The sequence below is a fragment of the Triturus cristatus genome, chromosome 11, assembly GCF_964204655.1.
Source record: "Triturus cristatus chromosome 11, aTriCri1.1, whole genome shotgun sequence".
In the NCBI taxonomy this organism is placed as follows: Eukaryota; Metazoa; Chordata; class Amphibia; order Caudata; family Salamandridae; genus Triturus; species Triturus cristatus.
The window spans coordinates 1155688225-1156264940 of NC_140594.1; the positions used below are offsets into that span (position 1 = coordinate 1155688225).

The 576716-nt window shown below is 49.8% G+C and overlaps 1 protein-coding gene across 6 annotated transcripts; it reads right to left on the reverse strand.

The window, feature by feature from the left end:
• Positions 1–28497: 28497 nt before the first annotated feature.
• Positions 28498–457414, reverse strand: OPA1 (OPA1 mitochondrial dynamin like GTPase). 6 transcript variants are annotated; one of them, XR_014970880.1, is made up of 31 exons: positions 457280–457414; positions 447123–447438; positions 439754–439850; positions 433230–433337; positions 388927–388997; positions 385143–385253; positions 374239–374292; positions 353283–353387; positions 347247–347333; positions 327742–327855; positions 321126–321206; positions 307969–308043; positions 306215–306286; positions 305962–306061; positions 294362–294492; positions 292504–292576; positions 292337–292409; positions 289674–289789; positions 284864–284928; positions 284196–284272; positions 277366–277531; positions 275506–275658; positions 257595–257703; positions 248074–248153; positions 228151–228291; positions 202142–202258; positions 166201–166294; positions 115160–115270; positions 58402–58491; positions 30191–31491; positions 28498–30100 (listed from the first exon to the last, which is right to left on the reverse strand). XR_014970880.1 is itself a non-coding variant. In XM_085635797.1 (31 exons), exons 1-30 carry the CDS (start codon positions 457306–457308, stop codon positions 58427–58429), a joined length of 3045 nt encoding a protein of 1014 aa, XP_085491923.1. In that variant the 5' UTR covers positions 457309–457414; the 3' UTR covers positions 28498–31491; positions 58402–58426. The 6 variants fall into 6 exon arrangements, 4 of the variants coding, with proteins under 4 accessions (XP_085491923.1, XP_085491924.1, XP_085491925.1 ...); XM_085635797.1 differs by adding an exon at positions 412743–412796 and having other exon boundaries at positions 28498–31491; XR_014970881.1 differs by lacking the exon at positions 385143–385253 and having other exon boundaries at positions 30147–31491.
• Positions 457415–576716: the final 119302 nt, after the last annotated feature.

Sequence of the window (576716 nt, forward strand, 5' to 3'; positions counted from 1 at the left end):
GGGACTCCTGCTCAAGCGAGTCCCTGCAGCGTTACTTCCCCGTGATGACCTATCAGGCCCCAGGCACACACAGAGTCTGTGGACCGCCCCTCCACAGGACCCACAGTGCGAAGCGGCACCCGCGAAGCGGGTGCGGCAAGCAGTGGCGGCAGGTTACCAAGGAGGCTCCAACAACAGCAAGGGTCCACAGGTTAGGTGATTCCTCGGTCGGCGTTTCACGATATGTCTAGCACCCATCTGTCCGATGTAATAGACAGCCATTGGTGGTAACAGGTGAGAGATTAATGCCCTGCAAGGCATTGTCAACATGCTTGCCGAATAGATTTTCTCCATCGAAGGGCATGTCAAATATCTTGGACTGCACTTCCGGCCTGAACGAGGTAGCTTTTAGCCATCCCTCCCTGCGAAGCGCTACAGCTCCTGCCATTTGTCTGAAAGCCACTGCTGATATATCCATGGCTATGTCTATGAATTCGGAGGCTGCTCTGGCCCCATCCTGTAGAATTAGTGTAGCCTCTTTCTTTTTGTCCTCCGGTAGATGTGATAATAGAGGAGCTATATTCGACCACATTTGCCTGTTGTACCGGCTTATTATGGCGAGCGCATTCGAGGCTTTATTAGACGCTGCTGCCATGACCGCAAAGCGTTTTCCTGCTCCATCCAGTTTTCTTCCTTCTTTGTCGGGAGGAGCTGCACATGCAGTCACTGGCTTTTTCGATCGTGCTGCCTGCATCACCACAGATTCTGGTCGTGGATGCCCATTAAGGCATGCCGGAGAAGATTCAGGAGCTCAATACTTCTTTACTATTCTAGGTACCGAGACTGCGACAGAGGCTGGGTTCTTCATAATCTTCAATCCTTCCTCCAATATATAATTCACCATGGGGATTGTTCTTATTGATTTTCTAGAGGATTCTTTAAAATCATATAGGAAACAATCTGTTTCCTTAAGCGGAAGAGGAAGATCAAACCTCTTAGAAGTTCTTTCCATGAGCTCCTGGAATCCCCCGATGTCCTCTGGTGGAGAGATTGCCGGAGAGGGTGACGGCGATGGAGAAGTTGGGAGAATGTATCGATCCCATTCATCGCCCACAGGCTCTTCCTGACTCAGTTCTCCTTCCTCAGGTTGGTCTTCAACCTCGCTGTCAACTAAGTCATCCCTGATGGTAATGACCTTTGGAGAGCGCACTTTTTGCACTGGAGGTGGAGATGGCACAACTGGAGCCTGTATGACAGGTTGTGGCTTACTTGAAGTGTCCAAGGAAAAGGCATTAGCTTCAGGGAAGCGACGATAGTAATCGTTGAGCATGTGGCTGAGACCCGATACAAGTGAAAGTGGCATGGACACAGATTCCTCTCTGACACTAGGGGCGTTATGCTCTTCCTCCTCGTAGTCGTAAGACTGTTGAAAAGATTTGTATCTTTTTTAACTGGATAAAGGGCGATCTTTAAAAGAGAAATCCTCCTGGACTTCCTGATATTCCTCCTCATCTGTGTCCTGACTTTTAATTTTCAGCTGGCAGGGGCTGTATGTGACCCCAAATAGACTTTCCTCTTCTGACTCCTGCATTTCAAGAAGATTTGACGGAGGAAGCGGAGACATTTTTGTCCAGGAAGTGAATTCTGTATTACCTGTTCTTTCCGTCGACGGTGGAAACCTCTTAATAGAGATCGTCGTCAGTGATCTTGAACTTGGCGATTTAAATGTTGTCGTCGATGGAGCGCCCGTCGACGGGACCAACGACGGTGGCAATTGAATAGTCGTCGATGGCATCGTCTCCATACCACTCGTCAACGGTATCGTCTTAGTAATCGCCGTCGATGAGGCCGTCGTCGTAACGGTCGTCGTTGAAGCCTTCGTAGTCAAAATAGCTGTAGACACTTTAATCTTCGTCGACTGAGCCCTCGTCTCTGAAGACTTTTTAGAGAGGAGTATGAGGCACGGACGAGGAAGAGGACTCCTTGTCCTAAGATTGTGATTTTTTGTTTTTTCAAATCAGATTTTGCCTCAGAAGTTTCTCCTTAACGTATTGAGGAGTGAGCCTTAGAATCATCCTCAGACTCAGATGTGGCCTTTTTCTTTTGGAGCCACAACAACAAACGTGCCTCTCTATCGTTAAGTGTCTTTGGCGAAAATGTTCTACAATGTTTGCACTCCTTAGGGACGTGCTTAGGATAAAGGCAGTATAGCAGTGCTTAATTTGTGCCGGTGCTTTCCGGTGCTTAGCACCGGCACTCATTTCTCAGGGCCGGATCTATGTCTACGGGACACTGTTTGAGATTGCCAATGCTTGTTGGCAACCGCTTTGCAGTTTTTATGGTCAGTTTTCTGTTTCCTTACATCCCGCTATATTGTCTTTGCCTCGGTCGGAAGCGGAAGTTGAGTTGCAGTTGAACCTAGGGGTCAAGAGATGTTCTGCTGCTTGGTCACTGTGCTTGTTCGGGCCGAGCTTACTATAGAAGGAGAGAAGAAACCATTGCTCCGTTTCGTTGGTATGTTTTGAATGGTGGGAGACAGGGAAGAGGCATAAAGTGACTGAGGCGGGTGTGATTGTTACTGCCTCCTTGCACTGTGAGTACTCTGCAAACGCCGAGATGTTTTTCAAAGGTGGGAACTGCCACTCTGTTATGAAACGCTTAAATGTAGTGCGACATTAGTGAAAGTAGTGTTTCATCACAAGTGACGAGGTTTCACTTTCCCATTAACAGGCATCCTTTGGCTCCAGAGCATACCTTGGAGTACGGTAATAAAGTAAGGAAAAGAGCTGGGCTGTAGTTTGAATAATGTTAAACGACGCGTGTATTTAAATTCAGGGGCATGGGAAAGCAATAAAGTTAAATGCACGTTTCGCTGTAGCTCATAAACCTTGCAAGGCTGTATGGAAATCGGGGGGGGGGGGGGGGGGTACCTTTTGGACCTGCCCTGAAGGTGTGGGTGTGCACGCAAACTACTAATGGGAGGCCAGTGAGCTCGAGGTGGCCAATGAGCCGAAAACTTGTTTTTCATTTCAGTTAGAACACCGTTCCAGCTGGAGGCTTCCTGTGTGTGTGTGCTTGTTTCTTTTCTGGTGTTTTTCTGGCCTCAGCCTCCATGTGTGGATCTTTCTCGAAGTGCCCTGATTATTTTAAGCGCACAAAGACACTAAGGGGCACATCATCAAGGACAGGCGATAAATATCGCTAAGCGCACTTAGCACTAGGATAATTATCGCTGGGTAACGTGGAATTTTATCGCTGACATAGCGTACTATCAGCAACGCTTATCTCAAAAGCGATAACATTTCAAGCGCTAACTGCCAAATGTGAGATTATCGCTGGCAATCCAGCGATAATCTCACAAAGTTTAGCGATAGCTTGTTGATAGGGCAGGGCAGATTTAGCCATGATGTCCACCTCACATTGTCAAGTCAAACTAAAAGAAGACGTAAGGAAAGTAGCGATAACCAAGGTTAGCGCTACTTTTTTATCGCTATGCCTGTTAGCGAGCTCACTGATAATTGGAGAAATGTCGGTTAGCGACATTTCTCCAGTTATTTTGGGACGGAACGCCCACTTTGCATCTCATTAGAGATGCAAAGGTGGGTATTACGGGAAAGGGAGCTAATGCAAGGATTCACGCAATAGCGTGACCTTGCTAATAAGCCAATAAAATTATCGCCGCTTTTCGTCCGAGAACAGACGCAGAAGCGGCGATAATTTTATATCGCCTCCTTGTTGATATGCCCCTAAGTAAGTGTTAAAGTTTAAGGTGTAGCTGTGAAGCAATAAATTAACAAGTTATTTTTTTTCTTTTGTTTGGCTTCCACTTTAAACACTTTCACGGTAATGAGAACGCTGGGAAATTCTACCTTCACTGGTCTTTCTCCATCTCGCCCGAGCAAAGGTTTGGAATGAAGTGCTGGTTTCTGATCTGGGCCGGCTGTAGCGTCGTGCTACAGAAGAACCACAGACACTTCATATATTTTTATACATGCTCTGGGAGCTTTATTGTCACGTCTTACCCCAGCGCTGTCCCTATCCTAACTGCCCTCTCCTCGTGTAACTCCTCCTCTTCCCCTGACCGACCCCCTGGTTCCGCCCTCTCCAGCTACTAGACTGCTGGCTATCTTACATCTCCCCTTTTCTTCATAAAATAACAGAGCGACAGTGCTCTAGTCCATCTCTTCGATGAGTCTCTGGGGTGGCCGGATCTCCCGACGTGGCCGCAGTGGCATGTTCCCGGTGGACGCACTCGCCACTGGCTCACTTTGCTGACCTCGGTCCCCAGCGTCGATAAGGTCATGTTCTTCACCTGCCGGTGAGAGGGTCATGTCTTTCCCTGATCCATGCGTGTCCTGCGGACACTTCTTGAAACGGGAAACATTTCTGGTTATTCTGCGCTGCTCAGATTCCGCGGTCAACATGGTGCCCTTCTGGCGGGTAACGACCAATGGCTCATCACGGAAACGGGAATCAGTTTTTTTCCGCTGCTCCTGTTTGACGAGAACGAGATCACCTTCATGCAAGGACGGAGACCTCGCTCTTCTTTTTGCGTCAGCATACACTTTCATTTTGTCTTTGTGGTGCTTGTCCGTCACTACCATTTCCTGATGGAGGAGGCTTGGTGATATAGCTTGCAAGGCGCCCTCCCATGTTGGGATGCGGTTCCTCATTGGTCGCCCTAGCATGAGGGTGGCAGGGCATTGTCCAGTAGTCGAGTGTGGTGTTGTCCGGTATGCTCTGAGAACTTCCGTCAGAGCGACCTGGAGTTCTTTCTTCTCGGCGGACGCTTGCTGAAATGTCCTTTTAATTGTGGCCATGAACCTCTCAACGGTGCCATTTGCTTGAGGCCAGAGTGGCGTGACTTTTCGATGTTTGAAGTCCATGTGCTTTGCAAAGGCACTGAATTCCTGTCCATTGAATGGGGGCCCATTATCAGTTTTGACCTCTCTGGGGACACCCCATGTTGCAAATACATCGTCTAGTACTTTGAGAGTACAAGAGGCGCTAGTAGATGAAATGATTTGAGCTATGGGAAAGCGCGAGTATTCATCGATTATGGCGATCACATATTGGCCAGACTGCAGTGGCCCATAAAAGTCCATGGCGATTTCTTGCCATACTCCACTGGGTAAAGTGGTCATCTGCAGCGGTGCCGGTGGATTGCATTGGCTGGTTAGCTGACAGAGATGACAGTCCTTTAGCGTGGATTCCACCATCTGATCCAGGAAAGGGAACCAGACACGTTCCCGTAGGGCTCTCTTCGTGGACACCACCCCTCTATGGCCTTCATGAGCCAAGTCGATGACTCCCTGTCGCAGCTGACTGGGGATGACGAGTCGGTGGCTTCTTAGGATGATTCCATCCGTGGTGACCGAGAGTTCCTCACATACATGCCGGAATGCCTGGATCTCTTTCCGGATGGTCGCATCGGCGTCTTCTTCTGGTGTCGTATCTCTCCATTTATTCATGCGGATCCGGTGTACCACTAATTGCAGGATGGCGTCCTGAGCGGTGGCCTCCCGAATGGCTTCCATGGGGATGGCCGGTGGCAGTGCTCGATCAGTCACGAAGTGAATATATTCCTCGGCAATCGATGGACTCGATTCCACAGATGGTTGAGGGTGACGAGACATATAGTCAGCCGGGTTCTCCGCCTTCCCTGGTTTATGAATAATTGTGAACGTGTACTCCTGAAGTCGGAGACCCCATCTCTCAATTCTCGGAGGCATCTTGGACTTGGGGTTGCCGTATATGGTGAGAAGCGCTTGATGATCCGTGATCAGGGTGAAGTGCTTGCCATAAATGAAAACGTGGAAATGTTCGCACGCCCACACTACAGCAAGACTTTCCTTCTCCGGCTGTGAGTACTTCTTCTCAGGATCCGACAGGCTGCGGCTGGCATATGCAACGATCCGCCTCTGGTCAGAGTCATCATCATATTGGGCCAGAATGGCACCTAGACCAACGGGGCTGGCATCGACAGTGATCTCTGTTTTCCGTCGTGGATTGAAATAGGACAGGCTGTCGGCCGACTCCACCGCCCGTTTTATCTCCTTGAACGCCCTCTCACACTCAGGTGTCCAGTCAAACGGCTGACCGAGCTTGGTCAGGACTCGAAGTGGGTGACTGATGGTCACGTAGTCCCGGATGTAGCGGGCACAATAGCTGGCCATTCCTAGAAAGGATCTCAAATCATTGACGTCCTGCGGGCTGTTGGTGTTATTCAATGTCGCAATCTTATCGGGGTCAGGCTTCATGCCCTCATCAGAGAAGATATGACCGAAGAACTTCAGAGTGGCCTTGTGAAATTCACACTTCTCTTTGTTCAGCGTCAGATTTGCACCCAGCAGGGCATGGCAAACGCGATCAAGAGCGATGTCATGCTCGGTCACGTCCGCTCCATAGACCAGGATGTCATCGCTGTAGTTCAGCGTGTTCGGAATGTGTTGGATGACCTGGCGGATAGCTTCCTGAAAAATCTCCGCAGCGGACTAGACACCAAAGCTCAGCCGTTTGTACCGGAACAGTCCTAGGTGCGTAGCGAACGTGGTGATGTAGCGAGACTTGACATTCAGTTCCAACTGGTGATAACCTTTATTCAGGTCCAGCTTTGAAAACACCCTTGCGCCATTTAGAGCAGCGATCATATCACTCAGGTGTGGTCCGGGGTGTCGCTCGCGTTCAATTGCGGTGTTGGGCAAACGCATGTCGACGCACAATCTCACTTTGTTGGGGGTCCCCTTTTTCGGCACGATGACCACTGGTGATACCCATGGCGTTGGTCCATCAGTGCGCTCAATGATGTCCGCTGCAAGCAATTCTTGAAGTTCCTCTTCAACCGCCTGTTGTAGATGGTAGGGAACCCGTCGCGGGTGCTGCGCAACAGGCTTGACCTGTTCATTGATGTGCAGCCGAACTTGGCAACCTCTCAGCTTGCCCAGACCATGAAAGAGTTCAGGAAACTTGGTGACATAGTCCTGTGTGTTGTTGATTTTGAAAAGAATCTCCACCAGACGAAGCCGTTCCGCCGTGGGGAGGCTGAGGAGGCAGTCGGCCTCAGGCCCTTCGATGACGTGTATGACCGCCTGTATGGTGATGGTGCCGTGCGTGAGCGTTGTATGAAATTTGCCCAGGCAGGAAAGTGGTTTGTCAGACATCCACGTGAACACGCGGACCGGTGCAAACGTCAGTGGAGGCTTCGGAATCATTTTGTCGTGCTCTGTAACTGGAATGTAGTTCAGCGACGCACCACTATCCATGACAAATTTAGTGTTGTGATTCCCCACTTTAATGTCTAGTCGCGGATATTTCTTCAGCTGATCGGGGTCTGCAATCATGTTCAGATACTCCACTGTGTATGCGGAGTCTCGGGAGGATGATGAGCTCGAGTCCGGGGATGGGGATCGTCGTTCCCAACATGACCGGCGTGATTCCCGGCTAGAGTGAGATGAGCCTGGGGACCGCACAGTTTCTCCTTGAACAGCCCGTATGTGATGTTTCCGGGTGTCGGATCGGGACGACCTTGTCTGTTCGCTCCGCTTGTTTCGGTGGTAGTCCCCACACATTGCTTCAAAGTGATTGGACCGCCCACATTTCCTGCACCGTTGGCCCATGGCCGGACAGGTGCCCACATGGGGATAGTCACATCCACACCGGTAGCATCGCTTAATCCTTTCTGTCTTTCCATCTCTTCGCCGGGGCTCCCTTCTTCCATATTCCGGACGCCGTTGGTGAGACGATGTGCTAGACCTCCAGTTGTTCTCCGGTGAGTACTTTCTTCTGCCACTCGGGCGTTCCTGAACACGATGCGCTTGCTCATGGCTGACGTTGTGACCTGTTTCAATGGTGGCAGCGTGTTCCTCCGCCTGATCGTAAATGCGGGTCATCTCTTCAATCTCTTCTAAGTCATGAGGTTTCCTCAATAACCGTCGCCGAAGTGTCTCTGAGTGGCAGCCTGTTATAATTTGCGATTTGATGGCCGCTTCCGGCGAGAACCTTTCGAACTCGCAGTACCTCGACAGCCGTCGCAACCTCGTGATGAACGCACACATCGCCTCCTCCTTTCCTTGGCGTGCTTGATGGAATGCATGGCGCTCATAATCGACATTTCTCTTGTGAAGGAATTTTTTGTTCAGTGCGTCCCGCACCTCGTCATACGTCCCTGTTTCAGCAGGCGGAAGATCCTTTATTATTCTGCTTATTTCTCGGCCTGCGAGATTACGAAGGGCAATCAACTTCTCTTCGTCTTCCGTCACCTTGGATCCCTCAATATAGTACTCGAAATCCTCTAACCACTCCTGCCACTTGGGGCCCATGCTCCCTCCTGTGGTCACGGTCAGATATTCCGGGGCTCGCAGGTGCGACCCTCCCACAGCCAGGGGCTTCCGTCGTGGTGATGTTGCCATTTCCTCGTTGTCTTCTTTCCACTTCCTTGATAAGTCTAGTTCCGTGATGTGTTCTCGCCAATGCTTGTTTATTTATTCGGGCCAATGCTTGTTTATTTCTTCTTGTCAGTGCCTGTTTATTTCGTTTTATCAGTGCTTGTTTGTTTGTATTTGCCAGTGCTTACTTGCTCTCGTCACTGCTTGTTTATCTTCCACTTGCCAGTGCTTGTTTATTTCGTCTTACCAATGCTTGTTTTGTGCCTCTTTGCACCAATGCTTGTTTCTTTGGTCTTGCCAATGCTTGTTTGGTGCCTCTTTGCACCAATGCTTGTTTCTTTGGTCTTGCCAATGCTTGTTACTGCTATGGTGTGCCTGACTTCAAAATGGCCGCTCCCAAACGTTTTAAGGGGTCTGTCTCGAAAGCCTGCCTGACTCCAAGATGGCCGCCGTCTTTGCATACACGAGGCTCTCTCTCAATGCTCACATTCAGCCCTCTTCATCCCGGACTCACCAACGGGCATCTTTAGCAGGTGGCACACCTCCTGTCCTGCTCTTCCTTCACAGCAACTGCTCAGGTGAGATCGGGGTGGGCTCCCGCCTTTGCTTGCAGCTTCCCACGGTCCGCCTCGCAACAGTGAGCTGAAACTCACGCATCCAGCGTGAGGTTTGCCGACGTCCAGGCAGCTTTCCCAGCTCGCACTTCAATGCGCTCGACCGCGCTCGCTGGCAGGCCCTCGGGGACAGCGTCTCAGGTGCTGGGGCACTCCTCTTTCTGCTCTGGGATGTACAACAGGGTCGTCACCAGCGTCTTCTCAGTCGCACGCGTCGCGCATCACACGCGCTTCAACGCGATCAGCTCTGCTCAAGTTTTTTTTTCTTACGGTCTTGTGGTCAGTGGGGGCTTGCTGATCCCACCCTCGTCGCCAGCTGTAGCGTCGTGCTACAGAAGAACCACAGACACTTCATATATTTTTATACATGCTCTGGGAGCTTTATTGTCACGTCTTACCCCAGCGCTGTCCCTATCCTAACTGCCCTCTCCTCGTGTAACTCCTCCTCTTCCCCTGACCCCCTGGTTCCGCCCTCTCCAGCTACTAGACTGCTGGCTATCTTACACCGGCTTTTACCATGCGTCACGTGGGGCCCAAGCCACCAATCTTAAAATGAGTGCACGTAGCTTTCTCAGTAAAAGTCCTGCACACAACATCTCTCTTGATTTCAGTGATTCATATTAAGCTGCTTTAAATCATATTTTTTACTTGCCGAAGGTGCCGTTTGACACCCCCATTAAACCCACTCCCATCTCCCTCTTACCCTCTGCTGCCGTGTACCAGCACTGCTCTGTTCGAATCCTGTCTCATGCACAACACATTCTGCAATTGTAAGCAAATCCCTTTATTCTCCATGATTGCGATACTACTCCGATTACAGCCGGATTCCTTTCCTGCTGGTTCTACTGCCCCACATACATTTCTAGTTAAACCTTGTGTTTGGGAAGCTAAAACTACAATAGGTGTTTTCTGTACAGTGTTTCACTGCTGTTTGAAATTGGGCTTTTTTTTTTAGTATCAAGCAAAACAAAATAAGCACTAACAAAACCAATAGGTTGGACTTTTGAATTGTGGAAGCACAGATGCATGCAGGCACACAATATTGATATGCATATTAACAGAAAACACATGTTGAAGCAGACAGACCAATGTCTCTACCAAAATGCATGCATATACAACCAACCAAAAGAAAAAGGGTACACGCTCAGTCCAGTATGCAAGTAGTGCCCCCATGACTGGCAGCAAAGTTCCTCTGAAGTGTAGTACCAGAGCGCGGTATGACAGGAAAGTGCTTATATGAAGAGCCAGGTCTTCAGCTTCTTGAGGAACTCAAGAAGTGGGGATCTGGCTGTGATGTGTTGAGGCTTGTGGATGTGGGTGGAGCCAATAAAGGAAATGGGTGAAGTCAGTGGATGAAGTGGGGGAGACGGGAAAGTGGGTGTGGCCTCCTACAAAAAATGTGAGCACCTGCACTTAATATTTTACAAATTAAGCACTGCAGTATAGACAATCTTTGTGGGAGTCCTCAGAGAAGAGCCTGGCCTTCCCACAAGATCTGCAAGGTCTGAACAGCCTCTTCTTGGAGTTTTCAGACATTTTGAAATAAACTGAAAGACAATACCTCAGTTCCAGAAGGAAATGCTGTGAAAGTCAGGTCAAAAGTTCACCCAGGGAAACAAACTGAGCAAAGCTCAGGGAGACTCCTCACACGAAAATCTGAGGTATGGTGGCTCTGCTGGGGATTGTGATCTCAGGGCTGGCGTTTCATTGGCCGGCATTTGGTCCACATAACAAGGGTACTGGGCTACCAAAGTCTATGCTTATCTATTCATTTTTTTCTTCATACTGCTATTTATTTCCTTTACCGTGAGACTCCCACCATGACGACGGGGAAGATACCAGCATGTGAATCTATGAAAGATTCAATACTGGAGAGTTATGGGTGCCATCCTTTAACAAAGGGTGAGATATGCTTGCGGGGACGCAGGACTAAAGCACCCAGACTGCATGGTGCACGTTGCCGGAGGACTGTTGTGCACATGGAGGATAACTGCCAAGGACATACTGGAGGAGGCACTAGTCCTGTCCCTTGACAATGAAAAGGTGTTTGATTGCACAGAATGGGGGTATCTCTTTGCAGCCCTCTGCAAATGTGGTCTGGGAAATAACTTAATTAGCCGGGTTCAGTGGTTATGCTCCTCCCCCACACAGCAAGTGAACCGCTGCTCCTTTCCGGTCTGACATGGGACGCAACAGGGGTGTCCGCTCTCCCCACTCCTCTCCCTATTTGCCTTTGTACCCCTGGCCGATGCCATCAGCCAAACAGCATACATTGTGGGTATACCAACGACAAAAGGCCCTTCATTCATGCTTGTTTATACAGACGACATTCTGTTGACACTTACTAGCCTCCCTAGTTCTCTCCGGCCCTCCTGAGTCTCATCGCAGTGTTTGTGACGAGAGCCGGATACAAGTATAACTGGGATAAGAGTGAAGGCCTAGCCCTCGCCAAGGCGCAGAATGGCGACTGAAATGTTGACAACAGCCTTGTACTAGAAGTTCATCTATAAACTTGAAGACAAACTTGCACCTACCAACAGGAGTGGACACCAGACCTTAATGGTAATCCATAACCCTGCTTCCCCGCTCCTCCCTGAGGAACAAGGCCCTCTGTCGGCATCGCACTGTGAGAGTTCCCCCGCAACTGCAGGGACCCCGATTCATGAACCCCCGTATATACCTCACCGCTCCCAGACCAAGGCCACATTTCATCCTGTGAGGACACCGTGCATCCCCTACACCGCATCTCCACTCTTGTGAGCTTGCGTGCTACACCCATGACAGGCACCGTCATTCACAACCACTTCCCGCAGCACCCCTCCCCCTTTTTATCATCCCTCCTCCTGAGGAGTGTGAAGGGCCTCTCCTCTACGGCTCTTTCCCCTCACCTCTACCCTCCCCTGAGTTCTTTACCCCCCTCTTCTTCTGCCTTGTGATTTCTATTTCCCATTAGGCTACTTAATGCTGGACTAGGATCCTTGCTGCTTCCACCGCCTCCTTGCTCTATCTTGTTGCGTCTTACTGCACCGTTTTACAGCAACAATGAATACAAAGATTTTTTTTTGTTCAATTGTTGACACTGCACATACCGGACTGTGGTGAAAAGATCAAGCCATGGTTGTCCCCACTGTTGGAAGTTGTCCTGCTCTGCTTCGGGATACAGACACATTTGTGATCTGCCATCCAAGGACACTGAGCAGTTGCCGGAGTTCAGAAAAGACTATCTGGGGAAGCGAGAGCATTTTGTATTTGTCCTACAGCATTATGCTCCAGAAAACGTCTGAGGCCCTCATCCTTTTCTGGATGAGGAGATGTTGAGAGTAAAGAGCGCTGCCTCTTTCGGAGTCCGATATCCTCTCGATGGCATCCTTATAGACCAACAGGAGCACCTCCAGTATCGGGGTGCGCATGCACCTCTGAAATTCATTCAGGTCTGGGAGGAATAATGGGCGGGAAGGGGAGAAACGACAAGGCGTAGGCATTTTGAACAATACACAAGACCCATATATTGGATGCGATGGATCGCCAAATCAGGATGGAAAGTTGAGTCCTGTCCCCCACTGATTGGATGTGTTCCACTAAGGCCAAACTAAAGTGGTTCATCGGTTGCTATAGCACGGAAGGAGGATTGAAGACTGGTGCCCCTGCTGGTCTGCACACTGCCTTACAGACCAGAGTCCACAACTTCGAAAATACAGGCGTGTGTGCTGCATCGCTGGCTGGGAAGGCTGTCTGTCTGGAATAGCCCCACAACCACCAGAACTGATGGGAAATAGTATGGCGGGGTCAACAGCCCCAAGGAATGCCCTGTAGCTCTGCTGTCCCAAAAGCGTTTCAATGTAGAGACGGCCTGCTCTCCGAACACGCAGGGCTCAGCAAAGGGGCATATCAATAAGAAGGTCTGTACATGGCCGGAAAATCCAGTAGGTCTCATACATATGTTTACATAGGATCACTTTGGTACTGACTCCCCTCCCCAGGCAATATGTGGTATCCAGGCAAGTGCAGATAACATATTTGGCAAAGTCCTGCCTCTCCTGTATTGTCTGGGCTAAACAGGCCCTAGAATCTTCCAGGCCCTCCGGCAAGTTCAGTGGGCTTGTCCCAAGGGGTATGTGTAGCAGCCCAGCAAGAAAACTGCATTCACGGACCACAGTGGCAGATTAGTGGAAGAAAACGTACTCGCCAAAAGTATCAATCCTTTTGGATTCCCTATTCAGAGGAGCAGATGGAAATGAGTTTGGATGCACCTTACTGGTTGAAGGCTCTGCAATAAGACTCATCTGGATGAGAATATCCAGGCCACCAGGGGGCAGTCTAGGACACCTGCCCTCTGCATATTCACAGGCAGAAAGAACATGACTTTGACCAAGTAGCTATGACAGTATCTATGAGGGCATCTGTGGGAGCCGGCCTCGTGGCGTGGTCCTATTCCCCCTCGCTAAGCCGCACGAGGTCCCATGCACCTCGGGGCTCCTCCATTTTGGATTATACGTCACTCCACGTGACCACCTGCGTGACCCCGCTTCACCCGGCCTCTGTCCCAGCGAGGCCCGACATCGAGGCGCCAACCCCTGGCCCGGGGGATACCACGTGAACCCTTCCCACTCCCGGCGGAGGGCAGTATCGATGGGACCCCCAACCGTCCTTCCACACCTAGGTGCGATCGCCCCACAGCTCTCTGGGGCCTGGCGCCTCTCCTGCTGGGCGTCTGGCCGCTCCCTACCCGGCCTCTCCGCCCCCTCCGGGCGCAAGGGTCCGGACATCAAAGGGCTCCAGTCCTATATCTGGGGCGACCCGACAACAGGACAACAGTTGTATCCCGGAGTCAAGAGCCCTGCTGATCGGATCGCGGCTGACCCTACGGAAGAAGACTCATCCTGAACCCACACTCTGAGCCCTGCTGACGACGTCGTGGCTCCACCGTGCTTAAAGACCTTCACGAACCTTTGGGGCCCTGCTGACACTGTCGCGGCCCGACCTTGTTGAACCTTACCATCAGAGCCCAGCTGACCTCGTCGCGGCTCGACCGAAGCGGACCTACCACCGGAGCCCTGCTGACTGTGTCGCGGCTCGACCCAAGCGGAACTACCACCCGAGCCCTGCAGACGCCGTCGCGGCTCCCCACGTCCGAGCCGCTCTGAGACCAGCACTCAAGGTCTGGCGCAGAGCCCTCCCGTACCTGCTTGGTACTAAGACTGTCCCGCTACCCTATCCCTCTAACAGACATTGAGACTCTTACTGGATCCCTCGATCCCACTGTAAATATTGAACGTACTACTTCTGATAAAGATCCAAGTCAAGCAACTGATATTGAGTCCTGTGTGGTGGTGTTACTGGGCCTAGTACGATCATAGGAGAAGGACCTCCCCGAAGGGGGCTTCTCAGCGGCGCTCGGCTATAACTTTGCGGTAGGAAGGTGCCCCGGAATAGTCTCCCCGACTCCCCGGTGGTCCTCCCTCCAACAGCATCATTAAAAGGAAGTAAGTGCTCTGATTTCACTTGGCCAGGCTGCAGAATTTCCATCAGAACAATTGTTTTGGTCTTATCAGAGGGTAGCTGTAACTCTAGTGCTCCGGCTGCTCTCAGAACCAACCGTGCCAAATAGTCACTCTCCTCTGTTGGTGGCCCATGTGGCAAGTCAAGCTCCATCTCAGGAGAGGTATCCAGCCCACAGGCGTTCTGTAAATCAAGGTATATGAAATCATCAATGTAATGAGGGAAAGCAAGCCATCACCGTCATCAATAAACTAAGGTGCCCCCTGCTCCGGCATAGGACCAGAGTCACAACCAAAAAGATAATGGAGACTCTGTAGGAATTTGCGATTTGGCACGGGTGCTCAGTTAGAGTCAGGTTGCGCGATAATCGACTGCCCTTTTATAATTTCATTACGTGACATCGGTCTGGCCGATGTCAGTTTGCGGTCTGACATTGACGTCTGCACCCGATCATCCTCAGGTACCGGTGGTATTCACATCGGCATCAATTTGGTAGGAACCAGCATGGATCTCGTAACTGGTAACTGCCCCGATAGGGACAGACGGCGCCAGGGAGGGACCTACCAGCTGTTAACCTGACTGAAGACCCCTGCGGTTCTGTGGGACCCAAAGATGCACCAGAGGGAGACAAGAGCACACTGAAAGTTTGCTGCATGGCATCTTTGAAGGCTTTAATTTGCTGAAAGGTTGAAGATGACCCGGGAAATTTGGGGTGTGTTAGGGACCAACTGAGGAATCAGTTCCGTAGTCTAGCCGGACACTTACATCGTGCCACCCTCGTATCTTCTCTTTGGAGTCAGAGTGGTGGCATGAGGCTGTGGTCAGCTTTGTTTTCTTAGTCTTGTGTTTGGACTTTGAATTCCCAACGGGCTTCACACGTGAAGTTGAATGGATACAAGATATGGCCCTGGGAGGAAGTCCCTTTTTGGGTTCAGCAACTTATAACTTTGTCACCTGGTCTCGGAACACCTCAGGGTGCAAGAAGGAACACTTATCATACGACTTACTGAGGTCCTGGTCCAAGCTCTGACACAAAACACACATTGTGCAGGGTCCATGACCAACATCTGCTTTCTGCAGTTGCGGCATGGATTGAAACCTGTCGTTTTTGGTGGGAAAATCGTACACTAGCACACTGTGGAATAGTTTTGGAAGTTGTTCGGAAAAATGACAAAACAGGAATGCGTGGAAAGAAAAGAAGTTTCGTCAGCTGACATGGGTGGTGCTTATATGCGGCTCTGCTGCGTCACTGCCAGGGTGGTATGGAACCAAAGCAGAGCAACAGGATGCCACAGTGGAGTGCGAGAGCGCTGCTATGAAACGCCTCCAGATCCAGACGGTGGCTATTCTAAGGTGAGAAATCTGTAATTAAAAGTATCCCTCAAAAGGATCCGATACCAGTAAGTGGCTGGAGCCGGAGGAAGTGCCAACGGAGCAACATCTGGGAGCCTTTTGGCACATTAGAAGGAGAATGTCCCAGTGCCATTGGTGAACTGGGCATGCTCCAAGCCTGGTCAGTTAGCGCCAGGGGGGTCCTGCTGGTAGGGGTGAGGCTCTGGGTCTCAGAAGGTACTGGAGCAAACCTGAAAATCAGAAGCACGACCGCCTTGAAGGCTGCAACCTGCAGCAGGTTGAGAATACCCTAAGAAACTTTAGCAGATCGGCTCCACATCAGGCATCAGATATGGATAGGAAGACGAAGCCCTTCCCTTTGGTCGGGTCCACAAACACTGATCGAGCTCCCTTAAGAGGGGGAGGATATGGACATGACGAGATGTGCCTCGATTCTTGTGGTTCTTCTTCGACTCAAATCATCAGCGAGACCTAGATCTGAATAGGCCTCAGAACCTTGTGTTCGGCCACCGCCTCCCTGACCGCCCTAGGGTGCAGCAGGGAGCATCGGCCACCGCCTCCCTGACCGCCCTAGGGTGCAGCAGGGAGCATCGGCCACCGCCTCCCTGACCGCCCTAGGGTGCAGCAGGGAGCATCTGTCGAAGGCCCTCGAATCGGGTTTGGTTCTAACGCACCATAATTGTTTGCAAAACCTGCAACATGGTTTAAGACGGCAGTCTTCGCTGGCGACATCCCTGCAACACCGCAAGAAAGTCTATTTAAAAAAAAAAAAATTGGGAGAGTTTTGCAAACACGAAAATCGGTATAAGAGGAGTTTTGGCTGCACATCAAAGGGCATGGAAGAGAAGGGACTGCCTTCAACACATATGGGGGAACCTGTATTGGAACCACGATGGAGGCCGGTGAAGCCACCATCTACTGCACTGGAGGTACAACGCTGAGAACAGCAGCATCCATCAGAACAGGAAGATATCAGTTACTGCACTTTCATTAATCTGATTATTTGGATTTTTCAGCAGCTTGTATGGACGCTACGCTGTATGGCTTTCACCTAAAATGTTACTGTTCAATATTGAAGAGAACAAAAAGTTCCAATTCCCTTATTTGAATTCATACTTTGTGCGGGCAAAGAGACAAACTGGACTTTGAATGGATAACAAGGACAAGCATAGCAACAAGGTCTAGGAATATTGTGACAACGCGGGCATGCAGAAATAACACCACTATGTGAATCACGTTAAAAGCAGGCCTACTGGCTTTGCAAATGCCTGCTAGTAGCAGTGGTAGTGTTGGCAGTTAGGCATTGGGTGGTGTTGCTGGTGGGATTGGAGTGGTACAAGTTGTGGTTTTGGTAGTGTAGTACTGGTATTTAAGGTAGCAGTGGTGGTACTGGCTGTTCCGATCACCTTTGTGTCAGTCATCGGCGTCATCCGCCCGGGAAGTGACGTTGCCGTACCTATATAGGTGCCACTGGGTGCGCGTATGTCCGACTTTCCATGCTAGAAGAGCAGAGCCATGAACAACACTGACCACTAATGTGTGTAGAAAACTAGGCCCCGAAAGGGATCAGTCCTGACCCAAGAAATCTGTCCGCAGAGTGTGGAGGATGGGTGTTGAGGCTAGGTATAGTCTCTACCAGATGAGGCGTTACTGAAGGTAAGTGACTTGTTCATCTGATAGACTTCTAGCAGCAGATTCTTTACCTTGTGAATAGATACCCAACCAATACCATCGCTGGAGGACGGTCTGCAAACTAATTTAAAATGAGAAAGTCCTGCAGGACCGAACGGGCATAGTGCCTATCCCTGCGGCATGACTATCCACGCAGTAGTGCTTGGCAAATGTGTGCAGGTAAGCACACATTGCTGCCTGACAGATGTCTTATGGTAGAAAGGAGGCCATAGAGCAAAGCACCACTTTGTCAGGATAGACTGAGAGGTTAGGCGGCTTGGATAAAGCCTGCAGATCACTCACTCTGCGGGCAGATGTAATCACCACAAGGAAGGCTGTTTTCAGTGTGAAGAGCCTGAGGGTACAAATCTGTAGAGGCTCGAAAGGAGCGCACATCAAACAAGTTAAAACCAAATTAAGGTCCCACCGAGGCATACTGGTTGGGGAAGGAGGAAAGAGATGAATTAGACCTTTGAGGAACCTATGCACAACAGAGGACTTGAACAAAGAGGGTTGATCAAGCAACCGCAGAAATGGCAGATAGATAGCTCTTAAGAGTGTCCAGAAAAGCAGAACTTCAGAAAGGGGGGCAGAAAGGGGATCAACAGATTTTGATGCACACCATGCCACAATTTCTTTCCAACGGCAGGGGCACACCGTTTCGGTGGAGTGATGCCTAGCTGCCAAGATGACATTACAAACTTCGGGAGGAAGGTCAAAAGCGGTCAACTGCCACCGCTCAATTTCTACGCAAGAAGGCAGAGTGGACCGATTCAGGTGGAAAAAACTCCCATGCTGCGGCGACAGAAGATCTTCCTGAAGGGGCAGCCTAATCGGAGGATCGATGGCCATGCTCCATAGCTCGGGATACCAGACTCTCCGTGCACAGTCCGGAGCCATAAAGCTGACTTGGGCCCGTCGTTCTTGACCTAGATACCCCTGGTAGTTTTGCGCTCTATACATTTTATTTTCATTTCATCTTCTTGAGAACTCTGGGTAGTAGTGGTATGGGCAGAGGTTTACGGAAGGCCTGAGCTACACTCGAGACACAAAGTGTCTCAGGGAGAGTGCCGCCTTGGAAACTACAGCGTGCAAAACTGCTGACACTGCATTCTCTGCGGTGGTGAACAATTCTAACCAAGGCTCTCCCCACTGCTGAAAGAGATCTTGCAACACCTCTGGGTGGAGGACGCCATTCGTGATCCAGCAGGCATCTTTGGCTGAGTTTGTCCGCTCAGGCGTTCAGAGTACCACCAGGTGTTGTACCACCAGGGATATGCCCTGCTGTTTCAACAAGTTACTTGCCTTCAGTAATGATATATCCGTAAGAAACATAGGTTAGTTATATATTCCTTACCTTAGAATTACCGCCAGGCGTCAGACTGGACCTGGAAAGATTTTTCGTCAGCAGTACCCCTGCAAGTTGGAAGGTGGCGTCGGTCGACTCCGAATTTGGCGTCGTGGAAGCCGGGATGATGTAGCGGTATCTACTTAGACGACGCCCTAGTATGGTCAGTTCTGTACACGACTTTCCATGCCAGAGCACAAAGCCATGAAAGACACTGACCACTGGTGCACGAAACTATGGCCCTGAAAGGAAATCTTTAACCCTAGAAGTCAGTTCGCAGAACGGGGAGGATGGGTGGGACGGTAAGGAATCCATAACTAACCTATGTTTCTTACAGATATATCGTTACCGAAGGTAAGAAACTTGTTCATCTGAAAGAAACACGTTAGTTATAGATTGCTTACCTTAGAATAGATACCCCAGCAATACCAACCCCGGAGGTCAGTCTGCGAACCAAGGTCACACCAGAAAGTCCTGGAGAACAGAACGGCCGAAGAAGCTGTCTCTCCGGACTTGGCTGTCCAGGCAGTAGTGTTTGGTGAATGTGTGCAGCGATGCCCACGCAGCCGCCTGACAGATGTCATTTAGGGGGACTCCACGTCCCAAAGCAGTAGTAGCTGCCGTCGCCCTGGTGGAATGGGCGTGCAGCCACACTGGAGGCTCCTTTGCCAAAGAATAGCATGCTTTGATACACAGAACGACCCACCTGGAGATGGTCAGTTTGTGCACGGCCCGGCCTTTCTTAGAGCCCACGTAACCAACATAGAGCTGGTCGTCCACCTGGAATTGTTTGGTGCGATCCAAGGAGAAGGAAAGTGCAGGTTTTGGATCCAGACGGTGGAGCGCCTCTTCCTCTTTCGAAGGATGCGGAGGCAAAAAGAAGGTGGGCAAAGTGATGGTTTGACCAATGTGGAAAGAAGTAACCACCTTGGGAAGAAAGGAAGGTCTAGTTTTAAGGACGACCTTGTCCGGATGGACAGCCAGAAAGGGAGGCTTGGAAGAAAGAGCTTGTAGCTCAATCACCATGCATGTAGAGGTGATAGCAACCAGAAAAGCAGTTTTCAAAGTGAGAAGTCTGAGAGGACAGTTATGTAGCGGCTCAAAGGGAGTGCACATTAGATATGTAAGTTTAAGTGCCACTGGGGCATTACGAAGGGAATAGGAGGAAAAAGATGAGGAATGCCCTAAAGGAATCAATTTACAACAGGGGATTGAAAAGAGAAGGCTGATCTGGAAGCCTAAGGAAGGCTGAAATGGCTGAGAGGTAGCTCTTTACAGTACCCAGAGCAGTGCCCTGCTGGGCCAAAGAAAGGAGGAACAAGAGAACCTCAGAAAGAGGGGCAAAAAGGGGATCCACAGCCTTTGCTGTGCACCATGCCACAAATTTGTTCCATCTGCAGGCGTATACCGTCTTAGTGGAGGGCCGCCTGGCCGCCAAGATAACATTGCAGACATCAGGTGGCAGGTCAAACAACGTCAATTGCCGCCGCTCAATCTCCACGCAAGGAGTTGGAGGCTGGACAAGTTCAGGTGGAGGACCGTCGCCTGCTGCTGCGACAGAAGATCCTCCCGAAGAGGCAGTCGGATCGGAGGATCGATGGTTATGTTGAGCAGCTCAGGATACCAGACTGTTCGTGCCCAATCCGGAGCCACAAGAATGACTTGGGCCCGGTCACGCTTGATCTTCTTCAGCACTCTGGGCATAAGTGGTATAGGCGGCCAGTGCCGCCTTGGAAAACCCAACGCGCAGAATTGCTGACATTGCACGTTATCTTTGGTGGCGAATAGATCTAACCAAGGCTCTCCCCACTGATTAAAGAGATCTTGTGTCACTTACGAGTGAAGACACCATTCGTGATCCATCATGCACCTGCGGCTGAGTTCGTCCGCCCTGGCGTTCAGAGAACCTGCCAGGTGTTGCACCACAAGGGATATGCCCTGATGTTCCAGCCATGTCCAGAGGCGGAGGGCATCTTGACATAGGGTCCACGACCCCCCCCCCCCTTGTTTGTTGCAGTACCACATGGCAGTGGTGGTGTACGTGAACACCTGCACTACTCCTCCCCGGGCAGAGGGAAGAAATGCTTTGAGTGCAAGACGGATCGCCCAAAGCTGCACAAGGTTGATGTGCAGCCCGTACTCCGCCGGAGACCAGAGGCCTCTGATCTCCGCCTCTCCCATGTGGCCGCCCCATCCCAGAAGGGATGCGTCTGTCACCACTGTGTGCTCTGGTTGGGGAAGGGAGAGGGATCTGCCGCTGACCCAATGATGGTTCGTTAGCCACCACTGCAATTACCGTACAGTGCCCTCCAAGATCGGGACACTTGAACTTCAGGTCCCACTGCAGAGCCCACATATGCCACCTTGCATGATCTACAAGCAGGATGCAGGAGGCCATGAGGCCCAGCAGCCTCAGGGTCATCCTGGCCGAAATCTGGCATAGAGGCTGAAAGATCGGAATCATAGCCCGAATATCCTGGACTCGGTCCAGAACTGCTCCAATGAAGAGGAGCTTCTGAGAGGGAATCAGGTGTGACTTCGGCACGTTGATGGAAAACACCAGCAAATGCAGGAGGTCGGCCGTAGTCTGGAGGTAGGAGACGACAGCCTGGAGCGAGCCCACCTTCAACAGCCAGTCGTCGAGCTAGGGGAAGACTGGAAGCCCTGATCTGTGCAGATGAGCTGCAACCACCGCCATCACTTTCGTGAACACCCAAGGGGCGCTGGTAGGGCCAAAGGGGAGCATGCTAAACTGAAAATGCTCGTGGCCTACCGTGTACCGCAGTTAGTACCGGTGGGCTGGCAGGACGGGTATATGAAAGTAAACGTCCTGCAAGTCTAATGCTACCATCCAGTCTCCAGGGTCAAGGGCAGACAGGACCTGAGCGAGCCTCAACATTTTGAACTTCTCCTTCCGAAAGAAGCAGTTGACGTTCCTGAGATCCGAGATAGGGCGCAGGCCTTTGTCCTTCTTGGGCAACAAAAAGTAGTGGGAATAGCAACCACGACCTACTTCCGGGACAGGAACACGCTCTATGGCCAAGAGTGCCAAAACGTTCTGTTGGAGAAGGGCCAGATGATGCTCCGACGTGCGATGGTACTGAGGTGGCATGGATGGAGGGGCAGTCTCGAAGGGGAGGGAGTAGCCCCTTCGGACTATCTGCAAAACCCACCTGTCTGACGTGATGGTGCACCAGTGGGGGAGGTGATGGCGAAACCTGCCGCCCACTGGCGTTTGGTGGCCCTGAAAGGTCGGACTAGGAGGGTTTGGAGGCTGCTGCAGAGCGGGCTGTGGTGGAATGGCCCACCCGCATGCCGCCAGAACCATGGCGGTGGTTCCCATGTACCTGGCTGTGCTGGGGCTGAACAGCTTGCGCCGGTCTGGGCCTTGGAGGGAACGTGGTGGGGCACCCCTTCTGTAGCCACAAAAAAGGGTGAAAGGCAGACTGCGCAGGGCGGATGGTGGAGAAGCCCAAGGACCTGGCCGTAGCTCGAGAGTCCTTAAAGCACTCTAGCACGTTGTCGGCCTCGTCGCCGAAAAGGTAACAGCCATCAAAGGGCTTGTCCCTAAGAGTGGATTGGACATCCCCCCAAAACAACAGTCGACCTCAACCAGGGGTAGCATCGAAGGGCTACCGGCGTGGAAATAGTCCTGCCTAGTGAGTCGGCGGTATCCAGCCCACAGCGGCTGGTAAACTTAACTGCGTCTCTCCCCTCGGAGACTGCACGGGAGAGCGCGACCCGGGCCTCCTCCGGGCACTGTGGCAGCACTTGCACTACCGTATCCCACACAGAGTGGGTGTAACGGCCCAACAGACATGCGGTGTTTACAGACCGCAGTCCCAAGCTGGCATAAGAGACAATCTTCTTTCCAAGATGATCCAGCTTCTTGGATTCCCTTTCCGGTGGAGCGGTAGGGAATGCGCCTTTAGACGTGGAAGCATGGACCACCAAGCTCTTAGGGGTGGGGTGATGGGAGAGGAAAATGGGGTCGCCCAGGGCCGTGCGGTGGCGTTGGGCAATCATCCTATCCACGGGAGCCCCCGTGTTGGGCCTGGACCAATTGCCAAAAAGGACGTCGGTAAGGGCCTCAAACAGAAGCAGAGGCTCAGAAGAGCAGAAGCACCTCTTTCAGGAGGTTAGTTCTGACTGCCACTGTAGGGAATTCGAGGTTGAGAGCCTCAGCCACTCTACGCAACACCACTGCGTATGACGCGCCCTCCTCCGTAGCCACAGTAGGAGATGACAAAATGCCAAGGTCAGGGGAGGTGTTCAGACCACTGGCATCCCCCAGGTCACTATCCAACTGGTCAGAGGGTCACCTGACCCCTCCCAGTCCTCCTCCTCTGGGTGCCAATCTGGATGAAAAGGGACCCCAGGAGTGAACAGGGGCACAAAAACCACTCTCGGCGCCAGATACGGCGTCAACTGACACCGGTCTGGATCCGGGTCCACATCAGGATGGAGGCCGGAGTCAACGCCGGCCGGGGGACCCGACTGGCGTCGAATGCAGTAGCGGTGCCGGAGGAAGCGGCGCCGGTGGAGCCGTAATGAGGTCAACCGGCGCCGATCCTGATCCAGGCCTGGATCCAAGAAGGGCTTGCGCTACCGGGGCCAGAGCCTACGCCAGAGAATGCCTAGGCCTCCCAACGAAGTCCACGGGGCCCGAAAGCACGATCAGGCCGCCCAAAGATGGCATGCATTGCCTCGTAGAACGTACAAAGCTGGGTGGTAGTCGCACCGGGTCCCGGGAAGGGAGGGAAACTGAGTTGACTCTTCGGGCACCACCCGTATCCCTCGTTGGGTCGGACGACCGACGAGAAGTCGAAGAGCGACAATGCTTCAACTTCTTCTTGTGCTTCGACTTACTGTGAGAAAGTGGCTCTGTATATACTGTTCCCAAATAGGTACAGGGTGTACAGAGTCCACAATCCCCAAGGGTTTGACAGAGGCTAAAGTTAGATATAACCTTACTCTCTAAAGTGGTAGCTTGGTCGAGCAGTAAAGCAGTATCAGAGGACAGTGTAAAGCATTTGTTGTACACACTCAGTCAGCAAATGGTCTCTCACACTCAATAACTGAACTCTAGGCCAATGGTTTATATATAAAAAATATATGCTTGTTTTATTTTAGAACCAACAATTGGAATTAAAATATACTTTCTCAGAATGAGATGCTTTATATAAATACTTTTGCAAGATGTAATTGACTTTTGTAAACAGTTACAAGTTGTTGCAATAGGCAACACTATTTTAAACACAATCATGCATTGAGTTCAATGGAAGTTTCATGTTATTTGCCACAGATTACTTTTAGGATTACTTTTGGAATTCCAGGACTGGATCCTAGATTCAGTCCTGGGTCAGTACTCAGAATCAAGTGATGAAAGTCGACTTAATTACTGCAATGATTTTTAAACAATATTTAGCTATTTTAACAGTTGACACTTAGAAAATATTTCAAAGAAAACAGTCAATGATTCCCTATGGAAGAAAATTCAGGTTACAGGTACAGTATGTTCTCGTTACTTTTGTAATCCAGTACTGGGTGCCTAGACTCAGTACTGGGACCTTTATCCAAAACAGGTAAGTAATTACGTTTTCAGATATTATACAATTTTTGAAGAATATTTAAAGATTGCAGAAATCGACACTTAAAAGAAATTTCACAGAAAAACAGTCAATGGTTTCCTATGGAAGAAAATTGAGTTAAGGGTAAGTACAGTTGTAGGTATTTTTCAGAGTCAGTGCTGGGCACCAAGATCCAGCACTGGGAGCTCACCTAAGAGCAGGTGAGTAAATTCGTTTTGGTCACTTGGCTGATTTTTGGTGAATATTTGAAGATTTGAAAAGTCCACACTTCAGGAAAAAGCCAGTCAATGTTACCCTATGAGGAAAATAGAGTTTGCGGTTTAAGGGCAAGTACTCGACTGGCAGAGTTGAGGTTCTGGGCACAGACTCCGGGGTCTCCCAGGGTCAGGTAGGTACAGTTGGTTCACCCTCAGGGCTCTAGGGCGGCCGGGTGCAGAGAGAGTTAGGCCCAATGTTATCCTACGAGGGATAGGGGGGCCTTGTTTGGTGGCTGCTGACTGGAAAGCCACGCGGCTGTGGGAGCTGGGCTCCTGGTCACTTACTCAGGGCAAGTGGGGATGTAGGAAGGAGTAGAGTTTTCACTGCCAGGGCCACTCGGGCGGCTGGGTGCAGAGTGCTTTTGTGCCTTCGGGCGCTCAATGGATGTCAATGGGAAATCTCCGGTTAGGAAAAAGACTGCAAGCTCGGGGACGAGGACTCTTCAGGTGCCACCATCACTTCGAGAGGTAAGTTGAGTAGTTGGAGGATAGGTAGGTACCCCGGGATTGGGCACAGGGGGCCGTGGGGCGCCGCGTGCAGGGGTGCCTTTTGGTGTCGGGAAATCTTACCCACTGTTGATCGCGGTTGGGGGGGCACCTTGTTCTGAGGCTGCAGGCTTCTTCAGAAGTGTCGAGGGAGGTCCTTGGGTGCCGGACTCGGGGTCACAGTCGCCGTGGGGTCGTCCTCAGGGTCTTTGTTCACTCCGGCACTGGCCAGGCTTGGCTGGTGCAGAGTGTGCTGGGTTCGCGGTTCCGGGCTGCTGTCAGGGATTAGAGATAGGTTTTGAGTAGAGCCTCTACTCATGGGAGTCCCAGGGGCTTAGAGCCAAAAGGTAGCCAGGTCCTCCGGGGTTGGTGAGGTTGCTGGCCACGAGAGATGCCGCGCTGGAGCAGGAGCAGGTTCGAGGGTCGACAGGCCGGCAGGGCTGGGGCCAAAGCAGTTGGTGTCTTCCTCTTTTTAACAGCTGCAGGGCAGGTCTTTGTTCTTCTTGCTCTTCTTGTAGTTTCGAATCTGGACTCTGGGGCAGGAAGGTTCAGGGTGCCCCTAAATACTAGATTTAGGGGCGTTACAGGTAGGTGAAGGGCAGGGGCCAATGGGTCCCTGTCCTGGGGTGGGTACACCCCCTATCATGCCTCTCTCCTGTGGGAGGGGGGCAGGAGCCTAGTCCTGATTGGGCAGGGCTTCCCATCTTCAAGATGGCGAGAGCCCGGAGATGTGCTTCACCTCGCCTCCTCCACCTGAGGGGTGGGGTTGGCAGGCTGGCACATCCCCTGTCCTTATTTGGGGTTTCCGGCCAAGCTTCCCGCCAGAGTGGGGGGTTGCAGTGGCCTGGGGAAGCTCACAGAGGCGGAATGCCTTTGAAGCTTCCCCCTGCCCATCCTGGTGGAGGAGATTTAGCACCTCGCACAGGATGTGCATTGTTGCAGACCCAGGAGAGCAGGGGCTCTCCTACCCAGGGGTCCAGCAACATGTCTGCTGTGTGGCAGCCTAGGCAGCCTCAGAACAGACGTGGATTGTAGGTTTAGGTTTCAGGGGGCCTCTCTAAGATGCCCTCTGTGGTGCTTTGTACATTAAATCACACACTGGCATCAGTGTGGATTTAATGTGCTGAGCAGTTTGATACCAAACTTCTCAGTCTTCAGTGCTGCCATTATGGTGCTGTGGAGTTCGTGTTTGACCAGCTCCCAGCACCATATACTCTTAGCTGGCAGCACTGCACTTACAGGACCCAGGAATGGACCTGGGTACTGTAGGGGCACAGGGCTCCTGCCTCTGTGTCCACACCACTGGCATAGGGCACCCAGCTAGAGGGGTGGCTGATGTATGCCAGGGCAGTGTAGGTTGTGGGCATGGCACACAGGGATGTGTGCCATGTCGACTCTCTGTTTTGTCTTGTATCCAGACACTCAGCCTGCAAGAGCAGTGTGTGTGTGTTAGGGTACAGGGCCTCTAAGGGTGGCACAATGAGAGCTGCAGCCTTTAGAGGCCTTCCCTGGTCACAAGGCCCTGGGTACCTAGGGTACCATTTACCAGGGGCTGACATGTGGCCAGGGTTTGCCAATTTGGGTTTTGGCTGTTAGGCAGTTTTTAGGGAAGGAACACAGGCCCTGGGCACCTGATTGGCAGGAGCCCGGGGCACAACAAGGAAAAGTGCATCAGCTATTAGGCAAAAAAAAGGGGGGGGGGGGTTACTGCAACAGAAACCCACTTTCTTACACTTACCACACGCCGAGTGTGAAGACTTCGATGACTTGGACGAATGGTGATGGCTCTGCGACCGGTCCCTCGACCTCCCTCTCGACCAGGACCTCGAACGGCGCAGTGTCGGCTGCCAACCCTCAAGAAGCTTTCGGGACTGCTCCTGCAAAGCTTTCAGTGCCATGGACTGCCAGTCGAAACACGACTTGGGGTCGTGGTTGCGCTCCAGGCAAAAGAGGCACATGCGGTGCAGATCCATAACCGATATCAGTCGGGTACAGGATCCGCAAGCCTTGAAGCCGGCATCCCTACGTGCACCAGGAGTCTTAGACTCAAAGATGTCGACAAAAAGTCACTCAAAAAGTTCAAAGAATGACTGGAGGTACCGCTCTTCCCGGATCTGCGCTGGCTGGCGCGGAACAGAAAGAAGGGCGGCGTTTAAGTAGCTACCGCGGTGTCATGATGGCGACATGATGCCAACGACTAACACGCAGAGGTACTGCTGACGAAAACCTTTCCGGATCCAGTCTGACGCCTGGGGGTAATTCTAAGGTAAGGAATCTATAACTAATGTGTTTCTTTCAGATATGAATCCCTGGGGCCCCAATGGTGCTGGGCCGGAGCCACCAGTGCAGAACCAGTTGGGGCCTCTTTCAACCCTGCGGGGCCTGAAGGCGCGTTGACAGGGTCAGACCACACAAATAAAAGAGCATGGCATCATAGAACTCTTTCAGTTGGGCGGGGTCACTCAGGGCTTTAGAAATTAGGGAGGGGAGGAGTTTGCCCAGGTGCAGGTTCTGGGGAACGAGGCCTAGTACACCAAGGCTCCCTCTTCTCGTCGGCCAAGGAGAAGCCAAAGAGAGCTTCAACTTCTTACTTTTCTTTATGTGCCTCCTACCTTAGTGTCCAGACAACTTTGAAGAGACGAGGAGGACTCTGGATACTGGGCCGCTAGCAGATTCAGGGACTGCTCCCTCAAAGCCTTTCATGGTCCGGCAATCGGAGCACGACTTGATGTCATGGTCGGACTACATACACCAAAGACTAACCAGGTGTGGGTCCATTGTAGACATCGGTCAGTGACAGGTGGAGCAGGGCTTAAAACCAGACTTCTGTGACGACATCCTCAACACACAAGGAGGTAAACCTCAAAAACAGTTGAAAAAACATCAAAAAAGCCTGTCAAAAAACAACAGTGGGGTAGCTCTTCTCTAGATGAGCGCTGGCTAGCATGGAAAGAAAAAGCGGATGTCAGAACGCCTGGGTGGCGCCTATATAGGTACTGCAACGTCACTTCTTGCGCAGCCAATGACAGACACGGAGCCGATCAATGTCACCTACCTGAGCGCAGGGGTACTGCTCACAAAAAATCTTCCGGATCCAGTCCGACGCCTGGGGAAATTCACAAGGTATGGAATCTGCAGCTAGAAGTCTATCAGATAAGGCTATCTATCGATCCAATCCTAAAACACGGCTGCATTCTGTTTTCAATGTCATGTTACATTAAAACAACTGATCTATAATTGACAACTTGGTATGCAGAAATCACAGAAAATTTAGTTTTGTTTTCTTTTTTAAATAAGATGAAAACCACAACAAGCTGTTTTCAAAGTCTTTATTGTCGGATTCTTTGCAATACTCCTGCATTCAATAAATAGCGAATTATCCTTCAATACATCGTGGCCAATCTGAGACCGTCTCTTTTTATGGGTAAAGGGGTGAAAACAGGATGAGTGCTATGGTACTCAAAAGACAATTTGAGGATTTACATTTCATATATTGGGAAATAAAGTTAAAATAATTTTATAAGTGCTTGTAATCTGTACAGATGTGGCGTTGTTGAACCTTTGTGTTCTAAAGCGTGGTGCCAGTGAGTGTGTGTGTCACGCTTGTGTGTGTATTTCAGGAGCACCAGCCATTGGTTTTGCTCAAGGTGTGGGCACGAAACAATGAAATCAGACAGAGGTGGCACGACTAGCGATTCCCCTTTGATACAACAATACATTGGTATTCATTTATTCAAGTTTACTTACAACAAAAAAACATAGCACTCCAAACATCCAGGACCGTGCATATTCTCTCTTGGTTATAGACAGGTGCTTCTAATGGCGGTAAAGTATTTGCAATAAAAATGTGGCTGCTGCGGATGTGCTACTTCTACGCGGTGATGTCAAAGAGGGTGTTGGTGGTTGCCATTACTCACTGGTTCAGCCAGATTCCAGAGAGCTACTGAGGCTGGGAACTGTAAACTTCTTTCAATGTTGACTCACACTAAACAAACTGGGCGATCCAACAGCGATGATAAAAGCACTTCAGCCGGTTTCCTAACCACCAGATAGAGGAGAAGAAAGGCTTCATTGACTGCGCTGTTGTGAAGCCACTGACGTCACCCGATGGACCCATGGCCAACGCCTTCCGCCACATTCAGCGTTGAAGTAACGAGACAAGCCAATGAGGGCAAGCCGAGCCTTGGAGGATGCCACCAGGGATTGTGGCTTTCAGTCTGCCTCCAAGAGCGTGCCACCACCACGTGACCCAAAAGGGCGTTGGAAGTCACCAAGCCGCCAATGCAGTAAAAACCCTGCCTTGAGAACAGAAAATGTGCCTGTGTGCACGTATGTAAGCATGTCTCTGCAGAGCGCCACCCAGTGGCATACTGAAATTTGAGTAGGGTGCCCTGCAAAGTACTTGAAGGGCCTCAGTCAGGAGTTATCCCGGTTTACAGTACCAGAGGTGGCCCTATTAAGCTTGGGCGCCCCTGAAACGCGGGGGCTTCGGGGGCTATTGTTACGCCACCCTGGTATTGGTCACCAAAAAGCACATCTACCAGTAATGTGGACCTTATTCAATAAACTTATGAACCTCGGAAATAGAGACCACTCAACACTTTTTATTAATCACAGACCCTACTTTTAATTTAAAGAAAAATGAACTGCCTACAATGAAAAGAAGTGGTCTGAGGTGTCGAGTTGCACGAGTTTCGATGGAAGTGAAACACCCAAAGAGAGCAACAAAGGCGGGAAGAGGGCTGCACTTCAGGCAAGAAAGGGCTGCGCACCAGACAAGAGACGGGCGCACCCCGGGCCAGAGAGGGCTGCGCCCCGGGCCAGAGAGGGCTGCGCCCCGGGCCAGAGAGGGCTGCGCCCCATACAAGAGACGGGCGCGCCCCAGACAAGAGAGAGGCGCGCCCCAGACAAGAGAGGGCTGCGCCCCAGGCAAGAGAGGGGCGCGCCCCAGGCAAGAGAGGGGCGCGCCCCAGGCAAGAGAGGGGCGCGCCCCAGGCAAGAGAGGGGCGCGCCCCAGGCAAGAGAGGGGAGCGCCCCAGACAAGAGAAGGGCTGCGCCCCAGGCAAGAGAGGGTGCCCCCCTGCAAGAGAGGGGGTGCGCCCCAGACAAGAGATGGGGTGCGCCCCAGACAAGAGAGGAGGTGCGCCCCAAAGAAGAGGGGGCTGCACCCCAGGCCAGAGAGGGCTGCGCCCCAGACAAGAAAGGGCTGCGCCCCAGGCCAGAGAGGGTTGCCCCCCAGGCAAGAGCAGGGGTGAGCCCCAGACAAGAGAGGGGGTGCACCCCAGACAAGAGAGGGGGTGCACCCCAGACAAGAGGGGGGCTGCACCCCAGACAAGAGGGGCGGCATACCAGGCCAGAGAGGGCTGCACCTGCACCCCAGGCCAGAGAGGGCTGCACCCCAGGCCAGAGAGGGCTGCACCCCAGGCAAGAGAAGAAACTACATGGACAATCTTACACCACCAACACCCTCGGTAGAATCGCATCAGAAGCACCAGCCAACGGCGCATGTTTAAACACCACGAGGACTGTGAGAATCAGAGCAGATTTCATGAAGGCCACAGATAAAAGGTTTGAATCTCTGAAATAGTTTTCTAAATCAGTTTGCAGCTTTAAAATTTATTATCTGCAAGTAATAGAACGAGTCTGGAGATCAAGACGAGTGCAGCGTAGTCTGCCACTTGTCCATTCATGAAAACGGAGCCACAGAGTGAATAGGCAGAGATTATTCCTGTCCCTGTGAAGTGGCTCACCTGACACTTCAACTGAAAGTGACAATGTACATCCGTGGGGGAAGGTTTTATACACCAATGCACAGCGCACACACACTCCATCCACACGCACGCGCGCACACACACACACACACACACCGACTACAGACAACGGTGACTGTGGCTGATATTACGCCATACCTATCCGCAAATGCCCCAACACACAGCGTCACTCAAGCGATGTAGCCTTTAAGAGAATCAAGAACATATGTACAATCCATAGGAACCCTGGAAGCGCCCACTTCTCGTCATGCAAAGGCCGGCTCTGGTCAACCCTTCCAAAGTGACGTCGCCCATGTGGCTCCGGATCCAGGGACAAGGCTGGCCTTGCCGGACGGGTGTAAGAGCTGCTCTGTAAGAAGGACCTGAAGTCCACATAGGTGGGAGAGGGTTCACTGTGCTGCGATCCCTCTCCAGCAATTCATGGACGTTCAAAGTTCTGGTAAAACAAGAGTTGAAGAGACACAAAGAAAAGACTTCCATCGATTCTTTCCTCCGCAGGGTAATCCGGTGAGTGCTCAACTCAGTTGGAAATCTTCACCTGCAAAAAAAATAAAATGCATCAAACTCACCAAATCGTGGTGTCGGCTCAGAATTATTCTGTGTACATTTATGATGATAAAACACAACAAAGACTGATTTGTACAACATTAATCTGGGGGGACACGTGGCAACAAAACCAAAAGGTTCCCTTCATAATATTTCAGTCTATACACATCACATTCGCATATTTTTCTGGCTAAACACAACTAGCTGACCTTCTACACCAACATTTTCCAAAGTTATTTTCGTAAAATTGGTAATATTCGAGGCAGCATTTTGTAAAAGTCGCAGTCCAACGTTAACTGAACCCACAAGGCCAGCCCCACTCGCCTCCCAATCCTGGGTAAAGAAAGGGTTTCAAGAAGTACCTTTGTGACCACCTCCCAGACAGGACTTTGTGTATTGGGCTGGGGTCCCAACCCTTTCCCTAGGGAACTTAAGGGCTTACCTGTGGGTGGCTCTTCAGATTCGTCGTGGGACAAGATTCAAACTCTAAACCACTTCAACTTCAATTATCTGGGCACCTTGGACTTCGCCTGGAACCGAGACTGCACCAAGGAAGACTCCTGGACCTCCTGGTCTCGCTGTTCTGCACGTCGTCTTCGTCGTCTATGCTTCATCCAGGTTCCTCTCCAGGCCTGTGAGCATCAAAGACACCCGAAGGAATCTACCTTAGAGTGAAGGAGTCACTCCCCTGCATCTGCAGGCACCGCAACGAAGCTGACCAGTCTGATGCTCCTGATGTCCCACTTACTCTGAAAGGCTTAGCAACACAGGTGGTGGTTCTGCAACTCCCTTGAGGCCTGACCTGTCCTCTCAGCAAGTTTGAGACCAGTATCCCTCGTCAGAAACGCTGGAACAGAACCCCTGTGCACCGTGTCGACTTGCCGTTGCCAAGGATTGTTGACTGTCCTCCAGAGATCTTCGGGATACAATCATCTCTTCCTGTCAAGATCTTCATCCTCACAATATCCCCTGCACCGTCTTTGGTAAGCTGCTCGTGGTCCTCTTGCAACTCCTCTGCCTTCGGCCTGCGCGTCCTCTCGAAGGTCTTCTTTGGCTCCAGTGAGCTCCCCTGCTCGGGGCCTGCTCTGACTTACCTGTTTATGGTGAGTCACTTGAACCTAGCTGGTCCTGACACTGCACCTTTTTCGTTTACTACATCTGTTGCTGCTGCCAAGGCTTGTAGGTGTTCCCCCCTGACACTGACCCCCTGGTTCTTGACTTTTTAAGTGGGACAGCTCGTGAATGGCTCCTGGCATTCCTCAGCAATGCCTGGTCCTCACAGCTGCAGCGACAATGTTATCGTCATCACTCGTGCATCTTCTGTCATCGGTAGTTATTGGTCTTTCGTGCCACCTGGTCACTTCCGAGTGGCATGGACTCTGTCCCTCTGCTTGCAGGTTCTTCTCTTCAAAAATACACACTTGGATTCCACCAGCCTCTTTCACCTTCTCTGCCAGCGGCATCTTTCCTGAAGTCCTCCATTGTGGTATACGGCAGTTTCCGGCGTCATTTCACACCTATGCACCTGGCATCTCTGGTGTAGGTGTCCTGGTTCCTGGGGTATCCACGGCTGGGGTGACTCTCCAACCTCTGTCTTCCACGGGGTTTCTTCAGGGTCCTCTGGGGTGTGTGGGGGGGTCCTTCTTGAAAACTGCAACCACAAGTTTCCCGTTGATATGCATTGAAGACCAAGGTGTATTTTCGCTTACTTCCCTGTTTTACAGTTGAAGTATTGTGTGTATTGTGTTGATATCTCCAGGTAGGAGATATACCAATGTGTTAGGGAGTGTGTATAAGAAATATACTTATTTTTATAACTACACTGTGTGGTTCTTTTTCACTTAACCTACACTATATGATTAGTTCTGGTAAAACAAGCTGCTTTACACTCCTTCTGGGCTAAGCCTGAAGGCTGCTCTCCACAGCTACCACTTGGAGAGCTTTCTAAGGCTGTCCAAGACCACTAAAATCACCATAAGGGATGCCTGTATTAGTGCTAGGTGCTTCACTCAAATAAGTGTGCACCATATACTAAGCCAGCCTCCTACATCATGTCTATGTAAAGGCTCACTGCCCTCATCGGATCAAGCTGATGGAGCATATCCTTCTCCTCTGGGAGACGTGGCAGAATAAAGAATGTGAGCAAGATGATCCATTTGCCAACATGGAAGTGTCTCACAACCACAGGGGAGTAAACCACCGAGTCCTCGTCACCAACTTGCACGGAAAGAAGGTAGTGTAGGGCAGTTGGAACAGTGCCTGCAGCTCACTCACACAGTGTGTCCACTTGATGGAAATAAGGGTGACTGTTTTCGGTAGCAAGAGCCTCAAGGAGCAGCTGTGCATAAGGCTGAAGGGCATGAACATAAATCTATACTAGGTTAAGGTCCCACTGGGGCTTCATACATGGTTTAGGATGAAACAAACAAGTACTCACCTTCGGTAACACTCTTTCTACTGGACGCTCCATCTAACCACAGATTCCTACCTTTAGAATATTCTCCAGGCGTAAGAGTAGTTATCATGTGCTCTGGCAGGTGGCTTTGTGTAGTTCTGCGCCAAAGTTGTTCCGTTTTGGGTGTGGAGCTGTATACAAGCGCCTCTCTTGTGTGCCCACATCAGTTACTTTCTAGGCTGTCCACACCAGCAGAAGGAAAACTCATTAGCAAACTGGTTGTGACCAGTGTGCAGATCTCTTGACATGGGACCTTTTTAGATGGAGAAAAGTAGCCCAGTTCACAGTACAAGGTCGATGAGGAATCAGCAGTTAGAGTAACCACCAGAAAGATCGCTACCAAAGGTAAGCCACTTGTTCTTCTGATGGATACTTCGTACTGCAGATTCCTCCCCCCACCAAAGGGAGACGGTGTGGCTCTGTGGCCAGAGTTGCAGACTCTGGAGTTTGGGAATCCGGGATAGAGTCTTGGCTTCAACATCCCGTGACTGGGCAAATCACCTAATCTCCCCAGTGCCCATGGACAGCGCCTGGATACCATCATGGGTGATAAGTCACGCTATATAAATCGAATATGCTACTTACCAGTATGCATCTGTTCTTGGCATGTAGGGCTGCTGACATTCATATCTGTGCATAGATCGCCGCCTAGTGTTGGGTCCGGATGATTGCACATTGTTGTCCTGGAAGAGTCTTCGAAGTATCACGAGATAGGTGGCTCCTCCCCTGGACTACAGTGCGCATGGGCATCCTCTCCATCCTCAGATTGTTTTTCGCCATTGTGGCAGTGATGGAGTAGATACAGTAAGTGATGACCATGCTATACAGTAATTCTGAGTGCTGCAGCTGCTACAGGTGCCGGGGAGGAGGGTGGGCGATATGAATGTCAGCAGCCCTAGATGCCAAGAACAGATGCATACTGGTAAGTAGCATATTCGGTTCGAGGCATGTGGGCTGCTGAATTCATATCTGTGCATAGAATATATAGCAGTCCCTCGATTAGCGGCGGCTGCCCGTGCCAGCTGCAGCAGTCTGAAAAAGAGTTTTGAGAACAGCCTGTCCTACAGCTGCCTGCGGTTTTGAGTGTATATCTACACAGTAGTGTTTGGTAAATGTATGTATAGTGGACCATGTGGCTGCTCTACATATTGCTTCTAACGGAATGTTTCCCAGGAAAGCCATGGACGCCCCTAACTTTCGTGTTGAGTGGGCTCTCGGAGGAATAGTTAACTTGCGTTTAGCTTTTTCATAACAAATTTGAATACATTTAACTATCCATCTGGCTATCCCTGCTTTGGAAATGGCGTTGCCTTTATGTTGTGGAGAAAAGGCAACGAATAGTTGTTTTGTTTTCCTAAAATCCTTGGTCCTGTCTATATAGTACATGAGGGCTCTCTTTACGTCTAGTGTATGGAGCATTCTCTCTGCGACAGTTTCCGGATTTTGAAAGAAAACAGGCAGTTCAATAGTTTGATTCATGTGGAACTGCGATATTACTTTAGGCATGAAGGTGGGGTTGGTACGTAGTACAACTCTGTTTGCATGAACCTGTATGAATGGCTCTTGAATGGTTAGTGCCTGGAGTTCACTAACTCGTCTTAGCGAAGTGATTGCCACCAGGAAGGCTACTTTCCAGGTGAGGAATTGATTCTCACATGAACGTAGAGGTTCAAAAGGTGGACCCATCAATCTGGTGAGGACCACATTTAGGTTCCACACCGGCGCCGGTGGGTGCCGTGGAGGAATCACCCGTTTAAGTCCCTCCAAGAATGCTTTGATGGCAGGCACTCTGAATAATGAGAGGTGTTGCCTGTTTTGAAGATAGGCTGTTATTGCGGTGAGATGTATGCGTATGGAACTGTATGCTAGACTGCATTGGTATAAGTGCAGCAGGTAACAGATGATATTCTGAGTAGATGCGTCTAGCGGGTTGATGTCATTGTGTTGACAGTAGATGACAAACCTTTTCCATTTCGCCGCATAGCAAGCTCTGGTGGTGGGTCTCCTGGCCTCTTTGGAGGCAGGTTTAAGTATCCAAACTCGAAGACTTCAGGAGCCAGATCGCCAGGTGCAGCTGTTGCGGATCTGGTTGCTGAATTGCGCCATGGTTCTGCGTTAAAAGTTTGGGCGTTAGTCGCAGCGTTTGATGTGGCACCACGGAAAGTTCTAGAAACGTGGTGTACCATGGTTGGCGTGCCCACGTTGGAGCAACCAGGATGAGTGTCATTGAGTGTTGCCTTAGTTTGCGTGCCACTAGCGGTATTAATGGCGCTGGGGGAAAAGCGTACGCAAATCTGCCTGACCAGTTCATCCATATCGCATTGCCCTGCGACTGTGGATGTGGGAACCTGGCGGCAAAGCTTTGGCATTTTGCGTTTTCCCTTGTGGCGAATAGGTCTATTTCTGGATGACCCCACTTTCGGAAGTACGGTTGGAGTACTGATGGATGCAGCTCCCACTCGTGCATTTGGTGGCTGTGTCTGCTGAGCAGATCTGCCATCTGGTTGTCCTTGCCCGGGAGGTGTTCCGCCATGAGGAACATGTTCCTTTGAATGGCCCACTTCCACATGCTCTGAGCCAGATGAGACAACTGTGGAGAGTGTGTTCCTCCCTGCTTCTGTATGTAGTACATGGCAGTCATGTTGTCCGTCCGGATCAACACGACTTTGTTGCACAGGTGTACTTTGAATGCCTTCATGGCTAGGAAGATTGCCATCATTTCCAGAAGGTTGATGTGCATCTTTTTCTGCTGTGTAGTCCATAGTCCCTGCACTGTATAATTGAGTACATGAGCTCCCCATCCCTGGAGAGACGCGTCCACCGTCAGTATTATTTGTGGAACAGGCTCTTGGAACCGTCGGCCCTTGCAAAGGTTTTGTGGATTCCACCAATGCAGAGAGTTGTATGCCCGACCGCTCACCAACACTAGGTCTTTTAACTGTCCTTGAGCCTGATTCCATTGACGTGCTAAGCACTCTTGAAGCGGGCGCATATGTAGTCTCGCGTGCGGGACTATGAAGATGCAGGAGGCCATCATGCCTATCAACTGCATGAACACTCGCGCTGGAAGGGAGTGTTGAGGTCTGAACTTTGCTATAAGCAGTTGTATGCTGTTGATTCTCACTAAAGTTGGCTGAGCTTTGGCTGCCAGAGTGTCTATGGTCGCGCCTAGGTACTGTTGTACGTGGGCGGGTTGAAGGTGTGATTTGGGATAATTTAGTGAGAATCCCAGACTGTGAAGAAGGTGAATGGTGTGGGACATGTGGCTGGCGCATGGCTGACTTTGCCTGAACAAGCCAGTCGTTCAGGTAAGGGAAGACGTGAATATGTCGTCTTCACAAGTGAGCAGCCACCGTCGCTAGGCACTTGGTAAAGACCCTGGGAGCTGTTGTTACTCCGAAAGGGAGTACCTTGAACTGATAATGTTGATTTTGAATAGTGAACCCGAGATATTTTCTGTGGGATGGGTGTATGGGAATGTGGAAATACGCATCCTTTAAATCTAGTGTTGCTAGGAAGTCTCCCTGACTGAGTAACGGCAGAACCTGCTGGAGGGTGATCATATGAAAATGTTCCGACAGAATGTACATGTTGAGAGGTCTTAGGTCCAGTATAGGCCTGAGAGAGCCGTCCTTTTTGGGGATTAAGAAGTACAGAGAGTACACCCCTAAACCGTGCTGTTGGATAGGCACGGGCTCTATGGCTCCTTTTTGCAGCATACTCAGTACTTCCTGCTGCAATAATGTCAAGTGCTCTACGGACATAGGACGTCGTCTTGGTGGTATGTTGGGTGGAATGGATGTTAATTCTAGACAATAACCGTACTGGACAATGTCTAAGACCCACCTGTCTGTGGTGATGGAACTCCAGACTGGCAGGAACTGTTGTAATCTCCCCCCGACCGGTGTTATGTGGACGGGGGGCAGTGACAAGACGTCACTGTTTGTTATTGGCAGAGGATCTGGTGTTGTTGTTTCCTCTGCCCCTGCCCTTGGTGCTGGAGCCACGGTATCCACCCCTATTGTTTTTATTATAAGGACTTTGGGACCCTCCTTTATTGTACTGCTGCTGGGAGCCCTGACCTCTAGCTGCCCCTGAACTTCTGGGGCGACGAAAGGAGCCACTACGAAACTGCTGGGATTGTAGAGCCCCCATAGATTTAGCAGTCTCAGTGTCTTTTTTAATCTTTTCGAGTGTGGTGTCAACTTCAGGGCCAAATAAGAAGTCTGGGTTGACTGGCTGATGCAAGATATTTGTTTGAATGTCTGGTTTAAAGCCCGATATTCTTAACCATGCATGTCTCCGTAACATCACACTAGTGTTGATTGCCCTCGCTGCAGTGTCAGCTGCATCTAGTGCGCATTTGATGGACGCATCGGTAATGAGCTGTCCCTCTCTAATGAGGAGCTCTGCCCCCTCCTTGTACTCATCTGGTAGGTGTTTTATTAGGGGTTCCAGGGTATCGTAGTGGGACCGGTTGTATCTGGCTAGGAGTGCCTGGGTGTTGGCAATGCGCCAGATGTTCGATGCTTGAGCTGCCACCCGTTTCCCAGAGTTTTCGAACACCTTGGACACTTTGTCCGGAGGAGGAGCATCAACAGTAGTTTGAGAGTTCGCTCTTTTGCGGGCGTTAGAAACAACCAGGGAGTCCAGTGGCAATTGACCCTTAATGTACATAGGGTCTCCTGGGGCTGGTCTATACTTTTTCTCAATCCTGGGGTTTAACACTCGTGTTCTTGTTGGCTCCTTAAAGATGTCCTTAGCATGTTTAAGAACGCCTTTTAGCATCGGTAGTGTCTTAACCGTTTTTTCTGATGTGGAGAACGTGTCCACTAAAAAATCCTCTTCAACAGAGTCTGAATGAAGGTCAACCCCGTGATTGGCAGCCGCCCGTTCAATGAGGGCGTTAAAAGCAGCAGTGTCCTCAGCAGGTGATGGTTTTATATTGTCGATAGGGGTGTCAGGAGCATTGTGGATGTCATTTGGGTCTCCCCATGTTTGATCCTGGTCCTGTGGCTCATAATGGTCATGATGTAGAGGATAAGTGGTATCCTCATAATAGGTGTCACCTGCATCCGAAGGTGTTGGAGAAAAATCAAGCGTGTGGTGGGTATAAGTTTGATAAGGTTCCACAGGCAGTGGAGTGGAGCCGGAATCCATTTTCTTCTTGAGCGGGATTTTTTAGGACTCCAAAGTGTTCACCGGGACAATTTTTCTCTTCCGAAACACTAGTTTACCGGTTTCGAGGTCGATGACCCGCTCCTGTGAGTCGTCGACAGGTGGATCTGCAGGGGATGCAGGTTTTGCGGGTGCGAAGCCCTTCCGGAGTGCGAACATTTTAGGTGTCCCCGACGGCGGCAATCCAAAAGTGATCGGCGCCGATGTAGCCTTCGCGCCCTTCTTCGGCTCGGGGCCCTGTTTCGGGTCGGGTGTGTCCCGTTCCCTGATGCGCGCCAGGGACTCAGACACCTGCTTCACCAGGGATGGCGATGGTGCACTGGAACCGACGTGCTCTTTGGGGACAGGCGTGGAGGCCGTCCCAGGTCCCTTTCCCGACTTAGGCTTTTCGATTAGAATTTTCGGGTCGACGCCCTGTGGAGTGGGGATCCTCGCAGCGTCGGCACCCTTTGCAGTCGATGCACGATCGGTCATCTTGGCTGTAGGCGTTCGCGCCCCAACTTTGGGTGTTAAAGGCATCTGCGGCTTCGGGGGACCGAGGGCCTGTTTGTGTTTCTCGGCGCCGAAAACCCTGTGCGTTTCCTCGGCACCGACAGTGCCTTTAGGCTGTTCGGTTCCGATGTCCTTCTTTTGTGTTTGCGGATGTGAAGGGTTGGAAGCCTTCGATCCGACGAGGACGAGTTGCACTTTTAGTTTCGGTTTCACCTGTGCAGCTTTCAGTTTCGATTTTGAGGGATCGACTCGAGAGGTTTTACAAATTTCCGGCTCGTCGGAAATGTTCGAAGCCGAGCCCGTAGGCGGGGCTGTAGAACGCAGTGACTGATCTTGGGTGAGGCCCGCAGGCGACCCCGCGACCCGAGCCATATAGACATTCTGTCCCTGGGTCTCCGTATCGACGGATTGGCCTAGCTCCTCGCCTGAGCTATCTTCTTCGGCCCCAAGGGCCTAAATGTCGTCTCCTACCTCGTCGACGACTTCTTCGTCCTGGAATATCCCCTCGTCTTCGGCCTCATAGTTGGAGTCAGGTTCCGAAGCAGAATCACATTCCACTTCCTCGACGCTCTCGACATCTTCATCCTCGGTCCCGAATATGTTTACCGGGGTAGGCGCCGATTTGTTGGCCTCCAAGCGAGCGGCACGTCGATTCCGAAGTGTCTTCTTTGACCGGAATCAGGGCAAGCCATACACTTGGATTCATCGTGATCCGGTGACAGACATTTGTTAAACACCGGGTGGACGTCTATGTGGGGATATTTGGCGTGACATAGAGGACATCTCTTGAAGGGAGTCCTCGGTTCCATGTTCGATCGTCGATTGAAGTTCGGTCCGAACTCGATCCGATGAGGTGAAAGAAGAAAGTTATCGATACCGAACGCGAACGATACCGACGAAGTCTAAATATAGTTTTCCTAACTTGAGCTAAGATAAGCACATCCGAACCCAATGGCGGAAAAAAACAATCTGAGGATGGAGAGGATGCCCATGCGCACTGTAGTCCAGGGGAGGAGCCACCTATCTCGTGATACTTCGAAGACTCTTCCAGGACAACAATGTGCAATCATCCGGACCCAACACTAGGCGGCGATCTATGCACAGATATGAATTCAGCAGCCCACATGCCTCGAACCTACACATTACAATTACCTTTTGAACATATACCAAAACAGTACCCTTCCAGTGGTGGGTCTGTGAACTGACTCGCACCAACATGTCCTGCAAGACTGAGAGAATAAAGTGCCCTTCTCGATGGACCTGGCTGTCCAGGCAGTAGTGCTTTGTGAATGTATACAGGGACGCCCAAGTAGGAGCCAAGCAAATGTTCAGAACAGAAACTCTGCGTGTCAACACAGTGGTAGCAGCATTGACTGGTGGAATGAGCCCGTAGGCCTCCTGGCTGTGCTCCTTCGCCAACTCAAAGCAGATTTTGACACTGAGCACGATCCAGCAGAGATGGTTCTCTTCTGAACTTCGCAGATTTTTTTAACCTCCACTGAATCCAACAAAGAGCTGATCGTTCTCTCAATGATGTTTGGTACTATCGATGACATTCACAACTTCAGGAGTGAGGTCGATAGCAGTCAGCTGTCGCTGCTCAAGTTCCAAGCATGGGGGTGAGGACTGCGCAGGCCTGAGCGCAAGAACTTTGCCCTGCTGTTGCCTGAGAAGATCCTCTGGAGAGGGCAGCCTGACTCGAGGACCGATGCTCAAGCCCAAGAGGTCTGGGTACAACACTCTCCTGGTCCAATCCGCTGTCACGAAGATGATTGGGACCGGTTGTTCCTGATTGTCTTTAGAACTCGAGGCGAGAGAGGTAGCAGAGAAAAGACGCGCCGGAGTCTCGAGCGCCAATCTAGGCAGAAATCATCTGGGAGAGTGTAAGAAGTTGGCCTGGTATATGCTGTTCACTAGTTAAAGTGACCACCTTGTACCATGCCAAGCAACCCTTATGGTGTGGTTGTAAGTCAACCTTTTCAGACTAGCTGCCCTAGTGGTAGCGTAGGCTAAGCAGTCTTTGAGGCTAAACTCGTTAAAGCGTGTTAAGCAAGCTGTTTTACCATATGTAACCCCCCTTTATACCAATGAAAGGACACCACACAGATATTTATTCAAAATATATATGTATTTATTACTCAAAGTATCCCCTAGACTCTTTATGAGCACAGGAGCACAAATCGTTAAACAAGAAAGTATTACAATATACAGAAGTTGCACTTTATATGGATGGGCCCTGGTGGCCACTCAAACCATATACTAAAATAGTGGTATAAGTACCACAAACAGGAAAGGGAAAAGGCCTAGGGCCTCTAGAATCGCTGAGCCTACAAGGAGCTAACTTCAGTTAGTGACCAGGAGGTCCACGGGTCGCGTGTGCAGTGAGGAAAGTTACACACGTGCTCCCATAGGTTTTCAATGGGTGCGTAAAAGTTCAAAAGTTACTGCTAGAAGGGTCTTCTGGATGGACTACGAATTTAAGATTCAAAACACAGACACTAGAGATGTTTCTCTACACTTGGGCACCGGAGTGCCAGCTTTACCTCACCCACAGGAAGCGGGTGCATAGGTCTCGAAGTGCGTCGGGTTTCGTCTATCGATTCAATGGAGCCTGATGACAAAGATGCTGCAGGTGGTCGGTCCAGAAGAGATGCGGTGGATCCAAGAGTGGATGGGAGTTGTAGAAGACCTGAAAGCAGAGGGGACAGTGTTCACAGTCACTAGCCAGTGACCGGCGTGGCACCAGGTAGGTACCAGGCGATGTCGGGTGCAAACAGGTGATGAGGTGTAGCTGGTCTCCGCAGCCACGTGGTCCCTGAAGGTCGACGACGTCCAGGAGTCGGTTCACGAGCTGTCCCACGCAGGCTCTCGCTGTCGGCGGTGTCGGCGACTCGAAAGAAGCAAACAAGCCTGGGCACAGGCAGGAGTCGTGGAAAGTAAAGAAAGCTGATTGTTCTGACCAGCAAGGTCAGAGGGGCTGCTCCTTTGGAGAGTAGCTGGGGCCAGTCTGGAGCAACCAGACCAGCGTCGTAGATTTCAAGTTCAAAATGGCCACTAGCCAACGGGCCAGGGACCGGGCAGGCGCGTCGAGATGCAAAGTGCAGAGGGGCCCCACGCAGATTGTGGAGATGCTGGAGGGCTCACCTTTGGTGCAGATGCTGCTCGGATGTTGGGCTTCTCAGGACCCAAAGCACAACTTGGAGGGAGCCTCTGTTGTCGCGCTTGCAGCTTGTCGTCGGTCTTTCAAGATGGCTGGCTCCACGTGTCTCGGTGCCTCCACGGGTTCCTTCTTTGTAGGGACTGTGGATCGGGCGGTGAGAGGTCTGGAGGTCCAGGTCTTGTCGGGCTCTGGGCTCGGGCGGGAGGCGGCGGCAAAGCAGACGTCGAATAGCTGGTTGGTGCTTGCGTTAGCAAGATGGTCACTCCCTGACCATAGGGGAGATTTCCTTCTGTCCTCTGTGCAGCAGAGCGTCGAAGTTCCCGTCGTCTTCTTGTAGTTAAGTTGATTCCAGGATGTCTGAAGTCTTAGGACACAGCTCCTACCTTTAAGCGGATTCTAGGGGCCGGACTACCTACTAGGTCCCTCCCTAAGGGTGGGACCAGGAAGGGGGGTGGTTACACCCCCAATCCTTTGTCCAGCTCGCCCCAGGTCCGGGGCTGGTGTGCCCCAGGACCGGTTTGAACTGGCATATGCACCGAGGCTCCTTGTGAGCCTCAGGCATGTCTGATTCCATTCAAGCCCTACCTGACCAATACACAAAATCCTGTCTGGGGTGGTGCACGCACCTCCCCTGGCAGGAAACCCTTTGTCCACGTCTCCCAAGCTGGAAGGACTCCCAGCAGCAGGAGGGCAGACTTGTGTCTGTGGTGGCAGTATCCATTTTGTGGAGCTGAGGCTATGGCTGATTTTACCCGGGTTTCAGGTACTGTACATGTCGTGTCCCTCTAGAAGGGTGGAATGCTAACCCCGTCGCCAGAATTGGCGAGAGGTTAATATTTCAATTCGGATGACACCTTACTCGACATGTTTTGATAAAGTCAAACCAAAGATAGCATTTAACCGCGAGGTTCATAATGCACTTAAGAGTATATGGTATGACGATATCTGGAAACGGTAGAAGGAAGTTGTTCCGACCACTGCAGACCGGCTCAGCTCATGCCAGAGCACCATCTCACATGGAACCAAGCACTCTGCCTTCAGGATTGTTAAGGCCTGCCATAGGAGTGACTTATAGGTTACCAGGTGTCCCATTTAAGGTTAGGTATAGGTATACTACACCTAAGTAAGAGGTGGTTACACCAACTTACCCCAGCTGAGTGATCAGCCAGTTGTGTCAAATTGCTAGGCCAGGCCAGGGGTGGCATAATACATGCTGCAGCCCCTGGTAGGCCTTAGATACACCAATGCCCTGGGTACCTAGTGTACACTGGTACAGGGGCTCACAGGGTGATCCAATTCCAATTGGTTATGCACCTAGGGTGCATAGTGTCAATTTAGTTAGAGAGAACAGCAGGCTGGGGGTCTGATTAGCAGGCCCACAGCCTCAATATGTCAAAAACCAGTGAAGCAAAAAGCAAAAATTTGGGGTGACCATAGGATAGCAGACCCTACTCTCCTACAGAGAGAGAGAGCGGTCTATGAAACTCCAGCATGCACAACTGCTGTCGTAGCATATTTTCAGCAATGGCGAAAAGAGTGAGCCAAGGTTCTCCCCATTAACAGAAGATACCTGCTATTTGAGGGCCGCTAGGCATCAGTGGCTGGGATTGTCTGCCCTCGCATGTAAAGATCATGCTGGTGATGTACTACCAGGAAAATGCCTTGGTGTTATTGCCACATCCAGAGGGGTAGTGTCTCCTGACACAGGGTCCATGACCCCAGCCCTACCTGCTTGTTGCAGTGCTACATAATGGTGTTGTAAGTGAGCGCCAGCTTCCTTAGATGTATAGCAGGAAGGCTTCCAGCGCCAAGCGGATGGCCTGCAACTACAGGAGATTGATGTAGAGTCGGGCCTCATCTGGATTACCAGATGCCTCTGATCTTCACCTCTCCCAGGTGGCGTCCTCAAGTCAGAAGCCATTCTTTTGTCACCACTGTTAATTCTGGGTGGGGGTAAGGAGAGGGATCTTCCACGGACCCAACTGCAGTTCTGCAGTCTTCTTCAAAATTTAGACTTGGTCAGAGAGATCCCCTCGAAGTTGTGCCCATTGGGACTTCAGATCCCACTTGGCACGCTTGACCAGTAGGACGCACAAGCCCATTTTAGGAAGGTGGAATCTGACTATATGGTTGCAACCACTTTTTACCTGGTGCTTGAATGGTTTTTGACTAGTCTGGCTAGGATCCTGCTATCCAGGACCCCAGCCTATCTGCTTACTCCCTTAAACAACTTGGTGTGCATATTAGATGCACTAGTGATTGGATACTGTGGTACCTTATGAGCCCCTAGTATATGGTACCTTAGGTACCTAGGGCATTGGTACTTCACAGGCCTACCAGGGGCTGCAGCATGTATTATGCCACCCCTGGGAAGCATTCACAATCTGACACCACAGGCCTGCTACTGCAGCCTGTGTGAGGTAGTGTTAGCACTCCTCACTGAGGTATAGGTTCCTATATCTCACCATACACACACACATAAACCTATCAGTCACCCCTCTTGCAGGCCCTAACAATCCTGAGGGCAGGGTGCTTGGTTTACTCTGTGAGGGGGTGCTTCTGCATGAGCAGGACCCCTCTGCAGCTGGCAGAGTCTATTCTCTGCTGCTGTTTCTGGATGCGGTAAAACCATATACTCTTAAGTGCATTATAACCTTGCGGTAAATGCTAACTTTGGAATGACTGCATCAAAACATGTTGTGTTTGGTGTCAAACAACTTGCAATCATACACCCACACCAGGAACTGGTGAGGGAGTATGATCCCACCCTTCTTAAGGGGACGACATGTACCCACTGTACTAAACGGTAGAAATCTTCTAGAGCCCTGGCATCACAAAATGGATGCCACCAGCACAGACACCGGGCTGCCCTCCTGCTGCTGACCGAAACTCGCAGTGGAGGGAGCCCAACAAAGGGTTCATGTCACAGGGAGGTGTTACCACCTCCCAGACAGGATTTAGTGTATTGGAGCTGGGTGGGTGCACTCTTAGAGTGCTTTGAAGTCCTGCACTGGGGGAGCAGTAGGCTCCTCTGTGCATATGCCAGCTCAAACCGGTTCAGGGGCTACCTGCCCCTGCTCTGGCACGAAACTGGACAAAGGGAAGTGGGTGTAACCACCCACTACCCTGACCCTCCTAGAGGAGTGGTCATAGAGCTAGTCCCTCCCCTATCTTCACTATAAGATACCAAGCATTGCCAATGCAATTCAGATTTACACCTGGACGACGCTCTACAAAGAAGAATCCTGGCCCTTCGACGTTCCACTATCTCTGGAAGACTGAAGAATCTCCCTTGGAGTCAAGGAGTGACTCCCCTGCTTGGCAGGCACCAGTAACTTGATCAACGGTTGCAAACTTCACCGCTCCCGCCGGAGTCCGAAGTCCCTGCGTCCCCTGAAGCGGATTTCCTGACCTCTCGACGGCCATTTTGAGTCCCCAGCGAAGCTGTGGCGTCTGGACCCCACGAGTGACGAGGAACAGCAATACCTGGGAACCGTGCACTGATTTCGAGTGCAAACCCTAAACAACGTTCTACGAACTTGTGCTTTGGACCATCTGTAGTCCAAGTCCCTAGCAGGTCTGGTACCGAAAATCAGCGGCCTACCCCGTCCCGAGTGACCGTGGGCTCCTGTGGAACTTTTCCTGCAAAGGCGTCTTCGCGGTTGCTTGCCCGTTGGCTAGTGACTCACCCGAAGACTTTCTCATCGACTTCAAGGGCTCTCCTGGTTGCTCTGGGCGTGCCCTCACTTACCCTCGCGGGGTAAGTCCATCAGACCTTGCTGGTCTGCATCACCGACAATCTTCACTCCACACGAGACTTGCAGTTGCCAAGGCTTGTTGGCTCCAATCCGGTTGCCGACACCGTCATCAGCTGCAGACGTCGTGGGACCCTCCGAATCCAGCTGCTGGTCATCGTCTATCTCTCCTAGACCTCGTGAGCGAAGAGACAAATCACCATCGACGACCTGAAGCGACGCGACATCAGTGGTCATCCATCCTGCTGGCCACCGGTCACTGGCAAGTGACTTTGAACTCTGTCCCCTCAATTTTCAGGTCCTCTTCAACTTCAATCCATCTTCAGATTCCAGCGGACACCTCTCCAGTCGTCACAAGCAGCAAGTCTTCAGTGATCTCCATTGAAAACAGCATCGCGACCCGACACCAAAAGACACCTATGCACCCGGCTCCCGTGGGTGAGGTAACTCGTGCACTCCGGTGCCCAAGTGTGTGTTGGCCCTCGAAATACTTACCCTGTAAGTGGCTTGCTTGTTGACTTCTCCGAAGTGCCCTAAAACTTTAAATTACAAACCGCGACTTGTGCCATTGAAACCAATAGGAAACCCGCGGCTGTGTTTAGACACTGCACGCGTCTCCCGTGGGCTGATTACTTACCTGCTAACACTGCAGAAGTGAAGCCCCAGCGATTCCCAAGGCCCTAGGCCTTTTCATTTTGCAAGTGGAGTTTGTTAAACCATTTTCTTAGTATATGGTCTGGTACGCCCCTAGGGCTACAGCCATATTTCTGCTTAATTTATCGAGAAGTGTTGACATTTAAATGTGTATCTGGGTTCTAATCTCATAAAGAGATTAGTAGAGTGTATCTAATAATAAATACATATATATTTGATATATATACCTGTGTGGTGTCCTTTTCATTTGGTAATTGAAGAGATTATAAGGTAAAACAAGCTGCTTTACATTCCTCAGAGACTTAGCCTGAAGGCTGCTCTCCACAGCTCCACTAGGATAGCTTTCTTGAAAAGGTTATCTTAAACCGATCTACCACAGGAGTCGAATTAGACTGGTGCAAGGTGGCCACTTCTCACACCCATCATTCTCAAAGCCACGCACTCCTCCTCAACGACATCCAGGAGGGAGGCTGAAACATGAGGATCATAGCCCGAATATCCTGGAATGTACGTTCCTGGCAATGGCACCAACCTGCACCATGTCCAGAACAGCTCTGATGAAAGGGAGTATCTGCAAAGGAGTCGGGTGTGGCTGCGGCAAGTTGACAATGAACTCCAAGGATGGTAAGAGGTTTGCCTTAGTCTGGAGGCGGGTGCAGACTGCCTGGGGCGAACCACCCTTCTGCAGCCAGTAGTTAAATTATGGGAAGACTGTAACCCCTGCCCTCCAAAGATGTACTGAGACCACCACTTCACTTTCAAGAACACCCAAGGGGCACTGATGAGGAATGGGAGCACAGCAAAACTACATATGATTTTGTCCCACTGTGAACCACGGATAACACTTGTGGGCCTGCAGGATGGGGATGTGGAAATAAGAGTCCTCCAGGTCCAACGCTACCAGACAGTCTCTGGGTGACTTTGCGACACATCTTGCGGACTCATTTGTCTGAAGTAATGGCTTGCCACCCAGGTAGAAAATGTTGTATCCTGCCTCTGAAAAGGTGTGCGCGCACCTGGAAGGGCTCACTAAAGAGGTTTGGTGGTTGTGGCAGCTGAGAGGGTGAGGGATTGGGATGCGGGTTGTCCCTGTAGTCCACGTTGTCTGTGGGTGCAATGGCCTTGGCCATGAAAAGGCAGCAAGATAAACTGGGCTGGAATTGTGTGTTTGTTCCCAGAGAAGCCTGTAGTCCTCATTCAGGAACGTCTTCTGGGCGTCACACTAGTACCAATTGCCCGACCAAGAAAATTAGTGGTGACCAACTTACAGCAAATTGTACATTTTGCTGCATTGTGGCCATATGGAATGGCTTTTAGAAGTGTGGGGCACAAGTCCTCCAGAAAAGCAGTACCAGAGTACCTGACGGAATCCGAAAGGGCAGGAGTCTAGCAGACCAATAGGCAGCTGGCATTGACGGAACACAAGGCCACGCTAGAAGAGGAAACATATGTTTGCTAAAGGTTGGGAGGATCTTGGAGTACCTGGTGGGGTTAAACGTGCTCGACGATGCTTGAACAACCAAGCTTTCTGGAGTCAATGCTGCGTTAGGAAAGCCAGGTTACCCCGGGCAGGCCGGTGGCGCCTCCCTAGTTTTGCATTTTTACTGGCAGTCCAGAACACTGCTTTGCCAATTTCCAAGAAGGACGTCTGTGAGGGCCTCACAAAGGCAAAAGGCGCTCAGTAGCATTTTGGCCATGTTGAAGGACTTGGGTGACAACACTGGTTTTTACCTCCATAGTGGGCAATTGGAGATCAACCACCTCCGTCACACTCCGCATCACTACTGGGAAGGAGATGCTTCTTCAGTAGCCGGTCCAGGTGGAGAAGCCCGACCACTGACTCGAGAAGTATCAGGTCCAATGGCACAGCTCATCATTTTAGTTATCCTCAGTATATGGGTGAACAAATTAATCTCCTCCAACATACCAGTTATTGCATTCTGCCCAAAACAATTGTGGATTAACTGGCCTTTCCTTGAGGCAAGTATCAGAGTCCTTTGGGTTACAGGAAGGCTGTGGCCCAGTGGGATCAGAACGTGGCCTTGGTACAAGTCGAAGCAGAGTCAGTTCGGAGTTGGGGATACTATTGGATGTGCCTCGTGGTCCAATGTTGGCACTGGCGATGATGCTGCGGGTCTGGTGTGGGTTGTGGCTCCAAAACAAATGTCAGTATTAAAGCCAATGCTGGATCTGTATTAGGTCCAGAGGTTTCACATGGCACGGAGGGCTGACCCACCAGCAGAGTTTCAGTTAGAGGTCTTCTTTGCAGTTCCTTGGGGCCCAGAGGCGTGCCAGAGGGAGTCTGCAGCGTGCTGAAAAGATGCAGTATTGCTTCACACAACTCGTGGATTTCCTGGGTGTCGCTGAGGGTCCAGGAAATTAAGGTTGACCTGGTACAAGAGTCAGAATTGGCTTTGATGGAGATTTGGGACAAGACCGAGAGGCACATTTACGTCTTTGCACCTTCCCAGGACCTCAATTGTAGTGGCAAGGTTCGAGTCCCGCTTGAAATTTATATGCTTCTTTTTTTTTACTTATCCAATTACTTTGAACGCAAAGAAAATCTGCCACAGGAATGGAATCTCCCCTTCGACCTCAACCACTCACGGCGTGGAGTCTTCCATTACTTGACAACATACAACTTCGCCTAGCGGTCCTGGATGGATTTTGGGTTCTTCAAGGCGCAGTTGCTGCAGGTCTCAGAGTTGTGGCCTAACCCCATTCACCAAAGATAAATGAAAGAGTGCTCTCGTAGAGAGCTGACAGGTACCTCCAGATCTGCCTTAGATGGAGCACATGGGTGGTGCTTATAGGTGGCTCTGCACGTCACGGCCAGCACGCAGGGGGTACTGTTGAAGATTATCCGGGTCCAGTCCAATATCTGGGAACTATTCAAAAGGTGAGTAATCTGCAGTTAGAAGCTCCCCTCAGAAATGTGTCATACCTTTAATGCGGTACACTACTGATGAGGAAATGGGGTCCCTAAAACACAGAGAGGTAACCTTTGACTGTGCCCACTGCAAGGCAGTGCTGAGCTACAAAGAGAAAAAACAAAAAAGCAGAAAGTTCGGCTTGTAAGGGGTTGGTGTCTTGGCATCAGACACTGCAACACATTTGACACAGAGCAGAGGGACCTTGTGGAAGGCGATCTGGCCTCAATTAAAACATGCATTTCCTCTGTGGACAGTTAGAATGCATTCAACAGCCACAGCTACATCTCTTGGCGTGAAGAGGCAAGTTGTAGATTTGGATGCAGGACCTGTCCTGCTGCTCGGCCCTTTCAACCCGGAAACCTAATCGGAGGACAAATAACACAGTAACAATGTCCTGCTCCAGTCTAGGGCAATCAAGATGACTTGGGCCAGATCTTTTCTGACCTTCAGAACCCGAGGTATTGGTGGGAAGGCCTACAGGAGTCTCCTACTCAATCCCAGCTGGAATTCATCTATCAAATGCCTTGGAAGAAACGTTCCTGATGGAGGAAAACAGATTTGGCCAGAGCCCTCCGCAGAGCCTGAAGTAGCCCTGTCCCACCTTGGGATGGAAAAAGCCATTCATGATCTGCCAGATGACAGCGGCTCAGATCATCTGCTCTGGCATTCACAGACCCTGCCAAGTGGTTAATGACCAGGAAGAGGTTTTGTTTTTCTAGCCACCTGCACCCAGGACCTCACTACTCCATTCTACTCCTAATACATGGAGGTAGTGTTTGTCCGGGAGAACCTACAACAGCCTCCCTTTGATGGACATGCAAGAAGAGTTCGATTTCTACGTGGATCGCCTGGAGCCTCTCTACACGAAGCAGGCTCTACACAGGAGACCAGAGGCTCCTGACCTTCACTTCTCCGGTGTGAATTCCTCAAAGGCAACACATCTGTCACAACTTGGAGCTCTCGTGGGGAAGGTCAGCTTGACTTACTGCTGTTCAGATCGGCATCTAACAGTCGCCACAGCAGAGCATGATCTGTCTCCTCTGAGACCTGAATGATGTCAGAGATTCAGCCTTGATTCCACAGGCATCAACATCGAGGGTGATTCCTGTGGAGTCAGCCTTGATGCAGAGACCACAGGAATTTGAGGATCTATTGCAGGGCTTGCCTGTGCCACTTGGTGGTGAGGACGAGGAGGAGGCACGAGACCAAGAGGCTGAAAGGCTTCAGAACCATCCTGACTGAGATCGAGGACTAATCCTGAAACATCAGGTTCCGATCCTGAAAGTTCAGGATTTGCTGTGGCGGAGGAAAGCCCTTGAACACCACAGCATCCAGAATTTCCGCAATGAATGGAAGTCTCTGTATGGGCCTCAGAGAGGAATTCAGCTCGATGATGGTGAAACTCAAGCATATCAAGAGTTCACCTTCGTCGAGGTATGGGAATACATGCACTTGCGACCACTGAAATGTGCTGCATCCACCACCATCACTTTGGAGAACCCCTAACAGCCGGTGTAACGCTGAAGGCGAGCACAGCAAATTGAAAGCATTCCTGGCCCACCTTGAACCGCAAGTAACACCTGCGGGACTGTAGGATAGGTATATGGAAATATGCGACCTGCAAGTGGATGGATAACATTCAATCTATTGGGTCACGTGGAGAGGATCTGAGCCAAAGTTAGCATTTTGCATTTGTCTTTCTGCAGAAAGGAATTCAACGGGCGAAGGCCCAGGAGAGCCCTGAGGACCCTGTCCTTTTAAGAGACCGGAAAATCACGAGAAGCAGTCCTCACCTTTCTCCGAGCTTAGTGTAGCTGTTCGATGGCATCTTTGGCAAGAGAAAGGCTTACCTCTTACATCAGGATGGTCAAATGCTCCTCTGAAGCTTGTTCGGAAGAGGGAGAAATATGTGATAGGAAACAAAATGAAGGATAGGGCGTAGCCCCTCTAAATGATCTGGAAGACCCATGTGTCTGATGTAATGAATCTCCAGCTGGGAAGCAAAGGTTGAATCTTGCCTTCCCCCGCACTGACACGAGCCACTGATGACAATCTGAGGAGACTTGGCAGCTGCTGCCGCGGGCAGGAGGAACTGGAGGACCGTTACCCCTGTTGCTGTGTGTGGTATCTGTGGGCCCGAAAGGACTGAACTGCCTGCTGTACCAGTGGTTTGGATGGTTAACTTTCTCTATAGTCGGCCCCATGGAATAGCCTCTGAATTTCCTAAATCGATCGTGAAAATGTTTCTCTAGCATCAGTAACCCAATACAGTGTTCAGTGCCCAGCTGTCTTTAATTCTCCTTATTGTCGAGTCTGCTTATCCTCTAACAGTTTGTACTCACGAAGGGCACATCCATTAGGGAGACATGCAATCTGTAGTATCCATGAGAACGTTACCGAATGTAAATAACTTTCTTCTGATGGATACTTCTACCTGCAGATCCCTCACTTTTTGAATATATTATCAAGCAATCTCCATTTGTAGGAAGGACTTAAAGTTATTGTTCTAGAAGAAAGATTGACAAGGAAGCTCTAGAGGACAGTGCTGGCAAAATGGTCATTCCGACACTTCCTAATCAAAGCAGTGATGTGTAGCAAGATGAAAAAGTTATTTACCTTCAGAAGCGCTCCTTCTGGTAGATACTGAATCTAACTGCAGATTCCTGCCAGTTAGAATATTCTCCAGGCGCTAGACTGGACACAGAAGCCTTTTCAGCAATACTCTAGCCAGCCGCTACTTACTGCTGGGCGCATCTGCACTGCCCCAGAAATGGCAGAGATGCATAAAAGAGCTGCCCCTGAATGCAGGTATCATTTTCTTGCTTGGCTCTTTCCGTGCCTTTCAGACACAAACACAATGAGCAAGTTACTTACCTTTGGTAACGCATTCTCGGGTAACGACTATCTAGCTGCAGATTCCTTACCTTTGAATTTCCAAAAGGCGTCCGGCTGGATCCAGAAATTTTTGCTGAGCAACACCCCTTGTGCACCCCGTCGGGTGGCTCCATTCGGCTCTGTGTGACGTCGTTGATGTTGGTTATCGCGTTACAGTGACCTATATATGCGCCACCCAGTCGTGCAGACGTCAATACTTTTTGTTTTTTTTCCGCGCCAGAAGCACAGAGCCACGAAGTAACCGACGTAATTGTGTGCAAATCTAGAGCCCTAAAAATGGGAGTAACCCTAGCCCTAAATAAAATCAGTCCACAGTCCTGTAAGAAATTTGCAGCTAGATAGAGTCTCTACCAGATAATGTGTTACCGAAGGTAAGCAACTTGTTCATCTGATACAGACTTCTAGCAGCAGATTCCTTAACTTTGAATTAGATACCCAAGCCATACCATCCCGGTGGTGGATGTGGACCAATACCTTAAACTAGGAAGTCGTGCAGAACCGAACAGTCAAAATGCTCGTCCCTGCGAACCTGATTGTCCAGGTAGTAGTGCTAGGCAAACGTGTGCCCACATTGCTGCCTGACAGTTGTCTTGGACTGGGACACCCCGAACCAAGGCCTTAGTCGCAGCCTTCAACCTGGTGGAATGAGCCCTTAATCCCTCAGAAGGCAGCTTCTTAGTCAACGGGGATAGCCGATCTTAATGCAGAGAATGACCCAGCGAGAGATGGTCCTTTTCTGCATTGCCCGACCCTTCTTAGCTCCCACACACCCCACAAAGAGGTGGTCGTCCACCCGTAACTCTTTAGTGTGGTCAAGGGAGAATGACAAAGCTCTTTTTGGATTAAGACAGTGGAGTCGTTTCTCTTCCTTTGAGGGATGCGGGGGAGCAAAGAAGGTGGGAAGCGTGATGGATTGACTCAGATGGAATGGGGTCACAACCTTCGGCAAGAACGAAGCATAGGTGCGAAGCACAACTTTGTCTGGAAAAGACATCATGTAGGAAGGCGTGCAAGGTAGCGACTGCAACTCACTCACCCTCCAACCAGTATCTGGAGATGTGTTCAGTCTACTGGCCTCCCCAAGTTCCCCATACCAGTCCATCTGCTCTGCAGTCATCCTGGTGTTCTAAAGGGTCGATAGACCCCTCCCATTCCTCTCTTTAGCCTACACATCATCAAAATGTTCAGGCGACAACATAGAACCCCTGGGCTCAAATGGAGTCAGAATCGATGGGAATAAGGATGGGGCTGGCACAGGCAGGGTCGAAGGCACCGATTTTGGGTCCAACGCCGGAGGAGGTCACGATGGCACAACTGGCGTCAACCCGGATTTGTGATTGGATGGCCGAGGCTCCACCGGCGCCGTGGCTGGAGCCAATGGTGTTGTATCCAATGGGGCCCCTTCTGACCCCGCGGGGCCCGAGGGCTCACCAGAGGGGTCGGCCCACTCAAACATACAGTGCATGGTCTCGTAAAATTCTTTAATTTGATGGGGGGTCTCTCCGGCTCCCGGAAAGGGAGAGAGGCGTAAAGTCTCACCTGGCGTTGGCTCCGCAAAACCGTGCCTGGAGTGTCAGTGCTCCTTACCTTTCGTCGATGGACAACAGCAGAGGCGAAGATTAAGTCTGCTTGGACGACTTCTTTTTGTGCCTCTTGCCAGAGTGTCCTGAAGTCCATCGAGTGGGAGGAAGAGAACTTTGAGCTCTGGGAGCTGTCCCGAGACCTCTTCTTCTTCGATCAGAACCGGGACCTCCGCAAAGTCTTGCAGGATGGTGTCGACTGCCGGGCTGCAAGGAGCTTCATAGCCCGCTTCCGCAAGACCTTCAGAGCCATAGCCTGGCAGTCCGAGCACGACTTCGAATCGTGGTCACGCTGGAGACACCAGAGACAGACAAGGTGGGGGTTGGCAGCCAACATCATGCGGTGGCAGGCACCGCATGGCTTGAACCTTATCTTCCTCAAAGACATCCTCGCACACAAAGGAAAAAATTCCGAAGTCATAAAAAGGCTGTCAAAAAGAAACAGAGGGTTATGTCTTATAACAAATGAAGGTTACAACCTGCGCACCCTTTGAACGTCTTTGACTGGGTTTTTATGATAAAGCTTTAAACCTGTGCGAGCTGTCCTCAGACCCTGTGGACTAATATGCTGAGGAGTAGGATGCGGAGAACCTCCGTTCCTGTACACAGCGCACTGCCGAATGCCCCTAAGGTTTCTGTGGTGATGTGCACATTTTTAAAATCATTTAGTCAATAAATATCAAATCGCACACAAGTTTGAGTTGAAATCAATTATTTCATTGATTTTTGTGTATCAACATCATGTTTCAAATGAACTTAATCATATCAAAGAAAACAGTTCATGTGCAATGCGGCGCTTATAACAAGCACGAAATTTACAATGTGGTTGGAATCAAAACAACCAAAGTAAGAGCAACCCCCGTGCATTTTGGGTTACAAAACCCTTCATCAGCAGAAAAATGACTGAAGCTGCTGCAATGAAGCACTAATGAATCTTGATCTTCAGTAGCCTCCTGCCGGAACAATCCGAGAAATGCAAAACAAAATGTCAGCGTATGTAGAATACATGATGGGAATACATGGATCTTGAAATATCTGTGTCCGCGTTAACTGTGTACGATCATGGTGCCTCCCAACGTGCGCTCCTGGTGGTGTAAATGTGGTTGATGTGACATCAGTCGAGTGCATAACGCTCATTCGTACGTGCTGAAAGAGGGAGGTGACCTTATACCCCTAGTGCCTCTGGTGTCTTCAACCGCCAGTGTACCAAGTCAAGTGTGATTCCTAAATGCGCGACAGAATGAAAATCAATGAATACCTCAGGGAATGATCAGAAATTCTAAATAAAGAAACCCGTGTTATTGCCTGACTTCTAAAGGATCACAATGAAGACCGTTTCTTAAGCGGGCCTTACAAAGGGTACGTATTCTTACCTCAAATAACCAAAATGCTGATAGTGCGGAGAAATCTATTAAAAAATTTGAACAAATGAGTCTCTGAGAGCAGAGGGTTATCTCTTGCCAGATCGGTGCTTAAGTGGCGTGGAAAGAAATGAACGGACGTGCGCGCATCTGGGTGGCGCCTATATAGGTGACAGCAACGTCACAGACGACGCTAACGACGCCAACGTCACACGGAGCCGAATGGAGCCACCCGATGGCATGCGCAAGGGGTACTGCTCGAGCAAAGGTTTCCGGACACAGCCTGACACATGGGAAATTGAAAGGTAAGGAGTCTGCAGCTAGAAGTCTCTATCGAATATTCCACCTACAAATTGTCTTCATGAAATTGTGGGACAAATTTTTCCCCATCATCCTCGTAATTCTGGCTTTGTTCAGAGTCTGAGCCAAAGATTTGATGTAGTGTATGTGAGCGGCCACACAGTAAATGTAGCGTTTTGGAATCCGAGGATTGCAATGGACTGTGCTCCGGTGCGTTCAGAGTGAGGCCGTGGTCGAGGATGAGTGGAGTTCGGCTCAGATGCAAAGACCACTATAGTGTGTGGATCCTTCTCCGGCAGCATCGTCACCAGCACTGGATTTGAGAGGCACAGAACTCACCAAAGTCGAAGCTACTGGCAGAAACCTGACTGAGGCCCTGGCTGATCCCTGGGACCCAAAGGAGTGCCAGATGGAGCCAAAAGGATGTCGAAATGATCAGCATGGCCTCCTAAAGGTCCCGACTTGCTATAGCATCACCGCCTGACCCAGAACGTCGGGTGCATCAGGAACAGACTCGAAATCTGCTCCTCAGGTGTTCGGGAGTGAGACCGGGTTGGCATGCTGACGCCCTGGTCTCTTCTCTGGTGATCAAGAATGCGAGAAGGGGTACATTTCTTATGTTTCTTTTTTGACTCACCCGAAGCCTTCGACCACAACAAAGATATGTTGCGGGAACTGGACCTTCCTTTCGACTCTTGCAAGTCACGGCGCAGTCTCTTTTGCTGTTTTGTGACATACAACTTCACAATCCTGTATGGTCTCCGGGTTTATCTGAGCACTGTTGTCACAAGCCCTAGAGATGTGTTTTGACCCGACGCACCAGCGTCATACCTGGGGATCTGTCACACACATCGGTTTGATACAATCCCTCCAACGTTTAAACCCTGTACTTTCAGGAGGGGATATTTCCCTTTCACACTGGTAAAGCTTGGTGAAAAAGATTCGAAAAATCTCATCATAAACAGAAGTTATAGAGCTCTGGACCTGCATCCAAAGGGACAGAAAGAAAGGATCTGACGTCAGCGAATGGGTGGCGCCTGCATCCATGCGTCACTGCCAGAGCAGAACTACGTCAACGCACAGCACCACCTACCAGCACGCAGGAGTACTGCTTTTGGATTTTTCGGGATCCAGTCTTGTACCTGGGGAATAGTCACATTGTGAGGAATCTGCAGTTAGAGTTCTACATCAGAAATAACGCATATATTAAATGTTAAAATGTCTTCCTTAAAAAAGTAACAAAGCTAAGAACTGGGGAAGGCAGGCGCCTACTTTTATAGTCCCTGTGCTGCCTTCCCATTTCCGAATAAAGGGTGCGGATGAAAAGGGTCTGCTCCTCAATGATGACACTCCTGCTGAGCAGCAAAACAGAGAAGAGCCCACCATCCTGGGGGTCTTCAGTGAGAGGCAAACACATTACAGCTCAGCCGGCTGCACCTTGAGCGAGTCTGGACACTCGCCGGCCCTGCGTCCACTGGTGTTTGTCTTTAAACTGCGATAGGGGGGTAGACTAACACACAGGAGGTTTGCCTCTATTTTGGCTTCACAGTTCCCATAGGAGAAGGGACAAGCAAGAGACAGACCTTCCAAATAAGTAAGGCTCGAGCCATTCTTGGCGTGCCCACCTCTGCTCAGGGCTCTGCCGGTGAAATGAACGCAGAAGAGACCTCCTGGGCACTCACTTTTGGGATTCCAATCCTCGTGATACTACTAGTGATCTGAGAGTCAGGCCCCCCCTCGGGTGGAAGAGACCTCCTGGGCACTCTGACCTTTCAGACTCCAATCCTCATGTTATGAGAGTCAGCCCCCCCTTGGGTGGAAGAGACCTCCTGGGCACTCACTTTTGGGATTCCAATCCTCGTGATCCTACTAGTGATCTGAGAGTCAGGCCCCCCCTCGGGTGGAAGAGACCTCCTGGGCACTCTGACCTTTCAGACTCCAGTCCTCATGTTATGAGAGTCAGCCCCCCCTTGGGTGGAAGAGACCTCCTGGGCACTCAACTTTCTCACGCCAATCCTCGTGATTCTACCTGTGATACGAGTCAGCCCCCCCCCCTTGGGGGCGCTCGCCTCTCAGACTTCAGAGGTCTGGGCTCTCCCAGCGACATCAAATGGTCAGAAGCCTCCCGGGCGCTCTCACCTGCACCGCTCTCCAGGGGTCACTTCTACTTCTCCTGATGAAGAGCTTCGATGAACGCTTCAAGTTTTTCTTGGATCTCACGGACTTTTTCTGTAAATGAGAATTTTGTTTTAATAGATTCATTACTTATTTCCTTGAAAACAATACAAACAATTAAACAACAGACATTGGGTCTGGAAAAAGAACTCCTCATCTATGGACCAATATCAATGCTAATGTAACATGCAGTGGAGGCGGAGCTACAGGTACACACATTGCTATGTCAGCATAAGCATCTTAGATTTAAGACGCCATCTTGCCACTTTTGCTGCTTTTGCACACGACACTGCAGGTAGATGTTATTATAAGAAAACTGCTTGCTTGCTTTTTCTTCACATGAGAACGGTCTGTTGTTCACATCCCTAGATGTGCACCGTGACCTTGGTTTGTACACTGTGTACAGAAACCGTCCAGGCCAAAAAACAATGTATGCTTTTGAATTCAGGATGATTGGCCCGCGCTCTAGCCATAACACGCACACAGCTGCAAATATCTGAAACTCGAGTGCCTTTAATATTGCAGTTTGCATGCATGAGATACACACTTTGGAGAAGACTTTTTTCCAGACACAAAGCAAAGCTGATCCTGTGATGTGATTCACCTAAGCTGATATTTACGGTATGGGGCTCCCCATTCAAACCTAGAGACCTTCTATTAGTTTAATAATACTAGCTTACTAGTGAAGGGAGGGTGGTTGTATTCCACTATCATTTGTAATATGATTTCTCCCTTCATTTTCTATGGTATCGTAACAATGCTGATGGTTTTATTCTTAATAATGTGTCTGCTTATGTTAGCCAAGGTACTGCATCTTAGGGCATGTAGTTAAAAATAAACACTTTAAACTTTACTGTGTCTCGGATTACTCTTGTTGTGGACTGATATGAGAATAACAACGAACAGGTAGGTATTTCTAATTCCCACCATTCCTGAGAGTACTCTAAGTCGCTTGTTCTGGGTTGTCTAATCATTGGTAGCATCGAGATGATACGGAGAACGAATGAGACACTGATGCTAGTCGGATAGGGGTTCTGGGTACTGAGGTGAGTTTTTGGTACACCGCAATTCACTGAGGTCCTGGTTTCCTGCGCATAGTTCTGTGCATGAGCAGAATCCCTGCAACAAATATACACTCCATATGTCAGGCAAATGACTTAATAGTTAACATTGCGAGGACACAGCGTCCATGCTTCAGAGCGGCCATCTGTCTTGGTTCCTACGATATAGGATCTTGTTCTGGAGCACTGGGACTCACTCACTTGAAGAGAAGATACCTCTGGTAGCAATACTTCTGGTGGAGACACAATCTTCCTGCAGAGTGGTTGGGCTGTGAGGTAGTAGTGCTCAGCAAACATATGCAAGGATAACCATGTGGCCACTTCTGGCAGCTGCCAGAACACCTCTCGTCAAAGCAGTAGAGGGCACCATGCCCTAGTGGAGCAGGCACCAATGCCCTTCAGAGAATTATTTGGACAAGGCCTAGCAGGTCTTAACACAGAGTATTACCAAAAACGAACTGTGCCTAAGTCACAGACTTCTCTTTCAACCACTTAGCTCTAGCCAGATGATGTTTGATGGACCGCCACCTGCCCAGCTCCAGCCGGATGGTGTGTGATGGACGCCCAGCTCTAGCCGGATGATATGTGAAGGACGCCCAGCTGTAGCTGGATGATGTGTGATGAACCATCACCTGCCCACCTCCAGCCGCATGATGTGACGATACCGCCACCTGCCCAGCTCTAGGGGGATGATGTGGGATGGGCGATCACCTGCCCAGCTCTAGCCATATGATGTGTGATGGGCCATCACCTGCCCAGCTCCAGGTGGATGATGTGACGATACTGCCACCTGCCCAGATCTAGCCGGATGATGTGTGATGGGCCATCACCTGCCCAGCTCTAGGCAGATGATGTGTGATGGATCGCCACCTACCCAGGCTATAGCCAGATGATGTGTGATGGGCAATCACTTGCCCAGATCTAGGCGTATGATGTGTGATGGGCCATCACCTGCCCAGCTCTAGTTGGATGATGTGTGATGGGCCATCACCTTTCCAGCTCTAGCTGGATGATGTGTGATGGGCCATCACCTGCCCAGCTCTAGCAGGATGATGTGTGATGTGCCATCACCTGCCCAGCTCTAGCTGGATGATGTGTGATGGGCCATCACCTGCCCAGCTCTAGCTGGATGATGTGTGATGGGCCATCACCTGCCCAGCTCTAGGTGGATAATGTGTGATGGACGCCCAGCTCTAGGCAGATGATGTGTGATGGGCGCTCACCTGCCCAGCTCTAGGCAGATCATGTGTGATGGGTCATCACCTGCCCAACTCTAGGCAGATGATGTGTGATGGGCGCTCACCTGCCCAGCTCTAGGTGGATGATGTGTGATGGGTCATCACCTGCACAGCTCTAGGCGGATGATGTGTGATGAACCGCCACCTGCCCAGGCTAAAGCCAGATGATGGGTGGTCACCTGCCCAGCTCTAGGCGTATGATGTGTGATGGGCCATCACCTGCCCAGCTCTAGCTGGATGCTGTGTGATGGGCCATCACCTGCCCAGCTCTGGGCGGATGATGTGTGATGGATGCCTAGCTCTAGGCGGATGTGTGATGGGCCGCCACCTGCCCAGCTCTAGGCGGATGATGTGTGATGGACCGCCACCTGCTCAGCTCTAGGCGGATGATGTGTGATGGACGCCCAGCTCTAGGCGGATGATGTGTGATGGACCGCCACCTGCCCAGCTCTGGGCGGATGATGTGTGATGGACCGCCACCTGCCCAGCTCTGGGCGGATGATGTGTGATGGGCCATCACCTGCCCAGCTGTAGGCGGATGATGTGTGATGGATGCCCAGCTCTAGCTGGATGATGTGTGATGGGCCATCACCTGCCCAGCTCTGAGCGGATGATGTGTGATGGACCGCCACCTGCCCAGGCTATAGCCAGATGATGTGTGATAGGCCATCACCTGCCCAGCTCTGGGCGTATGATGTGTGATGGGCCATCACCTGCCCAGCTCTGGGCGGATGATGTGTGATGGATGCCCAGCTCTAGGCGGATGATGTGTGATGGATGCCCAGCTCTAGGCGGATGATGTGTGATGGGCCGCCACCTGCCCAGCTCTAGGCGGATGATGTGTGATAGATGCCCAGCTCTAGGCGGATGTTAGACCCGGCCTCGTGGCATGGCCATCCCTGTCCCCGCGCCACATAACCTGACCCACGCACCTCATGCAGCCCCCGAGCACACGGCCTAGCCGATCCTTCCCACCAGAACACACACACACCCGACCCGGACTTCCCCGTCTGTGGCCTTCCTCCTTTCGGCCACACCGGGCCCGCGTGCCCACTTCATGCACCATGATGGCCGCCCGGCCCCAACGCGACCCTGGCCTAGAGGCGCCACTCCGGCTGGAGGACATCGCGCTCCCATTGGGATGAGAGAGGGAGGAGCAGTTTCCATCGCACCTCTGAGCTCCCCTGGGAAGGTGGGTTTCGATCGGCCCTCCGGCCTCCCCGAGGGCTGGCTCCACGCCTGCTGGGTGTCTGGGACTCCTCCCAACCCGGCCCTGAAAGGATCGAAAGACACTGGCAGGAAACCCCGACAAGCGACCCCCAGGTGACAAGACCCCTGCCTGCACAGACTCCGGACATCAAAGAGGAGTCAGCCTATAACACGGGGTGCTCTGGGACTACCCGGCAGATTCGCCTTTGGAAACACCTGAGCCCTGCTGAGTGACTCGCGGCTCCCTGAAGATCGTAAGACCTCCGAACTTGTGCTTGAGCCCTGCTGAGTGACTCACGGCTCCCTGAAGATCGTAAGACCTCCGAACTTGTGCTTGAGCCCTGCTGAGTGACTCGCGGCTCCCCGAAAGATCGTAAGACCTCCGAACTTGTGCTTAAGCCCTGCTGAGTGACTCGCGGCTCCCACAGACTCTCCTGGTCCCGCCGGACCCCGACGACAACAAGCGTATCCCCCAGCTCGAGGATTGTGAGCTGCGCGCCGGGTACGACCCTGCAATTGATCCATATCCCCAAAGACTGTCCCGCTACCTCCTACCCCCCTCCGAGACTCTGTGAGCCCAGGCTCTACTTGTATATATTTGCCTTGCTGATCATAAAGATCCTACGACTCCGATTTGATAAAGATCTGTTCTTAAGAACTCACGGTGTGGCGTCTTTGTCATGTGGTGCCGAGTGTACGATCCTAGATACGAGATTCCTCCTCTGAGGAGTCTCCCGCCAGTGCCCGGCTACGATACCTCGAGGGTTGTTCTCAGGATAGTCAGGGCCCCCTCCGGGCTCCTCTGAGGTCGCCTTCTAACAGCGGATGATGTGTGATGGACCGCCACCTGCCCAGGCTATAGCCAGATGATGTGTGATAGGCCATCACCTGCCCAGCTCTGGGCGTACGATGTGTGATGGGCCATCACCTGCCCAGCTCTGGGTGGATGATGTGTGATGGACGCCCAGCTCTAGGCAGATGATGTGTGATGGATGCCCAGCTCTAGGCGGATGATGAGTGATGAGCCGCCACCTGCCCAGCTCTAGGCGGATGATGTGTGATAGATGCCCAGCTCTAGGCGGATGATGTGTGATGGACTGCCACCTGCCCAGGCTATAGCCAGATGATGTGTGATAGGCCATCACCTGCCAAGCTCTGGGCGTACGATGTGTGATGGGCCATCACCTGCCCAGTTCTGGGCGGATGATGTGTGATGGACGCCCAGCTCTAGGCAGATGATGTGTGATGGGCGCTCACCTGCCCAGCTCTAGGTGGATGATGTGTGATGGGTCATCACCTGCCCAGCTCTAGGCGGATGATGTGTGATGAACCGCCACCTGCCCAGGCTAAAGCCAGATGATGTGTGATGGGTGGTCACCTGGCCAGCTCTAGGCGTATGATGTGTGATGGGCCATCACCTGCCCAGCTCTGGGCGGATGATGTGTGATGGATGCCCAGCTCTAGGCGGATGATGTGTGATGGGCCGCCACCTGCCCAGCTCTAGGCGGATGATGTGTGATGGATGCCCAGCTCTAGGCGTATGAAGTGTGATGGGCCATCACCTGCCCATCTCTAGCTGGATGATGTGTGATGGGCCATCACCTGCCCAGCTCTAGGCGGATGATGTGTGATGGACCGCCACCTGCCCAGCTCTAGGCAGATGATGTGTGATGGATGCCCAGCTCTAGGCGGATGATGTTTGATGGACCGCCCCCTGCCCAGCTCTAGGCGGGTGATGTGTGATGACCTTCCCAGCTCTAGCTGGATGATGTGTGATGGGCCATCACCTGCCCAGCTCTAGTTGGATGATGTGTGATGTGCCATCACCTGCCCAGCTCTAGCTGGATGATGTGTGATGGACGCCCAGCTCTTGGCAGATGTGTGATGGGCGCTCACCTGCCCAGCTCTAGGTGGATGATGTGTGATGGGTCATCACCTGCCCAGCTCTAGGCGGATGATGTGTGATGGGCCGCCACCTGCCCAGCTCTAGGCGGATGATGTGTGATGGATGCCCAGCTCTAGGCGTATGAAGTGTGATGGGCCATCACCTGCCCATCTCTAGCTGGATGATGTGTGATGGGCCATCACCTGCCCAGCTCTAGGCGGATGATGTGTGATGGACCGCCACCTGCCCAGCTCTAGGCAGAGGATGTGTGATGGATGCCCAGCTCTAGGCGGATGATGTTTGATGGACCGCCCCCTGCCCAGCTCTAGGCGGGTGATGTGTGATGACCTTCCCAGCTCTAGCTGGATGATGTGTGATGGGCCATCACCTGCCCAGCTCTAGTTGGATGATGTGTGATGTGCCATCACCTGCCCAGCTCTAGCTGGATGATGTGTGATGGACGCCCAGCTCTAGGCAGATGATGTGTGATGGGCGCTCACCTGCCCAGCTCTAGGTGGATGATGTGTGATGGGTCATCACCTGCCCAGCTCTAGGCGGATGATGTGTGATGAACCGCCACCTGCCCAGGCTAAAGCCAGATGATGTGTGATGGGCGATCACCTGCCCAGCTCTAACCACATACAATGGACCAGAGATCCACCTGCCCAGCTCCGACCCTATGCAGCAAGACGCTGTTTGATACTGGGAGTCTCTTGTGACACACGGGCACCCCCACTCTGAGGGTTCCCAGGCCCTGGAGACCCACCAGCTCAGCCCCTCCGTTTATTGGTTTGTCATGACTGAACTGCCAGCTCTGGACGCCCCATTCTTGGGTACAAGTGACGGCCCCTGGTTTGGGGCGGGGGGCACGAAGCCCACCCTGCTCCTCATTGACTCGCTGTTTACCTATGGGATGAGCCCTGGGCCCATTCACGGCTCCTCTGCTCCCGTCATGAATATCCCATAATCCCCCCGCTCAGAGGCCTCGTCCCGGCAGGGTTGGGGGTCCCTTTCATCCGGGGGTCGCCAGGCTCGTCCCTTCATCCCATCCCTTTACAAGGGCCTGTAATCCGCCGCCGCAGCTCGAACAGCATCAAACAGCCCTGGACGTGTAATTGTGTTTGGAGACAAGGAGGCCCCCGCGCCCCCAGATGGAGGCCGAGCCGGCGGTGGGGGGCTCCAGGCCGGGGGCTCCTTTCATGCGCTTGTTTGGGACAGACTTACAGCTGCAACAGTCATTTCATATCGTTTTATCCCAAATGGAACACAATAGCACAATCATGCCAACAAAAACTACAGCCCCCCAGCAAGCCCCTCCCCCAGTACCCCCGGCTGTCCCCCTGGATCACCTCTGGCTTTGGAAGGGGGGTGCGGGGCATGCCCGGTCCGATCGCGGCCCCACGCACGGATCCTGCACACAGCCTTGCATCACCGCCGAGGACGTCTCATGCACAAGGGACCCCCCTGAAGCCCCCGGCATTCCATCTCGGCGCTGCACGGCCAAGAGCTTCCTAAAGGCATCATCCACAATAAAACCCCAACTACCGTCTCCCTGTGAGGGGGGGTCTACATTTAATGCAGAGTCACAAGGTGGGGTGAAAAACCACTTATCTTTTCAGGAAAATTAATTCAAATATTTTATAAAAACATGGAGACAACATAAGGGTTCGCGCCCCACCACCCCCCGGGTGTGCACTGTCCAGACCTGGCCTATGTCAGCAGTCGGGAGCTCACAGGACGTGCGACCCCTGGACATGCACTGTCCTCCAGGTGTGTACTGTCCAGGCCTGACCTATGTCGGCGGCCGGGACCTCACAGGTCATGTGACCCCAAGGCAGGTACTATAACCAGGGTGTGCACTGTCCAGGCCTGGCCTATGTCAGTGGGAGGAGAGCTCACAGGACATGCGACCACCTGAACAGGCACTGTCCCCCGGGTGTACACTGTCCAGATGTGGCCTATGTCAGCGGTCGGGAGCTCACAGGACATGTGATCCCTGGACAGGTACTGTCCCCCCCTCCCCCCCCACCCTGGTGTGCACTGTCCAGGCCTGCCCTATGTCAGTGGGAGAAGAACTCACAGGACATGCGACCACCTGGACAGGCACTGTCCCCCTGTTGAGCACTGTCCAGATGTGGCCTATGTCAGCGGTCGGGAGCTCACAGGACATGTGATCCCTGGACAGGTACTGTCCTCCCCCCCTGGTGTGCACTGTCCAGGCCTGCCCTATGTCAGTGGGAGGAGAACTCACAGGACATGCGACCACCTGGACAGGCACTGTCCCCCGGGTGAGCACTGTCCAGATGTGGCCTATGTCAGCGGTCGGGAGCTCACAGGACATGTGACCCATGGACAGGTACTGTCCCCCCCCCCCCCACCTCCCCCCCTGGTGTGCACTGTCCAGGCCTGCCCTATGTCAGTGGGAGGAGAACTCACAGGACATGCGACCACCTGGACAGGCACTGTCCCCCGGGTGAGCACTGTCCAGATGTGGCCTATGTCAGCGGTCGGGAGCTCACAGGACATGTGATCCCTGGACAGGTACTGTACCCCCCCCCTACCCCCCCCTCCCTGGTGTGCACTGTCCAGGCCTGGCCTATGTCAGTGGGAGGGGAGCCCACAGGACGTGTCCCTCTCCCCCTCCCCACGTTCCCGGTGTGCACTGTCCAAGCCTGGCCCATGTCAGTGGGAGGGGGGCTCACAGGACATGTGATCCCTGGACAGGCACTGTCCCCCGGATGCACACTGTCCAGAAGGAGGGAGGGCGCACACTGCTTCACATTGCAGCACTCCGTTTGCCAAATGCATCACGGTAAATGCAGTCCATGATCACACTTCCTTCAGTTGTAGTCTCTTGTTATCGACCCTTGTAGGCACAGCCTGTGCACCTCTAGGCGCCTGTGTCTGGATTCATTCCTTCATCAGGAGGGCAGCAAGTCCTGCCCCGTCCCGCCTCGTCCTCTGGGGTCACAGAGACATTTCTGACTTCCGACGTGGCTGCTTGTGTGATCTTTGTCAAACAAAACGTAAAACAAAGCAGCGCCTTTCTTGAATGGCTCAAATGAGGACATAAGTGGGGGGCCAGTGACGCTCGCGCCAGAATGAGACAGCAGCAGACCCCGGTGTATGGGGTTCACGGGTGAGACCCCCCTGCTCCTATGAGACAGTCGGTGATTTATCACCTGGAGGACGAGGCGGCATGAATGGGAGGCCCTGGGTCAGGGGGGAGGGGGGAGGGGGGATGGGGCGGAGCAGCCCGTCACCGCATGCTTCTTCCCAGCGCCCAGAGGGGCCAAGCTGTTTCCAGAAGGGTGGGCGCTGCGCAGGCCTTTCTTACAGCGGGCACAAAGGGGGCACAGCGCCTCGGCCTGTGTGAGCTGCTGTCCACAGCTGTAAATATTGGAGCCTGAAAGGGGCTTGTGTAGGGAGCCTGGGTGTAAGGGGAGGGGGGGGGGGGGTGCTTAAACAAGCAGCTCATGATGGCGCCGAGAAGCCCGGGACAAAAGACTCGGAAGCGCTAACAGCTCTGCAAAGACACACCAAGCACTAAAATAAATACACACAAGGAGACAATAACTCGGTCTGGGTACAATGACGCCGTCTCCAGCGTTACTCTCGGACTCCACTTTCTATCCACGGGTGAGTGAGTGAGTGACGTTAGGAGAGGGTCGGCTCAGTGTAAGTAAACTGCTGCTGTGTGCGCAGCAAACACGAGCGCCTGGAGTGAGCAAACAGCACTTCAGCGCTCTAAGAGCAGAGCAGGCCAGGATGAACTCAGAAGCACGGCGCCCGCCGCGTGGAGGGCGCTTCGTGTGATCTGGGTCCAGTCGGTGGGCCGAAAAGGAGGGAGATGGGCGAGTGAAAGCACGCCAGTGGGATGTGGCCTCTGCCACCTAATCTGACGACTGCTAAGAACAGATGATGGACGGAATGCTTAATCAATCAAACATTCACCCCAGTCCCAGCTCTAGGTTAAATCCATCGTTTTTTGAACGCCACGCCATTCCGCTTCAGACCCCGCCATATGCAAATCAGTCTCGAGCCTGTGCCTCATGGGGCAGTAAAGCCCGAACTGCCATGTCAGGTTCTCTCTGGACCAGAAACAAGAATCCTGGGACCTGTTTCGGGGCATCACCCCTCATCAGCCTGGCTAGCTTGAATCTGGGGGCGCAGCGCGCATGCGTCCCCCGTCTGGGCACACCCTTTCCATTAGGGTGCAATTGCAAAAAGAACAGATGATGCAGATGATGGACGGAATGCTGAGCCAATCAAACATTCACAGATCAGGATTCAATCTAGCCAGGCTGATGAGTGGTGAACTCCCGAAACCGGTCCCGGGATGCTTGTGTCTGGTCCAGGGAGGGCCTGGGGTGGCAGTTTGGGCTGGACTGTTCCCAACAGGGGCAAGACAGATTTGCATATGGCTGGTTCCAAACTGGGGTGGCATAGTGAGCAAAAGATTTAATCCGGATCTCTTGCCTGGGGGAGAATGTTTGATTTTGTTCTGCATTCCGTCCATCATCTGTGTGTCTTTTGCCTTCTAACCCTAAGTGGGATGGGTATGCTCAGACGTGGGTCCCGGTCTCACTGTGCCACTGGATTCTAGCTAGCCTGGTTGATGACGGGTGAAACCCCGAAACAGGTCCCAGGATGCTTGTTTCTGGTCCAGGGAGGACCTGGCCTGGCAGTTCGGGCTGGACTGTTCCCATGAGGCACAGGGTCAAGACTGATTTGCATACGGCTGGGTCCAAACTGGGGTAGCAGAGTGAGCAAAAAAACAATAGATTTAATGCAGATTTTTTGACTGAGGGTGAATGTTTTGATTTGTTCTGCATTCCGTCCATCATTTGTGTCTTCTACCTAATCTGACGAGCTACTGGCCCCGCAGCTGCACTCCTGGTGCGGGGGCTTAAACCGGGTGGCCTAGTGGCCCGCTGGCCCTAATGAACTGGCCTGAATTTCTTGTGGCATTGAAACTTGCTGGCCCCATGTGAGAAGTTGGCCTGGCATATGCTGGTCACTAGTTATAGTGGCCACCTTGCACCAGTCCAATTCGACTCTTGGTAGATAGGTTTAAGATAACCTTTCAAGAAAGCTATCCTAGTGGTAGCTGTGGAGAGCAGCCTTCAGGCTAAGTCTCTGAAGAATGTAAAGCAGCTTGTTTTACCTTATAATCTCTTGAATTACCAAATGAAAAGACACCACACAGGTATATATGTGTATTTATTTTCTAAATATACTCTACTAATCTCTTTATGAGATTAGAGCCAGGTAAACATTCAAAAGATCAACAGTTCTCAATAAATTAAGCACAAATATGGCTGTAGCCCTAGGGGCGTACCAGACCATATACTAAAATAGTGGTTTAACAAACTCGACTTGCAAAAGTAAGAGGCCTAGGGCCTTAGGAATCGCTGGGGCTTCACTTCTGCAGTGTTAGCAGGTAAGTAATCAGCCCACAGGAGACGCGTGCAGTGTCTAAACACACACGCGGGTTTCAATGCGTTTCAATGGCAAATGTCGCGGTTTGTATTTTACAGTTCTAGGGCACTTCGGAGTGGACAACAAGCAAACAACTTACAGGGTAAGTACTTCGAGAGCCAATGCACACTTGGGCACCGTAATACCAGAGTTACCTCGCCCAGGGAAGCCGGGTGCATACGTGTCCTTTGGTGTCGGGTCGCGATGCTGTTTTCAATGGAGATCGCTGAAGACTTGCTGCTTGTGTCGTCGAGAGAAGTGTCCGCTGGAATCCGAAGATGGATTGGAGTTGCAGAAGACCTAGAAATTGAGGGGACAGAGTTCAAAGTCACTTGCCAGTGACCGGTGGCCAGCAAGATGGATGACCACAGCTGTTGCGTCTCTTCAGGTCGCTGATGTCGTTTTGTCTCTTTGCTCACGAGGACCAGGAGGGATCGATGAAGACCAGCAGCTGGATTCGGAGGGTCCCACGACGTCTGCAGCTGTTGACGGTGTCGGCACTCGGTTTGGAGCCAACAAGCCTTGGCAACTGCAAGTCTCGTGTGGATGGAAGATTGTCGATGGAGCAGACCAGCAAGGTCTGATGGACTTACCCAGCGAGGGTAAGTGAGGGCAGGCCCAGAGCAACCAGGCGAGCCCTTGAAGGTGATGTGGAAGTCTTCTGGAGAGTCGCTAGCCAACGGGCAAGCAACCGCGAAGACGCCTTTGCAGGAAAAGTTCACCAACAGCCCACGGTCACTCGGGACGAGGTAGGCCGCTGATCTTCGGGAGTAGACCTGCTCGGGACTTGGACAACAAGTGGTCCAAAGCACAACTTCGTTGGACGTAGTTTAGGGCTTACACTCGAAATCAGTGCACAGTTACCTGGTATTGCTGTTCCTCGTCACTCGTGGGGTCCAGATGCCACAGCTTCGCTGGGGACTCAAAATGGCCGTCGAGAGGTCAGGAAATCCGCTTCAGGGGACGCAGGGACTTCGGGCTCCGGCGGGAGCGGTAAAGTTTGCAACCGTAGTTCAATAGTTTTGGTGCCTGCCAAGCAGGGGAGTCACTCCTTGACTCCAAGGGAGATCCTTCGGTCTTCTAGAGATAGTAGAAAGTTGAAGGGCCAGGATTCTTCTTCGTAGAGCGTCGTCCAGGTGTAATCTAAATTGCATTGGCAATGTGTGGTATCTTATAGTGAAAAGATGGGAGGGACTAGCTCTATGACCACTCCTCTAGGAGGGTCAGGGTAGTGGGTGGTTACACCCACTTCCCTTTGTCCAGTTTCGCGCCAGAGCAGGGGCAGGTAGCCCCTGAACCGGTTTGAGCTGGCATATGCACAGAGGAGCCTACTGCTCCCCCAGTGCAGGACTTCAAAGCACTCTAAGAGTGCACCCACCCAGCTCCAATACACTAAATCCTGTCTGGGAGGTGGTGACACCTCCCTGTGACAGGAAGCCCTTTGTTGAGCTCCCTCCACTGCGAGTTTCGGTCAGCAGCAGGAGGGCAGCCCGGTGTCTGTGCTGGTGGCATCCATTTTGTGATGCCAGGGCTCTAGATGATTTCTACTGTGTAGTACAGTGTGTACATGTCGTCCCCTCTAGAAGGGTGGGATTATACTCCCACACCAGTTACTGGTGTGGGGGTAGGATTCCAAGTTGTTTGACACCAAACACGACATGTTTTGATGCAGTCATTCCAAAGTTAGCATTTACCGCAAGGTTATAATGCACTTAAGAGTATATGGTTTAACCGCATCCACAAACAGCAGCAGAGAATAGACTTTGCCAGCTGCAGAGGGGTCCTGCTCAGGCAGAAACACCCCCTCACATAGTAACCCAAGCACCCTGCCCTTGGGATTGATAGGGCCTACCATAGGGGTGACTGATAGGTTTGTGTGTGTGTGTATGGTGAGATATAGGAACCTATACCTCAGTGAGGAGTGCTAACACTACCTCACACAGGCTGCAGTAGCAGGCCTGTGGTGTTAGATTGTGAATGCTTCCCAGGGGTGGCATAATACATGCTGCAGCCCCTGGTAGGCCTGTGAAGTACCAATGCCCTAGGTACCTAAGGTACCATATACTAGGGGCTCATAAGGTACCACAGTATCCAATCACTAGTGCATCTAATATGCACACCAAGTTGTTTAGAGAGATCAGTTAGACTGGGGCCCTGATTAGCAGGGACCCAGCCAGACTATAGCCAGAAACCAGTGTATACATCAGACAAAAAGAGGGGGCAACACAAGTGCAGATCCTACTCTCCTACACCCCAGTTGACAACCGATTGTTGGAGGGAAGACCACCGGGTAGTCGGGGGGACTATTCCGGGGCACCTTCCTACCGCAAAGTTATAGCCGAGCGCCGCTGAGAAGCCCCCTCGGGGAGGTCTTTCTCCTATGATCGTACTAGGCCCAGTAATACCACCACACAGGACTCAATATCAGTTGCTTGACTTGGTTCTTTATCAGCAGTAGTACGTTCAATATTTACAGTGGGATCGAGGGATCCAGTAAGAGTCTCAATGTCTGTTAGAGGGATAGGGTAGCGGGACAGTCTTAGTACCAGCCAGGTACGGGAGGGCTCTGCGCCAGACCTTGTGTGCTGGTCTCAGAGCGGCTCGGACGTGGGGAGCCGCGACGGCGTCTGCAGGGCTCGGGTGGTAGTTCCGCTTGGGTCGAGCCGCGACACAGTCAGCAGGGCTCCGGTGGTAGGTCCGCTTCGGTCGAGCCGCGACGAGGTCAGCTGGGCTCTGATGGTAAGGTTCAACAAGGTCGGGCCGCGACAGCGTCAGCAGGGCCCCAAAGGTTCGTGAAGGTCTTTAAGCACGGTGGAGCCGCGACGTCGTCAGCAGGGCTCAGAGTGTAGGTTCAGGATGAGTCTTCTTCCGTAGGGTCAGCCGCGATCCGATCAGCAGGGCTCTTGACTCCAGGATACAACTATTGTCCTGTTGTCGGGTCGCCCCAGATATAGGACTGGAGCCCTTTGATGTCCGGACCCTTGCGCCCGGAGGGGGCGGAGAGGCCGGGTAGGGAGCGGCCAGACGCCCAGCAGGAGAGGCGCCAGGCCCCAGAGAGCTGTGGGGCGATCGCACCTAGATGTGGAAGGACGGTTGGGGGTCCCATCGATACTGTCCTCCGCCGGGAGTGGGAAGGGTTCACGTGGTATCCCCCGGGCCAGGGGTTGGCGCCTCGATGTCGGGCCTCGCTGGGACAGAGGCCGGGTGGAGCGGGGTCACATAGGTGGTCACGTGGAGGGACGTATAATCCAAAATGGAGGAGCCCCGAGGTGCATGGGACCTCGTGCGGCTTAGCGAGGGGGAACAGGACCACGCCACGAGGCCGGCTCCAACACCGATCAGTACGTGTGATCTGGTTTTTAATCAGGCTCCAGGGACTCGATTATTAAAATGTTTAACTGGGTGTCGTACGGCTCGGAAAAGCGAGAGTGCTGGGACGAGGAAGACCCAGGTTTTCACTTCCTATGTTTCTTATGGGAATTTCATGGCCCCGACATGATCAGCCAAAAGAGAGGCCTCCTGATCGAAGGTGCATCCGTGCCCTCAGCTTCGGGTGTGGCAGATTCTACTGCAGCGGAAAGCTTGGTCCAACAATCCTGGACCGGCTTCAGTTCACCCTCATACAATATGGACACCACGCTCAGTTGTGTTTGGAGCCAAGGCACCATGGAAACACAAGTGTCTGTAGATTTTCACAGTGGCGGCTCCTCTGCTAAGGCGGAGGAGCGTAGCCCCACTGCTCTCAGTGTAAACAAGGAGAAATGAAATGACAACACGATGTTCTCTTGGTATTTCCCCGTGCTGAAGCAGGTTTTGGGGAGGGGCTTAGCTGTTATCGCAGCAATATGGGGAAGGAGGAAATATGTGCACTCAGTGCGCATGACATTTTGGCCGGCTGTCTTGGGCCGCTCAAACTATCATGCGCTCTTAGCATGTTCCCCACCAGGCTGTAAGGAGGACCATGAACAGGCTGCCACTGCCTGTCTGAGCGCCAGAATCACGGCCCTCAGACCAATCACAACGATGCATTGTAGCGGTGTGATTGGCTAGGGGAGCCTGTTTGTGCTCCCTTTTACCGGCCGGACCAAGCTGGTGAGAGATGACGAAGGAGGAGAGTTGGTGGCAAGTTAATTAATTATTCTAATTCCCCGCTGCCGCCCACCCTCATTTAATACCAGCCGCGACTGGACATTTCTGTCAGACGTGAAAGGATCCGAAAAGCTTTGGCTCCGCAGCGGATGTCACTGTGCGCCAGTGGCACACATATATACGGGCCCGATGTCTCCTCCAAAGGGATCAACGCCACCTACTGTCATACAGAGGCACTGCTCACAATTTTCCGGAGCCAGACTGATGCCTGGGAAGTATCGTCAGGTGAAGAGTCAGTTAAAGGTCTCGATCAGAAAAAGAAGTTTCTAGATACAGTCTGGCGCCTGGGGAAATTCACTAGGTGAGGAATCCGCGGTTAGAGGCCTTTATCAGAAAAAAAGAATACAAACCTGTACACGTTATGCCTAAGTGCCCCTCTGAACACTTGATGATCCCTCATCAATAAGTGCAAAGGGGCCAGGTGAAAGCTAAGAGATAGATTTCTACAAGTGACATGTGCAGCTCCTGCAGGAGAGAGAGTGAGTGAGAGAGAGTGAGTGAGTGAGAATGAGCAAGAGAAAGTGAGAGAAAGAGGGGGAGAGAGAGAAAGAAAGAGAAAGGGGAGAAAGAAAGAGGGAGGGAGCCTCACTGTGATTTGTGGCAGCTCCTTCAGGACAGGGACTTGGCAGTAATGCACAGGCCCTGAAAGAGAGGGACTCAGCAGTAATGCACAGCCCATGAAAGAGAGGGACTTAGCGGTAATGCACAGCCCCTGCAGGAGAGGGACTCAGCAGTAATGCACAGCCACTGCAGGTGAGGAATTCAGCAGTAATGCACAGCCCCTGAAGGAGAGGAGCTCAGTAGTAATGCACAGCCCCTGCAGGTGAGGGACTCAGCAGTAATGCACAAGTTACTTACCTTCGGTAACAATATATCTGTAAGAAACATTAGTTAGTTATAGATTCCTTACCTTAGAATTACCCCCAGGCGTCAGAGTGGATACAGAAAGTTTTTTCATCAGCAGTACCGCTGCACGTCGGAAGGTGGGGTCGGTCGGCTGCGCGTTTATCGTCAGCGTTGTGGTCGCCGAGATGATGTCGCGGCAGCTACTTAGATGCCGCCCTCGTGCGCTGTCAGTTCTGTACACGACTTTCCGCGCAAGAAACACAGAGCCATGCAAGACACTGACCATTGGTGCAAAAAAATGGGGCCCTGAAAGGATATCCTTAATCCTAGAAATCAGTTCGCAGAACGGGGAGGATGGGTGGGGCGGTAAGGAATCTATAAGTAACTAATGTTTCTTACAGATATATCGCTACAGAGGGTAAGTAATTTGTGCATCTGAAAGAAACACGTTAGTTATAGATTCCTTACCTTAGAATAGATACCCTAGCAATACCAACCCCGGTGGTGGGTCTGCGAACCAAGATCACACCAGTAAGTCCTGGAGAACAGAACGGCCAAAGAAGCCGTCTCTCCGGACTTGGCTGTCCAGGCAGGTCATTCAGTGGCACTCCCCTTCCTAAGGAAGTAGTGGCTGCCGTCGACCTGGTGGAGTGAGCACGTAGCCCCACTGGAGGGTCCTTTTTAGCTAGAGAGTAACAAGCCTTAATACACAACATGACCCATCAAGAAATGGTACGTTTGCGTACGGTCCAACCCTTCTTTGCACCCACGTACCCAACAAAAAGTTGATCATCCACCCGGAACGGTTTTGTGCGATCCAGATAGAAGGAGAGCGCTCATTTTGGGTCCAGACGGTGGAGCCTCTCTTCCTCCTTCGAAGGATGCGGAGGCAGAAAGAAGGTGGGCAAAGTAATGGTCTGCTCGATGTGGAAGGCAGTGACCGCCTTAGGAAGAAAGGATGGACGGGTCAGAAGAACCACCTTGTCCGGATGAACAGACAGGAAAGGAGGTTTTGAGGAAAGAGCCTGGAGCTCACTCACCATTCTAGCAGAAGTGATGGCTACCAGGAAAGCAGTCTTAAGAGCCAAGAGACGGAAAGGACAGTTAAGAAGCGGCTCAAAGGGAGCGCACATTAAGTAAGTTAGTACAAGATTCAAGTCCCACTGAGGCACAATGAAAGGAATTGGAGGAAAGAGATGTGTTAAGCCTTTCAAGAAACGGTTAACTACCGGGGACTTGAAAAGAGAAGGCTGATCTGGCAGCCGAAGAAAAGCAGAGATGGCTGAAAGGTAGCCCTTGATAGTGCCCAGAGCAGAGCCCTGCTGGGCTAGAGAGAAGGAACAAGAGTACTTCAGAGAGAGGGGCATAAGGGGGTTCCACAGCCTTTGCTGTGCACCATGCCACAAATTTGTTCCACCTACAGGCTTATACCGTCTTTGTGGAGGGATGCCTGGCTGCCAAGATTACGTCAAAGACTTCGGGAAGCATTTCGAAAGACGCCAACTGCCGCCGCTCAATCTCCACGCAAGGAGGGGGAGACTGGACACGTTCAGGTGGAGGACCGTCCCCTGCTGCTGCGAAGAAGCAGTCTGATCGGAGGATTGATGGCCATGTTGAGCAGCTCGGGATACCAGATTCTTCGTGCCCAAACCAGAGCCACAAGGATGACTTGGGCCCGGTCGCGCCGAATCTTCTTCAGCACTCTGGGAAGAAATGGTATAGGCGGAAAGGTGTACAACAGACCGCAACTCCACTCGCGACGAAAAGCGCCGTAGAGCGAGTGCCGCCTTGGAAATTCCAACGCGCAGAATTGCTGACATTGCGCGTTCTCTTCTGTGGCGAATAGATCTAACTAAGGCTCTCCCCACTGCCAAAAGAGACCTTGCTTGCACCACCTCCAAGTGAAATCCGTATTTTTAAAGCGCAAACTACTCACCCTTAGGGGTCTCAAGGCGCTGGGGGCCGTCCTGGAAATTAAGTGAGCTATTGCCCAGAGTCACATGGTGCTGAGCTGAGCTGCCGCCGAAGCCGGGATCGAACCCTGTGCTCCGAAGTCAGCTGCCCTGGCCACTGCACCATTCGTGATCCATCATGCACCTGTGGCTGAGTTCTCCCGCCTTGGCGTTCAGAGAACCTGCCAGGTGTTGAACCACCAGGGATATGCCCTGATGTTCCAGCCATGTCTAGAGGCGCAGAGACAAAGGGTCCACGACCCCACCCCGCCCTGTTTGTTGCAATACCACATGGCGGTGGTGTGGTCCGTGAACACCTGCACTACACTTCCCCGGACAGAGGGAAGGAATGCCTTCAGTGCAAAACAAATCACCGGGAGGTTGATGTGAGGCCCGGACTCCGCCGGAGACCAGCGGCCTCTGATCTCCGCCTCTCCCACGTGGCCGCCCCATCCCAGAAGGGAGGCATCCATCACCACAGTGTGGTCGGGTTGGGGAAGGGAGAGGGCTCTGCCACTGACCCAATCCTGGTTCATGAGCCACCACTGCAGTTGTTGAGCAGTGCCTCCGTGATCTGAATGTAGTCAGACAGATTCCCCCGATGCGGCGCCCACTGGAACTTCAGGACCCACTGTAGAGCGCGAATATGCCACCTAGCATGATTGGTCAGCAGGAAACAGGAGGCCATGAGGCCCAGCAGACTCAGGGTCATTCTGACCGAAACCCAGGACAAGGGCTGAAAGATCGGAATCATAGCTGTTCGGGAGGATAGACCCGAAACTGTGCAGTGTCCAGAACCGCTCCGATGAAGAGGAGCTTCTGAGAGGGAACCAGGTGTGACTTCGGCACATTGATGGAGAACCCCAGCAGATGCAGGAGGTCAGCTGTAGTCTGGAGGTGGGAGATGACTAACTGGGGCGAGCCCGCCTTTAACAGCCAGTCGTCGAGATAGGGGAAGACTGAAACCCCTGATCTGCGCAGATGAGCTGCGACCACCGCCATAACTTTTGTGAACACCCGAGGGGCGCTGGTAAGTCCAAAGGGGAGCACGGTAAACTGAAAATGCTTGTGGCCTACTGTGAACCTCAGGTAACGCCGGCGGGCTGGCAGGACGGGGATGAACAAAAGTTAATTACCTGTAAACTGTGGTTCTCCAGTATTGGTATCTTTCATAGATTCACATGCTTGAATCATTCCCCGTCGTTGGAGTGGGAGTCCCACGGTACATAGAAATAGCAACAAATATGCATAAGATAGCCATATCATAGGTAAATTAGAACCAGGAAGTAAAATAGTTAGAAGTTAATAGGAACATTTTTTCCACTTTCATGACTTGTCCAAGTCATTATATAAAGTCCAAACTACAGCCAATCAGGCGACAGCACCCTCCAGAATGTTCTCCCCAGAGGCTCAGGCTCTCAGATTTTCCAGCACAAGTGTGATAAAAGAGCAAACGAGAGCCTCTGAGGGGAGGTAGGTGGGACGCATGTGAATCTAGGAAAGATACCAATACTGGAGAACCACAGTTTACAGGTAAGTAACTTTTGTTCTTCGCCAGTATTGGGGTGTCTTTCATAGATTCACATGCTTGAATCAGAGTAGAAAGCAGTAATTCCATAATAATGCTTGTGAGATCATCAAAGATATATATATATATATATATATATATATATATATATATATATATATATATATATATATATATATATATATATATATATATATATATATATATATATATATATATATATATATATATTACCTACTGGCGGTCGCCAGTAGGTAGTTATAGTTAGGACCACGTTTCCATAGGAAATCCGCAACATTCTATTTTGAATAACTTTGGCGCCGGTTGACGAATCCTCGCTAATTTTTCAAAATAGGTGGGGCGCTACGCTCCTACCCTGAAAGTCTCGGGGGGATTCGTCAAGCGGGGGCTGAGATAAAAGGGGGGTCCCAAAACGCGTTTTTCCCATGCATTTTTCCATAGGACCTTTAGACACAGCTACAGCCCGAACGGCTGAACAGAATTACTTGAAATTTGGCAGAGAGGTAGTCCTCAGGTCAAGGAAGTGCCTTTTGTAGGTTTGGTGTAAATCTGTTCAGTAGATTCTGAGAAAATAGCCTTTAAATAAATATATATATCTGAGCCAGCTTACGGTGCGCTTACCGTACGCGTACGGTGGCGTGCGCGAGCGCGATTCTGATTGGCCCTTAGATCTTAGTAAACATTCGAATCGGTCGAAACCAGGAAGCAGCGGCCGCCATTTTCTCTCTCGCACTCTGAGGGGGGAGTTGATAAACAAATGCCAAAAACATATAAAGGGGCTGTTTAGACAGCGCCCATGCACATAACCATATTAGTTGAGTCTTCAAAGATCCCCCAAGGCAAAAAACGGTAATTTTTTATTTTTCGAACATTTCGGCGATTACGCTTACCGTACGCGTACGGCAAAAAAATTTTTTTAAAAAAAATCCACACTCTCTCCACCCCGTGTGCAAATGGTGGCCGAAGGCCACCATTTGTGCATGGCGTATAAGAGCACAGCATTTCCCAAAAAAATTTCAACAGATTACCTATCACAAGGAAGCGCATAATATGTCCTCCATGTGCGCACGGTGCGCGAAGCGCATCGTGCGTACATGGCCCATCTAGCGTAACGTGGGCACGCGGTGCGCGTAGCGCACCGCGTGCCCACCGTGCGTGCACGGCACTAACTGCGTAAAGTGCGCGCACGGTGCGCGAAGCGCACCGTGCGCGCACGGAACGAACTGCGTTAAGTGGGCGCGCACGCCACGAATGGCGTAAAGTAACTTAGCATTTAAAAAACCGTACAAATTCACTGAAAAAACCATAGGTTTCACACACGTTATAGTTAGGAATTAGCATTTAAAAAACCTTGCAAATTCACTGAAAAAACCATAGGTTTCACACATGTTATAGTTAGCGGAAATTTTACTGATAAAAAACCAATGAAATTCCCCCGTTATAGTTAGTGCAGGAAACTATAACTCACGCGACCGCAATCTTCTGCTGATGACATATGTGTCTTTATGAAAAAAAAATATTTGTAATATATGTATAGCTAAAAATTTATGGAAGAAGACATGGGCAAATAAGTGTCTAAATACAGTATTAGCATCAGCAGAGGATTGCGGTCGCGCGAGTTATAGTTGCCTGCACTAACTATAACGGGGGAATTTAATTGGTTTTTATCAGTAAAATTTCCGCTAACTATAACATGTGTGAAACCTATGGTTTTTTCAGTGAATTTGCAAGGTTTTTTAAATGCTAATTCCTAACTATAACGTGTGTGAAACCTATGGTTTTTTCAGTGAATATATATATATATATATATACATACACACACATGTATATATATATACCAAAACCACATAAAATAAACATATGTATATATGTAACAATATATATATTGATAGATATGTACATACAAATGCCCTCAATGAGGAGGAGGGAAGAACAGAGGCTCACCTTATTTAAACAGATTACGGAGAACCGCTTGTCCCACGGACGTGTCTGCATTGCTGACAGATTTCAGACAGTAGTGCTTGGTAAAGGTGTGCCTGCTGGACCATGTTGCAGCTCTGCATATTTGATGAAGAGGCACCCCAGCAAAGAGAGCAGTAGAAGAAGAGATTGCTCTAGTAGAATGTGCTCTCGGAGTTGCCTGTAGAGGTTTACCCGCTTGCTGATGACAGAAAGAGATCGCAGCAGAAATCCAACGAGCAATGGACTGTTTGGATATTGGGTGTCCTCTACGCATTTTTCCATAGGCTATATAAAGCTGATCAGATTTACGTATTGAGAATGTCCTTTGTAAATAAAATGTTAGACATCTCTTGACATCAAGAGTATGTAAAGTCCTTTACACAGGTGATTGAGGATTAGGAAACAAAGTCTTTAAAATGACCGGTTCATTGAGATGGAAATCAGAAAGTATTTTAGGCATAAAAATGGGGTTAGTGCGGAGCACTACCGAGTCCCTGGTGAATTGAAGGAAAGGCGGTTTAATACTGAAGGCTTGAATGTCACTGACCCACCTGGCTGATGTGAGAGCCAACAGCAGAGGGATGTATGACGTTACAACGCACACTTTTACAACGCATGCACTTACAACGCATTTTTTACAACGCATAATCCATTACAACGCATGACATTACAACGCATGACACTACAACGCATTTTTAAAAACTACCTTTACAACGCATTTCCATTACAACGCATACTACCTTTACAACGCATACCATTACAACGCATAATATTAAATTGCATTTAAGGTAAGTATTAGATAGTATAGGGGTAAAAGTTACTTTTCTAACTCCAGGGGGTGCAACAGTAGGGTAAGTGTTGGATAGAATAGGGGTAAAAATTACTATTCTAACTCCAGGGGGTGCAACAGTAGGGTAAGTGTTGGATAGTATAGGGGTAAAAATTACTATTCTAACTCCAGGGGGTGCAACAGTAGGGTAAGTGTTGGATAGTATAGGGGTAAAAATTACTATTCTAACTCCAGGGGGTGCAACAGTAGGGTAAGTGTTGGATAGTGTAGTGTAATATTATGCATTGTAATGGTATGCGTTGTAATGGTAGTATGCGTTGTAATGGAATGCGTTGTAAAGGTAGTTTTTAAAAATGCGTTGTAGTGTCATGCGTTGTAATGTCATGCGTTGTAATGGATTATGCGTTGTAAAAAATGCGTTGTAAAGGTAGTGCGTTGTAAAAGTTGCATTGTAAAGGTTGTTCCCCACAGCAGAGACATCTACCACGAAACAAACTTCAAATCGGCCCTATGAATAGGTTCAAAAGGTTGTCGTATGAGTTGTGACAGAACAATGTTAAGATGCCAGAGTGGAGATGGGCGACGGATGTGAAGAAACATACAAATCAATACTTTGAATTGTTGAATGATCCTAGAGGAGTAAAGAGAGTGTGAACCATCCTGTCGGAATCTTGAGATAGCCGCTAAGAATACCTTAAGAGTAGAATGGGAAATGCCTGACCTTGCCAGATGTAAAAAAAAAAGGCAAAAGTTGTTCTGGTTTTGCATGGATCGGGTGAATGTTGGCGGCTTGACACCACAAGCAAAATTGCTTCCATTTGAGCATGTTGGTTTTTATTGTGGAGGGCGCTCCAGCGTTAGCTAAGACCACCCTACATTCTGAAGGAATGTCTAAGTGAGCAAATTCAAGGTGTTCAGGCGCCAGGCCGCTAAGCGCAGAGATGCAGGATCCGGATGGCAGATCTGTCTGTTGTGAATGGATAGGAGATCCGGTATTGGTTGCAACTGAATGGGATCGCATTCGGATAGAAGGAGGAGTTCAGTAAACCAGAACTGGCGAGATCAACTGGGAGCTATGAGAAGTAGGCGACAAGGCTCTCATTTTCCGGAGAACCTTGGGAACCAATGGTATCAGCGGAAAAGCGTAGGCATAGATCTGCGAGCAGTTCATCAAAAATGCATTCCCGCACGAGACCTGTTGGGGAAGCCAACTTGCGTAGAATGGCAATTTGCGGTTCAGACTGGTCGCTAACAAGTCCAAATCGGGTCGACCCCACTTCTGAAATATTCGATCCAACATTGGTTGATGGAGCTCCCACTTGCGGTTGGACGCTGTCGACCTGCTGAGGGAGTCCGCGAGGATGTTGGATACTCCCGGGACATGGACTGCTGCCAGAGTTATTTGATGCCGGATCGCCCAATCCCAAATTTGCTGGGCTTGCTGGGACAGCAAAGTGGATCTCGCCCCTCTTTGTTTGTTTAGGTAGTGCATACTGGTTGTTGTTGTCCGTCCGGATCAACACTGAAGTTCCGAGAATGATGGTGCGACAAGATTTCAGTGCTAGGAAGATCGCTAGTAACTCCAAAAGGTTGATATGCCAAGTCCTTTGTTGAGCATCCCATTTGCCGTTGACTGAGTCCTTGAAGGTGCACTCCCCACCCTTCGAGGGAGGCGTCTGGTGATGACAAAACTTGGAGCCTCCACGAGGAATGAGAGGCCTGCTGCAACGTTCCTTTTGCAAGTCTACAAGAGCAGTGCTTTCTGTATCTGAGGTGTGATGCGGATGAGATCGTCGAAGGACCCTGAAACCTGTAGCCATTGTTTGTTGAGCTCCTCTTGCAAGGGTCTCATCTTGAGACGACAGTTGGGGACCAGGGGAATGCAGGATGAGAGCATCCCCAGAAGTGACTTGAACTGTCGGACAGAAACGCACCTTTTTGATCGTAGTAGTTGGGCAAGCTTGTAAAGCTTTTGTTGTCTTTCGTTTGAGACAAAGGCTTGTGTCTTTAGAGTGTCTATGGTGGCTCCTAAGAACGTTCTTGTTTGCGAGGGGATGAGTTGAGACTTGTCTAGATTGATGGAGAGACCCAGAGATTGGAAAAGTGACAGACATCTCTGAGTATGGGCGTCCGCGACTGTGAAAAAATTCACCTTGATAAGGCAATCGTCTAAATAAGGAAATATTTGAATTCCCTCTTGTCGAAGGTGTGCAGCCACCGGTGCCAAGACCTTGGTGAAGACACGGGGCGCGAACGTAGTCCGAAGGGAAGGACTTTGAATTGGAAGTCCCTGCCAGCCACTCTGAACCTCAAGAACTTTGTGTCTGGGTAAAATCGGGACATGAAAGTAAGCGTCTTGGAGGTCGAGGGTGGTCATGTGATCCTCCGCAGGAAGGAGTTGAAGGACTTCTTGGAGAGTCAACATCCGGAAGGATTGCTTTTTGGGATACTTGTTTTGGGAACGAAGATCCAGAATGGGGCGCCATTCTCCAGATTTCTCTTTTATTAGAAAAATAGAAAAAAAAGAAAAAAAAAAAAAAAAAAAAAATCGGGAATAGAAACTGGCGCCTCTTTGTAATTTTGGAATCACTTCGATTGCTCCCTTCCTTAACATCAAATTTATTTTTGTAGAAAACCTATGTGAGATGAGCTGGAGGCGGGCCTTTGGGAGGAGAATTCGGAGGAAGTTTGACAAACTCTAGAACGTGGCCTCTGGCCACAATGTCCAAGACCCATTTGTCTGTGGTTATAGCAGTCCAGGTTGAGTAAAAACGGGAGATCCTTTCTCCAACTTTTGTAGGAATGAGCGGTAGAGCAGGTGGCAGTTGTCACTGCTTCTTAGACGTATCACGTCCGCGGTAGGAGGACTTCCTTCTGTTTTGTGTATAAGATGTATTTGGTTGTTGCCTGAAGGATTGTTGTCGCTGAGAAGAGTAACGTTGGTTACCTTGATAGGACTGGTATTGTCTCGACTGGTTATAGCCTCCTCGACCGGAGAAGGATCCACAGCCCCCTAGCGCCTCAAAAAGGTGATTTCCGAAACTGAAGAGTACCAAGAGATCTTGTCGTCTCAGTATCTTTTTTAATGGCTTGGAGGGCATCGTCAATATGCTGACCAAAAAGAGACTCGCCGTCAAAGGGCATGTCAATTATGTTCGTCTGAAGTTCCTGACGAAATGAGGTGGATTTCAACCAGCCCTGTTGCCGTAGGACCGCAGCACCAGTCAGCTGCCGAAAACCTGTAGACGCAACATCCACAGCAGAATCGATAATCTCAGCTGAGATTCATTCCCCCTCCTGGAGGATTTTGAGCGTTTCTGACTTGGAGGGCTCAGGTAACATCTCGAAGAAGGGAGAGATGTCCAACCACATCTGTCTATCATAACGGCCTAAGATGGCCAGCGAGATGGTTGCACCGACAGTAGTGGCCGCCATGGTCGAAACTTTCTTCCCAATTGAGTCTAGACGTCTCCCATCCCGATCAGGGGGAGCCGACAATGGAGAGGAGGGATTCCGTGCTCGGCGTTGTGCTGCTTGGGAGATAACGGAATCTGCCTTAGGCTGACCAATCAGACATGCTGGTGAATTATCCGGTGCCTTGTATTTCTTTTCGAGACGAGGCAGGACCACAGGAATGGAGGCAGGAGTGTTCATGACTTTCAGTCTGTTAGACCTGTCAGCCCTAGGGTGGTCTCCCCATCTATTTTTGATCGTGCCTCATTTTTTTCCACCCTCATTTTTATGTTGGACTAGGTCTCCGGACGCCTTTTCATTGCCAATCAGTGTTAAGGTGCAGGTGCTCCCTTCTCCCAAGATGGCTGCCACAGGCCCCTGCTACTGCGGAGTGGTCTTTACTAGTAGCACCCTAGCTGCCAGGAGCTGGCTGGGACCCCACAACAATGTTGCGACACCAGCCCGCCTTTTTTTGTCCCATAGGTAGAATGGGGAAGCTCCTGGAATGTGCTGGAACCTTCTAGAAGGGAGGTGGGGTTTTTACTTTTGCCGCCTTGGATAGAGGTCACCTGACCTGGGGCTACTTAACAGAGGGAGGGAACTTTTTCTAGTCAGTTGGCCAGTGGGAGTAAAGCAGACCTGGGGAAAATCCACGCAGGAGTTTAGGCGGTAGGGCCTAGCCAGGGACTTATGCCTCTGAAAGTGACAGGACTTAGGTACTGCCTTTTAAGTGAGTGAGGGATCCTGTACAGCCCACTGATCTAGCCCAGTGATAGGAGAACCCAGGGGCCATCTGCTAAGCTTGACTAGGAAGGAACTAGTCACCAACTCAGTCCCTATCCCCAAGGAACAGAACCCCCCAAGGGCGCCAATGACATCTGCGCCGCAAGAACTGAATGCTGAAACTTCATGCCAGAACTGAATGCTGAAACCGATTGCTGAAACTGCATGACAAAACTGAATGCTGGACTGCTGGGGATCAACCAGGTACTAGCGCTGTGACCCCTGCGCTCCCTGACCTGGCCTGGGATCCCCTGTGTCAGTCCCACGCTGAGCGCTGAGCCCGTAGTCATCGAGCTTAATTTGTCAACCCCCCCCCGGCGCGGGGACCAGAAGCGCGTTCACCGCCGCGGCCCAGAGGCCAGAGGTTGCCCTTCAGCGAGTCGGGGCCCGCGGAGAAGCCCGGGGCCCCGTTGCTGCCGTCGCCGCTGCTGCCGGGGTCGTAAGAGGCTGTGGATCGTCCCCCGTCGCCGAGCGCATTACCTGTGGGGCCCGAAGCGGCGGAGAACGCCTGCCGCAGTGAAGACTCCTTGGACGCCGAGATCAAGGTAACCCCCGGGGGCTGGGAGGTAGCGTGGCCGTGCCGAGGCCTGGGACTCACCCCCCTGCTCCCCGGGAGGCTTGGGAAGGACCCGGTGTGCCCCCTGGTGACCGGGAGCGGCACTGCACCCGGAGACTCGGGATCCCCTCCGTGGGACTCCCTCTGTGCATCGGAGACTCTGATTCCCCTCCGAGGGATTGGCCCCCCCCTTCCTTGAGACTGCCGCGTATCAGGAGACCGCCTGCTTGAGGCCTGTGTCAAGTACGGGTAGCGCTGAAGGTTCACGAACTGCTCAGCCTTGTGTTCTTCCGGTCTGCCCAGGAATGCTTAACGCCTGATTATTGTTCTTAGATCCTGCTCAAAAGTGTTTGATACTTGATTATTAAGAGTAGTGCTATGTTCTTAGATCCTGCTCAAAAGTGTTTGATACTTGATTATTACGAGTAGCGCTACGTTCTTAGATTCTGCTCAAAAGTGTTTAATGCTTGATTATTACACGTAGTGTTATGTTCTGAGATCCGGCTCCAAAGTGCTTCATGCTTGCTTATTACGAGTAGCGCTATGTTCCCAGTTCTGCTCCCAAGCGCTTAATGCCTGATTGTTTCGAGTAGCGCTGCGACCCCCAGCTGAAGCGCCAGTGGTGTCACGAGTAGCGGTAAGCCCGCGAAGTGTGCCCTGAGTCGCTACTAGTTCCCAGGGGTGGCGCCAAGGTTCCCAGTTCTATTTCACCGCGCTGATCGTTACCAGACGCTGCGCGAGGTGCCACGGCGGAGCGAAACGCTAGAGGTGGGAGGGGCGCAGCGCCAAGATTAACTGCTGTGTTTACCGCTCCCCCCAGGTTCGCCAGGTAACACTAGTGAAACTATGAAGAAGGGCTCACGAAGCGGATGCTAAAGTATACAGGTGTGGCCTATGGTCTTTTAGTGAATCGCTTGTGAATATAATGCTGATGTATTCAGGTACCGCCTATGGCACCATCATGAAATGCTGGAGAATCAACTGCTAATGTATTCAAGTAATGCCATTGCCATCTAATGAACTGCTTTTACATCTGACTGCTTAGATAAACTTGAGTCATTGCATAAATCCTACGGTGTGGTGTCCCTTATTGTGTGCATCTCCTGCCTCAGAGGATGTGTGTGTTGTATGGTCGCTTTACACATAAGCCTTTGGGTGCCCAGCCGCTCGAGTCACGTTACCCCCTTAGGGCTTGGTGACCCCAGGTCTTACACAGTCCTTCCTGCCAAATAAAGTTGGTAATAGGTATTATTCGTACTTGTCTCCTTGGCTGGTCTTTAAAATCGTAAAGGAAACCATCATCCTACTTGGTTTCCATAGGAAGGAGGAACCGTTGTGTTGCTCTCTCCATTAGAACATGAAAACCTCCGATGTCAATTGGAGGGGAGTCAACAGGAGCAGTAGTAGAAGGAGACGGAGTTTGTATTTGATAGTCATCCCTTTCCGTAAGGAGTGATCTGTCATCCTATTCTCCTTCTCGGTCATTGTCCGTGGTGTGAGCTTCCTGAGGGTGATGGGACACCGAAGCCACCGGAGAAACTGGTCTGGGCGACCCTGGCACTGATGAAGATTGAGGAACGGGTGTTGGTGGGATAGAAGAAGCAGATTCGGATGGAGGAAATCGGCGATAACAGTCATCCAACATGTGCTGCAAGTTGCTTAGAAGAGATAGAGGCATTTGTGCAGTAGGGTTTGACTCTGAGGCTGAAGCAGCAGTCTCAGGGTGATAGTCACCTTCTTGAGCATCATCTTGATATTTAATGAAGAGCTCTGAAGGACTCCTGGCAGTACGAAAACTATCGTCCTCATCCGATTCTTCCTCATCAGCCCCATAATCCAATAACTGCTCGAGCAACGCAAGAGGAACTGTACTTGGGGAGGTGTGAACTGGAGAGAGGACATCCAAGGAAGATTTGCATCTTTGAAGCAAGGAAGGCGCTGCTGTCGATGGTGGTAAATGGGTAGACGGTACCATAGATGACTGAGGATGCTGTGGCTGTAGACGAAGACCAAACCTGGAGTTCAGTGCATGAAGATAGTTGCAGCATAGTCGAGGTAGTCGTCAACGAGGCGGGCGTAGACGAGGTGGCCGTCGACGAGGCTATTTTATTCTTAATCGACGAAGGGGCATCGACGGCAGTCTTCAACTTCTTCGTCGACGACGAGAAGGAAGTGACTGATGTGGTTGGTCTCACGGAGACGGACACCAGCGTTGACTGCAAGGAAGCCGACAGTATCATTTGAGGCTTTGGAGACAAGAAAGTTGACGTTGTCATCGCGGCGATGGCAGGCTTCGGCGATGAAGACATCGTCGTCAAGCTTGTCGACGAGGGACCCCGTTTCTGAGATAAATCTCTGTCAGAAATGGGTTTAGAAGCCTGAGATTTCACAGTCTTTCTCGGGGGTGTAGAGGGCAGAGTTTTACCCTTAAGAGGTGGAGGAGCCTTTTTTGATGTGGAAGACAAGTCAGCAATCTTTGAGGTGTGCTGTTTTTTAACACCTTTGCCCCAGGGGAAGACAAATCCGTGTTGTTCGCCCTCTTCCTAGAGGAAGCAGTCCTGACAGAGGAAACACTAATGTCAGATAAGGGGTTGTCTTGGTCCTTAATCTTCTGTAGCCACAGAAGTAGACGTCCTTCTCTGTCTCTCAAAGTCTTTTGAGGGAAAGTTCTGCAGATCTTGCAGTCCCTCACCTGGTGGTCCGGATAAAAGCAGTAAATGCATTTCTTGTGGGGGTCTTCAGAAAACAGCTGGAGCTTCCCACAAGATTCACAAGGTCTAAAGAGAGATTTTTTTGAAGAAGACATAAAATGAAGAAATTCTGAAGAAACCTGGAAGCACTAAGCAGAGCTCAGGGAGACTCCCTTCACACGACATGCGGTAGAAAATCTGAGAGCCTGAGCCTCTGGGGAGAACATTCTGGAGGGTGCTGTCGCCTGATTGGCTGTAGTTTTGACTATATATAATGACTTGGATGAGTCATGAAAGTGGAAAAAAATTGATATTAACTTTGAACTATTTTACTTCCTGGTTCTAATTTACCTATGATATGGCTATTTTATGCATATTTATTGCTATTTCTATGTACAGTGGGACTCCCACTCCGACGACAGGGAATGATTCAAGCGTGTGAATCAAGCACGTGAATCTTTGAAAAATACCCCAATACTGGAGAAGTGAAAATAAGCGTCCTGCAAGTCCAACACTACCATCCAGTCTTTCGGGTTGAGGGCAGACAAGACCTGAGCAAGCGTCAACATTTTGAACTTCTCCTTCCGGAGGAAGCGACTGATGTCCCTGAGATCCAGACTCAGTAGAACATACAAAGCTGGGCGGGGGTCGCTCCGGGTCCTGGAAAGAGAGGGAAGCTCAGAGTCGACCCTTCAGACTCCGCGTGCAGAGCCGCGGGAGTGTCACCACCCGCGTGCCTCGTCGAGTCGGCCGACCGACGAGGAGAAGGCGAAGAGCAACAATGCTTCTTCGATTTTTTCTTATGCTTCGACTTACCCGACCCAGAGTGCGAAGACTTCGAGCCGGACTGATGGTGGCTCCGCGACCAGTCCCTCGACCTCCCTCTCGACCGGGACCTCAAACAGAGCGGAGACTACTGCCGTCGTTCAAGCAGCTTTCGAGACGGCTCCTGCAAAGCCTTCAGCGTCAACAACTGACAGTCAGAGCACGACTTGGGGTCATGGTCGCACTTGAGGCGAAAGAGGCACACGCGGTGCGGATCCGTCACCGACATCAATCGGGTACAGGAGCCGCAGGCCATAAAACCGGGCATTCCTCATGCACCTGTTCGGAGTCGAAGACTCGAAACAAGACGTCGACAAAAGTCCAGAAAAACTTAGTCACAAAATGACTTCGGAACCGCTCTTCCAGGATCTGCACTGGCTGGTGCGGAAAAAGAAAGAACCGCCGTCAGTGCACGAGGGCGGCGTCTAAGTAGCTGCCGCGACGTCATCCCGGTGACCACAACGTCGAACGTGGAGCCGATTGACGCCACCTTCCAACGCGCAGAGGTGGTGGTGGAAGGATGGCAGTGGATAGAAGGAGCGGTGGCATCTGATGGCGGTGGAAGGATGGCAGTGGATGGAAGCATCTGGCACTGACTACAGTGGTGGCATCTGATGGTGGAAGGATGGCAGTGGTTGGAAGGAGCAGTGGCATCTGATGGTGGTGGAAGGATGGCAGTGGATGGAAGGATCTGGCACTGACCACAGTGGTGGCATCTGATGGCGGTGGAAGGGTGGGGGTGGATGGAAGGATCTGGCACTGACCACAGTGGTGGCATCTGATGGCGGTGGAAGGATGGCAGTGGATGTTAATGTTAATGAGAATTTATAAAGCGCACGTACGCCGATTGGCTTCATGGCGCTAGCGACCAAATTGACAGAGAGGCAACAGTTAACCCTGAGTGAACAACCAGGTTTTCAGGAGTTTCCTAAACATAAGAAGATCAGTACAAGATCGAATTTCAAGAGGGAAGGAGTTCCACAATTTGGGGGCAAGAGTGGCAAATCTGCGACCTCCAAGGCGTACCCTCTTGAAGTTCGGGATAGTAAGAAGAGACAGACGGGCGGACCTTAAATAACGTGTGGGAGAGTACCTGAATACAAGATTATTGATGAACTCTGGACTGGTTCCATGCAAGGCCTTGAAAATAAGGCAGCCGGTCTTAAACACACAACGCTGTGATACAGGAAGCCAGTGTAGTTTTTTCATCAATGGGAACGCAGATTGCTATTTAGGTTGATGGTGAATCGATCGAGCTGCCAGGTTTTGAACCAACTGAAGTCGCCTAAACAGATAGTGGGGCATTCCTAAATAGACTGAATTAGAATAGTCTAAATGAGATAATACTGTAAAAATCATGGCTTGGATCAAGGCATCGTGGGTAAGAAAACGGTGAATTTTCCTAATTTTGCGCAGTTGGTAAAAGCACTTGGACACCACCGCTCCAACCTGGGTTTTCAGAGATAGCTCACTATCCAGGAGTACCCCTAGCGTCTTAGCTGAGCTAGAAGGGGTGGGAGGCGGACCAAGTGCAGGAGGCCAATAGTGAGGGCCCCAGTGTTTAAGGCTGTCGCCAGTAAGGACTATTTCCGTTTTTCCTGGGTTCAATTTAAGATGGTTAAAATCCATCCAGGTTTGGATAAATAACAGTGTCCTGAAATTCCATAATGGAATTATTGGAACTGTCGATCCTAAGAAGAAGCTGCAGATCATCAGCATAGTTAAGGACCAGCACGTTTCTTTCTTTGAGTGATTTTATCAGGGGAGCCATGTAGATGTTAAATAGATAAGGAGAAAGGGCCGAGCCCCGAGGCACCCCGCAGGCGGTAGTATGTGGGTTAGATGAAAACTGGCCCAGGCGCACCGCTTGAGTGCGATCCTCCAGAAAAGAGGAGATCCAGCGTGCCGCGGTTCCTAGAACTCCGGCCCTCCTTACACGGTCGACCAAAATACGATGGTCGACCGTGTCGAAAGCCGCGGACAGGTCCAACAAGACCAAGGCTCGGGGACAACCTTTATCAGCAAACTCGCGTAAGCTATGCATGGCTGACAGGATCACGGCTTCGGTGGAATGTGCGGGACGGATGCCGGCCTGATGGGAGTCAAGATATTTAGACAACTCCAGGAAGTTGGATAAACATTTAGCTATATATCCCTCCAAAACTTTAGCTAGAAAAGGTAGTAAAGATATGGGACGGTAGTTGGAAAGAAGCGCGGAATCTGCTCCCAGCTTTTTCAGGAGAAGGACTACTGTCGCTTTTTTTAAAACTAAGGGGACTATACCTGATGTAATAGATTTATTCAGTAGTGCAAGGGCCGGGCCAGGATGGATAGCGAGGCACTCTCTAAGAATACGAGGAGGGCAACAGTCAGATGGAGCGCCAGATTTAATATCCACTAGAAGAGATTGGACGGCCTTTCCACTGATAATTGGGAAGCCACTAAGGGAGCTGTTATTACAGTAATGGTCAGGAGAGACGAACCGAGAGGGATGGGACGGGATGCTGGTTTTAATTAGAGAGATCTTGTCAATGAAGTAATCATTCAAAGAATCACATAGTTCCTGGGAGGGAGCAGCCTTACGTAAAATACGCTCAGGGTTGGAAAGTTTGTCTATTATCGAAAAGATTACTTTGGAATTACTATTTGAATTCAGAATACGGTCAGAAAAAAATGCTGTTTTGACAGTCAAAATATTTTTCTTGTACTCTTTCTGAGCAGAGATATACAGAGATCTTTTTTCTGGAGAGTATTGCTGACGCCATTGTCTCTCCAGTTGACGTACGGCCAGTTTCAGCACCTTAGTTTTCAGAGGGACAGATCTTGTAAGTGGAATTTCACTAGATGGTGGTCGGACCAGATACAAGTTAACACCGTAGGGATAGAGATATTCACACCAGTGACCCATATTTGATCCAGGATCCGACCCTTGGAGTGGGTTGGGGAGGAAACGAACTGGGAAAGATTTAAATTTCTGAGTAAATCAGACAATTCTGCAGATTGAGGCCCTTCATTAGTGTCATCATACCAGTAGTTAAAATCTCCTACCAAGAGGACCCTAGCATGTTCCGTCACTAATTTGGCTATCTGTTCACTAAGGGCCAACGGGAAGAGAGGCATCGGTTTAGGTTGTCTATATAATAAGACACAGACCAAAGAGTCATTAACTGACTCTAGTTTAATCACAATATTGTCTGTGTCGGTAAGAGAGAGGCTTGTCAAAGAGCAAAACCTAAGATCAGCGCAAATAACGGCCGCCACACCACCACCTGACTTGCCTGGACATCTATTAGCCGACATGATATAATAATCAGGGGGAAGTGCTGCAAGTATATCCGGAGCGGAATCATCCGTGAGGCAGGTTTCGGTCGATAGCAAGACATCTGGTTTATCAGTAGTCAGGAGTAAAAAAATCTCTATCTGATGTTTAACCAGGGAACGGTTGTTAAGATAGTAAATTAGCAGAGGAGCTGCTCTGTGTATAGTCTGGGTAGGTGGATACAGGTTATGGACCACAGTGGACTGTAGTTCCGGAAAACTGTTCCGTGCAAAGAATATATTGTTGCCAACTAAGGTAGACAGGGTATTTCTTGGGAGTTGCCCATTAGTGTCATGCAGCCCCTTCAAATTATCAGATGAGTAGATGGCATTTTGACCATAATGACTGGCCCCTGGGCCCGGTGGGGCGCGGACGGGCGCAGACGGGCTTGCCTTTAGCGCGCCTTCGGCGGATGGAAGAATCAGGCACGGACAACAGTGGTGGCATTTGATGGCGGTGGATGGAAGGATCTGACACTGACCGCAGCGGTGGCATCTGATGGCGGTGGAAGGATGGTAGTGGATGCAAGGAGCAGTGGCATCTGATGGCGGTGGAAGGATGGCGGTGGATGGAAGAATCAGGCACGGACTACAGTGGTGGCATCTGATGGCGGTGGAAGGATGGCAGAGGATGGAAGGATCTGGCACTGACCGCAGCGGTGGCATCCGATGGCGGTGGAAGGATGGTAGTGGATGCAAGGAGCGGTGGCATCTGATGGCGGTGGAAGGATGGCAGTGGATGGAAGGAGCGGTGGCATCTGATGGAGGTGGAAGGATGGCAGTGGATGGAAGGAGCGGTGGCATCTGATGGCGGTGGAAGGATGGCAGTGGATGGAAGGAGCGGTGGCATCTGATGGCGGTGGAAGGATGGCGGTGGATGGAAGGAGCGGTGGCATCTGATGGCGGTGGAAGGATGGCGGTGGATGGAAGGAGCGGTGGCATCTGATGGCGGTGGAAGGATGGCGGTGGATGGAAGGAGCAGTGGCATCTGATGGCGGTGGAAGGATGGCAGCGGATGGAAGGATCTGGCACTGACCACAGTGGTGGCATCTGATGGCGGTGGAATGATGGCAGAGAATGAAAGGACCATAGTGGTGCCATCTGACACCGAAGGGAGGCCGACAGTCGATGGCACTTCATGGCAGACTGTGAGGCTGAGTGTGGCAGTGCCACACGAGCGGTGGAAGGCTGGCAGCGGCTCGCACTTCATGGCAGGCAGTGAGGCTGAGTGTGGCAGTGCCACACGAGCGGTGGAAGGCTGGCAGCGGCTGGCACTTCATGGCAGGCAGTGAGGCTGAGTGTGGCAGTGCCACACGAGCGGTGGAAGGCTGGCACTTCATGGCAGGCTGTGAGGCGGAGTGTGGCAGTGCCACACGAGCGGTGGAAGGCTGGCAGCGGCTGGCACTTCATGGCAGGCTGACTGCAGCCTGGTTCCTGAGAGCAGGGGAAGGCCGCCAGCGGGCACCTCTACCCACTGCTGGCAGGGCATGGAGGGCGGCAGGGGTGCACTTCTGACCCTGCTGCGGTGTGTGTGGTAGGTGGCACACTCCTGCCACGGGAGCCCCCCCCCGGGCAGGGGTGCGGGGCACACTCGAGGCCGAGACCGCACTGCAGTCAGCTGCAGACCTGCCCCCAGCACAGACCTCGGCCGCTCCCTGCCCTGGGAGCGGCAAACACCATAAACCTGGCGCCCGGGCGCGGCGACAGCCTCAGCGCAGGGCACGGACTGGAGAGGGCAGGACAAGTCCGGACAAGTGCCCTCTGGGCCCAGCCAGGAGCGGGGGCACAACGGGCGCTGCCTGGGAGATGGCGAGGGGTAAACACCGGCAGGGGGTCAGGCGCGCGGCTGGCTGCCCCCCCCCCCTGGGGAGGGGGGCACAGGGCACTGTCATGAGAGAGAGGCAGGGTGTAACCCACCCCCTCTTACCCCGAGCAGGGCGGAATAAGGGGCACAGGGCTGTACCACTCACTCCTACCAAGAGGAGGAGGGTAAACAAGGAGGGCACAGGGCCGTACCACTCACTCCCACCCTGAGCAGGGCCGAGGGAGTGGGCGCAAGGCTATACCATCCAAACTAGAGCAGAACCAAGGGGCACACGGCGGACAACTGCACCCCTCCACTATTTGAGGCGAGGAGGAGCAGGGCACAGGGCGGTACACACTGAAGGAGATGGGCACACATTTGTATCCCCACCGAGCAGGGAGGGCATGGCTGTAACCACTCTACCTCACGAGCCGAACCGGGGGATCGGGGGACATGGCGGTGCCATCTCTGGGCACCTGCAGGAGAGGCCCCTCCTAGCAGGATCAAGAGGGCCAGGGAGCCCAGCTGCACCCTCCTGAGAGGAACAAGGGGGCACCACAAGACAAGGGCAGGGCGGGTGGCACGGTGGTTCCCCTCAAAGCAGGGGCTGAGGGGCACGGCGGTATCCCTCAGGACAGTGGGAGGGTGGGGGGCACGGCGGTACCCCTTGGGCACAGAACTGAGGCGGAGAAGAGCACAAACCCGATTCCATCCACCCACGATCCCACGTGGGCGGGCATGCAGTGAATTTCTTCAAACCGGGGCGCAGATCTAGCCCCGATCATAGAAGAAGGTTGCCCCCTCCGACCAGGGCTAGGGGGCAATGGGGCAAAAGGCTGGTCCAATCGAGGGAAAGCAGGACACACAGCAGGCCCAACCTCGGCACAGACAAATCTACCCAGAACCAGCTCAGAGCAGTGCCCATCCTCGGCACAGACAACTCTACCCAGAGCCAGCTCAGAGCAGTGCCCACCCTCGGCACTGACGACTCTACCCAGAGGGCAGTGCTCACCCTAAGCACAGACAACTCTACCCAGAGCCAACTCTGAACAGGGCCCACCCTTGGCACGGACTACCCAGAGCCTGCTCAGAGCAGTGCCCACCCTCGGCACAGGCAACTCTACCCCGAGCCAGCTCAGAGCAGTGCCCACCCGCGGCACAGACTGCTCTACCCAAAGCCAGATCAGAACAGTGCCCACCCTTGGCACGGACTACCCAGAGCCAGCTCAGAGCAGTGCCCACCCTCGGCACAGGCAACTCTACCCCGAGCCAGCTCAGAGCAGTGCCCACCCGCGGCACAGACTGCTCTACCCAAAGCCAGATCAGAACAGTGCCCACCCTTGGCACGGACTACCCAGAGCCAGCTCAGAGCAGTGCCCACCCGCGGCACAGACTACTCTACCCAGAGAAAGCTCACAGAGGTGTCCATCCTCAGCACAGACAACTCTACCCAGAGCCAGCTGAGAGCAGGGCCCACCTTCAGCATAGACGACTCTACCCAGAGCCTGCTCAGAGCAGTGCCCACCCGCGGCACAGACTACTCTACCCAGAGCCAGCTCAGAACAGTGCCCACCCTTGGCACGGACGACTACCCAGAGCCAGCTCAGAGCAGTGCCCACCCTCGGCACAGACAACTCTACCCCGAGCCAGCTCAGAGCAGTGCCCACCCACGGCACAGACTACTCTACACAGAGAAAGCTCACAGAGGTGTCCATCCTCAGCACAGACAACTCTACCCAGAGCCGGCTCAGAGCAGTGCCCATCCTCAGCACAGACAACTTTACCTAGTGCCAGTTAACGGCAGTGCCCACCCTCAGCAGACTCCTCTAACTAGAGCCAGCTCATGGCACTGCCCACCCTCAGCAGACTTCTCTAACCAGAGCCAGCTCATGGCACTGCCCACCCTCAGCACAGACAACTCTACCCAGAGCCAGCTCAGAGCAGTGCCCACCTTCAGCACAGACAACTTCACCCAGAGACATCTCACTGCACTGCCCACCCTCAGCCCAGACAACTGTACGTAGAGCCAGCTCAGGGTAGTGCCCACCCTCAGCATGGACAACTCTACCCAGAGCCAGTTCACGGTAGTGCCCACCATCAGCACAGACGACTCTACCCCGAGCCAGCTCAGCGCAGTGCCCACCCTCAGCACAGACGACTCTACCCCGAGCCAGCTCAGCGCAGTGCCCACCCTCAGCACAGACAACTCTACCCAGAGCCAGCTCAGCGCAGTGCCCACCCTCAGCACAGACGACTCTACCCAGAGCCAGCTGCAGAGGCTGAGCTCACAGCAGTGCCCACTTCAAGAAGGGCACACAATGCAATATCCTCTAGTTTATATTCTATCAAAGGATGCTTCCTGTGCCTACAGTCATCAACCAGAAGCCGGTCCACAGGGGAGCAGTGCCCAAGGATGCAACCCCTCCGATCAGTGGCAACCAAGAGCTCTGCAGATGTCCCATGTTCTGTAGAAGGAGCCTATCAATAATAGCAATGGGATCATTGCTCCTACATACAACTATTAGCATCTTTATTCTGGTAAACAGAAGGAAAGGCGTTGACAGGCGCTGCCCAAGCCGTGTTTTGTTCGGGTACCTAACCCTCAGTCGACTTGCACTACCCTAGATAAGGCACTGCTTCCCATAGAATCATTTTTATGGACCTGAAAGTGGTGTTCCCAATGAGTGCTTCGAGTGATATGGTAGTCAGTCTCCCATGAGCATTGGTGCCAACAGACTTTCCTACATAAAATTGAAGAATTATCTGACTGAAGTACGGAAATTATTTCAAAATAATTATTTAGCCATTAGCAATCCACATGCGCATGCAGGAGCAGTAACAAGTCATGTGGCCAGAACCAGTGCGCATTCACTACTATCGCGATAAGAGCAGCATTAGCGGGACAGGCGCTCACAGCAGGGTGATGATATAGAGGACGCAACTGGCTGTGCACACTTTGGACCACTGTGTATCTAGAGGGGGTGGAGGATGGCGGTCATTGCTAGACAGTGAATTCAATGTTCTGGGTTTAAAAGTTTCGTCATGATATGGTCAACAAACTGACATCCAGTCAGGGCCAGAAGTACAAAATAGTGTAAACTATAAGGATTACACACGGAATCAAAAATATTCAACCGAAGTAAAGAAGGATTAAACAGAGCTCCTTCCCATCGGACGTGGAGTCAGCAAGATGAGCACTTGTGAGCACTTGGCAAGATGTGGAGACCTCAGACCTTGTGTTATTGCCCAAGTTAAGCACAAACAATGCTTCAGAGCTCTGCAGAATAACGAGGCTCGGGTCGATAGTCCCCAGCTTCTCAAACCTGCCCTGAACAAGCAAGAATCCTCTTGGAGCAACCAAAATCTGGAACCCGAAAAACAAACCACAGGGTCTAAACCTACATACACACACCTGGTGTGAAAGGTCAATCCTGCTGTGGTTTGTGCGAGGTCAGACCTCGCTCCTGCTGTGGTTTGTGTGAGGTCAGACCTCACTCCTGCTGTGGTTTGTGTGAGGTCAGACCTCACTGCTGCTGTGGTTTGTGCAAGGTCAGACGTGATGTGGTTTGTGCGAGGCCAGTCTGGCTGTGGTTTGTGAGAGGTCAGTCCTGCTGTGGTTTGTGGGAGCTCACTCCTGCTGAGGTTTGTGCGAGATCAGACCTGACTCCTACTATGGATTGTGCGAGGTCAGGCCTCAGTCCTTCTGTGGTTTGCGCGAGGTTACACCTCACTCCTGCTGAGGTTTGTGCAAGGTCAGGCTTCACGCCTACTGTGGATTGTGCGAGGTCAGTCCTGCTGTGGTTTGTGCGGGGTCACACCGCACTCCTGCTGTGGTTTGCGCGAGGTCAGTCCTGCTGTGGTTTGCGCGAGGTCAGTCCTGCTGTGGTGTGTGGGGTCACACCTTAGCCCTGCCCTGGTTTGTGTGGGGTCAGACCGTAGCCCTGTCCTGGTATGTGTGGGGTCACACCTTAGCCCTGTCCTGGTATGTGTGGGGTCACACCTTAGCCCTGCCCTGGTTTGTGTGGGGTCACACCTTAGCCCAGCCCTGGTTTGTGTGGGGTCACACCTTAGCCCAGCCCTGGTTTGTGTGGGGTCACACCTTAGCCCAGCCCTGGTTTGTGTGGGGTCACACCTTAGCCCAGCCCTGGTTTGTGTGGGGTCACACCTTAGCCCAGCCCTGGTTTGTGTGGGGTCACACCATAGCCCTGTGTTGGTTTGTGTGGGGTCACACCTTAGCCCTGTCCTGGTTTGTGTGGGTTCACACCGTAGTCCTGTCCTGGTATGTGTGGGGTCACACCTTAGCCCTGCCCTGGTTTGTGTGGGGTCACACCTTCACCCTGTTGTGGTTTGTGTGGGGTCACACCTAAGCCCTGTCCTGGTATGTGTGGGGTCACACCTTAGCCCAGCCCTGATTTGTGTGGGGTCACACCTTAACCCTACCCTGGTTTGTGTGGGGTCACACCTTAGCCCAGCCCTGGTTTGTGTGGGGTCACACCTTAGCCCAGCCCTGGTTTGTGTGGGGTCACACCTTAGCCCTGCCCTGGTTTGTGTGGGGTCACACCTTAGCCCAGCCCTGGTTTGTGTGGGGTCACACCTAAGCCCTGTCCTGGTATGTGTGGGGTCACACCTTAGCCCAGCCCTGGTTTGTGTGGGGTCACACCTTAGCCCAGCCCTGGTTTGTGTGGGGTCACACCTTAGCCCAGCCCTGGTTTGTGTGGGGTCACACCATAGCCCTGTCGTGGTTTGTGTGGGGTCACACCTTAGCCCTGTCCTGGTATGTGTGGGGTCACACCTTAGCCCAGCCCTGGTTTGTGTGGGATCACACCTTAGCCCAGCCCTGGTTTGTGTGGGATCACACCTTAGCCCAGCCCTGGTTTGTGTGGGTTCACACCGTAGTCCTGTCCTGGTATGTGTGGGGTCACACCGTAGTCCTGCCCTGGTTTGTGTGGGGTCACACCTTATCCCTGCCCTGGTTTGTGTGGGGTCACACCTTCACCCTGTTGTGGTTTGTGTGGGGGTCACACCTAAGCCCTGTCCTGGTATGTGTGGGGGTCACACCTTAGCCCAGCCCTGATTTGTGTGGGGTCACACCTTAACCCTACCCTGGTTTGTGTGGGGTCACACCGTAGCCCTGTCCTGGTTTGTGTGGGGTCACACCGTAGCCCTGTCCTGGTATGTGTGGGGTCACACCTTAGCCCAGCCCTGGTTTGTGTGGGGTCACACCGTAGTCCTGTCCTGGTATGTGTGGGGTCACACCTTAGCCCAGCCCTGATTTGTGTGGGGTCACACCTTAACCCTACCCTGTTTTGTGTGGGGTCACACCGTAGCCCTGTCCTGGTATGTGTGGGGTCACACCTTAGCCCAGACCTGGTTTGTGTGGGGTCACACCTTAGCCCAGCCCTGGTTTGTGTGGGGTCACACCGTAGCCCTGTCCTGGTATGTGTGGGGTCACACCTTAGCCCAGCCCTGGTTTGTGTGGGGTCACACCGTAGTCCTGTCCTGGTATGTGTGGGGTCACACCTTAGCCCAGCCCTGATTTGTGTGGGGTCACACCTTAACCCTACCCTGGTTTGTGTGGGGTCACACCGTAGCCCTGTCCTGGTATGTGTGGGGTCACACCTTAGCCCAGCCCTGGTTTGTGTGGGGTCACACCTTAACCCTACCCTGGTTTGTGTGGGGTCACACCGTAGCCCTGTCCTGGTATGTGTGGGATCACACCTTAGCCCAGCCCTGGTTTGTGTGGGGTCACACCGTAGCCCTGCCCTGGTTTGTGTGGGGTCACACCTTAGCCCAGCCCTGGTTTGTGTGGGATCACACCTTAGCCCAGCCCTGGTTTGTGTGGGTTCACACCGTAGTCCTGTCCTGGTATGTGTGGGGTCACACCTTCACCCTGTTGTGGTTTGTGTGGGGTCACACCTTAGCCCTGCCCTGGTTTGTGTGGGGTCACACCTAAGCCCTGTCCTGGTATGTGTGGGGTCACACCTTAACCCTACCCTGGTTTGTGTGGGGTCACACCTTAGCCCAGCCCTGGTTTGTGTGGGGTCACACCTTAGCCCAGCCCTGGTTTGTGTGGGGTCACACCTTAGCCCAGCCCTGGTTTGTGTGGGGTCACACCTTAGCCCTGCCCTGGTTTGTGTGGGGTCACACCTTAGCCCTGCCCTGGTTTGTGTGGGGTCACACCTTAGCCCAGCCCTGGTTTGTGTGGGGTCACACCTTAGCCCAGCCCTGGTTTGTGTGGGGTCACACCTTAGCCCAGCCCTGGTTTGTGTGGGGTCACACCATAGCCCTGTGTTGGTTTGTGTGGGGTCACACCTTAGCCCTGTCCTGGTATGTGTGGGGTCACACCTTAGCCCAGCCCTGGTTTGTGTGGAATCACACCTTAGCCCAGCCCTGGTTTGTGTGGGTTCACACCGTAGTCCTGTCCTGGTATGTGTGGGGTCACACCTTAGCCCTGCCCTGGTTTGTGTGGGGTCACACCTTCACCCTGTTGTGGTTTGTGTGGGGTCACACCTAAGCCCTGTCCTGGTATGTGTGGGGTCACACCTTAGCCCAGCCCTGATTTGTGTGGGGTCACACCTTAACCCTACCCTGGTTTGTGTGGGGTCACACCTTAGCCCAGCCCTGGTTTGTGTGGGGTCACACCTTAGCCCAGCCCTGGTTTGTGTGGGGTCACACCTTAGCCCTGCCCTGGTTTGTGTGGGGTCACACCTTAGCCCAGCCCTGGTTTGTGTGGGGTCACACCTAAGCCCTGTCCTGGTATGTGTGGGGTCACACCTTAGCCCAGCCCTGGTTTGTGTGGGGTCACACCTTAGCCCAGCCCTGGTTTGTGTGGGGTCACACCTTAGCCCAGCCCTGGTTTGTGTGGGGTCACACCATAGCCCTGTCGTGGTTTGTGTGGGGTCACACCTTAGCCCTGTCCTGGTATGTGTGGGGTCACACCTTAGCCCAGCCCTGGTTTGTGTGGGATCACACCTTAGCCCAGCCCTGGTTTGTGTGGGATCACACCTTAGCCCAGCCCTGGTTTGTGTGGGTTCACACCGTAGTCCTGTCCTGGTATGTGTGGGGTCACACCGTAGTCCTGCCCTGGTTTGTGTGGGGTCACACCTTATCCCTGCCCTGGTTTGTGTGGGGTCACACCTTCACCCTGTTGTGGTTTGTGTGGGGGTCACACCTAAGCCCTGTCCTGGTATGTGTGGGGGTCACACCTTAGCCCAGCCCTGATTTGTGTGGGGTCACACCTTAACCCTACCCTGGTTTGTGTGGGGTCACACCGTAGCCCTGTCCTGGTTTGTGTGGGGTCACACCGTAGCCCAGCCCTGGTTTGTGTGGGGTCACACCTTAGCCCAGCCCTGGTTTGTGTGGGGTCACACCGTAGCCCAGCCCTGATTTGTGTGGGGTCACACCTTAACCCTACCCTGGTTTGTGTGGGGTCACACCGTAGCCCTGTCCTGGTTTGTGTGGGGTCACACCGTAGCCCTGTCCTGGTATGTGTGGGGTCACACCTTAGCCCAGCCCTGGTTTGTGTGGGGTCACACCGTAGTCCTGTCCTGGTATGTGTGGGGTCACACCTTAGCCCAGCCCTGATTTGTGTGGGGTCACACCTTAACCCTACCCTGTTTTGTGTGGGGTCACACCGTAGCCCTGTCCTGGTATGTGTGGGGTCACACCTTAGCCCAGACCTGGTTTGTGTGGGGTCACACCTTAGCCCAGCCCTGGTTTGTGTGGGGTCACACCGTAGCCCTGTCCTGGTATGTGTGGGGTCACACCTTAGCCCAGCCCTGGTTTGTGTGGGGTCACACCGTAGTCCTGTCCTGGTATGTGTGGGGTCACACCTTAGCCCAGCCCTGATTTGTGTGGGGTCACACCTTAACCCTACCCTGGTTTGTGTGGGGTCACACCGTAGCCCTGTCCTGGTATGTGTGGGGTCACACCTTAGCCCAGCCCTGGTTTGTGTGGGGTCACACCTTAACCCTACCCTGGTTTGTGTGGGGTCACACCGTAGCCCTGTCCTGGTATGTGTGGGATCACACCTTAGCCCAGCCCTGGTTTGTGTGGGGTCACACCGTAGCCCTGCCCTGGTTTGTGTGGGGTCACACCTTAGCCCAGCCCTGGTTTGTGTGGGATCACACCTTAGCCCAGCCCTGGTTTGTGTGGGTTCACACCGTAGTCCTGTCCTGGTATGTGTGGGGTCACACCTTCACCCTGTTGTGGTTTGTGTGGGGTCACACCTTAGCCCTGCCCTGGTTTGTGTGGGGTCACACCTAAGCCCTGTCCTGGTATGTGTGGGGTCACACCTTAACCCTACCCTGGTTTGTGTGGGGTCACACCTTAGCCCAGCCCTGGTTTGTGTGGGGTCACACCTTAGCCCAGCCCTGGTTTGTGTGGGGTCACACCTTAGCCCAGCCCTGGTTTGTGTGGGGTCACACCTTAGCCCTGCCCTGGTTTGTGTGGGGTCACACCTTAGCCCTGCCCTGGTTTGTGTGGGGTCACACCTTAGCCCAGCCCTGGTTTGTGTGGGGTCACACCTTAGCCCAGCCCTGGTTTGTGTGGGGTCACACCTTAGCCCAGCCCTGGTTTGTGTGGGATCACACCTTAGCCCAGCCCTGGTTTGTGTGGGATCACACCTTAGCCCAGCCCTGGTTTGTGTGGGTTCACACCGTAGTCCTGTCCTGGTATGTGTGGGGTCACACCGTAGTCCTGCCCTGGTTTGTGTGGGGTCACACCTTAGCCCTGCCCTGGTTTGTGTGGGGTCACACCTTCACCCTGTTGTGGTTTGTGTGGGGGTCACACCTAAGCCCTGTCCTGGTATGTGTGGGGTCACACCTTAGCCCAGCCCTGATTTGTGTGGGGTCACACCGTAGTCCTGTCCTGGTATGTGTGGGGTCACACCTTAGCCCAGCCCTGGTTTGTGTGGGGTCACACCGTAGTCCTGTCCTGGTATGTGTGGGGTCACACCTTAGCCCAGCCCTGATTTGTGTGGGGTCACACCTTAACCCTACCCTGGTTTGTGTGGGGTCACACCGTAGCCCTGTCCTGGTATGTGTGGGGTCACACCTTAGCCCAGCCCTGGTTTGTGTGGGGTCACACCTTAGCCCAGCCCTGGTTTGTGTGGGGTCACACCTTAGCCCAGCCCTGGTTTGTGTGGGGTCACACCGTAGCCCAGCCCTGATTTGTGTGGGGTCACACCTTAACCCTACCCTGGTTTGTGTGGGGTCACACCGTAGCCCTGTCCTGGTATGTGTGGGGTCACACCTTAGCCCAGCCCTGGTTTGTGTGGGGTCACACCTTAACCCTACCCTGGTTTGTGTGGGGTCACACCGTAGCCTTGTCCTGGCATGTGTGGGATCACACCTTAGCCCAGCCCTGGTTTGTGTGGGGTCACACCGTAGCCCTGTCCTGGTATGTGTGACGTCACACCTTAGCTCTACCCTGGTTTGTGTGGGGTCACACCTTAACATTGCTCTGGTTTGGTTGGGGGGGGGGGGTCACACCTTAGCCCTGTCTTTGTGTGGGGTCACACCTTAGCCCTGCCCTGGTTTGTGTGGAGTCACACCTTCACCCTGTTGTGGTTTGTGTGGGGGTCACACCTTAGCCCTGCCCTGGTTTGTGTGGGGTCACACCGTAGCCCTGTCCTGGTATGTGTGACGTCACACCTTAGCTCTACCCTGGTTTGTGTGGGGTCACACCTTAACATTGCTCTGGTTTGGTTGGGGGGGTCACACCTTAGCCCTGTCTTTGTGTGGGGTCACACCTTAGCCCTGCCCTGGTTTGTGTGGAGTCACACCTTCACCCTGTTGTGGTTTGTGTGGGGGTCACACCTTAGCCCTGCCCTGGTTTGTGTGGGGTCACACCGTAGCCCTGTCCTGGTATGTGTGACGTCACACCTTAGCTCTACCCTGGTTTGTGTGGGGTCACACCTTAACATTGCTCTGGTTTGGTTGGGGGGGTCACACCTTAGCCCTGTCTTTGTGTGGGGTAACACCTTAGCACTGTGTGGGGTGAGTTCAATGCTGGTTGTGTGGAGCTGAGTGAGGCCCCACAGAGGCTGGAAAGCAGCAACCGCCAGCACAAAACCCCACAAACTGGCAACATCTCGTGGAAACAGCAGGAAACACTGAACCGATCTGCAGAGCTCCCTGGCAACGACCCCTGAACCCGGGATGCAGTAATCCGCCGCAGGAGACAGGCCTGGGCATGTCCACAGCTCTAGCGCCTCCCAGGCCAAGGGCATCCGAGGCGCTGTGTCCAAAGAAAACACAACGCGCTGGCACCGCGCAGGGCCAGGAGGGGGCAAGCTCCTGTGTGTGAGACCCCGTCACACACACAGGGGGCCAGGACAGGGGCCCAGGAGATCTAATGCCCCTCTGAGACACCGTGCAGGGCCCCAGGAGATCTAATGCCCCTCCGAGACACCGTGCAGGGCCCCAGGAGATCTAATGCCCCTCCGAGACACCGTGCAGGGCCCCAGGAGATCTAATGCCCCACTGAGACACCGTGCAGGGGCCCAGGAGATCTAATGCCCCTCTGAGACACCGTGCAGGGCCCCAGGAGATCTAATGCCCCTCTGAGACACCGTGCAGGGCCCCAGGAGATCTAATGCCCCTCCGAGACACCGTGCAGGGCCCAAGGAGATCTAATGCCCCTCTGAGACGCAGTGCAGGGCCCCAGGAGATCTAAAGCCCTTCCGAGACACCCTGTAGGGATAGCAGAGGTCATGCTTCTGTGTGCGTGACCCCATCACACACAGAGGGGCCCGGGAGATCTAATGCGCCTCCGAGACCCCGTGCATGCACCAGGAGATCCAATGCACCTCAGACATTGAGCAGCGCGTCAAGAGATCAAATGAACCCACAACACCCCATGGAATGCCCCAGGAGATCTAATTTACCTCCGAGACCCTGTGAAGGACCCCTAAAGGCTCAATGCATCTCTGAGACCCCGTGTGGCCCCAGGAGAGAACCAATGCACGTCAGAGACCCTGTGCAGGGGCCCGAGAGATCTAATGCACGTCAGAGACCCTGTGCAGGGCCCGAGAGATCTAATGCACCTCAGAGACCCTGTGCAGGGCCCGAGAGATCTAATGCACCTCCGAGACCCTGTGCAGAGCCCGAGAGATCTACTGCACCTCCGAGACCCTGTGCAGGGCCCCGAAAGATCTACTGCACCTCCGAGACCCTGTGCAGGGCCCCGAGAGATCTAATGCACCTCCGAGACCCTGTGCAGGGGCCCGAGAGATCTAATGCGCCTCAGAGACCCTGTGCAGGGCCCCGAGAGATCTAATGCACCTCCGAGACCCTGTGCAGGGGCCCGAGAGATCTAATGCACCTCCGAGACCCTCTGCAGGGCCCCAAGAGGTCTAATGCACCTCTGAGACTCAAGTATAGGGCCCCAGGAGAGATGTAATGCACCTCTGAAACCTGTCCAGGGCCCTAAGTGATCTACTCCACCTGACAACCCCTGCAGTGCCTGAAGAGATCTAATGCACCTGTGAGACCCAGTGCAGGGCCCCAGGATATCCAATGCAACTCTGAGACCCTGTGCAGGGCCCCGAGAGATCTAATGCACCGCTGAGACCCCATGCACAACCTCAAGAGATCTAATGCACCTCTGAGTCCCCATGCATGACCTCAAAAGATCTAATGCACCTCTGAGACCCCATGCATGACCTCAAGAGATCTAATGCACCTCTGAGACCCCATGCACGACCTCAAGAGATCTAATGCACCTCCGAGACCCTGTGCAGGGCCCCAAGAGATCTAATACACATCTGAGACCCCATGCACGACCTCAAGAGATCTAATGCACCTCTGAGAGACAGTGCACAGCCCTAGCAGACTTCATGCTAGTCTGACACCTCGTGCACAACCCTAGCAGACTTCCTGCTCATCCGACACCCTGTGCAGGGCTCCAGGAGACTGTGCTCTTCTGAGACAAGAGGACTTCACACATCTGAGATTATAAGCACAACTCAAGGAGACTTTCGCTGACGCTAACACTGTCGCTGACAAGGACCCAAACATTGGACATGAATACTGAGGCAGCTGTACAAAGAGATGATCTGTGCCTGCACCAGGGCTGCTATGGGCTTGTGAAGTGACTACACACAGCCCGTGCCTGCACCACAAACACTGAAAACCAGCCTCTGGTATAACAGTATAGAGCAGAGCCTTCAGGACCAGCCGGGCTCGGGCTCTGCACGGTGCACCGGCGCCCTCTGCTGTCCACCGAAGGCCCTGCAGACTCCTCGTGGTGCACCGGCGCCCTCTGCTGTCCACCGAAGGCGCTGCGCGGTCTGCACCCAAGGGGTTTGCATGGTGCACCGGCTCCCTCTGCTGTTCACCGAAGGTGCTGCATGCTCCTTGTGGTGCGCCGGCGCCCTCTGCTGTCCACCGAAGGCACTGCAGGCTCTGCATGGTGCACCAGCGCCCTCTGCTGTCGACTGAAGGCGCTGCAGACTCCGCCCAAGAGGTCTGCATGGTGCCCCGGTGCCCTCTGCTGTCTACCGAAAAAGCTGCAGGCTCCTCGCAGTGCACCGGAGCCCTCTGCTGCCCACTGAAAGCCCTGCAGGCTCATCGCTCCAGGGGGCTGCACAGGTGCCCTCTGCTGTCCACCGATGGCACTGCATGCTCTGCGCCCAAGGGGTCTGCATGGTGCACCGCCGCCCTCTACTGTGCACCGAAGGCGCTCCAGGGTCTGCATGGTGCACCGGCGCCCTCTACGCCATCTGCTGCCCACCGAAGCCGTTGCAGGTTCGTCAATCAAGGGGTCTGCATGGTGCACTGGCGCCCTCTGCTGTCCACCAAAGGCACTGCAGGCTCCTCGCCCAAGGTGTCTGCCCGCTGCGCCAGCGCCCTCTGCTGTCCACTGAAGGCACTTCAGGCTCTGCGCCCAAGGGGTCTGCATGGTGCACTGGTGCCCTCTGCTGTCCATCAAAGGCGCTGCAGGGTCTGCATTGTGCACCAGCACCCTCTGTTGTCCACCGAAGGCGCTGCAGGCTCTGCACCCAAGGGGTCTGCATGGTGGACTGGCGCCCTCTGCTGTCCAATGAAGGCGCTGCAGGGTCTGCGCCCAAGGGGTCTGCATGGTGCTTCGGCACCATTTACTGCCCACTAAAGGTGCTTCAGACTCCTCGTCCAGGGGGTCTGCGCGGTGCCCTCTGCTGTCCATCGATGACATTGCAGGCTCCTCACAGTGTACAAGAGCCCCCTGCTGCCCACTGAAGGCCCTGCAGGCTCCTCGCCCCAGGGGGCTGCACAGGCGCCCTCTGCTGCCCAACAAAGCCGCTGCAGGCTCGTCACTCAAGGGGTCTGCATGGTGCACTGGCGCCCTCTACTGTCCACCAAAGATGCTACAGGCTCCTCGCCATGGGGTCTGCATGGTGCACTGGCGCCCTCTACTGTCCACCAAAGGTGCAGCAGGCTCCTCGCCCAAGGGATCTGCACGGTTTGCCGGCACCCTCTGCTGCCCACTGAAGGTGCTGGAGGTTCCTCACCCAAGGGGTCTGCCGGGTGCGCCGGCGCCCTCTCCTGCCCACCGAAAGTGCTGCAGACTCCATGTCCAAGGGGTCTGCACCCTCTGCTGAACACCTAAGTAGCTGCAGGCTCCTCGCCCAAGAGATCGGCACCCTCTGCTGCCCACCGACAGAACTGCAAGTTCCTCACTCAAGGGGTCTGCATGGTGCACCGGCACCCTCTGCTGCCCACCGAATGCACTGCAGACTCCTCGCCCAAGGGGTCTGTACGGTGCACCGGCCCCCTCTCCTGCCCACTGAAGGTGCTGCAGACTCCTTGTCCAAGGGGTCTGCGCCGGTGCCCTCTGCTGTCCACTGACGACACTGCAGGCTCCTCGCAGTGTACCGAAGACCTCTGCTGCCCACTGAAGGCACTGCAGGGTCCTTGCCCCAAGGGGCTGCAGAGGCGCCCTCTGATGCCCATCGAAGCTGCTGCAGGCTAGTCACCTAAGGGGTCTGAATGGTACACTGGCGCCCTCTGCTGCCCACCGAAGGTGCTGCAGACTCCTCGTCCAAGGGGTCTGCACGGTGCGCCAGTGCCCTCTGCTGTCCACCGACGACACTGCAGGCTACCGGAGCCCTCTGCTGCCCACTAAAGGCACTGCAGGCTCCTCACCCCAGGGGGATGCTCGGGCGCCCTCTGCTGCGCACCGAAGCCGCTGCAGGTTCCTCGCTCAAGGGGTCTGCGCACAGTTGACTGGAGCCTGCTACAAGCAGCTGTGACAAGACTATCCGCCCGCCAACCGGGAGCAACTGCACAGCCGCATCTTCACACGGACTCCTTCATAATCACACCATGAGGGAACACCACTGTCCGACAGGAAAAAAACAAGCGCTGGAAAAGTCAGCAGGTCTGGGTTTAGACTGATACTCAGAGGACAGAGCTAGGAGGAGCAGACAGATAGGCTATTGTTGAAAAGTAGTCCTTGATGCATTTCAAACCAGCGGAGGCGGAAGGATACACCAAAAGCAAGAGCTTTAGGTGAGAGAAGCATACTGCACTGGGCTGAGCCAAGATGTGATTGGCAAAGCCTCAAGCTGAATGTGAATGGTCAAAGAAAGCCAATAACAGGCCGGGGTGGACCTAAAGCTCACTTTATGTATGTTGTCAGCAATAGGTTCGTTTGATAGCTGTGTTGTCAAGCTCCAGACCCCAAAATAGCTGTCACCAGTTAGGCATGCGGTGACTGATGACGAATGAGTGTTGTACCCTGACCTGTCTGTGGATGCAAATGCCTCAGATCACATACAGTTTAGTCCCAAGAAACAAGCATCCAGGAAGAGGCAAGTCTTAGGAAAGGCACGGAGGTTGAACCAGACGCAGGAGCGTACCGGTTGACGAGCAGTAACCGTGAGCATACGCCAGGGTGGTGTGAAAAGTATACATTGTAGAAATCACACACATCCCCACGAGGTGGGTTGCTGGTATGCGCAATAAGGGCAACCACTCGGATCAAACAAAGGAATACTAGTGTGGTGAGGACTGACCCCAAGCCCGGACGAAATTGCCATAAGTTTCTTTGTGGCAATGAAACATGTTGGCCTTCCTTAACCTCTTCAATGCCCATGACGAGCTGGTCTCGCCATGGGCCGCGGTGGCGCTGTGCCCATGACGAGACCAGCTCGTCATAAACCCCGCCCGCTAATGAAACAGCCGGTACAGGGCGGGGAAAGGGGCGGGCACTGAAGGGGTTAAAAAGAAATGGCTTGAAACATCGTATAGTTTTATTTAGAGTAGGTCCACGGCATTGATTAAAGTTGGCCGTATCGCCAGTGGGTCCCATCTCCCTTTTTAGCTTGGAGAAGCAAAATATCCCCTTTCTTCCTTTCACAATGGGGTCACCACAGGCAGCCCATCATTTGCGTGTGCAGTCTATTTTAATTCACACATATTAGAGTATCCTAGCTTCACATTCATTTTTGACACCGTTCCAAAAAAAATTGGTCTTGAAAGTTACCGATGATGAAGACGTGAGCACACTGGTGAGTACCAACCAGCAGCCCCTCGAGTGGTGCTTCAGTGAGGTGCTTTCAGACCGTCACACATTGTTTTCATTTATTTATTTTCGTACGGGCACTTGTAATGGGATACGAGTAGGAAGATAGGCCACATATTCTTCTTAAATAGTGGACAAAATACCCTGATTGGAATAGCATCTTAGTAGCGGCTCGAGTCCAATAGCTAAGTTTAGCTTGTCTAGGGTTCTTGAAAGCACTGGCCCAGCAGTAGATCAGGCTAGATTGATATAATTAGGAAAGGGTGTCCCAGGTACATGACCGACCAGGGAAAAAGCAAGGAGCGTGGAGGAAAAGGAAAGAACCCGGGAAGAAGAGCCAAGGTAGAGACACTACCAAGGGAAGCAAAGACAGCAAGCGGGACCTTCGAGGGAACACTAGCCCGGGACGAGGCACTAACGAAGGAAGGAAGGAGAGCAGGGACGAGGAACTAAAGAGGGAAGACGAGAGCCGGAGGAAGCACTACTGAGAGAAGCATGAAAGAACAGCCACTCCCGAGGGAAGCAGGGCCCAGGAAGAGGCGCTACAGAGGAAAGAAGAGTCTAGGACGAGGCACTAATGAGGGAATAAAAGTCCTAGAAGAAGCACTTCAGAGGGAAGAAGCATGAAAGGAAAGGCACTCCCGAGGGAAGCAGGGCCCAGGAAGAGACACTCCCGAGGGAAGCAGGGCCCAGGAAGAGACATTCCCGAGGGAAGCAGGGCCCAGGAAGAGACACTCCCGAGGGAAGCAGGGCCCAGGAAGAGACACTCCCGAGGGAAGCAGGGCCCAGGAAGAGCCACTCCCGAGGGAAGCAGGGCCCAGGAAGAGACACTCCCGAGGGAAGCAGGGCCCAGGAAGAGACATTCCCGAGGGAAGCAGGGCCCAGGAAGAGACATTCCCGAGGGAAGCAGGGCCCAGGAAGAGACACTCCCGAGGGAAGCAGGGCCCAGGAAGAGCCACTCCCGAGGGAAGCAGGGCCCAGGAAGAGACACTCCCGAGGGAAGCAGGGCCCAGGAAGAGACATTCCCGAGGGAAGCAGGGCCCAGGAAGAGACATTCCCGAGGGAAGCAGGGCCCAGGAAGAGACATTTCCGAGGGAAGCAGGGCCCAGGAAGAGACATTCCTGAGGGAAGAAGTGTGCACAAAGAGGTAGTACTGATGGAAGAAGGGTGCACAAACAACAGGACATGTGGGTGATGGAGTTTGCAAATCACACATGGACAAACCAGTATATTCTACTGGGGCCAGACAGATCCCGAACCCGGCTTAATACCGGCTGCTGGATCCAGGATCTGGCCGGCCCCCCCGCGTTACTTTGCAGTTTTGACTTGCACGCTATCGTAGTACTGTTTGCCTTTCACCTCTCCCTTTTTAACGATGTGGTCCTTTCGCTAGTGCTGTAGCTATACTACATACAACTTCGCTACTTCTTTAAGGTACCTCCCGCCATTTGCATAAGACAACGCATTTCTTTATCTTGCATGATATTTAGCATAGCGCTTCCTATTTCGCTTACTTACACTTCAATATAGTGCCTGTCCAGTGTAAAATATAATGGTCTGTTTGTCAATTACCTTGTAAAGTTAGGTATAGCCTTTTGTAGTTCTACCCGGACATTTCGGCTGGTTGGGCTCCCTATCCATACTTAGATCTTCATACTAGGAGTAGTGCCGCTCACGCTGTCATAGTATCTCATTCTTATGACAGTGACAATTATACAAGAATAGGATTTTCTTTGGTAATTTTTTAGGTTTGATTAAACCCATTGCATCAGACCTACAGCACTGCCGGTTATGGCGTTACTGGGAAATGCTGACTTGAATATGAAAGATAGACTCGCTGCCATGTAATAACAAAGAAATACCTTTCAGTACGCATCCCTCTTTAGAGGAGGCTCCAAATACCCTTCAGTACGCTTCCCTCTTTTGAGGAGGCTCTAAATACCCTTCAGTACGCTTCCCTCTTTAGAGGAGGCTCTAAATACCCTTCAGTATGCATCCCTCTTTAGAGGAGGCTCTAAATACCCTTCAGTACACATCCCTCTTTAGAGGAGGCTCCAAATACCCTTCAGTACGCTTCCCTCTTTAGAGGAGGCTCTAAATACCCTTCAGTACACATCCCTCTTTGGAGGAGGCTCTAAATACCCTTCAGTACACATCCCTCTTTAGAGGAGGCTCTAAATACCCTTCAGTAAGCATCCCTCTTTAGAGGAGGCTCTAAATACCCTTCAGTACGCTTCCCTCTTTAGAGGAGGCTCTAAATACCCTTCAGTACACATCCCTCTTTGGAGGAGGCTCTAAATACCCTTCAGTACACATCCCTCTTTAGAGGAGGCTCTAAATACCCTTCAGTAAGCATCCCTCTTTAGAGGAGGCTCTAAATACCCTTCAGTACGCATCCCTCTTTAGAGGAGGCTCTCAATACCCTTCAGTAAGCATCCCTCTTTAGAGGAGGCTCTAAATACCCTTCAGTACGCTTCCCTCTTTAGAGGAGGCTCTAAATACCCTTCAGTACGCTTCCCTCTTTAGAGGAGGCTCTAAATACCCTTCAGTACGCATCCCTCTTTAGAGGAGGCTCTAAATACCCTTCAGTAAGCATCCCTCTTTAGAGGAGGCTCCAAATACCCTTCAGTACGCATCCCTCTTTAGAGGAGGCTCTAAATACCCTTCAGTAAGCATCCCTCTTTAGAGGAGGCTCCAAATACCCTTCAGTACGCATCCCTCTTTACAGGAGGCTCTAAATACCCTTCAGTACGCTTCCCTCTTTAGAGGAGGCTCTAAATACCCTTCAGTATGCATCCCTCTTTAGAGGAGGCTCTAAATACCCTTCAGTACGCATCACTCTTTAGAGGAGGCTCTCAATACCCTTCAGTACGCATCCCTCTTTGGAGGAGGCTCCAAATACCCTTCAGTACGCATCCCTCTTTAGAGGAGGCTCTCAATACCCTTCAGTAAGCATCCCTCTTTAGAGGAGTCTCTAAATACCCTTCAGTACGCATCCCTCTTTAGAGGAGGCTCGCAATACCCTTCAGTACGCATCCCTCTTTAGAGGAGGCTCTAAATACCCTTCAGTACGCTTCCCTCTTTAGAGGAGGCTCTCAATACCCTTCAGTACGCATCCCTCTTTAGAGGAGGCTCTGTGGTTGGATATCGCTCTCATTGGCCCCTGTTTTGAGTGTATACACTCAGCTCCAGGGTTAAGCTTTTCTCAGATGTTTCAATACAAGGGTGACCACTACACTGGTATCCTCAATGATAAATGGTTTTCCATACCTTTCTTTCTTCCACCTGGGAGTTTAATTGAGACCCAATATAAAACAAAGGGATTTCTCCCTTGTTTGGACAACTATTTCGATGTTGACACACATTGCCTTTCTCTTGAATTACGCCTTCGGGATTGGATCCATTATATAATCACTTGCAATCTTTTGTATGGTAAGGATTCTCTATAGAGATGTATATCTTATTGGGCTCTAACCAGTATTAGGTACCGCTTACTTATACGTTCCTTTCTTCTATCTTTATAGATTTACCCAGCACATTGTTGGTATCGGCTTAAAATTTGTTAGACTGTTTTACCCACAGTGAAGACGACTAGTATCCTCGTTCTACGTAGTTCGATTTATAGCCGAAGGTAGAAATTCATAGAAACTACCTATCCTTTGGGCTCTAGACATCGGGCTTTTTATGAACTATCTTCAGATATTTCTTTGCATAATGGATCTTGTATATATGAAATTTTATCCTCTTAAGGTGAAGTCTTTTTTTCTCTGAACACGTCTTCTTTGAACACGTTTTTCATCCTCTCATCACTCTGGGTGAATTATGAGATCACCAAAAGTTGTGGTGACGCGGGATCCACTTCAGTGATATGAAGTCACAGAACTTTATTTAATTAACGACTCCCTGCCCATTTGTCTGACTTAATACATGCATTTGAATCTTGGCAATCCCTGACGTGTCTAGTGTGCGACGCGAGGGTTGCGCACAGGTGTACGTTTTTCTCGTAATTATTCACCAAATAACGCGCTTCCTACCATTGTCTACTGCTAGGAACAACCAGATGTCGGTCCGAGGTAGCGACTGAGAGGTGAGTGAGGCGGCATGTTTAGAGGCTCCATTTCATGGCAAACTAGTCTCTTCATCATCGTTATTTGTTATTTGTAATGCCGTACCCTACAGTAGTATAGAGCGCCAGTAAGCATGTTTTAACTGCTCATACAAACCTAGAGTGCATAGTGCATTTTTGTTTCTGACTCCTTTGTTTATACTAGAGTTTCTGGTAATATCTGGCATAGATAGACAGCAAATGTATTACCCTGCCTTTAAGGCAGTAGTTGTCGAGGTATGAAGCCCCAACATTGCGGCCTTGGGGCACTGTAGTTATAATACTTTCAGTTGACTATGCCATCTTTAAAACCAGCATTTATCACTAACTATGCCGACTTGTTAGGTCCATAGCAAACCGAGAAGGATGAATGAGAAGTGATTGAAGCACTAGTGGTGGGTCCAGAACCTGGTCCACTGACTATAGTTCTTGTCTCTTTTCTCCCCTTGTCTACAGAGCGTTGCCTCCCGCCCTGAGTTGTTACCAGGAGTGGTGAGTAGCCCACCCGTATTCTTACGGGTAAGGAGAATGTTTATCTTTATTTACAGAATATAAATCAATATTGTAGAGAACAACTCATTGATTGAGGATGTTCTTTTAAGTAAAGACAGTACATTCGCATATTACTTTATTTTGATCATATGATCATTCTTGTTTTTCTTTTTCCACAGGTATCAACAACATCCCTGTAGTCTCTACTAAAAAGTATTACACAGGTGATTGTAGGTTGTATCGTTTCCTTTATCCAGTTTTAAGGTTACTGGTTTTGGTTTCTTAGACTTGTTTATTCACACTTGATTTTTTGCAGTAGTAGTACTATCATCAAGGTCCTGAGGAAGGCCACGATCTAATTATGATCATGATTGGCTGAAACATGTAGACCCTCTATTTTGACCAGCGCGCTCGCAAATTCTATCAGACCGCGCTTGCACTGTTTTTAACTTTTGACACCAAGAGATACTTAATAAAACTGTTCTCTCCTGGGAGCCAATTTTAAATCACATCGTAAACTGCATTATATATATTCATTTACACTTTGTCATGCTCCATTGATCTTAGGAGATCTAGCTATTTGATCATAATAAAACATCCGCGAGCTCCGCCATCATAGTGAAGGAGTGGTAGCTCTTTGGCTGCACTAGGTTTACAGCCAAGAGGAGATCCCAGATGACGAAGCATGCCACTTCGGTGGGTGATGGGATTCCTTCCTCTAAAATAGGACTTCCCTGTTATTGTTATTTTTGTTACTTTTGCTCTTTGTACTGTTTGCGCTTTTCACTAGACCCGCGGACTCTTTTGTTTGTTATGTATGAAATGGGGATTTAGTTCGCGCAGGTCTATAAAATCTTTCCCTCAGACCCTCCTCACACTCTGTTTTGTATATACATAATACTATCGTCAAAGAGTGAAGTCCCCGACCGACTGAGCTCCCTGGCTGCAGCCAGTGGCCCGGATGGACAGACCAGTGAGGTTGTCTGAAGGGGCTCTCAGTCGAACGAGGCAGCCCTGGAGCAGCTTAACCCACACATTCAGTAAAGAGGAGAGAGGTATTCACTCACTGAGATCCTCCGCCAGCTGCACGCGCTTCCCCGTCAGTAAGTTCACCTTCTTGTCGCCGTCTTCAGCAAAGTCCTCCAGGACTTCCTTCACGTTCTTCTCCAGGCGCCTGACTGAGGGAAGCAGACATCTCATAGTCACTCATATGCAGGGTACATACGTTTGCGCTTATTTGCTTTCAGTAAACTGCTCAGAGAGCACATTCTGGGAAAGCTCAACAAGGGTCATGCATTCCTCTGTCTTGTTACTGGATAGATCATTCTACAAAAGACACTTCAGCCTGTGAGTTTACAACCTCAGGGTCAGTCCACCAATAAAATGACTCACAAAATTGGGACTTTGCGGCTACATTTCAAAAGTGCCATATGACGCAACGAGAATTAGTGCCTGATATTTGCCCCTTTAGGGACGCTTGGTGTTACAGAAGGGCCCAGAGGCGTGATTGCGGCCCGCCTGTACTAAGGTTCATATTGTGCCCTAGGACCCCAAGTGGGAGCTCCCTCGTTTGCAGGAGTGTGTGCGGTTCGACCAGACACAGGTGCGGTGGCAAACATGTCTTCAGAAGGCACCAGATTGGGTCTCCTTGGAGGGGCGCCCTGTTGGGTCTTACACCCCCCCCCCCCCCGAGTAACCCCTTTATAGAAACTTATGTGATCCCAGGGATCAGGTACCCCAAGGCAGACAGGAGGATCCCTGCACCCTAGAAGATGAGGCCAGGACCATGCCAGTGAAGGATGGAGCTGCAGTCCCACAGCCGGACTCCTGTCTCACTGAAGCCCTCTCCCAGCACAGGCACAAAGCATCCAGGGTGCACCCCTGCACTCCAGAGAGCTCGCCTCAATATTTGGGAGGTGTCTCAGTCTGTGCGGGATGTGCCCGCAGCACAGACCGGGGCAGTGGGACCGATGAAGATTACTTACCTTCGTTAACACTTTCTGGTGGATGACCTACCTAACGGAAGATTCCTTCCCTTTGGCAGATCCCGACGGGATCCAGATGACCTTTCAGCAAGGTTCTTGTGTACTTACCTGTAGCTACGGTTCTCCAGTATTATCATCTTTCATAGATTCACATGCGAGAATCATCTCCGTCATAGGAGTCGCAATACAACGACGGGGATGATTCAAGCAAGTGAATCTATGAAAGACACCAATACTGGGGAAGGTGCCCTCGTGTGGCTCTGCAAGGTGTTCATACCACCCTGGAAGGGATGGAACCGACCCATGCAAGCACCACCCTGGAAGGGATGGAACCGACCCGCATACAAGCACCACCCTGGAAGGGATGAACCGACCCGCATACAAGCACCACCCCTGGAAGGGATGCAACCGGCCCCAATACAAGATCCACCCTGGAAGGGATTGAACAGACGCGTATACAAGCACCACACTGGAAGGGATCGAACAGACTAGCATACAAGCACCACACTGGAAGGGATGGAACCAACCCACATACAAGCACCACCCTGGAAGGGACGGAACTGACCCGCATACAAGCACCACCCTGAAAGGGATGGAACCGACCCACATACAAGCACCACCCTGGAAGGGATGGAACAGACCCGCATACAAGCACCACCCTGGAAGGGATGGAAAAAACCTGCATACAAGCACCACCCTGGAAGTGATGGAACAGACCCGCATGCAAGCACCACCCAGGCAGCGATGGAACCGACCCGCATGCAAGCACCACCCTGGAAGGGATGGAACCGACCCGCATACAAGCACCACCCGGGAAGGGATGGAACCCACCCGCATACAAGCACCACCCTGGAAGGGATGGAACCCACCCGCATGCAAGCATCACCCTGGAAGGGATGGAACAGACCCGTACACAAGCACCACCCTAGAAGTGATTGAACAGACCCACATACAAGGACCACCCTAGAAGGGATGGAACGACCCGCATACAAGCACCACCCTGGAAGTGATTGAACAGACCCACATACAAGCACCACCCTGGAAGTGATGGAACAGACCCGCATGCAAGCACCACCCTGGCAGCGATGGAACCGACCCGCATGCAAGCACCACCCTGGAAGGGATGGAACCGACCCGCATACAAGCACCACCATGGAAGGGATGGAACCCACCCGCATGCAAGCACCACTCTGGAAGGGATGGAACAGACCCGTACACAAGCACCACCCTGGAAGTGATTGAACAGACCCACATACAAGGACCACCCTAGAAGGGATGGAACGACCCGCATACAAGCACCACCCTGGAAGTCATTGAACAGACCCACATACAAGCACCACCCTGGAAGGGATGGAACAGACCCGCATACAAGCACCACCCTGGAAGGGATGGAACAGACCCGCATACAAGCACCACCCTGGAAGGGATGGAACAGACCCGCATACAAGCACCACCCCGGAATGGATGGAACAGACCCACATGCAAGCACCACCCTGGAAGGGATGGAACAGACCCGCATAGAAGCACCACCCTGGAAATGATGGAACCAACCTGCATACAAGCACCACCATGAAAGGGATGGAACCAACCTGCATGCAAGCACCACCCTGGAAGGGATGGAACAGGCCCGCATAAAAGCACCACCCTGGAAGGGATGGAACCCACCCGCATGCAAGCACCACCCTGGAAGGGATGGAACAGACCCGCATACAAGCACCACCCTGGAAGTGATGTACCCGACCCGCATACAAGCACCACCCCGGAATGGATGGAACAGACCCACATGCAAGCACCACCCTGGAAGGGATGGAACAGACCCGCATAGAAGCACCACCCTGGAAATGATGTACCCGACCCGCATACAAGCACCACCCCGGAATGGATGGAACAGACCCACATGCAAGCACCACCCTGGAAGGGATGGAACAGACCCGCATAGAAGCACCACCCTGGAAATGATGGAACCGACCCGCATACAAGCACCACCATGAAAGGGATGGAACCAACCCGCATGCAAGCACCACCCTGGAAGGGATGGAACAGGCCCGCATAAAAGCACCACCCTGTTAGGGATGGAACCGACCCGTATACAAGCACCACCCTGGAAGGGATGGAACAGGCCCCCATACAAGCACCACCCTGGAAGTGATGGGAGAGATTCGCAAACAAGCACTCGGCTGCATATCAATGTCAGTTTCTCAAACCTCTTTCCACACCCCCAAATGCCGATCACTTGAGCAAATTCTAGGTAACAGTGGGTCAAACTCTAACTTGTAAACTTATTAAGAGGATCTGGAGTCCACTCCAAGAGATGAGGAGGGGGGAGGTGGGAGGGCAGTGAGGAGTCTGCGGTTAGACAGAATATCCACCAGAAAGAGTGTAGTGAAATTAACAAATTAATCTGATAACGTGATTGATACTGCTAACTGCAGACTGTTTTGATTGTCAGGAGTAAGTATGCCTCAAGGTGAAATGGGGTGCACATGAAGACATGAGGACCAAACTGAGGTCCCACTGTTGCATGACGAAAGGTTTCAAAAACATGCGATTCAGACCTTTCAGAAAGCCCAAAGCAACAAAATGTGTAAAGGGAAGGCTGATCTGGCAAACATTAAAAAGCCAAAATGGCCAACATGTAACCCATAACTATGCCCACTGCAAGGCCTTGCCGGGCCAAAAACAATCAAAATAACAATGCATCAGAACATCTGGCCTGCAGAGGATCTAGAAGACGGACCTCACACCAGACCAAAAACGTCTTCCACCATAAATGGATTTTGATGAAAGACGTCCGGCTGCAAAGATGACATCCACTACCTCAGGCAGCAAATCAAATGAAACCACTGTCACGCCTCAATCTTAATGCCTGGAAGTGTAGATTACAGAGATTGGGAGGCAGGACCACCTAGTGTTCCTGAGACAGAAGGTCCCCCGAAGAGGCAGCTAATCGAAAGGCAAATGTTCAGGCTCAAGAGACCTGGGTAGCAAACTCTAGTGGCCCAATGAGGGGTATTAAGATGAATTGGCCTGCCTAATCTGACTTACTTCAACAAATAAGGCCAGAGAGGTAATGGTTGAAATTTGTATAGGAGACTTGTGTCCCATCGCAGATGGGATGCGTGTCCCAGTGACTCTCGCTGAGGGAACTTGAACAAGCAAACGTTTTGACACTGCACATTCTCATCGGTGACAAATATATAACTAAGGCTAATGCAAATGTTTGCATGTGCCTAGTGCTATCATTTGATGGAAATGCCATTCGTGGTTCACTACTCAACCCTGTACAGCTTGTCCTCTCACATTCAGATAAACCTGCTACGTTGTTGGCAACTGATAAAATGCACTACTGGTCTAGCTATCTCGTCATAGGCACAAGGCGTCCTGGCATAGGAACCAGGAGCCCACTGCGCCTAGCTTGTTGAAGTACAACCTGATGGTCTTACTGTCCCATGTGGACCGGCACCAACCTCCCCCTGATGGTCGTAAGGAAAGCTTTCAGGGCCAACCAGATGCTCGTAAAGACTGATATGGAGCTGCCTCTCCCTTGTGTACGAGATGCCTCTGTTCTCCCGCCCCAGCAGGGACAAATAAGTAACTTACCATCAGTAAGACTCTATCTGGACACAAATTCTTAACTTCGAACATCCCCATGCGTGAGACTGGATCCGGAAATTTTGAAGCAGTACCTCTGTGCGCCGGCAGGTGGAGGCATTCGGCTTCACGTCAGCCACACCGGAAAGGACATGTGCGGTGTCTCCCGAGCGTGCTGACATCAGTTTCCTTTACTGACATTTATAAGTCAGAAGCACAAATCCATAACAGAATGCTGATGGACCAGTGTGCAGACACTAGGGACCTACAAAGGTACAGCCACACGGAGAAATCCATTCGCACAGTGGAGGGGACGGATGGGTTGTAAGGAATCTGCGGCCGGATAGTCTTGCTACCAGGTAAGGCGTTACTGAAGAAAAGCCACTTGTTCATCTGATGGAGACTTCTAGCCGCAGATTCCTTACCTTAGAATAGGTACCCAAGCAGTACCTCCCACAGGTGGGACTTGGAACAGATTTAGACAAGAAAGTCCTAGAGGACTGAACATGCAATGTGCGCATCACGACGGACCTGACTGTCCAGACAGTCGTGCTCCGTAAACATGTGCAAGGCCACCCACGTTGTCGTCTGACAGAAGTCTAGAGCAGGGACTCCGCAAGCTAACGCAGTAGTCCCTGCCCTGGTGGAATGAGCACGCTAATCCTCAGGGGGTTGCTTCCTGGCCAGTACATAGCAGATTTTAACGTAGAGCACAATAATCGTGAGATGGTCCATTTTTACATGGTCTTTGTTTTTTTTGCCCTCACAAATCCAATGAACAGTTTGCCCACCCGGAAGTCTTTGGCACCATCAATATAGAAATACAACACTCTGTATGGGTCCAGGCGGTGGACGTATTCTCCTCTTCTTTGCAATGGTGAGGCAGAGAAAATAAGATAGGCAAAGTGGTGGTCTGGCCTACGAGAAAGGAAGGCACAACTTTAGGTAAAAAAAGGAACATGTTCTAAGAACCAGTTTGTCTAGGAAAAAAGTAGTGTAAAGAGGGTGCACAGAGTCAGTGGTGTAACAAAAGTTTACAGGGGGGGGGGCCTGCAAAGTGCATGGAGGGGCTCCCCTCCAGGGTCAGTCACACAGCTCTCAGGCCAGGGTAATGTGCTGAAGGGGCCCCCCGGAGCTCGGGCCCCCCATCCGGCTGGGGCAGCAGGGGCCTATGTTACGCCACTGTACACCGTGCTAGGAGTTCACTAACCCTCTTGCCTAATACGCTGGCCACTAGAAAAACCTTTTACTAGTTAAAAGGAGTAGAGGGCAATTGTACAATTGCTCAAAAGGCCAGCACATCAGGAAAGTCCAAACTAGGTTCAAGTTCCATTGGGGCACAAGGGTTTTGGAGGGAACATATACTGTAATACTTTGAGAAAACTGGTGACAACCAGTGATTTAAAATGGGAGGGCTGGTCCGGCAACCACAACTAGGCCGATATGGGCAGAAGATAACCTTTTCTGTGCCCAAACAAATCCTTGTGGGTCAACGAAAGAACAAATGACAAAACCTCAGACAAAGGTGCAGAAAGAGGATCAACATTTTTGGTTGCGCACCAAGCCAAACATTTGTCTCAATGGCTAGTGTATACTGTCTTGGTTGAGGTTAGCCTGGCTGCCAGAATGACATCACAGACTTCTGTAAGAAAGTCACAAACTGTCAACTGAAGGCGCTCAATCTTGATGCATGAAGGCGTAGCCAACAAAGAGCTGCTCATTCACCCGGAACTGCTGTGTACGCTGCAGATAGAATGCGAGCGCACGTTTTGGGTCCAGGCGGTGGAGCCGCTCCTCTTCCCTTGAAGGATGTGGAGGCGGAAAAAAGGTGGGCAAAGTGATGGTCTGCCCGATGTGGAAGGGCGTGACAACCTTTGGCAAGAAAGAAGGACGTGTCCTCAGAACCACCCTGTCCGGATGAACAGAAAGGAAAGGAGGTTTGGAAGAAAGAGCCACTCACTCTCCTGGCAGAGGTGATAGCTACTAGGAAAGCAGTCTTGAGAGTAAGAAGGCGCAAAGGACAGGTATGAAAGGGCTCGAAGGGAGCGCACATCAGAAAAGTCAAGACAAGATTCAAGTCCCACTGAGGCATTATGAAGGGCACAGGTGGGAACGTATGCGTAATGCCCTTAAGAAAACGGTTAACAACCGGGGACTTAAAAAGAGAAGGCTGATCTGGAAAGCGTAGAAAGGCAGCGATGGCCGAAAGATAACCTTTAACAGTGCCCAGAGCAGAGCCCTGCTGGGCCAAAGAGAGAAGGAACAGAAGAACCTCAGAAAGAGGGGCAGAAAGGGGATCCACAGTCTTAGCTGTGCACCATGCCACAAATCTGTTCCACCGACAGGCGTACACCGTTTTAGTGGAGGGACGCCTGGCTGCCAGGATGACATCACAGACTTCGGGAGGAAGATCGAAAGGTGTCAACTGTCGCCGCTCAATCTCCAAGCATGGAGGTGGAGGCTGGACAGGTTCGGGTGCAAGACCGTCCCCTGCTGCTGCGACAGAAGATCCTACCGAAGAGGCAGACGGATCTGGAGATCGATGCTCATACTGAGTAGCTCGGGATACCAGTATCTTCGTGCCCAATCTGGAGCCACAAGAATAACTTGGGCCCGGTAGCGCCTGATCTTCTTCAGTACTCTGGGCAGAAGTATATAGGTGGAAAGGCGTACAACAGACTGCAGATCCACTCGAGACGAAAAGCGTCTCCGAGCGAGTGCCGCCTTGGAAATTCCAACGCGCAGAACTGATGACATTGCGCGTTCTCTTCAGTGGCGAACAGATCTAACCAATTTTCTCCCCATAGCAGAAAGAGATCTTGCGCCACGTCCAAGTTCAGACGCCACTCGTGATCCACCATGCACCGGTGGCTGAGTTTGTCCGCCCTGGCGTTCAGAGAACCTGCCAGGTGTTGAACCACCAAGGTAATGCCTTGATGTCCCAGCCATGTCCAGATGCGCAGAGCCTCCTGACAAACGGATCCACGACCCCACCCCGCCCTGTTTGTTGCAATACCACATGGCAGTGGTGTTGTCCGTGAATTCCTGCACTACACTTCCCCGGACAGAGGGAAGGAATGCCTTCAGTGCAAGCCGGATCACCCGCAGCTCCAGAAGGTTGATATGGAGCCGGGACTCTGCTGGAGACCAGAGGCCTCTGATCTGCTCCTCTCCCATGTGGCCACCCCAACCCAGGAGGGACGCATCCGTCCCTACTGTGTGCTACGGTTGGGGGAGGGATCTGTCACTGACCCAATCGCGATCCGTGAGCCACCACTGCAACTGTCGTGCAGTGCCCTCCGAGATCTGGACGAGATTGGACAAGTTGCCCTGATGCTGTGCCCACTGTAACTTCAGGTCCCACTGCAGAGCCCGCATATGCCATCTGGCATGCGGCACCAGCAGGATGCAGGAGGCCATCAGGCCCGAAGCCGGAGGGTCATCCTGACTGAAATCCAGTGTGAGAAGGTGGCCTGATATATGATGTCCACTAGTTCTAGTGGGCACCTTGTATAAGTCCAAACAACCCCTTATGGTGATAAGTTAAAGACAACCTTTATTGAAAGCTATTCTAGTGGTAGCTATGGAGAGCAGCCTTCAGGCTAAGTCTTGAAGGAATGTAAAGCAGCTTGTTTTACCAGTCTATAATCTCTTGAATGACCAAATGAAAAGACAACCACACCAGGTATATATTCAAAATATATGTATTTAAGGTTAAACACACCCCTCTAGTCTCTTTATGAGATTGGAGTTCGAAGTACTAAAGTTACAAGTGATCAAGCATCAGTAAAAGCACAAATACACGTTTGGGGCCTAGGGGCGTACCAAACCATATACAAAAAAAAAATGGTATAAGAACCACGACTGGGATAGGCACTAGGCCTAGAGCCTCTAGAATCGCTGGGATCCCAAGGAACCACCGAAGGTAGTGACACAGGGGACCCACGGGAGCCGTATGCAGTGTGAAAACACAACCGCGGGTTCCTATTATCTTCTATGGGGAATGTCGCGGTTGGAATTTTAAAGATTAGAGACACTTCTAATCGAGTCAGGACCAAACCCTTTTGGACTTAGGTAGTTATAGGGCTAGCAAAAACCAAAGGAAATGATGGACGGAGTGTTGAACAATGCAAGCACTCACCCCCAGTCAACTGATCTGGGTTTAATCCATCACCGTTCTTTAGCCCACTCTGCCACCCCAGTTCAGACATGGCCATATGCAAATCAGTCTGACCCTGTGCCTCATGGGAACAGTCCAGCCCGAACTGCCAAGCCATGTCTTCCCTGGACCGGAAACAAGCTTCCTAGGACCGGTTTCTGGCATTTCAGCCGTCTTCAGCCAGGCTTGCAGTGGCAAAGTGAGCAAGGGACTCACGTCTGAGCATACCCTGAAAACTTATGGCGAACAAAGCAAAAACCAAAGGAAAAGATGGACGGAGTGTTGAACAATGCAAGCACTCACCCCCAGTCAACTGATCTGGGTTTAATCCATCACCGTTCTTTAGCCCACTCTGCAACCCCAGTTCAGTTATAGGGCTAGCACCCATGAGAGCACCGGAGTACTCGAGTTACCTCACCCAGGGAAGCCGGGTGCATAGGTGTCTTTTGGTGTCGGGTCGCGTCGTCGATTTCAATGGAAGCCTGCAAAGAACTGCTGCTGCCGTGAAGAGGAGAAGTGTCCGAAGAGCTCCAAGCCTGGATCTGGGATGTAAGGAACCTGAAAGCAGAGGGGACAGAGTTTGGGTCACTTGCCAGTGACCTAGGGCAGGATGGACCAATGCCCACAGATGTCGGGTGCTTCAGGTGAGTTGATGGGTGTCTTGACTCTTCAGCCACGAGGTCCAGGAGGCGTCGACGAAGTCCACGAGCCAGATTCGAGCTGTCCCATGAAGTCTGTCGAGTGCTGCGGTGTCGGCGACCAGAATGGACCCAACAAGCCTTGGCAACGGCAAGTCACAGGAATGCAGAGAAAGGACTGCGGTGCAGACCACCAAGGTCTGAGGGACTCACCCAGCGAGGGTAAGTCAGGGCACGTCTGGAGCAACCAGGAATGCCCAATTAAAAAAGGAGTTGCCTTCGTGGGGACCTGCTAGCCAACGGGCTAGTGATCGCGAAGGGGCCTCGAGCGGTCGCACTTGGAGCTGGCCCAAGGGTCACTTGTGGAGTGGAGGCCAACAATCTTCGGTGCAGGAGGTGCTCAAGGCTGGGGCTACTCGGAGCCCAAAGCACAACTTCGAGGATGACCAGGAAGATAGTGTTGCTGAAAAAGTTCACGGTGTCCAGGGGTCACGGTTCCACGTCACCCACGGGCCTCAGCTTTGCTGTGGACTCAGGGTAGCCTCGGGGAAGTCTGGAAATCCACCTCTGGAGATGCAGAGACTTCGGCGTCCGGCGGGAGCTTCAGAATTGCAGACCGGTCAGTTGCTTTTTTGGTGCCTGCCAAGCAGAGGAGACACTCCTTGACCCCAAGGGTGATTTCTTCCGTCTTCTAGTCGTGATAGAAAGTCCAGGGTAATCTAAAGTCCTAGGGACTGGATTCCTATACTTATACTAAGGTCAGGGGATCGACTAACTCTAAGGCCCCACCTATGGGTGGACCTGGGGTGGTTACACCCCTTCCCCTTTGTCCAGTTTCGCGCCAGAGCAGGGGCAGGAAGCCCCTGCAACCGGTTTGAACTGGACTATGCACAGGGACACCTTGTGTGCCCCAGGCAGTGTCTCAAAAGCATTCCAAAGCGTTTGACACCAAACAGGACATGTTTTGATGCAGCCATTCCAAAGTTAGCATTTACCGCAAGGTTAAAATACACTTAGGAGTATATGGTATGGCTGTATCACAGAACAGGCATAAGGAAGTATTTCCGAATGCTGCAGAGGGGCTCAGCTCATGCTTGGGCACCCTCTTACATAAAAACAAGCTCTCTGCCTTCAGGATTGTCAAGGCCTGCCATAGGAGTGGCTTATAGGTTTATATGTGTCTGTATAAGGTAGTGATATAGGTATCCTATACCACAGTAAGGGGTGCAAGCACACCCTTACCCAGGCTGCAGTAGCAGACCTGCGGTGTCATTTTGGAGTGCTTCTCAGGGGTGGCATAATACATGCGGCAGCCACTGGTAGGCCTCTGAGGTACCTATGCCCTAGGTACATAGTATACCATATACTAGGGGCTTATAAGGCACTCCAGAATCCAATTAGATATGTACCTAATGTACATGGAAACCATTTTAGAGAAGAAGCAGCTAGGCTGTGGTCCTGATTAGCAGGGCCACAGCCAGACTAAGGTCGAAAAACTGTGAAACACCAGCAAAAAGTGGGGGTACCCATGTGAAGCAGATCCTACTCTCCTACATCCAGGATAGAGGCTGAAAGAGCGGAACCATAGCCGGAATATACCGGACTCACTGTTCGGGAGGATAAACCCGAAACAGCGTCGAATCCAGAACCGCCAGGATGAAAGGGAGCTTCTGAGAGGGACTCAGGTGCGACTTCGGCACATTGATGGAGAACCCCAGCAGATGCAGGAGGTCGGCCGTAGTCTGGAGGTGGGAGACAACTGCCTGGGGCGAGCCCACCTTCAACAGCCAGTCATCGAGGTAAGGGAAGACAGACCCCTGACCTGCGCAGATGAGCTGCGACCACCGCCATCACTTTCGTGAACACCCGAGGGGCGCTGGTAAGGCAGAAGGGGAGCACTGCAAACTGAAAATGCTCCTCGCCTACCGTGAACCGCAGGTAACGCCGGTGGGCCAGCAGGACGGGAATGTGAAAATAAGCAAGTCCAACGCTACCATCCAGTCTCCAGGGTCTAGGGCAGACAGGACCTAAGCCAGAATCAGCATCTTGAACTTCTCCTTCCGGAGGAAGCGATTGACATCCCGGAGGTCCAAGATGGGGTGCAGGCCCCCCTTGTCCTTCATGGGGACCAGAAAATAGTGGGAATAGCAACCACTGCCTAATTCCTGATCGGGAATGTACTCGATGGCCCCCCCGTGGCCAGGAGGGCAGTGACTTCTTGACGGAGGAGAGCCAAATGATCCCCCGACAGGCGGTGGTACAGAGGTGGCATGGCTGGAGGGGAGGACAGAAAGGGGAGCGAGTAACCTTGGCAGATTATCTGCAGCACCCACTTGTCCGAAGTGATATCGCACCAGTGGTGGAGGTGGTGAAGGACCCTGCCTCCTACCAGCGTGGGGTGCCCACTGAAGCTCGGATTAGGAAGGCTTGGAGGTGGAAGCAGCAGGTGCGGAGGTGGACTGCCCCGCCCGCTGGTTACCAGACCCACCCCTGCGGAAGCAGCGGCCACGCTGAGGCAGGTTCTGCACAGCCTTTGCGGAGGAGCGCGTCTGGGCGCCTTTACCCTGGCCACGACAGGAACGAAACCCAGGCGTGGCAAGGCTCTTAGTGGAAAGACCCAAAGACTTAGCCGTGGTCCGCGAGTCCTTAAAGCGCTCCAGAGCACTGTCTGCCTTGTCGCCAAAGGGGCGAGAGCCATCAAAGGGCATGTCAATGAGCGAGCTCTGGACATCAACCAAGAACCCGGTAGACCACAACCAGGCATGACGCCGCAACGCCACAGTCGTGGAAGTCGTCCTGCCCAAGGAATCAGCCATGTCCAGACCACACCGGATGGCAAACTTCGCCGCATCCTTGCCCTCCGCAATCGCTTGGGAAAGGACAGCCTGGACCTCTTCAGAACACTGAGGCAGTACCTCTGCTACAGTATCCCACACAGTGTGGGATTAACGGCCCAACAAGCAGGCAGTATTAACCGACCGCAACCCGAAGCTGGTCGAGGAGAACCACCTCTTGCCATATTGGTCCAGCTTCTTAGAGTCCTTATCCGGTGGAGCCATGGGAAAGGCACTCTGCGACGTCGAGGCCTGAATGACCAGGCTCTCAGGCGTGGGGTCAAGAAGGCAGGGTCACCAGGTGCCGGGCGATGATGCCTAGTGACGTTCTTATCCACCGTGGCCCTCGAGGCCGGCCACAACCAAGTGCCCAAGAGGACTTCGGTAAGGGCCTCATTGAAAGGGAGCAGCGGTTCAGACGACGTAGACGCTGTCTGGAGCACCTCCGTAAGGAGGTTGGTCTTAAGGGCCACCGTAGGGAGGTCGAGATAGAGAGCCTCCACAGCTCGACACAGCACCATAGTGTAGGAAGCGCCCTCCTCCATAGTAGGCGGAGGGGAGGCAAACCCCGGATCAGAAGACACATCAAGTTCACCCGCATCTTGAAGGTCATCCACCCAATCCTGCTCGGAGTCACATTGCCGCACAAAGGGGTCCTCGGAGCCGTCCCAGTCCCCATCCGGCTCCGGGGTAGAAGGAGCCAGCCGCGGCGGCAGGACCGGAGCTGGAGAGGGGTCCAGGGGCGCTGGGAGCGGCGCCGGCCGGGGCCTACCGGAACCGCATCCCAATGAGGATCCCAGGTCGGAAGGAAATGGTCCAAGAACCGGGGCAGGATAAACGGTACCCAGTGTGGCGACTGTGGCGGAGCGAGGGGCAGCGCTGGGGCCGGAGCCGAGGGGCAGCGCTGGGGCCGGAGCCAAGGGCAGCGCCGGGGCCGGAGCCAGCGGTGCTGCACCTTGGGGCGTCGGGGCCGGAGCCGCTGGCACCGGATCCAGTGGCTCCGAGCCCGGTGCCAGAGGCGGTGCCGCCGGGTCAACAGGATCTGGACACGGGACCCGCAGGCGTGCCGACAGAAGCCCGAGGCCTAAACAGGCAGTCCCTGGCAGCAAGAAACTCTTACATCTGTTCGGGAGTCGCCGACGGACCGGGGAATAGCGGGTAGGCTGCGGGACTCCCAGGCTCCGTAGGAGCCGCAGGGGTGGAGCCCCTGTTCCCCTCGTCCGCCTCCAGGGAGCGACGGGGGGACGTCGGAGAGCGAACGCGCTTCTTTGACTTCTTCTTATGGCGTCGCTTACCGGAATCTGAAGGTGAAGACTTAAGAGTCCAAGGGGCAACGGCTCCGTTCCCGCGAGCGGTCCCGCAAACGGCCACTAGACCTGGAGCAGCGGTGAGAGGCGTGCTGGACCTCCAGCAACTTCCGGCGCCGCTCCCGGCATGGCAGTCCCGACAATCCCGAGAGTCATGGTCAGTCTCCAGGCAGTAGAGGCAGACATCAAGTGAGTTCGCCACAGACATAAAGCCTGGCATCCCTACGTGCACCACGAGACAAGAGGAGACAAAAGTCTCAAAATATTATATATATATATATATATATATATATATATATATATATACTGGAGTGTGCTTTGTGGTGCTGTGATTCTTACCGACGACGTACCTTTAACAACTGAAGGAGAAGAAATTTTTCTATATATATATATAGATCTACTGGCGGTCGCCAGTAGATAGTTATAGTTAGGACCAAGTTTCCATAGGAAATCTGAAAATTCTATTTTGAATAACTTTGGCGCCGGTTGACGAATCCTCGCGAAATATTCAAAACTAATGGGGCGCTCCGCTCAGCTCCTACCCTGAAAGTCTCGGGGTGATTCGTCAAGCGGGGGCTGAGAAAAAAGGGGGGGGTCCCAAAACGCGTTTCCCCATGCATTTTCCCATAGGACCTTTAGTCGAAGGTACAGCCCGAACGGCTGAACAGAATGACTTGAAATTTGGCAAAGAGGTAGTCCTCAGGTCAGGGATGTGCCTTTTGCATATATGGAGTCAATCTGTTCAGTAGTTCCTGAGAAAATTGCAGTTAAAAGTATATAAATATCTATAGGCGCGTAAAAAAACATTGAAATTCCCCCGTTATAGTTAGTTCAGATAACTATAACTCTCGCGACCGCCACTCTATCACAAGGATGATGTCATCAGTGATGTCATGAGTGATGCCACTGACCATGTCATGAGTGATGTAATATGTGACGTCATGAGCAGTGGATTGCGGGCGCGCGAGTTATAGTTATCTGAACTAACTATAACGGGGGAATTTCATTGGTTTTTCACGAGTGAAATATCCACCTAACTATAACATGTGTGAAACCTATGGTTTAAGTGAATATATCTATCTATCTATCTCTATATCTATATATATATATATATATATATATAGATATAATCTCTGAAGGCGCAGGATTGAGGACGGTTTTCTGTGGCGGGGGTTCATTAAGGACCTTATCTTTGGCAGTAATTGTGCACACAATAATTTTTAAAGGTGAAATAAATTGCACTACATCCCCCACAATGCCTATAGCAGCATTTTATTGGGCAGCTCCATCCAGGGGCGTGTCATTGTGGGCCAATGAATGGGGGAGCAGGCACGCCACTGCACTTCCTTTGGTAAAAAGCCTCAGAAGAAGCTACACAGCGAAACGCGTTAGGCATTATGAAAGACTGCTTTAACCAACCTGCTACTTCAAAGCTGCTCATACCCGTGACTGAGGCTGGTAACCTCCGTCGTCTCCTCGAGTGCTGCTCAAGAAGGACTACCACATATGTATGTATGTATGTATGTATATATATATATATATATATATATATATATATATATATATATATATTCACTTAAAAAACCATAGGTTTCACACATGTTATAGTTAGCTGTACATTTCACTCGTAAAAAAACAATGAAATTCCACGTTATAGTTAGATCAGGTAACTATAACTTGCGCGCCCACAATAAACTGCTGATGACGTCACATAGTACATCACTCATGACATGGTCAGTGACATCACTCATGACATCAATGATGACATCTGAAATTACACATTGTGGATTGCGGTCGCGCAAGTTATAGTTACCTGATCTAACTATAACGTGGAATTTCATTGGTTTTTTACGAGTGAAATGTACAGCTAACTATAACATGTGTGAAACCTATGGTTTTTTAAGTGAATTTGCAAGGTTTTGTAAATGATAATTCCTAACTATAACGTGTGTGAAACCTATGGTTTTTTCAGTGAATTTGTACTGTTTTTTAAATGCTAAGTTATGTATTTATTTTTTATTTTTTTTCTGGTTTTTCACTATGCGCACACCCTGCGCGCACGTTGCGCAGTCCATGCCGTGCGCGCCTCGCCTTTTTTTACGCAGTAACATTTGTTTTTTTCTCCCTTGTGGGTCCTTTAATTTATTTAATAAATGTGATTGTTACTTCTTTATTTTTATTTTTTTAGCCGTGCGCGTACGGTAAGCTTACCGTACGCGTACCAAGCGATTTTTTTTTAAAATTAATAAATTTATTTTTCGTACTTTTGGGTCCTTCTTGGACTCCCTGACAAACACTAGGGGGTCTGCAACTCTCTTCGTTGCCCCCGTTTCACGTTCCCCACCTTTGTTTCTGAGTGCGAGAGACAGAAAATGGCGGCCGACACTTCCTGATTTTGACCGATTCAAATGTTTACAGTCATGTAACCACCAATCAGAATTGAGCTCGCGCACGGCACCGTACGCGTACGGTAAGCTTACGGTAAGCGCACGGAGCGCGCTTACAGATATATATATTGATTTAAATGCTATTTTCTCAGGACCTACTGAACAGATTTACACCAGACCTACAAAAGGCACATCCTTGACCTGAGGACTACCTCTCTGCCAAATTTCAAGTAATTCTGTTCAGCCGTTCGGGCTGTAGCTGTGTCTAAAGGTCCTATTGAAAAATGCATGGGGAAAACGCGTTTTGGGACCCCCCTTTTTTCTCAGCACCAGCCTGACGAATCCCCCCGAGACTTTCAGGGTAGGAGCGGAGCATAGCGCCCCATTAGTTTTGAAAATTTCGCGAGGATTCGTCGACCGGCGCCAAAGTTATTCCAAATAGAATGTTGCGGATTTCCTATGGAAACACGGTCCTAACTATAACTATCTACTGGCGACCGCCAGTAGATAATATATATTCACTGAAAAAACCATAGGTTTCAGGGGTGTTATAGTTAGCTGGACTTTTCACTTGTACAAAACCATTGAAATTCCCCCGTTATAGTTAGTTCAGCTAACTATAACTCGCGCGCCCGCAATGCACTGCTGACGACGTCACATATTACATCACTCATGACATGGTCAGTGACATCACTCATGACATCACTCATGACATCTCAAATGACATCACTGATGACATCACTGATGACATCACTGATGACATCACTGATGATGATGCAAAATCATCCTGTATCCTCAACTTTTTCAGACGGATACTGGTGGTAACTGAGTCTGACTAACCAGTCCTAGAGCCAGTGCTATGTTAAAAGACACTTAGAATACAGTGAAAACACCTACATACACTAGGGAACATTATGCTTTGGGGTCCCCCTGTGATTAGCATGACCTCCTCTGTAAGCCCCTAGTATATAATAGGGCAGGGGGATTAAAACTACCTCTTAAAACAGGCCACAGGGCGTTTTTGCACACGTTAACTCAGGCCCCGTCCCCTCCCTTCACCACTGTGTAAACACACCCTGGGTCCGTTTTTAGTTGGGAGATTAAGTTCATTTGAATCCTGAGGGTCCCTAGGCTCCAACTAGCCCACTAGGTACCTCCAGTAAGTGCCACAGAGCTGCGTTGCAGAGAGGTGTAAAAAGTGGCACGGCCTGGACCACCTCTCTGCAATGCAGCTCAGTGGCGCTTACTGGAAGCACTTGGTGGACTAATTAGCCCCCAGGGGCCCTCAGTATTGAAGGGAAATTATATCCCCAATTTAAAACGTGCCATAGTGCGTGTTTGCACACGTCACCTCAGGCCCCGTCCCCTCCCTTCACCACTGTGTAAACGCGCCCTGTGGCTGTTCTAAGTTGAGAGATTAAGTCCCCTTGAATCCTAAGGGTCCCTGGGGTCAAACTAGACCACTAGGTACCTCCAGTAAGCGCCAAAGAGCTGCGTTGCAGAGAGGTGTAAAAAGGGGCTTGGCCTCAGAACACCTGTCTGCAGCGCAGCTCCCTGGCCCTCAGGGACCCTCAGTATTGAAGAGGAATTAATTCCCCAACTTACAATTCGCCAGGGGGTGCGTTTGCAGAGTGCTGCAAGGAGGGGGCGTGGCCTCCGGCACGATGCCAGTCTTTTATTTATTTTAATTTTTTTAAGAAGGGGGGCTGTGTGGTTCCCCTTCTTATTCTAATTTATTGGCCCTGATGACCCCATCCCCCAGGGCCTGTCTCCTAATTATATTTTTTTGACCCCAATCCCCAGGGCCAGCCACTGTTTTTTATTATTTTTAAAAAAATATATATTTATAGACACACCTAGGACATGCTGGACAAACCGTACGTACCTATCACCATGACGATTTGCGTGATATTAATTAAAAGGCGACTATGCATACAATGAATCCACGTGGAATGTATTTACACCACTAGTGATGCTCTGACATGTCTGATGCCCTACCATGCCTAATCCCGGTAGACACCCTTGTCGTTTATTTATACAAACATGGGTAGCTATTGACGGGCACATTTAATACACATGCACACCAAGCCATTCAAAGGGGATTCGACAAAAATTCGACCAAAACTATGCAAGAAACCCCCTTCACGGTTAATAAAACACACATCCACTGCCGGATGTGTAATACTTTTTATTTTACTCTCTGGAAAGGGGACGAACATCACTTGAGAGTCACAGCGCGCTCCTGGCTGAGCCCAATGCTGTGTTACACCCACCAGTGCCCGCCGAGTGCCTCACACCTCTGTGTTGTATTCCACCAGCTAGTGCATATGCTATGACACTCTCTAGCCCATGTGCACTGTAACACCACCCCGTGGATATGTCATGCCACACTTGTCTTCGCACGGGTTATATTACCCCATCTAACGTGCCTTCCTCGATGCCTATGTTATAACGCACAGCGCTATGCCATACATATTACAATCTGGGATCCATATCTTTGTCACAGTGCATATGCAACGTTACACTCCCCAGCACATATTTTATATTACAACTTTAGAGACTAGTTAGGTTACACAACACTGCCCTGTGCATATTACACTCCAAGGCGCATATCGCATAGCACGCACTAGTGCCTGTGCTATCTCGCGCTCTCCAATGAATCTGTCATTGCGCACAATGTATTGCATAATACATTTCACGCCGGTTTATCTTATATCACACTTTTTGGTGCATAGTTTATACCATACACTATATCTAGTTTTCATTTTCAATCGTGCTCTCAGGACTATGTTCTATATAACACTGCGTCCACCTACCCTTTTCACGGGCATTACATTTTGCGATGGGGAGTGGAGGGTCAGGGGATGTTTCTGCCAAGTGAGCCCGGAGTCACAGTCCCAAACATCCTCTTCTTCCTGAATAAAAGTGAGATTATGCTGCATACTTGTTCATATTTTAAGTAGTTCGCACAGACACACGTTTTAAAAACAATAAAGTTCCTAATACCCGCCTTCTCTGAACAGTTAGCTTGCTGCCCCATCCCCCTCCTCCCTATCCTCTGTTGTGTGAATCCATGGACTAGCCTCCTCCCTCCTGCCATGCATGGTCTGATGTGCTGCCACTGCCCTCAATTTAGTATGATGTACCAGTCCACTCCTCCTGCCCTCCATTGCCCAATTCTATGCCCCATCATTGACCTCCTGCTTAAACTCTGTGCTTAGCTTGCTGCCCCTATTCTCCTTCCCCCTGCCCTCCGATGTCTTTGTGCATGCCCCTGCTCCATCCTTTTTGCCCACCATGTCCCATGGACCTGCCACTCCTATCTACTCTGAGTGTTCTGTTGAGCTGCCACTCCCCTCCCACCTGCCTAGCATTGTCAGATGACTGTAACCTGTCCCTGCCACCTCCACCCTGCCTGTCCACATGCCATGCCCCTATCCTCTTCCTCCTGTCCTACATGGTTCATTGTACTGCCACACCCTTCTGCCCTCCCTGGTCTGTTGTGCTGCAACTGCTCCTCCTGCCTGCCCCGTGCGGTCAGTTGTGAGGCCCCTTCCCCTGAACTTTCTTGTCTGTGCACAGGTCCTGACCCTCCCTTCTATCCTCCATCGTCCTTTGAGCATGCCCCTGCACCCTCCTTCTTGCCCATCATAGCCATTGTGCTGCCACTAACCCTCCCACTTGCCATGCATGGTCTTCTGTGCTGCCATGGCCCCTCCCACCTTCCCTGTGTGGTCAGTTAGCTGCCCCTGACCCCCTCCCACCTTCCCTCCATGGTCTGTGTGTATGCCATCACAGTCTCAGTGTTGCTCTTCATGGTGTGTCTTGCTTCTAGTGCTCCATGGCTATCTTGCTGCTCCTGCCCTGCCCCCTTGCCCCCAGCCCTCTGTTTACATGTGCAGACCCCTACTCCCTCCCTCCTGGCTTGTCTGTTCCATTGTAATGCCCCTGATCCGTCCCTCCTGCCCTTTATGGTCTGTTATGCTGCAGCTTTCTCTCCTGTCTGTCCATTATGGTCAGCTAGCTACCATTGCCTCTTGCCCCTCAGTTCTCTGTTGTCCTGTCCCCTCCCTCTTGCTTTCTATGGATTGTTGTGCTGCACTCCCATCCCGCATCCCCTGTGTGGTGTATTGTGCTGCTGCAAACCCTGATGCCTGCCCTGCAGGGTCAGTTTGGTGCACCTCTCCATGTCCCTCCTGTCCTCTGTTATCCAAGTCCATGTCCCTACCCCATTTCCTTCCATGATTCAATGTACCATACTTACGAACATTTTGAACTTGGTAAGAGGGAGATTTTGGAAAAAAAACTGGGGTATTGATTTTCCCCTTTGAGTTACATTGAAAAAGAGGAGATTGTAGACAGGAGACAGATCAAATAAAGCCCATTTGAGCTTAAAAACATTGGACGTTTCCTGGCTGAATCGGGTCTGTTGGCACGTATGTTTGTACTACCATTGCCTCTTCCTTCTGCCCACAATGGTCTATTACATTGCCACAGCCTCTCTTGCAAGTCCTGTATTGTTGGTTTGTTGCCCCTGCCCCCCTTTCCACTGCCCTCCATAGTCTGTTGTGCCGCCACGGCCCTTCCTGCCTGCTCAGTGTGGTTAAATTGTTGCCTTTGCACTCTCCTACCTGCCTTCAATTTTCAGAGTCAGTGCCTCGCTGTTACGAAGCCAGGGACCCGCCGTACATTCAAGGCGGAGGTGCAGCTCCAACGGCTGGACTGCCGTTATACAAAGAGGTCCACAGGTGTCCAAAAACAGAGCGCACTCATCATCGGGTAACCAAAGTTAAATATGATGGCAGGTAAGTTTGGTGCATGCTGTCAGAAATCTCAATTAATGCCCAACGCGTTTCAAGCTGAAAAATAGCCCTTGGTCACGGGCAAGCGGCAGCAGAAATAAAGAGTGGCTTCGTAACAGCGAGGCACTGGGGAACATTGGGAGATGTTTATTTGCAGGGAAAGCTGGTGATGGAACTGTTGGCCTATTTTAGGCAAGATTGTAATTATTTAAAGTGGCATGAAATTACGAGTGTTGTGATTGGACTACCAGTCACATGGTGCAATTTTTTGAACTTTCAACTCACCTGTGGGGAATTAAATTGACGAACAAACCCGCACTCTTTATTTCTGCTGCCGCTTGCCCGTGACCAAGGGCTATTTCAGCTTGAAACGCGTTGGGCATTAATTGAGATTTCTGACAGCATGCACCAAACTTACCTGCCAATCTCTGAAAGGTGTAATCTGATGCACAAGAGTAGAAATAGCAGCTCTTGAAGCCAACAGAAAGCAGAGGTGAACAGGACATGCATGGGCTGCGATGAAATATTGCTCGAGTTAATGGCTAGATCAGACTCTAGATCCTCATGAACCCAGAAGCATAGTTAGTTGATAAAATATATGAATTTACTTTTATGGCTTAAGTATTGAATAAACAATGTAAGAATTAAGAATGATAAGAACTAAGGAATGTCACTCACACCCGAATGTGCGGATGTACAGGTGTGCAACCCGCCATCTACGTTCGACGTAAATAACGTCCTGGGATAATGTCTGGATGAGAGACCACCACTGACGAGCAGGCCATGGCACATTTCATAACGTGAACGCGGCGATGAGGTTTGTTTAGCAGCACGGTGCTGTTCATGTGAAGGTTCTCTCCGGCTCATGTGTTCCTACACAATATTGATCACAACTGTACTGCAAAGATTATACGAACGCTCTATATCAGAGAAAAGTGAATGAAAAGCGATTTAAAAAAAGAATGAGATCAAGCACTTCAGGTGGGAAATACCGTTAACGGTCACCGTTCAATCTCAACACATGAAGGTGAAGATTGTGGAGGTTCGGATAAATGACCCTGCCCTGCTGCTGCGACAGGCGAGCCTCTGAAAGAGGGAGCCTGGTTAGAGGGGAGATGCTCACGTGGAGAAAGTCCGGGTACCACACTTTCCTGGCCCAATCTGGGGCCTCTAGAATGAAATGATGCTCTTAATATTCTTCAGGACTGCATGCTTTTTGCAGGAATTCCATCAGCTAAAACTGGACACTGTGCGCTCTCGACAGTAGTGAAAAGATTTAGATCGTGTTCTTCCCACTGTTAGAAGATGCCCTACGCCACCTCAGGATGTAGACGGCATTTGTGATCTGCCAGACGCCATCGACTGAGCTCATCAACGCCGGCATTTAAGGCTCCTCCAAAGTAGTCCACGATCAGGAAAATACCCTGACCCTCAAGCCAACTCCAAAGGCGCTGCGGCTCCTGGCACAGGACCCGAGACCTCAGCCTGCCCTGCTTGTTGCAGTGCCACATGGCAGTAATGCTGTCCGTGGGACTCTGCACCAGCGCCCCCTTAATGGACAGCAGGAAAGCCTTCAAGTCCTAATGAATGGCTCAAGCCCCACAGGTTGCTTTTAAGCCAACCTTCCTCCGCCACCTCACACGGATGTATTTCCCAACCCAGCAGTAACACATCCATCACCACAGTTAGTTCTGGATGGGAAGGGAGAGGGTCCTGCCACCTGATCAACTGCGTCCGAGCAGCCACTACTGCAGATCGCCGATCATCCCTTACGAAATCGCAATAGAATCTGGCAGATTTCCACGGTGGTGGGCACACTGGGAGTTTAGATTCCATTTCAGAGCCCCTTGTGCCACCTGGAATATCTGACCAGAAAAATGTAGGAGGCCAAGAAGCATCAGGCTGCTCTCAACAAGATCTGGAACTGAGGCTGAAACATTCGGATCACAGCTGGAATGTCGTGGACTTGTTGCAGTGGAGGGAAGGCCTTAAATTGTTCAATGTCCAGGATGGCCCCAATGAATGGTAACTTAGGTGATGGAATCAGGTGCGAGTTTGGCACGTTGTTCAGGAATCCCAACAAAGTCCAGAGGTTAATTGTTGTCTAGAGGTGGCCTATAACTGGCTGTGGCAAGACTACCTTCAATAGCCAGTCGAAGTAGGGGGAAACGGTTATCACTACCTCCGAAGGTGTGCAGCGACAACCGCCAAGAACAACTGGAAGACGTAGGTGAGGCGGAAGGGTAGCACTACAAACTAAAAATGCTTTTGGAAAAAACATGTCCCATAGGTCCAATGACACAACCCTGTTTAAGTCCTAAGGTTAGACCCTGGGCCATTGTGAGCATTTGTGAGAATTTGTACTTCCTGAGGAAAGCATTCAGAGATCGACGGGCCACTAAATGCTGGAGGCCTTCATCCTTGTTCGGCACAAGGACGTATTGAGAGGACCAACTCTCACTTCTTTAGGAATCCGGGACCCTCTTAATGGCTACCGTTGAGAGAAATACTCACAACCACTGCAGCAGAATAGAGATGCTCCTATAAAACTTTACTCTGCGGGGGTTGGTAGTCAGAGGGCGTAGATGTGGCGGACCAGATAGAATAGGTGGGACATAACCATGCTGAACAATTTGAATGACCCATTTGTTAGATGTAATGGGTCACTATCTGGTGCCACAGTATAGGTATGTGAGGCTAAGGGCAAACGAGATTGGCTCAGAGTCAGATGTTGAAAGTGAAGGAGTCTGAGAGGACTGGTGTCCTGGCTGCCTGCGCAATGTCTGCTGGAACCCCAGACACAACCTCGAAAGCACCGAGTGCACTGCTTTTTTTTATTCCCTATTTGGAAGTGTCAAAGGGGCAATTTTGGATGAACACTGCTAGTAGCTGTCTGCACCACTAAACTCTCTAGAGCAGGTGAGTGGTGAGACAGCCAGGGTCTGCAGGTACCGGCCTAGGACGCAAGGCCACCCATCTATTCACTGGCAGATAAGAATATGGTTTGGACCAAGTCCCCATCCAAGTGTCTGTAAGAGCCTCACTAAAATTAAGTAATGGCTCAGAGGTACCTGGCCCTAGGTGTTAGATTTTGGTAAGGACATTAGGTTTGGCTTCAGTGGAGGGCAACTGTAAATCTAGCCCTTCAACTGCCCTCCAAAATACAAGTGCGAAAGATGAACTCTCCTCAGTGGGTGGCCCAAGTGGCAAATCCACTCCTGTATCCGAGGCGGTATCAAGCTCATTGGCTTCTTACAAATCTATGTAGAAATCTTCATCAATCTAATGAGAAGGAAGATCAACATTTACAGCAACACCACAATCATCTCCTTCTGTTGTGCCTCGGTCAGAATCAGAGCCAAAAAGCGAATGGAGGGGCCCTTGGCACAATTTCCTCGAAAGAGGTTCCAATACAGAATTCAGCTGCATGGCAAATGGCTGCGCTTTCGTTATTTCGTAGCATGACAACTGTCGATACCAGGCTCAAGTCGGTTCGGACATCAGAACCAGGACTACGTAGTCTCCTTTTGTCAGTGCCATAGACTTTGCCACCGGCGTCCAGGAGTTGTGGCCTGGCATGGGTGTAGGCGACAGAGTAGAAATAAGTATCAGAGTTGCCACTGGACCTGAAACAGGTACCACGTGGTCAGCAAGTTGTGCCTGGGGCAGTAACATGCACAGAAGCCCAACTAAAGACCCATAGGGATCCTTGGAGCGCTAGAGGGACCCAGCAAAGTGGCAAAGATATGCAGCATGGCCTCTCTGAAGGCTTTGACTTGCTGCAGAGTCGCTGATGCCTCAGAGTATTTAGGGCAAATTGAACAAGTTACTTACCTTCGGTAACAAAATATCTGTAAGAGACAGATTAGTTATGGATTCCTCACATTAGAATTACCCCCAGGCGTCAGACTGGATCTGGAGAACTTTTTCCTCAACAGTACCTCTGCACGTCGATAGGTGGCGTAAGTTGACTCCGCGTTGTGGTCGCCGGAATGATGTTGTGGTATCTACTTAGACGCCGCCCTCGCGCGCTGACGTCAGTTCTTTACACAACATTCCATGCCAGAAGCGCAGAGCCATGCAAGACACTGACCACTGGTGCACAAAAACTAGGACACTGAAAGGGAGTCCCTTACTCTAGAAGTCGGTTCGCAGAATGGGGAAGATGTGAGGGGCGGTGAGGAATCCATAACTAATCTAGGTCTCTTACAGATAGATCGTTGCCAAGGATAAGTAAATGGTTCATCTGAAAGAGACAATTAGTTATGGATTCCTCACCTTAGAATGGATACCCCAGCAATACCAACCCTGGTGGTGGGTCTCGAACCAAGTTCACACGAGAAAGTCCTGGAGAACCTAACGGCTGAATAAGCAGTCTCTCCAGACTTGGCTGTCCAGGCAGTAGTGTTTGGTAAAAGTTTACAGTGATGCCCACATAGCTGTCTGGCAGATATCATGAAGGGGGACTCCACGTCCCAAAGCAGTAGTAGCTGCTGTTGCCCTGGTGGAATGGGCACGCAACCCTACTGGAGGTTCCTTTTTCGCCAAGGAATAGCAGATTTTTATACAAAGAACGACCCGTCGAAAGATGATCCGTTTTTTGTACAGCCCAAATGTTTTTGGCGCCCACGTATCCAACAACCAGTTGGTCATCCACCCGGAACTGTCTTGTGCGATCGAGATAGAAGGAAAGCACACATTTTGGATCCAGACGAAGGAGCCACTCTTCCTCTTTAGAAGGATGCGGAGGCGGAAAGTAGGTGGGATAAGTGATGGTCTGTCCTATGTGGAAAAAGGTAACCACTTTGGGAAGGAAAGAAGGCCTGGTGTGAAGGACAACCTTGTCCGGATGATCAGCCAGGAAAGGAGGTTTAGAAGAAAGGGCTTGAAGTTCACTCACCCTGCGAGCAGAGGTGATGGCAACCAAGAAGGCAGTTTTCAAAGTTAAAATTCTGAGAGGACAATTATGTAGCGGCTCAAAGGGAGCGCACATAAGATAAGTCAGTACCAAGTTCAAGTCCCACTGAGGCATTACGAAAGGAATAGGAGGCAAGATATGAGAAATGCCCTTAAGGAATCTATTTACAACAGGGGACTTGAAAAGAGAAAATTGATCAGGAAGCATAGGGAAGGCTGAAATGGCTGAGAGAGTGCACTTAAGAGTGCCCAGAGCAGAGCCCTGCTGGGCCAAAGAAAGGAGGAACAAGACAACCTCAGAAAGAGGGGCGGAAAGGGGATCCACAGCCTCTGCTGAGCACCATGCCACAAATTTGTTTAATCTACAGGCGTATACCATTTTAGTGGAGGGAAGCCTGGACATTACAGACTTCGGGAGGAAGGTCGAAAGCCGTCAACTGCCGCCGCTTAAATCTCCACGCAAGGAGGTGGAGGCTGGACAGGTTCGGGTGGAGGAACGTCCCCTGCTGCTGCGACAGAAGATCTTCCCGAAGAGGCAGCCTGATCGGAGGATCGGGTAACAGCTCAGGATACCAGACTCTTTGTGCCCAATCCAGAGCCACAAGAATGACTTGGGCCTGCTTTTCGCGCTTGATTTTCTTCAACACTCAGGGTAGACGTAGTATAGGCGGAAAGGCGTATGGAAGACCAACTCCAATTGCGACGAAAAGAACTGCTGACATTGCGCGTGCTCTTCGGTGGCGCATAGATCTAACCAAGCCCCTCCCCACTGCTGAAGAGACTTTGTACCACCTCCGAGTGAAGACACCATTCGTGATCCATTATGCACCTGAGGCTGAGTTCGTCCGCTCTGGCATTCAGAGAACCTGCCAGGTGTTGAACCACCAGGGATATGCCCTGATGTTCCAGCCATGTCCAAAGGCAGACAGCCTCTTGACATAGGGTCCACGACCCCACCACGCCGTGTTTGTTGCAGTACCACATGGCGGTAGTGTTGTTCGTGAACACCTGCACTACTTTTCCCCGGACAGAGGGAAGGAATGCCTTTATTGCAAGACGAATCGCCCGAAGCTCCAGAAGGCTGATGTGGAGTCCGGACTCCGTCGGAGACCAAAGGCCTCTGATCTCCGCCTCTCCCTTGTGGCCGCCCCACCCCAAGAGATGCATCCGTCACCACTGTAAACTCTGGTTGGGGAAGGGAGAAGGATCTGCTGTTGACTCAATCCTGGTACCTGAGCCACCACTACAACTGTTGAGCAGTGCCCTCCGAAATCTGGACGAAATCGGACGGATTCCCCTGATGCTATGCCCACTGCAGATCCTGCATATGCCACCTGGCATGATCCAGCAGCAGGATACAGGAGGCCCAGCAGACTCAGATTCATTCTGACCAAAACCCGGGATAGAGGCTGAAAGATCGAAATCATAGCCCGAATATGCCGGAATCGCAGCTCGGGAGGATAAACCCGAAACTGCGTAGTGTCCAGAACCGCTCAAATGAAAAGGAGCTTCTGAGAGTGAGTCAGGTGAGACTCCAGCACGTAGATGGAGAACCCCAGCAAATGCAAGAGGTCGGCCGTAGTCTGGAGGTGGGAGACGACTGCCTGGGGTGAGCCCGCCTTCAATAACCAGTCGTCGAGATAGGAGAAGACTGGAACCCCTAATCTGCGCAGATGAGCTGCGACCACCGCCATCACTTTCGTGAACACCCGAGGGGCACTGGTGAGGCCGAAGGGGAGCACGGTAAACTGAAAATGCTTGTGGCCCACCGTGAACCGCAGGTAACGCCGGTGGGCCGGCAGGACGGGGATGTGGAAATAAGCGTCCTGCAAGTCCAACGCTACCATCCAGTCTTCAGGGTCTAGGGCAGCCAGAACCTGAGCTAAGGTGAGCATCTTGAACTTCTCCTTCCGGAGGAAGGCGTTGACACTCCTGAGGTCCAAGATAGGGCGTAGGCCCCCTTTGCCCTTCTTGGGAACCAGAAAGTAGTGGGAATGAACAACCTACTTCTGAACCAGGAACGCGCTCGATGGCCCCCTTGGCCAAGAGGGCCGTAACTTCCTCCTGCAGAAGATGTAAGTGATCCCCCGAAATTCGGTGGCACTGCGGTGGCATGGCTGGAGGGGTCGCCTCGAAGGGGAGGGAGTAGCCCCTTCAGACGATTTGCAGCACCCACCTGTCGGATGTGATGGTGCGCCAGTGGAGCAGGTGATGGCGAACTCTGATTCCCACTGGCGTGGAATGAGCCTTGTTAGAAATGGGAAGCCCTGGTTGGCGTTGGTAGGTACCAGCGACAAGCAGGGACCCTTCACTCAATTGCACCACAGAGGGACACCAGTCAGGTTTCTGGAAAAATACGTAGGCTTTATGAAAATATATCTTCTTATGCAGGCTTAATTACAAGACCATTAAATAACGTTTTGAAAATGTCCGCAATACTGTCTTTGGATCAGGAGTTCTCTTGATATTGTTTACAGTCAGGTTTTGTGCAGAGCGGATCCCCTGGGGGTCGAGGGGGAATACGGGTCGGTTTCACTGGGACGGACCCTCTGATCCGCGGTGCGCACTTTCAGGTGCGGAGTGCACAAAAGATGCGGTGGAGGAGTCGGGCTACGGCAAAGTCCCGGGACGGGGGATTCCTTCTTTGTTGAGGCTGCTTCTTCTGGGGCGGCAAGGCGGCACTTCGTGGCCTGTACGTGAAGTACAGGGCGACTTCTTGGGTGTGGCGCGGCCCTGGGGGATGAGACACAGTGCGAGGATACGCTTGTAGTCGTACGCACCGGGTCGTCTCTCGGACTTGCAATGCGAGGTCGTGGCGGCTGTCGGCAGTGGCGGTGCGGCTCAGTTGTGAAGAGGAGAGCGAGTCAGGTGCGGGGTGGCCCCAGCGGGACACGGTGCGAGCTACGGCTTACTCAGCGGAGGCACGCAGTGTCGGGTGGCACCAGCACGGACTCGAGGCACTTCAGGGCAATGAAGAGATTTGCGAGGCACACTCAGCGACGGCGTCAGCGGGGCACGAGCACAGGCAGTCCAGCAGCTCAGTGTTGAAGGGGGAAAGAGCCCAATGGTCCTGGGGCTCAGTTCAGGGGGCAAGCTCGGTTCCAAGCCCTTGAAGATTTGTTCACAAAAGCACAAGTTGAAATTAAAGTCTTACTCAGTCTTTTCCTCTCCTTATGCAGCAAGGCACCCACCACAGGCCAGTCTCCCAGGTCAGAGACAGTAGTCCTCCATGCAGCTTTCCCAGGTCCTTCTCGTCGGGCAGAGGTTCTTCTTGGCGCAAACAGGATCTGATTTCTTAGGAGCATGGCTCCAACCTTTATACTACATTTCTTTTGTTCTCCAAGGCCAGGGGGGCCTTTGCCTAGTTCAGTCCGGTTTCTGAGCACTTTGTTTTTGCGATGCAGGCTGATTCTTTCAGGGTGCAGGGCAGAGCCATCAGACGCTCCACAGGGGGTGGAGCCAGCATTGTGGTGGCAGAGCACACTCCTATTCAGAGTCCAGGTGTACTCCTCCCACCCATCTATCTGCCAATCTTCCTATTCACCACCAGGCTACCTAGCCCTACCCATCTGGGTTTCCCCAGCCCTGTCACTCACACAAGCCAGACAGCAGATACACATCACGCCGAGGCGGGCTGAAATGGTTAGGCAAGCAAAGGCCAACTTTCTAAAAGTGGCATATGCAAACACAGAATATTAAACATAAACCTTACTAAAAGATGTGCCTTATTATTCTGAGTTCAGGCATACTAAACTCGATTTTCTACCATGTTCCCTGGGTCTGTTAGGATCATAGGATGTAACAATCTTAACAGCCCATTCTGGCCTATGAGAACAGGTAGCCTTACAATAGTGAAAAACGAAAATGGCTGTAATTCACTATTAGGACATGCCACACACATCAGGGCTTGTCGTACCTTATGCTTACAATGCAAACTGCCCTTGGGCCTACCATAGGGGTGACTAATATGAAGTTAAGGGAAGGTTTAGGGACTGGCAAGTGTGTGCACTTGCGCAGTCAGCATGACAGTACCAAACTGCACGTAGGTTCTGCAATGGCAGACCTAAGACATATTTTACCAGGCCGCTTCTGTGGGTGGCACAACCAGTGCTGCAAGCCCACCAGCGGCATTTGTATTAACACGCCCTGGCACTCCTGGTGCACTTTACTGGGGTCTGATAGTAAACCAAATAAGCCAATCATGGAATCCAACCAACATATACATTTTACATAGGGAGCACTTGCACCGTGGCACTGGTTGGCAGTGGCACAGTGCTCTGAGCGGCCAACACCATAAAAACACATGAGGCACAGCGACAAAAAGTGGAAGGGAGACTCACGCCAAGGTGCCAGGTCTAACAGGCCTGAAAGCTCGGACTAGGAGGGCTTTGAGGCGGATGTTGCTGGGGTAGATGTGGACGGACCGGCACGTTTTCCCCCTGTACCGCCTCGGCGGAATCCACATCCGCGACCGTGTGGAGGTTCGTTCTGCGGCCTGTGGCTAGTCGGACGTGAGGGGGCGCTCTTTCCTTGGCCACGAAAGGGACAAAAAGCGGAGGTTTGCAGGCGCGGGGCCGAAAGGCCCAAGGACTTGGCCGTAGCCCTGGAGTCCTTAAAGCGCTCCAGCTCACTATCCGCTTTGTCGCCAAAAAGGCGACTGCCATCGAAGGGCATGTCCATGAGGGTGCTCTGGACATCCCCGGAAAAACTCATGGACCGCAGCCAGAAGTGGCGACGAAGCGCCACCATGGTCGACATTGCCCTGCCCAGCGAGTCCATTGTGTCCAGTCCACATCGGATGGCATGCCGTGCCGCATCCCGCCCCTCGGCAAGAGCCTGGGCGAGTTGTGTCCGGGCCTCCTCCAGACACTGGGGCAGCACGTCCTCCACCGTATCCCACAGGGAGTGGGAGTAACGGTCCAAAAGACACGCGGTGTTGATAGACCGCAACCCCAAACTAAGAGAGGAGAACAGCTTCTTCCCAAACTGTTCTAGCCTTTTGGATTCCCGATCCGGGGGAGTGGACGGTAAGGAGGTCTGGGAGGTAGAGGCCTGGATAACCAGGCTCTCGGGTGTGGGGTGTTGGGACAGAAAACTGGGGTCGCCCGGTGCAGGGCAGTGGCGCCGGGCCACGTTCCGGTCCACAGGAGAAACTGTGGATGGCTTGAACCAGGTGCCCTTCAGAACGTCAATGACTGCTTCATTGAACTGCAGCAGAGGCTCCAAGGAGCTTGCTGACGGTTGAAGCACTTCGGTGAGGAGGTTCGTCCTCATGGCCACAGCAGGCAGTTCTAGCCCAAGGGCTTTGGCCGCCTTGCGCAGCACCATAGAAAATGCAGCACCCTCCTCTGAATCCATGGTCGGAGGAGAGATGAAGCCAGTGTCAGGGGAGGTGTCAAGACCAATGGCATCCCCCCAGCTCGTCTGCCCGGTCCTGAAATGACTGGCCCTGCCGGGCCAGAGGGTCCTCAGACCCCTCCCAGTCGTCACCGTCATCTGATTCCTGGTATACAGGTGGAATGATCGGAGACGGGCGGAAGATGAAATTGCCACCCATCGGCGTCTGGTGCAGCGCCGGACGGCGCCGCTCCGACGCCGGGCCCGGACCAGGACTACACTGGGGAACGGCGGCGTCCGGGGACGGCGCCAGGGGTGGCATCGGAAGAGTCGGCGCCGGCGGAGGGGTCGTGAGGTCAACCGGCGCCGACTGGGACCCAGGCCTGGATCCCCCGGGGACCTGCGGCTTCAGGACAGAGTCGACGACGGCGCCGGGGCCGGAGCCGCTGGCTCGCTAGGCCTCCCAGTCAAGCCTGTGGGGCCCGAAGGCGCGTCGACGGCAGAGCAAGGTTCCTCATGGCCATGAGGAAAGCACTGACCTCCGCCGGAGTCGCGTCAGTCCCAGGGACCGGAGGGTATGGGGACGGACGAGACCCCTGCAGCTCCGTCGGAGCCGCGCGGGTGGTGCCACCCGAACCCTCAGCCGAGTCGCGCGACCGGCGAGGGGAGTCAGAAGAGCGATGTCGCTTCTTTGACATCTTGCTGTGCTTCGACTTACCGGATTTCGAAGACTTGGACCCCGACGAGCGGTGGTGGCTGCGGCTCCGCGACCGGTCCCTCGACCTCCGCGACCGGGACCTTGAGCGGCACGGAGTCGACTGCCGGTACTCGAGTAGCTTGCGGGAACGCTCCCGCCTAGCTTTCGAAGTCAAGGCCTGGCAGTCGAGGCACGACTCGTCGTCGTGGTCGGTTCAAAGGCAATAGAGGCACCGGCGGTGGTGGTGGTCCGTGACCGACATCAGTCGGTGACAGGAGTCACAAGCCTTAAAGCCAGGCATCCCTACTGGCACCAGAGTCGATGTCGACAAGAATAGAACCAAAAGAGTTAAAAAAAATAAAAATAAAAAGTTTCGTCAAAAAGTGACAAAGGGTATGCTCTTCCCGGATCGGCACTTACTGGCGCGGAAAAAAGAAGAACTGACGTTAGCACGCGAGGGCGGCGTCTAAGTACTCCGATGACGTCATCCCGGCGATCAAGACGCCGACGACGGATGCGGAGCCGCAAACGACGCGCAAGGATATTGCTGACAAAAAATCTTTCCGGATCCAGCCTGACGCCTGGGGATATTCTAAGGTGAGGAATCTAACTAACGTGTTTCTTTCAGATAGAGGCAATACCACCTCCAAAACCAGTCATCGAGAGTGGGGAAGTGTTAGACCTGTCAGCCCTTTGGGTGGTCCCTCCTCATCATTATTTATTTTGTCCCACTTTTGCCTCAAACCCTGTTATAATTTTTCCTTTTTGGGAACCACCAGACTTTTTAGTGTTGATGCAGGGTCAGGGAGCCATTTTCCCTACCCCTGGAACTTCTGTCTGAGGGCCTGAAACACAAAATGGTGGCCACCCATTGTCACCTGTGACATCACCAGAACCTCCTGGAACATTCTAGAACCCTGTGACAGTGGGAGGCAGTTTAGAATGTTGGGAGGCCATCTCAGAGTGGCGGTTGGCAACTGACTGGAGAAGAGAGAAGACAGAGTTAGAAGGAGGTCGGAGTAAGGCAGCAGAGGTGGAAACCAGTGCTTGGAGTGGGGTCCAGAAACCCACCCTTGATGCTAGTCTCTACTGACCAAGCCCAGCCTAGAGCCCTGTGTGGGATCAAGACTAGAAGAACCATCTTAAAGAACTGAATATCTGGAACAGGCCTTAAAGAAGAAGAACAGCAAGCTCCTGACCTGTTCAGCAGTGTCCTCCTGGAGTCCTGACGTCGAGAAGCCTGGAGACCTGGGGCCGGAGGTAGAGAAGCGGCGCTGACAGAAAGCAGACGTCGTACCCGGAGCCACCAGAGGTCGAGTGAGGGCGCCGACGGAGGTCGTGGAGAGGCACCGGAGGTCGAGTAAGGAGTCACCCGAGGTCGAGTGAGGGCGCCGACGGAGGTCGTGGAGAGGCGCCGGAGGTCGAGTCGGGAATCACCTGAGGTCGAGTGAGGGCGCCGACGGAGGTCGTGGAGAGGTGCCGGAGGTCGAGTCGGGAGTCACCTGAGGTCGAGGTGAGGCGTCGACGGGGGAGTGAAGTCCGCCCACCGGAGTCGCCGGAAACGGAGGTGAAGCGCGCCGGAGGTCGGGAGTGGGGATCGCACTCCGGAGACACCCAGAAGCGGGGAGACCGAGTCCCTGCGACGCCGGAAGGCGACATCGAGACAAGACGGCATCGAGCCGAGGCCGCCCAGCGATATCGAGTCGAGACCGCCCAGCGACATCGAGCCGAGGCCGCCCAGCGACATCGAGCCGAGGCCGCCCAGCGACATCGAGCCGAGGCCGCCCAGCGACATCGAGCCGAGGCCGCCCAGCGACATCGAGCCGAGACCGCCCAACGACATCGAGCCGAGACCGCCCAACGACATCGAGCCGAGACCGCCCAACGACATCGAGTCGAGACCGCCCAGCGACATCAAGTCGAGGCCGCCCAACGACATCGATCCGGAGCCGCCTCACGGCGTCGACACGGTGCCGAGCGGAGCCGATCATCTTGAAAAGGACAGTAAGTGGTAGAGGGGGCGTCTGAGGCCCCGTGGAGCCCTAAAAGACCATTCTAGGGGCTAAAAGGGTGTTAGAACCAGCCTGGGAGTGCCAGGGGTGAACTGAGACTGGTACAGTGACCTCCATAAAGGGTTTTGTGCTTTGGAGGGCCAGATCTTTAGGTTACTCTTGTTCTGCCTCAGCTTAGGTCCCAGCCTTGATCAATCTAGGTGGGACACCCCCATGCCATCCAAGTGTCCTTAAGTTGTGTATGGGCAAAGTAAGAACAAGTGACCTCATGAAAATGATTTGAACTGTAACTGTCATTGATTGTTTTACCTTATTTATTGAAGGTGCTTTATTTATTGTCATCCACTAATTTATTCCTGCACTATATTTATTGTCTGACTGTATTTATTTGCCATCTGTATTTATTGCACATCTATTTATTCTTTGCTTAATGAGGACCTGAACCTATTTATTGAAATTCCAATGTAGTATTATTTATTTGACCTGCTCTTTTGAAGGAAAATCCTAGTGTATTGTATTTATGTTATGAAACCTGCAACTAAGAGAAAATAAGATAAAGACATATATATTTTCAACTTGACTTGCATTATTTTTACGGTGTAGTGTCGTTTTTGGAACGGATGAACGCATGGTTATTGTGAGGGTGTGACGTACGCTTAACACGGTGCCTGACCCCAACCGCTCGAGCCAAGCTACCATTGTGCTGGGAACCTGGTGACTGCTAACCCGGTTGCCCGGTTTCCAACATAAAATTGGTGTTCAGCGGTGGGATAGAGCTGTGCTTGCGTCTACTCGACAATAACTTTGGGTAGTCCATAGGCCTACACCGGGAGTTTTCTCCAAGCGGACTTCCTAATTTTGAGTTTTGTTTTTTCCAAATTTACTTCTGGTGGTGGGAGGAGGTATTACAAAAGGTACCCCCCCTGCATAGCTTCTGTAAGCAACTGTCTTCTATCCTGAGTGGGCAAAATGGAGTTTTTGTTGGAGGATGTGGAAACTTATACTGTGGCCCAACTCAGAGAGTTTTGTCAGCGAGAGGGGGTGTTTTGTCCCCAAGGTGCAAAGAAGGGTGAACTCCAGACCAGCTTGAGGGCTTGGGGGGAGGCACGGCGAGAAAGTAAGGTTGAGAAGGAGGACAGGGATGGAGAGCCTGACAGCGAGGGGGCTGGTTTGTACCAACCTGAGGTGGGGAACCTAGTAGCGGGGCCCGGAACACTTTCAAGGAAGGGCAGCAGTGTCTCTAGCAACGGCTTATTAGAAGCAGAATTCACTGACCGGAGGGAGAAAAGACAGCTCACATGGTAATTGGCGAAGCTGGAGAAAGAAAAGGAGGAACGGAGGATGGCTCACGAGTTGAGGCTCAGGGAGATAGATCTCCAGATCCTACGGGTCGGGGCACACCCTGTTCCTAGTGGTGGCAGCGAAGAAAGAGAAATCACCAGGGAATCCAAACCCTATTTGCCAAAAGACATAGTAGCTAGCTATAGTGCGGGTGATGATATCGCCAGGTGGCTAGCAGCCTATGAGGTCTCTTTAAGAGTCCATGGGGTTCCAGAGAAATATTGGGGAGGGGGATTGTATAGATACATGCCTCCAGCTGGTAGGGATACATTATTGGCCCTGGAGCAGGATGAGCAGACCCACTACCCCACCATGAAAGTGGCGCTCGTGAGGAAGTTTGGACTAACACCCGAGAAGTACCGACAGAAGTTCCGGGGAAGCCACAAACTGGGCACACAGAATTGGGTGGATTTCCTGGACTATGCAAAGAAGGCATTAGAGGGTTGGATACAAGGCAGTGAGGTGAGGGACTACGAGGGGTTGTTTGATTTGATGTTGAAGGAACACCTGCTCGAAAAATGTTTCCCTGAACTGCGTCAACATCTGGTGGATAGCAAGCTGACCAATCCCCGGAAGCTTGCTGAGGAGGCGGACATTTGGGCTAGTACCCGGGTGTCCACAAGGGGGACTGGAGGGGACTCTCAAAAGACCGGACAGGGCGCCCCCCAGAAGAAAGAGGGAGGGGAAAAGAAAACGGAGTTCTCTAAAGGCCCCCAAAATAGTTTCCAAGGGAAGGGAACGGGATTCACCCCTAGGGCTAACCCACCCAGAAACCCTAATCCTGGCCAGAGTCAGCAGCCAAGGGTTGTCCATTGCTTCGAGTGCGGTGGTGTCGGACACTATAAGGGAGATGTGAAGTGCCCGAAAAGACCACCCCCTCCCATTGGAGGAAAGGCCCCCGGAGTAGCTAGTGTAGTGCTCGGGGAGGAGATGCCTTTAGATAAGGGAAGGGAGTGGGCGGGTGTCACTTTAGTGTCCCTGGGAGAACGGGAGATGGTTCCTAAGATCCAGGTGCCCGCAAATACCGCAAAGTATGGGCAGTGGGTCACCATCAACGGCCAAAGAGGGGAGGCTCTGAGAGACACAGGAGCCAGTATGACTATGGTACGTAGCCAACTGGTGTCTCCAGAGCAGGTGATTCCCGATGCACTCCACCCTGCCGCGATGGCTGACGGCAGTATGGGCCACTATCCGGTGGCCGAGGTTCTATTTGAATGGGAAGGGGTTGCAGGGTCGCTTCGAGTTGCCGTAAGCCCTGCCGTGCCAGTCGATTGTCTGCTAGGGAATGATATGGAGCATAATGCTTGGAAGGAGGTGGAATACCGGACTCATGCTGAGATGCTGGGTACACCTGACTGGGCCTGTGTCAGCACAGGGTCTGCGACTACCCGGAGGGGGAGTTCGTTTAGGCGGGAGCCTGGAACAAAGGCACCGCTGGCTGCCAATCAAGGGAAGAACCGAAGGCAGGAGGAGCCTGCCTCGGCATCCGCGCCCCGTGTGACGGATAGGCCACCGGAGGTGGTGGACCAGGAGTCCGCGGGGGGGGGGATGTTACCGAACTGGAGAACCTACCCATCCCGGCCGAGTGGCACGTGGGGGGAGGGCCGACCAGGGAGGAATTCTGCAAGGGCCAGAGGGAGTGTCCTACCCTTGAGGGACTGAGGCGACAGGCCGAAGCCCAGGCAGCAGGGAACGTTGAGGGGAACTACAATGTTTACTGGGAGGATGGCCTCCTCTACAGTGAACCCAAGGCACCCATGCATGGATCGTCACAGGCCTTGGTTGTCCCTCAACGTTACCGAGCCTTCCTTCTGGAATTGGCTCATGAGATCCCCTTGGCAGGACACCTGGGGCAAGACAAGACCTTTGCCCGGCTTGTCCCACACTTTTATTGGCCTCAAATGAAAGTGTCGTCCGACACCTACTGCCGGACGTGTGTGTCTTGTCTAGCCAGTGGGAAAACAGGGGTGAAGCTGAAAGCTCCCCTGGAACCACTTCCTGCCGTTAGCACCCCCTTTGAAAGGGTGGGCATCGACATTGTGGGTCCGTTAGATCCGCCTACTACAGCTGGTCACAGGTTTATCCTGGTTCTGGTGGATCATGCCACACGGTACCCAGAGGCCATACCTCTGAGGACCATTACTGCACCTGTTGTGGCTGGGGCCCTGATGGGAATCTTTACCCGAGTGGGTTTTCCCAAGGAAGTTGTGTCTGACAGGGGGACCAACTTCATGTCAGCATACATGCGGGCCATGTGGAAGGAGTGTGGAGTGACCTACCGGTTCACCACTCCTTACCACCCCCAGACCAATGGTCTGGTGGAGAGGTTCAATAAAACCTTGAAAGGCATGATCAGAAGTCTGCCTGAAAGCCTGCGGAGGAAATGGGACGTCCTCCTACCCTGTCTATTGTTTTCTTACAGGGAAGTGCCACAGAAGGGAGTGGGCTTCAGCCCCTTCGAGCTTTTGTATGGGCACCCTGTGCGTGGACCTCTCGGCCTGGTGAGAGACGGATGGGAAAGAACTCCCAGAAAGCTTCCCCAGGACGTGGTGAGCTACATGCTGGCCTTCCGGAGCCAAATGGCTAAGTTGTGGAAGCAAGCTTCTGACAACTTGGAAGCCAGCCAAGCAGTGATGAAGGCGTGGTATGACCACAATGCTCACCCGGTGGAGTTGGAGCCTGGCCAGAAGGTGTGGGTGATCGAACCAGGAGAGCTTAGCGCCCTCCAGGATTGCTGGTCAGGACCCTTTGAGGTGTTGGAGAAGAAGGTTAAGGCTACCTACTTGGTGGACCTGAAGACCCCTCGTCAGCCCCTACGGGTGCTGCATGCCAACCGCCTCAAACCCCACCATGAGAGGCCCGAAGTCATATTGCTAATGGTGACTGACGGAGCAGAGGACATGGAAAGCGAGCCTCTCCCCGACTTATTTGCATCTCAAGAGAAGGATGGTGTTAGAAAAGGTAGACGGACCGGGAGGGTCGGCCGGGGTCAGGAGGAGAGGTCTCCGGGGAGAACCGTCTCCAGCGATCGTACAGACAAGTAACTTCCCCCCCACAGACAGATACCACACACAGATAAGGTTCAGTGTTCTTTATAAGCACTTCTTAAGGTACGGTTGAATGGTACAAGGAGGTCTGGACTCAGGGGTCCCCTCGATTCGAGTCTCGCAAGGTAGGAAAGGGGGTAGCGGGACAGTCTGTTTACCAGTCAGGTAGTTCGGATGAAATGATGAGCTCACAATCCTCGAGCTTGGTGGTTAGGTGGTACGGGCCGCGGCAGCGCCAGCAGGTCCCAGGAAGACGGTCGATGTACGGTCCGCGGCAGCGCCAGCAGGTCCCGGTGAAGATGGTTGTTACAACGGGCCGCGGCAGCGCCAGCAGGTCCCAGGAAGATGGTCGATGTACGGTCCGCGGCAGCGCCAGCAGGTCCCGGTGAAGATGGTTGTTACAACGGGCCGCGGCAGCGCCAGCAGGTCCCAGGAAGATGGACGATGTACGGTCCGCGGCAGCGCCAGCAGGTCCCGGTGAAGATGGTCGTTACAACGGGCCGCGGCAGCGCCAGCAGGTCCCAGGAAGATGGTCGTTACAACGGGCCGCGGCAGCGCCAGCAGGTCCCAGGAAGATGGAGATTGCAGAAGGCCGCGGCAGCGCCAGCAGGCAGAACGATGGGTCACAAGAGCGGGCTACGGCAGCGCCAGTAGGCCGTCAAGGCTGAGTTCACTCGGTGTCTCTCGACTCCAGGATACAACTGCCTTCCTGCTCCGGAGCTGCCCCAGTTATAGGGCTGGTGCCCTTTGATGTCCGGACCCTCGCACTTGGAGGTCGGAGGGTCCGGGAAGAAGGTGTCCAGACACCCAGCAGGGGGTGGAGCCAGTGCCTGGGGGAGCTGGAGGCGATCGGCACCTGGCGGGGGAAGAGCTCTTGACACTTCGTTCTCCCATTGACCTGCCAAGTGGTCCGCTCACCTCCTGGGTGGATGGTGGTGCCGGAATGTCGGGGCCGGCCAGGCCCGGGGTTGGGGTCGGGGTGAGGCCACGCGGCCGCGTGGTGCAGGGCCCAAGATGGAGGCTTGACCCGGCCGGGGAAGCCGGTGGGCTGGACCCCGTGATGAGTAGTGGTCCGAGGGCAGAAGATCCGTTGGGAGACGGGGTACAGGTGCTTGTCGCGGGGGTATGCCTGGTGGGCCGGAGCTCGGGCCCTGTCGTGCGGGGAGGGAGCAAGCCCTCTGTGTGGCCTGTCCAACAGATGGGTTGGTGGAGGGAGTGATTCTCTCCCCGTCCCTAACTCCTGAACAGCGGGAGGACTGCCGCCAGGTCCTGGGGCAGTACTCTTCGTTGTTCTCCTTTGTTCCGGGTAGGACTCACCTGTGCGCCCATGATGTGGACACAGGAGACAGCCCACCTGTGAAGTCAAAGATCTACCGGATGACAGACAAGGTGAAGGCCAGCATTCACAGTGAAGTCACTAAGATGCTGGAGCTAGGAGTGATTGAACCTTCCAGCAGCCCCTGGTCCAGTCCGGTGGTATTAGTACCAAAAGCTGTACCACCGGGTGCCCAACCGGAACTGAGGTTCTGTGTGGACTACCGGGGACTGAACTCAGTAACCAAGACTGATGCTAATCCGATTCCAAGGGCGGATGAATTGATTGACCGGCTGGGAGCTGCCCAATATCTGAGTACCTTTGACCTTACTTCCGGGTACTGGCAGATCTCTCTGACTGATGGAGCTAAGGAAAGGTCAGCCTTCTCCACGCCCAAGGGCCACTACCAGTTCTGCGTGATGCCCTTTGGGCTCAAGAACGCCCCTGCCACGTTTCAGCGTCTGGTGAACCAGATCCTCACTGGAATGGAGAGTTTCTCTGCTGCTTATCTGGACGACATTGCCGTCTTCAGTAACAGCTGGGAGGATCACTTGCGGCACCTGCAAACTGTTCTCCAGGCCCTGAAGCAAGCTGGTTTAACGATCAAGGCCAGTAAATGCCAGATCGGGCAGGGGTCGGTAGTGTACCTTGGACACTTGGTGGGTAGGGGAGCGGTGCAACCCCTCCAGGCGAAAATCGAGGCTATCATGGCCTGGGAACCCCCCAAGACTCAGACTGAGGTCCGAGCTTTTCTGGGCCTCACCGGATATTACCGCCGCTTCGTGAAGGGGTATGGTACCATTGTGGCCCCTCTCACGGAGCTTACGTCCAAGAAACAACCTCGACGGGTAGTCTGGACGGAGGCTTGTCAGCAGGCCTTTGTGAAACTGAAGCAAGCCATGTGCGAGGCCCCGGTCTTAAGGGCCCCAGATTTTTCCAAGGAGTTCATTGTCCAGACAGATGCATCGGAACATGGCATTGGGGCAGTGTTATCGCAACTCAATGAAGAGGGTCTGGATCAACCCGTGGTCTTCCTATCCCGGAGACTACTTCCCAGGGAACAGAAGTGGAGTGCAATAGAGCGTGAAGCCTTTGCCGTGGTATGGGCTCTGAAGAAGTTGCGGCCATACCTGTTTGGCTCGCACTTCCTAGTTCAGACCGACCACAGATCCCTTTGTTGGCTGATGCAGATGAAGGGGGAGAATCCCAAGTTGCTAAGGTGGTCTATCTCCCTACAGGGAATGGACTTTCAGGTGGAACATCGGCCTGGAGTGGACCACGCCAATGCAGACGGTCTCTCAAGGTATTTCCGCCTTAGTGATGAGAACTCCCAAGGGGTTGGGTAGCTCTCCCCACTTTCAGCTGGGGGGGGGGGGGGACGCGTGTTAGACCTGTCAGCCCTTTGGGTGGACCCTCCTCATCATTATTTATTTTGTCCCACTTTTGCCTCAAACCCTGTTATAATTTTTCCTTTTTGGGAACCACCAGACTTTTTAGTGTTGATGCAGGGTCAGGGAGCCATTTTCCCTACCCCTGGAACTTCTGTCTGAGGGCCTGAAACACAAAATGGTGGCCACCCATTGTCACCTGTGACATCACCAGAACCTTCTGGAACATTCTAGAACCCTGTGACAGTGGGAGGCAGTTTAGAATGTTGGGAGGCCATCTCAGAGTGGCGGTTGGCAACTGACTGGAGAAGAGAGAGGACAGAGTTAGAAGGAGGTCGGAGTAAGGCAGCAGAGGTGGAAACCAGTGCTTGGAGTGGGGTCCAGAAACCCACCCTTGATGCTAGTCTCTACTGACCAAGCCCAGCCTAGAGCCCTGTGTGGGATCAAGACTAGAAGAACCATCTTAAAGAACTGAATATCTGGAACAGGCCTTAAAGAAGAAGAACAGCAAGCTCCTGACCTGTTCAGCAGTGTCCTCCTGGAGTCCTGACGTCGAGAAGCCTGGAGACCTGGGGCCGGAGGTAGAGAAGCGGCGCTGACAGAAAGCAAACGTCGTACCCGGAGCCGCCAGAGTTCGAGTGAGGGCGCCGACGGAGGTCGTGGAGAGGCACCGGAGGTCGAGTAAGGAGTCACCCGGGGTCGAGTGAGGGCGCCGACGGAGGTCGTGGAGAGGCGCCGGAGGTCGAGTCGGGAATCACCCAAGGTCGAGTGAGGGCGCCGACGGAGGTCGTGGAGAGGTGCCGGAGGTCGAGTCGGGAGTCACCTGAAGTCGAGGTGAGGCGTCGACGGGGGAGTGAAGTCCGCCCACCGGAGTCGCCGGAAACGGAGGAGAAGCGCGCCGGAGGTCGGGAGTGGGGATCGCACTCCGGAGACACCCAGAAGCGGGGAGACCGAGTCCCTGCGACGCCGGAAGGCGACATCGAGACAAGGCCGTCCAGCGGCATCGAGCCGAGGCCGCCCAGCGACATCGAGTCGAGACCGCCCAGCGACATCGAGTCGAGGCCGCCCAGCGACATCGAGCCGAGGCCGCCCAGCGACATCGAGCCGAGGCCGCCCAGCGACATCGAGCCGAGACCGCCCAACGACATCGAGTCAAGGCCGCCCAACGACATCGATCCGGAGCCGCCTCACGGCGTCGACACGGTGCCGAGCGGAGCCGATCATCTTGAAAAGGACAGTAAGTGGTAGAGGGGGCGTCTGAGGCCCCGTGGAGCCCTAAAAGACCATTCTAGGGGCTAAAAGGGTGTTAGAACCAGCCTGGGAGTGCCAGGGGTGAACTGAGACTGGTACAGTGACCTCCATAAAGGGTTTTGTGCTTTGGAGGGCCAGATCTTTAGGTTACTCTTGTTCTGCCTCAGCTTAGGCCCCAGCCTTGATCAATCTAGGTGGGACACCCCCATGCCATCCAAGTGTCCTTAAGTTGTGTATGGGCAAAGTAAGAACAAGTGACCTCATGAAAATGATTTGAACTGTAACTGTCATTGATTGTTTTACCTTATTTATTGAAGGTGCTTTATTTATTGTCATCCACTAATTTATTCCTGCACTATATTTATTGTCTGACTGTATTTATTTGCCATCTGTATTTATTGCACATCTATTTATTCTTTGCTTAATGAGGACCTGAACCTATTTATTGAAATTCCAATGTAGTATTATTTATTTGACCTGCTCTTTTGAAGGAAAATCCTAGTGTATTGTATTTATGTTATGAAACCTGCAACTAAGAGAAAATAAGATAAAGACATATATATTTTCAACTTGACTTGCATTATTTTTACGGTGTAGTGTCGTTTTTGGAACGGATGAACGCATGGTTATTGTGAGGGTGTGACGTACGCTTAACACGGTGCCTGACCCCAACCGCTCGAGCCAAGCTACCATTGTGCTGGGAACCTGGTGACTGCTAACCCGGTTGCCCGGTTTCCAACAGGAAGACTGAAATCCTTAACCTCCGAAGACGTGCTGCGACCTCCGCCATTACTTTCATGAATACCCAAGTGGCGTTGGTGCGCCAAAAGGGTGCACAGCAAATGAAAAAGCTCCAGGCCCACCTTGAACCACAATTAGCATCTGAGGGACTGCAGGATGTGCACGTGAAAGAAGCAACCTGCAGGCCAAAGCCACCTTCCAGTCGCATGGATGCAGAGCAGACAGGACTTGGGCCAGAGCGACCATCTTGAATCCGTGCCGCCGCAAGAAGGGATGTAGAGGGCGGAGAGCAAAACGAGGACAAAGGTGTTCATCCTTCGGCGGCACGAGTAGACAGGGGGAGGAGAAGCCAGTTCCTTGTTCTGGGGTCGGGACCCCCTCTATGGCTCCTTTGGCCATAACATCAATCACTTCTTGGAGCAAGATGGAGAGGTGCTCCTCGGAAAGAGCCTGATGTGGGTGGAGGTGTGGTTGGTCTATAAGGAAGGGCAGGGCGTGTCCTCTCAGAATGATCTTCAGGGCCCACCTGTCAGAAGATACCCTCTTCCACCAGTGCCGGTAACGCCTGATCCCACCTTCCACAGGATGGTCGTGTGCCACGAAGGGCGAAGTAAAGCATCCTGGAGGCTGATGCCACATGTGTGGGGGACGAGGGAGTGCTTTGCCCCGGAAAGTCTGGGAGCTGTCTGCGCGATCTCTGCCCCTCAAAGGACTGGGGTGAATGTTGTGGGGGTGCTGGGCCTTGGTACTGCCAGTACGCCACCCTCTGGAGTGGTCTCAAAGGGGCGAAACTGTTGAGGGTACAGTCCTTCAATTCCATGTGGAGATTGGCATAAAGTGTTGGGAAAAATAACCCCCCTCGTCTCCACTGTCAGCCTCAGAGACTTGGCTACGATCAGAGTCTGGGCTGAAAGGTTGTTGCAGCGCCGAGGGGCGGCTTCGAGGCGCACGCGTGGCTGGGGTGGGTTGAACCAGGGCCAGCAGCGCTGGGGCGGCTTTGGGACGAGTCCGAGGCCGAGATGACTTCGGAATGGAGCTGGGTTATAGGAACAGGGTTCTCCTCCGGCTTCGATGGGGCCGGTCTCGATGTCATTGGGAGAAGCGCGGATTCTAGTGCCGGACTGGAAGTGGGCTCTCGCATCAGAGCCGAGCTCGAGGTGGGTACCGTTGGCACAGATGGCGCCGAGGACGGACTCAGCAGCTGTAAACCAAGATCTCGGGGACCCGGAGTGGCACCAGAGAGCAGGAAGGGTGCCAAAACTGGACAACGTGGTCTTTCAAAAGGCCTTAATCTGGTGTGACGTCATAGATGGACCCATAAACTCGGGCTGCATCAGCACCCGCTCCGGGATTGGATCCTCGGTGGGGGGACTTGGGGCGACGCCGCAAAGCACCGGGGGGACCTCCCGACTTCTCAGACTTAGAGGGGGGAGGGACTGAAAGGCACCGGGGGACCTCATGACTTCTGAGGTCGAGAGGGGGCGGGACTGAAAGCAGGGGGGACCTCACGACTTCTGAGGCCGAGAGGGGGCGGGACTGAGGGGATCTCACCTGGCTTCTGGTTCCTACACTTCAACTTCCCGGAAGGTTTGGAAGAGACGAGAACCTGTGACTGGAACAGCCTCGGGCCTTGGACTTCGAGTGGCATTACTGAGAGATCTGTGAGTGTTTGGTGATGTACAACTCTGCGTTCCTGGAACAGCTTCGTGTTCACAAGGGCACACTCCCCGCAGGACTCGGAGGAGTGTGTCCACAAGGGCACACTCCTCGCAGGACTCGGAGGAGTGTGTTCACAAGGGCACACTCCCCGCAGGATTCGGAGGAGTGTGTTCACAAGTGCACACTCCTCGCAGGACTCGGAGGAGTGTGTTCACAAGGGCACACTCCCCGCAGGACTCGGAGGAGTGTGTTCACAAGTGCACACTCCCCGCAGGACTCGGAGGAGTGTGTTCACAAGGGCACACTCCCCGCAGGACTCGGAGGAGTGTGTCCACAAGGGCACACTCCCCGTAGGACTCGGAGGAGTGTGTTCACAAGGACACACTCCTCGCAGGACTCGGAGGAGTGTGTTCACAAGGACACACTCCTCGCAGGACTCGGAGGAGTGTGTTCACAAGGGCACACTCCTCGCAGGACTCGGAGGAGTGTAGGACACACTCACCGCAGGAATCGGAGGAGTGTGTCCACAAGGGCACACTCCCTGCAGGACTCGGAGGAGTGTGTCCACAAGTGCACACTCCCCGCAGGACTCGGAGGAGTGTGTCCACAAGTGCACACTCCCTGCAGGACTCGGAGGAGTGTGTCCACAAGTGCACACTCCCCGCAGGACTCGGAGGAGTGTGTTCACAAGGGCACACTCCCCGCAGGACTCGGAGGAGTGTGTCCACAAGGGCACACTCCCCGTAGGACTCGGAGGAGTGTGTCCACAAGGGCACACTCCCCGTAGGACTCGGAGGAGTGGGTCCACAAGGGCACACTCCTCGCAGGACTCGAGGGCACACTCCCCGCAGGACTCGGAGGAGTGTGTCCACAAGGGCACACTCTGCTAAGGACTCGGAGGAGTGTGTTCACAAGGGCACACTCCCCGCAGGACTCGGAGGAGTGTGTCCACAAGGGCACACTCCCCGCAGGACTCGGAGGAGTGTGTCCACAAGGGCACACTCCCGGCAGGACTCGGAGGAGTGTAGGACACACTCCCCGCAGGACTCGGAGGAGTGTGTTCACAAGGGCACACTCCTCGCAGGACTCGGAGGAGTGTGTTCACAGGGACACACTCCCCGCAGGAGTGTGTCCACAAGGACAAACTCCTCGCAGGACTCGGGGGAGTGTAGGACACACTCCTCGCAGGACTCGGAGGAGTGTGTTCACAAGGACACACTCCCCGCAGGACTCGGAGGAGTGTGTTCACAAGGACACACTCCCCGCAGGACTCGGAGGAGTGTGTCCACAAGGACACACTCCTCGCAGGACTCGGAGGAGTGTAGAAGGGGAAGTGTGTCCACAAGGACACACTCCTCGCAGGACTCGGAGAAGTGTAGGACACACTCCCCGCAGGACTCGGTGGAGTGTGTCCACAAGGACACACTCCTCGCAGAACTTGGAGGAGTGTGTGCACAAGGGCACACTCCTTGCAGGACTTGAAGGAGTGCAGGGCATACTCCTCGCAGGACTCGGAGGAGTGTGTTCACAAGGGCACACTCCTCGCAGGATTCGGAGGAGTGTGTTCACAAGGACACACTCCTCGGACACACTCCTCGCAGGACTCGGAGGAGTGTGTTCACAAGGGCACACTCCTCGCAGGACTCGGAGGAGTGTAGGACACACTCACTGCAGGACTCGGAGGAGTATGTCCACAAGGGCACACTGCTCGCAAGACTCGGAGGAGTGTGTTCACAAGGGCACACTCCTCGCAGGACTCGGAGGAGTGTGTTCACAAGGACACACTCCTCGGACACACTCCTCGCAGGACTCGGAGGAGTGTGTTCACAAGGACACACTCCTCGCAGGACTCGGAGGAGTGTGTTCACAAGGGCACACTCCTCGCAGGACTCGGAGGAGTGTGTTCACAAGGGCACACTCCTCGCAGGACTCGGAGGAGTGTAGGACACACTCACCGCAGGACTCGGAGGAGTATGTCCACAAGGGCACACTGCTCGCAGGACTCGAAGGAGTGCGTTCACAAGGACACACTCCTCGCAGGACTCGGAGGAGTGTGTTCACAAGGGCACACTCCTCGCAGGACTCGGAGGAGTGTGTTCACAAGGACACACTCCCCGCAGGACTCGGAGGAGTGTGTTCACAAGGACACACTCCCCGCAGGACTCGGAGGAGTGTGTTCACAAGGACACACTCCCCGCAGGACTCGGAGGAGTGTGTCCACAAGGACACACTCCTCGCAGGACTCGGAGGAGTGTGTCCACAAGGGCACACTCAGCTAAGGACTCGGAGGAGTGTGTCCACAAGGGCACACTCCCGGCAGGACTCGGAGGAGTGTAGGAAACACTCCCCGCAGGACTCGGAGGAGTGTGTTCACAAGGGCACACTCCTCGCAGGACTCGGAGGAGTGTGTTCACAGGGACACACTCCCCGCAGGAGTGTGTCCACAAGGACAAACTCCTCGCAGGACTCGGAGGAGTGTAGGACACACTCCCCGCAGGACTCGGAGGAGTGTGTTCACAAGGACACACTTCTCGCAGGACTCGGAGGAGTGTGTTCACAAGGACACACTCCTCGCAGGAGTGTGTTCACAAGGGCACACTCCTCGCAGGACTCGGAGGAGTGTAGGACACACTCACCGCAGGACTCGGAGGAGTGTGTCCACAAGGGCACATTCCTCTCAGGACTCGAAGGAGTGTGTCCACAAGGGCACACTCCTCGCAGGATTTGGAGTGTATGGCACACTCCTCGCAGGACTCGGAGGAGTGTGTTCACAAGGGCACACTCCTCGCAGGACTCGGAGGAGTGTATGGCACACTCCTCGCAGGACTCGGAGGAGTGTAGGACACACTCCCCGCAGGACTCGGAGGAGTGTAGGACACACTCCCCGCAGGACTCGGAGGAGTGTGTTCACAAGGGCACACTCCTCGAAGGACAAACTCCTCGCAGGACTCGGAGGAGTGTAGGACACACTCCTCGCAGGACTCGGAGGAGTGTGTTCACAAGGACACACTCCCCGCAGGACTCGGAGGAGTGTGTTCACAAGGACACACTCCCCGCAGGACTCGGAGGAGTGTGTCCACAAGGACACACTCCTCGCAGGACTCGGAGGAGTGTAGAAGGGGAAGTGTGTCCACAAGGACACACTCCTCGCAGGACTCGGAGAAGTGTAGGACACACTCCCCGCAGGACTCGGTGGAGTGTGTCCACAAGGACACACTCCTCGCAGAACTCGGAGGAGTGTGTGCACAAGGGCACACTCCTTGCAGGGCTTGAAGGAGTGCAGGGCATACTCCTCGCAGGACTCGGAGGAGTGTGTTCACAAGGGCACACTCCTCGCAGGATTCGGAGGAGTGTGTTCACAAGGACACACTCCTCGCAGAACTCGGAGGAGTGTAGGGCACACACCTCGCAGGACTCGGAGAAGTGTGTTCACAAGGGCACACTCCTCGCAGGACTCGGAGGAGTGTGTTCACAAGGACACACTCCTCGGACACACTCCTCGCAGGACTCGGAGGAGTGTGTTCACAAGGACACACTCCTCGGAGGAGTGTGTTCACAAGGGCACACTCCTCGCAGGACTCGGAGGAGTGTAGGACACACTCACCGCAGGACTCGGAGGAGTATGTCCACAAGGGCACACTGCTCGCAGGACTCGGAGGAGTGCGTTCACAAGGACACACTCCTCGCAGGACTCGGAGGAGTGTGTTCACAAGGGCACACTCCTCGCAGGACTCGGAGGAGTGTGTTCACAAGGGCAAACTCCTCGCAGGACTCGGAGGAGTGTGTTCACAAGTGCACACTCCTCGCAGGACTCGGAGGAGTGTGTCCACAAGGGCACACTCAGCTAAGGACTTGGAGGAGTGTGTTCACAAGGGCACACTCCCCGCAGGACTCGGAGGAGTGTGTCCACAAGGGCACACTCCCGGCAGGACTCGGAGGAGTGTGTCCACAAGGGCACACTCCCGGCAGGACTCGGAGGAGTGTAGGACACACTCCCCGCAGGACTCGGAGGAGTGTGTTCACAAGGGCACACTCCTCGCAGGACTCGGAGGAGTGTGTTCACAGGGACACACTCCCCGCAGGAGTGTGTCCACAAGGACAAACTCCTCGCAGGACTCGGAGGAGTGTAGGACACACTCCCCGCAGGACTCGGAGGAGTGTGTTCACAGGGACACACTCCCCGCAGGAGTGTGTTCACAAGGACACACTTCTCGCAGGACTCGGAGGAGTGTGTTCACAAGGACACACTCCTCGCAGGAGTGTGTTCACAAGGGCACACTCCTCGCAGGACTCGGAGGAGTGTAGGACACACTCACCGCAGGACTCGGAGTGTGTCCACAAGGGCACATTCCTCTCAGGACTCGAAGGAGTGTGTCCACAAGGGCACACTCCTCGCAGGATTTGGAGTGTATGGCACACTCCTCGCAGGACTCGGAGGAGTGTGTTCACAAGGGCACACTCCTCGCAGGACTCGGAGGAGTGTATGGCACACTCCTCGCAGGACTCGGAGGAGTGTAGGACACACTCCCCGCAGGACTCGGAGGAGTGTAGGACACACTCCCCGCAGGACTCGGAGGAGTGTGTTCACTAGGGCACACTCCTCGAAGGGCACACTCCTCGCAGGACTCGGAGGAGTGTAGGACACACTCCCCGCAGGACTCGGAGGAGTGCGCCAGACAGCAGCAGCACGCCTCGCGGGGATCAGCCATTGAAAATAGATTGCACCAGGTCCTATCAGTTTAAACGCTGGTTTTGAGGGGGCACGGGGTCCTTACAAACCACAAAAATCATTTTGCAAGAAACAAAACTAGTCACGGGACGGGTACAATTTGGAAGCGAGCCCCTACAAAGGCGACGAGTAGGACTAGTGATTGATTATAAGCGGCTCCTTCATCACTTCAGGGAGGGAGTGAAGTCACGGCGCAGGGCGCCACCTGCCGGCGCACAGCAGTATTGCTGCTGGAATCTTCCCGTCTGGATCTGGGGAGATTCTAAAGGTGAGCTACAGGCGGTTACAAGATTCCATCAGAAAATCACCGTGATCTCCGAAGTCTAGTGCTGCGCTGGAAGGCGCTGTCCGCTGAAGCCTAGAACCGCCCTGAACCCTTGGGTGTGCGCTTAGCAGCAGCGGTGGGGCCTGAAGCCACACCCAGCAAAGACCCGACAACAACAAGATGTCCCCTGAAGCCTCGAGCGGCCCCTGCACCCCAAGGAACTGAAGCACCGCTCGGGGGTCTGCTCTCAAAACCCCCCTGTGAAGGTAGAATACCTTTCACACACCTGCGGTCAGGGCAGCCCCTAGCTGGACACAGCAGCACATGTGGTACCTTACAAAGCACAAACAAGCACTGGACACGGCAGCACATGTTCTGACCTCTCGTTTCTAATCTGCGAAGCCCCCATACCACTGCAAGTCCGGGCTCGAATGTACCACCCTGGCTGTACCTTGAGCGAGCCAAAGGGGCACCCAGGGAGGGACTGTCAATGTTTACAGGGAAACAAGGCTCAGAGAAAGGTAAGTGTGAGAGAAAGAGACTGAGCCAAAGACTGTGGGGAGCAAGGAAAAGAGAGAATTAAAGACGGTGAGAGGGAGTGAAACCAGGGCAGGCCAGAGCCTGGTATCTGGCAGTAGTACCCCGTCTCACGGCCTCCGCACACGGCCCCCGCTCCAAGGCCCCCGTCTCACGGCCTCCGCACACGGCCCCCGCTCCAAGGCCCCCGTCTCACGGCCCCCGCTCCAAGGCCCCCGTCTCACGGCCTCCGCCCCACGGCCTCGGCACATGGCGGACTCCGGCACAGGGCCTCCGCCCCACGGCCTCCGCCCCATGGCCTCCGCACACGGCCCCCGCCCCATGGCTGACTCCGGCACAGGGTCACCGCCCCACGGCTGCCTCCGCCCCACGGCCTCCGCACACGGCCGACTCCAGCACAGGGCCCCCGTCCCACGGCCTCCGCACACGGCCCCCGCCCCATGGCTGACTCCGGCACAGGGTCACCGCCCCACGGCTGCCTCCGCCCCACGGCCTCCGCACACGGCCCCCGCCCCATGATGGCTGACTCCGGCACAGGGTCACCGCCCCACGGCTGCCTCCGCCCCACGGCCTCCGCACACGGCCGACTCCGGCACACGGCCCCCGCACACGGCTGACTTCGGTAAAGAAGCAGGGACACTTCTTGATTACAGTTCACACTCATTTCTGGCACTTGTAGGATTCAGGGCTACATGCTGTGCCTTCTACGCTGTGACAGTGCCGTGCAGAGAGGGGTTCAACCTGAAAGGATGCCTTGCAGGACTGCAAATGCTGGGAACAAAGCACCCCCCTTTATGAGCTTCACTTTATCACAACCATGTCCAGTAACATCCAGCACTTCGCGTTGATTTACTTCGCAAAGTGATTTTTTTTTTTAAATTATTAACTCTGTGCCTTCTGTGTTCACACGTCCCCAAAAACCCAAATCAAAAGTGAGCAGCGCCGCTAACCGCGGGACATGAAGCTACCCAGAAGAGGGGTGAGAAACATTTCAGCGCCCGTCCTTTCAAGACTGCCTCACATTTTCATCACAATTCTTTAATAGCAAAATGTAACACAACAGATCCCTATGCGAACCAATGGCAAGTACGAAGTGAGGTCAATTTGAGAGTGCATTAAATTACACGTAGTTAAACCCTGAAAGTGTCCCGTGCTGCTGCAGAACTTACCTTCGGTGTTGGTGAGTTGCTGCCGCAGGGTGTTGGCAGTGATTGACAGCATGCGCTGTATCCGCCAGAATAAGACCACGTCATTGCACTCGAGCTGAAACAGAAAGAACCGAGAGTTAACGGGCGCAGAGAAGGCTCAACGCGGCGCACACCTGGAAAGATTCTCACACCTGGAAAGATTCTCACACCTGGAAAGATTCTCACTCAACAGAAATACACAACTCCCGGAACGGGGCTGCAAGGAGGCCCGGTCCAGGAACAGAAGTATGACGTGCGCACGAATGTATGTGGTGTTCCTATAGCGCGATTCTTGCCAAATGCAACAGAGAGCCGTCAGGACCAATCAGCATTTGTATTCACTCGAAGCAATAAATAGGATTTCCAGATATATTTTCAGAGCAAATAAAACATAAAAGCTCACTCCTTGTGTCTTTTAATTTTTATTTTCAGCAGCATAACTTGGAAGGACTGCAGTCCGATACTAGCAACAGATTACAAAACAGCAGTTTTCCTTCTTTACCTAAAGGATCGCTTCTTCCCCGCGGCAGCGTCTTTCTGGGGGATGCGGTGAATTACTCACCTGCAGGACGATCCCGTGTCCAGACTAAACTTCAACGATCTCAGGTCTCCGGCAGAGGGCGCTGGCTTCCTATCAATGTTAGAAGTGACGTCGGATGACATCTTGGCAGACATACAGCACCAACCCTAGCTTCAGTTTCAATCCAGTTTCTCCAGGAGGCCAACAGATGGCTGCCCTCGGAAGTACCGAGCGCACAAACTAGAACTGGGACCGTATTAACTTCGTGTATTACACACCCATGGAACAGGGAGGGCGGGAGCGGTGAGGAACCTGCAAGAAGAGACAGCAGCCACCAGAAAGATCGTCCCGCAGGGAAGTCCCTCCTTCTGATGGACGCTTCTCCCTGCAGAGGCCTCACGGATAAGATTCCGAACCAGAACCCTTCCCCGGACCCGATCTGGCCCCCATGGCCTCTGCATCCAGGCAGTGGTGCTTCGCGAGGGCGTAGGGATGTCACGGCGCCGCGTTGCAGATGTTTGCAACAGGAACCCCTCTGGCAAGGGCAGAGTCCCTGGTGGAATGAACTCTGAACCCTTGGGGGGTCTTTCCCGGCCCAAGCATTGCAGGTCTTAATGTAGAGAAGGATCAGTCTGGAGAGCGCCCCCTTCTGGCGCGCTCTGCCGTTCTTGGAACCTCAGGGCTCAACACACCCCCGGTGATCCAGTGCTTCACCCGCGGTGCAGTCCAGGCAGAACCCGGACACTCGCCGAGGGTCCAACATGTGAGGTCGCTCGTCACGGGGTCCAGTGGGGGACACAAGGTCGGAGGGTGATGACTGACATAAGTCAAAGCGCGTCACCGCTTTGGGAAGGAAGTCACCCCTGGTTGGTGAATGGTGCACAGGAACTCGAGGGCTGTCATTCACTGACCTGCCTGGACAAGGTAAGTGGCACCGAAAAAAGGTTTAACGATGAACATCCGCTGCTGGCACCTGCGAAGGGGCGCAGACGGAAACTGCACCAAACATGTCAAAACAAGCTAATGACCGGTATCTTGCCACTTTCAAGAGCACAGGCGTTGATCACTTCCCTCCCTAGACCAGGCCATGACCCTTCAACACTCCATGCATGCCGACCACCATCGCCACTGGACACCGACGAGAAGATTCTTAGCAACATTCTGGCGCGAAGGCTGAGGCCGCACAAGAGGGGCTGAGTCCACACTGATCGATGCGGCCTCATATCCACAGCAGCCCCCCCCCCCCGATATAGCAGCCGCGCTCGATACGAATCCACTGTTCTGCCAAACTATCGAAAGCTGGTGCTGGTCACGGTCATGGTGAGAAAAAAACGATGGATTTGGGCCCAGATCTCTGCACTGGGGTGAATGTATGACATTGTCCTGCATTCTGTCCATCAATTGTTGTTTTTGCAATTGTCACCCCGAGTGGGAAGGGTATGCCCAGACGTGGGTCCGTGCTCTCCATGCCACTGGAGTCAAGCTATCCTGGCTGATGAGGGGTGAAACCCCGAAACCGGTCCTAGCATGCTGGTTTCCAGTCCAGGGAGGACCTGGCTTGGCAGTTCGGGCTGGACTGTTCCCATGAGGCACAGGGTCAAGACAGATTTGCATTTGGCTGGGTTCAAACTGGAACGGCACGGTGAGCAAAAAAACGATGGATTTAGGCCCAGATCTCTGTACTGGGGTGAATGTATGACATTGTTCTGCATTCTGTCCATCAACTGTTGCTTGTGCTGGTCATTGGACATCACTCAAGCTTTCCATACACTGAGCTGGGAATCTATGTTAGCTACGTTGCAGAAATTGGGTATTCCCTCTGAATACATTCAGTGGGTGCAAGCACTATACCATCTCCCTACCGCTAGGGTGCGCACGGGGCGGCAGATTTCTGAACCCCTGGATATGCAGAGAGGCACAAGGCAGGGTTGTCCCCTTTCGCCCCTGTTGTTCGTGTTAGCCATGGAGCCACTCGCTTGTAAGATCCGATCAGAGGTGATTGACTGGGGCACCCCCACATCTAATATTCTCCATTCTATTACTTAATATGCCGATGACATCATCCTATATGTACGCAATTTGCAGGAAAATGTGCGGACTGCGGCGCAGGCTTTTCGGCAGTTTGAAACTGTTGCGGGTCTGGCGATTAATTACGATAAATCCAGTGCGTTCTTTTCCAATGACACGCCGGATGCTTGCGATGTCCCTAACGCAGTGGTTCCCAAACTTTTTCTACCTGTGGCTCCCTTGACCTAATTGGCAGTTGGCCGTGGCTCCCCATCATGTGAGTCTTGATGTACGCATATCGTTTATCACAATGAGACGAAGCACGATCTTACACATTAAATTTAATAACTAAAGTATTTAGAAACAGAATAGTAACTCTTGCAAATGAGCAAGAGGGGACAGATGCAGTAGGAATCGAGACAGCCAGCCAGAACTCTATTTTTATTACTTATTAATATGGTCGTTCAGGCTCAAAAAACATGAAGATGGTTCTGTGGGCCCAAACCAGTCAGAATCAGCACCTTGCTTGGCAACGGTGCAAAAGGTGGGTTAAATCACTGTGTTCCTGCTACTCTCTCTGAACCTTCGATATGTTAGCCATCCCCGTGATTTATTTTACTATCGCTGATTCAGACATAAACTTTACACATTCTAAGGAGAAGTCCACCCCCATCCCATCCACTTGAAGTGAGTGGCTCAGTGGAGCTTTGGTCATTTTGTCGTGCACCTCAAAGACTCAATGGACGCAGCACAAATGGGAGACTGGGGGCACTTTTCTTACAGCTTCGATGTCCCACCCAAGCCCTCCTTTTCAGATACTGCACACAGAAATAAATGCCCATTCACAAAGCCATAATAGCCCCATAAAAACCACACAGTGGTAATATCACATTTTCAACCAGCTGCAACTGCCAGGGTCGAAAACTGCCCTTTGAGAATAAATGACAAGCTTCCTGCCATGAGGAAAGGTGATTGCAAAAAAAAAAAGGTATATATGTTTTTGTAAACTACAGATGAGAACTGAATGCTTTCTATGACCATTGTGGAGGTGAGGCACATTGTAGAAGCCGCTTGCTAATCTTACAAGCTTGTCAAAAAAGATGTAGAACAGGGAAAGTCATAAAAGGCTGATTTTACAAGAAATCATTAGCAGGAGCCTGCGTTTCTGAAGAGGTCCGTTTATGTGGCCGTTTTAGTGTTTTAAGATATTTTGCAGTAATTCCCTCGTGGTTACTTTGCCCTCTTGGGAGGGGCGGTGGGCTGCTGGCTCCATTTCAGTCTCACTCGGCACTGTTTACACCCCAAGCAGGCCTTTCCGAAAGCGCAAGCCGGGCAGCCACTGCATCGGTGCCAGCATAATTACAGGGGCTTGGCCGGTCACAAGTTTTTCATGTCCCCTTTTTTTGCAGTTATTAAGTAGTATTCTAATGTGCAACCATACTTTGTAAATTATGCAGGGTCCTCCGAGGCGCAGAACACGAGCAGCAACAACGCTCGACAGTCTGCTGTGCATAAGCGAAGGCTACTTGAAAGCAGGTCGTAAGCGTCGTTGCGCTCTTGGGCCAAAGTGATTCCAGATCACACAGGTGGCATTTGTAACTCCCCCTGCGCCGCGGGCGGCTGGGTGTTAGATAAGATTCACTTGCTGCCTTCAAGCTGACCGCATCATTTGTTAATTGCGCACATTTTCACAACTACATTAGAAGCTTCCTCAGCACAGTCACAGGCTATCTTTCACACATCGTGCGTGGCGCCCCTGGCTACTCCTAATGGCGCACTGGGGTGCCGCGGCGCACAGATTGGGAACCACTGCCCTAACGCATCACATTGCAGTGGCCCATTCCACTTTTCAATACCTGGGAATACAAGAGTACCGGACCGCACAAGAGATGATTGACGGGAATCTCCAGAGGGAGATTATTTCCTTCAGGTCGCAGGTTGCACTCTGGACGTTTGGGCTGCAGGCAGGCTTGCGATCTCCAAGATGGTGGTCCTACTGCGGCTGCTAGATCTATTTACTAATTTGCCAGTAAGGTTTCCAACCTCTGTCTTCCAAACTCTGAATACATTATTAACTACCTTAATTTGGGGGTGCAGGCAGACGTCGGCTGAGCTTGAAAAAATTGCAACTCCCGTCGAGTGCGGGAGGATTAGGAGCGCCCGACTTCTACGCTTACGGTCTTGCTGCACAGCTTCACTGGCCGGCTTACTGGCTAGCCGGTGGAGATTTGGATGAAATTGCAAACACACCACGAATGTCAGCACAGGGCAGACTGCGCCGCTTACTGTGCCGAATACTGAGCCCCCCCCCCCCCCCACCTCATCTAACATGCTCCTTCAGACAGCACTAGATTACTGGAGAATGGCGCACGATACACGGCAGAGGACCCGGCCTATGCGCCGAATAGCCCATTGCTGGGTATCCCAACGAACATTGGGACATTAACAACATGCCAGCTTGATCCTTGGGCACAGGCCGGGGTTGATACAGTGGGCAATCTGTTTGGGTTGGTTCACTACTCTCCCATATGGATTTTGTTAATGTACCAAATAGACTGTTTTTGACACACTCTAGCTTAACATATGTTAAGAAAAACTGGGCCCCCCAGGGAACAGAAGCCCCTAAAAATGAGCTAGGCCACTTACTGTATCTTATGGGGACAGGTAGTCACCTCACACATTGGTTGTATCGCAGTATATGCATGCACCAACCCCCCCAACCCTGGATGCTGCACGCGGTAAATGGGAACGAGACCTTGCTCGACCTTTGCTGGACAGGGAATGGTCGATTATATTGGAATACCCGAAACGCGTGTCTCATAATACTAGTTTCAAATCCATTCAATACACGGTTAGCCAGCGCGCTTACTTAATGCCACACATCATTACCACCATATATCCTGGGGCAAATGCCCTGTGTCCTAGGTGTTATGACGAAGATTCCGACTTACTACACGTTATGGTCCTGCAGTAAATTACGGAGGTACTGGGAGGAAATAGCGCAAATACTGATAGAGACACTGGGCGACATGGGGCACCAAGGGCCAGAAGTTTACATTTCAGGATTATATAACAGACGGAAGGGTTGCGAAGTCCAAGCTAGATTTATGGATCTGGCCTTATTGTTAGCTAAATGGGGCAAAACTAGTAAGTAGAAATTCCCAATTGCCCCCACATTTTAGAGCTGGAGGGATGAGATGGTTAAACGGGGACTGGCGGAAAGTACGGCCATACGGGCTGAGGAAAAGAGGGGTCTATAGAAAAATGCCATATCCATGTGCTGGGACGCTATATTGGAAATCTTTAAGGCAACGGATGTCCTACCCCCAGGAACTGTATAAGCTGGGACATGTACCTTATCAGTTACGTAAGGCAAATATGCAAATTGGAGCCATCTCCATTTCTCTGTCTGGGGGTTCCTATTAAATTACAGTGAATAACAGCAACGTTGGCCACAAGACATGTTCCACTGTATGACTGGAATGACTTACCGCTCCCCCCCCCTTTTTTCCTCATTTTTCTTAATATTATTCTTCACTATTTGCTTCAGGTGCCATCAGCAGGGAGGGGTAGGGGGTTGTATTAAAGTTTATTAGTTATAAGAAATAGGTTCTTTTTTCCCCACAATGTGATGCTGCTGCCGCCGAAGCGGGGCTGACAAAGGTTTCGGCGAGAGGGCGAGCACAATGTTAACTGGACTTCAAGGACTAGTGAATTACTGGAGCCACCCTTCGGATGAGCGCTGCCATATTGTCTCGTTTTTTAAAATATTTTTTTCTATATGCCTGTATGTTGGAAAGGCGTGGCTGGGGCGGCCGGAGTCGGAGATGTCGTGTCTTGAGCGTGGTTGCAGGTTGGCTGGGTGATTGGGAGGGCCACGCCGTGAGGCCGGTCTCACGCAGTAAAACTGTATTATCGGTCACGATGTGGAAAATGAATAACATTTGTTTAAAAACAAAACAAAAACAAGATAATGAAGCAGCTGGGGCTCAACAGAGGGAGGTGGTGGATGCAGAGAGTCAACCCCTTCAGACAATGCATCACAACAGGGTCTTGAACAGGGAAGGCTGTCGGGCCGAGAGAGGAACCCCAACAATGCAGCCAAATACCCCCTCAAGGTACCAACCCCCTCCGGGTTAGGGACAGCGAGAACGACAGGAGATGCGGCAAACACGCCTGAAGAGGATCTACGCTGTTTGCGCACCATGAAACAAAGCTGGGCCAGCTCCCAGAATAAACTGATTTTCAGAGGAGAGTCGAGCTGACAGGGTTATGTCGACCACCTTAAGAGGTAGTTGAAAGGAGTTTAAATGTCCCCGCTCAGGTGTGAAGCTGTAGGTCTTTGAGAACGGGGTGAAGCACCATCCCAATCCCAAACTGGGAGAGAAGGTCCGATCTGAACAGCAGATTGAGGGAGGAGATAGAGAAGTGGCGAAGGTCTGCATACCACACCCTCCTTGGCCAACCTAGGGCAATTAGAATGACTCTGCCTGGTAACTGCTAACATTGCTCTTACCGCAAGTAATCAAGTGTTTGGGGGAAGGGTAGAGTGTAGCTGAAAGTTCTGCCTCAACTGAAGAGAGTCCAAAGGCTCTCCTCAATGGATTCAGGAAGGTACAGAACTACTGGCTTTGAGCGTTTTCCGAGGAGGCGACTGATTCCACTTGAGGAGTTGATTTATTTGACTTCCTCCAGCAGCATACACCACTCATGATCCGCAAGATAATTTCAGCCCGAGCTGTCGGCTCTCACATTCATACAGCCAGTAAGTGATTGCTGTTAAGCAAATCCCTACGCAGTGTGCCCAAGACCACTGCCTCAATGCCCACCGGCCAAGGAGACCCTACTCCCCCTGGCTTGTACCAGCCAAGGAGACCCTACTCCTCCTGGCTTGTACCGGCCAAGGAGACCCTACTCCCCCTGGCTTGTACCGGCCAAGGAGACCCTACTCCTCCTGGCTTGTACCGGCCAAGGAGACCCTACTCCCCCTGGCTTGTACCGGCCAAGGAGACCCTACTCCCCCTGGCTTGTACCGGCCAAGGAGACCCTACTCCCCCTGGCTTGTTCACGTACCACACTGACGTCGTATTGTATGTCTGTCTTCTGGCTCTCAATGGCTTGTTCAACCACTCTCTTCGTACTGAAACTCTTCCAACGAGCTGGAAAGCAGCTCAGGTTAGGCCTATCCTAAAAAAAAAAACCCTACAGCCGATCCCCAGGAGCTATCTACCCATAGGCCGATATTGCTGCTCTCATTTCTTAGTAAAACAATAGACACAATGGTAAATAAACAGCGCACGTCTTTTAGAAAGTCACTCTCTCCTAGATTATTCCCAGTCAGATTTTCGCTCCTCTTCCAGCACAGTAACAGTGCTGGTGGCAGTATTAGATACAATCAGACTCTCTTGACGAAGGTCTCTCAGCCTTGCTGGTATTACTCGACCTATCTGCAGAATTCAACATGGTCTCACACGCGATTATGACCCAATGACTCATGGGATTGGTGTTGGTGGATAAGCTCTTGGATGGCTCAAAAATGTTCTTAGTGATCGGAACCAAACTGTTCTCCTAGAATCCTTGAACTTTGGTACCACGGCCCTAGACGAGTGGGTGCCACAGGGTTCCTCTTTGAGCCCAACACTCTAATATCTATGTGGCCCCCCCTGGCTCAAGATCCTGCAGTTCTGAAGTCACCTCTTACGCAGACAACACTTAACTGATCATCTCCATGAGACACAATCCTGAATCCACTGAGAACAGATTCAATGATTGTATGAGGACGAGAGCTCCCTGGATGGCGTCCAACTGCCTACAATTAAACAGCGGTAAGACCAAGATTCTGCTTTTCAGCAAAGCACATGCCCACTGCTCAGAGGACTAGTGGCCCCAGAACTAAAAAAAGTAACTAAAAAGTCAGTAAGAACCCTGGGCATTTAAAAAAAAAAACCTGTTTCTATTTAGTTTAAACACGGCATAAGCATGCATGACGAAAAATAGCCATCAATGGTGGAGCAATCATGAACTTGCATCCATAGCCACCAAAGAAAGGGCCATCCTATTGGTCACGTAGGCATGGCATTGTCTAAGGAACAAAGGTATCAAGGGATCAGATAAAATTTTATACAGAAATGTAGGAGCCAGAGTAGATCCAATGTAATCGGCGTATGCCATATGGTATACAACAGCGAGACGAAAATAAACAAGGGAAGCGCCCAACAATTCCAGCTATTTCCTCTGTAGCAGATGAAAGAGGTCGGTACTGTCGAGAATAAACAACAGGAATGGAAAAGAGTCAACATTTACACTCTGGGGAAGGAAGGGTCATGAAGGGGAAGGGAGGTAGAGCTTTAGAAAAATTAATGGAGGTGGGGGCAAGTCAGTGGGACCCCAGAGCACTATACCGGGCATGACATCTGTGAAGGGCTTGCATAGGGGTCCAGGGAGAGTGATGGCCAGAAAGGAAAATGCTACTTACCACAGTATGAATCTGTTCTTGGCATTTAAAGCTGTAGATTCACATGCTGTGCATAGCTCGTCATCTAGTGTTGGGTCCTGATGTTTGCACTTTGTTTTTCTTCGAAGAAGTCTTTCCAGTCACAAAGTAGGTGACTCCTCCTTTCGGTGATAGTGCGCATGGGCATCAACTCCATTGTTAAATTGTTTTCCTGCAGAGGGTGATAATGGAGTTAGTAAGAGAGGTAAGAAGGAGATGTCCATGAATGCATGTATCTAAGTAAGATGTTACTGCAACAGGTATAGGTACCCGGGGAGGTGGGTGGGCACATATGACTCTACAGCTCCATATGCCAAGAACAGATGCATACTGAGTAAGTAGCATTTTCTGTTCGAGGCTTATGAGCTGTAGATCATATGCTTTTGCATAGACAACACAGCAGTTATCTCCCAAAGCGGTGGCTAACCTGTAGCTGTTGCAGTGGTCTGAAATAGTGTACGTAAAACTGTTTGGCCGACTCTAGCTTGCTGTGCTGCCAACACATCCACAGAATAATGTTTTGTGAATGTGTGAGGTGTAGACCATGTTGCAGCTTTGCAGAGATCATCTATGGGTATATTTCCTAGGAATGCCAAAGAAGCCCCCAGTTTGCGTGTAGTGTGCGCTCTAGGGGGAACTGGTAATTTTCGTTTAGCCTTTGCATAGATATTTGAACGCACTTGACTATACACCATGCAATACCTGATTTAGATATAGGATTGACTTTGTGTGGTGGAGCAAAAGCGACAAAAAGCTGATTTGTGTCAGGAAAGGTTTTGTCCTTTCAATGGAATAATGCAATGCTCTTTTCACATTGTAGGAAGGTGGATATCTGACTATGGTTACCCCCAACTTTTTGCCTAGTGTCTAGCTGGTTTTTCGACTTAGTTGGCCTGAGATCCTGCCATTCAGGGTCTCAGGCTGTCTGCTCTCTCTTTAAAATGGACTCCACGTACCCTAGGTACATAACCAATTGGTAAGGATCACCTTATTGGACCCTGTACAGTGTACCCTAGGTACCCAGGGCATAGGTGTACCCTAGGCCTCCCAGGGGCTGCAGCATGTATTATGCCACCCCTGGTCTGGCCTTCCAATCAGACACAACTGGCTGATCACTCAGCTGGGGCAAGGTCGTGTAATCACCCCTTGCTTAGATATAGTATGCCTATATCTACCCTTATATATAGACACATGTGTACCTATCAGTCACTCCTATAGCAGGCCTTAACAATCCTGGAGGCAGAGTGCTTGGTAACATGTGAGATGGTGCTCTAGCATGAGCTGAGCCTGTCTGCAGCTTTCGGAACCATGTCCTTATAGCTGTTCTATGATATAGCCTACCATATACTCTTAAAGTGCCTTATAATCTTAAACGGTTATGGTAACTATGGTTTGGCTTTATCAAAACATGTCGTGTAAGGTGTCTAACACTTTGGAATAATACCCCCATACCATTTCTGGTGATGAGGATATTATTCCTCCCTTCTAGAGGGAGAGACATGTTAAAATCCTACTTTGCTGTTTAACTCTAACCAAAGCCTCAGCATCACAAAATGGATGCTGCTGCCACAGACACAAGTCTGACCTCCTGCTGCTGGGAGTGATCCCAGCCAGGGAGGCCTGGACAATAGGTTTCCTGCTTGGGGAGGTGCTAGCACCTCCCCAGACAGCCTTTAGTGTATTGGGGCAGGGTGGGCTGAAAGGAATGAGACATGCGTGGGGCACACAAGGTGTTCCTTGCATAGTCCAGTTCAAACCGGCGCTGGGGCACTCCAGCCCCAGCTCTGGCGCGAAACTGGACAAAGGGAAGTGGGTGTAACCACCCCCTCCCAGGTCCCACCCATAAGGCGTGACCTAGCAGGTATCCCAGCCCCCAAGATTAGTATAAGAGTGGGAGTTGGGCCTCAAGACTTTAGATTATCCTGAACCTGCAAAACTGAACAGAATCTCTGGACCTTCGACATTCGACGAAAGAAGAAGACTGAAGAATCTCCCTTGTAGCCAAGGAGTGGCTACCCTGTGCAAACAGGCACCATCAAGAGACTACCCTTTGCTTTGCCCACGTTCTACGAGGAACCGACTGCAGAGCCTGACCAGAGCCTTGACTTCCAGACTTCTCCGACCCTGATCCACATCTACAGCAGAGCTGAGATCCGTGGAGGCGACGAGCGACGTGGGACCGGCTACCTGGAAAAAGTGGCTAGTAACTTAAAGCGCAGCTTCTGAGGTACCCTCGAAGTTGTGCACCGGGGATTGAGAAGCCCCAACCCCAAGCACCATCTGCACCGAAGATCAGCCCCCCACACTCCACGAGTCCTGCGTGGGGCCCTTCAGCATTTTCCTGCTTGCCGCGTCTGTCCGGTTGCTTGCCCGCTGGCTAGTGGCCTTTGTGACGACGCACCCTGAAATCTTCTTCGCTGGTTTGGCTCCTCCAGACTGGCTCCCGCTTCTCTGCAAAGAAGAAGCACCCCAGACCTTCCTGGTCTGCACCAGAAGCAAGTCCTCCGTTCTTCGTGGGTTCCGCTTGCCAAGGCTTGGTGAGTCCTAGTCCAACTTCGACGCCGCCGACAGCAAGAGCCTTCGTGGGACAGCTCGCCTCCTGGTCCTCGTCGTCCTCGACGCTTCCTGGTCCTCCTGGCTGCAGCGACAAGCTTCACCTTCACCTGCAATCTTCACGACATCGCCTGGTTCCTTCCTGGTTCCACGTGGTCACTGGCTAGTGACCTTGACTCTGTCCCTTCTGCTTGCAGGTTTCTTCTCTTCTTGATCCCAGCCTCGGGATCCACCGGACACACTTCACTGACTGCCTGTCAGCATCTTTCTTCAGGCATCCATAGGAGTCGACGACGAAAACGACGCATCTTCACCCCTATGCACCCGCAGCCTGTGGGCTAGGTAACTTGGGTACTCCGGTGCTCATCAGGATAGTGACTATCCTAGTGTCTAGTTTTCAAGTCTCAACTTCCTAGCTACTCCGGAAGTGTCCTAAATCTACCGTTTTCTAAACTGTACTATTGCTATTGACTTTTACGCATTACGCGTGAGTGTTTCCACTCTGCACACGAATCCCGTGGGCCTCCCACTTCCTAACTAACGCTAGTGTAGTGTAGCCCCAGCGATTCCCTGGGCCTAGGCCTATTCTATTTCCGTGACAGTGGTTCTTATACCACTTACTTAGTATATGGTTTGCGTGGCCCCTAGGGCCTAACTGTATTACTTACCTGTGTGACTTAATGTATGCTTAAATAAGACTGTGTTGTACTTACCTCTAATCTCATAAAGAGTGCTGAGGGTTTGACTAGAATAAATACACTTTATTTTATATATATATCTGTTGTGGTGTCCTTTCATTTGGTATTCAAGGGATTATATATGGTATCACAGCTGGCTTCACATGCCATTCAGAGTTTAGCCTAAGACTGCTCTTGTCCATGCTACCACTAGGATAGCTGGTCTATAAGGTTGACTTTACAACCAATCACCATAAGGGTATTTGGACTGATATAAGGTGTACACTAGAACTAGTGACATCATACATCAGGCCAACTTCTCACACACATCTAATGTGTATAGTGCACGTTTTGCCACTGAATCTGGTTGAGGGAAGAACACAGGCAACTTAACAGGTTCATTGATATGAAAAGCAGAAATGACTTTAGGAAGGAATTTAGGATTGGTCCGAAGCACTACTTTGTTTTGATGCATTTGTTGATGTGGTTGTTATTACATTAAATCACAAACCGCTTCCATTTTGCTGCATAGCAGGCTCTTGTGGTAGGACGTCTAGCCTCTTTGATAATATCCATGCAGTCTGGCAGTAGATTAGGATAGCCAAACTCTAGGACTTCAGGTGCCAGATTGCGTTGACTGGGGTCTGGATGTCTTATGTCTCCATGGCTCTGTGTGAGGAGATTGGGTGTAAGAAGTAGTTTTTGATGAGGAACTACCAAGTGTTCCAATAGGGTTGTGAACCAGGTTGACGTGCCCATGTTGAAGCCGCCAGGATCATTGTGAGGGATGAACCAGGTGGACGTGCCCATGTTGGAGCCACCAGGATCATGGTGATGGATGAACCAGGTGGACGTGCCCATGTTGGAGCCACCAGGATCATTGTGAGGGACGAACCAGGTGGACGTGCCCGTGTTGGAGCCGCCAGGACCATTGTGAGGGATGAACCAGGTGGACGTGCCCGTGTTGGAGCCACCAGGATCATTGTGAGGGATGAACCAGGTGGACGTGCCCGTGTTGGAGCCGCCAGGACCATTGTGAGGGATGAACCAGGTGGACGTGCCCATGTTGGAGCCACCAGGATCATGGTGAGGGATGAACCAGGTGGACGTGCCCATGTTGGAGCCGCCAGGACCATTGTGAGGGATGAACCAGGTGGACGTGCCCGTGTTGGAGCCGCCAGGACCATTGTGAGGGATGAACCAGGTGGACGTGCCCGTGTTGGAGCCACCAGGATCATTGTGAGGGATGAACCAGGTGGACGTGCCCGTGTTGGAGCCGCCAGGACCATTGTGAGGGATGAACCAGGTGGACGTGCCCATGTTGGAGCCACCAGGATCATGGTGAGGGATGAACCAGGTGGACGTGCCCATGTTGGAGCCGCCAGGACCATTGTGAGGGAATGCAGTTTGAGTTTTGGAACCACTGATGGAATGAGTGGGAGAGGCGAAGAAGCAAAAGCAAATATCCCGGACCAGTTCATCCATAGTGCATTGTCTTTGGACAATGTGTGTGGACACCTGGACGCGAAGTTTAGGCATGCTGCATTTCGGTGCGCGGCGAGCCGGTCTATGTCTGGGAAGCCCCACATTTGAAAGAATGGGAGGAGAACTCGAGGATGTAGTTCCCATTCGTGGATTGGCTGTCTCTGACGACTTAGCAGATCTGCCAACTGATTGTCTACTCCTGGGAGGTGTTCTGCTAGGAGGCAGATTTTGTGAGGAATGGCCCACCTCCAGATGTCCTGGGCTAGGTGGGACAGTTGGAGGGAGTGTCCCCCCCCCCCCTGTTTTTGAATGTAGTACATGGCTGTCATGTCTGTACGAATTAGAACACTTGCGTATTAGCTGGACTTGAAATGCTTTCAAAGCCAGAAACATGGCTAGCAGTTCGAGATGATTTCAATGAAGCTGTTTTTGTTGGGAGCTCCACATGCCTTGAATCGTGTGGGTTTGGAGATGCGCTGCCCAACCTGTGAGTGATGCATCTGCTGTCAGTACTATCGGTGGAACCGGGTCGCTGTAGGGCCGCCCTTGGAAAGGTTTTGTGTGTTCCACCACTGGAGAGAGCGATGGGTGCGGCCATCTACCAACACTAGATCTGATAACTGACCTTGGGCCTGGTTCCACTGACGTGCTAAGCTTTCCTGTAGGGGACGCATCTGAAGTCTTGCGTAGGGAACTATGAAAATGCAAGACGCCATCATTCCAAGTAATTGCATGAACACTCGAGCTGGTAAGGAGTGTTGAGACTGGAACGGAGACATTAGGTTTTGAATATTTCTGATTCTGGCTGGAGTTGGGTATGCTAGAGCTTTTCGTTTGTCTATAGAAGCTCCTAGATAGTCTTGAGACATGGATGGTTGGAGATGGATTTGGTCTGATTTACTGTGAATCCAAGTTGGTGACGGAGTTGCACAGTCTTCTGTGTGTGGCGCAGACAGCTGTTGTGCGAACTGGCCTTTATGAGCCAGTTGTCGAAGTATACAAAAGGGGGTGGTGATGGACGGAGCATCAGAACCAATCAAACACTCACACCCAGTCAACAGATCTGGGTTTGATCCATCACCGTTTTTTAGCCCACTCTGCCACCCCAGTTCAGACATGGCTATATGCAAATCAGTCTGACCCTGTGCCTCATGGGAACAGTCCAGCCCAAACTGCCAAGCCATGCCTTCCCTGGACCGGAAACAAGCTTCCTAGGACCGGTTTCTGGCATTTCAGCCGTCTTCAGCCAGGCTTGCTTGAATCCCGTGGCAAAGTGAGCAAGGGACTCACGTCTGAGCATACCCTGCCAACTTATGGCGAACAAAGCGGTACAAAAGGGGGTGGTGATGGACGGCGCATCAGAACCAATCAAACACTCACACCCAGTCACACCCAGTCATGGGTCTGGGTTTGATCCATCACAGTTGTCGAAGTATGGGAAGACGTGAACAGGTCTTCTCAGGTGGGCTGCGACTACTGCCAAACATTTTGTGAAAACCCTGGGAGTGGTTGTCACTCCGAAGGGAAGGACTTTGAATTGATAATGTTGGCCTGCTACCACAAAGCTGAGGTATTTGCAGTGCGCAGGGTGTATTGGAATATGAAAGTAAGCGTCCTTTAAATCCAGAGTGGACAGAAAGTCACCTTGCTGAAGGAGAGAAGCACTTGTGTAGTGTTACCATATGAAAATGGCCCGACTGAATGTATAGATGTGGCTCTCTGTGGTCCAATATAGGCCTGAGAGAACTGACCATTTTGGGAATTAGGAAGTAGAGGGAGCGCACGCCTGTTCCTTGGTATTGTAAAGGGACTGGTTCCATTGCCCCCTTTTGCAATAAAGAAAGAACCTCTTGCTTTAGAAGGGAGAGATGTTCTTGTGACCTTGGAGGAATATTCAGGGGAGAGCTTGTGCACTCCAGGCAACTACCAGATTGGATGATCTGTAGAGCCCATGCAGTTGATGTAATCATATTCCAAATGGGTAGAAATCGTGAAAGACGTCCCCAAACAGGAGTGAAATGATCAGGGTATGGGAAATAAGTCACTGCTTGTTGTTTGCAGGGGAGGTGCATGCTGAATTACCTCTGCCTCTTCCCTTGCAGTTGTGTCCTCTATACCCTCCTCTAAAATAACCTCTGGAAGAGGGCGACTGATTGTTGCCATTGTAGGAGGAGGGATTCTCTGTAGATACATTTTTGGAGCCGCCCCTATAGAATGAGCGACAAAAGGAACCCCTGTTAGAAGGCGATTGCAAGCCCCCATGGATTTAGCAACTTCAGAATCTTTTTTCATCTTTTCTAGTGATACATCAACAGCTGGGCCAAAGAGATGTTGTTTATCAAAAGGTTGATTAAGAATAGAGGCTTGTACTTCAGGCTGGAACCCTGAACTCCTTAGCCAAGCATGTCTATGGAGGAGTACACTAGTGTTAACTGCCCCAGCTGCTGTATCTGCCTGCTCTAACGCACACCTGATGGAGGTTTTAGTTATTAATTTACCTTCTTGGATAAGGTCACTGGCTTTAGTCTTATGCGCATCCGGAAAGAATTCAATGAGCTTTTCGAGTTTGTCATAATGAGCTCTATCGTACCTTGCGAACAAAGCTTTGGCATTGGCAATGCGCCAATTATTAGCCGCTTGTGAGGCTATCCTTTTCCCGAAGCATCTGATAATTTGGACTCCTTGTAAGGAGGAGGGGCATCCCCTGTTGTTTGAGAGTTGGCTCTCTTACGAGCATTGGAAACGACCAGAGAAACTAAGGGGAACTGGTCTTTGATATACACAGGGTCATTAGGGGCAGCTCTGTATCTTTTCTCTACCCTGGGAGTGATGATCCCAGCTCTTAGAGGGTCCTTAAAGATATCCTCAGTGTGTTTGAGCATCGCATTTAACATTGGTAATGTTTGTGTAGCCCTTTGAGATGAACTCAGTGTTTCTAATAAAAAATCCTCCTCTAATCTCTCCTTATGAAGCTCTACTCCATGATATTGTGCGGCCCTATGAAGGAGCTCAATGCACCCAATGTTATCATCTGGAGGCGAAGGCCTGGACGGATACAAGTCAGGGTGAGGTGTGCGGTCCTATGAAGGAGCTCAATGCACCCGATGTTATCATCTATAGGCGAAGGCCTGGACGGATACAAGTCAGGGTGAGGCAACCCTATGAAGGAGCTCAATGCACCCAATGTTATCCTCTGGAGGCGAAGGCCTGGTCGGATACAAGTCAGGGTGAGGTGTGCAGCCCTATCAAAGAGCTCAATGCACCCAATGTTATCATCTGGAGGCGAAGGCCTGGACGGATACAAGTCAGGGTGAGGCAACCCTATGAAGGAGCTCAATGCACCCAATGTTATCCTCTGGAGGCGAAGGCCTGGACGGATACAAGTCAGGGTGAGGTGTGCGGCCCTATCAAGGGGCTCAATGCACCCAATGTTATCCTCTGGAGGCGAAGGCCTGGTCGGATACGAGTCAGGGTGAGGTGTGCGGCCCTATCAAGGGGCTCAATGCACCCAATGTTATCATCTGGAGGCGAAGGCCTGGACGGATACAAGTCAGGGTGAGGGACATAATAATGGTCCCATGGGTCAGTATACTGTGGTGCATAGTCCTCTATATCCCCACCCCCTGTATCCTGTGGGTCAGTTGACGGTGGTCTAGGGGAATGTGTAGGTGCAATAAGCAATTCTTCATGAATGGGTGAAGAAGGTGAAATATGAGGAGGAGAAGGGTAAGAGGCCACATTTTTCTTATTTATAGGAATGTGGTAGTCCTCTGGTAAGCCCATTTTCCTCTTTTCAGGAAGTTTGGCATGAATATGTCCAGTTTCGGGATTATTCGCGATTTCCTTCTGTTTCGGATCCGAAGGTGGATTTTTGGTCCAAGGCTCTTTAGTTGCCGTACTTTCTCTAGATGCCGGTTTTGGCGTCGAAAGTTTTGGCTTCAAAGTTTTTGGCTCCGGAGATTTAGGGTTACGCAACGGTGGCACAGAAACCAGAAGTTGTTTTGCTTTAGACGCCAAAGGTTTGGGGTCGGCACCGTCGAGGGGAGACGGGTAGAGCCCGAGCCAGAAGGCAGGGTGCTCGAAACCTTTTCTCGGTGCAGACCTTGGCCCAAAGGCAGAGGAGGGACCGGAGCCTTTTTCTTATAAAGGAGATGGTATGGGAACAAAGTCACTTTACTCAAGATCCGGTATCCCGGTGTCAGGTCTTCGGCATCGGAGTCAGCGTCAGATACGGCAAAGTGCTCCTCCTCCATTTCGGCTTCCTGTGCTTGAGATTCTTCGTGTTCAGACTCTTCTCCAAGGAGGTCCGGCGTAGAGCCACTTTGTTGGTACATTTCGTGACGTCGGGCCCGACGATCACGGACGGTTTTCTTCGACCAAAACGACTGACACGCGTCACAGTCATTCTCGTTTTGTTCCGGGGATAGGCAAAGGTTGCACACTTCGTGCAAGTCGGTGTGCAGGAACTTAGTGTGACACCCTGGATATAACTTGAATGGAGTCTGTTCCATCAGCTGCTACCGATCCCGACGCAGGTAGGCCCAACGGCCTTCCACGAATGTTTCGATCGAAGGTTTTCGAGAACAAACAATACGCGGAGAACGGGAAACGCGATCGATAAACAATACCGTTGAGGGTAGTGGATTGCACGTCGAAGGAGGCCTGAAGAAACGGTGCCGAACCGGAGCGCAACAATTCACATCCGATCCTGATGGCGGAAAAAACATTCTAACAATGGAGTCGATGCCCATGTGCACTATCACCGAAATGAGGAGTCACGTACCTCGTGACTGGAAAGACTTCTTCGAAAAGAAACAAAGTGCAAGCATCCGGACCCAACACTAGATGGCAATCTATGCAGAAGCATGTGATCTACAGCTCATATGCCTCAAACAGGAGGAAACGATTAGGATGGGAGTGCTCCGATACGACAGAGCGGGCGTCTTGGAACTGGTCAGTGATCGATAGTAGATAATCACTTTAGGGTTGCCAAACATCTTTCATCCTGGAGGATGGGGGTTGAAGAGAGGCATACAATTCACTAGTAGTGTCACAGTACGTCATGCTGATGAACCAGTTGACAGCGGTAGGGGGCAGGCGTTTACCCCAGTGCAGGGCAACTTTGCGTTAGGCCAGTAGTAAAAAAAAAATAGCAGCGACTCATCTAGTACCTAATCAGAAACCTGGGCATCTTGATTAAGGGGAACCTTTTGTTTAAAAAAACAGGTCTGCTCTACCTAGGACACCTGCTTTGAACTATACACCTGCTCAGGAAGGCTTTCCAATGGCTATCCCTCCAAACCAGAAAGTCACTCACTCAAGCAATGATTGTCAGTCGTCTTAACTAACTGGACTCTTCTGATTCTTCCTGCAATTCTTTCTGCCTGTTTATGCGCCCCAGTGCAGAGATCCTTTCGGGGTGATTCACACAGCGCTATATAAATTACAGTACAAGAACTAGATGGACCAACCTGGATGAAGGGGAGACCGGCTCTGCGCGCTGGCTGTTTGTCTGCATTTTCAGGTTACTGTGAAGCATCTGCCCCTCTAGAGACCAGAGGTCTCGGACATGCAGGTGTTCCAGATGTGCCCCCCACTCTAGGGTGGAGGCATCCATCACTACCGTGGTGACGATCAGAGGAGACTGAAGGCCACCCTGCGGTGTCGATTCGCCATGTCCCCAGCAAACCGCATCTGCTGCAGCCCTCTTGGAGATTACAACCGAGTCCGACAGGTCTCCTCGGTGCTGGAACCACTGCCAAGGAGGCACCACTGCAGAGCGCTCATGTGCCAACGTGCACGCGTGACCTGGAGAGTGCAGCAAGGCAGGAGACCTTACAGGTGTGAGACATGCAGGACTGGAACTCACACGCCCTCTAGAATAGATGGGACCATATTTTGGATATTGACAAATCTCAGAGTACGGGGGAAGGCATGGAGAAGGGTAGTGTCCAGAATTGACCTTCTGCCTGGAGAAGCTGCGAGGTTTCCAGATGAGATTTGGGCTCATTGATACAAAAACCAAGGTCAAATAATAACAAGACTGTTGATTGCAGATGACATGCCACCACCCCTGGCAAACCGGCTTTAATCAGCCAGTTGTCCAGGTACGGGAAGCTCAGTATGCTCGATGTTCTGAGATGAGCCACAACTACCGCCATCACCTTGGTAAAGAGTTGAGGTGCCGATGTCAAGCCAAATAGAAGTACCATTAATTGGTAGTGCAGAGAACACACCACACATCGCAAGTGCTTATGAGAGGTAAGATAGACCAAAATGTGGACGTACGCATCATGTAGGTCGAGCGACACTATCCTGTCTCGAGGCCAGCAGGACTACACTGTGAAAGTACGCATCCTGTGGGTCGAGCGACACCATCCAGTCTTGAGGCCAGCAGGACCAGAAAGTGAAAATCTGCATTGTGTAGGTTGAGAGACACCATCCAGTCTTGAGGCCAGCAGGACCAGAATGTTTAAGTATGCATCCTGTAGGTCGAGCGACACCGTCCAGTCTCCAGCTTCCAGCGCCAACAAACCCTGAGCTAGGGTCAGCATCTTGAACTTCTCCTTCCTGACGAAGGAGGTAACCTACACGGCACCAGGAGCGACCATAGCAGCAGTGGCGCACAACCCTTAACAACTGTGTGACTACAGGGGGTCACCTTCTTCTCTCGTGCCAGTTCTAGCGATTGATACAGTAAACTCCATCTCAAATAAGAGTATGTGTACTGGACCCCACCACATAATACAGGTGGAGTAACCTTAAGAATATTGATATACTAGGGGCATATTAGCAGAAAGGAAATCTAGCAAAGGAATCCGACAGTCCTGATGAAAGCCGAAGGAGAGAAGTATTCCGGCAGAATCATGTCGACTATTATGTAGATCGGAGGGGTGACGGGTGCATAATACACTCCCCTCACCACTGTCCCAGGGTATGAATTACCTTTTTTAATCCTAACAAGGGAATCCAGGAATACAAAAATTATTAGGATATCCCTTAGTTAGACTTATTATCTGCACCTTCCTTGGATCCCTCTTTTACTTTTCTATTTGTTTGTATTGTCTCCCCCACCCTATTGCTCTGCCTTAAGCGTTGGTCTGCGCGGAGGCGTCGCAGCACCCCAATGAGGAAGCATGCCACAATTTGTTGTGGGTGAGAGCAGTCTTTTACAAAGTAATGTGCTTCGCTACACCTGTATTGTAGATTGATACTTGATCAAAATTGCGACTATGGAGCTTTACTTCTTTTCTCTGTGTTGATACTTACCTTGAGGAGGACGAAGTAAGGCGCTATCCTCCTCCCCCTTCCTTTTGTGTAGAGTGAAGAAGGTAACATGCCTGATGTCCAGGATCAGATGTAGACTGCAGGCCTCCTTGGTACAAGGAAATGTTGGGCAGTAACACCCCTCTTCCATTTCCTGTTCTGGCACTAACTCCACAGCTCATTTAAGGAGGAGCGCTGGCATCTCCTGCTGCAGGATGGATAGAGGAACTGGCAGAAGGTAGAAGAAAAAGGGCGGGGGGGGAGTGAAAGGGCGAGGAGCCTGAAGAAAGGGTAGGGTGTGACCTCATTCTATCATCTGAAGAACTTACTGGTCCAAAGTAATGGCCTCCTGGGCTGGTGGAAAGAAGACCGCCCACACCCCACAGGCTCTGCCTGGGTTGGAAAAGCAAAGTAGACCTGCATCCCTGGTGGTGCGGGGGAGGAGGCGGCGGCGGCGGCTTGCTACATGCATGGCCCTTCCCTCTGGCTCTACGACTGTACTTTCAGGCCAGAGGGGTCATTGGATGCTGATCCTGGTGCTGCAAGGGCTGGCACTGATGAAATAGGAATCCCGTAGAGAATCTCTGAAAGCACCAAAATTGACGATAGTCCCTCTGGGGTTGGAACTGTTGGAGATCCGGTGAACGGACTGTAGCCTTTCTTGCCTCGAAAAGTTCCAAGGCACCGTTAGCTTTGTCCCTGAACAAGCTAGGGCTATCAAATGGGAGGTCTGTTATGATAGCCTGCAAATCGAAGGAGAAGCCTGATGTCCAAAACCATGCATGGTGTCGGACAGAAACAGAGGTCCCCATGGCTGGCTCCATGGAGCCTAGTGTCCAGACCCCATTTGATAATATGGCATGAAGCCTTGTGTCCATCTCTTATGAGCTCTTAAAAATGTGTTCTCACGTCTTCTGGGACATGTGAGGTGACTTTTATTCCCATAAGGGGTGTGTGTGTACTGTGCCAAAAGGCAGTTGGTGTTTAAGAACTTCAAGGCGAAGGCCATACTGTCTGTTAAGAACATCTTTTTCCCTTTGCCTCAATTCGCTTAGACTCCTTGTCTGAAAGAACTGAAGGGAAGGTCTCTGCCACCTGTCCAGTGGAGAACGATGCTTGGATAATCCAACTCTCTGGTGACAGGTGTGGCAAGAGGGGCAGGGCAGTAGCATCCTGCCACCAATCTATTCACAGCCAATGCTGAAGTCGGGTTCTTCCAGGCTGCCATGACAGCTCTACCAAGGCTTCACTAAAGGGAAGCAGGAGTTCGAAAGTTGCTTCTGATGGAAGGACCTTCATAACAGCATTAGTCTTGACGATAACCATCGGCAGATGTAGGTCCAATACTCCCGCTGCCTTGCTGGCCACAGAGTGTAACAACATAACCTTTGCGTTGGGGGTCCAGAGGGAAATTCCATCTCGATTTCTGTTGAGGTGTCAAATCCACTGGCAGGGGATAAGCCTGCTAATTCATATTATCGTTCTTCCTCATCTGTTATGTTATGTTATGTCTCTATAGGTGTTGAGGGGAGCGGAGTCTGACCCAAAAAGGCTGATGTATCCTCTTCTTGCACTCCTCTTCTTCCAAAGGCCTCTGGACCTCCCTCCTGGATCGAGTCTGAGCAGGGGCTCTGGAGCGGAGGCCGCGGCAGTGGATGCTGAGAGACTGGCTCTGGAGGAGGTGGCGCATCTGAGGCTTCTGTGGTGGCGCCAGCAATGGCACTGATGGCAAAGCTGTACATCTGTGCACTGGAGTGAAGGCAGGCCGCAAGTTGATGTAGGGCGAGAGGACGAGCCAGCGGGAGCTGGGACCCTGGCAATAATTGCTTTAAGAAATGCCACTAGCTCTGCACCCGAATTACGGGTAAGAGAGGGCCGGCAACGGGAATTCCAGACATGCTGGAGTCAACACTGGAGGTTCTGGGAATTCCGGGGCCCGCAAAAGTCCAGTAATCACCGAGGCCAGGTCCGAATGAGGCAAAGGTGCTGAGCTGCTAGGAAGAGAGTTAACTGGTTCCACCATGACCAATTGCAGCTCAGAAGGGGAAGATTCTGTGGAAGATCGAGGGTGTCCAAGCGACTTACCACGTCCATGATTTTTGTGTTTCTCATACTTCCTCTTTTTCCTCTATAAATGTGAGTAGGGCAATCTTGAATACGGTCTCCATCGACGACTGATCCGTTTGTCATCACAGGCCCTGGCCATGAACAACCTGGCCTCCCGCTCCTTGATGGCCTTAGGGCGCACACCCAGACAGGACTCGCAGGAAACTAGAAGGTTACTGCTTGAAGCCAGGGTGGCTTTCATTTAAGGACTTAATTACATTTCAAACCTTAAGCATTATTAGGAAATCACTTGAAAGGTTGCTTTTAAACAACCTGAAAGTCTGATCTGAATGCCAAAATGTACTATCAATAGCAAAACCGACCCTGATCTGACCCCGGCAGACAAATACTTGTTTGGCAGGGGGATGTTGCATGTGACATGGATTAAGCTTTGAAACGTGTTACCTTTTAGGTGTATGGCACGTCATGATCTTCTGTACATTTTAAAATGATACTAAAATTGTATTTAACATACAAGGGTATTTGATTTAAATAAACAAGTTACTTACCTTCAGTAATGCTCTTTCTGATGGATACTCCATCCAACTGCAAATTCCTCAACTGTAGAATATTCCCCCAGGTGCCAGACTGGAATCAAAGATTTTCACAGCTGTGCTCCAGTGCACTGCTAGGTAGCGTCATGCGGCTCCTCGTGGACTTTGTTCCGTCCCAAAAGTGAAAGTGTAGCCACATACAAGTGCCACCCTTGCACACCGACGTCAGTTTATTTATTAACTCTTGCCACGGCCTCGGAGCACAAAACAATTGACTGTACAAATGCCCAGATCTTTAATTTGGGACGTTTTTTTTTTTTAGAAAGTAATAAGAAATCACACCACAGAAGGGGAAGGAGGTATAGCAGTGAGGAATCCGCGGTTAGCTAGATTATCCATCAGAAGGAGCAGTACCACAGTTAAGTTGTTCTGAGAGATTCTTCTAACTGCAGATTCCCTACTCTTAGAATCGGTACCAAAGCAGTACCTCCCAAGGTGGAGGGTCTGCGGAGTGGGCTCAGACCAAAATGCCCGAAATGTCCTTCCCATTGGACCTGGCTGTCAATGCAGTAGTGCTTCGTGTACACGTGCACTGACGTCCTTGAAGCAGGGCTGAACGAAGAAGTCAGGAAGAGGCATACCTGTGTGCCAAAGCAGTGGTAGCAGCCTTGACCCTGGCGGATTGAGCCCTCAAACCATCTGGAGGCTGCTTCGTGGCAGTGCATGGAAGATCTTAGTGCAATGGTCCATGCAGTTTGAGGAGCGTCCTTTTCTGCACTGCCTTACCTGTCTTTGCCCCAGAGAATGCCACAATAAGCTGATCGCCCACCCAATGGTCTTTAGAGCAATCAGTGCAAATGCTCAAGGCTCCTTTGGGGTCCAGACAATGGAGCCTCCTCATCTTTCAAGCGGGGAGGTGGAGAAAAGAAGGTTGGGAAAGTGATGGATTGCCCAATGTGATGGATCGCTCAACACCAGTTTGTATGGGAGAAAGGTGGTGTAGGGATGGTGCATCGAGAGAGCCTGGAGCTCACTCATGCGATGAGCTGAAGTGATCGCAATGAGGAAGATAGTTACGAGTCATCAGACGCAACAAGCAGCTGCACATTGGCTGGCATGGTTTTACAAGAGGTACATCAACACCAAATGAAGACCCCACTGTGGCAACACAAAATGTTTGGGAAGAAACATGTGACAAGCACTTTGTCAATAAAATCACAACAAGTGATATAATAAGGACGGCAAGTCGTGCCAACAAAAAATAGGGCAAAAGCGCTCGAAATAACCTTTAGTGGCGCCCACTGCAAAGATCTTGTAGGGTCAATGGTAAAACCAAAACAAAACATCCAACAGTTTGGCATGTACGGGGTCTGGGATGTCGACCTTACACCAGGCCCTAAACCGGTCACAGTGCCTGCTGTAAATAGATTTTGTTGAGGCATGCCAGCCCGCGAGGATAACAAAGATTCTCAGGTGGTAGAACGAACACTGTCACTGCCGCCGCTCAATCTCCACTCGTTGAGGTATAGATTGCGCAGGTTCTGGTGCAGAACCCTGAACTGCAGCTGCAACATTAGATCCTCCCAAAGTGTAGCCCAATCAGAGGACAGATGCGCGTGCCTAGAAGTTCTGGGTACCACACTCTCCTGGCCAATCCTAAGCATCATTTAGGCATAGCCATTCTTGATCTTCTTCAGAACTCGCTGCTGGAGAGGTTGAAAGCTGTACAGTATCCTAAGCTCCACTCTAGCCTGAAAGCGTTTTCCGAGACAGCCTTCTTGGGAACTTCAACATGCAGAAGACGTGAGACAGAGTACTCAACATTAGCAAACAGACCCAGCCAGGGCTCTACTCGCTGTTGGAAGATGTCCTGTGCCACCTCAAACGTAACAGTCATTTGGGATTCCCCGGGTGACGCCAGCTGAGCTTGTCCACCCAAGCATTTAAAGATCTCGCTAAGTGGTTCACGATTGGGGAAATGTCCTGGTGGTCTAGCCAACTAAAGAGGTGCAGGACCTCTAAGCATAAGTCCTAGTACTCACATTTTGCTCTGCTTCTTGTAGTACCACATCATGGTGTTGTCTGGAGAACTTGCACTGGCAGGAAGTTCTACAACACCAGATGAATGGCCGGCAGTTCCAACAGATATATGTGGAGCTAGATTTCCATTGATCCCAGAGTCCTCTGATCTCGACCTCTCCCAGATGACCTTCACAGACCAGCAGAGATACACCCATCAACACTGTCCGCTCTGGGATACCAAGTGAGAGGAGTCTCACCTCTCCCAGATGACCTTCACAGACCAGCAGAGAGACACCCATCAACACTGTCCTCTCTGGGATACCAAGCGAGAGGAGTCGCACCTCTCCCAGATGACCTTCACAGACCAGCAGAGATACACCCATCAACACTGTCCGCTCTGGGATACCAAGTGAGAGGAGTCGCACCTCTCCCCGATGACCTTCACAGACCAGCAGAGATACACCCATCAACACTGTCCGCTCTGGGATACCAAGTAAGAGTCGCCGTACCTTTCCCAGATGACCTTCACAGACCAGCAGATATACACCTGTCTGCTCTGGGATACCAAGTGAGAGGAGTCGCACCTCTCCCCGATGACCTTCACAGACCAGCAGAGATACACCCATCAACACTGTCCGCTCTGGGATACCAAGTGAGAGGAGTCGCACCTCTCCCAGATGACCTTCACAGCCCAGCAGAGATACACCCATCAACACTGTCCGCTCTGGGATACCAAGTGAGAGGAGTCGCACCTCTCCCAGATGACCTTCACAGACCAGCAGAGATACACCCATCAACACTGTCCGCTCTGGGATACCAAGTGAGAGGAGTCGCACCTCTCCCCGATGACCTTCACAGACCAGCAGAGATACACCCATCAACACTGTCCGCTCTGGGATACCAAGTAAGAGTCGCCGTACCTTTCCCAGATGACCTTCACAGACCAGCAGATATACACCTGTCTGCTCTGGGATACCAAGTGAGAGGAGTCGCACCTCTCCCCGATGACCTTCACAGACCAGCAGAGATACACCCATCAACACTGTCCGCTCTGGGATACCAAGTGAGAGGAGTCGCACCTCTCCCAGATGACCTTCACAGCCCAGCAGAGATACACCCATCAACACTGTCCGCTCTGGGATACCAAGTGAGAGGAGTCGCACCTCTCCCAGATGACCTTCACAGACCAGCAGAGATACACCCATCAACACTGTCCGCTCTGGGATACCAAGCGAGAGGAGTCGCACCTCTCCCCGATGACCTTCACAGACCAGCAGAGATACACCCATCAACACTGTCCGCTCTGGGATACCAAGTGAGAGGAGTCGCACCTCTCCCAGATGACCTTCACAGACCAGCAGAGAGACACCCATCAACACTGTCCGCTCTGGGATACCAAGTGAGAGGAGTCGCACCTTTCCCAGATGACCTTCACAGACCAGCAGAGATACACCCATCAACACTGTCCGCTCTGGGATACCAAGTAAGAGTCGCACCTCTCCCCGATGACCTTCACAGACCAGCAGAGATACACCCATCAACACTGTCCGCTCTGGGATACCAAGTGAGAGGAGTCGCACCTCTCCCAGATGACCTTCACAGACCAGCAGAGAGACACCCATCAACACTGTCCGCTCTGGGATACCAAGTGAGAGGAGTCGCACCTTTCCCAGATGACCTTCACAGACCAGCAGAGATACACCCATCAACACTGTCCGCTCTGGGATACCAAGTAAGAGTCGCACCTCTCCCCGATGACCTTCACAGACCAGCAGAGATACACCCATCAACACTGTCCGCTCTGGGATACCAAGCGAGAGGAGTCGCACCTCTCCCCGATGACCTTCACAGACCAGCAGAGAGACACCCATCAACACTGTCCGCTCTGGGATACCAAGTGAGAGGAGTCGCACCTTTCCCAGATGACCTTCACAGACCAGCAGAGAGACACCCATCAACACTGTCCGCTCTGGGATACCAAGTAAGAGTCGCCGTACCTCTCCCCGATGACCTTCACAGACCAGCAGAGATACACCCATCAACACTGTCCGCTCTGGGATACCAAGTAAGAGTCGCACCTCTCCCCGATGACCTTCACAGACCAGCAGAGATACACCCATCAACACTGTCCGCTCTGGGATACCAAGCGAGAGGAGTCGCACCTCTCCCCGATGACCTTCACAGACCAGCAGAGAGACACCCATCAACACTGTCCGCTCTGGGATACCAAGTGAGAGGAGTCGCACCTCTCCCCGATGACCTTCACAGACCAGCAGAGATACACCCATCAACACTGTCCGCTCTGGGATACCAAGCGAGAGGAGTCGCACCTCTCCCCGATGACCTTCACAGACCAGCAGAGAGACACCCATCAACACTGTCCGCTCTGGGATACCAAGTGAGAGGAGTCGCACCTTTCCCAGATGACCTTCACAGACCAGCAGAGATACACCCATCAACACTGTCCGCTCTGGGATACCAAGTAAGAGTCGCACCTCTCCCCGATGACCTTCACAGACCAGCAGAGATACACCCATCAACACTGTCCGCTCTGGGATACCAAGTGAGAGGAGTCGCACCTCTCCCAGATGACCTTCACAGACCAGCAGAGAGACACCCATCAACACTGTCCGCTCTGGGATACCAAGTGAGAGGAGTCGCACCTTTCCCAGATGACCTTCACAGACCAGCAGAGATACACCCATCAACACTGTCCGCTCTGGGATACCAAGTAAGAGTCGCACCTCTCCCCGATGACCTTCACAGACCAGCAGAGATACACCCATCAACACTGTCCGCTCTGGGATACCAAGCGAGAGGAGTTGCACCTCTCCCCGATGACCTTCACAGACCAGCAGAGAGACACCCATCAACACTGTCCGCTCTGGGATACCAAGTGAGAGGAGTCGCACCTTTCCCAGATGACCTTCACAGACCAGCAGAGAGACACCCATCAACACTGTCCGCTCTGGGATACCAAGTAAGAGTCGCCGTACCTCTCCCCGATGACCTTCACAGACCAGCAGAGATACACCCATCAACACTGTCCGCTCTGGGATACCAAGTAAGAGTCGCACCTCTCCCCGATGACCTTCACAGACCAGCAGAGATACACCCATCAACACTGTCCGCTCTGGGATACCAAGCGAGAGGAGTCGCACCTCTCCCCGATGACCTTCACAGACCAGCAGAGAGACACCCATCAACACTGTCCGCTCTGGGATACCAAGTGAGAGGAGTCGCACCTCTCCCCGATGACCTTCACAGACCAGCAGAGATACACCCATCAACACTGTCCGCTCTGGGATACCAAGCGAGAGGAGTCGCACCTCTCCCCGATGACCTTCACAGACCAGCAGAGAGACACCCATCAACACTGTCCGCTCTGGGATACCAAGTGAGAGGAGTCGCACCTTTCCCAGATGACCTTCACAGACCAGCAGAGATACACCCATCAACACTGTCCGCTCTGGGATACCAAGTAAGAGTCGCACCTCTCCCCGAGGACCTTCGCAGACCAGCAGAGAGACACCCATCAACACTGTCCGCTCTGGGATACCAAGTGAGAGGAGTCGCACCTCTCCCAGATGACCTTCACAGACCAGCAGAGATACACCCATCAACACTGTCCGCTCTGGGATACCAAGTGAGAGGAGTCGCACCTCTCCCAGATGACCTTCACAGACCAGCAGAGAGACACCCATCAACACTGTCCGCTCTGGGATACCAAGTGAGAGGAGTCGCACCTCTCCCAGATGACCTTCACAGACCAGCAGAGAGACACCCATCAACACTGTCCGCTCTGGGATACCAAGTGAGAGGAGTCGCACCTCTCCCAGATGACCTTCACAGACCAGCAGAGATACACCCATCAACACTGTCCGCTCTGGGATACCAAGTAAGAGTCGCCGTACCTTTCCCCGATGACCTTCACAGACCAGCAGAGAGACACCCATCAACACTGTCCGCTCTGGGATAGAGGAGTCGCACCTCTCCCCGATGACCTTCACAGACCAGCAGAGAGACACCCATCAACACTGTCCGCTCTGGGATACCAAGTGAGAGGAGTCGCACCTTTCCCAGATGACCTTCACAGACCAGCAGAGATACACCCATCAACACTGTCCGCTCTGGGATACCAAGTAAGAGTCGCACCTTTCCCAGATGACCTTCAGAGACCAGCAGAGATACACCCATCAACACTGTCCGCTCTGGGATACCAAGTGAGAGGAGTCGCACCTCTCCCAGATGACCTTCACAGACCAGCAGAGAGACACCCATCAACACTGTCCGCTCTGGGATACCAAGTGAGAGGAGTCGCACCTTTCCCAGATGACCTTCACAGACCAGCAGAGATACACCCATCAACACTGTCCGCTCTGGGATACCAAGTAAGAGTCGCACCTCTCCCCGATGACCTTCACAGACCAGCAGAGATACACCCATCAACACTGTCCGCTCTGGGATACCAAGCGAGAGGAGTCGCACCTCTCCCCGATGACCTTCACAGACCAGCAGAGAGACACCCATCAACACTGTCCGCTCTGGGATACCAAGTGAGAGGAGTCGCACCTTTCCCAGATGACCTTCACAGACCAGCAGAGAGACACCCATCAACACTGTCCGCTCTGGGATACCAAGCGAGAGGAGTCGTACCTCTCCCTGATGACCTTCACAGACCAGCAGAGATACACCCATCAACACTGTCCGCTCTGGGATACCAAGTAAGAGTCGCACCTCTCCCCGATGACCTTCACAGACCAGCAGAGATACACCCATCAACACTGTCCGCTCTGGGATACCAAGCGAGAGGAGTCGCACCTCTCCCCGATGACCTTCACAGACCAGCAGAGAGACACCCATCAACACTGTCCGCTCTGGGATACCAAGTGAGAGGAGTCGCACCTTTCCCAGATGACCTTCACAGACCAGCAGAGATACACCCATCAACACTGTCCGCTCTGGGATACCAAGTAAGAGTCGCACCTCTCCCCGATGACCTTCACAGACCAGCAGAGAGACACCCATCAACACTGTCCGCTCTGGGATACCAAGTGAGAGGAGTCGCACCTCTCCCAGATGACCTTCACAGACCAGCAGAGATACACCCATCAACACTGTCCGCTCTGGGATACCAAGTGAGAGGAGTCGCACCTCTCCCAGATGACCTTCACAGACCAGCAGAGATACACCCATCAACACTGTCCGCTCTGGGATACCAAGCGAGAGGAGTCGCACCTCTCCCCGATGACCTTCACAGACCAGCAGAGAGACACCCATCAACACTGTCCGCTCTGGGATACCAAGTGAGAGGAGTCGCACCTTTCCCAGATGACCTTCACAGACCAGCAGAGATACACCCATCAACACTGTCCGCTCTGGGATACCAAGTAAGAGTCGCCGTACTTTTCCCCGATGACCTTCACAGACCAGCAGAGAGACACCCATCAACACTGTCCGCTCTGGGATAGAGGAGTCGCACCTCTCCCCGATGACCTTCACAGACCAGCAGAGATACACCCATCAACACTGTCCGCTCTGGGATACCAAGTGAGAGGAGTCGCACCTCTCCCAGATGACCTTCACAGACCAGCAGAGAGACACCCATCAACACTGTCCGCTCTGGGATACCAAGTGAGAGGAGTCGCACCTCTCCCAGATGACCTTCACAGACCAGCAGAGATACACCCATCAACACTGTCCGCTCTGGGATACCAAGTAAGAGTCGCACCTCTCCCCGATGACCTTCACAGACCAGCAGAGATACACCCATCAACACTGTCCGCTCTGGGATACCAAGTAAGAGTCGCACCTCTCCCCGATGACCTTCACAGACCAGCAGAGAGACACCCATCAACACTGTCCGCTCTGGGATACCAAGTGAGAGGAGTCGCACCTCTACCCGATGACCTTCACAGACCAGCAGAGAGACACCCATCAACACTGTCCGCTCTGGGATACCAAGTGAGAGGAGTCGCACCTTTCCCAGATGACCTTCACAGACCAGCAGAGAGACACCCATCAACACTGTCCGCTCTGGGATACCAAGTGAGAGGAGTCGCACCTCTCCCCGATGACCTTCACAGACCAGCAGAGAGACACCCATCAACACTGTCCTCTCTGGGATACCAAGTAAGAGTCGCACCTCTCCCCGATGACCTTCACAGACCAGCAGAGAGACACCCATCAACACTGTCCGCTCTGGGATACCAAGTGAGAGGAGTCGCACCTCTCCCAGATGACCGTCACAGACCAGCAGAGATACACCCATCAACACTGTCCGCTCTGGGATACCAAGTGAGAGGAGTCGCACCTCTCCCCGATGACCTTCACAGACCAGCAGAGAGACACCCATCAACACTGTCCGCTCTGGGATACCAAGCGAGAGGAGTCGGCCGTCGGTCAGTTTGAAGTCAAGCAGCCACCACTGCAGAACTTGTGCAGTCTCCTCTGAAACCTGGATGATATCCGCCAGTTTCCCGTGGTGCTGGGCTCACAGACTTCAGATCCCACTGTAGAGCCGGAGTATGCCACCTGGAAGAGAAGGTTGCATGAGTCCAGCAGCCCAAGAAGCCACCGAACTGCTCTCATTTGAGAGTTAAGTCTGAGGCTGAAACATTGGCACCATAGCCTGGATGTCTTAGACGTGTTGCGATGGAAGAAAGGGCCTGACATGGACCATGTTCAGAACAGCTCCTATAAAAAGAAGCCTCTGTGAAGGAGTCAGGTGTAAACTGGCACGTAGACTGAGAACCCCAACAATGTTGGGAGGGGTTGTGCTCGTCTGGATGTGGTCTACGACAGACTGAGGCAAGTCTGCCTTCAACAGCCAGTCATCAAGGTAGGGGAAAACTGGAATCCGTCTTCGCTGAAGATGGGCGACGATCACTGCCATCATGTTTGTGAAAACCTGAGGGGCCTTGACAGGTCGAAGGGGACCACAGTAAACTGAACTGCAGGTAACGTCTGTGGGACTGCAGGACGGGCACATGAAAGTGAGCCTCCTACAAGTCCCAGGCAACCATCCAGCAGCCTCGATCCAAGGCAGATAGAACTTGGCCCGTGTGAGCATTTTTTATTTATCTTCGCACACAACAGCATTCCATCCTTCAGCTCAAGCAAACAGTAGGAGTTACTACCCTTCCATGTTTCAGAGGCCGGCTTCTCTTTGTGGCCAGTGAAGCCTTCGCCTCTTGTTTGAAGAATGATCGGTGTTCCTCTGGAAGCCACTCAGTTGTGGGAGGCAGTTCTGGTGGGTCAGAAAGGAACAGGAGGACAGAACTCAGCGGAATGAGCAGAAGGACTCGTTAGTCTGATGTGACAGTCACACTGGTAGAAAATGTCCGATTCTGCCTCCCAAATCGAGGCTGTGAGCAGCTAATGGCAAACTAAAGCGGCTTGGAGGTTGATGCCGCAGAGGTGGAGGACTGAACAAACTGCAGCCCCTCTGTGACCTGCGCAATGTCTCCTTGATCCCCGCCCACGAGGGGACTGAGGAGGCAGTTGCAGTGGTGGACAGGCCTGGCCTTGTTTATATGCTAACCCTCTGGAGTAGCCTCTTTAGGATAGAAACTGATGGGGAAGCCGACAAGCAGGGATGGAAAGGCCGAAAGAAAGCATTGTGGCTTTGCTGTCCTTAAAGCGTACATGACAGAATCAGACTTTTTGCCAAATAGACGCCTGCAAATCTCCAGAAAAGCCAGTGGATCGCATCCGTGCACGGCGATGGAGCACCACACAAGGGTCCTCAGCTTGCCCAAGCAATCAGTAGCATTAAGGCCAGCTCTAATTACATAATTGGCTGCATCCTGGCCGTTCGCAACGGTTTGAGCCAAAGGGGCCGGACACTACTTTGGGACATCCAGCAAGATCTTGCTGGCCACGTCCCAGAGCGCATGCGTGCAATGGCCTAACATGCAGACTGCACTGACTGACCTCAGTGCTAAGCTGGTTGAACAGAACGTTCACTTCAGGAACGCCTCAATCCTTTGCGACTCCCTGTCTGGAGGAGTCGTGTGGGATTCATTCAGATTTACTTTGCTGGTGGAAGCCTGGACCACCAAACTCTCAGGAGTGGGAAGCAGCAGAAGAAAATCCGGGTCGTCAGGCTTTAGTCTGTGACATCTGGCAGCCTGCCTGCTGACTGGACCGGGCAAGAGCAAGGTTTAGACCGAATGCCTATAAGAATTTAAGTCACGGATTCATTAAATTGAAGCAAGGACTCAGATGGCCCAGGGTGCAAAACCTCAGTAAGTACACTTGTCTTGACACCAACAGAACGCGGCTGTAGGTCTATGACCTCAAAGGCACATGCGAACACTCCAGAAAATGAAGCATTCTTCTTGGTTTAGGAACGATGGCTATCTTTTACTGTGAATTACAATAGAAAACACAAGATGCGATGTTTGTACTTGCTACAGTTTTGGAAAGCCTTTGAAAATAGTACACTAAAAAGCTCAAAACGCGAGGGAAGATGCGCTCATCCCCTTATACAGAACGTAGCTGTAGGTCTACAACCTCATTGACGCATCCAATCACTACAGAAAAAGAAGCACTCTTCTTGATTTGGGGACTTAGGGGCAAAATAAAGGCAGTATCAGGGGAAGTATAAAGTCCCCTGGCCTCCTCCATGTCCCTATATGCATACCCTGCCATCATCATGATGTGGGGGTAAATCATCCCCATCGACACCAGATGATGGTCAGAATCGGAGCCAAAAAGAAGATGGAGCCTCTGAGGAAGGCTGCTTGGTAGAAGAAGTCTTCTGTCTGAGTCGGAACATACAGGAACCAAGGGCGCTGATGCAGAGTCAAATAGCGACCTCTGTCAAGGTCAAGATAGATTTGGTTCGGTGCCGGACACCAGACTTGGTAGGGGCTCAATCTCTGTCACCAACGGTGTCAGGGCCGATGAAGAAAGGAGTGGCATAGAAGCCAGAGCCGGAGTGACGCAGAACCCAAGGCGGGTTCCATGGGCTCAGAAAGCGCAAAGGATGGACCTGCCGGTAGGAGCTGACTGGAGGCCCCTGAGGGCACTTGGCATCCAAAAGTGCGACCAGGGAAAACAGAGGAGTGTCAAAAATATGCAGCATGGTTTCCGTAAAGGCGACCTGCTGCGGCATCACTGATGGCCCATAGGGCGCAATGGGCCCAGTAGTGGAATTGGCTCTGGGAACGAGATCAGATAGCATCTTTATGCACTCCTTTGGACAGAGTGTGGCAGAATGGCGGCAAGTTCTGCTTTGACTTCAACTTATCAGGTGACTGACTGTAAAGGAGACCTGTTGCAGGAACTGCCTCGAGAGCAAAACGAATCTGTACTCTCGACTTGGAGCGAGACTTATGAGAGATCTGGGTCTTCTTTCCCTGTTTGGTGGCGTACAGCTTTGCTTCACGGTCCTGAATCGCGTTTGGGTGCATAAGGGCACATTCACTGCAGGTCTTGGAGTCTTGCCTCGAGCCCAAACACTAGAGGCCGACTTCATGCAGGTCCGTTAACAACATCCTTTTGTGACAGTCATAGCAAGGTTTGAACTCTGCAGTCTTCGGTGAGGACACTATTCCCTTGCAGAGCAGAACAAAGAATTTGAAAGGATTCATCAACTGATGTAAAAAGGAGTGGGGCACTGAATGTATGTTCGAAGGATCAGAAAGAAACAAACTGACATGGGTGCGCAGGGTGACACTTATATGGGCCTCTGGTCCGTCACTTCTGTGGCAGAATAAAGTCAACAAGTCTGGCACCTTGGGAAATTCTAAAGGTGAAAAATTTGTGGTTCGAAGTATACTCCAGAAACAGTATTCTGGTATATTGCAATGATGTCTGGATCCTGTAATGTGTTTTTGGCTGTTAATTCTGAGTTACGCCTCGAAGCTCGATTTGATCTGGTATAGTTGGCGGTTTACAAATAAAATTCAAAGCACTGCACTCGTCATACCCTTCACTTTAAACCTACCCTGAAATCCATGCATCCAAGTGTGACCAGAGTAACCTTCTAATCAAGAAGGGGGGTCCTTTGTGGACTCTTACGAAGGTACGTGCATCTAAACACTCATGCACCGTTCAGGCTGCTCTGAAAGGATCAGCACTTAAGAGACCCCACAATCCTGGTGCACCACCTCCATCAGCGCCCAGCTCTCAGTCCACGCTTCGAGGCATACTTGGCAGCTTGTCGCAGGGAACTCAAAGCATGAGACATACAAACATTCAAGAGTGCACCAGGGTCCAGAGATGCTTTCCTCAATGTATTTACAGGCAGGATTTACAACAGAAATGTCTTGAAGAACCTTTTTCAACTAACCTCAGAGTCTACGAAGTGCCTTTGGTAGTAGTAAAAGCCTCGCCGGCAGAGATTGCAGTGACCGAGCGCGGATTTCAAGAAATGTCTTCTGTAAACCTGGTGCCAAGTATCTTTAATCTGTAAAAAACACACAATGTTAAAATGAAAATGTGTAAAAAATGCTATGTTACTTCATTAAATAATTTATATCATCATTTTGTTTGACAATGATTTAGGAACACCCCCAACACCATTGCCCCTCAGAAAGGTGGCCCGATTCAGAGAGCAATCATCACTCTGTATGCCCGGGATCACAACGTGGCACCGAGTGAAGGAAGAGTTTTCCATGTTTATAAAGGCAACTGACAGACTGCAGTAAGGAAACAGGTAATTCTAGGGCAGATCCTGGCTTTCATATCCTACAAACAATGGAGTGGCAAGTTCTATACGTTTAGGCAAAGGAGCCGAAAGAAATTAGGCAACGCATCGCTGCTTATCAACAAATGCAACTTTGGTCAGTGATGGAACAAGGTTGTGCAGGAACAACTCATGTTCCAAACAGTCTCACAAAATCGAAAGCAGGACAAGGTAGGCCAAGCATCAGACTTTTGAAAAAACTGACAAAAGTGAGATTAATAAAACAAGAAACAAGGTTGTGATAAGAAGGCTGTTGAGGAAAATCAGGCTCTCATTGCACGGTGTCGAACCAGGCCATGAAACAATACCCGGCAGTAAGAAAGTTTGTGTAACATGTTAAAGGTGTGTCCAGGTGTTGAAAGACCAGACAAATGGAGAAAGCACTGGAATATTCAGATCTGGCAACCACTGGCGTTTTACAGGGTACAATCGGAACCCTACAATAGAAGGGGATCACGAAGAATGCAGGAAGGCTGGCATGTTTCTGGAGTGGCAATGAAGCAGACAATCTTGAAAATGATGAGCATGTAGCAATCAGAGCCTGCTCTCGAGGCCCATAGCGCATGCTCCAATGCTTCTGGGCTGCATGAGCTTCATTAGCAAAGACCTGAACATAGCCTTGGCACCTACGGTAGGTTTCTTAAGGACAAAAAACTATGCTGGCCTGAACTGAAATCACCTCTTAAAGTTCAACGTCATTTCCACTGAGCTCACAATTGTTACCCAAATTCTGACGCTTTAATGCTTCCCTCGGTGTTCCAGCTACCTCGCTACTCTCAGCTTGTGCATTTGTGTTTATTGGTGCTTGTGTCAGTACCTGGTGAGCGCTCAGACTCCGAGAGAGGGTCAGACTGCGGTGGGTTTTCTAAAAGCCATCACTCGGGAAGGAGTTCAGGTTCCACATGGGTTGCAGTTTCACTTAGCCAAAGTGGAAGGTGCAGAGAGAAAGCGCGAACATATCTGCGATGAGGTGGTTACATGCACTGACATTTCTGGAAATGCCTTAGAAGCAGATTGTCACTGGGAATATATTCTTGGGGACATTACACAGTATTCGTACCATAACATTCTTTTAGTCAGCCACAGCAAGCTTTTCTGTTAAGAGCTAACAGAGGGAGTAAGTATGGGATTTATAACCTTCCGAGAAGTTGCATTCCTTCAACTTTTACTCTTGTGCTAGACTGGGTGATACAAACTCAGAGGCCTGAGCAAGCTTAGAGACTCCTCTGTGTGCCCCATTTTTAGCATTGCTCGCCTCTTCTGTGCACCGTAACCAAGGTGCCATCATTATTTTTGATATGGCTGCTGTAATGTTTGACCAAATATCCAGTTAAGCTGCTCTAATAGTAGGACCTCAACGCTTCTGCTGTTCCATTTTGTCCGTGAACTGCAAGGTCTCCGAGCAGCTCGGATCTTGAGCAGCAAGGACATGAGCCAACGCACCTCACCATTCAGCGTCATCTTCCGCTCCAATCCAAAAGCTGAATTTGACATTCAAACGTCCTGCTTTCCGATATAACAAATAGCAACAGATTGAATGACAAGACACTTAGATCAGAAGGTACTGTTTGGACCAGATTAGGTGCTATGGTTGGTTGTGTGTAAATCCAACCAATAATCTTTTTAAAACCAAATGCCAACAAATAAGCTACATACTGTTGATAACACTCTTTCTGCAAGAGACTATCTAGCCTCAGATTACTCATCTTTTGAATATTCCCAAGCTTCAGACCGGATCCGGAAACTTTTCAACAGTACCTCTGTGTGCTGGTAGGGGACGCCAGCGGCTCCGCATCAACACAGTCCTACTCCGGAAACTTTTCAACAGTACCTCTGTGTGCTGGTAGGGGACGCCAGCGGCTCCGCATCAACACTGTCCTACTCCGGAAACTTTTCAACAGTACCTCTGTGTGCTGGTAGGGGACGCCAGCGGCTCCCTATCAACACTGTCCTACCCCAGAAAGGACGTGTGAAGCCTATATCAGCGCCACTCCCACGTGTTGTCAGTTGCTTTTGAGACAGTCTGAGTCTCCAGACGCAGAGCTCCAGTGTGCAGATTTCTAGACTTGCGATCTTATTAACGGATAGAGTCCAATCACAGAACAGGGAAGATGGGAGGAATTTGCGGCTAGATGGAGTGTCTACCAGAAAGAGTTACCAAAGGTAAGTGACATATTCTTCCGATAGAGTCTTCTAGCCGCAGATTCCTCACCTTTTGAATAGATGCTAAAGCAGTACCTCAATGGAGGTGGGCTGTGAATGGACTTGCACCAGAAAGTCTTGTAGAACCAAGTGGGTAAAATGCCCTTCTCAGTGGACTTGATTGACCAGACAATTGTGCTTCGTGAACGTGTGACGGGACGCCCACGAATCCCATAGCAAATGTCTGGGACTGGGACTCTGCGCTCTACTGCAGTGGTAGCAGCTTTGGTCCTAATAGAATGAGCACGCAGTCCTTCCGGAGGCTGCTTTTTAGCCATTACGTTGCAGATCTTAATGGAGAGCATGATACTGCACGAGATTGTTATCTCTGCACAGCCTTGCCTTTCTCTACTCCAGCGAACCCCACAAAGAGCTGATCGTACAGCCAGAAGTCATTGGTGCAATCTATGAAGAAGCTCAGAGCTCTCTTGGGGTCCAAGCAATGAACTCTCTTCTCCACCGAAGGGTGAGGCGGAGCACAGAATGTCAGCAGGGAGATGGTTTGACCGGTGTGGAACGGTGTCACAACTTTTGTCATACAGTATGCCCGAGTCCACAGAACTAGTTTGTTTAGGAAGAAGGTGGTGTACGGTGCATTGAGAAAGCACTTAAAGATCACTCACACACCTTGCCAATGTTTTGGTGACGAGGGACACTGTCTTAAGGGTGAGGCGCCACAAGGGACTGCAGTGAAGCAGCTCACATGGATGCATATCAGAAAGGTGAGGACAAAGTTAAGGTCACAACAACAAAGAGAGGGTGAGGGAAAGTCACTCTTGTTCCCCCTGGTAAATTCTATTAAACAACGGAAGAGTGAATAGGGAAAAGGGAAAAAAAAGAAGAGCAACAGCGTGGGAAAAAACCAAAAGGATTTGTTAAACGAACCCTCACTCACCAACCTAGTTGGTGACATGCTTCATCATCGTGTTCTCACCAAGGAGGCCGAATGCCTCCCTGGCGTGCTGCGGCGCCAGAATTACAGCGGAGCTGGTTTTTGGATGGGAAGGAGGGTGTGAATTTAAAAGGTTAATGGTTATAACCAACAACTAATTTAATCAAGGCAAACCAAAGACCAATAAAAACAGGTGAAATGGACTAGAACTGGTTGGTTAGGATAACCAAAGCTCGTCCGAATGTAATTAGTGAGAAACAAAAAAGGTCGACATGTTTCTGCTTGTCAAGGTCCCACTGTTGCGAGATGACGGGAGATCGAGGAAACAAATGTAGTAATCTTTTCAAAAATCTCTAACAAGAAGAGACGTAAACAAAGAAGGCTACTCCGGCAACTGCAAAAAGCTGAGAGCGCTGCATGGTAACCTTTTATCTGTTCCGAGGGCAAGGCTCTTCCGGGCTAGGGACGGAAAAAAAAAACCTCATAGAGATTAGCTGAAGAGGGGCAATCAGCTGAGTACACCACTGTGAGAAGATGGCCTGGTATATGCTGTCCACTTATTACAGTTGGCACGTTGTATCAGTCCAAACAACCCCTTATGGTGATAGGTTAAAGACAACCTTTATTGAAAGCTATCCTAGTGGTAGCTATGGAGAGCAGCCTTCAGGCTAAGTTTTGAAGGAATGTAAAGCAGCTTGGTTTACCAGTCTATAATCTCTTGAATGACCAAATGAAAGGATAACCACACCAGGTATATATTCAAAATATAGTTATTTAAGATAAAACACACACCTCTAGTCTCTTTATGAGGCTGGAGTTCGAAGTACTTAAGTTACAAGGCAGTATTCATCAGTAATAGCACAAATACACGTTTGGGCCCTAGGGGCGTACCAAACCATATACCAATAACGTGGTATAAGAACCACGACTGAACTAGACACAAGGCCTAGAGCCTTTAAAAGTGCTTGGGCCCCAAGGAACCACCCAAGGTAATGACGTAGGGGACCCACGGCGTTCGCGTGCAGTGTTAGAACACAGGTGCAAATCGCCATTAACTTCTATGGGTAAAGACGCGGTTGAAAAATTACAAGTTCAGGACACTTAGAGGACGACTACAAGCAAACCCTTTTGGACTTAGAGGTGTCTAGGGCCAACACCCACGGGAGCACCGAAGTACTCGAGTTACCTCACCCAGGTAAGCCGGGTGCATAGGTGTCAAATGGTGTCGGGTCGCGGTGTCGTTTTCAACGGAAGCCTGCAAAGAACTGCTGCTGCCGTGAAGAGGAGAGTGTCCGGAGAGATCCAAGCCTGGATCGAAGATGGAAGGAACCTGAAAGCAGAGGGGACAGAGTCTGCGTCACTTACCAGTGACCAGGAGCACGATAATCCAATGCCCACAGATGTCGGGTGCTTCAGGTGAGTTGACGGGTGTCTTGACTCTTCAGCCACGAGGTCCAGGAGGCGTCAACGACAACCAGGAGGTGGATTCGAGCTGTCCCACAAAGTCTGTCGAGTGCTGCGGTGTCGGCGACCAGAATGGACCCAACAAGCCTTGGCAACGCCAAGTCAAGTGGAAATAGAAGGACGTCAGTGCAGACCAGCAAGGTCTGGGGGACTCACCCAGCGAGGGTAAGTCAGGGCATGTCTGGAGCAACCAGGAAAGGAGTTGCCTTCGTGGGGACCTACAAGCCAACGGGCTAGCGATCGCGAAGGAGCCTCGAGCGGTCGCACTTCAAACTGGCCCACGGGTCACTCGTGGAGTGGAGGCCAGAGATCTTCGGTGAAGTCGGTGCTCAAGGCTGGGGCTACTCTGAGCCCAAAGCACAACTTCGAGGAAGACCAGGAAGATGATGTACCTGCAAAAGTACACGGTGTGCAGGGGTCATGGTTCCATGTCACCCACAATAGCCACGGGCCTCAGCTTTGCTGTGGACTCAGGGTAGCCTCGGGGAAGTCTGGAAATCCACCTCTGGGGATGCAAAGACTTCGGGTCCGGCGGGAGCTTCAGAGTTGCAGACCGGACAGCTGCTTCTTTGGTGCCTGCCAAGCAGAGGAGTCACTCCTTGACCCGAAGGGAGATTTCTTCTGCCTTCTAGTCGAAATAGGAAGTCGAAGGTCCAGGATATATGTTGCAGAGTTTCGTCCAGGGTAATCTAAAGTCTCAAGGACTGGGTTCCTATACTTATACTAAGATAGGGGGTTGGACATACTCTGGGGACCCACCTACGGGAGGGTTTGGAAAGAGGGGTGGTTACACCCAGTTCCTTTGTCCAGTTTCGCGCCAGAGCAGGGGCAGGTAGCCTCTGCAACCGGTTTGAACTGGACTATGCACAGGGACACCAAGTGTGCCCCCAGTGCAGGAATTCAAAGCACCAGAGAGTGCTCCTGCCCAGCCCCAATACACATCTGCCTGTCTGGGGAGGTGGTTACACCTCCCTGGGACAGGAAACCTATTGTCCAGGCCTCCCCTGCCGGAGATTCGATCAGCAGCAGGAGGCCAGACCCGTGTCTGTGGCAGAGGCATCCATTTTGTGATGCCAGGGATCTAGAAAGTCTTTACTGGGTAGACCAGTGCGAACATGTCTTTCCCTCTAGAAGGGTGGAATGGTACCCCCGCCGCCAGAACGGCAGGGGGAGGGGGGGGGGGAAGGCAAGGCCGGGGAATAGTATTCCAAAGTGTTTGACACCAAACACAACATGTTTCCATGCAGCCATTCCAAAGTTAGCATTTACCGCGAGGTTATAATGCACTTAAGAGTATATGGTCAGGCTGCATCACAAACGGCATTAGAGGAGGTACTCCGAACGCTGCAGAGGGGCACCCTCTCACATAAAAACCAAGCACTCTGCCTTCAGGATTGTTAAGGCCTGCCATAGGAGTGACTTATAGGTTTTATATGTGTGCGCAATGGTAGTGATATAGGTAGCCTATACCACAGTAAGAGGTGCAAGCACACCCTTACCCAGGCTGCAGTAGCAGACCCGTGGTGCCATTTTGGTGTGCTTCCCAGGGGTGGCAGAATACATGCTTCAGCCCCTGGTAGGCCTCTGAGGTACCTATGCCCTAGGTACATAGTATACCATATACTAGGGGATTATAAGGCACTCCAGAATCCAATTAGAGATGTACCTAATGTACATGGAAACCATTTTAGAGAGGAAGCAGCTAGGCTGGGGTCCTGATTAGCAGGGCCACAGCCAGACTAAGGTCGAAAAACAGTGAAACACCAGCAAAAAGTGGGGGTACCCGTGTGAAGCAGATCCTACTCTCCTACAACCACCAGCCACAAATTGTCCAAATGTCAGGACTATACAGTTGTTGAGGGATGCCTGGCTGCTAAGATGACATCATCCACCTCTGGATGCATTCAGCTGTGCCGCTCAATCTCGATCCATGAAGGTGGAGATTGTGAAGGCCCAGGTGCAGAACCCTGGCCTGCTCCTGCGACACAAGATCCTCCCCAAGGGCAGTTTTATAGGCGGACACATGCACAAATCTAGGAATTCTGCATACCATGCTCTGTGCTCATTCCGGGGCGACTAGGATGACTTGTGTCCGGTCGTTCCTGATCTTCTTCAGTACTCTGGCAGGAATGGCATATGTGGTAAAGGCATACAGGAGTCGAAAATGTGTCTCCAAGCGAGATACACCTTGCAAACTCCAAAGCGCTAAAATGCTGACACTGCACGTTCTCTGCAGTGCAGAGCTTAGGTTCTCCCAATCTGTGGAAGAGACCTTGCGCTACCTCTAGGTGTAGCGGTCGTTCATGATCTGCTAGGCTCCGGCGGCTGAGCTCATCTGCCATGGCATTCAATGATCCTGCCAGATGGTTCACCACCAAGAAAATTCCTTGGTGATCCATCCAGTTTCAGAGGTGCAAAGCCTCCCGACTCAGGGTCAGTGAGCCCACCCCGCCCTGTTTGTTGCAGTACCACATGGCGGTAATGTTTTCAGTGAGCACTTATACCAGCCTCCCTTTGATGGATGGCTTAACGATGGCCATCAGCTCCAGAAGGAAGATGTGGAGCCGGAACTCCATCGGAAACCAGAGACCTCTGAACTCCACCTTTCCAGAATGGCCACACTAACCAAGAACCGAGGCATTAGTCACCTTTGTCAGCTCCGGTGGAGAAGGACGAGGGGCCTGCCGCTGACCCAGCTGTGGTCCAGTAACCACCATTACAAATCTTTTGCAGTCTCCTCTAAAATCTGAACAAGGTCGGAGGCGCCCTTGATGTTGGGCCCACTGAGACTTCAGATCCCACTGCAGAGCCGGTATAGGCCACCTGGCGTGCTAGACCAGCAGGACTGCAGGAGGCCATCAGTCCCAGCGTTCTCAGAGTCGACCTTGGTGAAATCCAGGGCCGAGGCTTAAAGGTCCAGATCATATCCTGAAAGTCCTGGACTATCTTCCGAGGGGTAAAGACATGAAACCGAACTGTGTCTGGAATGGCTCCGATGAAGGGAGGAGTCTTAAAAGAGCTCAGGTGTGACTTTGGCAAGCGGATCGTGAACCCCATAGATCACTAGAGGTTCGCTGCAGTCTGGAGGTGGTAGACACCTGCCTGGGGAGAGCCCGTATTAAACAGATGGTCGTCAAGGTAGAGGAAGAATGGCATCCCAGACCTCCGAGGATGCGCTGCAACCATCACCTTCACTTTTGTGAATACCCCAGGGGCACTGGTAAAAGTAAAGAGAGCAAAGCAAGTTGAAAATGCTGCTGTCCCAGCGCTGGCCCCTGGAACGCTGGGGAGCTGCAAGCACAGGCGTATGGAAATCGGGGTCCTGTGGGTCCAATGCTGCCATCCAGTCGCCAGGGTCTAGGGCCAGCAGGAGCAGTTTGACATTTTCCTTCTGAAGGACGGCACTGAGAGGCAACAGATCTAAATAGATCTAAAATAGGCCAGATGCCCTTGTCCTATTTGGAGACCAGGAATTAACAGGAGCAACAACCGCTTCCTGCTTCTGGCAAAGGCACCCTCTCAATAGCCCCTTTGGCCAAAAGGGTTTGCACTTCCTGCCGCAATATGGAAAGATGGTCTCGTCAGTCATTTGGGAGACAGTGGAAGTTGCAGAAGAGCAGAAAGGAAGCTGATGGCAATTTGCAGGACGACTCTGCCTGATGTTATGGCCGCAACCCTAGAAGAATAGTTGGATTCAAGAATGGTGTCCATGCTCCATTAAGGGCACGCTAAAGGAGTCTTGTAGGTAGGGCTGAAAGGGAAGTAGTGAACTGAGCGGCCCGCTGACTTTGGCCTCAGAGGTGGCGGGCTCCACAACCGTAAAACTGCTGGGTACCATCCTGGGGTTGGTTTGGGTGCTGGTAAGGGGTACCTCTGCCAAAACTGTGAAACGAGCGGTAGGGCTAGTCAGGTGGTGCAAATATGCCCAAGTAGTGTGCTGCTGCCCTGCCCCCCTTTACCAATTGAGAGCGGAGTCTGTATTGTCCCCAGACAGATGTGGCCTACTGACGGGCATGCCCATTTTGAGTCATGAGGTAGAGTGACTCCTCCTCTTGGTGATATTGCACAAGGGCATCAACGCATTTGTTAGATTTCCCGCAGGCGGGTGAGAAAGGAGTGCAAGGAAAATGTGAGAATAAAGAAGTCTATGCTAATAGTGAATATGCTACTTACCAGTAAGCATCTGTTCTTGGCATGTAGGGCTGCTGACATTCATATCTGTGCATAGATCGCCGCCTAGTGTTGGGTCCGGATGTTTGCACGTTGTTGTCCTGGAAGAGTCTTCGAAGTATCCTGGGATAGGTGACTCCTCCCCTGGACTACAGTGCGCATGGGCATCCTCTCCATCCTCAGATTGTTTTTCGCCATTGTGGCAGTGATGGAGTAGATACAGAAAGTGATGACCATGCTATACAGTAATTCTGAGAGCTGCAGCTGCTACAGGCGCCAGGGAGGAGGGTGGGCGATATGAATGTCAGCAGCCCTACATGCCAAGAACAGATGCATACTGGTAAGTAGCATATTCAGTTCGAGGCATGTGGGCTGCTGAATTCATATCTGTGCATAGAATACATAGCAGTACCTCCCATTAGCGGCGGCTACCAGTGCCAGCTGCAGCGGTCTGAAACAGAGTTTTGAGAACAGCCTGTCCTACAGCTGCCTGCTGTTTTGATTGCACATCTACACAGTAGTGTTTGGTAAATGTATGTGTAGTGGACCAGGTGGCTGCTCTACATATATCATGCAAAGGAATGTTTCCCAGGAAAGCCATGGAGGCCCCTAACTTACGTGTTGAGTGGGCTCGTGGGGGAATCGTTAATGTGCGTTTAGCTTTTTGATAGCAAATTTGAATACATTTAACGATCCATCTGGCTATACCTGCTTTGGAGATGGCGTTACCTTTGTGGTGTGGGGCAAAGGCAACGAAAAGTTGTTTTGTTTTCCTAAAGACTTTAGTCCTGTCTATAGAGTACATGAGGGCTCTCTTTACATCCAGTGTATGGAGTGCTCTTTCTGCGACCGTTTGTGGGTTTTGAAAGAAAACAGGCAGTTCAATGGTTTGATCCATGTGGAACTGCGATATCACCTTGGGCATGAATTTGGGGTTGGTACGTAGTACGACCCTGTTGGCGTGAACCTGTATGAATGGCTCTTGAACGGTTAGTGCCTGGAGTTCACTAACTCTCCTCAAAGAAGTGATTGCTACTAGGAAAGCTACTTTCCAGGTGAGGAATTGAATCTCGCATGAGTGTAGAGGTTCAAAGGGTGGACCCATCAGGCGTGTGAGGACCAAGTTGAGGTTCCACATTGGAGCTGGTGGGTGGCTTGGAGGAATTACTCGTTTGAGTCCTTCCAAGAATGCTTTGATGGCAGGCACTCTGAATAGAGAGAGGTGCTGCCTGTTCTGGAGATAGGCTGATATTGCGGTCAAATGGACACGTATTGAGGTGTATGCCAGATTGCATCGGTATAGGTGTAAGAGGTAACAAATTATGTTTTGGATGGATGCGTCTAGCGGGTTAATGTTATTATTATTGCAATAAATGACGAACCTTTTCCATTTGGCTGCATAGCAAGCTCTGGTAGTGGGTCTTCTAGCTTCCTTAATGATGTCCATACAGTCAGGTGGCAGGTTTAGGTAGCCAAACTCTAGGACTTCAGGAGCCAGATTGCCAGGTTCAGCTGTTGCGGATCTGGGTGCTGAATCTCTCCATGGTTCTGCGTCAAATGCGCGGGTTTGATCCGCAGCCTTTGATGCGGCACCACGGAAAGTTCGAGAAAGGGGGTGTACCATGGTTGGCGTGCCCATGTTGGAGCAACCAGGACGAGTGTCAGTGAGTGTTGTCTGAGTTTGCGTGCCACCAGCGGTATCAATGGTGCTGGTGGAAAAGCGTACGCAAATCTGCCGGACCAGTTCATCCATATCGCATTGCCCTGCGACTGCGGATGTGGGAACCTGGCGGCAAAGCTTTGGCATTTTGCGTTTTCGCTTGTGGCGAATAGGTCTATCTCTGGATGACCCCACTGTTGGAAGTACGGTTGGAGTACTGACGGATGTAGCTCCCACTCGTGCATCTGGTGGCTGTGTCTGCTGAGCAGATCCGCCATCTGGTTGTCCTTGCCGGGGAGGTGTTCCGCCATGAGGAACATGTTCCTTTGAATGGCCCACTTCCACATGCTCTGAGCCAGATGAGACAACTGTGGAGTGTGTGTTCCTCCCTGCTTCTGTATATAGTACATGGCAGTCATGTTGTCCGTCCGGATCAACACGACTTTGTTGCACAAGTGTACTTTGAATGTTTTCATTGCCAGGAAGATTGCCATCAGTTCTAGAAGGTTGATGTGCATCTACGTTTGCTGTATTGTCCATAGTCCCTGCACTGTGTAATTGAGTACATGAGCTCCCCATCCCTGGAGAGACGCGTCCGCTGTCAGTATTATTTGTGGAACAGGCTCTTGGAACGGTCGGCCCTTGCAAAGGTTTTGTGGATTCCACCAATGCAGAGAGTTGTATGCCCGACCGCTCACCAACACTAGGTCGTTTAGTTGCCCTTGAGCCTGATTCCATTGACGTGCCAAGCACTCCTGAAGCGGGCGCATATGTAGTCTCGCGTGTGGGACTATGAAAATGCAGGAGGCCATCATGCCTATCAACTGCATGAACACTCGCGCGGGAAGGGAGTGTTGGGGTTTGAACTTGGAAATCAGCAGTTGCATGCTGTTGATCCTCACTAAATTTGGCTGAGCTGTGGCTGCCAGAGTGTCTATGGTCGCACCTAGGTACTGTTGTACGTGTGCGGGTTGGAGATGTGATTTCGGGTAATTTAGTGAGAACCCCAGACTGTGTAGAAGGTGAATGGTGCGGGACATGTGGTTGGCACATTGCTGGGCTGACTTTGCCTGAACAAGCCAGTCGTCCAGGTAAGGGTAGACGTGAATTTGTTGCCTCCGTAGATGTGCAGCCACAGTAGCTAGGCACTTTGTGAAAATTCTGGGTGCTGTTGTCACGCCGAAGGGAAGAACCTTGAATTGGTAGTGCTGCCCTTGAATAGTGAACCTGAGATATTTTCTGTGTGAGGGGTGAATGGGTATGTGGAAATACGCATCTTTGAGGTCTAGCGTGGCCAGGAAGTCTCCCTGTTTGAGCAGCGGGAAGACTTGTTGTAGGGTGAGCATGTGGAAATGCTCTGAGAGAATGTAGCGGTTGAGAGGTCTCAGGTCTAGTATAGGTCTGAGTGACCCGTCCTTTTTTGGTATTAAGAAGTACAGGGAGTACACCCCTGTACCTTGCTCGTGGACGGGCACGACCTCTATTGCGCCTTTTTTCAGCATACTTAGCACTTCCTGCTGTAATAGCGCTAAGTGCTCTGAGGACATAGGACGGTGTTTTGGTGGTATGGTGGGTGGAGTGGAGGTTAATTCTAGGCAGTAACCGTGTTTGATAATATCTTTGACCCACCTGTCCGTGGTGATGGAGTTCCACGTGGACAGGAAACTTTGTAGCCTTCCCCCGACAGGTGTTATGTGGTCGGGAGGAAGGGAGAGGGCGTCACTGTTTGTTCTTGGGGGAGGACCTGGTATTGCCGTATCCGCGTCCTCTACCCTTTGTGCTGGAGCCACGATATCCACCCCGGGTGTTTTTATCGTAGGTACTTTGTGTGTTGCCCTTGTTGAAGGTTTGCTGTGACCCCTGTCCTCTACCTGCTCCTCTATTTCCGGGGCGACGAAAGGAGCCACTCCGAAAGGACTGTGTTTGGAGAGCCCCCATGGACTTTGCAGTGTCTGTGTCCTTTTTTATTTTTTCTAGGGTGGTGTCGACCTCTGGCCCGAACAAGTAGTCGGGGTTGACCGGCTGATTGAGGATGTTATTTTGAACCTCAGGTTTGAATCCGGAGATTCGTAACCAGGCGTGTCGTCGTAACATGACGCTGGTATTTATTGCTCTATCAGCTGTATCTGCGGCATCCAGTGCACACTTAATGGATGCGTTCGTGAGGAGTTGTCCCTCCCTGATGAGGATCTCTGCTCCCTCTTTGTATTGGTCAGGGAGATGTTGGAGTAGTGTTTCTAATGTGTCATAGTGGGCGCGATCGTAGCGAGCTAGGAGCGCCTGGGTATTGGCAATACGCCATATATTAGCTGCCTGGGCTGCAACCCGTTTGCCGGAGGTCTCTAGCACCTTGGACTCCTTGTCCGGGGGAGGAGCTTCGCCAGTAGTCTGTGAGTGCGCCCTTTTGCGAGCATTAGCGACTACGATGGAATCTAGAGGCAACTGGCCTCTAATGTACGTAGGGTCCCCAGGCGCCGACCTATATTTTTTGTCGATCCTGGGGTTTATTACTCTTGCCCTAGTGGGTTCTTTGAAAATGTCCTTTGCTGGTTTAAGGACACCTTTCAGCATGGGTAGAGTTTTGATATTCCTTTCTGAGGATGCGAAAGTATCCATTAGAAAATCGTCCTCGATTGTGTCAGAGTGGAGTTGCACCCCATGATTGGCCGCAGCACGTTCAATGAGGGCGTTGAATGCGGCAGTATCCTCTGTGGGAGACGTTTTCGCGCCATAGAGCTGCGTGTCCTGTGTATCCATAGGCGCACCCGGGTCTACAGGGTCATCCCAAGCCTGGTCAGGGTCCTGTTGGCCTTCAGGGTCCATCTCTCTGGGGTAGGGGACATCGTCACCCATGTAGTCCTCCAAAGCATCGGTTTCGGAGGGTGTCGGAGAGAGGGGCTGTGGATCTAGGTAAGAGGTATGGAGACGTTCGTAAAGAACTGGTTCCGAATCCGCTGGCAGCTTTTTCTTTAGCGGGATCCGGTAGGAGTCCAAAGGCTGCTTGGAAGATATTCTGCGCTTGTGGAGCATAAGTCTTCCGGTGTCGGCATCGATGATGTGGGACGGTGACGTCTCCGTAGGAGAGCGTTCGGCAGGTGTGATCCTAGTGTGGGTGACACGTGTCCTGATTTCAAACAGTTTGGGTGCCGTGGATGGTGGCAGTCCAAAAGTGATGTGGGATATTGCTGGAGAAGCTTTTTGAGCTTTTTTCGGCTCGGAGCCCGACGTGTCTTGGAGGGCTGCCTTTCCTTTGATGCGTTGCAAGGACGCTGCAACTTGTCGAACCTGTAACGCCGATGGTTCTTTGGCACCGAGCGGTTCTGCAGAGGCAGGCGTGGACTTCTTCGGGGCCACAGGGTCATCGTGTCGAGGAGAGGTAGTAGCTGTCGACGACGTCGATGATTGGGCCTTCGGTGCTGCTCTCGAAGCGATGAGCGACGCAGCGGCCATTTTGACCTTTGTGGCCGGAGCCGATTGTTTCGGTGCCGGGGGCCGAGGCGGCTTGGCGGTACCGATGGCCTTTTTCCGTGTGTCGGCGCCGACGTCGGCTGCTGCGAGTTCGGCACCGAAGTCCCGTTTGGTGCGGTCGGTGCCGACGGGTTTGGCTGGCGTCGAAGGTGTAGTGGGCTTCGATCCGACCAGTGGTAGTTTCACTTTCGGTTTCTGGGGAACCGATACGACTTTTGGTTTCGGTTTCGAGGAAGGGAAACCAGTCATTTTGGGCACTAATGGCTGTCGCTGAATGTCCGAGGCCGGGCCAGATGGCGGGGCCGAAGAACTGCGGGATAGGTCTTGGGTAAGGCCCGAAGGTGATCCCTCGACCGGAGCCATTGACTGACGCACTGGGATATCCTCCGTCTGTACGGGTAGGCCCTGCTCGTCACCGGAGCTACTTTCTTCGGCCGCTAAGGCCTCATCGTAGTCTCCTACCTCGGTGTCGGCTTCTTCCCTGTGAAAGAGTTGTTCTTCGATGTCTTCCGATCCGGAATCGTGTTCGGAAGCGGGGCTGGAGGGTAGGTTCTCCACGCCTTCCACATCTTCGTCCTCGGCGCTGAAGATGTTGGTCGGGGCCGGTGCCGCTTGCTGCGCTTCAAGTCTCGCTGCTCGTCGATTCCGGAGAGTCTTTCTGGATCGGAATCGGGCACAGGCCATACATGTGGATTCGTCGTGATCCGGTGAAAGGCATTTGTTGCACACCGGGTGGACGTCGACATGGGGATATTTCGCATTGCAAACAGGACACCGCTTGAATGGTGTCCTCGATTCCATCGTCGATGTAGGGTCGATGGTCGGATACGATGCGAAAAAGTTGTTGTTGAAGTCAGTAAACTAACAAGTAACTGTCGATACCAATCGGGAACAGTACCGACGCGAACTAAAGGCCTTTTGGCCTGAAAAAAAGTTTTTCCTAACTTGAGTCAAGATAAGCACATCCGAACCCAATGGCGGAAAAAAACAATCTGAGGATGGAGAGGATGCCCATGCGCACTGTGGTCCAGGGCAGGAGTCACCTATCTCAGGATACTTCGAAGACTCTTCCAGGACAACAACGTGCAAACATCCGGACCCAACACTAGGCGGCGATCTATGCACAGATATGAATTCAGCAGCCCACATGCCTCGAACTGATGTATTAGAAAAAGTGCAAAAACACAAGGTAACTGCAATGGCCACAGGCGTCTGGGGAGGGCACATGTGAATCTACAACACTACATGCCACGAACAGATGCTTACAGGGTAAGTAACAATCCGTTGTGTGGCTGTAGATACACAAGCTCTGCATCGACTGTAAAGCAGTCACCCTTCAGAAGCAGCGGCTAGCGTGCTGGAGTTACAATAGTTTTAAACAGGGTCTTTAGCCCAGCCTGACCTAGATTAGCTTGTTGTGTGCTAAAGCATCCACACAGTAGTGTTTAGCAAATGTATGTGGGATAGAGCATTTAGCGGCTTTACAAATGCCAAGTTACCTAGAAAAGCCACAGTCGCACATTTTTTACAGAGGTAAATGTCTTTTGGCTTTAATACAGCATGTTTGAATGCGTTTAATATCCATCTAGCTATACCTGATTTGGCTGTAGGGTTGCCTTCATGAGGTGGAGAAAAGGCTGTAAAGAGTTGCTTTGTTTTTCTGAAAGTCTTGGTCTCTTAAGTAGGCTGCATTGATCCTGGTGGTTGTCGGCACATTTCATGAGAGAGGCTGTATGTAGGCCCAAGGACGGCAGACAGAACTTACGAGAGTCTCTTAAGTAGTCGGCATTGAGCCTGGGGGTGTACACATCTCATGAGAGGCGCTGTATGCATGCCCAAGGACACAGACAGAACTTATGAGAGTCTCTTAAGTAGGCTGCTGTAACGCCCTGAACGTCTCAGGATCGTTTAACAGACACGACAATGAGGACGCAACCACTTGTGAAGGGTTAGTTCTTTTAATGAAGGCAAATAAAATACAAAGAACAAACAAAAGTTATAGTCACTGGAATCCTCCAGGCTAAGTACGTTACCAGCCCACAGCACGGATGGTCCTAACCGTCCTCTGCATATACGCCGATCCCGGCGTATGCCAACAGAGGGCAGAAATGAAATGGCCGACAATGCCAATCGGTAGGCTGTGAGGGGCACGAAGAGTGTTGGGGAGAATCGAGGAGTCAGGGAAACACCCAGCCGGGGTCTCTACCTGAAGGGAGCAGCCGCTCAACCTCTTCCTCAGACTGCACCGGGACGCGGAGTCACCTCCTGGTGATGCGTCACCGATACCCCAATCACAAGCAAGAAGACTGAACCGAGAGCAGCCGCTCGATCGATCCTGTGGACTTCCGAGTCTGTAACGCGGCAAACACCTCCTGGTGTGCGTTACAGCTGGCAGTCCCTGTGTCTCTGGTCGGGCTGGGAGTTACGACTCCAACCAGCAAAAGCGCCACTGCGCTTGGACTCAGCCGAGTCAAAAAGCGAAGCTCAATGGTTGACCGGTAGAGCTTCCGGGTCCTTCACAGGTGACGATGGGGCAAGACACGGCCCAGGGAGTAACGACTCGACCTACCTCCGTTCTTGCCTTACTGGAGCACCACTCTGGAACACTGCTCTTCACGAAGCAGGTACGTCGGTGTAAACACAATATCCGACAGCCTTGTACCTCCCGGTTCCTCCCTTTATAGGGCGTGTTTTCCTTGAGTTATGTAACAGCTCTCCTGTTTACATAAGGGCGTGTTTCCCTTGAGTTATGTAACAGCTCTCCTGTTTACATAAGGGCGTGTTTTCCTTGAGTTATGTAACAGCTCTCCTGTTTACATAAGGGCGTGTTTCCCTTGAGTTATGTAACAGCTCTCCTGTTTACATAAGGGCGTGTTTCCCTTGTATGACAGGAATTCTTGACAGTACATCCTCCCTCTCAGCGGCTCCCCACGGGTCCAGCGCTGGCAGGAAAACGCCGATGGAACAAGGAGACCAAGCGCGGAGCATGAACCCCTTCAGCCGGTTCCCATGAATGCTCCTCCGGGCCATAGCCTTTCCACGCAACCAGGTACCACAGCTTCCCCCTGCGCCATTTGGACGCCCGTATGCCCGACACTTCATACTCCACCTCCGACACCACGCATACCGGCCTAGGTGTCCCAGACGGCTTGGAGGGTGCTGGTTTGAGCAATGATACATGAAAGACAGGGTGTATCCGCAATGACTGGGGCAAGCACACCTTCACGTTCACGGGACCCATACACTTGGTAATTCGATAGGGGCCCATGTACTTGGGATGGAACACACTGTTCTTTCGAAACCTCATGTTTCTTGTGGATATCCAGACGTAGTCTCCAGTGCGGTACAGTGGCCCGGGCCTTCTCTTCCTATCTGCCGCAGCCTTGTATCTTCTCTTGGCCTCTATTAGGACAGCCCTTGAGCGCATCAACGTGTCTTTTATGTGTGCCACCCTGTCCGCTGTGGCGGGAATCCTGTCCTCTCTGAACGGATGTAGAAATGGCAAGAACCTGGGATGTTGGCCATAGTTGCTATAGAACGGAGATGACTGTGTGGAGCTGTGAGTGGCGTTGTTATAGGCTATCTCTGCAACCCATAGCAAGTCGACCCATTCTTCCCTGCCCTGGTCCACAAAACATCGCAGATACTGTTTGAGCGTTTGGTTCAGGCGCTCGGTTTGGCCGTCCGTTTGAGGGTGGTAGCTGGTGGACAGGGCGGTCTTAACATGCAGCGCAGTGCACCAAGTCTTCCAGAATTGCGCAGTAAACTGCGACCCCCGGTCCGACACGATCACCCCAGGTAATCCATGCAGTCGTACCACATTCTTTAGGAGTAGTGACGCCAATTCCCCGGCCGTAGGGACTCTCTTGCAGGGGATGAAGTGCCCCATTTTCGTCAAGTAATCCACCACCACCAGTATTGCCGTCATCCCCTGGTCTACCGGTTGGCCCACCACGAAGTCCAGTGATATGCTATCCCATGGTCTATCCGGGGTCGGAAGTGGATGTAAGAGCCCTTGGGTTCGGCCATGGTCGGCCTTCATGGTAGCACACGTAGGACACTCCTGTCCCCACCTCCTGACATCCACTCTCATGGTTGGCCACCAGAAATGCCGTCCCATGCTAGCCACCGTTTTTTCAAAGCCCAAATGACCTGCGCATGGAGAGTCATGGCACCAGATGAATGCTTGTTTCCTTAGCCTAGGCGTGGGTATCAATAGGCACCTGCCCTTCAGGGGTATCCCGTCCTTCAGCTGCCATTCTCTGTGACTGAGGAGCCACCTCCGCCATGCGAATGACCTGATCCCTCTCTTTATTCCCCTCAGGAAAGTATCCGGTTGGATAACCCCCAATACCATCCTCGGGGAAATGATGGAACGCTCGGTTGCAGGCAATGGTTCCTTAACTGCAGATTGACGGGACAGGGCGTCCGCCTTCCGGTTTTCCGTCCCCGGCCGATATGTGATGCGGAAGTTGAACCCCGCAAAGAAGATCATCCACCGCAGCTGCCTGGGAGAAAGGTGTCTAGTGGCCGTCATGAACTGTAGGTTCCGATGGTCCGTGTACACCGATACCACATGTCTTGCCCCCATCAACCAATGCCTCCATTCGGTGAAGGCGTCCTTGATTGCGAGAAGCTCCTTCTCCGCAATATGGTAGTTACGTTCGGCGTCGTTGAGTTTGCGGGACATGTACGCAACGGGATGAAGCACCCCTGTGTCGTGGTTGCGTTGGGACAAGATAGCCCCCAGCGCCACATCCGACGCGTCCGCTTCCACCACGTAGGGGAGATCCGGATCGGGGTGAGCCAACACCGGCGCCTTACCAAAGGCGCTTTTCAGGGCCTCAAAGGCTTTGTTCGCTTCAGGGGACCAGACAAACTCCTTGGACTTCCTCAGTAGCTGTGTGATCGGGGCCACCACTCCTGAAAATCCATCTATAAACCGCCTGTAAAAGTTGGCGAAGCCAATGAAACTTTGGACGTCCTTCACGCTTTGGGGCACCGGCCATTCTTTCACCGCCTTGATCTTTCGTTCTGCCATCTCCTGTCCCTCTGGACTCAGCATCACTCCGAGGAATTCCACGGATGTGACGTGGAAGTCACACTTGCTGAGTTTACAAAACAGCATGTTTTCCCTCAGCTTTTGGAGCACAGCTTTGACGTGGTGTACGTGCTCCTCCACACTGGACGAATAGATGAGGATGTCGTCGATATATACGACCACGTAGATATCCAACTCCTCTCTGAATACCTCATTCAAAAAGTACTGAAAGGCTGCCGGGGCGTTGCACAGACCGAACGGCATGACGAGGTACTCAAAAAGGCCGAACCTGGTCTTAAAGGCGGTCTTCCACTCGTCTCCGTCCCTCATGCGCACCAGATGGTATGCCCCTTTCAAATCCAACTTGGTGTAGATACGAGCTTTCTTGACCTGTTCCAGAAGTACACTGATGAGAGGCAAGGTGTACCGATTTTTTATGGTTATCGCATTCAATGCCCTAAAGTCCACACAGGCTCTCAGCTCCCCATTAGCCTTCGGGATGAAGAAGAGTGGCGAGGCGGCCGGAGACTTGGACGGGCGGATGAATCCTAGCTTGAGGAGTTTATCCAGGTACCCCCGGAGATGCACGTTTTCAGGCTCCGTCAGGGCATACAGCCTGCCGCTGGGAACGCTGGCCCCTGGCACCAGGTCGATCTGGCAGTCAAACTGTCTATGTGGTGGTAGCACTTCCGCCTTCACCTCATCAAATACATCCTCAAAACTGTGATAAGCCTGGGGGAGAGCCACATCTTTTTCTGCCGCTGTAGCCACCGTCTGACTCCCGCTCTCATCTGCGTCAAGGGATTCCGTTCTTATTCCACAATGCAGGATGCAATACGGTGACGTCATTTCGATGCGATGTGTTGGCCAATCCACAAAGGGGTTGTGTTTCTGTAGCCACGGCAATCCCAATATGACGCCATATTGGGGCGCTCGGATGATGTTAAAATCGATTTGTTCCAAATGGTTCCTCCCATATCTCATCGGAAGGACCCCCGTGTGCTGTCCGATGGGCCCCGTCACCAATCGCCTTCCGTCTACCGCATAGACGTCTTCGGGTACTGCTTTGGGAAGAAGCACTAGCCCTAGCCTGCATGCCTCGTTGTGGTCCATAAACATGCCAGTGGCCCCTGAATCCACCATGGCCACAACGGGTATCCACTGGTCATGCACTCCCACGTGCACCGTGATAAACAGGTGTCGTTGTCCCTTAGTGACCGAGTTGGAAAGTGAAGGGATGGATGAGTGACTCCGAGATGCCCCTTCTCTGGTCTTGGAGTCCTCTAGTTTTCCGCCGGTATGTCCACCACGGCTGTTACCGACCGGTTGGCCCGATAACGTGACGTCTTCGGTTTGGCAGGGCATTCACGTACGTAGTGGCCTTTTTTGCCACAATATAGGCACAATCCTTGTTTACGGCGTGACTCTTTCTCCGTGGCTGTGAGGCTCGCTCGTATTGCGCTGATGTCCATGGGTTCTCCCTTGGATGCGGTGGAAGTTTCAGGACTTCCCACCGTCACATAGGATGGAAGGGATTTTCCTTTTCTCCCATGATCCCCCTTTCTTTCACTTAGCCTATGTTCCAGCCGTAATACCAGGTTGATAAGGCCCTCACATGTCTTGGGTTGAGGGTCAATATGAGCCACGGCGTCCTTGAGCTCATCGCACAGCCCTTGATGGAAGAGCGCCGTCTGTTTAGCAACAGGCCACTTGGTTTCCGCAACCAGCCTTCGGAACGCGTTGAGATACTGCACCAGGTCGTTGGATCCCTGTCTCAACTCAAGCATTTCACGGTCCGCCGTGTACGTGTCAGCCCTTCTGTCGAATACCTTCAGGAATTCCTCGCGAAAAGCACCCCAATCACATAAGAGGGGGTCGTCCCTGCTCACCAGAGGTACGGCCCATTGTGCCGCGTTTCCAGCCAAATAGGATATAAGGAAAGCCACACGAGCCTGACTCGTGGGGAACGCCTTTGGTTTGCACGATAAATGTAGCGCCACTTGTGTGAGGAATACCTGCACTGTGTTAGGATCCCCACTGTACCTCTCTGGTGTTGCCAAGGGGATGGCTACCGGCATTTCCACTACTACCGCAGGGGTCTGGTTCGTGAGGGAGGTGCTGGGCGTGAGCGGGTCCAATTGGATAGCATCCAGTCTGGCTTTTACATCGGCTGTTTCTTGCCTAGAGGCAGCCACTTCAACTTGCATGGCCGCTAAAGCAGCCAGCACATCATCAAGTGTTGCCATGTCTGTTATCGACCGGGAGACAGTTAGTGTTATTACGGTCGGATATTTTGTAACGCCCTGAACGTCTCAGGATCGTTTAACAGACACGACAATGAGGACGCAACCACTTGTGAAGGGTTAGTTCTTTTAATGAAGGCAAATAAAATACAAAGAACAAACAAAAGTTATAGTCACTGGAATCCTCCAGGCTAAGTACGTTACCAGCCCACAGCACGGATGGTCCTAACCGTCCTCTGCATATACGCCGATCCCGGCGTATGCCAACAGAGGGCAGAAATGAAATGGCCGACAATGCCAATCGGTAGGCTGTGAGGGGCACGAAGAGTGTTGGGGAGAATCGAGGGGTCAGGGAAACACCCAGCCGGGGTCTCTACCTGAAGGGAGCAGCCGCTCAACCTCTTCCTCAGACTGCACCGGGACGCGGAGTCACCTCCTGGTGATGCGTCACCGATACCCCAATCACAAGCAAGAAGACTGAACCGAGAGCAGCCGCTCGATCGATCCTGTGGACTTCCGAGTCTGTAACGCGGCAAACACCTCCTGGTGTGCGTTACAGCTGGCAGTCCCTGTGTCTCTGGTCGGGCTGGGAGTTACGACTCCAACCAGCAAAAGCGCCACTGCGCTTGGACTCAGCCGAGTCAAAAAGCGAAGCTCAATGGTTGACCGGTAGAGCTTCCGGGTCCTTCACAGGTGACGATGGGGCAAGACACGGCCCAGGGAGTAACGACTCGACCTACCTCCGTTCTTGCCTTACTGGAGCACCACTCTGGAACACTGCTCTTCACGAAGCAGGTACGTCGGTGTAAACACAATATCCGACAGCCTTGTACCTCCCGGTTCCTCCCTTTATAGGGCATGTTTTCCTTGAGTTATGTAACAGCTCTCCTGTTTACATAAGGGCGTGTTTCCCTTGAGTTATGTAACAGCTCTCCTGTTTACATAAGGGCGTGTTTTCCTTGAGTTATGTAACAGCTCTCCTGTTTACATAAGGGCGTGTTTCCCTTGTATGACAGGAATTCTTGACAGCTGCATTGAGCCTGGGGGTGTACACATCTCATGAGAGGCGCTGTATGCATGCCCAAGGACACAGACAGAACTTATGAGAGTCTCTTAAGAAGGCTGCATTGAGCCTGGTGGTGTACACATCTCATGAGAGAAGCTGCATGCAGGCACAAGGACGGCAGACAGAACTTATGAGAGTCTCTTAAGTAGGCTGCATTGAGCCTGGTGGTGTACACATCTCATGAGAGAAGCTGCATGCAGGCCCAAGGACACAGACAGAACTTATAGGAGTCTCTTAAGTAGGCTGCATTCAGCCTGGTGGTGTGCACATCCCATGAGAGTCTGTATGCATGCCCAAGGACACAGACAGAACTTATAGGAGTCTCTTAAGTAGGCTGCATTCAGCCTGGTGGTGTGCACATCTCATGAGAGAGGCTGCATGCAGGCCCAAGGACACAGACAGAACTTATGAGAGTCTCTTAAGAAGGCTGCATTGAGCCTGGTGGTGTGCACATCTCATGAGAGAGGCTGCATGCAGGCCCAAGGACGGCAGACAGAACTTATAGGAGTCTCTTAAGTAGGCTGCATTGAGCCTGGTGGTGTGCACATCTCATGAGAGAAGCTGCATGCAGGCCCAAGGACACAGACAGAACTTATGAGAGTTTCTTAAGAAGGCTGCATTGAGCCTGGTGGTGTGCACATCTCATGAGAGAAGCTGCATGCAGGCCCAAGGACGGCAGACAGAACTTATAGGAGTCTGTTAAGTAGGCTGCATTGAGCCTGGTGGTGTGCACATCTCATGAGAGAAGCTGCATGCAGGCCCAAGGACGGCAGACAGAACTTATGAGAGTCTCTTAAGTAGGCTGCATTGAGCCTGGTGGTGTGCACATCTCATGAGAGAGGCTGCATGCAGGCCCAAGGACACAGACAGAACTTATGAGAGTCTCTTAAGAAGGCTGCATTGAGCCTGGTGGTGTGCACATCTCATGAGAGAAGCTGCATGCAGGCCCAAGGACGGCAGACAGAACTTATAGGAGTCTGTAAGTAGGCTGCATTGAGCCTGGTGGTGTGCACATCTCATGAGAGAAGCTGCATGCAGGCCCAAGGACACAGACAGAACTTATGAGAGTCTCTTAAGTAGGCTGCATTGAGCCTGGTGGTGTGCACATCTCATGAGAGAAGCTGCATGCAGGCCCAAGGACACAGACAGAACTTATAGGAGTCTCTTAAGTAGGCTGCATTCAGCCTGGTGGTGTGCACATCCCATGAGAGTCTGTATGCATGCCCAAGGACACAGACAGAACTTATAGGAGTCTCTTAAGTAGGCTGCATTCAGCCTGGTGGTGTGCACATCTCATGAGAGAGGCTGCATGCAGGCCCAAGGACACAGACAGAACTTATGAGAGTCTCTTAAGAAGGCTGCATTGAGCCTGGTGGTGTGCACATCTCATGAGAGAAGCTGCATGCAGGCCCAAGGACGGCAGACAGAACTTATAGGAGTCTGTTAAGTAGGCTGCATTGAGCCTGGTGGTGTGCACATCTCATGAGAGAAGCTGCATGCAGGCCCAAGGACGGCAGACAGAACTTATGAGAGTCTCTTAAGTAGGCTGCATTGAGCCTGGTGGTGTGCACATCTCATGAGAGAGGCTGCATGCAGGCCCAAGGACACAGACAGAACTTATGAGAGTCTCTTAAGAAGGCTGCATTGAGCCTGGTGGTGTGCACATCTCATGAGAGAAGCTGCATGCAGGCCCAAGGACGGCAGACAGAACTTATAGGAGTCTGTTAAGTAGGCTGCATTGAGCCTGGTGGTGTGCACATCTCATGAGAGAAGCTGCATGCAGGCCCAAGGACGGCAGACAGAACTTATGAGAGTCTCTTAAGTAGGCTGCATTGAGCCTGGTGGTGTGCACATCTCACGAGAGAGGCTGCATGCAGGCCCAAGGACACAGACAGAACTTGTAGGAGTCTCTTAAGAAGGCTGCATTGAGCCTGGTGGTGTGCACATCTCATGAGAGAAGCTGCATGCAGGCCCAAGGACACAGACAGAACTTGTAGGAGTCTCTTAAGTAGGCTGCATTGAGCCTGGTGGTGTGCACATCTCACGAGAGAGGCTGCATGCAGGCCCAAGGACACAGACAGGACTTATGAGAGTCTCTTAAGAAGGCTGCATTGAGCCTGGTGGTGTGCACATCTCATGAGAGAAGCTGCATGCAGGCACAAGGACGGCAGACAGAACTTATAGGAGTCTGTTAAGTAGGCTGCATTGAGCCTGGTGGTGTGCACATCTCATGAGAGAAGCTGCATGCAGGCCCAAGGACGGCAGACAGAACTTATGAGAGTCTCTTAAGTAGGCTGCATTGAGCCTGGTGGTGTGCACATCTCACGAGAGAGGCTGCATGCAGGCCCAAGGACACAGACAGAACTTGTAGGAGTCTCTTAAGAAGGCTGCATTGAGCCTGGTGGTGTGCACATCTCATGAGAGAAGCTGCATGCAGGCCCAAGGACACAGACAGAACTTGTAGGAGTCTCTTAAGTAGGCTGCATTGAGCCTGGTGGTGTGCACATCTCACGAGAGAGGCTGCATGCAGGCCCAAGGACACAGACAGGACTTATGAGAGTCTCTTAAGAAGGCTGCATTGAGCCTGGTGGTGTACACATCTCATGAGAGAAGCTGCATGCAGGCACAAGGACGGCAGACAGAACTTATGAGAGTCTCTTAAGTAGGCTGCATTGAGCCTGGTGGTGTACACATCTCATGAGAGAAGCTGCATGCAGGCCCAAGGACGGCAGACAGAACTTATGAGAGTCTCTTAAGTAGGCTGCATTGAGCCTGGTGGTGTGCACATCTCATGAGAGAGGCTGTATGCATGCCCAAGGACGGCAGACAGAACTTATGAGAGTCTCTTAAGTAGGCTGCATTGAGCCTGGTGGTGTGCACATCTCATGAGAGAAGCTGCATGCAGGCCCAAGGACACAGACAGAACTTATAGGAGTCTCTTAAGTAGGCTGCATTCAGCCCGGGGGTGTGCACTTCTCATGAGTCTCTGTATGCAGGCCCAAGGACGGCAGACAGAACTTATGAGAGTCTCTTAAGTAGGCTGCATTGAGCCTGGTGGTGTGCACATCTCATGAGAGTCTGTATGCAGGCCCAAGGACGGCAGACAGAACTTATGAGAGTCTCTTAAGTAGGCTGCATTGAGCCTGGTGGTGTGCACATCTCATGAGAGAAGCTGCATGCAGGCCCAAGGACACAGACAGAACTTATGAGAGTCTCTTAAGAAGGCTGCATTGAGCCCGGGGTGTGCACATCTCATGAGAGAAGCTGCATGCAGGCCCAAGGACGGCAGACAGAACTTATGAGAGTCTCTTAAGAAGGCTGCACTGAGCCCGGGGTGTGCACATCTCACTAGAGAGTCTCCAAGTATTCTAGAACATAGCATATGAGTGCATTCCTTCACTTCTCACCAGCACTGGGTCCACCTCTACTCCCCGGGCCTCCAGATTTTTTCGGACTGTCGTAACTTCGTCGCTGGCGAGGTAGGCGGGATGGTCTTCATTAACTTTTATCATCTTCTCCAGCTCTGCCTTAGTTTCGCTACGAGTGGCCTTAAAAAATACAAAGTCAGAAATGTAAAACATGAGCATTTCCTTACTAAACCCAGCTTTAAATGACAGAAACGAGCATCTGTTTGTAAGATTATACACTGGAAAAACATTCAGAGAGGCATGAAATGCAGTGGAAGTTACCCATATAATGCAGGCTTTGAGCAGCTCCTTAGCATATTATGCATTGTTTGAAGCCCGCTCTCAACTGCTTCAGTAGCAGAAGGAGGTCATGTGTTTTTTTTTTTTTTTTTTAAATGAAAGATGGTGAAAAATAAAAACAAAGACTTACTTTTAAAACTAATTTTCTAGAAATTGTATTTTCTTAAATGCACTGGCTATTTGGACCTTCCTGGCCTCCCCCCCCCCCCCCCCCCCCTCCCACGCACACCCAGTAACAACCATGGAAAGCACTACAAGTCATTATTGAAGCTATGCCAGAGGGAGAGTTTGTAAACTCAGAGGAGCTTGTTGTGACACATGTCCCTCCCTGCTCTAGCACGAACTCACTGCAGACACGGACTTAAAAGTATTCAGAGTACATAGCGCTTGCAACATAACCTACCTTTGGGCTGTACAGTGGGCTTAAGATTCTTATCGAGAATTGGATTTCAAAATACATGAATCCCGGATATCACATTTATAAAATAGTTTACTAGACCGAAGGTCCTGATGAACAACAAGCAACAACAAGCAATACATCATGTCATATATATACACACACGTGTGTATGTATGTATGCATATATATGTGTGTATGTATGTATATATACACATATGTGTGTATATATATATATATTTATTAAAATAAACAAAGGTTACAGCATTAACTGGTATGATGGTGGGGGAGGAGTTGGGCACAGCCCACTTGCAACTGACTAGGTTGTCTTCTGCCTTCACACTAAGGACTTTTCACAACGGCTGTGTTCATGCAGCCAGTTTGGAGCCAGTCTGGCTGCGCAGGAGAGTCCGGAAACATCAAGAACTTCAAAGAGAATCCTCTAGAAACGTCTCCTCCTTCAAAGAAGCCTCCACGTATAAAGTTCAGTTCACTTTCTGGGCCTGCAGAAGGACTCCGAGGACTGCCTGCTGCTGTGGCCTCCTGTGAACTCCACAAGACGGCTTTGCTGTCTGGAAGGATTGCTTTGCTGCTTGAACCCCGAGAGGCCGGCTCTGCTGCTTGAACCCCGAGAGGCCGGCTCTGCTGCTTGAACCCCGAGAGGCCGGCTCTGCTGCTTGAACCCTGAGAGGCCGGCTCTGCTGCTGTGGCCTCCTGTGAACTCCACAAGACTGCGTTGCTGTCTGGAAGGATTGCTTTGCTGCTTGAACCCCGAGAGGCCGGCTCTGCTGCTGTGGCCTCCTGTGAACTCCACAAGACTGCGTTGCTGTCTGGAAGGATTGCTTTGCTGCTTGAACCCCGAGAGGCCGGCTCTGCTGCTGTGGCCTCCTGTGAACTCCACAAGACTGCGTTGTGTAGTAAATCACTTCTCTACTATTCTCCACTGTATAGCTCTGTAGAATGTATCATGACATCATGGAATGCCTGGGTGTCTCTCTGTGCTTACAGTGGCAGTTGGTCAACTCAGGCTGAGCTGTTGGGAGCCTGCTCCTGGTGGGGTTGTCTTTGTACCATCTATCTACTCTTCCTATCCTGATCATTTATGCTAGAACCAAGCCACTAATAAAGGAACATCCTACATGTACAGATGGACTCTGTATCTTCATTTACAACAATCTGCTGTCTGGAAGGATTGCTTTGCTGCTTCGAACCTGAATTGAACCCTGAGAGGCCGGCTCTGCTGCTTGATCTCGATTTCATCAGCAGTCCTTCAGCAAATGGTTATCTGGTCTTGTGGAACCCTTGTTAGCTCCAGCCTCCTGCCTTGTCGCGCTGGAGATTTGCAACTTCCAAGAAAGACTACGTCCAAACGTATAAATCCTCACCATGACTGCATCCAGCGGCTCCCAGATGTTAACACTCCCTTCTCAGATACAGGCCTGCATCCTTGCCCCGCTAAACTTCACCTTCTCAGAACATTTTTCTCTGAATGTATTCAAAGTCTGAAGGTAAGCGCTGACTAGGTCCAATCCACTATGTATCTGACCAATGATCCATCGCAACCGGTCATATTTTTCGACTTTGCCCCCCATCTTGCGCAACTAGATGTCCGCAGTTGGCGCTTTGATCTTTTGGGTGCTTACCTATTGAGAACTCTCTTTATTCACAGCAGGCAATAGGCTGAGAGGGAGACCTGATGTCTGGTAGCCCGGAGGCAAGTATAATGCCTTGTGTTTGAACTTGCCTGCCCTCACTTCAAGAGGATTTGCATGTAGTTTTCAATTCACCACAGTCCTCAGTCCTTTGGTGAAAAGTGGGCCTGTGTGAGCATCCAAGCTATTCGGTGATGCATTTGTAAGGACTCTGCCCTTCCAGTGATGTGGAAGGGAGAGCATGACTCGAGTGTCAGTGCCATGACACTTCACGTGGTTCCAGATGTACAAGTTGCTTACCTCCGGTAACGATGTATCTGGTAGAGACTATTCTAGCCACAGATTCCGTAATGTAGAATCATCCCCAGGCGTGAGACTGGACCCGGAAAATCTTCCTGTCCCAGCACCTCCGCGCGCCGGGGCGCGGAACCACGCGACTCCGCCTCGCCGTCCTCCGCGGGCGTGACGTCAGAGAGGTCACATAAGGCCACACCACGGCGCGCCGACGTCAGTTTGCTTCGGAGAACTTTTCCACGCCACAACGCGGAGCCATCACAACAAAACGGAGGAGAGCATGGGAACAGTGTGCGAAAAAAATCAGAGAAACAAAACAGAGAGAAACAAAGGGTGAGGAACAGCACCAGTTGGCACTAAAGTACCAGAAGGCCATAGCAGCAAAGCCATAGCAGGGAAAGAGCAGAGCACCACTCCGAGGAACAACCAAGCAAGCCAAGATGACAGCCATCCTGGAGGCACAAGTATGTGAAGATAGAGATAAAGATAGAGACTGCAACCACAAACCACACAGGGTTCTCGCAGAACGGGGAGGAAGGGCGGGTCATGAAGTAATCTGTGGCTAGAGTCGTCTCTACCAGATACATCATTACCGGAGGTAAGTAACTTGTACATCTGATAGAGACTACTAGCTGCAGATTCCTTAACGTAAAATAGATACCCTGGCCATACCCAGAAGGGAGCAGGGTCTGCGAGACAGCTCCCCAGCAGGACACACACAGGGTCCGAGCAGGGGACATGTCACAGGAACAAGAAGGGAAGACCAGGAGATCCCAAGCCCAACTAAGGGAGAACCGCCCAACACCCCGCAGGGGCAGACAGCGCCCGAAGGGCCTCAAGGAACAAAATAACCACCTCGAACATCAGGGAGAAGAGGTAGAACCGAAGGCAGGGCCCGCCGTAAGAAGCACACACAGTGACAGGAAACAGCCGAACACACCTCGGCCGCAAGCAGCGGACAAGGCAGGAACGGCCCCACCGCCAATAGCGCAGGCGTAAGAAGAAAGGCACAGATGCACAAAGCCCCAGCGGAACCAGAGGCAGGGGCACAAGGGAACACATCAAAGGCCACAACGGTGGACCAGAACAAGCAGGCTTGCGCAGCCAGCAGCAGGCAACACCATGGAGCAGTGCACCAGAACAAGCCAGGCGCAAGCCGAAGGCAGAGGCCAGGGAGGGCCAAGGACACACCCTAAAGGAGGGGCCGGTCTCGAAACACACACTGACCCACGAAAGAAGTGGGACCAGGCAGAAGAGAAAGAGAGAGAGACACGGAGGACGGGCCCAGGCCGTCAACCAGAACACAGAAAGCCAAGGAAAGCTGGTCCCTCAGGAACACCAGACAGAGGACCAGGCCGAAACGCCGGACAGAGGGGCGGATTCGCCACAACACCACGCCGCAGACAGCAGGCCAGACTGGTCTAGCGATGTAGCGAACCTGGAGAAGGACAGACCTGGGCGCAACGCAAGCTGCGCAAAGACAATTGTCAAAGAGACTGCACTTGCGATATACCATGACGCCAAGGAGAGCAAGGAACCCGAAAAGCGTGACCACACCTCCCCAGCACATGACAGAGCTATGTAATAGCTACAAGTACCCCACATAGGTTATGCCATGTCCCAAGAAAACATAGGAACACCTCTTTGGAAAATATTCTGCAGCAGAGGACAAACAGAAAGGCCTGCGAGTAAAACCGCAGACGGCTTGCCAAGCAGCCTATAAAGAAGACACAAAAGGCCCAATCCCAGGACCTACACAGGCTTACTAACAGCCAAAACCACAAGTCAAAAAAGGGGGGCTGAGCCAACAGCACCGAAGGGCCAACCGAAGGACCCTGAAGGCACACCAATCACCCAGAACACACAACCGGGGCTACCGAACACTAGACCCCAGAAAACAATGGGAGAACACCTCCCAGAACACAGCAGAGGACCGACATCCAGGTTTACTGAGGAGGAGGAGGAGCAGGAGGAAGACGATGCCCCACAAGGAACCACTGAACGGCAGAATTTGCAGGGGCGTGAAACAAAAGAGCGACATCGAAAGGGAGGTCAACCTGGCGCTCCCTAACATTCTCAGGGAAAACACTATCCCTCAGCCAAGCATGGCGACGGAGGGCTACCGAAGACGCCATAGTGCGACCAAGAGCCTCAGAGACATCTAGAGCCGAGCGAAGAATAAACGCGGCCAGCTCCCGGCCATCCAACACATGGTGCCGCAGATCAGCGCAGGCACCCTCCTGAGAAGCGCAAGACAGAAGGGACTCCGCGGAATCCCACAAGCTGGAAGTGGCTCTGTCCAACACACAAAGCGTGTTGAGCGCCCGCAAGGCAGCACTGGAGGAAGCGAAGATGTTACGCTCCCATGAATCTAACCACCAGGCCTCCCGTGACGGAGGAGACAACACCGATGGCAAGGAGGGAAAGGCAGTCTGCAGAAAAGGGCCCCTGGTAGAAGGGTGGAAGGAAAGGTAGACAGGATCATGCAGAGCAGGCCGGTGGCGGTGTAGGAGTGGCTGGGGCACCGGGTCCCCCGTGGCAGGACGCCCCCAGGCCCCCCAAGATAGAATTATGGAGCGAAGCTTCGAAGGGAAGAAGCAGCTCCCGTCCACCAGAGCCCTGATGGAGAACCTCAAGCAAATGATCCGGGGGGAAATGGGCAGCCATGTCGCCCATGCGCAAAATCCCCGCGGCAGTGGAGACAGCCCGGGCGAAGGCAGCACTCGCCTCCGTGGGGCAATGCGGTGGGGAGAGCAATTCCTCCGTGGGCGACGGCTGTAAGGTAAGCCGGCCGTCCCCCAGCCCAACCAGAGGAATAAAAGGCCAAGCTCGGAATGGGGGAAGGTTGACCGACGAGTGGGGAACCTGAGGTGCCACTGGGGAAAACTGTGGGCACGGGGATGGCGAAGAGCCCTCCTTGGAAGACGCTGGGGAAAAAGCCACGACGCGGCGTCCCGTCTCCGGGGGAAGAAGAGACAAAAAGTTACCGAACCTCTGGAGAACAGGGGGCCTCCAAAGACGAATCGACGACCTGACGCCGGCACCGCGCCGTGGAGTCTGCAACTGGTGCCAGCGCGATGTCGACCGGCGCCGATGGGGACGCCGAGATGACTTCTGCCACGACCTGCGCAGCGGCAGAACGGGGCGGGGTCGGAGCCGGGGCGGCTAAAGAACGGCGCCGAAAAGGCACCGACTCGACCTCCGATGAGGCAGCCGCCTGCATGGAGAGACGAGGGAGACAGGGGACGCGCCCCGGCCCCTAGCCAGCCCCTGCGGCGCCGCCAGGGCTGTCAGCTCGGCCTCGGCCAAGGCCGCCGCCTGCCCAGTGGACCGAGGGGGACTCTAGGACGAGCCATGAGTCCTGGCAACCCCCGCGACACCACAGGGACCCCCACGTGGGTTTGCGGCAAGGCGCCGTGTTCCGAAGGAGGGAACCCCGTAGGGCCGCACCCCGATGACACCACATCTCCAAGACCTGAAGCCGAACCTGTCGGCGCCGGAGCCGCCGGCGACTCCGCAGAAGGCCCCGCACATGGCAAGGGATCCGCGGACGTCCCAGGAAGAGGAGGAGCCGCCAAGGAGGCCTGTAGGGCCGCAGCATAGGCCTCCATTTGGGCTTTGGTCACCCCCATGCCGGGAAACGGCGGGTAGGGAGGCGACGCGCGAGGTCGCATGACCCGCGGAGAACCCGCGCCCCCCACTGGACGGGGACAAGCTGCGACACTTACCAACGGGCGAGCTACGTCCTTGCGGCCTCAGAGAGGAACAATGTCGGAGACGGAAGCGGCGGTTCTTGAACCCTTCCGCGGGGGACGGACGCGGTGACGATGCCGACCTGGACATGCGGGCCGAGAGGAGTTTCATCCGGCGCTCCCGCCGGGACTTAGGCTTCATCTGCTGACAAGCCTCGCAGTCCGTGGAGCCATGGTGCTCACCCAAACACCACATACAAATGGGGTGAGGGTCCGTCGCCGACATCTGGCGCGCACAAGACGAGCACGTCTTGAATCCCAGAGGCATTCGCACACGGTTTCCAAAAGGAAACGCAAAGCGTGAAAAGACACGATCCGGATCCGTGTGGCACACGGAAAAGAAGAAAAATGATGTTGGCACGCCGGGGTGAGGCTTGTGACCTCGCTGACGTCACACCCGCGGAGGACGGCGGGGCGGAGTCGCGTGGTGCCGCTCCCCGCCGGCACACAGAGGTGCTGGGACAGGAAGATTTTCCGGGTCCAGTGTCACGCCTGGGGATGATCCTACGTTAAGGAATCTGTAGCTAGTAGTCTCTATCAGATGCAGTGAATACTGTGTCAAACTCCTGTATAATGGTACACTGCAGGTGTAGCTCCTCCTACACAATCTCTACTGGCAGACTGAGACCAAAAAGATACACGCTGATAGGAGGCATGCGTTATAGACAGCTTGATTGGCTGATAAGAGGGCCTCCGTCGATAACCGGGAAGAGCTGGGGTTCTTGCACAGTAGTATGTATGTATGCGTGCATGCATGTGGTATTACTATAGTATGTATGAATGTATGCGGTATTACTATAGCACAAACCGAGCCAAAAGGCAGCAGAGCACTGCTCATGATCCATAAAAGTCCAGCATAATGTTAGCGAGTGATAGGAGAGGTCGCTGGTTTGTTGACTGCATTGCAATGCAATGTTCTTTAAAGAAGTGCGCATTCCACGGTTCCTAAAGAACAAGTTACTTACCTTCGGTAACGATGTATCTGTAAGAAACATTAGTTAGTTAGATTCCTCACCTTAGAATATTCCCAGGCGTCAGGCTGGATCCGGAAAGATTTTTGTAGCAATACCCCTTGCGCGTCGCTAGGCGTCGTCTGCGGCTCCGCGTCCGTCGTTGGCGTCGTGCGCCGGAATGACGTCGCCGGAGTACTTAGACGCCGCCCTCGCGCGCTGACGTCAGTTCTTGTACATAGCTTTCCGCGCCAGGGACGCTGAGCCATGCAAGAGACCGACACTGGTGCCAAAAACTCTAGGGTCCTGAAAGGGAGAACCTTAACCCTAGATGTCGGTTCGCAGAACGGGGAGGCTGGGTGGGTCGGTGAGGAATCTAACTAACTAATGTTTCTTACAGATACATCGTTACCGAAGGTAAGTAACTTGTTCATCTGAAAGAAACACGTTAGTTAGATTCCTCACCGTAGAATAGATACCCCAGCAATACCAACCCCGGTGGTGGGTCTGCGAACCAAGATCATACCAGAAAGTCCTGGACAACAGAACGGCCAAAGTGGCCATCCCTCCGGACTTGGCTGTCCAGGCAGTAATGTCTCGCAAACGTGTGCAGCGAAGCCCACGTCGCCGCCTGACAGATGTCTTGCAAGGGGACTCCCCGTCCCAGTGCAGTCGTGGCCCGAGTAGAATGGGCACAATAACCAGGCTCTCGGGGGTGGGGTGGTGGGAGAGGAATGTTGGGTCGCCCGAAGCAGGGCGGTGGCGCCGGGCAACGTTCCTGTCCACAGGAGGGACTGTGGAGGGCTTGGACCAAGTGCCCTGGAGAACGTCAATGAGGGCCTCATTAAACTGCAGCAGATGCTCAGTGGAGCTTGCTGTCGGTTGAAGGACCTCGGTGAGGACGTTAGGACTCACAGCCAAAGCAGGCAACTCGAGCCCTAGGGCTTCGGCCGCCTTGCGCAGCACCACAGAAAAGGCTTCACCTTCCTCCGAGGCCACAGTCGGAGGAGAGATGAATCCAGCGTCTGGAGGGGTATCCAAACCGCTGGCGTCCCCCAATTCCTCTGCCCAGTCCTGAGACAATTGGGCCTGTTCGGCCAGAGGGTCCTGAGACCCCTCCCAGTCGTCCACATCATTCCTGGTAGACAGGATGAATGATCGGAGCCGGACGGTGGATGAAGTGGTCACCCATCGGCGCCGGTAACGGCGTCGGACGGCGCCGTACCGGTGCCGGGTCCGGAATAGGGCTAAACCGAGGCTCGACGCCGTGCGGGGACGGAACCGGTGTCGGCGGAGGAGGTGTCGTGAGGTCGACCGGCGCCGTTGGGGCCGGAGCCCTCGACGGCGCCGGGGCCAGAGCCGCCAGCACGCGAGGTCGCCCACTCAACCCTGCGGGGCCCGAAGGCGCGCCGGTAGGCGTCGACGGTGGAGCCAGATTCCTCATGGCCGAGAGGAAGGCACTGACTTCCGCCGGAGTCGCGTCAGTCCCAGGGACCGGAGGGTATGGGGACGAGCGCGGCTCCTGCGGCTCCGATGGAGCCGTGGGGTGGAACCACCCGGACCCTCGGCCGGGTCGCGAGACTGGCGAGGGGAGTCCGAAGAGCGAGGACGCCGCTTGGACTTCTTAGAATGTTTGGAGTGACGGGACTTACCCGAAGATCCCGACGAGCGATGTCGATGGCTGCGGCTCGGCGAACGGTCCTTGGACCTCCTCCTGGACCGGGACCGAGAGCGACGAAGCGACGAAGCTCGAGTAGCTTACGGGACTGCTCCCGCCTAACCTTCGACGTCAAGGCCTGACAGTCGGGGCACGACTCCGCGTCATGGTCGGCCCCCAGGCAGTACAGGCACCGGCGATGGTGATCCGTTACCGACATCAGTCGGTGACAGGCGTCACAATGCTTGAATCCAGGCATCCCACCGGCACCAGATGTCGAGTCGATGAAACCAAAAGAGGTGAAAAAGTTAGTCAAAAAGTGACTAGGGGCAAGCTCTTCCCGGATCGGTGCTTACTGGCGCGGAAAAAAGAAGAACTGACATCAGCGCGCGAGGGCGGCGTCTAAGTACTCCGGCGACGTCATTCCGGCGCACGACGCCAACGACGGACGCGGAGCCGCAGACGACGTCTAGCGACGCGCAAGGGGTATTGCTACAAAAATCTTTCCGGATCCAGCCAGACGCCTGGGGATATTCTAAGGTGAGGAATCTAACTAACGTGTTTCTTTCAGATCTGGAGCACTGTTGGGGCGGTCCTGAACGATACAGGGATGATGTTCCAGATCCTGGATGTGTAGATGGAAACGGCCTGCTGCATTGCTTTTACTTTTTTCACACTTCTTAGTCCGCAGTCTGACGGTGTCCTGGCTGAAGGCTGTGTCGCGAACCAACAGAGATGGTGAGCTTGTCCGCAAGATAAGCAGAGTTACTGTTCATGATGGCTTTGTAAACGATGTCCCTTGGTTTGAAGATGGTGTGGTCAGCAAAGGCCCCCAATGGAGTTCTATCAGGATGGTAGTGATGTTATCATATTTTTTCAGACCCTGGATGAGATGTCCTGTGGTGTGTGGGATGTCCTTTAGATGAACCAGTGCATAGTCTTGGAGGCCATGGAGTACAGCATTACCACCATTCGGGTGCAGGGTACATCGCTTGAACAGTAGTTCCGAAGACACTTCCTGGAAGAAACTTTCACCTGCTGGAACCAGGCTGCGTTTGTTTTTTTTTGCAATGCAAAATAGTGCATGGAATACCCAGCTATTTTCCACCGACACCCCATTCCGAAAACATTGGAGTGAATATAAAAATGAAATTAACATCTGGGGTCTGCAGTGAGCCCATCTATGGCAAGTCACACCCAACAATTTAATCTAAGCTGGTCTTCCATCCTGATCTCTGCCTGCTAATCTCTTCGAGCTAGTTCACCCTTTCAATAAATATTGGAATCTTGGCTCAATGCCTAGGCTGTAAAAATCAGGAGACAACAAGTACCAAGTAAACATTTAAAGAAGTGGTTCACACCTGATCAAGAAAATCAAATCAGTAGTTAGGATTGAACTATGAAAGTGGGAGAAGGTGATATCGGATGAATCAAGAGCAGCTTTACATGCAAACTGAAGAAAATACAAAACTGCAATCCTGGAGGAGGAAAAGAAGTTCTTATCGGAAACAATGCAATAGCAGTAACTTGACTTGGGAGTTATTAGGAAGACTACAGAACATTTGAAACCTTGTACAATATGGTACAAAAGAAAACAGCTGAGGAGCATGGCGGCAACATTTCCACACTTACTCGGAGGATGAAATCAATAGTATCAGGGATAGTTTAAAACTTGTGCTAATAATCCTGGTGAAAGCCAAAAGGAGACAAATAAGAATGCTGCACCGGGAGATGAACTATTCAACTTTCGAGACATTTTGAAAGATAAACGACTTTCAGTACATGGCTGCACAGTCATTACTTAATGCCCTGATGAATTAAGCAGACATTATTGAGCTGTCTGGGGAATTGCTGGATCCCTTTCCGGTTCAACTCACAAACAGAGTCCTTAAGCTAGGTAACGGACTTCGAGCAGAAGAATCTTGGTTCACACTACTGACCTGAAATATTTCACTGGCCCACAATGAACCCGCCAGGTATAGACCTATTTCCAATGTACCAAAATTGCTGCGAAAACAGCAACTAGCTAGCCATTTTGAGAGATATGAGAGATTGGTGGTCAGGGGTACGGGCCAATAGGTGCACAGAAACCGCTATACGGAATGTCCTTACTAACCTATTGATTATAGTGGGCACTGGTGACCCACTGCTTTTGATGCTGTTGGACCTTTCTGTGGTGATCCTCTCAACCACCATATGATCCTGGAGAGGATGAGAGGTGACAGGTATGTTGGAGAGAGATCCGCTGGCTCGCATGTTCCTGTTGATAAAGATGTACTTCCGTCTGCACTGAGGAGAACAGTTGAACACCGACCATGATACAATATACAGTACTTCGGGCTTTGTGTCTTTCACTGGCTTTGGAAAAAGGTTGCATTCGCAATCTCCTGCAAAAGGGAAATGTCATCTGTCATAATTATGAAGATAACACACAAGTGGGGATTAATCTACTTAAACCCAAGAGGGAGATCAGCGTGCAATTGAGAGCACCTTCAATCTGGCACAGCAACGAAACAACTGGAGCTGGCTGTGCATGAAGAAAAACAAGAGTACATTTTTGTTGATGGGGTTGGGTTAAATCCCCATAATGAAAATATAATTACAATATATTCTAAAAAGGTCTAATCCCTCATTGAGGTAAAAGAAAGTTAAATCTGTTAGTGATTCATTTGGTGTTAATGAGGGAGCAAACCAAAGCGCTGCATCATCGACGATCATCTGGAAGTGCTTTCCAGTGCCCAGCTGCTTTTATTGAGCAAGATCTTGCGAAAATTTCCAGAATGATAATTGTGGCAAAAAATGATCATTAGAACACCTTGATGAACAAGTTAATTATCTTCAGTGACACTATTTCGCAAATTAACTACAGATTCCTTACCCTGTGAATACTACCTAGGCATCAGAATGGATACGGAAACTGCAAAGCAGTTCTCCTGTGTCCCGGTAGGTAGCGTTGTGCGGGTCTGCACCAACGTTCTGTTCTTTACATGCGGAGCCGCATACAAGTGCAATCCATGCTCGCTGACGTCAGTGGCTTCCTTAGGCTGTCCACACCCTCGGACCCAGAGCCCATGAGCACGGTTGGCATGACCAGTATGCAGATCCATAGATGGAAAAAAGTCCAGTTTATCGAACAGCGAGGTGGGAGGGTTGGTCAGGAATAGGCAGATGGAGTATTCGCCATCAAGAGTGTTACAGAAGGTAAGTAAATAATTCTTTCAATTGATACTTCTAACCACAGATTCCTCACCCTGTGAATAGATACCTACCCAGGTGCTGTGACTGAGCTGGCTCATACCAAAAAGCCCTGTAGGACCGAACGGACAAAAAGTCCATCTGGATGACCTGGCCGTTAAGAAGTGCTTCGCAAACATGTGTACCGACGGCCATACAGTTTCATGACAAATCCCCAGAACAGGTTCTCCATGTGCCGCGCGCTTGTATCAGCTTTGGTTCTCGTGGAATTAGCCCGTAGGCCGTCCAAAGGCTTCTTTGCCAGTGCATTGCAAATACTGAGGCCGAACTCACGCCATCGAGGGATACTCCGCTTCTGCAACACCTTGCCCTGATTTGCATTGAAAACCCCACAAAGAGCTGATTGTCCACTTGCTCTTTGGTGCAATCATTGTAAAAACAAAGTGCTCTTTTGGGGTTCAAAAATTTAGCTGCTCTTCCTCTTTGGAGGGAGGAGGAAGAGCAAAGAACGCCGGAAATTAGCTAAACAACATAAATAGGGGAAAAAGAACTAAAATATCCAATTTAGTACTACTATCAGTACATCCGGTGTAATTACAATATTTCAAACGTCCGTCAATAATGATCACAAAATATTTCATATTCAGTCTATTAACATCTCCCAGATGACTGGTTGATTATATAGTTCATTTTTATTCTTCATTCTTTTTCAATACATCTCATAGGTACATGGCAAGAACGGGCAACAGATTCCGTTCCTTGAAAAGAATTATCAGGGATCAATTGTAAGGAAAATTTCATGTGCAGTGCCAGTTGTATTAATTCTGTTCTCTGCAGATTCATCTAATTAATATTCTCTCACTGGTCCAGGGACAATCTCGTATAACGCACTATTTCAACTGACTTTACAATATGTTATGAAGAATAAAAATGGACTACATGATGAATCTGTCATTATATACTAAAAACTGAACTAAACATGTTCCTGGTCCACTGAGAGGAGAGCTGCAGGCAAACCGGAGGGTCTGCAGGTAGGGGACAATGAATAAGCATCCTGCAGATCCAGTGTCTAAGACAGATGGGACTGGGTTAGTGTTAGCATCTTGAAGGTGTCCTTCTGCAGGAACGCATTGAACGAGCAGAGATCTTAAATAGGACGAAGGCTTCGGTCCTCCGTCAGCACCAGGAAATAGCAGGAGTCAACGTCCAGCTCCCACTTCTGATGCCAGAACCCTTTGACTAAAAGGGTCTGCGCTTTCTGCTGCAAGACAGACAGGTGGTCTCTGTCAGGTGCCCTGACGGAAGTGGAAGGTGTGGCAAGGTGGTAAGACATTGGTAAGCGCAGCCACAATGGAACATTTGAAGGACCCACTTTTCTGCTGTGACAGCTTGCCACCCCTTAAGGAAATTTCTGACCCGGCCTACGACAAGGTGGCTCAACCAATCAATCAGGATTTCTAAAGTGCAGCTAATCACCCACGAGGGTATGCTGCCTGCCGGAAAGATCATATGAAAGCGGTTTTGTGGCTGTGGATGCTGGTTGGGCAGGGGATTGAGGTGCACGTAGTCCCTGATGCACTGAGCGTGGTCTTCATGAGTCGTGACCTTGGCAGAGAGAAGGATGGTAGAGCTGCTGGGCATGCAGAGGGTCTGGCGCTGGCCATACTGAAAACCCCTGCCATAACCACCGAGGCGGAGAAAATGCTGGTGGAATTGCCTGATGGCGCAGACAGACCCAAGGAACGTGTCGTGGCCCTTTTTTAACCATTCCAGGGCTGAATGCGCCTTCTCACCAAAAAGGTGGGAAGCATCGAATGGCATACCCATGAAAGATGCCTGGACAGCCCAAGAGAAGCCCATAGACCTTATCTACGCGTGGTGCCAAAGTGCCACACTTGTTCCAATTCCTGACCTAAACAGTCCGTTGTGTCCGAGCCACAGTGGATGGTAAACTTCACTGCACATGTCTGTTTTGAGTAGCCTGGGTAAGGAACACTTGTAGGTTTTCCAGGGCAACCGGCAAAATGTGAGCCACTGTGTCCCCGAGGGCTTGTAAGTAGTGACCTAAGAGGCAACAGGCGTTGACAGATCTGAGGGCAAGAGCCAGACAAGAACATATGGTTTCCAAACATTTCAATATATTTTGACTCGCGATGAGGTGGGAGGGCGGGGAAGGCATTAGGATTAACCTTACTTGTGGAAGGCTGTACCCCCAAGTTCTCGGGCGTAAACTGCTGTGTAAGGAAGTTTGGGGTCTCTGAGTGCTGGGCTATGACAACAAGCGATGTCTGTTCACTGGAGGTGCAAAGGTGAGAGGGTATTAGTGAGTCTTCGCTGAATGTTAGAGTAGGTTCTGTCGATGTCGAGCCAGGGCCTCTGAGAGGAAAGTAACTTTTACCACCATGTTGGGTTGCTGTAAATCAAGTACCTCCACCGCCCTCAGCATCATTATAGTGAAGGAGGTACGTTCTTCTGTGGCAGGGCTGGGAGGGCGGGGGGTAGGTCACTGTCTGGGAAGGTGTCTAAGCCACTGGAATCCTGCCACTCCTCATAGCAATTGTCCTCATTATACTGGGAGACAGTCATTCCCTTCATCAAAACTGTCAATGTCGGAGTCTGTACCAAAGATATTGTGCAATACCAGGCCTCTGCAGCACGGTAAAAGCAATGCATCTGTATTGAATGGGTTGCCAGATCTTTGCTCCCACTAGGTTCGGGACATGGCCCCAATACCGTTGGGACCAGCTTGTCTCGGATAGCACAATGGGGTGTGCCTGCTCCACCAACGCCGGCAGACTTGGCACTGGCGTTGATGCAAAAGGAACAACTGCGGGTGGAGCCCAGATTGGTCGGCACTGGGGCCAGTACCGAACCCAAAATTAGTTGTGAGGCACGGGTGTGTCGAGGGCGGTGCCGCAGCCAGACGTCCAGCTGAAGGCCCTTGGTGCCCGAGGGCTTATCGCAGGGACCAGTAGAGAGCTGAAGATCCACAGCATGGTCTCACAAAAGACATCGTTGACAGACCCGGAACTCCTTGGTACACTGGGACCAGTTTAAGAATCGACTCCAACGGAGTTCAAGAGCAAGACCGGCAGGTACATGAAGGCCACATCCAAGGGTACACACACTGCCTTCCCTTCCACTCGAACTAAAAAGGCCTTCCTCTGGCTTTCCTTAGGCGGGTCACATCGAGTTCCCTCTTTGGTGGTGTGAGGACAAGGGCAACCCACACGTCTTTCCACTTGGAGGAAACCCTCTCAATCCAATAGGCTTCTCTGCTAGTGACTGCTGCAGTGGTAGTAGCATCCCTAAGAGGCACCAGTGGACAAGGTCAGAAGAGTGGTGACTTTATTTTTTTTCTTAGACAAGTTCATCAGGAATCCTGAGGAAATTTGCCCTTTGGCCCCTGATGTCAGGCACAATGTCAGTTTGTGGGTAATCTCTTGCGCCCGAGAGGGCAGCACCTTTCACATGGCAGGGGACGGAGAGGAAGAAAACAAAAGTAAACAAAGCGCTTACAATGATGTGCACTCTGGTGAGTCACATCAGGAATAGTCAGGTACTCCTCACCTTCCCTCCCTAGTCTCCGCTATCCAACATCATGTCTGTGAAGCCCCGTCTACGACATGCACTTGGTGACTCCTTGCCTTCCCAGCCTGACTTTAGTGCCCTACATCTCTCCTCTGCAATATGCATTTCACAGAACGTACAGAGCATTCTGCACCAGAAGCAATACCATGTCAGTTTTTCTTTTTTTTTAAACTGTAGAAGCGACAACACCTCTAGTAATCGCTGTGGAAAACGGTGTGCACTGCCTTTGACGAAAAGCAACCAACTCAAGAGTCAGAATTATAACTTTGTAAAGCTGTAGAGGAGTTCAGAGTGCTATGAAATGCAGTCAATGAATTCAGCACAATCTGTGGGTTGAACTCAGTGTGTGTTTAGTCCATGGACTGGACTTCAAGAACTATGAACTGGATGAGATTTTAGTCTATGGCAGGCTTCTCCAACGAGTAGCCCATGAGCCTCTGGCAGCTCTCCTGTGTGCAGCCTGGCCTACTAAATCAGAAGCTTTTTCTTGGTTGAATATATGAGCATCAAAACTAAAAGTGTGTTTGGAGAAAAAGGACTACACTTCTAAAATATATTTAGAGTTGATATTTGACCAATATATCATACAGCGTTGAGGAGACTTGTTAAAATTATTATTAACTTGGTTTCACGGGCATTGCAGCTATGGCTGTTCTAAATTACCCACAGAGACCTTCCACATGGACAAAGCTTTGTTTTTACATTACTGCTGGCAACTGTTCTTGATGCACGAAGGTGATCAGTGCTGTAATGCCGCAAATGGTGGCCACTTACGTAATCTTGCGTGATGTGGTGACTATTACAACTCGAATTATATCAGTAGCTCGGGAGGCTTTTAATTGAACGTTAGCTCTTATTGCTGAAAAGGATGGAGATCCCTGGTATGTGGGTTAAACTTTCATGCTTAGAAAAGTAAACTAGAGGAGTTTAAAGGATAGACTCAGGGAGTTCATAGGAGAGACCCAGGGAGCTCACTGGGCGAACCCCGGGATCTCACTGGGCGAACCCCGGGAGCACACTGGGCGAACCCCGGGAGCACACTGGGCGAACCCCGGGAGCACACTGGGCGAACCCCGGGAGCACACTGGGCGAACATCGGGAGCACACTGGGCGAACATCGGGAGCACACTGGGCGAACATCGGGAGCACACTGGGCGAACATCGGGAGCTCAATGGGCGAACATCGGGAGCTCAATGGGCAACCTCCGGGAGCTCAATGGGCAACCTCCGGGAGCTCAATGGGCAACCTCCGGGAGCTCAATGGGCAACCTCCGGGAGCTCAATGGGCAACCTCCGGGAGCTCAATGGGCAACCTCCGGGAGCTCAATGGGCAACCTCCGGGAGCTCAATGGGCAACCTCCGGGAGCTCAATGGGCGACCTCCGGGAGCTCAATGGGCGACCTCCGGGAGCTCAATGGGCGACCTCCGGGAGCTCAATGGGCGACCTCCGGGAGCACAATGGGCGACCTCCGGGAGCACAATGGGCGACCTCCGGGAGCACAATGGGCGACCTCCGGGAGCACAATGGGCGACCTCCGGGAGCACAATGGGCGACCTCCGGAAGCACAATGGGCGACCTCCGGAAGCACAATGGGCGACCTCCGGAAGCACAATGGGCGACCTCCGGAAGCACAATGGGCGACCTCCGGAAGCACAATGGGCGACCTCCGGAAGCACAATGGGCGACCTCCGGAAGCACAATGGGCGACCTCCGGGAGCACAATGGGCGACCTCCGGGAGCACAATGGGCGACCTCCGGGAGCACAATGGGCGACCTCCGGGAGCACAATGGGCGACCTCCGGGAGCTCAATGGGCGAACTCAAAGAGTTTACTGGGCGAACTCAAGGAGCTTGAAGGGTGCAGTCAAGGAGTTTGTAGGGTGAACTCAAGGAGTTTGTAGGGTGAATTTAAGAAGTTTGTCTATGGATTGAACTTGAGTTATGAGCTCACGTAGCATATGGTCTTTGGTTTAAAATTGCGGAGTTATGAATTTAATAAGTGTTTAGGCTTTGAGCTAAACTCGACTAAACGGTTTAAATTCAGTGGGTTTTAGTCTTTGAGATGAGTTATGAACCAGTGACCTTCTAGTCTGTGCTGAACATGAGTTATCCCCTTTTGTACCGCTTTGTTCGCCATAAGTTGGCAGGGTATGCTCAGACATTGAGTCCCTTGCTCACTTTGCCACTGGATTCAAGCAAGCCTGGCTGAAGACGGCTGAAATGCCAGAAACCGGTCCTAGGAAGCTTGTTTCCGGTCCAGGGAAGGCATGGCTTGGCAGTTCGGGCTGGACTGTTCCCATGAGGCACAGGGTCAGACTGATTTGCATATGGCCATGTCTGAACTGGGTTGGCAGAGTGGGCTAAAGAACGGTGATGGATCAAACCCAGATCTGTTGACTGGGTGTGAGTGTTTGATTGGTTCTGATGCTCCGTCCATCACCACCCCCTTTTGTACCGAACATGAGTTATCAGCATGAAGAAGATATTACCCATGTGTTGACCTGAAAGAATTTGCAATCTCCCAGCTGAACAAGAGTGATGGATTGAAGTAGATGAGTTATGAACCTGACTGGTTTATACTTTACGGATTGAGCGTGATGAGTTTTTAGTCTATAATTTGTACTCTGTGAGTTTATACTCTCCAGATTTAACATTAAACTATAGGTTGAGCTTGATTTGTTTTTAATCTATAAATTGAATGCGTTGAGTTTTTGGTCTTCAGGTTAAACGTTATTCGAAGGGTTGACCTTGATGAGTTATTAAACTATTGGTTATGAGTTATTAGGGCCTGGCATGCTATTATTGTAGTTTTCAATTTAGAGGAATACAGAGGCAGAGTTATCAAAAGATATTATAATGGACTGAGGTCTTCTCATTCCTCGGCTGGCCTGTGTTAAGGCCGAATACTGTAAGATCGGTACGCAGTCTGCTTTTATTGGCCCATTAATTTGTACCTACTTAAGTAAAAAGATAACTGCACAAGCACTTTTCAACCATGAGGATTCCTGACGTTTAAGGGTAGTGGAAGGAAAAACTAATGTTACTGCCTCTCTAACTGACTGAATTTGATCGTTCCGCCAACTCCATTTGGGGTGCCCTTGGTCGATGGGAACGTCCTCTTCTGTTTGGGTTCAGATCAGATGCAGTCAAATGTCTGCTCTGCTTCTCCCTGGGTTTTTCGCAGAATCTTGATGAAAGGCCGCGCCCTTGCGACGATACATCAGGTCGATCGATGCTACATTTCACACTCTTTTTTTAATCTTATGTGAGGCATACAAGACTTTTTTATCCTATTTAAATAAAAGGATTGTTATAATATTAGACAACGCAGGCCTGCATGTAGATTTTTACTTCAATTATCTAATGCTGAAGCTGGTTTGCACATAGGGGCGTTTTTAAAATCTGCCGAATGAACTCGGTCAATGCTATCCTAAATGTTTGTTGCCAATACTACTACACTGCAGAATGTTTTTAAATTATACTGTCTTAATACTTTTTGCTCTTTTAGATTTTTATTAAATGCATTTTTTTTAATCATTCTGTCTTGCTGTTTACATTGTGAGATACGTTTACGGATGCTACATTGCATCCGAATAAAGTTTTTGAATCTGAATTTAATTTTTGAGTTACTCATCTATGAATTGAATGTGCTGCGTTTATAGTCTCCAGGCTGAACATCAGTCTAAGGGTTCAGCTCATCAAGTTTTATTCTATACAGTGAATGCGTTGAGGTTACAGTCTCCAAACTGAACATAATGCTAAGGTTTGAGCTCAATTAGTTTTTAATCTATACATTGAACTCGTTGAGTTTATAGTCTCCAGAATGGACATTATTCTAAGAGTTGAGCTTAGCTAGCTTTAAATCTATAAATTGAACACATGGAGTTTACAATCTCCAGACTGGACATTAGTCATTTACTCTATGGTTTGAGCTTGATGATTTTTAATTTACTGGTTGAACTTGATAACTTTTTAGTCTATAGATACGAAGAGCCCAACAACAGGGGGCCCTCTCGCTTTTGCGGGTCCCACAATCACCCTAAAGCTTCTGGTCATCTGTAAGATCCTATAACCACTGGAGCCAATCATCACATTTTTCCAACTGGCTTTGCTCAATGACACGCCTGTGCCCTCACCTGCTCCGCAGTGCGCGTCGTCCAATACAGCCATCTCTCCTTCCAGTCCGGCCCCACCATGTCATAAATCACAGATTCCGCTAGGACAGAGCAGAACATTTCAGGTTTATTTATAGAAACTGTCAGAAGGGAACCGCACAAATATTTAACAAGAAACGGTACATCCATAGCCAGTATATTCATAATACCCCCTATGTTACGCTCTAAACAGTTCACAACTTTCTCGTGCATAAATCTTGCTCTACTTTGCCTCAAAATAAATGACTACAATTTTCTGATCTGGGAAGTACCCAAAACCTGGGATTCTAAAACCAGAACAAGTGTGACTGTATACATTTGTGTTGGTTATTTGCTCATTTTACGCAGCGAGGCCACTGTAGCATCGATCATCCTCTGTCCTGATCAGGGAGCCAGATTGTCCTTCTCTAATCTGCTGCGTCATTTATCATTGTGAATGGAATCATTTAAAGATGCTGAATAATTTATCAGTTTTACCTTCCTTTCTTTGGTTCGGTTTAATCTTTCCTTGCGCTCAGATGTTAATAGAATTGACGAGGTATTCAGAGTTTCCACACACATTAACATGAAATAGAAACTTCCCTTTTCTAAATGTTTTACTGTAACCCAAGAGGTCCTTATAGAAAGGGCCATTTTCACCAGCAACATCCAATATAAAAACCTATAAAAAAAGAACTACTGGAGTGAGATTTGGGAATTTCCAGGAAAAATGTCAGGAAACAGTCACTTCATCCATTTGGATTTTCACCGCATTGGTGGAAATTGTGTAGATATCTGAAAGGAATAAATTCTCACATTCGGTCAACACGCTAATGCCCAAATTTAGGTATAGCTGAACAGTCCAGAGTGAAGCTGGAAGAACATGTGTGGCCATTCACCAATATGCAGAAAATACAGAAAATCTGTTCCAAAATCTGAATTTGCTCGCAGAGGTCCCCCTGACGTTGGGTGTGCTGGGAATTCAGATCACACTGCAGAGCCGCATAAGCCACCTGGCGTGCTTGAAGAGCAGGATGCAGGAAACCATCAGTACGAGCAGCCTAAGGATGCAGTAAGCCAACAGCACCAGCAGTCTCAGAGTCCACCTCACTGAAACCCAAGACCGAGGCTGCAAGACAGGATCATCCCCTGAAGGTCCTGGACTCTTTCCCGGTGGAAAGGCACAAACCAAACCGTGTCCAGAAGGGTTCCGATGGAGGGAAGCGTATTGGAAGGGATCAAGTGTGATTCTGGCACGCTGATAGTGAACCTTCAACAATCACAGAAAGTTCGCCATAGTCCGGAGATGGTTGGAGACTGCCTGGGTGAGTCTGCCTTCAACAGCCAGTCATTGGGGTAGCAGAAGACTGGCACCCCTGACCTCTGAAAGTGTGCTGCCACCATAGCCGTCACTTTTGTAAACACCTGAGGGGCACTGGTGAGACCAAAATGGAGGTCAGCAAAATGAAAATACTCTTGTACCACCATGAACCGTAGGTAACACCGGCAGGATGAGCATATGGAATCAGGCATCCTACACGTCCAACGCTACCATCCAGTCTTTATGGTCTAGGGCAGACAAGACCTTGGCCAGTGTGAGCATTGAGAGGGTTCAGGTCTAAAATAGGCCAGAGGCCTCTGTCCTTTTCAGGCATCAGGAAGTAGCAACCAAGTCCTTCTTCAGATGCAAAACTCCCTTGATAGATCCTTTGCCCAAAAGACCTTGCTCCGCCAGTTGTTAGGAAGAGGGCGGAAGACGCAGCAGAAGGAATATGCTACTTACCAATATGCATCTGTTCTTGGCATGTAGAGCTGGAGATCTACACACTTGTGCATAGATCGCCATCTGGTGTTGGGCTCGGATGTTTGCAGTTGTTTTTCCTCTTGGAAAGTCTTTGGAAGTCACGAGGTCGGTGACTCCTCCTTTGGATCGTATTGCGCATGGGCTTCGGCTCCATCCTCAGATTGTTTTTCGCCAGCAGGGAAAGATGGAGCGTAGTAATAAACAGTGACGATGCCCATGTGTGTTGTATCTAAATAAGATAAACTGGAACAGATAAAGGCAGCCGGGTGGGCGTGTGTAGATCTGCAGCTTTACATGCCAAGAACAAATGCTTACTGGTAAGTAGCATATTCCGTTCGAGGCATATGAGCTGCAGATTACACACTTGTGCATAGATCATATAGCAGTACCCACCCTTAGCGGCGACCACCCGTCTCTGTTGCAGTGGTTTGAAATAATGTTTTGAGTACAGCCTGGCCCACACTAGCTTGTTCCTACCAACCAACGAAATATGGGGGTCTACTCCCTATATTTTCTCATACCTAAAAGGGACGAGACTCTACGGCCCATCCTAGACCTCAGGCCCTTAAACAAATACATACACTCAGACCATTTTCACATGGTAACGCTTCAGCAGGTACTTCCACTGCTGTCCCAAAACGACTTCCTGACCACTTTAGACCTAAAAGACCGAATATGCTACTTACCAGTATGCATCTGTTCTTGGCATGTAGGGCTGCTGACATTCATATCTGTGCATAGATCGCCGCCTAGTGTTGGGTGCGGATGATTGCACATTGTTGTCCTGGAAGAGTCTTCGAAGTATCACGAGATAGGTGGCTCCTCCCCTGGACTACAGTGCGCATGGGCATCCCCTCCATCCTTAGATTGTTTTTTTCCGCCATTGGGTTTGGATGTCCTAATCTTAGCTCTTAGAGTATTTAGGCCTATTACTCGTCGGTATCGTTTTCGTTCGGCGCAGAGTATCTTCTTCGAAGTTAGCCATTTGCCCTTCGACGTCAGAGCCGATCAAGATCGACGATGGAACCAAAGACATCGAATAGCCCCTTCAAGCGTTGCCCTCTTTGCAACGCGAAATATGCTCGCTTCGACGTGCACCCGGTGTGCAACAAGTGCCTCTCTCCAAACCACGACGAAGCCACCTGTATGGCGTGCTCCAGGTTTCGATCTTAAGCAGGTACTTCCACTGCTGTCCCAAAACGACTTCCTGACCACTTTAGACCTAAAAGACGCTTATTTCCACATTCCAGTGCACAACGCTCACAGGAAGTTCCTCAGATTGGTAGTGGACGGCCAACACTACCAATTCAAAGTACTCCCCTTCGGAGTCACAACAGCACCACGTGTATTCACCAAGTGCCTAGCAGTAGTGGCAGCACACCTCAGGAGACAACACATCCACGTCTTCCCATACCTAGACGACTGGCTAATAAAAGCCAGTTCATACAGCCAGTGTGTACAACACACGCATGCCACTATCCAGCTACTTCACCAACTGGGCTTCACAGTAAACCACGCAAAGTCCCATCTACAACCATCCCACATAAAACAATACCTCGGTGCCGCCATAGACACCTCAAAAGCGCTAGCCTACCCCAATCCTGCCAGGATTACAAGCATTCAGGCTCTACGCGCAAAATTCATGGCACAACAGTCCCTTCCAGCTGGAGTGTTTATGCAACTAATAGGGATGATGGCCTCTTGCATCATCATAGTACCTCACGCAAGACTCCAGATGCGTCCTCTCCAAGAGTGCTTAGCGCGCCAATGGAACCAGGTCCAGGGTCAATTAACAGATCTGGTGTTGGTAGACGGTCGCACCCATCGCTCTCTGCAGTGGTGGACCACCACAAACCTTTCCACAGGTCGACCGTTCCTAGACCCGGTTCCCCAGATAGTACTTACAACGGATGCATCGCTCTCCGGCTGGGGAGCTCATCTATTACATCTCACCGTGCAGGGCACATGGACACCTCAACAAAAGTTACTCCACATCAACCATCTGGAGTTACTAGCAATTTTCTTAGCCCTAAAATCTTTTCAAACACAGATTTCAGGCAAGGCAGTCCTAATCCGCACAGACAACATGACAGTCATGTACTATATTCAAAAACAAGGCGGCACACACTCTCCACAGCTCTCTCAGCTAGGACAGAGCATATGGAGATGGGCCATTCCCCAGAAAATCTTTCTCCTAGCTCATCATGTCCCAGGAGTCCAAAACACTATGGCAGATCTGCTCAGCAGACAAACACAACAAATCCACGAGTGGGAACTCCACCCACAAGTTCTACACCCGTACTTTCAGATGTGGGGGCATCCACAGATAGACCTCTTCGCCACCCATGAAAACACCAAATGCTAGTGTATCGCCCTTTTCTGTAGGAGGGAGACTACCTCCTGCTTTAGTAGTGTTAGATGTTCTTGTGACATTGGGCGTTGCCTGGGTGGAATGTTTGGGGGGGTAGATATTAGTTCTAGGCAGTAGGTTGACCGAATTATTTGTGTTACCCATTTGTCTGAGGTGATGGTGGCCCAGACCGGGAGGAAATTTTGGAGTCTGCCCCGAGCGGAGTGGGATTGTCTGGGGGGAGTGGAGGGAAGTCATTGGGTAGGCGCGGTGGCAGAGCGGGCGGTGTTTGTTTTGCCTCTGCCTTTGTTATTGTTGCCCCTGTAGCCGCCTCTTTGGTAACCCCTTGTAAATGTGGATTGGGTAGGGGCCTTATATGAAGTGGAAGCGGTGTAAGAGGAGTAGCCTCTGGATGTGCTCCGAAAGGAAGAGCGGCGAAAGGAGCGCCTGGGAGGGTGTGATTGTAAAGCTCCCATGGATTTTGCCGTGTCCGTGTCCTTTTTCATCTTTTCTAGGGCCTCATCCACTTTGGGGCCAAACAGATGTTCCTGGTCAAAGGGATAGCTGAGGATGGAGGCTTGTACCTCCGGTTTAAAACCTGAGATCCTTAGCCAGGCATGGCGACGGAGGAAGACACTAGTATTGATGGCCCTGGAGGCTGTGTCTGCTGCATCTAGGGCACAACGTATGGAGGTATGGTAATGGTTTTGCCCTCCAGAATTAGCTTGTTGGCCCTAGGTTTGTATTTATCAGGGAAATGTTGCATTATGGCTTCTAATTCGTCATAATGGGCCCTGTCCTACCTGGCTAGTAGCGCTTGTGTATTAGCGATACGCCATATGTTAGCAGCTTGGGATTCAGTGCGCTTGCCTGATGCGTCCAAGAGTTTAGACTCTTTGTCAGGTGGTGGTGCTTCGCCTGACGCTTGGGAGTTGGCCCTTTTACATGCTGTGGACACTACCAGGGAATCTAGTGGTGCTGACCCTCTGATGTAGGAGGGATCTGTAGGGGCGGATTTATATTTCTTTTCAATGCGCGGGTTAATGACCATGGCTCTGACTGGGTCTTTAAAGACATCTGGCGCGTGTTTTATAACTCCCTTGAGCATAGGCAATATGGAGGTAGTCCTATGTGTGGTGTCAAACGTATCGAGGAGGAAATCCTCCTCCACGGGGTCAGTATGGAGATCTACCCCGTGATAGTGTGCCGCCCTTTGTAGTAGCTGGTTGAACCCCAGTGAGTCTTCTGGTGGGGAAGGTCTGGAAGGGTGGAGATCATCCTGTGGGACGTTAGGGATGTCAGGGATATTATAATCGTCCCATGGGTCTGGGGAGCCTGTGGGAGTGGGGTCCCCTGTAGGTAAATCTTGGGGCACGTCTCCTATGTCATCATATGGATCCCCCTGATCATCATCATCCGGAGAGGGTGTTGGGGGATGATGAGGTGGGGGCGGAGACGGTGGAGGAGGGGAAGGTGGAGGAGGCGGTGGAGGTGGGGAAGGTATTCTGAAAGGAGAGGTAGAGTCCTTCCTCTTTGGAGGTGGAGGCGGAGCAGGTTTATCCAGCTGTCTCTTTTTGATGGAGAGCATCAAATGTTCGGTTTTAGGATCCTTGGTTAGTGTTTTTTGTAATGGATCCGGTGTAAAAAGTTCTGGTGATGTTGGTTGGTCCGTCGGCGCCGAAGGCGTCGGGGCCGTTGGTTTTTTGGCTTTATCCGCGCTGGTTCGTTGTTTGAAACTATGCTTGGAAAAGTCTGATTGTTTGGTCGGCGCCGAGGTGGATTTCGGCTTCGAAGTGTCGGTGCCGGTGGCCTTGTGTGCTTTTGTCGGTGACGAAGATGGTGCCGGCACCGAGGAGCTGGAGGTGGTTCGGTGTCGAAGAGTGTTTATCGGCACCGACGGTGGACTGGCTCGAGCCCGAGCCGCCGGAAGGCTTAATATGCTTCTTTACCGGGCCCGAAGGTGCGGTGTGGGAAGCAATGTCTTTGGTCTTGCTTAGGCCCGGAGGCGAAGGCGTGACCGAAGCCTTTTTCGGTGCCGGCGAGGGTGTGTGTGTGGGGGGGGGGTAGATTAGTACTCACGATGCTCTATGCCGGAGTGATGTCCTCCACATCTGAATCGTCGGCTTCGGAGGCGCTGACGAGTCCCTCGTCGGTATGGTGTTCTTCTGGAGCGTCAGTCAACGCCTTCCCCGAAGATGTCGTCCGAGATCGTCGTCGACGAGTGTGCCATGGTTCTTCTAGCCCTTCGGTCTCTAATGGTTTTCTTGGACCGGAAGGACTTACACGCCAGACAATCTCGAGCCTCGTGTTCAGGGGAGAGGCAGAGATTGCATACTTCGTGGAGATCGGTGTGGGGGAACTTGGACCCACATCGAGGGCACTTCTTGAAGGGAGTCCTTTCCATTAGCCAGGAGCGAAGCTTGGGTAGGCCCGAAGGCCGTCGTCGATGACCGGAATTGAAGGTTTTTTGCCGATGAAAGGTGCGTCGAGTGGGAAGATCGCGATCGAAAACAATACCGCGAGTTGGGGTGAGGATTGCGCGTCGATCGTCTAACTGGAAGCTGTTCGGAACCGGAGCGCGAAGATCACATCCGAGCCCGATGGCGGAAAAAAACAATCTGAGGATGGAGCCGAAGCCCATGCACAATACGATCCAAAGGAGGAGTCACCGACCTCGTGACTTCCAAAGACTTGCCAAGAGGAAAAACAACTGCAAACATACGGGCCCAACACCAGATGGCGATTTATGCACAAGTGGGTAATCTGCAGCTCATATGCCTCGAACATGTAGTGCACAACCTTTCCGAACAATTTGCTGGACCTGCCTGCATGATGTTATGGCCTGCCAACCTCCCACCGGGTGACTGGGCTCCACTAAGTGCACACTAAAGAGGTTTGCAGGTGAGGTTAGTTGACTGGGCTGACTGTGGACCATGGCCATGCAGGCTCCATGACTGTGAAACTGCTAAGCATCAAGCTGGGTTTTATGGGCAGGCGGTATGGGGTACCTCTGCCAAAACCACAAAAGGAGTGGTAGGCCTGATGCTGTTGGCGAGGCTGGGCAGATAAGCCCAAGAAGCATGCCATGGCACTGCTCTCCTTTAACCGCTAAAGAGCGGAATCTGCCTCGTCCCCAAACAGGCGAGTCCCATCGAGCAGCGTGTCCATGAGGGACAATTGGATATCAACTGCAAAAGTGGTGAACAGCAGCCAGGAGTGGGGGCAATTGGCAACACTGCTGCTGATGGCCCCCGTCAGATGTATAGGTTGTGTCCAAGCCACAACAAATCATGACCTTGGCATCTCAGCCATCCTGAAAGGCCTGGGCAAGGACCGGTCGGAGATCTTCGAGGACACCTGAAAGGACTGAAGCCACTGAGTCCCAAAGGGCCTGGGAATAGCACCCCAGCATGAAGCTGCCATTTATTGACCAGAACGCCAAGCTGGGGGAGTAATTGGGAACGTGTTAGGGTTATAGTTTTACTTGTGGACACTTGCACCACCAAGCTATCGGAGGAGGGGCGCAGAGATAAAAATGCGGGATCTCCGGGGCAGGGTGATGGAGTCACACTTTGTTGGTTGATTGATGGCCCCAAGCAAGATTAGGCCACGCCCCAAATAAGGCGTCTGTTAGGGCCTCATTAAAGGGCAGAAGGGTCCTAGAAGATGCGTGCCTCGGCTGTTGAATTTCTGTCTATAGGTTAGTTTTTCTCCAATGTGGGAAGCTCTAAGTGAGGAACTTCAGACACCTACGCATTACCTTGGGGTAGGAAGCAGACTCCTGTGTCGCTGATGCAGGGGGTGAGAGAAAGACGGTTTCAGGGGAGGCATTGAGACCACTGGCCTCCTACAAGTCATCATACCAATTGCCGTCTTGGGAGGTCTGAGTGAATTTGCCACCGCATCATAATTATTATGCGAGTCTGTGCTTAAAAGTGAAATGTAGTTTATCTTGTCTTACCTATGGAGGCAACACAGCAAGTCAGGGAAGCTGTGCCACAACTGTCTTTGGGCGCAGCGTCATGTGGGGTCGGACAAATGCTGTATTGGAGTTAGACAGTACTATGGGTATCTTGTCAATGAAGTCCTAGGGACAGGCGTGGACCATGGCATCGACGGAGGGGTTCAGACTGGAACCAGAGGTGTCGTAACAGGCTCAAAGGACAACTTGGCACTGAGTCCAAGTCCGCAGGTGGTACTCCAGGTGGGAGGTCTCTCGGCTCCTTGGGGCCTGAAGGCATGCCAAAGGGAATCAGGTAAGGATCCGAAGAGCTGGAGCAATGCTGAGCAGGACTCCTAGATCTGTTGTGGAGGGATAGACTTCCGAAGTAACTAGAGTTGTGTCGAAACCAGTTGCAAGATTGTCTACTAATCAGCCGACTCCGAATGAGAGATCGAGATCCACGGCGCCGCCGCCGTGTCTGCTTAGGCGAATGCGAGAGGGGGGCCCAAGTATGGCTTGTATTTTTTTTGTTTCTTTTTAGACTTGCCAGACAATTCGGATCAGTAGGAAGACTGACCTCGTGAGCGGCTATGGCGTCTTCTGGAGTGGGAGCATGACCGAACCTTGGGCTTGGACCGCAACTTGGCGATGTAAAGTTTCGCTTCGCAGTCCTGGATGGCTTTCAAGTTCACTGATGCGTAGTCAGTGCAGGCCTTGGAGTTGTGACTCGACCCCAGACACAGCAGGCACACTTGTTGGGGATCTGGCACAGACATTTCCTAGTGTCAGTGCCTACAGGGCTTAAAACCTGTTGCTTTAGTGGGTGACATCCATTGCACACTGTAGGAAATGTGGTGAGCTATTGAGGTAAAAGGTCTCTGAGAGACAGAGCTTCAGATCCAGGTCTGGTGGCGCAGAAAGAGATTAACTGACGTGAGCTAGCGGGAGTGGCGCCTACAAAGGCTCCGCATGTCAATTCCGGAGGGGAATGTTGTTGGTGCTAAGCCGCACTGCACCACCCACCGATGGAGAATTTCTGAATCCAGACTGATGTCTAGGGAATATTCAAGAGGTGGGAGATATGCGTCTAGAAGTCTATCTGAAACTAAATGAATTGACGACTGACTGAAGAATTACCAGACCAAGCGGTAAAGAAAAATGAAAAAGAAGTAAAAGCCGAGAGAGTAGTTAATCTTCTGTTGCTATGATACCGTGTACTAAGTAGTCTTCGTTGCGGCACAGCGAGGCACATTTTTTTATATTTTTAAATGAACGCTCCAAATTCTGCCACAAGGTAAGAGGTGATGAAGTAGTTCTTTGGAGATCTACTGTCTTGGTCACTAACACACTATGTACACAGACCAATTACTACATACCCTTTATCAACATTCTCTGACGCCAATAGAGAGAATGAAAGGTAAACATACTGTCCTTGAGGCGAGACTGGAGTGTTTCTTCCATGAAGTGAATGGCTGCATCCCACTGCTGCTTGTCCGATATAGAGCGATCTTCTAAGGCGTTGTGCTGAATGACTCTCTGTGGAAGCACCAAAAAAACACTGGGTTGATAGGTGTTTTTTGTGAATGAGAATCCAAAAAAGTGAATAAAACAAAGAAAGAAAAGTGGCATGAAAACGCAAACATGTAAGTTCATGTATGAATTCCTGAAACCCATGGTTTACCATCCTAAAACCTTGAAGCAAAGGTGAACTGTAGGGAAGCTCTGGGGGATGTCACTGCCAGAAGGTTAATTTACATGCATATCACAATAAGCATCAAACAGTGGTCATATGAGAGTATGCCACACAGAGTATCACGTTGTCACTAGTCTTCTTTTCCAATGTGCCAACCTCCTGTCCACAATGAGCGTGGCAGAGTGGTTTATGCACATATACCATCCTCGGGCGGCTCTTCACTCAGATTCCACACTTATGATATCGGTTGCAAGAATAATAAGTTTATTTTTAAGACAATTGTTTGACAGGACTCACTTGCATCAGATTTTACATGTAAACAGAGGGGAGTCTAAGCTCGGATGGACTGGACTGATTGCCCCTTGACTCTGCTTCACAACAGGTCACTTGTGGTATTAATTATATCTATGTGAGCATCTTTCTATCACGTGTGATCACACGGAGGACAAATATCTGACAATTCTTTTTATATACAAATGGTTTAATACATAGACTGTAGCGGCACATTGCTGTGTGTTTTGTTTTTTGCACCAGCGTATGTCATTGTTTTTTTTATTTTTTATAAAGATACGCTTTGGCTTTATGACTATTTATGTAAAAGAGTACAGATTTACTAGATTAACCCAACCATAAGTTAATCGACAAAATCTTATAAGAATGTAAAAACCTTAATTTAGTGAACATGGTGGAACCATTGTAGTGTATAGGAATGTACAGACCTAATGTTCAGGACTGTGTTACTGACCCCCCTGTTTGGGGGTCCTAAGAGTATTCGCTGCAGCCCGTTTATACCAAACCTCTTTTAGGGACCGCCTGTAGGTGAACTGTTTTTCACCAAACTCTGCACCGGTGGAGTAGAGATTTCAGCGGGGTGTTCCGGGGGTGAAAATGAGACACTGCCACCGTCTCAAAGAGAGAATGAAGTTTTGTTTCAGTTCGATTATCAGGTTTTAAGTAGAAAATAGGAAATGTCTAATCAGAAATGTGCAGTGCTGTCGTATCCATAGGTAGGAGTGTCCCTAAGAGAGAATGGGCAGAGGCCGCTGAACAAACAAAGGTTACATAGAAAGACGACCTATTAAGGTCACTTATTTACTTCAATGACTATTACAGAAATGTGTGTGAAATGTATTTTGGGGACTGACTGGGGGTTTGTGGGCACCAACTGAATTTGGAGTGCCTGCTCGTCGCACATTTGAGATGAGCAAGTGTGGCCTGTGGAGGTCAACGTTCCTAAGGGGGAGGGGTCAACTTGGTTCATAGTCTGCGATATAGTGGAAATCCCCACTTCTTTTGTCTCCTTGCTCTAAGGGAAGTTGAGATGAAGTATGGTGTCAGAGTGGGAGTGTCCAGCACATAGTTGGGGTCCTTGAATATTAAGGGAAATATATTGAATTTGATTGTTTGCAAGCATCAGAGAGATCTCACCAGAAGCTGGCACATCATACAGACCATGGGGCTGAACAAGGAGTTGCAGCTGTATAAAAATAACACTGTGAAAGACTGTCTTTCGAATACACTGTTTTAATTACAGCTTCACACACAACTGGAAATGAGGGGGAAGAGGCGGCAGGATTTTGAGTCAGTGATAAATGAGGATTCGCAATTGTACGCATAAGATCCATCACATACAAAAGTAATGTACAGAGGAAAACAAAGAACTCAACTGTATGGAGGCAACAAATGATTGTGAAGGTATAGGGTATCAAGAGAAGCAAGAAGAAGAACGAGTAACACATCTGTGTGGTACATGACTTCAGGTCAAGGAGGGCAGACCAGAGTCTTGCAGCACATGTAGGGCAGCAAACTGGAACAGGCTCAAAGGGACCCGACGGGCAGTGAAGCAAGTACAGAATAGGTAGTCGTGTGAACAGGAGAACTGTAGGTGGTGTCTAGGCTCTGCACTGATCAACAAATAAGGCTGATGCATTTAAAGGGTACCTTTCTTGTGTACTGTGAGTTGGCTAGAATGTTGAATGAAATTGCAGAAGAAACAGTCTGGAAACTAGGAGGTTAAACAGAATCTGTGTTGGAAGGTTTATGCCTTTAAGGGGTAGAAAGTAGCACGGTGTGAAAAGCAGGTAAGCAGGCCGTTTTATTTGTGCAGCGTGTTGAATACATTGTTTTTGATTTTACTTGTGCTCTTGTAAAGGACTCTAATGCCCTCGATCCTAGTCCCCGCCATATATTTTTCTTTAATGAAAATAATGTGGCTGCTAAACTTATCGGACAGATTGGGACCGCTCTTCAGCCCTCGCGGGAGGGCAGGGTATTAACAGAGGAGAGTGGGTTTGTATCAGGAGCATTCGATGAAGAAAAGTGTAGCATCTATGGTATGGTACAGTTCAACAAAGTATTCAACATAAACCAGCGAAAGGCCACCACTAAGTGAGGCCTAATCATTAGTGTAGATGACTGGTTAGGGAGCGAAGGCGACTGGGCCATGAGGAACTCAGCGAAAGGTGATCGAAAAAGGTCAAAAGGTGGAAATTCTGCTGCTAAAAGAGAAATACCACAGGTGGCGGGGAAGGGTGTTGCGCTGAAGGATCAGTGACCAGGCACAGAGTGATCCATATAAAATGCAGTAGTGATTCAAATGAAGATGAAATTCAAGGAAAAGGGGCTGTGATCGGTGTGATGCTGAAATGGGAGGGGGGGGGGCTAGATCTGAAGTACACACGAAAATGCAGCAGAGGAGAGGCGTGAAAAATAGAAAACTTTTATAATTAATATAGAGATAAGAATTAGCAATTTCTAATAAAATTACATGCATGTGGATTGACAGATGAGTATTTAAACAATGAATTGAGGTGAAAACAAAAAGGGGTATTGAATCAATAGTGAATTGTAAAAAACATGTTATATATATACTAATTCACTCAAAGAGCTACAGCAATCCACAACTAGCACGACAGTCACGCAAACAAAAAACTCACTCACAAAATGCAACGCTTATGACCTCACAATATTTGTATCAATAAGTGGCAAGACCAAAAAGAAAAATGTAATTAACGCCATCCACTCAAGCCAATAAATACATTCTAAGAGGTAAGTGGAATGTGAGAGTTAATCTCATCTGTAAAATAATTTACATTTGCAATTGCCTCTGTCACACTAGGGGTGGGTGCGCACTGCATGTGGTGGGCGAGTTATGGATCCAAGTCTACAGGGCCCAGAGTTCGAGGCTCCCACCCCTCACAGAGCCTGCGAGAACAGGTGAGTAATCCAGGCCAGAGGGCACACAAGCAGAGACCATGCATGTCCTAGGATGCTCAGAGAGGCCCTGCAGTGGGACCACTCCTGGCATTAATGGGAGGCGCACAGCGGCCACGTTTCAGTTCATTTATTTGTGATGTTCTCAGGTCCTGGGGATAACACTTTGAGTGACACTGCTGGTAAATGAGCAAACATTTCAACTCTGGCCTCAGGAATTATGTGGAATGGAGGAAGAAACGAAATAGCACTACTAAACTGCTGACTAAATTACGTAGAAAGAAAAGGCACATTATATGGTTTAATGAAGGAACCTCTGGGCAGTATTTCACTTTTTTTTTTATTTTAAAACCTACTAATACTGCCTGGGCAAAGGCTTTATCTAGTTAGCATCAGTTTAGCAGCTGAAAATAGCGATCAGCGACTAACCTGTAAAGTATGTGCTGCTCTGCGGCCCACATTTAATGCATTTCTTTTAGTAACTTTTGATACATTTGAGCTATGAAAAAAGATCTTTGTTGTTGAACTCTGCAAACGAGGCAGCATATGGATGAAATAAGGCAATTGTGATAAATCCATAATTATGCAGAAAAGTGCCACATCCTTGAATCACATATTCCAGTGGCCTTGCTTATGCCCATGTAGGATCACTGACTTGAGTGTCCCAACTTCAAAGACTGGTGTAAACTAGCAGAGATGCTCCTGGGTTGGGCCCTTGAGCTTTCTGTTCTGTTCTGGATTAGGAATACGTTTAATACATAATTCATATACTCTGTGTGCAATGAAAAAGAAAGTCAACAACGGCAGAGTAATAGCCAGAACACATGGAGACTTTGGCTAATAAAGAAAGGAACCTGAAATAGTGGTGTAGAGAGGATTGGGGTGGGGGTGAAAACTAGACTAAACGAAGGAAAATAGTTCACTGGGGAACCTCTGGTTTTCAACACATTTCAAATTGTAGACACTAAATCGTCGGCATAAAAATATACATGCATGAACTGCTTGTATTGCAATGACACACCAGTTTTTGTTAAATACCAAGGAATTGTATAGATCTTCGCATGCTGATTATATGTTCTGTGGTGCAGACCACTGCCAACTTATCTTAACCATGGATCCATCCACACAGAATGTTTACTTTAAGGCTGTGCTGTTGGAAAAATAAATGCACGATGTGTAGAGAGAGAGAATAGAGGGAAAGAAAATGGAGAAAGAGGGAAAAATGGGGAGAAAGTGATACGGGCGAGAAGGAGAAAATAGAAGAGATGGAGGGAACAGTGAGTGAAAGAATAGGAAAGAAGGAGGGGAGAGTGAGAAAATGGGAAAAATAGGGAGAAGGGGAAAGCAGCAAAAGAAAACCAAGCAGATACAGAAAAAGGAAAAAACAGGGAGCAGGAGAAACAGAGGGAGAGAAGGGGGGGGGAAGGAGAAACCGAGGGAGAGGAGGAGAAAAAGGCGAGTGAAAGCAAAACCGCAAGTGAAAGCGAAACCGCAAGTGAAAGTGAAAGCCAAACCGCAAGTGAATGCGAAATTGTGAGCGATGGGAATACAGCTTTAGAAACTGGGAGAGAAGGGGCAAAAACAGCGAGACAAGGAGAAGTTGAGAAACGTGGTAACACGGAAAGAATGGGGGATAAATCGGTATATGAAGGGAGGAAACTGAGACAAGATGGAGCGTGAAACTGAAGAGGGAAGGCGGCCTTGTGGACGGCAGGATAGACGAGAGACCTGGGAAAGGTGAGTGGTGTGTGCGCAGTCTGCTCTTCTTGGAAGCACACACTCGTGCTTGTGGCGCGCCCCTTCACGCTCCCGCAAGGTGGATGCCGCCACAAGCACGAGTATTTGCTTCCAAAAAGAGCAGAGCGACGGCTAAAGGTCCTCCCATGCATCGCATGCGCGCTGCGTAGGCGAGACCTAAAAACTAAAGGGCCACTCCACCCTGAGGGATTGAAGATGAGGGCGCTAATAAACCCTGCTTCAACCACAAGCCTGTCAGATGCACCAGGGCTATGTTCAGCCCTTGAAATAGATGGACTGAGTTTTGCATGTCCTCAATTGAATATGCTACTTACCAGTATGCATCTGTTCTTGGCATGTAGGGCTGCTGACATTCATATCTGTGCATAGATCGCCGCCTAGTGTTGGGTCCGGATGTTTGCACGTTGTTGTCCTTGAAGAGTCTTCGAAGTATCCTGGGATAGGTGACTCCTCCCCTGGACTACAGTGCGCATGGGCATCCTCTCCATCCTCAGATTGTTTTTCGCCATTGTGGCAGTGATGGAGTAGATACAGAAAGTGATGACCATGCTATACAGTAATTCTGAGAGCTGCAGCTGCCACAGGCGCCGGGGAGGAGGGTGGGCGATATGAATGTCAGCAGCCCTACATGCCAAGAACAGATGCATACTGGTAAGTAGCATATTCAGTTCGAGGCATGTGGGCTGCTGAATTCATATCTGTGCATAGAATACATAGCAGTACCTCCCATTAGCGGCGGCTACCAGTGCCAGCTGCAGCGGTCTGAAAAAGAGTTTTGAGAACAGCCTGTCCTACAGCTGCCTGCTGTTTTGAATGTACATCTACACAGTAGTGTTTGGTAAATGTATGTATAGTGGACCATGTGGCTGCTCTACATATATCATGTAAAGGAATGTTTCCCAGGAAAGCCATGAAGGCCCCTAACTTACGTGTTGAGTGGGCTCGTGGGGGAATCGTTAATGTGCGTTTAGCCTTTTGATAGCAAATTTGAATACATTTAACGATCCATCTGGCTATACCTGCTTTGGAGATGGCGTTGCCTTTGTGTAGTGGGGAAAAGGCAACGAAAAGTTGTTTTGTCTTCCTAAAGCTTTTGGTTCTGTCTATATAGTACATGAGGGCTCTTTTGACGTCTAGTGTATGGAGCATTCTTTCAGCGACATTTTGTGGATTCTGAAAGAAGACAGGCAGTTCAATCGTTTGATTCATGTGGAACTGCGATATTACTTTAGGCATGAATTTGGGGTTGGTACGTAGTACGACCCTGTTTGCGTGAACCTGTATGAATGGCTCTTGAATGGTTAGTGCCTGGAGTTCACTAACTCTTCTTAACGAAGTGATTGCCACTAGGAAAGCTACTTTCCAGGTGAGGAATTGAATCTCACATGAGTGGAGAGGTTCGAAGGGTGGACCCATCAGTTGGGTGAGGACCAAGTTGAGGTTCCACACCAGTGCTGGTGGGTGTCTTGGGGGAATTACCCGTTTAAGTCCCTCCAAGAAAGCTTTGATGGCAGGCACTCTGAATAGAGAGAGGTGCTGCCTGTTCTGGAGATAGGCTGCTATTGCGGTCAAATGGATACGTATTGAGGTGTATGCCAGATTGCATCGGTATAGGTGTAAGAGGTAACAGATAATGTTTTGAATGGATGCGTCTAGCGGGTTAATGTCATTGTTGTTGCAATAAATGACAAACCTCTTCCATTTGGCTGCATAGCAAGCTCTGGTAGTGGGTCTCCTAGCTTCCTTAATGATCTCCATACAGTCAGGTGGCAGGTTTAGGTAGCCAAACTCTAGGACTTCAGGAGCCAGATCGCTAGGTTCAGCTGTTGCGGATCTGGGTGCTGAATTTCTCCATGGTTCTGCGTCAAATGCGCGGGTTTGATCCGCAGCCTTTGATGCGGCACCACGGAAAGTTCCAGAAAGGTGGTGTACCATGGCTGGCGTGCCCCTGTTGGAGCAACCAGGATGAGTGTCAGTGAGTGTTGTCGCAGTTTGCGTGCCACCAGCGGTATCAACGGCGCTGGGGGAAAAGCGTACGCAAATCTGAGGGACCAGTTCATCCATATCGCATTGCCCTGCGACTGTGGATGTGGGAACCTGGCGGCAAAGCTTTGGCATTTTGCGTTTTCGCTTGTCGCGAATAGGTCTATCTCTGGATGACCCCACTGTTGGAAGTACGGTTGGAGTACTGACGGGTGTAGCTCCCACTCGTGCATCTGGTGGCTGTGTCTGCTGAGCAGATCCGCCATCTGGTTGTCTTTGCCTGGGAGGTGTTCCGCCATGAGGAATATGTTCCTCTGAATGGCCCACTTCCACATGCTCTGAGCCAGATGAGACAACTGTGGAGTGTGTGTTCCTCCCTGCTTCTGTATGTAGTACATGGCAGTCATGTTGTCCGTCCGGATCAACACTACTTTGTTGCACAAGTGTACCTTGAAGGCTTTCATGGCCAGGAAGATTGCCATCAGTTCTAGAAGGTTGATGTGCATCTTCTTTTGTTGTATTGTCCATAGTCCCTGCACTGCGTAATTGAGTACATGAGCTCCCCATCCCTGGAGAGACGCGCCGCTGTCAGTATTATTTGTGGAACAGGCTCGTGGAACGGTCGGCCCTTGCAAAGGTTTTGTGGATTCCACCAATGCAGAGAGTTGTATGCCCGACCGCTCACCAACACTAGGTCTTTTAATTGCCCGTGAGCCTGATTCCATTGGCGTGCCAAGCACTCCTGAAGCGGGCGCATATGTAGTCTCGCGTGCGGGACTATGAAAATGCAGGAGGCCATCATGCCTATCAACTGCATGAACACTCGCGCAGGAAGGGAGTGTTGGGGTTTGAACTTTGAAATCAGCATTTGCATGCCGTTGATCCTCACTAAATTTGGTTGAGCTGGGGCTGCCAGAGTGTCTATGGTCGCACCTAGGTACTGTTGTACATGTGCGGGTTGGAGATGTGATTTTGGGTAATTTAGTGAGAATCCCAGACTGTGAAGAAGGTGAATGGTGCGGGACATGTGGCTGGCACATTGCTGGGCTGACTTTGCCTGAACAAGCCAGTCGTCCAGGTAAGGGTAGACGTGTATGTGTTGCCTCCGTAGATGTGCAGCCACAGTAGCTAGGCACTTTGTGAAAACTCTGGGTGCTGTTGTCACGCCGAAGGGAAGGACTTTGAATTGGTAGTGCTGCCCCTGAATAGTGAACCTGAGATATTTTCTGTGTGACGGGTGTATGGGTGTGTGGAAATGCGCATCTTTGAGGTCTAGCGTGGCTAGGAAGTCTCCCTGTCTGAGCAGCGGGAGAACCTGCTGTAGGGTGAGCATGTGGAAATGCTCTGAGAGAATGTAGTGGTTGAGGGGTCTCAGGTCTAGTATAGGTCTGAGTGACCCGTCCTTTTTTGGTATTAAGAAGTACAGAGAGTACACCCCTGTCCCCTGCTGGTGGACGGGCACGACCTCTATTGCGCCTTTTTGCAGCATACTTAGCACTTCCTGCTGTAATAATGCTAAGTGCTCTGAGGACATAGGACGGTGCTTTGGCGGTATTGTGGGTGGAGTGGAGGTTAGTTCGAGGCAGTAACCGTGTTGGTTAACATCTTTGACCCACCTGTCCGTGGTGATGGTAGTCCACGTGGACAGGAACCGCTGGAGTCTTCCCCCGACAGGTGTTATGTGGTCGGGGGGAAGGGAGAGGGCGTCACTGTTTGTTTTTGGGGGAGGACCTGGTATTGCCGTAACCGCGTCCTCTGCCCTTCGTGCTGGAGCCACGATATCCACCTCGGGTGTTTTTATCATAGGTACTTTGTGTGCCCCCTTTATTGTAGGTTTGCTGTGACCCCTGTCCTCTACCTGCTCCTCTATTTCCGGGGCGACGAAAGGAGCCACTACGAAATGTCTGCGTTTGCAGAGCCCCCATAGACTTTGCAGTGTCTGTGTCTTTTTTTATCTTTTCTAGGGTGGTGTCAACCTCTGGTCCGAATAAGTAGTCGGGGTTGACAGGCTGATTGAGGATGTTATTTTGAACCTCAGGTTTGAACCCTGAGATTCGTAACCAGGCGTGTCGTCTTAGCATGACGCTGGTGTTTATTGCTCTCGCAGCTGTGTCGGCGGCATCCAGTGCACACTTAATGGATGCGTTTGTGAGAAGTTGTCCCTCCCTGATGAGGAGCTCCGCTGCCTCTTTGTATTCGTCTGGTAGATGTTGGAGTAGGGTCTCTAACGTGTCATAGTGTGAGCGATCGTAGCGAGCTAGGAGCGCCTGTGTATTGGCAATGCGCCATATGTTTGCCGCCTGGGCTGCAATCCTTTTGCCGGAGGTCTCTAGCACCTTGGACTCTTTGTCCGGGGGAGGAGCATCACCAGTTGTCTGCGAGTGTGCCCGTTTGCGAGCATTAGCAACTACGATGGAGTCCAGAGGTAACTGGCCTCTAATGTACGTAGGGTCCCCAGGTGCGGGCTTGTATTTTTTCTCGATCCTGGGGTTTGTTACCCGTGCCCTGGTGGTTTCTTTGAAAATGTCCTTTGCTGGCTTGAGGACACCCTTCAAGATGGGCAGAGTCTTTACAGTCCTTTCTGAGGATGCGAAAGTGTCCACCAAGAAATCGTCCTCGATTGTGTCTGAGTGGAGTTGCACTCCATGATTGGCTGCGGCACGTTCAATGAGGGCGTTGAATGCAGCAGTGTCCTCTGTGGGAGATGTTTTTGCGCCATAAAGCTGCGTGTCCTGTGTATCCAGAGCGGCACCTGGGTCTACAGGGTCATCCCAAACTTGATCAGGGTCCTGCTGGCCTTCAGGGTCCATATCCCTGGGGTAGGTGGTGTCGTCACCCATATAGTCCTCTACTGCGTCCGTGTCGGAGTGCGTCGGAGAGAAGGACTGTGGATCTGGGTAAGAGGTGTGGAGGCGTTTATAAAGAACTGGTTCCGATTCCGCCGGCAGTTTTTGCTTTAGCGGGATCCTGTAAGAGTCCAAAGCCTGCTCGGAAGTGATCTTCCGCTTTCGGAGCATGAGCCTGCCGGTGTCGGCGTCGATGAAGTGGGACGGTGATGTCCCAGTAGGAGAGCGTTCAGTAGATGGGGACCTTGTCTGGGTGACACGTATTCTGATCTCGAACAGTTTCGGCGCCGTGGATGGCGGCAAGCCAAAGGTGATGTTGGTCGGTCCCGAAGGTGCCTTTTGAGCCTTTTTCGGCTCGGAGCCCGACGTGGCCTGGAGGGCTGCCTTTTCTCTGATGCGTTGCAAGGACACTGCAACTTGTCGCACCTGGAACGCCGACGGTTCTTTGGCGCCGAGTGGTCCTGTAGAGGTAGGTGTGGACTTCTTTGGAGCCACAGGGTCATCGAGTCGAGGAGAAGTAGTAGCTGTTGACGGCGTCGATGATTGGACCGTAGTCGCTACTTTCGAGGTGGATTGCGATGCAGCGGCCATTTTAACCTTGGTGGTCGGTGCCGATTGTTTCGGTGCCGTGGGCCGAGGCGCTTTGGCGGTACCGATGGCCTTTCTCTTTGGATCGGCGCCGACATCGGCTGCAGCGAGTTCGGCACCGAAGTCCCTTTTGGTGCGGTCGGAGCCGACGGTTTTGGCTGGCGTCGAAGGTGTGGTGGTCCTCGAGCCGACCAGTGTTATTTTCACTTTCGGTTTCTGTTGAACCGGTGCGACGATTGGTTTCGGTTTCGTGGAAGGGAAACCAGTCTTTTTGGGTAATAATGGCTCTCGCTGGATGTCCGAGGCCGGGCCAGAGGGCGGGGCCGAAGAACTGCGGGATTGATCTTGGGTAAGGCCCGAAGGCGATCCCTCGACCGGAGCCGTAGACTGACGCTCTGGGATATCCTCCGTTTGGACGGGTAGGCAGGCCCTGCTCGTCACCAGAGCTACCTTCTTCGGCCCCTAAGGCCTCATCGTAGTCTCCTACCTCATCGTCGGCTTCTTCCCTGTGAAAAAGCTCTTCATCTACGTCTTCCGATCTGGAACCGTGTTCGGAAGCAGGGCTGGAGGGTATGTTTTCCACGCTTTCAACATCTTCGTCCTCGGTGCTGAAGATGTTGCTCGGGGCCGGTGCCGCCTGCTGCGCTTCAAGTCTCGCGGCTCGTCGATTCCGGAGAGTCTTCTTGGATCTGAATCGGGCACAGGCCATACATTTCGATTCGTCGTGATCCGGTGAGAGGCATTTGTTGCACACCGGGTGGACGTCGATATGGGGATATTTCGCGTGGCAAACAGGACACCGCTTGAATGGGGTCCTCGATTCCATCGTCGATGTAGGGTCGATGGTTGGATATAATGGATCCGAAAAAGTTGTTAAAGTCGCTAAACTAGCTAGTAAACTGTCGATACCGATCGGGAACAGTACCGACGAAAACTAAAGGCCTTTTGGCCTGAAAACTAAATTTTCCTAACTTGAGTCAAGATAAGCACATCCGAACCCAATGGCGGAAAAAAACAATCTGAGGATGGAGAGGATGCCCATGCGCACTGTGGTCCAGGGGAGGAGTCACCTATCTCAGGATACTTCGAAGACTCTTCCAGGACAACAACGTGCAAACATCCGGACCCAACACTAGGCGGCGATCTATGCACAGATATGAATTCAGCAGCCCACATGCCTCGAACAATGGTGATCAATGGCCCGAATGATGATGACCATCAGTCTGGTCAGTAAAGGGGATGCTAACACCCCGATGACAGCAGCAGCACCTTTTCTCTGCCAGTCTATAGTAGGTTCCTGCTCACAAAACCTACCGTACTAAACTGTCACGTTCTGCTCCTACTTCAGTCTGAGAAGCAAAAGTCCAGATGAACAAGTGACGTAGATTCCTCACCTTGGAACACCCCTCAGGCTCCAGATTAGATCCAGAAAGCTTTCACCAGCAATGCTCCTGCACGTCTTCAAAGTCCAGAGCTGCAGCGAGCAGCTCTGCATCAGTTCATAGGGGGTACGCATGACATGTGAAGAGCAAATTAAGATCCCACTGTAGTTTCACAAAATGTGTAGGAGGAAACATGGGTCAAACCTTTATAAACTTCACCACAAAAGGTGGTTTAGAAAAAGAATTGGTTGTCCAGCACATGCATGAAGGACAAAAGGACTGACAAATAACTCCTAATAGTGTCCACTGCAAGGTTATGGTGGGCCAAAGCCAAAACTACCAAAAGAACATCGGAAAGCTTGGCTTACAAAGGGTCAGCATTGCAGGCCCCTCACCAAGCTACAAACGTGTACCATTGCCCCGCATAGGTGGAGTTCGTAGACAGGAACGTGGCAGTGAGGATATCCACCACTGCAATTAGCAGATCAGACGCAGTTATCTGCCGCCCCTGAATCTTCATACATGGAGGAGTAGAAAACTAGTTACTTACCTGTAACTACAGTTATCCAGTATTGATATCTTTCATAGATTCACATGCCTGAATCATTCCCCGTCGCCGAGGCGGGAGTCCCCGGTAAATAAAAAGTAGTGCCAAAAGTGTTAGTAGTAGTAGTAGGTCCAAAGAAAAGGCCTAAAGCCTAGATCTTAGCAGCCTATCTACCTCATTATGCAAAAGAACCAAGAATTTGGTAACAACCAATCAGACATCAGCACCCTTCTAGAACCCTCTCAGCAGAGCCAGTTCTCCTCAGATTTTCCTAGCACGAGTGGGAAGTAAATGTCCCAAAACATAGAGAACTGACTCTATGGGGAGGAGGGTGGGTGCATGTGAATCGATGAAAGATACCAATGAACAAGTTACTTACCTTCGGTAACGCTTTTTCTGGTGGATACAGTATCTGCCTGTGGATTCCTCACCTTGTGAATATCCCCTGCGCCAGCATTCCACGGAACTTTTTTTTCCCCCCAGCTCTCTACGCCGACGTGGACGACGTCATAATACATCGGTTCCGCTCGCGACTCCGTACGACGTCACCGGAGCCATAAGAGAGCCACGTCGGCGTGATGACGTCAGTTCCACCCATTTTTTCAGTGCCCCCGAGGCGCACAGGTGGACCAACGACAGATTGTGGGACCACCAACGTAGAGCGCTCTTTATGCCTGGAGTGACTCTGAGGATGTCGTCGAAGGAACCCACAGCCTGCTGCCACTGAAGGTGTAACTCCTCCTGCAGGGGTCGCATCCGAAGTCGTGCCAAAGGGACGAGGTGTATTGCAGAAGAGCACATCCCCAGGAGCGACGCGAACATCCGGACAGAAACGGACTTTCTTTTGGAAATCAGGATTGCCAACTTTTGAAGACGAACCTGCCGTTCGTGAGATAAGAATGCCTTGCAGCGGACGGTATCTAGCAGAGCTCCCAGAAAAGGCAGGACCTGCCTAGGGTGTAACTGAGATTTGCTCCTGTTCACAGTAAGCTCCAGAGAGTGGAACAGACGAAGAGATGTTGTCACAGCAGTCTTGACTGAGGTTTCCGAAGGGCCTTTTAGCAACCAATTGTCCAAATATGGGAAGACTTGGATTCCCTGGGATCGTAACGCTGCCGCCACAGGAGCTAGGCACTTCGTAAAGATCCTTGGGGCAGATTTTAGCCCAAACGGGAGCACTTTGAACTGATAATGGGCGCCAGCCACGGTGAAGCGAAGATACTTGCGATGCTTCGGATGTATTGGGATGTGAAAGTAAGCGTCTTCCATATTCAAAGATGCTAGAAAATCTCCCTCGTTGAGACAACCTAGAATTTCTGCCAGAGTGACCATGCGAAATCCCTGCTTCTTGAGGAATTTGTTCAGGTTGCGAAGGTCTAAGATCGGACGCCACTCCCCTGATTTCTTCTTGATGGGAAAAAAAGCGGGAATAGAAACCCGTCCCTTTTTGAAGTGCGGGAACCTTCTCGATTGTATTCTTGAGGAGCATCGTTGAAGCTTCTTTGAATAGTAAGTGAAGACGAGGGGGTCCCTTGGGTGGTGTGTTGGGTGGCTTGGTGACAAACTCTAAGGTATGACCGTTGTGTACCAGGTCCAGAACCCATTGGTCCGACGTAATCTCCTGCCACTTGTTCACAAAAGTTGAAATTTTCACACCCACAGGGAGGGTAAAAGGAGTAGAAGGCGCCCTGCAGAAATCATTGCTTCCTTGTGGTGTCTCGTCTGCGATCTTTTTCGTCCGCCTTGACGAGAGAAACCAGACGTGTTGGTTTGTCTGTACGAGGACTGATACGATTGTCGATACTGAGGCTGGTACCTATTCTGTTGGGTTGGATACCCTCCTCTGGATGAAAACCCACGGCCTCTTGCTCCTCTGAAGGTACCGCATTTGTACTGCAAAGAGCCCAAGGATCTTGCGGTATCGGTATCAGTCTTTATCGCCTGGAGTGCGTCATCTATATGCTTTCCTAACAACGATTCGCCATCATAGGCGATATCCAATATCTTTGTTTGGACCTCTGGTCTGAAGGTGGTGGCCCTAAGCCAACCCTGGCGTCTGAGTACGGCTGCACCAGCCAGCTGGCGGAAATTAGTATTGACAATATCCAAAAGCGCAGTCGATCGTCTCGGACGCTGCACGCTCACCCTCCAACAAAACCTTCCGAGGGTCTTGTCTGTTGTCCTCCGGAATGAGCTCAACAAAGCTTGCCATTTCTGACCACATCTGGCGGTCATAACGCCCTATTATCGCTAGCGAGTTGGCTGCTCTGATGGATGCAGCTGCCATTGTGGAAAATTTCTTGCCAATTAAATCCAGGTGTCGCCTGTCCCCATCCGCAGTGTAGTAATAGGTGCTGCCGGATTCTTAGATTTTTGTTGGGCTGCCTGTGAGATTACCGAATCTGGCCGAGGATGGCCAATGAGACAGGAAGCACCGCTGGCACAGATGCAGGATTTTTCATAATTTTTACTCCTTCCTTCCAAATGTAGTCGATGATTAGGATAGCTCTGGTGACCTTCCTTGACTCCTCCTTAAAATCATGGAGAAAACAGTCAGACTGTTCAATGGTAACCGGCAAGTGGAACCTGGTCGCGGCCCGCTGCATTAGATTATGGAACCTCCCTATATCCTCTGGGGGCGAATCAGATGGTAGAGGGGTGGGTGGCGAATAGGGATTATATATGAATCCCAAGGATCTGCTGGATCTGGTAGTTCACGCTCTTCGACTTCTTCCTCAGAGGTTGAACCTTGAGCTTGACGCGGATCCTGTGGAGGATCAGGAAGTTGAGGTGTTGGGACTGGATCCTCAGGCACAGGCAAAGGGTCCGGAAGCGGCGCAGTTAGCGGAACCTGCGGAATGACTGGCTGCGGTGGAAAACGCTGTCTATAATCTGCAAGCATGGCTTGCAGGTCTTGAATCAGAGTTGAAGGCAGATGTGACATCTCGCTCTGACGAGGTTGTTTATAGTAAGGTTTATGATGCGGGACGATAATGTCCTCTTGATAGTAATGTTCTTGATAATTGTCCTCTTCCTCATCATCATCGTCATCTTGACATTTGATGTGCAGTTCAAAAGGATGGCGAGGAATTCCAAAGGGCCCTTCGTCCTCGTCATCCTCATAGTCATCATCATCACCCTGCACATATGTTTCCAGGAGATGTGAGGGAGTAAGCGGTGATATATCGCTATAGTCGTGCCTCTGAAAAGTCTTTAATTGAAAACTCCTGGTGGAAATAGGAGTGGAATGAGAGGGCGCCATTGTAGATGTCGTCGACGGAACAGGAAAATCTCATGACATCGTCGTCGACGGGCTGTCAGTGGATACTTTTGATGTCAACAGGCTTTTAGTGGCCATTGTCGACGGGGCTATCGTCGACGGGCTCGACACCGACGGAGCCTTCGTCGATGGGCTTGACACCGACGGGGTCTTCGTCGATGGGATCTTCGCCGACGGGCTCGACGTCGACAGGCTCTTCGCTGGCGGAATCGTCGCCGACGGGACCTTCGATGACGAGATCTTTGTCGACACTTCTCTCTTCGACGACGAAGGCCTCGTCGACAGCATAGTCGTCGACATGGTTTTCGACGCTGACTTCGTCGACGATGACTTCGTTGACGATCCCTCGACGACGGGCTTTTTTGATAGGATAGTAATAGGAAAGGTAATGGACGTCGTCGAGATGGTTTCCGTCAATGAAGGAGTAGAAGAAGTGACAGAAATAGTCGACTGAGAGAAAGCCAGAGACTTTGAAAGGCTTTTACTCACAGTTTTTGAGTCCTTGACAGCAGAATCCTGAGGAGAGTGCGCTGATTCAGAGGAAATGATGGAACTCCTCTGAACAGAATCAGAAGTAGAATGGGAAGATTTATGGCGTTTCTTCCCTTCACTGGAAGAGCTGTCATGCGATCTAGCTCTCTTGCTAGAAGTTGAGGCTCTGTCATCCTCCTCAGCCAAAGAGGATTTAAGCCACAATAGCACTCTCGCCTCCCTATCCCTAAGACTCTTGGTAGTGAAGGTGCGGCAAATTTTGCAATCTTTTGCCTCATGTTTGGGGTAGAGGCAGTAGATGCAATCCAAATGTTGATCATCAACATGGACTCTCTTCCTGGCGCAGGTTCTGCAGGACTTGAACAAGGCCTTCTTGTCAGACATGCTGAAGAAAGTTGAAAGCTGAGTGGCACTCAGGGAGACTCCCTCCCACACGACGTGCGGTGAAAATCTGAGGAGAACTGGCTCTGCTGAGAGGGTTCTAGAAGGGTGCTGATGTCTGATTGGTTGTTACCAAATTCTTGGTTCTTTTGCATAATGATGTAGATAGGCTGCTATGATCTAGGCTTTAGGCCTTTTCTTTGGGCCTACTACTACTACTAACACTTTTGGCACTACTTTTTATTTACTGGGGACTCCCGTCTCGGCGACGGGGAATGATTCAGGCATGTGAATCTATGAAAGATACCCCAATACTGGATAAGATTGCAAAGATTCGAGTAAAGGAGCCGGACCTACTGCTGAGACCTGAAAACCTGTCAAAGTGGAGTAGAAAAGTTCTGTGGCCACTTGTATGAGGTCTGATCGGAAATGGTTTGTGTCGCTACATGTATGAAGCCGTCCTCCCAGTAAACCATCTACAGTACAAGGGCTTCTCTGTTTACTCTTTGTTTGCCTGATGAAAGGCACATCTTCCAAACAGTGCACTTAGTAAACTTGGAACTTATTCAGACAAGAGACAGATTGTGAAATCTTACTATACATTCTTCTTTGAAAATTAAAATTTGAAGAGTGAACAAATACATTTGAAAAAATAACACTTTGTGCAGCAAGAAATAAAGGGACGACAAAAAGACGTCCATATACGTGACACCAAGGAAGCAAGACAAGAGTAATATTCAAAGAAAGTGTTTTCAGTTCTTATCCAGTAACACAAAGGGTAATGAGAGGGTGACAGAGTATGTGCTGATTAGTTACCAAGATACGACCTGATATTGCGAGATGAATTTGAGGTTGAGGTGGAGCTCGTGTATAAATGGCAGTGAAAAGGAAATAGCAACTTCCCATGATACATAGGAAGGGGAAAACCATGCACTACTCTCACTACTCCGGAACTGCGCATGTTTAACTGGGTAACACAGATAGAGGACCTCTACCTCTTACTAAACAATGTACCCGGACGTTGGTGGAATTTCTAACTTAAAGGGTAAGTTCTGGATGATTCAGTGCCATTTATCAAAAGTTAACCATAGAGAGCCGATGGCACCAGCGAGTAATGAGCTCTAACTTAATACATGGAACTGGAGAGGTCAGAAACCCCACAAACTCGTCTGTACCAGGCTGTCTTCAGCTTGTTCGTTCCACTTGTGACGTTTGATGCTTTCTTCCTTGACAGCTTGCTTCAGTTTGTCGAAAATGTCATCGTGTTCCTTGCCTTTCTGCTCGGTCATGAAACGAGAAAACTCCTCCTGCAGAGTGTCCCATGCGACCTATGCAGTCAATAAAAATATATTCAGTCACAAATGCTGCCCGTCAAAGAAACAGGAACAATATTCAATTTATTGCAACAAACAAAGGATTGGCTATTTACTCTGCTAAAACATTTCCAGATGGATTTACTAATCTGGGTCCCCCAAGGATGGCTCGAGCCCACGTGCAGTCACAAAATCCTCAAGAGGCTATTAAAATCACTCATCAATCAGGACTGCGGTTATTACATAATTTAATCACTTAATATCCATATGCTGCTCGGTTTTAGACTCCTTGTTCACACTGTACTCCCAAATGACCATCCACTCAACCCTGCCCGGCCCTCATCTTCTATGCATTGTGGTTCCATGTCCGGTCAGACACCAGACAGGATGCGGCAGCCACAGCTCGAGGTACAAAGAATCATGGCATTCACCACAGCAGCTCAAGAAATCAAACAGTGAGCACATTCACCACAGCAGGTCAAGAAATCAAACAGCGAGCACATTCACCACAGCAGCTCAAGAAATCAAACAGTGAGCACATTCACCAACAAGATTCTGCACGAGTGAACGTGACACGACTATTCAGCATAGATCGCAGAATGATACATACAGAGGCACAAGCAATGAGAGAAGGACATGTGGAGAAGAATTTGTGAAAACCTGTTCAGATTTTTCAGGACAGAAGGTAACAAGATCTGAACACTAACAACCAGGGAAGTGGCAAATCTACAAAGAGGAATAAGTGAGATGGATAAACCTGTTTTTAGAAAATTAGGAAAGGGGTAAAGTCTGAAAACTGAACTATCAATAATAAATCAATACATATAGAAAGAACATAGGAAGCCAGGAACTTCAACCTACAGAATGACTGCAGAAGAATTTAAAGCCCGTAGACTGCCCGCTCAGAAGCCTCTTTCCACAGACTTCCTGCCATCAGTAACTGCCAAATAATGCTTAACAGAAACACTGGCTCCCAAAATGCCCGCGCCCAGGAGCTCCTGCCCAGAGATTGACTCCCAGGTAGTTACTGCTCACAGAATGCCAGTTCATCAGTTACTGCCCACAGAATGCCAGTTCATCAGTTACTGCCCACAGAATGCCTGTACATCAGTTACTGCTCACAGAATGCCTGTACATCAGTTACTGCCCACAGAATGCCTGTACATCAGTTACTGTCCATGGAAAGAATTTTCCTTGTTGAGGGTCATCTTCCCTCTAGCTTTTCTGTATGTTCAAGCGAAAAGAAGTGGGTTGATGGTGTAGTGAGTGCAATGGGAAAGGAAAAAATTATGAAATACACGTACAAGAAGGGCTCTATTAAAAGAGGCCAAATGGGCACAAGCAGAAAAGTAAACCACACCACCAGCAAGTAGATGTCTCTATTTACCGCGTACACTGGTAGCCAAGAGTTTGAAGCACAGTTCGAATGCAGCGCTACAGACTACATTGATAAACATAATGCATGCTAAAGCTACGATTGCCACTGCCTCGTCAACACTCCACGTTCCCCCGAGGAATCGTTACATACAAGTGAGAGGTCTGCGCTCGTGTTAGAAGGGTGCTGCCAGTTGTGTAAAAGAATACAGAAAGGTAAATGACATTGGGAGTGTTGCGGTGGCCAACAGACTCACTACAGGGATGCATTAAAGATATAAATCAGATTCATTCTTGGGTGCATGTGATATGAATCAGATGAAAGAAAAATAAAACATTCAAGCCAACCTCGACTGCCTTGTGAGGAAGCTGCTTGTCCGTCCACTGCTTCAGCTTGATATCCACAGTGGTGTTAAAGGTCCCTGCATTCACGGTCTGCGCTGCTGGAAGGTAGATGTTCTCAATTACGTGAGTGGAGACGCGCTCCCACAGGGTTCTCTGAAGGATGGCCTCCCTGTGATCAGGAAAGAAGAACAGGCATCCTGTCCATCATTACAAGCAACTAAGAATTTAACACAGGGAATGAAACAAAAATCGGCAATACAAATACGAGAAACAGATTCAGCAATATATTCGTTCCTGCAGGTTACTGACATGGGTGGAGGAATCTGGGATTTTTGCGCCAGACAAAAGTTTGACGTACATTATAAAAGAATGTTTGTTAGACTTGGCATCTTTTGTCGTGTTTCCCTTGAGTTTTTGCTTTCTGACCTCCCGGTTTTGACTCTGTTTGTGCTGGCTTAGTGTTTCTAAACACTTTTCTCACTGCTGATCAGTGGTAAAGTGCAAGTGCTCCTGTGGTAAAATGTGTTATGGATGGGTGTTTCCATGATTAGCATATTTGATTTATGTGTCAGTCTCTAGTAAAGTGCACTGAGTGTGCCATGCCTGTAAATCAAATGCTGTTAGTGGGCTGCAACACTGGATTGTGCCACCCACACAAACATCCCGTAAATGTAACTCTGGCCTGCCACTGCAGAGCCTGTGTGCAGTCTGGTACTGCCATGTCGACTTGGCAATTACACCCACTTGCCAGGCCCTAACTTTCCCCTTTCTTACATGTCAGTCACCCCTAAAGAATGCCCAAGGTACCCTTTGTGGGGAGGGTGCAGTGTACGTGAAAGGTGGGACATACCCTGGTGTGTGTGGCATTTCCTGATAATGAATTACTGCCAATTTAGTTTTTCACTAATGCTAGGCTACTTGTTCCCATAGGACAGAATGGGGAGTTTATCACATCTTATAAATATAACTGGCCCTGGAAACTAGGTAGGAAAATAAAGTTTAGTATGCCTGAACTCAGAATCTAAAGATGCATCTTTTAGTGACGGTGATTTTTACATTCTGTGTTTGAAAATACCACTTGCCCAGCCATCCAGCAGGCCTCTGCTGGGTTTGTGGGTTGATTGTCTGGGTTTTGGATGACAGGGGCTGGGGAGCAGGAGTGGCTCCGGATAGTCTAGGTGGGCCAGGAAAAGGCTGAATAGACCTGGGCTGCATTTAGAGTAAGGGGAGGAGATTTCCTTGCACGTGAATGGGCCTGGTCTGCCTCGGACAATGCAGTCTCCACCTCCTGCCAGGAAGTCACACCAGGGAGGGCAGAACTGGTTCTGGCTGGGCACAAACACTCTCTGCATGAGAGAACAAAGGATTCTGGGCTATAAAGAGTGGAGCCCAAACCCCTGAACTTTAGAACTCTTTTGGACTAAGAAGACTGCCAAGAAGAAGAGCTGGAGAAGCTGTGGGGAGGAACTACCACTTTGCTGTGAACTTTGCTGTGTTGGCCTGCAGTGGCTGCTTCTGTCTTGTGCAGTAAAAGGACTGGACTGAACTTTCTGCAATGTACTTTTGTGAGTTTCTCCAAGGGCTTGAGGTAGAGCTTGCTCCCTGTTCAAGAAGTCTCAGGAACAGCAAAGATTTCAAGCTCTTCTGCCCTCAGCACTGAGAACTGTGAGTTTTGTGCTGCAACAGAAGAAAAAGCAACTCGACGCCGCTGCTGACTCAGTGTCCTCCTTGTACCGCAGAGGGCACCGCCGCAACGTGACAATGGTCTCACTGATGCCACCCACTGATGCCACCCGCTGATGCCGCCACTGAGCCGCTGTTGGCACCGCGACCTGTGAGCACCGCACTCCGCATCACCTCACTTCACGAAGCTGCTTTGGTATCCAAGACGACGACGCTTCACGCAGACAGACGCCGCTGCTGCTTGTACCGTCGTTTGAAGGCACCGCTCGTAAGGTTACACGACGCACCACCCTCATCCCGCACCGCAGCCTTGACCTACTGACGCAATTGACTCCAGTTCGTCATTCGACGACAGCGCTTCAGCAACAACGCCACCGCTGCTTGCACCGTGACCTGCCAGCACTGTAACGAGCGCCGCATTCACTTCGCACCGCGCCCCTGGTCTTACTGACGATGCCGTTAGACGCCGCCATCAAGCCGCTGCTCGCACCGCGACTCCGAGGGCACCGCACGCTGCACTTTCCACCACAGCACCAGATGCCTGCCGAAGCCAGCGTTCACAAATTCAACTGCGAGGAGTTTGATCTGCAACGCGTGTGACTTCAAGGGCTCGACGACTCCTGCACCGACCTCCGGAACGACGCCTGCAGACGCCGTGCTTTTGAGAGCTCAACGAGAGGTCACTGACGCTCTGCATCTCTAAAGGTACTGTTTTGCAGGTCTTCCCGACACCGTAGCTGGCCCACGACGCCGCGGTCAGCCAGAACTGTTTGGATTTGTTTGTTCACAACACCGTGATAGCCCCGGACGGAGCGATCGACATCAAGGAACTGTTTTTCAAGGTTATTTTGATAACTGAAGATTTCTGAATACTGTATTGTGGATTCATAACATTTTTGGTCTCGTCTTAAGTACATAAACATATTGGATATTTTTCTAAACTGGTGTGGTTTCCTTTTGAAGTGCTTACACTGTAATCCTGTAGCCTATGTGCAAATACTTTACACACTGCCTCCAAGATAAGCCTGACTGCTCGTACCAATCTACCAAGGGGATGAGCAGAGGTTATTTAAGGAGTGTAACTCCCTTATCCGGACTAGGAAGAAGGGTCCCTATTTGGACAAATGTGCCTACCTCTGCCAACTAGAGACCCCCATTTCTAACACTGTTCATATGACACAGTCAACAAAGGTTCTGAAAACTCACACCTTTAAAGTTTTAATAGGAACACAGTAAGATAATAACATGGTGCCTCATGTAAATGAACTATCTGGGATCCTAGGAAAGATTCGAGGCTGTCTTGCTGGCCTTCTCTAGTAGACGTTTCAAGTGCCTCATCCTCTTTCAGACTGCGTGCATATCCACAGAGTTCTTTATCAGGGCAGGCATTTGTTAATGTGTTTTTTGCTTTCCCTGTAAACATTTATTTTCAGTGGCTCCTCACTAGCCTAGCAGACCATTAAAAACCTTTATGGTCATGCCTTGGTTGAGCTTTAGAACACTTGGTTTGATGATTTCTAGGGATGCCTCCTCCTGTGCCTCTTTGTTGACCACCCACTAGATGCTTCGACCTAAGGCTTGAAAACGAAGGGGTGCTTGCGGGCTCAACCGCAGTAGTGAAACACCTCCGAGTTCAGCGATGTTTGCAGAACTGCTGCAGTACTGCTGATACAATGCCCTTCTGGGCATCTGCTCCCGATTCACTGGCTGCACAAGCGTGGCCTCCCACATGCGTGTTGAAATCATTTTAACATCTGGAAGAAGAAATCTCGATGATTTGGTGCCTGGGACAGTAGCAGCACTTAATGTTCAAACGTGCGAGGGTTTATTTTAAGCCTTTCTAGTCAAGGATGGATAATTCTAACTGCAGATTCTTCCCCTTTTGAGTCCACCCAGACACCAGTCTGGATCCGAAAGCATTTCAGCACTTGTCCTGAGCGCCCACATGTAGCACTAACACACTGTGGTGGCTTCATATCGCCACTGACCCCACCTAAGAGAATAGAAACGCATGGATACGCTTTGGCAAGAGGTTGTTACTTCGGCCAGTTTGCCTTTATGGTCTCTTCATGCCGTCTGGTTGCTGCAGAGATACTTATGCTTCCCGAATATGATAAGCTCTTGTCCGCTGTCCCTCAGGAGCTTAGAAATTGCAACCCAAAGGCGGTCCATGACTGGAAGGATGTGGCCAAGTAAGTATTGTCTGTGTTTTTTCATATAGCGTATTTTATTTGCATTTTGCTTATAATAAAGTATAACACAAACAAGAGAGAATCAATCATTGGCAATATGTTTTACATTTTCGGCAATACCAAATTACATCATGTTACACTGCAGAATAGTGGTTCGTCACAGTATTTAAACCCAAAATTCTGCACCTGCCTTCACCGCTCCGAACACTGGCTCAAACTCTATATTGTAATACTCATTCACCTTCTCACAGGCCCTGTCCTATATTTTGCAGATATCTGAGATTTTTGTTGACCTCCTTTCCTGTAGTCTGCAACAATTGAGCTACGCTTTCCATTTTTCAATATCTGTGAGCAATATCTCTAGTTGAGATTACCAGTTAAGCTTATTTAGTATATTTAAAAGGGGTATTTATGGGAAGAGGACAAATGTACAGTATGTGACCTCCGATAGGATAGCCACCAAATTTTGTCAATATTCTTGCAAAATGTGGTATCCTCCAGACTTGATGCCGGAAGTCCCCGATTTCCTCTATACATGTTGGACAAGCAGGTGCTGGTTCTCTCTCCATATGTGCAAAGAAACAATTGATGGATGGAATGCTGGACAATGCAAACATTCACCCCCAGCCACAAGGATCTGGGTTTAATCCATCATTCTTTTGCTCACCACACCACCCCAGTTTGGACCCAGCCATATGCAAATCAGTCTTGACCCTGTTCCTTGTGGAACAGTCCAGCCCGAACTGCCAAGCCAGGTCCTCCCTGGACAGGAAACAAGCATCCTGGGACCAGATTCAGAGCATCAGTAGCTTTGGGAGAAAGAAAACAACACACAATCATCTGTCCAGATAGACAAAAACACAGATTAAAGAAAGAAGCACCTGGGAGGCACGTGTGATGGAGGGCACACCTGAGCCGGAGCCTGTTGGAAACCGGGCAACCGGGTTAGCAGTCACCAGGTTTCCAAGCACAACGGTAGCTTGGCTCGAGCGGTAAGGAAGACAGGCACCGTGCTAAGCGTACGTCACACCCTCACAATAACCATGCGTTCATCCGTTCCAAAAACGACACTACACCGTAAAAATTATGAAAGAAGTTGTTAGTCTTTATCTTTTTCTCTTAGTTGCAGGTTTCATAAAAATAAATACAATACAATACAATAAGACTTTTCCTGGAATTAGCAGGTTAAATAAATAGTACCACAGTGGGGTTTCAATAAATAGGATCAGGTCATAAATAGGCAAGGAATAAATATAGGTGCAATAAATACAGAGGGCAAATAAATACTGTCAGACAATAAATACAACACCTTCAATAAATAATATAAGCAATCAATAACAATTGCAAATCAGATCACATTTATGAGGTAGTCTGGTTTCACTATGCCCAAGTACAGCTTGTGGTCATTTGGATGACATGGGGGGTGTCCCACCTAGATTGGTCAAGGCTGGGCCTGGACTGAGGTAGATTAAGGGTAACCTATGGATCTGGCTCCCCCACAATACACAACCCCTCACAGAGGTCACTACACCAGTCTCAGTTCACCCCTGGCACTCCCAGGCTGGTTCTAACACCCCTCTAGCCCCTAGAATGGTCTTTTAGGGCTCCACAGGGCTTCAGATGCCCTTTCTACCACTTACTGCCCTTTTCACAATGATCGGCTCCGCTTGGCGCCGGGTCGACGTCGCTGGACGGCTCCGGTTCGATGTCGCGTCGATCCGTTTCACTTGACGCCGTGTCGATGCCGTCTGGCGGTTCCGGATCGATGTCGCTGGGCGGCCTCGGTTCGATGTCGCGTCGATCTGCTTTACCTGACGCCGGGTCGATGCCGTGAGGCGGCTCCGGATCGATGTCGCTGGGCGGCCTCGGTTCTATGTCGTGTTCCGGCGTCACAGGGTCACGGTCTCCCCGCTTGCGGGTGTCTCCGGAGTGCGACCTCCACTCCCGACCTCCGTCGGCTCCACCTCGGGTTCCGGCGACTCCGGAGTGCGATCTCCACTCCCGACCTCCTGCGCGCTTCACCTTGGTTTCCGGCGACTCCGGAGGGCGGACTTCACTCCCCTGTCGACGCCTCACCTCGACCTCAGGTGACTTCCTACTCGACCTCCGGTGACTCTCCACGACCTCCGTCGGCGCCCTCTCTCGACCTCTGGCGGCTCCGGGTACGACGTCTGCTTTCTGTCAGCGCCGCTTCTCCACCTCGGGCTCCAGGTCTCCAGGCTACTCGACGTCAGGACTCCAGGAGGACACTGCTGTACAGGTCAGGAACTTGCTGTTCTTCCTTTGTAAGGCCTCTTTACAATATTTAGGTCCTTAAGATGGTTTTTCTCGTCTTGGTCCCACACAGGGCTCTAGGCTGGGCTTGGTCAGTAGGGACTAGCATCAAGGGTGGGTTTCTGGACCCCACTCCAAGCACTGGTTTCCACCCCTGCTGCCTCACTCCTTCCTCCTTCTGAATCTCTGTCCTCTCTCCTCTCTAGTCAAGTGCCAACTGTCAACCTGAGATGACTTCCCAACATTCTAAACTGCCTCCCTCTATCCCAGGGTTCTAGAATGTTGCAGAAGGTTCTAGAAATCTCTAGTGTGTTCTGGTGATGTCACAGGTGACAATGGGTGGCCACCATTTTGTGTCTCAGGCCCTCAGACAGAAGTTCCAGGGGTAGGGAAAATGGCTCCCTGACCCTGCATCAACACTAAAAAGTCTGGTGGTTCCCAAAAAGGAAAAATTACAACAGGGTTTGAGGCAAAAGTGGGACAAAATAAATAATGATGAGGAGGGACCACCCAAAGGGCTGACAGGTCTAACAGAGCCATACAGGTTTTTATGCTAAGACATGTCCATTGGATACAGTTTGCCTCAGTCTTGAAAAGGGCTAAGACCTATGAGTAACTTAATAATAGCAAATAATTAAGAGCATGCAAATCCATTTGTGTATTTCAGGGTTCGCAGATAATTACCAGTGTTTTGGTGTAACTTGGCTCAAACTGATAACCTCATCCAGGATTTCATTCTTGGCCTTTTCAAACAATTCATTCTGCGAGAATAGAAATCAGAAATTCATATACAGGTCTTACTTGAGAATTGCAATCCACTCATTTTTCGAAAAAAAGAAAATCAGAAATGTGATGGTGCATGGTGAAAGCCAAGTTTGTTGTATGCATCATTTTCATCACAGTCAGGACGGCCACAAACACCATAATTCCAAGGTTGGAGTTCTATAAACAACTCAGCATGAAGGTTCTTTACAGAGGAGAACGTATGAAATATGTTTCTGTGCAAACACAGCATCATTTCATAACTAAAACTATTATCGTCTTCCCACTCAAATGCAGTCATTTAAACTTGTGTTTTTCTTGGGTCAGAGGGGCTTTCTTTTAACAGGGTGGTCCACCTTGCTTTGTGCCTCTTACAGTTGTTTCTTTTGTGTTTAGGCCACCAGAATTCTTTTATCACAACCCAACCCCTCCCAATAAGTTAGCCAGTATGTACTTTTGCTTTTCACCTGCAGAGTAATGGAAAATTCTGCAGGTAGAAAAATAATGAAACTATATTTTGAACCTTTCCCATGTAACGTAAAAGAGCAGTAAAAAGAAGAAAACTGGACAAAGGAAGACAAGAATATTACCCGGTCGAGTTCTCGCAGTCGGGGATAGTTGTTCTTCCATTCAGTCTCCAGATTAAAACGCGTCGCTGGAAGAAAAGGACACAGAGTAACGGAACACGGTTGAAACAACATGGTCTTTAACCCACTGAAACGTTCATCAACCCGGTGTGCTTAACTGGCTCAGCACAATCAATGCAATAAAAACTGTAACACACACAGAGACCTCTGAAACTAAGAATGAAAGAGAAACGCTGGAGTGAGCCACAACCCTGTCAACGACCCAGGGATAACGGGCCTTACAAGTGGGGACAAACCTAAAATAGTTTCCCTTATACGTAAAGAAAAGGGCAAATATAATGAGCACAGCCTGGATTAATCACAGATTGGTACTCTGCTTCAAAACAAAATACAGGAGCATAAAAGTCACCAAAAACAGACAACTGTTTGCAAAGTGTTCCTGTAGTTACAGACATCTTGAGAAAAACTGTTATTGGCTTAAATATCAGTGCCCGAGCAAAGGAACAAGACCGTTGTAATAAAGTACATCCACAGAGACAAAATAATGATGATTCCTGTTGTAGGCTCTTCAAGATGGCTAGATTTGCTCAAACCTGCAGATAACACCTCACCCACCTAACAGGATACGACTCCCAGCAGTCCAGCTCTCTTCTGAGCTCTTCATTCCACAGCTACCCCAAGCTTCTCAAACACGGGAACATTCTACTGCTTGGGTAAAAGGCAAGATACTACAGCCACTGGTGTTCCCAGACCCTAGAGCTCTTCCAACCAAGCCATGCCTGGCTCTTCCATTTCTACGATGCAAATCTGGTCCAAAGACACATGTACTAGAGCTCTGAAATTCTGCACATCACAGCGGCCTTCTTCTCTGATCCTCACATCTTCTCATCATGTCTTCTCATACTGTAACCCCTTCTCCGTTTCATCTCTTGCCTCATACATATCTTCTACCTTGTCTTACCTACTTCAACTACTTTTTTAAAAATATATATTTATATTGGTTTTCACTTTAATCGAAGTCACATACATATTCCAATCGACAGTTTTACAAATTATACAGCATATTAACACCATTGGGGAAAAAACATCAATTACAATCATGGTAAAGTCATGTGTCGCTCTCCAGTGCGTTGCAATTCCATTTCTACTGATGGGGAAACGCATACGTCACCTTGGTAGGAGTTTCACTTGCCCCACTTCCTGTCCCATTTCTTAGGACACCCTCTTGCTTTAAACACTTCTTTTTCTGCTATCATTCATTTATCATATTCTCGTACCCATACTCTGAGTGAAGGTCTGTCCGCTACCCCCCACTTCCATGCAATCTCACGTTTAATTAGAGTGTATCCCAGTGTTGCCAGTTGTTCTACCTCTGTTAGGTCAGTTTGTTCCCACATGTTAAGGAGCCCTAAACTTGGTGTAAGGGTGAGTTCCTTCCCCAGGGCATCACAAATGTTACCTGTGGCCCCCTCCCATAACGGCCTTATCCCCGGGCAGTCCCAGATCATATGATAAAAAGTTGCATCTTGTTGGCAGCCCCGAAGGCATATCGTACTTGTCCTTGAGCCTATTCTCGCTAGAGTTAGTCGGTCATATAAGATCTATGTAGGATTTTAAGTTGAATAAGCCGGTATCGAAGGGTAATGGCGGCCTCACGGGGGGACATTAGTGCCACTTGATACTCTTCGTTGTCAATGGGCACAAGGTCCACCTGCCACTTCTCCCGAAGTTTATGGAACGCATCGGTTAGGTTGTTGCATAGTTTTTTGTATGTTAACGATATGGCTTTGGAGAGCAACGGTCCGTCGAGTAGTCTATCCTCCAGGGGGGACGATTCTGGCACATCCGCCATGTCAGAAAGAGCAGTGGTGAGGGCGTGCCGGATTTGTAGGTATCTAAATGCCTCCCCTTGAGCCATGTCATATTTTTCTCTTAAGTCTTCAAATTTGAGGAGTGCACCTTTCTTCAGCAGGTCTCCAATAGTAGAAATCCCGATAGTATCCCACTTATCGAACCCTGGTTGATGACACAACAGTCCTAATTTTTGGGTGAACCACAGTGGGGTGACTTTGGTAAGGACATTTGACCAGCCAAGACGGGAGTTTGCCTGGTGCCATATGCCACCTGTGTGGGCTGTGGGGCCGAGATATTGTCCTTTCCGAGCCTTAGAGTACAGTGCCCCCCAAGTATCCCACGCTTCCCATTTGGTATTTATTCAACATGTAGGCTGGATCGATCGGGGAGCGATAGATCCAATGATTCATTACCATCAGCTGCAAAGCTCAATAACAGTCTAATGTCCGGGAGGGCTAGGTCTCCGTTGTACCACCCCTTGGTTAACTTGTTTATCGCTATGCGCGGGGCTCCTCCGTCTCACAGCAGCGTCCGAACTTCACTCTCCACCCCTGAGAAGTATGTATCTGGGACCTTGTGAGGACAGTTTAGAAGAATATAGAGGAATCGTGGCAGGGCCAGCATCTTAAAAAGAGCCGCTCGACCCACTAGAGACAGGGGCAGAGACCACCAGTACTTAACATCCGTACATAGTCGGGCAAGAGGAGCAGCCAGATTACGATCATAAAAGAGTTGGGAGTCTGGGGTTATAAAACACCCAAGTATCGAAAACCCTCTGTGGTCACCTCTACCTTACATCCCGGGGGGAGCCGGGGAACCTGGCCCTTGAGGACAAAGAGTATCGACTTGCTCCAATTTATAGCATAGCCGGAATATTTTCCGGAGTTTGTGATTGTATTTAATACCCCATGTAGGGATCTATAGAGGGAGGTGAGATAAAGTAATATGTCATCAGCATAAAGCAATATTCGGTCATCATGCCCTTCCGCCCACTTCAACCCTCTCACCATGAAGTCTCATCTGACCCAGGAAGCTAGCGGTTCCAACATCAAGGAGAAGATTAGGGGTGTAAAGAGGAAACCCCTGTCTAGTGCCCCTTTTCAGTGAGAAGAATCGAGACGTGTAATTGTTTACTCGAACTTGCCCACAAATGTCTGTATATAGCAGCCTCATCCAACCCATGAACTTCGGACCAAAGCCCATACGTCTCAGAACTTCGAATAGATATGGCCATTCGATAGAATCGAACGCCATTGAAGCATCAAGGGATAGGACCACTGTGTCTTCCTCAATACTCACGGCGTGCGAGCACATTGTGAAGACGTCGGATATTAAGCGCCATATTTCTCCCTGGCATAAAGGCATATCGATCTGGGTGGACTAACGATGAAATAACTGTGACTAAGCATAAGGCCAGTACTTTCGCTAGGATCTTCGCTTCCGCATTGATCACAGATATAGGTCAGTAAGAGGCACAGTTGTCAGCGGGTTTCCCCGGCTTTCAGATCACAACGATGGATGCTAGTCGCTGATCCTCTGGTAGGATCCCCTTCTCATAGCTCTCATCATACATGGCCTACAAATGAGGCGCCGCCTGGGTAGTAACCGCTTTCAGGAATTCTATGGGGATCCCATTAGGCCCCATTGCTTTCCCCGATTGAGTTCTACTCATAGCCTGCTGGATATCGAGGTCTGTCAAGTCCTCGTCTAGAGCCTCTCTTTCCCTATCAGAGAGTGTCGGTAGGTCACTATCCGAGAGGAACAGTCGGGAGTCTTCCGCCGTGTATGTGGTGGATGAGGTGTATATTTGTTCCAGGTGGTCCGCGAATGCATCTGCCATGTCTTTTGGGTGTGTAATCTGTGACCCATCCCTAAGTGTCAACCTAGGCACCCATCTCTCTCCCTGTTCACTCTTCTCCAACCAGGCTAGATATTTACTCGCCCTGTCTCCCAGTTCATACAACCTATGTTTAGTGTGGAGGAGTTTGTCAATCATCTGTTCACTAACCAGGATCTTATACTCCTTTTGTTTAAGCATCAGGCGATGCCTGACCTCCTCCGAGGGGGTATTGATACTTGCGTCTTCTAAGATTTGGAGCTCACCTTCCAAGTGGGCTATATGCTGCTGCCTCTTTTTGGTATATCCTACCTTAAGAGGCAGGGCTTGACCTTTCACCACCACCTTAAAGGCCTCCCATACTATCTGTGCCGAGTCTATGGATCCTACATTTTCTTTGAAGTAGTTGGTGGTCTAGGTGAGTAGTTCCTCCTTAATATCAGGGATCGTCAGTAACCAGGGGCTGAGAATTATCGCGGCACGTAGCGGACGCCCAAAATTTGTAAATTCCACCCTCACTGGGGAATGGTCTGAAATGTCTCTCAGAGCGTGGAGATTGCGGAAATGACCGATGGATGCCGAATGTGTTAGAAAATAGTTGATGCGGGATGAACTCTTGTGAGCATTGGAGTAATATGTATATTGAATTCCATCCAGTTGAAGTGTACGCCACACGTCAGCGAGACCCATGGCCGCAGTGAACTCCTTCATATGTGTGTGGGGTCGGCACAGTGGTCGTTGTGGAGATCTATCCCTCTGATCGTACATAGTCGTATTAAAGTCCCCTCCCATTATCAGGGTGCCCATGGGAAGGTCAGCTAGTATCTTCCCCAGGTCGCAAGTGCCTCTTTACCCAGTACCGGTGGGAGGTACACCGAAACCACGTTGAGCACCCATCCCTCCAATTGCGCATCCAGGACCGAAAACCTGCCCCGGGGGTCTGCCCATGTGTGCGTCAATGTGAGTGCCAGGTTCTTTTTGACCAGGATACCCGTCCCACGGGACCAAGATGTATAGTCAGCATGTATCAGTAGTTTGTAACAGACACAAGTATGGCTTCAAAGACCAGGTACTGTGGTAGCAGCTGCAGAGGCTCACAAGCGGTACCATCCCCCGACTCACCTTTAAACGCATCTGCCTGCTGTTCTACAGACTCCCGAACCATCTTCCAGAAGCAGTCCGATACTGCGAGACTCAGGTTCTTCGTTGTCACCTGGTGCGCCTTGAGCATTCCGGTTCTAAAAGAAAGAGCAGTATTTTAAGAACTCCGTCATTGAAAAGGAGGAGATCTTACTATCGCAGCTTCCGTGTTTCTCTGCCTACAAGCCGAAGCAACCAAATAACATCAAAGACTGAAACTTCAGATGCCGAGCACAAATTATAAGGGAGATAAAGCTCCAGTACAAAAAGAAATCAATACTACAGACATCAGAGTCTTCCAACTGGCCCATGTTAATTTTTTACAAGGCGAGGACGGGTTAAAATAACTTTGAAAGTCCATTTTCTCAAGACCCACTCCTCTAAAGGTGAGAATGTCTACTGTGTGCTGCATGAGTGTGTGCCCTACCCAACCTTAGTTTCTGGGGTGCCACAAGGTGAAAAATGATTCCCCAGCTCATGAGCCGCACAGACTTCATGCAGGGAAATGTTGTCTAAATGGACTTTCTGGTCTCATAGGTAATTGGTTGATGTCCACAGATGATTTTAACCCCAAACACCCTGGAATATGTAATAACGTCAATTCCCCACAAACATAATTTAGCTCAACTGAATCTCCCCTTAAACAGTTGAAACTATTTAACCTACAAAATGGTTACTTAAAAAAAAAAATCCTATAATACGCATTGCATTACAACACAGGCTCAACTCAAACTCTGCTTTCAAAAGCTGGAAGGTCTGCTTTCTGGAGACTGGGCTTTTAACAATGAACATCTCTATGCAGCAGGCTTGGGGTGGGGGGTTTATAAACTCTGGCCAAATAATTCCACTAAAAATGCACTTTCTGAAAACCATTGTTAGGCTCCCTCAAAGGAACCATTACATGTCCAAGGAATCAAATGCAGACCTGTCCACCAGTCCGTACGGTTTTAGGTGAACACCTGGAGACTCCCACATGCCACAATGTACTGGGACGCACCCACAGATGTATTAGTCGCCAACCACACACTGTATTCAGTTAGCTGGTACTTGAACAAAATAACAACGAGTGGCGTACCCACTTTTATATGGCTACACACTTGTGTAGAATTCTCTCAAGAACGTGAGCTGGTGCCACTAAATAGCGACTATTTTGTATGCAAGTACATCCCGTCCTTTCCTTTTTTCTGGCAAGTGACTAAACAAAATGTACATTTGCATAAAAACTATTCATAAAAGCCCAGATTTTCATGTGAAATCAAATCTTTAATAAAACGTTCACACATCTGCACATATTTTGTAGTTGTATTGAGAAACACTTCTACTTTGCAAGAAAAGAACTATGCGTTCACCCCGTAGTGCTAACTGCCTTCTCAAACACAAGTCCTTATATCCTTTAAAAACACCCACGTTCATTAATTCTAGAGGTAAAAGAACAATGAAAATGAGATATTTAACAGGTGTCACCGCTACTGCTGACCAAATAACACAAAACAAAGAGCTCTACTCCCCCATAAGACAGTCAACAACAGCATGAACCGGAGAATCTCCAAAATAAGGGGGTGGCTAGGTCGATATTTTTCTCAATGAGCCGCTGCGTCCTTTATGGTTTCTGCTGTTTTGGAGATCAGAGCACCAGCTTCAACTGAGTTCATCAGCCTGGAGCGTGGGAGTGTCCCCGAGGCACTTTGTGCTGTTCAGCTAATGAAGTAATGCCTCATTACTTGGGTGGTGTACTGAAGCTAAACGCAGAGCTTTGTCTGTCACTCTCTTTACCCAGCGTGCACTGCACCAGTACGGAGACCATGGACTGAAAGGAAAACATGCTCCACTGTAGGACTTAAGATTTACAAGCTCCACCTTACAGTTTAAAACCTTGAATGAATGCCAAAAGGCAAAGAAAAGATGCGTAGAAAGTGGAAAATCATTTAAATGGACTACAAAAAAGGTACCTGTAGAGAGGCGAACCACTCAGTATGTTACTAAGGGCTATATCCGTTCAGAGAAGGCAGGAACATTAGCCAAGCAGCAGAAGGCGCGCACCCTCCAACCACTCACACTCCAGTCATTGTCCTGCAGCTCACCTCTTCGAGTTAAACAAAACACCGGGTCCCTGAAATCATTCAGTGGCAGTTGCTTCGACATCCTGGGTCCTAAACTATGGAATACCCTTCCTCAACAACTCTCAAAAAATGGATTAAAAAACAACTTTAAAAAATCCTGTCATGATCTGCATAGTCCTCATGGCTTCTGTGACGCTGCTTTCCTCGCTTCCTTTGGTGGCCGTCAAGTACTCTAAGGAAGCCACTGGGTGCATGTTGCTCTAGAAAAACAAGATCATAATAAAAACGAAAAAAGGTTCTTGGTGGTTAAAATGATAAGAAAAGTGCCAAAAAACCTTTATGGTGGTCAAAAAAAGAAGAGAAAGGCAAATGCCACACAAGAAATTGTTTATATCATTTTGGTGAGTACATCTCTAAAATTCATGAGTCTCCCTTGACATGCTTTAATCGTTTGTCAGACAACACCGAGCATGCAACTCTGTTGTAGGAAGTCATCCAGGCCACTAGATGGCAAGCTGCTTAGTTTGAGAGACAATGCAAAATGCAAAATATTAGCACACCTAAGAAACACAGGAAAGAGCTTACTTTACAAGTTTTGAGGCCTGGAAAAATTCCTCTTCGTAGTCTTTTATGGAATCAATACTTTCAGAGCTGTTCCCTAGAAATAGAAAAGACACACTTTATGTGATATCAGTGGGTGTGGAAAGGTCATTATCTCAAGCAATATTTGTTTTGCGGACACTGGAATTTACCTTTTCCTGTGACAACAGCAAAGTAACCCAACGCCTTCATTGGAAAGAGTTTGCCTTCGATTATCTGTTGAATCTACAATATTACGAACAAAATGTGAGATTAAATTTATGTCGCTTTACAATGATTAAGCTCGTCATCACATCAGAGCATCCCACGCTTGAAGGAGTTTGTGTCAGTCCAACTCAAGATGCTCTTTCTGCTGAAAAAACGACACTGGCCTTTTAAAAGTCAGATAAAGGGGAATAAATTAATTGCAGTGTCAGTGATTGAAAAGATGATATTTCTTTCCTGTACTGATAATTTTCTATGACGTTTAGACCCTGGTCCTTAACAACAGACAAATATCCATGAACTCCTGTAACTGTTTCTCAGATTAGCTTGCTGTCCAGCCGCACAGCAGGCCTGCCTCAATAAAGGCGACTCCGCTCTGCCTGCAGAAATGGTCGCGGAGGCAATGCCAATATGTCGACAACCTGATGTGTAGTTTCTTAAAACAGATTTGAAAGAGCAAGAACTTTCCATCCGTCTCCATCAGCTCTTCTGTAAAGTCTAAATCACTGCATATGCCGCAGCCTTATTACAGAAGGGACAAGGTCCCAACAGATTAAGTTAACGATATGACCAAAAAAGTCAAAGAGTTTCAGCTGTCCTGACTGGTTGAAATGTTCTAGCATTTGTTTGCTGTTGAGTGTTAGGGACAATCTGACAGGCTGTGCAACAAGGAGCCACTCTGCGCTGGGTGGGCCCAGGGTGAGCAGAACTGTGGCACCCATCAATATGTGCAAGAACATTGGGCTTCCAAGAGTCCGAGGATTTATAGCTTGACCCAGGCTAGTCTTTTCATTCACAGTGGTCCGTTGAGGACCAGCTACAGAGGTCTGGGGTGCACGCCCACAGGATCTCTTAACAAGTTACATCTGTTGCCTTCTGTTGGAGATGAAAATAAGTTACTTACCTGTTCTCCAGTATTGGTACCTATCGTAGATTCACATGCTTGAATCATTCCCCGTCGTTGAATTGGTACTCCCAATTCAATGACAGGGAATGATTCAAGCATGTGAATCTATGAAAGGTACCCCAATACTGGAGAATAAAATTTAAACTGTCTAGAGAATGCAAGCAATAAATACTATCTGGATATAAATTGGATATTATGTCCTGGGATGTTTGAAAGGTACGTGACAATGATCACAATATTAAAGTCAGTGATCGGTTACGTAAAGCAATCGTTAAATGGCTGCCCTGCAGGCTTCAGAGAGCAGCGATCCCCGGCGCAGCTTCTCCTTGTAGTAAAATAATAATATATGAGCGAAACTTTATTTGATTAACTGTGAGCAGAGTAACCACACAACTCGATGTCCCAAGGACATCACAGGCTTTCATGCTCCGTTTGCTCACAGGTGCATGACCTAAACCATCCAAACCAAGACAACTTCTCTTAGAATGGACTGACTAGTAAACTGAAAGCCAGAATTAGAAAACTGGTTTCACGAGGAACTCGCCTAGTTTTGATTTCCTGCTCTAAACATATGAGATCTTCATTGGGATCATCTCACCCACATGTGAGATGAGCCCCGCTACAGGACATCCGCACCAAAGAGCCTGGTTTCTATGGAGACCGAGAGAAATGCAACACATAATAATAATAATCCACATTTGTAAAGAACGAACAATCACCCGTAAGGGTCTCTCAACACATCGGCACAAACATAAGATCCCTTGTTGTACGGCAAGGCTATAAACAAAGTGGTGACAAAACTGACCTTTGTGAAGTTCTTACATTCACTTTAACACCACAGCATAGTATAAACCCCACTTGAGCAGTTTCAGGCATACAGAGAAGACATGCGCACTCACCCTGTTTGGGCTCGCTACATTTTTCTCAGCGAGGTCCACTTTTGTTAACACAAAGATCGTCCGCTTTCCCTGAGGGTCCATTTGACTCACGAGGTCTGTGACGATGCTACGCTCAGCATCCACGGATCCATCTTTAAGAGAATGGTAAAAACATCAGCAAAACCTCAAGAGGAGCACAAGCTAATACAAAAGTGCTTACAGACACAAACTATGAATCGGGAGAACAAGTGAGAAGGGCTTATTAAAAACGATGCTTCCTGGGACATGTTATAATAAATATGTAGAGTTGTGAATTCTCAAACATGAATTATACCACTATAAAGTACTAGAGGCTGTCCCTGCCCTCGGCCAACTGGAAGGCATCATGATCATGGGATCCTTTTGAGATTTGTACAGCCTCCATCATGTGATGGGAGCACTCTATTCAAGTCAAGTCAATTATAGCTTTATTCGATTTAAAATAAATCATAAAAGCACAATGATAACAACAATCATTAAAAACCACATAAGCAATAAAGAAATCAGGTCAACATAATTAAGAGCCAAGATTCGAATTCCACTTTGAGTTCCTAGACTGAATACTTTTTAAAAAGGGTACGATAGGCCGCATAAACATTTCATATTCCAGAGTTTGTAGAGCCAGAAATGCTGTACGACATTGTCTTAAGCCCAGTGTTTTTAAAATAGGCACTATGAACCGCTTTCTTGCGATGGAATAAAATGTACAGAATAAAAAAAGTATGCATCGTAGATTGGTGAGATGAATCATTGCAAGGGCAGGTATCCAAAATCTCCGACCAGTCATTTGTAATTGGAAAGCTAATAAGTCTGTGGAAAGACCCCAGGCGGAAACGGGTCAACATCATTCTATCGTAGCACCCTGTTACTTGTACTAGGTATGGCTGGATACCATAGCAAGTTAACATTCGCTGATTATCCATCACTGTAGATTTGGCACTCTCTTGGGAGAATCTATTTGACTGCAAATAGGCAAGGCAATCTGCTTGCAAGGACTTTCTCAATATTAAATGAAATACTGTCAGGCATATTAAACTATTCAGTGTGACCAATGTCACTCAATATTTTTAATATCATTAAACCAGGGGACTGACTAAGCCCTTTCAAGGCTTCGGCATTCATTGATAATATCCCGATTAAAACTGGTTGCAATAGACGCCCAAATCTTGTGCCATAACAGAATAGGTTCAATTTTAATCAAATCCAAGATAAAAGGGATACCAAGCTCGGAATGGCAAATAAAATTAGCAGTACTATGGGATGGCCAATAAGTAGCGTGTAAATGCATTTTTAATCAATTGTACTTGCTGCACATCCGCATGTACCCAAATACCCGCCCCATACATGGCTGTGGTAATGCATTTTGCTTTGTAAATAATTGTAATAGTTCTGGCACTGGTCTAGGACGAAGGCCAGAAAAAGTCTTCCTTCCTTGGCCTGTGTATATTTGCCTATTACAAGGCTTGCTTAGATTTAGTCCCTGTTCTATAGTCTCCAGACCGGGGTGGAACCCATATTGCAGGTTTACGATTACAGTAGTGTCATCCGCCCAGGTCTGCAGCCTATTTAGAATAACACGCCCTAACTCTGAGAAAAGAATCCAGTAGGGAGATCGGACGATAGCATGTGGGTTCATTTCAGTCCCCCTTTTTAAATATCGGAACTACTATCGAATCGGACCATGTTAGAATAAGGCCCTGATGGCAGCACGCTGCTAAAACATGAGTCAATAGTGGAGCCCAGAGCGGAGGGTTTGACTTGTACACGCCCATAGGGACTCCTGGGGCTATACCCGCTGCACTGGCATTAATGGCACATATAACTTCATCCAAAGAGAAGCATAGATCGATTGGGAAAATAGAACACTGCGTTTTGTGCAGGTGGGATACGATCTATATTTAACTTTTCCTCATTGTACTCTCTATACAAAGTTGTGAAGGTCTCCACCCATGTTTGCTCACTCATCACTATTTCAACAGATGGTTTATTACTCGGCGCTAAAAAATGTGCATAAACCGCCTTCCAAAAGCTATTATTATCTCTACAGATGCAGGCTTCATGCAAGGCCCGCCATGCATCTGCTCTTAATTTATCCTTGCAGTCTTTTAGAGCACACTTTTAGGCACTTCTGGCCCGTTTGATTTCTACTTGACATCTATCCGGATTGTGTAACGCTTTCTTTAACGTTATATGGGCTTTATTCATTATAATGCTGGAGCCTTTAATGTGCCTTCAAAATGTCCCACAAATGCTATCAGGTTTCCTCAATTCAAAACTATTTATATTTTTAATTTAGGTGTTTTATAAAACTGCAAATACTGGTCGAGGCTCTGTGACTCTAAAAAAATGGGCTCTCTATTGCTTTCATTTGGCCCCTTTAAGTGTCTCATGTCAAAAAAGGTGGCAAGAGGCCTGACTTCTCTTTCCAGGTCTCTGTGAATGTCACTTTGACCAAACAAACTATTTTTGAGTGTCGAAAAGTGTAAAAACTTAAGGATGTGAACTGCACAAACTCAAAATATACAATTACTAATGACAGCGGAGGAGAACTGCTGTAAACAGATTAAGATCTCAAAGTAAGGGCTTGTGGCGAGGCGGAGGACAGCGCTGTCAACAGAATCGGATCTGAAAGTAAGGGTTTGTAGAAAGGTTTAGGACACTGCTGTAAATATATTAGGTTCTGAAAGTAAGGGTTTGTAGCGAGGCAGAGGACAGTGCTGTAAACATATTAGGATCTTAAAGTAAGAGTTTGTAGCGAGGCTGGCTTGTAAATAGAATCGGATCTCAAAGTAAGGGTTTGTAGCGAGGCCGGGAACAGTGGTGTAAACAGATTAGGATCTCAAAGTAAGGGTTTGTAGCGAGGCCGGGAACAGTGGTGTAAACAGATTAGGATCTCAAAGTAAGGGTTTGTAGCGAGGCCGGGAACAGTGCTGTAAACAGATTAGGATCTTAAAGTAAGAGTTTGTGGCGAGGCCGGGGACAGTGGTGTAAACCGATTAGGACCTCAAAGTAAGGGCTTGTAGCGAGGCAGAGGACAGTGCGGGGGGGGGGGGGGGGGCTGCACTGTCCGGCTCCGTCCTGATGTCGTCCATGGAAATGACGTCAATGGAGCCCCTCCCCCAGCATGCTGACGTCAGTTTTCTTGCAGGAAACATTTCCGTGCCACAACGCGGAGCCACTACAAAAACAGCGAGAGTATAGGAACAGTGTGCGAGAAAGATAACAAAAGTCTGTAAAGCAAGAAGAACAAGAGACCATAAAATGATGAGAACCTGCACCACGTGAAAAGGGTACTCAACACTTCAAGGAACCATGCAAAAAGAGCACTCAAGACCGAAGGAAGGTAAGGGGACGAAGCAGCCCCCCCTTACCAGAAACAGCACTGCCCAGATAAAGAGCCACGCCCCTCCAAAGAGGCAATGGCATCAGAAATAAAGGGCATAAATAATGAAGAACCGTGCGCAAACACAGAAGGGCTGCCCATGAAAGACAACCAGTAACCACATGACAGAACTGCAAAGTACAAGAAGAGCAGAACAACATGTGCCATGGCTAGAGTACCAAAAGGCAACAACAACAGAGCACGTGTACCACGCTCCTCACAATGACCTATGAAGAGGATCAGACAAATAAAACCTCAACCCAAGTTTATGAGCATAAACATAAGGGGGCCCAAGGCAATGGAGGGGAAACAAGAGGCGGAGGGAGTTTGGAAGGAACATGGGTTCTACACGCCCTCTGGGCAAGAGATCAGTAAAAGCATGCAACCCATCTAACCAAATAGAACAAGCATTTGCAATGCAATAGGTCTCGCGTTTACGCGAGTTTGAGCTATTGACATTCCAAATGAAAATGCCTTTTATTTTTGTTTTTAAACCATCAATAAAAGGCATTTACAATGCCAATAACTTAAACTTGTGTAAATGCGAGACCTATTGCATTGCAAATGCTTGTTATCGTTTGTGGACGCTATCAATATCACGTTGAATGTCACATAGTCAGGAATCATTAAATAAGAGCACAGACCAAAACACAGCAATTTGCTGTCCTGCCTTTAACATACTTACTCTTATTTATTCAATGTTACGGTTAAAAAGACGAGCCTTTGCGTCACAAGGTGTCCACAACCAATCAAGTAAGCTAAAACATATTTTATTTGAGATGGAAAAAGCGCGATTGTGCTGGATTGGCTGGCGGACCTCATGTCAGTGGATTGGCTAGCGAAGTTCCTGACAACTATTCATTTGCTGTAGGGTCTTGGAGTCAGTACAGTGGTTTGCAATTGGTCGGAAAATTGTTTATTGTAATAAAGGACAAAAATGTACATCTGAGAAAAACAAAAAGGTTGGTAATTAATACAATTTATGTGCTCACAATCCTGGGGGTTTAAATTGAATCCACTTACGAATGGAAAGTGAGTTGATTATGAGTAGCATTGGTAGCGAATGGGGGCAAGCACTAAGAAAATTAAGAGAGTGCAATTGGCCTTTTGGTATTAAAGGCGATCTCTTCCTTATTTCCCAACACAGTGGGCTTCCACCCAAGTTGTAATCATCAACAGTGCATTTTAGGAGACTGATGCCAACTGCCAACCACAAACTCCCCAACGCCCTACATGCTTACAAGTACTCATACATTGCTGTATGGTATGTAGTGCTAAACCAATCCCTTACTTGTATCCAGACATCAGTGTGCGATGGGCATCACCGGCAGAGAAGAGTTCAGAAACTGAGTTCCAAACTATATAAACAAAGGAGTATACACATCCCTCTTGATTCTAAAACACTAGTAACCGGTGCCGGAGGGCAAAGGTGAAAATTAACTTCACTGCTTTCTCCTCCAGCTAAGCAAGTCAAATCGGAATACAGTAGGACCAATTTACAAAAGGAAGTGGAAAATCTGTGCTCGTAAAAACACTCCTATGAACGGGCGCAGATTTTCTACTTTTCGCTGTTCACAAAGATTGCTTCTACTACACCGAGAAGGCCATGCCAATCACAGTCTACCAGCCAATCGACTGGCAAGGTCATGTGACATTTTAGGAGTCACTACTTCCACATGCAAATTTTGAGCATGGGTACAATTACACACTAAAACGGCGGCAAAAATACGCATTTGTATTTTTGGCATGGTGAAAACCCCTCCTTCACACCCCCATGAAGATTGGGGAGGGTCCCCTCACCTTCACACCCCGGAAACGGTTTAATTTCAGCCATTTGCTGGAGCAAATCTAATTGGTTCTAGGGTGGGAAAGGGCTGGAAAAGAGACTTCATTGGCTGAAAGTTAATGAATTTGGGTTTTACTAACTCCCATGTCAAACTGCCTTCCTGCTCCTCCTATTTCTGTGTTCTTGTGGTCATTTATACCGTTAATTTCAGAGTGCATTTCCCCCTGTTAAGTATCATTTTATGACCATAAAACTGTTTGCGAACGAAAAGGGCTTAATAAATAGGGCCCATAACGTTTTCTAGAGCACTTGCTGAGCACCGTTCTGCTAGTTACATTGAGTGCTTAAAGTGCTGCTGGCTGACACTCTTGGTATGAGTAAGTGGCACTTGTAGATTCGGTCACACCTCCGAGAGGAAGAAAACAGACCCAGCAACTCCAACCCATTTCTTCTTCGAGAACCTCAGACCGAGAAATAGCAAGCACCAGCGTCAATTAATTACAGTCTGCTCTCAAGGCAAGATGTCACTGCCTTCGCAGTAAGAAGTTAAGGGGAAGAGCAGAACCTCCCTGGCACAAAAGACCTACTACACCCAGGGAGATCCCATGGCTTGCGAGGTCTGCACCAGGGGAGAGCACTGCACACCCACCCAGAAATTAAACCCAAGATGCACTTCTCGCGTGCTAGACCAGACCTCTACCCTAAAAATAGGTTTGCAACCATGGAACCTTGGCAGGAGTAAGATTTGCATGTGTAAATGAGTCCTGGCTATTTGCTTTAATTCGAAATGCAAGCAAAGCATGCTAATATTGCACACACCGATTTCAGTTTAATGAGAAAATGTTGGAAACACAACTTTCAAGCATAACATGAAGCTGGGTGAAAGCCAACAGATTATGTGCTTTCACTGCAAGGTTAACGCCGGTTCAAAAAACGTTAACTATTTACTTTTACTAGAAGGGGCATGTAGCACAATAAGGGAAGGATTATAGCTAAAGGCCAGCTTTACGAAGCCAAATAAATAATATTAAAACGCAGAGGCTTCACTATGAGCAAGCTGCATTTTCAGATAAGGCATTAGAAGGAGAGTATTGTATTTCCTACTAATGAGCAACCTCAAACTTATGGTGATTAAAAGAAAGTGGGGGAACCATGATTTCTCTGCTGAGTACACTGGTTTTCAAACCTCTCGATCATTTGAGTCTCTTAGAATGGCGAGTGGTTTTGCTGCTGGTCCGTTTCTTTATTAAACATCGCTTTCACACATTTTTAAGTTCACTTTTTTCATTTACCCCTGCAAGTGCCTTTCGCAATCTTGGAACTGTAAATTTAAAAAAACGAAATGGCAGCTGCATCATGCTACGTTGGTGATGCATGCACATACATGCGTTATAACCCTGGGTCACCATAGCGTCCTGAGGCGTCCTTGTGTGCCTGGAGCAGGCTCTGGAGCAAGTCTCAAGGCATTACAATCAGGAGCGTTTAAGAGGGAGGGGTCCAGTTCTATTTCCGTGTTTCAACAAGGAGCTTAGTGACCCACTGCGCGCGGGCATATTTGTGATCGCAGCCTTCAGCTGCCATTAATCGCACTTCAGACACCGAGTGTAATGAGAGAGAATCATAAAATCTGCTTCCGACGTGCTCGCCCGAAAGGAGAAGGTGAGAAGCTCTGAATTAAGGTAAAAATTAAATAAACAAACAGAGCGTTTTCCCTGAAGCGGGCACCACGCTCCAAATTAAAGTAAAACCAGCGGAAGTGATCGCGTTTGCGATCAAACATCAAAGCAGCAAAAGTGAAAGTAATCGAGCAGAGAATCAAAGGGCTGGGTGAGAAGGGAGGGGGGAATGCAATGAGCAGAGGAGCAGCTGTGCACGTGCATGTGATCGTGCACTCAAGGTTTAGGCCAGCAAAAAGACTGTGGGTAGCACTTTGAAAATCCCACATATAAAATGTCTCTTCGAGCCTTTGGCTCGCTAGACCTAAAAAGGGGTGGAGATGTGCTAGAACAGAGCTACACACCCTGCCCCAGAGGCAGGCGAGCCAGAGCATCCCTCAAGAAGGCCAAGGCCACCTGTGAGGAGGCCAGTGGGCAGAACCCCACCTGAAAGGCCGTCGAGGAACGGGGACGATGGGTGGGCGTTAAGGAATCTGCGGCTAGATTGTCTCTCTACCAGATACACCGTTACCGAAGGTAAGTAACTCGTTCATCTGATAGAGACATCTAGCCGCAGATTCCTTAACTTAGCATAGATACCAAAGCCATACCCCATTGGAGGGGGGTCTGTGACTGAAAACCCACTAAGTTCCAAGGGAAGGAATTTGTCAATAACATTGATCAAAACATGGCGGGGACAGCAAATACAAGCACGGCCGACACCAGACTCATGAAGTTCCGCAGGGATGCTATGAAAAGGGGAGGCAAAGGCACCACAATCCTGCAGAGGACAGATGTGAAGACATTCGTCCAGGCAGAATAAAAGAAGGAAAAGCACAGAACCAAGAAGGCCAGTGCATGATGGAAGAACGTGTACAAACTTCTGGAAAAAGAAGTGCAAGGTGACACCAGAACCCACGTATTCGCAATAAACATGTAAAAACCCCAGGACTGAGGTATCAGGAAGTCAAGCCGTCCACCGTACTCAAAGGCGCCAACGGCAAAGGAGAACCGGGGAAAAAACTCTGAGTGACAGAGGTCTCGCACTCACAAGAGAGAAAAACAGACAGTGGGGCAAGGACCCCTAACACCATACACATGAAGCTTAGGAAACATGCATGCAGCAAGCGTTACCCCTTGAAGCAAGAGGAAGAACCCAGAAAGCATGCCCCAGGGAAAGAGACTCCACAGCAGGTGCCAACAGCACCAGTGCGGAGTGGGTCACAGCAATGGCAAGATACCCAAAAGCAAATGCATCCTGTCAACGGGGAAGGAACCCTGGCCTCCCGTGAGAGAAACAGGGATACCGACCACACACCTCACGAGGAAGAGTGAAAAATACACAGACAGAAGGTCGATAGAAAGAAGCCCCAACACAGGCAATGCCGACAGAGAACCACAACCAGTGAAAGATCTAGAGCGTAACATAGACCACAGCAAGTCATAAACAGCAGCCGCAGCCCAGCGGCTGAAGCTGCTAACCCTCAGAGGGGCAAGCAATGAAGGAACCAGAGTCCCTGCCAGGGGAGAGCAGATGGAAAGAGAAAACTAGGCAACGCACAAAAGTGACGTAACTAGCAGACAGTCCACTGCCACACCAGGGATGGACCCGAACAGATAGCCAAGACAGAGGTGCAAGGAACACCATGGGCACCCTGTGACAGCGAACACATTGGGCGTGTATATAGAACACGAAAAAACTGTTTCGGGATGGAACAGAACAACACACCCCTGTGGGGCACGGGCCAACAGGTAGAAAGAGCACAGCGAAGCCAAAAGAAAACGCCATGGAGAGCCAGGCATAGCCGAAGGCAGAAGAGGGCTATGGTCCAACCCGTAGAGGACAACTCCAAACCCATGAGGCTTAGCAGCGGGGGCGTCCCACCAGTCGAAAGACCTGGGCGAACCAGGAAACCCGCAGAAAAGACAAAAGAGAAAAGACAGAAAATAAGCAGGCTGCAGAAGACCCCACGGATGCTTTTGAAACTTCCCTTGGCAGTTGCTATACAATAGCCAACAAGTACCCCACATAGGGTATGGCACATCCTTAAAAGCAAGGGACCCCTCTTAAGACAAGCTCTTCGGCAAAGGACTCAAAAAGTAAACAAAAACAGCTGGCCAGCTGTAGCAAAAGAAAGGTAAGACGGCGAACAGCCGCACAGTCCGGGTAATGACGACATGAACCCAAAGAACGGCACTTACCAAACAAGGCAGTGACAAAACTGCAACCAAACACAAGTCCACACAAGGACTAGAAAACATAGAACTCATGGAAACTCAGACATGAGACGTTGAACCGCCGAGTCTGCATGTTCGTCGAATAAGGATGCCCCATCAAAGGGCAAATCCATAAGAAGCTCCTGGACATTGGCAGGAAAACATCCATCGCGAAGCCAGGCATGGCGACGCAGAGCAACGGACCGGGCCATAGCACGATCACCGAATCTGTGGTGTGCATGGGCGATCGGATGGAAAAATGCGCCATTTCCCGGCCGTCACGATCAACCGATCCAGGTACGACTGAGGACCCTCCGGAAGAGAGGGGAGGAGGCGCTCAACCGAGTCCCAAAGAGCAGCAGTAGCCCGTGCAAACACGCAAGACGTGTTCAGGTATCAAAGGCCTGCACTGGTGGAAGCGAATACATGGCGGCCACATGACTCCAACCAGAAAGACTCCCCAGTGGGAGGGACTAACGGAGGAGGGGCAGAAGGCAACGAGACCGAAGCTGCCTGAAGCACCAGCTCCTGAGCCCTAGGATCGAGGGACAAACAGACAGGATCATCTGGAGCTGGGCGATGTCGATGCGCAAAGGCACGATCCACCGGGACTCACCAAAAGGCAACAAGGGCTCTGTGTCCATGCTGCCCTGCTCCAGCAAGTGATCAGAGGGCAAAGAGATGGAGGGGGGGTGTGCAGTTGTAAGATGTCTGTAGCCCTGCGAACTGCCCTCACAAACTAGCCACCGTGGCCATTCAAGGTGGCGACAACAGGTCATTTACAGGGGATGGCATGAGGCTAATCCTGCCACCAAACTGCGGTGGCTGTACAGCCCTAGGGCATCCAAGGCCCTGCCAGTACAGGGGGGGCCTGGTCCAGGGGACAGCGGAACAATCCAGGGGGTGACAAACCCACAGAGAGCCGCCTCAGTATCGTCCTCCCCATCCTCCACCAACCGAGGAAAGGTCAGGGAGGGCACCGGCATCGACACTGCGTCAGCTCGACGTCAAGAGCTCCCGAAGAAGCTTCGTCCGTACGGCGAGGGACCGGCATCGACACGACCACTGGCGTCAAACAGCGTTGGGACAGCGTTAACTCGACATCGAGAGCCCCCCCAAGGAACCTAATCCGCCCAACACCGGACCGGCGTCAACGCGACCTCCACCGCGGTGGAAACATGCAGCAAGGAACGGAGTCGACTGAGGGGCGAGAGCTGCGCTGCAGCCGCAACCGGCGTCGACGCAGGGAGCCATACAGGGCTGTGCGAAGACAACCTGAAAGGCTTGGTCGTGCGAGCAGGAAGCCCCGAAGACGCAGCGACTCCGGAGTCAGGGTGCTCGACCGGCGTCGAGGGCGAACCCGCTGGTGAAGCCCAGATGTCTGAAGGCGTGTCAGGGAGAGGGGGTGACCCAAAGATGGACAGCAAGGCCTGAGAATTGGCCTCCATCTGGGCCCCAGTCGTCACAGCACCAGGAAACGATGGGTAGGAGGGGGTCGACTCCTCAGGATCCGTGTCCGGTAGAGACCAGGAGCAATGGGCCCCGCCGTCGCATGAGGTCGGCGACCTCCGCAACTTCTTTTTCTTATGCTTACCTGCAGCAGGAGAACGACATCCACGGGAACGACTCCGTGACCTGTCCCGAAACGATCCCCCAGCACGAGAAGGAGACCGGCGACATGGGGGCTCTAAACGGGACATCTGGGCAGTCAGCAACTTCCTGCAACGTTCCCGCAAGGACTTTGGCTTCAGCAGACGGCGCCCTCTTCGGAGTCGTGGTGCTCACTCAAGCACCACATACAGATCGTGTGTAGAACCGCCACCGACATCTGCCGCGAACAAGAGTCACGGGTTTTGAAGCCCAAAGACATCACACACTGTTCACAGACGCCAAAAGGCATCGAGAAGGCCTGAAAATCAAAAACAGGCCAGAGGTCACCGCTTCTCCGGATCCGCGTTGGGACGGGGAAAGGAAGAAAACTGACATCAGCATCCGGGGGGGGGGGGGGGGGAGGGGGGGGGCTATATGGCTCCTCTGATGTCACTTCCATGGACGACGTCAGGACGGAGCTAGACCTTGCCGCCCCCCGGTGTGCAGAGGTACTGCTAGGGAAAAACATTTTTTTCTGGCTCCAGTCTGACGCCTGGGGAATATTCTAAGTTAAGGAATCTGCGGCTAGATATCTCTATCAGATGCTGAATTTACTAGGTGAATATTAACCTTTGATATCGTTCCTATACTTTTCATCTACTACACACGGCCGGAGTTATGACTGCGCATTTAAAAGCCACTAACTGGTAGATCAGTGCACGAGTTTCCTTTATATAATGTACTTAGTTTCTCAGCCGCAGGCGTGCAACCTGCTCTTCTTTGCATGAGGGAGTGTTTAGAAGATTACAGGCCACATCTACCTCTGAGCAAACGCTGCATCTTGCTTACTGACATAGAACAAACATGTTCCAGTCATCAATAAGAAACTGAATTAAAACATTCTCACCAAATGCTTATTCTTCAAAGTAGATCAGGACATAGCTGGCGTTACCTTGGATACATAGAATGATGGCATTGGGATTCAGCATGTACGCCTTGCTGATGCTGAAGATGGTCTCCTTGGTGTCAGCAGCCATGCCAGCAGTTACAGTCTTCAGAAAAAGATACAGGAGAGAGAGACATGTCAGGAGCCCGTTTATTCCCACAGCACGATGAAGCATTTAGCAGCAGCATAGAGAGAGACAGGTCAGGAGCTCGTCTATTCCCACAGCCGCCGACGCATTTAGCAGCAGCAGAGTACTTACACTGATGATGCCAGGCAGGTCTACTAACACCATCCTCTGAAGGCCTGGCCCTTTCACGCTCAGGGAAATTGTCTGAAACACAAGAATATACAGAATTGAGGATCAAGCTATGTTCAGGTACATCAGAGCGTAACTATAAACGCAGAGCGTGATTTGGGTACTCTTTATTCAGATATAAAACTCTTATTATTCATCAAGAGATCATCTAATCAGGGATTCTGAAGTTTAACATCTCCAAGAACTCAGAATGACTTCAGATGACCGCAGATATATTAAGAGATGAAGAAAACGCATCACAGAAGCACTGGTGTAGCAGGCACGGGTTCAAATAACTATGACTCCATAGATCTGGTTTACTTTCAGGGCGTATCCCTTCTTACCACACCAAACGTTGAAACACAGGCTCTAAGACCCCCATTTTTCTCTTTGTTGTAGCAATTCACAAACGCCCTTTAGGGTATTCAAATTCCCAGATTTGCACTTACCAAGCTCACTAGGGTTACACGTAACCTTACCTACTTCATACAAAGATTACCCTTTGGGTATCTCTCCATCAGCTTGAAAGAGCAGTAAAGGATTGTAACAAACGAGCTTCTACAGCGTAACACTTGAAGTACGTACAAAACAAGCTTGTGCAACTTTTTTTTTACAGGGAGGTGCCGCCTGCCCAAGACTTTGTCAGCATCCACCTTGTGAATTAGGTGTCTCTCAACTGAAAGCAGGGGGACGAACAGTTGACGACAAATCATATCCAAAGCGGTTTATGCAATAGCCTCATTACTTTGACAACATACTGACCTGTTACACACTCACCTGGAACTTACAGTACACAACCAGAACAAGTAGGTCAGAACTGAAACCTCCTTATGCAGCAGATTCTAGAGCCCTGTTCTCCAAGGCTATTCAAAGGAACTCTCCATATTCTCAGATCCAAGGATTCTCTTATGTAGAGTTTAAAAAAAAAAAAACTAAACTGTCATCTTATGTGATCGGAAGGAAAGAACAACTAACTATGCTCATTACTACTGAGCGTAAATAGGCATATTGTGTAACTGTACAAGGTTTCGATTGGTATTTCACGGCCTACTCATCAGAAGCAGCATGTTTGTACAAGACCTCAATGACCAGTTGTGTTTCTGTTTTCATCTTATCTGCTATGCTGCATGATTTTTAATGTTGGAGCTTTGTATCAAAGGTATGCATGGAGGAATGCACAGATATTTATAGAGCGCAGGCTTAGCTAGGAGAAATAGAACGCTATACCAGATAAGGTGATTGGAGACTCATCACACTGCATTGTACAGGTAAGTCTCCAGGGGAGAATTGGGAACAGCGCTGAAAAGCAGGTATTTTAAGACCAAGACTTGGGATGCCTTCTTAGTACGCTGACTGCGGTCCTTGATTTGCACCTGTACATTCGAGGTGGAAGGGTTTACACAGATAGCGGTCTCTGTATCTAGCTTCCCAATCAATGTTCAATGTTTGTCACTCAAAGTAGAAATCCCGGCTCTGAAACATGTTCAATATCCAAAATCTGGAACATAGACTTGGAGCCGTACGGTAAGCAACGACTTCTGCTGGTTGGCCAGGCAGTATCCCCAAAACAGGCTCTGAAGGCGCAGTCTGCTTAATCAGCAGGTACGAGAGTACAATTCTAAGACGGCTGCAATAATCTGCAATATTGGCGCATCCGGAGTTACAGATAAAAGCAGCAGGTCTGCTGGGGCTCAGACATTCCGAGGACTGCTACTTACCTCAGCACTAACAGTCTGTCCTTCTTTCACACTCTTCCGCATTCTGATTTCGATTTCATGCCTCAGAGCGGCCAGCTGTTTAAAAAAAACAAGAAAAACAATTAGACATCAGAGTACGTGGCAAGAACAGTCTTATAATCTGAATACTGCACGCAAGATTTTAGCCAACATTATCAACGCTTATACAGAACGTCATCCAAACCCTTTGAAACAGCAAACAGTGTCTGCTTTTTACCAGAATCGCAGCACAAAATGCTGCGGCTCATTATATGCTTTTATTTCTGTGAAACTGCAAACTATTGTGGGCAGTGTAGTTCTACTTCTCCTATTTTCTGTGTAATCCTGAGTGTCCCAGCTCGCAGAGTGGAGCTGGATAAAACATCAGGTCAATCTGACAGCATCACCCAGGACACTGGGCGACTTGCGTCTATGTCCCAACCATTGTCAAAAAAGTCTATACTTACTTATGCCTACTTCCCCTCCTGGGCTATAGGCCATCAACCAGGATTCTCCAACCATGTGGTATCCTGGGCATTTCTTTCAATCTGACGCCAGGTGTAATCCATCTGCTTGCAGTCAGCCCCTGAGGCCTCAACGCCAGGTGTGTCTTGGCCTTCCTCTTTTCCTTTTCCCTTGAGGGGTCCAGGTCAGGACTTGCCTGGTGGTCTTTGATGTGGGCTTGCGGAGGGCGTGACCTTTCCAGCCCCAGCGTCTTTTCAGGATTTCTTAATGAGCAGGGAGTAGGACAGTCTGCTGCCATAGGTCGTTGTTGCCGATAGTGTTTGTCCAGCGAATTTGGAGGATTTTCCTCAGACAGGTGTTGATGAAGGTCTGGACTCTGCTGGTCACTGTTTTCCTCCAAGTTTCTGCTCCACATAGAACGGACGATTTTACATTGGTGTTAAAAAGCCTGATCCTGGTTTGCAGCGTTAGGTCCTTGGAGCTCCAGATCTTCTTGAGCTGAATAAAAGCAGCCTTGTTTTGCCGATCCTTGCCTTGATGTCGGCGTCCGTGCCGCCCTGCTTGTCTATGGCACAGCCCATGTGCCGATTCTTGCCTTGATGTCGGCGTCTGTGCCGCCCTGCTTGTCTATTGCACAGCCCGTTTGCCGATTCTTGCCTTGATGTCGGCGTCTGTGCCGCCCTGCTTGTCTATTGCACAGCCCATGTGCCGATTCTTGCCTTGACGCCGGCGTCTGTGCTGCCCTGCTTGTCTATTGCACAGCCCATGTGCCGATTCTTGCCTTGACGCCGGCGTCTGTGCTGCCCGGCTGGTCTATGGCACTGCCCAGGTAGGTAAAGGCCTCAGCCTCTTCCAGTGCATCGCTGCCGGAGTAACTGCAGCTGTGCTCGCTATGCTCACCTTCAGGATCTTGGATTTTCCCCTGTGGATGCTGAGGCCAAGTGGTGCTGACTTGGCTGCCACATTGTCGGTCTTCTCTTGCATCTGTAGATGGGTATGGCAGAGTAGGGCCGGGTCGTCTTCGAAGTCCAGGTCGTCGGGCTGTGTTCAAGGTGTCCATTGGATGCCCTCGCTTCTCCTTGCTGTGGATGTCTCCATGATCCAGTCTATGGCCAGCAGAAAGAGAAAAGGCAAGAGCAAACAACCCTGGTGGACTCCAGTCCTCACTTCGAAGGCTTCTGTGAGTTGCCCTCCATGGACTATCTTGCAGGTCATTTTCTCATCTGAGTAACTGATGATTCTTACAAGGTTACCTGGCATGCCATAGGGGCAGATGAGGTTCCAAAGGGTCGCTCTGTCCACGATGCTGAATGCCTTCTCCTAGTCGAAGAAGTTGACATAGAGGGGGGAGCTCTATTCCATCGACTGATCAATGATGCTTGATGCACAGTGTGCAATATGGTCTGTGCAGAATCTATCTTTGCAGAAGCCAGCTTGCGGAACTCGCAACGGATGGCCTACTTGTTCCTTCGTTCTGTTCAGGATGACTGTTGAACACTTTCCCTGGGGTTGATAGAAGAGTTATCCCTCTGTAGTTTGCATAGTTGCTCAGGTCACTTTTCTTGGAGATCTTGGCGACATATAATTTCTTTCAGTCTGATGGCACCTTTTCCTTTTCCCAGATCCTTCCAAACATGGAGTAGAGCATGTCTACTGATATTTCAAGGTCGGCCTTCAGTGCCTCTGCAGGAATATGGTCAGGTCCTGCCGCCTTCCCGTTTCTCAGATGTTTGATGGCTTGCCGTTTCTCTTCACTGGTTGGTCTGCTGCCATCGATTGGCAAGTCACTGTCAGCGAGTTCTATGTCTGGTGGAGACTGTACCACAGGCTGTTTCAGAAGTACTTCAAAGTGCTCCACCCATCTTAGTTGTTGGCCTTCGTAACCTATTATTCTTATCCCAGCTCCATTTTTAACAGGTCTTCATGGCTTGCTGCATTTGCTGGAGTTTTTCCTTGTTAGCTCGTAAAGTTCCCAAGTTTCCATGGTTTGCTGCTTCCTGGGCTCCTGTGGCAAGACCATCAATGAATATTCACCTGTCTGCTCTTAATCTTCTCTTTGCTTCCTTGTTGGCTATGGTATATTCGCCTTGAGCTTTCGCTTTTTATACTCTTGTATGGCTGGTGTTGACAGCAGCTTTCTTAACCTTTGTGTCTTGGATTTTGTGGAGCGTCTCGGTGAAGATCCATTCTTTATGCTAGTGTTCCTTGGGATCTAGTACTCCGGCGAGGTTAACGTCAATGTTTCTCTGATCTTGTGCCACTGGCCTTCTACTGGGTCTCTGTTGTCCTATAGTTCTTGCAGGACTTGAAACTTATTACAGAGGGTGACTGAGTATGCCCTCCGTTTCTGTGCATCTTTGAGGAGGGTGGTGCTATATCACTGGTGTTGGTTTGTTGGTTCCATCAATGCTTGCTTTAGCCTCGCCTAGACAAGGTGATGGTCCGACGCCATGTCAGCTCCTTATCACTCTTATATCCTGCAGGGACCTTTGGAACTTCTTAGCAATGCGGACATGGTCAATCTGATTCTTTGTTGAATGGTCTGGTGGCGCCTATGTTGCCTTGTGTACTTGTGTGTGTGGGATTACACTATCACCTATCACCAAACAGTTCAGGGCACAGATCTGCGAGCCTTTCGCCACGCCATTCTCGTTCATGTCGCCAAGGCCATGGTTGCCTAGGACTTCTTCATACCGGTGTTGTCGCTTCCAGTCTTGGCAATGAGGTCCCCTATCAGTATGGTGAGGTCTCTTTCAAGGCATTTCTCCAGGATGTACGGGAGTCTGTTGTAAAACTATTCTTTTTCCTCTTCTTTGCTGTCATTTGTAGGTGCATAGCACTGCATAACATTCAAGTTGAATTTTTCTTACTTTGTGCAGGAAGTCGCTGTGATGATTCTAGACCCTGAGCTTCCCTTCCAATCAGAGCTCTGTTGGCTGCTGACGTTCGCATCAGTGCTACTCCGAGTATGTGGGGAGTTTGCTTCCTCGTGTACAGAATACAGCAGCATTCCTCCTGGAGCCAATCTTTTCTATACAGACTTTGTCCATCTGGTCTTGCTGATGCCGTGCAAGGCAAGGCTGTATTTTCCATCTCCGCTGCCACTTGGGCTGTCTGGTCTGTCTCACACATGGTACTCAAGTTCCATGTCTGTATGTTGATGGTCTTGGTCGAAAGCAGGTGATCAGCTGTATGGCTTCCAGGGATCTCTGGCTTTCACCACAAGGCGTCATCGCTCTCTGTGAAGGAAATTCCTCTTCCCTAAGGCGGGGATGTCCTTTGGTTGACGTTTCTGTAGCTAGGATTTGTTTTTTTTTTTACATGGTGTGATAGCTCGCCCCACGCATAACCAACAAAAGACTGTCACACACTATTTCTCAAAGCACTAAGTCCGTTGCTGCGGACTTGTTTCTTTGATGATGGGTGTGAAATGATCAATGGCACTTTACTTTGGTAACGGTCCTGCAAATGCATACAATCTTCCTTTCACCAAGAGTCAACGTCTGTTGAAAGCCACTCTAAACACAATTGGTAACTCAGAAGTCTTTACAAAGTCACCAGAGGGCAAAGGAGCAGTTCCAATGGCTCCATCGACACAAGGAAGTAGGAGATGATGCAAGTCAAGTCTCTGTAGCCATTACTTGTCCTTCAGGAAAGACAAACTCCAAAATAAACCAGAAGGCTGGGTGTTTGAGTGTCTCCTCCCACCCAGGATCAAGGGAGGGAGGGGGAGGATTGCACCCATTAGAAAGACCAATGTCAAAAATGAACTGCCACGGCAGTAATGTCTGGAGAATGTACGCACAGATATACAAGTGGCTGCCACACAGATACCCATAAGTGCGACCCCGCCCTGTCACGCAAATATTAGAGGGCAATAAAGGCAGAATGGGCCATTTCCTGTTAGAAAACCATGTACCTGTTTCTTGGACTGGGGAAATCCCACACACGGCTAGAACTCTCTTTAATATCTTCACAACATAAACACACAAATACTAAGCTTTTTCACAGTTAAGTCTGTGAAATCTCTTCTCTATTTTAGAAAGTTGAGGCAGAGGACAGAACAAGAGCAGATGAATATAGTCATAAATATGGAATTAATGGATTGTTTTGTATTGTGCTGGCTTGCCTCCTTTTTAGGTCTCGCTAGCGTGGCCGCACACATGCGCAGCTCGCTCGGCGAGATTGAATGTTTTTGAGGAATTTCAGTAAAGGGCTTTGAGCCCTGCCCCTCTTTTCCATTGGCTGGCATCACCGTTTATGCTAAACGGTGGCCAGCCATTGGAAAAGAGCTTTCTATGTCACCTCCCTTTGGCTTTTTGTGCCGGCCCACTTGGACTGGCTAGCCTGATTTCTTTCTGTCGTGAGGGATTTCTCATCTTAATAGGGCCATGTGTTTAAACACATGGCCCCATAAAGACAAGAGATCGAGGCTTGTTTTTATTCTTCCATCCATATTTAGCATGGAGATCTTTTGTCACGGTGGCTATAGAGATTCCTTAGTCAAAGAGGGCAAGCTTCTCTTCAGGAGGAGGCGAGCAGAAATGTGAACTATCGGTTTGAGCGTGTCTTCTCCACACGATGAAAGCAGACTGCCTCGTAGCGCTGTGGAGGCTTCTCATTCAACGCTTGCAGCCCCGGGTCAACCGTTCTCGCAGCTCTTGAAAGCAGGTTTGAGGGGGTAGGGAGCGGGGAAGGCACCCGTAGACTGTGCAGCATCGCTGAATGCGAGTGAAATGCGCGTCTCCCTACGGAAAACGACCTCACAAGCAGTCGGGCCTCTAGCGCCAGCCTTGATTTTCACAGTAATAGGAGCTCATAAAACCTGACAAGGGATTTCTCATTAGAAGTTGCAGTGCCACTGGGGATGGGATTGGAAATCTATTTATATAGCACATACAACCCTTATGAGGCATTAAAGCGCTCTCTGGCAGGTATCATGCTACTGCGTTACTCAGAGTTAGTAGTTAATCCAATGATTAATAATTATTGGCGTAAAGGTGTTGTTTATTTGTTAGTCCTATGCTCTCTGGAAACCAACCCATTTTCTTGAGCTTTTGGTGAGGGGTGGGGGGCTATACATTAATAGGAGTTTGGTGACCTTATTAGACTGACTTCATGCAAGTGGGATAAGTAAATATGGCGGGGGAGGTGTCAGACTGCAAGGAGAGGTTACACACAGGGAGAAGCTGTGATTTATAGGTGCAGTGTGCGTAGCAGGTGAGGAAGGCTAGGTGTTGCAGGGGTGGTGACTTAGAAGAATAGTTTAGGATTCCTAAGGAGGGACTCTGGTGGTAGGCTTGTAACAGAGTAGGGGACGCTCACAGGCATTGACTGACAGGATGTAGTGTAAGGAGAGCATCTTTCAAGTAAAAAAGGTCGGACGGAGAAAATCTCAAGCTGTAAATCTGGCACATTTTATGTCGGGGTTTTTGGAAATATGGAGGTAAATAACTGCAGTCTGGGGAGTTCTAAAAAGTAGCGAAGAAAGGTTGAAAGTTCATTACCTATAAGCAGGAAATAGAAGTTCTTACTTCTTACATTGTTCAGTTTGGCTGTGTATGGTGTTGATACAGTAACAATCTCCTGAGTCCACAGCTTGCAGGGAGGTTACAGTGGAAAAGGGCTATGTGCTCTCTCTCCCCACCTCCTATCCCTCCCACACACTACTTGCCCACCCCCACCACCCCTACAAGACACGGATGCGGCAACCAAAAGCAAGAGGAAATGGCCCGGCCGTCTGTTTCCCTGCTATTAACGCTTGTGCATTTATATAGTGCGGGCGGACAATAAGTGATTGTAAAACAAATTACAAATATTTGCAGCATATTGAGCCTACCCTGAGGCTAGAACACTGATCTACATCTCCCAAGTCCACAGCTTGCACGGAGGTCACAGAGGAAATGGGATGACTTATTGGCAGTGCCCTCTCTCTCCCCACCTCCTATCCCTCAAACAATACTACTTGCCCACCCCCACCACCCCTACAAGACACGGATGCGGTAGCCATAGCGAGATGAAATCACTCGGCTTCCATTAGCCTCTGTGGCTTTATTTGCCAAAAAGAATGAGCATGAAGGTGTATACGTATGCGATTATGCTGTCAGTGGCTTGTCCGTGCCTTTATGCAAACTTCCTTCAATTATAGCTCATCCTATTAGGAGTAGTTCAATTAAAAACTCGTGTGAAATGCTCGTCTTTGTTGTCATTTTATTGCCCCAACAAAGAAAGACAAGCATTAAAAATGCAATAGGTCTCGCCTTTCATCAAGTTAAAGCCATTTGCTTTACTATACAATACCATTAGCAAAGCAAATGGCTTTAACTTAATCAAAGGTGAGACCTATTGCATTGCAAATGCTGGTTGTAACTTGGCAGTGCTGGGTGCAGGTATGGGTTTGATGCACCCATGAGGCCTTAATCTTTGGAGATGGAGAATGCTGATCAATTGTATGCAAAATGTGTAACGTAACAACTATGAACAGTCGCCAACTCATGTCTACACCTGTTGGGTTTCATCCTTTCATACTAGGGTCATGGCATGACTTCCAAGGTGTTTCACATTGTTACAAACACGTCTTTGCAAATGCTTATCTGCCAGGCTTTTAGGAATGATGGGACACAGATTTAACTTTTTAGTTTGGGCGTCTGTATGTTAAAGATGAAGGCCTAGTGCATATGATAGTTCTGGCGTTCTTGATGAAATTGGTCTTCCATCATCTTTAAATATATCGGGTTGAGGCTCAACCGCTTAGAAAATTGTGTTGTATCTAGAATTTACTGTTTCAGAAACGCTTACTCAGCTGGACTTTCTCGGGAAGGTGATGTAGGTTGATTTTTTTAGATTCTGGCACGTTCGGCAGCTTGACTTTAGATTCTCAGGAACTTCTGGATTTCTTCCTTAGGAAACCAAATGATAATGTTTCAATGATCCACTCAGGAGAGCACCAAGCAACTCGCTCTTGGAGTCATACAAACTCCTAGGATTTTATGGATGGTACAGGCGAGCGTCTATCTTCCACGTCCCCTGCCCATGAGAACAGCAGCGTAATCGTGATGGGAACTTTAAAAACATTTTAGTCTCGGTCGCATTCAGACAGACACTGGACAACAGATGAGTGAAAGAATGATGGCACATCTGGCAAATCCAAAGCTGATCTGAGAGAATATCTGACAATCTCAGAGGGAAAGGGAGGTCAATTCTCACTGCGAGCGTGACCTTTGAACACGAAGCAAGCTAGGGCTCAATGCACAAGTCCTGCAAGTGGAAATGATGTAGACTAGAAAGAGTTCCTTCCAGACTAATGGAGACAGAAGCTGATGAGGGGTGGCTGTGGGTACAGTCGCTGGTAGATCCCCTTGACGGCACCCTGGTGATGGTCTTTAATGTGGTGGAATCATTGCCGCTGTAGATGTAAACCGAGCCATTAACGTGGCCGAACAAGATGCCTTGCAAAGCCCAGGAAACTTCAGCTGCTTTCCAAAACGTTTTGGCAGCGCAGAATGGCACAGCTAGAGGCGGTTTCATATTTGTCCGTGAGGTCATTAGCCTTTGACCCCCCAAAAAGTGCCTATTTTCTAAAATCAGTTTTTGATCTTCTGCTTTCATTTCATAAGAACCAAGAGAACGTCTTCCACGATCGTCTGCAAAGCTAAGCGAGAACTCATGAACCACCCAGATTACAACGGCCTTTCTAAAGCTACTAATGGAAAAGGATAGCGACCGAGGCAGGCGGTAGCCCAATATATCTTACAAGACTAATGTGTTTGAAGAAGACAGATCGTGGTCTACCGCCCAGAGAGACTGATGGTCCATTGACTCGTTAGCCCATTAACTTGTCTGTAGTTACATGTTCTAATTGTCATGCTGTACTAATCAGAATTGTATTTTAACTATTATTTTAATACTGCTGATTACTGGAACATTTATCATATGAAATTGTTACGAAGGAATTGATGGGTTTTTTGACTTCTTAATTTATTCTTTACTAAGTGGGTGTCTAGCTGCATTCAATCTATTCATCACCATCTGCTATAAGCATTGAACACTTCTGCTACTCCCTTAAACATCTCCCTCAAACAGCTGGACGGGGCTAGTCAAGCTCCAGGATGACCACAACGCTTTGAGCTCTTGCGTGACTTTCTCTTGGGGCCACATTTGTCAATTTTCCTCAGTGACATGAGCAGCACATCTCACCCAGGATGCGGCACCGAACAAATAATGGAAATGGAGGAAGCTGCAGCTTGAAGGACAGCAAAGGGGTGCGGCCTCTTTATGAGGCGTGGCAGCTGTTGTCTTATAGATGGTATTATGACACTCCTGAGTAAAGTGAATCCATAGCAGCCCCGGGAGTGTCAGGTGATTGAAGGTCTGAAACAGTTCTGAGACTTTCACATTGAAAGCCTGCAGCTCAAACCAAGTAGCATAGGCCTACGGCGCCTTGTGAGGATGGTGGTGGGGTGTGGCACTGAAGACATCTCAGTGATCTGACAGCAGCTGACGCTGGGAGCTCTTCCGCGGACATGATGATGGCTGAGGGGTCAAACGGACAGATGGCTCAATCTTCTGGAATCATTTACCAAGAGGTTGTTCTTGGGAATCCCATGTTGAACTTGAGAGATGCTTCCGGATTATCTTATTAGAAGATCACCATGCCCGCCCAGGAACAAAAAGGAATTTTTCAGCACTCCATCCCTGGGGAGGCTGCGGGCACAGGGTACCATAATGTGACCCCGCAATGCCGGCCTAATGCCAGGAGAAACTGTCATGTTTGATATGTAGAGAGACATGCAGATATTCTTCCTGGACTGTGGCTCAGATGGTAGCGCCTCGTCAATTCAGAGTTTGGAGTTTCGTGGCCTGGTTGTAAGAGTAATACTCCGAGAACTGACAAAATAAGGCAACAATAGAAGATTGGTCGACATTCTATCTTTTTTCATTGGAACCCAAAGTGGAGGCGATACAGGACATAATGTGAATGAGCAGAGTGAGGGTTCTGGCTGAACCCCCCCCCCATGCCAATTCCATTTGTGCCCATTATCGCAATCGGCATTAATGGCAAAGGGGCACAACATGAACAGTACAGCTTGGCACGTCGACTGCAGACACAGCTTCTCAAAACAGAGAGGCGCTCACTAAAGTGCCAAAAAAGAAAACGGAGTAGTCTCTGTACAGCATCGTTGCGCTTCTCTTCGCAGATCTGTTAGTAGCTCTCCAGATGAGGAGGATAAAGAACGCATTTTAAAGTAAAGGGGCCCCAGGCATTAACATGGCACCCTGAAAAGTTATGGGTCATTGTTAAGAAGGCAACAAGGGTTTTCACCCAACCAGAGGCAGCACAAGACTTTCTAACATACACTTATCGCATGGGCGGCTTCTTGGGCACAGGCTTGTTAAGCTGCTTTCCTTGAGTGCTGAGTGCAGTCACGTTGTGTTGAGGTGGCCTTCATCTTCAATGGTGATGGGATCCCCAAACCCTCCTACTCCCTGCTGACCTTGGGGCCACTTTCTCAGTTGGTCTGAAGGAGGAGATTGTGACTTGGGAATATCAAATCACTATTCATGAAAACATAAATGTATTAATGACTCCCTACTGAATGTATGTTCTCTTAGAAAAGTGGAAAATTATTTTATTTTTCATATTATATGCATCGTATATCCTAGATGCAGTGACTTAATAAAACTTTCAAACTAAAATAAATCTCCCACATACAACGATTACTGGCAGTCTACAATGGAGGAGTTGAAAGGAAGCATTACCTTCAGATAGAACCCACTCATTACCACACAAATCCATCAAACGGTAAAAGACATAGGAAGCATGGCAAAAGGGAGCTCGGGCAGCAGCTTTCTAATGATAGTCAAAGTCTTTTTGGAAACGGATGAAACAGGATCGGGGTCCTGCGGCATCACAGGAGTATGAGGAGCATTGGTGTTCCTCGCCACAGGACACAAAGAGGCATCTATTATGAACATTTTTCCACCTAGGAAAGAGAGAAGCACCTGTGAATTGCTGACTGGTATGGATGCTCTCTCACGGGATGTGGAGAGCCAGGATACCTTTTGTCATTTGTTCCTAAACAATTGGTCAGTTGCACTGGTTAGCATAAACTGCAAGCCTGGTGCAAGACTCAAGTGCCACATGCACCTGCAGTGTGGAAACAGTGACTGGCAAAAGCCACTTGCAATCAAAGGGCGTTCTGGAAGCATTCATTCACCACAAAAGAGTAGGAAAGCAGCCTCACTTCTGAGAGCACGGTAACAAAGGAAGGAGCTAAAGGGCATTGGTGGCTCGCCTGCGTAGCACAGATACATAACTTCCAGTATCAAAAACTAAACTGTGAATGAGACGCTGGAGCGACTGACACTCGCAAGTGGCAGAGAAAAGAATTTGCACAACATTCCATACCCCAATTGCGCTTTACAATTTTAGAAAAGGCATCAGTAGCGTCAGGGAAGGACACATCAAAACAGCTTGCGCGAAGGGAGACATTCTGGATTAAATATCTAGATACTCTTATTCCCAAAGGCCTCAATGATAAACTTGAAATGATTTGTTTTATATGATTGCGTATACAATAGTTTTGATATCATGAGGTGCGACTGTTTCACTGTACAGGAATTTTATCTTTTTAGTTAGTTGTCCATAAACTATAATTGTAATTCCACTGCACGCAAACATAGGACAGTTTCATTACCGGGGTACATCATTGCATGTTATTCAATACCACATCACATTTTTATATTCTTAATATCACTGGACCTCTTATAACCTCTATTAAGGTTTAAAAACTGAGCATGAACACTTAGCAGGATCGGATACAGGATGAGCAGATGTCTTAAATTGGATATTTGATCAATCAGTCATACTAGTTTTGTTAGTACACAGGTAACCACTCTGATTCTCAAATACCCGATGGGTTAATACACAGCAAGGTAACCATTTTTCTGAGGATTGGTGTAGACTGTTCACTTTTATCGGTATTGATGCATACATAAACGTTAATATTGAGTAAACTTCGGACTCTGCCCAAACATTTTATGTAATTGGTAATATGTGAGAACTAAGGAAAATAAGGTTTTGCTAGATGGAATTGAGCGGGAAGATTTGGTGGAATATAGACTGTGTTCCGGCGACTGCATTTGAGCAGCTAAATAAAGTTTTATTGCAGAGTGGCTGGTTTTCAAGTAGAAAAGCACCGTAATAAATAGGAAGCAGGTTGTGTCGGTTGCACTTGGTTAATAAAGTTCTGTTGTTGTCAATGCTCTTTACTTTCAGAGCGCTTGAATCTGCAAGTATAAATAGACAGAATTGGGCAGTAGTCTGTTCTCCATTTCATTTCACATCAGTTACGGCACGACGCAGGGCGGTTTCAGTAGAGCAGGGGCACTTGAATTTTGTCGTGCACACAAGGCGATCCGATGGGTAAGATCATAGCAGATAACGTTTGAAGTCTCTGGAACTCTGAGACTCATTAACGGCGTGTCATGTATGTTGTGTCTAAGGCCGTTTTAAATTTTTTTGTTTAGATTCAATATGAAGGCGGAATAAGTGGTGGGAGACCTGAGCCACGGTTGGTCACTTCATTAGTAAGTCTCTTGTTACACATGAACGATAGTGGCAGCATCACCAATGCAGTTTTAAAAGGGTGACTGGAGTCGTCTTGTTCACATTGCAGATCCTTTGGATACCTCACATTAGGCATTTGAGTCAAGGTAGGCTAGCCCTTCGCGGTTGCAGTATTGGTTATGCATGGCACTAATGGGGATTCACTTTTTGTTACTTTGGATAGAATTAAATGGCTAAAATATGGCGACACGGGTGCGTTGGCTTTACTGATATTTCCATTTTCATTCTCCTTGTTTGTTCTTCAATTCGCTCATGTTTCTGGTAATATTAGCACCGCCAGAATGTGCGCACTTTAAATTTTCACTTGCTTTCTTTTCACTAATTCACTTTGATGTTCGCAGGCAATGGGACTTTGAGTTTGGCATACCGTAATGCACATTATACTGAGAATATTGATGGGGTTTCTATGATGTTTTATTGATTGAATGTTTGTATTTGTTCCGGTTGACTTTCATTGTCTCATTTCTCCTATTAACTGTGCCCCTGAAGAAGGGTTTTGCTTAACCCAAAATGCATTGGGGGCATCACAAGAAACATATGTGTTGAACTTTTTTATTGTTTGACACTTTCATTGAATAACGTAGACTTGTAATTTTGAATAAAAGCCACATCAGGAATGTATGCTTCTCTACGGAGTTGTTTACATGTGTGAATATGAACAATAGTGAACATAAATCTATATGGTTTTGGTGAAAATGATGTACTTTTGTTTTATTTAAATAGTATAAATATGATATACTGTTGAACCCTCAGGGGTCATTGCACAGTGCGCTTCGTTTAAGGTGTGTCGTTATCTGCACACTGAGCCTAGCAGCAGAGGAAAGAATAGAGCACACGGCCTGCACCTGAAGCAGCATCTATAAGATGACAAACGTGTAGGAGAAATGTCCAATGCAAAGCAAATGCGCATTTTGTAGAACTGTGACAAGACTTGCAAAATAAAGGAATTAATCAACAAAATATGGCAAGAAAATAAGGGTCATTTATGAACTCGACTTTGAAAGTCAGCTGAGCTCTCAGCATCTATACTAAGCCGGTCAAACAGAATAAACTTCTTTAGACTTACATCGTCCTCTTTGGTAAGATCAAACTCCCTAGAGCTGTCTTTGAACATCGCCACATGATGGGGACCTTCGCTCAACGTCACCTGAAAGAAGAAACAGACAGGATTGTAAAATGACCAATTTTCAGCGGACTTAATCTGCTCCAGTCGGCCCACCACTGGGAGATTCTTCAGAGCGGGGCCAACGCACTTCAGGTCTTATCTTTAATATTCGTCACACAACAGACATCTCATGCACACACTGGATATGCATGGGCTTGGAGCCAGTTTCTTCTCACTCGGGTAAGTGTGCCCTGCCACACTTAAAGCCAACAAAGTTACAGATGTCACACCGTAACACAGCCTCTTTTAATACAACAACAAAGCAATAACCCATGCACGATACTTGACCTAGATAGGTCCCTTTTACATACATACACACTCACTCACACACCCACTCTCACACACACACACACACTCACTCACTCACACACCCACCCACTCATTCTTCACAACAGGCTCCTGATTGCAACACCCTTCCCTCTTCAAGTTATCTCTCACAACAGACATCCTCACCACCCTATACTCATTTTGCACTTTGTCTCCATCTCCATCAACCACACTTCTCATTCTCTGAACTAACTGGCTTGGCATGTACAGATCTTTTTTATTCTCTCAGAGGGTATGATGTGTATAATGTCAAAACTTTCCGTGCTATTTCCAATGCTTACCATTCTTTATCGTGCCATTTGAATCTCTCCTCCAAGGCAGCGTTTCCCCACTCCGCTATCATTGAAGTAGACATTTTTACCATCTGGATGTTAGACATCTAGTATGTTTGCACCTTGAGCAGAACGTCCTTGATTGTGGCATGTGGAGAAGAAGGTGGTCCCAGCACTCTCCTCTTTACTTTACCCAATCATTACCTGCAGCAGCAGTCGCCGTGGCACAGTCCTCTGAGTCATGTACCATATCACAGTTCTCAGGATGATAAAGCGACGGCTTGCAGAATACCACCCAGTTCTCCAAGGGCCTCTTTCCCATTCAGAGTTTAAAAGCCTCAAGTGTTAACCATTATCCTACTCAAGACATCCTCCCTCTTAAAAACATTCCCTATAACCTGAACTACTAATATTGCTATGATAGGTGTTTAATATATTTCACCTATGTCCAGTTAAACACACTTGTACAATAAGATGCCACAGTACACCATCACTCACGGAGATGGTCCAGGTATATCCAGATATGCCCTACCCCAGGACACCTGTGGAAAACCCAGCATATGATTAGATATGTAGCAACAGGCTGAATATGATGAATGCAAGCACATTCTAAACATTTCCTAACTACTCTCTGAAAGATTGTTGTTCCCGGGACAGCAGTAGTCGAGCCGCACCCTCCACCTTGAGAACCTCATGAGCTATTGTTATCAATGCTCTTGGTTAAACTTTACAGGCCCTCTAGTGGGAGTGTGAGCAGAGCTTGGATCAAGAGCAGTACCACGGTATGACCCACTCTTATGTACAGAGTCCCAAGGCTGTACGTTGTTTCACAGAGGCAGTGGCAGCCAGAAGTTGTTCTCTCTCCCCTTTGCTTGTTCCCCATGCACTTCTCTTTCGTCCTCTTCCCTCTGCTACACCCACTCTTTGAGCTAGGCTTCGTGTGTCAGGTTTGGAGTCACGGGCTGGTTACTAGTCACACGTGTGTGACGTAGAAGCACTCGCTTCATTGTCCCAACTGTCCAGTCTCAGGCCCCTGCTCAGTTTGGTTTAGAGCAGCTTAATTGGGATTGAGCGATGCTCGCCTTACAGTGACATAGAATGACTTCTAATGTGTACTGGGTGCCATACAGCAGCTAGAATTGTTCTGATATTGGGCAACCGCCCCAAACCCTGTTGCATTCTTGCAAGCTCTGTAAACTTCTCAGGTAAACCACCTGTTAAGGATGATGCTGTAGGAAGGTGGATATCTGACTATGGTTACCCCCAACTTTTTGCTTAGTGTCTAGCTGGTTTTTCGACTTAGTTGGCCTGAGATCCTGCCACTCAGGGTCTCAGGCTGTCTGCTCTCTCTTTAAAATGGACTCCATGTACCCTAGGTACATAACCAATTGGTAAGGATCACCTTATTGGACCCTGTACAGTGTACCCTAGGTACCCAGGGCATAGGTGTACCCTAGGCCTCCCAGGGGCTGCAGCATGTATTATGCCACCCCTGGTCTGGCCTTCCAATCAGACACAACTGGCTGATCACTCAGCTGGGGCAAGGTCGTGTAATCACCCCTTGCTTAGATATAGTATGCCTATATCTACCCTTATATATAGACACATGTGTACCTATCAGTCACTCCTATGGCAGGCCTTAACAATCCTGGAGGCAGAGTGCTTGGTAACATGTGAGATGGTGCTCTAGCATGAGCTGAGCCTGTCTGCAGCTTTCTGAACCATGTCCTTATAGCTGTTCTATGATATAGCCTACCATATACTCTTAAAGTGCCTTATAATCTTAAACGGTTATGGTAACTATGGTTTGGCTTTATCAAAACATGTCGTGTAAGGTGTCTAACACTTTGGAATAATACCCCCATACCATTTCTGGTGATGAGGATATTATTCCTCCCTTCTAGAGGAAGAGACATGTTAAAATCCTACTTTGCTGTTTAACTCTAACCAAAGCCTCAGCATCACAAAATGGATGCTGCTGCCACAGACACAAGTCTGACCCCCTGCTGCTGGGAGTGATCCTGGCAAGGGAGGCTTGGACAATAGGTTTCCTGCTTGGGGAGGTGCTAGCACCTCCCCAGACAGCCTTTAGTGTATTGGGGCAGGGTGGGCTGAAAGGAATGAGACATGCCTGGGGCACACAAGGTGTTCCTTGCATAGTCCAGTTCAAACCGGCACTGGGGCACTCCAGCCCCAGCTCTGGCGCGAAACTGGACAAAGGGAAGTGGGTGTAACCACCCCCTCCCAGGTCCCACCCATAAGGCGTGACCTAGCAGGTATCCCAGCCCCCCAGATTAGTATAAGAGTGGGAGTTGGGCCTCAAGACTTTAGATTATCCTGAACCGGCAAACTTGAACAGAAACTCTGGACCTTCGACATTCGACGAAAGAAGAAGACTGAAGAATCTCCCTTGTAGCCAAGGATTGGCTACCCTGTGCAAACAGGCACCATCAAGAGACTACCCTTTGCTTTGCCCACGTTCTACGAGGAACCGACTGCAGAGCCCGACCAGAGCCTTGACTTCCAGACTTCTCCGACCCTGATCCACATCCACAGCAAAGCTGAGATCCGTGGAGGCGACGAGCGACGTGGGACCGGCTACCTGGGAAAAGTGGCTAGTAACAAAGCGCAGCTTCTGAGGCACCCTCGAAGTTGTGCACCGGGGATTGAGAAGCCCCAACCCCAAGCACCATCTGCACCGAAGATCAGCCCCCCACACTCCACGAGTCCTGCGTGGGGCCCTTCTGCATTTTCCTGCTTGCCGCGTCTGTCCGGTTGCTTGCCCGCTGGCTAGTGGCCTTTGTGACGACGCACCCTGAAATCTTCGGCGCTGGTTTGGCTCCTCCAGACTGGCTCCCGCTTCTCTGCAAAGAAGAAGCACCCCAGACCTTCCTGGTCTGCACCAGAAGCAAGTCCTTCGTTCTTCGTGGGTTCCGCTTGCCAAGGCTTGGTGAGTCCTAGTCCAACTTTGACGCCGCCGACAGCAAGAGCCTTTGTGGGACAGCTCGCCTCCTGGTCCTGGTCGTCCTCGACGCTTCCTGGTCCTCCTGGCTGCAGCGACAAGCTTCACCTTCACCTGCAATCTTCACGACATCGCCTGGTTCCTTCCTGGTTCCACGTGGTCACTGGCTAGTGACTTTGACTCTGTCCCTTCTGCTTGCAGGTTTCCTCTCTTCTTGATCCCAGCCTTGGGATCCACCGGACACTCTTCACTGACTGCCTGTCAGCATCTTTCTTCAGGCATCCATAGGAGTCGACGACGAAAACCGACGCATCTTCACCCCTATGCACCCGCAGCCTGTGGGCTAGGTAACTTGGGTACTCCGGTGCTCATCAGGATAGTGACTATCCTAGTGTCTAGTTTTCAAGTCTCAACTTCCTAGCTACTCCGGAAGTGTCCTAAATCTACCGTTTTCTAAACTGTACTATTGCTATTGACTTTTACGCATTACGCGTGAGTGTTTCCACTCTGCACACAAATCCCGTGGGCCTCCCACTTCCTAACTAACGCTAGTGTAGTGTAGCCCCAGCGATTCCCTAGGCCTAGGCCTATTCTATTTCCGTGACAGTGGTCCTTATACCACTTACTTAGTATATGGTTTGCGTGGCCCCTAGGGCCTAACTGTATTACTTACCTGTGTGACTTAATGTATGCTTAAATAAGACTGTGTTGTACTTACCTCTAATCTCATAAAGAGTGCTGAGGGTTTGACTAGAATAAATACACTTTATTTTATATATATATCTGTTGTGGTGTCCTTTCATTTGGTATTCAAGGGATTATATATGGTATCACAGCTGGCTTCACATGCCATTCAGAGTTTAGCCTAAGACTGCTCTTGTCCATGCTACCACTAGGATAGCTGGTCTATAAGGTTGACTTTACAACCAATCACCATAAGGGTATTTGGACTGATATAAGGTGTACACTAGAACTAGTGACATCATACATCAGGCCAACTTCTCACAGATGCTGCTGCTGGTGGTTCTAAAGAGTCTAAGAATCATCGCTGTGTAAAATGTTTGCCAACAAAATATAGTAATCTATAGCAACCCAGCATGCAAGGCATGTGAATGCATTTGCGTTGTCCTGTGCTGAAACCTATTCAAATGTATTTTTAGAAATTTCCGTAGCATCCTTACAAGCACTGTTTGGATCTACAGCTTCTGCACCTAATACTCACCCACTACCGGTCATATCTTGCCATTTTAGAATCTAACACATTTTATAGACCCAGGTCAAACGGCAGCAGCAGAGTCTTTAACATTTGGTTTCAAAGCAGACACGTTTGTATCCTAAAAGGTTGTTGGGGAGCAGAGACAGATCTGTGCATGTTTGTCTGCTCTACAAACATGTGGCATGTTACAGACAAAGCAAACACAAGGAGATGATGGACGGAGTGTTGAACATTGCAAGCACTCACCCCCAGTCAACTGATTTGCGTTCAATCCATCATCATTCTTTAGCTCACTCAACCACCCCAGTTCAGACATGGCCATATGCAAATCAGTTTGACCCTGTGCCTCATGGGAACAGTGCAGCCCGAACTTCCAAGTCATGTCTTCCCTGGACCGGAAACAAGCCTCTTGGGACCGGTTTCTGCCTAATCAGCCGTCATGAGCCAGGCTAGCTTGAATCCAGTGGCAAAGTGAGCAAGGGCCCACGTCTGGGCATACCCTGCCGACTTAGGGCGAAAAAAGGAAAAAAGCAAACACAACTCGACTTTGTAGCCCCGAGTGTGGCAAGGCGGTACGTGCAATACTAAAATCCCTTGTGCACTTACTCGAAATGGGATGCCACAGTGTAAGATTTAGTCTTGACACTAAAAGCTCGGATGTGCCTACGAAGTTTAGGCTTATGGTGAATAAGCAAGACAACAGGCTTACCTGAATGTTTTCACTTTTTCAAAGTAGGGATCCTCCACCAAAGACTTCACTCTACAAGAAGTTGGAGTCAAATGACTTCTGGCCACTACACAAGACACATTAGGAGACAAGGGGCAACCTCTATGGAGTCAATCTCGTACTCTGAGGGCATAGCACGGGTTTCTCCCTCGGGTCAATCTTTTTTGCCCACCAAGAAGGGGGTCTCAACTTCAGTATGTTTCAGTATCAACATCTTACAAGTAATGTCTATTGTTGTGTGCTGGTTGGATGGCAAACAGGAAGGTTAGCCCATGTGATTGCCAACTTTCACAAAGAGAGGGAGTAAAACTAGAAATATGTTTGTTTCATGGAAAGTGCCCAAGGGACACCACAAACTACAAGACGTAGCACAAACACACAATATGTAAAATTCAACAACATGCCAAAAGCTCCTCTGCAGTCAACCCCTTCTTCAAACATGGAATACGAGCCGACACAAAGAGCATGAAGCATAGGTTCCGGACAATGAAATCCCAGGGTGCTAAAGAAGATTATGGGGTTCTGCCAACTTCTACTGATGTATTTTGAAACTTTTCAAAGACTATTCTTTGTTCTATTGTTAGGGGGCAGGGATATGCAATTTTGGGAAAATCAGGCAAGCTCCATGCTGGAAGATGGGCAGAGCCCTATAATTGCAAGGGGCGCCACAATAGCGCCGTGAAGTATAGCCAGTTCTATCTCCATGCGCCTCGCCATAGCATGGGTGCGGATCTCCCTCTGCAGTCTGGAAGAGAAGCCTTCATTGCGTTATATCTGAGGGCAGGGACATTTGGTTTTGCATATGTACATGCCTCTAACCTCCCATGTCTCACAATAGGACCGATGCCTTCGTCTCAGCGTAACATACATGCATACATACATGTGTAGGACACACAGTTGTCGCTCAGTGTAGAGAAGCTGGTTTATATCCAGGTGTGAATCGGCCGCGCACCTCGCAGCCGGGCTCAGCCTGGGATAGATGTCTCTTTCCTTGACCAGTGCTTGGAAATTACCTTAACGGGGGAACGTGTCATCATTTCTCCGGACCCACGAGGAAAGATCCGGGCCTGTGCAATCATTTCTAAGACGCTGGTTTTTCCGGCACTCTGATCTCCTACCACAATAACCTGGGAAATAGATAAATTATAATGAAAGATTGTACGGGACATTACACCGCAGTAAACAGGGGCAGAGAGCTCTGTCACAGACCTTAGCAGAAGACACATGCATCCCAGATGCCAAACTGACAAATAATGCTCTCACTTCCACTCCCATGGACCAACCACAGATTGCAAGCCAAGCTATGTCGCTGATGTCGACCAGTAAAGCATGTCTGCGAATACATTCGTATCTACCGACACCAGCATTGTCACACCTGCATTCTAAGTCACATAACACAGCAACAAGTCCACAGCTCAATTCAGAGCCATCGATCCCAGGAGAACCCACACACACACTTCCATTTAGTGGTTAGTTTGGGGCCTGCAGCAGCCACTGCCAAAAGTACAGGCTTATAGACTGCCAAGGCTGTCTAGTCTTGATTTCGCCACGTGCCATTCTTCCACCACCCTTCACTCCCGCTCTCTCTATTTCACTCTCGCTTGTTCTTTTTCAATAGTGCTTCTCCTGGCTTTACTGCTTTCCTATTGTTCTCTTCTCTGCCTTTTCTGTCTTTCTCTCGGAGACTCAAGGTCAAAGTGACAATGATGATAAATAGGTCCCATGTCCACAAACCAGAGTTCTGATGCCCAACGCCTACAACTACTTGCTCAGAGTTCCCAGGCTCAGAAACTTGTTGATACCTGTGGCAGTCACAGCACAACCGGGTCATACTCCACACACTGGTCGGCCTGCTTTGTAGAAAGCATTAGGGTGTCAGAGTGACTGTTAATTTTATAGGAAATAGATTATGTACAGCTCAACAGAAGGAACATATAAGCACAAAGTGTCCTGCACTCACGCGGGCCGCATGTCACCTCTGTCACAGTGCTTCACTGAGGCCAATCTTGAATTCAAGATTGGTCAGCCTTTGCCTCAAGAGTGGGCGAGTTTGATTTCTATCTTGGTTGTGAGCTTCTGGTTTGATGGCTTTTCTCCCTATTCTCGTATATGTGTCCCTCCCAGGGTCAATTCGGTCTCACACTGAATGAGTCATAGCCTTCTACTGCTAACATCAGGGCACTCTCCTATTTCTACATTCAGCACACCTTCGGAGTGAATGTTTCTGTTATACCTGCTGCTCGGCCAGCACGAGTGTGCTGTGTGGAATGTTGGTGCATGAGGATGTATTGGAATATTAGGGTGTCTGCGAGAGTCAGTGGGAGTATGAGCTGAGCAGTAGGGAGGTTGCTCCTGGTGGGGCTTAACATCTATCTTGTCCTTGAAGCTTACTATTGGAACTCATTACCTGGAACTAAGACAAATAAACCATCTTATATAATCTACACCTTGGAATATGGACCTTTCATTACATTACAACATTTTGGCGACGATTTAAGGAAAGAAACCAGGGGTGGACGGATCCTGCAGTGGAAAATACAGAAGGAAAAATTCAAACTTAAGCATACTAAAAGCACAGACAGAAACAGAACGTCTTGTGCCCCACCAGTGTCCTCTTGGCCCGGACAGCCCAGGTCACTTATTTGTCACTTATGTGCATTACAGCTTTAATGTGGAGCCAGCTTTCAGAGCTCCGTGATCATGGGCTAGCTCTGTCTATGTGAGAGGAACCATCTCTATCAGTTGAGGTGGCAACACTTTCTTTCTGCAATCACAGTGTCTGTCCGCCGTTACTAACTTGCCAACCTTTTCGAATGCACATTTTTTCAACAGTGATGCATTCCTCGTCAATATTTTTATTATGTCTGGTGACCAATCCAGCACCAGACATACAATAGCGGTCCACGGTTGTGTGACCTTTCGGTTGTTTGGGAGTCCCGACACTACAAACATTGTAACGCTGTTTTGTATCTTTTCTATTTCTTGTCGTTCTAGCTTGGATTACTTTCACTAGGATCTAATGGGTGGCACAAATCTGTCTGATGAAGGCCCCAAATATATTCTTTCACTCACTTATATTCCTTTTCTGGTACTGAAGAAGCGCCACGGATCTCGGTCTGAGACCACGAGGGGCGCGAAAAATGTTGACCCAATAAACAAAAAACTACTACTACACTCATTTACACCTGGCTACCGAGGGTCATTATACCTTTCAGCAGCCCGAACCTTCCGTTTTTTTTATTCTTGACAGAGGAATCCACCTATTACATTAATTTAGCATGGATATCCTCTAGTCATTTTTATACTCATTCACTACTCCATGAGCACTACCTCACATGCATCATACGGCAAGAATTTAAAAGATCTCTGGAAAAGTGACACTCTGGAGGGACCCATAGGGCATTGCAGCGTCACCCCGACGAGGAGCAACTGTCCTATGATGAAGCATGACATCCCTTGGGATGTGTGAGGGCAACAAGTAAGAGTCCAGCTGACTCTTCCTTTCACTACCTAGACCGATTCTCTCTCTCTCCAGGAACAGTGACCCCTCATTTTGGTCTATATGGACTAGCTGTATTTATGTGAGAAGAACCATCTCTATCTAACGGTCAGCGTCGAGTGGGTGTGAACTTGGAGGAGCTGGTGAGACTGGCAGCAACGTGAACTGTCAACTCACACTTCATTGGTTTCACTGAGACCGACGAATCTTTCATATGGAGTGTGTGCCTACTGAAACTGGTATTGAGGCTGGCAATGATGACGTGAAGAGCAGTGTTCATTGGCAGTGTGTGCATTTAACTATGAGTGGACTTCAAAGAAGGAGTGTTGCACCATGCTTAATGGAGCAACGTGAAGACGTGGCAGTATCCGTAGCGCGGCAAGGAGTCACAGAGAAAGAAACTCAGGGCCTTTCCTTTGTAAAACACTACTCATGTAAGATGGTCTGTTCTTGTATTTCTCAGAACTAGGGAGCTCAAGTCTTCAAGCCCAGCTCTTTCAGCCTTGTTCTGTGTGCCGTAACCTTATAGCACAAGACATCTGTTTCCATCGTGAGAACCAAGGCCGTCGAACGGCACTGCTCCAGGAATGACTGCCATTCTCAAAGGCTCATCCTGCAACTAAACGGGACCAGGGGCTGGGTTGCAACAGAATCCAATGGAGAAGCAGGGAGGAATTCTTCCATGGGAAAGAGTGAAAAATGGGGCAAACTCTTAGCAGAGACCAAGGGGAGCTCAGGCTGCTTTGCTCATTTCATGTCAGAAGTAACAGTGGATAAGGTGAAGTTAAGCAGCAACAAAGAGAGAGCGAGCAGGTCTCTAGAAAACAAACTGTGCCAGACACACTTGCATCGTCTCTAAAAGTTAAAAGACAGCAGGTCGAGCCCGAGCTCCATTCCGGCCTCACTGGTACTAGATCAAGAATTTCCTGTCTGTTTTCAGGTAGGTTCTACGCTAGACCTGCTACCCTCAGAAGCACTCTTAGGGCCTGCCCCATGTAGCAGGAATAAGGACTTCCACTTCCTTCCATGACTCCAGATGTTTTTCATGCAGAAAGAAACCAGGCTTCAGCCCTGGCACGATGAGTCGTAGGAAAAATGGCTCCAAAAAGGAAGTCGCTCAAATGTTCAGATATTCGTATTTTATTTTTATTTATGCAAACATGGTTCCTGGTACTGGTTAAAAATTAAGGTTTAAAGAGAATTCTTGAAGTGCATGCACTGAGGTCTGGTTCAATGTGGAGAGTGGACCACAGCCTGATGGGATGAATAATTCTGTAGTCTTAACTAGGCCTGGGCAGAATTTCAATTACGCCAGAGTAATCAAACAATTTCGGTAATTCTATGTTACTCTTTTATGTGGAATTACAGAGAATAGCTTGATTACTACTGCTCGCATAATTGAGAGTAATTCTGGGAGGAAAAATTCTACCACAAGAGCACATTTAGTGAGCGCAACCGGCTGCTTGCTATTCGTTTTCTGCTGTATTTAGTATCCTCGTCTCCATTGTGGATGCAAGGGTGCATATTGTGCTGAGAAAATAGCACTAAATGCTGGTAGTACGTGGACCGAAAATCCGGCCACAAGAGCACATTTAGCGAGCTCTTCATGTTCTGTTGCATTTAGCTCTATTTCATGGCGCTGAATGCATTCTTGTGTCCATTTGGGACACAACGGAGCATTTCAGCGCAAAAAGTAGTGCTAAATGCAGAATTACTCTTCTTGCTATTCTAAGGTAATTCTGCATGATTACGCTACAGGAAAATACATGACTTACGCTCACCCATAGTTAAATCAATCAATCAGGGGAATTGTAAGTGCGCTACTCACCCGTGAGGGTCTCAAGGCGCTGGGTGAGGTGTCAGCAGTTCTGTTCAGCTGAAGAGCCAGGTCTTGAGAGCCCTCCTGAAGGTGTTCAGGGAGGGGCGCATCTAATGTCGATCAGGAGTTTGTTACAGGACTTGGCCGCGATGTATGAGAAGGCTCTTCTCCCGGTTTTGGCTCTGCGGATGCATGGGGTTTCGGAGAGGACGAGGTTGGCGGCTCAGAGGTTTCTTTTGGGTACTTGGGGTGATTCGGTCATTGAGGTATTGGGGTCCGGTGTTGTGCTGCATGGGTGAGTACCTTGAAAGAGACTTTTCTCGACGGGGAGTCAGTGGAGATTCCGTAGGTGTTGGCTGATGTGCTCGTGTCGAGGGATACCGAGGACGAGGCTGGCGGCCGTGTTCTGTATCATCAGGGGCTTGCGGAGCAGAGACTTGTTTATACCGACATAAAGGACGTTTCCGTAGTCCAGTCTGCTGGTGATGAGTGCGTGGGTGACTGTCTTCCTTGATTCGGGGTGGGGGGGGGGGGTGATCCATTTGAGAGTCTTACGGAGGATGCGGAGGGTGTTGAAGCAGCTGTAGGCGATGGAGTTGACCTGTCGGTTCATGGAGAGGGCAGAGTCAAGTACGATGCCTAGGTTTCTGGCGTGGTCAGTGGGGGTCAGGGGGCTGCCGAGACCAGTGGGCCACCAGGTGTTGTTCCATGCCGATGGGTGGAGGGGGTGGGTGGTTCCGTGAAAGAGCAATTCTGTTTTCCACGAATTGAGTTTCAGGCAGCTGTTGCTCACCCAGGTTGTGACGTCCTGCATTACTTCCTGGAAGAAGATTCTGGCGGTGGTGCGGTCCTTGGTGAGGGAGAGGATGAGCTGGGTGTCGTCGGCGTAGGATATTATGCTGAGGCCGTGCTGACGGAACGATGGCGGCGAGGGTGGGGCAATGTAGATGTTGAAGAGGGTTGGGCTGAGCGATGATCCCTGGGCCACTCAGCAGTTGATTTTCGTGGGCTCGGAGAGGAACGGTGGCAGTCTGATTCTTTGGCTTCTGCCAGTGAGGAATGATCGGATTCAGTCGAGGGTGGTTCCTTGTATGCCGGTGTCGTGTAGTCTGGCGGCGAGTGTGCGGTGGGAGACTGTGTCGAATGCTGCCGATAGGTCGAGTAGGATCAGCTGTAAACCATATCTCATTGCCAACCTTTAAACTCTTGGTGGGAACTTTGCTTTGGGATTACCATATCTCAGACCCCTTCTGGGGGCCACCGGGCAGGCGTATTGAAGTGGGCCACAACTATGGTGGTTGGGGGCCATTTGCCTGTGACGTCCATTCTACTATGGCTTTGCACTGTGCGCCAAGTAGACAATTTCCGCACTTGATTCTCCGAGTATGAGGGTACATAGTTAAAGGTTTCTTAGGAAGGTAGTGTAGTGGGCAGAAAATCAGAATTGAAACAGTCGATAACAGACACAATAAGGTATTGTCCGGCCCAATGCTTGTCTTAGTAAAACGAAAAGTACTTTTTATATCACAACAAAACAATACTATACACAGTAAAGGGGGTTCAGCTACAGGGTTCTATAAACACCTCTAGGGGGCTCTAATCATGTACAACAATTTTCAGACCATCGAAAGCAGCCTAACAATTCCTATGGTGCCTACAATATTTCACCGTCTAACAGAGATCAAAGGCCAGGGGCTGAATTAGGCATAAACTGATGCAGGTAAGAGGAGGCATAGATCCAAGCTATCAGGCTACACAAGCATTTGCCAGTTCATTGGATCTTCACCAAAGAGTTCACTTTGGCAATTGACTTTACCTAACGTGTAGGTTTATAATTTTGAGTTCATGATACAGTCTCTTACTCCGATTTAATGCCTCGTGTTACCTGCTCAGTTGACTGCGAGTAGCAGTAGGGTTCTCCACGTGATTGAGCACTAGTTCCTCCAGTGTAGCAGTGTTGTCAGGCCGGCAGTGGTACAAGTTTCTCTGGCTCACTAAATGGTACTGGATGGTACGGTGATGCCAGACAGCTGTTGATGCTTCACGTAGATCCCAACATGTACCAGGAAGCAAAGCCAGGAGACTCCTCACAGCTCAGTTTGGCGCTGGTATGCGCTCAGTAGAAGCTGGCCTGTTCTGGATGCTCCACAAGCAACATTCCAAAGAACATTCATAAACATTCCAAGAACTAACACTGGCTCACTTTTAAAGTGTCCACTCTTAAAAAAAGTTTTAAAATTACACGGGATAAGCTCGGGGAAAACGAGAGGGTTCATTTGGAAGTTTTAGGAAGAAACTGCACATAAATGGGGTCCAGATACTTAATTCCCTGAAGAAGTTTCTCCCCCTGCTGCCAAGACCAGCGAAGGAATCAGTGGCTCGGGCGTTGATTCTCTCCCGGGTGGACTATGTCAATGGGCTGTATCTGGGCCTCCCTGAATATATTTTTTTAAAATTGCAGGTAGTCCAGAATGCGGCAGCCCGATTGGTTTTGAACATCCCGGTGAGGTCAAGCATGGCCCATCATCTGCGCACGCTTCATTGGCTCCCGGTAAGGAAGCGCATGGAGTTCAAGGCTTTGGTGATAGCTCACCGCGCCTTATATGCTGGGGGCCCCCCATATCTCAGGAAACGTTTTGCTTTTCATGTGCCAACTAGGCATCTAAGATCATCTTCCCTGCTGCTTGCAAGAATTCCTGCGCCTTCAGAGAATGGGGGGCAGATCCTTCGCCGTTAAGGCAGCGATGGCCTGGAACTCACTTCCCGTCCCTCTACGGGCCATCAAAGAGATTAATCAGTTTAAAAAGCAGCTTAAAACCTTTCTATTTTAACTCTTCTCCCTTTCTGGATCCTCACAGGCTCGCGCCGGGACACTCCTAGGAGTAGCTGTGCGCGCTACAAAAACCCATTAACATAACATAACATAACAGATGGAAATTACTGGTCTCTCCCCCCCCCCACAACTCTTTATATTGGTTTTACAACATAGAAAGTGTTCACACACATCATTCTAAGCCTGTTGCTCTTGGCACAGCTGGTCTCACAGCCCCTGTTAAGCTTATGTACACAAGTGACCATCCGAAGAAAAGGCTCCATGCCCCTAAACCATGCCATGCTTCCGAGGGCAGCCTCTCGATTTATACACGTATTCTTTTGCCTTGGCACAACGGTCCATGCCATTAGTCCTGGCCCTCACAGGGGGGCACCCCCTAAGCCCTCCAATGCCGGACTATGTCTCTCTTGGCGAGTAAGACACCGGTGGCCACCAGTAGCCTAGTGCATCTTTCATGCCCCTTCAATCATCTCCAGCCGCAGCAGCATAATTTTAAGCTTTGGTTTGACCGGACGCTCCACCATCCTGGATATCATATTACATACCTTGGACCAACAGCTCTGTATCACCGGACAATCTCAGACAGAATGGAAAAAGGTCCCTAGTGACGTCCCTTACCTGATGCAATGTGCGTCGAGGCCCAGTTTCATTTTAGTAAGTCGTGATGGGCTGTAGAAAACCCGATGGAGGTACTTGTGCTGAATCAGGGACTACCTAGGCTACCTAGACTTGGGGGCTCATCCTGGCCTCCACCCAGTCTTCCTGCTCCAAAGCGCCCACATCCTCCTCCCAACGCTCCCTCAGTGCCATCATGGGGTCAGAGTGTTGTTCAAAAGAGCTTTATAGATCTTCAAGATCCCTTTCCGTCCTAAGGGGGACATTGTGACACGGACCTCTATAGGATTATAGCCTGGGACAAACTGTAGGTTGTCACAGTGTGTTGTGCTCTGTACATGAAGACGCTGGTAGCCATGTTGTAAGTTTCTAAGTCTTCTTTATTGGTTCCATTTCCAAACAATAACAGTCTTAGTTCAACCATGTACCAGCTCCTACATCTCCTACACCAACCCCACCAGGATCAGCCTGCCTAGCTGCTCAGCCCATCTCCAACTGTCAGCACTCATCCACACAGGCACCCAGGCCTTCCAAGCATCACAGGCACACCAACATTCCGTTGCCATCTCTCACACTGCCTGAGCAGCTAGGAGGACCTAGGCTGATTACAATTAAATGTAATACTCAGGATATAACACAGTGTTTTTCGAAGGGCATGTTGTACATGCAGGTAGCAATAAAATTGTGACCTATGAATCTCGTACATGTCTTTGAGGTACTAAAATGTGCCAGCCGAGTTGTTCTCCCATATATCTCCGAGTTTGAGGGTTCCTATATAATCCCTGGTCCTAAATACATCCAAGGTAGTTGTGTGTTTTAGCCATGTGCCTGACCACAGAAGTGTTTCCCCAGTCAGCACCCCATGCCACTCAATCCACCTCAGCGCCCGATGCCAGCAGGGTAAGGACGTCTATGTCGCGGGGGAAAGTCAGTGCGGTTATGTGATCCGTATAGAAGACTCAACACATTACACCTGTCAAGATGCAGGAGATCCACAGTGGCAGCTGGGTACCCATGGCCTGCAAACAGCCAGTCGCTGATCAGGAGGATCTGACTGGCCCAGTAGTTTAGACGCCAAACCCAACCCACCATCCTTGGGTCCAGGAGCGCATTTAGAGATCGAGGTCATACAGTTTATCCTGTATGTTTGTATGATTGAACAACTACTGCCTAAACCACGAATTCTTTAACCACGAAGGCTAAACAACGAGGAATGCAAAACAACTACATTGTTTACAACGAATTCCAAAACCACGAAATATATTTAAATTGCTCTTTTACCTTTTTCACCACTATGTTCTTTTTGTTCCACATATTATTAACGTTTTAAGGATAAAATCTCATTCACTGTCCCAGATAACGCCTTCATTTCCATACGCTCCATTTACTGCCTTAGTGCCCGCTTATTCACTGCCCCAAAAACGCCATCAAGAAACCCGTCTGTAACATTCCAGAGAGCCCACGTGTCCTGTCCGAAACACATAATTGTTCACTTTGTGACTCCCAGTCGCTTCAATAACCCGATACCAACTATTCACAGCCGATATCCGGTGCCCCGGTATCTGACCCCTCACCCCTCTTCATTGATGTCGTGAGCCATACATGACCTACCTGATGCATCCTTCAATGTTCGCAAAGACGCTCTGAGGAGGAGACATCTGAGGGTCTTAGGTTGTCTCTGCGTGTGTGTGGAGTTGCAGACAGACTGGGGCTGGGGTGCCGGAGCCTTGTGTGCAAACAGAGCATGCTGAGGAGGGAAGGAGCCAGGGGCAATTTTTATACACCGGTCGGGAGGGAGAGTGTCGTTGCCTTAATATTACCCCAGCCCCGCATGCTCCATTTACATAAATTGCTGGAATTGGTAACTGGCAGCAAGTAATCATAACATATTAGATGGAATATGCTACTTACCAGTATGTATCTGTTCTTGGCATGTAGAGCTGCAGAGCCACACACTAAGGATAAGATCGCCATCTGGTGTTGGGCTCGGATGATTGCAGGTTGTTGTTGTCTTCGGAAGAAGTCTTTGGTCACGAGATTGGTGACTCCTCCCCTGGACAACAGTGCGCATGAGCATCCACTCCATCCTCAGATTGTTTTTCGCCATGATGGGAAATGATGAAGTGTGTAAGAAGTAAAGAGAAAGGATGTCCATGTGTAGTGTCTAATTAAGACAATGCTGGAACAGATACAGGTCCCGGGGAGGCGGGTGGGCGTGTGTGGCTCTGCAGCTCTACATGCCAAGAACAGATGCATACTGGTAAGTAGCATATTCCGTTCGAGGCATATGAGCTGCAGATCACACACTAAGGATAGACTATATAGCAGTGTCTCCCCTAGCGGTGGTCACCTGTATCAGTTGCAGCAGTTTGGAATAGAGTTTTTAGGACAGCTTGGCCTACTGAAGCTTGTTGCTTGGATTGCACATCAACACAGTAATGCCTAGTGAAGGTGTGTGTAGTAGACCATGTGGCTGCTTTGCAAATGTCTTCTAAGGGGATGTTCCCTAAGAATGCCATAGAGGCCCCTATTTTACGCGTGGAGTGCGCCCTAGGGGGAACGGTAAGAGTACGTTTAGCTTTTTGGTAACATATTTGGATACTTTTGACTATCCATCTGGCGATACCCGATTTGGAAATGGGGTTGCCTTTGTGTGGTGGTGCGAAAGCAACAAACAGTTGCTTGGTCTTCCGAAAAGGTTTGGTTCTGTCGATGTAATAGAGCAAGGCTCTTTTAACATCTAAGGTGTGAAGTGCCCTCTCGGCTACTGAGTCTGGATTAGGGAAGAAGACTGGCAGTTCCACAGACTGGTTTAGATGGAAAGGGGAAATGACTTTAGGGAGGAATTTTGGATTCGTCTTAAGAACCACTTTGTTCCGATGTAGTTGTAGGAAGGGTTCTTCTAGAGTTAGGGCTTGTATTTCACTTACTCTTCGCAGGGATGTGATTGCGATGAGGAAAGCCACTTCCCATGTTAGGAACTGCAGTTCGCATTTGTGCATTGGTTCAAATGGTGGACCCATGAGCCTTGTTAGAACAATATTAAGGTTCCACACCGGGGAAGGCGGTAACCTTGGAGGAATGATTCTTTTAAGACCCTCCATAAATGCTTTAATAGCTGGTACCTTAAAGAGGGACAGGTGTTGTCTAGTTTGCAAATAGGCTGCCAATGCCGCTAGATGTAGACGTATAGAGGAATACGCTAAATTGCATCTTTGCAGGTGCAATAAATAGCAAATGATGTTCTGGATGGAAGCATCCAGTGGTTGTATGTCATTGTTAGCGCAGTAAATGGCAAATCGTTTCCATTTTGCAGCATAGCATGCCCTAGTAGTAGGTCTCCTGGCTTCTTTAATGATATTCATACAGTCTGGAGGAAGGTTGAGGTACCCGAACTCTAAGACTTCAGGAGCTAGATTGCCAAGTTCAGTGTTTGAGGATCTGGGCGTCTGATTTCTCCATGGTTCTGGGTTAAGAGATCCGGGGAGAGATGCAGTTTTTGATGTGGAACTAGCGATAGTTCCAAATGTGTGGTGAACCAGGGTTGGCGTGCCCAAGTGGGAGCCACTAGGATGAGTCTCAGCGACTGTTGTTTCAGTTTGCGTACCACAAATGGAATGAGAGGGAGAGGCGGAAAAGCGTACGCAAATCTGCCTGACCAGTTCATCCATATTGCACTGCCCTTTGATCGCAGGTGTGGGTACCTGGCGGCGAAGGTTGGGCATTTTGCGTTTTCTGGTGTGGCGAACAGGTCTATGTCTGGTTGTCCCCACTTTTTGAAGAATGGGAGTAAGACTTTGGGGTGTAGTTCCCATTCGTGTATCTGCTGTGTGTGGCGACTTAAGAGGTCTGCCACCTGGTTCTGAACCCCTGGGAGGTGTTCTGCTAGCAGGTAGATGTTCCGGGGAATTGCCCATCTCCAAATTTGTTGCGCCAGTTGGGACAGTTGTAGAGAATGTGTCCCTCCTTGTTTCTGTATGTAATACATTGTGGTCATGTTGTCCGTGCGGATGAGGACAGTTTGTTCTGGAGATGCACTTGGAAGGATTTCAGTACTAGGAACACTGCTAGAAGTTCTAGGTGATTGATGTGGAACTGTTTTTGTTGAGTGGTTCACCGTCCCCGAGTGGTGTGTTGAAGGAGGTGGGCTCCCCACCTTGTGAGGGATGCGTCGGTGGTCAGCACAACTTGTGGAAGGGGCTCCAAGAACGGCCACCCTTTGGACAGGTTGATGGTGTTCCACCACTTCAGTGAGCGGCTGTCCACCAACACCATCCGAACCCAATGGCGGAAAAAAACAATCTGAGGATGGAGTGGATGCCCATGTGCACTGTTGTCCAGGGGAGGAGTCACCAATCTCGTGACCAAAGACTTCTTCCGAAGACAACAACAACCTGCAATCATCCGAGCCCAACACCAGATGGCGATCTTATCCTTAGTGTGTGATCTGCAGCTCATATGCCTCGAACATATATATTTTCGAATCTGTGGTACCCACCGAGTACGAAGGGCTGAGAGGAGACGTGAGCATGGTGATTGGCCAATAGATGGCGTAGTAGCTAAATAAAACATCTGTGGAAATAGAGTTGTTTGTGGATTGCAATGACGAATGTAGACTGGTGGATGTAGACGCATGCCTATTGCTGAATGACTCATGTCAGACGGGCTGCAGACTTGGTTTCGTGGTTTATGTAAGTTGTTGTAAACAAAGTCGTGGTTAAGTTATTGGTCGTTGTTCAGGATTCGTTGTTCAGGCAATTCGTTATTCAAACTTCGTTGTTTAGGATGTTTCCCCTCCTGTATACATGGGACTTGTTCCTGGGTAGACTTTTTTAAAGTCTCATGCCTCATTAGCCTTCCTGAGTGTTTGTTGAATTGTCCCTGTGGGAATTTCTGATTATGACCTAACAGTTTTGGAAATTGATTAAGGACACGTGACCCCTGTACGAAAGCGTTAGAGACTGAATATCTCACATTATCGTCCCTCGGGGAGAGAAAAAAAAAATAAATAAATACATACTAGCGATTGTCAATTCCCATTAGATAATAAACCCTCAAAAAACATCAGCGCAGATGTTATGGGCAGCACGGAAAGCCCCTTGAGAGGTATGCATATGCATGATTCCGCAATCCGCAAGTGGGAAATTAGTGATACACAATCTTGATTTGAGAGGTAGGTCCATGATCTCACTGAAACATATGTGCAACATTCCACAACGACTTCCCTGCGTCAGTTAGAGCAGAATATGTGCTTACCAAGCATTTCATCACGCAAGCAGAATATGTCCTCCTTCGTCTGAAGTAGCGTCATTATGAGCAAGGTGAAAAGGCAGGTAGGCTTCCTGCAGCTCAATTAAGCCAGCGAGAGTGAATTCTGCTATTACAGCGAGTCACAGAAAAAAAGTTTACTCACACACCCACTGGAGATCACAGAAACTTTTGCACGCTTCTTCTCACCACTTTATAGCTCAGAGGGTCCGCTTGATACCGCTTCAGAAAAAGCTTTAAGTGATCTTCATCTGCCTTACTTGTCTGCAGAGGGTAGGCAGCTCCTTGAGGGGGGACATCACGAAGGAGGAGATCTCGGAAGCTATCAGGAGTATGCCCAATAATAGGGCTCCCAGAGTTTCCCGATCAATTTTTATAAGATAAAAAGAATTGATGGTTCCACTTCTTTTTAGGCTTTTTAAGGATCTAGAGAGCAATGCTGTCATTCGCCCAAAGTTTAATAGAATGATTAGTCTTATCTTGAAGTCCGAAAAGGATCCTATTAACTATGCAAGTTACCGTTCTATTTCGATAATCAATGCAGACATGAAGATTCTCGCAAAGGTCCTTGCAACTCAGCTCATGAAAGTTCTGCCGATCTTGATATATAGCTCTCAAGCTGGTTTTGTACCAAGACATTCTTCTAGTAACCACATTCGTCTCTTGTCCAATCTAATATGGGCAAGTTCGAAATGATTCAGATGATAAGCTTCTGCTCGCTTTGGATGCCGAAAAGGCTTTTGTCCGGGTTGAGTGGGGGTACCTTTATCAAACCTTAAGCAGGGCAGGGATAGGTCTACTTTTTCGTCCAAACTTCAGTGGTTATATACAGCCCCTTCGACACAGATGGACTATGGGGGTCATTTATCGAAGCCCTTTCACATCTCGCGAGGCACGCATCAGGCCTGCCTGGTGTCGCGTTGTTCCTTCTAGCACTTGAGCCACTGCGGTGGCAATTCATCATTCTTCCTTAGTTCAGGGTGTGGGCGCCTGTTGGTGCTTGCAAGATCTTATTATTCGCAGATGATATCCTAATGATTCTAAGTGAGGCAGTGTAGGAACTGGGGTCACCAGTCCCCCTGGGGGTAGCTTGGCGCGAGCAGGTAGGCACCCAAAGGCTTACGTGTAAAGTGACCATACAGCACACACATCCACTGAGACAGGAAACACACGCAATGACTGACACCACACCAGTGAGGTTGAGTAAAAATCAAACTGCTTTATCGAGATCCAAGTCAGGTTCTCATCAAAACATTTCATTAGAGGACTAAATACGGCATGAGCATTAGGGCTAAACATAGCAGTCAATCAGAGCGCGAACCATGGCATTGACATTGGAGCGCTACACATAGCAACTAATCAAAGCGCTAGACATGGCAATTAATCAAAGCGCTGGACATGGCAATTAATCAAAGCGCTAGACATGGCAATTAATCAAAGCGCTAGACATGGCAATTAATCAAAGCGCTAGACATGGCAATTAATCAAAGCGCTAGACATGGCAATTGATCAAAGCGCTAGACATGGCAAGTAATCGAAGCGCTAACCATGGCATGTAATCAAAGCGCTAGACAGGGCATGTAATCAAAGCGCTAAACATAGCAAGCAGTCAAATTCCTATGTCTTTAAGGAAGTTGGTTGTAACGGCACTGATCCGGTCAAAAATTGACTACTGCAACTCACTCTATATTGGATAAAAAAAAAGTGTCATCCAAAAACTTCAGATCCTGCAGAACGCGGCAGCTCGGCTGTTGCTGGATCTACCTAAATTTAGCTCAATTAGCCAAATTACTCGCGAAAAATTACATTGGTTACCCATATCCGCGAGGATTCAATTTAAATCATTGTGTATATTACATAAGAGCTTGCACAGGCTAGGACCATCGTAGATAGGTCAATACTGCAAACAGTATACCCCACTGAGAAGTCTACGTTCTGCGTCAGCCCACCTGCTTGTGGTGCCCAAAGTAAGGACTTTGAAGTGGGGTGGTAGAAGTTTTCGGCACTTGGCTCCTAAATTTTGGAACACTATGCCGTTGCATCTTAGAATGCAAAGAGATCTACTACAGTTTAGAAAGGGTTTAAAAACGTGGCTATTTACATGTATCCCCACAAGGCCATAAGTTTTCTTTATCTGGATGTATGGCAGTAAGCGCTAAGACGCCAAGGCAAACATGCGCTTTACAAAAAACAATTTTCATTTCATTTGCATGGTTCGCGCTCTGATTGACTGCTATGTTTAGCCCCAATGCTCATGCCGTATTTAGTCCTCTAATGAAATGTTTTGATGGGAACCTGACTTTGATCTCGATAAAGCAGTTTTATTTTTACTCATCCTCACTGGTGTGGTGTCAATCATTGCGTGCGTTTCCTGTCTCAGTGGATGTGTGTGCTGTATGGTCACTTTACACGTAAGCCTTTGGGTGCCTACCTGCTCGTGCCAAGCTACCCCCAGGGGGACTGGTGACCCCAGTTCCTACAGGCAGACTCATCTGTTCACCAACTCATGGCAAATGGAGGCTTTTTCTGGCATCATTTAGGGGTAACTCCAAGTTCAACTAGTTTTATCCCTTGAGGAGTCAGACAAAATGGCTCTATTACATGACTTTGTAGATTTGGATAAGAAGACTGCACATTGGCGTAGATGGATGTGTACCACCCTTATGGTGGCTAAGATCTGCATTTTTAGATAGTGGCGTGCAGCACAGCTGCCCTTGCATCAAGAATGGATAGCTGAGCTTTATAGGCTGGCTACATATAAAGTCTGAATTTACAAGGTTCAAGAGCAAATCCATGTTTTTGATGGGGTTAGGGGTCCTTTTGAGACATTTGTTTTTCTTTGGCATGGGACTACTTGTATCCATTCAATTGAGATAAAGTTTGGTGTGCTTGAATTTTAGGATTAGCGTCTGGAATGATTTGTTGAGGCTTGTGATGTTATGTGTTTGTTTGGTGGGAGTATGCTTTATGTGGGGGAGGGTTACCTTAGGTATTGCTTAAACTGTGCTGGTTAAGCGGGATGGCTCATCTGTTTCTTAGAGCAGTTTATTTTTCTTCTCTATTTCTCTCTCTTCTTCCTTGATTATGATCTTATTAATACTTATTGGGATCATATTTAGTCTAGTTCTTTTGTTGAAGTGGGACACTTTGTACTTTATTTTAGTGGTTTTTATTTTTGTGTATTATGAAAAATCACAACAAATAAAAAAAAAAGAATGCAATTCCCAGCTCGGTCATCTCCACAGAATTTCACAATCGCTGCTTGTAGGTTTGGAAAAAAAGCAGAGGGTAGGGCATATGGATAATTTTGTGAAGAGTAGAGCATTCGTGGAAGGAAATCATCTTGAATAGGGCACCCCATTCAGCATCGTTCAAGGGCAGGCACTCCAACATATCCATATCCCGCTTCACAAGGGCGACCAGGGCTGCAACATTCAATTCCTATGCTGTCTGGCTGATGAGAGGTATATGCATACCTAGGTGTCTGAAATGCTGGTCCACCCACTGAAGAGTGGTAGCTTGGCATATTTCATCTTGCGGCCCGTTTAAAGGTGTGCAGGAGGATATGGAATTATTAACCGCAAGCCCTGTCGCATACGCGTACATCTGGGGCATATGCATCAGGTGGGGTAGGAAGGTTTCAGGAGCCCTCATATATATTAGAGCGCCATCAGCATAGAGTGAGATTTCATCCTCTAGCCCCGTCCTACCAGCAGAAGCGGAGTAGCTGAGCAATGCATCTGCTGATCGAGTCAGCTTCTGGCTCCATGGCCAGGCAAACAAGAGGGGGGAGAGGGGAATCCTGTAGCCTATTTGCCAATATTTTTGCCAGTATTTTCTACTCTATGTTGATTATGGAAATGGGACGTGCAGTGGTCGGGGGGTTTCTCCGATTGAGGATCGCAAATATACTGGCTCCCTTAAGGCTGTGTGGTAGTTTGCCTAGGGCAAGGTCCTCGGTATACATGCCCTGAAGCAACAACATCAAATGTGCCAAGTATTTCTTAAAGAATTCGAGCAGTAATCTATTAGGGCCTTGAGTTTACCCATCCAGGAGCGATTGGATGGCAGTTCTGACCTCGTCCTCTGTCATTGGCTCCTCCAGTGCCAGACTGTCTGTGCTAGAGAGAGTAGAAATCATGAGATCAATGATAGGGTGATCACACTCTGCTGGAGACTGTCGCTGCTCCGCATACAGGCGAGTGTAAAACGATACAAATTCATTGGCAATCTAGTCAGAGTTGGTTAGCGAGACACCTTTCGATGAGGCGATGCGAGGGACTATATGGCGTTCCCGCTCTCGGTTTTCCAACCAGTACAGTAGCTTTCCTACCTGGTCTCCCATCGCGTAAATCCTATATTGTTCTGCTAGATGGGCAAGGGCTGCTATGTAAAGTAGTTTTGCCTGAGCGATAGCCTCAGCTCTTCTAAGTTATGCTGCGCCTGATTGTCTCCGGACTCGACTTCCTCCGTCTCAGCTCGGTGTATCGCTCTCTCAAGCTCAGCAATGTCCTGGAATTTTCTCTGTTTGGCCGCCATTTGATATGATATCGACGGCCTTCTCAGGACAGTCTTCGGTGCCTCCCAGAGCACGGTCTGGGTTCTCACTGAGCTCTCGTTCAGCTCCATATAGTCAATAATCTGCTGCCTAAGGAAGACAGCAAAAGAAGCGTCTCGCAGCCACCAGGTGTTTAGGCTCCACTTCCCTAGCACCCAAGATGTGGATAACTTTACAGCCAGCAGCAGGGGTCCATGGTATGTCACAGCGCGTGGCAGAATCTGCACTTGAGCCACCACGGGGGCATCCGTTGAAGCATGAAGTGATCTCTTGTTTGAGACAAAAGTCTGTTACGGATGCTGACAATGGCTGCCCACTGGAGCTTGGACTTGCTCATCACATGGTACGCTGGACTCAGCCATCTGAATGATAAAATGCATTGAAAGAGTCATTATGAGGAAACTCAGGAACCAGTAATGTGGCTCCAACACAATGGAATGTCCATTAAAACACTGACGCCAGAGAGACAAAACTTCCACTGTAACTTTAACAAGTGGAGGAATGTGGGGAGGAGAAGCAAAAGAGGCAGACCAGAAATAAGGGCATTTTGTAGGGAGGTTTCCTCAACTCCATCTTATAGCTGCCCATCATCATCGATCTCACAGTTCTGAAGAGATTCCATTTGAGAAACACCTGGTAAACCAGTCAAGATCTTTACAGCAACTTCCATCTTGTTGAGGCACAGCACGTTTTCAGACAAGGCTATCCTTCACTGGAACATTGGTGGGGGTGTACCTTGACGCTGGCCACTCGATATCTGGAAACACCACCTTGGAAGTGGCGTTTCAAGAATGGGAACAGCCCAAGGGCACTCCACAAAATGCGTTGTAACCATCTTCACTTACCAAAGCATCATTTGAAATACTTTTTAAATACAGCATAAGGTGAAAATATGATTGCATAGGAATATCGTACTGTAGAAGGATCTCACTTCTTTGATGTCATTTTGATGATCTAAGTGAAATGTAACGTACTGTAGACTTGACAACTTGGTTTACACTTATAGTGACACTACCAATGTGGACTGAATAAATCACTAATGAAACACAAAACAGATACAATTCAAACAGATATTTCCACTAAAAGAGACATTATCAGTAAAACCCTGCAGCTCGTGAGATACAATTCACTTTTAGACACATTAACCAATCTTTATTCAAAATGTATTAAACTTTAAAAGTAAAATACTCAAAGAGCAGTTTTGTACCTACCACGTGCTCCCAAACAATGTTTTATATGTTTTTTTAGTGACCATTTAAGATCTTTTTGCCCATTAAGTCTTCTTATGGATATGTGAGGAAAGGGGAGAGACGTGGCCAGTCTTAGAATCTCATTCCTTCCTTCACATGCCTACAGACATGACTGAACCATGGGGAACTGGAGCAAAGGTGCAGTTTGTAGACGGAGCTTGCCACCAACATCACCGGCCAGGTCCACAAAGGGGCCTGCTGCACAGGAACCGCACTGCATTGAGCTCAGTGCCGCAGTCACCGTTCAGGTCTGGAGAGGCCTCTGCTGCACAGAGTATGTATAGTACACAGCACTAAGCTCACCACCCGTGTCACCGGTCAGGTCCACAAAGGCCTCCCCTGAAGGGAATGTGTACAGCGCACTGCACTGTACTCCATGCCACAGTCCTTTATCAGGTCCACAAAGGCCTCCCCTGAAGGGAATGTATACAGCGCACTGCACTGTACTCCATGCCACAGTCCTTTATCAGGTCCACAAAGGCCTCCCCTGAAGGGAATGTATACAGCGCACTGCACTGTACTCCATGCCACAGTCCCTGATCAGGTCTTCACAGGCCTCAGCTGGTCAGAATGCATACCAGACACAGCACTGAGCTCCCCACCTCAGTTACATCCGCTCTAAAAGGAGTTTACTGAACAGAGTACATGCATAACTTCATGCTCAGTCCATACATACCCTGGGCAGGTGGTCCTGGGTGTTGTAGTTGGCATCATAGTCAGACAGAATATCCAGAACTTCAGAGTACATGTCAATCAGAGACTTCTAAAGCAAGAAAGAAGAAGCAAGGTTAGTAGACAACCACAGGTAGCGGACTGCAGCACCTGATCTTTCTGCAGTGTGAATAATGCATCATTTAGTATCTCATGCACACCGTCATGCACAGAATGGTTCTGGTCATGAAACCAAGTCGAACAATGAACACAGTTATGAGCCCCTTTTCTACTGCTGATCACAGTGGTTCTGCAGGTCTCTGCTAGTTTTCCCAACAACATATTTTGATATATCTGATGTTATTAAATAAATCTGAAGACCAGGCCTGGGCTAAGAATCAACATAACAGTGGGGTCTGCTTCAGAGTCGCCCAAAGTGGAGAACCTTAGTTTTCAATTCTGGGTCTAATCATTGGTCGGCAGGATGAGCCGCACCATGTGAATTTAGAAAATGCTCGAAACATAATTCTGCAAAATGCATGTGACGGCCGTCATTCACCCTCTTGATATTTCACCTCTCACTTTTCATTTCGACTTCATACACATAGGTCATATTACATACAACCCAATCAGGATTCTCTTTAATTAGTTCAAACAATCACATAATTATACAAATATGCTATTCTTTCCTCTACAGTTTGTCCTCCGCCTCTCAGTAGCACGTTTCGCCACCTGATCTATCATTGCCCACTAATGATGAACCCGATTTTTCGTCTTCAATTTGTGACACATGATCCTGGGGTTTTGAATCGGATAGACCGGTCCGAAGATGGAGAACAAACTGGCCTCTCTATCCCGGAATATTAGTGAACTCACTGTTAGTAGTCATGGGCTAGGTAAAAAATGCTTGGATTTACGTTAACATGTGTTCATGTGACTCCTTCAGTGAGTCGTGAGGTCATTTCATGGAAATTTAGTTGTGCAAAATTACACCAACTACTCCAGAGTAAATAACATTTTGCCCAGGCCTAGCGATCTCCCAAATATTTCTGAGCATAGGATATTGTGGCTAACAGGTCACTTAAAGTAGTTAGAAGCATGCAAGGGAAACCCTAGAGTCACTAGGGCGCTGGGGTATATTACGTTAGTGCATTAACAATGGTCCCTAATGGAGTGAGTAAGGCAAAAGGTAATTTAGTGTACACATAAAATGCAAATAAGCACAAATGAAATAAACGACAGAGTGGGTGCTAGTGACAAACGTGCCCTGAAGTGTGATACACGTGCGATAAAGATGCTCAAAGGGAGTATCAAAGCACTGAAGAATAGCACGGCTGGTGAATTATAATATACAATGGAATGCGGCTGAGTGCAAGTCGAAAGCATTACAATCCGATGGTAAATATGGGGAAATCATCAGGAGCGTCAAATAAGGAGCCCAAGGGAACGCTGTAAAAGAACAGAGAAAGGAACTATAATGGTCCTATCGTATCGTCCCACCCTTTCTTCCAGGCTGGTTCAGGACTCCCAGTGCATCACACACACTATTCTTCATGAACCAGGTTTTCCTGTTGGTCATGTGTGTGTTTTTTACTGTTTCGGTGACGCTTTCAGCCTTCTTTTCTTCTCCCCTTCCCACTTTTGTGACCGGCACCATACACAATTCCTTTTGTTTTACACTGCACATTGTGACTTAAGGAAGTGAGTAGCACACACTCCTTTCTTCCTTCAAATGTGCACGTTGCTCTTTACTTCTATCTCACATTACAATTCCTTTCTCATTTAATATGCACATTAAATTACCATTTGGCTTTGAGGATAGCTTGCTTGAATGACTAACTTAGGGACCTTTGTTCATGAACTAACAAGTCATTCGAAGGCATTGATTGAGACGCATCCATCATGTCTAATATTAACAATCACTTATCGACGAGAAGCACAAACACAAAAATCTAAATCCTTTCCATTCTCAAAAGGCTGTAACACAGAAAGCTTTATATCCGGGTGCCAACCATCACCTCCTTCCACACTTAAATCCCTTGACTTGACCTGCAAGAAACATTCCACGTTGCCGTTTTCAACTGCATCCAACATACAGAAATTCCTGAAAAGACTCCATCATCTTCTGTCCAGGGCGCTCCGGCGAAACCCATGGTAGTAAGACAAAATGCTGAGGTCCGGAATATCCCCCTGCACTTATACGCACCTATGTACTGTCAAGGGAAGTGTACACCGGGGACTGCAGATGCGCTATTTTTAACTCCCTTCAAACATGTGGGGGTGGATATTGTGGCGTAGATGTTGGTGCTGATCAAGATAAAAGTTATCGCACTATGGTAGAACACGACTCTGGATCACTGGGACCGGGGCCCACTGGCGTTTGTGAAATGTGTCTTTCACTCTAATAGAAGCTGCTGTGGTCCTGGATGCAGCTCTAGAAAATGGGAACGGTGCTGGCAAATATCCTTGTTCTAGACATACAAAAACATGTGGAAACACACAGAAGTTTTTGTAATGAAATCAAAAGAGCAAAAAGGATCACAAAATGCAATGGCGAGCTCCAATATCTCCAAGGAAAAGGCTGACCCAGAAATGCTGCAGGGCCTCCCTGTTGCCGACCAACAGCACTCTGAAGACGTGTTCTTCAAGTCATCCACCTAATACCGGTCTGCCCATTCCGTTTTTATTTTCAGTAGAGTTTGTAGAAACCAGACAGCAGTTAAAAATGAAGGCTGTTGCGGATAAAACAGGTAATAGACAGTAAAAAATAAATACTCAAAAAAAAAAATGTTTTATTCACTGTGTGAGGAATCTTCGATGAGAAGCATCGTCCAGAAAGATAATATAAGGCAAAAATCACACAAAGAGAATATTTTCTCATGTAAAAAGTCTTTAGGCATTGAGTGGTCAAGGAGATCAGTAAAGACCTAATGAGTTAGTGTACCCTGATGCTTCTAAGACACCTTTGCATTCCTACAATATCAAACCTTCAATGTTCCTATAGGGTTGGTAGGGAACCACGTACCTGCATGTCCCGATCATGGATAATGTACTGTCACAATCTTAGTGAATAATGTACTCTTAAGACTCTGAGGAGAATACGGTACAATCACCCTCCTGTGGTAAATAACGAACCTTCCATACCCTATGACACAGAACCCTCCTTCATGCTCCTATGTACACTGGCAGCATTGTTTGTAGTATGTAGGGCTGTAGATTCACATGCTTTAGATACTCCTGCCATCTGCCATTGGGCTCCTACATTACAACTTGTTTTTCATAGAAGAAGCTTCGATTCACGGAAAGTGATGCGACTCCTCCCTTAGTCCACAATGTGCATGGGCACCGACTGCACCTTAGATTGATTGTCGCTCAGTGGGTGAAAGGTGAAATTAGGGAAGAGTTAACGACTACTATGATGTGCATTATACGTTTCAAAAATTGTGAAGGTGACAAACGGGCCATCAATGCCGGTTCTGCGAGAGGAGAGAGGGGTTTATGTGAATGTACAGCCCTACTCACTGCAGACAGATGCTTACACAGTAACATTTTTGTTTGCAGCATGTGTGTCTGTAATTACACATGCTCTACATTGGCTGTAAAAGTGTTTCCTTCTAAGCAGTGGCTAGTGGACAGATTATGTAGATGTTTGGAGTGATGCTCTTAACAGTGGCCACCCACACACTGTTGTAGGGCAAGTATATACACTAAGTAGTGCTTAGGAAAGGTGTGTGGTGTTGACCAGGTAGCTGCCTTGAAAATGTCTCAATGATGGGATGTTACCCCAAGAAAGCCTTGGTGCCTGTCTTCTAAAGCGTAGAGTGCGCCCTGGTGGTGCAGCGAGTACATGATTAGCTTTGGCACAGCAAGTTTGGATGCATTTGGCACCCACCTTGGAAACGGTGTAACCTTCGAAAGTTTCGCAAAAGTTGCAAAGAGCTGGTTGGATTTGCGGAAGGTCTAAGGCCTGCCAATATAATACTTGAGTGCCCTCTTGACATCTAAGGTGTTCAACATCCTTTACGCTATGGAATCACGGGCAGGATCTTTGGGTTGGTTCGAATGACTACCCCAGTCTTTGTGCACCTGAATGCATGGTTCCCGAACAGTTAGTGCTTGTAACTCCCCGATGCGCCTGAGCAAAGTTGTTGCTATTAGAAAGAAAACCTTTCAGGAAAAAACTGCAAGGTGCAAGAGTGGAAAGGTTCAAACGGTGGCCCTATAAGCCTTGTGAGAACTATATTAAGGTTTGGGGGTGTCACCCATTTCATAAATGCATTAACCACAAGAACCCTGAAAATGGACTAGTGTTCCTTTTTCAGCACGTATGCTGACACAGAGGCTAAGTGAAGGAGTACAGAGGTGTATGCAAGACCTGCCCTCTGAAGGTGCACCAGGTCACAGGTGACTTTCTTAATCTGGACACTGAATGGGTTTAGATGCGTGGTGATGCTTCCAGTTCTCTATTTAACATGCGCGAGTAGTGGACCTAGGTGCCTTACGCAACATCACTCCTCAGGGAGGTTTATGTATCCGAACACTAAGGACTCTGGACTAGGTTAAGCTGCTTGGAATCTGGATGCCTGATTTGGCTGAGTCACTAAGGACTCTGGACTGAGATCGCTAAGTTGAGCTGCTTGGAATCTGGATGCCTGATTTGGCGGAGTTATTGTCAGAAGGTCTAGCCGCATTGGGGACTGATAGACGTCTGCAGGAGCACTGAGTGCCAGGGCTGCCTGGCCCAAGTTGGCGTCCCCAGGATATGGGTCAAGGACTCTTGGCTCATTTTCCTCCCCACACATGGGACAAATTTGAGGAGGAGGAAAAGCGTAAGCAACTATACCTGACCAGTTCATCCATAATGCATTGAACATGGACTGAGGTACGAGAACCTGGGGGTGAAGTTGGGGCATTTTGCTTCTTCTGGAGTGGCAAAAAGATCGGTGGCTGGGGTTCCCCACCGCTGGAGGAACCCATGCAGGACTGGGACTTGCAGGTGGAGTTTCTATTGGTGGGCTTGTCAATGCGTCCTGCTTAGCAGGTCTGCGCAGTTTTTCTCCATCCTCGGTCAGTGTTACGCCAAGATGGATCTTGTTGCAGACTGCCCAGTGCCGCATCGGCTGTGCTGGCGCACAGAGCTGGTGGGAGTAGGTCACACATGGCGGTCATGTTGTCCATCTTTATGAGGACCATTGTGCTGTGAACAAGCTTGCAAAAGGTTTTGAGGGCCAGAAGACCGGCCAGCTGCTCTAGGGAGTGATGCATCATTCCTGGTGGTAAGAGGTCCAAGTATCTTGAAGGGTCATTTTGCCAAGATGGGCACCCCACCCAGTGAGAAACCTGTCCGTGATAATGGTCACCTGCTTGAAAGAGTCCAAGAAAGGCCTTCTGAGCAATAGGGTTTTGATTTTCCACCATTGCAGAGAGCACGGAGTTGTTACCTTTATCAACATTCAATCTTCCCACTGGCGCTCCAATGCCTACCAATGCCTTGCGAGACACTGTTGAATGAGCGCATGTTTAACCTGGCGTGCAGCTCAAGTGTTATGCAGGATGCCACTGTACCCATGAGCTTCATTACAGATCTTAAAGTTCAGAAAAAAGAGAGGCAGCAGACGTTGGCATGCCATCACCCTGTGCTGGTTGCGATAGGCTTTCCCTGTAACAGAACTCGATATCGAACCCAGAAAGGGCATAATTGTGACCAAGAACTAACATGCTCCTGTGATGAACAACACGCCTTCAAGCCCAGCTTTTGAATAATGTTACGCTCCTACGATGCGTAACATACCTTTACCCTCCTACGAGGCGTAACTTACCTTTGCCCTCCTACGATGCGTAACATACCTTTGCCCTCCTATGAGGTGTAACATACCTTTACGCTCCTATGATGCGTAACATACCTTTGCCCTCCTATGAGGTGTAACATACCTTTACGCTCCTATGATGCGTAACATACCTTTACCCTCCTACGAGGTGTAACTTACCTTTACCCTCGTATGATGCCTTTACACTCTATGATGCATAACAAACCTTTGCCCTCCTACGAGGCGTAACTCACCTTTACGCTCCTGTGGTGGATCCCTTTGTCGTCCTTTTGCAGCACCAGTTTCCGCAGTTCTTTGTTCTCTTTCTCCAAACGCTCCAGGATTCGCTGGTACTTCAGCTTCAAACAAGAAGAAGCATTTGAACTTTTATACAGAATGAATACAAATAACCTTTAGGGTGTTTAAGGTACAATATTAACCCTTTCAATCATTTTTTAACGCAGCTGCTAGAACGGGGTGGCGCTGATGCTGGTCTACCAGAGTCCAGTTCACACTCGGTATTCCAAATACATTTTTGATGTTATACTTTGTGATTCGTTGTTGTTATTTCTCTCTTTATATTCAATAAACTCATCTTTTGAAAGTTAAAAATAGGTGGATTGAATCTCCATATAGTGAAAACTTTAAAGGCTCCATGATTATCATGAACGTTTATCCTAAATCCAACCCTCTCGAACCAAAGTTTAAACCCCTGAACACTGATCATGTTGCCCGAGCCCAGCTTCAGTGCATCACTAGCTTTCTTTTGTGCCAGGGAATTTGATTCAAGCTTGACAACAGAACACCAAACACTGTCATCCTGGGGAGGCTGTCCCACTTCACCTTGTAAGCTTATTCTTTCTGGGAGTCTCTGCGCCGTCCAAATAAAATCAGCTCAATGTTTAGAGATCCAGAGAGAACACAGGCCCTTTCTAGCGCGACTCCAAGATTATAGGAGATCATCTCTTATTGGCCCCTCTTTGTATTATCCCCATCTCTGGGCCTTTTTGTTTAAACACAATTTAGGTGAAAGCAAAGAGGAATGAGTTTGCTTCCCGTTTCCTCTAATGTAGGTATTTAAAGACAAGTCTGATTAATTACAAGTTCTAATAATGTACTGTTATTTACTGTCTCGTGTTTTATTGCTTTTCAGTAGCACTTTCTTTCTGCCCACTCAGGCAAGAGCTAGGATGTATGAATATTTTCAATAGATGCCTAGGTGTTTATGTCAGGTTGTCATTATTTTGCATATTTAATAGAGGGTTCTAGACTTAAAGGATAACACATTTCAGAAAGCAACTGAATAACCGAACAAAGCAGCAGACGTTCAGACACAAACATGGCATGTGATAGCATGCAGAACAGTGCACACCGAGTGCAGAAGAGTAGCAGACACATTTAGAAGGGTGCGATCCTCACCTCAGTGCCTGATCCCCAATGCCACAGGAATGCAAGCAGTGCACGTCCACTGTCTGGGGAAGCTGCCTTCCCCTCTCTCTTGGACAGTGGACGTGCAGACAAATCCATAATGGATCTCAATTTGCTTTGCAATTAATACTGAGAGCCAAACCCGAGGATGAACATGAGAAGACATCTGTTCCAGGACTGACAGACTCCTTTCCAATGTTTGCGTCACCAACCCACATATTTTCCCACATTGCTATGATTTTGAGTTTACTGCTTCCTTTGAGTGCAGTCTAAAGCTCTTCATTTGTCCCCACGTGCATCAAGCCATTACTATTCGCTTCGAATTCCAGAGCTGAACAGCTGACCCTCATGGAAGGGGTGACCTTGTGGTAGCCTAGAAATGGACCAACTGTTTCCGTGATTCTAGTGATACCAAAAATCCCTAATATAGCACTATCTTCACACTCACATAATGATGTTTCTTTTTGTCGTTTTGCATCTTGAAAATGCACTCCAAAAATATCTTTAATAGTCCTAAAGTCGTTCATAAAACCTGTCCTTTACCAAAGGAACTGACTGTTGCCTCTTTTTTCTTTCAAATAGTCATCTCGTTCCCGTCCATCTTCAGCTCCTGTTTCTGAGCTCAAACTACTCTAAGCCATGTGAATATTTCCCTTAATCTCTATTATTGTACTGCTGCAAACTGCCCACAGCTGTTTTACAAGATCACAATCTCTCCTTCCCTTGAAAGTCATATGCCTGCAACCGAACAAGACCTAATGTCTTCTCTTCATCCCACCGACCATCTGCATGAGCTCACGTATCCCTCCCCAACAAATATTGAGCCTATCTAACTCAATCCCACCAACCGTCTGCATGAGCTCACGTATCCCTCCCCAACAAATAATGAGCCTATCTAACTCAATCCCACCGACCGTCTGCATGAGCTCACGTATCCCTCCCCAACAAATAATGAGCCTATCTAACTCAATCCCACCAACCGTCTGCATGAGCTCACGTATCCCTCCCCAACAAATAATGAGCCTATCTAACTCAATCCCACCGACCGTCTGCATGAGCTCACGTATCCCTCCCCAACAAACAATGAGCCTAACTCAATCCCACCGACCGTCTGCATGAGCTCACATATCCCTCCCCAACAAATAATGAGCCTATCTAACTCAATCCCACCGACCATCTGCATGAGCTCACGTATCCCTCCCCAACAAATAATGAGCCTATCTAACTCAATCCCACCGACCATCTGCATGAGCTCACGTATCCCTCCCCAACAAATAATGAGCCTATCTAACTCAATCCCACCGACCGTCTGCATGAGCTCACGTATCCCTCCCCAACAAATAATGAGCCTATCTAACTCTTATTCATTTAATATACGATGAAGAAACTGGCGAGAACGCATGGAAAGGTTTGCTTGAGCACCAATGATTACCAATAATAACAAATAACACTGAACGAACTGCTAACCATGGGCTACGAGAACCATCTTACCAGGCGTAATTACTATACAATACAATTCTGCAGAATTATAAATACAAGCATGTCATTTCTTCACAGTGATACCAGAGCAAGACTTGAACAGTCAAGCACCATAGCAATCATGTAATGTAAAAAGGGTCATTGTTTACGCATCTGAGACAGTGAAACTATAAACACACACACACACCAACACCCATGCCGAGATTCACACTGACAGAACATCAAGAAAAACACATCAACCTCAGAGATTCATACTCACACTGATAGATCAGATTAACCTCAATACCGGTGCAATGACAGATGGAAGTTTACTTAGCAAAGGAGGCTCAAGAAGTCCTTAGAACGTTCTCGGAGAGGGGACTGAGGGTTGTATGTGTGTGATGGCCTGTGTGTGTCCCCCTATGCGAGTATGTGTATGTGTGGGTGTTTGTGTCTGTGTGCATGTGTACGTTTGCGTATGTGTGTCGGGAGAGTGCTCCTGATAGCAGTTGCATTGCACGAGAACAATGGCTTGAGAGATTCCTTCCTTTGATCAAGGGGACTCTACTCACAGATTTATTCCTCATTAGATCTGTAGTTTTTGTGTCAGTCAGCTACAACTGCGTATGGGGAAACCTTTAGATGAGGTTTGATCACCTCAAAAAAGTAAGAATAGGGGATATATGCAGCTGAGTGAAGGCCAACCTTGAAAGGGATTAGATAATCAGATAAGGAGACCACTTCCAAAGTTGATCATGTAGCTCACAGTTACCGGCACACCCATTTAACGTTAGACTTAAGAGGCAGTCCCATGTCCTGTATAAGTTTAGGTTAGTATCAGGCGCTCTTAAGCCCTGGCAACGGTCCCGTGCATCCGCAGAACCACATCCGGAGGCAGGTCCTTCTCCCACCGCGCTGCCAAGACCTGGAACACCCTCCCCCCCCTCATCCTACGACAAACCGAAGACCTTCAGGAGACAACTCAAGACCTGGCTCTTCCACCAGTAGCAGCAGCACCCCCCCCCCACCCCCTCCCACCCTCAGCGCCTTGAAACCCTCACGGGTAAGTAGTGCGCTTTACAAATGATTTGATTGATTAAATGTGAGTGCCAAAGTGGAGCATGAAGAAAGGAGAGAGAACAAGAGACTCAACATTAATGAGACCCCTATTATCAGACGACAAAGATTTTACATTTTCCAGCACGTCGCATAGAAGCTACATAAACTTTAACTCCATCTTCATGAGGCCTCGGGTGGAATTACCTGCATTTTTTAGGAGATTCAAGACACAAAGCTGTGTTTGCACAGTGGTTGTAGAGTCACTGAGTTTGTGTTCTCACACTTGGTCTGAGTGTAAAAGAGGCTTCTAAACTCGGCGGTCATAATGTGCGTTTGTTGATACTAGGCACCAAAGCTTATTTTTTAGGCCCTAGACATTTTCTATTAATTAGTACAGGTGCAAGTGCAAACAAGCACTAGAAGCCTTTGATGATTTCTCAAACACTGGCATGCAGCCGGGAAGAGACCATCACTGCCCAGCACTCACTGTGTCACAGGGCTGTGCAAAATTTCAATCACACAACTTTTAACGGGTATAAGGTAGTTGCGCCCTCCACTCTCTAATCAGCAGCAAGTGCACAGGATCAGCTCGGGTAGGACCTGAACACAATGTCCCACTATCTCTTTCTATCCCAGCTCTATACATGCCCTGTTGTCCTCGACGTTATTGGTGCTGCCCAAGCACCACCCCCTCATCTGTACCACCCTCTTGTCTCCCCCCCCCACCCCCCCAGCCCCCATCTAAAGCTAAGCACCAGTCAATGCAATACGTGGTTTGCTGTGCATAGCCGTTCCTCCACCCGGCAACCTAAATGGAGGACCTTCATAGCTGCGTGCAGCGATGAGACACAGATTTAGTCGCGCTGCTCTGTGTGCCTTCCACTGCAATGAAGACAAGGTCATTTCGGTGCCTCACTGAAGCGGGGTGCACAAAGCAGTGCTCTGAACCACTGCTCGGTGCATCAATGGAGAGGAACAACGGCTCTGCCTGTCCATGAAGAATGGCCAAAGTCAAACAAACGGGGAAGAATGGCCTTGATCACCCAAAAGGTAAACTAAAAGGACACTTCTCATCCTGCTCCTCTATCAAAAGCACAGGGATAAACGTTGCTCTTGTGTTGAGACCATCTTCACCAATGCACTTAAAGTCAAAGGAGGGACCCGGTGTCCCTTGGAACCTGGGTATTGTTGATATATAGTCTACAAAATGTTAAGTTGGGTGAAACTAATTTCTTTTAAATCAGAACAATTTGAATGAGAAAACATTTATTTTTTCTTAGTCTAAATATAGTACTAAACACACCACAAAGATTCTTTGAGTCATATTAGCTACTGGTGGTCGCCAGTGGGTAGTTATAGTTACGACCTAGATCCATAGGAAAAGCGTTTTTTGTTTTCCCAATAACTTTGGCGCCGGTTGACAAATCTTCGCGAAATTTACAAAAATGATGGCCCGCTCCGGTCAGCTTCTATCTTGAAAGTTTTGGGGTTGATTCGGCAAGCGGGGACCGATAAAAAAGGGGGGTCCCAAAACCTGTTTTCTCCATGTTAATTCCCATAGGAAACTTTAGACACGGCTACAGCCCGAACTGCTGAACGGAATTATAACAAATTTGGCAAAGTGGTAGCCCTTGGTTCAGAAAAAGACCTTTTTGTTAAATGGTGTAAATCCGTTCCGTAGTTCCTGAGAAATTCAAAAAATAGAGATCGGAAAATCAATTTCCCATTGGAAACTTTAGACACGGTTACAGCTTGAACTGCTGAACAGAATTAAACCAAATTTGGCAAAAAGGTAGCCCTTGGTTCAGAAAGAGACCTTAGTGTAAATTTTATTTCAGCATGCCCCAGGGACCTGGCTTGGAGTGCGAATCCGGCCGAGAAAATAAAAAAATAAAAAACGAAGCGCGGGCTCCCGGGCTTCGTTTAATTAAGCACCCGGGTGGGCCAGGTCCCTGGGGCATGCTGAAATAAAATTGAGGGGGCCCAGGGGGACCCCCGCAGCCCCGGGGACCACCCCCCCCAGGGCTTTGATAAAATATTTGCAGGGTGTCACATGGCCCCTGCTCCCCTGGGGACCGCCACCCTCCCGGGGCTTGTTTTTTTAATGTTTGGGGGGCCTCCAAGGCCCCCAAGCCCAGGGGTTCACGGGGGACAGTGCCCCCCCGCAGCCCTGGGGACCGCCACCCCCCAGGGCTTCTTTAAAAAAATATATATACCTGTGTGGGAGGGCTCAAGCCCCCACACCCGCCCCCGGGACCGCCACCTTCCCGGGGCACTATAATGCAAATTTGGGGGTCTGTTACGAACCCCGAGCTCCGGGGACCACACCCTTCCCGGGGCTGTGCATTGGTTGGGAGGGGGGCCGCACAGCCCCCCTCCTGGAGCCCTTCATGGCCCTGGGGACCGCCACCCCCCAGGGTCGGCTCCTGCAGTGTCCTGGGGTGCCCACCCCTGGGACACTGCGGTTTGCTATGGCAGGGCGGGAGCCTCGCGGCTCCCGTCCTGTCATAGCAAACGTGGTTTGGATTTTGGAAGAGAGCAGGAAACCTGCTCTCGCTTTCAAAAATCAAACCAGATTGCTTTTCTACACGGGGAGCTGCATGTTAGCAGCTCCCCATGTGGAAAAGCAATGCCGGCTCCCGCAGGGACCGTAGAGCATTGGGGCTCACCCCACGGTCCCCAACGAAGTGGCCAAGCCCCTTTTTACACCTCTCTGCAACGCAGCTCTGTGGCGCTTACTTGGGGTACCTGGTAGGCTGGTTGGACCCCAGGGACCCTCCGCATTCAAGAGGACTTTATCCCCCAACTTAAAATGCGCAACGAGGCGCGACTGAACAGTGGTGAAGGGAGGGGGCGGGGCCTGAGGTGACATGTGTGCAAACACGCCCTGTGGCGCATTTTGAGTTGGGGAATTAATTCCTCTTCAATTCTGAGGTCCCCTCGGGGCCAACTAGCACACCAGGTGCTTCCAGTAAGCGCCACTGTGCTGCGTTGCAGAGAGGTGGTCCAGGCCGTGCCACTTTTTACACCTTTCTGCAACGCAGCTCTGTGGCGTTTACTGGAGGTACCTGGTGGGCTAGTTGGACCCCCAGGGAGCCTCAGGATTCAAGGTGACTTAATCCCCCAACTTAAAACGCGCCACGGGGCGCGTTTGCACAGTGGTGCTGGGAGGGGGCGGGGCCTGAGGTGACATGTGTGCAAACACGCCCTGTGGCACGTTTTAAGTTGGGGAATTAATTCCTCTTCAATCCTGAGGGTCCCTGGGGGCCAACAACCCCACCAGGTACCTCCAGTAAGCGCCATTGCGCTGTGTTGCAGAGAGGTGGGCCAGGCCACACCCCTTTTTACACTTCTCTGCAACACAGCTCTGTGGCGCTTACTGGAGGTACCTGGAGGACTAGTTGGACCCCAGGGACCCTCAGGATTCAAGGGGACTTAATCCCCCAACTTACAACGCGCCAGGGGGCGCATTTGCAGAGTGGTGGAGAAAGGGGGCATGGCCTTTGTCTACCTCTCACCAATCCCACTGTGTGGTGCTTACTGGAGGTAAAAGTTAGGCTAGTTGGCCCGTAAAGGATCCCCAGCAGTGAAGGGGACTTCAATCCCCATCCAAGAGCGTGCCAGGGAGCGCGTTTGTAGAGTGGTGAGCAAAGTGGGCATGGCCAGGTACGAGTACTTACCAGTGCTGCTGTGTGGGACTGACTGGAGGTAATAGTTTGAGAAGTTGGCCCCCAAGGATGTCCTTGGGGGCAAACTACCCCTTGTTACCTCCAGAAAGTCCCACACAGTGGGATTGCTAAGACGTCTTCAGAGGCCATGGCCCCCTTTCTCTACCACTCTGCAAACTTGCCTCGTGGCATACTGCGGGATGGGGGATGAAGTCCAATTTAGTCCTGAGGGAGTTTGGGGGCCAAGAATCCCTCCTGGTACCTCCTCTAAATCCTATGCAGCGGAATTCCTGAGCTTTGGTTGGACACCCAGCACCCTTTCTCCACCACTCTGCAAACACGACTACTAGTTAAAGTAGCATATTTCTGCACCTCTGACATAGAGGTAGTTTTAATCCCCCTGCCCTATTATGTACTAGGGCCTTACAGAGGAGATCATACCAATCACAGGGGTACCCCAACGCATAGTGTTCCCTAGTGTATGTAGGTGTTTTCACTGTATTCTAAGTGTCTTTTAGAATAGCACTGGCTCTAGGCCTGGTAAGTCAGAGTCAGTTATCACCAGTACCCGTCTGAAAAAGTTGTGGGCACAGGATGATTTTGCAACAAGGCCTCTTTCTGCTCCTCTGTTGGTTCTTTCTGCACATGTCTTGCTTCTTCCTGCACTTTTCTTCGTCTTTGTGGACTTCGGTTGCTTCTTTCTGCATTTCTTTTGCTTCTTTCTGTGCGTTTTTTCTTCTTTCTTCACATGTCCTACCTCTGTAGGCATAGTTAGAAACTAGCATTTAAAATAGGCCTGGGCTAAAATTTCGTTCCGTTCGCGGAAATTGCGATAATTTGACATTTTCGCGTTCCGCGGAGAGCGCGAAAATGTCAAAATTTCCGCTTTCCGCAGCTTGGCGATAATTTGTTTCTTGCTCGCGCTTTAAAATAATACATTCTCGCGCGATCGCCATCCCTGCGTTCGCCGACAAGTTTTCTTGATCCGGTCGCGTTCTCCATGAGATGTTGTATTGTTTTTAGCCATTTGCGCTGTCTCGCGACAGTTCGCGCCCGCAGTGACGTCATGCGTCGCGCGATCACGTCTTTCTTCTCGCGATCATGCACCGCGAGACAACTCAAAACAAGATGGCCGCGCCCGCGAGCAACCAGATGGGTAAGTTGGCGACCCGCAACCATGCAGAAAATCTCGCGAACATGCGGGAAAAAAACTTCCGCATCTTCGCGATATTTCCGCTTGTTTGCGATAATTTTAAACATTTTCACGATAATTTGCGAAAGTGGATTTCGCAAATTCCGCCCATCCCTAATTTAAAACACATTAGAAATTAACTGAATAAAACATAGGGTTCAGGCACGTTATAGTTACAAATTAGCATTTAAAAAACCATTGAAATTCACTGAAAAAACCATATGTTTCAGACATGTTATAGTTCGAAATTAGCATGTTAAAAAACTTAGAAATTCACTTGAAAAAAACCATGGGTTTTAGGGAAAGCTATAGTTAGTTGGACATTTCACTCGTACAAAACCATAGAAATTCCGTCGTTATAGTTAGTTCAGCTAACTATAACTCGCGCCCCCGCAATGCACTGCTGATGACATCACATATTACATCACTCATGACATGGTCAGTGACATCACTGATGACATCTCAAATGACATCACTGATGACATCATCCAGTGACTGTTTCTGTAAAGTTTAAATATGTTTAATATATATAGGGAAAAGCATATTGAAGAACGAGTGGGTGTATAAGTGTCTGAATGGATGATTTAGTAGGTGCGTAACTGACTATAAGTGAGTGATTAAACGTATCTTACTGAATGCATGTGTTAGCGAGTAAACTGTGTGAATGTCTGTATCCGTCTGTCTGTTGGTGTGTAAGCGGCTGCATGGGTTTGCGAATAGCTACATGACTGTCTAGATGGGTTATTGATTGGTTGTCTGAGTATCTGTATGGGTGCCTGAGTGTTTGTGTGTGTGTGACTGTGCATAGATGTGTGAGTGGGTGATTCACTGGGTGCATGGTTTCAAGAGTGCATCTGTGATGGGCTATATGGGTGGGTGAGTGTGTGTATGGGTGTGTTAGTGATTGAATGGATGTCTCAGTGGTACATGTCCAAGTAACTACATATGTAAAAGGCAGTGTATGTGAGAGTTGGAGTATATAAATGTCTATACGTGAGAGTCAGTGATGGTGAGAGTAGCTGCATGGATGAGTGTGTACTTGTATCAGTGATTATATAAGAGTAAGTATGCGTTAGTATCTGTATGAATAAGTGAGGTGGTGTGTGTATAACTGTATAGGTGAGTAAATGGAAGTATGATTGATTCTTTGCATGACTGACTAGGTGTGTAAGTAACTCCATGGATGAGTGGCAGTGTGTGAGTGTCTTTATAGGTGTATGAGTGCATATGATAGTGTTGTATTGATGAATGACTGCATGTATGAGTGATTGTATGGGTGAATGAGTGGATATGTGTGTGTAGACCCAGGAATCAGTGAGTGCGTATGTAGTAACTGGTATTAGTGTGTCGATGGTTTCGAAAATGGTAGTCTGTATTTTACAGTGGGTGTATCAAAGGTTATATTAGAGTGTGAGGAGGTGCATCAGATTTTCATGTGGATGATGTCCTCAGGGCTAAAAAAAAAAAAAAAAAAAAAAGAGCCCCGGGGATGGTGGTCCCCGGGGCTTTGGGGGGCCTTGGAGGCCCACATATTAAAAAAAGAGCCCCAGGGAGGTGGCGGACTCGGGGACAGCGGGAGGGCCGCATGCACTCCCGCACATAATTTACAAATCCCTGGGGAGGTGGCGGTCCCCGAAGCTGCGGGGGCCCCCGCAAATAAATAAATGATTGCCCCCGGGACCTGGCCCACCTGGGGGCTTTTTGAAAACGAAGCGCGGAATCCCGCGCTTCGTTTTTTTTTTTTTATTTTCACGGCAGGATTCGCGACCCCAACGCGAATTCTGCGGTTTTATTTTTGAAAATATTTTGGCCCTGGGGCTCTTTGTGGGACCCCCTGAGCAGGCCTAGGGGGTCAGGGTGTTTCTACCCTGCCCACTTTTCTTGTTTTTCATCTTTTTTCCACTGTTTTCTTGTGACTCGGTTCTACCGTGTCACAAGATGGCTGTCAACACTTCCTGATTTGGAGTGTTCGCAGCGAATGAGAATGAAGCTCGTGGTCGGGAAGGTTCACGAAACCACCGCGTCCCTAGACATCGAAACCTTTTCTTTTTCTAATTTCTCAGGAACTACTGAACGGATTTACACCATTTAACAAACGGGGATCTTTCTGAACCAGCAGTTCAGGCTGTAGCTTTGTCTAAAGTTTCCTATGGAAAATAACTAGGGGAAAACGTGTTTTGGGACCCCCCTTTTTTCACAGCCCCCGCTTGACGAATCACCCCGAAACTCAAGACAGGAGCTGACTGGAGCGGCCCACTAGTTTTGAAAATTTTGTGAAGATTCGTCAACCGGCGCCAAAGTTATTGGGAAAAGAAAAAAAGCTTTTCCTATGAAAACTAGCTATCCTAACTATAACTACCTACTGGCGACCGCCAGTAGTTAAAAAAAAAAATATATATATATATATATACATACATATATACATACACACATACATACATACACACATGATATTTAATTTATATGTTTCATTTGCTGAGTAGGGCTGTCACAACCCTACTCATCAAAACGACCAGTCAATCGGTGACTGATGTGACATATAGTGACATAAGATGTGGCAGTGGTGAACTGACAAACACTACATGGATACATACATAACAAAACAATAAAAAAATCTGTCCAAATCTAAAGTTCAAAAGTAACAAGCAATGTCAGCTATTCATGTTTACGGTGACTAGGGACATGAGTAGGTTGTACGCCGACGTTTCGACCCTGGTGTCTGTATTACTGAGAGGGCATCACGTAGGGTGGTCTTCATGACGAAATGAACCACGCAGTGACAGCCAAGTTGTTCCAAAATAGAAATAATTAACTCCTCCAATCCTGAATGGAGGCAATAGTAGGAAATATATCAGGTCATCACAGATGCATCATCATAATGATTGGCATATAAATCCATAAACTGCGTCGGGAAGGGCCTCACTGGGACACCGATCACTAAAACTCATAGGTGGGGGCAGAGACGATTTAGTCAGTCTCATAAAATAGCGGTACCCAAGAATCCAACCCTTGGCAACAGTATTACAAGTGGGCAGCTCTAGCGGTGGTTGGCACCCTCCTGAGGAACAAGCACTAGCGTGAACAACAGTGCTGATTTATTGAGCCAATCAATCAATCAAGGGTTTATAAAGCGCACTACTCACCCGTGAGGGTCTCAAGGCGCTGGGGGGGGCAGCTCCGGATCAGTCGTAGCTACATATCAGTTAAAGAGCCAGGTCTTTAGGTCCTTCCTGAAGGTTTGCAGGGTTGGGGAGTGTCTGATGTTCACTGGTAGCTCGTTACAGGTCTTGGCTGCGATGTAGGAGAATGCTCTCCCGCCTGTTTTGCTTCTGCGGATGCGGGGGACCTCTGCCAGGGCGAGGTCCAACAGAGCGGAGGTTCCTCTTGGGTATGTGGAAGGATACTCTCTCGTTGAGGTATTTGGGTCCGATGTTGTTGAGGGCTTTGTAGGGGTGGGTGAGGAGCTTGAAGGTGACCCTCTTCTCGACGGGGAGCCAGTGAAAGTCTTGCAGGTTTTGGGTCATGTGTTTGTGACGTGGAGTCTCAAGTACCAGTCTGGCAGCGGCGTTCTGGATGGTCTGGAGTCTGCGTAGTAGAGTTCTGCTGATTCCGGCATATAGGGTGTTGCCGTAGTCCAGTCTGCTGGTTATGAGCGCGTGGGTGACGGTTTTTCTGCAGTCGGGGGGGGGGGGGGGGGGGGTCCATTTGAAGGTTTTGCAGAGGATGTACAGGCAGTTGAAGCTGGTGGAAGTGACGGTGTTGATCTGGCAGTTCATGGAGAGGGAAGAGTCGAGGATGATGCTGAGGATTCGAGCATGGTCCGTGGAAGTGGGTGGATTCCCAAGGGCGAACGGCCACCAGGTGTTGTCCCAAGCGGAGGTGCAGGGTCCGAGGATGAGGACCTCGGTCTTCTCGGAGTTGACCTTCAAGCAGCTGTCTTTCATCCAGTCTGCCACGGTCTTCATTCCTTCCTGGAAGCAGAGTCTGGTGTCTTCGGGATTCTTCGCGAGTGAGAGAATGATCTGGGTGTCATCTGCGTAGGATACGATGCTGAGCCCATGCTGTCTCACGATGGCGGCGAGGGGGGCCATGAAAATGTTGAAGAGCGTGGGGCTGAGCGATGATCCCCGAGGTACTCCGCGGTTGATGTCGGGGGGTTTGGAGATGAAGGGAGGGAGTCTGATCCTCTGTGTTCTGCCGGCGAGAAAGGATCGGATCCAGTTGAGGGCAGCTCCTTGTATCCCCGCGTCGTGAAGTCTGGCTGCGAGAGTGTGGTGAGACACGATGTCGAAGGCTGCGAAGAGGTCTAGAAGGATGAGGGCCGCGGTGAGACCCTGGTCGAGTAGCATGCGGATGTAGTCCGTGGCGGCGAGGAGGGCGGTCTCGGTGCTGTGGTTTCTGCTGAATCCAGACTGGGAGGTGTCTAGGATGGAGTACTCTTTGATGAAGGTGATCAGCTGGGCGTTCACAAGTCTCTCGGTAACTTTGGCCGTGAAAGGGAGGAGAGAGATGGGCCGGTAGTTTTTCAAGTCAGTTGGGTCGGCCGTGGGTTTCTTGAGGAGGGGTTTAACCTCCATCCGCTTCCAGTCATCAGGGAAGGTGCCGGACATGAGGCGTTGATGGTCAGACCAAGTTCGGGTGCGATGGCGGCAGCGGCCGCCCTGTGGAATATGTGCGGTGGGCAGGGGTCCGTTGGGGCTCCTGAGTGGGTTTTCTTCATGGTAGCGATGATGTGTTAGACGGTGGCGGGATTCAAGGTCATGATGGTTGGCTTGTTGGTGGCGTAGGGGGGGTGGAGGTGGTGTCCTACGTCTGTTCGTTGAAATTATCGTAGAGGGCCTGGATCTTCAGATGGAAGTATGAGCTGAGCTTGTCGCAGAGTTCCTGGGGAGGTGTGATGTCCGTGGCTTCGCTGGGGGGGTTTTGTGAACTGCTGTATGACGTTGGAACAGTTCCTTGGCATTGGTCGCGTTGGTCTGGACTTTGTCTTTTATGAAGGTCTGTTTGGTTTCTCTTATGCACTGGTGGTATTCCTTCAGGGCGTTCCCGTGGTTGTTCCGTGCTTCTGTGGTTTTCTGGTTTCACCAGGTTTTCTCTAGGCGTCTGGCTTCATATAGTTCTGTGGTGAACCAGGCGGCCTTCAGAGGGCGTTGTTTCGCGGGGTGGCGGAGGGGTGCGAGTTTGTCGGCGCAGCGGGAGATCCAGCAGTGAAGTTCTGTGGCTGCGGAGTTGGTGTCGGTTGTGGCTCGGGGGGCGGGGGGGTGGTTTGGAGGGTGAGCAGTCTAAATATCGAAATTTTAATTTCGACCTACTATAATATCGAGTCTAGAATATCGTAGGGACAGAATATCGATGGACAGAATATCGACCCTAAGGTAAGTAATATCGATTTTTTTTATATCGATGTTAGTAATATCGATGTTACTAATATCCATGTCACTAATATCGATATTTATAATATTGCTATGTATTTTATTATGTATTAAATATGTATGTGTTAATTATTTTTTGTTAAGTGTTCTACTGGATTTAAATATATGTATATAATTATTATATGTTAATAATGGTTTTTTTTAAGTTAATTTTGTTTTTTAGTACCGTAGCGGGTTGTGGGTTTATAGGGGAATAGGGTGGGAAGTAATTTAATGATATTAATTTAATTATAAATTTTTGGTAATTATAAATTAATTTTAAATAATTTTTGCGTTTAAATTCTGTAGCGGGTTGTGGGTTTATAGGGGATTAGGGTGGGAAGTAATTTAATAATATGAAATATAATTATAAATTTGTAGTAATTATAAATGTATTTTACATTATTTTTGCGTTTAAATTCTGTAGCGGGTTGTGGGTTTATAGGGGAATAGGGTGGGAAGTAATTTAATTGTAATTAAGTAATATTTATATTTATTTATTGGTATTGATAATTATATTATTGTTAATTAAGTATTATTGGTAATTAATGTTTATTAATTGGTAATTAGTTTTTATTATTTGATTAATTGATAATTATGTTAACTGTATTATTTTATTATTTGAGTTTTTCGTGTGTTTATAGGGGAATAGTGTTGGAAGTAATTGAAATCTAATTAAGTAATTATTAAATTTGTTGTTGGGTATTGATAATTAATTGGAGATTAATTATTAATTGGTAAATAATTTAAATAATAATATTTTGGTTATGAAAAATAATTTATTGTTGATTAATAATCAATTGGTAATAAAATATGTTAAAATATTATTTATTGATATTTCTAATTAATATATTAATAAACAATTATTATTTGGTAATTAATGTATAATAATTAATAATTTGGGTATAAAAAATATGTAATTGTTTAATATGTTTAAATTTGTAATTAATGTTTGATAATTAATTTTTGGTCTAAAAAATTTAATTGTTCAATATTTTTAATTTGGTAATTAATATTCATTAATTATTTATTGGCATTTATTAATAATTTATTGCTAATTGATTATTTATTGGTAGTTATGTTTTTAGTAAATATCTATTGGTATTTGTAAGTAATTTTGAGTTATTTAATAACTAAATTATTAATTTTTTTAAAGAATTATTTTATTTATAAGTATGTTATTTTTAATTTCTAAGCTATCCAACACTTTCCCTACTGTTGCACTCTCTGGAGTTAGAATAGTAATTTTCACCTCTACGCAATCCAACACTTTCCCTACTGTTGCACTCTCTGGAGTTGGAATAGTAATTTTTACCCCTACGCAATCCAACAATTTCCCTACTGTTGCACTCTCTGGAGTTGGAATAGTAATTTTTACCCCTACGCTATCCAACACTTTCCCTACTGTTGCACTCTCTGGAGTTGGAATAGTAATTTTTAACCCTACGCTATCCAACACTTTCCCTACTGTTGCACTCTCTGGAGTTGGAATAGTAATTTGTACCCATACGCTATCCAACACTTTCCCTACTGTTGCCCTCTCTGGAGTTGGAATAGTAATTGTTACCCCTACGCTAGCCAACACTTTCCCTACTGTTGCAATTTCTGGAGTTGGAATAGTAATTTTTACCCCTACGCTATCCAACACTTTCCCTACTGTTGTACTCTCTGGAGTTGGAGTACTAATTTTTCCCCTACGCTATCCAACACTTTCCCTACTGTTGCACTCTCTGGAGTTGGAATAGTAATTTTTACCCCTACGCTATCCAACACTTTTTCTACTGTTGCATTCTCTGGAGTTGGAATAGTAATTTTTACCCCTACGCTATCCAACACTTTCCCTACTGTTGCACTCTCTGGAGTTGGAATAGTAATTTTTACCCCTACGCTATCCAACACTTTCCCTACTGTTGCACTCTCTGGAGTTGGAATAGTAATTTGTACCCCTACGCTATCCAACACTTTCCCTACTGTTGCACTCTCTGGAGTTGGAATAGTAATTTTTACCCCTACGCTATCCAACACTTTCCCTACTGTTGCACTGTGTGGAGTGGGAATCTTAATTTTTACCCCTACGCTATCCAACACTTTTCCCTACTGTTGCACTCTCTGGAATTGGAGTATTAATTTTTAACCCTACGCTATCCAACACTTTCCCAACTGTTGCACTCTCTGGAGTTGGAATAGTAATTTTTACCCCTACGCTATCCAACACTTTCCCTACTGTTGCACTCTCTGGAGTTGGAATAGTAATTTTTACCCCTACGCTATCCAACACTTTCCCTACTGTTGCACTCTCTGGATTTGGAATAGTTATTTTTACCCCTACGCTATCCAACACTTTCCTTACTGTTGCACTCCCTGGAGTCGGAATAGTAATTTATACCTCTACGTTATCCAACACTTTCCCTACTTTTACACTATCTGGAGTGGATATAGTAATTTTTAGCCCTCCGCTATCCAAAATTTTCCTTTATGTTGTTTTTTTGGGAGCTGGAGTATTAGTTTTATTGTCTCTACTATTTAATTTTTTTTTTATTATTTTAGGTAATGTAGTATATAATTAAATTTAACAATATTTAAATTAAATGTAAATTTTTTAATTTGTTATACATAATTATTTAATTTTTATTTATGTTATTGTTTTATGTGTGTAATGTGTTTGCAATTTTTAATAATTTTAAATAATTTATAATTTATTAAAATAATTATAAAAACATTCTTAAGTATATATATTATATATTATATGTATATGTTTAATTGATTTTTTATTAAATTATATTGATTAATTATTAATTTTTAACATTATGAAATATAAATAAAATAAACATAATTAAATATAAGTATTATTATGTTCATTTTACATATTTTATGTAACCAAAAAAAAACCGATATTTTTAAAAACGATATTTTTGACATCTATATTTTATTTTCGATATTTTTGTACTTACCATGTTGTAGATAGGATGTCGATATTCTTGACATCGATATTTGTGTTGCGATATTTGTGTAGGTCGATTTTCTGACCTTCGAAATTCTGTCAGAGATCCGGTTTGGAGGAGGGTGGTGATGAGGAGTTCCTCTCTGACCTTGCTCCAGCTCCATCGAGGCGGTCGCAGGGCAGGCTTGGGTGCGATGGTGGTGTTGAAAGTGAAGTGGACGCAGTGGTGGTACGTCCAGAGGGGCTGGGTGGTGTTGCTGAGACGGATGCTTGTTCGTCTCGCGAAGATTGGGTCGAGGGTGTGTCCAGCTCGGTCGGTGGGCGTATTGACCAGCTGCTTCAGTCCGAGGTTGTCGAGGAGAGTGATGGAGTCGGGGTCGTTGCCGAGGTGGAAGTTCAGGTCCCCGAGTAGGATGTAGTCCGTGGAGGTGATTGCGTGGGGTGCGGCGAGCTCGGCGATGGTGGTTGCGGCCTGGGTGCGAGGTCCCGGAGGTCTGTAGATGAGGGTGCCTCGTAGCGTGGTCCTGGGGCTGGTCTGGATCTGAAAGTTGAGGTGTTCTGTGTTGGAGTGGGGGTCGCTTGTGCTGGATGTGGAGAGTCGGAGGGGGGTCTTGTGTGTGATGGTGAATCCTCCTCCTGGGCGGTGGGGGCGGTCCTTTCCTTGATCTTGAAGCCGTCGGGGATGGCCGTGGCGATGTCGGGCCGGAGGTGGCGTTGGTCCAGGTTTCCATGAAGAAGGCGACGTTGGGCAAGAGGGTGTCGATCAGGTCCCAGATCTCTACTGCATGTCGGTGCAGGGAGCGCACGTTGAGGAGGATACATGTCAGGAGACTGGTGGTGCGTGTGTCAGGTGGGCCTTCGGCGGTAGTGGGGGTGTTGTCGATTGTGAAGGATCTGCGGCAGGTTCTGCAAGAGAACGGTCAATGGGTGGTGTTCGGCGAGGATCTTACGCAGTCGGTGTGTCTTCCGGGATTGAGTGCGTGGAGGCTGGTGAGGTCATAGCGGAGTGGCCTAGGACAGCCAGGGTTCCTGGCGCTGGTCGGGGAGCAGACATGCTTGCCTTAGGCGACCACGCAGCGGCTGCCATTAAGTAGGGGAGAGGGGCGGGGCTGCAGGTAGGGAGGCGGGAGCGGGGGCTGTGACGGTGGGAGGGGCCACGGGGCAGCAGCGGTGGGCAACAAAGGCACACAAAATGCTAAATGGAAAAACAGTAAAAAGCACAACACAGGAAATAAGGCAGAAATCAGTAATTAAAGAGACTGGAAAATGCGGAGGTGGTCACAAGGGCACAGCGAGAGAATACCGGTGCAGCAAGAGCAGGCGCTGCCGGCATGAACCCTGAAGGCAGGGAGGAGGGCTCAGGAGCAGCGCTTTCACACGGAGCTGCTGGGGAGAGTGCCGGCCTACAGGGGAGACTGAGGCCAACATAGTAAAGCAGCAGTTGTTACTGTTTGGATGCGCAAATGGTATGCCAATAAAGTCAGTGCATCAGGAGTTGCACTTGGATGGGATAAACCATACTGGCCTCAGAGCGCCTGCTAAACAGCTGAGACCAAGAGATGCCTCGGTGGTGTCTGAAGCAATGATACTCGTGGTAATTGTGGTTGTAATAATGTAGTGGTGATAGTAGTGCGAATGGTGGTGGTAATAGTGGATGCGATGGTGGTGGCAGTGAAGTTGATGGTGGTATTCGTAATGGTGCTGGTGGTGTTAATAGTAATGGTAATGATGTAAGAATGGTGTTGATAGTGGTATTGGTGGTGGTAAGTGGGATAGTGGCAGTGATGGTACTAATAGTAACGGTGCTGAGAAAGGTTGTGGTGGAATTAATGACAGTAGTGGAAATGGTGGTTGAAATAGTAGTGTTGATAGTAGTACTTATGGTGGCGGAGAGGATAGTGATGGCGGTAATCGTAAGGGTGCTTGTAAATGTTGTGGTGGAATTAATGATAGTGGTAATGGTGGTTGATATGGTGTTGATAGTAGTGGTAATGGTGGTGGTGGTGGTGGCAGTTGCGTTCATAGTGATGGTGGTAATCATAATGGTGCTGGTAAAGGTAGTGGTGGAATTAATTATGTTTGTGGTAATGGTGTTGATAGTAGTGCTTATGACGTGGTATTAGTGGTAATGGCGGTGGTAGTAGTGGAGGTGGTGGTAAAGGTGATGGTGGCAGTGGCAATCGTAATTGTGTTAGTAAAGGTTGTGGTGGTGTTATGATAGTAGTAGTAAATGTAAGACGGTGTTGATAGTAGTGCTTATGGTGGTGGTATTAGTGATGACAGTGGTGGTGGTAAGGGTGATGGTGGCGGTGACAATGATTGTGGTAAGCTTCAGGGTGTTTGTAAAGGTTGTGGTGGTGTTAATGAGGGTAGAGGTGGTTGAAATAATGGTGTGAATAGTAGTGCTAATGGTGGTAGTATTAGTGGTGGTAATAGTAGTTGTGGCAGTGGTAGTTATCTTGATAGTGCCAGTAAAGTTGGTGGTGCTATTGATGATAGTGGTAAATTCAGTGAAGTAACAAATGAATAAAATCCTCCCAGTGACAGGAAAGAGGGAGCTACAACTCCATTCCGAGATGCCGGAGAAAACTGGGTAAGAGAGCAGCTAGGAAGGGCGGAGCTCTGAAAAGAGAGTGGTCATGCCATTCGCTTGAGCCAGACCGAGCCACTGTGCGCTGCCAAAACTAAGCATGGCATCGAGAGGGGCAGAGAAGGAGGGAGTAGCAGTGGGGAGAGAGAAGAGAGAAGTGGTGGTAAGGGGAAGAGGAGTTGGAAGTGGGGGTGCAGGCAAAGAAGTGGATAGCAAATGGAAAGGAGTAGGCAGGAAAGGTCGGCCAGAAGAAGAAGTGTCTGACGATAGGCACACCTGGCTCAAAGTTTATGGAAAATTGACCCAATCTGCATTAGAGCGTCCATCAAAGAGTCAGGTTTGTCCAAAAACATTTAAGAAACTGAGCTGTTGCATTAGAAAAAACCACACAAAGGCTGCTTTTTGCATGTATTGCATAAAAGATGTTATACTTGATGACTGGCTGTAAAATAGTTCCTCATGCATTGTAATGGAAGCCTTAGATAGAAGGCAAACTGATCCAGCAAACAGCCAATACCATGAGCAGAAACAGTAATACACCCGAGGATGGGCCCACAATACCCCTGTAAGCATATGTTTGAGAATTACTTACAAATCATTTGCTAGACAGAAAATACTGTCCCTTGTCACGATTAAAAATATGGGGCATAGCACTTTTGAACACTGTTTTGTAGGCAAATTAAACACAGTATATTCTGCTACAGCTGAGACTGGTCCGGAACGCAGTCTGCGTTGCCACCTCGGTGCACCCCTAGGCCTGTCCACACTTATTGGGTAAGTGGAAGCATGTGGGAGTAGCAGACTAGATTTGTTTTATTTACAACAGTGCCATAAGACGCTCCGTTTCCCTATTTGTTGCTAAGAGGGGATGGGAGTAAAAGGGTTGGACAACAACCAAAACAACTTTAGGACTGTAGAAGGGGTATCCCTGGGGAATCAGTGGAGAGAGGGCTATGACTCAAAAGATTGAAATTTCGCCATACGGCAACACCCCTCTTACCGCTCGATTTCAAGGGACTGGAACCACAAAGGCACCACTACTATTGAGTCCTGAAATGGAAAACCCTTGTGCCCTTAAATGCTTGTGCTTAGAATAATAAGTGCTGAGCGGAAATAATATGCTGACTCATACCTACTTCCATGTACAACACATGCACACACTTGTGTCACGTACATCACCTAATGCATAAGTCACAGTCACGTGCCACATACGGCATCACATACAAACGAAACGCACGCTTTCAAACGCACAGGTGACCAAGATGTACATTACATGCGCAAGTCACAGTCGAACACAGCATAACACATACAAAATACTGCCACAAATGTCATCATAAACATGTCACACTGCCATGTAACCACACGTGCACGAGCCACCACCATGACAATATCACTTACACACATCACCGACGTGTGTCATCGCATACAAACCTCACCAACACGCACACAACGATTCGTAGTACCTGGGTTCTTAGGAGCTCTTCTTGAAGCTGATCTGCTTTTTCTCTTTCTGTCGCCTAAAAAACAGAATCATAGAAATAAATCAATGACTCATTCCGTTACACTACAGTTAGATGTTTTCAACCTATTGAGAAAATGTTATTTAAAAAAAAAAAAAATAGATTAACGGTATGCTTGTCTATGTGCCCGAGCAGACAGCATGCTCGGAATGAGCATGTCCTGTCAAACATAGGTTCAGGGGTTGCATTTCCTGTGACAACCACATGCTAAGGTACAGAATGTCCTAACAGCAACACACTCGGGGAAAGCGTGTCCGGTGAAAACATAGCCTACCCCCATTAATGGGACCAAGGTGGATGGGGACTGCAAGGGGGAAAAGAGTCAAAGAGAAGAGTCTGCAGTGTGGCACCCTTCAAACCTCCCTCTCATACAGAGCTTCTCACATCTTCTATTCTAACAATATATGGACAGTGCCTAGGCCTCCTTCAACCTCCCACACCTGCTGTAAGAAGGAATGCAACAATGCCCCCATACTGGCAAAATCTAACAATGTTCCCCCATAGGCAAAACACAATAATTTCCCCCTATAGGCAAAACTTAACAATGCTGACCTATAAGCAAAACATAACAATATTGAAACAATCCAATAATTTTCAGTGGGGAGCTTTAAACATTACAAATAATTTCTAAAACTATTTATTCATCTATTTTATTAAAAAAATAATTAAAATTGATAACGGGGAGGGGGCGCAGCCTAGATGGCCGAGCAGCCCGACGCTCTATCTCGGCTCCCAGTACAGCCAGACTCGTCATGTTTTATCTTGTCAGCGAGGGCTCCAGGCTATCTTGAGAGTGCTCGAGCCACCCTCTCCAGGAGGACTAGCGAGTGTGGAAGATGGCTGGCCGGATGCTGCAGAAAGGAAGACGGATAATTCCTTGGCCCACGATCACGCCTGCAGCCTAGTCCGGATGATGGTGGAGCCAAGAGCACCAAGACGGACACCTGTGCAGCAATGGACGGCGCTTTAGGAGACGCAGTCTTGTTTGCCTCGTGTGGGGGGCTCGATAGCGGGAGGAGGCTGCAGCAGGAGACGCTGGCGGTTGTAAGGGCCTGGTGCCAGATCAGGTGCCGCCGGGCTGAGGCCCATCTGAGAGAGAATGGTGGCACAGGAGGGTGACCAGCACACTTCCTGACCTGTTACTCAATGGGAAGTCCCTGAGATCACAGTATGGTATGAGCGCCCCCTCTCCCGCCCCAGTATTGACTGGTACCTCAGGTCCCTATGCAAGCCAGGGTGAGCGGAGGTCCATTGGAGCAGCGCTTCGCACAGATTGAGAGATGCCATCAGGCCTACTTGAGCTGTGCCCTCTTGCAGAGACTATGTGACTTTAAATAGCGAGTGGTCGCTTGCAAGGGCACCCCCTACCCATCAATGACTCATTGACACTGCTAGCAAATGAGACAGCCTATTCTGGGACCCTGAGGTGTGGGGGTTGTGGCTGGCAAGAGGGGTGGCCATTAGATGACCCATCATATGCCTCCAAATAAGAAGTGGGTTGAGGGTGCCTCCTCGCCTACTTGGTCAGATCCAGACCAGACCCTGGGGACACTAGCTGCTCAGTCATGCCTTTTAACCAAAGCAAAGCTGCTGTAGAGCCTCCGCACGCTGAAGACAGAACTGCAGAATGAACTGCTCTGAGATTTTGAAAGAGCCTAGCAGACATGCGATCTAAGCTTGAAGGGGCCAAAATCCAGGACCTGAGCATCGGTACAGACTCAGTGGGACAGAGAATTTTGGATGCTGAAGACAAACTAGAGGCTCTGGAAGTGGAACAGCTATCTACATATTCCCTCAGCTCCAGTTTGGATTAACAACTAGAGGGGGTTATGGACAAGTCGGTAGACCTCGGGAACTGCTCCCAGAAGGAAAACGTAAGAATTTGTGGACTGAGTGAGGAGGTCTCAGAAGCCAACTTCAACGCATTCATCAGTGCCATGCTCTCTAATGTGCTGGGGAAGGCTCATCAGGAGGTGCACTTGGATGGGATACACCATACTGGCCTCAGGGCACCTGCTAAACAGCAGAGACCAAGAGACACCTCGGTTAAGTAGCACCAATACTCTAAAAGAGAAGCAGTTTTGAGAAAGGGGAATGAGCTTGGTATCCTTTCAAGAACAAACATGTTCCACCCATCATGATGTTGCCCAGACAGCCTTCAGCACAGATCTGAATTTAAAGTAATCACACAAGAGAGAAGATGGCATCCAGGTCAGGTGGACATATCTATTGGCCTCTCGTTTGAACTAGAAGAAGTGCGCCACCATGGATCTGAGAGAGTTGAGGCATCCGTCTCCTGGGCCTCCCTGTTTCAAAGGATTCCTCAAGTGTGAGGTCTTGCAGAGGGAAGACTTCCCCTACTGGGATACTTATTTCCTCATCTTCCTTACATACGGGGTTTCTTCATATCCTCTGCATAGGCTGCCAGCTCAGTGCGGTAACAAATTATGGCCGCATCCTAGGCCAGCTCTACACGTCTCTGGCAGGATAAAGCACAAGTACACTGGGGATCGTTGACAGGCTTGGTTCCAATTCACCTTCTTTGCACCTGGTGGATAGCCCATGCAGAGGGCCTTGTCGGATGGTCCATTGCCCCCCAACCTGTGGCGGCAGGTGCGTTGTTTGGCCCCATGCCACAGTTACTTTTGAGGGAAAGATATTGCTCCTTTGCTGTTAGCTACTTACAGGTTAATTTTGTTGACAATCCTGAAAAGTATTAATAAGCAACTGGGCTTTGTAGGTTTACCCACCTATGAAAAAGGAACTGAAGGAAACTCAGACACATAACATACCCCACATCTTTCAACACTTCTGTACTCTCTAAACAACAGGGGGCAGCCACAATTAAACATAATTTTCTCTTCATAGTTAACTGAAACCAAAGCAGACACTGACTGTCAGCATATCATTTTGAGCAGGATATGTAGGGGCATCAAACCACGCTCAACTCGGTCTGTGCCCCTAACACCGCTCAGGTCACAGATCTGTTACAATTCCTGTTGGTCTTGGCAGGATTAGAAAATGGAGAGATTATCCTTACTGGGTACTTCAATCAGGTATAGGAACCCTAGAAGGATGGAAAGGTGGGGTGGTTGGGATATACTGGTGCTTTCTCAAGGAGGTTGAAGAATACCCTATCTGGTCTGGTCCGACGAGAAGTGTGGCAGGAGCTGCACTACACAGACACAGAAAACACATACTATTCACACTTTCATCTGAGGCACTCCTGTATGGATTACTCCCATGTAAGAGGCAATCATCTCGGTCCTCCCCAAACCGAGCAAGGATACCCAAGTACCTCGCCCCCACAGCGTTTCTGAATATGATGCAAAGCTTTATGCTACATTTTTGGCTCTCCACCTTAACGAGATCCTTTCCTCCCTGGTTCGAGTGGGTTTGAAGAGGTGCGTCAGATGCATGGCTCCCCACCGTAACGAGATCCTTTCCTCCCTGGTTCGAGTGGGTTTGAAGAGCTGCGTCAGATGCATGGCTCCCCACCTTAACAAGCTCCTTTCCTCCCTGGTTCGAGTGGGTTTGAAGAGGTGCGTCAGATGCATGGCTCCCCACCTTAACAAGATCCTTTCCTCCCTGGTTCGAGTGGGTTTGAAGAGCTGCGTCAGATGCATGGCTCCCCACCTTAACGAGATCCTTTCCTCCCTGGTTCGAGTGGGTTTGAAGAGGTGTGTCAGATGCATGGCTCCCCACCTTAACGAGATCCTTTCCTCCCTGGTTCGAGTGGGTTTGAAGAGGTGCGTCAGATGCATGGCTCCCCACCTTAACGAGATCCTTTCCAGCCTGGTTCGAGTGGGTTTGAAGAGGTGCGTCAGATGCATGGTTCCCCACCTTAACGAGATCCTTTCCTCCCTGGTTCGAGTGGGTTTGAAGAGGTGCGTCAGATGCATGGCTCCCCACCTTAACGAGATCCTTTCCTCCCTGGTTCGAGTGGGTTTGAAGAGGTGCGTCAGATGCATGGTTCCCCACCTTAACGAGATCCTTTCCTCCCTGGTTCGAGTGGGTTTGAAGAGCTGCGTCAGATGCATGGCTCCCCACCTTAACGAGATCCTTTCCAGCCTGGTTCGAGTGGGTTTGAAGAGGTGAGTCAGGTGCATGGCTCCCCACCTTAACGAGATCCTTTCCTCCCTGGTTCGAGTGGGTTTGAAGAGCTGCGTCAGATGCATGGCTCCCCACCTTAACGAGATCCTTTCCTCCCTGGTTGGAGTGGGCTTGTAGAGGAGCGTCAGATCATGATACTATTAGGGCTGCCATCCACCTGGTAAAACAGGCCTTGCTACATCAGGACCACCATTCTGGAAGGCTCGTAATTCTTTCAGTGAGCCCAGAAGTCCATAACCACTTCCACTACAACCTGTTGAGTGACGATCGTATGGCTTGTAAAAACTGCTTAGGACCGTCTCCAGACAAAATGATCCCCTGTTGAATCTGTCTGATAGGACTTTCTGTGAGCTGTCCAAGCTCTCCTTTCACACGCTAACATTTGTAAATTAGTAACTATGGATATCTGTAGTACGGCCAGGCTTACTACCAATCACCTCAAGTTAAACATTGTTTGTCCTGAGTTCACTAAAACATGCATCAATTTTGTCACGTAGCGTACAGCAAAGTTTCACCACTCCTTCACTTTCAGCCGTCTCCCTCTGTATTGAACACATACTAGTAAAAATAAACTTGGCCATCAGGTCTGTAACTTCACTCTTTTGATATTTCCTTTTTGGTTTCTTTTCATAGTTTCTCTAAATGGTTCCTGCTGCACATTCCTCTCTTCTACGTCTACTGCCAGAGTCATGAAGGACCAGGGTCTGCTTTGGTCTATTGTTTTTTTAGTTTCAAAACCACTTCTGGAGGGGGTTCAGTGCCACTGTGGCTTCAGTCCACCCAACTCCTCCTCTGTTGGTTTCATATGACCTTTGGGTACCTGTTTGAGCCGTTGATTGCAGCCACCTTTAGGAGACAGCAGGCATTCCCATTCACATGGTCTTGAGCACCGTCCTCTGAAACTGGCTGAAGCGGCTTTCCAGAGAGTTCCAGTTAGTATTGTCAAGCATTAGACACCCCCAGCGCAACGAAAAATAAGCTAGCATGGTCTTCCTAAACTGCAGGTGGAGTTTGTTTTCTACATAGTCAGTACTTTGAATAAACCATTCCCTCGCACTGCACAAAGCACAGTGTTTCAACCACACAAAGCCTCTTCTCTGAAGTGGATTATTCAGCGCAGTCCTGCCATGTTGCTGCTCAGCACACGCCTTTTGCTCAGCTCTGGGACAAGGCAAGCTTAGATTGAAGAATATAGTGAGTTTCTCTCACTAATGCCACAACTGCATGGACCATCATACCTCTGGTGAGGGGCAAACATCTTCTCCCATTCAGTAGTAATAGCAATGATTAGCTCCCTAGATGGAATATTCAAACTCCAAGCCATTCTTTCCAGGGCTCCTGAAGGCTGATGGACAAGAGATTATTTCCTTATAAGATTTACGAAGCCGAAGGGAATTCTGATACGCACGCATCGGTCCGGTCTCTCCCAAGATTGTTTAGAAGATGCAGAGTACACCAAACTTGTAACAAGGGTTGGGCTAACAGGCACAGGGATCCCGAAAGGCCTTAGTGATGTCATCACGGAAGTTGTATATGACGCGTCACGAACAGTCCTATTTGGCAGGAAGAGGAGTGGTCATTTTCAGAGACTTTTCTGTGCTGAATTGCTCCTACACTGTCCGTTTAACTGAATTTGAATGTTTTCTATTTTACCGCAGTGGTTAGTTACTGACCTTAGCAACCAACCAGAAGACCCTGATCAGTGAATACACAGGAGTAGCTGAGTCCACTGTGATTATAGTTAGGTTGCACATTACATGGAAATGCAATTTTTGAGTATCCTTATAAATTTTGTGCCATTTGTCGAATTTTCAAAACACTTAATCTGTGTACATCAGGCTGTTCATTTCAAATTTTGAGCTTATGTGGGTGGTTTAATCTTTCTGCTACAGCAAAAACTGATGCAGGTTTACATTAAACTTGGCAGGAAGCTGCAACTTCATTCACAATAGATTCTTATTCTTTGTTCAGTGTGACTATGTGCAGCAGTTTGATTTTGACATTTGTTTGGTTAAAAAGCTAGGCAGTGTTCAAAGGGTTAATTTTAGGTCGTTTTGGACAGGTAGGTCCTGGAGGGTCCTGCGTGCCAGATTCCCCCAAGACTATTCTTGGAATTTAAAGCGTCTTGATTAGTTGGGAGAACATTTTCTCTGGTGTGCAAAATTTCAAGTCTTCGAACCCCAAAAGAGTCCAAGGGTCAAAACAATCGGATTGTCTGCTCGGATAACAGCTATTTTCTGAATGTTGCAGATCTCAAACTTTCCAAACCCTGAAAGAAAGCTGTAGCCCTGTAGGGGTGTCATTTTACATTTTAAACAACCCAGCATGCATTTCAAGTCGACAGTCTAGAAAAGGTGAGCAAATATTTCCACAATTAAAGAGAAGAACATTTCTCTCTTACGGTGGAGGTAACTCGGATAAAGAGCGATCCTGGAAGATGGACTGGGAACAGTATTCACTGCGGACTGAGGCACCTCTGCCATCGGCCTGCTCTTCACTCACCAGCCTGGCCCTGTAGTCAGGGGTCACAAACCTGGTGTGGCTTTAAAGCCGACTTGGTATGGTTTGCTGCTTTCCCTCAATCCCTTCCCACCTAGCCTACTGGCAGTGCACAGCTCTGAGCAGTGCAGTGCATGGTGGGAAACTCATCACTTCATTAACTTCAATGTGCTGCCGTGATCTGGAGCCCCTGTGGCATTGGGTGATCGGATGACAGCACTTTTTGGTCTCAAGTCCAGCACTGCCTGATGGCAGTGTCCTGCTCCACCCTCCTCAGCCTGCAAAAACAGCAGGTGGAGGAGGAGGATAGGAGCAGATGGCAAATGCTCTCATCTTCGTACCTGCAGCAGGTAAACACAGGTTTGCTGGACCTGTTCTACAACGATAAAGAGAGACAGAAAAACAGGAGGAGCCTGTAGAAACACAGAGCAAAAAGGCTCCTGTACACACTCAAAGGTGGAGGACAATGGTCTGGGGAATGAGTGGATGAATGAGCAGCCGGGCTCAAGGCCTTGTCCAAGATTAGACCCGGCACTCAGAATTTAAGGAGTTCAACCTTCAGTCATGCCCAGAGTGTTTTCAACCACATCCCACTCGGAGCTGCTGAAGGTCATTCCTGGCAATGCTGGGAATCCGGTGCTGGGGCTAGGGTCTGCATCCGCTAGGAGCTGCTGAAGGTCATTCCTGGCAATGCTGGGAATCCGCTGCTGGGGCTAGGGTCTGCATCCGCTAGGAGCTGCTGAAGGTCATTCCTGGCAATGCTGGGAATCCGCTGCTGGGGCTAGGGTCTGCATCCGCTAGGAGCTGCTGAAGGTCATTCCTGGCAATGCTGGGAATCCGCTGCTGGGGCTAGGGTCTGCATCCGCTAGGAGCTGCTGAAGGTCATTCCTGGCAATGCTGGGAATCCGCTGCTGGGGCTAGGGTCTGCATCCGCTAGGAGCTGCTGAAGGTCATTCCTGGCAATGCTGGGAATCCGCTGCTGGGGCTAGGGTCTGCATCCGCTAGGAGCTGCTGAAGGTCATTCCTGGCAATGCTGGGAATCCGCTGCTGGGGCTAGGGTCTGCATCCGCTAGGAGCTGCTGAAGGTCATTCCTGGCAATGCTGGGAATCCGCTGCTGGGGCTAGGGTCTGCATCCACATCCCGCTAGGAGCTGCTGAAGGTCATTCCTGGCAATGCTGGGAATCCGCTGCTGGGGCTAGGGTCTGCATCCGCTAGGAGCTGCTGAAGGTCATTCCTGGCAATGCTGGGAATCCGCTGCTGGGGCTAGGGCCTGCATCCGCTAGGAGCTGCTGAAGGTCATTCCTGGCAATGCTGGGAATCCGCTGCTGGGGCTAGGGTCTGCATCCACATCCCGCTAGGAGCTGCTGAAGGTCATTCCTGGCAATGCTGGGAATCCGCTGCTGGGGCTAGGGTCTGCATCCGCTAGGAGCTGCTGAAGGTCATTCCTGGCAATGCTGGGAATCCGCTGCTGGGGCTAGGGTCTGCATCCGCTAGGAGCTGCTGAAGGTCATTCCTGGCAATGCTGGGAATCCGCTGCTGGGGCTAGGGTCTGCATCCGCTAGGAGCTGCTGAAGGTCATTCCTGGCAATGCTGGGAATCCGCTGCTGGGGCTAGGGTCTGCATCCGCTAGGAGCTGCTGAAGGTCATTCCTGGCAATGCTGGGAATCCGCTGCTGGGGCTAGGGTCTGCATCCGCTAGGAGCTGCTGAAGGTCATTCCTGGCAATGCTGGGAATCCGCTGCTGGGGCTAGGGTCTGCATCCGCTAGGAGCTGCTGAAGGTCATTCCTGGCAATGCTGGGAATCCGCTGCTGGGGCTAGGGTCTGCATCCGCTAGGAGCTGCTGAAGGTCATTCCTGGCAATGCTGGGAATCCGCTGCTGGGGCTAGGGTCTGCATCCGCTAGGAGCTGCTGAAGGTCATTCCTGGCAATGCTGGGAATCCGCTGCTGGGGCTAGGGTCTGCATCCGCTAGGAGCTGCTGAAGGTCATTCCTGGCAATGCTGGGAATCCGCTGCTGGGGCTAGGGTCTGCATCCGCTAGGAGCTGCTGAAGGTCATTCCTGGCAATGCTGGGAATCCGCTGCTGGGGCTAGGGTCTGCATCCGCTAGGAGCTGCTGAAGGTCATTCCTGGCAATGCTGGGAATCCGCTGCTGGGGCTAGGGTCTGCATCCGCTAGGAGCTGCTGAAGGTCATTCCTGGCAATGCTGGGAATCCGCTGCTGGGGCTAGGGTCTGCATCCGCTAGGAGCTGCTGAAGGTCATTCCTGGCAATGCTGGGAATCCGCTGCTGGGGCTAGGGTCTGCATCCGCTAGGAGCTGCTGAAGGTCATTCCTGGCAATGCTGGGAATCCGCTGCTGGGGCTAGGGTCTGCATCCGCTAGGAGCTGCTGAAGGTCATTCCTGGCAATGCTGGGAATCCGCTGCTGGGGCTAGGGTCTGCATCCGCTAGGAGCTGCTGAAGGTCATTCCTGGCAATGCTGGGAATCCGCTGCTGGGGCTAGGGTCTGCATCCGCTAGGAGCTGCTGAAGGTCATTCCTGGCAATGCTGGGAATCCGCTGCTGGGGCTAGGGTCTGCATCCGCTAGGAGCTGCTGAAGGTCATTCCTGGCAATGCTGGGAATCCGCTGCTGGGGCTAGGGTCTGCATCCGCTAGGAGCTGCTGAAGGTCATTCCTGGCAATGCTGGGAATCCGCTGCTGGGGCTAGGGTCTGCATCCGCTAGGAGCTGCTGAAGGTCATTCCTGGCAATGCTGGGAATCCGCTGCTGGGGCTAGGGTCTGCATCCACATCCCGCTAGGAGCTGCTGAAGGTCATTCCTGGCAATGCTGGGAATCCGCTGCTGGGGCTAGGGTCTGCATCCGCTAGGAGCTGCTGAAGGTCATTCCTGGCAATGCTGGGAATCCGCTGCTGGGGCTAGGGCCTGCATCCGCTAGGAGCTGCTGAAGGTCATTCCTGGCAATGCTGGGAATCCGCTGCTGGGGCTAGGGTCTGCATCCACATCCCGCTAGGAGCTGCTGAAGGTCATTCCTGGCAATGCTGGGAATCCGCTGCTGGGGCTAGGGTCTGCATCCGCTAGGAGCTGCTGAAGGTCATTCCTGGCAATGCTGGGAATCCGCTGCTGGGGCTAGGGTCTGCATCCGCTAGGAGCTGCTGAAGGTCATTCCTGGCAATGCTGGGAATCCGCTGCTGGGGCTAGGGTCTGCATCCGCTAGGAGCTGCTGAAGGTCATTCCTGGCAATGCTGGGAATCCGCTGCTGGGGCTAGGGTCTGCATCCGCTAGGAGCTGCTGAAGGTCATTCCTGGCAATGCTGGGAATCCGCTGCTGGGGCTAGGGTCTGCATCCGCTAGGAGCTGCTGAAGGTCATTCCTGGCAATGCTGGGAATCCGCTGCTGGGGCTAGGGTCTGCATCCGCTAGGAGCTGCTGAAGGTCATTCCTGGCAATGCTGGGAATCCGCTGCTGGGGCTAGGGTCTGCATCCGCTAGGAGCTGCTGAAGGTCATTCCTGGCAATGCTGGGAATCCGCTGCTGGGGCTAGGGTCTGCATCCGCTAGGAGCTGCTGAAGGTCATTCCTGGCAATGCTGGGAATCCGCTGCTGGGGCTAGGGTCTGTATCTACAGTCCACTAGGAAAGGCCAAAGTGATGAGTTTAAAACTTAAACATAGCTTATGAGCTGGAAAATCAAACTTAAATTCCAATGACATCTGTGCTCAAAAAAAGAAACTTCTCCAGCATAGCAACTATTCTCAAAATATTTATCGGTCTTGTACAGGGACCGCAGGTAACTTATGCCTACAATAGAAAGAACGGATTCTATAAAATTAATTTATGCTCATCAATATCGAACAAAGATATTGGTTATGGTTCTCATTTATACTCCAACAAGAAATTAAATTTCATAATTTTTCAAAGTATGCGGCTATCACATAGAAGCTTCTGAGCATCCCTGATTCACCCCAAAGCAACCAAGGCACAAGGAGAGACGCACTTACCCCAGATCACAAATCAAGCGGCTACACTGGTACGTGAAGACCTGACTAACATCCAAGCCCAGCGCCAGGAGCACCAGCCCACTCCGCTTCCAGAGGAGCCACCATGGCAAAGTAGCCAGCTGAACTCGGTCAATTAAGTGTTAGTGCGAAGCCAATCACCCCATTTAGCACACAACTGCCCACTGCATAAGCCAGCGCTGACCACAAGCGAGATGCGAGCCATCCACAGTGCCCTCAAATCCATCACCTTGCGCCTTTGCTGAGAAGAGCCCGTGTTAAAGTTTCCAGCCGCCCTGCGCACCTCCTCCTCGTGCTGCTGAATTTGCTGCTGCAATAGAATGAGTTCACCAAGCAGGCCCTGCCATGAGTTCACAAAGGGAAATGGAAAATGAAGGAGGGAAACAAACGTTAAAAACAAAGGGCAAAGCAAAGACAGATGAAAAACAAGAATGAAAAGGACAATGAAAAATAAAAAAGGGGAGTCACAGCTCTATTCTATAAACAAGACCAGGCTATGGAATGTTAAGGGCAAGGCAGCGTGTAACGGGCGCCTAAGCACTGCTACATCCAACAAGCCTTCCTGGTTTTGAAATAAAACCTTTCATGTGGGAGCTTTTGGAGCCTTCTGGAAATGGTGGGGTTGTTCTACAACATATTTTTAGAAACAGAGAAGTGTCTGCAGAGTGGCAATTAGACACAGAACGAAAGCATGCATTTACCTTTTTATGCTGCATTTAACATACATCAAGCACAGCACATGCCAACAGCCTCTTATAAGAAGCTTATCGTTTACCAGAAAAAACACTTTTGTGCCTAGCGAGAAAGGAGAAGGGCAAAGTGGGTAATCAGGCAAGACCAGAAGCCACGCGGTGCACTTGGCGCTACAACCAGCTGCAGTTCTTGGCACTTCACAAGAACATAAATATAGCATTTGTTGGCAAGTCTAGGTTATTAGTCTGCAGGTGGCGTTTCAGAATTTGAAATAAATTATACTTACTAGTTAATACGAATCTGTACTCTTAGTCCTTCAGCTTTTGTGTCTCAGATTCAGTGACCTTTCTCTGCCATAAGGTGAAAGGATCAGAGAACTTAGGAAGCTGAAGGCATGCACTGGCTGCCTGCACAACAGACCTACCGCTGCTTATTCAGTCACCCGCTCCTCAGCTACCGTCTCGGAGTCTACCACATTAAATCAAGGAGCACTTTCAATATCTGAATCGTGGAGGGTACTCTCTACTTCGTTAGCAAAGAATAGCGGAAGAAAGGCGTTCTGATTAATGTAAAACTCAGCTATGGTTGAGAAGCCTATGGACACAGACTGGTGTAGACCCTGACCCTTACCTCGAAGCTTTGGACCCCCAGGAAAGCTGTCCCATAGTGCTGAATAACGAGTACTGTCTCGTTACTCTTGTACTGACATTTCGAAGACTTGCAGGATGTCGGGTACCGTCTGGTCTGAGACTCAAACTAAGAAGTGTGGACCCTGCCAAGGCTGGTGTTGGGTCACATGGAGGACAAGCAGAGTTGACAATATTGCACAAAGCCAGTGACCATGTTTTAGAGCCACGTAGTGACTGCTCATCCTTCTTTCTCCTGGGAAGAGGACAATTCATCCGAAAGGCAGATTGAACCAGCAGAATGCCTTCAAAAGGATAGACATAAACATACCTCAGGGACGCAATTAGGTATTTGGCAACTGGCTGAAGACCTGGCGATCATCTATGTCCAGCGCCTTGATGCTGAACGATGCCTCCACCCTGGCAAGGTTTCAAAGCCGATCACCATGAAAACAGCAACTGTTGGGACCTTCAGGGTGGAGGCAAACATGACAGAGATAGTGGCTTCTACTCTGAGATTTGTGGAGACGCCCTTTCTCTCGCTTCAGGTTGGTCCCATGGTCATGCTCCGACACAGCCTTACAGTAAGTCAACAGCAGGGAGTCCACGCCCGAGAGTGCCCGTCTGCAACACTCATCTACTCAACCAGGAGGAACAGCGTTTAGAAGGTGAACCCTTAAGAGACATAAAAGACCGATATTCTGTGGCGAACCAGCCTGCTGGAAACCCGGTCCCTTGAAGGTTTGATAACCAGAAAATAAATAACAGTGCAATATATAGAGGAAAAAGTCTAAATAAAGACAGCCAAAAACACAAAGGCAAAAAAATATATAAAAAATTATTTAGGGTCAGAGATCTTCACAAAAGTAGCTCCGAAAGAGGCAAAAGCTGAGACAATTGGGTAACCTAATCACCCATAAAATGTAAAAGAACAGAAAAGGCAATCTTGCTCTGTCGCTTTGGTGTAGACTGCGGCCATCTCGGTCTCCTGCAAATCATAGGTTAAATTATTGGCAAGGTCAACTCAGTTTGTAACTCTTCTGAGGTAGAAATAGGTAATTGTTCAAAAGAGTCACATCTGTTAGAGCGACAAGCTTTGTTTCACAATTAGTGCCTCAATGCTATTGGGAAGGTTGACTCGAGCATTCAAGCAGAAGGCATCTATAGAGGTTAAAACCTTGGGTTTCAATTCGGAGTCTAGAGGTGAAAGGCTGATTGAAACGATTTGCATGATCTCAGGCGAACCATCTTTCTTCACTGTGCCCTCCGAGAGAGTGCTTAGAAGCCCTTTCAGAGGAATAATAGGATCACACAAATACAATTACTATTAACACAGCACTTTATACTGAAAACTGTAGCTCCTACATATCTACAAATCCCCTCCCTCCTCCTGCTCTATAGAGACTGGCTGCTTACCTAGAACACAGCTACAACCCTATCTCCCATACCTGTCACCCACCTCTACTGTGGCAATCATCATGTGTTGACTTGGCCCTCAACCTATCAGTAACCTGGTGCTGCTGTCCCCCACAGCAATCGTAGCCCATTATCCGGTGACTCAAGAAAGAAGTGTTGTAACTGCTTCCAACATGGCGGCTCACTGATTGATTCACCCTTGAGGGGCCTGAACAATGAGCAAATTGCCCCTCTCACAGACTTGGAGCATGGATAATCACACACACAAAAGATTTGCCAACACCTGCTCCGAGCAAGCAAATGTCAAAGCGTAGTCTGTTCACTCCTTCGAGGATAAAAAGTGAAAAACGGCAGATACACAAATGTGAGAAGCCTGAATAAACATTCCCGGTACAGGTTCTATGCGGCTCTGGTTAACAGCTTAAACTAGTGCTTGCCCCACCACTAGGGTGTGTAAGTTGCCACAAATTTGAGTATTAAGCAAAAGGTAAAACAATGAGAAACTGTTGACAATGTAAATGGTTAAGACTGCATTAGTGGATGTACCAGTATGGATACAGCTGTATTTCAATAAAATAAAAATAACATTTTTAAAGTGGATCGATAGCAACTGGCATGTGTAATACAAATATTTTACTGGGATGCACCAAATCATGTTACATGTCACATTGTAAACAACATGGGGAGAGGAGTAGCGCAACGGCTAAGGCGGTCGACCTCGAATATGGGGAACCGGGTTCGGGTCTCGGCAATGACGCTCAACATCCTGTGATTCTGGGCAAATCACGTAATCTCCCCGTGCCTAACAAAAATGAATGTCTCCTCGTGTAATGCAACTAGGTGCTATGTAAAGCGCTCTGATACCCGATTCGGGTCAAGTTTGCGCTATATAAAACTCTGTAAAAAAAAAAAGAACAAAAAAACAAACATCTGGATGCATTGATAGCGAGCCCAACCATGAGCACGAAAGCCCTCCGAGGAGATAGACCATGGAGGCGGAACGAGATCCTGCAAGAACACTCTTCGGAAGACTCAGAGGGACTTCTTGTGAGTTTGCAAGACAAACCCTAAGAACGTCTGGTGGCAAACTCAACGCCATCAAGCAGCAGACGCCTCTTGGCTTCAAACATGGGAACGTGGGTCACATTCAAGATGCTCTAGCAGAGGGAACGCCATCTTTGGTCACAATTGTTCATTTTTAGAATTTTAAGAAAACTATATGCAACTACCATAATGTCAACAGAGGAGAGCACGGTGATTAAAGCGATCATGACATACCTTTTTGTGTTGCTTTTCATTTTCAAAGGTTTGATTGGTTGTTACTTTAAGTGCAGTTTCTCCTGCGGGTCCTGCAGAATACAAAGATTTGAACACAATGGTTATGAAGATACATAGACAGTGAAGGCTATACATGGTGGCAAGTCATGCAGAATCTTCCTTTTTGTCACTGAATAAGAGGCGGGAGCATTCACAGAATCACAGACTCAAAGGAGAAAGAAAATCAAATCCTCCGAGAGCTCAATCACCAAACAGCTGCCGACGTGCTCATGGACGGTCATCGACTCTTACTGCCCCTTGTGAGTCATGAGCTTTACGACATGCTGCTCCTTCGATGGGCTGTAAGGACGCAGCAGGATCCCCGGGCTCCAAATTAAATGTATTAATAGATCAACATCCTAAATGAAAACATGGCCATGCAAAGGGCTAGCAGTGGGCAGGGTCTACATTAACATTTTATGTACACTGATAGTGTACAGAGACCTTTCTGGATACAGCCAGGAGGCCGGTGGCGGTGCCAATAATAGAGGAAGCAACCACAGGTACAAGGTATTTTAGAAATAAAATATAAAAATGTGAATATTTTCAAAATCTTTCAAGCGGCCCACAGCGTGTCAAGTGCAACAACAAGTGGAAATATTTATCTGCCATTGATGCAAATGGCCACAGACACAGGTTCATCTGCCGAGATTAAAAGTTGACTATAAAGAGCAATAGTCCAAATGAAATGCAATTTCTTTCAAGGACAATTCTTTTTCATAGTTTAAATCAATCAATCAAACAGTACTTGTATAGCGCAGAATATCACCCGTGAGGGTATCCAGGCGCTGAGTTGCTTGATTTAGTCTACAATTCAGGTCTTGAGTTTCTTCCTGAAGACCGTCGGTGAGGGTGATGTTCGGAGGTGGATTTCTTATAAAATAAGGGTGTCAGACCTACAGGATCTACTGTGCCCTGACCGTGGTAGGTGAGGTAGTTTGTCACTGATGTCCTGGTGCCTACCCTAATACTGGTCTGTAAGCTGGGCCAAGTACACCACATCCACACTTGACTCTCAGGATAGAGGGCTCGCAGTTAGAGGCTTCTACGGGGGCGGGGGGTGGTGTGGGGGGTGGTGAGAGAGAGAGAGAGAGAGAGAGAGAGAGAGAGGTTCTCAGCTCAGAACTCAACTAACAGTCACAAAGTCTAGTGTACTCCGGTGCTAGTCCTTTTTGATAAAAGAAAGGGTTTTAATCTTACAATGTTACAAAATACTACATAGCACAAATAGGGGAACACAATACAGGGCAAACTCCTGTTCAAATCTAGGAGTTACACCGTCTGTATCCACCCCACTAATGGAGCTTCCAGTGTTTGTGATCCTGTTAGTCTGATCAGGGACACAGCAGTGGCTAGGCTCAGATTAGGTTACTCAATCAGTGTTAGACTTGGTCTTCCCTGTAGGGTCACTCCCAAACGTTATGCCTTCACTACTCCTGGTTTCTGAATCTGTTTTTGTTGCCTTTTAAGACTCTGTGGACTCTACCACTACTAACATGGTACAACTGGCACCTGATTGGACATTTAATTCACTTGCAAGACCCTCATATATAGTTCTAGGGGTACCCATGGCCTGTAAATTAAATTGTGGGTAGCAGCACTAATTTGCCACCCACTGAAAGTATCCTTTTAAAACAGGTCTCATGTCACTGTGGCCTGTAGTGCAGTTTTAAACTGCCAATTCGACGTGGCAAAATAAGTCTTTAGTCAGGCCTAAACTTTCCTTTCTTATACCTATAAGCCATCCCTAAACTAGGCCTTAACTGCCCATAGGACAAGGTGAATTGAATTTAAAACATAGGACGGGTTTTTATGTTTTACATGTCCTGGTAAAGAAAAAGTCATAAATTGATTTCACAACTGTGCGTCCTCCCTCTTCCAAAGAGAACATTGGGTCAGAGGCAGTTGCTGCATTAGGGCTCTAGGGATGCACCCCCCCGAAATTCCTAAACGTTTACTTAAAAAAATATCACATTTATTTATTTATTTAGAGATACAAACATATCTCTAAACAAATCGATGTATTTAACTCTGGACTGTCTGTCCCAGGCGGCCTCACTCTGAAGTAGAAGACAGTCAGAAAACCAACTTTCTGCAATGTGACGCACGGCGCAGGGCTTACCTTTCTAAAGCCCTTCACTGCCTTTGTAGTCTTGGTGGAATACACTGTAGGCCAGTGACTCTGTCAGAATCCCAGCTTCAGGCATCGGAGTCTGCATCCTTGCGTGAGGCCAGATGTCCATCATTCACAGGCATAGATCCCACCCTTTTACATTTGTCACACAGTAGGACTGGATGCAAGCATATGTGATTTGGCGCCTTGTCCTCAGTAATGGTGAGTTTCATAATGTTATGTGAATATCATGCTGAGACCCTTGGTCACGCTAACCTCCTCCCCTGTGACACCCACGGACCAGGCTGCAAATCGCTGACCCCTTTAGAATTGAAGATGCTGTATTTTTTCCCCACTAAATTGATCCAAAAGACGAGCAGGGTTTTGCTCCCTTGCGAAGTTGATTCAGACCAGAGTCTAGTTCAAAGGGAGAAATAGGCGCTTATAGTAAAGAAAGTTATATGCCATAAGGAAGTAAGACTGGCTCAATCCTCATTCCCTTAACATTAATGCCAAAAACATGGACTGATTTACACACCATGAAAGTAAAAAATGCTAAGGTAATGCATGCCAACAATTTATTTCCAATTTTATTTCACGTTTTACTTAATCTTGCATTTTTTCCATGCATCTTATTACTCTTGCAAAGTGCATACTTTGAGTTGTGTCCGGTATTTATGAGGGCTTGATTGAGAGCTCTGGCGCTGAGGTTTAAGGCAAAGCAAAGTTCCTATCAGTGAGTTGGCCTCTCTGCAGAGTACACAGAACTATGGTCATGTATTCCAGTTGCAATTGAAATTCTGTGTAAATGTGTGTGAAGGGGGTACACAGATGTCAAAATATGTACAGGGCAAAAATAAAAGTAAATAAGTTGCTTAAATGTGTGTGAGTGCAGTGTATGTTTGGAAGTGGTGAAGTGAGGGAGATGCAAGGAAGTGCATTCGGGGGAGAGTGAAAAGAGGGTGCTGAAGAGGAAAGAGGCATTTGAAGATGTGCAGATGGCAGAGATGTGCAAAGAAGAAGGGCGTACATATTTGACATAATGGCACATAACTAAATGACTTGAATAATCTACTTGACCTAACTGTAATGTACCTGAACTGTGAACCCGCCTCAAATTGTGTGATCCTATGCAAATTATTTTGTCCTATGAAGCTTCCTTTTTCTTCATTACCACATAAGAAAGCACCTTCAAATATGCACGTTCAATATTACTGCTGCACAAAAAAAAAAAGACTCTTTATTTACTAGACTAAACGTTTGCTCCACGTATAATAAGAATCGTGCCAGCATATAGGGTACACATGATCCCTGGCTTATCTCTTAGTTCACTAATAGCATTGTCATCTGGGCAGGAGCAGGAATCTTTCCCACTTAATATTTAAAAACTCACTTTTCATAAATATATGTCTAAAGCATGATGTAGTAGTGCACCATCATTTTCAGATAGCACACTTTCCACTGGAATGGCCACAAATCTTTCCCACTAACATGTAGTTTTAATGTCAAAATATATAGCGCAAAAACAATGTTTGGAAATTGGGTTTCAGCAAAAATATTTAAAAATAACACATCAGGTAAAATGCTCCAATTTGTTGTGATCCTAGAAAAATATTTTTTTTTCACCACAGAATTACATAAACATGTCTGCATAACGAGTGAAATGTATTTGAAATGTTTGAACAGTTCACTTATTAGCTTTTTCAGTGCTGCGTTAGATAAAAAGCCTGAAATCTTACAACCTTTCATTTCACATGCTTTGCACAACGCGATTGTCACACAGTTCTCTTTACAAAATCCACTAACTACAGTCACAGAAACAAAAAGAAAATGTAGGAAGACAAACTGACTTTTGACCTCTGGTTCTGAAAGTCGAGCAAATGTGACAAGAAAACAAGATTTAAAGGCATCTTTATTGCTCATTCACTCATGAGCAAGTGGAACATCTGTTTTCAGCTCGCCAGAACGGGTGAGTAGGTTATGAAAATAGCTTGTCCTGATTAAATCTGGTGCGCCATAGCAACTGGATTTTTCAAGCCTTGTGACTGGTAGAGGAGAAAACTCCTCCTTGTCTGACCGACGGTTACATCAAATCTAATGTGAAGCCCCGCAAATCCTCGCCGGACAATGTCATTGAACCTACGCCGGGCGACACAAAGCCTCGCACAGCTGCACAGACCTTGCAGCAGGGACATAATGTACAACTCTCAATGGGCCAAACGTAGTTCTTTGTCCAGCTTGCACCCCCTTACAGTCAGCCTGAACTAGTGGCTTTGTCCCGATCCAGAGTGACCAGATACCCTCAGTTGGGACTTAGCAATTTTGACTCCATTTTTAATAAAACCTTTAAAAAAAAAAAAACAAAAAAAAAAAAAAAAACAACTCAATTTGTACTATTTGGATTAGATTAGTTTTGGTGTCATTTTATGTATTCAATTTTACTCTGTCATTGGTGTGGGAGATCTTGTGTTGTGTTTTCACTCCATTGCTGTTTGTGTGCTGCATAAATACTTGACACTGTGCCTCTAGGTTAAGCTTGGCAGCTTGTGTGCCAAGCTACCAGCGGGTTCAGCACAGATTCAGCTCACAAACTTTATTTGAATTTTCAAGAAAATCATAAAAATGCAAATAAGAACAGAACAAATGACATGCATCATTAAGATAACGGTCGATCAGAAAAAACGATATATACCAACAACCTAAAAACAATGCTACCACAAAAGTCTTTCTTAAAGTGCAATAAAAAAAAACACTCAAAATTAAAAATAGGCACTAAAAACAGCTACCAGAAACCAAAAACCACAGTTTAGGGATAGAGGACAATTGTAAATATAAAAAAGCAGGACTACTCGGTCTAAAATTCCTCTGCAGCAAAATTGACCTAATATACTTAGACCACAAGAAGTGAATCTGGGGCAGACGAGCACTAAACGCTGGTGTCACACACAAACATCATCACAGGTACAAGGGGGCAGACGAGCACTAAACGCTGGTGTCACACACAAACATCATCACAGGTACAAGGGGGCAGACGAGCACTAAACGCTGGCGTCACACACAAACATCATCACAGGTACAAGGGGGCAGACGAGCACTAAACGCTGGTGTCACACACAAACATCATCACAGGTACAAGGGGGCAGACGAGCACTAAACGCTGGCGTCACACACAAACATCATCACAGGTACAAGGGGGCAGACGAGCACTAAACGCTGGCGTCACACACAAACATCATCACAGGTACAAGGGGGCAGACGAGCACTAAACGCTGGCGTCACACACAAACATCATCACAGGTACAAGGGGGCAGACGAGCACTAAACGCTGGTGTCACACACAAACATCATCACAGGTACAAGGGGGCAGACGAGCACTAAACGCTGGTGTCACACACAAACATCATCACAGGTACAAGGGGGCAGACGAGCACTAAACGCTGGCGTCACACACAAACATCATCACAGGTACAAGGGGGCAGACGAGCACTAAACGCTGGCGTCACACACAAACATCATCACAGGTACAAGGGGGCAGACGAGCACTAAACGCTGGTGTCACACACAAACATCATCACAGGTACAAGGGGGCAGACGAGCACTAAACGCTGGCGTCACACACAAACCATCACAGGTACAAGGGGGCAGACGAGCACTAAACGCTGGCGTCACACACAAACATCATCACAGGTACAAGGGGGCAGACGAGCACTAAACGCTGGCGTCACACACAAACATCATCACAGGTACAAGGGGGCAGACGAGCACTAAACGCTGGTGTCACACACAAACATCATCACAGGTACAAGGGGGCAGACGAGCACTAAACGCTGGCGTCACACACAAACCATCACAGGTACAAGGGGGCAGACGAGCACTAAACGCTGGTGTCACACACAAACATCATCACAGGTACAAGGGGGCAGACGAGCACTAAACGCTGGCGTCACACACAAACATCATCACAGGTACAAGGGGGCAGACGAGCACTAAACGCTGGCGTCACACACAAACATCATCACAGGTACAAGGGGGCAGACGAGCACTAAACGCTGGTGTCACACACAAACCATCACAGGTACAAGGGGGCAGACGAGCACTAAACGCTGGCGTCACACACAAACATCATCACAGGTACAAGGGGGCAGACGAGCACTAAACGCTGGCGTCACACACAAACCATCACAGGTACAAGGGGGCAGACGAGCACTAAACGCTGGCGTCACACACAAACATCATCACAGGTACAAGGGGGCAGACGAGCACTAAACGCTGGTGTCACACACAAACATCATCACAGGTACAAGGGGGCAGACGAGCACTAAACGCTGGCGTCACACACAAACCATCACAGGTACAAGGGGGCAGACGAGCACTAAACGCTGGCGTCACACACAAACATCATCACAGGTACAAGGGGGCAGACGAGCACTAAACGCTGGTGTCACACACAAACATCATCACAGGTACAAGGGGGCAGACGAGCACTAAACGCTGGCGTCACACACAAACATCATCACAGGTACAAGGGGGCAGACGAGCACTAAACGCTGGCGTCACACACAAACCATCACAGGTACAAGGGGGCAGACGAGCACTAAACGCTGGCGTCACACACAAACCATCACAGGTACAAGGGGGCAGACGAGCACTAAACGCTGGCGTCACACACAAACATCATCACAGGTACAAGGGGGCAGACGAGCACTAAACGCTGGTGTCACACACAAACATCATCACAGGTACAAGGGGGCAGACGAGCACTAAACGCTGGCGTCACACACAAACATCATCACAGGTACAAGGGGGCAGACGAGCACTAAACGCTGGTGTCACACACAAACATCATCACAGGTACAAGGGGGCAGACGAGCACTAAACGCTGGCGTCACACACAAACATCATCACAGGTACAAGGGGGCAGACGAGCACTAAACGCTGGCGTCACACACAAACATCATCACAGGTACAAGGGGGCAGACGAGCACTAAACGCTGGTGTCACACACAAACATCATCACAGGTACAAGGGGGCAGACGAGCACTAAACGCTGGTGTCACACACAAACATCATCACAGGTACAAGGGGGCAGACGAGCACTAAACGCTGGTGTCACACACAAACATTATAAAAGGTACCACGGGGCCAACAAGTTGGTTTCTGCCACAGCCCGTTTTGAAACAGAAAATACTCAGTCTAAAATATGTTAAAAGATGTTGATGATGTTTTGGCAAATCCAGGAGGAGGTACCGCTCGATTCCCCTCACTGATTTAGCCACTACATATAAATGGATGGGCTGCTTTGGTAGGACAAGCAGAGGTTCATTTAATTACTTATGTGGTTCACCTCGAGAATGGACTGTGGTTGTTGCTTGAGAAGGGTTTCCATCCAATCAAAAAGCAAATTTCTTTCAATCATCATCAAGTTGTATACGCACCAATAGTTCAGCTCACTTTCTCCATGCCAACATTGCACTGAAGGAAAAGTCTTAGTTTGTGAGGCAGGCTTCAGTCCGCTTCGCAGCCTCTCATTCATGCCATGTTTTTAAGCCCTGCAGTTACCGGATTTCAGCTGTTGGACTCCTGGTGGCTGTAGGACAGACTCATGCAGCAGTCCTGTTCTAGCAGTGGGCTTTGGACTGTTGGGGCAATGACTGCAGCTTAGCTGGGAAAGGGGAGACTTAGGACATGGCAGTGTGGCTATCTCATCTTCTGCAGTTGTGCCCTCACTAGACCAGGCACTCGAGAGACGTTGGCTCAGTAGATGGAGCCTCCGGCCCGATTCTGGCTTTCCAGATGAATGTGGCAGTTCAAGCCCCCAGCACAATATCAGTGCACACCTTAGCAGTACATGAGCACTCTGACTCCATGACAGCAGCATCAGTCTTTCAACTTTGACATACTGACGACTTTGCTCAGTAGTTGTCTTTGAAGAAGGCTTGATACAGTTCTTGGGATTTAAATCGGTTACATAGACCGGGGGAACCCTCCACGGATTTCACCTAGCTAACTCTAGCAATCCCTCACTCTTTCTACCTATTCACAGACTAGGAACACTGAGCTTTACTCCTACAGGGCCAGGAACACTTCTTTCCTCTCTCAGCAGGCAGGCCCTAATTTCTTCCAGCAGAAAGTAATACTTCAGAGGACTTCCCTTCACTACTGGGAGACTGGCTGTCATGCAGTCGGAGTTGGTTCTTTTTAAAATGTTATTCCCAGTCTGATGACAAGGCCCAAATAAATGTCAGGATACCAGTTTGACATGCAGCTCAGGGCAAGGAAACACATACTTTTACCATGCAAGGGAACATTCCAGACCAACACCATGTGTGCACACTAATTTAATTTGGCAAAATATAAACCTACCAATAGAACGGCGATGGAATTTCGATTTAAATATAGACAAAACGTGGAGATTACAGATCCTTTTAAGTTTTAATATGATATGTAAAGTTTACTCGCTTCATCCAGCCTGAAATAAATATTACGGAAATCTTGAACAAACGAAATGACATTCAACATTCTAAGCATCCTTCTAAATAAAAGTAGATTTAGACATGATGCAAGCAAATCACAGGGGGAAAAAAAAGAACTAAAACCTCCAGAGAATACATTCTAATGCGGAGGCTGTGGCTGTACCGAAATATGGGAAACTATCTATTAATTCAATAGTAGATTGGATCAGATTCGAATTTTATTACAACATAGGATGGATTTCGTGTCAGTAGACTTGGATCTGAGGGGGTCCGCATCATTCAATGTACAAAGGAATTTTTATTGAATCGTATTTGCAGCAGAATAAAAGTGATATAGGTCTCTGTTCACCCTGTATAACAAAAGAACAAAGGAATGCATGTGCAATGGGGTCATTGGGATATTGCAGCATAGCACAGAGGTGTATACATTGCACCCCACAACAACACATTGTTTGGATTCAAATAGTAGTTCGTAGGGTTACTGTCTCAGTGGATGGAAGCAACATGCAGGGTCACTGCCAGCAGCTACCCACAGTGAAGAATATGTTTAAAGTTACATTCCGTCTAGAAAATCTCCTTCACCCAGATTGCTCATCGTACCCAAAATGAGGAAGGGATGCCTGGGAGGCCGCTTGCTCTCTTGGTTGACAGCTAGGACTTTGAACAGTTCTCATGACCGTATCTTCCATAAGAGACACAAAGCGTGGCTCTATAAAGGCACCTGTTACAATACTGCTAATGTTCCCAGTGGATCCAAAGCTAGCAGATGTTCAAAGCATAAGCACCTACGCTAATGTCAGTGTCACCCGCGATCCGCTGCAGATTGTTCACGAGTGCTTGTGTGAGTAAAGTCATCGCCTCAAGTGGACACAAGCTAATCTTGTTAACACTTCACTCCATCGGACAGTAAGTTCTCTTCATCCTCTGTTATCACAGGCAGTGCCTAATCCTTGGTGCTAGCTGCAGTTGCCGCCACAGGTAGAATTTGCTGTCATTTACACAGGAATATTGAAGCTGGTTACAATCTTTATGAGCTGAAGAGATGTTCTCTGTGTGGGCAACAAGAAATCTTGGACCAGAAATGAAAGGGTCTCAGACTGGTCTCAGTTGTAATTTCTATGCACAGTCAAAAGAGAAAGAGGTGGGGGGCATGGCCTGCAGCCAACAGGAATGGCCACACACTAGGGAGGCTACGGAGCCCTCGCCCGCCATCCGTCACGAATCCTTATCTGAAATTTGCTTCTGAACCCCGATACCGGTGGACTTCATGTCCTGGCTGTGGCGAGTACCCGCTGCCCACGGATCTAACGCCTGACAGCGCGAGAACCTGATAAAGAAGTAAGGAGGCTGCAGAGGCGAATACAACACAAAATGGCGGCACGGTGATCGCAATGATATTGCCGTAGAACAGCAGAGCAGATGGTGCTTTGAGTCTGCCTCGGCTGCCTGCCGCAAGGCTTGTGGCCGTGTGAAAATCAGGGGTGGTCCGCAGGAAGACCTCCCCACCAGAGTTTGGGGAGCGGAGCCAGAGTGCTTTGATCTTCGCCGGCGACTGACGGCAACGCGGGCTGTCTCGGGGCCCTACAATCGAGCAGCACCCCGATACTGCAGCAGCGCTCGACATCGGACCGATTTGTGCCTGCACAGAAAGGGGAGGCCCCACCGCAGGCCCTGTAGTGTAGCCCTGCGGTGAGATCAGCGGTGAAAATACCAGGAGGAAGCCCATGGCAGCACCCACGAGAGGCCGGCAAACACTGAGGGAGCCGCGACTGGAGAAATGGCGAGCCACCCGGTAAGGGCTGAGATAGTGACCACAATGCAGACACGAGGTTTGAGTGCCGAGGTGAGAGCTCCTGTGCCAGTTCCCGGGTCAGTTGCTGTATGAGACCATATGCTGGCCGGATAATCTAGGAGGCCTCTGAACTGCACTCCTGCGGCCTGCGTGGCGGCCCACCGCCCGAGACACCAGTGGGGAAGCACGCTGCGACAACATACCTGTTTATAACAAGTGGGGCCTCCATAACGGTTGCGAACAGAGGACCCCTCGACGCATTGCGCCTCCGGGAGACTGGGTACTTCTCCCGCCACAAAAGTCAGTGAAGTGAGAGAAGGAGCACCAGCATCTGCCGCTTAACACCACCTGTGAGTGCCCGGACCGGGAAACCTGACAGGCCGTCGAAGGCACGTGCGCCCCGGGCAGGCGGCAGAGACTACCAGTCCTGGCCCTCATTACGTCTCCCATCGCCTGCCGAGCACAGAAGGATCCTGGGGGAGGAAGAGGTACTAAAACTTCGAAGCAGACCAAACTCAACAAATTTGCATGGTCTAAATCCGGAGAGGATCAGGGGGTCCCTCAGTCAGAGGTCCGAGACGAAGCGTGGTCATCACCCACCCCACAGGACCTAACGCTTCAAGCAAGATATCATGACCACCATTACTGGAGTGCGTACCTCCCTGGAGACCCGAATTGACGTAGTGAATGTTGAGGTCTCACTCATAAGGGCAGACCTCCGGAAGATGGACGATAGAGTCAAAGAGGTTGAAGAGGTCACAACGGAACTCACAAAGGAATCCTCTCAACTTAAAGGAGAAGTACACCGGCTGTGAGATGCCCAAGCCAAGATGGAGGCACAACTGGATGACTACGAAGGGCGGGCGGGACGAAACAACAAACATTTTGGGCTTCCAGGAACGGGCCGAGGGTCCAGCTACTGATCTCTTTGCCGAGGACCTAACTCTAACCACCTCAAACCAAAGGGACTGTCCAACTACTTCTCTATTGAACGACCTCATCGAATCCCGGGGGGGGGCCACCTAAGCGTGGAGCTCCCCCTCGGCCAATAATAGCAAGAGTCTTTACCTTCTGAGATCGTGATGCTATCCTTCAGGCTGCACGCTCCTGCCCGCCACTCACTATAGAGAACAGTGCCATCACCATTTTTCCAGACTTCATTACGAAAGTCCAAAATCAAAGACGCTGCTTTTTAACGGGTAAAAAGGCGCTAAGAGAATGGGATATTAAGTATGCAATGCTCTTCCCAGCGAAGTTACGTGTTGTTGCAGAGGGGAAAACCTGGTTCTTCTCGTCCCCTGAGGACACATGGGACTGGCATGAAGGATGGCGCAGAGTGGGGTTGCCTGCCACGGTGAAACACACCGACCTGCGACACAACAGGATGAAGCCCCCCACTGGGTCTCGGTCCGATTTCGCTGCTAAAGACAATGAGGGGGTGGGGGGGGGGGGGGGGTGACAGGCACTCTTAACTACCTACGGATATTGCAGTTTGATTTATTCCACCCTACTTCTTCGTTGTGGTCTCTCCTTTGTCCCCATCTCCCTTGTTTGATTTAATTCACCGTTCTAAATGGTCCTTTTTAATACTTTCCAGTTGAGACATTGTTTTTGTTGGGCAATACTTTAAACGGCACGCCCCTGATCTAGTCCTGGTACAGGAAACTCACTTGGTCGGCAATAATTGCAAAGCTCTGTCCCATTGGAGTTACAAACTTCTTGTCCATGCAGGGTACACTTCCAGCTCCAGGGGTACAGGTATTTTAAGGAAAAGAAGTCTTGCACTCACACAGACGCGCACATGGGCTGATCCCCAAGGCAGGTTTGCGGTCTTAGAGGCTAGCTCAGAAGGAAAACCCCTCAATGTTGTCTCAGCCTACATTCCGCCAGCACTGGGTAGGGAGGCATTGGCCGACTTGGGGAAACTCTTACTAGATCTCCCGGCGGGTGCGCCAATTCTGGGGGGATTTTAATATGACTCCCAATGACCTAATAGATCGATAACCAACACACCCCCAGCACCGTTCTAGCACGCACATGTCAGACTTTTTCATAGCCATGGGCGTCACTGATATATAGCGCTATTTCCATCCAGACCTGACCCACTTTACCTACCACTCAGGTGCCCATGGCAGTCTCTCCCGGATTTACTTTTTCCTGACGCAATCGATCCATATGGATAACTTTAGGAAACCACTCTGTTTGCCCCGGGGCATCTCGGATCACTCACCGGTGTGGGTGGATCTCACACATTACAATAGGCGGCAGTGCAACACTTTAGTTATTAATCCCTGGCTGCTCCAGATCCCGGATATAAAAGAGAGCCTACTATCACAGTCCAAGAACTATTTCAAAGAAAATGTCAGGTCGGTGGACTCGGCGCAGACAATATGGGAGGCCTTTAAAACAGTAGTGAAGGGTCAGGAATTGGCTCTCAAGGTGGGGTATAATAAAAAGCAGAATTTACAACTTAAGGAACAATTGCAGCAACTTGAGACGGCACACGCCCGTTCCCCCAGTGTGCTTACTAAGCATAGTCTAACCACAAAGAAAATTGAATATAAAACCCTAGCCCGAGAGCAGGCTGGTGCACGCTCCCAGACTGGCCACACGTCACAGGCTTTACGAACTTGGGGAAGCGGTTTGCGTGGTTGGAAAAAAGGGACAGTCGGAGTGGTGGGTCCCTTGTCTTACAATTGATAACACACAGATGTTAACGGACCCCCAGGCAATCGCGGATGCCTTTGCGGATCACCTGGAGCAGATATACACACCCTCGGCAGTGGCCACAGCGGAGGACTCGTGCCACTTACTGGCGGACATGCATCTACCTGTCCTGTCTACAGAGGAAAGAGACAAGTTGGAGGTCAATCTCACTGACGAGGAGATCGCTCCGCAATTAACAGCATACAATCGGGGAAGGCTATGAGGCCCAATGGGGTCCCGATTGAATTTCTCAAATCTACCGCCTCGATTATTGTGCCCCACCTACGGGACCTGTATAATAAGAGCTACGATAAAGGGATCCTGCTAGTGGATCAACTATTGGCCTCTATTGTGGTTATCCGTAAGCCGGGGAAACCCACTGATAGTTGTTACTCCTATAGGCCGATCTCCCTGATCAATGCCAAGGCCAAAATTCTTGCGAAGCTCCTGGCTGCCCGCCTTACCCCAGTCCTCATGTCATTGGTCCATGCTGACCAGTCTGGCTTTATGCCAAACCGCAACACAGCATTAAATATCCGTCGCCTCCATAGTGTCCTGGGCCGTAAACACGTCCTAGCGGAAGACGCTTTTGTGGTGTATTTAGATGCCAGGATGGCGTTTGACTCCATCGAGTGGCAATACCTCTACGAGGTGCTGCGACGCTTTGGGTTTGGCCCGAAATTCATGGGGTGGGTTAAGCTGCTCTACACAGACCTTAAAGGTCAGGTACGGGTCAATAACCGCCTCTCAAGAACGCTCTCACTGAGAAGGGGCATGAGACAGGGGTGTCCCCTGTCCCCGTTGATTTTCTCATTGATCTTGGAGCCACTGGCATCATGGGTCAGGGGGGGATCTGGTGCTACGAGGGCTAAAATGGGCGGAGGGGAGGGAGGATAGAATATCCCTCAACGCTGATATTCTCCTATATCTGGCGTCTCCAACAAAATCAGTGCATAGACTTTTAAACATCTTCACTAACTTTGGTAAATACTCTGGTTACTTCATTAAGTGGTCCAAATCCATGATAATCCCCCTCCACGGCCCGATCCCTGCACTTCCATCAGATTGAAATTGAAATGGGCCACCGAGGGTTTTCGGTACTTGGGGTTCTATATTACCCCTGATCCTGGACTGTTCCACACCAAGAACTTAGCTGCGCCTCTGGACAGATTACGCAGCGATGCCAAACATTGGCGAACATTACCCCTTTCCCTGTTGAGCCGAGCTGCGCTTTACAAGATGTTGGCCCTCCCCTGTTTCCTGTATGTACTCCAGAACTGCCCATACAGGATCCCCGACTCATTTTTTAAAATATCGAGAGTGAGGTTCGGACTCTGCTGTGGGACGGAAAGGCGTCCTGTATCGCCATGACTAAACTGACCAAGGGATGGTACGACGGAGATATAGCGCTCCCAGATATGCGTCTGTACTATTGGGCTTCACAGCTGGTGGTGGTGAACCAATGGTTATATCGCACCCTCGATGGACCCCGCCTTTCTTCTGGATAGTTACCTAATGGGTCCGGAGGGCTATCTAGGGCCTCTATTTGAAGGCTGGGAGGGGCCGATATGTAGGCCCTACGGCCCTCACGGTGGATGTCTGGCGTTGAGCCAATCGAAGACTTGGCTGGCTTGATGTGTTGACCAGGACTACCCCATTGTGGTCAACCCAAAAGCTAGGCCCCCTCTGCAACCAGCCGGGCTTCGACAGATGGGATACTCATCGGTGTCTCGACGGTAGGCCACCTGTGGGAAAAGGGTAAAATACGGCAATTTACGGAACTGGGAGAGGAGCATCAACTCGCTCAGTGAGGGTGTCTTTTGCTAGCTCCAGATGCCTCGTGCTCTCACAACAGCTCTCCAGGGTGCCGAGGAACTGCCGGAATCATCTCCCCTCGAGGATCGTCTCCTCTCTGAACCACTGCCAAAAAAAGCAGTGTCGCTTACATACCGGAAGCTCTGTAATAACCTACCAGACCCATTTCAATCCCTCAGAGAAAAATGGCAAGCAGATCTGGGACAACTTGAGGATGACGACTGGCAAACAGCGCTGATGTCCCCCAGGGAAGTGGCTATCCCTCTCAGGCTCCGCCTTGTCCAACTAAAAGTCCTACATAGAACATACCTCACAGGTATCATACTTGCAAAGTTCGGGAGCCGACAAAACGTTGTGTCTCCGTCGTTGCTATGGGTAGGCAACCTTCTGTCACATCATATGGGAGTGTTCACCTATACAGGCCCTATGGGAGAGGGCTACACAGCACATGCAACAAGCACTGCAGAAAGACATTACACTGACACCACAGTTGGGGATCCTCAACATTTGAGAGGCAACAGAGCTCACCGAGGTGGAGCAGCAGTGGGTCACCCTGGGATACACATTGGTAAAACGGAACATAGCTACAAAGTGGGGAGCAGCTGACACTCCATCCTCCGGAAACTGGGCAAGAGACCTAGATAAATGTATAGTCGCAGAAAAAGAGTTTTTTTAAGTCTAGAGGCTGCCCAAGAAATGGGATAGGAAATGGGGAAAGTGGAATGTGTATAGGAATATGTGTGTCAGCGACCACGGAAATGAAAATGATGGAGCACCGATGGGAAAGAGGGAATGCGGATGCCTGGGTGAAGCTGAGATTCTGAGTGGTAAAGTTTATAGACAACATATGTCTGATTATGTATTGATCACTGCTACATATGTGACTGGTATTGCTTTCTTTCCAATAAAAACTGTTAAAAAAAAGAGAAAGTGAACCATGGAAGAAGCGACCTCAGTAAATTAAGAGATACGACTCAGATTCTGCAGTCTAGGGCAGTGGTTCTTAATCAGTGGTCCGGAGATACCCGGAGGTTTGCAACACCTACTGATGGGGTCTGCAAATGTTTAGAAAATTAAATAATTTGCACATGCAGACATCCCTGGGGAAGGACCTGGAACTGACTCCAAAACTGGGGCTGCTAAACATCTGGGAGGCAACGGATCTCACGGAAACCGAACAGCACTTCGCTACACTGGGCTACACGTTGGTTAAGCGGGAACTAGCCCGGGGCTGGGGGGTGGAGCACTCACCACGTGTCACCTTGTTGGTTAACGAGATGGATAGATGCATGCTGGCAGAGACCGCAGTCTTTGGGGCTCGGGGGTGCCCAAAGAAATGGGATAAAAAGTGGTTGCATTGGAATGTGTATCGAAGGAACCTTTGTGTGTCGCCTACTGTTGAAATGGAAATGAATAAGGAAGGGAGTCGTGAGGGGAGAGCATAACTTAATTCAAGTACTAATGGTTCTTCCTTGATTTGTTAACTGTCTCAAGTATGTCGTCCAATAATGTATGTATGGCTTTGATTAAAACCAATAAATGTGTTTTTTTTTTTTTTTAAAGAAAATTAAATAATTTAGAAGATTAATGAAGCATATAACCATAAAAATGTAAAATTGTAAAACTCTTTGTAAATGTAAAGGAATTTGAAGTTGGAGGCATCCTTAGCTTGATTCGGGGGAGTAGCGCACGTACAGCGCACAGATTCTAGTGTGGGCGACTGGTCGAAGCGCTCCTGTGCACCGACAAAAAGAGAGCATGCACTAGGAGTCAAACAGACAGCAGCAAAGTAGAGTGTACAAGTCGCTTTATTTTTCAGAACTAAAACCAAATTTTGAAAAACTCCAATCTTCCCATTAAAATTAAAAGGAATATGCTACTTACCAGTATGCATCTGTTCTTGGCATGTAGAGCTGCAGATCTACACACTTTTGCATAGATCGCCATCTGGTGTTGGGCCCGGATGTTTGCAGTTTGTTTTTCCCCTTGGAAAGTCTTTGGAAGTCACGAGGTCGGTGACTCCTCCTTTGGATCGTATTGCGCATGGGCTTCGGCTCCATCCTCAGATTGTTTTTCGCCAGCAGGGAAAGATGGAGCGTAGTAATAACAGTGAAGAAACCCATGTGTGTATCTAAATAAGATAAATTGGAACAGATACAGGTAGCCGGGGAAGCGGGTGGGCGTGTGTAGATCTGCAGCTCTACATGCCAAGAACAGATGCATACTGGTAAGAAGCATATTCCGTTCGAGGCATATGAGCTGCAAATTACACACTTTTGCATAGACTATATAGCAGTTCCCAACCTTAGCGGCGACCACCCGTATCTGTTGCAGTGGTTTGAAATAGTGTTTTAAGTACAGCCTGGCCCACACTAGCTTGTTGCTTAGTTTGCACATCTACACAATAGTGTTTGGTGAAAGTGTGCAGTGTTGACCATGTTGCTGCTTTGCAGATATCATCTAATGGGATGTTCCCTAAAAATGCCATGGAAGCCCCTATCAATCGTGTAGAATGGGCTTTAGGGGGAACGGATAGCGTTTGTTTTGCATTGTCGTAGCAAATCTGGATGTATTTTACAATCCACATAGCTATCCCTTATTTTGAGATGGGGTTGCCCTTGTGTGGTGGAGAGAAAGAGACAAACAGTTGTTTGGTCTTGGGGAAAGGCTGTGTTCTCTCGATGTTGTAGAGTAAGGCTCGTTTGACATCTAGCGTGTGCAGAGCCCTTTCTGCAACGGTCTGTGGTTGCGAGAAAAATACTGGTAGTTCTACAGATTGGTTTAGGTGAAAAGGGGAAAATGACTTTAGGTAGGAATTTTGGGTTGGTACGGAGAACAACCTTGTTATGGTGCATTTGAAGAAAAGGTTCTTGTATGGTAAGTGCTTGTATCTCACTGACCCTTCTAAGGGAAGTGATGGCTACAAGGATAGCTCTTTTCCATGTTAGGAATTGTAGTTCGTATTTGTGCAAAGGTTCGAAGGGAGGCCCCATTAGCCTTGTGAGAACGATATTTAAGTTCCACACAGGTGAGGGTGGTACTCTGGGGGGAATTATTCTTTTCAGGCCTTCCATGAAGGCTTTAATGGCAGGTACTCTGAAGAGTGATAGATGTTGCCTGTTTTGTAAGTAAGCTGCAATTGCTGCGAGGTGTAGTCGAATGGACGTATAGGCTAGATTACACCTTTGTAGGTGGAGTAAGTAGCCTATGATGTGTTGGATGGACACGTCCAGGGGATTGATGGTGTTGTTATGGCAATAAACAACAAATCGTTTCCACTTGGCAGCGTAGCACGCTCTAGTGGTAGGTCGTCTAGCTTCTCTGATGACGTTCATACAGTCAGGGGGAAGATTTAGGTACCCAAATTCTAGGATTTCAGGAGCCAGATCGCAAGGTTGAGCTGAGCTGGGTCCGGGTGTCTGATTTCTCCATGGTTCTGGGTTAGGAGGCATGGTGAGAGGTGTAGTTTTTGAGAGTTCCAGCAGCGTGGTGTACCACGGTTGTCTGGCCCACGTTGGAGCTACTAGGATTAGTGTGAGGGAGTGCTGTTGTAGTTTGCGCACCACTAATGGAATGAGTGGGAGAGGCGGAAAAGCGTACGCAAATCTGCCTGACCAGTTCATCCATATCGCATTTCCTTTGGACAATGGGTGTGGGTATCTGGCGGCGAAGCTTGGGCATATTGTGTTTTCGTGGGTGGAAAAGAGGTCTATCTGTGGATGCCCCCACATTTGAAAGAACGGATGAAGAACCTGTGGGTGAAGTTCCCACTCGTGGATTTGTTGTGTCTGTCTGCTGAGCAGATCTGCCACTGTGTTTTGGACTCCTGGGACATGTTGAGCTAGGAGAAAGATTTTGTGGGGAATTGCCCATCTCCATATGCTCTGTGCTAATTGAGAGAGCTGTGGAGTGTGTGTGCCGCCTTGTTTTTGTATATAATACATGGCCGTCATGTTGTCTGTGCGAATGAGGACTGCCTTGAATGAAATCTGTGTTTGAAAAGATTTTAGGGCTAAAAAGATTGCTAGTAACTCCAGATGGTTGATATGGAGTAACTTTTGTTGAGGCGTCCATGTGCCCTGCACGGTGAGATGTAATAGGTGAGCTTCCCAGCCGGAGAGCGATGCGTCCGTTGTTAGTATTATCTGGGGAACCGGGTCCAGGAACGTGTCGACCTTTGGAAAGGTTTGTGGTGTTCCACCACTGCAGAGAGCGATGGGTGCGACCGTCAACCAACACCAGATCTGTCAGTTGACCTTGGGCCTGGTTCCACTGGTGCGCTAAGCACTCTTGGAGGGGACGCATCTGGAGTCTTGCGTGGGGCACTATGAAAATGCAAGAGGCCATCATCCCTATTAGTTGCAAGAGGCCATCATCCCTATTAGTTGCATGAACACTCGTGCTGGAAGTGATTTTGAGGTATGAATCTTTGTCGTAAAGCCTGAATGCTTGCAATCCTGGCCGGATTGGGGTAGGCTATCGCTTTTGAGGTGTCTATAGTGGCACCGAGGTATTGTTTTATGTGGGATGGTTGTAGCTGGGACTTTTGGTGGTTCACCGTGAAGCCTAGTTGGTGAAGTAGTTCGATTGTGGCGGCGGTGTGTTGTACACACTGATTGTATGAAGTGGCTTTTATCAGCCAATCGTCTAGGTATGGGAAGACGTGAATGTGCTGTCTTCTCAAGTGTGCCGCCACCACTGCCAGGCACTTGGTGAATACCCGTGGTGCTGTTGTGACTCCGAACGGGAGCACTTTGAATTGGTAGTGTTGTCCGTCCACTACAAATCTGAGGTACTGTCTGTGAGCATGGTGCACTGGAATGTGGAAGTATGCGTCTTTCAAGTCCAGAGTGGTGAGGAAGTCGTTTTGGGAGAGGAGCGGAAGTACCTGCTGAAGCGTTACCATATGAAAATGGTCTGAGTGTATGTATGTGTTTAGGGGCCGGAGATCTAGAATAGGTCGTAGAGTCTCGTCCCTTTTTGGTATGAGAAAATATAGGGAGTAGACCCCCATATTTTGTTGATTGACAGGAACGTGTTCTATTGCCTGTTTTTGTAGGAGGGAGATTACCTCCTGCTTTAGTAATTTTGAATGTTCTTGTGACATTGGGCGTTGCCTGGGTGGAATGTTTGGGGGGGTAGATGTTAGTTCTAGGCAGTAGCCTGACTGAATTATTTGGGTCACCCATTTGTCTGAGGTGATGGTCGCCCAGACATGAAGGAAATTTTGGAGTCTTCCCCCGACCGGAGTGGAATGGTCTGGGGAGAGCGGGGGGGGGGGAAGTCATTGGGTAGGAGGTGTGGCAGAACGGGTGTTGTTTGTTTTGCCTCTGCCCTTGTTGTTGTTACCCCTGTAGCCGCCTCTTTGGTAACCTTTTGTAAAGGTGGTCCGAGTAGGGGATTTGTACGATGTGGACGCTGTGTCTGAGGAGTAGCCTCTGGATGCACTCCGAAAGGAGGAGTGGCGAAAGGAGCGTCTGGGCGGGTGTGACTGTAAGGCCCCCATGGATTTTGCGGTATCCGTATCTTTTTTCATTTTTTCTAAGGCCTCATCCACCTTTGGCCCAAATAGATGTTCCTGGTCAAAGGGATGGTTAAGGATGGAGGCTTGTACTTCTGGTTTAAACCCAGATACCCTTAGCCAAGCATGACGACGGAGAAGGATGCTGGTGTTAATGGCCCTGGAGGCTGTGTCTGGTGCATCTAGGGCACAACGTATGGAGGTATTCGTGATTGTTTTACCCTCTTGAATTAACTCGTTGACCCTAGCTTTATATTTTTCAGGGAGATGGTGCATTATGCTTTCTAACTGGTCATAATGAGCCCTGTCATATCTGGCCAGTAGTGCCTGAGTGTTTGCTATACGCCATATGTTAGCCGCCTGGGATGCTGTGCGTTTGCCTGATGCATCTAGTAGTTTTGATTCTTTGTCAGGTGGTGGTGCATCACCTGACACTTGTGAATTTGCCCTTTTACGTGCAGTAGATACCATCAAGGAATCTAGTGGCGCTGGTCCTCTGATGTAGGAGGGATCTGAGGGAGCAGGTTTGTATTTTTTTTCAGTACGTGGGTTAATGACCCTGGCTCTAACTGGGTCCTTAAAAATTTCTGGCGCATGCTTTACCACTCCTTTGAGCACGGGCAGTATGGAGGTGGACCTATGTGCGGTATCAAATGAGTCTAGGAGGAAATCTTCCTCCAAGGGGTCGGTATGCAAGTCCACCCCGTGATAATGTGCCGCCCTTTGCAGAAGATGGTTGAACCCGAATGAATCTTCTGGGGGAGAAGGCCTCCCCCAGAAGATCATCTTGTGGGACGTTGGGGATATCTGGAATATTGTAATCGTCCCATGGGTCTGGGATCCTGTAGGGGTGGGGGTCCTGTGGCACATCCCCTATATCATGATATGGGTCCCCCTGATCATCATCGTCTGGAGACGGGGTCAGAGAACAATGAAGTGGGGGTGGAGAGGGCGGAGGGGTGGAGGTGGGGAAGGAGGAGGAAGTGGGGAAGGTATTCTGAATGGAGAGGTAGCAGAGTCCTTCCTCTTTGGAGGTGGAGGCGGAGCAGGCTTCTCCCAATGTCTCTTTTTGGTAGAGTGTGTCAAATGTCCAGTTTTTGGATCCTTGGTAAGAGTTATTTGCAAGGGATCCGGTGTAAATAGTTCTGGTGAGGTTATTTGGTCCTTCGGCGCCGAAGGTGTCGGGCCGATGTGTTTTTAGGTTTTTCCGTGCCGGTTTGTTGCTTAGAACCCGGCTTGGGAACCTCCGGTCTCTTGGTCGGCGCCGAGATGGGCTTTGGCTTGGAAGTGTTGGTGGCCTTGTGTGGTTTGGTCGGTACCGAAGATGGCGTCGGTACCGAAGAGCTGAGTTTCGACCCTGAGGGCTTCGGTGCGGAGCTCGGTGTCGAGGTGGAGGCCGGTTTCTTTATCGGTGCCGAAGTGGGTTTCTCGGCACCGCTGGTAGGCAGGCTCGAGCCCGAGCCGCCGGAAGGCTTACTTGGCTTCTTCACCGGGCCCGAAGGTGGGGTGTGTGAAGCAGTGTCTCTGGTCTTGCTTAGGCCCGGAGGCGAAGGCGTGACCAAAGCCTTTTTGGGTGTCGGCGCGGGTGTAGGGGGGGGTAGATTGGTACTCGCGACCCTCTGCGCCGGAGTGATGTCTTCCACATCTGACTCGTCTGCCTCGGAAGCGCTGACGAGGTCCTCTTCGGTGCGATGCTGTTCCGGATCGTCGATGTCGTCTCCGAAGATGTCGACTGGAATGGACGTCGAGGAGTGTGCCATGTTCCTTCTGGCTCTTCGGTCCCTAATAGTCTTTTTGGATCGGAAAGACTTACAGGCCGGACAGTCTCGAGCCTCGTGTTCAGGGGAGAGGCAGAGGTTGCATACCTCATGAAGATCGGTTTGGGGAAATTTGGACCCACATCGAGGGCACTTTTTAAATGGAGTTCTTTCCATGAGCCAGGACCGGAGCTTGGGTAGGCCCGAAGGCCGCCGTCAACGACTGGAACCGAAGGTTTGCCGATGAGAAGGTGCGTTGATTGAAGAGATCGCGATCGAAACAATACCGCGATTTGGGGTGAGGATTGCGCGTCGATCGTCGAACTGGAAGCTGTTCCGAACCGAAGATTACATCAGAGCCCGATGGCGGAAAAAAACAATCTGAGGATGGAGCCGAAGCCCATGCGCAATACGATCCAAAGGAGGCGTCACCGACCTCGTGACTTTCCAAGAGGAAAAACAAACTGCAAACATCCGGGCCCAACACCAGATGGCGATCTATGCAAAAGTGTGTAATCTGCAGCTCATATGCCTCGAACTGTAAATTATTGTATATTTATTAATTATGTTAACTATTTCATAATTTGTGCCTGTAATTGAGGTATAATTTGTATCTGCATTTCTGTAAAATGTTTTGAGGTTCAAATCATATAAACTGCTTAGGCCGCGGTCCCTGCTTCCAGTAGTAATTCAATAGGGTCCACAGCAGCCACAAAGTTATGAACCGCTGTCTAAAGTATCAATAGTGGAGGCCTGACGAGGGAAGAATCGCTCGGCCTCTGTAGCAGAGCCACTATCTCTACACAGATGTCTCAAGCCCAACCAGTTATTGGCCGATCTTGAGACAGGCCCATCCAGTTTGAGGTCACCACGAGAAGGAGGAACAATTGAGCTGCTGCAGCTACATTCTTATCAGTGGATGCACATGGGAACAGGGTAAACAACAGAGCATCTCACTTCACTTCGGTACCCGCCCAGCATCTTCATTTTGTTTCTAAAGAAAAATAGCACCCGAGTTTATGCAAGAAAAACAGAATCATTAGAGCCCAATAGTGAGGACAATTACTGTAAATATGCAACATCTTCTACAGAAGGTGGTTGAGTGTACAATGGGGTGACCCAGGTTTAATCAAATGTACTCTCACTACCAGAAAGCAAATAAATAGACAGGAAATATTTTCCGGAACATCAACGTTGTTACCACTTTACCTTCTCTGCGGCCAGCACCGCAACCAGCTCCTCTTGCTGCTGCTCAATATCAAGAAACCTCGCGTTCTGCTTTCCTTCCCATGCGGTCTTACATTGCTTGTTTTCAACTATCACACTGCTAGTCCATTCCAGGAAATATTTGACTTTTGTCACACTTTTGTTTTCAAGTTGCATCTTTGCTTCATTCTTATGCCAATCAAGGTCAAATTTCCATGACCTTGGCTGACAACAAAAAAAGGAAACTAGCTGGTGTTTTGTGAAAGGCTCAACAGGATCACACCACAAATTCAGGGAGGAGCGAATACACTTTCTGCGGCACAGTTGCGCCAAGGTGGGTCATGGTGGTAGCGAACAATGGTGATAGGGCCAGTACAGTGGAAGATGTACACACCTATAAACTGCAGACGATCAGAAGCTCCTACGACTTCACTAACCAAATTCTGACCTGTGAAAAATCAGGAAAAAGGGCAACATAAAAATAAAACACTTGGGTCAAATGGAAAAACAAAGATGTCAAAATTGAAAAGGACAAATGTAATCAGGGAAAGAACAACTAACCCAAACTAAAACACACAGCTACATGCAATGCATAAAAGAAACAAATGCAACAGATTCCATGGTGTACGCTGTAGTGGGGCTGTTATGGTCAATGGGCGCTACAGAATAAGCTTGTAAACAACCATCCAAAAACCAAGTAAACCCAAACACAGCAGCTGAAAGATATGCGATCGGGGATGACAACTGTATTTCCTACTGGGATAGGAGCGCTAAACTCAGTTTACGATACTTACAGTGGTGAAGACTATCACACATGTCTGGTAATTTTCCACCCACCCCTTCTCAGAGTTTAGTCTGTACTCTCACATGCAATCACTTGAACTACATGATTACCCAGATTGCATTCGAAAACAGAAGGGGACTTAGAATAGGCTTGATTTAAGGATGTGGCTGGAAGGCAGCCAATGCTTGAGAGAGTAGCCAACTGCTCCCCTCCTAAAGGGCTGCATAGGACATGGTTTGTTTTATAGACCAGGATTTGAAATGTTGAGGGTTGCCAATCGCTTCCCTCCTAAAGGGCTGCATAGGACATGGGTTGTTTTATAGACCAGGATCTGGAATGTTGAGGGAAGCCAACCGCTCCCCTCCTAAAGGGCTGCAAAGGACATCGGTTGTTCTGTATATCAGGACCTGGAATGTTGAGGGAAGCCAACCACTCCCTCCTAAAGGACTGCATATGACATTGTTTTTGTTTTTTTACAGAAGATACCTTTTTAGGATCAAGCGAGGGGGAGCTCTTACATGGAGTATAAGTACGTAACCCTTGAATCTTGGGCAAGTGGTTTGTTTTCTCTGCATCGTACTACGCAAGAGTGAAGTGGGTTCCAACCCATGTTAAGTTTTGGTTCTATCAGGGAACCAGGATTGCAAACAGTAACATCAGTTTCCATTTGTTCCTTGCTGTGACATCATGAGGTCCACTGGAGGAAAACAGTGCAATAGCCACCTCCGCCGGAGCTCCGCTGCTACTGAGGGCTTCCTCGTGGTCATATGGTCCGTAGTGATGTGCCAGAAGCAGCCGATCACTGCTGTGCTTGGCAGCGACTCTGCAGGTCCACCTCCCCATTCTCTTTCCCTCAGAGAGAGCAGGAAACAAGTGCTCATGGAGGGAGGCGAGAGTAAACAGGCAGGGAGGTGAGGGAAAGCCAGGGAAGGAGGCGCAGCATATTCCGTGGGGCAGTGGAAGGAAGCCAGATGCCTTCCGCACATTTAGCGGCCTGATGAGGATAGCTGCAGGGCAGTTTATTTGGGGAGGACAGCTTGTGTGCAGGCTTCACCATCACTCCTCCACCTCCTCGTGCACAGCTCGTCCACAGAGGTCAGCTTGGGCGTTAGGAATTGGGTAAGTCCTGGGGATGTAACTAATAAATCGGTAGCTGGGTAGCTATCAAAGGTCTGACGGGTGCAAGTGTCATCATAGACATCTCTAGTTCCACATTTGTTTTCTATGATGTCACTTGGAACAGTTTGAATAAAACATCTTCCGTCAACAGATATCCATCGACAATTGTACATGTGCTAACCAATGACGTGATGATGCAGTGAACCCTTATATTTTAGACGGTAATGAGCACAAATGGTCTGGAGAAAATCAAACAAACCCAGGCAAATACTACACTTAATCTCAACAAGAGGAACTTAGGCTTGATTTATATCTCTCTTTTTTTTTGCAGCGTTTTATATAGCGCGAACTTGACCCGAATCCTATCAGGTATCCGAGCACTTTACATAGCACCAGTTACGTTACATGAGGACACACATTCATTTTTTTTTTTTATTGTTAGGCACGGGGAGTTTAAGTGATTTGCCCAGAATCACAGGATGTTTTAGCGTCATTACTGAGACTCGAACCCAGTTCCCCAGGTCCGAGGTCGAGCGTCCTAGCCGTCAGGCCAACTCCTTGCACTTTTATCTTGTATCCTACACTACCAGGATAAGGTCCGCCCACCAGACTGGGATGCAGGCGATGCTAGTTTTGGCTATGGCGGTGACTAGTCAGTCACCGCCATAGCCAAACTTGTCTGATGGCCCGACAGAGTAAGTGCTTTCGAAGAAATAGGTGTACGTCCACCCACCCAATTAGGCTGGGAGGACATAAAGCACTTTTTTTAACTGTCCGTCACTGCCAGGCAGACCCTGGTGGCGAGGCACAGTAAAATAGAAATAATGCTCTCAGGGCATTTTCTTTATTATTTTCAAAAAGAAAACCTTGTTTTTGGATTTTCTTTTTGAAAAAACTGTTTGGTGCAGGGCAGCATCATGCTGACACAGCCTTGTAGAAACCGCGATAGCATTGATAGTAAATGCTGCGACGGCGGTTCCTGTCAACGCATTATACATGTGCTTTCTGTAAGGACAAAGAGAGCAGAACAATGATGGAGTGGAATGGCCAGACTAAAGGCCCGATTTATAAAAGTAGCAGGCGGTCCCTCCACCGGGGGGGCGGAGTAATTTACTCTGTCCCCCTGGCAGAACGACGGGCCGACCATCAATTTATAAATCGAGACCTTAGTCTGGCCGTTCCACTCCATCACTGTTCTGTTCTGTGTCACCACAGAAAGGACTAAGGCCAACAGTCTTATTTCTGCCCCAGAAATACAGGTCTGGACTTTCTGATCACCTCTCCTCAGCTCCACCCAGAGTCACATCCCCTCTGAACTAGAAACACAAGCAACTCAACTCACATTATGACATATTTTGCCTTATCAGTGAGATGCAGCTAGAGTTCCTATCTCATAGAGAGCTAGCGGATTTGCATCTGGGCACACCTAAACCATATACGTTTTGGAGATAACAGACACGTCTCACGTAGGAAACAAGCAACGGAGCAGTGCTTGGACAAAAAGAAACAGTGGACTGGAATGCAGGCCAGAGTAAATACCATCGGTTGAGATGAACACTAGCATTCCATTCCATCCATCACGTTTTGCTTTTCCTAGTGTCCTGAACATATTATTTATTTTAAAGTTTTATAGAGCGCGAACCAGACCCGTGAGGGTATCAGAGTGCTTTACAGTATTGACAAGTGGTATAGAAAAGACTTAGGAGGGGAGGATATCATTGGGATATTAAGGGGTAGATACAATATACCAGAAAAACAAACAGTCTCAAATCCCGGATACATTTGGGATAAAAACAGGTAGATTCATTATACAAGAAAATAAGCAGCCTTAACTCCCGGGTGGGATGCCCAGAGGGGCCGGGAAGGTATCATCCGGAAAAGCCAGGGATAATGCCATATTGGTGGGTGGAACAAGGTCGCTGAGGTGATTGTAATGCGATCGTTAGTCGAGGAATTTGCCCATTAGGAACATTGTCTCCTTTTTAAAGCGTGCCAAAGACGAAAGTCTTCTGATGGTGGGCGGGAGAGAGTTCCATATTCTTAGAGCGGCCCCAGAGAAGGCCCGATTGTAGGTTTTTTTTTCCGGAAGCGAGCTGGTTGGAGCAAAAGGTCTCTGGCAGACCGGGAGTTTCTGGCTCCTTCGGATATCACAAATTTCTGGGCGAGGAATGCAGGGGAATTGGAGTTTAGAGCCTTGTGAGTAATGCAGGCCAGCTTAAGTTGGATTTTGGCCTCGAGAGGAAGCCAGTTCAGAGCTTTAAGGTGGGGAGAGATGTGGTTGAATTTCTTTGAACTGGTTAGGAGTCTGGCGGTGGCGTTGAGTCAGGCTTTCAGTGGGGCCAGAGAGCTCCTGGGTACGCCTGCGAGAGTAGAGCATCCATATTCTAGTCTAATGGCATAAATATGCAGACATAGCTGCGAGGCTTGCTGTGCCACAGAGACTTAAGCTGCACTTCATTTACATTAAAAAAGGCAAATACATGCCGGAGGTTCTTGTGTTCCTGATCACAGGTGGCTTGGCCCAGCAGTTCTGTGCAGGCAGCCCCATCTGTTGCAGGGCTAAGACAAATGTGTGTATGGTTGGCCCCTATCAAGGAGGCAGTGCTTAAAAAATTCAAAGAAGTAGAATAAGGCTCGTAGCAATTACCAGCAGACGAGATTAATGCAAGCATTCCATCCATTACGGTTTCCTTCCTCGTGGGAGAGAAATATACCGCCCTCCACTCCATGAAAATCTATTCAGTTCCACATAACAAGGGTACTTCATTTCTGTGGGCTATATGTCGATCTACATAAACTGGGTCAGCAACATAAGAGGACAGCTGCCCATGAGCCCTGTATTTGGCCATGGGGCGTGCAAACTCAGACATCCCAGTGTCACCTGTCCTGGGTTACTGTGGATTGTACATCCCACCAAACTCCTGCCATACAGCAGCCCTCATGTCATAAATAGGAGTCCAGCTACTTGCTTTGTAGATGTTTGGGTTGGGCCATTTTTTGTCTTTTCACCTCCTTCAACAGGAAGCAAAGAAAAAAAGGAAATCAGTGGAAAGTAGCCCTTGCTAGGTTTGGCTCCACAATTCAAAAAGTGGCACAAGAAAAACAGGGATCACACTTCCATCTGGGGATCAACTTCAGTATACCAAAGGGCCCTAAAAAAACTGAAATGATTTCAAGTGAAAAAGTGAATTTTGGAAGGACCTGAACATTTTCACTCATCAAAAAGCAGATAGAGTGGGGTGGGTCTGATGAACCGCCTGAAGCGGGTGCATGAAGAGAGGAGCTGGCTGCTGCACCTTCCCTGTCTGACCTCACAACAAGAGTAAAGTTCGAGAAGATTTAATGCTCTGTGGAAGACAGGCTCGATCTGGTAGACAGGCTTGAAGATGATAGAGGCGCTTAAGCATCATCCTGCAAGGTGCACGGACTCAAGAAGGAGAGACTCGTGGAAAATTGACAAATTGAGATGCAAGGACCTGCAAACCTGAGAAAAGATCCACAAGAAGAATTGTCTTGCTCCAACATGGACAAGTAACAACGACCAACAGGCTCGAGGAAGGAGACCCAAGGACCTGCCGCCCCAAAGACCAGGAGAAGCAGAAGCCCTCTTCATGCAACAAGGACAAATACCAATGATACACAGGTGAGCTGTGCAGTGACTGCCTGGCAAGCCTCCTACGTTTTTCACTGGACAGAGCCTAACACCACTGTAGACTAGGATTGTATGGAGTTAGTCACCTGACCCATGAAGTACTGGTTGTACAACTCAAACAGGTTCACCTCCAGTCGAGTAAACCCCATGAGCTTGCTAGTGTGCCTAGATTGCCGTTTTCTGGCACAAAGAGGAAAACTCAATTTTACGCCTTCTTCCCAGGATCTGCACTATGCCATACACTGTGGCGCCCTGGTATAGCAGAAGTCAACATCATTTGAACCATAAACTTCCAAAGAACAAGCTTTTTTTAAACCAAACGTTTAATGAGAAAATAATTCAGTAACAAAAGCAATGCGTTTAACAAAATTACAATGAGGTAAGCTGTGATGAATCAAAATGTAAAGTATATAAGCAATAACATGAAGCAAAAAACATTTGAATGAGAAAAAATAATTAATATTTTTAAAATTAGGCTGTGAAAAGTAGTATGACAAGCAAGTACATAAAAAATGTAGCTTTGAATAATACAATATTTTTAAGTTTGGAATCATTAATAAAAAGAGCTAATATTATATTAAATAGTAAAATTGAAGACAAAAGCCCTATAAATTGTTGTAATTTTTTTCTCATGTGAAGGAAAGTTTTTTCTGTTACGGAATCAATGACGTCTTCATCATCCAATAGTCAAATTACATATTTGATGACGATTCTCAGCTTTCAAGTAGAAAGGAATTCACAAGTAGAATCATTTTTGAGTTCACACAGTCGCCAACTTTTAGCAGGCCACAGATTTGGTGCCATTTTAGTTCTAAACTAGGATCCCTTTCATCGTCTGAGATTTACCACATCGAAGTATGACAGCAGGAGGTCCCAGAAGCAGGTTATCTTGTGTGAGTGGTAGAAATCAAGATGCAAACCCCAGAAGTGCCCGGACGCTGCGTGCGAGTACGGATTAGTGACACTAGCTCACGGAGGCACCCTTCTGGTCCCATGATAAACTGACTGGCAACCACTTGACTCAGAGTGTGACCTGGTGCGATGAAAACACTTATAGAGCAGAGCTTTAAAGCCACGAAGATGACAACTCTAGCTGGACAGTCAAGTACAACAGGGTCTTGGCTAGAGATCAGCAGAGCACCAGTTACAGAAGGAACTGATGGTCCAGTGGTAAAGATACTGCATGGTGACCACTGACTACCCTGGGGAAATTGTGATCATTGTTGCTGCCTTGTGGGGGAATCCAGGTACCAGGAGGACCATGCACCAGGAGGTGCCAGCTGGCAGGGGGAGGATCGCTTGACACCGGGCAGCGCAACAAAGCACCGCGCTCTCTCCAAATGCATGGGAAGGGCCCGTCCTGCCCCCGGCAGCACAAGAAAAGCCAGGGCAGGCCTTAGCCTATTTTTTCGAGGACTTTATGGTACTGTCACTGACTTTTACTTTTCCTTGACATTACATTGCTTCTCCCACACGATGGTAAAACACAAAGCTCCTATTCTAGCCAAGCCTCCCTCAAGTTCTACATCCCTGGATAGCTATATTAGAAGAGCAGTGGGTGCCATACACAAGGGAATTGAGCATGCGGAGCGTCATCGATCTGCCACTATTGCAACAGCCCCTGGGACAAATCCATCTACTAAGATAGCAGCCCAGCTCGAAAGCGCCCCCGCATCTGTTTTGGGCACACTGCCAGACAGTTTTATTGTCACCATACACTGTCTCTACTATTGAACGCGGACGGGAGATCGGTCTGTTCTTAACCTGACCCCACAACAGTGCACCTCCTGACAAACGCAAAAGACTCGGGAGGAATAGAAAACCGCATTCTACTGTAGACTTTCAATCTAGCACTACTGCCTCTGACCCAAGGATTCCTATTGGCCTCCTGTTGCGGAGAAGGACTTATTTCATGGGGAACTTTTTGTCTGTGTGAGGGGAGGGTTATGGAAAGCTGGCTTTCCCCTATTATTGACCAGTTGGGGCTGATTGAAGAACTCTTTTGTAGTTTTAAGACTTTGAACCACAGAGCTAACTGAGGTAGCAAGGCGCAATCTACTTACACAATGGCTCCTGGGGTTTAGTATGCGGGCCCTGACTTATCTGCCAAAACCCACCTTCAAACTGTCCTAAGTATAGCCATTTGAGCAGTTGCCTCCCTGCACCGCACAATGACCCTCTTCATCCTCTGCAAAACCAAGTTGATTCTGGATCTTGCAGTGTGGCAGCCAAATCTGGCCGGGACTGCTGGTCCTGTGAAGGGCTAGCTATCCACCTAGTGCCAACTGTTTCGCTCTAATAAATTGGAAAGGAACTGTGGAAAAATGTGGGTACCTGGACCTTCCTTCAGTGGTCCTCCACCCGCCCCCCCCCCCCCCCAAGTTTTAGCAAACATGAGACCACAAACCAAAGAGGGGCAATTCCTCCATCCAGTGACCATCAACTTAATCCCTGCCTGTTGACCCTATGTGGTAGTAATGATCAATGTCCTTTCTCTACCCTCAGGGTCAACTGAATCAACTGCCCAGCTAAGGAGTAAAGTTCTTCATTGTGTCCAATCTACGTTGTTGTGAGAAGTTGGCCTGGTATATGCTGTCCACTAGTTCTAGTGGGCACCTTGTATCAGTCCAAACAACCCCTTATGGTGAATGGTTAAAGACAACTTTTATTGGAAGCTATCCTAGTGGTAGCTATGGAGAGCAGCCTTCAGGCTAAGTTTTGAAGGAATGTAAAGCAGCTTGGTTTACCAGTCTATAATCTCTTGAATGACCAAATGAAAGGGCAACCACACCAGGTATACATTCAAAATACAGGTATTTAAGATAAAACACACCCCTCTAGTCTCTTTATGAGGCTGGAGTTCGAAGTACTTAAGTTACAAGTCAGTATTCAACAGTAAAAGCACAAATACACGTTTGGGCCGGGTGCCTAGGTGTCTTTTGGTGTCGGGTCGCGGCGTTGTTTTCAATGGAAGCTGGCAAAGAAGTGCTGCTGCCGTGAAGAGGAGAAGTGTCTGAAGAGATCCAAGCCTGGATCGAGGATGGAAGGAACCTGAAAGCAGAGGTTACAGAGTCTGGGTCACTAGCCAGAGACCAAGGGCAGGATGGACCAATGCCCACAGATGTCGGGTGCTTCAGGTGAGTTGATGGGTTTCTTCAGCCACGAGGTCCAGGAGGTGTCGACGAAGTCCACGAGCTGGATTTGAGCTGTCCCACAAAGTCTGTAGAGTGCTGGAAACTGGCCCACGGGTCACTCGTGGAGTGGAGGCAAGAGATCTTCGGTGCTGTAGGTGCCCAAGGCTGGGGCTACTCGGAGCCCAAAGCACAACTTCGAGAAAGACCAGGAAGATGATGTACCGGCAAAAGTTCACAGTGTCCAGGGGTCACGGTTCCACTTCACCCACGATAGCCACGGGCCTCAGCTTTGCTGTGGACTCAGGGTAGCCTCTGGGAAGTCTGGAAATCCACCTCTGGTGATGCAAAGACTCCGGAGTGAGCTTCAGAGTTGCAGACCGGACAGTTGCTTCTTTGGTGCCTGCCAAGCAGGGGAGTCACTCCTTGACCTCAAGGGAGATTTCTTCTGTCTTCTAGCTGAAATAGAAAGTCGAAGGTCCAGGATATATGTTGCAGAGTTTCGTCCAGGGTAATCCAAAGTCTCAAGGACTGGGTTCCTATACTTGTACTAAGATAGGGGGTTGTACATACTCTGGGGACCCACCTATGGGGGGCTTGGAAAGAGGGGTGGTTACACCCATTTCCTTTGTCCAGTTTTGCGCCAGAGCAGGGGCAGGTAGCCCCTGCAACCGGTTTGAACTGGACTATGCACAGGGACACCAAGTGTGCCCCCAGTGCAGGACTTCAAAGCACCAGAGCGCGCTCCCGCCCAGCCCCAATACACATCTGGCTGTCTGGGGAGGTGGTTACATCTCCCTGTGACAGGAATCCTATTGTCCAGGCCTCCCCTGCCGGAGTTTCGGTCAGCAGCAGGAGGCCAGACCTGTGTCTGTGGCAGTGGCATCCATTTTGTGATGCCAGGGCTGTAGAAAGTCTTTACCGGGTTAGACCAGTGTGAACATGTCTCTTCCCTCTAGAAAGGTGGAATGCTACCCCTGCCGCCAGAACTGGCGGGGGAGGGGGGGGGTAGCATTCCAAAGCGTTTGACACCAAACACGACATGTTTCTGTGCAGCCATCCCAAAGTTAGCATTTACTGCGAGGTTATAATGCACTTAAGAGTATATGGTCAGGCTGCACCACAAACTGCATCAGAGGAGGTACTCCGAATGCTGCAGAGGGGCTCTGCACATGCAGGGGCACCCTCTCACATAAAAACCAAGCACTCTGCCTTCAGGATTGTTAAGGCCTGCCATAGGAGTGACTTATAGGTTTTATATGTGTGTGCAATGGTAGTGATCTAGGTAGCCTATACCACAGTAAGGGGTGCATGCACCACCTTACCCAGGCTGCAGAAGCAGACCAGTGGTGTCATTTTGGAGTGCTTCCCAGGGGTGGCATAATACATGCTGCAGCCCCTGGTAGGCCTCTGAGGTATCTATGCCCTGGGTACATAGTATACCATATACTAGGGACTTAGAAGGCACTCCAGAATCCAATTAGAGATGTACCTAATGTACATGGAAACCATTTTCGAGAGGAAGCAGCTAGGCTGGGGTCCTGATTAGCAGGGCCATAGCCAGACTAAGGTCGAAAAACAGTGAAACACCAGCAAAAAGTGGGGGTACCCATGTGAAGCAGATCCTACTCTCCTACAGTTATCTTCACAATTTCCAAAGCTGATCACGTTTTGCTGACAAGGAGGATTACGTAGATTGGCCCAATCCAAAAAAAGCTTAAGTGGGAATGCTCGATCATTCATTTTAAACAACCCAGGTTTGCAGGACAGTCTTTGTCCAGGTTCACATCTCACATTCCAAACTCTGAAAATATTATACTTGTCCATTTGGGCGATTTTAAACGCCAACTGCATCAAACTCCAAAAGTGATTAACAATTCATTAATTAGCCAGTATTCTTCTGCTGACTGCACACCCTACACCTACCTATCAAATAGGTTTCAGGAGTCATCTGCAGGAGACCGATTGACTTCACATTGCGGAGGAAACTTCCTTATTGAGCTGTTTGGAACACTCAATAGTCCAGACCATTTTTCCCCCATGCCTAGATTTAAAGCTCATAGCTGTGTCCACTGTTTCTGATTCTATTAAACCCCTCCTGTTACTTAAGGTCGCCCAATCTAGCTCATCCAGTTTACCTAGTCCCCCCGTTTTATCCCCAACATTGTTACAGTCTGTTTATGAAGGGATTTGTCACTTCATGGAATATTTTTGGGAGCCATAATAAATTATTTACCAAGGACAGGCATAATATAAATATACTTCTACGGATGTTATATGCCTCTACAGGAACCTTGGAGTGTGGACCAAACCCATGTAAAAGGGTTTTCCTCCCTGGTTACTGCTGCCACACCATCGAAAAGCGAGACCTATTGCATTGCAGATGCTTGTTACTGCTGCAGCACTACCCAAGCAGTTCCTGCAACAGGTGGTTTACAGATTCACATCTCCCCTTTACCTGCCGCTTCAGAAGCTTGGACACTGCTCCTTCTCTTTCGTTTGTACGGTTATCATTTACCGGCGGATCTGATTTGGTGGTGGTCAATTTTTACAATAATGTGCTTGATTCTTCCTGTAATGTCGTCGTCTTCGCCCTTGATGCAGACTTGGATGCTTGTCTGCACTTAATTCATTCTAATTGTTCCATCTTGTGGGCTTTAACATACAAAACGTTCCTTTTTCTGCGCGGCATGTGTGTGGTTTAACTGATTCTGTGGGTGCGGGAATCTCCCATTTCCCAGACAATGTCAATGGAAAACTCCTAAATTCTTAGATTTTTAAATATGACATACTATTACTACAAAATGGTAACATAAAGGGTGATGAAGAGACCCCTTCCTTTACTGGGAGTGGAGCCCATACTAATATTCATCACATTTTGATATCGCCTGCTGCTAGTGACCTTGTTCTTAACCTCAGAGTAATTCCAACCACTGCGAGTGACCATAACCCACTAGCTCTATCCAGGTCCCTCCAGAAATACCCGGTGTTGTTAATGTTAACCCACTTAGGCCTAAAGGTGTCCATATCGGATGTGCGGGGCTGACCCTCTCTGTGTGCTGCAGAAGTTGTTGACTGTGAGTGTAACCGACTTCAATTATTGTTTAGGCTCTGCGGTGGACCATGGTAGGTTGTTGCACGCTTTTGGGAAAATCACTATGTCCTTTAATGCCCAAGTTACACGATCTCCTAGATCAAGAACTTCCAAGAGACATGGATGGTTTGACCATTCGTGTACCCAGGCATCGAAGCTCTTAAGGACTGCCTTGCATAGTTCCCCCAGGGATCACTTTGCTATCAAGCAATTATGAAAGAACTACATCCTGGAATTAGCTGCCAGTAAGAATGTACTCCGGGAAGAGATTTGGTCGAACTTTGCCCAGGCGGCCGAGATCAACGATGTTATGCTGTTCAGGAGTACGGTTAACAACACCTTTTTAAAAACCTATTGAACACCCTAATTCCCCTCATTTCTCTCTCAACAAGTGTGGGTTGATCACTTTTCAGGCATTTTTGACTCCCTTAAGGGCTAGGTTTCTTAAGATGTAGGTAAGAGCGTCAACCACTCTTGTAGCAAGTCCCTTGACGCTACTTTGGACAAGGTTCTTCTTGCCCTAGAACATAGTACCTGGCCCTGATGGTCTCCCAGTTGACGCCTTTAGAGCAGCAGGTAAACTATGGGGCCCTATCTTGACTCGAATGTTAAATGCAGCAGCAGATGGTATGATCCCTCCCAGTTGGGCCGATTTTTTCATAGTGACCATTTTCAAAAAGGAGGATACATCTGACCCGAAGTGTTATCGCCCATCTCCCTCCTGGATTCCTCAGCTAAGCTGATGGGTAGGGTTCTCCTACAGAGATTAGAGGAGTGGGCAGGGGACAATTCGATCCTTTCGGGGGCCCAGTAAGGATTCAGGAGGGGGTTGGGGACAGTGGAGCAGTGCGTGAATCTAAACCTGCTCATTGGGAAGCATACCAATGCCACGTCAGGGTCCCTTTCTTTGTCGATCTCAGCAGCACCCTTGGTTTGGATGATCATTCAATTCTTTCATCTAATTCGCCTTCGCTTGAGGCCGAGAGGATTATCCTTTCTTTGTCCCGCGTGTACGAGAACTTGTTTGCGAAGGTCCGTTATGGCCCCCAATGGAGAATGTTCCTCATCGTTTAAGATCAAGAGGGAAATTAGATAGGGTTGCATTTGGCACCTTTCTTGTTCTCTTTTTATTAATGGGGTGGATGGTGTTCGTCAGGCTCTGCAGGCTGACGTGCTCATCGTCACCAGTTGTTCTGTTCCTGTGTTGTATGTAGAAGATGCTGTGCTGATGTCCAGGACCCCGTCAGCCTGCAGAGACTGATGGACATATTCGCTGATTTTATGGAGGCCAGAAAAATGAAGATTAAGAATACTAAAATCTTTACGATGTCATGCAGGAAAGGAATGCAAAACTGAAGGACTTTTTATTTGCAAATCGAGAGGGTTAATTCATTTTGTTATTTGGGATTTTTTTCCCCAATAATGGCTCATGATCACAACACATGCAAAACATTCGATCTAAAATGAGCAGATTCTGTGAGGGAGTCTTCAGGTACTCCCGCAAACATGGTAGCCGTCCTGTTTATGAAATGATTAATATATACACGGGGGAACACTGTCGGCTGCCATGTACGGTGGCCGCTGGGGCTATACGCCCTGCGGTCCTCTTAGGGTTGAAGAGCGCATATTTCTTAGGGATCCGTTATGTACCCCGGCCTCCGTACCATCTTTTATTGTTCCCAAGGAGGGATAACCCACTTGGAGGACCTGCTCTAGTTGAATTCTATATTACTTTGGTATTAGAACTGAGCAAAAGCGGAAACAGCCATTACAAAATCAATCATCTTGGATTGTTTAGCACTAGACCATGCCTTACATATACCATGACTTTCTTATATTAACAAAACCTTTAAAACATTATTTTGTCTTCCCGTGCCCCATAACCCTCATAATATGCTTGTTCTCCACAAGAGAGGTTAAGACTTCTTTCCTAAGTGTTCGATCTGAAAACAAAGCCTTCGTTGAGTTAAAGAAACCTAGTGTTGTTAATTATATGTCAAATGACTCCCAGAGGGTTTCCAACTATATTTGTCTTTGGTGACTAATACCCAACATCACTTTGTTTTAACTAGGCTTTAGTTGGGCTTAGTACATTTTCTTGTTGCCTTCCCCACCATGAAGCATCAGCCTATGGAAATGACCCCATGTCCTTGCAAAGGTATATCAAAGCAGAGCACTCACACTTTATTCTATTCTGTGGCTTTTACGATGGTCTGAAGAAACATTACTTGAAACCGATCTCCCTTGCACATAATGTTAGGGATTAAAATGTTGCCTTACGATATCTGTGTGCATTGGAGCATCCCATTTCTTGCCTTAACGTTGCTTCTTATACCTGGGGCGCGAATCGGAAAAGTATTTTATTTTAATTATGCTCTTTAAGGGCAGAATCAGGGTTTTTAACAGTAGTCTTTTTAATACGGTATTTTGCTTTTATAATTATTTATAGCTGCACTTTATTTCTGTACTTTTATTGCCTATTTTGGATTGTGCCGAATACAGATTTTGAACCAAACCGACAACCCAGTACCAAGAGAAAAGGCCAAACGTGATATAGACTGGGCCTCTTATACACCCGTGCTGGCAGGTTCATCTGTTACATAAACGGCGAGGGCCTTCTTGGGGTTTTGTGGCAGGAGACAGATTGAATATGCTACTTACCAGTATGCATCTGTTCTTGGCATGTAGGGCTGCTGACATTCATATCTGTGCATAGATCGCCGCCTAGTGTTGGGTCCGGATGTTTGCACGTTGTTGTCCTGGAAGAGTCTTCGAAGTATCCTGAGATAGGTGACTCCTCCCCTGGACTACAGTGCGCATGGGCATCCTCTCCATCCTCAGATTGTTTTTCGCCATTGTGGCAGTGATGGAGTAGATACAGAAAGTGATGACCATGCTATACAGTAATTCTGAGAGCTGCAGCCGCTACAGGCGCCGGGGAGGAGGGTGGGCGATATGAATGTCAGCAGCCCTACATGCCAAGAACAGATGCATACTGGTAAGTAGCATATTCAGTTCGAGGCATGTGGGCTGCTGAATTCATATCTGTGCATAGAATACATAGCAGTACCTCCCATTAGCGGCGGCTACCAGTGCCAGCTGCAGCGGTCTGAAAAGAGTTTTGAGAACAGCCTGTCCTACAGCTGCCTGCTGTTTTGAGTGTACATCTACACAATAGTGTTTGGTAAATGTATGTATAGTGGACCATGTGGCTGCTCTACATATATCATGTAAAGGAATGTTTCCCAGGAAAGCCATGGAGGCCCCTAGCTTACGTGTTGAGTGGGCCCGTGGGGGAATCGTTAATGTGCGTTTAGCCTTTTGATAGCAAATTTGAATACATGTAACAATCCATCTGGCTATACCTGCTTTGGAGATGGCGTTGCCTTTGTGTTGTGGGGAAAAGGCAACGAAAAGTTGTTTTGTCTTCCTAAAGTTTTTGGTTCTGTCTATATAGTACATGAGGGCTCTTTTGACGTCTAGTGTATGGAGCATTCTTTCAGCGACATTTTGTGGATTCTGAAAGAAAACAGGCAGTTCAATCGTTTGATTCATGTGGAACTGCGATATTACTTTAGGCATGAATTTGGGGATGGTACGTAGTACGACCCTGTTTGCGTGAACCTGTATGAATGGCTCTTGAATGGTTAGTGCCTGGAGTTCACTAACTCTTCTCAACGAAGTGATTGCTACTAGGAAAGCTACTTTCCAGGTGAGGAATTGAATCTCACATGAGTGGAGAGGTTCGAAGGGTGGACCCATCAGTCGGGTGAGGACCAAGTTGAGGTTCCACACTGGTGCTGGTGCGTGTCTTGGGGGAATTACTCGTTTAAGTCCCTCCAAGAAGGCTTTGATGGCAGGCACCCTGAATAAAGAGAGGTGCTGCCTGTTTTGGAGATAGGCTGCTATTGCGGTTAAATGGATACGTATTGAGGTGTATGCCAGATTGCATCGGTATAGGTGTAAGAGGTAACAGATTATGTTTTGAATGGATGTGTCTAGCGGGTTAATGCCATTGTTATTGCAATAAATGACAAACCTCTTCCATTTGGCTGCATAGCAGGCTCTGGTAGTGGGTCTCCTAGCTTCCTTAATGATCTCCATACAGTCAGGTGGCAGGTTTAGGTAGCCAAACTCTAGGACTTCAGGAGCCAGATCGCCAGGTTCAGCTGTTGTGGATCTGGGTGCTGAATGTCTCCATGGTTCTGCGTCAAATGCGCGGGTTTGATCCGCAGCCTTTGATGCGGCACCACGGAAAGTTCCAGAAAGGTGGTGTACCATGGCTGGCGTGCCCATGTTGGAGCAACCAGGAGGAGTGTCAGTGAGTGTTGTCGCAGTTTGCGTGCCACCAGCGGTATCAACGGCGCTGGGGGAAAAGCGTACGCAAATCTGCCGGACCAGTTCATCCATATCGCATTGCCCTGCGACTGTGGATGTGGGAACCTGGCGGCAAAGCTTTGGCATTTTGCGATTTAGTTTGTGGCGAATAGGTCTATCTCTGGATGACCCCACTGTTGGATGTACGGTTGGAGTACTGACGGATGTAGCTCCCACTCGTGCATCTGGTGGCTGTGTCTGCTGAGCAGATCCGCCATCTGGTTGTCCTTGCCGGGGAGGTGTTCCACCATGAGGAATATGTTCCTCTGACTGGCCCACTTCCACATGCTCTGAGCCAGATGAGACAACTGTGGAGAGTGTGTTCCTCCCTGCTTCTGTATGTAGTACATGGCAGTCATGTTGTCCGTCCGGATCAACACGGCTTTGTTGCACAAGTGTACTTTGAATGCCTTCATGGCGAGGAAGATTGCCATCAGTTCCAGAACGTTGATGTGCATCTTCTTTTGTTGTATTGTCCATAGTCCCTGCACTGTGTAATTGAGTACATGAGCTCCCCATCCCTGGAGAGACGCGTCCGCTGTCAGTATTATTTGTGGAACAGGCTCGTGGAATGGTCGGCCCTTGCAAAGGTTTTGTGGATTCCACCAATGCAGAGAGTTGTACGCCCGACCGCTCACCAACACTAGGTCTTTTAATTGCCCGTGAGCCTGATTCCATTGACGTGCTAAGCACTCCCGAAGCGGGCGCATATGTAGTCTCGCGTGTGGGACTATGAAAATGCAGGAGGCCATCATGCCTATCAACTGCATGAACACTCGCGCAGGAAGGGAGTGTTGGGGGTTGAACTTGGAAATTAGCATTTGCATGCCGTTGATCCTCACTAAATTTGGCTGAGCTGTGGCTGCCAGAGTGTCTATGGTCGCACCTAGGTACTGTTGTACGTGTGCGGGTTGGAGATGTGATTTTGGGTAATTTAGTGAGAATCCCAGACTGTGAAGAAGGTGAATGGTGCGGGACATGTGGCTGGCACATTGCTGGGCTGACTTTGCCTGAACAAGCCAGTCGTCCAGGTAAGGGAAGACGTGAATGTGTTGCCTCCGTAGATGTGCAGCCACAGTAGCTAGGCACTTTGTGAAAACTCTGGGTGCTGTTGTCACTCCGAAGGGAAGGACTTTGAATTGGTAGTGCTGCCCCTGAATGGTGAACCGGAGATATTTTCTGTGTGACGGGTGTATGGGTGTGTGGAAATACGCATCTTTGAGGTCTAGCGTGGCTAGGAAGTCTCCCTGTCTGAGGAGCGGGAGAACCTGCTGTAGGGTGAGCATGTGAAAATGCTCTGAGAGAATGTAGTGGTTGAGGGGTCTCAGGTCTAGGATAGGTCTGAGTGACCCGTCCTTTTTTGGTATAAGAAGTACAGAGAGTACACCCCTGTCCCCTGCTGGTGGACGGACACGACCTCTATTGCGCCTTTTTGCAGCATACTTAGCACTTCCTGCTGTAATAACGCTAAGTGCTCTGAGGACATAGGACGGTGCCTTGGCAGTATGGTGGGTGGAGTGGAGGTTAATTCGAGACAGTAACCGTGTTGGATAACATCTTTGACCCACCTGTCCGTGGTGATGGAATCCCACGTGGACAGGAACCGCTGGAGCCTTCCCCCGACAGGTGTTATGTGGGCGGGGGGAAGGGAGAGGGCGTCACTGTTTGTTCTTGGGGGAGGACCTGGTATTGCCGTAACCACGTCCTCTGCCTTTGGTGCTGGAGCCACGATATCCTCCTCGGGTGTTTTTATCGTAGGAACTCTGTGTGCCCCCTTTATTGTAGGTTTGCTGTGCCCCCTGTCCTCTACCTGCACCTCTATTTCCGGGGCGACGAAAGGAGCCACTACGAAATGTCTGCGTTTGCAGTGCCCCCATTGACTTCGCAGTGTCCGTGTCTTTTTTTATCTTTTCTAAGGTGGTGTCAACCTCTGGTCCGAATAAGTAGTCGGGGTTGACCGGCTGATTGAGGATGTTATTTTGGACCTCAGGTTTGAATCCGGAGATTCGTAACCAGGCGTGTCGTCGTAGCATGACGCTGGTGTTTATTGCCCTTGCAGCAGTGTCTGCAGCATCCAGTGCACACTTGATGGATACGTTTGTGAGAAGTTGTCCCTCCCTGATGAGGAGCTCCGCTGCCTCTTTGTACTCGTCTGGTAGGTGTTGGAGTAGGGTCTCTAACGTGTCATAGTGTGAGCGGTCGTAGCGAGCTAGGAGCGCCTGTGTATTGGCAATGCGCCATATGTTTGCTGCCTGGGCTGCAATCCTTTTGCCGGAGGTCTCTAGAACCTTGGACTCTTTGTGCGGGGGAGGAGCATCACCAGATGTCTGCGAGTGTGCCCGTTTGCGAGCATTGGCAACTACGATGGAGTCCAGAGGCAACTGGCTTCTAATGTACGTGGGGTCCCCAGGTGCGGGTTTGTACTTTTTCTCGATCCTGGAGTTTATTACCCGTGCCCTGGTGGTTTCCTTGAAAATGTCCTTTGCTGGCTTGAGGACACCTTTTAACATGGGCAGAGTCTTTACAGTCCTCTCGGAGCATGCAAAAGTGTCCACCAAGAAATCGTCCTCGATAGTGTCTGAGTGGAGTTGCACCCCATGATTGGCTGCGGCACGTTCTAGGAGGGCGGTGAATGCAGCAGTGTCCTCTGTGGGGGACGTTTTTGCACCATAAAGTTGCGTGTCCTGTGTATCCAGAGCGGCACCTGGGTCTACAGGGTCATCCCAGACTTGATCAGGGTCTTGCTGGCCCTCAGGGTCCATGTCCCCGGGGTAGGTGGTGTCGTCACCCATGTAGTCCTCCACTGCATCCGTGTCGGAGTGCGTCGGAGAGAATGACTGTTGATCTGTGTAAGAGGTGTGGATGCGTTCATAAAGAACTGGTTCCGATTCCGCCGGCATTTTTTGCTTTAGCGGGATCCTATAAGAGTCCAAAGCCTGCCCTGAAGTGATCTTCCGCTTTCGGAGCATGAGCCTGCCGGTGTCGGCGTCGATGAAGTGGGACGGTGATGTCCCAGTAGGAGAGTGTTCGGTAGATGGGGACCTTGTCTGGGTAACACGTGTTCTGATCTCGAACATTTTCGGCGCCGTGGATGGCGGCAAACCAAAGGTGATGTTGGCCGGTGCCGTAGGTGCCTTCTGTGCCTTTTTCGGTTCGGAGCCCGACGAGGTCTGGAGGGCTGCCTTTTCCCTGATGCGTTGCAAGGACGCTGCCACTTGTCGCACCTGGAACGCCGACGGTGCTTTGGCGCCGAGTGGTTCCGTAGAGGCAGGTGTGGACTTCTTCGAAGTCACCGGGTCATCGAGTCGAGGAGAGGTAGTAGCTGTCGACGGAGTCGATGAGTGGACCATGGTCGCTGCTTTCGAGGTGGATTGCGATGCAGTGGCCATTTTCACCTTGGTGGCCGGTGCCGATTGTTTCGGTGCCGGGGGCCGAGGCGCTTTGGCGGTACCGACGGCTTTTCTTTTTGGGTCGGCGCCGACATCGGCTGCAGCGAGTTCGGCACCGAAGTCCCTTTTGGTGCGGTCGGAGCCGACGGGTTTGGCTGGCGTCGAAGGTGTGGTGGTCCTCGAGCCGACCAGTGTCAGTTTCACTTTCGGTTTCTGTTGAACCGGTGCGATGATTGGTTTCGGTTTCGTGGAAGGGAAACCAGTCTTTTTAGGTAATAATGGCTCTCGCTGTATGTCCGTGGCCGGGCCAGAGGGCGGGGCCGAAGAACTGCGGGATTGGTCTTGGGTAAGGCCCGAAGGCGATCCCTCGACCGGAGCCGTCGACTGACACACTGGGATATCCTCCATTTGGACGGGTAGGCCCTGCTCCTCACCAGAGCTACCTTCTTCGGCCCCTAAGGCCTCATCGTAGTCTCCTACCTCATCGTCGGCTTCTTCCCTGTGAAAAAGCTCTTCATCTACGTCTTCCGATCGGGAACCGTGTTCGGAAGCGGGGCTGGAGGGTATATTTTCCACGCTTTCGACATCTTCGTCCTCGGTGCTGAAGATGTTGGTCGGGGCCGGTGCCGCTTGCTGCGCTTCCAGTCGCGCGGCTCGTCGATTCCGGAGAGTCTTCTTGGATCTGAATCGGGCACAGGTCATGCATTTCGATTCGTCATGATCCGATGAGAGGCATTTGTTACACACCGGGTGGACGTCGATATGGGGGTATTTGGCGTGGCAAACAGGACACCGCTTGAATGGGGTCCTCGATTCCATCGTCGAAGTTCGGTCGATGGTCGGATTTAATGGATCCGAAAAGTTGTTAAAATCGCTAAACTAGCCTGTAAACTGTCGATACCGATCGGGAACAGTACCGACGAAAACTAAAGGCCTTTTGAAAACTAAATTTTCCTAACTTGAGTCAAGATAAGCACATCCGAACCCAATGGCGGAAAAAAACAATCTGAGGATGGAGAGGATGCCCATGCGCACTGTAGTCCAGGGGAGGAGTCACCTATCTCAGGATACTTCGAAGACTCTTCCAGGACAACAACGTGCAAACATCCGGACCCAACACTAGGCGGCTATCTATGCACAGATATGAATTCAGCAGCCCACATGCCTCGAACACTGGGAAGTATGCAATGTTTTGCTATTGTTTACCACTGGCGTCCCAGTGCCACAATATTATTAAGAGGCAATTGCATAATCAAGTTACTCACTTGAAACCGGCATTGCAAAAACATAGCATTAAATCTCATCGGTATCTAATGGCAAAAGAAAGCCTCTCACCTGCAGAGAACAATCCCTTCAAGAACCCAAAGCTCTCCCCCAGCTTTTCAAAGTCTGGCAGCAGTTTCGCAAAATCCTCAGCATCGGGCAGGGCTCGGCTGAACTTTTCTGTAGAAAGTTGAATGAGAATGACATTACAATTATAAAGTGTGTGAAGTACATTAAACAATACATTTCCATTTCTTTTGTTTATATCTATTCCATACATTATTATTCAATTAAGTAAAAGGCAAAAGTGCACCCATCCTTTTTATTACATCCGTGAACCAGTGAGGATTGTGTAGAAAAGAAATCTGCACTAGGTAAAACATAAGGAAACATTTAGAATTGCCTCACCATTGCAGTAAGATGCAAGCGCAAACCAGGCGATTTAACGGCAACTTATTGAAGCTTGCCTGGTCTATTTTCATGGCTGATGCATTGATCAATAAGACCCTGAATAATTGGTCCCATATTTTGTGCAAGAGACCAGCAATGTTACCGACGTTACAAGTTCATGTTTTAAAGAATCAGACTGCCCCTTTGCCTTTCATTTCACTGCGCTCCGATTGAATAACAATAAATGATAGAATTCTGTATTCCACAAATAAAAACAAATCTGCCTTTCTAGCAGTAATAGTTGGGTTCTACATCCTTACGGTTTGAGACCAGATAATACGATTCAGTGGCCTCATTTTCATGACTTGTGTACAGTGCTCGTCCTTGCTAGGTGGATGTTCATGATGAAGAAAAGTAGCTTACCCGAGAGTCCTACTGCTCGAAGTCGTACCCGTCTCCAGATAGGGCATCTTTATTACATTTTTAAAAAGCATTATCAGAGGAACGCATCGATTGGAAGAGCCTATCTACCTCATTGAGGCAGTCTTTTATTTTGGGGCAATTAAACTAATAGGATCTTAAAAACCAATCCAGAAATCCTATTCAAAGCGCCGCTGGACATAGAAAGCCTTCCGGGGAGTAGGACTAGAACGTGGATCTATGAAAGCTACCAACAAGGGCGAATTGACAACAACTTATTATCCAGATCAGATCTTTCATTAATTGTCAAGTAGTACAAACGTACAATACTGAAGAGAGCGAGACTCACATAAACAAGTCCATTTGGGAATTGCATGAAGCCATCCCGTGTGTGCCACATGTGACCAGTCTGTTCAGCGTTGCCATGGCACAACGAAATGCTTGAAGAACCCATTTAAAACATTCCCTGTTGCTACAGCTCCTTTCCCTTGGAAACCTGCCCAAAGACGATAGCAGCAAATCTGTCTTATAAAAGACATTAGTTCCCATGACAGAATAGAGAACGGCTGATCTTCAGCACAACCTGTTTTTTTAAAGAATCTGATCTAAGCCAATAGTAAAGCCAGTGAGCAGCTCGGAGGTGCATCTAGGAGAAGTAGTAGTTTTACTGGACACAAACTGTAGGTCTGTATCGTGCACTGCTTAAAAGGAACCTCCAATGGGCTTAAGATGGCTCTCTTTAGCCAATAGGCTAGGGCTGCTTAAAGGACATGGGGCTAATGTTCTGAAAACCCCCTCATGACTTCTCCGATGATCCTTTGTCTGAACAAAGAGGTTTCATTCAGAGGTCTCCTGAATCTAGAACACCCCATTATATTCACTCCAGAAGAAGAGCAGATAAACACAGCATGTGATATAGCGCACACCATTCATTCTTCAGTCTCCTTAAAACAAGGACAAAACCTTTCATTGCACTTGTGTTCCTCTAGATACACTGTGCATGTGCACTTCAGGGCTTCAGGACCGGGGGCTACAGTATAGACGTGGTGGTCTGCGCTATCAGCAGCTTCTCTTCTGTCTTAGCAGATCGCTCTGAATGGCAAGATGAGACGCCCATGTTCCATTTAATGTTGTGCACAAGATTTTCACTGTTATTTCTCTAGTAAGTGCTCCCATGTGGAAGGTTATGTCGTCACCATCAGTGCCCCCGGCTTCAATTATTGGAAAGGCACTGAATCAGTGCTGTGAAAACAGTAGAATTCTAAACAAGTTCCTTTACGTAGACAAAATGGAATTGATCGCAGAAGACTGTGGCTCTAGGTGTTTCAAATAATTCAGATATCGACAGTGAGAACTTCCGTGGAATAGGTCATGTTTACGCCAGACTGTCAATCAATCATGCAATTTGTAAAGCGCACTACATACCCGCAAGGGTTCCAAGGGGCTGAGGGAGGGGAGGGGAGGGGGGGGGGGGAGCTGCAGCTATTGGTCGAACAGCCATGTCTTGAGTTGTCTCCTGAAGGTTAGAAGATCTTCGGTTTGTCGTAGGATGGGGGGGGTGTTCCAGGTCTTGGCGGCGCGGTGAGAGAAGGATCTGCCTTCGGCTGTGGTTCTGCGGATGCGTGGGACGGTAGCCAAGGAGAGGTCTGCGGAGCGGAGTGTCCTGTTGGGTACGTAGAAAGAGAGTCGGCTGTTGAGGTAGGCTGGGCTGGTCTTGTGGAGTGCCTGGTGTGCGTGGATTAGCAGCTTGAAGGAGATTCTTTTGACGACAGGGAGCCAGTGCAGGTTCCTCAGGTGGGGAGTGATCTGGTCGCGATGCGGGACGTCGAGGATCAGGCGTGCAGAGGCATTCTGGATTCTTTGCAGTCTGTTGATGAGCTTGGTTGGGGCTCCGGCATAGAGGGCGTTTCCGTAGTCGAGTCTGCTGCTGACTAGGGCCTGGGTGACTGTTTTCCTTGTGTCTGTCGGGATCCATCTGTAGATCTTGCGGTGCATACGGAGGGTGTTGAAGCAGGTGGAGGAGACAGTGTTGACTTGTTTGGGCATGGTGAGTTTCGAGTCGAGGATGACTCCCAGGTTGCGGGCGTGGTTGGTGGGTGCTGGGGATGGGGGGCCCCAGCGATGCGGGCCACCAGGAGTCGTCCCATGCTGAGGGGTTGGGCCCGAGGATGAGGATCTCCGTCTTGTCTGTGTTCAGCTTAAGGCGGCTATCCTTCATCCAGTCGGCGACGGCCTTCATTCCCTGGTGGAGGTTGGATTTGGTGGTGAGGGGGTCCTTGGTGAGGGAGAGGATCAGTTGCGTGTCGTCGGCGGAGGATAATAATATGTTGAGGTTGTGATGTCGGGCGATACGTGCAAGGGGTGCCATGTAGACGTTGAACAGTGTCGGACTGAGGGTGGATCCCTGCGGGACGCCGCAGATGATCTTCGAGGCTTCGGATTGGAACAGGGGGAGGCAGACTCTCTGGGTTCTGCCGGAGAGGAAGGAGGAGGTCCAGTCCAGGGCCTTGTCTTGGATTCCTGCATCGTGGAGTCGTGTGCGTAGTGTGCGGTGGCAGACGGCGTCGAAGGCGGCGGAGAGGTCCAGAAGGATGAGGGACGCTGTCTCGCCGTTGTCCAGTAGGGTCCTGATCGTTGTCCAGTAGGGTCCTGATGTCGTCTGTGGTGGCGATGAGGGCGGTCTCGGTGCTGTGGTTGCTGCGGAACTCTGACTGGGAGGGATCCAGGATGCGGTTGTCTTCGAGGTAGCGGGTGAGCTGGCTGTTGACTATCTTCTCGATGACCTTAGCTGGGAACGGAAACCGGGAGATGAGCTGGAAGTTTTTGAGTTCGCTCGGGTCCGCCTTGGGATTCTTCAGTAGGGCGTTGATCTCGGCGTGTTTCCAGCTCTCAGGGAAGGTCGCGGTCTCAAAGGAGAGGTTGATGATGTTGCGCAGGTGGGGTGCGATGGAGCTGCCGGCTTTGTTGAAGGTGTGGTGTGAAAACGGGTCAGACGGCAAGCTGGAGTGGATTGTGCCCATGGTCTTGATTGTTTCTTTGTTACTCACGTTGGCCCAGGTTGTCAGGGGGTTGTGGTTGGTGGGGTGTGGTGGGTCTGGCGTGTTGGGACCTGTTAGGGTCGTCCTGAGGTTGAAGCTGTCGTGGATGTTGCGGTGGAAGAAGGTGTTGAGGGAGTCGCACAGGGCTTGTGACGGCGAGATGTCGTTGGCGTTGGAGCTGGGGTTGGAGAGTTCCTTCACGACGTTGAAGAGCTCCTTGCTGTTGTGTGCGTTGTTGTCGAGACAGTCTTTGAAGGAGGTCCTCTTGGCGGCCCTGATAAGGTGGTGGTGGTTGCTGTTTGCGTCTCTGTGGGCTGCGCGGTTGCCCGGTAACTTTTCGCTGTGTGTCAGGACTCCTAGGGGCGCTTGGACAATAGCGGGTACAGTGTTGGGCAGAAGTTATAGGTCAGGAAGAAGAATGCGGGCCAGAGGCAATGGCTGGACCAGGCTGAATCAAAAATGGAACCGAAGAAGGGCCGCCGCTTTCTAATCATCGCAGCGGTCTAGTTTATTTATTCCCCACAGGTGTTCAGAGGCAGCTTGAGGCGCGCGCGCAGGAACCAACGCGCACTTCACTGAGGAAGTTACAGAGCACGCAGGTTAATTCGTAGGCTCCTCAGATTTAGTCAGAGAGTAACCTCGTCGGGTTTCGCCCGGTTTCTCGTCCGCTACCTCCGTCGGAAGTAGTCAGAAGCAGTCTAATTTCGGTGCAAGGTTGAGAAGGAGAAATTTGCTGAGGTAACGTTTTGTGGCGCCTCTTCCCAATTTCTCGGCTTCAGCAGGTGAAAGCAAATCGTCGATGGATACCTAGCGCTACCAGAACCTGAAGGGAGAAAGAACCCATAAGCTAAGTCACAAAGAAAATTATAGAATTACTCTGAATAAATGTAAAATAAAATGTTGTATATAGTTGGAGACTAGACAGTACCTACCAGAAGAATCTAGATTAACGGCAATATCCTGCTAAGAAGGAAAAGGTCGTCAAAAGGGAGTTCCAGAACAGTTAAGAAAAGTCGTTAGAAAATAGATACTTTTAAGAAGAGTCCTTGAACCCTTGACACTGTGCCATATGTTCTCCAACTTCCGGCAGGTGCGCTTTGACGCTAGAAGTTCTGGGGTGAACCAGTTGGCTCTCTTGCTGGTGTCTTTGAGGGTTTGCTTTTTCAGCGGGGCTAGGGTGTTGGCGCAGTCGTCCATCCATCATCTGAGGGTGCGTGCACCATCATTGGGGTTGGTCGGTGGGTGGAGTGCGAGGTTTGTCTGTAGTTGCACTTCAGAGATTTTGCAATCTTGCACCACCTTATCCTAGTTTGACTTTTTCTGGCATGATGTACGAGAGAATCTGTGATGCCCTCGCGACGCTCCTTGAGTCTGCAACATTCATCAGCAAACTGCAAAACTTTGGTAGCAAAGACGGTGACCCAGGATGGCATGCCCCACCAATAGTAGAGGGTGGCTACTGACATCCTGGATTTGCCCCGACACATTGCACGCTGGGCCTTTATGTGCCTCCCCGGAGGTCTTGGAGTCTCAGGAATGTACTCATGTGAACCTCTACGTGCCTCTCCAGAGGTTCTGGAGTCTCAGGAGTGTACTCCTGTGAGTCTCTACGTGCCTCTCGGAGGTCCTGGAGTCTCAGGAATGTACTCATGTGAACCTCTAGGTGCCTCCCCAGAGGTTCTGGGGTCTCAGGAGTGTACTCCTGTGAGGCTTTATGTGCCTCCCCGAAGGTCCTGGAACCTCAGGAGTGTACTCCAGTGGTGGATTGGGATTTAAAAGACCAAGTCAGAAGGCAACATCTTTGACCAGGTCAAACCTGGTTGATGTATCTAACCTTCACTCCATTGCGGTTAGTCTCAAATTCCGCGTAGTTCCCAGTCTACTGTGGCCCTTGACTATCATCGGCTCTAGTGTTTTTTGGCGCCGTTTCTACCTAAAACTTTAGGAATGCATATCTCCAGTTACCCTTATTGAACTTGACATTTTGTTTTGTTACTATTTTTCTATTTCAGTTTGGGATTTCTATGGTTTTGCATTCTGCCTTGATTACTGTTTTGGTCCTACATAAATATGTACACATTGCCCAAAGTTAAGCCTGTCTGCACTGTGCCATAGCTACTGGGGGTGGAGCTCAGTGTCATTAAGTGACTTTGAGAGGCCACCCTGACAAGAGCAGGGATTATTTCTTGAGGTGGGCAGTCACCCACCCCAAATGATAATCCACTTTCTTACAGTGATACGTTGACTCTGCTTGTAGAATAAGCCACCATCGAATCCACACCAATCTGAGACTGTGGGCCAAGTCTTTTGACCCTGAACTTAAAAAACAAACTCCCTCGTGAGAGGCATCAGCTTCTCCATCCATCGCAGCCAAGAGACACTGTACGGAAGGCCAAACACAGCACTTTATACTCAATGAAATGGGAGGTGGGACCTAACGGCACCTGGACCCACTTAAAAGCAATGATGAGGGGTTAAGGTATAGGGATAACATCAGGACAAACTCCACAACAGGGAAAGGGATAAACTTGAGGAAACATTTAAACTTATGGAAGGGGAATCTAGGAATAGTTGTTCCCTCCCCTTGCTACACGCCGTCACAGTGCTCTAAACAAAACAATGTACCTCACTTTAGAAATTATTTTACCAAAGCGCTAACGCTGGTTTCCTCCATTTGATAATAGAGTAAGAGACGTTAAAAAAGAGACGTCAGTGAGTAGGAGCGGCTTTACAGAATCATGTACTCACCAAAGTCAATGTGTTGATCGAGTTCCCACACAAAGTCAGGAATGATCCACTTGTACTCGCTGAGGTCCGGCAGCATATCTTTCCACTCGTCATAGGTCTGAAAGAGAGGAAGCAAGCCACGAGCTCAAGAGGAACTGTTTACAGAAACATGCAGAGAGGGTGGTGGAACAGAGAGCAAACATAAGTTGGGGGAGAACTGAAGAACATTACAAGAAACAGACACAAAAAGGAGCTTTTCTGTACAAATAGACATTCTATGAAATAGAACATAAATGAAACGCTTATATCCTTTGTATCAAATCAAGAAGTTTAGTTCATGGGAGCATTCTGCCACAGGAAGCATAAAGCATGTGTATAGCCATGGATTGACAATTGCGGGAACAGCACAATCAACGGCCCTCCCAGTTTCCGCGCTGAGCCATGGACTGACAACTGCGGGGACAGCACAATCAACGTCCCTTCCCGTTTCAACGCTGAGCAATCAATGATTTCCATCTGTTTCGTTGTGTCTGTGTCTGCCAGAGCCAGGCCTGGCATGCAATGCAGTAAAGATTCTTCCTTCACAGGCGACACATGGTACAAAAGTCTAATAGTGAAAAACATTGAAGAGTGGTGAGATGCACACCTTCCTTTTGAAGTTATCATAATGTTCGTCATATTTCTCTGTTTTAGCTTATCTAGGCGTGCAAGCACGGTACGCGCCCTGTCCCATTGCGCTTTTCAATGAAAACATAACACAAAGAAACCACATTCTGGAACCTTTCCGGCTGCACAGCCAATCTGGACTGTATGAATCCAATAAATCAAATATTCCCATAATTTTCATTGTACTCCTTGTTTATACCATGTCTTTTATCAACTTTTCATGTTATTTTAATCGATATTTTACTCATTCGTCTGTCATGCTCTGAATCATAACTCAAACACAAGAGGAGTGTACGTTTCTGCATATCACGGCTTTATTGGCTTCACCCAATGCATTTCGGGAATTTGCATTCCCTTCGTCAGGGGTAACTACAAAGCAAAAAAGTCAAGCACCACCATCAGTATACTATTGCTTTGCTGACTTCAGTAGAAAGCATTCATAAAAACAGTTACATTCCATGAAATTCCTCCAATTTACATGCTTGTCACAGTTTATTTTAAACTTTACTCTTTTATTCATGTGACTTGTCTGCAGCTCCACCCCCCACCTTTATTTTACCCACTCTATTCACCCCCCACTGAAATTGGGTTCAAACAACCATCCTTAATACCCTCATTACGTAACCTCTTCACAAGTTGTTATCCCTACATTACACTAATCATCCCCTCTGTACCAACAGTCCTCCCTCCACTCACCGGTACATGCGTGCGGATATTGTTTTTAAAAACACTGACATCCCAGAATATTACTTCGAGTCCATTAATCTCTCAACTCCCATCACACCGCTTCATACTCACGGTGTGCTTCGGCAGAGCATGACAGACGAATGAGTAAAATATCGATTAAAATAACATGAAAAGTTGATAAAAGACATGGTATAAACAAGGAGTACAATGAAAATTATGGGAATATTTGATTTATTGGATTCATACAGTCCAGATTGGCTGTGCAGCCGGAAAGGTTCCAGAATGTGGTTTCTTTGTGTTACAAAAGTCTAATAAACACTGGTGCTCGAGTTCCCAGCAGAAGTGTAAGGATCAGCTCCCTGCCTCACTAACTCGTATTATCACTCTTTTTTAACTTTAACTGCTAACTAGGACGTAATGACTGAAAATGAACGTTAACATTTATTTTCAGAAGGTGCTAGGATACCAAATGTTATGCCTAACTACGACTTGACCGTGTCAACTTATTACATGTGCTTGTATGAAATATTAGCTTATGGAATAGCCAGTGAATGGCTCCCAACCCTGGATCGCCTGCTACTGGTGTAGGCAAGGGTAAAAGGCAGATATTTTGGGTTAGGCATTATGTCAAAGTGAAAGCATACTTCTGGGCACAGTTACAGCTCTTCTATGTAGTGACTCAATTTGCGCTACAAACAGGAACCAAATTGCATCACACCTGTACTGACAGGATACCACCAGATCTCTGCCGGAGGTGTGGCAGCTACTTCGCTGCCGATATGATACAGCCAATAATACTGCCTGCGTTTGATGTGACAAAACATTGTGTTTTTTAATCTACATCTACCAATAGGCATATAGGGTCATCTGGCCTTTTAATGTGGGACAGAACCTCCTTTCAATACATTGCTCTTTGCTGTTTTTCTAGTCTCTCCAGGAAAGCAAAGAGCACACAGGGGACGTACTAGCAATCCTGCCGGGTATAATGGACCATCCGTGGCATACCTGTTGAGCACACATTGTCGTCATCTTGACATTCTGCTATTGAAATGAGTCTTTTATAATCACAAGTCAACATGTTTGATGTCTCTCAGGTGAGCGCAGGAGGCCTGGAAGAGCACCTAGCTACAGTCCCTGGCGTCTGTATGGCCACATCATACTTCAAAGGCTCCAACCAGTCTGTACAGGCACAATGACGTGAACTTTCTGCCCAAAGTGCATTGCTGCAGCACTGCACAGATGGATAGTGGGCCGGTGTAAGTTTTTGCACAACCTGGAGAAGTGAACAAACTACTCACAGCCAGGCTGATTCAATGGCTGAATCAGCCAAACGAATGGGGCCATTAGTGCGGCTAGCAAGATGAAGATAGTACAAAAGAAAACTACAAGTAAACATGACCGGAAAAAAACAACTCGTTTCAAACAAACATTTCCTTATCCGATTCATCTTTTGTAATAATGTATCAACTTTGGTCAGTGTTGATAGAGCCAACAAAACTAGGGGGATGTGTGGATACTAATGAGATGGGCTCTCTTCAACCCCACATAATAGTGCCCGTCTGCAGCGACTGATTGATTCTTGTTATAGAAAAATAAGCACACAGAAGAGCTAAAGGAAGTAGAAAAGGATAATCTGTGAGAGTCACTCGAGCTAGAAGGCACAGCTGATGAAACATACAAAAATGGAAAAGAAATTAAATTATGGAATAAGAGCTTTGAATATAAAGAACAGTCAGATGAGATTGGTTTAGTTGATTAGTTGACAAAGGGTAGAAAGGAACAGACTGGGCAGTGCTGCAATGTTGGCCTTCCCTTCTACCTACAATTAAATCTGGTAGACACAGTTGATCTTAGACAAAGCAGCCAGTGGGTTATAATAGATGAGGATGAATTGATGCTAACCATAAAGTATCTGCAGAGGTGGAAGGGAGTTGCCCACACTGGGTCCCCAGCAAGAGCTATGCTCGGTAGACACTACCAGCTGTGTTTTCAGCAATTTTAAAGTAAAAAGTGAAGTCGCAATCCTCGTACGGAGGGTATAGATCCCTCGTCTTCAAGAAAGTCTGTGCATAATCCGCGTTTTAGTGCCTGCTAACACTTAGATTCAAGTGGCCAAACTCATCTGTCCAGGATCGCAAATGGGAAGATGATGCCCCAAACCCAAATACAGTTCAGGCCTTCGAGGCCCACGAGGACCCACTGGTTTACTAATTATGGTTAATTACAGTGTAGAACAAGTAAAACTTGTGGTTTTATGCTCACATTTGCTCTCTTTATACAGGACTATGAATTCAGAAATGTTTCAAAATTAGATTCTAGAAGGAGTCCTGTTAGGTGCTGCTTATGTGCCAGCACGTTGTGTGAAATGTACACTTATTATATTCCAGAAGGTACTAGTGTTGAAATATGAAGAGCACTGACGCAAGGATGTCCTTTGCCCCAACCCCTTTGACCCTTGTTTGTTGCCTGCCTGGAAACTACAAGAGCCTATCCAGCCAAGTTCAGGACCAAGAAAATTCAAATATTGCAGTACGTAGAAGATACCGTCCGTAATAGTGTCTAGGATCAACCTGATGCAGAATGTGGACATGTCAACGTAAAGGATTTAGACATTAACCTCGCATAGCAATGGATTAATCTAAACCTAAACTGGGGGATGTGCTGGAATTCGACTACCGGGGTATAACCCTATCTGCAGGAGGCACATGAGTTAACTAACTAAAACTGAGCAGGGAGCTTGTGTGTGACTTAGAGAAGTCAGGATATGTAACTGTTTATGTGGTGCCCTCTTCATTGTAGTCCATCACGAGCGTATTTAATAAAAAAGTGAATTGTATGATGTCTACATAACGTTTTACTGAGTTCTGAGGAGCAAACCTGCTAGTGCGTCACGAAGAGGAAGATGAGGAAGAACAAAGGCGCGGCATACTGGGGCGGTGCCAAGAGTTATTCCTTTACCCGTATACAACGAGCCTTGTGCACCATTAGACGGCATCGGGCTGAAGTTTAATATATTACTGTTTCACAAAGCAGAACCATGCGCCACCCAAACAAATTTGAATGGATGGTGCAAATATGTAAGGAACCAATATTTTGAAAAGAACAATACACTTTTGGAACCCGTACAGAAGTTAATTGGCAAATATATGGTGGTGGTGTAAGATAAATGAGGCTGGATAGATGAAAAGCCTTAATAAAAAGCATATGTAAAAGAACACAGGTTCACACAGCAACTTAAGAGCAATAGGGAAAGAAGTGATTATCACGAGGAGGTGGAATTTCAATCGCATCTTAATTGATCAGCTACAGTTAGATAAATGCTCGTTGGGTGCCAAGGTTAGGTTCAGCTGTTTGGGATTCATCAAGTTCAGCAGGACGCGAAAGAGAAACTAATCCGTGATTGTAGCTCACGCTTCAAAACGTAACAACCTTGTTTATAACTCTATTTGTTGTAAATTTAGGCATCCTAGAGAAAGTTTGATTAACCTGTGCATTATAAAATGCAAGCTTGAAATTAGGCACGATGATCGACAGTTGTAACTCAGTTGTCACATTTTCGATAAACATATGGGCGTAGATACAGCACAGCAATAATATGTTTTTAATATTTTGTGAAAATGAAGGACTGGCACCCTACGTTAAATATTTTTCTAGGTGTGTCAATGATTCCGAATATTCCAGACAAAATATTGTGCTCTTGTCTTATGTTTGTGTCTTTTATGATTCATTTTTAAATCGAATAAAGACTGATGATGACATACTGTATAGAACACCTTTTTGCATCTCGGGGTTTGTGACCTAATATCACATTTGAACAGGCTGAAGTTTGTGATTAATGAGATTCTAAATCTATCTTACAATGTTCAACTGTTTTGGGTTGAGCATTATCATACAGTTGTTAAAATATTCCGAGTCCATCCTTCTCCCAGTCTATAAATGTACATTTCTGGTGGTCAGGTGAACATGCAGGGATTTCAAATAATGACATATGTGGGGTTTGGGACAACGAGATATACAACTCCTGAACACTTGGTTCCAATGAACCATGGCTGTTCTCATTATGGTATTTGCATGGCAATCCACCTATGTCTAATGCACAGTAGTTGTCCAGCCGCAAACTGATCTAAGCTAGGTCTGCGGTTTTCCACTGTTTAACTTTTGTAGGTTCAAGTCGATTAAGAATGGGAGCTAAGTAGTGCAGAGATCAACTATCTCCGTTTTACAGCTATACTTGTAAAATATTAAAAACTCTTAAAGTCAGTTAATGGGGTCGTGGCTTGACGCAGACAGGTATAGAAGCATCGGGCTAGGGTTCCCGCATTGCTGAAGGACCCAGAGCCGAAAACGTTGTGGATTGACTGCGGCCATGCACTAACAAAGGAGAACAGATCTGGCAATCCCCCCCCCCCCCCCCGGAGTCGGAATGTGAATGTCTAGGCCGCTTGGCAGTACTCGTTCCATGCATTCCTGTGACTGGAGGAGGAGACACGAGGTGCTGAGGTAGTCGTGGGTTCGGGAATTGATTTCAGTCATCACCTAGTCCGAGGTGATCTCCACCCATTCCCGGGACCTGCTAATCTCTGCCACTTCATTGCCCTGCCCCCCCATGCGGACTTCCCTAAATGCTTTAGACATTCCAGCCCTTTCTATGGAGCAAGAGGGTCTAGAGGCTGACATCTCATAAGAGATCAGGTAAGGCCCTGGGGGAAGATGGTTATTTTATTGAATTCTGAAAGATGGCTAAACCTCTAACTGTCCCGCTATTGTGCAAGTTTGTTCAGGAAGCCTTGGAATGTAGAAGACTCGCCACAGACTTTAACAGACTTCTCATTGTCTTTATCCAGAAACCTGGTAGATATTTACTGGACCGTGACAGCTAGAGGTCGATATCGCTCATTAATATGGATGCCAAAATTTGGGCCACTCACTTGCAGACCTGTATTTTTGCCTTGATTCATCCCAACCAGGTAGGGTTTGTTCCGGGTCAATCATCACCCAATGACCTACGACTCTGGTTTCCCATTCTCTGGCACATTAAAGACTTGGATGAAACGGTGCTCATCTCCCTCGACGCCAAGAAGGCATTTGACAGTACAGTGGGAGTACCTTCTTCATACCATAGTCCGGATGGGGTTCAGACAAAGATTTTTTAACATTGGTTCAGGGAATGTATACCGATCCTTCATATCAGATGGGTCACATGCTCACTGTGTCACTGGAACCAAGCTGTACCTGGCTAATGAGCCCATAACTAAGGCTAAACTAGTCCTGGGTTGCTTGTGATCCAGTTCAGGGAGGACCTGGCTTGAGAGTTCAGGCTGGGCTGTTCCTAATAGGAGCAGGGTCAAGATTGATTTGCGTAAGGCTGGGTCCAAACTTAGATGACATGGAGAGCAAAAGAAGGTTGGGTTGGAGTGCTATCCAGAGTGATTGCCAGTGGTTAGACTTATTGCAAGCATTCATTCCATCAACTTTAGTGTGTTCCAATCAAATGGGTCCTTCTTGCCTTGGATATTTATCCAGGGGACTACTACTATAAATCCATGTCTGAGCAGGATTAAACAACTAGACTTTGTTAAATGGGACGGAGTATCATAACAGCCTACAGTATCTTTCACAAAAGTCCTGTTCACCTCAAATATTTGGTTACTGGACGTAAAAAGATGCAACACTTCATTGCATAGCTGTGTGAAATAGGCATAATTGGGAACAGATATTAAAGGACAATTCTTGTTATACCGAGGTTAACATACATTTCATGGCTTCGTGTTTACGTTCTGATACAACAAAGCCTACACACTACATACCAATTGTCTACATGGACTGTCAGGGGACAGAGTTCGGATGGAGCCTCTGCTTACCTTTACACTTATTGAAATGTGAGCCTCTCAGAAAGACCATCTAGAAATCTTGTGTCCTCCCATATTTACAAACCTGGGACTGGGGAAGTCTCCGCTGGAAGATGATGACTCATGCCCTGGATTTACGTGCCTTCCACTACATCACCAGTAAAACAAGAAATGCAGAAGTAAAGTACCTTTTTGGCTGTGTATCCACCTCCTACAGCTGATCCCAGGACAATATATCGAAGTTTGAGAAGCCGAGATGCGAGTCGAATGACCCAGAAGTGTCTCTGAAGCTGGTGCCCATGCTTCACTGTCAGGAGTCTGGTTCTTCGGAACGGGTGGCGAGAAAATGAGGAATATTGATGTGCAGACGGCCTCAACACAAGCTTCTGAACCTTTAAAGCTGGACGATAGTGGTGGATGCTTCGGGAAACCAAATGCAGCTTTTGAAGCGGTAGTTTTACTTTTTTTCCACAGCCTACACTTACTAGGCTCCGGCAAACAGCACTAAAAAGAAAAGAAAAACACTTATCAAGAAGCTAAGAATGAAACAAACCCAAGGATTGGTCATGTTGCACAAGGAATTCAGTGCAGTTAGCAGTCTAAACTCAGCAGATAGAGGAAATACCAGCTTAATAATATCAAACGCAGAGAAGAGATTTTTCTACTTAGCTACTTGCATTTCACAATCTACACTTGTGAGAAAAGTCCAGGCCAGGGACAGCAGGTGCAACATCTCTGCCATGTTTCTTTGTTCACTAGATGTTCCCATAAATGTTGTTTTTTCTGAAGGGTTTGTGGGGCACCCGAAGTGCAGTTCTAGTGCTTCTCAGGCATGTCCTTGGGGTGTCCTGAGAATGGAGGGAATCTCTACATGGAATAGATCCCTTTGATCCCACAGGCATGAGCTCTAGCTTGTGGCAGCGGATTGGTTGTAGGGGAAAGATTTGCAACCGGGTTCCTTCACCATGCAAAATGAAGTCCAGAGCTGAGGTGAGAAGGAGTCCCCCATTTCTTTTTGTTACTGTATTGTTCAACAACATTACAGTCATCACTGGCGTCATACTCTGTGAACATAAGAACACATTTCACATACTTTGCAACCAAACAACAGCAGAATACATGTTTATTTATGGTGTGTGCTGATCACAGAGTACCACCCCTTGCCCCAAAACTTGTTCCTCCTCTTACTTTCCTTCCATGCCTCTGTAGGGGAAAAACTATGTGGAGTCCCTTCAGAAGAGCTCCTAGAAGGTAGACCCATTTTGTGCTGGGTACATGTCCTTCCCAGACTCCTCTCGGAGGAAGGAAAGGGAGACACAGACGGACTGGTCTGAAATCAGGACATTTTGAGAGAAGGCCTCTGTCCAACTGTCTGACTACAGCAATATACACTGGAGCTGCTCAGGGACCATTGTTGCTGTGGTGAGTCTTGAGTGTGAAGCGAGCGTGCTGCACACATTCTCCAGACTACGACGGAGCCTGAAGGCTCAGCAGAAGCTCTGCTGCTGGCCTTGGCGTCTGAGGAAGCGCAGAGCCAACCAGCGTGCTGAATTCACTCGCAAGGCTAAGAGTGATCCTGAAGGCTCTGTAGAGGCTCTGCTGCGGTCTTTGGCATCTGTGAAAGCCCAGAGGCAGCGAGCGAGCTGCATAAACTCTCCAGGCTAGGACTGATCCTGAAGGCTCAGCAGAATCTCTGCTGCAATCTTTGGCATCTGAGGATGCCCCGAGGCAGTCAGCGCATGGCATAAACTACAGGCTACGACTGTGACTGAAGGCTCTGCAGAAATTCTGCTGCTGGCCTTGGCATCTGAGGAAGCCCCATGCCAGTGAGCATGCTGCATATACTCTCCAGGCTAGGAAGGAACTTGAAGGCTCTACATATGGTCTGCTGCTGGCCTTGGGGTCTGAGGAAGCCCAGAGCCAGTGAGCGTGGTGCAATAGTTAGCGTGCTGCATACGCTATCCAGGCTGGGAGGGAACCTGAAGACTCTGTAGAAGCTATTCTGCTGGCCTTAGCATCTGAGGAGCCCTGAGCCAGCAAGTGCGCTGCACACATTCTCCAGGCTATGACTGATCCTGAAGGCTCAGTGAAGCTCTGCTGCTGCCCTTGGCATCTATGGAAGCCCTGAGCCAGCCAGCATGCTGCATGCACACTCCAGACTAGGAGGGAGCCTGACTGCTCTGCAGAAGCTCTGCTGCTGCCCTTGGCATCTATGGAAGCCCTGAGCCAGCCAGCATGCTGCATGCACTCTCCAGACTAGGACTGACCCTGAAGGCTCTGCTGCTGGCCTTGACATCAAAGGAAGACCCGAGCCAGCCAGCGTGCTGCATGCACTCTCTAGACTAGGAGGGAACCTGCAAACTCTGCAGAAGCTCTGCTGCTGACCTTGGCATCTGTGGCCGTTGACATCAGTGCAAGACCCGAGCCAGCGTGCTGCACACATTCTCCAGGCTATGACTGATTCTGAAGGCTCAGTGAAGCTCTGCTGCTGTCCTTGGCATCTATGGAAGCCCTGAGCCAGCCAGCGTGCTGCATGCACTCTCCAGACTAGGAGGGAGCCTGACTGCTCAGCAGAAGCTCTGCTGCTGGCCTTGGCATTTGTGTAAGCCCCGAAACAGGCAGCGTGCTCCAGGCTAGCACTGAGCCTGAAGGCTCTGATGGCCTTGGTGTCAGAGGAAGCCACGAGCCACCCAAAATAAAAAGGAGATTCAGTCAGGAGCCTGAAGTTCTATCCTCACCTTGAGATTAGAGGTGGCTCTGACAACTATGACATACAGGTAAGATGGTTACTCTCCCTGCTAAGCACAGTCCTCGATGTTTGGTATTTTTATCCATTTTCTTATTGCACAGTTTTTGACCTGCGCCCGCATATGTATGGTTAGGCAGGTGGCTGGCTCCAGATACCCTCATCATCCGCTCTGAGCCCAGTGTGCTTGTGCTAATAGGCTTGTAGCCCTGCCACACTCTGAAGGACCAGAGGCCATCATACCTCCCCGGTGTCCACAAGTATGTCCGCTTTCCTTTCAAGTAACCACGACAGTGGCACAGTTTAGATATTTGAGACCTTAAAAATCATAGTAACACAGAGAAACCCCTTGTAGTCGGTAGAATGCAACCTTCCATTTTGCCACAGTTTTTGTTTAATGTCCATGAACATTAGCAGTTTTCACACCCCATGTTTTCATGTCTGTTCTGTATTGCATTGGTTTTGTGCCGTTCGACTCAAGGTGTGTTTTGAGCTTCTAGAACATGAGCTTTACAAACAATTTATAGTATTATAAACTTCTATAACATATTTAGCCATGAGGTCCATCTGCTTGGCTCATAGGCAGCGCTACATCCACCCCACAAAGTGGTCTCTAGGCGCTGTTGGGTGCCATTGGGAGATGCTTGTAAAATTGGGCTGTTACATCGTATAATCAAAAATAACGTTTTACAAGGTTTTCTCGAATTCAGGTGACATGGCTCAATTTCCATTTAAACTGGGAATTTTTTCAAAATCTTCAGCCCCAAGAACTTCTCAAGATTAATCGCTCACCTTAGAACGCTTATACTTGGTGACAACCAAAACAAATCTGGTGGCTTGAAAAAGTCTTAACTCGGGCTTGTATGAAGATACAGGACTTGATTAAACACGGCCCCAAAAACGGTAAACTGTGTTTGTGCAGAGATCGCAAATATGTGTGATGTTTCTCGCACCCAGTAATTATTGTTTGTAGAAAAGTTTGCACCACCTGTTAGGATTAGGCAGGATGCTCATGCCATAATTTAACAAGTAAAAAGCCCGGTATTTACCAGGACATGCAGATTTTGGAGAATCTACAATTCATTCCTCAAAAAGTCAGACTTGACTATAATGATCACATCCTATAAATTCCAAACAGCTTAGCATCAGATTTTATTGGTTGCAATAATTCTGGCACCTGGCAAGGTGCCCTGGAAATCATGTTGTACATTTTTTTTTTTAATGGGTTAACCAAGGCAATTTAAAATGAGCTCTTTTGTTTACAGGCGACCACTACAATTCATTCATTCTTCCAGCAACCAAATCAGATTTTCGAAAACCAAAGATGGAGCATACAGCTAGGTTCTGAATGTAAATCAGAAGAGACTTGCAGAGAAGCGTCTCAGGTCGATCGTATTGCAGCAGTCAATGTGAAAACATATACAAATATCGATGTTTGGGCCATGTCGTATCCTGGTCATTGTGGAATACAAGTGGTATCCTAAGGTTTGGTTATTTCGTACAGCGTATTCAGAAAGTTCAGCTCGAGGTAGTTCAGTCCATGTGGTTTCTATCGAGTAGTGGTGATATTTTCGAGATTACACCGAGCACACTCGGGTATGAGGCGCCAGCTGGCATGCGCAGTGATCACACATCATGGTGATTTATAGAAGTCTAGCACTTATTTCGACATGACTAACAGCAATTGAAATACTTCGAATCAGCGCAATAATCATACAATGACCACCTTTGTTGGTTTATTATGCTACATCACATGAAAACCAGTACGCTAAGCACAAGGGAACTAACAAAATTAAAGCTCAGTCCACTATTGGAGTGGCAGATCGAAGATGATTGGGTTATTAGATTGTTTGTACATAGAGATCTACCCTTGTACTACATTAATTTGTATAATTTTTTTCTCTTGCAGAATTGTCCCTGAAGAAGGGACCCAGAGTCCTGAAATGCATTGGGCAGGATCAATGTCATGTGGTTTTAACATGTTCATGCAACTTCACACTGTATGTCAGAGGATCATTTGCATATATCATAATGAATACAATGTACATTCATGAATGTGAATGAATTATACAACTATGAATCATGGTAAAAAGGGAAAATAACGAGAAGAAATACAATGAGATCTCAGTAATGGTAATTAATTTGTTAGAGATACCTATATGCACAGTGCACACTGCTTTCTGGTTGAATTACTTGAGTATAGCAATTGCGACCACAAAGACAGCTTCAAAACCCTGTCGGCCATTAAACCAAACAACCATTACAACGATCCACTGCCAGCAAAATTTGTGTCGGCCATCGACCATTCCATCAGCCCCAGCTGGACATCGATAATCAATGCTTCCCTTTCTCAGGGATCTTTCCCAGATTGCCTAAAAATGGGCCAAGTCATTCCCATCATAAAAAAATCAACAGAAAATACCGCAGACCCTTACAATTCTTTGCCCGGTATCAAACATCCCCTTATTAGCAAAAGTGATAGAAAAGTGTGTGCAGCAACAACTAAGCCAAAACATATCCAAATACAATCTACCAGACATCTGCCAATCAGGATTTAGACCTAATCGTAGTACTGAAACGGCAATACTACATATTGTAGGCAATGCCTTACTCGCCCTCGACCAGAACAAAACATGCCTTTTAATCCTTCTTGACCTATCATCAGCATTCGACACAGTCAACCACAAGATGTTGCTAGATCGTCTGGAAACCAGGATGGGTTTTTCAGGGAAAGTTCTAGAATGGTTCAAGTTCTTCTTGAGGAACAGAACACTGATTTCTGGTGAATCATAAGATTCATAACCTATCAGCTTCTTCCCCCACTCAGACCGGAGTTCCACAAGGCTCAACCCTCTCTCCGTCACTATACAACCTATACATGGAACCACTTTGAGATACTGCACCTTGCCGACATCTCTTTCCACATGTACGCTGATGACACTCAGATTTACATGAAGGTTTCATCGTTGGAAGAGAACAAGTAAATGAACGAGGCATTAAAGGCAACAATGCTATGGTTAACCAGAAATCAGCTCAAACGAAACAAGCAAAAACCAGAATTCCTCCTTATATGCCCCACAAAAAAATTTGACCGCTGTTAAAGAATGGACCAGCTCTATCACAGCACTTAACTGCACCCCGAACATATTGGATTCAACCAAGTCACTAGGAATTACTATTGATAAGAGCCTGAACATGCAAGCCCACATCAACTCGTTAGCTAAGAATTCCCATTTTCACTAGAATTATATTAGGGAATTGAGACCATTCATGGAAACAGCAGATCTCAAAATGGCAGTCCAGGCATAAGTAATCTTAAGGATTGAATACGGATGCACTACACTCGCTGGGTTTCATAAGATTACAACGGCTCCTCTAAAAGCCTGCCTAAACACAGCAACAAGGCTTATAACAGGGTCAAAGAATTCGACCACACCTCTCCCCACCGGAATACCCTGAACTGGCTACCATACGAAGCCAGAATTCAACTCAAAATAGCATGTATCACACACAAAGCGTTACACCTCAATACACCAAGGTATCTAGCTGAGAAATTGGTGATTCCCGTGGGTATCATATCTTTCAGGAGTGCCAGAGATCTACAACTGAAGCCACCGATGTTCCAGAAGAAAAAAAACATGACAGAGCATTCTCTGGAGCGGCACAGAGAATCTGGAACTCGCAACCTCCAAGTATCAGAAGATTACCAAACGCTGCAAGATTAAAGAAAGAAACCAAGATATTTCTAATGAGCAAATTCCTCCCGTAACCTTTTCCGTTCAAACTCGCAGCCTCACCTATAAACTCTGGCTTAATCCGCGCACAAACATCTCGTACCAAGGTTCCATCCCACCCGCTATTTTTAGGGGTTTATAGTCAATGATGTCAACTAACGAATTTGCAATATGGGATCCGCTAGACTTGCATTCTATGAATGTGCACAATCTTCGTCGCTGAATGAAGTTAATGTTATGATTTCTAAATCGGTAAATGCTTTTGTGCGAAATGTACAATAGACACGAAGTATATATGGCTGTAATGGGAAGCGCTCTGATACCCCACAGGGTCAAGTTTGCACTATATAGAACAATAAAAATAAATAAAGATTATGACAGACGTATGTTTGACAGCACATGTTGTGGTGTAGCACCATTGGCAAACAGTATTATCAGGAAGGAGTAAGCAAAGGAGTGCACCTCACACCTATATTTTGGCTTGCACACAAAAGGCCACCGTGGCACTGCTGTAAACAAAATACTGTTTGTCAGATTGTCTGGCTCCCTGTTCTTGTCGAGCTATGTGAGACAATGCTAAATACAAGCCAGATATGCCAGAGCTTAGGAAAAGGCACTTTGCCACAACCAGACCAGATGTCCCATTTATCCTCCAACATCTGGAGTGAGGTGACCATCAATTTGTTGGGATCTCATCAGTATAGAACAGTTACTTGTCGTCATAGAATAGCGTTCTGATTTTCCTGAAATCATGACAATTGCCAACACATAAGCAGAAGATGTAATATCTCCTATCAACAAGATTTTTTCTAACTTTGAAATAACAGACATTTCACAATCGGCCAATGGTGCCCCTTTCTGTTTCAAAGACTTCAAAAACTTTGCTGATCACCATGATTTTAAATAGCGTAATATTATTCATTTATGGTCACAAATTAATGACATCATGGAGCTTTTGATGAGAACTATAAAAAAAAGCTCTTCAGTTTGTCAAGACCACAAACTTGTCTGTTTCTGAGGACCTGTGTTAGACTCTCCATGAGTATTGGAACATGCCTACACCACTGCAGGTGCATCTCTGGCTGAAATCACGTATGGCAGGAAACTCCAAAGATACCAAACATTTCAGGTGAAGAAAGCTATCCACTACATGAAAGTGTGTGGCATTCAAAAAGCAGAAGGAGAAACAATATCCAATGAAGAGAAGGGTTGGGCCATCCATGCTACTTGCAAAATCTATATCCACCCCTTAAGGATGAGCCCAGTCTTGACCCAGAACCCTCCCTAATTTCAGATATCAAAGGTTACGGGATGAATGCATGAACAGAGAAAAGCTATAATCTCCAATTCCTCATGTTTTGAACGCTAAAAGGAGACCCCAAGGATATGTCATGAACGAGGCATCGGATAATGATATGGATCTTCAGTTAGAATATTTACTACCATGGTGGCGTGGAAGATTCTATTTAGAGATCTACTAGCTCTCCCTCCATTACAGCTCAAAACACCACTGACCCTGCTGTTTTATCTCCTTATCTTTCTCCTTTCCCTCCCATTTTAAATAGTTGTTGCAGAAACATTTGAGCGTCCAGAGAAACTCCTCAAAGTCATGGATATGCCTCATGTTAATATTTAAGTTGTGAGTGGATGTGATGCCTTATTATACCTTCGAGATACCTGCCTGCGCATCTCAGCAGATGCACAGGTAGGAAGAGAAAAGAAGGCCACTGGAAGGTGAACGCAAAAGAAGAAATAACCATTCCCTCCCAATACTACACATTAAAGTTAAGCCAGATTTATATCTCTTCTGTTATGTATGGTTCTCATAGAGAGCCCATAACGTTTATTTCAGTTTCTGAATTTCATACCCCCTCCTAAGACATAGCAACTGTTGGTAACAAAACTGGTTACCCACTGTTGTGATCAAATGAGATAAGGCAACCCCCTAGGAGATTAATTTTGAGGTCAGGGAACAGGGGGACGAAAACAGAAGACTACAATGCACAGTATCCCTCTAGACCTATATTGCTTTTTATCAAGTTTTTGTGGGCTCACATATAAAAAGCACCAAACAGCCTTATATACACATTGTGTTTATGTCTTTTTAATTTTATTACTTTTTTCATCATTTTTGCATACAAGTGAAATTCATCTCTTTTTTTAAAAAAACATACAAAAAATTATTTTTATATACAAAGCAATCCAAATCGTACAAATATATAACAGTCTTTGCATATATATACTGAATTAGGGAAAGCAGATTTTATACCAAATAAAGGGAAAATGTGTTATATCTGTTAGAACCAAACATACAAATATTAGCATTGATTTAAGATATCCAAAAGACAGAAAATCCCCATACCATTTACACCTCTACACACTTCACATTCATATCACTATCATCCATAACATGCATACTACCCACCCCAGAGCCAAACAGCATGCACAGAAAGAAACTAACAGGGGTGAAACGCACAACCCTCTGATACTGTGCTGAACGCTGAGGTGTGTCATACAAACTGGTCGACGCGCGTTTCGATGGCTTAATCCTCTTTAAATGCCATCTTCTTCAAGACCTGTTACTTAGTGATTTTGTAACGGGCAAGATGAGGGAGATACATTTTCTGTTTGATGTTGCTGTGTGGATAGCGGTAAGTGCTTTCTATGGTTTTCATTCATATACCACCCGCTACTGTATTGCTCTACACACGGCTTTCAAGATTAGATTAAATTAGTTTCCCATAAACTGAGTGCTCTGCATCATGGTTGTGAGAATGCAGCTTACGGTGCCATCCTTCGTGTTGTTGTTTAGTCACTACTTTGCCACTTATATGTCTTTAGGTATCTCCTTATGATTTATCTTCTATGTCCTTATGTTTGAGACCACGGCGTTTCAAGTCTGTTCATAGAGGTCAGTAGTTCCCTCCTTTGAGGTGACCCTTAGGGGGATGGAGATTTTCACACGAACGGCAGCCCCTGCGTTGTAACAATTCCGCCTGTTGTGATGTCATCAACGCTTACCAGGTCAGGTGAGAGAGCTCTCCGAGAGCCTGTTGGTGCAGCCACTGCTTGTCTAGTTTGAGTGAAAGCACAAAGCACAGCTCTATGAGAAGGTGGTGGGGTTTGGTCAAGGATGGTAGATAAGCCATTTTTGTAAGCCTTTGGGATAGGTATACATAACAGAGGCCATGTTATGGTTGGCTCCCCATTACTCCTCTGCGTAGCAGTTGAAAGTAGGGGCAGATGATCTTGGGGGCCATATATAGCATAAATGTATAAATGGGTAAAAAGTGGATTACAGATTGGTGAAAAACATCCATGTAATTCACTGTTACCCATCAATAATTATACACGTTTTTATCTGATGATTATCAGAAGAGCTGCAGCTACTATGATAAGGAAAAGCCTTTTAACAGAGACTCTCGTTGCCTTTACTCAAACACCAACTCCACAGCTCCCCAGGGACAAAAAGGGCGGTGCCACGGAGCGCCCCGTCCCTGCCAGGGTGGGCGGATCATAACATCTGGGGCAAAGGGCCCTCCTGCCGCGGTCTCATCTTCAGCCAGCCCCGGGCTTGAGACAGCAGGGACCTGTGCTTGAGCCCATGAGAAACGCTCCAAACCCAAAACTACAACTCCCAGAGTGCACCTGTCCGTTTACAAAGCGGCCAACCGCCTCTGCCGCGGGACAAACCTCGGCAGCATCGGGTGAGACTCGGTCAAAGTGAGTGACACTGCGGGGGGGCTGCAGCTGCCCCCGGTGCGCTTCCCCTCCCCAGGTGGAATCTACCCCACCCCAGCCCTCCAACATCCCCAGTCCACGGAGGCACCGGCGCCCCCTCCCTCGCCCCCGCTCAAGCACTCACCAGGCCCCCGAGGGCCCCGCCCGCAGCATGCTGCCCCTGTGCGGCCGGTACAAGGGCGCCGCCGGCTGTCAAAGCTGCACTTCCGGGATCGCGAGCGGGTCCGGCTGGAAACAGGGACCGGGGGGGCTGGGTTCCGGGGCCATAGACAGAGAGGACGGACAGCTGAGAGCAAACACAGAAGAAGGACTAGAGTACGTCAGACCCGGCGCACGGGTCCAACGGCAAACATTTGCCTCGGGAAGCTTCCGGGTGCAGAGGGCATAGAAAGAGAGGAAGGACTGACGGACCAGTATCAGACATCAGGGCAGCGGTGCGTCGGGCGCGCGGGTCCGGCTGGAAACAAGGTCTCTGCTGGAGAGTTCCGGGAAACATCAGGGCATATCTAGTTTATTTTTTTTTTAAAGAGCTTTATTAAAATAATTATAAGCACAGGTACAGTATGTAACAATGGGTGTAAAACAAGAAGCATTAGATAAGCAAACTGATTATACAATTTGGCGGAATAACATATAATAAATCTATTTAAATCTAAAGCTAAGCCAAAAAGGATAAGCAATGATAAAAATTGTACCTAAAGAGTAAATAGCATTTTATATTTTTTAATTTTTCGTAAGAAAGAAGAGTCTAAAGAAAAATGAAGGGAAGAAAGAAAAAGTAGGAGACAGAAAGGCAGAGAAGAGGGAAAAGAGAGGAAAGGAGAAAACTGGAAATATTATAATATCTTCATCTAACATAATATTGAAACATTAATCTTATACTAATGACATTGGTTTCCAAAAACAGAATAATAACTATACAAGTGACATATGAAGGAAATAAACTAGAAGAGGAAAAGAGGAAAATACTCATGGAGGTTGATAAACAAAAGAACTGTCTAAGGGGACTAACACTGGAGAACAAGCAGTCGTGGAATGAGTTTGGTGGCACCAAAGAAATCTGTTTCAGGACCGGAGGCTCCGATTATGTGTCTCTTTCTTTTATTGAAAAAACACAGCAGCCAATAAAAAACGTTTAAACACCAACAAAAACCATGTGTCCCATGATACTCTGCTCACAACCCCCAATCATGGCCCAGTAGTCCATATAAGAACCAATATCACCCTCTTGAGAGCCTCTTTCTTTGCGGCTCGCAGCCAAGATAAGTGACTCTTTATTGTTACCTTATTAGGATATTGAGTGCCTATAATACTTGTTTATAACAATGTGGTACACTATTGCCTTCATTCTGCATGAGCTCTTTCCCGGGTCGCAGAGAAGTTAGCTGTTGTATTTATTCCCACCTTCGGTCTAAGTGACCGCATAAGCATTTCCCTGATTTCTCTTTCTAGTGGTGTTGGAGCCTAGGTGCCTTCCCTAATCGGGGCAGCAGAGTATTTTCTGGTTGAGCCTTGGGACGTGCGTAACCCAATTGAGCTGGGTATTTAGGCTTGTTTGGGCTACACGTCTCCCCCTTTCTGCGTTTATGCCTCCTAACCAAGGCGTTCCTTTAACGCTCTGTCTTCCACTGCTTTTATTTGCATTTCGCAGCGCAGATCAGAGACGCTGACTCCGGCTGAAAAAATCGAGATGCCCAAGTGGGTGGAGTGCACGCTCTTTTATTGTTTAAGGCTCTGGATGCCCTGTGATCTGCAAGGGCTGCAATAAATCCACTACAGCAGCTGCTGAGGAGCCTTTAACTCTCACTGACAGTGCACTTGGGGTTTTGTCTCCCCCTGACTTAATCCCTCGGGGATAGGCTTCGCATTTTATATCTGTTTCATTTAATTTTCTTCAGCCAATAATGAAAAATTGGGCCCCCTTTGAGGATGAGGAGTACAAATGCTACTGGACCATTTGGTTGACGCTCTGAATGACTCTGTGCAGCAGATTGTCAACAGGGCAATTGAGACTGCTGTTCCTATCACAGTTAATCAGGCTCAGGCGGCTTCATTACAGCTCAACTAGAAAGTTTTGCCAAACAACATGGTTATTACCATCCAGTGACACCGGATCCTAAGGTCCATACTTCAGATGTGCCCCGCAAAGCCCCGCAAAGCCAAGTCTTCTGAGCGGCCTCCTTCTGACACCTTGTCAATCTTCCGCAAAGTACACTTGGAGACATGGCTGTTCGGCTCCCTCTACATCCACGGGGTCGTAGTCTAAGCATAAATGTGATAAGGACAGTGACACAGACTCCACATATTATTATTAGTCCGATGTGTAACGCGCATGGCTGCCCCAGCAACGGGGCGTCCCAGCACGACCCCAACCAAGACCAACGTCCCGGAGACAGAAGCAAGATAAGAGCTAGACATATAGAGATTTAGCCGGGCCAGAGAAAAGCCAGGTTTATATAGCTTTGCAAAAGGCCAGGTACTTCTGAATAACTCTAATAGAGACAGGTAATGAGTTCCAGAGTTTGGCGGCTAGGTTCCGAAAGGAACGGCCGCCTGCTCTGGCTTTGAAAACGCGAGGGGTACAGACCAGGGCGCAGCCAGCTGATCTTAATAGGCGTTGTGGGGTGTATGGCTTGAGTAGGTTGGACAAGCCCACAGGGGCCTGACCAGACAAGATTTTGTGCGCCACACATAAAGCCTTAAATTGGATGCGCTCTTCTACAGGCAGCCAGTGTAGCTTGGGGAGCAAAGCTTCTACTGAGCTCGACTTTGGAAGTGCTACCTGTGAGAAGTTGGCCTGATGTATGATGTCACTAGTTATAGTGTACACCTTATATCAGTCCAAATACCCTTATGGTGATTGGTTGTAAAGTCAACCTTATAGACCAGCTATCCTAGTGGTAGCATGGACAAGAGCAGTCTTAGGCTAAACTCTGAATGGCATGTGAAGCCAGCTGTGATACCATATATAATCCCTTGAATACCAAATGAAAGGACACCACAACAGATATATATATAAAATAAAGTGTATTTATTCTAAGCAAACCCTCAGCACTCTTTATGAGTTTAGAGGTAAGTACAACACAGTCTTATTAATGCATACAGTAAGTCACACAGGTAAGTAATACAGTTAGGCCCTAGGGGCCACGCAAACCATATACTAAATAAGTGGTATAAGAACCACTGTCACGGAAATAGAATAGGCCTAGGCCTAGGGAATCGCTGGGGCTACACTACACTAGCGTTAGTTAGGGAGTGGGAGGCCCACGGGATTCGTGTGCAGAGTGGAAACACTCACGCGTAATGCGTAAAAGTCAATAGCAATGTTACAGTTTAGAAATAGATAGATTTAGGACACTTCCGGAGTAGCTAGGAAGTTGAGACTTGAAAACTAGACACTAGGATAGTCACTATCCTGATGAGCACCGGAGTACCCAAGTTACCTAGCCCACAGGCTGCGGGTGCATAGGGGTGAAGATGCGTCGTTTTCGTCGTCGACTCCTATGGATGCCTGAAGAAAGATGCTGACAGGCAGTCAGGGGAGAGTGTCCGGTGGATCCCAAGGCTGGGATCACGAAGAGAAGAAACCTGCAAGCAGAAGGGACAGAGTCAAGGTCACTAGCCAGTGACCACGTGGAACCAGGAAGGAACCAGGCGATGTCGTGAAGAGTTGCAGGTGAAGGTGAAGCTTGTCGCTGGAGCCAGGAGGACCAGGAAGCGTCGAGGACGACCAGGACCAGGAGGCGAGCTGTCCCACGAAGGCTCTTGCTGTCGGCGGCGTCGAAGTTGGACTAGGACTCACCAAGCCTTGGCAAGCGGAACCCACGAAGAACAAGGGACTTGCTTCTGGTGCAGACCAGGAAGGTCTGGGGTGCTTCTTCTTTGCAGAGAAGCGGGAGCCAGTCTGGAGGAGCCAAACCAGCGCAGAAGATTTTAGGGAGCGTCGTCACAAAGGCCACTAGCCAGCGGGCAAGCAACCGGACAGACGCGGCAAGCAGGAAAATGCTGAAGGGCCCCACGCAGGACTCGTGGAGTGTGGGGGGCTGGTCTTCGGTGCAGATGGTGCTTGGGGTTGGGGCTTCTCAATCCCCGGTGCACAACTTCGAGGGTACCTCAGAAGCTGCGCTGTAAGTTACTAGCCACTTTTCCCAGGTAGCCGGTCCCACGTCGCTCGTCGCCTCCACGGATCTCAGCTCTGCTGCAGATGTGGATGAGGGTCGGAGAAGTCTGGAAATCAAGGCTCTGGTCGGGCTCTGCAGTCGGTTCCTCGTCGAACGTTTCACAAAGCAAAGGGTAGTCACTTGATGGTGCCTGTTTGCACAGGGTAGCCACTCCTTGGCTACAAGGGAGATTCTTCAGTCTTCTTCTTTCGTCGAATGTCGAAGGTCCAGAGTTTCTGTTCAGTTTTGCAGGTTCAGGATAATCTAAAGTCTTGAGGCCCAACTCCCACTCTTATACTAATCTGGGGGGCTGGGATACCTGCTAGGTCACGCCTTATGGGTGGGACCTGGGAGGGGGTGGTTACACCCACTTCCCTTTGTCCAGTTTCGCGCCAGAGCTGGGGCTGGAGTGCCCCAGCGCCGGTTTGAACTGGACTATGCAAGGAACACCTTGTGTGCCCCAGGCATGTCTCATTCCTTTCAGCCCACCCTGCCCCAATACACTAAAGGCTGTCTGGGGAGGTGCTAGCACCTCCCCAAGCAGGAAACCTATTGTCCAGGCCTCCCTGGCTGGGATCCCTCCCAGCAGCAGGAGGTCAGACTTGTGTCGTGGCAGCAGCATCCATTTTGTGATGCTGAGGCTTTGGTCAGAGGCTAACAGTTGAAGTATGATTTTAACATGTCTTTCCCTCTAGAAGGGGGGAATAATATTCTCATGTCCAGAAATGGCATGGGGGTATTATTCCCGAGTGTTAGACACCTTACACGACATGCTTTGATAAAGCCAAACCATAGTTACCATAACCGTCTAAGATTATAAGGCACTTTAAGAGTATATGGTAGGCTATATCATAGAACAGCTATAAGGACATGGTTCCGAAAGCTGCAGACAGGCTCAGCTCATGCTAGAGCACCATCTCACATGGTACCAAGCACTCTGCCTCCAGGATTGTCAAGGCCTGCCATAGGAGTGACTGATAGGTACACATGTGTCTATATGTAAGTTAGGTATAGGAATACTACACCTAAGCAAGGGGTGATTACACGACCTTGCCCCAGCTGAGTGATCAGCCAGTTGTGTCAAAATGGAAGGCCAGGCCAGGGGTGGCACAATACATGCTGCAGCCCCTGGTAGGCCTAGGGTACACCTATGCCCTGGGTACCTAGGGTACACTGTACAGGGGCCAATAAGGTGATCCTATCCAAATGGGTTATGCACCTAAAGTACATAGTAGTAATTTAGAGAGAGAACAGCAGGGCTGTGGGTCTGATTAGCAGGCCCACAGCCACATCTAAGTCGTAAACCAGTAAAGCAAAAGCAAAAAGTGGGGGTGAACATAGAAAGCAGACCCTACTCTCCTACACAACCCCCCCCCAAACTTAGGGACATTAAACTAACCTTGACCAGTTGAGTCTTCATGTTCTAAGTGGAAATATCTGGAGAGTCCATCTGCATTGGCATGGTCAGTCCCAGGTCTATGTTCCACTGTGAAGTCCATCCCCTGTAGGGAAATGGACCACCTAAGAAGTTTGGGATTTTCACCCTTCATCTGATTTAGCCACAAGAGGGGCTTATGGTCTGTCTGAATCTTGAAGTGAGTGCCAAACAAGTATGGCCTCAGCTTCTTCAGGGCCCAAACCACAGCAAAGGCCTCCCTCTCAATAGCTGACCAACGTTTCTCTCTAGGGGTCAGCCTTCTACTTATAAAAGCAATGGGCTGGTCTTGACCATCTACATTCAGTTGTGAAAGAACAGCTCCCACACCTAACTCAGAAGCATCTGTCTGGACAATGAACTCTTTGGAGTAGTCTGGACTTTTCAGAATAGGTGCACTGCACATGGCCTGCTTCAGGTCATCAAATGCTTTTTGACAGCTTGCTGTCCACTGAACTTTCTTTGGCATCTTCTTGGAGGTCAAGTCATTAAGTGGTGTCACTATGGACCCATAGTTCTTAACAAACTTTCTGTAGTACCCAGACAGGCCCAAGAAAGCTCTGACCTGAGTCTGGGTAGTTGGAGGAGCCCAGTCCTTTATGGTCTGGATCTTGCTCTCCAGTGGTTGAACCTGACCCCCACCAACTAGGTGGCCCAGGTATACAACCTTGCTCTGCCCTATCTGGCACTTAGTGGCCTTGATAGTGAGGCCTGCCTTTTGCAGGGCCTCTAAAACATTCCTCAGGTGGACCAGGTGATCCTCCCAGGTGGAGCTAAAGACAGCAATATCATCAAGATAAGCTGCACAATAATCATCCAACCCAGTAAGGACTTGATTCACCAGCCTTTGGAAAGTGGCAGGTGCATTCTTCAAACCAAAGGGCATTACCACAAATTGATAATGTCCTCCTGGGGTCGAGAAAGCAGTTTTGGCCTTTGCACTCTCAGCTAGTCTGATTTGCCAGTAGCCTGCTGTTAGGTCAAATGTGCTCAAAAACTTAGCAGCTGCCAGTCTGTCAATGAGCTCATCTGCCCTAGGTATTGGGTGGGCATCTGTCCTAGTGACAGCATTGAGACCTCTGTAATCCACGCAAAACCTCATCTCTCTCTTACCATCTTGGGTGTGAGGTTTTGGCACAAGGACTACAGGACTAGCCCAAGGGCTCTCTGAAGGTTCAATGACTCCCAGCTCCAACATCTTTTGTACCTCAACTTTTATGCAGTCCCTGACATGGTCAGGTTGCCTGTAGATTTTACTCTTCACAGGCAGACTGTCACCAGTGTCCACCTCATGGGTGCACCAGTTTGTCTGACTTGGGGTCAGAGAGAACATATGTCTGTAGGCCTGCAGAACTTGTCTGCAGTCCTGTTGCTGATGGACAGTGAGGCTGTCAGAAAAGACCACACCATCAACTGAGCCATCATCAGGGTTCTGAGTCAACAGGTCTGGGAGAGGGTCACTCTCTTCCTCCTGCCCCTCATCTGTAGCCATGAGTAGCCCCATGTCTGCCCTGTCAACATATGCCTTCAATCTGTTGACATGAAGCACCCTGTGGGGGCTTCTGGGAGTCCCAAGGTCCACCAAGTAGGTGACTTCTCCCTTTTTCTCAACAATAGTGTGGGGTCCAGACCATTTGTCTTGGAGTGCTGCTGGGGCCACTGGCTCCAACACCCACACTTTCTGTCCTGGCTGGTAAACAGTCAGTACAGCCTTTTGGTCATGCCAAGCTTTTTGGAGTTCTTGGCTTGCCTCAAGGTTTTTAGAAGCCTTCTTCATATACTCTGCCATCCTGGAGCGGAGACCAAGTACATAATCCACTATGTCTAGTTTGGGTTGTCTGAGAGGTCTCTCCCATCCTTCCTTCACCAAACACAGGGGTCCTCTTACAGGATGCCCAAACAAAAGCTCAAAAGGGCTGTAGCCAACCCCCTTTTGTGGGACCTCTCTGTAAGCAAACAGAAGGCAGGGTAAAAGGATGTCCCATCTTCGCCTAAGCTTGTCTGGTAATCCTTTTATCATTCCCTTTAGGGTCTTGTTGAATCTCTCAACAAGCCCATTGCACTGTGGGTGATAGGGTGTGGTGAACTTATAGTTAACACCACACTCCTTCCACATTGCAGTCAAGTATCCTGACATAAAGTTGGCACCTCTGTCAGAAATGACCTCCTTTGGAAAGCCCACTCTGGAGAATACTCCAAGCAGGGCCCTTGCCACAACAGGAGCTGTTGTGGTCCTCAGGGGAATTGCTTCTGGGTACCTGGTGGCATGGTCCACTATCACCAGTATGAATCTGTGCCCAGATGCTGTTTGTGGGTCCATTGGTCCTACAATATCTATGCCCACTCTTTCAAAGGGGACCCCCACCACAGGTAGTGGTATGAGGGGGGCCTTTGTGGTGCCACCTGATTTGCCACTGGCTTGGCAGGTGACACAGGAGCGACAAAACTCCTTAGTATCTTCTGACATATGGGGCCAGTGAAAGTGAGGGACAAGCCTGTCCCAAGTCTTGTTCTGGCCTAAATGTCCTGCAAGGGGAATATCATGGGCCAAGGTTAGAAGGAAGCCCCTGAACTTCAGTGGTATGACCAACCTCCTGGATGCACCAGGCTTGGGGTCTCTAGCCTCTGAGTACAGTAGCCCTTCATCCCAATACACTCTATGGGTACCTTGAGCATTCCCTGCAGCCTCAGCAGCAGCCAGCTGTCTGAGGGGTTCAAGAGAGGGGCAGTCTAATTGAGCCTGCCTCAGATCTGCCCTGGAAGGTCCCCCTGTCCCAAGAAACTCAACCTGATCAGGTTCAAGTTCTTCTAGGACAGTTCCTTCAGGGCTCTCAGAATCATCCTCCTGGGAGGGCTGATCCACCACCTGAGGCAGGGGGGAAGGCACAGCCTTAACCCTACTGCTCTTTCTCTTGGAGTGTGACTGGTCCATAGTTTCAGGATCCAGCACTTGTTCAGTGTTGCACTTTTTGGCCTGTGACCTGGTCACAGCAAGGACATGTGCATCTATCCCCAGCATTTCTGCATGGGTCCTATACTCCACTTCAGACCAAACTGAAGTTTCAAGATCATTGCCCAGTAAACACTCTACAGGAAGGTCTGAACTAACAACAACTTTCTTGAGGCCAGTTACCCCTCCCCAGGAGAAGTTAACAATAGCCACACTATGGGAGGTAGTGGCATTGCTAGCGTTGGTCACTAGGTAATTCTCACCTAGTATGATCTGTCCAGGGTCCACAAAAGCAGGTGTCACCATTGTGACACTAGCCCCAGTGTCCCTGTAGGCCTGAGCCATTCTTTGGTTGATAAAAGGTGTCTGTCTGTACTTGCCCAGGTTACTGGGGCCTACAGTAGAGGACAAAGCTAAGTCCCCATCACAGATCAGGACAGCCTGAGTAGGCACTCTGACTAGGCCAGAATCCTCCTCAGTTCCCAGGGTTAACCCTACTACACCCTTTTGCTGGGAACCACCACTTACAGCTGAACTAGGGGGTACAGTTGCCTTAGGGGCAATGGTGGCTGGGGGCTTATCCTTTTTGGTGCACTCACTAAACCAATGTGAGGTAGACTTACAATAGTTGCACCATGGTTTCTTTTGGCCTTCTTTCTTCTTATCCTTTTTGGAACCACCCTCCCCCTGAGCCTTTTGGGGGCCTGGTGAAGACTTCTGGTCTTTTTGTTTCTGCTCATTACCCTTCTGGTCTGCCTTTTTCTGATCACCGCCCTGGTTCTGGTTTTTCTGCTTAACTCTAGTCCTGACCCATCTATCTGCCTTCTTTCCCAATTCTTGGGGAGAAGTCAGATCAGAATCAATCAGGTGTTGATGCAATAGCTGGTTTTGACAGTTGTTAAGTATTTGTTCTCTCATGATCAAATTATACAATCCTGTATAGTCCTTAACCTTACTTCCCAATAGCCAGCCTTCCAGAGCCTTAGTGGCACAATCTACAAAGTCAGTCCAGTCCTGAGTCTGTGTCTTCTGGGTATCCCTGAACAACAACCTGTATTGTTCAGTGGTTAGGCCAAACCCATCAATCAGAGCACTCTTCAGGACAGTGTAATTATCTGCATCCTCATCACTAACTGTGAGGAGCTTGTCTCTTCCTTTCTCAGAGAAGGAGAGCCACAAGATAGCTGCCCACTGACTTTGGGGTACCTGCTGTACTTTGCAAGCTCTCTCCAAAGCAGTTATCCATTTGTGGATGTCATCCCCACACTTGTAGGGAGGGACAATCTTGCTCAGGTTTCTATTATCATAGTGCCTGTCTCTATCTCTAGGAATGTTGCTGCCACCAGTGGGTTCTAACCCACTTAACTTTTGTTCTCTAGCCAGAGCAAGCTTCTCTTTGGCAAGGGCAAGTTCTTCCCTCTGAATCCTCAGATTAGCCTCCCTCATTCTGGCTGCATGCTCCTTTCTCTCAGGTGAAGTCATTCCCCTGTGAGAGGAAGCATTAGAGGTGTTAGAGACATGGGAGTGGATGGATTCCCTTGAAGGGGATCTGTCCCTCCTGCTTCTCTGTGAATGTCTACTTGTGGGTCTGTATGGGGGGACCCCATGCAAACTCCCATGTAAACTTAAGTTAGCCTGGCTAAGTCTCCTTACTTGGCTCTGGCTGTCTACCTCCCCATCTGAAGGCCCATCTGACTCCTCTGTGGTGGGTAGACCCTCCTCTGCGCCTAGGGCACCTTCCTGTGATGCCCTCTGAGCATCATACTCCTCTAGGAGTTGTCTTAACTGAAGGAGGGTAGGGTTTGCACCCTGTTTTATTCCTCTGGAGGTACACAATTGTCTCATCTCCTGGAATGTTAAGGTATCATACCTAGAGGGGGTCTTCTGCAGACCTGCCCCTCCTGAGAGAGCATCTACTTGATCTCCTCCCAGAGGCATGATCTAGTGAGGGTGTGGTGTGTGCACCTACCTACACTAGTTGTATCTACTAAACCTTTCTAGTAGTTGTAGTCAGGGTGTGTTATTCCCTTCAACCTACAACTACAAAGTCCAGTAGGACTTAAGTATAATAATCTATGTTATATGTACCTAGACAATATCTGTGTGATCTTTCAATTTAGTATCTCAAGATTACAATGGTATTACAACAGCAAGCTCAGATCCCAACCGCTGCTCACCAATGTGAGAAGTTGGCCTGATGTATGATGTCACTAGTTATAGTGTACACCTTATATCAGTCCAAATACCCTTATGGTGATTGGTTGTAAAGTCAACCTTATAGACCAGCTATCCTAGTGGTAGCATGGACAAGAGCAGTCTTAGGCTAAACTCTGAATGGCATGTGAAGCCAGCTGTGATACCATATATAATCCCTTGAATACCAAATGAAAGGACACCACAACAGATATATATATAAAATAAAGTGTATTTATTCTAAGCAAACCCTCAGCACTCTTTATGAGTTTAGAGGTAAGTACAACACAGTCTTATTAATGCATACAGTAAGTCACACAGGTAAGTAATACAGTTAGGCCCTAGGGGCCACGCAAACCATATACTAAATAAGTGGTATAAGAACCACTGTCACGGAAATAGAATAGGCCTAGGCCTAGGGAATCGCTGGGGCTACACTACACTAGCGTTAGTTAGGGAGTGGGAGGCCCACGGGATTCGTGTGCAGAGTGGAAACACTCACGCGTAATGCGTAAAAGTCAATAGCAATGTTACAGTTTAGAAATAGATAGATTTAGGACACTTCCGGAGTAGCTAGGAAGTTGAGACTTGAAAACTAGACACTAGGATAGTCACTATCCTGATGAGCACCGGAGTACCCAAGTTACCTAGCCCACAGGCTGCGGGTGCATAGGGGTGAAGATGCGTCGTTTTCGTCGTCGACTCCTATGGATGCCTGAAGAAAGATGCTGACAGGCAGTCAGGGGAGAGTGTCCGGTGGATCCCAAGGCTGGGATCACGAAGAGAAGAAACCTGCAAGCAGAAGGGACAGAGTCAAGGTCACTAGCCAGTGACCACGTGGAACCAGGAAGGAACCAGGCGATGTCGTGAAGAGTTGCAGGTGAAGGTGAAGCTTGTCGCTGGAGCCAGGAGGACCAGGAAGCGTCGAGGACGACCAGGACCAGGAGGCGAGCTGTCCCACGAAGGCTCTTGCTGTCGGCGGCGTCGAAGTTGGACTAGGACTCACCAAGCCTTGGCAAGCGGAACCCACGAAGAACAAGGGACTTGCTTCTGGTGCAGACCAGGAAGGTCTGGGGTGCTTCTTCTTTGCAGAGAAGCGGGAGCCAGTCTGGAGGAGCCAAACCAGCGCAGAAGATTTTAGGGAGCGTCGTCACAAAGGCCACTAGCCAGCGGGCAAGCAACCGGACAGACGCGGCAAGCAGGAAAATGCTGAAGGGCCCCACGCAGGACTCGTGGAGTGTGGGGGGCTGGTCTTCGGTGCAGATGGTGCTTGGGGTTGGGGCTTCTCAATCCCCGGTGCACAACTTCGAGGGTACCTCAGAAGCTGCGCTGTAAGTTACTAGCCACTTTTCCCAGGTAGCCGGTCCCACGTCGCTCGTCGCCTCCACGGATCTCAGCTCTGCTGCAGATGTGGATGAGGGTCGGAGAAGTCTGGAAATCAAGGCTCTGGTCGGGCTCTGCAGTCGGTTCCTCGTCGAACGTTTCACAAAGCAAAGGGTAGTCACTTGATGGTGCCTGTTTGCACAGGGTAGCCACTCCTTGGCTACAAGGGAGATTCTTCAGTCTTCTTCTTTCGTCGAATGTCGAAGGTCCAGAGTTTCTGTTCAGTTTTGCAGGTTCAGGATAATCTAAAGTCTTGAGGCCCAACTCCCACTCTTATACTAATCTGGGGGGCTGGGATACCTGCTAGGTCACGCCTTATGGGTGGGACCTGGGAGGGGGTGGTTACACCCACTTCCCTTTGTCCAGTTTCGCGCCAGAGCTGGGGCTGGAGTGCCCCAGCGCCGGTTTGAACTGGACTATGCAAGGAACACCTTGTGTGCCCCAGGCATGTCTCATTCCTTTCAGCCCACCCTGCCCCAATACACTAAAGGCTGTCTGGGGAGGTGCTAGCACCTCCCCAAGCAGGAAACCTATTGTCCAGGCCTCCCTGGCTGGGATCCCTCCCAGCAGCAGGAGGTCAGACTTGTGTCGTGGCAGCAGCATCCATTTTGTGATGCTGAGGCTTTGGTCAGAGGCTAACAGTTGAAGTATGATTTTAACATGTCTTTCCCTCTAGAAGGGGGGAATAATATTCTCATGTCCAGAAATGGCATGGGGGTATTATTCCCGAGTGTTAGACACCTTACACGACATGCTTTGATAAAGCCAAACCATAGTTACCATAACCGTCTAAGATTATAAGGCACTTTAAGAGTATATGGTAGGCTATATCATAGAACAGCTATAAGGACATGGTTCCGAAAGCTGCAGACAGGCTCAGCTCATGCTAGAGCACCATCTCACATGGTACCAAGCACTCTGCCTCCAGGATTGTCAAGGCCTGCCATAGGAGTGACTGATAGGTACACATGTGTCTATATGTAAGTTAGGTATAGGAATACTACACCTAAGCAAGGGGTGATTACACGACCTTGCCCCAGCTGAGTGATCAGCCAGTTGTGTCAAAATGGAAGGCCAGGCCAGGGGTGGCACAATACATGCTGCAGCCCCTGGTAGGCCTAGGGTACACCTATGCCCTGGGTACCTAGGGTACACTGTACAGGGGCCAATAAGGTGATCCTATCCAAATGGGTTATGCACCTAAAGTACATAGTAGTAATTTAGAGAGAGAACAGCAGGGCTGTGGGTCTGATTAGCAGGCCCACAGCCACATCTAAGTCGTAAACCAGTAAAGCAAAAGCAAAAAGTGGGGGTGAACATAGAAAGCAGACCCTACTCTCCTACACTACCAGCAGCCGCGCAGCGGCATTCTGGACCCTCTGCAGACGCTTAATACTGGCCTTGTTAGCGCCCAAATATAGTACGTTACCATAGTCCAGCCTAGACAGAATTAGGGCCTGGACTATGGTTTGACGCACTTTGGGGGGAAAGAAGCCAATCACGGGTCTAAGACCTCGTAAAAACCCAAAACACACCCCAGCCACTGTTTTGGATTGCGCTACCAAACGTCAAACCCTGATCAAACCATATCCCTAGATTCTTCACAACCTTCTTGGGAAAGGGCGCAGGTTTAAGACGCTCAGGCCAACACTGTTCGGACCATAGTTCCCGGTCCTTCCCGAACAGTAGGATCTCTGATTTGCTAGCATTAAGCTGCAGAAAGTTAACCGCCATCTAGTCCGCCACTGCTATAAGATCCTCCTTGAATTTCCCCAGATTGGCATCACAGTTCTTAGAGAAGGAGATCTACAGTTGGGTGTCATCAGCATATGACACCAACACAAGCCCTCTGTTTTTAGCTACCGCAGCCAGGGGGCGCACATAGATATTAAACAAAAGCAGGCTCAAAACTGAGCCCTGCGGTACTCCCTGATGTAGAGCAAACTCCTGAGAATGTAACAGAGGCATGGAGACTTGGAAGGACCTTTCCTCTAAGAAGGAGCGGAACCAACCCAAAGCCTCACCCTCAACACCAATTTCCTGCAGACGAGTTAATAAAATTGCATGTGAAATGGTGTCGAAGGTGGCACTTAGATCCAAAAGGACCAAAGCCACGGAGTCACCCCTATCCAGACTATCCCTAATAGCTTCTGACACTGCCAACAGTGCATATTCGGTCCCATGACGCACACGGAAGCCATGCTGCGAGGGGTCCAGAATGGAGTTTTGTTCTATGTACTCCGAGAGGACAGAATTAATATAGGATTCCGTCACCTTTGCCAGAAACGGGAGCAGGGAGATAGGCCGATAATTGCCCGGTTCCACAGGGTCCAAGGAGGGTTTCTTAAGTAATGGAACAACTTTGGCATGTTTCCAAACCCTGGGAACCACTGCAGAAGACAAGGATAAATTCACTAAGCCCACATCCCAAGGAGCGATCACAGAGTGGAGTTGATGAAACAAGGCAGGAGTCAGGGGATCAGCTGGAGATCCAGACTTGATCTTCAAACAGAGTACGTCAAACTTGTTGGAAGATAGAGATGGAAAGGATACCAGACTACTACCCGCCATAGGGCCAAATGTGATAGAAGACTCACTCCCAGCACACAGATCTACCACCGGCAGGTTGGAATGGATCTGCTCAACCTTGTCCAGGAAGTGGCGCGCCAGCTCACTACACTGTTGGTTAGAGACAATCGGGGAGGATACCACAGAGCCTGCACTTTTCATACCTTTAAGCAGGGCAAACACTGACTTGGCCGGATTAGTGCTTGCCGAGATTTCTTTAGCCACATACTCAGCTCGCACCTTCCGGATAAGTCGGTGATACTGTTTAATGGCAGCCCGATATTCTAACTTAGCTGAGACGTCATAAGAACGTCTCCAGACACGTTCCAGCTGCTTACAACCCTTTTTGGCTGACCCAAGTGATGTGTCGAACCAAGGGTTGGAAGACCCTCTACTTCTTGCTCCCAGACGGGCCGGGATACAAGTATCCAGGCCCAGAACAACCCATTCATGGAAGCAAGAAATTGCTGCCTCCATGTCTGAGGGCATTAAAGGCCTATTATCAGCCAAGCAAGCAGATAGTTGGCAGAGATCTTATTTATGCCAAGGACGCTTCAGCACGGGGATAGAGCGTAAGGGTACAGCTTTTCCCTGCAGTCGCAGCACAAAAGAGACTAAGAAATGATCCGTCCGGGCCTGGGGAACTGGAGAGGAGACCTGTAAAGGATGTACATTCGAGAATATAGGATCCAGTAATTGCCCTGCCCCATGAGTACTCTCAAGGACGCATTGCACCAACTGAAGGGCCTCCAAATCTGCCAGTAGGTTTGAAATCTCCGCTTTCTCATGCATCTCAAAATGAAAGTTGAGATCCCCTAAAATAGTAAAATTCGACGCCCTGCCCGCATAGAGGGTAATTTTACTCAAAAAGTCCTCCCTGAAGCCGGTTGCGGGACCCGGGGGCCGATAGACTAAAAGGCCTGACATAGTAAAATTAGGGGTCAGCATAACTTTAAACGCTGCACTTTCACATTCCGCAATAGTTTCTTTCATAAAACTACAATTATAGACATCTTTAATAATTATTGCAATACCACCACCACGCCCCACCTCTCTATTAACTGTCTTCAGCACTTATCCCTGAGGAAGGGCAAGCCAGGGCACGGCCACTGAGTCCTGCGTGAGCCAGGTCTCAGTTAAAAATAAGGCATCTGGGGCCTCATCAGTTAGTAAGTCGAACACCGAGGGACCGACAGTTCAAGCTAAGGAACCTGTACTCTGTGGCCTCAGGTGCAGAAGATGCCCTATCAGTTCCTGACAGCTGGAATAAACAGGACTTACACTTATAGGAGGCAATCTGGGGTTCCCAGCGAGATGCAGAGCACTTAACCTCCAGCCCCAGCAGTTCCGCACGTGAATAACTGATGAGATCGGAGGGAACTAGGACAGGGTGCCTGGCGACCGGCGACTGACGTGCGCGGACGGGCGCAGACGGGCTTGCCTTAGGCGCGCCTTTGGTGCGCCCGCGGCGCACCTGCTGCGCGCGTCCGCTGTGTGGCCGCAGTTGTGCTGACATTTTAAGGTCGCGTTGCACAACAACTAGCTCGTCAACCCTCACCCAGCCAAGATGGCGCCTGACCTCCTCCCAGCCCCTCCTGCTTCTACCGCCGTCAGCAAACCTCGCTGCCACTCGCCAATACCACGAAGCGGCAGGAGCGAAGGTACGATCTAAAGAATTGTATTTATTTTTAAAACCATCTAACACAATAAAATCAGCCTCACAAGCAAAGATGTGATTCTAAACAGCGCGGACGGAAAACATATACTGATTACACCCATTCAGACCACGATAATATTCCTAAATTTAAAAAAAGTCCGCCTCAGCCAAACATCTTTTACCTTCTAGGTCCCCCTCCAATCACTTTACCTTTAATCTTCAAGACATTGTTCACCCAAGATCGTCTGATTGGGCGCCCGCTTCAGCGGTTTCTGAATACCTACATGATATTTTACGCAAGGGGTTCAACAAAAAAAGTTGCGACCAGCTTAGGATAGAATGCCCCAGGCCTGATATCCCTGACAAAGTTGCTCAGACCCCTGAGATTGACCATAGCATGTTGGCATTTCTGAAGAAATTTGCCTAAGACCCTAAGAAGGGCATTGACCACGCCTGGCGCAGATGTCAAGACAAAATGCTGGACCTTGCAGGGTCCCTAGCGAAGATTCTAGAAATGGCCTTCATGACGAAAGAAACTGGTGTGCCCATTGGCCCCGATGTACTGGCAGGATGGACCCAGCAAGCTAATTGCTTATTGGGAAACGCAAATTGCGCTGTGTTGTCTGAAGGACGCAAGTCCCTTCTCATGTGCATGGATTCAAACCTGACGGAGCTCACTTCGGCTGAAGCTGGACCCTTAGCTGAGTGTTACCTCTCTGGTGACAAATTTGTGAAGGACATTTCCAAGTACATGAGTACTTTCACATCTCTGGATAAAGCATAATTGAATATCAAGAGAGTATTCCAAGCTGGCATTTTTAACTGGGCCAGGCGAGGCAGGGGCTTCTTGCCAGGTCGTTACTATTACCAAGGCCCTCCCAGAGGTCCTTACAGTCGTGGTAGAGGAGACTTGCAAGACTCCACCAGGGGAGGTACATTCTACCCAACAGGACAGCGGTTCGCCCAACACCGCTTTAGCAGAGGTGGTCCCAGAGCGGGTTTTCAGTCCCACAGTAATGCAGGTAATAATTCTCAATGCCTCTGAAGTGCAATTGGGGGATCAAGTTAAATTCTTTCTTGACAATTGGAGTACTCTCTCCCAGGATGCATGGGTATTACCAATCATTCAGGGTTCTCACCTAAAATGTTATCAACCTCCTCAACAAATGACTCTCTCTAAACAGTTACATTTTTCCCTACAAGAGTCTGCTTTTATAGAGTCAGAAATAGAAGTCCTGCTGCAGAAGCATGCAGTGGCCTATTTCTACAACAATGCTGCAGCCTTCTGTTGCAACATTTTTTTGTTGCAAAAAAAAGAGGAGGTGGACACAGGTTGGTCCTGAATTTGGGACATGTTAGCTATTACATCACTTACAGACATTTCACGATGGAAGACATCCATCTTTTAGTGAATGTATTGCAGAAAGGGGACTATATGGTCTGTCTGGACCTTAAAGATGCATTCCCATCCTCCCTCCACACCGACAATTCCTTCAATCCTGGTGGAGGGACAAGTGGCTGGAATATGTGGTCCTTCCATTCGGGCTTTCTTCTGCGCTGTGGTGTTTCACCAAGGTGATGAAGACCGTGGTAGCCCATCTCCGAGAGAAGGGAATCCCCATGATAGTATACTTGGACCACATTCTCAACATGGCTCATTCCCAAACCTTGGTCTACCTTCATCTGCAGATGACAACCTCTCTCTTGCAGGATTTGGAGTTTGTCAGTTCTCTTCCCGTCTAAGACAATAGGCTTTCTGGGGTTTCTAATCGATTCTCAGTCGCCACGAGGCAAACTTCCCAAAACCAACTGAGAGACATCAAAAAGGAACTGAAATCGGTCCATTGCTGCCAGGTAGTTTCTCTACAGGCAATTGCTCGCCTGGTCGGTCTGCTGCTTCTTCCATTCAGGCCACCTTTCCTGGACCCCTTCACGACAGGGCACTTCAGAGATTGAAAATTCAACACCTGCAGAAGGGCTTGTCTTACACAGACCAGGTTCCTCTGACAGACGAGGTGAGAGAGAACTCCGTTGGTGGTTGGGACACGTGGATGTTTGGAACTGCAGAGCCATCTTTGGGTCTCAGCCAGAGGTGGTAAAAGAGTCGGACTGCAGTTGTTGTGGTTGGGGCTGGGGAGCACGTTGTTGAGACATCTCCACTGGCAGTAGATGGTCAACCCAGGAATTAACTCTCTATATCAACTTCCTAGAGCTGCTAGCGGGGTCCTTTGCGATTAGGATCCTCTCCCCCAAGAAAGTATCCTGTTGCAGCCTTCTCAGGATGAACAATGTCTCAGCAGTGAGGTACGTCAGCAAGTTTAGAGGTCATCTCCTTTAGTGGAAATAGCCAAAGATGTTTGGCACTATTGCCTGAGTCACAAAATATATGTGATAGCGGAGTACATTCCGGGACAATCCAATGAAGCAGCGTATTGTAATTCCAGATACCTGGCAGATTACATCAATTGGCAGCTCCATCCACATCTGTTCCAGTGGATACAATAAATTTGTGTTCCTTGCATGATAGATCTCCTCGCCTCCAGATTGAGCCGGCAGCTAGAGACCTTCTTCAGCTGGGGGCCAGATCGGTTAGCAAAGATGACAATGCCTTTTCTCAGGATTGGTCAAAGACAATGAATTATGCCTTTCCCCCATTTACACTAATATCCTGTGTGGCTACTCAGATCAACTGACAGGTGGCGGAAGTGATGCTTGTCACCCCTCTTTGGAAACCACCGCCTTGGTTTCCGCTTTTTTTTTTTAGAGATGACGTGCGATTGCCCTCTCTTTTTGCCTTGGTCTCAGCCGATGCTCCAGATGCCTCCAAGGAGAACTGCACCCAATGGTAATGTCAAGGCAGTTGTCCCTGATGGTCTGGAGGCTTTCCGGCAACAAAAAGAATTTGCCAGGCATTTTAGAGATGGCTTCAGACTTCATCAAACAAGCCTGGGCCCCCTCCACTAGGAAGTGGTATTCTCCAGCATGGCAATGCTGGGTGGGTTGTTGCCTGGAATGGCACATGGATACCGTGTCAGCAGAGTTACCTCACATTGTGAACTTTGTCTGAAAGCTTTAGATGGTTTGTCCTACAGATCAGTGAATATTTTTAGTTCTGCTATTTCAGAAGGACATACACAGGTTGATGGCAAGCCAGTAATAATGCACCCTATCATTTGTAAACTTCTTAAAGGTATCAGGGTGACTAATCCCCCCACCCCCCAAAGCTAAGTATCCTTTGCTATGGGATGTGTCTTTGGTATTAATTTTATTTGATAAATGGCCGGATAATGCTCATCTATCCAGGCAACAGTTGTCAGCAAAATTGGCCATGCTCCTCTGTCTATCCTCATGTAGAAGGACTTCATATGTGCTGGTTCTGGATTTAGCAGGTAGACTATTTACCGCAGGAGTTTCTTTTACCATTACTGGCAGAACTAAAACTTTCTCACAATGTATTGAGTATAATGCTTTCCCTAATTATGACAAGTTGTGCGTGGTTAACTGCTTGAAAGCTTGTGAAGAATCTACTCGTGAATTGAGTTGATGGTGAATTGAGGGTTCTATGCAATTACTGCTTTCTTAGTAGAAGCCGTTTGATCCAGTGTAATGTGCCACAATTGCTAGATGGTTGAAATCAATAATGGCGGAAGCTGGTGTAGATACTAGAGTTTTCAGGGCTCATTCTGTCCGCCGGGCTATGGACTCCAAATTATTTATGTTGGGTTACACCATTCAGGACATTATGAGATCAGTGGACTGGTCATCAACATCTACTTTTAAACTGTTTTATTATGAATCTGTGGGTGATATTACTTCTGTGGCTTTTGATAAGTGTAAAACTAGCAGAATTGGAGACTGCGGTCCAGATACAGAATAGAAAAATTGCTAACATTCGTGCCAAGAATGTTCAATTCTTTTAATGACATGGAGACGAGGATTATCCCACCCAGTATTTTCAGTCATTGATTGTCGACTTAATTGTTCTTCTTTCAACGTTTACCTGTCTGTATTTAGTCTGTGTTATATGGATATTACGGGTCTTATCTCATTTCTAGGTTCAGATCAGAAATCAGAGTGGTCCTGTTCCTGTTTTTATCTCTGAGTTGGCGCTTCACTCTACTTTTGCTGGATGAGCCGTTGCTCGTATGTTGAAGATGGCCGCTAGAGCTGGTCCTGCAGGCTCTGTTGGCTCTTGTCGTAGTTTGAGTTTATGAACTGTCCGGAGCACAGAAAGAGGCTCTCAGGATGGTGGATATCGGTTCTTATATGGACTACTGCGCCATGATTGGTGTTTGTTAGCAGGGTATCATAAGATATGTAGTTTATGTTGGTGTAATAACGTTTTTCATTGGCTGCTGTGTTTTTGCAGTAAAAGAAAGAGAAGTATAATAGGACTTGGAAATTGGGCACACTGATCCCCCTTTGCTAATGGACACTGAAACCCAGTCTGCCCAAATTGAACGAGAAGCCTTAGCCATCAAGTGGGGTGTTACCACTCCCACCTTTTGTCTCTACGGCAGCGAGTTCTGAGCAATAACTGATCATAAGCCACCTGTCATTCTCTTTGTTTTTACATCGCACCACCCCCCTCTGAAGATCGAGAGATGGGTGGTCACGCTGCAGCAGTACAACTTTACAGTGTTCTACCGGCTAGGACTCAACAACCCGGCCAAAAACCTGATGGCCTCACAGAGTAATGAAGGTATTGAATAAACTGACCCTCATGCAGCTGGATGGAGAGTGAGGAAAGAACTAAGCACCACTGAGGGAGACCTCCTTCTGAGGGAATGATACATTGTGGTACCGCACTTGCTCCAAAGGAAAGTCTTGAAACTGGTGCACCAAGGAGTCACTAAGAGAAGGCAGTGCTGAGGTAGAAGCTTTGGTCTCCATGGCTATACGAGGCAGTCGAACAGATTATAAAAACATGTCAAGCATGCCAGTGAACTGGAGGGGCCAAACTCCCCACACGGAAGAGCCATGCAGGATCCTGTGGGTCAATATGGACTTTGGCAGCTCTCCAGATGGACTCCTGACGACAGTGTTGGTTGACAGACATTCAAATTTCCCAGTAGTAGAATTGTCAACATCCACATCATTCCACAAAATACGGCTTTTGTTGGACAAGATGTTTGCCACTTGTAGACTGCCCATGAAAATTAAAACCGACAATGGACTCTTCTTTGAAGGGGTTCGTGTTCAGCGAATATCTGGATATTCTTGAAATTCAGCATAAAAAGAATACACCACAGTGGTCGCAGGCTAATGGGGATGTGGAGCGCTTCCTGCACACTCCGAACAAAGCATTGTGAATTGGAGTGGAGCAAGGTGAGGATCTTGAATGGAATTTGTACCACTTCCTGAAATTGTATTGCAACAGGCCCCACCCAACCTCACAGTGTTCGTTGATGGCCTCCATGTTTAAGAGGATGGTGTGAGACAGGATTTCAGCGGTGCCCAACTGGCGCCTCACCTGTTTGGATGTTGAGATACTCCGACAGCGAAGAAGGGAGGTGAATGACTACACCAGTTGACCCAAAGATCAGAGTGATCTGAGACTCATACGGGACCGGCATCCTGGCTGGAAGCTCGAGACACCGTTTGACAATCAACCATCAACAGTGGAAGGATTCAGGGCATCATGGTGTCAGCCCACTGGGAAGGAGCAATGGTGACGCGAAACGTTTTGTGGTTAAAGAAAATAATGCCTGAGGTCCAACTTTAGTCCTCCGACTGTCCACAGGAGGACAGAAAAGTGATGTGGGACTAGGAAAGCCCAATTGTCAGGAGCTGGCATGGTTATTTGCCACCATCTGGCGAGGACCAGGCAATTCTAGGGGGTGTCAGCCAGAAGCCAACGAGAAGTGGTAACCGAGTCAGGAACGCCAGTAGAGGAAGAGCAAAAACTGACACACTCCATACACCAGCCCAGACCCGGAGATATGATCTGTGAACAAATCCAGCTCCTAGCCAAAGGCGCATCTCAGAGACCGAAGGTACCGTGAAGGACCGAACCAAAGTGGAAAGGGTGCAGGGAGCCAAATGGCCCTAAGTCAGGACCTGCACATTGCACGCAGGCCAAAGGGTCAATAAAGGGGAGCGATGCCGCACGGGGGCCACTCATGACTTTGACCTGAGGTACCTGGTGTCCCTTTGTTGCAATCCCAATATCACTGGGGCCTCGCAGTGTTACAGGGCGTTATGATCATTATTGTACGGCCTCCTGGAGAGTCCTTTGATTTCACTCAGCTTTGTACATGTCATGCAGACTGACTCAGAGAGTGGTCTTGACGTCATGATTTCACTTTGGATTCGCCGTCTCTGCGCATGTCCTAAGTCCCTACAGTTGTGATCACGTTCTGTTTCAGACCATGCGCCAGTCCGTTAGAGAAGCTGCTTCGCCCTGTGTTGTGATCTCAGTTTGTATTGTGCAGTCCCTGAGCCTGTCCTAGGAAACAGCCTCTCCCTGTTATGATGTCACTCTATAGTGTGCAGTCTGTCCTTTAAACGCGTCTCCCACTTTATTGTGTTGTTTCTTGAATTGGAATGCAGCGGACCCTCGTGCTGTGTATTGACGACCACCACCTCCATCTGATCTCACTTCTCCATGTGCAGCCTCTGGATCAATTCTGATAAGCATTATTTTAATGCGTTGTGAAAGACCTAAATCTATGTCAAAATGTCTCACAGCAAAGTCTCTCTTGGGGATTAGTATTCTCTTGGGTTCTGATCTCGATCAATGTTGTGGTCTTCTCTAGAGAACAGCCCCTCTTTGTGATCGCACTCAAACGCATGCAGCCTGCGCTCTTTCTAATAAGCAGTCTCTCCTTGAGTAATCTATGTTTTTACAGAACTGTATCTAGACTGTTCTTGGCAGAAGGTATTGGACTGTAACAACAACATAAACAAGCACTGGCAAAGCCAATAGATCTGGCGCTGTCCACTGACCTTCTGGCAATTCTTGTATTGTCATTGTTTTTGCAATAAACCTTATTGTTTGAGAAGTTGCTGGGTGTTTGTTAATTAAAAAAGAAAAGATCTTGCTACAGGCAAACACGTTATTGTGTTTTAAAAAAGCACTGATTACTGCACTACTCTCCCTGGCGCTGAAGGGAACTACCCTATGTGTAGATGTGCTCCTCGTGAGCATGCCGCGGCTCGTCATGAAGTCCGCCAGTGGCTGGAGTGGGCTGACGAATTTGTCTTGATGCATGGTGGAGAGGGTGGAAGAAAAATGCGGACGACACCAACCACACCCCTGGAAGTAACAATGTTAGACACACGGGGCATGTTTATGAGCCTCTTGCAGCAACACTTTTTGTGATGCTCTGGCGGTGCAAACTACAAAATCATGTTTATGAGGTCACGCAAAGCCGCTTTGCGTGGCTTTCAATGGCCTCATAGATATGGACTAAGGCAAGGCATCGCAAACCGCTACGTTGCCTGACTCTGCACTCGGCAGGCATTCCATGGGCGTTGCAGTGGGTGTTCCCATGCAACACTCGTAGATTCTGATGCTTCCCCCGTTTTACAAGACCATGTTAATCTGGGGATGTGCCAAAATCTTACGCCTGCCGAGGTGAGGCGTAACAAGGAGAAATAACTTAATTTCTCCTCATTTATGCCCCTTCCTGCACAAAAACAATATTTCTGACAACACAGGCACCCTTGCATCATGGTACAAGGGTACCTGCATTGGCGCCAGGCTGCCAAAACAGTGCCAGTGCTGGGGAAAAGGACAGGAATGCACCGTATTAGATAAACACAGTGCATTGCTGCCCTTTCACTTTGATATAGGGCAGTGCAGCAAGGTGACATCCTTCCCTGTCCTTCGTCAAATCCCCTTAAATGAAGCCCATGATTTTAGTAAAATCAAAAGGTCTTGGCTAACACAAGCCTAAAAGAATCAGTGAGTTTGGCATTGGCTTCTTACCTTTGAAGAAGAAAGAAAGTAGGTAAGAAAGAAGGAAGGAAAAAGAAGGTGGGAATGAAAGAAAAGAAAAGATGGAAAGAATGAAAAAGGAAAGACTGCAAGAAAAAAGTAAGGAAAGAAAAAAGGCAGGATAGAAATTAGGAAAGAAATAAAAGAGGAGAGAAAGAAAAAGTAGGAAGATGACACCTTCATATAGAACAGTTTCAAATGGACACAGTCTGATCTGGTACGCTGAGAAACAGCAGCCAGAAAAGCAAAACGCTACAGGAATGTAAAACAGCGTTGGCAGGAGATGAGATCGGATAAAGATGGAATGTGCCCTGGGTTCACATTGGAAGCACGCTACTATCACACCAGGCTCTAAACACAAACACCACACTAAAGTAATTATAAATTAAAAACAAATTCACTAGCACTGAAGAGAACTTGCTTGCATGCAGATAGGCTCCTTGTGGGAGAGCACAAACCAGTCAGTCAAACTGAAGTTAACCAGTGGTTTCAGTGGGCTGACCCCTGCCCCTTGCTGTAATAGGCAGAAGCAAAATATGAATGACACAACAACAGACCAATGGAAGAAAAGAGGTGGCTAAAAGCCCCTATGTGGAAGTATATTATATATATTTGAGTAAAATCAAAAGGTCTGGACTAACACAGACCTAAAAGGCAGCTATATGCATGTTGCAATCTGCTTCAAATTCACATTTGCGGGCCCAGGTTTACACTTTTGTGTACCCCAGGCCTGGGCTGACCAGAATGGCACAAAGAAGCAAACAGAAGGCGTTGACATCATTATTAATGACAGGGAAACTAAAGAAATAATGCTAGTAATAATGATGTCAGTACTCCAGTGATGACACATGCATGACCCCAAAGAAGCACATTTCTGACAGTTGAGATGGAATTGTTTATATGTTTGAAATCCAGAACTTGTCTGCAAGAGCTTGGTTGCGCGTATTTGTGCCACATTAAATGCTGCCTGGGTCTGCGGGATTTCCTGCCTCTACATCACATATAACCAAACTCTTAGCATCAGATGTCTGTGACTTAGATTTCTCCACTCCCGGCAGCAGCCCCAAAAACCATGTGGCTGAGCAGAGTACGTGCCTGTCCTACACCATCCAGTGTGTGCACTGCCTTCTCCCAAAGCAACCCACACAACAAGGTATTTATGTGGTTTTAGTAAGGCATGTCCCAATTCTGCACTCTAAGACAAGCTGTATATGCAGGCTCTAGCCAGCTTCAGTCCCACAAAATGCACTGTGTCCACTTTCTGAAGCCTTGTGCATAGATAGGTGTCACCATAGTCTGTAAGTCCTCTTCCACCCCGTCACCCCAACACGAACTGTGTGTGCAGACCGAGGCCAGTTCTAGTCTTACATCTGCCCCCACACCATCCACTGAGTGAGCAGTTTGAAGCCTTACACCCAGCTCACACAAGAAGAAGCTTCAGTTATTAAAGCCTGGCTTGTCCCCCAGCGCAAGCTGCGTGTGCCAACTGAGGCCAATCCGAGTCGTGAACGAGCCCCACAGTATTTACTCAGACTGAAGCCTGGCACCACTCTGGTTACTGAGACATGTCCCAGCCCCACACCCCAAAGTGAGCTGTGTGTGCAGGGTGAGGCCAGCTCCAGTACCTCTACTGTTTGGAGTTTTTTTTTTATATAGTGCGAACTTGACCCAAAGGTATCAGAGCGCTTTACATGAGCACCAGTTGCATTACATCAGGACACATTCATTTTTGTTAGGCACGGGTAGATTAAGTGATTTGCCCAGAATTACAGGATGTTGAGCCGATGCTGAGACTCAAACCCAGTTCCCCAGATTTGAGGTTGACCGCCCTAGCCGTTAGACCCACCAGCTGTTGTTGGTTTTCATTCTAGTAGGTTTGTTGCATCCAATCAGGCTTGAACTGGAGGTGGTTAATCTCTGGCACAATGTGGAGGCATTTGGGTTTAGATTGTGATACTGGTGAGAAATCCCGGATTGAAATATTTTAAGGAGTTGTTCAGTTTGGTGATGTCAACTTGGGAGGTGGCTCTAAAGTCAGCTTTGTGTCATCAGCATCACGTACCTGCGTCGGATGCGCAAAAAAGAACCTTTGACATCTTTGTGCCAGTGAAGCGCATGGCATTCCTGCTCAATGCCACAAACCGCTGGTGGAACACCCCTCCGGTGGACCGCAGCACTCCATGGCATTCCTGCTCAATGCCACAAGCCGCTGGTGGAACACCCCTCTGGTGGACCGCAGCACTCCATGGCATTCCTGCTCAATGCCACAAGCCGCTGGTGGAACACCCCTCTGGTGGACCGCAGCACTCCATGGCATTCCTGCTCAATGCCACAAGCCGCTGGTGGAACACCCCTCTGGTGGACCGCAGCACTCCATGGCATTCCTGCTCAATGCCACAAGCCGCTGGTGGAACACCCCTCTGGTGGACCGCAGCACTCCATGGCATTCCTGCTCAATGCCACAAGCCGCTGGTGGAACACCCCTCCGGTGGACCGTGAATGGAGAGAGGCCTATACTTGGGAATGTGAAGTCTGGATCCTGTTATGTTGCCATGCACCAACCTGTCCTCACTGTAAACATGGGCCTCCTGTGCAGGCCCTGGATGCCTCGCGTGAAGCAGCAGTGGTAGGATACCGTGTTCCTCTAATCAGTAGATGAACGGGGCGTTTTTCTCGGTGCCCAGGTGACTCAAGATCACTGGCGATTTTCATGTAAATTTCTGCTGTTAAGTGAAACCCAGAATCTTGCACTGACATCCACACTCCTTTTGAGCTCCTTATGTGCTGTGAAAGTGTAGCGCGTGGATAGTTGTAGGACTCTTTGTATTGTATGAGCCTGAGTACTGGAGCCCCTGCCTACTTATGACATAAGATGGAAGATGAGGAAGGTTCCCCCAGACACTGGAAGTGTATGTTCTGTGTTCCTGTGGACGGAAACACAGACAGTGAAGTGAGGGAGGATAGATACAGGGCTGCTGTCAGACATTCAGGGACAGATTTACAAGAAACTAACACAGCGTGGTGCCGCAAGTGATTTTGCTGCGCCACACTGCGTTAGTTTCGAAGCACAAGGATGCAACATATTTACAACAAGATATTTGCACCATGCTGCAAGGATGCCTGCGTCGTGGGTAGATTGTTTTTGTGCAGGAAGGGGCACCTTCCTGCACAAAAACAATCAATTGAGGTGTTTTCCTCTTACAGTACATGCTGTAGAATGCAGCATGCATTGAAAGAGGAAAATAAACGGGGGGAAATGAAAGTTTCTCCTCGTTGCACCTTGGTACACCAACCCTACGGTGGCGTAGCATTCTGACACATTTCCCGATTTACGATTGCTCATAAATCTGGAAATGCATCAGTGGACATGGGTGTTGTGTGAGAACACCCACAGCAACACCCATGTTACGCCCCTAACACACAGCGTGTTGCGTGAAAAGGTGCGATATTTACAAGCACAGGTAAAGCCACGCAGGGGGGCTTTACGTGTTCTTGTAAATATCCAGCGGGCAGATTGCGCTGCCGGTGCGTCATGCAACGTGACGCACCAACGGCGCAGGGGGATTGTAAATCTGCCCCTCAGTGTGGACCTTGTTAGCGCGGGATGCTGATTCGTTTTTCCTGAACGCTGCCATTTGGTGGAAGGAAGGGGTGAAGGAGGGGACTAAAGTTTTCGTTGTTCAAGGAGAGGATGTTTTTAGGTAGGGCCTCTCCTATTATCGGTCACTGATTACTGGTTCATCGTGCCCTTGTTTTGGATTCTCCTGCTTGTATTGGTACGTACACATCTTGAACCGCACTAGAAAGCACCAGAGTGCTGTACATTATGTGGGAAGTTGGGAGATGATCTAAAAGTTTGTGTACAACAAGTGGAGATTATACAAAAACAAATCACTCGCTACATATCACGTTTGTTAGGCATATTGCGATCAAGTGATTTGGCCTCAATCCCATGATGTTAAGTAAAGCTTCAAGGCCGTTTTTGGAACCTGGGTCCCATGGCTCCAAAGTTGGCAGCTCTAGCCACTTGGCATATCTGCTCCCTAACAGCCATCGTGTCAGAATTTGTTTCATTCTGGCCTCCAGGGCCGTCCCGGTGAGCTCTACTGCGAGAGCAAACGTGTTTGGTGCCAAAGCATCTGGTGGCAGAAACACTCCTTTTTGCGAAACAGAAAAGAACGTGCTGTGTCATGCAGGTGGTGGTGGGTAGGCCATCGCCATAAGACATATTGTGGAGGCCTTATCGCCAAGTATTATGAAAGGGACTACATTTCCCATGATTCCTGCAGGCAGCCATCTTGGGTGTGCTCCCTATATAAAGTGTATCACTGCCTGACAACAATTGCTCAGTATTGATGGAAGAACTGGTGAGAGATGAGAAGTAGTTTCGAGCAAGCACTTCCAGTTGCAGCATCTTGAGATGGAAAGTCGAAGCTTGAGTGTTTCTGGTAAGGGTGCACCCGTGCCATTATTCTGCCTTTGTTTTCCTTAAGAAATTCAAAAGTGTCAAAGCTCTTTCATGCATAGTTACTTGGAAGCTTATTTAGATTCATTTTTATTTGAAGATAACATTCTGATCTTGCTTTTCCTTGAGGAGTATGATCCCGCCGGATTCTTATCTTATCTTAGCACTCCTAAGAATCCTCGGCCGACTGGACTTTTTTATCTGCTGTGAAGTTTAAAGGGGAGAAAACCAATACATTTAACAACACCATGGACTAATTAATTTAGACACGGAAAGGATCACGACTCCGAATTAAAATTTAGGGGTTTATTACAAAGCCAAAAATAACTGAACATACAAGCACCTCGTGACGAGGTTAAAAAGATACATGGGCACTAATACAAAGTGTATTCTACATACTTTTCTAATACGGTAAAGCATGAAAAGAATAAGCAACTCCAGAAAGATTAAACTAGCAATGACTGCTCCAACAGCTAAGTCAGTCTTCATTTGCCTACAAGAGAAAACAGTTAGTCTGTCCCTACACTATCACTAAAGAAACATCTCTACTTTCATTTTCCAAGCCCATTCAGAAAAGGTGTCAGCCCATGAAGACTTCCTAAGAAGTACACTCACGTTGTAAGGGTCAATAGCCAAAGCTACAAATTCATTATAAGTCTCCTTCCTCTGTATCGATCCCTTCCTTCTTACCCTCTAACGGCTCTCTGATCAATCTACCCTTATCTGCCGCCCATCCCTCGGGGCACTGTCCCTAATACAAAATGCACAACATGGAAGACACGCCTTCGAACCCCCTCTTCTCGCTAGACACCTCTCTGAGGTAAATTTCCACCAAAACCTGTACTTCGTCCAGCAACGGTTGGAGCGTCCTTGGGTCCCAGGCTCCTTCAGCGCCGAAAGTATCATTCTCCAATTATCAGCATTCCTGAAGACTTTTGTAGCAACTCTCCTCCATACCGAACTCCTAAAACAAAGGGTTAGTCTTAGCAAATGAAGACTGTGTCCTTGCACGTGCAACAGAAGCTTCAGAATCGAACATCCTTCCACGCACATGATTTTTGCTGACTACCTCTAAATGAGAGCTCTACCAGGTGTGTACATTTCAGGCCTACAAATTCAGCTAACATGAGAAATACAAATAGACCTTTCGACTTAAAACGTGAGTAAGGCCTTTACACACCACGAATTACACAAAACATTAAGTTTGCAAGCTCTATATTTAATCACATTTAAAGCACAATTAATCACTTCTACATATGCAAACTTTAATATGGTGCACGTTTAAATCAAATGCATTTCCTTACACGTGAACTACTTCATTTAACATTTGGCATTTCACTCTAACGGATTATCACGAAATACTTTTCTAACATAACATTTACACAATTCATTAGGACTTCACCTTTCTAATATATAACCCATGAATATAGATATGTGGGTGCGGACGATCCCTGATTATAATGCACCCCTACAATCCAGTCAATAGGCCTACATTATTTCTACTCCTCTGTGAATCCTGGCCTGCCACATTTGTCACAGAATTCTGGTAGGGGCAGACCTTTTGGTAACAACAGATTGGATTGGGTACCCCAGTATTTACCGATAAGAAATAGGTTTGACCCACTCATGGGATTGGAGGGGGTGGATTGACTCCGGAACGATTGCATATCTAATAGCGGGGTTAAAGACACGGCTAGGGATATGGCTGTTAGCCCCAGGAGGATAAACTCAGATGAAGCAGTTGCTCCTTGGGTAGAGACGGTTAGCAATATAAGTCCATCTTGTAATCCGTTGATTGTCCCTATAATGGTCTACAAAGAAGGGAGAGGAGAGGTAGAACAAATAGCAAAGGCACATTTAGCCATAGAAAATACTTATATGGCAGTAAACCAGATTGGGAGAGACAACACCAGTCAGTCAAAATTGGCACCTCCTGATGTAGTAATTAATCCCGTAGGAATAACTCAGGGTGAGAGTGATGTGAACCAGCCGAAAGTAACAATATTCTTGGGGAAAGAAGATATTCTGGCCGAGGGATGCCCTTTCCGCCTGATCTCATGGAATATAGCTGGGCTTTCTCGGAGGCTGGAGGACCCGGTGTGATTAAAATTCATCGAATCCTTTGATATAATTTGCCTTCGAGAAACCTGGAGTAGAGTGGACCATAGCTTGGACGGATATCAAATGTTTAATGTTCACGCTGAGCCCTCACATGCTGGAAGAGCTAAGGGTGGCCTTATGACAGCTATTTCGGTGAAGTATAATACGATAAAAACGGTTTTATTGGTGGAATCTCCCTGGTACCATGGGGCATATTAACAAGCCAGGCGATAAAATTATCGCCGCTTTAGCGGCAGAAAACTGCCGCTAAAACGGCGATAATGGGCTTGATAATATGCTCTATGGAATTCCAATAGAAGCCCATGTTAGACGCCCTTCACGTTTAACATGGGCTTCAATTGGAATTCCATAGAGCATATTATCAAGCCCATTATCGCCGTTTTAGCGGCAGTTTTCTGCCGCTAAAGCGGCGATAATTTTATCGCCTGGCTTGTTAATATGCCCCAAATGCTTATGATTAAGGATTTATTTCCAGTACCCTTGCTTCTAATAAATTGGTACTACAATATATTTGATGCCCATGCTACATCCGTTATTGAAAAATTACAGGATGAGATTGTTAAAGTGACCAATAGCGTATTTCCCCTTTTTATTATGTGGATTATGTGGATAGGTGATTTTAATTGTGCTTTGTGCAAGTTTAGTGGGACTAGAGTCTGTGGTTTGGTAGATTTAAGTGATCAGCCTTTGGCACATTTTAAGAACTCAAAACAAGGGGATGCTTTGAATAATATCATCACGATTAATGAACTTTGTATCCTGGACATGCCTAGTTTTTCTAGACCATCGGGTATACCCACATTCCAAGGTACAGGGGGCCAAATGAGTGTAATTGATTTCGCTATGGTCTCTAGCAGGTATACCCACCTTGTTAATGATTTTCAGATTAAAGTGAATCCTGCTAGTGACCATAACCCCTTAATCTTAAGTCTGAACACTGTCCTTGAGCGAGTTCAGACCCTGGAACAGCCAATAAAATACAGCCAGAATCAAGTACCACGGGATAGGGAGCTTGTTAGAAATTCTAGGAAAATGTACAGAGATTTCATCAATAGGCGAAAATCAGATTTAAGGACAAAGGCATGGGAAGACTTAAGTAAAGCGTCAGAACTAAGGGATAGCAGGCTATTTTGGGAGGTTATAAACCGCCCATTTTTACAGAGTGAAGAAAAGGGCAATATGCTAGTGCATATACCGGGGGATTTATTTATTTATTTATTTTGCGATTTCTAAAGCGCCTGGTGACCCGTAGGCATCCCCGCGCTATAAACTTGAAGAGATCCAGAGGAGGGGGAGAGGGAGTGAATTATTTGGGGAACAAGAGGGTTTTAAGTTTCCTGCGGAACGTAGTGAGGGAGGGTTCCAAACGTAGACTGAGAGGGAGTGAGTTCCATGCTATGGAGGCTTTGACCGAAAAGCGACGACCGCCGGTGCGAGCCTTCCTAAATTTGGGAACCGTGGCAAGATGTTCGGCGTCAGAGCGAAGGGGTCTGGAGGCTTTGTATGGGGTAACCATATTTTTTAGCGCGGCTGGGCCAGCTCCATTGATGAGCTTGTGGGTGGTGCATAGGGCCTTGAACTCTACTCTCTGGCGAACAGGGAGCCAGTGTAGGGCTTTAAGGGCAGGCTTTGCTGAAACTCTAGGGGGGAGGTTCATAATAAGCCTGGCCGCCGCATTCTGGGTGCGTTGGAGTTTGGCCAGGGTGTACTCAGGGGCCCCAAGATAGATGGCGTTGCTGTAATCGAGCCGGGCCAAAACAAGACCCTGGACCAACAACTTCTTGGATGGGAGCGGAAGAAGAGGCAGGATCTTGCGCACGGAACGCAGGAGACCGAAGCAGGTGCCTGCTGTCTTGGCCGCCTGCGTTTTCATGGTTAGGTCAGGTTCCAACCATACTCCTAGTGTTTTGATCTCAGTTTTAGGAGAGGGGATTTCGCCGAAGGTGTCAGGCCAAGATGTTGGTGGAAAGGACGTCCATTTGTTGCCCAGGAGCATGATCTCGGTCTTTGCACCGTTTAGCTTCAAGGCCGAGTCACACATCCAGGTATGGATGTCCTGGAGACAATGCAGCAAGCTGTCAGGGTGGTTATCCAGGTGGGACAGGGAGACGACTAGTTGGGTGTCGTCAGCGTAGTTAATTATTTTTATACCGTAGGGGGCCACTACGTCTTCCAGGGGGGCCATATAGACATTAAACAGGGTAGGGCTGAGCGACGACCCCTGGGGAACTCCATTCTTCAGTGGAAGAGGTTCTGACCGGGAGTTGCCGTCCCACACCTGAAAGGATCAATAGGAGAGAAAAGATTCGATCCACGCTCGCGCCGTACCCACAATTCCTGCCTTGGCCAGGCGATGTAATAGGACACGGTGATCCACCGTATCAAAGGCGGCGCTAAGGTCCAGGAGGATCACTGCCACTGATCCCCCTGAGTCTAGGATACACCTTGCCTCCTCGATGACAGAGAGGAGGGCGGTGTCCGTGCCATGGCCAGGTCGAAACCCAGTTTGGGATTGGCGCAGGATATTGTTTGTCTCAAGAAATTGGGACAGTTGCGAGTTAACTAGCTTTTCAGCCATCTTACTGATGCATGGGAGCAGTGAGATCGGTCTGTAATTAGACATGTCATCCGGGTTAAGTTGGGGTTTTTTCAGCAGGGCCTTAACGACTGCGTTCTTCCAATTGGGGGGCACTGTTCCTCCAGCGAGGGAGGAGTTGATAAGGTCCATGATGATAGGGGCTATGGTGGGAGACACCTTTTTTAGGAATCTGACCGGGGCTGGGTCAAGAGGGGAGCCGCTTTTCATTATCTCTAGCGTGGACATCACCTCGGTGAGGGAAACTGCTCTAAAGGTGTCCAGCTGTGGGCTATTGTTGCCATTTGCTATATCCGGGGTGAGAGGGGGGCTGATGGTAGGAAGAGAGTCCAGTATCCGCAGGATTTTCGAATCGAAGTAGTTAGCCAAATCCTTACTTCTGTCTGGGGGGGGGGGAGTGAGGGGGGGTGCTGTTGGGATGTTTAGTAATTCTTTGACTATCTGATAAGATTCTTTGGATGAGTTAGTCGCGGTTTTTATTCTGTTGTCGTAAAACGTTGATTTAGCTAATTTCAAGGCTGTTTTGTATCGTCTTACCGCGTTGTGATATATGTCCTTGTTACTATGGAGCCAATCTTTCCTCCATACTCTCTCGGCCTTTTTGCACTCTTTACGGAGCGCTCTGAGATCTGAATTATACCAAGGTGCATGGCCCTTGGTCTTATTTTTAACCTCTCGATTTTTGATGGGGATGAGGCTGTCGAGGGAGGAGGAAATCCAGTCTCTGAACTGGATATCTGCCAAGGCGGGGTCGGCTGCAAGACTGGGGGTAGTAGCGTCAAGAGCCAAGGCCCAGTTTTCCATCGAAAGTCTGGCCCAAGATCTATCCTTGGTGTAAGTTGGGGGGATATGGGGTTTCTTAAAGGACCCTGGGAGATGGGCCGAGACCAAGAAGTGGTCCGTCCACGGGAGGGGGAGGGAATTGGTGAACTGGAGGGAAGGGATGTTCGAGAATACAGGGTCGAGCAGATGTCCTTTCGAATGCGTGGCTCCTGAGTTAGCCAGGGAGAAGCCAAGGGCGCCAAGTTCACAGATTAAGTCAGATGGCCCTGTGTCTAATGGATCATCGAAATGGATGTTAAGGTCGCCTGTAATCAAGAAGTTAGATGTTAAATACCTGGATACCTGGGAAGCACATTATGGAAGAATTTTTAATCCGAATGAGGTGACGTTGTCTACTCCTAATGAGGGGGTCGGCGATTTCCATTTGGAGTCAGCCCAAACGCTTAGCCTATCACTTACTCTCTCAGAGGTAGAGTCTGCTTTAAGGAAGGGCACCATACTAAAGGCCCCAGGGCCCGATGCAGTCCCTTTAGACCTTTTTAAACACAATGTTGAGGTGTGGGCACCACTTTTATTAAATGTATTTAGAGCTATTGTGGTAGGGCGTATTCCAACTTCCTGGCAAGAGGCGGTAGTGGTATAGATCTTTAAAAAGGGTGACAAGGGTGATCCGTGCTGCTACAGACAGATATCATTAATAGATGCGTCTTGTAAGTTGATGGGAAGAGTGATACTGGCACGCCTGGAAACATGGGCTGAGTCATCAGGTATTATCGTGGATTCCCAGTATGGGTTTAGGAGAGGCAAAGGAACCACAGAGCCGTGTCTTAATTTGGCTTTAATTATGGGTAAGTACATGAGGGCCAGGCGTAGTTGTATTCACCTGGCCTTTATGGACTTATCCAGTGCCTTTGACACTGTGTGTAGAGGAAAGTTGTGGCAAATGATGGAGACCATGGGGTTTGAAGAACCGTTGGTCATCCTGCTTCGCAGGCTGCATGCTGCCACAACAGTGAGGATTCGATTTGGACCAGGTGGTGAGAAGACAAAATCCATCCCATCTACTGAAGGTGTTCGCCAGGGATGTATTCTGGCTCCTTTTTTATTCTTGGTGTACACCAATGGTCTGGAAAGTTTTCTGTTGGATAGCGGTGCAGATTTCCCCCAGGTTAATGGCAAACGGGTACCGATGTTATCTTATGCAGATGACACGGTGCTAATGACCCTCACTGCCAACAGTATGCAAATTTGTCTGAATGCCTTTGATAATTTCATGGAAGGATTAGATCTTAGGGTCAACTTCACAAAGTCTTTTGCCATGGCCTGTGGTCCCAAAGGGGTAAAATCTCGCAGGTTTATGGTGAAAGACTCAATTATTGCGAAAGTGGACAATTTTAATTATCTGGGGAATCTATTTAATAAAACGTTGAGTTGGGACTTTTTAATATCAGCTCGCGCCCAAAAGGCTACACAATCTATAGAGGCCCTTTTTCGTTTTTCTAGTAAATTGGGTCAAAAGCCGATTGCAGAACTAAAAACTTTATATAAAGCAAAATGCCTCCCTGTTGCCACATATGGTGCAGGAGTGTGGGGGATACAAAACTGTGACAAGATCCAAGTTATGGAAAATAAATTTATAAAGCGCCTTTTATCTGTCCCATCTGGTACTTCAAATAGTTTCTGCCATACTGAGGTGGGTATTGATTTTGTGAGTGATATTATCCATGTCTCTCCTCTGCTGCTATGGAGCAAGGTTTGGCGGTCTGAAGAATTGAAACTCACAAAGGAAATTTTACAACACTGCCTTAAGCTTGATTATTCTATGGAGATTCCATGGCTGTTATATGTAAGGGAAACCCTTTATAAGATTGGTTTGGGACATATATTCCAAAATCCCGAAATGGTTGGCAAGGAGTCTAAGTTAATGATTAAAAACGCTTATTGTACCAGGTTAGGCATGTTAAGAAATAGTGAGCATGCACTATATAATAGGGGCAAGCTGCAGCAGCAATTTTACCTATCGAATATCATGCATACTCAATGGCGTTTTTACTTGACAAGGTTCCGTCTTAGCTCTCTGCACTTTCTTTTTGCTTTCCCAAAACAAGGGAGGTGGTGTGAGAGACTACCCCCTTGCCCTTGCAACGATGAGGCTTTACAAAGCACAGTGCACCTCATCCTTTTTTGTGCTTTGTATAAAGATCCAAGAACCCGGTTTATTAAGCTTGTTTTGTTAACCCTTGGATCTCGTTATTATAAAGAGGGTTATGAGTATCTACTGTCCTTGTCATCTTCAGCTATATGTAGTGCTGTGCTTAGTTTTATTAGATTGCCACTCAATATTAGAAATCGATATTGAACAGTATTATTATTGGAAATCTATTGTAATAGACTATTATGTGGATTTGTATTTAAATGGAATGCACAAGCACTTACAATATGTTTATATATGTGACCCCTTTAGTCTAAATGTATTGCAATTTTAACATGGATATATTACGTGTTTTATGTTATCTTTTTAAATCTGTGTATACTTTTATGATTCTAGTTATGAATCAAAATAAAGTTTATTGAATCGAATCGCACCCCTACAATTTCCAGAACATTATGACACTCAATCAAGTAAAAAGGATAGAAGCTATTTAACGCAGCAATTTGGAATGCAATGTGTGATTCATGTTTGTTTAAAGATAAAATTGACAAAAAGTTGTTCAGGTCACATTTGTAACCTGAAAGGCTAATTATTAGCACAAGCAACTGGGATGCTATGAATATCCACCAAGAAGGAAACGTCACTGAAAGTAAAGTGTGCTTAGTTGTTCCTTTCAACGTCCAAAGGAAGAAACCCTGGCCTTTCAAGTTCTAGAGACAATTGATTATCTGATGTTAGTTTACCAATATGTTGATCCAATTATTCCGTTAAAGAAATGAACTGTGATGATCAATAAATGTCTTCTTGTGAGAATGGACATCTGGGAGAGCTGCTGACGCTTACTAACTTGCAAGAGGGGAGCTCATCACATGCAGGGAATCCCTGTAACTGGCCAAGAGTTTGTCCCTCCATCTACCTGGGAGAATAAGGGGGATAAGGACAAGGTATAAGAGGCATTCTTTTCTCTTCCAGGCCTCCTTCCTTGCTGTCCCCTTCCCAAACCCTTCCCTACTCGAGCCTCTGCAACCCTCACTGCCAGTAGGGGTGGGCGGTAAACTTCGCTCTGCCCGCAGAGTTTGCGGAGTTTTTCCACTCTGCGTAATTCGGTAAGAACTCTGCCAACTGCCACGGAGAGTTTACCGGTGCCCACGACTAGTGGTAAGGTTGAGTCTCACCACACGTGTTTAATATTCACTGGAAACAAACACCCCGTTACCCCGTCAAATGTTACAGTCGCTCCCCTTGGCAGCGCCGTTTCACGAGCTCCAGACAGTTTCACTGTCACCTCAATTCGAATACATGCGCCATGAGCATAGATCGAAACAAGCCATTCCAGGCAGCGTGCGACTGGGACAGACAGACAGCTGTCTGTATATACTACGCCTCGGTCTCTGGCGATAATAAAGCGACCATCTGGGAACATACGTCTGGCAACGCTATGGACTACTTAGTATTTTTATAACTGTGAAAGTCTTGCAAACATGTACCAAGAATTGGAAGAGGCACCTGTTATTTCTTGTAGACTTTGCCAGATGTCCTGGAGTCGAGGTCGCCTGGAACAAGCACGGCCCACGAGGGGATAAACAGCAGCCCTTGCTGTCCTTTGTGTCTTATGATTAATTACAGGTTTTATAGCGGCCCAGTCACTGCTGTTGCTTCTTTATGTCCACGGACACATTGAATGTCCAGTACAGCGGTCAATGCCTTTGATTGTAAGGAGCGGGAACCCGGCGAGGTAATACTGGCATTCGGGCGCTTTCAAAGCCCTGGCACCATCTGGACGAGCAAACACTGAAGCTGTGGTAGAGGGTGCCCAACATAGATCCAGGAAGCCCGACCCTTGCTGATGTTCGACATAAGCTCTTGAGAAATGTGCTATGGCCATGATCTGCAAAAGAAGCTTGGAGTTTACCACCTGTAAGGGTCCTCGGTGCATAGACATCCGTCTGGTGGCAGCATCCTCTTATGCCAATGACGTAAGTACTGTTTGGCCTGATAATTAAAGAACCCGGATGCAAGCCTACTTTACCCTGGGTGCAGTGTGCATTTTAAATGTTACTAATGTAATGGACCTTACTTTTATGCTCGCCTTCATTCCATATGGTGCTGTGGGAACCTGCACACCAGTGACTGCTGGCCCCCAGGATGTTTGCCCTGCTTGGGAAGGAGGCTCCCGTCGGCAACGCATCCGACCAAAGAGATGCCACAGTGGGATGCCTCTTCTGTGGACTGAGCACGCTCTGCGAGCAATCCTTTCACGTTTGCACAGCACTATACGACGCTTGCTCGAGTCTAATCAATTTATATATTTTTTCAACATCTATTTGCATTTGGTTAACTCGCACCTTAGTGTACAAAATGGGATAGGATCGGATATTATTAATAAGGCGCGCTTCTACCCAGGGGTGTCAAGGCGCTAAATTAGATGAGAAGGATGTGGAACAAAGGTTGTGGGTCTGGAGGGAGAGAACTTTAGATGAACAATAGATTTCACTGGGAAGAAAGGGCATTAAAGTGAGGGGCAAGCATGCAGGAGAGGAGAAATGTACAATTTGCCCCAAAATGCGCGCAGGCGGACTCTTAGGTGTTAATGACGGACTTGGGTGTACGCTAATGTTGTGCTTGACACGTGACTTACTTGGCTTGAGCCCTACTGTCTTTTAGGGGCACTTTGTCTGTATAATAGTCTCCCAATACTTTTGCTGACCTTACATATCTGATGACCCCTGTTCACAATGGGTTCAAATCCTGTCTGGGTCTCTCTGCCTTTCATCCTTTAAATGTTTATGAAATAGGTGTCATTGATTTGGGGTATTAATAACATATTTTTTTAGTCAGCAGCACGAGAGAGCTCGAAGTGTGAACACATCCTCTCTCCAAAGACTCTTGTTATGCTGCAGACCAGCCCTCCTCAGCTCTCCAATAACAATCTTATATATTCCTGTCTTGCTTCATTTATCTCAGGCTCCTCCTTTCATCTTAACCGTGAGGAGGACAGATCTCTAGGAACAGATGAAGGGTTCTTTCTGTCAGTAAACCCACAAAATGCCTGCCTACCGGGGCCTCTCCCATTGTAAACAACGTTATACATTCCCTCAAGTGAGCGGGACATTAAGGGGTTACAGTGCTTTAAATGGGCCGGTACTCACCGGCACTGAGTGCTTGCACTTCTCAGTTTTCTCCCCCTGAGTACCGGAACTTATTTTCGGGCAAGGAGAGTACCGGCCCTCCATGAAGCAGCAGGGCTCGGGCCCTGAAGTACGGGTACGTGCAACAGATGGTGCGTGTTGAGGTGCTGCTCTGGCTGGCAACAGCCTGTGTATTTCTGCGCTGGGGTGCTCCTGCAGTGTTAGGTTCTCATCAGGAGAGCAAGCCCATTGGGATCAAAGGGCTTCAGACACCCCTCCCCCCTCCCCCGTCGTGTGGCAGCCTGGGCTGAGACAGCTTCCCGGGTGCACACAGCCGCACCCAAGTACTTCACACAGGTCTTTAAAAGACCTTTTGCTTTTTAACGAGGCTTTGTTGTTTCTCACCCCTTCTTAGAGCCCCTGCATCTCTTCCACTGTTGCTGAAAGAATTAGCCCCCCCCCCCCTGAAATGTGACGCTACTGGCGCCTCCTGTTCTCATTGACATTGCAACAAGAATGAGGAAATGGTGAGAGGTGCCGAGAGTGAAACTGAAGAACCAGGCTCGAATCCCGATGTCCGCTCATCATCCTGTGATTCTGGACGACTCCCTTAAGCAGGGGTCTTAAAAAAGTAAGCTTTAATGCAGATGTTCTGATTGTATGTAAATCGCATAAATGCCCATGGCCCAAATTTAGCGCAATATCAAACTGCCAAAAATGAGGCTCTGCAGGAATGACATAGAAGCTGATGCCTGCCATATCTTTTATGTAACGAGGCAGTTTGATTTTGCGCGAAATTGGCCCATGGGCATTTAAGCGCTTTACATGACAATCAGAGCAGTTGCTTTAAAGCTTACATATGTGGCTATTATTAAATTCCTGGCTCACAGACACGCCCCCAGACACGCCCCTAGACATGCCCCTAAATTCCTACCCAGTCTAATTAGTGAGTATCGGCACTTCTAATTTCCCATTTAAAGCACTGGGTTACACATGAAGGGGCATATCATCAACAGCCGGCGATAACTATCGCTAAGCGCACTTAGCGCTAGGATAATTATCGCCGGCTATCGCTTGTTTTTATCGCGGAGATAGTGCGCTGTCAGAGACGCTTATCTCCAGAGTGATAAAAATACTCAAATTAGCTGCCAAATGTGCAATTATCGCTTGGATTCCAGCGATAATTTCATAACGTTTGGCGTTGTTGATAGGGCGGGGCATACTTAACCATGATATCCACCTTCCATCATGGCTAAGTCGAACTAAAAGCAGGTGTAAGGAAAGTAGAGATTACCGCGGTTAGCACTACTTTTCTTATCGCTATGCTTGTTAGCGATGCCGATTGATAATTGGAGAAATATCGGTTAATCAAGCAATCAATCACGAAATTTGTATAGCGCGCTACTCACCCGGAGGATCTCAAGGCGCTTGGGGAGGGGGGTCTGCTACTGCTCGAAAAGCCAGGTCTTGAGTTGCTTCCTGAAGGAGAAGTGGTCTTGGGTCTGACGGAGGTGGATGGGGAGGGAGTTCCACGTCTTGGCTGCCAGGTAGGAGAAGGATCTTCCTCCCATGGTGGCTCTTCGGATGCGTGGAACGGCGGCGAGGGCGTGGCTGGTCGATCGTAGCTGGCGGGTGGTAGTGTAAAATGTCAGGCGGTCATTGAGGTACCTGGGGCCCAGGTCGTGGAGAGCTTTGTGTGCGTGGGTGAGGAGTCGGAACGTGATTCTCTTGTTGACGGTGAGCCAGTGCAGGTCTCTCAGGTGTCCGGAGATGTGGCTGTGACGGGGGATGTCCAGGATGAGTCGTGCGGAGGCGTTCTGGATGCGTTGGAGTCTTTTCTGTAGTTTGGCTGTGGTTCCGGTGTAGAGGGTGTTTCCGTAGTCCAGTCGGCTGGTGACGAGTGCCTGGGTGACCGTCTTCCTGGTCTCGGTGGGGATCCATCGGAAGATCTTTTGGAGCATACGTAGGACATTGAAACATGATGATGAGACAGCGTTGACTTGTCTGGTCATCGAGAGGGAGGAGTCCAGGATGAAGCCCAGGTTGCGTGCGTGGTCCGTTGGTTTGGGTGCATTGCCCAGGGCCGGGGGCCACCAGGAGTCGTTCCAGACAGAGGGTGATGATCCAAGGATGAGGACTTCCGTCTTGTCTGAGTTCAGTTTCAGGCGGCTGTTCATCATCCACTCGGCTACGTCTTTCATCCCTTCATTTAGGTTGGTTCTGGCGGTGGCTGGGTCGTTGGTGAGGGAGAGGATCAGCTGGGTGTCGTCGGCGTAGGAGATGATGTTGAGGTTGGGTTGGCGTGCGATGGCCGCAAGGGGGCTCATGTAGATGTTGAAGAGGGTGGGGCTGAGTGATGATCCTTGCGGAACGCCGCAGATGACTTCGGTAGCCTTGGATCTGAACGGGGGGAGGTGGGCTCTCTGGGTTCTTCCTGCTAGGAATGAGATGATCCATTCTAGTGCCTTCTCTTGGATTCCGATGTTGCTGAGGCGCTGCATTAGGGTGCGGTGGCAGACAGTGTCGAATGCTGCGGAGAGATCCAGGAGGATGAGGGCTGCTGTTTCCCCGTTGTCGAGCAGGGCTCGGATGTCGTCAGTGGCTGCGATGAGGGCGGTCTCGGTGCTGTTGTTGGCTCGGAAGCCGGACTGCGAGTGGTCGAGGGATCCGTTCGTCTCGAGGAAGGCGGCAAGCTGTCTGTTGACGGTCTTCTCGATGACTTTGGCGGGAAAAGGGAGGAGCGAGATGGGGCGGTAGTCCTTGAGGTCGGTGGGGTCTGCTGATGGTTTCTTCAGGAGGGCGCTGAGTTCCGCATGCTTCCAGCTCTCCGGGAAGGTGGCGGTGTTGAGGGAGCAGTTGATGACGTCTCGGAGTTGGGGTGCGATGACGGAGTCGGCCTTGTTGAAGACGTGATGGGGGCATGGGTCAGTTGGTGACCCGGAGTGGATGGTGTTCATCGCGTGGATGGTGTCTTCGGTGCTGACCAGGGTCCAGGCGCGGAGGGTGGTGGTGGGGGGCGTCGGTTCGGAGGTTGGGTGCGTGGACTGCGCGCCGAAGCTGTTGTGTATGTCGGCGATCTTGCTGTGGAAGAATGAGGCGAGTGAGTCGCAGAGTTCTTGCGAGGGGGTGATGTCGTTGGTTCCGGCGCTGGGGTTGGAGAGCTCTTTGACGATGCTGAAGAGTTCCTTGCTGTTGTGTAAGTTGTTGTCCAGTCGTTCCTTGAATGCTGTCTTCTTGGTGGTGTGGATCAGATGGTGGTGTTTGCGGGTGGCGTTTTTGAGGGCAGTCATGTTGTCTGTAGTCGGGTCTTTGTGCCAGGCTTTCTCGAGGGTGCGGCAGTTCTTCTTGGAGTTCTTGAGATCGTCGTTGAACCAGGAAGCTTTCTTGTTGCCGGGCCTGCTGGGATGGTTTTTCAGGGGTGCGAGGTTGTCAGCGCAGTTGGTGATCCACTGTGTGAGGTTGTTGGCTGCTTGGTTGGGGTCCGTTGAGCTGGTGGGAAGATTCTGGTTCAGGGAAGTGGTGAGCTGGTCGGTGGTGATCTTGTTCCAGCTCCTGCGGGGGACCTGTTGCGGGTGGTGGTGGGTCGTGGTCCTTCTGAAGCTGAAGTGGACGCAGCTGTGGTCTGTCCAGTGGAGCCCGGTGGAGTGGCTGAAGGAGATGTACTTGCTGGAGGAGAAGACTGGGTCAAGCGTGTGGCCGGCGTAGTGGGTGGGGGTGTTCACCAGTTGCTTGAGTCCGAGGTTGGCGAGGTTGTCCAGCAGGGTGGTGGTGTTGCTGTTATTGTTGTTCTCCAGGTGGAAGTTGAGGTCCCCTAGGAGGATGTAGTCAGCGGAGGAGAGGGCATGTGGGCTGATGAAGTCTGCAATGTCTTCGCTGAATTGTGTGCGTGGTCCCGGGGGTCTGTAGATGAAGGTGCCTCTGAGGGTGGGCTTGGGGTCGTTGTGTATCTGGAAGTGAAGATGTTCAGCGGCTGTGAGGGTGTCGTCGGAGCTGGTCGTGATGCGAATGGTGTTCTTGTGGACGATGGCGATGCCTCCTCCTGTCTGGTTGACGCGGTCCCTCCGGGTGATCTTGAATCCGTCCGGGATGGCGATGTCGGGCGCTGAGGAGGCGTTCATCCAGTTATTTTTGGAAGGAACGCCCACTTTGCATCTCATTAGAGATGCAAAGGTAGGCGTAGGGAAAGAGGGTGCTAACATGCGATTTTGCATGTTAGCACCCTCTTGTTGATAGGGCGATAGTTTTATCTCCGCTTTTTTGGCTTTTAAAGCCAAAAAAGCGGAGATAAAGCCCTTGCTGATATGCCCCTAGGTTCTTAAAATCCCTCAAAACACTAGGAGACCTCATCAGATTAATGTTCCTGCTGCAGAGATTTGCGTGTACACTGAAGGTCACACATTCAGTCTGGTTGGGTCACCAGAGTGTTTACGCGTTTGTTCAAGTTAATCTGTTTGATTCATGTATAATAACATCTGTTATTGTGTGCACAATCACGGTGCACTTTGTGGTATCGGTTTCATAAGAGGCCCTTGTTATCACCTGGCTCTGTTCCAGGCCTTGCTCCTACTTGGCTCTGCTCTTTCACTGTTTATTTTAAATCGCTCCCAGCGTCTTCGATGACAGGTATTTTCCTGTTTGCTGCATAAATTCGGCAGAGCGGCAGTAGCTTCTGTTTTTAATCACGTTCCCGGTCCCTAATACGCGCATTGTCTTTCCAAAATAGATTTGCCATCTAACGAGGTTCTTTGATTCACTCTTTTCGCTCTTCAACGCACTGACATAGTTCCATGCACCATACATTTTTGGTCAGCCTAAAATGCACACACCTACTTTCTTCTGTTTCTCACACATATATCCCTGCTTCATAAACATCACACCTCCTTTGTCTTTAAACTACTTCACGCTTCTTTTTAGGTCTCGCTGAGTCAGCGCGCATGCGCTGCTCGGAGAGACTTTAGTAGGTGAGTTTTCAAAGTGCTGCTGGCTGGCGACAAGCTTGCGTTCACGCGAGCGTGCACGCGCGAAATGACAGCCTTCAGCAGCAATTTGAAAACTCACCTAAGGATACTCTCTGTCACACGTGGCAGCCATGTCTTTCTTCCACAACTCCCTGACCTGCTTCCATTTTGTTTCTGGTCATATTCCATAGCCTACGTTTCCTACCACTTTTCCAGATATCCCGTAGACCCTCTCCCTGTATGTCCAGCCATACTGAGTAGCCTACGCTCCCTGTGTTTCCTCACATATTCCATGACCTAACAGCCCTGATATTTTCAGGTAATTATAGAGCCGCCTAATTTCCTGGAGATTTGAGAGATATCCCGCCCTTTACCCTGAAATAGCACCGCTCTCGCAGTGCTTCCTTCCTCGGCGCTGCCCTCGCCTGCTGCTTGTCTGGCTCGTGCTCAGTGTGGCTCAGACGTCACTTCCTCTGTTCTGTTCCACCTCCTTAGTGACAAGTCTCTGCTTTCTTTCACGGTGATTCTTCGCCTCCAGCTCTCTATTTACTGTGCTCTTTTGGGGCTTCGTCCTATTGTGCGCGAGGAGTAATTAGAGAGATTAATGGGCGCCCGTGTACCCGGAAGGGGCGGTCCTCGTCCCTCGTGTAATCTTTGCCTGGACTTTCTGTTATGTGCTAAAGTCGTTTGGAGCTCACACGTTATGAAGATTTCAGCTCACGAATTGCTTTACTGTCGGTGCTGCTGAGGGCAGCCTGCGAATTCAGTTTTATCTTGTGAAAGTCAAACTTGTTTCTTCTGTAGCTCTAATCTAGCTCAAGGCCAACAGAGCTATTTAGAACAGCGCACGACTACGCTACACTTCTTAAAAATATTTTTTAGGCACAGGTAGATTAAGAGATTAACAGGCCGTTGCGTTGACGTGGAGATCCCCATGTTCCGACGTCAGCAGCTGTAGCCCTTAGGTCACATCTCCCCAAAGCCGGCTGCACCTTCACGTTTGCAAATCTCTCGTGAACATCTGCACACACTCGAACGGGCAGAGTAGAGAGGGGGCTTGCGGATTTTCATAAACAAAGTGAGGCCACTGCCTCCGCTGGAGCAGCCCTGCCGCGCTGGTACCGCCGCAGCATTGCCACAGCATCGCCTCAGCTGTGACGCAGCACAAACTCATGCGAACAAAATGTTACCAGGGACACGTCATTGGGAACCCACACTGGGTACAACAGAGAGCAATCCCACCCCACCCCTCCCCCCCACATCCCCTCCAGGCACGTGCTGGGCACAATCAAGAACAATGCCACACAGTCCCCCTGCCAGGCTGGTGCTGGCACAATCAAGAACAATGCCACATAGCCCCCTCCCCCACCAGGCATGTGCTGGGCACAATCATGAACAACGCCACACAGTCCCCCCTGCGAGGCACGTGCTGGGCACAATCAAGACAAACATTGGAAATGCAATAAGTCGAGTTAGGGCTATTGGAATTGTAAAGGACAATGTCTTTTACCCATGTGTTATTGAGTGTATGTATGTGGTGTGTAGTGGAATTATGGGATTTGGATTGTAATTGTTAGTTGTAGAATTGTATGGCGTGGTGTAGTGGAATTATGTGGCATGGTGAGGAGTTGAATTATGTGGATAAAATGTATGTGGTTTTGAAAATCTATGGAGGTGATCATTTCTCAGGCCTTGGTTGTTTGTTTTCCTTGATTTTAAGTGAATTAGACGTGTCACTGTGGACTGACACTCGTTTGTTCTACACAGAACATAAAAATATGATCATTAACAGAAAAAACCCGGCTTATTACAGCTCCCACTGCACTGCTGTACGTGTTTGCCTGCATAGTGGGACTTTCATTTGTAAAGTATTTTAAGGATATTGAAGTACATTTCCATAAAATAAGTTTCAGAATGTAAAGCTAGCAAAAACGAACAGGCAGAAAGAAATAAGTGGACTGATAACAATATGTAAATTCATCTTGGTTTAGTAAGTTAATCACTAACTGATGACATCTATTGTGGCCTGCATGCCACCATTTCAAATGGTGTCTCCAACGACTCAGCCTTTCATCTTTCAGAAGTAAAAAAAATAAGTACCATTCGATTGTGTAATAACTGTACTTTAAATTTAACACATTACCCTTGGCATATTTATATATGCGGTTTGTGCAATGCTGATTTTCGCGTGCATACATCAGAACAAGAACGGGATGGGTTAAATCTGTGCATTCATTACACTTATGGGACCAGTCGTTTTGCTATGTACAGCAGTGCTAGAAATGGAAAAATGAAAGTGGTGGCACGCTATGCCAGAGTTCTTTCTTGCTGCTGAAATGTGCAGGTACTCTCCCTCGCAAGATAAATCAATCAAACCGCATTTATAAAGCGCAGCAGTGTCCCCCTTTGGGGTATCTGGCCGCTGTGTCTCCGTCGAAGGGCCTCTCAGTGGAAGAGAAGTGCAGGTACTCAGTACCTGACCATTTAAAGCACTGATGTACAAGGATTGTATGTAACACGCAATCTGTGATGCAGTAGACACTGAACTTTCCCCTACAGTAATAAACGTGTGAACGCAGTGTCATTGAATAAACGTGTAGGGTACCAGGCTTTTTTTTCACTAGCATCGCAATACTCTGTTTTAATTAATAGTAGCTTACCGCAGGGATGTATCCCCTTGTGCTCCAGCTGTGGCCTACCACACCCTAGTTAATATCTTCTGCACGTGAAAAATACATCATGGCATGAATTAAATCATTCGGGAGATGTGGGGCAAGGTAGATTACTGAGACAGCTCTGCCCTCAGGAAATCCAACTAAAGAGAGACTCAAAGGTTCCGACCGACCTAGAACGCAAACTAAAACCCTAACTATGATTATAGGGTCAGGTGCGTCACCTACCCAGGAGCCAAAAGTCAGAATTAACTAAAACGTTCTTAGCGATATAATTAGCAGCACGAACCCGGCACACCCACTCAAGCAGAAAGGAAAGTCATGCCCACAGAGTCTACCTAGACTTCAAACAAACAAAGGGGTGCAACTCTATAAGTTGGTCGCAGGAACGAAGGACATGGACCCCACTGCATACATTATGGACAAAGAACACTGAGAACGCTCCACCCTCACGCGGCTACGGCTGATGTCCCAATGGCGCACCCACCTTATGGACTCAACCAAAGGGAAATATTGAAGTCCAATACAGCACCACTTTTGATCTTTTGGACATGGTGAGTCCAAGGACAGCCTCATGGATGACCCTTCAGAGGGCACCTACACTGGCATGCGCGACTGTAAGAGCAAACACTACGGTGCCAGGTAATTGGTGGACATGCAAATGCTCAGAGTACCACGTGCTGTTTACTCTCTTGAAATCCGAATATGTGGTTTCTACCATGATGTTTTTTTAGGTTTATGCCATGATGTTATTTTTTCATTTACAATGTTAAGAAAGTAGGGTACGTGTCTAAAACTGGGGTGGAAGGCGTTCAATTTGTACAGTAAGATAAAACCCAATTTAAACAAGCATTGGCATCGCCAATAGGTCTGGCCTTTGGGACGTTATAAGTATTTAGTTATGCAGCATAATATCATTGGTACAACAGCATCAACTGTTGCGTGGGTAAACACTTATAAGGTCCCAAAGGCGAGACCTATTGGCTATGCCAATGCTTGTTTCCCCCCCTCTCTATTGACCGTCATTGCTCTGTTCTCCATGGCCTAGCCTTCTGCCCCAACCTCCCCGTCGGGCATTAGCAGAGAGGAGCGAGCGGTGCCGTCATCTCTGCAATAGAAGTGCCTTGTGGGCCGGCTCTCCGCCGTTGCAATATTCTAAATGGCCACCAGGTGTCAATGTTGCATCAAAGACAAACGTTTTCTATTCTAGGAACAGGAACAGCATACATTGCCAGTAGGGAAACTGAGATGGTGGTGCCAGGAGCTGGACCCAAGTGAGCAGTCGCTGACCCCGAGGATCAACGCACTCCTGACAGTCAGCTTAGACACTGGCTGTGACTGAGGGGCAAGAAAGCAAAAGACACACAAATGATGGACAGCCTGGAAATGTCAAGCAGTTCTGAAGCCTCAGACAGTGGATTCACGTCTCCGATCTGGAAAATGCGTATTAAACTGGTATCCATACCGCCAGCCTTGATCCAGGCACACGTTCGTCCTCACCTAGGACAGGGGGCTTCTGGGAGCATTAAAGGGGTGATTTGCAAGGAAGGCCGGCGTGTGTCCGGCATCGAGTCTTCAGAGGCGAAGGGACATCCCTTGAAGTCAGCCCTTTCTGCTGGAGGAGATGACGGCTGCTTCGATTCCCTAGAAGCCTGCTGACTGCTGAGAGAGGGCGGGAGTGTGCCTGGCCCTGCAGGAGGAGAGGGTGTAGGGAGGGCACGCCCCGGCCTGGCATGAGGAGCACCCAGAGTACTGCAGGAGCGACCACTACCATGCACGGCACCCCTGGTCTCTGCGAGTAGCTCCAGTGTGCACCCCACATTAAGACACCAAGATCAATCAACCCTTGACACACTGCAGACTGTTGTGGGCTTGAGAGACGTGTGCTGCCTCTGCTGTTGTGTCCTGCGAGACACGTTCTAGTGTCTCGACAGGCACTGCTTTAGTAGCCACTCCCCTGTGGGAGTGGACACACAGACACCCCACACCCATCCATGACCGGCGTCACGAGTGACGTGACCCGGCTAATAAAAGGGGCCCGAGTGCACGTGCTCGTGGCCAGTTAGCTAACGATAGCCACGGTGTCTGTGTCAGTCATTGATCATCATGTGGGCCTAGGGCCCACGACATAACATTTGGCGACGAGCGGGTCTATCCCGCGTGTGCAGCCGCCGTGTTCCCGTGGGAGAAGGGGGAATGTGCATCGCCCTTAGAGAGGGCAGACCCTGAAGCAGGTGATCATATCATCAAAGTATCCGAGGGGCGTGTGAAGGGCCCCACGGTGAAGTTGAAGTGGCGGAAGCCCGCCCCGCGCATGACGATCCTGCAGTTCCTACCGCTGGCGTGAGGTAAAGCCCCATGAACACAGAAGGAGCACGGGCGAGGCTGGACTGCTGAGACTTGCCCTGAGGAAGAAGTGAGCCTGTCCAGCGATCGGGCTAAGGTGAGCCCGGGATGGCGATAGTGCCGGGCTGTCATGGAGCTCCGCAAGGTAAACGGAAGCGGCCCGTTGCTGACCGGAGAAACGCCGGTGCACAGCTGTGTCCAGCGAGGACTGCAGGGATGAAGGCTGGCCACAATGCAATCGAGCGGAGCAGGGGCCCATCCCGCAGTTGATCCGCCTACAATAATTCCCGCGGGTGTAAGGTGAGCCCTGGCTGCGGGACATCGGGGGCATTGAAGAGAGCGTAATGAGGGGAGATTAGGAAGTAAAGCGGTAGCCCGCTATGTCACCCCTCGAAGGAGACTAACCATGCCCCATACCGGCAGCTGCGCTAAACTTGCGCACCCCCCCCCCCGCGCAGCGTGTGAACTGCGAGGCTGCAGCGGTGGGGTGGAGTAAGGAAGAGACCGTGTCCCGCCAGCGGACGATCAGAGCACCGCAAGTGCAAACTCGGACCAGGCGGCCGTCAATGAAAAGTGCCGAAGCACACGAGGGCTGCCGGGTGTGGGACTAACATTAGCTTAAATGCCCATTCAGATCTGTGCAGAAAAAAAATTAAACGGAGCGAAATCTTACCGCAGTAGAGAGTGGCCGTGGCGCCACGAGGACCGCTGGTGCCGTGCACTAAGGCCCAGGAACGTCCAGGTGTGTCTGCAGCTCGGTGGGCATCGGGGCTGGAAAGAAGAAGGTAGCACCCACCACGAGGTGCCTGCCCTCCATTCCTCTGTCCCATCGGCAGCATAACGGAACCGAGCGTGGTTCCAGAACGAAGGAAAATGACCGCAGACAGCCAGAGTTGGGCCGGCTCTCCGCCGTTGCAATATTCTAAATGGCCACCAGGTGTCAATGTTGCATCAAAGACAAACGTTTTCTATTCTAGGAACAGGAACAGCATACATTGCCAGTAGGGAAACTGAGATGGTGGTGCCAGGAGCTGGACCCAAGTGAGCAGTCGCTGACCCCGAGGATCAACGCACTCCTGACAGTCAGCTTAGACACTGGCTGTGACTGAGGGGCAAGAAAGCAAAAGACACACAAATGATGGACAGCCTGGAAATGTCAAGCAGTTCTGAAGCCTCAGACAGTGGATTCACGTCTCCGATCTGGAAAATGCGTATTAAACTGGTATCCATACCGCCAGCCTTGATCCAGGCACACGTTCGTCCTCACCTAGGACAGGGGGCTTCTGGGAGCATTAAAGGGGTGATTTGCAAGGAAGGCCGGCGTGTGTCCGGCATCGAGTCTTCAGAGGCGAAGGGACATCCCTTGAAGTCAGCCCTTTCTGCTGGAGGAGATGACGGCTGCTTCGATTCCCTAGAAGCCTGCTGACTGCTGAGAGAGGGCGGGAGTGTGCCTGGCCCTGCAGGAGGAGAGGGTGTAGGGAGGGCACACCCCGGCCTGGCATGAGGAGCACCCAGAGTACTGCAGGAGCGACCACTACCATGCACGGCACCCCTGGTCTCTGCGAGTAGCTCCAGTGTGCACCCCACATTAAGACACCAAGATCAATCAACCCTTGACACACTGCAGACTGTTGTGGGCTTGAGAGACGTGTGCTGCCTCTGCTGTTGTGTCCTGCGAGACACGTTCTAGTGTCTCGACAGGCACTGCTTTAGTAGCCACTCCCCTGTGGGAGTGGACACACAGACACCCCACACCCATCCATGACCGGCGTCACGAGTGACGTGACCCGGCTAATAAAAGGGGCCCGAGTGCACGTGCTCGTGGCCAGTTAGCTAACGATAGCCACGGTGTCTGTGTCAGTCATTGATCATCATGTGGGCCTAGGGCCCACGACATAACATTTGGCGACGAGCGGGTCTATCCCGCGTGTGCAGCCGCCGTGTTCCCGTGGGAGAAGGGGGAATGTGCATCGCCCTTAGAGAGGGCAGACCCTGAAGCAGGTGATCATATCATCAAAGTATCCGAGGGGCGTGTGAAGGGCCCCACGGTGAAGTTGAAGTGGCGGAAGCCCGCCCCGCGCATGACGATCCTGCAGTTCCTACCGCTGGCGTGAGGTAAAGCCCCATGAACACAGAAGGAGCATGGGCGAGGCTGGACTGCTGAGACTTGCCCTGAGGAAGAAGTGAGCCTGTCCAGCGATCGGGCTAAGGTGAGCCCGGGATGGCGATAGTGCCGGGCTGTCATGGAGCTCCGCAAGATAAACGGAAGCGGCCCGTTGCTGACCGGAGAAACGCCGGTGCACAGCTGTGTCCAGCGAGGACTGCAGGGATGAAGGCTGGCCACAATGCAATCGAGCGGAGCAGGGGCCCATCCCGCAGTTGATCCGCCTACAATAATTCCCGCGGGTGTAAGGTGAGCCCTGGCTGCGGGACATCGGGGGCATTGAAGAGAGCGTAATGAGGGGAGATTAGGAAGTAAAGCGGTAGCCCGCTATGTCACCCCTCGAAGGAGACTAACCATGCCCCATACCGGCAGCTGCGCTAAACTTGCGCACCCCCCCCCCCCCCGCGCAGCGTGTGAACTGCGAGGCTGCAGCGGTGGGGTGGAGTAAGGAAGAGACCGTGTCCCGCCAGCGGACGATCAGAGCACCGCAAGTGCAAACTCGGACCAGGCGGCCGTCAATGAAAAGTGCCGAAGCACACGAGGGCTGCCGGGTGTGGGACTAACATTAGCTTAAATGCCCATTCAGATCTGTGCAGAAAAAAAATTAAACGGAGCGAAATCTTACCGCAGTAGAGAGTGGCCGTGGCGCCACGAGGACCGCTGGTGCCGTGCACTAAGGCCCAGGAACGTCCAGGTGTGTCTGCAGCTCGGTGGGCATCGGGGCTGGAAAGAAGGTAGCACCCACCACGAGGTGCCTGCCCTCCATTCCTCTGTCCCATCGGCAGCATAACGGAACCGAGCGTGGTTCCAGAACGAAGGAAAACGACCGCAGACAGCCAGAGTTTGCCCTACAGCGCCATCTAGTGGCTGTTTTGCGCTACTGCGGCCAAGGAAAAGAATAATATCGACAAGCAGACAAGAAAAAGGATCCAACTTCTGCAGCATGCACTAAGTGCCAGGGAAGAATGTTATCCATGTGTTAAAAAGAATAAATAAATAAATAATAATAATAATACGCTAAAGGACACAACCAGTGCCAGCAGCAGCACAGAACTGGTTGTTGCAGCACAACACAAGTGAGGGACAATATTGCACTAGCAGAAAGAAAAAGGCAACGCTGAACAGGAACACAGTGAAGTCTGACAAGGGCATAAAGTGAGTGTGCAGGAAAGCCGCCATGCCAAAGTGGTGCCAAGAAACTACACAGCTCTAAGAATGAAGAGATAAGGCGCAGCTAGGCGCCAGGAGTACAGAAACGCAGCGCCAAGCACGTACGCAGCAACACAGTGAGTGCATTAAGTAACACAACACTGCACCTAAAACGAAAAGCGCCCACACCCACTGTACTGGTCACCCCAGCCAAACATAAGGAGAGGACAGAGTGGGAGGAACTAAGCAATGGTCAAGACATCACAGCAATAGATGGATCAGAATGGTGCCACCTGCCCCATGGACTGCATGTCAGGTTGACAAAAAAAGAGACTGATGCATCCAGCAGAGATCCTCAACAAGCTCCAAGTTGCCCAGCCAAGTATGCTGCCAAGGGTCCAGTGATGCCAGGAGCAACCAGAATGCAAAAACCTCCAGCCCGCTGTCCCCATCTCGGCACACAAGAAAGACTGATGCAGAGTGAAACACCAATAGCTGTCGTACGCTACCGCAAGTGAGACGAGTGCACCACACGCCCCTGGCGGTGAATGATCATCACCGCAAGGAGAAAGAGCAGGCACAGCCGGTGCCAGAAGAGGGTGCCCTCGCAAAGATGAGCACGCAGTCCAAGACACGCGCGGCATGCACCCAGAAGCGCGCCAGCACAGGCGCATGCCCAGAAGGAAGAGAGATCTCTCCAAAACAGCACTGCTGGAATCAGCAGGGAGATCCCATACATCTCCACGGCAGCAATGAAGCAAAAGAAGGGCGCAGTCAGAATTTCGCCGAAGCGATGCAAACAGAGAGAGCACTGAGAAGTGGTTGCACAGATGCACAGAAACACGAATACCCAGAAGAGGGTAGAAGTGCGCCAAGTCCGAGGTGCGCGACAAAGGCACCCACACGTTTAATTGCATGGGCAGTCGCCCAAGAGAGCAAGACATCCTCGAAGAAAAGGGGAAATGCCGAAGGCATCAAGATGAATCTCCATCGCCTCAACGAAGTCTGGAAGGGGCCTAACGCAGAACAGTGTCCTCCCGAATGGCCCCACACTGAAGTCGTCAGTGACCCAAGGCTAACGAGAGGAGAATCGTACACCACAAGTGGACAGCTGCCACCACTAGCTCACTACAGCCCGCGGAAGCCATTCCCTGGAGAGGGAACACCCGGAGAAGGAGTTTTGCTCCCTACTGCCTGTGGAAGCTATGCCCTGGAGAGGGAACACCCAGAGTAGGAGCGTCAAGACGCCACAGCTCACCACTGCCCGCGGAAGCCATTCCCTGGAGAGTGAACACCCGGAGCAGGAGCTTCAAGAAGCTGCCTGAAGAAGGAGCACCCAAGATGAGCGGCTGCTTGCCGTGCAGCCGAGAAGAGCGACTGAAGGCTCGCCTGGATGGTCTGGAGACCATTGAAGTTAAGGAGCCCGTTGGCCTGGTTAGAACATGGTGCATGTCACTGCACCCGAAGAAGAAAAGTGGAAATCGTGTCACCCAGAAGAAGCGGGACAGACGCAGGTGTGTCAAAGACAAAGAGAGGAGAAGCAAGAGGACTCGTAGCACCACATGCCAAGAACACCTCCAAAGACACCAGACAGCCGCCCAGGCGGACCGACGGCCCTGGCGACAGCACCAAGGGAGAACCACACATAAGCCGCAGCAAGCGCCACACGTAAGCCGCAGCAAGCGCAAACCGCGTTGCTCCCATCGCTTCACAGTGAGACCGTCCAGCCCAGAGTGTCGGCAGTCAGAGGTGAACGCATCCCTGCTCCTGACCGCACATGCCCGAGGTGCGAGAGAAGGTTCAGAAGAGGCAGTCAAGTGGCTACGACGTTCATCCAGAAACCTCCTCTCCTAGTTAATCATCGCCACCTGTCGTCCTGGCCCAAGGGCAGCTACGTCATCAATGCCATGTGCATGACACAGCACTCAGGAAGACACGTGGGAGTGTGACCGGAGGGTCCACACCAAGAATCGGACAGCCAATTGAGGTCAAGAAGGGAAAGTCGTGATTGGCAGGGCTGGACGATGAAGAAACCCAAGCTACAACAGGAGTGAGTCCTGATACAGCGACAACAAGGGAAGAGGGGGACAACCCGAAAAGGAACTGGCAACCGCACAGCGGGAGGCCGAGGGTAAGCCGCACAGCCTGCGCGAACCATGTCTCATGTTTCACAACGTGTTCATCACCCTCCGTCTTCAAAGGCCCAAGAAGCCCAAGTACACAAATGCAAGTGCTTCCCAGAGAACGTGGAGGCACCTGGCCGCCCCTACCTCAGGTGATCGACTTCAGACTGAAAGCCTGCAATCATCAAAGCAAGTCACCACCAGCCATCGTCCAGATTCACCACACGACTGGCCACGCCACCATGCCAGTCCTCATCAAGTGCGTCAACTGACACCATCTCGAAGACACATGGAGCGGAGTCCTATTCTATTGCCAAACTAGCCACCAAGAAAACTCAGAGGCTACCTGCTAACCTGGTCTGCACCTGAACTGCGGCAGCGAGAGCATGTCCTGACCAAGATCTATACACCCTTGAGGCTTGTGCGAGAGACTGGCTACTGGCTCCTCGGTGGCTTGCAGCTGCCCCCAGCCGGCACACACGCAGCCCCAATCGCAGCCTATCAGCAGTCCCATGGCAAGCCCGAAGAAGGGCCTCCCCAGGCGGGAGAGCTGGTAGAGACATTGTTCCCCCCCGACAGGTCACCGGACACAGCAAGACAGCCTCATAGATACTCATGGCTATGCAGAAAGAATTCAGTGAACTTTCACCATGGACTCCAACCATGATCTTGACGCACCAGTTAATTGAACAGTTGTTAATCATCACATACCAGCCTCAAGGTCAGCAAAAGGAAGCCAGCTGGGACCAAAGGGCATGACTCCACAGACACGTTACAAGAGTGCCGCGGACCTCTTCAAGCAAGCATTCGTGTCCTGGATCACCCAGGTTAAATGATGAAGGCCCGCCGAGATTGTCCTGCTACTGTTGGAGTTACCAGTCCTGGTCTGTTGCCTTCGGGATGCTTGACCCGAGAAACTGATGGACCCTGTGGTGTATATTTTCTTGTTATTTCTCCCCACAGGTTGGACTAGGGAACTTTTGTTTTTATTAAAATTTGGGAGGAATGTTGTGTCCTGCGAGACACGTTCTAGTGTCTCGACAGGCACTGCTTTAGTAGCCACTCCCCTGTGGGAGTGGACACACAGACACCCCACACCCATCCATGACCGGCGTCACGAGTGACGTGACCCGGCTAATAAAAGGGGACCGAGTGCACGTGCTCGTGGCCAGTTAGCTAACGATAGCCACGGTGTCTGTGTCAGTCATTGATCATCATGTGGGCCTAGGGCCCACGACATAACACTCTGCCAGGATTAGGAGCGAAACCCATGTTGCAGCTGAAGCATGAAGCCCTGGCCAGATTGGAAGCCACAAAAGCCACAGAGACACTACAAGGGACTCCCAACTGAGGGCCGCCACTGCGGACTCTGATCACCCGTCTGCAACCGACCGGGGCAGCTGCCGAAGACGAGTGTCACAGCACAGATCCGCCTCACCAGTTTCACCCTTGCGACCGCTCCCCTGAGCGAGGCCGTCGCAGCCCCCGCAGTAGAGCTATTGAAACCCCTTCTGCCACACATCGCGAACTTCACTCTTGGCTGGCAGGTAAACGTAGGGCTGAGCCTGCACCTGCGATGAGAGACTCATATGCACAGGTAAATCTGCTGCGCACACGGAAGACTTTTACCAAAGCGGTGCCAAGACTCTGAACTCAGTTGCACAACTGACCAGTGAGGGCGTTTGATGCCAACTGGACCTGGGACTCAGCAGTGTGAACAGGCCTTTGTATCTGTGTCCAGGAGAGGCAAGCCCACGGGTCCTTCTCGTGTAAACGTTCTGATGTTAGGTGAAACCCAGAACCTTGCACTGACATCCCACATGCATGTTGAGCACATGTATGTGCAGTGAAGGGGCAGTACATGAACCCTAGTAGGACTCTGTGAGCTGTGGGAGTCAGAGCACTGTGGTCAGTGGGATCCATTTTGGATGACCCTAGTTTACCATGAAACAAGATGGCGGATGATCCCTAATGGATGCCTAAACCCACAGTGTGTTGTGGACTTTAAATGCAGCATCTCTACCACAGTGGGAGGGATAGATCCAGGGAAGGGGGGAGGGTGTAGTGAGACTGCAACCCTTTAATGACGTGCCCATGGAATTGTGTAGTATTTAGTTCTGCTCTGAGATTAAAAAGCATTGTTTTTATACATTGTTTTTACACAAAAGATAAGCACAGGGCTGGTCAGTACATTATTGTGTCTGTGGATTGACTGTTGAGCTCTTAAATTGTCTGACCTACAACGCTGTCCATGCCAACTCCCTGTCCTCCCTCTTCTAGCTGTCCGAATGCTTGGGTGCCTCCAGAACTTGAAGACTCAAACATAATCTCCTACTTTGGTCACCTTGTTTCTAACTGCTCACCTCGCCTCAGTCCTTCTCGGGAGCAGCCCCCTTCTAAGGAGCTCTCTCCCAGTGACCCAAGAACTAAACCCAGACTACTGTCTTCCTGCAAGCACCCAAGAGCTCATCTATCTAGACTGCCCCTGCTTGCTGCAATCAGTCTTGGGTGCCCACCGTCCTCTGCCATTTTTCTATTCCTTTTAATTTCCTTTTACTTCATCCATTCTGTGTACCCCTCCTGTTTCTCCCTCCATCCGTTCTTCTCTTCTCTCTTGACTCACACTCTCCTTTCCCCTTCCTCTCAAGCATTGGCTTCTCTCTACTCTCTCTGTGCTTCAGTCTTTCCTCATCCAACTGTTCTTTGCCCTCTACTTTTTCCTTGCACCTTCCTGGTTATTCCTCCTCCCCTCTTTTCCCTCCCTCTCTGGTCCTCTCAATCTGCAGCATCCTCTTCAGTTCTTTTTCCCTACCCTCCTCCTTGTTTGCACCTTCCCTCTTTACCTAAATACCTTCTCCCCTTCTCTTTCCTTCCCCCTTGTCCCCTTCTCTCCCCATCTGCAAGGCCTATTGCCCCCCCTCCTCATTTCTCCTGGCCTCCTCCTAGTGTTCCCTCTTCCTTTATCACCTCAGTGCCCTCTCGACTGCTTGCCTCCTGTTCCTTCCTTTCCCTTTCCCCTGTTTCTCCAGTCACACCAATCCCAACCCCATTGCTTTTTTAATTGGTGGTAAGATAAGACTGTTTTGCGACAGGAATTTTATCTCAAAACCAAAATGCATACCATCCCGATTTGGTATTTGGAAGGGATGCCCAAAACACGCCCCTTCCAAATAGCGATTGGGATTTTGGTTCCAAACACAAATGGTGATATGCTAAGAACCTACTGAATCGTAATTTGGCGTTTTTACATTTAAAAAAGCCTTTTTTGCAGTCACAATGTGCTCAATTTTGCAAATTGGGCGTCTGCATCCTCATAAATACTTTTTACATCTGGCCCTAACTCTCTTTTCTGGCTTTCTTCCTCATCCTTCTCCTCCTAGTCTATCTCACTCCCATTCCACCTACCTCCCCCTCTTACTCGCTCTCCCATTCGGTTGCACTAGGAAAAGAGTTGATAGTTGTTGGAAACAACCTCTTTATGACCAGTGCTTATGCTTTGTTGGTTTACTTCAGCCCCCCTTTGTTTCAGCAGGGATTATCACATGGATTATCATACCCATTGTTTCACCAGGGAATAACATACCTTTTGTTTTAGGGGGGATTCTCATACCCTTTGTTTGAGCACAGATCATCATACCTCTTGTATCAGCAGGGCTTCTCATACCCTTTGTTTCAACAAGGATTATCACAGGTATTACCATACCCTTTGTTTTTAAAATGGATTATCAAACCCTTTATTTCAGCAGGTACTAACATACCCTTCAGCAGGTATTATCACAGGGATTATCGTACCCTTCGTTTCAGCACAGATCATCATACCCGTTGTTTCAGCAGGGATTATCATACCCTTTGATTCAGTAGGGATTATCATACCCTTTGTTCCAGCAGGGATTATCACGGGGATTATCGTACCCTTCGTTTCAGCACAGATCATCATACCCGTTGTTTCAGCAGGGATTATCATACCCTTTGATTCAGTAGGGATTATCATACCCTTTGTTTCAGCAGGGATTATCACGGGGATTATCGTACCCTTCGTTTCAGCACAGATCATCATACCCGTTGTTTCAGCAGGGATTATCATACCCTTTGATTCAGCAGGGATTATCATATCCTTTGTTTCAGCAGGGATTATCATACCCTTTGTTTCAGCAGGGATTATCATACCCTTTGTTTCAGCAGGGATTATCATACCCTTTGATTCAGTAGGGATTATCATACCCTTTGTTTCAGCAGGGATTATCATACCCTTTGATTCAGCAGGGATTATCATATCCTTTGTTTCAGCAGGGATTATCATACCCTTTGATTCAACAGGGATTATCACACCCTTTAATTCAGCAGAGATGATCATACCCTTTGTTTCAGTGTGGATTATCATACCTTTTTTTCAGTAGAGATTCCTTTGGTAAACAGCTATAAAAATCTGCGCTGTAAAGGATAGCGAGGCAGCTGGTCAGGACCGTTTCTACAATTAGGCAAGACTAGGCGGCCGCCTTGGGTGGCAAAAGGGGGAGGGGTCACACAGTCCTGATTAGTAGCACGCATCAGAGCCCCAGGGCGTTAGTGTAGCGCATTTCAGTGTAGTGATCCGCATCACCGCACTGAATGCATTAGTCACGCATTATAGCGTTGTCGGGTTTCACGGCGCTTGCCGTTCCCCGCCATCCCGCTAAAGCACACACGACTCTGCCGGGATACTCACTTCCGGGTGGAGGCTGAGCCCCGGTCTAGTCCTCGGCAGCTGACGACGGGTCACAGAAGCATTTCTGGGGGAAACGCTTAAACATCGCGTTTCCCGCCGGCTCCGTGCTTCGAATCCTTCCGGATTCCCCTGAAGACGCGAAGGAGTTTCCTGAGCCCAGACGCTACTGAAGTCAACTGTTGGTTTGTTTCACCCGCGCTGGAGCACTATTATCTTGGTTCTTTTGGTGTCCGCGCTGGAGCGCTATTATCTTGGTTCTTTTGGTGTCCGCGCTGGAGCGCTATTATCTTGGTTCTTCTGGTGTCCGCGCAGGAGCGCCATCCGGGGCAGTTCGTGTTCTGCCTACAGTGACCCTTACCTTGCCAGCGCTCTGGAAGGGGTGAAGGGTTTTCATGCACAAGGAGTGCTTTACTTTGGTTTTGGTGTACAGTTGTGTTGTTTCCCCTTCTGCGCAGGAGCGCTGTTCCTTAACGTTTGACAATTGTGTTTGACACATCGCGCAGGAGCGCCTCACCTGGATTATCCTTCTACGGAGCTGCACTGATGTCTGAGTACCGTGGTCTACAGAAGCACTGGTGAGTCCCCGGCAGGAGAACGTTTGTGTGTGTTTTAAGGGTTGCTTAAAAGACAAGAGTGGGGTTCCTTACCAATCAGGTTCTTTTCTGTTTTCCAGTTGGCCCCGGGATATCCTGCAAGCTCCACCCCACTCACTGAGCCTATACATCCTTTTCTGGCTCCTATCCCTGCGTCCATCTCATCCCTGTTGAGTCCTATTTCCACAGGGATCAGGTGGGTATAGGGGCGGGTGCTCTTGTCGTCTCTGCGGAATCGCTTCACAAGCAGAGGTAAGTCTTGTGGGGCATCTGACAGAATTCGAAGCCCACGATAACTATTCCACCCAGACGACATGGGCGACCCGGAGGTTACTTTGCAGGACATAGCAGTCATGCTGGCTGCCATGCAAGCCGAAAACCTCAGTCTACGCCATGATATAACTGCTCTACAGGGCCAAATGGCAGCCGGGGTTACCACTCCTTGGGGAACCACCCCTAGCCCCAGAGTCATACAAGAAGGTCTGTTGAGACAGCCTACATTTACCTTTGGGGGTCCTCCGCTGCCACCAATCAGAATACCGCCATACAAGTCGTCACACCCCATCCTGTACAGCTGGCACCACCTGAACGTTTCTACGGCGACAGCACCATGTATGGTAAATTCATCCATCAATGCCACCTGCATTTCATGGCCAGAAACGCGGCTTTTCCCGATGATGCATCCAAGGTCGCATACATTCTATCATACATGGGTGGGGACGCCGCTCAGTGGTCATTGCTTTGGTAGAAAATGACGACCCCATGCTCCACCACTTGCCGACATTTACGGAAGCCATGCGGCGTATGTTCGCTCGTCACACCTTTATGCAGGCCGCAGACAATGAGTTGCTCAACCTAAAACAAGGCAGCCAAGACCTGCTACATTACATCACCCTGTTCAGCCGGCTTGTTATCGAGGCCCATTGGTCCGAGGATAAGAAGGTGTCAGTATTCTATCGAGGATTGCGTGATGACCTGAAGGATCTCAACTCACAGTTACCCAACCCGCCTGACGAAATAGGTCCTTTCATCGACTTGGTGGTGAAAATGAACTTCCGACTACAGGAAAGAAGGACAGAGAAAGGAAAGGGCAGTGACAACCGTTTCTTGTCCTTTGGGGACAAGGGCGCTGAAAAGGCCAAAGACGAGTCCACTCCCCAGGGCGAGGCTCCTGAACCCATGCAGATCGGGGGCATAAGAGGGCCCTTGACCAGTCAAGAGAGAGAAAAAAGGAGGAAGCAGAATCAATGTCTGTACTGTGGGAAGAGCGGACACTTCGTCAGGGAATGTCCGGTGAAACCCCCTAAACCTAGGGGCAGAAGACTGTTTGCGTTGCCCATCACCAAAGGCGACCAGACGGGAAACGAGACAACCCAGTAGACAAGGGGATCCGTCCTCTGGGTTCTTCGTATCACACCTCAGTGATCCCTGCAGTATTCGACGGCAGTCATCACGTAGGCGTAGAAGTATCCTTACAGAATCAGGCGGGCAGAACCTGGTTGGTAACCGCCATGTTGGATTCCGGTGCGACAGGCAGCTTTATTGACACCGGTTTTTTACGTGCCTTGGGCATAAACACTGTGTCAAAAGCACAACCCGAAACGGTCAAGGCTGTTGATGGAACGGACTTGACTTCCGGCCCTATCAGGCATCAAACCGAGAACATGACTATGTCCTTTGCCAACCACCACGCCGAGTCTATCTGTTTTGACGTCATCGACGCCCCTCAATTCAAGGTTATATTGGGGTTGCCGTGGTTGGTGAAGCATAATCCCCGCATCGATTGGGTGGCCAGAATCATACACCTAGATTCGGAACACTGCTGTGGAACCTGTTATACGAAGGACGACCTCCTGGGGGCTCGCTCCATACAAGCACGTTCGCTGCCAGTAGACGGCATGGGGATGGTTTCCCAAGCAGCCATACCGGAGGAATATCAGGACCTGGCGGAGGTGTTCGACAAGAAGGGAGCCAATACTCTGCCACCACACCGGTCGTTTGACTGCCGAATAGATCTGATCCCCGGCTCCACGTTGCCATGCAGCAGAATTTATTCTCTCACAGAGAAGGAGAACATCCACCTTCGATCCTATTTGGACGAGTATCTGGACAACGGTTTTATTCGCCATTCCAGGTCTCCGGTTTCCTCTCCTCTTTTCTTCGTGTCAAAGAAGGATGGCGATCTGAGGACCTGTATAGACTTTCGGGCGATGAACGCCATCACTGTGAAAAACCGGTACCCTCTACCATTGATCTCCAACCTCCTGGATCAGGTAAAAAACGCCTCAGTGTACACAAAGCTCGACCTGCGGGGTGCTTACCATCTAGTCAGAGTCCGAAAGGGTGACGAATGGAAGACCGCCTTCCGGACGAAATTTGGTCTGTTCGAATACCAGGTCATGCCTTTCGGACTCTGTAACGCCCCCGCAGCGTTCCAGTACTTCATCGACGAGGTGTTGAGGGACTATATAGACGTCTTCTGTATTGTCTTTATAGATGACATCCTGATATATTCTCGGACCATCGCAGAACACGTGCAGCACGTGCGTTCCGTCCTCCAACAGCTAGGAAGACATCGATTATACGTAAAACTGGAGAAGAGCGTTTTTCACGTCACCTCTGTTGAGTTCCTGGGGCACATCATCACTCCGGCAGGCATCCAAATGGACAACAAAAAGGTAGAAGCCATCTTGTCTTGGCCTTCTCCGGAATCCGTAAAGGGGATCCAATGGTTCCTAGGTTTTGCCAACTACTACCGTAGATTCATCACAGGCTTCTCCGAAATGGTGGCTCCTATCACACGCTTGCTGCGCAAAGGGGTTCGTTTCGGTTGGGATCAGAAAGCAGACAGCGCCTTCCAAGAACTAAAGAGGCGATTCACCATAGCCCCCGTTCTGGTGCATCCCGATACCGAGCAGCCCTTCATAGTGGAAGCAGACGCCTCAAAGGAAGCTATAGGGGGCGTGTTATCCCAATGAAGCACCAGTACAGGACAACTGCATCCGGTGGCTTTTTACTCCAAGAAACTCCAACCAGCGGAACGCAACTACACCGTGTCCGACCGGGAGCTCCTAGCAATCAAAACAGCATTCGAGGAATGGCGCCACTTCCTAAAAGACGCCAAACACACGGTGACCATCTACACTGACCACCGGAACCTCCAGTTTCTACGTTCAGCACGTGCCCTCACAGCCCGACAGTTGCGATGGACCTTATTCTTCAATGAATATAACTTTGTGATCACGTTCCACCCGGGAAAGACAACGCCAAAGCAGATGCCCTTTCACGGCTAGACGAATCCGACGAGGATGCCGAAAACGCCGAGCCGGTTCCCATACTATCGGGGAAACACTTCCAGGGCGTTATAGCATCCTCGGACTTCCTGTCTCTGGTGAAACAAGACATGAAGCAGTCCGATCCGGTAGTCCTGACAAAAGAACATGAAGGGGCGACTTGTGTGGACGGGTTGCTGTTTAAAGGAGAACGGTTGTACCTACCTGGGGTGCCCTGTCAACAAATAGCAGTCCGCATGTGCCACGATCATGTCCTCTCCGGCCACCCTGGCTATCACAAGACACTCGAGCTCATACAAAGACAGTTTTGGTGGCCAACACTGGTGACCGACACGAGAACTCACGTGACGAACTGTGCCGTTTGTCTATTGGGTAAGAACAGCTCTGAGCCTTCTGTTGGTCTGCTGCGTTCCATCCATGTGCCGCCATATCCCTGGCACACCGTCTCCATGGATTTCGTGGTTGACCTCCCGCTCACCAAGACCGGGCACACCACGGTTCTCACCATAGTTGACCACCTCTCCAAGATGGCGCATTTCGTACCCTTGTTGAAATTGCCCACAGCTGCGGAGCTGGCCTTGGTCTTCGTGCACGAGGTGGTTCGCCTCCATGGCATTCCATCGGTGGTCATAACGGACCGGGGATCACAATTCGTGTCCCGTTTCTGGAAAGAGGTATGCAGGATCCTCGAGATGGACGCGCGCTTATCCTCAGCATACCATCCCCAGACCGATGGTCAGGCCGAGAGACCGAACCACACCATGGAATAGTACCTCCGTTGTTTGCTGCTGATGGTTGAGAAGGAATGGTCTGAGGTGATATGGTTGGCGGAATACACGTACAACAACAGCAAGCATTCGGCCATTGGCATGTCCCCCTTCTTTTGTCTCCACGGCTGTCACCCTCGCACCTCTGCCTGGGAGGGACCCCGGGACAGCCAGTTGCCAACGGTGCGTTCATATCATGGGTCCCTGCACAGACTCTGGCAGCAGGCACGGTTTGAGTTGGCCAAGGCGAAGGACACCTACAAGGCGCATGCTGACGCTCATAGACAGAAGCAGCCCGGATACCGCTTGGGTGACAGGGTGTGGCTTTCCATTCGGCACCTCAACGTGCATGGTCCCAAGAAGCTATTGCCCCGTTTTGTGGGTCCTTTTGTCATCGAGAAGGTGGTCAACCCTGTGGCCATGAGGCTCTCGCTTCCTCCGCACATGCGGATCCACCCAGTCTTCCATGTCTCCCTTCTGCAGGCGGTCCGTTCTGGTAGCACTATTCCCTCTCCTCCTTCTCCGGTGGTGGTGGAGGACCATGTTGAGTATGAGGTCAGGGCCATCTTGGGGTCTCGTCGTGTCAGCGGTAAGCTTTTCTACCTGGTGGACTGGAAGGGGTACGGTCCGGACGAGCGGTCTTGGGAGCCCTTGTCCCATGTGCGCCATGCTCCCGTTCTGGTCCGTGCTTTTCATCTGAGTCACCCTCTGAGCCCTCGCCCTGCCTCCCCTTTCTGACGTCCAGGGGTGTGGGGGGAGGGCCTGTTTTGGGAGGGGGTACTGTCGGGTTTCACGGCGCTTGCCGTTCCCCACCATCCCGCTAAAGCACACACGACTCTGCCGGGATACTCACTTCTGGGTGGAGGCTGAGCCCCGGTCTAGTCCTCGGCAGCTGATGACGGGTCACAGAAGCACTTCCGGGGGAAACGCTTAAACATCGCGTTTCCCGCCGGCTCCGTGCTTTGAATACTTCCGGATTCCCCTGAAGACGCGTAGGAGTTTCCTGAGCCCAGACGCTACTGAAGTCAACTGTTGGTTTGTTTCACCCGCGCAGGAGCGCTATTCTTTTGGTTCTTTTGGTGTCCGCGCTGGAGCGCTATTATCTTGGTTCTTTTGGTGTCCGCGCTGGAGCGCTATTATCTTGGTTCTTCTGGTGTCCGCGCAGGAGCGCCATCCGGGGCAGTTCGTGTTCTGCCTACAGTGACCCTTACCTCGCCAGCGCTCTAGAAGGGGTGAAGGGTTTTCATGCACAAGGAGTGCTTTACTTTGGTTTTGGTGTACAGTTGTGTTGTCTCCCCTTCTGCGCAGGAGTGCTGTTCCTTAACGTTTGACAATTGTGTTTGACACATCGCGCAGGAGCGCCTCACCTGGATTATCCTTCTATGGAGCTGCACTGATGTCTGAGTACCGTGGTCTACAGAAGCACTGGTGAGTCCCCGGCAGGAGAACGTTTGTGTGTGTTTTAATGGTTGCTTTAAAGACGAGAGTGGGGTTCCTTACCAATCAGGTTCTTTTCTGTTTTCCAGTTGGCCCCAGGATATCCTGCAAGCTCCACCCCACTCACCGAGCCTATACATCCTTTTCTGGCTCCTATCCCTGCGTCCATCTCATCCCTGTTGAGTCCTACTTCCACAGGGGTCAGGTGGGTATAGGGGCGGGTGCTCTTGTCGTCTCTGCGGAATCGCTTCACAAGCAGAGGTAAGTCTTTTGGGGCATCTGACAAGCGTTGCTCAGCTGTCAATGCAGAGCGCTGCTATAATGCACTAGATCATGACTAGCCTGATGCGCGCTGTTCCCGGCAGCTAAAGGGCTGGCAGCTTGTAGCTCTCGAGCACTATTCTCTTTGGTACAACAATGTATCCAAGTTAGACCCCCCCACCCCCGGCCTGATACACGAGCGTAGCTGAAGTCAGTCTTTGCCCGGCCAATCATTGCTTGTTGAAGTGTTTTACTCTAAGGTCAGTGGTGTGGTGGGGCCAGACCAGAGGGACCCTGACGTTGACCTAGGGGCTATGGGGAAATGTGTGGGAGCAACTGGAGGTGAGGCCTGCACAATGCGGACACAGACAATAAGGGGTACAACCACACGGGAGCTGGGACTGTGCCGTCAGTCACGAGCACGGACATCACGCTTTATTTATAATCCCTGGTCCGCGCCTGGCCATGGGAGTTGAGTGCTACAAAGTAGTGTTGGTGCCGGGTAGCTCACTACATCCCATCTAACCGATGGGTAGTCAAACAACAAAGTAAAATAAAAACCCAACGTAACAAACTAACACAACGAACAGGACAAAGTCCAAAGTGTTCACGATGTAGCTCACAGTTCGTTTTCAGATTAACACACAAAGTCTTTCAGTCGAGTGATGGGTTGTGGGTTATTTCGGAGCTGGTACAGTTGACCTCCTCTGGGAGTAGGAACCTCCTCCGGTCCGCATCCCGCTCCTTCAGCGGCCCCCAGGGCTGGGGCCTCTTGTTCTTCACCACTCTCCCCAAGCCACGATGACTTGGGATCCTCCGGGGCTGCCGGACGCTGCTGGCTCCTGATTCCCACCGGTTCTCCAACCTCTTCTTCTTCCTGAGCAACCGCCAGCCCGGTGGCTTTCTTGAACCATGATCCATTCCGCACTAGCTGATGGGTGCCACTTCTCGCAGTGACCATAGATCCTTTTACTTGTACCACCTCCCACAGCTCTCGCTCGAATGGTGTCCGAAACTTTGATCCAGGGTGTCTATCTTTGACTACCACGTAATCTCCTCTGCAGAATTCAGTTTGCTTGGCCCTCCTTCGCTGACTGGCCCTGTTGTTGGTGCGTAGTCTCGTTGCCTGAGTGCGCACCGGGTCCAGCACAACTGGTGACCATTTTTCACTTGTGGGGATCACGTCTCTCACGGCCCGCTGCATTAGAAGGTCACTGGGTGCGCACCGGGTGGTACAGTGTGGTGTCTGGCGAAAGGCTCTCAAAAACCGATGTAGACACCCTTCCAACTCTTCGGCCTGGTCCACTCCAATTCTTAGGGCTTTGTTGAGAGTTCTCATGAACCTTTCCACATCCCCGTTGTCCTGCGGCCACTGGGGGTTTATTCAGTGGTGTCGGATGTTGTGCAGGTTCAGGTATTCATGGAACTCTTGTCCCCGGAACGGCGGGCCATTGTTGGTGTGTACTTCTGCCGGCATTCCGAGGAGTGCAATTGTTTTCTCCAGTACTGGTATGATGCTTTCAAACGCTGTCGAGGTCACCACTTCCACCACCGGGAACTTGGAGTGACTGTCCACCATGACCATGGTGTGTCTCCTGTCCGGGAAACTGACAAAATCCATGCTTACATCAGTCCAGGGTGTATTGCTGGGTGCTTCGGTGATGACCAGCAATATGGGGGATTCCGCCCCTGTTATCAGACATGCATGGCACCGTCTGACTTTCTCTTCCACCATGCGGTCCACGCCCGGGAACCATATCTTGGCTCTCAGCCTCGCTTTGGTCCTCTCGACCCCTTGATGTCCTCGGTGAGCCAGATCAACTGTTCTTTTCCATAACTTGGCAGGTATCACCATTCGCGTGCCTCAGAGGATCATCCCCTCACAGCCTTCGAACAGCTCCTCCCAACATCTCTACAGCCCCAGCCAGTATTCTCGCTCTTTTTCTGTAAGACCACTGGATCCTTGAACAAACAGTTTCCACTGATGGTTGTGTAGTGTCTGTTTGACGGCCTGTAGGCAGACGTCTTCTTTTGTAGCTCCCTGGATCTCCTCCACTGACAGCGGCCTCCACAATTTGCTTCACAAACGACTCGGTGCTTTCGTCAACCTCTCACGGGTCCCAGGACCGATAGCCAAAGGTGCCTTGTCAAATAGTCCGCCGGGTTGTTGACACCTGGACAATGCACAACGTCGAATTTGTAATGTTGGATTTGCACCGCCCAGCATTCGATCCAGGGCGGTCCATTTTGAACAGTGCCCGCGAACAACGGTACCAGTGACTTTTGATCGGTGACCACAGTGAAATTATGACCGCACAGATAAATGCCGAAATGCTGACAGGAGTAAATCCAACATGATTTGAGCGTGCGCTCCTTCCCTTAGTTTGACCCATGCTTTAAGTCTTTATAAAGTAGCGTGTGCGATCAGTGCTGTGGATCGCCCCTGTAGGACCTGGGGTCTCCAGGCCCTATGGGGCGGTAACGTGACACGAGCGGTCGGGCCACCAAAGTCTGTGTGTAAAGCAACCATACAACACGCACCTCACATGCGACGGGGAACACACACAATAAGTGACGCCACACTGTAGGAGTTATGTAAATACTCAAGTTTATCCCAGTAGATCACGTTAGATACAGTTCATGAGGTAGCAGTACATTTCATATGCTGATAATACAATAGCTAGCGATGTACATATCAGTCAGGAGCTATAAAGGCTGTTCGTACCACATATGCAATTCATGAAATAACAGTACTGCCTGGGGCACAACTACCACTCACGTAGCTGTACACGTGCGTTGGGCGCGCTAACCAGTGACGACCTCAGAACGGGGCACCTAGCATGGAGAGCTACTCGTGATCTCTGGCACATAGCACTGTAATAGGGAATATAAATAACAGAGCGCTACTCGTAATCAATAGCGTTTAACACTTTAATATGGCACATGAATAATAGCGCGCTACTCGGAATCAATAGCACGTAACACTTCAACATGGCATATGAATCACAGAGCGCTATTCGGAATCAATCGCACGTAAGACTTTAAAGCAGGGCATGTAAAAACAAAGCGCCACTCGTAATCAAGGACTCTCAGTACTTGGGAGCGGAGCGTATAACATAAGGCGCCACTCGTAATCAATGACTCTCAGTACCTTGGGACGGAGCATATAACATAAAGCGCCACTCGTAATCAATGCCTCTCAGTACTTTGGGACGGAGCATATAACATAAAGCGCCACTCGTAATCAATGACTCTCAGTACTTTGGAGCGGAGCGTATAACAGAAGGCGCCACTTGTAATCAATGACTCTCAGTACCTTGGGACGGAGCATATAACATAAAGCGCCACTCGTAATCAATGACACTCAGTACCTTGGGACGGAGCATATAACATAAAGCGCCACTCGTAATCAATGACTCTCAGTACTTTGGGACGGAGCATATAACATAAAGCGCCACTCGTAATCAATGACTCTCAGTACTTTGGAGCGGAGCTTCCAGCGGGGAGCACCGCGGGACCTGAGGAGCAAGTCTCTGGGCTCCGGTGCAGTTCGTCGGGCACCGCGCTTCAGTACCGCTCGAGGGGGCACACGGAAAGGATCCCTCGGCGGGGTCTCTTCCGTCGCGAAGACAGGGGGGGGGGAATCCCACGGAGAGGAAACCCGGCTAAGGGTGCGGTGTGGCTCCCAACCCGCAGGGGGCGCACCGGGGGAGATCTCAGCCTCCGGGCTTACCTCGATCTCGGCGTCAGCAGGCGTCCGCTCCCACGATGATGGGGGAAATCGGCCCCGGCCTCGCACACCTCCTCACGCAGCTGCGACGGCAGCGACGGGGCCCCGGGCTTCTCCGCGGGCCTCGTGACACGGCAGGGCACTTCTCCAGGCCTCCAGGCCACGGCGGTGAGCGCGCTGGCTTCGTCGTCACCGGGGGAGCTCAAATTAAGGATGGGGTTCTGTGCTCAGCGGAACACGCTGCCGGGGGTCCCAGACCAGGGCAGGGAGCGCAGGGGTCACAGCGCTAATACCTGGTCGATCCCCGGTGATTCTCCAGTCAGCTTTGCATCAGGGTTCAGGGGTCAGTCTGGACACGCAGTCTCAGTGCTTGGTGAATAGGTTTTAGAGTTCAGTCTGGACACGCAGTCTCAGTGCTTGGTTTTGGTTCTCAGCTGTTAGATGAAGTCTTATTGGCGCAGATGTATCTGGCGCCCTTAAGGGGTTCTGTTACAGGGGGTTAGGAATGGAGAGGGCGACTAGATCCTTCCTAGTCAGGCTGGGCAGAGAGTCTCTGGGTCCTCCTACTGCTGGGCAAGATCAGTGGGTTTCACAGGGTCCCTCACTCACTTAAGAGGCAGCACCTAGATCCTGTCACTCTCAGAGGCATAAGTCCCTGGCTAGGCCCTACCGCCTACACTCCTGGTGGATTCTTTCAGCTCTGCTTCACCCCAATGGCCAACTCACCACAAAAGTTTCCCTCCCTCTCTTAAGTAGCCCTAGGTCAGGTGACCTCTGGCCAAGGCGGCAAAAGAAAAACCACACCTCCCTTCTAGAAGGTTCCAGCACATTCCAGGAGCTTCCCCACTCTACCTATGGGACAAAAAGGCGGGCTGGAGTCGCAACATTGTTGTGGGGTTCCAGCCAGCTCCTGGCAGCTAGGGTGCTACTATGAAAGACCACTCTGCAGTAGCAGGGGCCTGTGGCAGCCATCTTGGGAGAAGGGAGCACCTGCACCTTAACACTGATTGGCAATGAAAAGGCGCCCGGAGACCTAGTCCAACATAAAAATGAGGGTGGAAAAAATGAGGCACGATACAAAAATGGAAGGGGAGACCACCCTAGGGCTGACAGGTCCAACATGCGTCCCCCCCAGCCGAAAGAGGGGAGAGCTACCCAACCTCTAGGGAGTTCTCATCACTAAGGCGGAAAAACCTGGAGAGACCGTCAGCATTGGCGTGGTCAACTCCGGGCCGATGTTCCACCCGAAAGTCAATCCCCTGTAGGGAAATGGACCACCTCAGCAACTTGGGGTTCTCGCCTCTCATTTGCTTGAGCCAGCGAAGGGGCCGGTGGTCGGTCTGAATAAGGAAGTGAGTTCCAAAGAGATATGGCCTCAACTTCTTCAGAGCCCAGACCACCGCGAAGGCTTCTCTCTCAATGGTGCTCCATCGCCGTTCCCGAGAGAGGAGTCTTCTGGATATGAAGGCCACAGGTTGATCTTGGCCCTCGGTATTGAGTTGCGAGAGCACCGTACCTATGCCGTGCTCTGAGGCATCTGTCTGTACAATAAATTCCTTGCTGAAATCTGGTGTTGCTAGTACTGGAGCGGTACACATCGCATGTTTCAGCGTGTCAAAGGCTTCTTGGCATGCAGCTGTCCATATGACCTTGCGAGGTTGCTTCTTTGAGGTCAATTCCGTCAAGGGGGCTACGAGGGTACCATATCCCTTGACGAACCGGCGGTAATACCCAGTGAGGCCGAGGAAAGCTCGGACCTCTGTTTGGGTCTTGGGGGGCTCCCAAGCCAAGATGGTCTCTATTTTGGCCTGGAGGGGTTGCACCTTACCTCTGCCCACCAGGTGTCCCAGGTACACGACAGATCCCTGTCCAATCTGGCACTTTCTGGCTTTAATTGTTAAGCCAGCGCGTTGCAGCGCCTGCAATACCTCCTGGAGGTGTTGCAGATGGTCCTCCCAGGTGCTACTGAAGACAGCTATGTCATCCAGGTAGGCTGCTGAGAAGGACTCCAGGCCAGATAGTACCTGATTCACTAACCGCTGGAATGTGGCCGGAGCATTTTTGAGCCCAAAGGGCATCACTCGAAACTGGTAGTGGCCCTCGGGGGTGGAGAACGCTGTCTTCTCCCGTGCTCCATCGGCCATGGCAGTCTGCCAATATCTGGATGTCAGATCAATGGTGCTGAGGTACCGGGCTGCTCCCAGCCGGTCCACCAGCTCGTCTGCACGTGGGATGGGGTGAGCATCTGTCTTCGTGACAGAGTTCAACCCCCGGTAGTCCACACAGAACCGAAGCTCCGGTGTCATACCCGGTGGGGCCGCTTTCGGCACCAACAGCACTGGACTAGCCCACGGGCTACTGGAAGGTTCTATCACCCCCAGCTCCAGCATCTTTGCCACCTCACGCTGGATGCTATCCTTCACTCGGTCAGAGAGCCGGTAAGACTTGTTCTTCACCGGGGGGCTGTCCCCTGTGTCCACATCATGGGTACACACATGAGTGATTCCAGGCGTGAGGGAGAACAATGAGGCGAACTGTCCCAGGACATGGCGACAGTCCCTCTGTTGCTCTGGGGTCAAGGATGGGGAGAGGACTACACCTCCCACCGAACCATCCTTTTATTGTACCGCTAGAAGGTCAGGAAGAGCCTCACTCTCTTCCTCTTCGCTCCCATCCGTCACCATAAGGAGAGCAAGCTCTGATCGCTCATGGTGCGGCTTCAGGCAGTTGACGTGGAGCACCCTGAGGGGCTGACGGGGGGTTTTCATATCGACTACGCACGTGGTCTGGCCTCGCCGCTCCACAATGTCGAACGGTCCAGTCCACCGGTCCTGGAGGGCACAAAGCTCCCCAGGTTCCATAACCCACACCTTCTGTCCAACGTCTAACTCGACCGTCCGAGCGTTGCGGTCATACCACTCCTTCATCACGGTCTGGCTAGCCTCCAGGTTCTCTGTGGCTGCCTTCCACAGCTTGGCCATCTGGCTGCGTAACGCCAGTATGTAGCTGACAATGTCACGGGGAAGCTTCTGTGAAGTCTTCTCCCACCCCTCTTTCACTAAACTGAGGGGACCCCTAACGGGATGGCCATAGAGCAATTCAAACGGGCTGAACCCGACTCCCTTCTGCGGTACCTCCCGATAGGAGAATAACAAGCAGGGGAGGAGGACGTCCCATTTACGCCTCAAGCCCTGGCTCTTCCCCAATCCCGTTCACTGCTAACTCCCTAATTAGCCTCCCGTCTCTTTCCTTCCTAAGGAGTGAGCTTCAGCGCCAGGATACCTGTCAGGTGACAGTTGCGCTCTACAAGTGTTTTAAATAAATAATAAATAAATAAATAATAAATAAATAAGCCCTCTGGAAGGCTTTGGATCATCCCCTTCAATGTCTTATTGAAGCGCTCTACAAGCCCGTTAGTCTGGGGATGGTAAGGAGTGGAGAACCTGTAGGTCACCCCACACTCCTTCCACATGGCCTGCATGTAGGCCGACATGAAATTGGTACCCCTGTCCGACACCACGACCTTGGGGAATCCCACTCGGGTAAAAATCCCCAACAGTGCCCGCGCCACCACCGGTGCAGTGATGGTCCTCAGAGGAATAGCCTCTGGGTACCTTGTGGCGTGGTCCACCAAAACCAAGATGAACCGGTGTCCCGCTGCGGTCGGAGGGTCCAATGGCCCAACAATATAAATACCGACCCTCTCAAAAGGGGTCCCGACCACAGGGAGCGGTTCCAACGGGACCTTCAACTTAGTCCCAGTCTTGCCACTAGCCTGACAAGACTTGCAGGTCTTGCAAAAGGTGTCTGATGCAATCCTCATCCTGGGCCAATAAAAATGGGGGACCAACCGTGCAAAGGTTTTGTCCTGACCCAGGTGTCCGGCTAAGGGTATCTCGTGCGCTAACTCCAGCAGAAAGGCCCGGTAACATTGGGGGACCACTATGGCCCTCGAAGATCCATGTACCGGCACCCTGGGCTCACTGTATAGGAGATCATCCTCCCAATACACGTGATAACCTCCCAGTTCCTGACTGGCCACTTGGGCTTCGGCCTGCCGCCGCATGCCTTCAAGCGTGGGGCACGCCCTTTGTGCCTGACAAAATTCTTCCCGGGTAGGCCCTCCTTCCGCATGCCAGTCAGCAAGGGTCGGCAAGTCCTCCACAGGAACGACATCTACCTCCGCGGACTCCGGGGGCACCTCTGCGGCCTCCCCATCCATCTCACGGGGCATGTCCTCTACCACCTTCTTCTTTCCATGTTTGGCTTTGGGTTGGGCCATGATTCGAGGCTCCAACCCAGGGTGAGTTCCATACCGGACAGCCATGGACCGCGTGCTTACGCAAGTCCACCCTGGTAATCCCAGAATTTCGGTGTGAGCGTGAAACTCAACATCTTTCCACTTGGTGTGCTCCAGGTCGTTCCCTAGCAAACACCCCACAGGCAAGGCAGGGCTCACAGCAACTCTCAGTAGGCCTCTGACTCCTCCCCACTCAACTGGAACACGAGCCACTGGATAGTGACTCATACTGCCATCAGCCAATACGGCCGGATGGAACTCCTCGGGGACTACTTGGTCTGGGGACACCAGCCGCCGCACGACAGTGGTCATGCTGGCCCCAGTGTCCCTCAGAGCTTCCACCTCCTCCCCATTAATTCTCACCCTCTGCTGATATTTAGCAGTGTTCGGGGGCAGGGACACTACGGGGACCACCTCTCTATCCCCGAGTGAAACCAGCGTCAGGCCTGTCCACTCCCCTTCCCTATCTAAGGGCAGCTCCACCCCAAGCGCTATACTACTCACCCCGGGACTTTTCCCGCCCGTTGAGGCTGGTGGTCGCTTGCGACACTTGGGATCTCCCCTGTAGTGTCCAATCTCCCCACACTCGTAGCACCGCACAATCCTAGGCTGCTGACTCCTGTCAGGGTAAGTGGGTCTTGTGGAATTGGACGGGGGTGGGGTTCCTACTCCCTTCCCAAACTTATTTTGGGGACCTTTTGAGAACTCCACCTTTTTATCTCCCCCCTCTTTCTTCTGGGGGAAACCCTGTCCGCCTTTCGAGCCATCTCCCCTGGGGCCCTTGTGAGACACCCGGGTGCTCACCCAAATATCTGCCTCCTCCGCAAGCTCACGGGGATCCATCAACTTGCGGTCCACCAGATGTTGGCGCAGCTCCGGAAAGCTCTTATCCAAGAGGTGCTCCCTTAAATAAAGATCGTACAACCCTTGGTAGTCCTGCACCTCGCTGCCACGCACCCAACCATCTAGTGCCTTCCTCGCATAATCAAAAAAATCTACCCATGTCTGTGTGGACAGCTTATGGCTGCCACGAAACTTTTGCCTGTACCTCTCGGGGTTGAGACCAAACTTTTTTAACAAGGCCTCTTTCATGGGGGCATACCTTACCTGATCCGCCTTGGCCAAATATAGCAGGGTGTCCCTAACATTGGGAGGTATATACCGGTATAAACCACCTCCCCAATTACTCTCGGGTACCCCATGGGCCGTCAAGGCTACCTCGTATGCCTCCAACCATTTCATGATGTCGTCCCCCACTGTGTAATTGGCAATTACCTCTTTAGGTAGGTAGAACTTTGACTCTTGAGGTTCCTTAGGTATGCTGCCACTATTGTCCTTATTGGACGCGTTCAATTGGAGGGCGCGTAGCTCCAGCTCTTTTAGCTGAAGCTCGTGCGCCAGCTTCTTCTCCTCCATTGCCCATTTCTTGTTCTCTCTTTCCCTTTCTGTTTCATGTTCTAATTTCGCTAGCTCCCATTTTAGTTGCCTCTCTTCCCTCCTGTCCTCGTACTCCTCTGGGGACGCGCTCCTTCTAGACCCTGTCCTACTACTGGCCCCAGAACTTCTCCCTGGGGGCACATTTTCCGACATATCTACATTTAAGATGTCTAGTACTTCCTGGGCGCTCTCCTCCTGAGGTGCATATGGCGCCTCCTGTCCCTCATCCTCTTTCCCTTCTGGGTGGGCCTCTACCCATGCCCTAATGGCGGTGCGGAGTTCCGGTCCTTTGGCCCTCCGTACCCCAGGCACCCCCATCCCCTGCCAGAACTCCCTTAGTTGCTTCACCGAGTACCCCTCGAGGTCAGCTAACCGGAATTCCATTCTGGCAGGTGGGGACCTAGACACTAAGGAGAAAAATTCCTAGGGGATAGGCAACAGGTCTCAGCTAACCAGGCTTCTTGTACTCTCAACCTGGACAGTGGAAATAACAATGCAGCAATCAATGGTTTCAGAGCTCTGGAACAATTAGGCGTTTAATTGTGGCGCCCTCCGCCTCACGGAAGGGTGCTGTATGGTCACAGGTCCTAAGGATCCCACCGCTCGCCAACAATGTAGGACCTGGGGTCTCCAGGCCCTATGGGGCGGTAACGTGACACGAGCGGTCGGGCCATCAAAGGTCTGTGTGTAAAGCAACCATACAAAACGCACCTCACATGCGACGGGGAACACACACAATAAGTGACGCCACACTGTAGGAGTTATGTAAATACTCAAGTTTATCCAAGTAGATCACGTTAGATGCAGTTCATGAGGTAGCAGTACATTTCAGATGCTGATAATACAATAGCTAGCGATGTACATATCAGTCAGGAGCTATAAAGGCTGTTCGTACCACATATGCAATTTCAGGAAATGACAGTACTGCCTGGGGCACAACTACCACTCACGTAGCTGTACACGCGCATTGGGCGCGCTAACCGGTGACGACCTCAGAACGGGGCACCTAGCATGGAGAGCTACTCGTGATCTCTGACACATAGCACTATAATAGGGAATATAAATAACAGAGCGCTACTCATAATCAATAGCGTTTACCACTTCAATATGGCACAGGAATAACAGCGCGCTACTCGGAATCAATAGCACGTAACACTTCAACGTGGCATATGAATCACAGAGCGCTATTCGGAATCAATCGCACGTAAGACTTTAAAGCAGGGCATGTAAAAACAAAGCGCCACTCGTAATCAATGACTCTCAGTACTTTGGAGCGGAGTGTATAACATAAGGCACCACTCGTAATCAATGACTCTCAGTACCTTGGGACGGAGCATATAACATAAAGCGCCACTCGTAATCAATGACTCTCAGTACTTTGGGACGGAGCATATAACATAAAGCGCCACTCGTAATCAATGACTCTCAGTACTTTGGAGCGGAGCGTATAACATAAGGCGCCACTTGTAATCAATGACTCTCAGTACTTTGGGACGGAGCATATAACATAAAGCGCCACTCGTAATCAATGACTCTCAGTACTTTGGAGCGGAGCTTCCAGCGGGGAGCGCCCCGGGACCTGAGGAGCAAGTCTCTGGGCTCCAGTGCAGTTCGTCGGGCACCGCGCTTTAGTACCACTCGAGGGGGCACACGGAAAGGATCCCTCGGCGGGGTCTTTTCCATCGCGAAGACAGGGGGGGGAATCCCACGGAGAGGAAACCCGGCTACGGGTGCAGTGTGGCTCCCAAACCGCAGGGGGCGCACCGGGGGCGATCTCAGCCTCCGGGCTTACCTCGATCTCGGCGTCAGCAGGCGTCCGCTCACACGATGATGGGGGAACTCGGCCCCGGCCTCGCACACCTCCTCACGCAGCTGCGACGGCAGCGACGGGGCCCCGGGCTTCTCCGCGGGCCTCGTGACACGGCAAGGGACTTCTCCAGGCCTCCAGGCCATGGCGGTGAGCGCGCTGGCTTCGTCGTCACCGGGGGGGGGGGGGGGGCTCAAATTAAGGATGGGGTTCTGTGCTCAGCGGAGCACGCTGCCGGGGGTCCCAGACCAGGGCAGGGAGCGCAGGGGTCACAGCGCTAATACCTGGTCGATCCCCGGTGGTTCTCCAGTCAGCTTTGCATCAGGGTTCAGGGGTCAGTCTGGACACGCAGTCTCAGTGCTTGGTGAATAGGTTTTAGAGTTCAGTCTGGACACGCAGTCTCAGTGCTTGGTGAATAGATTTTTTTTTTTTTTTTTTTTTGAAACCTTTATTACAGAAGTCAAAAGAGTTACAAAAATGGACCTACAACCTTCGGGCCGGCCGCTAGCAAACGATAAGAGCATAGAATACAAGTGGGAAACACACGCTGCAGCGTGAGAGAGATCACAGGAGTTGGAAAGAAAAAACATTGGCGGCCAGACCGTCCGGACCCCCCAGATGGCGGTTCCATTTTTATGTAAGAAATAACAAACAAATCCACAAGGCAGCAAAAAATCGAAGCAGCAGTATGCGCTCCCCCGGGGAGGACCCTACCGATACACAGGAAAAGCGGGGGGGGACAGGCCAGAGCGGAGACAAAGTGGACTCCGTACCCAGAACCAAGGAGACTAGGGAGACGGGGCCAGTGCCAGTTCAGGCGTCAGCGGCGGGGTACAAATTCCGCCACGGTAGGAGTTCCAGGGGCCCCACACTTTCACCCATTTCCCAGGCTTACCTCTCGCGACATACACCACTTTTTCCCGAAACATACACCAATCCATGTTGTCCTTCCATGCCGAGGTCGTTGGCGACCTCTGGGAGCCCCACAGTTGCGCTATGTCACGCTTTGCCACCATATAGCCCAGAGTCACCCACCACGTCTGCGGCACTGAGTAATCAGTCGGCTCCCACACATTTAGCAGACACCTCCTCGCCTCAGGAAGCAGCGGCACATGTGTGACCGCCCGCAACACCGCATGCACACCACGCCAGAATCCCGCCACCTCCGGACATTCCCACAAAATATGGACGAAGGTCCCCAATGAACCACACCCACGCTTACACAACCCATCCACGGAATATCCCATACGCAGCAAACCCGGCCCCGTAACATAGACCCTATGGAGTATTTTGAGCTGGACGAAGCGAAGGCGGGCCGGTATGGCCACCTCTTTCGGGGAGGCCACCGCAGACACCCAGTCCTCGTCGTCCAGCTCCAATCCATCGGCGACCCACGCCTCACGAAGGCTAGTCAACAGTCCCGAGCGATCATTGATGAGCTTTTTGTAAATCAAGGAAATCGTGCCATCCGGCACATGCCCATCTAGCACTCTATCTTCCAGAGGGGAGTACTCCGGGATGGAGGCAACATCCGGGAATACGGAGACCAGCGCGTGACGGACCTGTAGATACCGAAAGTACTCCCTGTCATGCAACTGGAATTCCGTCTGCAGCACATCGAATGTTTTGAATCCCCCCCTCGTCCAGAGATCGCCCACCCTGCTGATGCCTATCATGTCCCACTTCTCAAAGCCCTTCGAGGTCCACAGGGAGCCCAGCCGCTCAGAGGCATACAGTGGCGTCGCCCGGGTCAATCGATATTTCCACCCCATCGCCAAGTTTGCCGCGTGCCACACCCGTACCATGACCCGCGTAGGGCCCGTCAGACGCGCTTTGAGCGATCGAGAATAAAGCGCCCGATTGTAGTCACCACCCGGCAGTAATAGTTTATCCATCTCAAAGGCCGGGTTTAAAGCAGGCCCGTAAAGGCCGTGGTTTATCGCGGCCAGCTGGGAGGCCCAGTAGTACCGTTTGATGTCTGGGAGGGCGACCCCCCCGTCATACCACGGGAGTGTCAGCTTCGCAAGGGCGATACGCGGCCTCCCATCCCAGAATAGTTGGCGCTGCAAACTCTCTACCTCGCGAAAGTAGCGCGCCGGGACAACATCCATCGTGTTCTGTAAAGCATATAGGAAACGTGGCAGCGACATCATCTTAAACAATGCCGCACGGCCAAGCGACGAGAGCGGCAGGCGCCTCCAACGCGCCACGTCCTCCTTCAGGCGCTGGAGGGGGGGGAGCAAATTTTGTTTATATCGGGCCTCAGCATCCAGGGTAATAAAGATACCCAGGTATTTAAATCCCTGCGAGGCGACCTGGATAGGGCAGCCCCGCGGTAGGATAGGAGTCTCCCCGGAGAGGACATACACACAGGATTTAGCCCAGTTGATGACTAGGCCAGAATTACGGCCAAAGGAATGCAAAACATCCACTAATACAATCAGCGATTTACGCGGGGAAGCAAGGTATAAAAGGATATCATCTGCGTAAAGAGATACGCGATCCTCATACTCAGGGGTCCAACGGAGACCACGAATGGAAGGCTCCCACCGCAGCCACTCCGCTAGGGGCTCCAAGGCAAGCGCGAAGAGGAGCGGCGACAGCGGGCAGCCCTGCCGCGTACCCCTGCCCAGCTCAAACGGAGCCGACACTCTACCGTTCACCACCACCTGCGCCAGAGGTCCGGAGTATAACAGTTTCACCCAGCCAATGAATCCCGGGCAAAAACCAAACTTCGCCAGCATCGCCCAAATATATGGCCACTCAAGCGTGTCGAATGCCATAGTGGCGTCCAAGGACGCCAAAATGGCTGGCTCTCGTATGAACGGGACCCGCGCGAGCACCCCGTGCAGACGCCGCAGATTAAGCGCGGTGTTGCGATGAGGGATAAAGCCGGACTGGTCCTGGTGAATCAGATCGCACACCACGCTAACCAGCCGATTAGCCAGCACCTTGGCGAGAATTTTGGGCTCCGCATTCAACAGAGAAATGGGCCTGTAGGACGTGACCCGATCCCGCGGCCTCCCCTCCTTATGAATAACCACGATAGTGGCCAGACGCTGGTCCAGCGGGAGGGAGCCCGCCGAACGGGCCGCGAGGAACATAGCGCGGAGATGTGGCGCCAGCGTATCCGGTCGCAGCTTGTACAATTCGATGGGAAGGCCATTAGGACCCAGGGCCTTGCCGGAAGCGACCGAACGTATGGCGAGGGCAATCTCCTCAGATGTAGGGGCGGCATCCAACGACACTTTATCCTCTTCCGAAAGGGAAGGCAGCGCAATGTCTTTAAGCAGGTCATGGGAATCCTCTTCCGAACGGGAAGATACCGGGGAATACACCCCACGGAAATACTCAGCGAAACATTCAACAATTTCCTCCGGCTCAGTGACACACACACCATCCAGTCTCTCAATCGACGGGACAACTCGACTCGCTCTCTCCTTTTTATCCAGCCACGCAATCAATTTACCAGCCTTATCACCCACATCATACAGTCGCCCTTGTTGCTCTCTACTCAGGCCCCTGGCTGCCTCCGTGACTAGGGCCTTGTAGTCCGCCTGTTTGAATCGGAGAGCATGCAGTTTATCATCCGTTACCCCACATTCCAGATCACCCTCCAATTTAGTTATCTCAGTTTCAATACGGGTCACCTCCTCCCGCCCGCACCTCCGGGAATGGGAAATGAGGGACAGGGCCTCCCCCCGGATTACCGTCTTAAACGCCTCCCACAGAGAGACCGCAGACAATACAGACCCCACATTATCTTCAAAATACCGCTCCAGAGATTTAACCAAATCTGCGCGAATTGTGGGGTCACGCAGATACCAGGGATTGACCGGGACCACCCTCCCCTCCCCCCTCGGGACAATGTAGAAATGCAGCAGGAGCGGGGAGTGGTCCGAAATACCCCGCGCCAAATGTCGTACCTCCCCAACCCTCCCCGCCTGTGCCGCTGGCATCAGAACATAATCAAGCCTTGAAAGACTGCCATGAGCCCCGGAATGAAAGGTGTACTGTATCTGCGTAGGGTGTTTCAGCCGCCAACAATCCACCAGCCCCAATGTATCCAAGAGGCCGGACAGCCACGCTTGGGCACGGGGGAGATCCCTAGGAGGGTGACGGTCCTCAGTACCGGAAACTACAGCGTTAAAATCTCCCCCAACCACTAGAATCCCCTCCGGAAGGCCAAGGAGGAGGCGTCCCAGATCAGCGAAAGTAGTTGTTTGCAACCCTGGCGGTACATAAACAGAAACTAAAACAATCACTCTACCCTCCAATCTACCGACCAGAGCCGTGTATCGTCCCCTGTCATCGTGGAACACCTCATCCATCTCAAACGGGAGCGAAGTTTTAACCATAATTCCCACGCCCCTCGAACCAGAGGTGAAGCCCGAGTGGGCTATAAGGCGATAGCCCCGTCTATTCATAGCACGAAAGGAGTTTCCAATGAGGTGCGTTTCCTGCAGAAATACTATATCGGGAGAAATACGTTTTAAAAACTGCAGGACCACACCCCGTTTTATCCTGTCCCCCAGTCCATTGACATTCCAGGACAAAAGACTCAGTCCCCTACCCCCCATCATAGCCGAAATCGAGCCATCTCCCCCAGGGAGCACTGTAGAAGTAGCACAACAATACATCTGCCTTGTGGTACAAATAAACAATACCCAACCCCAACCCAACAGCCCCAACAAAACTCCCCCCTCCCTGCACCCCTGCATGAGCCCAAACAGCCCCCCCAACTTGCAGTGTGCCTGTCGCCCCTATGTAAATGGAACTACTAAGACCCCCTAGAGGAGGAGGGAGAACCCCCTCGAGACCCAGCACAACCTCCCATGGAGGGGAAACAAGGCACAATAGGCAAAAGACCCTAAGCATGGCCAAAAGTGGCATCACCCGGGTTGAGCCGCGGTGTCAGTACCTCAGACCCGGTCCGGTGAGCGCTCACCTCCCGTCGCCCCCCCCCCCCCCATCCCGACCATGTCCCCCAGTCAAAGTGTCCAGCCAGTACCCGGCCATGTCAGGACGGTCAAAGAAGTGAGTGCGACCATCCGCCTCCACCCGCAGCCTGGCCGGGAAGAGCATGGCATATTTTAGGTTCATGTCCCGAAGCCGCCGTTTGACACCCAGGAAACTCAATCTCTGCTTCTGGACCGCCTGCGTGAAGTCAGGATAAAAGTTCACCTCCATGTTTTCCAGCTTAATCGGCCCTTGCAGTCTGGAAGCTTGCAGAATCGCATCCCTGTCCCGAAAGTTAAAAATACGGGCAATAAGAGGCCGCGGAGGGGCTCCGACCTTCGGCCTGCCTCCGGGAACTCTATGGGCCCTCTCCACCGCAAAGAATTTACTCAGCCCCTTAGGCTGGAGATGGGTAGAGATCAGGTCCTCCACAAAGAGATCCGCCGCCGACTCCTCCCGTCCCTCGGGCACTCCAATAATGCGGATATTATTCCTCCGGGCCCTGCTCTCGGAGTCCTCCAGGCGCCGATCCAGGAGCGCACTTGCCTGACGGAGCCGATGCACCTCCGTCTGAAGGGCCGCTACCTCAGTCGTGAGGCCCGACGCGGTGTGGGCCAAAGAGTCGACCCGGTCATTTGTCTTAGAGAGATCGGCTCTAACAAGGTTGACATCGATGAGGACCGCGTCGAGTTTATGTGCCAAGGTGTCGAATTGCTGGCCCACTGAGGTCTTCATCTCAGCAATGGCACCCATAACATCCTGCAAAGTCAGATCCGCAGGCAAATCCGGGGCATCCGAGGGGCACTCGGAGGACTTGTGCGATCTGCCGGGAGACCCCTTCGGGAGGGTGTAGCGGTCCATAATGTTGGCCTGATGCGTGGTGCCACGCCGGGTAGACTTGGCCTTCAACTGATCCCCTTCCTGCTTCGTGGCCATCGTCGTGTGGCTCGCGACCTCACCAGGTACGCAGTGGAGAGCAAGCAATCAATCAAGGCCGAGAGCCTCGGGGGTCACCCCAGGACGGCAGAGCGGGCCACCGCAGGCAGGCAGGCAGGCAGGGTCTCCCAGCGAGGCCACCCCAACACAAAGAAACGCCGTAATCCCACTTGCGATGACGGCAAGGGGAGTCAAAAGCGAAAGTGAAAGTGCGGGGTGCGCGACTCGCCAGGCCCAGCCCGCCGTTGTTGTTCACTTCGCCACTGGGTTACCCCCAAACTCGAATCCGGGGTCAGGAGGGAAGTAGGCCGCAAACTTCAGTCGGTGCTCACCCCGGCACCCGGGGTCCGATTCAAAAACGGAAAACGGGTACCACCTCGGCTCAGGCTCACCGACACAGTCCCCTCAACCAATGCAGGATGAAGACAGGATAAACGTAGGAGGTTGCGGAGGTCCTCGGGAGCCTCGCACCTACGCGGCCATCTTGGTTGCGCGCTAGGCTCCTCCCCTCGGTGAATAGGTTTTAGAGTTCAGTCTGGACACGCAGTCTCAGTGCTTGGTTTTGGTTCTCAGCTGTTAGATGAAGTCTTATTGGCGCAGATGTATCTGGTGCCCTTAAGGGGTTCTGTTACAGGGGGTTAGGAATGGAGAGGGCGACTAGATCCTTCCTAGTCAGGCTGGGTAGAGAGTCTCTGGGTCCTCCCTACTGCTGGGCAAGATCAGTGGGTTTCACAGGGTCCCTCACTCACTTAAGAGGCAGCACCTAGATCCTGTCACTCTCAGAGGCATAAGTCCCTGGCTAGGCCCTACCGCCTACACTCCTGGTGGATTCTTCCAGCTCTGCTTCACCCCAATGGCCAACTCACCACAAAAGTTTCCCTCCCTCTCTTAAGTAGCCCTAGGTCAGGTGACCTCTGGCCAAGGCGGCAAAAGAAAAACCACACCTCCCTTCTAGAAGGTTCCAGCACATTCCAGGAGCTTCCCCACTCTACCTATGGGACAAAAAGGCGGGCTGTAGTCGCAACATTGTTGTGGGGTTCCAGCCAGCTCCTGGCAGCTAGGGTGCTACTATGAAAGACCACTCTGCAGTAGCAGGGGCCTTTGGCAGCCATCTTGGGAGAAGGGAGCACCTGCACCTTAACACTGATTGGCAATGAAAAGGCGCCCGGAGACCTAGTCCAACATAAAAAAAATGAGGGTGGAAAAAATGAGGCACTATACAAAAATGGAAGGGGAGACCACCCTAGGGCTGACAGGTCCAATAGCCCCCACCACAGAAAATACTATTGTATCAAAGACAAAGCACTCTTCTCGTGCTCATTGCTGTCGCACTGCAAAAGTCGGGAACTTATCCCGTCAATGTTACCAATTCATCCCGGTATTCCAAAATCCAACAATGTTCACATTGCTTTCACCAATCAACTTTCTGATATTTCCATAGTACTCTTCATCACAACGGAGACAGCGTGAATCAATCTGCAATCTTTATTTAACACTTCCACTACCGACTGTATGCCATTCTGGGCTTCGTACAACGGCACGTGCAAATTAATCACAAAATCGATTTAAAGGTAAGCACAGAGTTCTTTTCTCTCCAATGCATTTCGAGCCCCTAAGGCTCTTCGTCAGGGAGTTCTAAAACAGATAAAATAAACAGATTCACTGCCTGATCCTCAATACTTTGTGCGTGTAAAAAATACATATTTATGCTAACACATAACCCTCTGCATGCCCCCTCACATACGAAACCAAAACCTACACTGTTCCCCACTGAGCCCCAATGACCCAAACAAATTAACTGTGCCCTTAAACTCTTTCTCACTCTTGCTGTGTCATTGTACTCCCCTTCCCTCACCCTTAATCACCTCCCTCTCTATCACCAAATCCCCTGTGTTATTCTCTAAAACGAAACTTCCTATAGCTAGCTAAATCCTCATTCTTTTCCCCATCAATCTACTACCTCCTATAATCCCCTCACCCTTCTTAACCCCATCTCTTACTCTTTTCACTTGCGAACAGCAACCTGCTGCAATCTCACCTCCTCATGCTTCTCTCCTTTAACTCGTCAACCCCATGTGCTTCCTGACCATACTACCTCCTCCTCGTACTCACTAGCTCTTAAATAAACTGGAGTCATGATGTTAAATGCTACCACATGGCTGCTTCCCCACTGCTGCGCACAATATTTGCCGAAATTCTACCCAAAGACTCGAGTTCCCACAATGCACCTGCCTGAAACCACTAATGAAAAATCAAACTACCTTCTGAATCCATCACACCCTGTGGCTAAACTATAATCCATATATACATCATAATTCCTCATGAACATGAAAATTACTATGTGCCTCAATACGAGACATAAATACTCAAAATTGCAAATCACTCTACGTGACCGATTTACATTTTATGAACCCCGAACTCGTAGTCCAAAACTGTGTTAAATAAAATTAAAAATAAAAATATATGTGCTCTAGACAATTAAACAAGCAATGCAAAAAAACAACTCCCAATGCACCCCCCATGAATCAGAGAAACTGATTATAATAAATGCCAAACTCTTCTGCGCTTCATGTCGGTTCATGCTTGCTCTGTCTCCTGGTGATAAACACAATCTTATGATCTTTACTCGATTGATTCAGGCTTCTGCTTGATCCGTCGGGTGCAAAACTCGTATTTGAGGCAATACCATTACGAAGTAAATCCAACAAGATTTGAGCACGCACTCCTTCCCTTAGTTTGAGCGTACCTGGTCTCCGCCGCAGTTAGTGCCCGACTGGCATAGGCGATCGGCACCCACTCTTCTTGTTAATCTCTCTGAAGGAGTACAGCCCCCAGTCCCACCGGACTGGCATCCACAACGAGCTCCATCGCCTGCCCTGGCTTGAAATAGCCCACTGTGGCCCCTTGCAGCTACGCTCTCTTGATCTCATTGAATGCCCTGGCCTTCTCGCTGGACCGTTGCCATCGAACGTCTTTCTTCGTGAGGTTTCTAAGCGGCTCCGGCAGCGTGGCGAGGTATAAATTTGCTGCAGTAGTTCGCCATCCCTAGAAAACTCCAGACTTCTGATTAGGTCTGAGGTATGGCCGCAGCTCTGATAGCTTCCACTTTGGCTGGATCCACTTGCAATCCCTTCGCAGAGAATCTGTACCCAAAGAATTCAACAACTTCATTGGCATAAAATTCACATTTGGCTTTATGTAGGGTCAGCCCTTGCTCCACTAACCTCCTCAGTGTCGCCCTGAGCCGAGTGTGGTGATCTTCCAGTGAGTTGGAGAAGATTAGAATGTCATTGCTGACATTTAACACCCCACCAGTCCTGACAGGGCCTCACTCACCACATCTTGAAACAGCTCCGCTGCTGAGGAGACCCCAAAACTGAGATGTTTGAACCTTCGGAGTCCCACATGCATTGAAAAGGTAGTTATATATCAACTTTTCTCCGCCAGCACCAGCTGATGATATCCTGAATTTAGGTCCACTTTCGAGAACCATTGGGCTCAGTTAATATCAGCCACGATCTCATCAATAGTGGGCGTGATGTGCCTTTCCCTCTGGATTGCTTTATTCGTCAGTCTCATGTCCACACAGAGGCGAATCGCCCCTGGTTGCTTGGACTTTGGTGCGATCACCAACGGCGACACCCACGGAGTGGGCCTTGACACTCTCTCTATCACTCTGTCCTTTTCCAGGTGCTCCAACCCTGCCTCTACCAGTGGACACAGATGAAATGGCACCCTCCGGTGCCGTAGGGCTACAGGCTTGATGATGTCATCAATATGGAGTTGTACTTCTATGCCTTTCAGGCATCCCAAACCATGAAACAGCTCAGGGAACTCTGCCAGGATTACCTCTGCTTGCGACTGATGGATATGCAGTACAAACATCACGAGCCCCAAATCTTCCGCTGAGTGACAGCCCAGTATTGATCCCGTTCGGTCACAGGTTACATGAAATCGGGTGCACGTTGAACGGGTTCCGTGTCTGACTTCCACCTCTATCACCCCCTGAAGAGGTATGGGCATGTCGTCCCCACCGTAGGTGAAGATCTTGGCCTTCGTGGGAAGCAGTAATGGCTTGGGCACGAGCGCTTCGTACTGATCTACATCAATAATGTTCACAGAAGCACCAGTATCAATGAGGGCCTTTATGCTGTTGTCTTCAATCCATATCTGACACACAGGCGGCGGTCGTCTGCTTGTGTTGACGCCTTGTACGTTTGACACTACGAATACTTTGTCATCTTCCTCTTCCTCTGTGATGTGCATCTTCTGGCATCGACTGTCCATGTCCTCAACCTCCTGCACGGCATTCACACTCTGCTGTGGTCTCGTTCCTCGGTTGCGGCCGGCCCCTGTGCGGGCTGCACTCATGCACAACTTCACAATGTGTGCAAATTTGTTGCATCGCAGGCACTGTTTTCCTTGTGCGGGACACCCTCTCTGCGAATGGTTCACTAAGCCACAGTTTTGGCAGCCCTGTTTTCCTTGGCGATCACTCGTGCCACCGAGGCTACCACCTCCTCGACTGTATGTCTCCTTTACAGCATCCACACACTCCTCCTTGATAGGCTTGGGTAAAGCGGTTGCGGATTGGCGGGACGTTGTGCCAGCACCGACTCACTCTCCCCTCCTCTTACATCAGCCAGCTCATGAGATCTCCCTAAGATGAGGATGTAATCGAGCGATATTCCTGGTTGTCGCAATATCATCTTGCGCAGTTCCAATGACTTGCACCCCACGATCAGCTGCGCTCTGGTTTCAAATAATCGGTCAATCCCCATGCAGGAACTTGCCAACTTCCGCAGGCGCGCGAAGAACATGTCAATGGATTCCTCCGCTCTCTGTTTCACCTGGCGCCATTTAAAATGTTCAAAATCCGGATTGACCCGTGGGTCAAAATGCCGATCCAGCGCCCTCACTGCTTTGTCTTACTCGTTGCCCGTGTCTGGAAGATCCAGGAACAGGTCGTAGAGCTCATCTCCCCCCATGAGCAACATAGTGGAGCGCTTTAGTGCATTGTCTGTCTCCCTGGTGGCCACGAAATAATTCTCTAACTGGCCAATCCATTTCGGCCACCTGGGTGCCGCCGTGGCCGGGTCTGCCAACTGGCTGAAGGGGGGGAAGTGCCTTCACTGCCATTTGTGAGCTTGCCATGCTCCCTGCTGCACCAGCCTTCCGTAAAGCTGCCTGCACCGGTGGATCGCTCATTGGTGGAATGGACTGTCTCTCCTACACGCCCTGCTGTCCACCAGTACGGACTAAATGCTCTCCTGCGCATACCTGCACACTCAGGAGCCCCCCCTTCAGCACCCCTGTCACCTCACGTCTGTGCTGCACTGACTACCACACTGCTCCAGTCAGTCAGGGGCCGCGTGGTTGACTACTGCTGATCAGGCCCTATTCTGTGGTTTGCACGGGCCTGACTGCTCCACTCCTGTGTCCCGCTGGCACCCCTGCCACCGCGCGCTCCTTCCTCCTTGCTCCTTGCATGTGCGCCTGTCGCAGTAGGCTGGGCTCTCTTCTGGGCCGTCCTCGCCCCACAGGATACTCGTCCCCCGCCGGCCGCACACACACGGAACCATCCGCCCCGCTGCAGACACCTTACTGCAGCCTTCCGTGCTTGTCGCTTCCACCTGGCTGATCTCGGGCCACGCGTCCGCACCAATCTTCCGGTGCCACCACTCCGTATGCGGCCCGCACCAGCACGTGCAACCAACGCCGATCCACATTGCGAGAGGCGTGTGCGTGGTACGATCGCCACCCTCGTCGCCAATGTGGTGGAGCCAGACCAGAGAGACCCTGACAATGACCTGGGGGCTATGGGGAAACGCCGTGGGAGCAACTAGAGGTGAGGTCTACACAATGTGGACATAGACTGTAAGGGGTACAATCACACGGGAGCTGGGTCTGTGCCGTCAGTCACGAGCACTGACATCACGCTTTATTTATACTCCCTGGTCCTCGCCCGGCCCAAGAAGTTGAGTGCTACAAAGTAGTGTTGGGGCCGGGTGGCTCACTACAAGTGGAGGGTGAGTCAAATGCGGCGGGGCAGGTTGTGGGGGGCAGGGAAAGGGAATTAGGCTGAGAGCCAGCTTCTCATTGCCGCCGCGGCCGACAGTTGGAAGGGATCCTGCCCGGGCCGCACGACTTGGCTGCAGCCGACAGGGCCGCCGAGCCTGCATGAGCATCAGTAAGTGCCAGAGTGAGCAGTAGACTGTATTTATCCAAAAGTAATTGCAGTAGCAGTTTTTGGCAAGTTTGCCTTGCAATTCGGCGTTAGCAAGAAGCAGGAGGAGCCGCAGGGGTGCTTGTACACCGCTCCTCCCTCCCGCTGTGCTGCTGTCCCCTGGCCCTCTCCTTTCCCCGTGGTTTTGCCCAGCTCATCTGATGGAGTCGCTGGAAACGAAAGTTGCCAGTGAGTTCTCGGGGGGACCCGATTTTTGACTGCGCAGTAGGTTTGTGTGTAGAGACCCACGCAAGTCATTAATAATAGCAGGTGGCAGCACACGCGACCCCTGTGTTCCCTAGCTTGAGGCGTGCATTTTGAAGACCTTTGTGTTTCAAAGTCCACTCGAGGGATGCTCATCACTCTGCAGCAAGAGAAATGAATGTGTGCTTAGTGCTTCCTTTGTTCAAAAACGGAAGGTTTTCGGTCCTGGCTTGTGAATCATGACAGCACCTGGATTGGTGAAGAGGAGCCGTGTTTACAGAGGTCGGTGTTAATTGTGATGCACTTTTAAGCTATTGTGAAGCAGCCTTTCGCTTCCCCGCATGATAGCGTGTTTCACAAGTTCATTTTCTCTCGCTTCCTTGCATACAATGTTGCTGTTTTTTGCGAGCATGGGCTTAAAAAATAAAGCTTCATGTTTTTAAGCCATTCTGATCATCAAGCCAAACTCAGTGTTGAGCAGATTACGATGAAATAAGTGGTAACAACTTTAAACTATGCATGTTTGAATGAATATATTGCAAACTTTGGTTGTACACACTTCTCCTAGATAAACAGACATCATACCATGCTGTTGAACTTGAAAGGCACTCTGGCCCTTCACGAAAGTGCATTATAGCTTATGTAAAGCACAGGATATCCGCCACCCTCAACCTGTGCCCCAGCCCAGGCCCCCAGTAATGTTGCTGTCTCCTGACAACATTAAAACTCCTCATGAACACCTGCTCTGAGTCCGGGACTAGAGGCTAGGCAGGTGGTGTTTAGGGCACGCACACCTCTCTCACACATGCATAGCAGTACCACCGTGACCAGTTCTGCACTGAGAACTTTACATCAGCTGAGAGTGGGGGCTGCATTTTTCAATTCTCGCCTAGGGCGGCAAATGGCCCTGCAGCTGGTTCATGCAGGGGGTGCACCAAAGCTGCAGCATCTGAGCAGCGGATCCCAGGGGCTCCCTGAACCCCACAATCCTCTCCCACCCCCTGCCTCCCACTCTGAGGCTCGACTGAAACTCGGAGGTCGTCAGCAGTTTAGAGGTGCGCAGTGAAGGGCCCACTTTCTTTTCTACCCCTGCTCAATGTATACATTGTTGACACTTGGAAAATCTTCAGACTCCAAACACAAGGGGCAAAAAACTACATATAGTATCATATGAATAAATCCAGCAGTTTCCAGCAGTGCACTACCACAGTAGACCACTAGATGACAACCTCGTCACACAAATCCCGTGGGACAGGCGCGGGTTGGAAAAATGAGCGGAAATCCATAAAAGTCTTCTATAGAGAGAACCAGTCCATGTTATGACCCCGCCCCCGACCCCATACTTGTACTGCAACGACCAATGAGGGAAAGACTGTCTATTAGAATCCAGACTCCAAAGAGCAAAGCAGGGACAGTGGACACCGGTGAAGGGTCTACAAATAAAAAAAGAACAAGCATTTGCAATGCAATAGATCTCGTATTTGCGAGAGTTAAGCTATTCCCATTGTAAATGACAATGCCTTTTATTTATCTGTTTTGATATTTAACGCATAAAAAAAGGTATTGTCATGTACAATGCCAATAGCTCAAACTCTTGTAAATGCGAGACCTCGGCCGCCACGGGCTGCTTGGAAAGTGAAAGCGCGCAGAGTTTGTTTGGTTAGGATAAGTTTCTTGCCCAAGGGAATGGTTTCAGGAGGGTTTGGAGAGAACAAAGCATGAATGGTGGAGGTAAGAGTTCCGCCTGCTCACTTTCAGTTCGAGCACAGCCCTTTGACAATACTCTTACCAGAGTAAAGGTTTTTTGAGGGAGTTTAATAAATGTGTTTTTTTTATTACATTTCCCTAAAAACCTAGAAGCTATTAAGAAGCCATTCTACTCAACTTTAGCAGCAACAGCAGAAGACTAGAATGGTAAGAATACCAGACAGCTAGAGAGACTAGGGTGGCCTAGAAGTGGCAAACATCGGGGTGTGGAGTGATAAACCCCATCGGCTTGGACAGAAAAATGAAGACATGTTCATGGGCAATTCAAGAGAGGAGTGCTGGATTAACAGAACGAAGGTTCGAATAAAAGTCTGACCAACGTTTAAACTTCGTGATTAGTGCAGGGTCAAGGGAGGATAAGGCCAATGTAAGAGTCAATAAATAATTTGTGATGTGTTACATAGTTTAAACAAGCATGTGCAATGCAATTGGTCTCGCCTTTGGGACCTTATATGTATAGCTATGCAGCACAATAGCCTTGGTGCTGAAACATCTACTGTTCTTTAACCCCTTAACCGCGGCGTAAAATATGCCACGGTGCGGGTAAATTCTGGCGCGGTGAGGGGCCGCTTCGGCCAACGGACGTGCACAGCACTACGGAGGAAGTGCTCGCGACGGCCGTTGGCCGACGGGTGCATTGAACGGGTTAACAAAGAGGTAAAGTAAACACCAAACTGCGTGACACGCCAGGTATGAGAACACATGTAGAGAAATATTGCCTTTCAGCGGGAAATGGTATTGTCCAAAGCTGTGTTTGTAATATAAAATCAGGGCCTTCGGTGGTCATATCACTGAAAATACGAGATTTGAAAAAAATATTATTGTCTACGGGTGCTCGTGGAAGACAATTTCTATGGACTGAAACCTAGAGAATGCTAAAGTGATTCTGGTATTTTACTGACCTCTACTGGTCGTTTTCTATCAAGAAAGTTAAATAGAGGCAGTTGCCAGAAAAAAAAAGTCCCTAAGCAGAAGGCATTTTACTGACCTCTGCTGGTTGTTTTCTATCAAGACAGTTAAATGCATGCAGTTGAACAGAAACAAAGTCGCTAAGCGGAAGCAGACAAGTCCTAGGGCCGATCTCCAGAGCCCACAAAGTACATACTCATATAAGTATATACTAAAGTATATACAAGAGGTCTTGAATGCTCGACCTAAAAAATGACTTGAAATTTGATTGAGAACAAGCAAACTGCTTCACAAAAAGTCAAGGTTTCAAATTTAATCTGTGATCGACTTTTTTATTTAATTTAAAATGCAATAGTGGTAAAATGTTCTCCGAAAATAAGACCTGCATCTTTATGACTGTCCTACCCATGTTTTATGGGAGTTAACATCAAAGTTTGTTGCTCCACTTTACTGCCAACTAGCACTTATAACATCCATGGCCCAATCAGGAAAACCACGATACACAACTGGCGTTATAGAGAATTAACACCTAAAATCTTGTCCTGGGAGGCAAAAACAACTACTAGAAATGCCTAACTGGAGATTGATCCGAATTACTGAAAACCGACAGAAACAGTGGATGTGAAAAGCCGTGTTCATATAGTCACTGGACATTCACGGGCCACACTGCTTTACAGAGGAGATCATTTGGATTCAAGGGGTAAAACGTCTTTTAAAGACTGACTAATGGACTTTGATTCCAATAAATGCATTTAAAAAAAATCAAAGTACACAAAAGCGGGTTGTGGGTGGAAAAATATGTAAAAGGAAAATAGGTGTATAAAGACAAGTTAGTGAACTTTACTCCCCACCGGTTTGAAAACATGCCACTTGTGCATTGTGCCATGCAGTAGATCCATCTACATCCAAGCCCAGAAGCCTGGCGTTTAACGCTTTTTAAAATGCTGTTAGTCGCTGTAAATTTCTGCAAACATTTACGACCCTCGGCGTCATTGTTTGTGATCGCAGGATAGAGAGAGAGCGATCAACACTTGGCCAGGCGGCCTCAAGCAGGAGAATGACTAGGAACTGGCGTCCCAAGAGAAGGGCAGGGCCTGACCGGCTTCAGGAACTGGCGTCCCAAGGAAGAGGGCAGGGACTGACCGGCTTCCACGAAATCTTTCGTATATTTTCCCCGAACACGACTTGTATGTTTTTCATAACTTTTCGTTCACGTACAGGAAAGAAAAAGGTACTGAAATAAAGTTAGGGAAAAAGTACTCAAAATGAGTAAGATTTTATTAAAAATACTTTGGGATGCGGCGCAACACAAGCTGAATGCAGTGTACGCGGCTGCAGTCTGCTTAGAAATAAGTTCGTCTCTCCAGCCCCCATTCGAAACAGTCGCGGGGTCTCTTTTCTACACACTTGTTTACAAATACCACATCAACTGCTTTACATCACACTAAGGCAAGTTGCCGGAGCAGCTGGTCTTGGGTAATATAAGTGCGGGCCTCGGCCTGTGATCGGGTGCGGTGGGGTAAGGGGGTGCGTGCAGAAGCGTCTGGTGATGAACTCGGGGGAGCATATGGTTTGACAAACGGTATTAGGCAGAACAGCGGCTGGCACCCCAGCCTATAGCACCCCCGAAAGGATGGGCACTCCTTTTTATCATGAAATATAAAGCATGCACCAAACGAGCTGAAGAGAAAGTCTTGTAAATGCGAGACCTCGACCGCCGCGGGCTGCTTGGAAAGTGAAAGCGCGCATGGCGCGCTGAATGTTGCAGGAGAGCATGTCGTGCCTGCAGGAGGAGAAACTCGTTAAAGCAAATAGTGCTTACAGGCTAAATAAGACGCACTGTGTAACAACCGAAGTAAAAGGGCCAGTCCTCATGAGAGGTTACAAATGAAGACAAGGCGGTAGGTACTAAGGAGGGACTAACAAGCCTATTAACGAATCCGAAGCCAGCATTTACAAAGGACAATGACACAAGCCATTGACAAATATGGGCAGAGGGTGGGCGGGGCTACAAGTCCATACTATAGTACAGCGTGGCTGGCAGAGCAGCGCGTGCGCTGCCCCGGCTCGACCTAGAAAGCATCTGCAAAGGCATGCACGCTGCCTTGGAACTGAAGGGCTCTTCATTGATTGGCTACAGTGAGCGCGCGTGGAACTGTTGATGTAGAAGTCAATCGGTAGATTTTTTTTTTTTTGCAGTTTTACATAGCGTGAACTCGACCGAAGGTATTGGAGCGCTTTACATAAGCACCAGTCACATTACACAAGGACACATTCATTTTGTTAGGCACAGGGAGATTCAGTGATTTGCCCAGAATCACAGGATGTTGAGCCGATGCTGAGACTCGAACCTGGTTCCCCATGTCCAAAGTCGGCAGCTCTGCCCTTGGCATACATGCTAACATTTCAGAACAAGAAAGTGGGAGATTTTGGAAAAATAATAGGGGGCTGTGTTTCCCTCATTGCCTTATATAGATGAAGGGGCAATTTCATGCGGGAGACTGTGAAAATGAAGTCATTTTTACTTTAAAAATCATGAGTTTCTCATCCGATTCGAGTCTGTTGACGTGCATGGTAGATGAATAGATGCATGAGCGCAAGGATGAGTGACAGAAGTGCATGCACGATGGCTGATGAAGTGCTTAAACCCATCAATGACGGAAGAGACACTTTCATTTATAAGCTAGACCAGTTGACATTGCTATTGCTTGTTTCCACCCCTTTATCAGGGCTGATTTTGGTTTCCAGTCTGGACCTGGGCAAGTTCCACTAATCCAGGTTTTGACTGATGCTGAAACATACAGCATGTGCACCCGTAGAGGGTAGTAGAAGGGAGAGTTTGGCCACACGATGCACATATAGGACAGTGCCCAGCAGTGTTCTTTGTAGCCACGAACCCTCCCTCACACTGGTTGGCTTCCTCTCTCGTCCTCACCGTACTAGCGTTCATTGGACACCTGTGGTTGTGCCCTGGACACCGAGAAGAGATAACGTTCCTGCGCAATGTGTAACTGTTCATGGATGAATGAATGAATGAATTAGTTCATGCTCTCAATGTCCCCATAGCTCTACAGTTTCCACCATTGTTCGCTTGACTCTGTGCTTTGTCTTATTGCAGCGAGTTTGTATTTTTGGTTCTGTTTTGCTTCACTTTGATTGCACTGGATAAGTTTTATCACCTATGCTTATCTTCAGCCTTAATGCAGGGTTCATGGTTCAAGAGCGCTGATCTAAAGGTCGCTCTCTGTGTAGTGTTAGTAGCATAAGGTCCTGGCTACTGTGTGCTTGTTCGTAGCAGAGCTACTACCGTAGGGTCTTTTGTCTGCGTGCAGACCATCGACTTATTCTCTCATTCTCCCACTGAAACATCCACACACAAACCTGCTAATCACTGGAGAAGCAAATTCACATATAACATAGCCAGGCCTATTGGCTTTACCAATGCTTGTTGCATCTTGTTAGGATGAGTGTCAATGCAATAAACTTGAACTTGATTTACCGAGTGTGGAACTGGAGCTGAGTAAGTGCTTCTCTCTCCTCAGAGGATTTGTAAACCATTACATTAGATTTACACATGAGACCCACTGTCTACAGGTAAAGGTATTGAAAAAAATCAAAGAGAGGAGGTAAGAGGGACCCGTCCTCCAGTTAGTTGCATTAGAAAACTTTGAGTGTCACTCCATCTTGAGATATTTCATTTTATTTCCCCTTCAAGAGTTCTAGAAGCTAGAAACATTTCCTAAAATAATCCTCACCCACCGGGGTTACCCCTTGGTGGCATGCTTCATCACTGGGTTCTTCCCGCCCCGCTGTGGGACGGGGAGTGCTAAGACCTACGGGGACGTGGGAGTACTGTAGGTTTTAGCTAAACCAAATGAGAGGGATAGAAGTGGGTGGGGGTGTTTGTTAGAGATTAAAAAATACCTGGCTAGCAGGAAAAAACACTTTATTTTAGACCTCTATTTACATTACACAGGAATGACCGCAAGGGAAATAAAAACAAGAATCTGTGAACATCGGAGCAACCTCAGATGTGGCCGGGCAACAACAAAAATGTCAGGACACTACATGGAACAGAAGCATACTGTAAGGGATCTCCAATGGGTTATCCTAGAAAGAGTAAATCAAGAATCATTCCTTTTCGAAAAAGAGCAACGATGGATCTTTAGACTTAAGACACATTTGTGGGGTCTCAACAAAAACATCCCTTGGGGTCAGTTTACGTGACCAAGTCGACATGCCACAGAACTATATGGAAGTGGCAGTCAGTATTAAAACCAAGAATGATCATCACGAATCCCGTGCAAACATCCCCTTCATATGACATGAAATATGTACGAGGATATTATGACTGCTCCCTAATATTTCAATATCGTCAATGTAATCAGCAATCATGATCCTCGACACAACCACACCTCTTTTATGACATCTATAAATGACCCTCTCCCTCTATATTAAAAACGAAGAAACATCACATTTTCTTTAAAAGTAAGAATCTTTTCTCAAATTCAAGGTCTAACGGCAGAGTGACTCTCTCTGGTTTCTAATACAGTTAGAAGTATGCAACGGCTGGTGGGAAACTTCTGATAACTGAGCAAAGTGAAAGAATAGGAAACAAGACAAACTTGGAGGCATATTAACAAGCCAGGCGATAAAATTATCGCTGCTTTAGCGGCAGAAAACTGCAGCTAAAACGGCGATAATGGGCTTGATAATATGCTCTATGGAATTCCAATTTAAGCCCACGTTAGATGTCCTTCACATCTAACATGGGCTTCTATGGGAATTCTCTGCAGCATATTATCAAGCCCATTATCGCCGTTTTAGCGGCAGTTTTCTGCCGCTAAAGCGGCGATAATTTTATCGCCTGGCTTGTTAATATGCCCCATGACCTTTTTGCATCAACTTTATTGCATCAGATCACAAAGCATTTAATTCCTCTGGAACCAGAAAAAAGAAAGTGGAAAATTATCAACATCAATACCAAAGCTAGGCGTGTTTATTTTCCACCCACCAGCCATGATAAAATGAGTACCTAATCCCTTGTTTACATTTCACCAGTGCTCCTCGGGGTTAACTACACAAGAGGTGAGTGCAGCCTCCACCCTTTGTTGTAAGTCTGTGGTAGGATCTTGTTGCAGCAGTAAACCCGCCCTACATCTCTGGCACTCTTGGGATGCATACATTGTGTCAATGGAACTCACACCTGCCTGCGTCACTGGAGCTCTTGTCTGCCTGCACCACTGGAGCTCTTGTCTGCCTGCATCACTGGAGCTCACGCCTGGCTGTGTCACAGGAGCTCACACCTGGCTATGTCACCGGAGCTCACACCTGGCTGTGTCACTGCAGCTCACACCTGGCTGTGTCACCAGAGCTCACACCTGGCTGTGTCACTGGAGCTCACACCTAGCAGTGCCACTGGAGCTCACACCTGCCTGAGTTTCTAGAGCTCACACCTGGCTGTGTCACTGCAGTTCACATGTGGCTGTGTCACTGAAGCACACAGCTGACTTTGCCACTGAAGTGCCCAACACAAAACGATGATGGACAGAATGCTGAACATTGCCAAACATTCACAGATCTGGGTTAAATCCATTGTTATTTTGCTCACCACATCACCCCAGTTTGGACCCAGCCATATGCAAATCAGCCTTGATCCTGCTCTCCACGGGAACCTCCAGCATGTTATACGCGAGGGCGCACAGTGTGTCATTGTCTCAGTCAGTCTATTTCTATAGTGTGATGTTAGACCCGGCCCTCGTAACATAGTCAGACCTGACCCCTGCACCTCACACCAGCCCCGAGCCCCTGGCCTGGCCGATCCTTCCCACCAGAACACACACACCCGACCCGGACTTCCCCCGTCCGTAGGCCTTCCTCCTTCGGTCACCCCGGGCCCGCGTGCCCACTTCATGCACCAAGATGGCCGCCCGGCCCCAGCGCGACCCTAGCCTACAGGCGCCACTCCGGCTGGAGGACATCGCGCTCCCCTTGGGATGAGAGAGGGAGGAGCAGTTTCATCACACCTCTGCGCTTCCCTGGGAAGGTGGGTTTCGATCGACCCGCCGGCCTCCCCGAGGGCTGGCTCCACGCCTGCTGGGTGTCTGGGGCTCCTCCCGACCCGGCCCTGAAAGGATCAAAGGACAATAGCAGGAAACCCCCAACAAGCGACCCCCAGGTGACAAGACCCCTGCCTGCACAGACTCCGGACATCAAAGAGGAGTCTCCCTATAACAAGGGGTGCCCCGGGACTGTCGGGCAGATTCGCCTTGGAAACACCTGAGCCCTGCTGAGTGACTCGCGGCTCCCTGAAGATCGTAAGACCTCCGAACTTGTGCTTGAGCCCTGCTGAGTGACTCGCGGCTCCCTGAAGATCGTAAGACCTCCGAACTTGTGCTTGAGCCCTGCTGAGTGACTCGCGGCTCCCTGAAGATCGTAAGACCTCCGAACTTGTGCTTGAGCCCTGCTGAGTGACTCGCGGCTCCCTGAAGATCGTAAGACCTCCGAACTTGTGCTTGAGCCCTGCTGAGTGACTCGCGGCTCCCTGAAGATCGTAAGACCTCCGAACTTGTACTCGAGCCTGCTGAGTATCTCGCAGCGCCCCCAGACTCCCTTGGTCCCGCCGGACCCCACGACGACAAGCGTAACCCCCAGCTCGAGGATTGTGAGCTGTGCGCCGGATACGCTCCTGCATTTGATCCATTCCCCCAAAGACTGTCCCGCTACCTCCTAACCCCCCTCCAAGACTTTGTGAGCCCGCGCTCCACTTGTATATATATTGCCTTGCTGATTATAAAGATCTTACCACTCTGATCTGATAAAGATTTGCTCTTAAGAACTCTCGGTGTGGTGTCTCTTTGTCGTGTGGTGCCGAGTGTACGATCCTAGATACGAGATTCCTCCCCTGAGGAGTCTCCCGCCAGTGCCCGGCTACGATACCTCGAGGGTTGGTCTCAGGACAGTCAGGGCCCCCTCCGGGCCCCTCTGAGGTCGCCTTCTAACATTGGTGGCAGCGGTGGGATTCGGGCCCATAATCTAGAGATCGTACCGTGAACGGCTGACGCACTACCGACAAAGATGGCAGAAGGAAACACCGTGGTTCTCGTAGAAGACGATGCCAGTACCGTGTTCCAGGTGGAACAGCTGGAAGAGTACACTCACAGGGAACTAAAGCAATTCTGTAAGGAACTCAGAATCGCTACCACTGGTCTCAACACCAAAGAAGATATGCAAAAGGCACTGAAAGCTTGGGTGGATTCGGGAGCCCCCCGCCCAGAAGGAGCGGTGGAGCCCCACGACGAAGCAGGACCCTCCCAAGGAGAACGCAGCAGCAACCAGGTGCGAGGCTTCGTACCAGACGGGGGCCTATCCCCGGAGGAACTCGCAGACAGAGAAAAAAGTTGCCATCACGAGCTCGAATTAGCCAAACTCAAAATTGAGGGCGAGTTGAAATTAGCCGAGAAAAAGCTAGAAGTAGAACAGTTGCGAGTGCAAGGAGAACTGGAAGAGAAGAAACTCCAACGAGAACACGAGGGAAGGAGACTTCAACTAGAGCATGAACGCAGTTTGAAGGAAATAGAACTGAAAGCAAGAAGCAAAGAAGCGCGGCCCCCGGGGAACCGGGAGGCGGCCGCCCCGACGGAACAGAAGGTCCACATCCCCAAGGATGTGGTCAAGGAATATTACAAGAATGATGACATTCAGCAGTGGTTTCGGGCCTACGAGGTCGCCATGACCTCCCACCGGGTCCCGCAGAAGGATTGGGGGGCTGGGTTATGGGGACGGTTCCTGAGCGAAGGAAGAGACACCCTGCTCGACCTACCCACCTCCATGCAGACCTCATATGAACACATGAAAGCGGCCCTCCTCACCAGGTACGGCCTCACCCCGGAGATGTACCGCCAGCGGTTCCGGGACTGCCGGAAGATCCCGGGTACCACCTGGGTGGAATATGTGAATTTCTTCAGCCGTGCCTTCGATGGGTGGATCAAGGGCAGCAAGGTAACCACCCTGGAAGAACTAACTGACCTTATGTTATGGGAACACCTGGCTGCCAACTGTTTTGTGGAACTACGCCAGCATCTGCTCGACAGCAAGCTCACGGACCCGAGAAAGCTGGCTGTCGAGGCGGATCGCTGGACCAACACCCGGGTCTCCCGGGGCCCTGTAGGAGAGTACCCCCGAGCCAGTCAGGGACCACCCCGCCAGAGAGGGGGGGGAAACCAGGGAGGGCAGAGAGAGCCCCAGGCTAGCCCCCCGAAATCCCAACCTCCGCCTTTCCCGGCACCCCCACCAGCTGTATCCGGCCCCCCCCTGAGACGGGGGCACCGGGTAACCATCACTTGTTTCCGTTGCCAGAAGCCCGGCCATTACGCCAACGACCCTGAATGCCCCATGGCCCCACGCCCCAACCAGGCAGCACCCCCCGCTAGACAGATAGCCAATGTAGCCCTGGGGGAGGAGGTTGAGGAGGCCGAGGAGTGGGAACCCGCCGCTATGGCCCTAGTGTCCTTAGGAGATAGAGAGATGGTCCCTGGGAGCCTCCTGCCCTCTAACACAAAGAAATATGGGCAGCTCGTCACGATCAATGGCCACCAAGTAGAAGCCCTCCGTGACACCGGGGCCAGTATCACCAGTGTCCTCAGCCATTTAGTCCACGAGGACCAGGTCCTCCCCAACGTATTTTGCCCTGTCATTTCAGCCGACAACACAGAAAGCCTATGTAAGGTAGCCCTGGTGCCTTTCGAGTGGGGAGGGGTGGTCGGTAAACTGAAGGTCGCAGTGAGAACATCCCAGCCCGTCGACTGTCTCCTGGGGAACGACCTGGAAAGTTCCCCCTGGGGGCAAGTTGAGCGCAAGACCCACCTAGGGATGATGGGCCTCCCTGAGTGGGTGTGCGCCACCACTCGATCCATGGCGGCTCGACTGACCCCCCTGAGGGACGTCGACGACGCCCCGACCCCTGAAGATGGGATGGTCCCGGCCGAGGGACCCCACATCCCCCCACCAGAAGAGTCGCTCGCCAGTGACGAACCACCGCCTTCCGACTCCACCCCAGACACTGAGTTAGGCGATTTGCCCGAATTAGCACAGTGGCGCCACGAAGGGGGCCCCTCCCGAGAGGAGTTCTGCCGAGAGCAGGTTACCTGTCCCTCCCTGGTCGGGCCCCGGCAGCAGGCAGAGGCCCAGGCCGCAGGCGACCAGACGGGGACGCACCGGGTCTATTGGGAGAATGACCTTCTGTACAGCGAACAGAAGTCGGTGGAGCTAGGGTCCGGCCGAGTGCTGGTGGTACCCCTACGCTTCCGAGACCTCCTCCTGGGCTTGGCCCACGACGTCCCCCTCGCAGGCCACTTGGGTCAGGACAAAACATACAGTCGCCTCGTGACTTACTTCTACTGGCCCAGAATGAGAGCGGATGTAGAAGCCCACTGCAAGTCCTGCCCCACGTGCCAGGCCAGTGGGAAGAGTGGAGGAAAGAGCAAGGCTTCCCTCCAGCCCTTCCCTGTCTTCAGTTCCCCTTTTGAGCAGGTCGGGATCGACATTGTAGGACCTCTGGACCCCCCAACTTCCCAGGGGCACCGGTTCATCCTCGTCCTGGTGGACCATGCCACTCGTTACCCTGAAGCCTTCCCCTGCGCACCGTCACGACCCCCGTGGTGGGCCGGGCGCTGATGGGGATCTTCTCCCGCATGGGTTTTCCCCGCGAGGTCGTGAGCGATCGCGGTACCAACTTTATCTCCCGATACATGAGGTCCTTATGGCAACAGTGCGGGGTGTCCTACAAGTTCACCACCCCGTACCACCCCCAAGGAAACGGCCTGGTAGAGCGGTTTAACCGGACTCTGAAGGGGATGATCGCGAGCCTGGAAGAGCCCCTCCGGCGTAAGTGGGACCTTCTGCTCCCATGCCTCCTATTCGCATACCGAGAAGTTCCCCAGAAATCCTTGGGTTTCAGCCCCTTCGAGCTACTCTACGGGCACCCCGTCAGGGGGCCCCTCAGCCTGGTCAAAGAAGAGTGGGAGGCGGCGCCCCGGGGCACCCCCCGAGACGTGTTCCGTTACGTCCTGACCCTCCGCAATCAGACTAGGAGGTTCCGGGAAATGGCAGAGGCCAATCTGGAGGCGAGTCAGGAGGAGATGAAGCGCTGGTACGACCAGAATGCCGCGCTAGTCGAGTTTCAGCCGGGCCAGCTGGTGTGGGTCATGGCCCCCGTGAAACCCTGCGCCCTCCAGGATAAATGGACCGGGCCCTTCAAAGTAGTTGAGCGAAAGAGCCCGGTCACGTACTTGGTAGACGTCCAGTCACCCGGGGACCCCCTCCGGGTCCTCCACGTGAACCGCCTCAAGCCCCACTTTGTGCGGACAGAGCTGAGCCTCCTACTGGCCACTGACGACGGGTCCGAAGAAGAGTCGGATCCTCTCCCCGATCTTCTATGCACCAAGGAGAAGGACGGCTCCGTAGAAGGAGTGAACCTCTCCCCGTCTCTCACTCCCCAGCAACGTGAGGATTGCCGCCAGCTCCTAGGACAGTTTCCGGACCTTTTCTCCCTGGTCCCCAAGGTCACCGACTGGTGTGTCCATGATGTGGATACCGGGGACAGCCCACCAGTGAGACACCGAGCCTACCGAGTCCCCGATCGGGTCCGGTCCTGTATCCAAGCCGAAGTCTCGAAAATGTTGACCCTAGGCGTGATCGAACCCTCAGACAGCCCCTGGGCCAGCCCCGTGGTCCTGGTCCCAAAAGCAGCCGCCCCCGGGGTCGCCCCGGAACTCCGCTTTTGCGTGGACTACCGGGGACTCAATGAGGTCACCCGAGCTGATGCCCACCCCATTCCCCGAGCCGACGAGCTCATTGACCGGCTCGGAGCTGCACGGTTCCTCAGCACCTTCATTCTCACCTGCGGCTACTGGCAAATTGCGCTCACAGAGGGAGCCAAGGAGCGGTCCGCCTTCTCCACCCCGGATGGGCACTATCGCTTTCGCGTAATGCCCTTCGGGATGAAAAATGCCCCGGCCACCTTCCAGCGACTGGTAAATAGAGTCCTGGCCGAGCTGGAAAAATTCAGCGCTGCATATCTCGACGATATCGCATTTTTTAGTTCAGAATGGAGCGAGCACCTCCAACACCTCCGGAGGGTGCTAACCGCCCTATGCCAGGCGGGCCTCACCGTGAAAGCCAGCAAATGCCAGATTGGGCAAGGTTCGGTAACCTACCTGGGGCACCAGGTCGGAAGCGGGCAGGTCGCCCCTCTACAGCCCAAAATCGAAGCCATCCTAGCCTGGGAACCTCCCACTACCCAAACAGAGGTCCGAGCCTTTCTGGGCCTCACGGGCTACTATCGGAGATTCATCCGGAATTACGGCAGCCTGGTCGGTCCCCTCACAGGGCTCACGTCCAAGAAGCAGCCCAAGAAGGTACAATGGTCCCCTGCCTGCCAAGAGGCGTTCAATGCCCTGAAAACGGCCATGTGTACGGCCCCCGTCCTCCAGGCCCCCGACTACTCCAAAGCGTTTGTGGTACAAACTGATGCCTCCGAGCATGGCATCGGGGCCGTCCTCTCCGAAGTAAATGACCAGGGTCTGGACCAGCCCGTGGCCTTCCTCAGCCGAAGGCTGTTGCCCCAGGAACAGAGATGGAGTACCATCGAGCGCGAGGCGTTCGCAGTAGTCTGGGCCCTCAAGAAACTACGCCCTTACCTGTTCGGCACCCATTTCAGGGTCCAGACCGACCATCGCCCCTTGCGATGGCTCATGCAGATGCGAGGAGAAAACCCCAAGCTTCTGCGGTGGTCAATCTCCCTCCAGGGGATGGATTTCACTGTGGAACATCGCCCTGGTACGGACCACGCCAACGCCGATGGCCTCTCCCGATTCTTCCGCCTCAGCGAAGAGAACCCCCAAGAAGATGGGTAGTTCTCTCCGGCTTTCAGCTGGGGGGGACCCGTGTTAGACCCGGCCCTCGTAACATAGTCAGACCTGACCCCTGCACCTCACACCAGCCCCGAGCCCCTGGCCTGGCCGATCCTTCCCACCAGAACACACACACCCGACCCGGACTTCCCCCGTCCGTAGGCCTTCCTCCTTCGGCCACCCCGGGCCCGCGTGCCCACTTCATGCACCAAGATGGCCGCCCGGCCCCAGCGCGACCCTAGCCTACAGGCGCCACTCCGGCTGGAGGACATCGCGCTCCCCTTGGGATGAGGGAGGGAGGAGCAGTTTCATCACACCTCTGCGCTTCCCTGGGAAGGTGGGTTTAGATCGACCCGCCGGCCTCCCCGAGGGCTGGCTCCACGCCTGCTGGGTGTCTGGGGCTCCTCCCGACCCGGCCCTGAAAGGATCAAAGGACAATAGCAGGAAACCCCCAACAAGCGACCCCCAGGTGACAAGACCTCTGCCTGCACAGACTCCGGACATCAAAGAGGAGTCACCCTATAACAAGGGGTGCCCCGGGACTGTCGGGCACATTCGCCTTGGAAACACCTGAGCCCTGATGAGTGACTCGCAGCTCCCTGAAGATCGTAAGACCTCCGAACTTGTGCTTGAGCCCTGCTGAGTGACTCGCGGCTCCCTGAAGATCGTAAGACCTCCGAACTTGTGCTTGAGCCCTGCTGAGTGACTCGCGGCTCCCTGAAGATCGTAAGACCTCCGAACTTGTGCTTGAGCCCTGCTGAGTGACTCGCGGCTCCCTGAAGATCGTAAGACCTCCGAACTTGTACTCGAGCCTGCTGAGTATCTCGCAGCGCCCCCAGACTCCCTTGGTCCCGCCGGACCCCACGACGACAAGCGTAACCCCCAGCTCGAGGATTGTGAGCTGTGCGCCGGATACGCTCCTGCATTTGATCCATTCCCCAAAGACTGTCCCGCTACCTCCTAACCCCCCTCCAAGACTTTGTGAGCCCGCGCTTCACTTGTATATATATTGCCTTGCTGATTATAAAGATCTTACCACTCTGATCTGATAAAGATTTGCTCTTAAGAACTCTCGGTGTGGTGTCTCTTTGTCGTGTGGTGCCGAGTGTACGATCCTAGATACGAGATTCCTCCCCTGAGGAGTCTCCCGCCAGTGCCCGGCTACGATACCTCGAGGGTTGGTCTCAGGACAGTCAGGGCCCCCTCCGGGCCCCTCTGAGGTCGCCCTCTAACATGTGATAAGTGTGAGGGCACACCGTTTGCCATCTCAGTTTCTCCATTTCTAGACTATCAAAAGTGTGAGGGGACACTGTTTGCCATCTCAGTAACTCCATTTCTAGAGTATGATAAGTGTGAGGACATACTGTTTGCCATCTCAGTTACTCCATTTCTATAGTATGATTTGTGTGAGGGCACACTGTTTGCCATCTCAGTAACTCCATTTCTAGAGTATGATAAGTGTGAGGGCGCACTGTTTGCCATCTCAGTTACTCCATTTCTATAGTATGATTAGTGTGAGGGCGCACAGTGTCTCACCTCAGTTACTCCGCTCTTGGCCCCACCTACTCATCGTTCCACCGTGGATCTTCCGTTTGTGTGGAGGGAGCGTGTTGGAAACGGGTAGTGTGGTGCAGAGTGGGTGGGCCAAACTCTGGAGGAAATGTGTAAAGCATCCACGCAGTACACACAGGCGACACACCAGGCATGCTACAAAAAGAGACGCTACACAAGTTTGTGTAAGAATAACTTTTGTATTCCCAAAATACAAGGTAATTTTAGTAATCACTATACTGCGCCAACTGGCGCTCGGTCAAAAGTTACAGGGGGGAATTATGTACATGGCAGGGCCAATCGGGCCCCTGCCGGAACCATTGCGACATACAGATAAAATAAATATACGTGAGGAATAAAGGTACAGTCCATCGGCCTTAATCCTGCAATAAAACACATCAGTGCATAACATTAGGCGTTAGTCCGGAACACCTGCAAGAAAATATCATGGTCTCACCATATACCTGAACATCAAGGATATCCCCTGAGGCAGGAACGCTGTAAGGGGAAAACATTAGGCAATCACCTGTGCATAAACATGTAAACCTTTGGTCTACTTCACATGAGGAACACGTCATGCAGAACACCAACGCTGTAGCCCTAGGGAATAAACGTTACCATTAGCCTTGGGCATTACACAGCCTATGCAGTAGGTATAACAACATATGTCCTGCCCCTCTCCTGGGGGCTAAACACAGGAGTCATACACCTAGGCGCTAGGCACCAACATGGCCTATAAACGCAGTGGCTTAGGGCATGAAAACCGTATCCTTAGTGTTCCCACACATTATGCATAAACAGTAGATGCAGAACCCTAGAACATCTGGGCAATACTGTTAGGCTTCATGCGCAACACATTCCTGTAAATACAGGCACTCCCCAACCAGTTAGCAGTCCCAGACAGTACAGTCACGGCGGGGGTGGGGGGGGGGGGGGGCCAAAACAACACTGGGACGGTGTAGTCCCTCTTCCGGGCCCGAGGCTCAAAAATGCCTTAATCGTTGCAGCGACCTGCCACTGCGGCGTCGCTGTGTAGCCCCTGGGGCCCTGTGGCCCTGTCTGTACAGGAGTCTGCCCCCTGGGGGCTTCTAAACAATTGTGCTGGTCCGTTGCAGCTGCCCGCTGTCAAGTGGGGCAGCTGAGGAACACCCAAGCCGTCACGGACACTCCCGGTGTCTCGGGGGAGGCCCGACGGGAGCGGGCACCGACACTGTGCCCCGCTAGCCCCCCTCCTTCACGCAGTCCCCCACTGAGGCCCTCACTCACCGGGACTCTTGGGGCAAGCTCCGGGCAGAGGGGGCTTCACGCGGGGTTCTCCTCTGCTCACGGGGAGCCCCGCCAACGTCAGCACACCACCGGACTTCACCCGAGCCCCCTCCTGGGACTCGGGACTTCCAGGCACGGCTCGCGGGGCTCTCCCTGCACCATGGGAGCCCCGCCGACACTCGGCAGCACTTCCGCTGCCTCCGGGTTCCTGGTTTCACCCGGGCCCCCTCCTGGGACCCGGGACTTCGAGGCAGCCTCGGCAAGGCTGCAGACGTCTTCGGGGGCTGCTGGGCCAGCGCGGGGTAGGCTCCCGCACGGCTCCCCGTCCTTCACCCAGGCCCCCTCCTGGGACCCGGGACTTCTACGCGGGGCTCTCCTCACATGCGAGAGCCCCACCCGGACTCCGGCAGCACTCGGGGCTCTCCTCCGCCTCCGGAGAGCCCCTCACCACGGAGCGACGTCTCCATCGAGTCTTGGGGGCGGCGCCAGCGTGGGGTAGGCTCCCGCCTGGCTCTCGAGTCACTCCTTCCCCTTCCGGGTCGCCGCAGGCAGAGCGGCGGCCCGCTCCTCGTCCGCACCCCGGGTGGCGGCGGTGATTCCGGGCAGTCGTGAAGCACGGCAATCACGCGGGGTGGGCACCCACTCCTGGGGCGCTTGGCGGTCAGGCCACGGCGGCGATTTTGGGCAATCTTCTGTCCCACAGTGAGGGGTAGGCTCCCTCCGACGCTAAAGCACACAGCGGCAGTCCTCCACTTCTCAGCGCTACCCACCCGGCGCCTTCAGGTCCAGGCCATTAGCATCAAGCACTCACAAGGCGCTGGAGGGCACTAAAAGCTCCAGGGTCCAGCGACAGTGTTCCTCCCTCTTCACTGGTCATGTGCAGGTAGCACCTGGGCAGTACGGCGCTGCAGGGGACAGGCCCTTCCCTTTTCCTCTCAGCTCAGGCCAGCAAATGGTTAGTCAGTCTCGGCAGGCCGTCCCTGGGTTCCCCTCCCGCCGGGCCAGATCAGTGGGCTAGTTCAGGGTTCCTCACTCAGCTTGGAAGGCAGCACCTAAGCCCTGTCACTCCCAGAGGTATAGGTCCCTGACTAAGCCCTACCGCCTAAGTCTCCTGCGTAGGTTCCCCCCAGGACAGCGTCGCCCCAACTATGACTCTCCCTGGCCCCTTGGACAGCAGAGGGGTGGAGATAAGCTCAGGGCCCAGCACACAGGCCCATGTGGCGGTAACCCCTGGCAGCAGGCCCCCTCTCTCTCAGGTCCACCCTCTGACTGAGCACATGGCAGCCCAGCTCCGCCCTTTATACGCCCCTCACCCCACCTACCAGACAGTGCCAGAAGCTTCTAGAAGCGTCTGTGGAAACTGGTTCTAACTGGCCTAGGGGGAGGGGTAGAGCACCCTGGGTGCCAGGCTTCCCTCCAAACGCTGGGGTTGCTGGGAAATAACGACTAGACTTTTAACCCAGCTCAGTCAGACGGCACAACCACACAGCCATGGAATCCATTTTAAGTTACATGTTTATAATGGGGAAACTCAGTCTGCGTACACCATCACACAGTATTCAATATTTGCATTTATATAACATGTGGTTTCCCATAAAAGCGAAAAATTTCCAGGAAAAGGGCCAAGTCCAACACAGTGGGTGAGAGGAGACGGAGTTCAGTGAAGCAACTTTCAGGGGTGTGTCTACTAATGCCGTACGGCAGCGTGGTCGTGCAGTGGGCGCACCGCTGGCCTGCCAAAGGAATGCCAAAGGCAAGCCCGTCTGTGTCCGGCCGGGGCCAGTGGCCAGAATCCCTGCCCTTTTTCCTCAGGCAAAATTGTCTACTCCCCTTCCTAACTCCTAAGGCTAAGGAACCCATGTAAAGACGGCGGTCGTCACTCTAGGTGCCTCTCTAATGGTGGTTCCCTGTATACCCAGTGCTCTTTTAGGCTGCGTCCCGTCCTAAAGATGCTGCCAGAGCCACAGATACCGGATACCTATAAAATGCTTTTATTGAACTGTAGATCCCTGCCAAAACACTCCTCTGAACTGAACATGCTTTAAGAAACACAACAACCAGATGTATTATTTTTAACTGAAACCCGGCTCCATAAGGATTCTGAACCCCTGGTTATAATATCCGGCGGAAATACCATGATAAGAGGAAAGGTGGAGGCATTGCCATTATCTTTAATAATTCCCTCGATTGTCGCGTCGAGCCTAATCCTATCCCTGATCGCAAACGTTTATCCTTCTCTATCTCACTTTCCGTTACTTTTTCAGGAATCTTAATTCATCGCTACCCGGGTGTCTGTGGGCAATTTCTTAATTTCCTTCCCGAAATGGCAGCTACCTTAGCAAGCTCTTTCCCCAATATTACCCTTCTAGGGTACTTCAACCTGTATTTTGATGACTCCAAATAAAACCAATGCCTCAAATCTTACCCAAGTCCTATTAGCTATTCAGCTAATGCAAAACCTTAAAGGCCACACATAAGAAAGGCCATATTTTAGACCCTGTTGTCTCCAGCAACAATGAGTTGTTGGTGGGTGACCCTCGTAACCTGCCTTGGTCAGATCATTTTTTGACCCCCATTTCTTTGAACTCATTATATCAACCCACCGCTACCAAACCCTATTAATAGGAGAGACCGCGCATGGTCCAAACTTTCTGTAGAATCTTGGATCTCTGCCCTTGAAAGTTCAAAGCCTAAGTTAGACCCCAGTCCTATCTTAGCATCGGAAAAATGTACTCATTGGATAGAGTCCTCGCTGGACACAGTTATTCCTGTTAAATCCAGCTACAAAAGAGTGAGACAGAAAATGTCACTGTGGTACTCGCCTAAGCTTCAATCAATAAACAAGCCTGTAAACGACTGAAGAGCAAATGCAGGAAAGACTACAAAGAATTGAGTAAACAGAAATATAGAGAGTCTATAAAACTCTACCAAACTGAAATAAAAAAAACACAAGCACTTTATTGTGAAGGAAAAATTAATTCAGCAGCTAACACCCCTCTGGAAATCTGCATTGCGAAGAATCTCCTAGAGGTCCCATCTTTAGGTACACAACACGATGTCTCATCAGCTCGCTGTAATGAACTTGTGTAATTTTTCTGAGGAAATATTCAAGATATATACAATCTTTTCCTGGCTCCCCATGTCCCAGTGATCTTCTAGTATTGGATAAGTCCCCTCCCATTGAGCATTTAGTGGAGGAAATTCCAATTATGAATCTGGATACTTTATCGTAAATTTTTTCCTAAATAAAATCTGGCTCCCCTCTTGATCCGGCATCCCCTCACTTCTTACGCAAAGCCAAAGAAGTAGCACTCCCAGTCATACTAAAGGTGATAGAACTATACATCTCTTACGGCTAAGTTCCATCTCCCTGGAAGCACGCCATGGTGAAGGCTCTACTCAAAAAGCCAAGCCTACGTCCAGATGTCCTGGGTAACTATCGTCCCATCTCCCTGCTTACTGAGATATGCAAAATCCTAGAGAAGTATGTTACTACGATCCTCTCCAAATTTTTAGAAACCCATAACCTTCTGCCCTATTTCCAGAGCGGTTTTCGCCCTCAGCATGGAACAGAAACTGCTCTTCGTTCCGTAGTCGAAGAATCTAAGAGAATTCTTGATCAAGGAGGAGCAGTCGCCATCACCCTCCTTTATCTAAGTTCTGCATTTGACACGGCCAATTTTGATATCCTTTAAATAGACTTATAGTGCCGGAGTCTCAGGTGGCACTATGACATGGCTCAGGTCCTACTTAGAGGGTAGAACTTTCCAGGTCTTTGCAGGAGATACCACATCCAGAGGTTTAGCTCTCAGCTCAGCTGTGGAGTGCCCCAGGGCTCGTCCCTGAGCCTCACATTATTTAATGTGTACACGAGACCGCTTGCAGATATTATCCTGCCATACGGGAATAAAATCATCACATATGCTGACGATACGCCGCTGGTGGTTGCTCTTAACCACCTGCAGAGCTCTCCATCCGACCTGGAATCCTGTTGCGAGAAAGTGGCATCATGGACGGATCACTCCTGTCTTAGGCTCAATGGAGAAAAACCTGAATTGATGCTTTGGGCAATTCTTTAAATATGGATCTCAAACACGTATGGCCAATTTGTATTGGCCCTGCCCCGAATCCCAATGCCAAAATTAAAAGCTTAGGTGTCTGGTTGGACAAGTCCTTCAAATTTGACCACCAAGCAGTGAAGCAGGCAGGAGCCGGTTATTGCACTCTTAGACTGCTTCGGAAAGTTCTACCTCTCCGTCCCATGAGGGCAAGGCGAATTATGGTCCAGGCCTCGGTCCTCTCTCGTTTGGACTACGGGAACTCCCTTTATCTGGGTGCCCCAAATCAACGACAAGGAAACTCCAAGTCGTTCAGAACTGTGCTGCTAAGTTGCTGCTTAGTATTCCTAAAATTCAGTCGGCTGAGCCGGCTTTGAAGATCTTACACTGGCTGCTAATTTCGGAAAGAATAAAATTCAAATCTCTCTGTGTAGCCCACAAGACCTTATGGGGGAAGGGCACTTTAATTAATGGCTCGCTCATTGCTTTCTATCACCCCAGGAAAGGCCTTCGCCCGGCTAATCTAAACTTAGCCGTAATCCCCCAAACTAAAAGGTTAAGATGTGGAGGCAGGTCCTTTTCTTACAATATAGCTAGACTCTGGAATACCCTGCCCCTACATCTTCGTTCAGAGCCTGGCCATCTTCCTTCTCTTAAGCTCCTTAAAACATGCTTGTTTCAAAATGCCACCCTATAAAACATCCAGTTCTTCCTTGTTTTTGCTGCTAGCGCTGGGATGCCTCAGGGTAGCTATGCGCTCAATAAATGCTGTATAAATTAGGATTAAAACTCTATTTCTAAAGTACGATAAGTGTAAGGATACCTTGTCTCATCTCAGTTAGTCTATTTCTATAGTATGTAAGTGTGAGGGCGCACGGTGTCTCATCTCAGTCTATTTCTATAGTAACATCTTTCACGCGATGCATTGTTTTGATTACGGTTTCATTTGTACTGTCTTATGAAATTAAGGTATGATGGTGAGTAATTGAGGTAACTCTTGTAAATTTATTCCAATATCTCAGTACTTCTGTGTTCCCCTTCCTTACTTCCTACTTCAATATGGACAACCTCACGTTCCCAACAAAAAACTTCGAATAGAATACATAAATGAATGAACACTTTGGGGTAGATTTACAAGCCCATTGCTACACTTTTGCGCCGCCGTTGCGTCACTTTTTTGAAGCAGTGGCGTCGTAAACAATGCGCCACACTGTGACACATTTACAATGTGACGCATCTAGGGAGATGCGTCATGTTGTAAAGCCCTGCGCCACATTATACCTGTGTCAGGCATAATGTATGCAGGGTGGGTGTTCCGACACAAGAAAGCCTCGGAAAAGTGATGCAGTGAAATCTATGAGATTTCACTGCGCCACTTCTACGATGCCACTGCGTCAAAACCTTACGCCTGCTTCAAGCAGGCGAAAGGAGTGACGCAGCACAATAGGAATAGGCCTTCCTGAGCATTGCTGGAGTTGCGTTGTGCTTGCGACAAAATTCCAGCAATGCGTGACCTTTACGCTAACAGATGCGTGATGCATCTGTCAATCCATGCGCCACGGTGCGCTGCATTGTAAATATGACACATCCATGTTGGCGGACATTTTTTTTTGCGTAATGCAAGTAAACTGACGCATGTCTGCTCTGATGCAGTTCATTATAGCTAGTTCATAATAGCCTCCTTAGAGTCAGTAAAGTGTCATCACACCTCTGCCCCACCCCACACACCCCACTACTGAATAACCCACCTTATCTACACAGCCATTTACACTAAGAGGCTGCTGCAGATTTTCTTTGAAGAGCTTTTTAGATGAAAACCTTTTCACTTTTTTATTCCCCATTTATTGTCTGGAGCCACCTTGTTTGTCGTCACAAGTCCCTGGGCCGGAGGTCCATGTTCAACTTTGATCACACGATGACACCAATACCTGTGTCCCAATCAGAAGTGTACCTGTCTCCTGTCCTCAGTGGCGTAGCCCCGGGCTGCACTGTTTTTGGAGGCGGCAGAGGTGAGCACGTCGTGTCTGTCGACTACCACCATCCCCCCGGAACAAGTCATCTGTGGGCCGCCACCCCTGCTCTTACCTGCACCGGGTGGCAAACGTGGGGTCTGTGCCGTGCCGGGTAGCAGTAGGTCTAGCTACGCCACTGTCTGTACTCGTCCTAATGACATGGCAACAAGTGCACTGAAACCAACTAACGCAAGGTCTAACAGCACGTCTACATTAGACTTCAGTGTATCTGCTCACATTGTAAACAATGCACCTAATCTCTGTCCACGTCACCCACCAGGGACCTGCACATCATCCCCTGATCCCAGTTAAAAGACAGAGCACAACAGTAGGTGTCTAAGAGGTTGGCTCCTGTCGTTGACGGTTGATGCGACCTTATAGTATGGAAGCGACTTTGTGCTAATCAAGACCACAAGCCCTCGGTATATCTTTTACGCAAGAAGGAAAGCCCAGGACTTGTCATGTTGGTGTCCAAAAAGGAGGAATTTTATGTCAAGGTGAAAGATATACCTGTGGAAAGAATTCAAGGACTGACTTCCTGGCAAGATGCCCTCTGAACGAGATGTGAAAGGATTCTCCTGGCAGTGAGGTTGGATGGGATGTCTCAGAGGGTGCAGTACCTCAGCAGGAATGGGAACAGGAGGGCGGCAGGGGTGCATGCTTGTCTTTGGTTAAACACAGGGCTTTAAGTGGGATGAGAAAACTTGGGGGTCTCTCAAAGGGGCGTGGTCAATGGAATTAAGGGCATGGCTTAAAAACATGCAAGCTAAAAATCTGTGCTTAGCATAGTGGGCCGCCTGACCTGTATTTTGCTGTTTATGTCGTTGCATCCAGATATGATACAACAAGTGATATCATAACATCTGGTACAAATCAGGAAACATAAATTCTGTTCAAAATCTATATGAGAGGCTACAGGAAGCTTTTGATATCCTGAGACCACTCAAAACCACACAACAGAACAAAAGAAAAAAAGTGCCTTGGAGAAAAATTAGAAATAAAAGACATAAAACAACAAATTAGAAGCTGCAAAGTACCTGGCTCAAAACAAACGCCAAACAAGACAAACTTCTCCTACAGAAAATTAACACATTATACAAGTCGACTATCAAAAAAGCTAAGAAAATGTACTATTCAGACAGAATTCAAAATGTTGAATTGACAAATAAAGAATTCTATAAAATACTCAATGAATTTCGCAAATCAAATTGACCAGAAGGAGCTCACCCAGTTACTCAAGATTTCACAGACAAACTGGCAAATCATTACACGGACAAAGCAGACACATTGGACTCGCACTTAAAACAGAAACAAAGCACCAGCACTAACCCTTGTACAAAACAACAATCCAAGAATACTCTAACCCAGCCTCTCCGTTTCTTCCAACACATCTCACACAATGTATTTATGGACCTCGTCAAAGCAAGCAGGCCTGCCGGCAGCCCTTCTGATCCGTGTCCAACACAAACTTTCAAGACAATTCTTCTAACAACCTCTACTGCCACTCCAGTAAAAAGAATCATCAATGATTCCTTAACTACAGGAATATTTCCAGAAGAATTAAAAAAAATCACACATACGCCCTTTACTGAAGAAAACAAACTTGGACCCGCTGAACCCTGACAACTACAGAACCATTACAAATTAAACTTTCCTGGGCAAACTGATAGAAAGAGCAGGGTTCGCCCAGATGTCACTATTCATTGAAGAGAATGACATACTCTCAGACTTCCAAACAGGACTCCGTCCGGGAATCTGCCCTCCTTGCCATCTGGGATAACCTGAAGAATACAGTTGACCGCAGCAGGGTTGCTGCGCTACTCCTCTTGGACCTCTCGGCTGCCTTTGACACGGTTGACCATGACACTCTGAAACAAAGACTCTATGAAGCCGGCATAGAGGGAACTGCTCTAGATTGGATCGCGTCCTACCTTCGAAACAGAACTAATGTCATCCATACCCCACCTTTCTCGTCCAAACCATACTCCACAAAAAGCAGGGTCCCTCAAGGCTCTATCATCTCGCCCATGCTTTTCACCAGCTACATGAAGTCATTACCAGAACTGATCAATCAATTTCACCTCACGTGCTATAACTATGCAGTCCATCAATTGTGTGTCTTTTGCTTTCTCGCTGTCACTTGGTTCAGCCCTCGGGATCGGATTGTTGCTAATGTGGTCCACCTCTTGATCTACCCAAGCCTAGATAGCCGTTATGGCATAGGTCATTAGGAGGATCAAGTGAGGGAAGGAAAGGAAGGGGACAGCAGGGAGGGAGATCTGCAAAACACAAAGAACACAATTAATACCCTACCTAACTTCCCTAACTTCTTGGCTATACCTTCCCTAGAGATATGCTTCATAACAATACCACAATATCTGTGTACCTGTAAAATAAAAGAACATGCAGCTTTATGGCGTAACTCGTCGAAGGGTGATCATACTCAATGTTCTCTGTGGTTGGCTACATTATAGGATACACAGCAACAAGAAAATCATAGGACAATAACACAGCTACACCGTTGGGCACAGGTTCTCCCCAATACTTGTCACACCAGTCTAAAGGTTTTCCTCGCACCTACCCCAAGCAATGCTCCACCTTGCTTCACAGGGAGAGCGCGTTGTCCGCTATCTTTAGGAAGGTTCCCTGTTAAAGATGGAGTCAAGAGCACACATACACAACACAACAATGAACAGGAATGAGTAGCCACATAGAGTATCTTGCCAAGGGGTTTCTTAGCCTCCGCTAGAGGTCAGAATCCCAACATAATACCTTTCAATATTTTATGATGTATAGTTCAAGGACTAACACTGTGTCCAGCTATGATGCCCAAGAGGAGGCTACCTTATATGCAAATGTCAAACGCCAGGAGATTGCCTCTACAATAGTATAGGAAAACTGAGAAGCGCCGGAAGCCTCCGGATTTAATTCTCACCCAATATTCAAGGAGTCAGTGACTACGTTACCACTGATATCGTGGGACACTATGAAAGAACCGCTTCCCCTTTCTCCGCATGAGCCGGAACTGGGCTCTCCAACGGAGGAGGGGCGGGAAGGAACAGCGGGTCTGCGTAGGGCTCGGTGCACTGCACCCTTACCGGACCGTTGACCACACGAGCTGCGTTATCGGCACAAGGGTTATCTCCGCGCTGCTCTGTTACCACGACCAACGAACTTCTGCACCGGAGCTGCACTGGGTCCTCAGCAACTGCAACACCCGTATACCGCGGCAGGAAGGAATTTCCGACACGCAAGGTTGCCGCGACGGCGTCTTTGTAGCTGACGCAGCGTGCGTCATGACCATCTCTCGGCTTGCGTGATGACGCCCTGGGGCGTCTGGGTAATGTAGTTTTGGATCTGGCGAGCGCGCTCGAGCACGACTCGTAACAGTACATTCCTCTCTTCAACGAGAGCGCGCAAGAGGACTTGGTTTTTGTGGGTATCTCCTGTGGAAGGAGGCCACCAGACGGTCTGCGTGGACATTGGATGCCAGTTCCCATGAGTCTTCTTCTGGCCCGTACCCCTTCCACGCTACTAGATACCACAATCGTCGTCCATAGAACTTGGAGTCTTTAATCCCTTTCACCTCATACTCCGGAACATCACCCACCATGATTGGTGGAGGACGAGCAGTGTGTGATGCACCAGCTGGCTTTAGTAAAGAAACGTGAAAAACGGGGTGTATCCTAAGGTGTGAGGGCAATTGCAACTTCATATTGACCGGACTGATACACCTCTCTATTTTGTACGGGCCGATATATTTTGGATGAAACACGCTATGTTTCTTGAAGTGTATGTTGCGTGTTGACAACCAGACGGAGTCACCTTTTTGATATACTGGTCTTCGGTGCTTATCTGCTGATACTTTGTAGTTGTGTTTTGCGGTCCGTAAATTCTTTTGTGTTGTCTCTACGATTTCCCGGATGTGTTTCACTCTCCTGGATACTTCGGGTATGCTGGTTGAGTTGTTTGGGTGAACAAAGGGAAGGAACCGTGGATGGTATCCATATGTGCAATAAAATGGTGAAGTTTGCGTGGAACTATGGGTAGCATTGTTGTAGGCTATTTCCACTAGCCGTAGGTAGTCTACCCACTTCTCTGTGTCTTGGTTCACATAACACCTTAGGTATTGCTTTAGTGTCTGATTGAGGCGTTCGGTTTGCCCATCGGTTTGAGGGTGATAACTCGTTGATAGCGCTGTGTTGATGTGTAGAGCTGAACACCATTGTTTCCAAAACCTTGCTATGAATTGGGATCCTCTGTCCGACACAATGATCTTAGGTATTCCATGCAATCGCACTACATTTTGCATTGTCATGGTGGCTAGGTTTCCGGCTGTAGGAATTGCCTTGCACGCCACGAAATGTCCCATCTTGGTCAAAACGTCTATGACCACCATTATCACGGTGTACCCGTTATCTGCGGGCAATCCTACTATGAAGTCCACCGATATGTTCTCCCACGGACTGCTAGGAGTGGGGAGAGGCTGTAATAGACCTTGTGGGCGTTGATGGTCTGCTTTCATGGTTGCACATGTGTTGCATTCCTTGATCCATGATCCCACGTCGTATCTTATGGATGGCCACCAGAACTGTCTATTAAGCAGATTAAGGGTTTTCTCTAGCCCAAAGTGTCCTGCGCTCGGTGATTCGTGACACCACCGAAAGGCTTGTTTCCTGAGTTGGGGAGTAGGGATCAATAGGCGGCCTTGGTTCATAGGGAAGCCATCCTTGGTTTGCCATTCCTTATGGCTCTTCAACCATGTTCTCCATATTCCTGTATTCACTCCCCTTAGTACTCCTTTGAGGAACACCTCCGGCTGGATTACTCCTATTACTTTCGTGGGGTGAATGATGGATTGTTCCTGTGTGTTCTCTTCCAAGGAAGAAGACTGTCTAGTCAGTGCATCGGCTTTGCGATTCTCTACTCCGGGTCTATAAGTGATCAGAAAGTTATATTCTGAAAAGAACAACATCCATCGCAGTTGTCTCGGTGTAAGGTGACGTGCCGCTGCCATGAACTGTAGATTTTGGTGGTCTGTGTACACGGTTACCACATGTCTGGCTCCCATTAGGAAATGTCTCCATTCCATAAATGCCACCTTGATGGCCAATAGTTCTTTTTCCGAGATGTTATAGTTCCGTTCTGCATCCTTCAATTTCTTAGACATAAAAGCTATAGGATGCAGTTGTCCAGTAGTGGGGTGTCTTTGCGATAACACGGCTCCTAAAGCTACATCAGATGCGTCTGCCTCGACGATGTAGCGTTTCTCAGGATCGGGATGTGAAAGAACAGGAGCCGTAATGAAGGCGGTTTTTAAGGCTTCAAAGGCTTCTTGTGCTTCCTTCGACCACTGAAACTTCTGGGATTTCCGCAACAATCGGGTTATAGGTGCCACAAGGTTTGAAAACTGATGGATGAAGCGCCTGTAGAAATTGGCGAATCCTATAAAACATTGTACATCCCGCACATTCAATGGGGTCGGCCACTCTTTAATCGCTACAATCTTTCGTTCAGCCATCTCTTGTCCATGAGGTGTGAGCATGACCCCTAAGAATTCCACCGTGGTTTCGTGGAATTCGCATTTTGTCAATTTACAGTACAAGTGATGGTTACGAAGAATTTGGAGTACCTTTTTTACGTGTTCAATGTGAATCTCTGGGTTTTCGGAATAGATGAGGATGTCGTCTATATAGACGACCACATAGTGGTCTAGAATTTCTCTTAAGATGTCGTTCAGGAAATACTGAAACGCGGCAGGGGCGTTGCATAGCCCAAACGGCATGACCAGGTATTCGTATAGGCCATAGCGTGTCTTGAACTCCGTTTTCCATTCGTCACCCTCCCTCATCTTTACGAGATGATAGGCCCCCTTGAGGTCGAGCTTGGTATACATCTTGGCCTTTTTTACCTGTTCGAGTAAGACTGGGATGAGAGGCAAGGGGTAACGGTTCTTTACAGTGACGGCATTCAACGCCCTGAAATCTATACAGGCGCGTAGCTCGCCATTGGCCTTGGGTATAAAAAAAAGCGGCGAGGCCGCTGGAGACTTTGAGGGACGAATGAAGCCTAAGTCCAAATATTTGTCCAGATATTGTCTGAGGTGCCTGTTCTCTGGCTCGGTTAAAGCGTAAATTCGCCCGCTGGGCACTACCGCTCCTGGAACCTGATCGATTTGACAGTCGTATTGTCTGTGTGGTGGTAGTTCTTCTGCCTGACCCTCATTGAACACTTCACGATAGTATTGATATACCATGGGTAACTGGACGTTTTTCTCTGCCGCAGTGGCAATTGCCAGTCCTGAAGCTAAGGCTGTAGCAGGTCCTTCACGATTCCTTTGGCAGAATGCTTGGCAATACGGTGAATTCATGAGCACCGTACGGGCTTCCCAATCAATAGCGGGGTTATGTCGTATTAGCCAGGGCAGACCCAAAATGATGCCATACTGCGGGGCATGAATCATGTTGAATGATAATTGTTCCCGAT

What these genes read in the sequence shown, in the direction of transcription:
- OPA1 (XM_085635797.1), bottom strand. Translation starts at nt 457,308, where the DNA reads ATGCTGCGGGCGGGGCCCTCGGGGGCCTG. An exon ending in GCGGGGCCCTCGGGGGCCTG is followed by an intron (nt 447,439 to 457,279) that starts GTGAGTGCTTGA and finishes TTTTCTTTTTAG; the next exon opens with TGCTGTTTGCCGGAGCCTAG. An exon ending in GTGGATACACAGCCAAAAAG is followed by an intron (nt 439,851 to 447,122) that starts GTACTTTACTTC and finishes CCTCTCTTTCAG; the next exon opens with ACCTATGACGAGTGGAAAGA.